The sequence below is a fragment of the Drosophila suzukii genome, chromosome 3, assembly GCF_043229965.1.
Source record: "Drosophila suzukii chromosome 3, CBGP_Dsuzu_IsoJpt1.0, whole genome shotgun sequence".
Lineage (NCBI taxonomy): Eukaryota > Metazoa > Arthropoda > Insecta > Diptera > Drosophilidae > Drosophila > Drosophila suzukii.
Window position 1 is genome coordinate 79,257,956 of NC_092082.1, and position 486,088 is coordinate 79,744,043.

A 486,088-nucleotide genomic window follows, 5' to 3' on the forward strand; every position below is an offset into this window, starting at 1 on the left:
TACCATTTAAAAAATATATTTTTTTAATGTTTTAATTGGTTTTTAAATTGTTTTTAAAGAAAATATACTTTTGAATAACTGAAGTATTGACCCTCGCTGTGACATCCAGTTTTTGCAGTCACTGCTCATGTCCTTCGCAAACGCATGGCTTTGAATATGAGTGTGGGTGCTATCTTAAGCATGCTAAATGCAACAACCTCACCCACCACCCACAACCCACCTCCCCCTGGCACCCCTGCCACGCCCCCCGCCTTTCGATGGGGCCAACAGGCTTCTTTATGCGAATCGCACGCTCGTTGACGTCTGTGTGTTTGTTTGTTTGTTTGTTCGGCTGTTTGTTCTGTTGCCTGTTTTTAGCCATTGCTTTTATAAGCGCAAAGTGCTCTTCATTATGCGCATCAAGTGAAAGGATAAGTGCAGCGCACACACTCAGTGCCATAGAAATATTTATACATGTGTGCAGTATGCTTTTTATGAGCCTCAATTGCGAAGAAAAAGTCCACTGAAAAATTACCCCGAAATTGCACAAAGAACATTTAATCGGTTATGTGAAATTGGGGTATGGTTGGCTTAAGCAAACAATTCCGATCAAAATATGAAATGTTGGCTTTTCATTTCGCAGAAACTAAAGTAGAAAATGCCTTCGGGGCTAAATCATCTTTCTAATTGTTAAAGTTCAGCAGCTGCAATTGCATTTCAAGTAGTTTTCCAACATAATTGGATTTGGTTGTACAAGTATTATGTTTTTATTGTGTGTTAATTGAAATTATCGACTTGTTAATTTTTATAAATGTGTGAATAGAGATTAAACGGCATGTAAACATTATAGAGCCTAGGGCAAAATTCTCTTTGTACTCAGATGTTTAAACGCCCTAGAATTTTTGGACAAGTTGCAGGAGCTATTAGAAATTTGGAAACCGAACCGGATGACAACTCCTGTGCAATTTCGCTTTCTGTCAAGCACTCGGTTAACCGTCCACACCCCTCCCACACAATATGAGATCTCCGACGACGTCCAACACCTTAATTAAGCCAAATTGCACTAACAAATCCATAAATAATGAGACCAGTACTCACACACACCTGAGGGGACGAAGGCCGCGGCGCAGTCTTCAATTACGATTAGTTTGCGGCGGGATGGGGCGAGGGGCAGGCTAAATTGCACAGGAGGAGCATAATTGAATCGCAGGACACTCGCAGCGCGCAGAGCTCAGCCTTGACTGAGTTATGGCCCCAGCTCATTCGATTAGAGGGCGGAGAACGTTTAATTGAAATTCAAGATACGGCCAGCAACGAAGACAATGCAAAATTGCTGCACTGGGGAAAAAAGAGTGGCAGTGTATTCCAAAATTTAGGAAATACAATTCAATTACTTCAAATTACAATTTTTAGATTTTACTAAACATTTTTGTATAATTTATAATTCATTTATTCTTAAAGACATATCACATGCTTTTATTGATATATACAAAAAAATGTTGAATTTGATTAGGTTATAAAAAGATTATAAAATTTCTTATAAGTCATATTACAATACAACCTTTGAATACTTGTTAAAAAGAATTGTTTATTTTTGTTCATTGCCCTATCAGGTTTATATAAAATGAATAAGTATTTAAGTTATAAATTAAACGTGTTATATTATAATAATATAAATTATACCAGTTATATATTATATATTAATCATTTCCTTACAAGACTTTTAACAATTTAAGATATCAAGAAACTAAACTAAACAATGTTTATACCCTTATCAGTTGTATAAATATAAAGCAAATAAATATTAAAGTAATATTTAAAATTGTTTATTATTACCCCACTATTTTTCCGAGTGTTGCAAATTTAATTTTTATGGCCTCCGTGTGCTTGAGCCCTTGTGGGCGTGTCAATAATCCGACTTAGGATCGCCGCCCATGCTCGAGACCCGATTACCACACATCGCTGTTGTAGCCGCATAAAATCGGCCAACAAAAGGGACGAGGACCGAGGACTGAGGTCTGAGGACCGAGTTCCGAGGACCAAGTCAAGTGACAGGCTTGTAAAAGTCGTTGGGTCGCTGGCAAATCGATTGCTCGATTGCTCGTCAGGGTCAACTGGCAGGCCTGACAGCGCTTAGCTTATGGCCCCCAAATCGGCCGGCATTCCGGCACCGACTTGCTTCTCCTTTCTACGGCTTTAAATTATGTTAGACATGGCAGCGGGCCTAAAAAGGACTGCCAAATACAGCCATGGCAAAAGGGGGAAGACATTTGAATTTTGCACACAATATTCTCGGCTGACAAAGTCTCGATGTCGTTGTCGTTTTTGGGGTTAACAAAGTCCTTTGCCTGGTTTTTTGGCACACTTTTGCCCGGTTGTCATTGACAGGCAGACAAAAGGCCTTTGACACCTTTTTGTATATTCTCAACGAACGACTCTGTTTTTCCGTGTCTGTGGGATTGGCAAATTATAATGCAAATGTCTGTCTATGTAAAGAATGCCCCATGGATGCCTAAATCTAATAGGAAAACATACAATAGGATGAAATTAAATAATGGGAAACGGGTTGTTTTCTGGGTCTGGTTTTACCAAGCGGTTTCTTAAGTATCATTGAAATTAAATACTTTTGTAAATAAAACAACTATAAACTATAAATAAAAATAAAATATCTTAGGTATACAAATATATTTAAAATATTTACAAAAATATACAAATTTATTAAAATAAAGAAAGCTTTCATTGCTTAAAATTGGAACTTTAAAAAAATCTTTGGTTCCAAAAAAAATGTAAGGTATAATGTAAAATAAATCCAATATATGTTTTTGTAAAATTCCATTCATAAACATTTCAAATCAAACTTTTTTTGGGTTATTCAAATTGTGTTTAGCCAGTTGAAATTCAATTTAATGGGAAAGATATCCCAGCGCTTCGCCTTTGAATTTTATTGTGTTGTAGCTGAAGGCCAATTAAATGCTAGAATAACGCTGAGCAATTTATGCGCATAAATATATTTTTTATGTTTTCATACCGCCAAACATGTGTATCTGTGGGAGTCTACGCGATGGGTATCTAACATGCGGATATGTAAATGTAACTCGTCTAAAAGAAAACAATCATTTCGCCATAATAAGCACTAAATATGCAGGACACACCCATCCACAGGAACCGCACAATTTCGCTTTACCTGGGAAAAATCGTTTGCCGCAACTCGTATTGATAAATATTAGTTAAAATATGAATAAATTTATAAGCGAATGTGTGCGTTTGTATAAACGTTTGGTAAACATAACGAGCTGAGTAAATTGATTGCATCACGCAATGAAGCGCGTCCTGTAAAACCACTTAAAACATGCCTCAGTACATGCCATAAACCCGAAGGCGGAAGAATCTCTCGCGAAGGATGTGGGCGCACACATCCCTTAACCCACGATGCCCCCCCCCCCTGCCTTTTATTTAATGCCAAAGGAATAGCTACCCGCCGCCGTCGCCGCCGCAGCCGTCCAAATACACATGCAAAACCGGCAAACATTTAACCAGAGGCTATGAAATTCGATAAATATCGACAAAGTTTTGCGCTTATTGGCGCTCGGCAGCCTCGAGGACGAGAACGAGGACGAGGACCCCAGTCGAGTCGAGTCGAGTCGCTCAGTCTTTCAGTCGGCAAAGCGGCGAGAGTTTATTAGCAACAGGATGTGGGGTCTCACAAGAGCCCGGTTCTCTAGAAGACACCGCTGCACAGTGGAACCGATTCTATAAAAACTGAACAAAAATAAAGGGAGAAAACATTACGCCCTGAATTTGATTATTTCGACATTGATTTGAACTTAACAGATTTTTTTACATTTTAGGAAGAATTTCTTTAAGTTAAATAAATTACTTTAGTTATAGAACATTTTGTCAATATTTTCAATTTTTTTAAACAGTCTGATTTTTTATCTTTTTAAAATTTTAAAATATAGATTTAAACGCCCACAGTAGCTGCGACCATTTGAATGGAGTTTGCGAAAAAAAGGAGCAACTTTCGAATAAATATGCATTTCTCGCTCCGCATTCCCCTTTCTCCATCCCACTTATCCCAGTTCCGAGTTCAATTACGCGCGTTTTCCACCTCCCTGAAATTTCGTGGCCCCGGGGGATTATCGCTTACATTTTCAGTCAAGTGTGTTCGTTTATTGTGCAAAAGTTGAGTTCGGCTCTGTTCGATGCACAGTGAAAAATTGCGCACTAGAATTAGAAATAAAAGGCGTTATCAAAATTGTTGACATTTTTCGCAAAAAAGTGAAAAAGTGATGAAAACCCTACAAAAATTGAGAAAATTGGTCAAAAAATAAATTTTCCTAAAAGTGATAAGGATCGTTAGCATATTTAGCAAGCTGTTCAAAGCAGTCGGTCTTTTAGCTGTACGCCTTGATTTGGCTGAACTACGATGGAAAAACCGGAAAAAAATGTCGCATTTTTGACAAAAGTCTAAATTTTGTATTTTTGACAAAAATTTTAACCCTTTTTTCGCCATAAAAATTCAGATTTTTGGCTGCCATAACAAAAATATAAGTCAGAATGAGGAATGTCATACTCCGTTGAGCTCGTTGTTTAACTTCCAATCGATTGGCATTCTAAACTGAAAAATTTTAATTTTTACCATTTTTCGCAAAAAAGTGATGTGACCCCTACAAAAAATTGACGAAATTGGTCAAAAAATAAATTTTCCAAAAAGTGATGAGGATCGTTAGCATATTTAGCAAGCTGTCCAAAACAGTCGGTCTTTTAGCTGTACGCCTTGATTTGGTTAAACTAGGATAGAAAAACTGATGATAAATGTCGCATTTTTAACAAAAATCTGAATTTTGTATTTAAGGGTAAAAAAATGTTTTTCCAGTGTATTAATTTGGTTCTCTTTCCTTTTACATATGACTACATATATGGTGGATATTGTTTCGCGATTTTAGGGCGAGACTGTGGGCGGGGGGCGTGGCTAGGAAGCGGTGCGATTTTGAGGTGGAAGCTCTTGACTTTTATGATGTAAAAGTGAAAGGCGAGTTGTCGTCGCGACGTTCGTTTATTTGAAAATGTCATAGGCACGAAATATATATATCTGCAAACACATATTTGCATGTACGGATTTGCTGGAGGGTTCCCGGCTAAGTAGACTTATGAGTTATGCGAGCAATGTTCGTGTTTTCAGAGAGCATAAATACGGGCATATATATTTTCATATGTATGTAAATTGAAAAAAAAAATTGCATACTTGTATTTTGTTTATGTAATAGGAAATATAAGAGATGAGGCAAGTCCGTATTACATTTGTAATTTCCCCGAAAAAGGGAATCAATTTGCATTTCGTTTCTGTTCCGCCAAATTGTAACCATCAATTCAATGAACTCTCAATGTGGATTTAAATGGATGTGTAGGAAAGCTGTATGTGTGGGGGATACTTTTCTATGGGTATTAATTTGTTTAGAATTGGTAAATCGGTTTATGATTTCCATTGATAAGCTCTTCATAAGCTGTTTAACTTTGTTACAAAAATCAAATTATCCAATAATAGGCATGTGTAACAGATACTTATTAAACAAGTATACATTTTTAGATTACTTTACAAATTTAAGATGACGTTGAAGCAAACCTGAAAATATTTGTTTGATATTAATTTAGTTATTGCAACTTAAAGCGTTGTCATTTATGCAACTCTAACAAAGCTTAAATTTATGGAAAAATGATATTTTAACAAGGGTATATATACTTCCTGGTTTTGCACACGTTTTGTTTTACGGTTCCTTTGAAGGTCAATATTCAATTTTAATAGCCAAAGTTTTGTTCATGTCGTGTCTGAGATTTTTCATTTTCCATTGTTTTTCATTGTTCCTGTTATGAATTTTTTTCGGCAATGTCAGAGGAGAGGCGTGACATTAGCAGCTGTCGTCACCGCGGGGTTTTCCTTTTTGGGCGACAGTGCAACATGAAACCCAGCCGAACCCCAATAACCCAACGAACTTTCACCCATTGTCCCAACATTTTTCCAATCTCCTCCTGATGGATCACATGCAACTGCCTTTGTTTTTTGCTTTTTTACAGAACAGATTTTATTTTTTCCGCATTTTTTTTTTGTTGCTTTTGACAACAATTTGTTTTAAAACACCAAGCAGACAGCGTAAACTTTTTAATTAATATCAAATATGAAACGTTGCCATATCCGCGAGCAACCCAAAAAATGGCCCAAAATCAAAAATCTACTGGGAACGCACAGAAACGGAAGAGCCTAGCTGGGAGAAAGTGAAATGAGGCAAAGCTTGTTAAAAGTTTTAATTAAATTGATTGTCGCTTCTTTGTCTCCATTTTGCCATTATTTTTCCAACGCCAAAACATTGCCAACGTGGCCTTAAATATGCCTCGAATGAAAATTAATTGCAATATGTAAAGTTTTCAAAGTATTAAGGAAGAAATATGAGTACAAACGAGATTTATCTAATAAACATAGTATGAATGGGAAGAAAATTCATCGTCTTTAGTGTTTTAATATTTGTAAAGTTCCTTATAATTTTTTTAAGGCAATTTTTATAAATATTTAAGTGATCTTAAAATATTTAGCACATTTCGGCAAATTGCACTTAAAAAAACTTTTCGGGGTGTTGTTATTTTATTAATTCAATCAAATTTTTTTAATAACTTGAACTTTATACACATGTATAAACAAATAAGTGTTCCTCATAATTCCTTATAATTTTTTAAAGCGAAGATTTCCATACTTATTCATTTTATCTTTGTTATAAGATAGTCCTTTGAGTTCGCGAAATTCCCCTGTAAAACGTCGACTTCTTGACTTTCAATTAAAGCGCGTGAAGCCCACTAGTCAAGTGGCCAACACTACATGCCTCCAAACAAGGACACCGGCGGCGCTGACATCCCGACCATCTGCTGTCGTCCGCAGGCGAGGTTCCCAGGTGGGCGTGGTCGGCGGTATATATATACGTATGACTCCACCAGACTTCCACCGACTGCCATCCCACTTAATGTAGTTGTAAATGCATAATGAGCCGCTCGGAGTCCCTTACCATCGATGAGCCGGTGATTTTTTAAAGCGGTTTAAAACGCGTGAAACGATTTTTTTTCAATATCAACCTCAATATATTCTTGATTTTACTTTAACGACGGCATGGTGTTCGGATTTTTGTCTTGCTTTTTTTTTTATTGACTGCTTTTATATTATTATTTAAAAATTAATTATACGCCACGTTGGCTCGTTTGGGTTTTTTGCCGCATTACTTCGTCGCATTTTTACCGGTCGTTGCCATTTTTAATTTAAATATAAAATATTGACTTACCGCTACCCAACACCACCTGGCCATATATTAAAAAATAGTTATCGCGTATTAATTTAAATTTACTTTGGCCGCTCTGAGTCCCATCCCCACGTTCCCAACAATTTTCACGGCACATTGAAGGCTTAAAGCTGGAAAAGCCCCCTACTTCCGTCGACCATTGCCCTTTAACTTTTGGCTGGCATGTAAGCAATAAGTTTCTAACACATTTGTAGGGTAATATATCTTTTTGCAATAATAATTGGAAGTAAATCTTTGCTTAGAAAAAATTAATTAAAAATATATATCCTAAGCACTGTCCTAATAAATAAAATATAGGTTAATTTCTAAAGTACAAACTTTAAAATGTAGAAAAGTGTTGGCTATATACATAAGATGATTTAGAGTACTTCCTAGTCCGATAAATATTTTTTGTTTAGTTTGGCATTTCCGGCATGGAATACCGAGTCCAAGTGAGATCGTGTACGCGAGACTCATAAAATGGTTGGCCATTTGAACGCTTTTTTATGCTGGCCAAAGTCAAGGCATTGAAAAATAAAACGCGGCCAGCAAAGGCTAATAGAAAGAGACAGATGGCCGGGCAGAGAAAGAGAGAGGGCATGAAAGGGGCGAATCGAAAATAGAAAATAGAGAAAAATCAAGCGGATGGCTGGAATTTCATACGGTTGGCATGGCCATCGTCCTTTGTACCGACCACGTCGATGTGTTGGCCCTTTTATTATATTTGCTCTCAGACATTTTTGCTCTATACCGAAAATGGGATTTTAGGATATAAAAATTATGATAGATTACCGTTGCACTCCCATGCAGTAACCACCACCCCCAGACTCATTTTTTTTTTGGCAATCCCTTAAATTCCGCAATATTTGTCTGCACTTCCACAATCTTCTTCAAATTATGTTTATTTTTTTAATTTCTATATATATATTCCAAGCTACATTATCTATAATTTTAACCATGCAACACTATTACCTTTGTTTTTAACCACATGAATACCATTCTAACTTGTGAAGAGGTAAACCAAATAGTTTACGAATGATAATTAATTAATTTGTATGGCTTATATTTTTATCAATCATATAAATTTGATTCTAAAATGACTAGAAATTTATAATTTATTTTCAAATGCTAACATTTTTTCAGTGTTGTACTCATCTCATGCATCTTCGTGGAAATTGCGCCAGCTTAGCTGGGTAAAATCATTTGATGATAAAAGTGGCCCTCAATTGCTTTGCTGCTTGTTGCACGTCGTTGCTTTTCCCCTCATCTCGTTGTTATTAAATTGGAGACTGGCAAAATGTGAAAAACATGGTGGAGCAGAGGATGTGAAAGGACCTGGGAAAACAGCTGACACACAATGGATCCATCTGAAATAACAATCATATTTCATTATGTTGACTGGTTTATTATAATGTGAATATATGGCGTTTTGATTCACTTTCGAATGGCAACGCAGTAAAAACGAAAAACTTGTTTTCATTTTCTTTTCATTTTAATTTGAAAAACAATTCAAAGATTGGCAATTTCAACTAAATAAGTAGCCTGATAGTATGAAATATTTTTGGTGGCACTGAAATCTCTTTAAGTGGAATTCTTTCGAACATCATAACAAGTTCCAACCCAAGAAAATCCCAAAAATCTTTACGTTTCTTTTGAACTTACTCAGGTGCGTTTAGCTTGGAGATTTTGGGAACTACACCGCTGGCGCCACCTATTAGCATGTAATGTAAGCAAAGAGTAACAGTAAAAAGCTCTAAAAAGCTTTTTGACATAAAGATTAAACTCACCGTACCTCTCTAAAAAATAATCCGATTTTCTAAATTTTTTAATATATTTAATGGGAAATGGTTGTATAATCAAACCTTTATGTTCAGTTTTAAATTTAGAAATTGATAAAATAGTAATCTAAATTAAAAAGACATCGGTTTTTGTTTTTAAGGCATACATAAATAGACAAACAATTCCAGGTCATTTTTTAACTATAAGTTTTATCTGAGTTTGTGGTTTTTTAAGCAAAGAAACTTTTAAAAGTAGTTCAGGAAGTAATTAGAAGCTATCTGTGGTTTACAAAAAAAGATAAACACTTCAAACACTTTTTAAAATAAAGAAAGTAAATTGCAAAATAAGAAATCGCATTCCGTTGAAGCCGCAAAGTGATTAAAAAAAACCGAATTTTTTGTGCTCGTTTTTTTTGCTATTGTTTTAAGCCGGATTTACTGACTAAGTTGAAATTACATTTGACCTTGACGACAACTGAAATTGTGTTGCAACTTTTTATGCGACAGTTTCGCAAAGTTACAAACAATAAACAATGCGCACAAAAAGGCACTGTATAATAAATATAGTATAACAAACTAAGCACAGTAATTAATTTATATCATATTTGCACAAATGAACAAGATTTTTAAACATTTGTGCAATGTATATTTAGACATGCTCAGACGACAAATCTAATTAAAATCTGGGCGACAGTTAAAGCAACGGTGATATCATTACTTGATAAAATCAGAGACGACCAGTCAATAAACCTGAAGGTCTTTTAAGCCGACTGCTCAATTTCCTACATTAACGTTTTACTCCGCTGATTATCAAATGACCCGCAGTCCATTGTATTTATTTATCAATTTTCTTCGGTTGCCAAGTGCAACCGACTGGGACGCGATGGTCAGCCCTCGAATTGCCTTCTTCTATGGCTGAAATTATTATTTTTTGATTGGCCAGCAACAAATTGCTTCATGCATTTGTTTGAGCCACCCAGAGGTCGTTGCGATTAACCAACCGCTCAGGTTTTGTGCGACTCCAAATGAAGTCCAACTCAACACCAAAGCTTCTCTAAGGCTACAACGATTAATCAAGTACGGTGAGATCTGAATATGTACCATATAATATGTAATACAAATTCTAGTAATACAAGTTTCTTAACTGAAAACTAAAAAAATTATCAAATTTAAACACAATAAACTATTTTAAAATAAACCAAAGCCAAAGATTTCATTTTATTAAAAACTAACACAGTATAACGTTATAAAAACTTCGACAATAAGAATGATATGCATATAAGATGTGTTATTAAAATCTAAGTACATAAATTATTACCCTTATAAATATATTAAATATGTCTTAGAATATATTTTATCATAAATAAGTATAAAAGACAAAGGGTTTAATGTTTCTTATAGACTATTATATCTTATTGGGAGATCCCATCTATCAGAATTCAGTCTCTTTTTAGATATGAACTTTTATTTTAGTACCCATAGGTATATTAACGGTATCAGTTTTAACCAGGTAACACTGTAGTCGTCTGGGGCCACCCGAAGTGACTCAACTCCCGATCAAATGTCGCGTGCTCCCCGCCTGTGTGAGTGAGAAGGAGGGGGCGACTGCCCCCATCCCGCTCGCACCTGCAGCGGACATTCTCCTTTGGGCCGCTCGCTAACAAGTGGCCTCCGGTACTCGAAAAGCTGCGGTTCCAGCACGAGTTTAGTTTTTGATTCAGTTTCAGGCGGTTCAGAGTTGCTTAGTCCAGCGCAATTGCTAAAAACGCTCTTTTAATTTCAGCTTTTAACGGCTTTGAATAATTTAGGCGAAATACCGTGTGAAACCAGGGGCTTACTAATATATTCGCGTGTTAAAAGTTCTCGTCTGTTCTTAACCTCCAAGTGCTTTCCTTCTGTTCTAAAGAATTACTTCACTACATCCATTTTACAGAAGTTAATCAAACGAAAACTAAAAACCAAAAATGGGTAATTCCAGTTCCATTTGCGCCGAGCGCAATGCCATAAGGAATTTTGATGAAAATGGGTAAGGAACGAAATCGAGTAGTGCTCAAACTAAAACTGAGTAAAAGGCAATTGCAAACTAAAAGAATAGTAATAAAGCGAGAGTTGGTTAAAAAGTTTCGGGGCTATAGAAAATTGTACATTTTTCATCTTTAACAAAATTAATTTGTTTAACAAACCCTTTGTGTCATAAAATACATATAAATATTTTACATTAAATTCGAGGTCTTTGAAAATAAAATCTTAAAAAATTTAGCTGTTAAATCACATACAGAAACTTAAATAAACCAACTAAAGTTTGGCTTACAATTTCAACAAGTGTTATACCCATCCTGTTTTCTGTTCATTAAAATCCTCCATAAGAATCTTGTAGATTAACCCACCAATGACCTGGCTTTTTTAGTGCAAACCTTAAGCAAAGAACCGCCCACGAACACGCCCCCTTCATAAATCCATTTCTTGAGAACTCATTAATGCTTAATGATGCGGTTTACTAGAATTTTATCAGCTACTCATCGACGCTTTGATTAAAAAAAGCAATTCCTGGCACGCGCCATTCCACCCATCGATATGAAATCGGTACACCAAATCTATAATTACCCATTTTCGAATTAAATACAGAGTAATAGCAGCGACAGGTGTGTTTGGCTCACGAAAGTCCTCGTCAAAATAAAGACTGAATTCGTTATGAGCACAGCTGAGGTAAATTGTTAATATTTATGAAGGTTACTCGGACCCACAGATGTGTGAAGTATTCCAATTTATTCGCCTGTCGTGTTGTACTTTCAATTTTTGTGTAATAATTGATCGGAGCAGCCATCGAACCCACCGGGCGTATGAGTGACTCAAGTGCAAAGTGAGAGGGGCGGGGACTCACACGATTCGGGACACTGAAGGTTAAGGTTAAGGCTTTAATTCGGCCAGGCTCGTAATTAGGTTTCCACCTTGAGCCGTCTTTTTAAATAATTTATACATATTAATAAACCAGGAACTTAATATAAATCGTTGGGGAGAAGAAAATTAACAGGTACTCTATTTGGTACATATATAGTATGTATGTAAGCTAACAAGAATCGAGTTCAACAAACTAGTTTCTAATTTAACTCAACCGTAACGGAATTATAGAAAACTTAAATGTATTTCTGATAATCGCTCAGTAATAATTTCTTATATATCAGCTTTTTTTCTTTTTAATGTTAATATTTTAATATTAGTATTTATTTTAATTTTTTATGAATAATATTTTTAGAAAAGTATAGCAAATCTTATCAGCCAAGGCAATGTATCAATATATCAGCAATTCAAAATCAAAGCATGTCAACTCATTGATTGATTAATAAGTGGTTAACTTTCAACAACTTTTGATTTTAATATTATAATCACGCCCTCTGCTGTTCTCACGGAATATTTTCACATGTTTTTCACGCCAAATCGTAATGTTTTCCAGGTCCCAGACAAATGATAAGACTGGTAATTATTATTGTTATTATACGCCACAGGTTCATACTTTTAATAGTGTATGTACAGATAAGTGTTTGTACCGCCCTTATCAGTCAGCTGATTTCCCCCCGCCCACGTATAGAAACGATCCAACTAATCTGAGAGAGAAAGAGCGCGGAAAAAAACAGAGTTCGCAAAAGTGTAAAATGTAAAAGAGAAAAAGACTCGAAGGCAAAACAAATCGAACATTGTGGCTCAGTTTAGCACGAAAGCTGTAGGAACTCAGACAAACAGCATATAGCGAGATAATTGCCGGGGAAATCAATATCAAGAGTTAGCATAGGACAAGTAGAACATCACCAGTGCACGCCATGTACTCGATCCTCCAACGCTGTTCCGGAATCAGAAAAACCTTTGGACGGCTGTGAGTGGAAAATAAAAACAATCAAATAATAAGAATAACATTATACGATGTATAATCGTCTGGGCACAATTGGACCATGGAGCAAGAGGGTGTGTTTCTGGATCCGCGATAATCAGTGTCACTTTGTCACTTTGATTATCGGCTCCCATCTCGAAGGCCTGTCTGCGGTGCATCACCTCATCGGGTTCACTGGGGCTTAATAAAGTGCCTGCATATGGTCATACATATGTACATTCTACATTTATGCATGTACGGGTGTATGCACTTTGCAAGGGCTTTAAAAAGCTCGATAAGGGAACTGAAACGGAAAACACCCTTTCAGGCTCAGTGATTTATATGACAAATTTGGAATGAAGTAATACATAGAATTCTAACAATAATTTCTTACAAAATTAAGATGAGCTTAGATTACTTAATCAAAGCCACCCTAGTATAAAACTTAACTATTGCTAATGATTTCTAAATATGTTTTGACAACAAAAAAGATGGAAAATTTTTCACTTCTAAACAGTATACTTGAACTATTTTGTTTACTATTTATAGATCTAAAAAAGTCCCCATTGCGAATACTTTTTTTGAAACAAAATTATATTTTAAAAGAGATTGCTAAGAATTTCAAAAAAATTTTAAATAATTATACCAAATTTAAATATTTTCATTATAATACTCTTGCCTTAATTTTTTTGAAAGGTAAACATTAGAAAAACTCTTGTACTTCAATATCGAATAGATATGTTCTTTACAAAATAAATGCATATGTGCTATAAAATTGTTAAAAAATCACGCATACGACATGTTGGACATCTGTAATAACATTGTTTACAACTCTGTAAAATGTATGATTTTTAAAACTTTTTCGTGGAATACTTTTTAGTTGAATAGTTTACTTTGGTGCTATAGAAAATCGACTTTGAAGACAATACCCTTTTTAAGAGTATGCAAAAGTCGCCGACAAAGTTGGCAATGCCGTTATTGTCCCGCCCGCATTGACATTCATTCAGACTCGATGCGCTCAGTGTTTTTTTCTCTAATTGAATTACGGAGAATGACAGAGAAAATATCTCGCATTCGCATGCCGCCAGCACAATTCCGTTATTGTCCGCTCTCCCAATCTCCCACTGTCACTCTCGCCACCCAACCACCCACTCACCCCCTGTCTTGTCTGCTCTCTCTCGCCCTTAGCACGCCGGTATACCCCACAGCCAACAATTCCCAGAGTCCTTCCAATGCACTATGGGTAAAAAACCCGATTTTGGTGCATAAACCTATTTATTTTCTTAATTAATTTTTATGAATGGCCCATACTAATCGAATCTAGACATCTTCATTTCAAAAAAACCGCCCTCCAAAAATTTTTGGTGGCAACTCTGTAGTATTGCCACTCCAACAAAGTCAGCTATTCGAGAGGCTTTGCTATGTCGTTAAATTGGCGCGAAAAATTGGCGAACTTTACGTGCTTGTTGTTTTCTGTGAAAAAAAAGTTTAATAAATATGAAAATGGAAATTCCTTGCAAAGGTATTTATTAATGCAAATTAGCTTAAACATTTGATTTTATGTGTCTTGTTGTCCACCTGTGAACTGTTTTATATGTGTATCTTTATAGATTTGAACTTACAATTGTGTTTGTGTTTTGTGGAGTATAACTTATTAATAGCACAGACTTGCAAAAGAGTAAGAACGAGAAATTGATTACAAAAGTGTCCTTATTGTCATACAACTAATCGTTTTTGCTCATTTTTGCTCCTTTTCGCTAAACTTGCGTTTATGTAGAGACATATGTGTTTGGTCACGGGGCTCTTCTTGCAGTTTGGGAAAGCAACAAACGCTCGCGAGAAGCATTGGAGACTTACATATTCGACAAATTGAATGCCGATCATCAAAATGAAACAATAATAAAAACAATATCAACTAAAATTACTAACTTTATAAATTACATAAATAAACATTTGCCTCGATGCTGCCGAAACATAAAGCGATTTAGACAAAAACACGCTATGTGGCTAGCCGGTAATATGACTATACTTTCTGATAGAAATGAATCCCCACAGAAGAAAGGTGGTCGTCCAAAATTGTCATATGAAGCTGCTGGTAAACGACTCAAAATAAAGTTGGCATCTGAACTTGCGGTAGAAAATGAAAATTCAACTCCTTTGTTACTACACGCTGCTAACATTTCCGCCAGAAAATCAACAGAAAATGAAATTATTAAAAAAAGTGATAGAACTGAATCGCTGGCTCCGAGTCCAATAACTTCTGAAAAGGCATTCGCTTTTTTTATGGAAAATGGATTTACTAAGCAGCAATACATAAATGTAAAACAAATTAGTAAACAACATGGCTGCGATATTTACCCCCCTTATTCGAAAATAGCTGAGGAGAAATTAAAATGTAGACCTGCTGGAATAGCATGGACCGAAAATGAAGCCAAAGTTTCCTTGCAAAACTTATTGAACCATACCGCTTCACGAATATTACTGATGCAAAAGGAAGTTTGTGAAGTACTTTCAGATGTTACTCATTGTACTCTTATTTTTAGCTACGGTTTTGATGGGTCTACTGGTCACAGTTTATACAAACAAAAATTTAGCATCGCAGAGGGTCAATCTTTAGATGATTCTCTTTTTGTTACATCAATGACTCCTATAAAAATGATAGATCAGAAACAAAGGGTCATTTGGTTAAATAAATCGCCTCAGTCCATAAGATTTTGCCGTCCTGTGAAAATTGCTTACGTAAAAGAAACAACGTCTCTTATATTAAAAGAAAATGAAAACTTGGACAATCAGATTAAAAACCTGGATATATACGTGCATCCTTATCAATCAGCCGAAATTTTTGTAAAATTTGATGGGCACCTGACACTTATAGACGGCAAGGTGTTAAATATATTAACAGGAACGAAATCCTGTCAGTTGTGTCCAATGTGTGGGGCAAAGCCCACCCAGCTTCTTACTATTACTGATTTTAACTCCAAAACGTTTGATATGAAGCCACATACGGATCAATATGGATTAAGTTCCCTTCATGCGTGGATCCGCTTTTTTGAATTCTTGCTCAAAATATCGTACAGAATTGAGCTTAGAAAGTGGCATGTCAAGGGAAATGACAAAATCGAATTGGAGGCACGTAAACATAAAGTTCAAGCAGCGTTTTGGAATGATATTGGGCTTCATGTGGACAAGCCGAGACAAAACGGCAGTGGCAATACAAATGACGGAAATACGGCGAGGCGGGCATTCTCCAACCCAAAATTATTGTCCTCTATATTAGGAATAGATCACAGTTTGATTCAGCGCCTACATGTAATTCTGATCGCCATAAATTGTCATTACCCTATAAATTCGGAAAAATTCAAAATATTCTGTTCAGAAACTTTTTCTATGTATATGGCTAATTACTTTTGGTACCCCATGTCGCCAACAGTGCACAAAGTTTTAGTACATGGATACATAATCATTGAAAAATCGATTGTTCCTGTTGGCTCTTTAGCAGAAAGTGCATCAGAAGCAAGACACAAACTTTTTAAGGCTGACAGAAAAGATCATGCCAGAAAATGTAGCCGGGTTGACAATATGTCAGATGTTTTTCACAGAGCTATGGATTCGTCTGATCCCCTATTATCTAGTTTTTGCTCAACAAAAACCAACCGGATGCCTCTGCCAGCAGAGGTTGTAGATCTTTTGGATTCGCCAATCATATCCCCAGGCACAGAAGACACAGATGAAGAAAATTGTAACGATGATGTAAGTGACACTTTTGAAATAGAATTAGAGGAAGAGGTACCAGACGATATTGAAAACTAAAAAACAAGGAAAAAATAAAAAGAGTAAGTTAAAATTGTTGAGTTATTAAAAAAAATTAATCGAATTTTTTTTCAGTGTTCTTCAAATGTAACAATGGATCCCAAATATGTTACCGGTTTTTTTCTATAATGTAACACCAAATAGGATTAAAATTATAATTTATAATAATTACTTATTTTAAAATGTATTTTTAACCACTGTGCGGTGGACAAATTAAAAAAAAAAACAAAAACCAAAATTTTGTTTAAATTTAAATAATACACCAAAAAAAGTTTCAAGTCAATATCTTAAAAACTAGAGTTTATGCACCAAAAACGGTTTTTTTGCCCATAGTGCAATGGCCAAATAACGCCACTGCACACACACCACAACCACGGGAAAGAGCGTGAGCACGGCTACTACAAGACCACTATTCCCGTTGGAAGCTCGCTCAGCGGTAGCACCAATAATGGCGAGAGCAGCAATGGCTGCTCTCACTGCCAAACCCGAACAGCTGATGTGCGACCCTCTCCCACCAACAATAATAACAACCACAACAAGAATGCACACACCCAACTCACGGAGAGCCAAAGCTGTGGTTGTAGTAGTCGTGTGTGTAAAAATCATACGACTACAACGACAACCACACTCGAATACGAACTTTCCAATTTCGCAAAACTAACGACACGAATCACAACGCAAAGTGCCGCCGAAGTCGCAACATCGACGGATACGGGAACGGATAGGGATACGACTTCGAATCCGAATACTCATACGGATCAGGGTGATATAGTCACAGTCAGCGATTTGCCCAAGGGTCTGCCGTTATCCTCGCAACGTCACTGGAACCAACTGCAGCGCAGCCTGCACGCCCTCCACCACCAACAACAACAACAGCAACAGCAACTACGTTCTTACAGTAGCGATAGTCGTACAAATTTGGAAGACAACATGAGTAGTCCCGTGACAAATCTGGATAAGTACGCCCAGCGCGATCGCCTGGGAATTTGGGGAACTGGCGATAACGAAGTCGTCGGCAGCATCTCCGGATTCGGCCGGCTTTTCGACAAGCGCTACTCAAAGGTGAGTTCTATATTCTCGTTGGTTCCTAAGTTCTTTAGTTCTCCGGTTCCATACCATACTGCCATCCCCTTTGCCGCCGGCCTTTGGGTTTAATGGAAAAGTACCAGGCAAAGGTTTTGGGGTGGGTTCGCATTCGGGTTCTCCGTTTTCGGTGTTGGGTGTCAAACGGTCGAGCATTCTACTAAGTGCGGGGAATATTAATAGAACGCTGTGTTTAGGCAAATATTTAAGGGAGGACAAACCCGGAAATTTGTTTTACAAATCACCTGGAAGTGTGTTTTTTATTCTAGGGCTACCGTTGGTGTAACAGAAAGTACATTTTTTTAAGAATCTTGATTAGGAATACCTATTGTTTAAATTCAAAGACTATCTATCTATCCGGCCCTTGTTCTTTAATATTGTGTCTAATTTAGGCCACCTTCTATTTTTAACCCAGTACAAGCATAAAAAATTCCAATTCATAAATACATAAATAACTATCAAGCGGAAACGTCAGCTGATAAATTCAGAGCAAAAAAAGATACTTTTTGGCAGTGGCTTTTTTCGGCAAGTGGTGTGGGTGACCTTTAGATGACATAGGGAGCAAAAGAGATAGCAAATGGCACACGCGCCACTCTGGAAGACCAAAGCTCAATGTTTTTGTTATATGTATATTTTTTGGGTTTTTTACTTTTTTATGATGGCCGTCAAAGGCGGCGAAAATCGATAGCCAACTTTTATAATTGAGCCAATTAAAGGCCCGTCAAATAGTGAAATTGTAGGGTATAAAACGGTTAGCACGAATCAGTCACGCTGAATTTGTTTACAAATTTATCTCAGATTGCAATTTCAAGTTCAAGTTTTTTCTGCTTGCATTGGTTTTAACGCTATTTTCCCACAGAGACATGAATGAGCTAATGTACGAATTGTTGCAGGAAGTATTAGAGAGCATTTCTAAGAGCGAGGGCGCATGGGCTTTGAGTTTGTTTTTGGGAAGTTCCACAGTGAAATTAAATTTGTAGAAGTTTAATTTTAATTTTTGGAAAATCTACCCTTAAAAAAATATAATTAAAATAAAAAATGGTGAAATCATGCATAAAGGTGTAAAAAAGTTATTGATCATAAACCTTTTAATAGAAAAATGTGGAAAATTAATAAGCGAACCGGCAGTGATTTTTTATTGTGCAACACGTAAATAAGCTATTTCAAAGGCGGAAAAATCCATATTGCTAACAGCAGTTCTACTAAGAATAATGAAGAGGCTCTCCAAAATTTGGTTTCCCCATAACAATATCAATAATGATTTTGTCGACTTGCGTCAGGGCATAATGTCATGATTTTTTGCCGGTATAAAATTAGTAATTTAACCAGAAGTTATCTTGGCAAGTTTTCTTATCATGAGTGCGCCTCTTGAGTACTATGTACTACCGTTTGTTATTACTTCTGACACGCTCCCCCCAAGTGACACCTGTTAATCTCAAGGTTCTCCCCGAAAAGAGGAGGCTTGTTTTGGTTTCCTTGAGTTCCCCTATGGAAAGTTTTCGAGTTCTAATCTCTTCAAAACAAACCTCGCAAAATCAAATCCAACCAGCAAAAACTGACCTACATTCAGTAATAAATTTAACTTTGTTTCGAACAAAGAACTGAATGACGATAATCCCCACTCGGTATCAGCCATAAATACACTTATATTATACATTTATCTGTGTGTTTACCCACACCAAATACAGTTAGCGAATAGAAAATTATTTGCATTTATAGGTTTTTGTTTGTCTCTTGCTTTATACGCTCTTTTTGCCCTAGGTTTGTGCTTTGTAATTTATTGCTGCTCTGAGGAAATTAAAAATTTAAACAAATTCAAGCGGTCAATGTGCCGAAAGAGCAGAGAGCTCGATACTTGTTGAAATAGTTGGATTATTTCATTGTTTACCCCATGATTTATCGGTATTGGTTGTTTATATTGGGCAAGCATAGAAAGAACAATATATAGTGTACTTGTCAATGGGTAGGAATTATAAAGGTGCTTTGAACAAATGATATTGGTGTGATTCGTGGAAATAGGTGCGATGTTTTGATTGGGATTTACACAGAGTGAAAACGAAACCGAAATTTTATTACCGTTGCATCATATTATTTTTACAATCTCCTATGATAAATGTATTCCAAACTTCTTTCAAATCTTCTAAGTATCTTTAAAATTAGCATATTTTTTAATGGTCGTATTTCTATAAGAATTATTCATTATTTTTTTGGACTTGCGTTTTTTCCTCTGTGACTCATTTCTTTCAATGCACAGTAGCTCGTATGATCCGCTTCCGGCAGAGTTCCCATGGTTCTTTGAAGAATAGCCTGTTTCACTGGCACATCCTTCATCATTCCACATCGTCTGACCCACAAAAGACTGTAGTTTACCTGCTGAGAAACAAAAAAAGGTCTTTTCATCATCTCACCTTTGTGGAGGAAACAGTTCGCCTGAGATTGCCTGTTGTGCCTATTTCGACTCGTGCTGATTAAAGCGACGCTTTCGTCATTTGATTCGTATTCAAAGTTCAGAGACAGGCAGCCGTTGGTAGCTGACTTAATGATTAGCTATAGGTATAATGGGGATCATGATTGCGATCATAATGATCGAACTGGTCGCGCCAGACAGTGCAAAAAAAATCAGCTGAGCGCGCGCTAATTCGTGTTTTGGTTCGATTTTGGTTGTTGCTCCGAGTTTTGTCCAGTTTCGTTGTTTTCTTACCTTTTTGCAATATCATCATATCATGCGAAATGGGTATGCGTAATATTGGAGTTGCCCATTACGTATACGCATGACTAAATGCCATTTACTATATAGGGAAGGAGTATACCTCTATACCAAGTAAATATATTAGAAATTCTTGGATTTAACATCAAATAAAACATATTTCTGTTTAATATTGTGTTTCTAAGGGTTGGTCATTTAGTCTATACAAATTAAATCTTCATATGGTTGGAATTGATTGATTATGATGAACATATAATATATAATTAATATCTTTCTGCATAAAAAAAGTTATATTTTTTTAATTGCTAGTTTGAGTTTGGTGATTTTATGTATGAGGCAAGCTCGGATGTTTGGAGCAGTATAAGTGGAATGGAGAATGGGGAATACTTGTTGCCAGGCGGTTCGTAAACACTTTCGCACGCTTATCGACGGTCGTGTGTCGCTTTCAATGTCAACGGTGTCGTTCTCTATATTTTTTTTTATAGTATTTCACCAGCCCACCGATGACGTATAGCACGATAATGGTTAATTCCAGGCTCTTGAATTATTTTTTATGGGGACCACTCGAGTGTTTATTGTCCGTACAGCAAATACAGAGTTAATTGAATTTAATACGTACGAATCTTGACACATGGACTTCCCTCTAAACGGTTATAAGCCTTTATTAGTTTAAATTTCAGTTCATATTCGACGGATCTTTTTTTTAAAGCTACTGAGAATTCTCTTCTGTACCGAAGAATTTGTAAAAGTAGTGAAATAAAATAGAAGACTTCTGGGTTACAAGCTTATTTTTTTTGTTAACTCCTTATAACTTATGAGAGTGCAATTTTTTATAGATAAAGCATGTTTTTCTTTGCCTCACCATGAGTATGCAAAAAAAAGGACTCTTGTAATCAAAAGTAACCAAATTTGTGGTTAAATGAAATATTTTCCCAATAAGCCGAGTCATGTTGAAGGTTAAGTTGTGGGTGTCATTATTTTATAGATTAAACATGTTTTTTCACTGTCACCATGATTATGAAAAAAACCCATGTCCCTACAACTAAGCTAATTTGTGGTCAGCTGAAATATCTTTTCTAAAAGCTGATTCATGATATGATTATAGTTATATAATGTCCTACAAAAACATAAATGTCATATTCATACCAATAATCTAAAAAAATATTTATTTAACTAAAGTAATTTGAATTACTTCAAGTAAGTAAATAACTATAATATAAAACGTTAAAATGTTGATAACTTAATACGTTGCGTGATAGAAAGAAAAACAAAATTTAATTAAATTCAAAATGATTATACATGATAGATGACTTAATAACTATAATTTTGAATAAGTACTTAATTAGAGATGAAGAGAAATGAAAATTGAATTTTTGAATAAGGTTTACGTAATACGCCTTTTGAGAAACAAATTGTTGTGTTAAACAAGCAAAAGATTAATTTTGTAGCTGGAAATGGGCTGAAACCACATGATGGATGGTTTTAAAATTAAAATTTACATGTTAAATATTCAAGGTTGAATTGAAATGTTCCAAGAAACTTGTAATGAACTGACATTATTCAAAGCCTTCGTATGGGCACGATTTGCAAACAGCTGCTACTACCTAAGTTACTTAAAGCACGAGTAATTATTTCCTAATGTGCATATTAGCAGGCACATCCGTAATTGTAATGCTACATAATGCAACGTAATTTGTGTTTGAATGCCAACTTGCACGTATTTTTTATCTACCTATGTGACCCAGTGAAAAGTTTGAAATAACGCCCCCATCATAATCCCGGGTTGTTTTGTCCATTTCGATAATAACCGCAGCAATTACGGAGCAAAAAACTTTCAAAAACTAGTCATAAAAGTGCGTGTGAAACGAGGCCAACGCTGAGTCATTTCCCCTCAAAACACAGTGTTTATATTAAAATTCCCATTGCAAATCGTATTTCAGTTTAAATTCTCTATCGACTTGTCGCTAGAACTTGACTTTGAACTTGAAACCCGACTCGTGCCTGGGCGGGAGATCTATCTCATCGGATCTGTGAAGGTCGGGTGATAACTCCTACCGTCTCGGTGGCCAGTTCCAGCCGGATTGTCTAGAATATATAGGGGCGCGTGCTCGGGAGTATATGAGTCCACGATAAGCAGAGGCAAACTTTTCCACCATCCCACTTTTATTTGTTTTGTTTGGTTCTACAATCATTCTATGGGGCGATCAGGCCATTCGAATTGAGCACAAGATTTATACTTTCAAAAGGGAAATAACAGAATATAACATGGGTTTATTACTAAGGGTTCAAAGCAAATAAACAAATGGTTTGCATATTATAAATATAATAAACAATCAGCAAGTATTTTTACCAAAATGTTTTAGAAGTTCTCACAGATTTTTGCTAGTACTAGCATAAAATAATTTTGCCTTTGCAAGCAGATCTGGTCTACTTAGAGTGAAAGTGGTGGCGTCTATTGTAGGATCTTCTGATCTTGGAAAAATCAGTAATATAATTTAAAATTAAATTACTAATTTCAGGGCCTGGCTTTCACACACGAGGAACGTCAGCAGTTGGGTATCCATGGTCTGCTGCCCTACGTGGTTCGGGAGGGGAATGAGCAGGTTGAGCACTGCCGTGCCCTCCTGGATCGCCTGGATCAGGACCTGGACAAGTACATGTACCTGATCAACCTGTCCGAGAGGCACGAGAGGCTTTTCTACAAAGTCCTGAGCTCCGACATCGGCCACATGATGCCTTTGGTATACACACCCACCGTGGGATTGGCCTGCCAGCGTTACAGTCTGATCTACCAGACCGCCAAGGGCATGTTCATCTCCATCAAGGACAAGGGACACATCTACGATGTGCTGAAGAACTGGCCAGAGACGGATATCCGTGCGATTGTGGTCACTGATGGCGAGCGCATCCTGGGATTGGGAGATCTGGGCGCCAACGGCATGGGCATCCCTGTGGGCAAACTGTCCCTGTATACGGCTTTGGCTGGCATCAAGCCATCGCAGTGCCTGCCCATCACCTTGGATGTGGGCACCAATACCGAATCCCTGCTGGAGGATCCCCTGTACATTGGTCTGCGCGAGCGTAGGGTCACTGGAGCCGCCTACGACGAATTCGTGGATGAGTTCATGCATGCCTGCGTTCGTCGCTTTGGCCAGAACTGCCTGATCCAGTTTGAGGACTTTGCCAATGCCAATGCCTTCAAGCTGCTGTCCAAGTACCGTGACTCCTTCTGCACCTTCAACGATGATATTCAGGGAACCGCTTCGGTGGCCGTGGCTGGACTACTGGCCTCGCTAAAGATCAAGAAGACCCAGCTGCGCGATAACACTTTGTTGTTCTTGGGCGCCGGAGAGGCTGCTCTGGGTATTGCCAACCTGTGCCTGATGGCCATGAAGGCCGAGGGTCTGTCCGAGGAGGAGGCCAAGACCCGCATCTGGATGGTGGATAGGTAAATATATAGCTTATCTACATAGAATCTATAGCTGGGCACTAACCAATGTCTCCTTTTAGCCGTGGTGTCATCGTCCGCGATCGCCCAAAGGGTGGACTCACCGAGCACAAGCTGCACTTTGCCCAGCTGCACGAACCCATCGATACCTTGGCGGAGGCGGTGCGCAAGGTGCGTCCCAATGTCCTGATCGGAGCTGCTGCCCAGGGCGGAGCCTTCAACCAGGAAATCCTGGAGCTGATGGCCGACATCAATGAGACCCCCATCATCTTTGCCCTGTCCAATCCGACCAGCAAGGCAGAGTGCACCGCCGAGGAGGCCTACACCCACACCAAGGGTCGCTGCATCTTCGCCAGTGGATCGCCTTTTGCCCCTGTGACATACAACAACAGGAAGTATTACCCGGGTCAGGGCAACAACTCGTACATTTTCCCCGGAGTGGCATTGGGTGTCTTGTGCGCCGGCATGCTCACCATTCCCGAAGAGGTCTTCTTGGTCGCCGCAGAGCGTTTGGCCGAGATCGTCTCCAAGGATGACCTGGCCAAGGGTAGCTTGTATCCACCACTCAACTCCATTGTCAGCTGTTCGATGGCCATCGCCGAAAAGGTTGTGGAGTATGCCTATAAGAACGGATTGGCCACCATCCGCCCGGAGCCGGCCAATAAGCTGGCCTTCATCAAGGCACAGATGTACGACTTGGACTATCCGCGCTCAGTGCCCGCCACCTATAAGATGTAGATCCAGATGGAGATCCATTCCGCCTATCCCGAAAACCAAAAGGAGTGGCCATCGCAGATATTCGGCACGGGCGGCGAGCAGTAACCATGTTATTTATTTTATAATGTCGCACATCTGTCGTCTAGCATATAGCAAAATTTGTATCGCGCCTAACCAACCACCCACTATCCACCAACCACTAGCCCCTGTTCGCAGCCCGATAGATTATTATGAAGAAAATGGAAAAAATGGAATGTCTATAACCCGCGGCGAAAAATTTTTTATGATGTTGAGTCTATGTAAATGGGATATTGATCTACTAGATATGTAAACAAATTTTATGTAATCTTGAACAACACAAACTACTCTAAGAAACTACAAATAAAAGTATAAATAATATACCTCAAATGTACGTTTTTTAATGGGCCTAATAAATAAGCCTTTATATTTTCAAATTGGAAAAACCTGACAGGACATTTTTAATAATATTAATAAACTTATCACTTATTCACTGATTTGAAAAATCGATAATAAGACGGTAACCGTCGATAAATGCCGCCGATACTAGGGGTGGACTAAAATACAACAAGTTTTTGGCAATTTGTTTTTGTGTCACTGAGTAGAAAATACACTAGAAACAAATATATTTGGCTTATAAAAAAAACATTCGCGAAACAATAAAACTTGTTCTTTCTAAAAGATTGTTTTAATCTTGAAGTTCTAGACATAGGACTTGTTGAAATAAGTGTTAAATTCTCTAACGTTCGAAATGTAACCTAATAAAATTGGTATCAAGATCACCAAATTTAAAATCGTTTCTATCTGATGAAGTTAATAAAAAAAGCTAGATCTAGCTAGAAAAAGCTGAACTTACTAATCTGGTTGGAATACCCTTTACCACCGCATGCTAGCGGTATTTTTGGTATTTTCAGTACATTTAGTGTTGAATAAATTAACAAGCCTTTCTAAACAACAAAAGGTGGAACATGCAAGAGCTCAAGGTGCGTGGTGTAAATAGATCGGAAATTGTGTATATAATATAAAATATAATATAAACTATATAATCATTACAGCAAAGGTTTGAGCGACGCCAATGGGCGGATGACCTGAAGCAGAAACAGGTGAGTGCCGTGTCAAAAAGCAGAGGCTATAAATAAACCACTTTGACTAATGCATAATGCATAACAAACCAGGTAATCCAGGATCGCCTGCTGCACAAGATCCTGTACTCCAAGCGCCTGCTGGTGGACCATGTGGAGGCACTGGAGCAGTGCATGCAGGAGCTGCAGGCCTCCTCGAAACCCGGCCGGCAACTACTGACCACGAGGAACGCCTGCCTGATATTGGGAGGCACTCTTTTGGAGCACCTGATAACCCCCAGGGGCATTCGGTACACCATGGTGCCATCCATTCTCCTTACGGGCACCTTTGCTGCCCTGTGCGCCGTGAAGAGCGTCTTTGTTTGCCGGAATAAAATAGTGGAACGGAAGTTGGAGCAGCTGGTCAAGACCATCGATGAATTCGGCAACTGCATTCGGCGGAATATGACCTACTTTCAGGAGATCATCATCATGAAACAGGCCGAGCTCATAGAGTAACTAAAGTCCTAGTTATAGTAAAATATGTATCGTTAATCATTGCCCTCTACAGATCCCGTCAGATCGAGCGGGCCTGGGATTGCATAACGGCCGCCAAAGAGGTTACCGAGATTCTATATGATGCCACCCGCAAACTGGAGACGGATTATCCTTTGCCGGCGAAATACGGAAGCTATTATGCGCCCATGGAGGAACTGCGGGAGTGCGAATATTTCAAGAACAATGTCACGGACTACAGTCCCAAGCACATAAAGGTACGAATAGGTAGACAGTGGTGTATATGGATGGATTTAGGGTCTTACAACAGAAGGAAATTATTGCGACTGCGATGATCCAGCTCCTCTTTTAAATATTAGAACTAGTAACTATGAATACCACAATTTTCATTTCAAAGTTTTGTTTTTTTGGAAAGCTAAATACCTTTAAACTATTAGTTTAGTTTTATGCCTGATCAAACTTATATCAAATGGTTTATAGACATTGATTACAAGTCAACTTAGATTATTCACAGTGCAGTGTAATCGTTAATGACACACTCAGCTGACGGCTGATATCATATAACACTTGTATAGTCATTAAAAGCAATTAGAATTGAAGGCGGTAATAGAAATAAAGGCCATATGCTAAATTGAGTGATATCTAAAGTTCAGCAGATTCTCTAATACAGTACCAACCTTATGTACATATATTTAAAAACATCATTATAACTAAGTTTTATCTTTCTTCAGGATTTCCACAACATCTTCGCCTATGTGCAGTCACAGTACCTGCTCCGGCTGGCCCTTACAATCACCACTCGTCCCTCGATCTCCCAGCTGAGCGAGGATCTGGTGAAGATCGACTGCCTGGTGCGGCAGCTGGTCCAGGAGGAGGAGCAGCACTTCAGCAACCTGGCACTGGTCATGCAGAACAAGAAGCAGATGGAATTGGCTGAGTTGAATGCAACCAGAACGGAGCAGCAGCGTAGTGGCCCAATCGCTGTGCTGCAACATTCCTCGCTGAAACTGAGCGCCTGCATGGTGGCCGTGGCCGGAGAATGCCAGGCTCTGGACATTACCCTGCAGCAACTGACGGCCACGGAGGCGGCGAAGAGGAACAATTCCAAAGAGCTGGTGGCTGTGGCCAATAACATGCATAGCATCGAAAATGCCTTGGCCGTTTGTTGTGATGATTTCCAGCGGTTGATGTTGGTCTACAACAAGTTCCTCCACAGCCAGCTGAATTTGGAGGGGGAGTTGCCGAAACCCAAGCAGGAACTGGACAACGAATTCCCCGAGAGCATTCTCAGGGTGGAGTTCTCGGAGAATGTCAATGCACCGCAGCAGAAGGATGACTTCTATGCCTACATGTACGATGAGAACGAGGAGCAACAGTTCGAGGCCGAGCAGAATGCCCCGTTTCCATCGCCCGAAAAGGAGCTGCTTAACTTCGAGAAACGCATCACCAAGGGGAGGTTTAAGCCTGTCCTGAAACAGCTCAAGGATCGCATCGATCCTATACGACAGGTGATGCTGGAAAAGGAGCGAGAGGTCCTTGCCTCCAAGGGCATCGATGTGGACGAGCTCTTTGGCAAAATGGAAAACATGGAGCAGCAGCAGGAGGACAACCGACTGGCGGATACCAAAGCCTCTCCCCCTTGCGATTCTTCGTCCAATTCGGATTCTGATTCCGCCGACGAGGAGGCCTTCAAGCGACGCAGCAAACAGCACAAGGAGCGGGACAACTTCGCCGAAATGCGCCAATTTCTGGCCCAGAAGCAGGCCATCAATCTTTTTAAGCTACCACCGCCACCAGTGGCCGCTGCCGAGGAGGAGCTGCTCGAAAGCGAATGCTAGGCTGTTCGGTTCGTTGGTCATATGCCTACTATCTCTTTTGCTCTGGGTATTATCTGTTTAAGCTTTTATCAATTATTTAGCCAACTGTGGAGATAAACCGCGCGCCAAGCGACGCCACTTGACCCTGAACTCCATATCCTGCCTTTCGGTTGTTCCTCAGTTTATGTTTCCTAGCCATTTTTAAACTCAATATTGCAAGCAAAAAATAATAAGAAGTGAGATTAAATTGTGAAAATCCATAGGCATGGCCACTCACCTAACATTATTTTTATTGACTTCTAGTCAAACATGAATTTTCTTTATTTTAACTCTTAATAAAATACAGTTTTTGTTTGAAATATAAAAGTTAAGCTGAAATTTTACTTTAAACTACTTGTTCATAAACACAAAATAACCTTTTCATTTAATATCTTAAAGAAATCTAGATAAATAAAATACACACCTTATAGATAACCATTTGCAAAAATATTAAAACTGAAACTGATTTTAAAAATGTTTTATTACACACTAATGCTCGGAACTTAAGTACAATACAAACATCGATGGCATCACTAAATACTAGGGGTTAGTTTTTAAGGTCTGGGAATAGGATGCGGAGGATCAGCTCCTTAGCGGGATTTAATACAGAGGACACCTACATATATACAGGATAGCACGCACAGGAAGTCTTTTTCGGTTGGGTTCGCAACACTGTTGTGGACATCTTTGGCTCGAAACTTGTGCAGCTAGCTCGGAATTGGAACCGAATTAGGATTTGAATACCGCGTTAGGCATTGGCAGCACCCGTGGTGGTTCCACTACTGCTCCCGGCATGGACATTATTGAATTTACTGGCCACCGAGGCGGGTTGCAATTGCGAGAACTGCGACAGATTGCTGCCCCTCACGCTGGTGTACCGAATGGGTTGTACCCCATAGTCGCTGCCCTTCAGCCGCCGACGAATGCAGACCACAACGAATCCGATGACCAGACCGATCACCAGGACAATGCTGGCTATGATGGCGGTGAGTATTATATACCGACGTCGCAGGAACCGCGGTGGCTCCTCATCTACCTCACGATATTTCTTTGGTATCACCATTTTGCAGATCCGTTCGGCTGTCAAATTGGAGATAGGTGATCCGGCCAGAAGGTATGGGGTCTCACAACGAGCTTCGCTGCCATCTGTTTCCCGTTCGATATGGGAGAGACCAGAGAGCTCCAGGGTCTTGAAGAGTTCGCAACTGCAATACCAGGGATTACCGGAGATGCTCAAGCGGCGAAGACGTGGCCAGGGTTCAGTATTGCTGGTGGCATTGTTAGAACTTGTAATGTTGAGAACCAAGGTGGTCAATGCGTTCCTGGACAAATCCAACTGCGTTAAATTTCGGCTGTTTATCAGATCGACCAGCTCCAAGCGCTCTAACTTGGAATTCCTGGAGCAATGTAGCTCCTCCAAGGCAGGCAGATGCAGAGCTCCCTCCTCCAGACTACGCAAAGAAGGCATACTACTGATATTCAGACGTTTTAGAGAAACCAAGCCCTGAAAGCTGTTTCCCTTCAGGCTAAGAAAGCTATTCCCCGCCAGATTTAGTTGAACGAGGGACTTGCTTAGCTGCGAAAGACTGGCAGGAACCACGGTAAACTCATTTCCGGAGATGTCCAGGATACGGAGGGCGGTCAACTTTGGAAAGAGCTGCGCTGGCAGACTCATCAAGCCATTGTGGGAAAGATCCAATCGTTGCAGTGTAGTTACCGATCCAATGGATGCAGCGGTGGCTTCGTCCAGGGCACTCAGCTGGTTGTAGGCCAAGTTCAACTTGGTCAAATGTGGAGTATGCTCGAAGAGCCGGCGATCCAGTCGAGCTATACGATTGTGACTCAAGTCCAGATCACGCAAGCCAATAGGTTCGTACCGAGAGCTCCCAAAAGGACCTCTGAAGAGATCCGGCACTAATGCATCGTCGGTTAGCTCATTCCAGCTAAGGTAGAGGGCCTCCACATTGGGCACATCCATGAAGAGTGGGACCTGCAGGTTCTGCAGACCACAGTGCCGGCAAGAGAGGGTCAGACTGGCATTTGTGGCCGGCAGCTGTTGGAGCAACTTGATCCGATTGCCCGAGTAAGAGACCACAATCTCCGAAGAAGCTCCCGCCGCTATCGCCTGGCTTCCGAACTCCTCCGGCCAGCGGGCCAGGATGTGCTCGAAGTTCCTCACCGAGCAGTCCAGGTTGAAGTGCGTCCGATGGTCACTATCCTGACTGCTTAGGCACAGGCACGTCTGGCAGATATTGGTCACCGGTTGGTAGGGGATGTTTTCGTGCTGGGCTTGGACTCCATTGGCCAGGAAAAACGACGTTCCCGCAAGGAGCTGAAAAAAAAATTATTTGTAGTTATCAAATTTGTATGAATATAAACAAATGAAAAAAATAATCTGTAGAACTAGGGGCATATCAAGGGCATCAAAATGTGTAAAATTTTTCTGATAAGGTTTTCATTAATACCTGCTTATAAAGGATAGCCTTTTTTATATCCGGTTGACGTAATTATTAAAACTTGCCGAACTTTATTGATTTGAAATTTATAAAGACAGTCTTCTATATCCACAATTTTCTATATTTGATTGGATTACCAGGCCTTAACCTGTTCATTTTTACAAATAAACTTTATATGTATCATTGAGGCAGAAAGTGAATAAAAGGAGTGTATAAAGATGTCATTAGTGTGCCGATTTCTTCTAAGGTTCAAATATTTCCCGGAACACCAACCTGAGTAATTTGCACGTGTCTTTGTCTCTTAAAAATATTTTTTTTATTGCTCTGACCATGGTCGGGCTATTGAATATCTATCTCTGATTTTGAGTTGATTCTCAGATGTCACGATTACACCTAAGTACAGGTGTTGCGACAGACGAAAGTGCTTTTAAAGACCAGTAAGGTTGGCGCCATTTATATAATTGCATTGCTGAAATCATGAGGTCTGAAAGTTGAGACGTGTGAAGAAATGCAATCATGTACTGCAAGTCCAGACATTTATGGAATTTTTTACTATCAGATGTAATTGAATTTCCTTAAAGGGAATCTCCTATTTGAAAACGTTATCGGCAAACCACTTTGCTAATTACCTTCACATTATAGATCGATTTATACTAAGAAAATACAAATGTATGACGGGGTTAAAGTAAACAATCTTATTTACTCAACCTACAAAAAGAGTGCTTATTTCAATAAAAATAAATCATGTCTAGGTTATTGTAAAAAACAAAGAAAAGAATCTATTGCTGTCATCGGCAGAAAATAATAACAATATATTTCACTTTAAGGTATTTTGGAATAAATGAAATAAGGTAAGATATTTTTTTTTAATTTTGCAGTCTTCAATTGATTGTTGTTATGTGATATGATCCACTTTTAGAATCTTGATGATCACTAAATCAAGTACAATATCCTGGGCTTTGTCAACTAAAAATATTGAGAATACGATTTCGGCCATTTTTCTACACCGTTCTCCACTCTTTCTCATTTTCTTTAAAGATTTTCAATATGTGGCTATTGGTATCCGTACTATTGTTTCTTTCATGTGTATTGAAAGCAATTTTTAACAAAACATTTCCAACTTTTATGTATGAAGGAAAACTCAAAACTTGAAGGTTATACTTGTGATTCTTAACATGACTCATTTGATTGACTCATAGATCTTTGATAACCTCTGACATTTTATATTTATTTATTTTTATATGGTTTTCCGGAAGGAGGTCATCATTGTGCTTAATAAAAAGGTCTCCCCACACTTCAACACTTTCAGGGAACAGCTCTATAGAAAATACTCTCTGATCCCGCTATCTGAACCACAAGTATGTGCGATAAGATAGGGATACTGTTTTGGAAAGGCTGAAATATTTACTCACCAACAGCAGAAATTTGTGCTTCATTATGGAATCGGTTTCGGTTTTTGGTTTCGGTAATCCTCTGTTTAGGCGTAGAAAATTTCCAGTTTCGAAATAAACTTTATCTGTGTCTGTTGATTTTCTTTTAAATGCACTTTTTGTATTATATTTTTGTAGTTCTTTCTTAATATTTTTTAAAATATTTTTTACCGCAGCACTGAGCGTTCAGACTGCTTGCTTCGGAATATAGAACTAAATTAATGATTCAAGCCGCCGTGGACTGTTGGCATTATTTGTTTTGATTAGATATCGGCGGAGAGAGCCAGAGAGTCTCTTGGATTCTCAGTGTCTCTCGGGTTCCCTCTCTCAATCATCTAAGTAAAAGTGAATTCTAATTGAGTCATCGACGGGGTCTACTATTTTGGACTCTCCCACCCCCTTTCTGCCTCTCTATATCTTTACCTCTCGACAAGGTCGTTAACGTAGTTTTTCTCGCTTTCTTCGCCAGTTAATTTCTTCAGAGCCGGACCACATCTGACTAAAGTGCAATTGCTCTCCAAACATACATAAAAAGTATACAGTCCAACATCCATAAACTGAAATTGTTTTAGTCCTAACTTATTCCAGTAAAGTTTGATTATAATAATAATATAAAATAACATTTTTTGTGAAAACATACTGTTTTTTCACTCGATAATAATTAAGTAGTAATTAAACAAACGTTTTAAACGAAGAATGTTTAAAATTCCAATACGACTTTATTATCTGAACTGTTTCTAATTAGTTCAGTTGTTATTGTAATACAAGTGAAACATTTTTTTCACAATTGTTATTTTTTATATCCAGTACTTCAGTGGTTTTTCGAACTTTCGAAATCAGACTGTATCTTTTAGCTTCGACCTGATTGTTAAGATAAGATAAGACTTTGTCTCTCGATGGGGCAACAAATGGCGTTGGAGCCCGAAAAACAGACTGTTCTGCCCGTTGACTCAACTGTGGGGCTGATTTTCATTCTGGAACTGACTTTTGATTCACTTTCCGAGGAGCCAATTAGATGATATTGCAATTGCAAGTGTCACTTGGTTTCATTGAACTTGCTGACGGCTGAAATCGAGAATAAAGAATCAAGAATCGAGAATCGAGAGCAAAGAATGGAGAATTGAGCTGTTCGCAGCTGCCGTCGATGAGAAAGGCAAACAAGAAGTGTTTGTGGCTCTGGAATTGGTTGCATAAACAAAACACTGACGAAGTAAACCTACCAGAGCCCCAGACCAATGTTGTCCAGACACTTGTGACTCACGATCGTATTGGGGCAAGTACAGTGGATACAGTTTGGAAGACAACGATTTATCATATTCGTTTTAAAAACAATTAAGTTCGGAAATCAACCCATAAAGTTGGTTTTTTTAAAGAAATCAAGATCTACCCCAAATCGGTATCGGTTTTAAACATAATTTAAAAAATGTTTCTGGAAGAAATTATCATGTAGTTCTTAGTTCTTAAAATAAACAAATGCTATAAGTTTTTAGTGCCTGATCAAATACCTAAGATTACCATAGATAAACATTATTATTATCCATCTTTATAACATGTACTTCTAAAAAATGTCCCAACACAAGAAGACTATATTTTTTTTAAGCATTCCCTATCAATCTATACCCTACTCAATTTTCCTAACAAAACTAGGCATGCTGTTAGAATTTCTTGCAGTATTCCGTATGCGATATCCACTGTAAGCGTTCACTCAAGAGATTTGATCTCTGTCGCCTCTCCTCCAATTGGTTTTCTTTCAAAAAGCCGCAGGGGCGGAGGACGTACATCCGTGGCAGAGTTCCATGTGCTTACTGGTCGTTAGTCTGTGTTTAATTTAATGATTAAGGCTTTTTGCATATTCCGTGAACTGCACGCGACCCAACCGCACACACAATAAAAATAAATGCCCGAGTGCACGAGTGCGAATGAAACCCGTTTGTGTTGCTGCGGTTACTGATGATGTTGCTGGTGTAACTGATGTTGCTGCTGTTGCACTTTTGCAGCTGCCTGGGTAACGATGATGCTCATCCTCGACTTGCAAGAAATACGCGCGAAGGCTGAAACCGAAAGCGGAAACCCCGTCGAAAAAGCAGAACCAGCGAACGATCTCTACCTGCCCGCCGCTCGAATCGAACTGAACAAAAAACCGAAACTGGAAATTTGCTGCTGGATCGAGATTCCCATTCCCGTTCCCGTTCCCACAAAAATGGACACAGTGCGCCCCCCGAAAAGAAAACCGGTCGGGGGCTTAGTGGCCGAATTTGAAAGCGAGACTGTGGCACATTGTTTATGCCACACAGTGCTGCCTTTTTTTGATGGGGGCAATATTAATGGTTAGCAGCTGCACTCCTCCAAATGTCAGGGCTCCAAATGGAAGCCAACCGGAAATGGGAACCATCCACAGGTCGTGAGGAAATCATTTCCTTGGCGGCAGTTTACAAAAGCACATCAGTAGGCCATTAGTTAGAAACAAATATTTATACGAAACAAGGTAACCGAGGAAACTGAGCTTATCTAGAATGCATGTAGTAGTCGATGGCCGTGGAGAAGGCGGCGAATCCCAGTCCTCCAATGACGCCCGCCTTGACGCCGGCCCGCAGGCCAATCAGTCCGCCGGTGATGCCTCCGGCGTAGGTGCCGTTCTTCCAGTCCGTGACTCCCCGATGCTGCAGGTATAAAGAGAGATTTATAAATTAATAAAGGTAATTTATAATGCCTTTGAACAGGTGGACTCACACTCTCAATGGTGCACTCCACGGCGGAGAATACACAGCCGATCAGCGCGAAATTCTTCGCATAGGAGTGGGTGGTGGCCCGCATTTCCCGGAATACCTCCCGGGCTGTCTGCTTTTTCTCATTCGCAAACGGATCGGCCATACTGGGATTAACGGAAGCACTGAACAATCCCAAGGCTGCACCCAAACCGTATCCTGTAAAGATAATTCGATTTATTGTTAGTATACAACTTGAAATAGTAAGAGGAGGATTATACTCTTTTTTAACTTAACCAACATACAAATATTTATTGTATTGGAACATTAACTTTAAATATTAAATGATCATTATTTTTATCATTAATATATATTTTTTGAGATAAGAAAAACTGTTAAGCTCAATAAAAAGAAAACTTTAACTCAAAAACGCAAACAAACATTACAGAATGGTATTAAATATTTCTCTCTAGTTAAACTAGTTAAAGTCTCTAGTTAAACAAACATATAATGAGTGTTCTATTCCGTGTATTTTCTTTTTGAATATTGGATAGTAGTTCAAAACAGAATTAGTGAAAAGGAGAGTCTATATAGGAAATATAATAATTATTCTGTCCTATTATTATCTAGCAGTTGTAAGTATATTATTAAACCTATTAATATTAGGAGAATTCCAAGATAATGCGATGAAGAAATGGAGAAATTCAAAAGTAATTCTTGGGTATGATAATACTTTGAGTGGGTGTTCGAAACAAAAGCGGATTAAAACCCACCCATCACACAGGCCATGGCGCACTTGAATCCGCAGCTCTCCACCGCCGTCTCAATATACTTCTCCTCGTTGGTCTTGATCTTCACCGGGCCGTTGCTCTTGGGGATTACGATGTTCTCGCGGTATTGGTGCATGTTTCCCACATACTGCATCGCCATCCGGTCCAGATCCGGATCCCCGAACATCCTGGGCGCCGTCACCGGCGGTTCCTGGCTCCCGGCGTTGGGCAACACGGACATCTCTCTGCCAAAGAAGTTCTATCTAGATTTCTATTCAGAAAAGACGATTTTGAAACGGATCGAACGTGTTGGGTAAAAAAAACGAAATTATTATCACATCGCCGAACAGCTGTTTGCCAGGGCTGCACAATCGCACCTTCAATTTTCTATCGATAGGCATAATAATAAATATATCAGTATCGATTGTCCAATGGAATCCACATTGGCGGGGAAGTCCCTTGTGGAAATTTAAATGAAACTAGAACTAGAATAAGCTTTTAGATAGTATATATCAGTTTATTCCTTAGCTACCTCCTTTATAATATAATCATATCAATTCAACTTTTCCATTTCAATTTTAGCTTTGAAAATCAAAATAAAAATAAATTTACTAGTTCCCCTATAAACTTATAAGATGCACTCAAATTTATTAGAGATGTTAGTGAAAATAAAAAACTACAAATTCAAAGCTATAAATTAAGATGGCGCACCGAAATACTGGACTCGTGCTTGGCATGTTCCACCGCATAAATGCGTTTACTTAACTCGAAGCAGGTCTTCTTCATGGCCTGGATATTCGAGCGACGAGTCTCTATATCGACCATGCACTTGTCGTAGTCGTACATCAGGCCCGATTTGAAGAGGAGTCCGCCCTTGGCCTCCAGCTTGGCCCGCTTGGCCTTTAGCTTGGCGTGCTCCAACTGGAGACTGGTCAGCTGCTTGCGCAGATTGTTCCGCCGCTCGAAACGCTCGGCATACTCGTTTTTTGCCTTCGACAGCATATAGGCGATCATGTCCCGCTTCTCCCGGATGCACGTCTCCTCGATCATCGACTTCTTGTAGTTCATCTGCATCACCGCCACATCCTTGCACTTTTCTGTGGGCATTAAGTTAAATAAATGAATTTTATGGTTAATTTTTTATTAACTATTTTTGTAGTTTTTAATTTTATTTTAACTTGCCCTCTAATTGTTTGCTTAGCTGTATTATGGATTCGTTGGCGCACATCATTTGAGAAATGGTCAAAGTCTCTGTTACCCTCTCAAATTTCATTACTTTCTGTGGGAGACACAAAATTAAAGCACATATGATAAGAAAATTGTATTCTTTTTTTAATAATAATAATAAACCTTTTGACAACGTATATTCTTTGTACATTTAAAGTTATCAAAAGGATATATTGTATTAAAATATTTAAGAGAATCATTTACTATTTTATGACAGGAAAAACTAAAAAAATTTTATTCGCGCCCTAAAAAATTAGTCTTACTTTTTTTTTGTCACTCACTATAAGGATTATAAGTGCCCTTGCCACCAGTGATTATTATATATTAATACCCGAATAATATGATACATGTAACTTTTCAAAACCCACCTCATCCACAAAAGCCAGGTTGTGGAGGTTCAGATTGAGCTCGTAGCGCTTCTCGCTGATCTGGTTGCGCAGGTCCTGCATGCGCCGGAGATCGTTGTCCAGGGCGCGCTTCAGCCGATCCATGTCCTTGCGGACAAGGGTCTTGTGCATAAAGCCGCCAAGGCGCTGCTCCTCGTTGAAGGCGAGCAGGGACAGCGAGCTGAGCTCCATCAAGGCCCGCGAGGTGGTGTGTCCGTAATTGATCTTAATCATTTTCACCCGCTCCATGAGATTGTCGACGACGTTGAGGGCGTTCATATAGCGATTCAACTCGCCACGGACATCATCCACCGGGAGTGCCTGAAAGTTGTTGAATTTATGAATGCGCCGGAAGTAGTCACAGACCACGTTGTTCAGCAGAGAGTTCTGGTACTTCTCCAGGTTGTATTCGTCCACCTCGACCTGCAGTTGCACCATCATCTTGCTCTTGTCCAACAAGTGCTCCTTGTTACGGTCGGCGTTCTCCACAGCAGCCACCACGGTGTTGATCAGATTGCTGAGAAAGTCGAATGTGAGGCGAAACCAGAAGGGTTCCTCTACCGGAACTGAAAGTTCCTGCGTGGGTCCGATATCCGCATCCACGGCCACGGCAAACATGGCCATGGTGTCCACCTCCTCGCCGAAACCAACTTGCTTCTCCACAGGCGCTTGTTCCTCCGGCAGATCGTCCATTATGACAGACTCCTCATCTTCTTCCTCAGCCACTGTTATTGCCGCAGTGCTGGCATCCCGATCGGAGTTGGATTCAGACTCGCCTTCTCCCGAACCCTCTGTGCCTCCTTCCACAAAATGGCCAGTGTCCGGTAAGGTCAAGGATTTCTTCTCGGTAACTTCTGGTTCGGGTTCCGGTTCTTCCTCCGATGTGAGCGATATGTCCGTGATGCTGGGCAAGCTGTCGAACTCGCGGATGAACTCGCCCTTCAGGGACCTTCCCAATCTGGGCAGGGGCGTGTCCTCGCTGACGACCGACTCCAGATCGTAATCCTCAATAATGCTATCTTTTTCCTCCGGAGTTGCGACCTTTTGATTAAGAATGGCCTTTAAATCCTCGTCATCAGCGAGTTCCTCATCGGACTCTTCGTCACCGGAGTGCAATTGCTGGTAGGTCTGAACGGATTCCCTTTGGTAATCCTCCTTGGCCTCGTCATCGTCAACGTCATCCAAGTCCTTATCTTGATCCTGCACCTTTTGAGGTTTTTCTGGTATCGGAACAGGTGCAGCCTGCAAGGCCTTTGCCTCCTCCGCCTTTCGCTGGGCGAGCATTTGTTTTACCTTCAAGAGCTTTTCGCGCTTTCGGTCTTCGGCGGTTATGAGGCCCTTCGGTTTCACCTGAGATCCCAGGTCTTCCTTTGGGATCTTATCCTCCTCGTTAGGCACCTCCGTCTGCCCTTCGCCATCGGTTACTTCTTCACCGGTTCTATCTGCCTGATCGCCGCCATCACCAGGAATTCCTGCTGCCTCCTCTTCAACGGTTGCAGTCACCAATGCATCAGCCTCCTCTACAGCTATTACCTCCTCAGCATTAGCTGCCTGTGGTGCTGGTGGTGCCTCCTCGGTGGGATTGTCAGCCATCTCTGGGTACTTGCGATTATTGGAAAAATTCGAATATATATATATTTATTTGTTTGGTTTCTTCTTTGTGAAGTCTGCTATGTCCGACTGAAAGGTATTGACTACCGCACGATATTAAGGTCAAGGGCTGCTGGTATCGTCTTAGAGTAAATTTTATTGCTATCACAAGTTAATCATACACATATACCGTAAGGGAAAACAAACGAAAATTGCAATTGTCTGTAATGGAGTTGAATGCAAGCTCTATCTTTGGCCAAGTCGGGACTGCAAGTCGCTAGTTGAAGGCGTAGAGCAGCAGCAAGATCACACAGAAGCCGATAACTGCTCCCAGGATCAGCGAATCACGTCGCTTTTTGATATTGATGCGCTGAATGAGACTGAAAATAACAGAAAAATATGTATAATTATTAAAATCGAAGGAATATTAATTTTTTTTAAGACTAAAGGTAACCAAAAGCGAATAAGTACTTGATTATTATACAAATTGTGTTACTTTTTATAAGTTACATAAGAAATATTTGGATTTTCCGCAAGATAAGTGATTATTTTGGTAATCAGAAAAGATCCCAAATCCCTTAATGCCCACCTGTTAATCAGTGGGAATCGATTGGAGATGTCGTTGAAGCGGGTCTGCAGCCGCTTGAAGGCCTGTCGCTGGGCGTGCAGGTGGTCACGCGTCTCGATGGCGATGTTGATCTGGTCGTTGACCAGGTGACTGGCGCTGTTCAGGTGGCCGCTCTCCTTTAGGTACATCTCCCGCCGGCTCAGGCCGGAGATGGAGGGACTGCCGGAGCTGGTGGCCAGTCCAGAGCCACGGAGCAACTCCTCCCGCTCGATTCGCATTGTGTGGTTGGCGCATATCTTGTTGAACTCCTGCCGATAGCCCTGCAGGATTTCCCGATGCCTCTGCAGGGTGTGCATGGCGGCAGCTCCCGAGGCGGGCAGGTCCGACATGGATTCGTTGAGCGAGGATAACTGGAAATAGAATAGAGGGTGTAATTGTAGCATTATGGTACGAAATTTAAAAACTATTTACTCATTGCTTACTTTCGACTATAAATATTTATTACTACAGTTTTCCATTTATGTAAATTTGTCAAGTGTTTTTAAAAATTACACACAATGTTAATATATCAAGATTCGGAACAAATTGTTATTAATTCTGAATCAACAGATAAAACATTCGATAAGAAAACAACTTCGGTCTGATAAAAGAAAGTATAAAGTGGTCTTCAGGAAGGGTACATATATGATAAACGGGAATATTGTAAGGTAAACAATACAATACAGTCTCGCTTATTATGTTGAACACATTTTGATATTATAAGCAATAAAGGAATTCTCCTAAAAGTTCCATAGTTGTTTATAAACATCTATTGTTTTTCAGTCTAATCCCCTCTTCGGGTTTAATCGCGGTACCATTCCAAGACTTGGGTTGCCCCATAGCCCACCTTCTCCAGCATCTGCTCGATCTCCTCCGACAGCGAATCGAAGACGTGCTCGCCCAGAAGCGGCGATGTGTCAACGCCTCCCAATCCGCCACTTCCTCCTCCGCCGCTGCCTGCTCCGATTTTGCTGAATGCCACCAGCTTCAGGTCGATTTCGTTCTCCAGGCTCCTCGCCTGCTTCCGCAGAACTGTTTGGGGGATTGGTTGAAGGGAATGAGTTAAGGATTTGACCATTAGGTAATCCTATAACTCACCATCGTAGCTCGATCCTCCCATTTGTCCAAAATAGTTTTCCTTTATTTGTTCGACTTTCGTGTGGCAATTAATATTATTACAATCTTTCGGTCACATCGCACTTTGGACAATAAGGTGGTATTTTATCTCGGCTAGGTCAGGGTCATACTGTCCGATAACTTAAGACAAGAAACGCCCCGTTTCCACTACTCGACTTTTTAAATTCATCATGTGTTTCCATGGTTTACTGCAACCAAATTTGCATTATCTGACGATCCAAATTGCAGGGGTCATCTGTATTGTTTTGTTCTTAAATTATAGGAAAAAAATAAAATTTAATATAATCGAGGGCCCTGGCAAACGTCGATATTACCGATGACTTGAAACTATCGATAACAATGAGGTTGGTATCAAGGTTTTCCCACCTCTAGCACTGTTGCCGGCGATTTTGTAAAATTTGTAAAGTTATTTTTGTGCGCCCTTTTTTAAGCAACATGACGCAGGCAACAGGTGAAGCACGTGTGCCGGATGAGGAGAGTGATCTGCTGCAGATCAAGCCGCTGTAAGGAGAACCTAGTTTCTTAAACCCAAACCCAAAATTAACCCGGGAAATGTGTTCCCATTTCAGAGGTGCTGGTCAGGAAGTGGGACGCTCCTGCATCATGCTGGAGTTCAAGGGCAAGAAGATCATGCTGGACTGCGGAATCCATCCAGGATTGTCTGGAATGGATGCGCTGCCCTATGTAGATCTGATCGAGGCGGATGAAATCGATCTGCTGTTCATTTCACAGTGGGTACTCCTGTGATCTTTTGTTTACATAGTTCTAATCATAATCCCTTGCAGCTTCCACCTGGACCATTGTGGCGCCCTGCCCTGGTTCCTGATGAAGACCAGCTTTAAGGGCCGCTGTTTCATGACCCATGCCACCAAAGCCATCTACCGCTGGATGTTGTCTGATTACATCAAGATCAGCAATATATCCACCGAGCAAATGCTGTACACGGAGGCTGATCTGGAGGCCTCCATGGAGAAGATCGAAACTATCAACTTCCACGAGGAGCGCGACGTGATGGGCGTTCGCTTCTGCGCCTATAATGCCGGTCATGTGCTGGGAGCTGCCATGTTCATGATCGAGATTGCTGGCATCAAGATCCTGTACACCGGCGACTTTTCCCGCCAAGAGGATCGGCATTTGATGGCTGCCGAGGTGCCGCCCATGAAGCCGGATGTCCTGATCACAGAGTCCACCTATGGCACGCACATCCACGAGAAGCGAGAGGATCGCGAGAATCGCTTCACCTCGCTGGTGCAGAAAATTGTCCAGCAAGGCGGCAGGTGTCTAATTCCAGTGTTTGCCTTGGGTCGCGCCCAGGAACTGCTGCTTATTTTGGATGAGTTCTGGTCGCAGAACCCGGAGCTCCATGAGATACCCATCTACTATGCCTCCTCGCTGGCCAAAAAGTGCATGGCCGTCTACCAGACGTACATCAATGCCATGAACGATCGCATTCGCAGGCAGATTGCGGTGAACAACCCCTTCGTTTTCCGGCACATTTCCAACCTAAAAGGCATCGATCACTTCGAGGACATTGGTCCCTGTGTGATTATGGCCTCGCCCGGTATGATGCAGTCGGGACTGTCGCGGGAGCTCTTCGAGAGCTGGTGCACAGATCCCAAGAACGGAGTGATCATAGCCGGTTACTGTGTGGAGGGAACTCTGGCCAAAACAATACTCTCGGAGCCGGAGGAGATCACAACGCTGTCGGGCCAGAAGCTGCCGCTCAACATGTCCGTGGACTACATCTCCTTCTCGGCCCACACGGACTACCAACAGACCAGCGAGTTCATTCGCCTGCTGAAGCCCACGCATGTGGTGCTCGTCCACGGAGAGCAGAACGAAATGTCGCGCCTAAAGCTGGCCCTGCAGCGGGAATACGAAGCGGACGCCAGCACGGACATTAAGTTCTATAACCCGCGCAATACACATGCTGTGGATCTGTATTTCCGGGGCGAAAAGACCGCCAAGGTCATGGGCAGTCTGGCTGCCAAGAACTCGGAGGTGGGCAGCAAACTCTCCGGCGTTTTGGTCAAACGAGACTTCAAGTATCACCTGCTGGCTCCTTCTGATCTGGGCAGTAAGTACATAATTAGATTGTTGATGTAGGACTGTTGATTAATACTTAATTAATTCCTTCGCAGAATACACGGACATGAGCATGTCAGTAGTGACCCAGCGACAGTCGATTCCCTGGGGCAGCTCGCTGACCACGCTTGAGCTCCTGCTGGATCGCATTGGAGCCGGTTGCGTGGAGGTGGTGGAAGCCGATCGAAAGCTGCGGGTCTTCGGTTGCATCGAACTGACTGTGGAGCAGAAAATTATCGTAATGGAGTGGCAGGCAACGCATGTAAACGATGTTTACGCCGACGCCGTTCTAGCCTGCATAATGCAATCGGAGCTGGGAGGAACCAATCTCAAGGGGGCCACGAAGCAGACCAAGTCGGAGGACTCTCGGTTCCGGGAATGTCTCATCGAGACCCTGCAGGACACCTTCGGCGACAATTGTGTGCCCAAAATGTTCAAGGGAGACTTGCTGCCGGTGATGGTCAGCGGAAAACGGGCAGAAATCAATCTGGAAACTCTGGTGAGTAAATCATATTTAGGTATATCCCTCAAACACTTGTTAAACTCAAGTCTCAACCTGCTTTCAGGCCGTCAACTGCGCCGAGGACGACGTTCTGCGGCAGATGCTCAACACAACGGTGCAAAAATTGCATCAGACACTAGTCTCCGCCCAATAAACATCAGAGTCATTCCGCAAAATAAATCTCCGTTTGTGAGAATGTTCTTTTTATTGATTGATTGAAGTTGAAAATATTGAAATGGATACTGGATTAAAATGTAAAACGGAATTAGCGCTGTGTGCTCTTGGCGATCTGCTCCTTGAGCATGAGGATGCTGGCCCTTTGCTCGGAGGGCAGCTGGGCGATCTGTTCGTCGGACAGCTGCAGCACCTGCATGATGAGCGCCGCCTTCTCCTGATCGGAGGCATCCGACGGGAGGACTCCGTGGGCGCCCAACCGGCTCTGAAGCTGCTGAGCAGCCGCCTGTTGCTGTTGCGTCGGCGGCGGCGCCTGGGGAATTCCCTGCGGCGGTGCCTGCTGGGGTCCTGGACCAGCCCTCAACCGAGGATCCATGGGACGCTGGCGCGGATCGCTGGGATAAGGAGCCGGTGGCGCCTGCGGGACACCCTGTTGCTGCTGGGCGGGCATCTGGGCTCGAGTACGGGGATCCATCAGTGGCGGCGGCACTGGGTTGGGCAGAGCTCCCCGCAAGTCCTGATCCATGCCACGGGCCATCATCCGCGGATCCATCGGCATGGGTCCGCCGGGCACCATGCGCAAATCGATATCGTTCGGGTGGACATTGGGCGGGAAACCCGGTCCCGGAACAGGCATCGGCGGCTGGGGAGGCTGCTGCTGTTGCTGCTGTTGGATTGGCCCCGGCTGCTGTTGCTGGGGGATCTGCCCCTGCTGGCCCATCATGGACGCAAGATTGCCCGGTCCCTGGTGAGGATTGCCACCCAGGACGGGCGGCATTTGGTTGGCCTTGAAGAGCATACCCAGGGCCTGTTGTGGATCCACGATCCGCATGACTACCATGGCCTGGAGCAGGGCGTAGGCCAGCTGGGGATTCAGCATGAGCATCTGGCGCGCCTCCGACGGGTTGCTCACGATGCAGAGCTTCATCTGCTTCATCAGCTCGTACATCTGCTCCGGTGGCAGGGAGGCCACGGTTTTGGTGATCAGTTCGGGCGCATCCTCCGGTTCGCAGGGCTCGCCGTAGGGATTCTCCACCTGGGGTCCCTGGAGCAGCTGCTGCATCTCCATTCGCGACTTCTCCGTACAGGCGTTGTCCACGCGCAGTGTTCTTCCGCCAATTTCGTAGCCATTCAGGTTCCGCATGGCGCTCAAAGCCGTCTCCTGGTCTTTGTACTCGCAGAAGCCGAATCCCTTGGGTTTGCCACTTTCCCGATCGAATACCAGCCTAGGGGGTTATAAAAAGTAGGTTTATCACCGGCTTTAAACAATTTTAACCAAGGAAACCCACTTGAGCGACAAAACCGGGCCCACTTCGCTGAAAATCTCCTTTAGCTTCTCCTCGGTGGCCTCGTAGGGTATGTTGCCCACAAAAACCGACCGCATGGATTTGTCCATGATGCTCTGTTCCTGCGCCTTATCTGCCATTTCGGTTGTTTGCTTTTATTTAGTGCAAAAATCTATTTAAATCCAAGCAAACGTTGACAAATTTGCCGAAAACTGACAATTTTTTTTAAAAACAACAGGGGCAGAATTCTGAGCAGAAAAACGTAAGTGTCGGCCGAACGTAAGTGTCAGTGAAAAAGGGAGACAGCCTCAGCGTAAGCCAACGTAAGTGTCAGTAAAAAAGGGAGACAGCCTCAGCGTAAGTGTCAGTAAAAAAGCGAGATGCAAACGTTGACAAATTTGCCGAAAACTGAAAACACGAATTTCCCTGCTTTGCGGCTTGCTGCTTCTTAGAGGTGTCAAAACATCGATGAAAACATCGATGCATCATTTCTCCTGGCTAAACTAAGCGCGTCCCCAAAATAATTTTTACACCAAAATTCATGATTCATCGCCCTCTAATTATGAATTTTTGTTAATTAGTCGGGTCGTTCCGGCCCGACTATTTAAGAATTACCAAAATTTAATTTTAATTTTTTAAAACATCGATGTTTCATCGATGTTTTGGGTGAAAAACATCGAAAACATCGATGTCTCAAAACATCGATGTTTTGACACCTCTACTGCTTCTTTCCTTTAAAAATTTCACCTTCCAGGGCTGCCAAAAAAATACCAACACTCCCAGTGTTGGTAAATTCCAGCAGCCCGCAACGTTTTGCAGCACTCCAACGCCTGGTGTTGTAATTTTTCTTGGTGAAAACGATTTTCGGTTTTTCGCAGTGAAAAGTGCAGCTAATTGCTCGAATTGCGCACCAAAGTGCAGATGAAAGTGGCGTTTATTCGTTTTCGACGCGGCAGTGGTGAAAAAACGGCCCAAAGTGCATGAAAAACGTGCTTGAAAATTTTACTTTGTGTGTAGCCACACGCACTTCAGCACACACACACACTCGCACACACAGACAGAGGGAGATAAACGCAGCGATGGCCTCGCAGTCGCACTCGCACATATAAAAAGCTCGCTTGTATATTGGAGAAGGAGCGCACAAAGCAGAAGACGAGAGGAAAGATTTCTGTGTCATTGAACGAGAAAAAGAAGAAAGAGAAGAGAGCCGAGCCAGGTCCAGGAGCTCCTGTTCCTGTTCTTCCAGCGACCGCAGGTGCAACACCACACACTCTTTCCAATTCCAAGGATACGATACCCAGCATAGGGGCCTCTCAGCCGCTCTTTCTCTCTCACTCTCTCTCTGCCTCGATCGATACTGGTAATTAGCTGGCGTCCTCTCCTCTCTTTTTGGAAGTGTCATTTCATTCCATTTCATGGACGAAAACGAAATCGAAATCAAAATCGATGGCTAAATGAAATAGCTGGCGAACAAAAGCGGAAATATGTGCATTTTTAAATTGCGTGTGTCAGTAATTATGTGAATAATAAGCAGCAACAAAAAAAATGGTACAATAAGTGGCAAGATCAGCGACATTAACGCACACACACGCACACTCATGCAGGCGTACTGGAAAAAAGGTTCGCCGAGATTGTTGTTGCTGCTGCAAACTGGAATCGGGATATTCTTCATAATGCATCCACGCACTTTGTGCTCCTCTTTTTTCGGCCTTCTGTTTGTGTGTGTGGGTGTTGTGTGTGCGTGGTGTGTGTAACCTTTGCAAAGGAAAAATCAATAGCAACAGACGTAGACATTTGTTTGCCGCTGTTTATGTGATATGTGTGCAGCCCTCGCATTGTCCTTCGCCCCCCAAAACAAAGAGCAACCCTTGCTGAAATACCCGAATCCCACAAAAAAGCCCTGCAAATATTGGTCTTCTCTATAGACTATAAATAAAAGCAAAAGTTATCGCAGGCAGCAGAATGAAAAAATAAAATAAAAAAGGCAGAGGAACGGCCAATAACTCGTCAGCGGGCTGGGTCGTTGCCTCTTTTTCCGATTCTGATTCCGTTTCTTCCTGCGACTCTGGTTCCCCGAACGAAAAAAAGCTGCTCCAGAAGTTGTCTCACACATCTGCGGCCGGCATTCCAATTCGCCATTTCCACTGCTCGGTGCTCACACCTGGAAGTTAATAGCCTCTCTTCGCTTCCAAGCACGTCCTTATAGCATGACTCTGTCGGTATCATCCAAATTTGTATGTGGGTCTTAGTCTTAGTCCCTCTAACTGGAGGACCAGGGGAATAACTTAATCATAAATATGACCAAAGTTTTGTAAAATCAGTAGAATCGATTTTAATCTAGTGACGAATGGAGTTTAAGGTATTCCTCTCTATAAAATCCTCTTAATCCTGAAAGGTTTTAAGGTTATTCTCTATAGTCATGTGTTAATTAGGTCCTATTGTATTTATTTCGAGTTCACCACGATCATGAAATACATATAATATTTATTGAGCTGACAGGATTTTTTGTGACCATACATTAGGATTATTTAATTTGCAGTATATTGATTTTAAAGGCAAGGTAAATGTAACACACATACTCAATAGTAACTCTTAATATTTTTTTTATTTATGAAGTATATGCTATTGCTTATGCTTAAAGTTGATTTTCCTTCTTATCTATTTGGACTACAGTGAAAGCCTTAAAAAAATATTTTTAGTCTTAAAATTAGCGTCACAACTTCCTTTGATAAAATACTTTGCATTTTTGTAAAACGAGAATTAAATTTAAGTATACTGTAGGGACTGGCATTCTCAAAATATTAACGACCGTTTCTCAAAAGCCAAAAAAGGAAACTTTCAAATATTTGTTCGTTTCCTACTTGCTTTTATCGACTAGATGGTGATTTATACAAAGTAACAATTTATTTTGTAGGTTTTCTTTAGCAAGAAAGCTAAAAATATCCTATGGTTGAGTTAAATTTTTTTTAGGAAGCTTTCGTCTGTGGATTAGTTAGGTTCTTATCCTAAACCTCCCTCTCCCCATAAAGTTAAATCGGTTCGGATAAAACCACGTTTGTTGAGATTACGCTGTACGCATTCCGCGGATAGCCGATCCATTGGATCGCCGGGCGTCGCATTCTTGGCATATCGGGTGTCGTCTTACCGAAGGCGACTGATATCGGAGCGCGTATTGAGACCAGGGCCTGGCACCGAGACTTCTGGCATTCTGGCACCAAAGTTCTAACATTCCTTCTCTCCATTTCAGCTCACCCGCGTGGAATCAGAGGATTGAGCAAGATGGACGCCAAGCCAAGGGGACACGTAGTTTTATGACTCTGAGGGGCAGCCAAGCCAGCCATCCGTCGCACTAGAAATCTAGAAACAGGAGCAGCCAGTGAGCAGGAGTAGGAGCAGGATCCACAGTAGCCAGGAGCCACAGATAGATAGAATCCAAAGCCCTCATCATGGTCGACAACAGTGTCCAGTGCCCCGTGTGCACATTGTACCTGCATGCGGGCATGAATCTCTCCGATCACTTGGAGACCCATCCCAAGGAACAGGTGATCAAGGCGCTGGTGCAGATGACGATCGTCGGGAGCGGTGGCAACAGCATGGGCAGTGTTCTGGCTGCCGCCATGCTGGCAGGTGGAACTGGAGGAGGTGGATCGAGTGGGAGCGACGCCAGTAGTGTGGTCGATGAGAAACCAGCCGACTTATCACCGCCTCCTGGTGGCGATGTCAAACCAGTTGTGGCCAATACCATATCAGCAGTAGCTTCGGCAGCAGCGTCCGTGGTGCCGCCAGCACCGCCACCGCTCTCCTCCTCCCTCGTGGCAGCCTGCTCCAACGGAGCCGCCTCCTCCACAGCCAGGTCCACACCCAACACCTCCTCCTCCTCCTCCGCAAGCAGCAGCAACAGCAACAAACCGAGCAATCCACCGATGAAAGCACTGAAATGCGAACCGCCCACGACTGAGGCGCGAGCCAACACATCCGCACATCCCACCACGAGCAGCGTGTCCACTTTGTACCAGCCGTCGCAGGTCACTCCGGATTATCGCTTCAACCAGCAGCAGCAGCCACAGCCGCAGACCACAGGGTTTGGCCGTGGTGTCACCGCCTCGCCGGCCACCCTGGTGATACCGCAGGTGCCCCAGCAGCACTTCCTCGCCAGCCATCAGCAGCAAGCCCACTTTACACATCAGCAGCAGCCGCCGCAACAACAACAACAGCATCAGCAGCAGCAGCAGCATGCCCTGAAGTTCAGCTATGCCACAGCTTTGCCCCCACCTCCGCCGTTGCAGGTGAGTTAGAAAGAAGGCAATTGTTTTTAAGACCCTCAAGAACTCCCTTTTTTTGTAATCCGAATCATAGTTCAAGGTTCATCGGCTCTTTGAACATATTTTTTGCGAAATTGATCTATAATACTTGCCAAAAGTATAAGCTAAATAACAAATTTCATAAGAATATAAATATGGACATCACCCTCTTCTTATATACATTGATTTTTCACGTGGCTGATGGGAAATAATGATACGTTTAAAATTATAACTTTGTGCATACCTTTCTGTAAAGGTTTCCTGTTGTATGCAAATATCGTATGTACTAATTCACCTAATTATAGAAAGTATTATCGATTCCCATATAACATTAACGATTTTTGTACGTATGTACCCCTTTACGTATACACTTTTAAATGTTGGGCGTACACAAAATTTTGTTAGATAATTTAACGTATAAGGTTTCTTCACATTACTTTTAATCGGCAGGGTTTAAGTTTAATTGATAATTAGCTCACACATGGATTGATTTATATATTTTACAATGTTTGCATCTTGGTTTTAATTGGATTCTTTCGTATACCTTACAGCTATTTACACAGCAGCAGCAGCAACATCCGAATGTCGCTCCATCGCAATCGCAGCAACAGTCGCACCAGAAACCACCTCCCGCCTACGGAGCCGCCATCAGTCAAATACGATCTCAGCACAACCAAAACAAGCAGCAGCCACAGCCTCAAAACGTGGCCATGCAGCACAACCTATCCCTGGCACCACCGACAACAGCACCGGCTTCGACCACACTTGCAAATGCAGGTGGCAAGCAGCCCAGTAAGCCGCATACGGAAGTATTCCTGAATCCCCCACCACCGCCACCGACACAGCAGCAGCAGGCGCAGATCCACAGCTTGGTGCAGCATCAGCAGAATCAGGGCCAGCTCCATCAGCATCCCCACCAGCAGCAGCAGCAGCAGAGCCAGCAGATGGCCGCATCGTCCTCCGCTAGGATGCAGCAGCATCACCAGCAGCCACCGAGCTTGCAGAGTTACGGATCGGGTGGTAGCAGTAGCTGCAGTTCCTCCAACACGCCCTCCACCTCGACATCTGGACTCCGGGTGAATCGACAGACCAACTCTCCATTCGGAGCGCTGCTCAATGCTGCGGCGGCGGCGGCATGTGCTTCGCCAGCCTCGTCGAGCGCCTCATCGGTGCTGCGTTTTGCTGAATCTCCGGTGGCCCACTACTTGGAGCGCGAGAATGGTGACTTCATTGTCCAGGAGACGCCCAAGCATATTGTGGAGTGTGTGGAGAAGGAGGATGGGGAGTTCTCCGTCATCGAGCGCATTTACCAATCCCCGCCGAGTGTTCTGCACATACACGATGACGATGAGGACGAAGAGGATGAGGAGGAGGAGGACGACCACGATGCTCCGCCGGAGGAGGAGGACGGCGACGATGAGCGGGAGGAGAACAGCCACAGCCGCAATGTAGGCAAGACAACGAAAAAGGCTCGCAAGACGAAGCCCAAGCGAAGCTCCAAGCGGGTCTCGGACGAGGAGTTCATGAGCCTGAGCAGCGGATGCGAAAGTGAGCTGGAAAGGGAGAGTAAGCAGGAGCAGCCAAATGCAGCGACAGCTTTGCCGCCTCCTCTGTGCACGGCTCCCTCCACGAGCACGGCTGGAGTTTACGCTTCCTCCTCCAATCTGGCGGATAATCATTCCAATTCCGCTTCCAACTCCGCATCCAATTCAAACTCCACAACCACGAAGGCCAAGAAGAATCGAATCACCGTGCTCAGTGATGTACCGCTCAATATGAATGAGTATCTGGATCTGATGGGCAACATTGTGGCCTCCAGTCGTATTGGGGCAGGTCGTCCCTTTGCCGCTGTGGCTCCCATACCACTGGTTAAGGTAGAGAAGGAGGAACCTTTGGATGACTACGACAGTGCGGGAGGGGCAACGGCAGGGGCAGATCCTACTGATCTGGAGCAGAAGCCCAGCTTGGAGCACGGCACCACCAGCGTTATTCGTATGGCAAGCACGGCTGCCGCGACGACGACGACTGCGACTGGCTTACCTGCCGAGGATCTCACCCAGCCGCCACCGACCCTAAAAGTCGAAGTGGAGCCCACCACCACCTTGCTCCCGCAGCGCTTCTCCACTCCCGCCCAGCAACGGGGGCCCAAGAAATTAGTCATCAAACCAAAAGCAACAGCACCAGCGACAGCGACGACAACGAAAAAGACTGACACCCCATCTTCCTCCAGCAGCAACCCATCCATATCAAGAGATCTGGTGCAGGTGAAGAGTGAGACCCTGGAGGCTCCGGCGCCCAGTAGTAGCAGTAGCATTCTGGAGAAGCACCTGACCACCACCAGCCGCAAACTGTTGCACCATCACTCGGCGGTCAACGATGACGACGCCCGGGTGCTGTTGGAGTTTGCCAACTCGAAGCAGCCGCCGCCACTGGCCGCTTCGAGCACCACGTTCGTGGTGAATGCCAGTACCGGCGGCTTCCCCTCGGCGGGATCCGTTTTCGCCAGCAGCAGTAGTGGCTGTTCCAAGACACCGGCCAAGCCGGGCGATGAGTACATCCTGCCGGACAACAACATGGAAGTGGATGAGATTGTGATATCCTCGTCGTCTTCCTACACCTCCTCAGCGGCCCAGGTGCAGGCCACGCTGCAGCCGCCGGACTTTAACTTTCTGTACCACCAGACCACAACCACGGCCACGACAGCTACCTACTTCAATCCCTTCTCCAGGCAGCAGCATCATCATCAGCAGCAGCACCACCAGCAGCACGGCGTCAGCGATGCCACCAATGCGGCCACGTTGGCTTCGTCGTCCAGTAACTCTTTGGATCACGACTCAATGAATGCAACATTCCGGGTGGCCAAGACGCAGTCGCTGCATTCATGGTACCAGCAGGAGCCGGAGCACGATCCGCAGAACCCAGGTGGCGTGGAATCGGGAACAGCCACGCCCTCCAATCAAAGCCAGGATGTGGTCAGCCACCAGCCCACCAATTTCAACGCCGCTCTGGCGGCTGTCGATTGCTGCAGCGTTGCCCTGGACGAGGATGCCAAGTATCTGGACCTGGACGCCTGCAAGCGGGAGCAGCTGAGTAGCAGTAGCAACCTTCCCTCAGCCTCCGCATCCACCACGTCGTCCTCGTTCGCCGGCGCTGGCACGGAGAGCAGTTTGGTTGGGGGCCTGAACATCCGCACCGATGAGAAGATGCCCGCCAAGGGGGAAATCTCCGAGCAGGAGAGCAACTGCGACATCGAGAACTCCTGGAGTGAGTCGGTAAGTTGTATCTTAATTGTTCTTTATCGTAAGCTGGTCTAACATATTACTATTTACAGGTTTATGGGGATATTTCGCAGCGGTATTTCAGGAACCAGTTTTCTGGAGGCTACAATCCCGACTGGCGACAGGATTACTACCCAGCTCAGGATCTCAGCGCCCAGCAGAGGGAGCAAAAACGGTAAGTTCTTAAAACTAATGATATATACAAGAACAACCATCCATTTCATAAATCTCTTAATCACTTACAGATTCGACTTTAATGCGGTTGATGACGAGGCTTCATCCAGCTCAAGAAAGAGTCAACTAACGGATGGCATCCCAACTGCGGCCACCTCCACCGCTTCCACGTCATCGGCTTTGCTGGCGGGTCCACCAATAGCTTCGACATCGCGGGCTGCCGCAGAGGCGGCAGCGGAGGCGGCTGCTCTCGCCCAACGGAAGCCGCAGCGCCGCAAGCTCTATAAATGTCCCCACTGCGAGGCGATCTTCGAGAAGCTCAAGGAGCGCAATGCGCACATGATTGGCGAGCACAATTATGTGCGACAGAACCGCCGGCTCATCTGCACCCAGCCGCAGGTCAGCGCCTCGATGCTGCCCCCGCAACAGCAGATGATCCTGCAGGCAGGCGATGGAGTACAAGAGGATTCCAAGGATGGCATTGTCAAGATAAAACAGGAGCAGTGCCAGGAAAAGCAGGATGTTCATGAGCATATGCACGCTCATTCCGAATTGCTGGCGGATGTCAAGGACTCTGAGCTGCTGGGCATCGGTGGTGATGGCGACGGCGATGTGGATGGCGACATTAAGCCACCCAGCCAGTTGGATGAGAAGCCCACGCTGCCGCCCCTGGCCATGACAACGCCGGCTGCCAAATTGGCCGCTTTGTACCGCATGCTCATCGCCTACAACGAGTCCAAGCTCGGCCAGGAGCGCAACAATCTCAGCGAGCTGGAGCAGAAAGCCATGGAGAAGTCCATCTTTCTGTGTTACGTCTGCCGCACGGATTTCCCGTCCGTTAAGCTCTACGACGCCCATCTCACCGAGCATCCGGCTGAGTGCTTCACCTGCGGCAAGAAGTTCTACCGCTGGAAGAACTTCTCATTGCACCTGAAGCGTCACTTGGGCTGGAAGGAGTTCGGTTGCTACGTCTGCGACAAGAAGTTCGTGGTGCGCAGCGCCCTCGTGGAGCACATGCGGATGCACACGGGCCAAACGCCACTCAAGTGCAAGATATGCGGTGAGTAAAACACTACATTAGTTATTTATAATAGGAGCATTGCCCAAAACATGATATCTTGTATACTCCCATCCACAGGCAAAAAGTTCAAGCGCTACTCGAATCTGACGCAACACCGCAAGCGGCACACCAAGATGATGGTGCGCAAGAAGGAGTACGTGTGTCACTGCGGCGAGGTGCTGCCTTCGAAGGCACGCTTCCTGTGGCACAAGGAGACGCACGACCTGAAGCCCAAATGCTGTCCGTACTGCTGCGATCGATTCGTGCACGCCAACTCGCTGCGCCGCCACATCCGGCTGGCGCACTCCGACAAGTTCGACTACGCCGAACCGATGGAGTGTCCCATGTGCAAGCAGATCTTCGCCAAGACGTCCATCAAGGCGCACATGGCGACGCACTCGACGGAGCCTCAGTACGATTGCGCCATTTGCAGCAAGAGCTTCTCCACCAAATGGAATCTCAAGATCCACTCGTGGGTGCACGCAAACCGGACGGCCAAGCCCTTCAAGTGCGAGTACTGCCCAAAGGCGTTCGTGCGCGAGCTGGACTTCAAGAACCACATCAACGCGCACAAGCAGATCAAGCCGTACACGTGCGAGTACTGCGGCTGCAAGTTCATCCGCAAGTACAACTACATGCGGCATCGGCGCGAGCATCATGGCACCAAGAAGTTCACCTGCGACCAGTGCGACAAGTCCTTCCATCGGCACTACTATCTGATCGAGCACCGGCGCATGCACACCGGCGAACGGCCCTTTACCTGCACCATCTGCGGCAAGAGCTCCACCACGAAGACCAACCATAACAAGCATCTGAAGATCCACCATTCGCGCGATCCCTTCACCGTGGAGGCCTAAGGGTGCTTGGGTGCTTCGCCGTCATCGGGCTTCGTAATCGAAAGAACTAAAGTTTAATATAATCATTAACTAGGTAGTTGTTCATGACTCTTCTCTGTGTGTATTGTGTGTGTCTGTGGTTAAAACAACAAAAGAAAACAACAAATTAGTATTACTTATCGAACTATATATTTAGTTTACATATGCGATTGCCAACTCTTGTTGAATAAGCAAACAAGAAAAACAATTATCACAATAATTACATTTTACTAATCATACATTTTGGATGTGGTTTAAGAACGTAGCTAAATGTGAAAGTGTTCCCCCGTTCTCTTCCTCCCGATTCGAATCGCAATTCGCGTCAACCGCTTTAATCCCGTTTAGGTTTTAGTTTTAAACCCACTTTAGTGAAATGGCATACCTAGTTCAGTGCAATATACATCGATTAATTACTATATGCCGCGATACTTTTCATTTCTGTAGCTTAGTTCGCATTAAGTTTATTCATTTATCTACCTATGCATAGGGAAGCATACTAGTTAATTTAAGTTAGCCGAAATTGGTCTTAAAAACTTTCGAGTTTTTCCGAAACTTGAGCACATTCTACGCGAAGGACACATACACAGAATACGAAAACGAACACCCATCTAACAACTTGTTATATAATTTGTATTTTTCTAATTAAAGAGACAACTCTCTGCCAGCAATCGAACGTAAGTGAACACAACTGTCATATTGGATAAACAATTTCGATGTACGTAGCATATTTTTGATTTTTAGTAGTTGCAACTTCTCTAGGCTATTTTAAAAGATTGTTTCAATGGTTTAATGCAGCAATTAGTTAAAATTTCTAGCATTAAGTGAACACAACATTAAGTATAAATGAAATTTCACAATACATGCATACATGCATCATAATAACGAAAACAAACAAATGAAAAAAAACAATTTTAAAATATTTACAACTTACAATACAAATTTCAATGAGAACTAATGGAAAGAATCCCATTCTATGGAGGAAATAAATTCAATTTATGGATAATTACAAAACAATTATTGACTTTCATTTTTTTGTGAGGGCAATTATGCTGGTTTTAGTTGAGGAAATGGGTGCAGTGCCGCACTATTTACTTACTGACGTTGAGCATACTCACCGTGAATTACTTTAGGATGTTTTAGTAAACTAAAAAGTATTTCCGGTTTCTTGTAATGTAATGGCCTTTTATTAAAATACATTTATCTTAATGGTCATATGAACACTTGATGGTATTTAAATAATGAGTAAATTAAAATATAAAGTAATAATGTGATACATATTCAGTTATGTAGTCTTTCTTTAGTAGTATTGATTTTGAGGTCGCATATTTGAAATTGAAAATAATAATATTTTGAATATTGTTGTTGGCTTTTGAAGGTTTTTTAGGTTTTCTTTAGGAACATCCAGTTTTCACAGAGGGATTGGTACACCAGCTTCTTCTTGTGCCTGTTCTCGAAGAGCTCCACTTCGATGAGATCGGACTCGCTATCAGATCGGTCGTTCTTGTTGGAATGGTAGTTGAGGGGATAATGAACCCGGGCATAGACCAGCGGATACTTGCAGAGGCAGGCCTGCAATGCCTGGCGCACTGACTTTTCACCAAAGTTTTTGTTTTTCTTCACGCCATGCAATTTGACACGGAACGAGCGCAGCGGGAACATGAACAACTGATTGGGCATCACCTTCAGGTGGTTGTAAGAAACTTTCTCGGTGTCATGGAAATCGATGTAGAAGACGGTGGCCTGAGGAGTGTTTGGGGGAGTAAATGGTGGTATCTCCTTGATGATGGCGCGGTACCACTGTTTGTCCTTCGAGTAGCGGGCCAGGCACAAGTCACCCAAACTGGGTTTCTTCAGCGGTTCCGCATCCTTGATCAAAGCGCTCGTCTCTTGGACCAGGCTGATGTCGTACTTGGTAAATTCAGTGAGACATGGCGCGATCTGAAGCTCCGTGGCCGAAAGTACGCTGTCCACAGTGCACTGAAACTGCTTTACTCCGTTGGGCAGGTTCAGCGTCTTGAAACTGCCACTTGCATCGTAGTAAGATCGAACTGTTGAAGTGTCCATTGGGGAAAAGCTGACATTGTCCTTCATTTCCTGAAAAGTAACAAGTTTATCAGATATTTATGGGAAATATAACTAACTTTGCATTTCTACCTTTTGGCGCAGTTCAATGCGGCGCTTCAACTGAGTTGCGGCCAAAGAATTCAGCGGCTCCATCTGACTTTCTTCCGATTTCTCATCCATCTCCATCTCTTTACTTTCAGTGGAATTTGATAACATCTCATCATCTGAACCATCAAGTCCCGATTCATTTCCACTTTCGCCAGCGTATTTATCAAAGTCGGGGAGAAAGAAACTATTGTTGAGATACATTTCCTCTGCGGCCTGCTGGCAATCAAAATCCTGATCACACTCAAAGGCCTCCACTTCCTTACTGTTTACCATGTACTTTTTCTTAGAGGGAGGTGGCGAAATGGTTTCGCCTTTACGCTGGGTTTTGCCCACTTCATCGTCTGATAATTCACCTTCCCCGGAAGCCAAATTCTCGAGTTCGTCAAATACCTTAAACTCCTCGAGCGCTTTTTGGGAGGGGATAAATAAAGATTTCTGCTTGCTCTTTGAGTTTTCGGTTGGTACCGATATGCCGCTCAGTATCATCATAGCGCCAATGTCCAGATTGCCCACCTTGATCTGGCATGTGGGTATCTTTTTGGAACCCTCTCCCTTGGCGTCCACAATACGCACACTGCTCAGCTTCATGACCACAGCCTGGTGGACCGTGTCCATTTCCTTAATGGAATACTTTCCCTGCTTCGATCGCACTCCGTCTATCGTCACCAGGAAGCACATGGCGTTCAGTTCCGGGAACGGGGCATATGGCAGCATCTCATCCGCCTTGACCTGCTCCATGTTGCCGTAGTCCACATAGTAAACAGTGTACTCCTCGTGATTGTTTCGCAAGCGCTGCACTATTCCTCGGTAGATTAGGTTGTCCATGTGATAGGTGACCAGCACCGGTTGTCCCACCTCGTACGTATAGGACGTGGATCGCTCCTGCTGCTTATTCATAAGAGGTTTGTACTTTCGCACCAGCAGGTTGCGCATGTGCTCTAGGAAGGGCTTGTCGTTGGCCAAAGTCAGGTAGATGCAGCACTCGTAGCTCACATTGGTGGCGATCGCCGTGAAGATGGTCTTCTCACACTTACGCGGCGTTGTCCAACCGGCAGGTGGTGATGTCTGACCAATCGTTGGCTTGGCCTTTCCCAAATCCTCGAGCAGTTCCAGCGGAGGCATATCCTCGTTGTGCTCGAAGCCTGGTTTTACTCTTGGCAATTCTGAGGGATCAATGTTTTTTGCCTTATCAATCTTATCAATTTTGTCCATATAGGATTGCCAGGCTTTAATGTCAATGGATTTGGCAGTTCCTGTGGAGCGAGCGCTCATATTTTCCAGCACCGACTGCTGGTCTTCGTTATCGGAATTGAGATCCTTCTCAGCCATACCGGCCATCAGAAGGGTCTTGTTGATATTAACATACTTAGTTCGAGCAGGCGAAAAGGGTCCACTGACTAGCGTGTGGGAGCCCCAGAGCACAACGCTCAAAGAGTTATCCGTATGCCCGTTGCCGGTAACATAGATTTCATCGTAGGCTTGCAACTGATCCATAAAGAATTCAATGGCATCTTCAGACCACCCATCACCGATTGATCGAACTCCGTGTAGATGACAACGCTTAGCGCTGTTGGAGATGCGCATGTTGGCCTCGTCAATGTTGGTCATGCAAGTGCTGCACACATTCTCGACCAGCTCACCTAAATCCCTCAACTGAACTTGGTAGCGGACCGATTCGGAATTGCTTCGAGGAGGGATGACCTTCGTCACAACTCCACGATGCCAGAGCACCTCTGAATCAAACTTAGATTTGACTCTTACATAGCACATCTCGCCTACCTGCCAATTGGTCCTGGGTATCATATCTTGACACATTACTGCAGCTGCCTCCTGCACTGCCATCTGCAGATGGTCGATGGCTGGCTGGAAATGGGGAAGGGTCACATAGAACTCATCCGGCTGCCGGACGTGGAGAACAATGACATTCACTCGCTTGTTGCGCTCAGTTTTATCGGCCTTCTGGTAAGGAGCCAGTTCCACGGGCTGACCCTTCTGAAGTGCCAGAAACCGGCGCGTTTCCGCATCGAGGCGTATGCTTCGGTTGGATTCGGGTGGGTTAATCATCTTACTGCTCTCCCCACTCGACGTGCAGTACCCCTGGGCAACCAGTTGAACTCCCACGCTTGTGGTCTCTGAACCGGAACGTATAAAATTTAGCGCCACGTATACCACATCCGCCGTGGAACGGATCACCTCCATGTGCAGCTTGGGATTCGAGGTGAGTTGCTTAAAGAAGGCCGTCGCCTCTGGGGTCCACATGTAGGCCAGCTCCGCACGGGTTTCCACATCCGCCAGGCAGCACTTGATGGCGAACTCTTGGTCCCAAAAGTTCTGGGGCAGCACAAACAGTTGGTCCCAAAATACCTTTTGGCTAGGACCATCGTCCACCAGGCGCACTAGGACATAACCTGAGCAGAGAATGAAATATTATTGGATGTAGTTAAAGGAAATGGAGTCTCCCACTCACCATCGGGTAGAATCTGCTCGATGCTAGCGCGCTTCCACTGTCCATCCGACTGCAGAACGCAACCAAGATGCAGTCGACCGAGGAAAATGTTCTGCAGCTGACTAATGTTAATCCGATCCATGGATCCCTGGAGGCTGGATTGCAGAAAGCAACGCTTCGCCTCGAGATCGTGGCGCATAACATAGAACTCTTGCGGGTCCTCGACGTGCAGCATCTGGATCATCAGTACGTCGCCAAACTGGAACGTCATCCTCGGCAGGCGCAGCATAGTCGGAGCAGGCTGCAGCCACTGATGGCCAATGGCTGGCGCTCGGCCGCAGCGGGAGCGCGCCAGGCCAGAGTATAAAAAAGAATCACGCACGGAGATATCAGTATTGTAGTTGCTGGTGATGAGGTCCACCTCGTGTAGCTCATGGGACAGAGCTTTCTTCACGATCACATGAACAGGATTGCTGTAGGAGAATGCAATATATTAGATTAATTATGAATCTACTGTGAACTGGAAGTATATACTTCTGCACTATCTGCTTGAGGAAGGCGCTGGCCCTAGTATCCCATTCGGAACCACCGTGGTTGGGCATCAGCTCCCTTAGGCTGCAGTGGACGGCGGAGTACGGCAGGTGGGCCAGACGTTCCGGCACCTCTCGAAAGCTGCAAGGATAAGAAATATCAGTAACAAAATTCAGCCTTCCATGTAGAAAACTCACTTGCTGCTGTGCACTTCCATGTAGAGGCCAATGTCCGGCAAAAATACCTTGAAGGTATCCCGAGTGGACAGCTTTTGGCTGACCATGGCACGATCGAAGCGATCCTGTTCCTTGTGGTAGGTAATGTAGTGCTGGCCCACCACGATCGTCGGCGGAGTGGAGCGGCTTTCGGAGAGTGTCTGGGCAAAAGTGTCCAACTCGACGCGCAATCGCTGGGCAGCATGGATGCCCTGAACATAGAAATCCTCGGGGGAGTTGACAGATCGCACCTTAACCAGTGCATCGGTTTTGAACCAATCACCCTTGTCTTCTGCCTTAGAAGTCTGTGTACAATTCGGTTTGGTAATGTCCAAGGCTGAGAAGCTCTGTACGAAATCCGATTCCCTTGCAGGAAACTCATCGGTAGTTGCAGTAGTCGAGTTTAGACTAGATTTAGCCTTCTGAGCCTTTTTGGTCCTTTTCTTTTGTTTCTGGGACATTGACTTTGGTCTCGAATTTTGGGTTGACATCACGTTGGGCTGGAGAATGTTCTCAAAGCCATTGCTGGAGGACTTGGAGAAGGTTAAGTCCTCCTTGGTCGACAGTGACAAGCTGCGACTCATTTCAAAATCTGTCTTGAAGTTAACTTTTATCTTGGGGTCCACAAATTCGCATTTGAATATGTTGGACATGTCTAGGAAACGGCTGGAAGTCACGCTGAATTATAGAAAAGAAGAATATTAAAATAATGTTTAAGGGATTCAATCTTTAGCATAGTTTATCACATACCGGTAAGGATTTGCCTCGATCTTGCTGACCTGCACAGTAGTGGGAATCTTCTCGATATGGTCGCCAATCAGTTCGATCAGCCATCTCAAGGATACATCATCGGGCACACCCATGTTGCCCTCGGATCCACTTTGCAACCAATGTTTTAGGCGCTAATTTTTGAAAAGATTTCTTTATTTAGGATTGGTACTAATGCATTTATATATATATAACCCACCTTGATCACAGTTTCGTAGCCACTCAGAGTGCCCATGGCTTCGTTGAGTTCCAATTGCGGTGGCAGACTGGACTCGCGCAGCTTCTCGATGACCTGCAGCTCGGCCACCTGGAGCAGTCCGTGCAGGTGGCAGAAACGCTTGGAGATGCTGGCCAGCGTTTCGGAGGCATAGTCGCTTAGTTTCTTCTTGGCCGCTCGCACCACCTGTGAATGCAAAGAGGTAGGGGGAGAGACTGCTGGTTAGTGGATGAAGATAGCCATGCAGATTAATACGTTGCACATTCTAATGACTCCGCGGCTGGAAGTGGCTGCCACCTAACCCGACCTCACCTATCCACCTCTTCATCTCACTCTCCAGGTGAACGGCGAGCGTCTTATAATTGTGCATTTCCCAATCGCAGGCAATCGGTGGCAACTTCTTCTCAGAGCTGCCAGTTCGGCTTGTTTGTTTTATAAGAAAAGATTACTATAAAATAAATTAACATAATAAAAATATCATACTTTATATCTATTTTATTCTTCTCCATATATTAAAATCATCCTACTTTATACTTGACTAGAGTTTATTTAGAATGAATGCATATTGTTTCTCTTAATCAGTGCTTGTGAGTATAGTACTAATTTCGAGGAAAAGCAATAAAAATTGGAAAAAAATGCATGAGATTTTAATAAATAGATCTGGCTATGAAATTCAGAACTAATATTTTTTCATGATTTTCTTAAGGTTTCCTTCCGTTAAACCTTTATTGGTTGTTAATTTCTTTCTAAACAAAACGGCCAACACTGCTTCTTCAGTTGGGTCTTAATCACAATCATCTGCTTTGCCTCTCGTCGAACGGCAATGACGATCATTATCAAAGATTGTTTGGCTGTTAGCTGGGTTTTTGAAAGTGATTGTAAAAATCACCGAAATAATGCTGGCTTGGATCGGATCGCTTTGGATCGGGCTTATGACAGCTGATTTGTAGCAGATGACAGGCAAGTTCGCGCCAACGGGCCGTTCTGCCATAAAAGGGCAACCATCGAGCGATCCAATCTCAAGAGTTGTCGTGTAAATGAAACCATGTAGGAGCCCGAATCTGGCACATCATTAAAACGAAACTCGGATCGTTTTGCCATTCCCGTCGCTTGGGGCAATGTGAAATCAATTCGGCTGACCTTGTCAAGGGTTTGGGTTCGAGTTTGAGAGCCTAATATCGACATAGGCATTTCCATTGTTTACCTTGTCCATCAAAAGTCCCCAGCCCGATTTATATTCACGTGCAGTCCACAATTAGTTTCTTATGGCTAAATACTTTTCAATTATCTGCAAGCCCAAATTAAAAAGATATGAAGCCAAACCAAGAAACTATTTTTATAAGTAGCCTAATATTAAAAAAAAAGTTTTCTAAAGTACAAATCAAAAATTGGGTCAAGGCTAAATTTTGATAGTAAAAATAATTAATTTATTTATAAAATTATTCCATTAACATTTGAGAGGTTGAATACCGCGAAAAATTACGATAAGTTAACTGTGTAGATACAAATATTGAGAAAGCTGTTAATTCATCAATATAATCAAGAAGTTATGGACTATATAAAAAATGTTACTGCAATATAAATAAAAATCAAGAGTAATGATACCCCTTCTGGCAAGAATAACTAATATTTGTTATTATTAAAATAATTAAGAAACATTAAATTCGCCTCGGGCTGATTAGTGTATGATCATAAATCCACTGGCCAACCAAATATCAATCAACCCGTAATAGTTGCCATCATTTTAGAAACTCTGCGATAGATAAATGTTGTCATAACTTGATCTACTCGGCTGTAGACATTGATTTAATGTGCCTTTGGAGATTACATAACCTTGTCGGTCTCGTTTGATGGATCTTTCGGCAGTAGTTCTAAATTGATTTCATATAACACTTGGCAGAAACATTAAAACTATTAGTGGGCAATTAAAGTTACAACAAAAAAGTCGGCGAAAATGCGATTATTAAACGCAATTGAACATAAATTTTTGTTTAATAAACTTTGCGGTAAATAAGCCCGACTTCAGTTGATCGCAGACGGATGTGCAGACAGACAGTCGAGTTCATTTTGGCCAGTTTATCAATTACAGACAATCCGACTGTCCGCCGGACACGCAATTTGGTAGCATTTTGCGCCGCCTCGTTAGCCAGCTTTTCGTCTTTTTAACCTGGCTCAGTCGCAGATCGGCTGGCTGCGTAATGCCCAGCCGCGACTCTTTGGCTTTTGCCCATTAATAATTGTTTCTCGTTTTATATAACACATAATTTGAGTACGCATTTCTTGTATTTATTTTTGCAATTAACCATGGGGGAAGCAAACAAACAGCGATTTCTGCACGCCTCAATCCGGTCGTTCGGGGGCCTAATGTGATTATGATTTATGTGGGAGGCCTTGAAGTGCTACCTCTACCTCTACATCACCCCAGATTGGACCAAACTGTCCGAACTGACGGACTGACTGATGCCAGTTAACCCAGCCAGCAGCATTATGCCGGCCAATTCGATCGGAACCATCTGGACAAGGCTAATTGCGAATGCTGGTCGGCGCATGGCACACGGCATCGGCATGGAGTAAATTATGGGAGCTGCCCCTCCCAAAGGTTCTCCTTTTGTGCCTCCATTTAGCTCATTAAAATGCGGGTCCAGGCCAAAAGCAGAAGACTCTTTAGCCAAAGAAGCCTGCTTCTCGACCAAGAGACATTCTGTGGCAGCCAAAGACCCACACTGCAAGGTCAACTGCAGAATGGTTTGCATTCAAGATGCTCTGGGCAAGAACACTGACAAAAATATATTAAAGAAAAATATTTTAAAAAAATGTTATATTACGTTTAACAGTCAGATCTTGTACCAATCTTTCTAAGATAGGATACATTTCAAAAACCTTAGAAATCTGTAGAAGCATTTTGAAATTTTTTGTATTATTTTTAACCTAACACTAACTTCTGTAAGTTAATTAAAAAAGTGAAGTTCTAGATTATCTACGCCACTAACTTACAAAAATCAGAAATATTTTTAATGAATATATTTAAAATGGGTTGATCTTTAAATTCATAGTAACTTAAATTTCATTGCTAATACAAATAGTTGTTTTAAAAATTATATCATATAAATATATCAATTCTTTTTTTATTTATAAAAACCAATCAAAATCTAGTTCATACTAATTTTTCCCAGCAATTTTTGTATGTAATTTTCAAATAGTAAAGATTTTTTAAAGTGAGTATAAATTAGAAACCAATTCTAATGCCTCTAAAAAAAATACAAAGCTACATAAAACCTCCAAAAAATGAAAGGCCCCCAAAAAGCAACAAAGTGTCATTCAGCAAAGGCTTTTCCGCTCTGGCCAAAACAAAAAAAAAGCTTAAAATATGAAGAGAAAAACTTAATTACACAATTAATTAGAAGCTGCGGCCTTATCTCAGTCGCTAAGTTTTTGTTCTTTTGTGTCTAGTTTTTCCAGCGCGAAGGTTGCCCAAAATAGGGTTCGGGGCTCTCTAGACTGCGAACTTTTACGTGATTCATCGGGCAATTGGCCATTGCGTAAGATCAGAGCCGAGCTAGTTAGTACAATTAAAAGTGAGCTAGTCGAGTGCGCGCTCAAGTTAAACATATAGACTTTTTTTTGGATTTGGAGGCACGACAAACGAGTTCAGGCCCGGCTCAAAAAACCCCACTCAAAACTGAGTTGGAGTGGAGTGAGATCTTTTACATTGGGAGTGGAGTGGTTTCTTGGTAGACCGTCAAGTATTCGTACTCGTATTCAACAACAATTGCAGTCAGTTGAGGTTGAAGCGTCTGGTTGAACGGTTGTACTTGTCGATCAATAGTAGATCCCCAGAATCACAGACCATAATAATAAAAGTGAAACGAGAAGAGTGTGTCTTGTATTATTATTGTCCCCGGCCACATTTGTGTTGTGCCATATTCGTATGCCCCATTGTCTCGGGAAAAGCTAACCGAAAAATAAGAAGAAAAACTGAGGCAATTGCAACTGTGCAGCAACGTGTAGCTTTTACCCGCCCGCTATTTTGGCCGAATGTTGGGCAACTTACAACATTCGACTTAACTGCTTTATAGGCCATGCAAATTTGAGGCAATCTCTGGCTTTGGTGTGGCTCGATTTTCCATTTTTCCAACTAGGAAAAGTCAAGCATTAAAAAAACAAACTAGTGCAACCGTTGCAGCAGCCGCAATTGCAAATGAAAACGAATTGATTGTAATTGTTTCTTAAAACGAAAACTAACGAGACGTTAAATCGCTGTACGGCACGCGGTTTTTGTTGCCTTGTCGATCGGTTTTCAAGTGCATGAAAGTAAGTGCGAGTGCTTAGCTAACAAAAAAAGCAAACAAACATTGCAAAAGGTCATAAAACAACACAACACACATATAAATCAAACTTATAAAGTGGGAGTCGAAAAATAAAGAAAACAAAAAGGAAACCCAGCTTCCCGCCAAAAACAAAGAGGAAAAATAATATTTACAGGCAGCAGACACAGCAGCAACATGTTGCCGAGAATAACTTTCGTGTTCATCATCATTTGTGGATATTTATTATTTACTGGTAAGCTGTGAAGACAATCCCCAGGCCATAAATCAAAAATTCCCACAATATTTATGTGGCTCGCATGCTAAGTAGAGAGGTTACTTACAACATGGACTGACTTTGTCGGATCTTACAATGCACTTAGCGGAAAGTTGCAGTTTTAGAACTTTTACAACTGAATGTATAATTATTTATAATTTTTTTTATTTAAAAACAGAACATAAACACATTTTTTAATTTCTAACTTATCACAAAGCTTACTCATAATCAATTTTCCAGCTTTGGCTTTTTATTGTCGCATTTCAAATCTCATTTACCCATATATCATAAAAATGACAAATGCATCTTAATCACTTGAAGGACTGACATATTGCCATAAGATATTTGATTGGTTAGATTGATCCAAAAGATATCTATCCATCAATTTTGAATAATTGAAAGAATACAATCTAAAGTATAGGGTATTTACCAAAGCAGCATGTTCAACAACAGCTATTTTTATGGTCACAGCAACAACAAGGCTGTCTTGGCACAAGTCGTTTTGGAATGGATTTAGTTAATCAAATTACACACAAAAATGCCAGTTAAGCGCAATAAATTCTAGCAGATTACACGAAAACAACATCGCATTGATGTACATATACGTATTCCTTTATAGCTACAGTTGTAATGCATTAATAAAGAACTCTTTTCCTTTAATTATTCACATGTGTTTTTCAATAATCTGAAAACCTGATGAAGTATTCTTGAATTTCAAAAATCTGGGATGCCAATTAAATTTATATTTATCTTAAGCAAGAAATTTTAAAAACCTACTCAAAAAGAATGTTAACATACGCATCCTTTTTATCATTGAATAATGTATACTTGATATTGAGAAATGGCATTTCTTAAATTTTGAAAGAATTAAGAAAATGTACAAAATAATTTTGAGAACACTTTTAACTCTACGTTCCTTGCAATTGTTTTCATTTTTGTTGAAAGGGCGCAAATTGGGATTTGAATCAATCGAAAATGATTACAAAAAGGGGTGGTTTCTCCCATCAACTGACTAAAAAATGTTCCAAACTTTGGATTATTACATCTATTTTATTGGGGTTCTACTGTACTTTGGAGGCGGGATGCAGCCGGCGTTGGGGCAAACCGACCGCCTGCCTTGATGTGTCAAGCGCTGGCTGACAAAACCGCAAGCCAAAAACCGCGTTCCAAACGGCGTTGAATTTTATTTTTTTGGTGTGTCAGTCGGTCGAACTGCCTTGCCATCGGGTGGCAATCCATTTGGCCACTTGGCGCATGCGTAACTTTTTTGCGCTGGCGTTGGGAAGAGCCCAGCCAGCCTGCAAGTTGCCAAATCCACGGACCAACTCGACACCATCATGCGAAATACTCGCATGTTTTATTAGCCATACCCAGTCGACGCCAAAGTTCAGGTTATTTATGAGTCCGGTATATGGCGGCAATTGCATTTGAAGAAGCTGCCGCCTGGGAATACTTTCCAACTTCTGGCCAGACGACTCATGCTCATGGCAATCGACATTCGCCCAGACAGGAAAGTTCTACTATATTTGGCATTTGACATTTGCATGCTTTTGAAGGTTGCCCAAGTCCGCACCCCGAAAAAAATAAAATAGCTAAATATACAACCAAATGCTGCACGACATTTTGTGTGGCAAATAATGCAAAGCAAAAAAAAAAAAATATGCACAGACAATAAAAAGCGAAATTAAGCGACCGAAGCGAAGGCTATGCGAACCAATCCGCCTTTTGGCCGTCCAACCTCTAACGTCTGCCTCCCGATATTTACCCATTTGCCATTTCAACGAGGTGCGATTTGTGCTCGCCTCTAATTAACAGTCACTCTCTGGCATTGTGTTCGATTATTACTTGGATTTTAATAAACTTTTCATGTTAAAAGTGGTTGCCCACACGGGCGAACATAGCTAAGAATAGGCAAATGTCAAAGTGTTGACAATGGTAAAAGTACCCTATAGAAACACCTAAGAAAAGGTAGATTTTGCTTCTACGAATTCCGAAATAAAATATTTTAATCACCATCAATACCATGTTTATATTAGCCTTGTCATTTAAGATATAAAATCGTATACATGTTGAGGACATCAACATATATGATATATCTATCTTAAAAAACTTAAGTACTATTTTAAAAATAGGTACATTTTATCTTATTCTAAAATAAAATATTTTTTAAAATTATTTTTGATTAGATATAATTTTTAATGTCGTTTTTAACAACCTGCATATAAACTGTGTATAATAGGAACCTATGTGCATTTGATTTATATAATTGTATTGCGTAATTACTAATGAATTCGCTTACCAAAAGTCAAAGACTTGCATATCACAACCTTTTTAGGGATTGTACGAATGTGGGTGTCTGAGTCTACTGATTCTTTCTAAAAACCACTCCAGTCTACCATCAAAATTTTGAAAGTTGCCTGTAATCGCGAAGGCTTCTCCCCCATGAATGGATGCAAGAATGCGCCCCAGGGCCCCTCAAGTGGAGCCCATCATCCCGATGAATGGCTTCCCACTCGCATTAACCGAGCAAGCATCCGTCTGTTTGGCGTCCACACAAATCAGTCGCTTGAAGCCAGCCAGCCAGCCATCGCGGCGTATACGTAATGCATGCAACTAACTGGCAAATAACCTTTCAGCTGCTGTTCGGCACATCCGCTTTGGGCAGATTGTCAGATGTTTTAGCCATAGCCAACCATTTGCCATTCGAATGCAAATGATTTTCAATTATTGCGAGAGGCAGGCAGATAAGTATTTATGTGTATGGGAAAATGAACATTATTTTTAATATCTAGAGGAAATATTTGTCTAAATATACCTTTTTCACATGGGAATGTAAGAAATAGGAAGTAAAAACAATTATATGTTATTAAAGAATCATATTTAGAGTATTACTTTTATATAACATATATATGATATACATTCGTCTTATTCTTAATAAATAATTAAGTCAATTAAAAAAAATCACAGCTCTTTCCTTTTATCTATCCCATCACTGCATAATTGACCAATCTGATAATTCTGAAATGTGGGCAAAAAAAATGCTGCCAAATAATTGCAAATTTGCCAGGTGGAGGAAATACCTTCGCCCCAGCATCGCCACACGCAATGCAGCAAACATTTCGCATTTTCGTGTTCAAATTAATTGATTTATATGCACGGATAGCAACAAATACAAATACAAATGCTCTTGCGGAAAACAAGACAAAAAATTTGACCCAATCCGGTGCACACACAAAAGATTTACCTGCGCAAACATTTTTGCGCGTAAGTCAAACATTTGGCACACATGAGAAAACAATTTATGCGGCTGTCAGCCAACACACATCGCATTCGGACCAGGCCAACAAACAACTGCAGACCGCCCAGCTGACACATGCAAATCGGCTGGCCAAGTCAATGGCCAACAAAGCGATAAGTTTGGCCGAAAAAAATGTGGAATGCCAAGCTCAAATCCGTTTGACAATTTGTCACAAAATTCCCCTAAATATTTATGGGTGTTAGGAATTCATTACCGTTTAGTTGACCCTTAAACTTAATTCTTAAAATATCTTACTCACCCCAATTTATATCTTTGTAACCCCATTGTTCCCAAGAACGTTCTTCCTTAAGTGTTGAGAACATCATCATTTATTTCAATCCTCTTTGTATCTTATCCAAAAAGCATTCCAAGAGTCTTGAACATTTTATAGCTCCTCTTCATGGAAACCCATTCAGAATCATCCATAAATTCACAAACTACAACATCATCATCATCGAAATCCCCAAGAGAAAGGCATTAAATCGCAGCTCATGTTAATGCTCTGGCATAATTTTCAATTAAAATGAAATTTGTTTTGTGTGCGACAAATTGCGGAAAAATTCAGTCATTTATATTTATGAGATATGCGACATGAAAAACTGGCCAGGCCGCGAAAAGCGACCTCCTGCTGCCGCCTCACCTTTGGCCAGGATGTGGAAAATTTGAGCGGCAGGTTGGAGAAACTGTGGGAATCAGTCGCGGATTTTCAATGCAATTAACGTGCAAAAGTGCATAATTACATATAAAAGCTTATTAAACTGATTTTGTAGCAGACAACCATGATCAGCTCGTTTTTGAGTGTGAGTTGTGGGTATTTGATGCATGGGAAATGGCAAGGAAATTATTAATGGTGAAATAACAATCATTACATTGCCTTAAAGAGAGATCTACAGTTTTTTGGGTAATGTAAAAAAGTCTAAAAATTACAAAATATTTGGTTACCATTTGATGTATTACTCAATCAATTGCTTGTCTGTAAAAATCGATCGAACCAAGCGTGCTTAGCAACCCTAACTCTAAAACTGTAAGCTTTATGATTCGAATTAAGATTGATCGTATAACTTGCAGAAAATGAAACCCTTCCTCGAGCGAAATACCTATCGACGCCCACACCCGAATGCAAATTTATAGTTGTAATGAGCCGACACAGCAGCCAAACAAGCCGAAAACTTATGTAAGAAGTTTGCAAATTAATCGCATCGAGGAGCTGGAACTGTTTTGTATATTTACGCTACAATCTGACCACCTTCCATGGAATCCTAGCCCCCAGCGACTATCGGCATGGTTACCTTAGTACACCGAAATAAATTGAAACAAAGTTTGCAAAATACATAGAATTTTAATATATTTCCAAACCAGTACCCAAACCTGTTCTCAACATTTGGTAGCTGTAGCTTTAGAATTTTGAAAACTGCGTTGATTCTTTAAATTACAAGGATATTTATACCCGTTACTCGTAGAGTAAAAGGGTATACTAGATTCGTCGGAAAGTATGTAACAGGCAGAAGGAAGCGTTTCCGACCCCACAAAGTATATATATTCTTGATCAGGATCACTAGCCGAGTCGATCTAGCCATGTCCGCCTGTCCGTCTGTCCGTCTGTCCGTCTGTCTGTCCGTCTGTCCGTCCGGATGAACGCTGAGATCTCGGAAACTATGGGAGCTAGGCTATTGAGATTTGGCGTGCAGATTCCTGAGCTTCTTACGCAGCGCCCACTCTAACGCCCACAAACCGCCCAAAACTGTGGCTCCTACAGTTTTGATGCTAGAATAAAAATTTTAACTGAAATGTATTGTTCTCATCAATACCTATCGATTGACCCAAACCGCGAAAACCTGTGACGCCCACAATTTTCATGCTAGATAAAAAATTTTAACTGAAATGTATTGGTCTAGTCGATACCAATCGATTGATCCAAAAAAAAATTTGCCACGCCCACTCTAACGCCCATAACGCTTAAATCTGTATACCGCCGGTAGGTGGCGCATTTTAATCTCGCTTTGCTGCTTGCATATCTCCATATAGCTGAGTAACGGGTATCTGATAGTCGAGGTACTCGACTATAGCGTTCTTCCTTGTTTTTGTATAAATATAAGATAAACAGATACATTCAAAAACAATTGTAGTTATATTATATAATTTACTAGCAAATCTTCCTAAATTACTTCTTTAATACTATTAATTTTCCCCAGTGCACTCAGCAGTAACCTGGAATTGGTGGGTGTCTTATGGCCAAGCGATAAAGATCGGGAGACAACGAGAGCGGTTCTAACTGCATTTCGTATTAAATTTTATTTGGCAATTCGAATTCAGCTAAAAGTTCTTTGGCCTAAAACGAAACTAGTTGGGGTTTGGGGATTTGTAGTTTTTGGGCATAGCTAACAAATAGATTTTGGCTGCGTTCATAATTTAAACATGCAACACAGGGAGTGGGTATACGGTATACGTACGTATATCGGGTGGGATCTGAAGAGGCAGGAGGGTGGATTTTATACTGGCTAGACAAAGCGCCTTTGAGCTATTTGCGGCCATTGAAAGCGGTGCTGCACGAAAACTGCCGGCAAACTGAACTCGTTCGTTTTGGTGGCATTGTTTTAGGTCTTTGCTCAGAGGTTTGGCCAACCGACCGACTGAAAGACCGACCGACCGACCGCCGTTTTATGCAATGCATTTAGTCAATAGATTAAGGAGGCCTGCGACTACACACGTATAAATATATACATCTAGATTTATATATCCCCCCCCGCGAGTGTGAGTAAAAAAATCGTGACTGCATGAGGTTGCCGTTAAAATATACTGCCCCGCACAACTGGCGATCGAACGAAATGAAAAACAATTTTAGTTCAGTTCAGAGCTTATTGTCCCCAATTTTTAAGGTGGAGCCCGCGACAATTTTTTCGGAGGCTTTCAAGTTGCAACTTGCAAGTTGCATTGATTGTGAGGACAGTAATCTGTACAAACGATGGGATAAACAATAAGATTTCAATATCATATAGTAGAAGGGTATTACGTTTATGAAGCTTATTTGTTAGCAATAATATAAATGGTTTACTCTTTGAAAAGCTTTTTTAAAAAGCCGTTGATATTATAAAGATACTTTCTGTTAATCATTTTTTCCCAAATTAAATACTATTAAAGGTGATTTCTGGAGATATACCCGTATTTATGAATAATTTTTAAGGCCAACCATGCTTAATTTGACTGCGGCACCACCTGGCAGATTTATGGAAATGTCGCTGGCCAGCGCAACACCGCATCGGCACATGCAACAGGAAATTCATTTACATAATTTTTGCGTTTGGCCATTTCGCATCCTTTGCGCTTGACTGGGCGTTATCCTTTTAATAAGCGAGTGGAACTGGGAGGTGGGTGGATATGTATATCCAGGCGGCAGGCACATGGCAAGCCGTGTGGATAATCAGCCTATCAAGGATTCAATTATATAATGAGCTTAATTTATTTTGCGCCGCTTTACGCGCTTGCAACACACACAGCAAGGACAAATGGGTCCCATGGACGATGTTCATCATGCCTGAACTGAATTATCCTTGTTAATGTTGCTGTTTTTGCTGTCCAGGGATGTTGTTTTTCCTACTGTCGCTGCCAGTTCTCTGTGACATGGAAGGATATGCCATGGCATCGTCTTTTGCCTTTTTTTACCAATGATTTATTTTCACATAATTGTTGCTTCGCAAGGTCCGGGGCATACAACTTCGCACTTCCTGGCTTGGCTTTTTTAACCCTTTAACCGATTATGGCCAAGAAGAATGGGAATCGCTAATGGGCTTGATGACTCTTTATGGTTGACATTAAGATGAGGTAAGCCCATAATTTATTTAAGAAAATGCTATTTGTTTGGATTGGATTTTGAACATAAATGTTAAGTTATGGGCCCCTAACTTAAGGAACAGTTTATTTTTCAGAGAATAAAGTTTTGTTTATGATCTTAAGATCAAGAAGAACCTCCTTAACTTAATCTAATAAATTTAAAAGTGGTGATGCCAACAAAGAAATTAGAATCGTACTTAATAAATCAAACTCCTGTTCAGACTTTAATTGTAAACGAAGAGAAAACACAAACTTTCCACTTATTGCCCAATTTAGATGCGAAAACAATTTCCGCCACTTAGGCAATTGAGTTCCTTATAACCACAGCTTCACCTTCCACTCCTGACAATGAATGAGAAAACATTAATAATACCATTAAGAGGCGGATAACTGATAAAACCGAAAGCCACAAAACAGTTTAATTTATGTGCTAGAGGAACGAACTTCAGCAGCAGTACAAGTCCTATTCCCTGGGTCTAATCATCCAAAAGCAAAGACAAAGCCTAGAAAAAGCAACAGGCCTGGTTAAAAAGAGATGTGCCTACGCTGATAAAACTTTTGTGGCAATTTGATTTATGTGGAGGATTTTTATCAACCGGCGGATTGGATTGGATTGCATTGCATTTGGGGGTGCTTGTTGGTGCGGTGAAAAAGGTGCCAAATTCAACGGCTAGGCTTTGAAAACCAAACAACAATTACAATTGTGAAATGCGTTTCTGTTTGCTATTTAATTTTCCCCCAGCTGCTGCTGACTCAATTTCGCGCACAAACGAAAGGCAATTACTTTAATTATGCGAATGCAGCATACAAAAACAGAAACAAAACCGAAACCCAATCACAGTGGCGACGACAAGCCACTAACCCGAACCAAACCAAACCAAACCAACCAAACCAAACCGAACCGAAGCAAATCCAAGCCCACCAAAGCGAACCAAATCATCAGATTGGATGGAGCAACACATGAAGGATGCGAGATTTGGGTGCAAGGGGCTGGCTTGGTAGTGGTAGGCTCCGCCGGAGGAGAATGGTGGCAACAACGTCCGTTCGGTTCGGTTTAGTTTGGGTTACCTAACCGGCAGACAACCAGCTAGCCAACACAACGCCTGACGTGGCAAAGGGGTGTGCCCCATGACGACGCACTCCCATCCGTTGGCCCAAAACAAAAAAAAATTAAATCTTTTTATATATACTTTATACCCTTGCAGAGGGCATTTCAATTTTCCGCGAAATTTGTTTTCCAAATACCATTTGAGTGGGCTTGCAGCACATAAAAACAGTCACCTAAAAGGAATGGTACTTAAAAAAGATATTTCCCATTACTTATTACAATCTCAAATGGCTAGTATGTATAGATCGTATAATCAATATTTATGTTAAGAGCATAGAGAACTATATTTGGTAAAATTTTCAAATTTTAACAGTGTGTTTGGAGTATACAAAAGTTTATTGTAGATTCCTTTTTTATTAGGTTTTAAAACCATCTATTAAGGGTGTCTTAAATTAGTAATATCTGTGGCATTGTCGATTTTAACAGTTAGTTTATGAAGAGCAGGATTTTAAATAATCTCAAACATCAAAGGGTATCCCACCATTCGCTTACAAATAATAATCTTTTTTTTTTCTCTCACGCACCAAACTTTTTGACATAAGGCCCCTAACAAATGCGTGGCTAATGGACTTGGCTACAGATATAGATATCGAGATTTATATTCGGACGTGGACGTGGACAAACGAATGTGTGAATAACCGGGCAGTTTTTACAATTTGTCGCCGCAATTGCAGTTGGCCTCTCAGCAAGAGACTCACCTCAACGCGCGCCTAATTACAATTTGATTGTTTTTCTTTTTCGCAGTAATTATTTCAATTGTAATAAATTTTGTTGCTATTTTTGCGAAATATAATTTTGCAATTTGTCGGCCATGGCTCGTTGTTATGCATGTATGTGCATTTATGCGAACACCTAATAATTTAATTTTTAATTGTATGCTTTCTGCCTTCGATTGGTTTTTGTGTGGGAGGCGGTTGAATTTTGGATAATTGGTTTCTGCTCTCTGAGGCGTGTGCTCTGCGTTTTGCAGTTAATTTGTTGGGGTTAAATAATTAGCTAACCTCTGGCTAACTAATGGCTGCCTACTTTGAACTGAATGTGGTTTAGACCACCGTTTTCTGGGTATTCATTTTGGGAGGTAATTGGATTGCATTCAGGAAGTTTTTAGGTTTGATGGTTAAAAAAATTTCAAATTTACGGTTAACTAACGGTTACGGGTACCACCTACGGTTAAAATACAACCCAATATGAAAACTTAATGTTTGAAAACTCATTATCGGAAGTTTCAATTAAGCTTTCAGTAAGATTGTTGTATTGATTACTCATCGATCAGCACAGCTGCACTGAGTTTGCCTTCCCTTGTCGATAGTCTAACGACTAAGCCCACACTCGATTAGATGAAAGGCCCATGTTCGATGCAATAGCAGATCATTGGCCAGGCAAACTTTATCGCCAGGGGCTCCACAGCAAACATTCAACTCAATTACACAACCAAAAACGCTGGGGAACAAACTGAGAACTGCAAAAAATAAAAGCAGACAACTGCGGAACAAGGTTAAGGTCAATTACAACAGGCAAAAGCTGCCACAATAACGACAGCGACAACTGCCAGCGATGTGAATAAATTGCGCGTGAAATGTAGAATATCAAATGAAGAACAAGTTTTTGCTCGCTTCCAGTTGAAGCAATAAAATACGAAGGTATAAGGAATTAATTAAATAAATTGGTTCCATCCAAAAATTGGAGTCTTCAAATAAAGTCCTATAAAAGGTCTAACAATCTGTTACTAAACATTCGTACTTTAGGAATCCCGCATATGAGCATATAGAATAAGATGTATAATTTTCAGTTTTCCTAGACATCGAACATAAATGTCTAAGTTAAGTGAACTTTTTTCTACTACCGAATTCTCCAACGAGATTTTCAAGACCAAAGTTAAATTAGTTTAGGTGCTGTGTGAAGGAAGCAGAACAGAATTGCAGTTGTAAATGAATCAAGTTTATTTACATAAAGAACAATCAAGCTATAAGCCCCAAAACCAAGTTAATGCTAAAGCAGAAATATCTAGGGAAACAAAAACAAATTAATATTGAGCAATTACCGCAAAGTTCTGCAGTCAGATTCAGATATTTTTTCCCACTGCGAAAGAAGCTGCAAGGTCAGCCACAAAAAAGCGGCAACCGCACTAAACTTGTCATCAGAAGCAGCCACGGAAAAATCTACACAATCAACTGAATAATAAACAACATCATGCACTTGAAATAAAGATAGTTATCGAATTAAAATTATCAAAAAAAATATAAGTAATGCTTGAGAACTGATATCTACATTTATAATTTCTCTTAAGAGTGAAAATTATAAATGTAGATATCAGTTCTCAAGCATTACTTATATTAAAAATTATAAAAAAATTATAAAGAATTATATTAAATATTAAAAGTTATAGATCATTATATTCGAATTCTGATGTTTAGAACCTTTAACAATTTTTTTTTTGCTGTGTAAGAGAACAATTGTTGCTCAATTGTTAGCAGCGCCAAAAGCGAGTATTAAAACTTAAAAGCGGGTCAGATACATCTGAGGTTAAAGTTAACGCGACGGCTACTGACTCATTAACCGGCTGAGGGAGTGGTTTACGGGGCAAATCAAATTTGTATCTTGACATTAAAGCCAATGATTGGCATCTTCGCAAGTCGTAGTGGTACAAGTAGACTTTAATGTTTCTCCCCCCGACGAAACCTTGACCTTTGAAGATTTGAGGAGTGGTTCTTTTGACTAATTTGTGTATTATTTACTTGCAGATTGCCGTGAAACGGTTCGCTCTAAGCGTGCCAAACGCCCACGAGCTCCAGAACCGGTCAACTTCGAGCCGGAGCCCCAACAGGATCTGGAAAATGATGAGAGTGGCAGCCAGGAGAAGGACCTGCCGGAAATACCGGAAAACTTCCTTAGCCCCTCAGTGCGAGAGTATCTCGAGCTGGGCAAATCCATTCCCGGTGAGTTTTAAAATCCTTAGCTCTTACGTATCATATTAAATGGATCGAACCCATTGACAAAATTCCTTCATCAAGCATGCCACAATCCGAAAAACAATGGATAAGGGTCCTTTGGAGGAGGGTACAATATTTTTTGATCATTTTTTTGGGTAGTCGAAAAATTGGAACCGAAGATGAGGCAGTGAAATGCATTTCGGCCCATCAGCGACAGGCCAGAAAAAGTGCACGATTTTAAATTATTTCCCGCCGAGCGGAATGGATATTTGGCACAGAAGTGCATCTACTCGTAAATTCATTTATTAGCGCCAGAGAGGCGACTGAAACCGGTACGGGGATTTGTTTATGTCGTATGTTTATTTTTGTTTTTTGTTTTTTTTTTTGAAAGGGGGCATTCATTTTTTTCGTTGACCCCGGGGCAGCAGCGCCTGCAGTTGACACTTCTGGGAGGTAGGAGTGCGTTTTTTCTGCAGGTTTCTTTCAAGTAAGGTTGGATGAAGTGAAATTGATTGGAAACCGCCGACTGCGTGACATGCAGTTTGTTTTGGTCACGGTTTATAGGTTTATTTGCTTCTGTAGAGAGCGCCTCACTAATTGCAATAACAAAATCATTTGCAGGTCGTCCCGGCGTTGACTATCCCATTCTGTCGGCGGTGCCGTATACGAACTTTTACTGTGACGAGCAGGAGTATCCTGGATTCTTTGCCGATATGGAGACAAGGTGCCAGGGTGAGTGATCCTTAAACTAAGTTTGTCTCTTAAAACAGGGAAAGCCTTAATAAGTGTACTAAAAGAATATTTACAAAATATATTGGAATCATTTCTTAAATTTAAAAAGGGATTTTTGCCACAATCGTTTTGAGATTTTGTAATATTTGTGCCTAAAATATGTATTTTAAATATCTTTTGACACAAAAAATCATACTGGAACAAAACAAATTAAGTTAAAACACTTTTATAATTAATCTTGATCTTAGTAACATTAATAATAATATATTATATCTCCGCAGGCTGGCACTACTGCGACATCGATGGACGCCAGGCCACGTTCCTCTGCCCAAATGGCACCCAGTTCTCACAGGCGGTCTTCGTCTGCGACTGGTGGTTCAATGTGCGCTGCGATCTCTCACCCCGGCTATATGCCATTAACGCCCGACTCTATCAGCGCCCCAAGGTGAACCCCACTCGGCCACATCGCATCATTACCAAACAACTGGTCGAGGACATCTTCACCTGAACCCCAAAGGGATCCTCCTTTTCATGTAGCTTAAGTTTGTCGATGCCTATTAGTTAATAGATTAGTTCTGATGTTATGTGCTCTCATTAAGGTGGAAATTTAACCTTAAATTAAAAGTTGTGTTTCATATTTAACTTTTACAGAAATAACTCTTTAAAGACTTCAATCTATGTATTTCCAACCGCTTCTCTCAAAATAGACTTCACTTATTTTATATTTCAACACTCAATATTTCTGTAACATGTAAATATGATATTTTATTTAAATATCAGCTCTTAAAACAACTTTCGTTAATACTAGGAAAAACACCATTTGTATTTAGTGCTACCGACAATTTTAGTAAATATGAAAACTTAATATTAAAAAAATTAAAACAATTTTCTTTAATTGATTTTTATAATTTAATTAAATGTATGCAGGCATTCCATTAGTAAGTTGCATTTTTCTTATCATAATAACAGCTTAGAAAATGTAAAATACTTTTTAAGATTTGTATATATTTTAAAACTTTATTATCAAATTTAAAATAAAATTATTATTCTTAAGAAACAAACATTTTTTATTAAAGGATTAAAGAGTGTGGGATGCAAACAAGATAATTGGTTTTTTTAAACTCTTTGGAACTGTTTATGGAAGTACATTATTTAAACTCAATATGAAAAGCGTCACAAAAAATGTGTAGTACCATGACAGCTCTGGGAAATAGCCCTCAAATAGTAAGTTTTTTAATCTAGATCATTGCACATTTTAATAGTCTCTTAGGGAGATTTTGGTAGTTTTATCAAATCTTAATGCTAGTGTATAAAATCAATACATTTTCCACAGCTCAGTTATAGGCGCAGAGTAAAAAGAAAAATCAAACGATAAAGTGTTGCATACTTTTTCTCCGCTTGTAGCGGTTGCAGGCAGCCAAAAATAGGCCAAAACAAAAGCTGGGGCCAATACAAGTTGGCCAAAACACGTCACTCGCAGCAGCATCAACGTCAGCAAGAGCAAAAGCAACGGCAAAGGCAATGGAACGCCTCAAAAGCCCCAAAAAGCAGCGGCTAAAATCGTGCGATGGCCCGTTGCTCGGCATGCGGCTCAATGGTCTAGGGGTATGATTCTCGCTTTGGGTGCGAGAGGTCCCGGGTTCAAATCCCGGTTGAGCCCGGCTCACAAATATTTTTATCTAACCAACTGCCGACTCGGGTGGGCAACATTTTTATGGCCACGGCCCAAAGTTAATTAAACAAACAAAAGAAAAGCGAGAAGGCAAAATGAGCGATGTGAAAATGCAGATTGCACCGGCATTTTCGGCCAGGCCAACAAATGAACGAACGTTGCACAGATGGCAACGCGTTGATTGGATGCCAAATAAAATGAAGTAGCAGTAGCGGCTAACTTGCGATCAGTGATGCCAATTATCCTGCAAGTTGTACCTGTAGTTAAATATTTTTTGTACACAGTAGGTACTATTCCTTACAGCTGGGTACAATAATTCAATAAAAATGTTATTAGATTTAGTTAGTATAAATATATTAATTTATTTATATTATATTAATATATTATATTAGTATATTATATTTTAAAAGATTTAAACTAAAGTCCGATTTCAATATAATATAGATTTTAATACTTTATTATCGGTAGCATTTGAATTATTATTAGATTTGCCCGGTTTTAATAAATTTATTTGAATTTTTTTTTAAATATGTTAAATGTTTTTAGTCAATTTACGTATCAATAAAATTAAAATTATGCGGTTGAATTCACTTTGATCAAAAGCGGATCCTTTAAAAATGAAGCTATAACACAGAGTTGTTAAAAAAAAAAGCATGTTTGAATATTAATTTTTTATTATAGTACTTAGGTAAAAACAGGTGGCGCTTAGACCATCGCTAGTTGTAAACGAAAGGCAGGCCAGGCAAATAACTTTTCGGCTGGCTAATACTCGTGTGTCCACCAACTCTGAGTCAAGCACATGCAACTACTTGTTTGGGGCATTTACGATTGACTTGGCCGATAAGTCTTTGTGTGTTTTATCGCCGACAATTGGAAAATTGAACAATGAGTGTCGCTCTGGGCCCAAAATGAAAAATTTCGAACTCCACGCGAACTGAAAGTGTGAAAGACTAAAAGCGGCTGCCGAAAACTTAAACTAGTTGTGCTTATTATGTAAGCCACACAACCAATTTCTTACGGATCATTTCTCTAAATATATACATATATATATATATTTTTAAGGGGGAAAAACCAAACCGACAAAGCCATCTGCCGGTCATAAATTTGTTTGCGATTAAAGAATAGAGCCATCATATTTTGTAATGGCCTTACATGGCTGCCGCAGCGAATTATTACCAAATCCAAAGCCAGCCGACTGCAGCTCCGAAATAAAAATATGAAAACTACTTTCACGAGCCGGATCGGAGATCGGAATTAATATCACCCCAGCACCACTATGCAAGTTTTTTGATCCGCGTTCGCTTGATCTGACAAAAGTGCGGAGACTGGCGATGGCCTTCGCATCGGGACGAGATGATCGGATCTGCAGCTGGCTGGGACAAGACAAGTTGGCAACAAGTGCGGGTCAGTTAGAGCCACATGACCAGCACAACTTAGCCAACATGGTTAACCGAATTTAGTGGTTAAATATTTGCTTTTTGCAGGTTAGACATCATCAAAAAACCAGCAGCATTCCTTCTGGAGATGAGTGCGATAGTTAATTAACTTAATTTAATTAATTTTTAGAAGTAATTTAAGTAAAAGAAAATTTCAGTAAAAATCTATCACATTAATGTGATGGTCACTACGTTTTTCAAATGAAAGGAAAATGACTTATGAATATCCCAAAATTAAACTTAGCTTAAACTGGGAATTGACAAGCTTTTCATTTGTTTTACAATGTGGACTACTCCATTTATTTTAATTATTTATATTATAGGAGTGTCTTTAAACATTAAAAAAATGTTCTGGCAATTACTTTTCAAATTCCTTTACCCAAAAATATTTTTGAATCAAGCTTTTTTCTTGGCTTAGGCACGATGCCAGCACTATTCAACATTCTTGCATGCCCTGGCGATTTTCCAAAGTAACGACAACGAAGAAATATGACAAACGGCGATGGAATAAATCGGAATTCTTGCCACAGCATCGGCGACGGGCATCGGTGGCGTATGTGTAATATATTTCGTGTACTTTTTAGCAACCGGCGCACGAACCGAAATCAATCCCAAATGCAGTTGAACAAATCACGAGCTGCTTCTCAAACTGCTGTCAAAAGAAGTCTTAACCAGATCGACGACTAATGATTCGGTTAGAGACCGATTGCAAGACAGATGGGGTGCGGTTCCCATAACTGTTAATGACTTTCGGTGGCGGCCTCAAAAGTGCAATGGAAACACATTTAATGAGCGCCACTGCCTGAACACAACTCAGTGGGCATCTGGCTGCTGATCAATTGGTTGTTGTTGTTGGCCAAGTGAATGTCATTGGCTATTGAAAGTGAATGTTCGTTGCCCCCCAGGTGAAAGGATCACTCTTTTGGGATGGGAATTCCCGCTAATGAGGGGCAGGCGATGGGTGGGGATGGGCATTCTCAGCATCGTTCATATGCCAACAATGTTGCAACAACTGCACTGGCATAGAAAAATGTATAAATTATTTTCTAATCAAAAGAAATGATTTAAAAGCGTTTCTAACTGAAAACCTTTAACTAGAGGTTGTGTTCTGGTTAAGTTAAAAGTCAACAAATCAAATTTCACAGTGAAAGCTGTACTTACAGACTCTGTTAAGATTGGTGATGCGTAACATTATCATCACATTGAAAAAATCAAATTGTCTTTCGGAAGAATTTACCTTTATTTGACAGATAACAAACCAAAACCTTAACCTGACATTGGGAAATAAGAGCTAAAGGATCAATTAATTAATCTGTTTTAATCTTTCATAAGTATATGATTAGTTTTCTGAATCCCATTCCTTTTTCCCAACAACTAGTCAAAATTATACTAATTTTCCCTTCGTGTACTTCATGAGTTACAATTGTGCAAGCGGCCCATAAAGACAGGCAGCGCTTAATTTGCCTATCAATGCTTCTTTTCAATTTACGTGATGGATTGCGGCATCTCTGGGCTCTGAAATATGAGAACCCACCGCTCCAAGTCACGCAATTCAAGTGTAAAATTACATTTTCTTCATTCATAAAATGCAACATGTTGCTGCTGCTGCCGAAGTTGGCAGAGAAAAGCGTGAGCATTTCCCCCTTGTAATGAGGCAACCGCAATGCTGTTGCGGGTGCTGCGGAATGTTGTGGACGGCCTTATGGACTGGGAAGGATGGATGGAAGGTATTGAGGGGTATGGTAACCACGGTTGTGGCCATAGATGTAATACCAGGAGGCGTGAAAAGTCGGTCATTTGGTCAGTAGTGGGCAACACTACAATCAACGGACCAACACCCACAGACATATCCAAATTGAACAATCAAATAGTTATGTCTTGAAACCACGCATTTACTTAAACGGAGAAGTTTTAAATCAAAAATTAAAGGTTTATATCGAAGTGGAGTCATATACTATTACAAAGTATATTTATAAAGCCAAGACGCATTGTTTCTCAGCTTAATGGTAAGCCCCGACATGAAACCTAAAGATTACGATTGTATCCAGAGCAGCTGCAGTTCATTTATTTATTGTATTTATTCTAGGATATATGACCACCTACCACCAGCTTTCTTGGCTCACAACCAGTAAAGGCAAACGAAAATAAGATTTTAGCCACCAGCAACAAATCATGAGCAACCAAGAAACCAAGATGATGCATTTTCTGTTAGGGATTTTGCTGTGACAAATGCTGTTAGCTGGAGTTTAGGGATATATTTATGTGGCTAACAAACCATTACACGCATTGTCAAATTAAGTGTAAATAACTCGGTTGTATCAACAAATAAATCATGCCACTCAACAGAAAAACTCTGGTCGCAGTCACTCAACTGATGTGCAGAAAACAACAGGCAGTTAAATCGAACACAAACCGGGTGAGAGGGTAAAGTGCATTTGCATAATGACAATGCAATTTCAAATAAACGCAGGACACATGTCAACGAATAAATTAATTTACTCTAAAATTATTTATGCAGCAAACAAAGTGAGAGTAGCCCTGAGAAGCACTGGGAAAAATTACGTGGTAAGCTTTTGGATTAGTATAGTTAAGTACTGAAAATTTAATGTATTATATGATTATTTAATACTTTTAAATTCGATTTCTCAATGTCACGTTAAGGTTCTGTTAGAGAAAGTTTAAATGTAACTGACAATTTATGCAGAACTTTGCCTCTAGTTAAGAGTTTTAAGTCAGATAAATCCTAACATGAAAATGAGAAACTACATTTTTGCGAAACAGAATTTTATCTCCATGACAAAAGTTAACATGACATTGAGAAATCGGCCTTTAATTCTCTATTTTAAAATTAAACCAGTTTAATAAAAATAATATTTGTGTGTAGCTATTTTAATTTTGAGCCAAAATACCTTCCAGTTAGTAGAAATAATGAATGTGGAACTAATAAAATAGAACTTCCCTGCTAGATAACCCAAATAATATGAATTTATCATTATTTTTATGGACAGTGCATGAGCCGATCCGTAACGACACGCACACGACATCCAAGCACACAATGGGCTCCAGTTTGGGGCAGATTGGTCGGTTGGTTGGTTGGTTGGTTCGCTGCTCCCAAATGAGGATTGGGGATTGGGGAGTGGGAACTGGTAAATGGGCTCCGGGGGAAGCCTAATGAAGGAAGCATTTGGTGTCTGCCGTTGCCTGAGCACACAGCTGTGGACATGTTCCCCGGCACTTGCAATTGCACCTGCACACCTGCGCCAATGGACGCCTACATGGATTCAATCTGGTTTCGTCTCGTCTCGGCATCGTCATCTGCATTAATTGTATGGCTATGATGGGGCTCAGGATCGGACTATGGCTCTATTTGCCTAAACGGCCGGGATACCGAAACTTAAATAGCCCACAAAGTTTGCCCAGATTTCTCGTGGAGTGTGTGGCATGTGGAATGGAATGGACCTTTCAATGGTTATGTTGTCGGTGGCCACTTTTCAATTATAACAAAAACTCTCAAACCCTCAAAACGAATGGCAAACGCAGTGCGCGCAAAGCTCAAAGGCGTGCAATTTGAAATGCCAATTGATTTTGCCCCGGAATAAAAAATATGTACATTTCTGCCGGCAATCCCGGCGACTTGTTAGTTTGCTGGCAACACCAGCCAGTCGGCAGTAGCACAGCAAAAAGTGCTGCAATTGAAACACAAAACAAACTGAAAGTGGCGACTGGAGATGGGTCAACTGATAGAGTGGACGAATTTTAAATACCCTTAAGGAGGAGCAGTTGCCACTCAATTTTATCAAAGATTTAGTACATTCTACTACACAATCATGCTGCATTAAATGGGAGTATTAAAAGGAATTTTCCTTTAAATATAGGACGCAAAACCAAGCATTTGTATATGATAAAATAATTATAATTGGCAAACTGCAATATAAATTGTATCTTAAATATATTGTTGAGCTGTAGGTTTAATAAAGCTTAACTGCATTTTTTGCATATTATTCAGTTGTATTTTAATGCATCTTAACTAAAATTTATATATATTATATTATATTATAAAATTCCAATGTAATATCCAAACCTTTTAACTAACCAATGTAACAATAAGGGCATTGCATTCTATAAATCGGAGCACATGAAGACCAAAACAGAACCCTGACCCAAAAGAACCATCCTCCAGTCAATGCAAACCGAAAGTCAGACGAGGAACGATCCCTACTACTTTTCGCCCCACTCCAATGAGGAGTTCCATTCAATTGCTCTTTGTACGATTCATGGCGCGTGATTTTTGCAACTTGTGTTCGCGGCTTTTTGCCAGGCACTATTTTTAACCAACATCGCAGCATCCGCCTCCTACTCCTCCCACTCCTCTTGACCAACCGCAAACATTTTAGCCAGAAGCCGCAGCTACAATGTTGACAACGTCAACCCGTGTCCGTGGTGTCCACGTCTCCGCCGCCTTCGTGTTTCCATGTCGCCAATGTTTGTCCACAATTCAAAATCATTTAAGCGCGTTTTCTGCTCCTGCTAACTGAAAATGAAAAGAAAAAATCCCCTCTTTTGTGTGATTCCTTCTGCTCCTCGTAGTTTTTCCTTCATTTTTCCCAACTGCTTTTCATTTTATGGATTATTTTCACGCCTTTGGCACTTTGCATTTTGCCTTTTTGCGGTCTGGGGGAGTATAAAAAAAATGAAACTGAAAAAGCCATGCCGCATTGACTAGCATATTTCTTTGGCCTGGGCTTTATAATTGAAAATCCCACAAAGGTGTTGTCGTTGCTTTGTGACTAAATTGAATTTAGTAATCGCTTTTTTATCGACCATTTCAAACTAAAAGTGCCTGTGTCTATAACATAATTTTTTTTTCGTTCAATTAAATTGCTTTGGGCACTTTCTAAACCATGTTTTGGCACGTGCACTGCTATGTCCACTTTTTGGAGCACTCCCCTTAACTCCATATCCACTAAATTGGCGGAGTTTCCCTTTATGAGTGCCCTGGGGTGACGACGTTCAGCCAATTGGACAGAAAATAACCAAGATTGTACTCTTATGTAAAGGGACAATACAAAAAAAAAATCAATATGTTTTATCCAGCAATATGAATTTAAAATACACTTCTGGCACCTTTGTTTTAAACTTATTGAATTATTAATTAAACTGAAAGTCTATTTGAATTATTAAATACAATATCTTCAAGACGTATATTGGTCAAGGATCTTTACTATTTTTTTTTTTGAAGACAGGGTAAGGGTATTACTCCTATAACTTAAACTTTAAGTCTTAAAGTAATAAAAGCTACACATCCGCTTAAACATTCCTCTCTTCCATGTAATTCGACCTCAAACACTTTTCACGCTTTTTAATGATTGCACTTTCGTTTGATTGGTTGGTGGAGTTCATTAAATATTTATGGGTGAACAGACGAATTATATTTTCTCCATTTTTTTCAATTTATTCGACAATTAAACTTGAAATCAATGCGCCTGCATTTCTCTGAACTTGAAAGACTGGCATATTATGTAAATGCTGGGAAAGGAGCGTTAAACAGTAATAAAAAATGAAAAGGGGACCAAATCTTTTGACTCATGGATGCGGGTGAGTTATTGCAGCCAAGTCAATGGGCCAATGAGCAATGCGTGTATCGCTGTAACATTTCACCAGGTAATTTATAACTTTACTTTTTAATTAATTTGTCTAGTAGTGTTGCCAATTTATAAAAATACAGCATGGTCATAATTTTCGGAAGAAATATGGGGGAAAAACATCTGGATTGCGGACTGTGGACACTCTATACTTTGGGAGTGAACATTATTAACCACTTTACTTAAAAAAATATAAATAAATCAATTATTTAATACATTTTTAAGAAAATATTCAATAAAAAAAATTTAAGTCCTAAATATTTTTGACCAGAAACCAAAACTTAAATACTTTTTGAGCTAATGAAGTTTGCACACTCAATCCGAAATCGCGTGGCTTGTCGAAATTGAAATGAAAATTTCGCAAATAATTATGTGGGATGAGCTGATCATATTTTGTGGTTAATTTCCTAGCCAGGGAAAGTGCAAAGGTGAAAGGACGCACCGCCGGTGAAAGGAATAATAAGTAGAGGAAATCAAATAGAACCAGTACAAGCCCCGGGGCGAAATCAATTTAAACATAATAAGATGGTCACCCTGGTAATTGTCTGCTAATGGCTTCATTACAAGCCGCAAGACAGCGAACACGGTAGTTAAAGGCAAGTCTGAAAAATAGTATAAACAAAGCAGCAGACTTGAGACCTGACCTAAGGCAATATAATCAGCCCCCCTTGAAAAATCCCTCCATCATCGTGAGTCACAAGCACGCGACTTGTGGTCGCCAAAAACCTCTGAGAAATACACAAAAGAGTTAACAATGTCTCGAAAAAGAGTAATATGGCTTGAACAAAAAGAGAAACCCCGGTCGAAACCAAGCAGTGCAAGCAGTTCGGCGCCAGCGATCAAATAAACAAACGCGCAGCCGCCAAACCACATTCAGTTTCAATTTGAACGCTGCGCATGCGCCGTGTATAAAAAATTCGCGCACTCCGCTGTCTTCGCATCGCTTTTTTATAACCGTTTTTCGGTTCGTTTGTTACAAATCACTAAAATCAAATCTTTGTTTTTCTTTTTACCCACAAAAAAACCAAATTATGAACTGTCAATATTAGTTATCATTATAAACCCGTTGGGTATTTGACAAATATTTCGGCATGTGAAAGTTTGCTAAAAACCCGAAATTTTAATTCTTATACTAAATTTGCATATGGTGTAAAATGACACAAAATAAATTGTGAAATTTATGAAAAGTGAAGTAGAACAAGTTGAAAAAAGCTTTATTGTGACAAAACAAATGACCCTCTCGAATGTATCTAGATGTGTGCCCCAATTTCTTTGAAAAAGTGAAAGAAAAAGATTTTAAACGTTTATTGAAAATGCGATAAACGAGAGATCTGCATAGGCTGTAGAAAATATTGCACACTAAAAAAAGATATCTGTGTTTATGGGGGCTTAGCTGAAATCTTCAAGATTTCACTCTAAAATAAAAGAAAACCTTTCCAAAACACTTTCCTAGACAGGTTTCCCCAAACCTCTTATGTCGTACAATAAAATGAAATAAAATATGTTTTCAAAACAAAAAGCATTCTTTGGTCTGTCACCGTTATAAACCAGATTAATTTATGCATAAGATAAGAAGACAACGCCCCTATCTTAGAACATTATACCTAAAAATATTTTCTATGCAAATCTCTTTTGTTTTTCGTCTTCGTTGTTAAATCAATTAAATTAATTAAATGTTGTTTGGCGTCTATGAAATACTTTCAGTTGTTTAACAAATATGCTTCACTAGGCCATTAAGCAAACTGGAATACAAAACAGAAGTAAAATAATTGAAAGTGTGTGAGATTCAGAGGAATAAAATGCGGATCCCCAAGGGAAGATTGAGCGACTGGCTGCTGCCATTGGCATTTGGTAAGTGGATATCTTTAAATTACCAAGTCTTACCACTAAGTAAGCTTAGTTAGAATTGATAGAAAAACCTGTTGGTGGGTTTCATTTCGGTTTTTTTCCTGTGGACTAGGTGACTGAACGAGAGCAAGGTCGTTTGTGTCGCACTAAAAACAAAAATGTCGTTTTATGTTAGCCTGCCAAAAAAATAATATTACAGCTTATGCAATTCCTGTATCCACCACCAACAACTCCCCCTCAAAATGCAATGAGCCAAAAATGCATTGCTTTACGAAATGCCAACCATTGCACTACGGGGCTTTGACCATCAATTGCCCGTTGACAATATGAAAATGAAGTTTAAATACCTTACGATGCGACACCGTCCGACATTCGAAAATCCCAAATCCCAAATACGTGCGCAAAGTTGCGTTTTATGTATATTTGTGTATCGTAGCGAAAGTACGCGAAGCGATCCATCGCGGATTCGTCCACGTCTGTCAGGCTCTGCGGATAATCCGCACAGTGGATGCCAAAATTTAACGCTCACTTTTATGACATTGCTTACATAAAATCTAACTTGATTGTAAATATGAATTTTTATAATGATTGGGAACTTGCTCTACCAATTTAATGGCAATAAATAATAACTGGGTGGTCCAAGCAAAAAATATTGATCATTACAAATTTTAATTGAAAATAATATTACATAAATTCAATTGAAATGTTATATTATAAAAATCATTTTGTAATGCACTAGATGTAAACAATCATCCGATAATAATAATAAACTTGTGCACCATGGTCAATTTAAAAGCTATCCTTTCATATTACTGATTTAAATCAATTAATAACGCCCTAACAATGGCAGTTCCACTGTCAAAACGATAGAGTAATCCATGGAAAGCCTTGTGTATTGATGGAATGGCATACAAATTATTATCGCCATCAACATTGACGGCATTCGGTGACGGTGCATTACAGCGCCAAGTGGATATCTAAACTGGACGCCAGCAGTAAAACCTGGGGATGGGAAATGGGGAGTACGGCAGAAGGGATCCAAAGTTCGAAGCCATGGGGCAAAGTTGAGGTAAACGTGCTCCACATCGAGTGCGCGGCATTTGCAGTGGAAAATGCAATTTTCCATCGGTGTAGCAAGGAATGTGTGCATTTGTCTGGCACTGACTTCGTGGGAGATTGGGCAGATGTTTCGGAATTTGCATCCATGTAAATAAAAATACCTGGAGCGGGCAAAGTTCGTCCGAAATATTCCCAACTGCATAACACCATGGAGGATGAGAAACAATTTTACCATCCCTAAAATAAAACACACACTTCCCGTAGAAATTATGTTAATAACTTCCTAAAAATGAGCAACTTGGCTTGCCTAATGGCCAACCACCAATTACAGTCATCATCGTCATTCATTTAACACCCAAAAAAAAAATAAATCCGAAATTCAGACCAAGTTCACTAATAGCCAACAACAGTCAGTTTCGCACTTTACATATTTTGCAAGTTTTGTCAACTTTCTGCGGTGCTTAATAGTTGCAGGCCCACAATTTGAAGGTCCATAAATTTGCTTTGGGGCAGCCGACAACCAGCTGCGGATATATGTACGTATGTATATGCTCGGGAAAACAAGATTTTTCACTTCCACATGGTGAGGATGGAAAAAAAAAACAAAAGAGGGGGAGTTTGGGGCGTGAAAAGAAAAAGTAAAATGTTTGCCGAAAAAATAAAAGAAACGGAAAACCAAATGTAACCACAAGTCGGCGGACACTGTCTGTGTCAATGACTCTGAAATGGTTTCAACGCGAATTTCTCGTTTCGCTTCTCATTTGGCCGTTTACATTTCACTGATCGCCGATACACAACTTGCGGGTCAGCAGCGTACGTGGACTTTATTAGCAATTGGATAATTGACATAATAAGATGTTCAAATGGTTAGAAAGCAGTCGGTGCTCCGTGCCGAGCCTGATCTGTTTGAGCCACTTTCGAGAGCCGAATGGAGTGAAGCGACTTGCATGCTTAACCCTCTTTAGTTAAAGCCAAGTGACATACAAGCAAAGTTCAATAAAACTTCTACACAACAAAAAATCAACTAGATACTTCTATATGACCAAAAACAATGGGGAATATAAAAATTACATATCTATGGTCAATGAAAATCAGATGATTTTGCAATTTTTTTTTTTTTTTAAAGAAATTAAAGTTATTTTACAAAGTATTTATATGTTTTTCACAAAACGTATACTCTTTTTTATAAACTTTAAATATATTTTTAATGGCACAACACAATAAATTTCTGTTCTACACATAAAGTCTGTCACAGACATCATTCAATTAAAGACCTATTCATAACGCAATCAGTTTAAAGCTTATAATCGTAAATATAGATATTTCCAAGAATTTTTAGCAAGTCAGAGAGCTTTTGATTATCTTACATCTCAATTGCGGGCCATAAAAAATATCAGATCTGTGCTACGCTACACAATAAGCTGGTTTTAACCCGCAATTCATTTTGTTACTAATTAAAAAATGATAAACAAAATGAATAACTACAAAGACTTCTTTAACACCCTTGTGACCTTTTAATATTTAACAATGTATAATGTATAATGTATACGGTAACTTGAAGAATAAATCATTTTTTGATTCAAAGTATTTTCAAAACTATTTTAAAGGTTTCTTAGGATTTGTCGAAAGTTGCTGGTTTTATTTAAACATCATGATCATAATTTTGTTTTCCAAAAAATATAAGCAACATCATTATTATAGATTTATTCTAACAGAATTTTTTTACTCAAATCGGAATTTATTTTTTGGTTTATTCTATTTTTATGGTGGTATTACATCCTGAAAATCCCATTTCTTATGAAAATACTTGTATGTTACAAAGTTATTAGCGTCCATTGGGGGTCAAAAGATCCCAAACCATCCCAAGCAGGTTAAAATGTGAGTTGTGGGCGTGAATCATATAAATATTCACAGCACTGGTTCTCTAAGCCTCAGTTTCGATTCTATAATCAGCGAACGAGATGCACGGAAGCAGCAAACTGGCATTGACCTTGGCCTTCGTGCTAACTTACTTGGGATGCACCCAGGCCCAAGGCCAGGGTGACCTCTTCCGGTGCAATGTGATGTACAAATGCTCGGATGAGAAGGAGTTAGTTTGGGCCATGGCCGACGAACGTTGCCACGTGTTTCACAACAGGTGTCTGCTGAAGGTGGAGCAGTGTGCCCGAAAAAATAGTGATAAATCGGAGCTGGTCGAAACCACTCGGGAAATCTGCAAACCACATTGCACCAAGGTCTGTGCGGATGTCTATGATCCCGTGTGTGCGCAAATCTTCCAGGAGGAGTATATAACCTTTAGCAATGAGTGCGAAATGCGAAACAATATTTGCACTAACGAAAGGCGTAAGTGAAAAATAGGGGACCATATAAAGATTATTCACTGATTAGATTTCTATCCCAATTTAGCATACTCCTACTTTGCGATTGGTGAATGCGTTGAGCGGCCAGTTGGTTAAGGACTTGTATCGTGACTGTAAAATAACTGAGAAAAAAAGGTTTTTAAAATAAATTAAACATTTGCGATTTAAGGAATGTTCTGACTTTAAAAGGTTGTTTCCTTTACAATAGGTAAAAAAAAAAGTATAGAAAAAAAAATTTCATTTCAGTAAGACCACTATATTCAACCCAACAACTGAAACCAAGTTTTTCTTAAACCGGACATAACACGTACTATTCGTTCCCTAAACGCAATTTAACCCACTTATTTTGGAGCGCCTTGGCCAAAAACAGGATTTGCTGTGCAACCACCAACATAAAAAAAGAAATAAAATAAATGAAAATAAAAGCAAAGCAAAGCTGTCTGCACAGATGTTTTGCAATCGTGTCTTTGATGTTTTTTACTGGCCAACAACAAGTTGCACAACTTTTACGCAGCCACTTTGGCCAGCAATTCAAGTTCAATGTTGTCTGGCTTTTCCAGCGACCACGCTTCCACCAATCGTTTCCTGATTGGCCGCGATTGATCGGATTTAATTAAGGAAAAATTTTGCATTTGCAATATGCAAAAACTCATTTGAGCAGCCAGCCGGCCACAAAGAAACTCCGCAGCGCCAATGTCCTCGGGGCAATTTCGCAATTACGCGATGTCCGAGCGAGCTGGTTGCAACACTTTCCTCAGAGTCCCCATCGAAATCTGTCCAGGTTGCAGTTCCAGCCCACAGATTTGCTTTCATTTGAACAACCCAGGCTACTTTTCATTATACCCTAGCAGAGGGTATCATTCGTTTTCTGGCAAAAGAAGTAATTAAATTATTTAAAGACTGTTAAGTTAAAAACTCGACTAGTTGGGCAATTAGGACCAGTTTCTGGAGTCCCTGTCAAATATCTGATAGCTATATGTCCGAAAAATTTAAAAACTAGTAAACTTGTAAAAGCAATTCGGGTTTCTCGACAGAAGTAGTTTATCTAATCCAGATAGACTCGAGGAACCCAATTTCTTTAACAGGGACTTTTTCTGTCCGAAAAATGTTATTCGGAACTCAAGGAATATCAGGCTCAATATTAAGAAATATAAAGTTTAATATAAATAATATTACTTTTTATCTTAGTGAATTTCATAACATTTCAATCGAAGGATCTATAAAAATATAAATTTTTTTATTTTCAGAGTAACATTAGATTGTAAAAGCCTTATCACTTGACAAGGGTATTCGGAATTTTATCCCCTAATGCCTCCGCCTCCACCTTTCTTGTTTCCATTTTCATGCAGATTTGCATTTCTTGTAAAGTTTCTCGCTCTGAAAGTCTCTCATCCACTTTTCACCCAATGGATTTGATTGTTTTATGGCCGTTGGCAAGTTTACACAATCCCATGCCGAACCGAATAGTTATCAACTTGTCCGAGGAGCGAACTGCAAGTCAAGTGCCTTTTCACAGGCGGAAGACATGCATACTATTTACTACAGATTTCCCACAGCCGAAACAACTCAACGCCTTGTTCGACGCCTTCGATAATAACTTAATTGATTTATAGATCTCCCTCTAACCAATATTTCGACGGTCCCGTTTTTGGCTTTTTCCACTGTGCGGGGGTAACAAACCGGTGTCAAGAATGTGTTTTCAATTTTGCTTTGATGTCTTGAGGTCATTAAGTCTTGATTGTCTCATCTCGACTAATGACAAAATTTGAAAGTCAAACAGAGCATATTCAAAAACTCATTTGTTTCGCTCTCTAATTAACAAACAAAGAAGTTCACGTGTTACACTTACGTTCACAGTAAATTCGCAAATGAAAATTGCATAAGAAAATCCAAAACAAATAAAATACTTCGGGGTAAAATTAAGCGCTTCGCTGATTTAAATTCAAAGAAAATTGGAGTGTAACAAAAATTATGCATAACGTATTTTGTGTAAAATTTCGATGATTAACATAAATGGCAATGGCTTTCAATTTAGAAATGTATTTAAATGATATTTAATTAATATTAAAAAGGTACAAGCTTTATAAATATGGTATTGTTTTAATCGGCAACATAAAAGTGTTTTGAATTTTGCTAACGATCTGAAAATAAATTAAAAAACTTTAAAACGTTTTCATTATCTAAAATCATAATTTTACTACTATAAAAGGCTAGTCCATACCAAGATATTTATTTATTTATTCAAAGAAGCTGAACCATTTAAAACTCATAACCGACATAACCGTTCTGAAAGGAAGTTTTGCCATATAAAACGATTTTGAAAGTAGTTTCAACCACATCTGTCTATTTTTGGTGCTATGAAATTGACGATCAATTTTTATGAATCTGTTGAAGTGTTATAATTATTTTTAATTCTCTGTCCAATTTACTTAAACAACATTTTCAGTTTGAATCGCTGCAATGTGGCACATTGAATAATAACCAAAACATTGAATGGGCATACCTGCTGTGATTCCAAGCCAAGTCCTAAATTACCTCACACGACCGTAAAAACTGGGCTAAAAGCAAAAGCCACAAAATAATAAGAAGCGAAAAATTGCATGAGCAGATGCCTTGAATAAAGCCAGCATGAAGTAGACAGAAAAAAAAAGCTATGTTTTAGGTGTAAACTGTGTGAATATTTTTCGGTTATTACACGCATTTTGTTATTATTATTTACCCCCATCCCCTTGTTTTTTTATTTTTGGCAACTACACGAAGCCTTTGGCCAAATAAAGTCTTAAATGAAAAATGTCAACACATGAGACGATGTTTTCCATGATTATTAAAACGAGTAAGTGAAGTGGAGTAAGGTGGGGTGGCCGTAGATGATGTGTAATGCCAACAAAATGCCGCATTTGGTAAGAGACATTCCATTGTTATTGTTAGTTGACGTTGTAACTGTAACTGAGCCTAGAGCCAACTCAGAAATTGCTGATGTACTTAGTGCAATGATGACGGGCTCGTGCGTAACTGGAATGGGAAACCAAGTTGATTTTGGCAAAACGAAGTAAATGATACTCTGATCGAAAATACTATTCACCACCAACGTAGTTGATTTTAGGAATCAGTTCACTCCTTATAACACTTTTTTTTTGACTGAGGAAATTGTTTGTAATATAATAACAACATAGATACAAATATTGAGCCTTAAAAATTACCATTAGAAATATTTTATTTATCATTTTTAGGTCGCTTTTAAAAATAAATACATCCAGTTAAATCAAAAAACCCTAAGACATTGTTATTAAATAAAAACCATTGAGAACTAAAGAGTATAACTCTTCAGTTGAGATATGGTAATGGTGCTATAATACGTAATACGCTTTAAAAGTGTATCACAATCAACCCACCCAGCGTCTTGAGATGCTTATATATGTACATTTTTCATTCACCTGATGACAGTTGACAGCATGACATAATTGGGCCTTGTTGTTAAAGTTACGGCTCGGTTTAATAAAATTGTGCACCACCCAGCTCTTTTTTGGGCCAAGAAGTGTTGGCATTCGGGCCATAATTAGTGGTCTAATTACCAAGCAAGTGATATATGAACTAGTTGGCCCACCGCAGTGAAAGTTTCAACAGCTCCCTGTAAGAAATATTTATGGGCCAAGTGGCGCGTGTTAAATTAAAGCCGCATGACTTTAAAAACCAAACCACCTGCATAGATGAAATTACTTGGCTTAGAGCCAAGCAGAAATCGGAGGGTTGACAAATATGGCTAAAAAGCAACTGAACCCGTCTCGATAGCCAAGTGCACTTGTTGCGTCCGATTGCACAAAATAGCGGCATAGCTTAAATCGCTTTCCTTATTACTTATAAATTATATACAATAAGCACGTCATTCGGGATGCGACTTGGGGATGGAACAGGTTAATTGGTTAACCGGCGGAAAGTTGGTATTCCATTGATGTAATGACCGTAATCACAGGGAATTTAAGCAGGCTCAATCAAACGTGGAATTTCCTTTCATTCGTCGGATAAGCGATTGTACTCTTCCTCGCTTAAAAAGTGAACGTAATTTAAAAACTCTTAAAGTTTAGTTTTATAGGTTCACAAAATACAGAATGTCTAGTTTACTGGTCTGCAAATTACTCATGGGGTTTAGTAATTAGTAATAAAAACCAAACTTTTCAAACTAACCCGAAAATTACAGTTGCCTGGTCAAAAACACGCACGTTATAGGATCGAATATTTTTCCTTGCTATACACAAAGATAAAAAAAACTGCGATGTTAAACACATTTTGAAACCGACATTTGAACTCGTCTATGAAAAAAATCTCACAAGAAAAACTCTGTGTAATATGCATGTTTCTTTAAAGAACGCCTCTTTAATTAATTTGATAAAACATTATAAACAATTTAAAAGCCAAAAAAGGTGTGTTTTAATCAGAAATACTTTTTAATATTCTAGGAAATATAAAACAGACAAATGATGTCTTAGACGTGGAATGGAAAGAAATACCATTTATGATTCACAACTGACAAAATTAAGAATTTATTTGATGATGACTGATACATTGAGTCATCACATTACCAACACAAAATTCAAACTCTTAAACTAAACCAGGAAAATCAAATCAATGTGTTGTGGCAATTTTCAATTACATTTTCCGTTGCATTGCACATGACGAATTGGACACGCCAACTGATATATGGGAACATAGAGCAAAGTTGTTTCTTTAAAGAAATCCAATTTAGCTGCAGGATTGACTAATATTTCAATTTCGATGTCAAACTGTCAGAAAATAAAAGCCAAAGCCAAAGTAGAACAAATGTGATACTGATCTAGTTTAACCTAATAGTTTCGGTGTTTCAGTTTAATGACTCTGATATTATTTACCCGATTTGGATTTATATGGTGGTAATTAATCTCCTAAAGTTACTAATTTGTGGATGTTACTCATTTGTCAACTGAGATAGTCAAGGTTAATCTTGCGGTTAGCGGGTGATAATTTATAGGCACTTTTACTCGAACTTTTGTTCGGCTGCTTTCAGCGGGTTATAAATTAACCCAATTAGGCCCAAATCAAAACTCAACTGACCTCTTTCGCTGACCTCAGGTTAAATTAGTGTATTTCCCTGGAAGAAACGCTACCATGTAATTAATAAAATGAGTTTGAAATGGGGTGATTATCGTACTGTAAAGTTACCAACATTTACATTAATAAGCTACAATTAAAACTGGCCAGTGGCCAACGCATATTTATCAACTAATTGATGAAGTTGAAGGTCGCTGATCGGATAAGCTAATTATTATGTACGGATTACTGGATTAGCCAAGCAGTTTTTCCTTGCTTTTGGATTTCTGGGTGACTGGCCACCCATTCATGTTCTAAAATAGCCGAAAAAGTTTCGGTTGTTTGGCAATAAACCAACATGCAAACACGATTGTTAACACCTTAGAAAAAAATCAGTCGACCAGCCAGGCTAAGCTTCCAAATGAAGCCAATTAATTTGGCTAGTTGAGACAACAATCGCTTGGCATGAGCCATAGTTTAACAGAAAAAAAGCACAGAAACAATTTCGATATTTGGCAAACCAAAGAACGCAAAAACCTACCAAAAATGGGTAGGTTTTAAATCTTATATATAAACTGCACCTGAATGCAAGAGCAATTAATTAAAGTGCTTCACATAGACGGCTAAAAAAAATGTTGTCAAATTTTTTGTAACTACTATTTATGGACTGTCTGTGAGTCAGCTGAAATTCCATACTTTTCCATTGTCTGCGGGAGATTTTCACGTTTTTCACAGGGCAAACTCGGGCGAAAAGTGCACAGGGTCACTATTTTTTTTTCGTGCGGTCATTTCGTGTTGGTCATTGGAATTCGCCTTGACCGTTTTGGGTCATGGGTCACAGAGCACTTGTGGTTCTTTAATTCGTTCACGCACAACCCAAAAGTGATTTAAAATTTGATTGCCAAGGGAATCCCCGAGATAAATAGTATTAATAGCTTCCCGCTTTAGCCCTGACTACTTAGAAATTCGGCAGCCTAATCGCTTGTCTATTTTTTTAGATGTGTATGATAAATACGTTTTAATTTATGCGAATTTTATAAAGTATACTTTGACTGGTTTTGCTTTGTTTATTGAAATTATTTGTGAATAGAACTTAATGAAAAATAAATGTTATTAGAAATAAGTGGACTAAGACCTACAACTTCTGAAAGAGTAATCTTGTTGATTGCTTAGTACCAAGAATAAAAAAATCTACATACATAATTTGTTAATTAATTAATTTATCTCTTTTAATTACAACATTTTTTTAAACTTGATTGTAAATAAATTCAAGGAAATCCAAATATAATTAGTTTTTTTTTGTTAAAGTATAGTTCCTTTTCCTGTCGGTAATAATCACCCATCAATGTTTACCTTTTGTTTGAGCACGCTTGTTGCAAGTTCGTGCTACAGATTATGACATTCAATGCCTTCCGAGTGGAACCATATTAGTTATAGATATTCATTGGTCAGCCCAACCCAGCGGGGCCTCCAAAAGAAACCCAGAAACGTGACTAACGACGGTCTAATTAACAAGATTTACTTTTTTAAGTTTCTTTGTTTTTTTTCCTGCCCCATTTGCACTGGTTTCGATCAACACAAAACAACGAACCGCAAAGGCAACTAATTCTAGTAGTTACCGATTAATTCTGTCTGTGGGTCGGGATTAATTGCCATTTAGTAATGGTTGTGGCGGCGGCCTCGTCATGTTCTCAATGCTTTTGATTTCATCAACCTAACCTCAGCACCCAATTTCCGCCTTCTATAAGATACTATTTGACCGTGTTCTTTGAGAACAAAAAAGCAGACACAAATCATCAAACCATTAATAATAAAAACCGCAATTTTTTGTTAACTAGGGGTACTAGGGGTAGTATAGTTCTGATAGGTTGTGTGTCAAGTTACAAAACCAATATATCTAAAAAAGTTATATTGAAAAAATATCTAACTCGTTAGAGCATTAAAAAATCCACTCTTTTTCTATATTCTTTGTAATTCTCATAGTGCAGATGAAAAATTCTGGGGAATCGCTGGCGGATCTATTAGATATCTGCGAGTGGCGAACCACATTTAGCAGCCATCGGCAGCTGGGCGACCTTGCCGATCGATTTCTAACCATAGATCGATCCCTCGATTTCTGTAGCACCGCAAATGGATCGGAACCATAGCCATAAAACACTAAATTGAAGTTGTGCAGTCTATTGTATTATTTATGCAATGTTACCGTTTTTCCATTTCTGGCTTTTATGAGTTTTGTTCGCGGCTTTTGTTGATTGTAAGTGAATTATATTTAAATTTGTTTTGCCTGGCTGGGCTGAGCTTCGAGTTTCAAGTGATAACAATCAGCTTCGAGCCATTTGCCGTGGCTTTTACTTTTGTTGCATGCACAAATAAATTACATTTAATTTGCGTAATCACTTTTCAATGGCAAACATTGGGTATATATTTCTGCATTGTTTTATAGAATTTCATTACACAATTATCGCAATGAGGCCAGAACCCCTTAACTTTTGCGATTGTTTTCGAGAAAGCCTTCATAAATAATTTCGGATCTGTGGCGATTGTCGCCGGGTCAAGCCAAACGCCCCTCGAAACGTGATCCAAACGCCCCGCAGACCACAGTGGGATGTGGGTCTTTTTTTTCTAACCAGACTATCTTGACCCTCTCAAAAGCTCGGGTCACAGAAATAAACGGAGGCAATGTGATTGTCTAGAGAACGTGTGAGAGACAAATTTATTGCTTCCATTTTGGGCAGCCTTGGGGCTATACATTTAGATAATTGTAAATTAAGAAAAAGGAATTAGCCAATGATATAAAATACTTAATAAAAGTAATTTAAGATTTTTATTTATTATACGAAATAAGACCTAATTTAAAATGATAGTTCTAAGTGTTTTTTTTTAAATTATATTTTTATAATATTGACTTGACTTAATAAAAATCTAGTCTTCATAACAGACAATACTAACAGTACATCGTTTGTTTAAAAAAACCAACAAAAATAGTCGTAAAACTTAATATCTTTAACCGGATACGAGTAAATTGTTCAACACACTTCACAGTCTCGTAAATTGACAATGAAAATCTTTATCTAAAATGTTCTTATTGATGTTAATTGTAGTATGAAAAAGACACAATAAATTCAACCACCTGTTGGTCATTCCAAAACTTTGGCTTGATTTTTTAAATCGAAGTATTAACATAATCAATAAAAGTAAATTAAGACCAAACGGTAAATGGCCAGGCAATAAAATTAAGGCCTGCAAAAGGAAAAAACCAATTACACTTCCAATTCCCATTTGAGGAAACACTTTTGTATATGAGGAAGCACTTTACTTTGCAAAGTTATTTCTGTTGCCAACCTGGCCGTGAAATGTAAATCCCATAATGAGATGCAACTGACCGATGGAGGAGGTGAAATGAGTTTGCGAATTTTTTTGTTAACTAAATGCAGGCAGAAAGTGTAACAATCATTTTCCATTTCCATACAATTAACGGTCGGCCAATGATAACAATTACTTTGCAAAACATTTCCATGGATCGCTGAACGTCTGAAACTGAAGTGAAGGTGAACGTGGAGGAGTTTAGTCCAAGACATGGATATAAATGGCCAGCAGTTCAAGTTAAACCCAATGCATTTCGACTATCTCTCCCTTATTAATTTTTTCAATAAGAGCTTAAAATTCGAAAGGATTTACATTACTATCATTGATTCTCTTTTTATAAAATAAGTCTAAAAAACTACTGGGCGTTTGCGATAAGTTTAACTAGGGTTTATCTTTTGCGAACAAAAGCTTATAGGTACTTTGACAGGAACTCGAAAAAACAGCCATTTTCAATACTTGGATCATTATTCCAAAATTTGTGTAGTTCTTTTTAAATTGTATGTCAGTTTTTGGATGTAAATTAAAAAAAAAGGAATTTAATCTTTGGCTAGATGGTTAGTTTTCAACTGTAACTGGTAGACTTGGTGATTGGCAAACCAAATCGGCAGTCATCCTGTTAACAACGCGATCGACGGTTGTGACTTTGATGAACGCAGTTTGATTTGATGCACAAATCGAGAGGTTTGAGGGGTGTGTTTTTCCATGTTTATTCACTGGGCGGTTTATTTTTTTTAGGTTTTCTGTGCTGTCCGTTAAACGTCAACCAACAGTTCAAATGCTTATAATGGGTGCTAGTGCCAGATTGCGACATTTGCAAACGTACCGCGATAGCCGATTTGGAGGAATGGAAGGAAAACCCATTCACTTTTCTGTTTCTGTCGCAATTGTCGTCACCACCGACGAGCGGAAAACGTGGCAAATAACAATATAAACTCAACAAAAAAGTCTCAATTTCTGTATTATTTAATACAAATTTGTAAGGCAAAGTACGCTGATCAAGATACAGCTTCGCCCCAAGCGGATGTTTGTTCTAACTGAAAGTTAATTCGATCGGCGCTGTTGCATTTGATATATGGATTAGACAAGTTCTCAGCGTTTTTACCGGAATGCCGATTAAAGGTCGTGCATAAAATGAAACAATTGGTTATAAATAATACTGAAAGACATTAGCCATTGTGGGCAGTTTATAAGACTGAATTCGGGGTGTGAACGGCTGCAAATGCCGAATTACCCACGATTGGTGTGGCTAGAACGAAGTTAACATTTCACTTAGTTCCAATTAGTGTGAACCAAAATAAATCAGGTTTTTTAATCGATTAGATAAGGGAGAAAAAAATGTAAAGAATCTATTATACAAGAAATCCAAGGACTCTTTCTTCAAATTAATGTAGTGTTCTAAAAAGTTTTTTTTTGTTAGACTAAAAAAATATATATTCTCTTAAATAAAATCTAACTTTCCAACACTACAGTCATGTTTTACTTCCTACTACACTCCATCAAATTTCGTAGGTAGTTCAAATAATTTTACTATTTACCAATGGGAGGGAGATCGTTCAAAAGCCTAGTCGCATAAAAAACAGAAGTAGCAATTGCGTTCGCACTTTACTTGGCTAATATTTGGACCACCCGAAACTATGTGATTGGCTTATTGCATTTTACGGCCTCTATAATTTGTCTTCTGGCCAAAAATGTAAGTGAAGGCAAATCGGAGGCCGTGTGCCTTTTTCTTCCCCCGGACAGCCAGACAGCCAGCAATTTGAGCTTGACTTCTTGGACCCGTGGCTCGTGTAATGCCCGCTTTACAGATGTGGGGTTTATGGCCTAAGTTTATGGCTTACATGGGCGACTTTACAATTTGGACCATAAATGGCCAAAGGCGCTGGTAGTATCGTTTTCGGCCATTATAATTTGGAGTCGCGGGCCGCTAGTGGCACAATAATCGGAACAGGGGAATCCGAACCGAAATCCAAACTCAAATCCAAATCAGCCAAATCAGTTAGCGTCGTGCACAATTCGCTAACCTCAGGCAGCTGATGATGATGATGATGTTGATGATGCGATGGCCACAAGCATTTCAAAACAACCGGCGAAAAATTAGAAATGGGTGGCCAAACGGTAAATGGAAATGGTCGTCGAGCCGATGACAAAATTAAAATTCATTCACGCTCAAGTAAATATTTACGCAATAAATTTGCATTTAATTGCATTTGAGCGACGCACATTCCGGGGGGCCGGCCACAAAACACTGGCCGAAATCAAATCAAATCAAATTAGAAAACAATCCCCCAGCGGACAGAGGATAGAACAGCACTCCAAAAACGTTCCCCTCTTCCTCAAACTTCCTCCAAAAAGCCGAGTGACCAAAACAATTCGCTTGTCGTATCGAAATCTAATCAAATTATGCGCCAGAAATGTCAAAAAAGCGTGAAATGTTTGGCTCCGGGGCGAGTGAATTAACCCAAACACAGGTGAGTACTCCATGTCTGGTCCTCCTGTATCCCCACCATCTACCATTATCTCACCCACCAGAAATCGCATCAAAATTGCACAAAATAAGAAGCGCTCAACAAATCATTTGCAAATTTTATGCAAAATACATGCAAAAGTGCTTGGCAAATATGGCCTGATCAGTATCTGTATCTGTATCTGGTATACACCGTCTCTCTGATTTTAGCCACAAACATTTTTGGAGCGCTTCTCTCGAATTGAACTAGAATTTCAGTGGGTGAGGGGTGTCCAAAAACAGCGACTGTGACTGCGGCTAAAATGTTTTTATGCGGTTCGCTTAATGTGTTTTGGCCATAAACCAACTGACAACTGGGCAAAACAGCTAAAAACCCACGGGTTCAAATGTGCGAATTTCGGTAGAGTGGCATCCGCAAATGACAACGATAACAAGTCGAATCCCCTGAGGGGTCGCTCGGTGGGAAATCTCCTGACCATTCTTCTCCTTCCATCAGAAATCATTCTCAAACTTTTGTTGCCTGGCGTTTATTTGTTTTCGCGGCTGCCTAATTGCATTTTCAACATTCTGCCGCCGCACTCCCCTATATTTATTTTGTAATTGAAAAAGCATTGAGGGTGTGCCATTGGCCATGACAAGTTTATTTAGGATAGGCACTTCCTCCTTCTACTTTGGCTCACATTGCGTGATTTTTTTGACGGCTAAAAAAGCCATTGAAGAAACAAAACAATTATATTAGCCGGCCTGGGAAACTTTTTTGCATAGAGTAATTTTCAGAGAAACAAAAAAGAGTTCGATTGTAGACTGTCGGGCAAGCATAAAAAGCAGTCATATAACTTAGAGTCGGTCTTTAATTATATGAACACACGAAAGCCTCCGCTTGAGAAATGTTACTTAATGTTAAGAATATGTACTCAAAGTCATTCATTATTAAAAATATAGAATATGAGAAAATATGGATTACAAAATATATTATCAAACGTTTTTTCATAGAATTTTAAAAACAATTTTCAAGTGTTTATTCTTCTTTCCAAAGAAAAGAATACATTTATTTTAGGGGTGCATTTAAAGACATTATGAACAACTTTCGATCCATTGCTAAAAAGTAGGTTCCAGAAAAAAACCATACTGAATCGACAATAAATCTTAATTTTATACCAAGTCTTCCCCTCGGTGTGTGATTGGCAATTCCATTTGTGACTTGATTCCAACGCAAATCCCAAAGCCGAATCCAAGAAAATTATTAGCAATATGCTAGAGTCAAATACAACATTTTTCAAAGGATTTATACCACAGCAACAGGAAGTTGGAAGGCAGATCTAATAAGCCCCAGCATCGAAGAGGAGGGACAAAGTGAACTGCCGGGGACAACAGCATAAATCTGACACGTTGCCCCAAAATTAATTCCATACGAGCCACTTGGGAGCGACTCCTGGCTGGAAATTGGCCACAGCCAGATGGCAGATGAGCCATCGCAAAACATTTTAGTGCCCCGCAGGCGGGATGCAAGCACACAGACAACTTATATTAATTAATGCAAAATTGCATTACGCATACGCACAGGTGTGCGGAGTGGAGACTATACCTGGCCAACACATGAAAAAGAGTCGTAAAATGAAAACTCTTTTAGACAATAAAGAAAACAACAAACTGGCAAAAGAACCAGGCTATGACACACTGAAAGATTAAATAACAATGGACATTTTTGGTTAAACTAGGGATGGAAAAGGAACAAGTTTTGTTAAATAAAAGTAGGAAACAATTTAATAATTCATTTTATAATAATTACAATTCTTTTCATACCGATTTTCATAACTATGTATAATTTTTCGGATGTGACCATAAAAATATATACGATTATATAAAGTAAAACCTACATTTTAGGCTATCCATTTAAAACAAAACCCTAGATAAATCCCATCGCTGCTGTGGGTGGCAACACTGTACAGTGTGTACACACTCTGCTCCCCATTTCTGGTGTCACACATGCAACAACAAGACCTTTCTTGCATCTAAGTTGCCACTTAAGCCCGGCCCGCTCTCCAATGCAAATTATCTGCCCCACAGCTCTGATTTGGCTCGAACTTTCGGACACTTATTGTGCGACTGTCGTGGGGTTCGACTCCCAAAGTCTGCAGATTGCTGGTCGGCATGGCAACTTGCAACACATGCCGCACAGGACACGAATATGCGAGGCTAGGCCAGGCCAGGCCAGGCCAAGCGAAACCAATCCAATCCAAACAGGCCGGGAATGGCGATTACTTATGTTCCACAGTGATTGGTCACATGGCACGGCTTAAACAAGACTAACCCAAAATTAATTCCCCCAAATTATAACACATTTTGATGGCCTTAGACAGCCTGCTAGTCCTTTCTAAAAACAATTCCTTGACATAATTAATCCGACACGAATTCATGGTTGATCTTGACTAATTTGGGGATCTACTGCAAAATAATTATTTTAGATATGACTACAGACTTTATTATCACACATATTATAATATATTTGGCTAAGTGATGTTACCTTATTTAACTTGCTAAAAGCTATTCATTAGCTATTCAAATAATCTTTAAACCTACTCGTTTTGTGATTTAGTATCGAAGACATAAAAAACACACTTTAGAAGGCAAAAACCATAAAACAACCACTTTAACTTAATACTTATTATTTTGAAAGTAGTTGAATGTAGATTGAAAATTGATGACTAGAACATTTACATTTTAAATGCGGCTTATACGTTATATAATAAAAATAATTGTTAAAAGTTTGTACTTTCTTTTACCTCCCGAGATGTTAGATTACTATTGATTTGGTCCAGTTGGACCACCTCGAAAGTTTTCGAGTCTCATCCATTGCCCTATCTAATAATCAGCGGCGCATCACTGGCGTCTTTCTTTTTACTGTCATCTGGGGCTGTGGGTCCCCTCTCATCGGGGCTTTTTGTGCCTCTGCCGACTGCCACGGCTCACTAAACACGGCCAACAGAAGCGGAGAGTGTGGCCAACAATGCACACGATAAACAAACTGCTGTTGCCCATATGCAGTGGGGAAAGATGCAAGAAAAATTTGTTTGAAAATTTACCTAATGCTATTTTATAATAGTTTTTCTTTTACGGTTATGACAGCGCCGCTTGTTTTCTGTGGTTAGGCTTCGTTGGGTCTGGGTTTCTGCTGCAGCCAAGTCGTTTAATTGTAAGGTTTGCATCGATTGCACAATATCGAATGGATTTAATACATTGTATGTCTATAAGAAATGAATAAACTTGATCGCTAGTGATCAGTTAAAATAAAATAATTTAGTTAATTTCAGCAATTATATCCAAAAACAGTTTGCCATTTGGTTTTTATTAATACCATACAAAATAAAAATATGGGATATGCGTTCCAGATAGTGATGGATATCTCTATCTAGAAAATACCAGTGAATTTCTGTGATACCATTGTAATTTACACCTATCTGTGAAATCAACGCCCGCTGAGGTGAGGTTTAGACTGCCGATGATCGGTGGTTCCTGTGGCTCAATAACGTTGGCAACGGAACCACTTAGAAATACAGTCTTCAGACCATTACATTTTAGGGAGTGGAGGGCTGCGAGTCCTCGGCGGATCGCAGCCAGGCGCAGTTGAGAACCTCGCGCAGGTTCCAGCGGGCATGGGCCTCCGGCTCCAAAAGCACCGAAACAGTGGCCTTGGCCTGGGCCGAGATCGATTCCTGCAGCTTCCGGCGGAAGGCAAACTTGCGATTGCGCTGATCCTCCAGCAATTTGGTCAAGTTGCTGTCATCGAACGGCATCTTGGCATTCATCATGATGAACAGAATGACACCCAGGGACCAGGCATCTGCGAGTTTCGGGTCATAGGGTCTTCCGCAAACGACCTCCGGTGCGGCATATGCTGCTGATCCGCAATAAGTCTCTGATTTCATCTCCCGACCACTATCGTCGCGGCAATAGCGAGCGAATCCAAAGTCGGCCAGCTTGATGTTGAGTCGCTTGGAGAGCAGAATATTCTCGCACTTGAGATCCCGATGGGCAATGTCCAGATTGTGCAGGTACTTCAATGCCTTGGACATCTGTAAGAACCAGATCTTCGATTGCTTCTCTTCGATGGGGCCCGACTTCTTGATGTGCGACAGCAAATCTCCATTCTCCGCATAGCGCATAAAGATGAAGATCTTCGGACCACGCTGCAGGATGCTATGGATCTGAATGATGTTGGTATGATCAATCTTGGTGAGGATCTCCAGTTCGCGCGGAAAGAACTTATTGACGAAGTCGGTGGGCGCCTTGGCCTTGTCGATGATCTTGCAAGCCAAATGGACTCCGTGTCCGGTGTCATCGGCATAGCCGGCTGTTATAACCGTGGCATAGGATCCCTCGCCAATCTTGTGACCCACATTGTAGCCCCGCTGAGCCAGTGCATCCACGTCCGAGCTGCGAGTACTCAACTGGCGACTCCCAGAGCTGGAGGTATATTTGGACATGGCTATGGAGTCCCCGGCGTGCGTGTAGTGTAATTTTTCAAGTTTTTCCAACTAGGCGGTTTGGTGTATTGACTTTACTAAATGGTTTTAGTTTAGATTGCGGAGTTACTTACCCTTAAGTTGGTTGATTTCACAAACTATAATTTATTGCCACTTTGTGTATTTAAGTTTCTAAATTCAAGTCCAGAAATTTTGACAAAGCCTACAAACCTTATGAAGAGTGAAAGAAATATAAAAAGAGTGTAGCTTAGATACGTGTCAAAATTTACTTTGACCGAAAAAGCACAGGCTACTGGGGGTTGTAATATTTAATAAAGAAATATCCAACATTTCAGGGGTGAATAAAAGCAAATTTACTCTGGAATCTGGACTTTCAGATGTTTAAAGAAAAGAGTCTGCCTTTTATGAGTGTATATTAGCAAAGCTTCTGAAATTCAAGCAAAGCATTTATCTAAAGAAAAATAAACAAATCTTTTTCTACTGCCTGCACCTTTTTTTTCTTTTGTATAAAAAACTCATAAAGTAATCCAACACGTATATAAACTTAAGTACCATTATCAAATACAAAAGTAAACAGTTAAAAAATTAAAGTAGAATCTTTAATTTTTTAGAAATAACATAACTAAAACTCAAAATTTCTCTATTACAGTTGCCAGCCTGTTTCCCTTTCTTCAAGCCACTGGCTCAATTCCTGAAACCCCTCAAATCAATGGAAATCTCCGTGGCAGCCATAACAACAGTGGCATCGGCGACTCTGATCTGAGTGCCTCGGAGCGGACTCGACGACTGATACCCTATATGGCCTTCTATCTGCCCGCTCCCGAGTTGCCCATCAATCAGCAGTATGCAACGAAGCACTCGTCATCGGCTGGCGGGGCACAGCTGCAGGCACCTCTACCAGGACCAGGAAGGATACCCGTGCCGGTGGCCTACATGCCGCAGCATAAGCACCATCCTCACCATCACCAGGGACCCCCACATCCGCCACCACTGCCGCACTATCAGTCGGGAGCAGGCGAGGTGTACCATTCCCTGGCCATCGGGGACCACCAGCATCAGCATCCCCATGCGCCCCCACATCCGCCACCTGGTCATGTCAAGGAGCAGACGGCAATAACTGATTCGGGTGCCACTTTTATTGCCTATAAGCCATTGAACCCGACGCACAAGGCAAGTATTTGAATAGGAGTACCCTTAATAGGGGTATATGGTCTTGGGGAGTCATTTGACATCAAAAAATAGAAACTAAACTGTGTAGAAACAATAGGTTTTAAATATTTTTATAAAAAATTAGAAACTAAGATGGTGTAATTTCGACCATTTCTTTAGTTATAAAACGATACATTTTTAAATAGAAATCATTTTAAAGGGAAACATTTTTAGAAAAATATTAACTTTGTTCTTTGTTTTTAATAATTTTGTAAAACTAAATAACTACCAATCGTAATAAGATAGAAAACCACAATTAAACCAAGGGAAAACGAATTAATTTATCATTTCAAATATATCTCTGCCTTACAAGATTTCATAACCCATAAATCCATCTTCGAGGGTATTCAAAATGCACTTGGATCTTCATCCATCCTTCTTCATTACAATTGATTTCATGGGTCATAAATAAGCATAAATAATCACGTAATTCATAATTTACACGCACGCAGCACAAGACGGTGCAGCATTTTCCGCCGCTGCCGCCGTCACCTAAGGAGCAACTGCAGCATCCACAGCATCCTCAGCAGCAGCACCACCTCCTCCTGCACCACCACCAGCAACAGCAACAGCAACAACCACAACAATATGAGATACTATCACCGGGATTGGTGGCATCATCCCAGTCGCAGCGCCAGCGAGGCAAACAATCAAAAATCAATTTAACGCCATTTACAGCGCAGAACACATTGCCGGGACAGTTTATACCCATTATTTATACGCCAGTGAGCAGCGGCAGCAAGCCGGGCTCCACCAATACCATCAATTACAACCTGAAGCAGCCAGAAATTGTCTATAAAAATTCCCATCAAACACAAATCGTTACGGATTATGCAGCCGGGGCTGTTGCCTCAGCGGAGCAGCCTTCATCATCATCTGATGAGGAGTTGGGAAAAGAAGAGAAGGTGGAGGAGCAGCAGGAGGATCATGGCGCCGAAGAGGAGGAGGCGGTGGAGGAGCAACATCGCCAGCAAGTACAAAACAATCCAAGGTAAGATTGGCTGTCACATGTGAGTCTTTTACCCAAACAAACGCTCTGTATTGAAAGCTCAAAAGTAAGTCAAGCTCTGATCTCATGGCATACCCAAATCATTCGCTTGATTAGCAGTTCTCACATCACGCCCACTTATATATCGTGAGGTGTTTCGCTCGCAAATGCAATATCGCATGTAGAATACAAATTAAAAATGTTGCCACTGTTGTTGCCTCTAAAACAGATTCATGTCATCGGTAACTTGGAAAAAACATTACTTGAGCCACCGAAACAATTATCCCACCATGCCCTTTACAGCGTTTAATACATTATATTTGGCAAAACTTAAAAATCTTAGGAGACCTTTAAAACAAAGTGTTTGATGTATCATAAATTTAGCTTATTTAAAAATCCTAATGTAGAAATCTAGTAGATGTGGTTCAGCTACAACGACCTATCAACAAAACAAAGCCCATTTATTTGCTCCAATTTAAAACTCGAACATTTAATTATGCAAAATGCAACGGAAACTTTAAAATATATCGGTTTAAACTGCATATATTGAACTGAATCTGGGATTCCGTCGTCTGAGACGGATACTGTTGCATGCAATTGGCCTTGGGCAGAAAAATCAATTGCATTTAATGCACCGGACCCAATCCATTCCAATCTCCGACTCCGTCCGCTCTTCTCCAACTCCAACTACAACTCCGAATCCGGTCTTCCACTTCGTCGGCATCTCTGCCACTGCAGTGGTGACGTAAGATCCATGACGACAACGAGATTGCGTCTCCAATTGCCGTTCAATGTTCGATGTTCGGCAGGAGGCACTGCCAATGGGCAAACGTGGGCTGAGAATCGACCTGGCCAGTGTCTCGTGTACCTCTCCACATGCTCTTGTAGTAATTGTCAAATTGCAAATTCATGTCATAAATAGCCAGCGGGCTCAGGTCAAAAATCTGTCGTACAATATCGTTATAATATGAGGAATGGGAAATGGAAAAACAAGCCTATCAGTGGAGATTTTTACAACCACCAGGCCACAGGTTCACACTTGCTTTTGAGTTTAAAATATTAAAGGAAATAACATTTAACGCTGGTTTTGATTTAAACCTCATTGCTGAGTGTTAGGAATAATTTGTAGGAATTTCGAAATTCATCCTCGATTCCAAAAATAATGCATATTAAGCATTCACACGTTTTCTTTTTGGCTTTGAATATATATGTTTCAAGGAAGTATATCCATTTTAAGGAGTTTAATTAAAGAAATACAAAACTACGATATAAATTAAAGCCGATGCTCAGTACTCTCATGACATTTTTGCTTAGAACCGAAACCCTAACCGCTTTGCATGATGACCCTCCTCCCACAGCATTGGCTACGCTTCCGTCTCGGTGGCCGATTCGAGCGCAGCAGCTCCCGCCACCACATCCACTAGAAACGCATTGATAATACATCAAAAATCGCCGACATTCGGGCATGTAAGTAAGTACGAAAGCTACTTCAACATGGCCCCGCCCACGACCAGTGTTGGTGGCCATCATCCGCATCCTCATCAGCAGCATCCGCATATGACGCCGCAGGAGAAATATGTGCTTTACTTACAACAGCGCATGAAACAGCAAAAACATCAGCAACATCAGCATCTGCAGCAGCAGCATTACGACTTTTCACATCCGGTGGTGCCGGCACAAAGCAATACACTGCCCGGCAGCCACCAGCCACAACAACACACCCATCTGCATCCCCATCATCCCCAGACCAAGACCCATCACCCGAACAAGTACGATGCCCTCTACGTAAGACCGGATGCGACTGCTGGCCAACAGGTGCTGCACATCCCGCTGCGCGCCCTCATGGCCCACGTCCAAGAGCAGTCGCATTCCCAGTCGCAGTTGCAATCCGAGTCGCAGGCACAGCCGCCTCGACTCGAGTTTGCCAAGGATGAGCCACTCGGGTAAGTTATCCACTTGGGGAGAGGAGCAGAAATAAGGCAGTATATGCAATGATATATCTTATAATATATAATAAAAAGAAACCGTCGTACATTAGATGATTATTTTTATAACAAGTAACCCCACTGGATTACTAATTTGTTTGAACATTACATTTATCAAAAAGAATAATTTAGGATGGGATGGGACTGGTTTTCTGACGCACTAAGAACTATTATTGTTTATTGTGATACCGTATGTTCCCATGGGAGTCCCCTTTCCTCGATGGTATTTGCTTTAAATACAACAGGTTTAGAATAAATTATAATATTTCCCTATAAATATTTATGTTCAACTAATTTATTTTAAAATTCTTAGACCTACTATTTTGAATTTAAAGCCAATTAGTTTATGGCACTATTATGGGTAGATTTGGGTAGACCCTTAAAATCATTAGAACAAAAGAAGATGGAAAGAAGAATGGGCCAATCTAAATAATTTCTTGTAAATAAACAATTGGGGGTATTCAAGAAAATATAAACAACAGTTGATAAACAAATTAAGCAAGATTACATTTCTCATTCAATAACCATAAACCGCATTCAAATATGTGCAGTTGTTGTCATTAAAACCTATCGACCGCTATAACTTTTTCTTGGCTGTAATGAAGTGCCACATAAAAGCCCCCCATAAGATTCCCATTAAACTATCATAATCTTTTTAGTTCCCCAGCACCGCCGCAGTTCATTGACTACCTGATAGATGGACCCAGGCAATCGTTGGAGGAGGAGCAGCAGCAGCATTCCCAGCATGAGCGTCCCTCTCCCCATCAGCCGCCGCAGCATGCTTACATCCTGGTGACCACAACAGCTCCACATATCGAGCATCAACCGGCGCCACAAATGCATCCTGAAATTTCCACATCGCGTCCTCCGATTCTCTATAACCAACAGCCCACACTGCGTTTGCAGCCAGTGCATAATTACAAGGCCACCAGGCGTCCCATTTATGTGACCACGCCCTCGCCATCAAGGCAGCCCACTTCAGGTCACACGGTAGAGATTACGCCGAAATATGTTTACGTTTCCGGAAAACCACCCAGTGCCCAGCACCCAGAGTTACCGCATAGGGAACCCTCTACGGTAACGCCCATTAAACTAAAACCAGTTTTCAAATACGCCCATGAGCGACCTCCATTAACGCCGGCATTTAGACCAGAGGATCAGGATCAGCTACCAGATATCCGCACCTCATCGCTGGCCGAAATTCTTCATAAGCTTCAGGCCAGCAATCATCTGCCACAAACTTTAACACCCGACAATATCGACAACTCCATCAAAACATTGATTCGCATACTCCAGAACCTAAAGCAAACTCAAACCATTGTGGCCAATCCTCCGCAGCATCACGAGGGGCACAAACCCAGTTCCCAGGACTACGATTACAATACGGGAAGCGAAGAAGAGCATCATTCCCAACCCGAAGAGGACAATGAGGCGGTTGCCAAGGCCAAGGGACCAAGTAAGTAGCTTTTCATTAAATAAGATTCATCAACAAGATATCAATTTCTTTTAGATAAACATCCGGGACCAAGTACAGGAAGAGCTGGCATCGATTATCCCAACTATGCGGAGATACCTCAAACAAGTTTTGAGTGCACCAAGCAACGATACAAGGGATTCTTCGGGGATCCGGAGACCAATTGCCAAGTCTGGCACTATTGCGATCTCAATGGCGGAAAGGCATCTTTTCTTTGTCCCAATGGAACTATATTCAGTCAGGTAAACTGAAGAAAATAGAATGATACAACGCTCTAGATGTTAAAATTATATGTATATTAAAGATTGCCTTGACCTGCGACTGGTGGTTCAATGTGAAATGTTCGACGACCGCTCAGCTTTATGTGCTGAACGAGCGACTTTACAAGTACATACTTCCCTTCAATCCCAAGTTCCCCGAGGATTACAATGGCCCCATTGTGGATAAGTAAGAGAATTACTTTAAAAAGTTTACATTTATTAATTTGTGATCTATTAAAGGTACCTGGCCATGAAGTTCCAGGAAATGGAGGAAAAGATGCGTCAGGAGAAGCAACGCAAAGCCACCCAACAGGCTGAGAAACCCGTTGAAGCTCCATCCACTCCTGCGTTGCCCAAAAACCATAAACCTGAACCGAAACATGGTAGTGGAATCAATGCCCAGGTGTATGAACAAAGCTCCGAGAGAAATCTGCTGATCGACGATGAAATAGATGATATATCAGAGAGAGGGACTTATGATACCTACGACCAAACAGCACCCACAACTATAATGGCACCTACAAGCACCCAGGACACACAATCTTATGTTCTCAAACCCATCGTTGTGTCCTCCACTCCACAACCGCACCAGCAGATTGATTTCGAAGCCGAACCAACGGCTCCAGAAAGCAGCGAAGAGGAGGATAAACTACAGAGCCTAAGGGAAACAAAGGAAGCTGAGAAACAGAGTCGGGAAACTACAAAAGTAAGCGTAGAAAAGCTGGAAGTGATTGAGATCAAAACCGATGGAAACACCGGACAACTGATGCCCATCAAGAATAGTAGCAAATGAGCATTCTGATGAATTTATGAAGAGCTTGCCATATTTGTAATGAGAAATTCGCCTGCGAGTTGGTTGTATAATCCCTAAATTATTCTTAGCGAGCAAGTACTGTAAATAGCTAGCTGTAAATGCAACTGTATACATACCTATAGCTATAGTGAAATAAAATCTGACTAGTAAGTAAAAAATTTCGTATCACTTACCTCCTGGCCATTTTGGATGTTAAGTAGAGCGGAATTCAATGAATTCAAAGACGTCGGTATCTCAGAAGCATAACGTTGATTCTATAGGGAACATCAAATTCATTTAGTTGGGATAAAATAATATGATTTAGTCGATGTAAACGACCTCGGTAAGTTTATATATTTAGTAATTTCATTAGACGCATTTATGGCTAATAATGATAATATTCATTATTGTATGATAAAATCAATTAGTTCATACAGACAGAGTTACCAACGGATGGCCAGATTGGTGTGAAATACTAATACTATATTTCTTATTTTACTAACCACATCCAAGAGCGATTTAGTGCGGTGCCCGCGATGAAGAATGGAGATGCAAGCCGGGCAGTTGGTCCGCTTGCAGTTTAGGCAGTACATGTTTTTCAGCATGCGGTGCTGATGGCATTCATTCTTGGTGGGCAGTGTGAAGAACTGGTTGCCCACCCGTAATCCCTTTCGGGATTGGGACTCCTGTGTGATTTGAAAGACGTGCGACTTCAGGACGCGACTGTGGTTGTGGACCGCCTCGAAACAACGTCGGCAATAGGAGGCATTGCACTGCCTGCACTCCCCGTTGGCTATCGCATTGCCACATTCGCTGCATTTGATGGCCTGGACAACCTCTTCGCTGATGGAGCTGAGGGTCAGGGATTTATTCGTCGTTTCCGAGGCGAATCGGCGGAAATAACTAAGGCTGCTGGTTTCCCCCAGCACATGGTAGTTTAGTTCGTAGTAGTCCCGCACATTGGCAGAGGATTTCTTTGCCGGATCCTTGGACTTGATCGTTGGGGAAGCCGGTGTCTGGCACACGGCGCACTTAAGATCCTGGTGATTGCTCCACACGCAGCTCTCGCAGAGATTATGGCCACAAGGCAGCAGAAAGGGACGATAACTCTCTGGTGAAATAGGGTAAAATATGTATTTAAATATATTTATTTTAAATATTAAAATTTTTCAACAAATTTCTGTAACTTTTGTTATTTTTTGTTTTTAAAAATATAATTAATATGTAAAGTGTTACAAAGAAGTGTTTTGTATGGCAAGGAAAAATGAAAATATCGTTTTTCCCCTCCGATAGCATTTTTCAAAGTTTTTTTTACAATGTTTAATGTTTAGAAAAACCACACCAAAGAGAACTGAGAAATGCATGGAGTAACTTGAAACCCTTTATAACGGAGTAGAGATGACAATTCGGCATTTTTCGCTTTTGGAAATCTTGATATTATATCAAATGCTAAGAAGCTCTGCTTAAATATCATTTATTTAAAGACTTAGTATGACACACAATTATTTTATTTAGTTCCAATAAGAACTAAGCATTTAATTCTTTGGTTCTCATTGGATTTTTCTTGAACACTTTTGTCCAGATTTCAAGCTGGCAACACTGTTCACAGACGCTTCATTCACAAACACACACAATATACAAAAAATTGCGCCCAAGAAGTCTCAAATGTTTAAAAACTGTGAAGCCAATGTAAAGTTCATGATTTCCTTCGTTTATCATTAAACTATTTATCTTACCATCTCCTTCATTTTTATTATATGAGTAAGTATAACATTTCGAGCATTTTGGGCAGCGTAGAAGATTCTGCAGGTTGGACGCCACAAACTTGCGATCAAAATGCTTTACACCACTGTCGTCGGCAATCATTTTGATTGAAAGATAACACAAATCGACATCAAACACTATATTTTTGTATATTTTATTTGTTTATTTGAGGAATTTTTTTAAGAAACCCAGTTTTCAAACGCGAAACTATTTAGCAAGCACGCCGGCGAATGAGAACAGAAAGAGATGGAGGTGGTAAATCATCGATGTTTATATCGATAGACTAGATCAGGGAGCAATCGATGTTTCGATATTTTTAAAGATTCATCTTGAACGAATGGGAAAAAATTTAAATAGTAATGTTTTGACAAAGCCCTTTTTTTAAGATGATGCAAAGATACTTACTTTCATCAACTAAATAAATAGATCAACCTTTTGCACATTAAATAATACATTTTCCCAAAAAAGCCTTTATTCCATAAACTGAAAATTTGAATCCAAACCGTTTTACAAAAATGGTTTTTATAAATCTTTCAACCTAAACACCGAATTATCCGAACATGGAATCCATTATAGTGTTCTCGCGCTGTCTTCGGTTAGCCTCATCCTGCTTAAACCTTCGAAGCTCCTCGTACACAGGATCATCTGTTTCCAATTCATATCGGCAAAGGGGACAGGAATTGGTCTGGGTAGAAGAAAAAGATAATGGGTATTTAAATTTTAGATTGTGATACTTTTTATTTTTAAATATATTCTTTATTTTTACATAGCATTACCTTCTTCAGCCAAAGCAGGATGCACTCCTCGTGGAACTCGTGCTTACAGGGAAGGATCTTGTACTTCTCGCCCTCCTGAGCAGGTTCCTTGCAAACGGAGCACTCCAAATCTCCGCCCACTTCCGATGCGAGAATTTCGTGGACCGGAAGCTCTGCTATCGCTCGCTTGGAGGCCTCTGGCACCTCGATCTCCATGTCGATGCCATTCATTATGGCCAACACCTGGAGACGTCGGAAATTTCTGGCCAAATCATTGGCTCCCTCCGGTCCAGTGGGTTCATGTCCCAGTTCCTCGAAGTAGTCCGACATGGCTGCAATTGTCGTAGCAGAAATCGTAGTTGATAGCTTGATAGTAAAGGCCCCACATCCCAGATTTCTTGAAAGCTACTAAACGAAAGATTTTCCGAAACCTTATGATCTTTAAAATATATTTTTATATACTGTTTTTAATTTGGCAATTAAGTTTAGGAATATCTAAAAAAAACTTTTTATTTCGATACTAAACATTTTTTTTAAACAACTTGGAATTGAAAAAATCAAAATATTTAAATCCACCCATCATTTTTGAAAAATGTATCTAAAAATTCCAACAGATCTTAAAACAACACACGGATTATTAGGAGCCAAATGTTATTTTTATTTCAATTTCGAGTTTCTCGTATACATTTGATAACAGTCAATCCGGGCTAAAACTCCATTAGATTAACTTTATTACACCAACATTATTGCTAAATGTCTAAGAGGTCTTTGCATTTAAAACGCTTGCAAGTAATATGTTTTTTTTTATGCCTAGAATTATTTCTTTAGTGGCTGGCAGTCCAGCAATGCATTTTAAAAAGTCTAAAATTACAGGCAAACACTGGCTTCTTTTATACGTGAGCATAGGTAGGAGACCATCAGGTCGATGGTTTACTGTATTAATGAGGAAGAGCTAAAATTTACATCTCAAGAATGCTGTTTCGTTTCAAGCTGTAAGGTTTTTTATCGGTTTCTTTTGAGCTTCATAAAGATGAAAAATTTCAAAATAGCTTAATTCTTAAAAAATTGAATTATTAGAGTAGTGAACTAGCGACCGGTGTTAATAAATACGTTTTTTCAAGGGATCAAAATTAAGAAATTATAATCAGAATTTGTTTTTTAAATAGGGCTGTCAACTAACGTTTCACGTTCCTTATTTTTCCCCAACTCCAATTTTAAAATCTAAACTTCAAATTCCTTTTTCAACATAAAAACAGGCCAATAAAAACACAAAATGTAATTCTTTTTTCGTTTCTTGTTTTTTTGTGATTTTCTTTCTTTAACTATATGATGTTTAATAATATTCATTTTTAAAGTAATTGATTTACGATTTACTTCAAGGTAGTTACAGAGCTTGAATTATAACTTCTACTCTCCTGTTCTCTCTCGGTATCTTCCTCTGGCCTCACTTAAAGATTAAATCCTTTTGCGATCTTATCAAAAACTCATACAGTGGGTATACAGAGTAGAGTGATAAATTATAATAAGGTAAAATATAAAATAATAAGAGTAAAACAAAAACAAGACTTAGGCGCTAGGCTTTACAAATTAGTAGTTTAGATTGCTAGAGAATAAATTAGAGGCGCCTGGCGGGGGAGCGATCGGTAATCGGTAAATGATATATAAAGGCAGGACTACATCAGGATCTACTGATTTCAGTGGGCTAATTAAAAACAAGAGCTATATATAGATATATATGTGTGGTGTATGTACAGAGCTACTTAAAGACGAACGAAACGAAAACGAATAAGTACACGATTCTTCAATTACTTTAGCTACTTTAGCGGGGCCAAAACAAGTGGGCGATTGCGGGTCCAGGGGCGGGGCACATGGATTAATTACAATGCGCAAAGGATTTTTATAGTAGGTAAGGCATATATAAAACTTCAGGGTGGGCCGATTTTCTGGTTGGATAAATAAATATGGAAATATTTCAACTGATTGGTAAGTGTATCGAGCACCTATATTTCCTGACTGACATTAAACCCATAGTTTTTGAAATAATATTATACCAATAGCTTCGAAAATCTAATTCTCCCCACGTAATCGATATCAACCAAAATCGACCCATCCTTTTAAACATATATATGTTTGTATAGTTTCTCTATATAGTAAACGATCAGCTCGCGTTAAGATCTATCACTAGCATATACAGTTAGTTCTAGTCTAGTGCTAAAAGCAGCAAACGGCAACGGCTCTCCAGTTGGGAATCCCGAATCCAGATCCCGAACCCTCCTGGCCTTACGTATCATCAGACTGGCTTGGTTTTAATCAGGGATGGTGGTGCTGTAGTGGTGTTTGGGATGCTCTTGTGATGGGTTAGGGTTGACTGTGATCCATGCTCCAGGGCAGATCACTAGTCCGTGATGGAGATCTGCGCGTAGCCAACAAGCGATCGTTCGTCGGGCACCTCGCCCGGCTGCACGCCGGAGCTCAATTGGAAAGTAATCGTTTTCATCGTGGCACTGGCCGCTATCAGTTGGTCCAGATGCTGGGCCATCGGGTGAGTGTCCAGGGCATCAACGAGACCCGCATCCACAAGTTCCGTAGCGATGCCTTCGGCCGTGTCCTTGCCCACCACGAACTCAAACCGAATGTCGTGGAGTTCGCGACGCAAGTTGCGCATGCGCAGGACAAGATTGACTGGTGGCGCCTCACCGGCAGATTCGCTGGGTAATGGTAATTGAGCCAGGCCAGCTGTTAGCTCTTGAGCGGCGGCGGCAGCAGCTGCTGCGGGAGCTCCAGGCGTCACTGTGGCTGAGGAAACACTATGGGTTATTTCGGGCGACGGTTCTTCCCGGTCGCTGTCCGAGGAGTCGGCTCTTTCGAGCCGATTTATGGGCCTATCCTCGGAGTCCGAATCCGAGGATGGATGTTTTCGGCCACCTCCAGATCCTGAGCCGGAGACAGAGCCGCCATTGTCCTCCTCTTCGCTGGACCACACCCATTCACCCGTCACCGTGCGATGAAGACGACCCGATGCACCTGGCTGTCGTTTCGCAGCCTTGTGAACCCTGGTCTCCATGCTGGGTCCGGATTGCAGTAACGTCTGGGTGAGATACTTGCGATCCTTGGCCTTCTTAAAGAAGGCGTGCTTCAGCAACTCACTAGCTGTGGGCCTTTTCGATGGTTCCTTTTGCAAGCACTCGACGATCATCTTGCGGAATGTCTTGCCATAGGCCTTGTACTGATCCTTATCATCGGCACCCGTGTCCAGGGTGGGCGGATCATTCTGCAGGGTCAGCATAAGCACCTTCATGGGCGGGTATTTGTGATATGGTGCCGTGCCCGTGGCCATTTCGATCGCTGTGATGCCAAAGGACCAAATGTCCGCCTTGAAATCGTAGCCATGATCCTGCTCCATCACCTCGGGGGCCATCCAACAGGGTGTGCCCACAAAGGTATGGCGCACCTTCTGCCTGGACAAATCCCGGCCAGTGGCCAACCAGGCACTCACGCCAAAGTCAGCGATTTGAATGGTGCCATCATCGCCTATCAGGATGTTGCCCGCCTTGATATCTCGGTGAATCTGCCCGTTAGAGTGAAAGTACTCCAGTCCCTTCAGAACCTCCTTGAGTACCGTGGCTATGGTGGCCTCGTCAAAGACGCCCTGTTTGCAATTCGACGTCCTCATCTTGTGCTTGATGATGTCCAGCAGAGAACCACCTTCCAGGAGTCGGAGGACCAGCCAGAGCTCTTCCCTCACCACAAACGAGGTGTGATAGGTCACAACGTTCTCGTGAAAACAAGAGGACATGGCCTGAATCTCCTTGAGCAGCTCGTCCATCGACGTGTTCCACTTTTCGAGGTTGATGCGCTTAATGGCGCACTTCTCGTTCCTTGGGATACAGTAGGCGCCATGGACGACGGCAGTGGCACCCACACCAATGACATCCCTCAGCTCGTAATCGTCCTTGGAGTTGGGCCAGGGCTGTTTCTCTGGCGGCACGGCAGCTCCTGGCAGGGTTGCTGCTCCAGCCACATTATTGCTAGACAAATTGGCGGGTATGGAGGTCATGCTCCTGCTTCCGGTTCCGTTTCCAGCGGCGGTTGTGTGTGGTGGCGGGGTTCCTGGACGTCGTCGGTTGTTTATAGCCGGCTGACTCTGCGATCTCGTGGTATTTCGTGGACGTGGTTGCTTCGATATTGGTGGGGTTTTACGGGGCTCTTCCTTTTTTATTGGATGAAACTCCTCCTCCTGTTTTCGTATCGGATGAAACTCCTCGTCTTGCTGCCGGTAAACGGATGGATGCTCGTTTTCCGATTCCCTCTGCTGTTCTTGCTCCTTTTTCTGTACTTTATAGCTGCCCGAGTTGGAACTTTCTCTGTGCTCTTCCGAGTGTTCCTTTTTTGGACTGTGCTGCTGCTGATCTTCCTTCTTGGCAAAGCAACCAAAGATTCCTGTATCCTTCGGATCTCTTTCTTGGGATTCTTTGCTTGGGTTCTGGTTGTTGTTGTTGTTGGCGATGTGTGCCACCTCTGCAAGAGGAGAAAAGATCAGAACGGGGTAAAGTAGGGGCCTTGCCTTGGTATATCTTTTAAAAAGCAACTGATCTACAGGGGAGATGATCAACGAGCTGCTCAAGGAAGAATCAGGGAGTCTAGTTGTGATAATTAGAAAGATAACAAGGAAACCAGGAGCCAAGGGCATGATGTGGAAAGGATTTAAAGATGGCCATAAATGCATTTTTTGAAATATTCGATAGTTTTCCGTGAGAAATGAGTTATTAGTAATTTTTTTTTTGGATTATTCATTATTTAAACATTAAAGAGTAAGTTTTATAATTCAAAGAACACTATCTAAATAAAATATAATCTCGACCAGTTCTGAGAATTAAATAAATTATTTCTCAGAACGTACATTCATATTATTCGACATTTTTCCGTGATAAAATTGGGTCATATCTACAAAGAATAATTTAAGAATATAACAATAAACCAAAAACAAAAATTACTTTATTGTTGTCGGGGGAATTACCCCGACACGTTTTGAAAAAAAAAAAACAAACGTTTAACGCCTGACACATGCCGTACTGGGGAATTGTATTGTACCGCTCACCGCCCCGACGCTTTATGCTAAATTTTTCCACGTTTTGCTGATAAGATTTTGCTTCATGAATATAATGTGCGAAGTGTACACAATTTTTCAGGCCATTACTGTCAAGCGAACGTTCAACTTTGGACGCCCTCGACTGTATAAGTGAGATCTGCTCTCTTAAAAATCTTCTCCTCTCTTTCCACCAAGCAGCATAAGAAAAAGTTCAATCGCATGGAATGGAATGAATGAAAGGGGGAGAGGGAAGAGAGACAGAGAGAGGAGTGTGCGAGCGGGACCAATGACCGCATTGAGCTATTTATAGCAACAAATAAAAACAACAACCAAAATAACTGAGCTACAACAAAGATAATGTGTGTGGAAATTGTAATTAAGTTTTCAAGCTAAAATGTTTACAATTCCTGCTTTTGCTTTTCCTCTCTCTCTCTTCATTTTTGATTACATCAAAAAAACACGATAAGCTTGCGGTTGAAAACGGTAAAAGAATAACCGCAATTCGATAACTGTGACAGCAGCGATAAAGAAAACTCGATTCCAGTTATCGGACGTGTCATGTGCCACTTAATTAAACCAACTAACTTTTTGGGCCAACAAAATACGTAGCGAGTTTCGCAATTTAACACTTAGACCAAGTCAAATAAAGAATAACGCGCCAGGAAAACAAAAACTAAATGTTTACACAACAAACAAAATGCGAAGAGAGAGGGAGACAGGAAACGGCCTCTAAAAAAACACTTGGCAACCAAAAAGAAACTAAGAAAGCTAATTTAAGCAGACAGCTATTTTTTAAATGAACAAAACCAAATATAAATGTTTTTTAATAAAAAAAAAAGGAAACAGAAATACAAACGAAAGCATTTAGGAAACTAAAAAAAACTGGTTTTATTTTTATTTAATAGTTAAAACAACGATTTATGTATCATATATTTTGTAATCTTTTCTTGAACCGAAAAAACTATGACAAATCTTTATTTAACTGGAAATTGTGTTCAAATTTTTCTTATTTTGTGCAGACAAATTTCATAATAAATCAATATCAGAAGAGAGAGAGAGAGAGGGAGAGCGCGAGAGAGACTCGATCATGTGCAACTGATAAGCATTGTCACACGACTTCACACACACGCACACACTTGGCAGTTCAATAAATTTTCATTTGAGCTTTATTGATTTCACGCTGAAGAAATCAAAACAATTTACGCAAAATGCAGAAGAATTAATTACACGATTTATGATGCTGCTCCTGCTACTTTTTTTTTCTGCTCCACGCACGCGCGCCTTCCAGATTCGAAATATTCCGTTCCCTTGCCGTTCCGTCCGTCGCGATCTCTCGTCTGGGAAGCGAATCGATCGTTCCAAAAGCCGCGCAACGAATGAGCGCGCAAAAGCAGAGCAACAAACGCAACGGCAAAGCCAACACCAAGACAGCGCAGTCGACGCCGACGTCGTAACAAGTGCGCCAACAAGAATAAGAGAAAAACAAAGAAGGGTCGAGATATCCGACTTTCAGATGCCCTAACCACTACCCAAAGACCTGACAAAAAACTATCTGAATACATGTTAGTTTACCAAAGATGTCCATTTATGCTCTACGACGGATATACTACAAAGTCAAAAATAAACCTTTTTAGATTAATAGAAAAACTTCTTAACTTTCATGAGTAAAGGGTATTAAATAAGTTTAAAAAACCGAAACTAGAAAAATACAAAAATAAATGTATTGAGCAAATATCAACAGCGTGAAAGAGGGAGGTAGGGTGGTGGTGGTGCTGAGGCGCCGGTCTGCTGTTGCACGAAGAAGAGAATGAGGAAGAAGAGAGGCAAAGAGCGCCAGAGCGGGTTAAGCTGTCGCACAGTGGATCAAATAAAGCTTTCATTTTAAACTTAAAAAAAATTAAAGTTAAATTTCAAAATCTGTATTAAAAAAATTTTCATTTTTATTAAAAAGATACATTATTTATTTTAAAAAAATTGTATACAAAATTAATTTAAAACCTTAAAAAAATGATTTTGCATTACAGAATTTGTAAATAAGATCCAAATCATTTTTGTAAAATAGTATTTGCATGTGAAATAGACAATGCTGTTCCATGGCCACTATTACCATTTGTAAGGTTTTCCTTTTGTTTGCCCCCACATACTTTCCCTCCACCTTGTGTACTCGGATTTTATCAGCTCTGACGCGCACGATAAGTTAAAAACGTTTCCAGCGGCAATAATAACAACAAGCGAAAACAATTAGCAACAATAAAGACCGAAAGTCCCAAAAAGGGGAGCATAGATACAACAGACGTATGTGCTTTCCATACCGCACCCAGATACAAAAGTGGAATCTAGTATCTCACTCTCTTTCTCTGCTTTTTCCATTTCGCTATCTCAATGGGTAAGATAACTGGGTTAACTGAATGGAAAGGGGGTTAATTTGTGGGGGGTTGGGGACCCCGAGGCCCATACAGTCATCATGGAAAATTCGTAGATTGCATCCACAAAAGCGCCCAGGCAGACAATATAGATACAAATGTATCTTTGTATCTATAGGTGGATTATGGGATCGGCAGTTTGCATTGGCCATAGCGCGAAATTCTTTTCTGCTCTGCATAAAAATGCGCCATCGTCAAAGACCGAAGACTAAAGACTTATAAAAATAAGATATTCGCACACACACCATACTGATTTTTGCGTGGTCTGTTTATTTTTAGAACGTCTCCGTCTCGTTTTTCTATTTGCATATAATTTCCAATGCAGTTCGGCCATGGCAAAATGTCTCGAGGGGCGGAAAAAAGGGGGAGGTTTTTGGTGCTGGCAAACGAAAAAGGTGATCGTCATCTCCGCAGTGCGTATAAATCCAAATGGATCGGAAAATGAAGGAGCAGTCGAATAATGGATACTTTTCTTATCTTAATGGAACTAATTTTATGATATAAGACTACTGTATTTTCTGTAGGGTTTGGTATCATTTTCAACATTACTTTTAAGTTTATAAGTTGGAATGCTTTATTTATTTGTTATTATGGTTTGAATAAAGACTGGAAAAATACTAGTCTTTTCTATTTATGGCTAGCTATTACTACCTTTCAGTTTTTTAAAATTACACATATTCAATTTTAAGATTTTTCCATTCCAGTCAATTAAGAAGAAATTTTCCACCCGGATAATTACGACCTTAAAACCAAATGATTCAGTTGCCTAATTACCTCGCAATCCAGCTAATGTCTCCCCATTAAGTCAGGTGGACGGATATATTTAAATCTCTCATTCGGTTAACACATTTTGCGTTTATTGCTCTCTGCGTTTACAAATAAGCGACTGCCTTAATATAGAAGAATCAAATAAATTATGAAAACACTCGTGTGTATTTATAAATCTTCAATGTTGCAATAAATTTAACATAATTTCAATATTGACACATTAACGAGTTGCTTGAACTTTGAATGCAGTTTACAAAACCGTTTCGCATTAATTGTTGACACAGTTCGCATTGAAATCGTGCGTTAAGAATGAAATACTCTTTGCAAATGACTCGATAATATGGCTATACTACATAACCAATGAGTACGGAACATTGCCAAGTGCCCAAGTGACTGTTTGTTTAGATTAGATCTTTAATTTGGCCGCTGGTTGCGACTTTTCAGCACGTCATGTGGAAGAGTAATTGATTCCTTGTTTTTGCATTTAGTTGCCGTTGCGAATTCAGAAATATACTTTTTGCACTGGCATTGATAAATTCATCTAGCGTACTCATTGAGATCTTTTCGTGTTCCGATTTTTGCTGTTGGTTCCAAACGATCAATCAGGGTAATGGGAAATATATTTGAATATTTTTCATGGGGAAAAAAAATCTATAAATCTACATTTCTTTTCTATATAACACATTTATATTTAAATCAAGTCACCACTCTTAAGTAAATTATAAATCTCTTTTTGACATATTTAAAGGCCTTTTTGTGGCAGTTATTTTTTAATTTAATAATCCAGAGCCTGACTAGAAATAAATCACAAACAGAATTCGGGAAATTCCCTGTCCGTAATCAGTTTTCGCAATTTAAGTTGCTAAGCCAATGAAGCACACACAAAATTTTAAATTCACCCTCCTATCTATCAAGCAGGTATCATTTATTTAGATATTTGCATTAGGCCATATACATGCATTATTTTTGGATTATAAAATGACAAATGCGGGGCATATGAGAAATAACTTTCAGCGATAACACAAAAATTGAAATTAGTTTGGTAACCCAAAAAAGGGGGGATGCGCTTGTGAAACTCGTTGAAAAGTTTGAGTGTTGGAAATTTAACTTGATAAAGTGATGCATGTTTTAATATCTCATAATTTCAACCCACTTTGCTTGAGGCACACCAAGTTTAGTAACTGCATTTTGTCTAATTGTCACTTATTTTAGAACTGGAATTTTTCAGTTTTAATGTTTTTCAGCTGTGATTTTCACTGCGGATCTACTCTCGATCACACACGACACTTGAGAATGACTGAGTTGAGTTATCAAAGGAACTGCGATTGGGATTCGATCCGATTGCAGTTCTAAATCGCATTGCTCGCGATCGCTGAGTGGGCCGCTCCTCCAGCGCGAAAATCACAAATTCGACTGAACTTCACAAATCGTTGTAATCAAACATTTAAAATGAACATTTTTTTTTTCGTTTAGCAATAAACAACAATAAAAATTAAATAAGCTCTACAAATGGCGGAACACGACGACAGGCAGCAGCGGAGCAATAACAATGATACTATAGAAAAAACGCCGTCGCCGATCGACGAAATAAATGTGCGAAATTTTGCCGCCTCCATCAACGCGTCGGCGTTAGTTAGTAGTAGTTAGTAGTTCAGTATCCGCCTTTGTATCTGTATCTATATCTGTATCTGTATTTGTATCTGTATCTATATTGGCTGACTTTAGTTCGGATTTGACGGGCTTTATGACCAAAGCCCAGCTGGTAAGTAATTTGCATGAGTGATTGCCCCTGTCCACAACTTAAAATACCTTTGGCAGGGGATTTTCCTAGAAATTTCGGTTTCTATTTACGTTCTCGTTAGTTCTATTGGGTTTGTAGCAGTGATTTTCAAATAACAATCACAAATTTGCTATTTTAAATGCTTTTTAGGTAGATACATTTGGTTAAAGAGTTATTATAAATATATTATCATTAATATTCAAAAAGATATTTTAAAAAGGTTTCTTTCTTATTAGGAAAATAAATCCTGTCTCTTAAAAACCTTTACCTACGCCTTTCTACCATATTTACCTAGTTTTTAGCATCACTGTACCCAGGTAATTTTTCTTTAACAAAAAGACATGCGCAAGTTTGATGTTATTATTATTTTAGCAATTTGCATACGGCTTATAGGAGGTGTATATTTAAATTCTTGTTTATAGTCAAAATGCTCTTCTTGTTCCCCTTTTTTTTGGGGGTTATATTATTTTTAACAAGGGAATTTGTTGTATCCAAGCCAACAAACGTTGAAAGTCGAAATGTGTGAAATTTGTCAGGCTGTGCAAATCGTAAATATATCTATATCTCTACCCGTGGCTTACTTTTTATGCGCACCGGCAATACGAGTCAAGTGATCAAACGCCCTCAAAAAACAAATTTCTTTTGACACACAAAGAGCGCAAAAAAGAAGCCGAAAACCTGCGATTTAATTAGCGCCCAATGGTTTATGACACGTGTGTGGGCGGGCCAAAGGTTGATCGCTCCTGAACCCGTACACTTTAGTTCCTATATGTACTATATACCATGTGCAAGGCGTTGGTCAATAACTTTTGTGAAATGTTCTCTTGCGTGACGTCGGTGACATCAAAATGAGGGAAAACTCATGAATGACCACAACAAGTTGGGGGCCAGCTATAATGAATGAACCAAAGCGAACCTAATTCGTATAGTAAAAACTATAGTGGATATATATACATATATAAGCAGCTACGACACTAGATGACATTTATAGCCAAGTGTTTGGTCTATAAAATACCGCCTACTTAACAGGTATAGCTTTTCTTGACGTCTATTATAAATACGTTTAAATTTCACTTTTTGGGATCTACTTGTAAATTTTAAATTAATCTTCATATATTTCTTTTGTTCACTGGGTTTTAATAAAACATTCCATTGCTTCTTCCGGAGAATCAAACTACTACGCCAACCTATTAAGAATATATTTTTAAATATATATATCTCTTGGCTACCAATCGACGCGATGGTGCTCGTGAAACTTTATACATTTTTATAAACAAATGTGTATATATTTCTTAAAACAATTCAAAAAATTTGCCATGTGCCATCTCCCATCAGCTAAATCAAAGCTCACATGTTCAGTTCAATTTGCTGGTCAACATCTCATGTGATTTCCCTCGCAGTCGGTCGATTTCTCAAGGCAAGGACGTTTGGGACTTTTGCACTCGACAAAAAACACTTTTCGCACAGTAAATTAAAAACATAGCCGTAAATAAATCAATATTCTTGGACGCAAATTGTTTTGCCCAGTTCGAGGGTATTTCAGTTCAAAGAGTTCAAAAAGCTGCGCAAATTGCAGGAAGTAAATGTTTGGGGAAGAGATATGACAAAACTTATAATAGGTTTCAAAACTTTAAATTATTATTCAAAATGATAATTAAATGTATATATCATTAATTGCCATTTCTTCTTATAGACAAAGAAATCAAGGTTTTGTTCAATTGAAAACCCCATTTTTCATGTGAAAAGTTGAAAAACTTTTAAAGCAGATCTTTTTGATTGTTTTGTTTATTACGAATTAAAGTTTCTTGTTTAAAAACCAAATAACAATTGGTCTTAATAACAATTGGGGTTCAGTTAATTGAGGTTTCTGGTTACAAAATCAATTTATAAATATGGAAAAAGAACTGGCTCTTTACTGTTTATCAACGCTTTTAAGAGGAAGACGAGTATGAGGCTCTCCACTCAAAGTGAATTTGTTATACAATGCAGGTTAACCTTGCCGCAAGCCACACAATCGAGAGATTTAATGTTGCCCCCTCAATATGCAAAAATAAAAATGGAAAAAAAAGAAAGAAATCGTTAAGCCGAGACGGCGAGATGACAATGCCTAAAAATAGCAATCGCAATTGAAATGTCGTTCCACATTAAGCCGGGAGCCCAGTTATAGTTTCGTTCTTTCTCTTGCCATTGTGGCTAAATTTAATCGCTGAACGTCACGTTGAGTGGGTAGGAAATGCTGCACAGATCGTTCAGATACTATATGCTATAGAAAGGGGGAAGCTCTGTCGATCCCTCAGTGCAGAAATTGTAAATTACAGGCGGTCGGAGCACAGAACGAGGCAAGTTCAAAGTCAAAATAGCAATTGAACGAGCGGCAGAGAAACAAGTCTGCCTGTCAGTCAGTTCAGCATGATCATGATCATCATTAAAATCATCATCATGTTGATCGTACAAGATCATTATGCCAATTTGTTGTTGTTTTTCCGCTCGACCGAGCATGCAAACAAATTAAGACTGAGGGCGCCGTGCCCCGACTAGCGAAATTTAATTAGCATTGCCTCACTGTGCTCGTTTTTCAGTGCACTGCAAAGAAAAACAGGTTATAATATTGGAACAGATATCATAGTTTTAGAAATCAGCAGCCAAGGAATCAGAACTCCAAATAATATAAGAAGTTCTGTTAAGAACCGTATATCATATAATTTTAGGCAGCCCGACAACATTTCTTTTTACGAAATATTAACTTTTCTGCAGTATCCCTAATAATATTTTCTATAGACCTTGTAAAATATATAATATTAATTATATAAAAAAATATATTGATACATTTTTTTAAAAGTTTTTTATCAGTGTATGACTGTCACCGGTTTTTCGTTAGTGAAACGCTTTCGCATGCCCTCCCACACATTTCCGCGTGCTAGCAGTGAGGCAAATTGAGCGATTAGCGCCGAGCAGAACGTGACCCACCGGAAAGGTTCCCCACCCCCTCAGAAACCCACTGTACCTTTTACCTATCTCGATTTAAATTCGATTTTAGATCACCATTTAGATTTGAGTTTCGTCGATTGCACTTCGGTTTAATGCGATTCGTCTGCTTATGGCTATACTTTTATAGAACTGTTCTTTCCTAAGACTAATGACTTATAAATTCCCCTTTCCGATGACTAATTTGTCTGTTGTATTACACAACTAAATCAAACTAAGTTTTTCTTTCCTATTTCTGCGACTTTGACTTTCAAAAACAAATTCAAGCCTTTAAACTTTCTGTAAAAAGAATTTTGAAATCATTTTCTAAGAAGCTTTATTTTACACCTAGTAATCTTTGTATTTTGCAATTCATATAAAGGAATTGAATTTTTAACTAAGAAGCCAGTTAATGCTTGCATTTTTAGACTACATCTATTGCTCTATTAAAATTCAAGTTTAGCTCTTGTTATTTACTTACCAGATCGCCTCTTGAAATCTGTAAAAATAAAGATAATAAAAAGAATTAGAAAATAGTCTCAACTAAGATATTTGCGCAAATATTTGCAAGGTTAAATAAAATAAAAAATACGATAAAAACAGCTTAAATAAAACCCAATTTATTTAATGTACATTTATAAATCGCAAGCAATCATGAAATTTAAATGAAAATCTCTATCAACATGTAAGAAATCGGAAAAGCGAAGCCAAAATATTTTTTTTTAAGAGGGGGCGAATAAATAATAAATAATTAGAGCACATAAATTTTGATTTGTAAATGTGCGAATAATTTATGATACGTTTTCACTGGCGGAGGGGGCATGGAAGCAACTAAAAATAAATGAGTCTCGAATGTGGCCACAAAAGTTATCTTCATGCCAATAAATATAAACTTATCCCGCATGCAAATAAATTATGAGCAGCCGATGGCCACCAGTGCAGCATCGAGATGCCACCAATTTCTGTGCCAAAAGTGGTCATAATACCGAAGCGAAACGTGGGTTTTTTTTTTAGTGGTAGAAGGGGGCAGGTGTGGCACCTGTTGCCACCAATTAAGCGAATGGCGTTTATAAATAATGAAATGGCAAAATAGATCAGAAAATTTTTATCTAGCTGAAGGCAAAAAAAATACAATGTGATCGTCGCCAAAATAAATAGGTAGTAATTAATTGCGCAAGTTTTTCTAGATTTTGTTATTTTCTAAGAATTTTCTTTATATGGTTTGGCTCGCCAATTTAATCTAAAATCATATTTATTGACGTGTTTGTCACATATTGGTGACGTCTTATCAGTATTCAAAAAATCAATATTAATTTAGTCCATAAAGATGACTGTTTATCTTCTTATTTATCTTTATTATCCCCAATTTTATATCACAAAGGGTGTAAAAAGGTTTTTACAAAGAATAATATACACAGAACCTAGGAAATCTTTTATGCAGTACTCAGAAAAAATAAAAGCATATAAGATAAATTATTCGACCATTAATCAAATCACAGTGCTAAATTCTTTATGAACTTTGATATGGCTTTTGCATAGACAAGACAGCTGCGTACTTTAATAACTTGCCATAAATTATAAACAAAGGTTATGCTGCCTATTTCCCACATTCAAAAACAATAACGAAAACAGACGGCACGTGCTGTAAAACCCATTAAAAACATTTTCCGGCCGCATAAAGCGACAACAAAATAGAAAATTGTGAACGTATTAAATACGAAATCTTTGTGGACAACAAAATGACATGCAAGACAAACAAATTGCGCTTAAATTTATGGCAGATGCTTAGATTTCAGTTGTCCTCTCGACAAACAACAAATGCATGATATTAAATGTGGTCAAAGCAAAAAAAGCTCAGTAAATTATTTAAGTGTTTTATGGAAATCAAGGGGGGCAGTGAGTTAGTAAAAGCAGAGTTATTTAAAGTTTAAAATGTTTTTGAAAATTTAATTGTTATCCAAACAAAGCATTTATTATTAATATTTAATTTTGATATTTAAAATTGCTTGTATTGATTTTCTACTGTAAACACTCAGTACCTTGCATTGGGATTAATCTTATCGCCCCTGATTGCTTGCACATACTAATTTATATATAGCCACTTCAACTAATCGGGCTTCAAGTGTGACTATTTTTAGGAGCAACTGTCACAGTTCGACCTCAAAAAGGGTCTTGCCTGGAATGTGTTTCTTAGAATTGCATAAAAAAAACATATATATCTGGAGAATTTAAAGATGATTAATGTGGTATCCAAAGTTCCCTTCAGTTTTGATGGTACAGAACATGTATGTGGGTTACAATCATTTATTAAGAAAATATTTCAAAAATCCCTGATAATTTATTCCGAGTGTAAAGGGTAATAGAAAACAATTGGTGCAAGTGTGAGTCTAGTAAATGGCAATTAGAAAGGGCGACAATTTCACGTGGTTCGCACGATGTCACATGGGCATTGGTCAGTACAATAGAGGACTTATCTAAGCAATCATCGATGATGGGCAAGCACATCGAGCATAAATTGCCGACACGGGATGCAACTAATTAGAAACGCAAATTGGCAATCGGCAAGTGGCACTTGAGCGGAGAACAGGTGTAAATGGCACGATTATGGCATTGTGTTTCTGCGCCTTAAAAGCCCGTTGATCAATCGAATTAGCAGCGGTTTCCAAATCCCATTATTATCGCTTTTAAATGGATTTTTATTTGCCATAGCCACGCGACTCTGGCATGCAGCTAACTTGTGAAATTCTTCGGTTATTAGACAAAAGATATTTTAGGCCAAATGGAAAATACCATTTAAGGGTGAAATAATAATCTTTATGATCTCTTAAAGGATTCAAAAATTGTTGAGTAAATTGAAAACCGTGGAAACACTTATAATACAGCTGGACTACAATTTATTAAACTTAATTTTTCCTAATTTGTCATAAGCTTTTACTATTGTTATTCAGTTTTTACTATTTAGAAATTAAGAAAGACAAAAGAAATCAGTAAGGGGTAGGTGCCATAACTGCGTCTTTATATAGCTATTTGTTCTTAAATACCGATTAGCAATTTCACAATAATATTTTAGTTTTCATAGTTTATAGCAGTTTGTTTTTGTTAAATTGTGCAATCATTACCCGACAATTAACGTATTGACGTTAAAGAGTAAGGTAGTGGTGTATACTCGAAAGCATTTAAAAATTGTAAGACAATTGATATATTTTGATATGATCTTAAATGTTAGGACCACAATTCAAAGTCTTAAGTATCAAAAATTATTTCGACAATAAGATTAAAAAACAAAATCAGTCAAAATGAGTTTACGGAAGATTCTAAAAATCAGTTTTAAAGTCTAATGATAAGATAAATCCAAAACTTCCGCATGGGTACCAAATTGAATTTACCCCTTAACTGAAATTATGGTTAACCTTCAGGAATTAGTGTGTGAAAATTAACCCCAGTGATGTGTACCGACCAAAACTAGTTGCAATAACAACCGGCTGCAATAAAAGATGATAACACGCTAAATGAATGCATATTGCATAATCTTTCGCTATCTGTCCGTCCCTTTCGCTGAATGCAATTGAAAATGCAAATTGCGCGGGAATTTGAAAGAACAGCTGCTGCACCCACAACTGCGAAAATTTCCGAGTGAAATGGGAAAGCAGAAAAAAATAATCGCCACTAATTGAGGACCCGTCCATTTGAAGTTCGTATCAATTAAGAGAAATGCAAGCAATTCAATCAAGTCGGGGCACCGGTACAATATTGCTGGACGCGAGTGTCACCGAAGTACAGCGCGTGTGTTCCAATTCCAGTTGTATGTACAGCAGCGGACATAATTATGTAATTAAATATTTGGTATTATTTTGAAAGTATTTTAGGTATTTTTAGAAGATAAGAAACTTCCTTAATAATAATAATAATAATAATAATAAATATATTAATCAAAGCTTTTTAAAATATTGCTATTTTCTGAACGTTGAAGATATACTTCCCAAACCAGGCTACAGCTAGTATTTTCTTTCTATTTATTATATTTTAAACCTAAAATTTTAAGAAATTATTATTTAACTGCCCCTGCATTAATATTTTGACCTCTGTTGTATGACACGCATAACCTCACACAACTACAAGCGCAGTTACTGAGTCACCCTCGCTCGCGCTCTCCCCACCATTTCTCTCTCTCTCTCGCTCTCTTGACACAGATGACAACAAGCCGGTATTTTCAGACAAATTTCCGCAACGAATGAAATGCTTAAAAGCAGAAGGCCAAAACGAAATCAAACACAAAAAAGCACACAAAAAACAATACAGAATAAGCAGCGGTAGTTTGCTAGAACCAGTTGCAAAACAACAAAAATCACAAGAAATGTGATTTGGGGGTGGGGTGAAAAAGAGAGAGAAAACCAACCTGTTTTTCCTCTGCAAAATCGATGAAAAACCAATCGCCGAAAAAGCAATTTCACACGAGAACTTATCTTGCACCGAATTCGTATTATTCACTAATTGATTTTCTGATTTTTTCGCCTCCTCCTTCGCTCTGCAACTTTTAATTGTATTTGTTGCGAAAAAATTCCACTGCTCTCTCAGCGTGACGAAACGTTTTTTTCAATGTTGTTCTTGCTTTTTGGCTGCTTTGCTGGCGAATTCACCGATTCAATGGAATAAATTCGCCATCCGGATTATCGACAATGTCTTCAGGTGGTATTGCTGAGCTGATTTTGGCCTTCTTTCGAGTTTAATTCACACGAAAAAGTCGAAAAGTCAGCAAGACGAAGCGATTCAACGGCACGGCAAAAACAAATATAATACCGATGCTCCCGATGACCGCTATCGATATTTTTCAGACTTTCACGATAGTACTATCCCATCACTTGTGCGAACTCTTCCCATACCAGTTTGTTTACCATCTGTATACAAAAAGCTTGACGTCTGTAACGTTTGGCGCGCGATTTGAAATTTCTGAATTGGGTGAGAATTTTTGTAATGTAATTAATTAAAATCTTGGAGGGTCTGATATAGGTGAATTGAAAGAAGTTTAAAACTGTAATGACTTTTTAAATTGCATAAGCAATTTGAAGATCGTCGATAGCCAAAATTACTAAAATAAATAAAAGTAGGTACGGGGCTAAATCTCGTCCTACCGAAAATTTTATTAAAAAGATTTACGTAGCATGATCGATCTTTTTTAAATTTAAAATTACTACCTGTTTTGTTATGATATTTGAATGTAATAAATATAATTATTGTAAAAGAAAAATATGATTAATATTTTATTCGATATATGTATATAGAAATATAGATTTTAAAAATTGTATTACATTTTTCCCAGCAGCTAAAAACTAAAACATATGATAGAGACTGCCTGCCATATGAAACATTGCTTTTCGCCAATCCTTGATTTGATGTAAGTATAAGAAAATAGGCATAACAACTATTATAGTAACATTTGTTACAAGGAAATTAATATATTAGTTGAAAAGCTTTGGTTGGCATCATCCCACTCGCTCAACATTTAGAGCGTTTTTAAATGGTAAGCTTGAGTGCTGTAAGTTCCCAGCAGAATGTTAGGGCCATGTTACACCACCACCCACCGCCTCTTATCCAGTTATACCTATGTAAACCGGGAAATGGGTCTAGGTCAAGGTCACAGGGGCCGGCAAACGCCCTTGGGAAGTCGAGTAGCTTCCGAACCAAGATTTATGTACTCCAGATTATTACATGAATAATGGTTTAGGGCAGAACAGCTGGGAAACTTTAAGTTGAAGTTCCCGGGAAGATAAAGGAAGTTCTGGTAATCATAATCCCTGTCTATCCAATGGGTGGGCGTGGGGTCTTCGGCAAATGACCAAAATCCAATCAGTCAACGCTTTGCGACGACGTCTCTGACAAAAACCAATCAACTAAGTGTCCAAGCGCCACGAATTAGCATAAGAAAGAAAGTCCGGCCGAGACTGCAGGGATAATTCCGACGGAGAAACGTAAGAAGTATGGGTTTTGGTCCGATGACCACTGGGTTTGTGCCACCGCCATGAAAACCGTTTAGTTCGTAATGAAATTTTACAACCGAAGGGCGCTCGTAAAACGGCCACGTCAGCTGTTTAATGGCTGTTTAGTTGCCTGTGATTACACTATAAGAAAATGTTTATATAAGTTGAGAAAAAATTTCTTTTTGGGGAACAGTGCCTTAAAGTCCTTAGAAGTAACAGATTCCAGTAGCAATATGTCATTCAAAGTGGTGTACAAAATAAAAGAAATAAGATCTATAAATAAAAGATCTTAGTTTTGTAAGAAAATAAAATCACGTATACGACATGTTAAAAGTGATCCAAACTTGACTGTTAAAATAGTTATAAAACACAGAAGAGTAAGAATATTTAATTAATTAATATATATTATAATATATATATTATATTATTTCAAAAAACTTTAAATGCTTTTCAAATAAATTTATTTAACTACGAAATCATCTAGAATTTTTAAAACATTAAAAAAACAAGAAAAATTTTTTTTAATCACGTATTCTTTGGGTTTCCCTTCTTCTGCTTTAAAAATTCCAAATTAGGAAAACATTTTCTGCAGTGCAGTTTCCTTGGGTTCCCTTCCTGGTTCTATTTCACCGCAACCCTAGTCGGCGAACCATCTCCTCCGCTCCCTAGAATCGGAAGGTTCCAACTCCATCCACTTGCCACTTCCACACGGCACTTGTCTGGCAAGTTTGACTTAAGTGCAGTTTTAACGCTGCTTTGTCCATTTGGCAGGGGCACGAACTACGGCTAGGGATACAGCTAGGGATACGGAAGTGGGTATGGTTGTATAAGGGATAAGGGGGGTATGGTAACGGATCTGTTTGCCCGCTCTGTAAGCACTGCGAACGTGTTAACTGCAGGTGTTTGGCATTTGAGTTACGTGCACACGCAACAAATGTGGAAAGTATTTCGATGGGGTAAATGGGGTTTCGGGGTGGTAATTTTGGATGGGGTTTGTGGGTCGAAGGATAGTCCGACACAGCAACGCATATAATTAATTGCCAGTTGCTGGATGCAGTGGTATGTACTTTCATCCCCAAAGTAATGGCAAATCCGTGTGCGTCATAATCCATCATAACATGGAATTACAATAATGAGGGGAGTAAACAATGGGATGGGAATAAAATATTTAAGGGAATCATTGGAAAGAGGTCATATATATGTAATAGCAAAATTAAAATATTATGCATTATTATTTATCTCAGACTAAGTAAAATATTAAAAAAAATATTTAAAAAAATATTTTATTATTATTACAGGGTAGAAAAATAAGTTTACCAAAGAGTAAAACCATTATTTCCTTACTTACCATTATAAAGTTGCCCAAAAATACTTAATTTATTTTTTCTTTAACTCTATAAGGAATGGGCTTACTAAAATACTATTAAAGTAATAACATTTTGACTTGGCTTCGATTCAACTAAGAGCCACTATTCCAAATCGTCTGACATTAATTACTATTCATTGCCGGTCATCAGGAGCTGTTTTAGGGCAAGCCCCTCCTTCAATGGGCCCTTAAAACTGGACCCCAAAAGCTGGACCCCAGCCAATGGTTTGGAAGGGAGGACCAGTTCATCCACATAATTGCCACAAGACAAGCCCTTGAATGGCGAGTGGCAAGTGGCATGTAGCACTCACTTCTGGCACCCCACCAAGTGTCATCCTGCCGACAGGGAAACACCAATTAAGGCGGAGGGATCATTGTTGTGCAACAATTAAAACCGAGGGAGAATGGGGCAGAGTGATGGATTTGACCAGCAAACAAGGCAGGATGAGGGTGGAGGGGTCTTCGTTATGTGGAACGTGCCGCTGCAACGCGTGGCTCTCATAATGCTGTCGACGATGCAACGGCCCACTGGATTCAGTGTTGTCCCACTGAACTTAACCAAGGCTCAATCAAGCCCTGAAAATGGTCAAAATAAATTATTAACAATAACGGAAAATTTAATTTAAACTTTTGTTGAGTATAGTAAGAACATGCTTTCATTCTTCAAGTTAATGTGAATATGTATGCCATTTTTAAAAAAGTTTATAGTTAAAAAGATTGATGAAAATATATATTTTTTAAAATTATATTAAGGTAATTAAGACATTGGATATTTATTAATTCTTAAAATTGTTGATAGCTGCATACCTTCACTATTTATCAACAAATTTGAATATATTGAGTAATTCCTATCTTAATAAATATCCAAGTTCCTCTGGGAGTAAACCCTCTTGGCAGCACTGATGGAGGATGCAAGATCCAATTGCAACAGCTCTGGACCCTACTAAATGCAATCAGTTTGAGTGCTTTGATATATTGGCCAATGCCGCAAATGAAAGCGTGACTCGCACTGCTGAGGGAGCTTTTGGAATCTACAGTGGTGCCATGTGCCACTTGAATTTGCCTCATTTGGCAGCCGCACACGTCTCGCAACACCCCCATTTTCATCCGATCTTCCTTAGGAATTTAATTTCAAGTCGGGGCCAGTTAAGAAATAACCCGACAAATGTCATCAGCATCAGCGTACACCAAAATAAATAATTAAAAAAATATAAGTCTCGGAAGTTTTTAAAAATATTACAAAAGTGTTTAAAAGCAGTTTATTTTCAGCCAGGTTGTGGTATGTAACATTTTCATTGCATACTTTTCTACACCTAAGTAAGAGGCTTTAAGCTTTAGGTGGTTTCTGTTTTAGCTACCTTATTGTAATACATTGTAAACAATTCTGATTTTAGTAGTAGTAATTACATAAGGGGTATTAGTAGTTGAGGTGGTAGGTTAAAGTGATTAACCCACCCTTTTAGGCTCCCATATTTCAGAAACTTTTTTTCCCGTGTACGTTAAGCAGACCAGAAGCGAAAGGACTTAAAGTTGGCCAACACCTGAGGTGCACTTATGGCAGTCTCATTGGCATTGAAATTGGTAGTGGTAGTGGCATTAGCATTCCTTACAGCCAACCAGCCGGCAGATAACAAAAACATGCACAACAATTGCCCCGAGACGGGAATGATGATGCCGATTCCGAATGTAGATGGGTGGGTGTTCGAGTACACCTATAGGTATATGGTGGTAAGATTTCACCCCACCCACCGTCGACATATGGCAGCTTGTTTGCGTCGTCGTGGATGGATTCAGCGATTTTATGGCAGGCACTTGCTGCCTGAATGTGCGGATATGCGGATGTTCGAGTGTGTGGGTGTGCGGATGTGTGTGCCGGCAAATAAACACATTTTCAAGCTCAATGCCATTCGGGCCAAAGGCGAAAGGCAGCAACAGCAGCAGCAGCAACAACAACAGAGCGTCGAGAACAAAGCCAAACAGAAACGGCAACAGAAGCCGGCACAGAAATAGAAATGGAAAAGAACTGGCCGATTCTGGGTGAGCGGAGGTGGAGGGCACTAGCTACTCCTGGCCAGGCACTGCGAGAAATCGGATGAATTTTGCCTTCCAATAATTGTTACAAATTTTTCACACCTTGAACTTACAAGGTAAATTCTAAGTGAGATATACAAACTATTTATTTTAACATTTTAATTTATACATTAGTCTTTTTTCCTTTTTATTTAAAGGTATCAAACAAATCTCTTGATGTTTAAAGTCTGTTACAAAGATGTAAAAATATTTGCAATGAAAATATAACACCATCGAAAAACGGATTGAAAAGAAAGCGTTGCATACTTTTAGACACCTTTTAAATTTCTTTTTACATTTCGTAGTATTTTAATTTTAAAATTTTTGTTTTAAGCTTATGTTTATGTTATTATTTTCCAATGTTAAATTAAACTCTTCTTTATTTTTCATAATCGATGTTATAAATGTAACTAATGGTTTCTTCACATACATTTTAAGACATAATTTACAGTATTTTTTACAACAATACTTGAATCCTTTAAATCTTGTTGATAAAAATATTACAAAACTTCAATGATTTTTCTTTTCCTGCATAGCTTGATAAACTTGAAAAATGAACTAACATTTTACAAGCCTATTAACAAATTTTCGCACAGTGTAGAACGATTGCTCCTGCCTGCCAACGGGCATATAATGAAGTTTCGCAATCTCGCTGCAGCCGTGTGGGTGTGAGTGAGTTTCCCAGTGTGTGTGTGGATGCGACTGAGTTTTCCCCCGTTGAGAGTGTGTTTGTGTGGCTGGGCGAGGAGCTCAAGTGTGATTACATGGGCCATGTTCGTTGGCATCGAGTGTTTGTGGCATAATATTATTGTTTTTGTGCTCGCGTGTGAAATCAAACTCGATGCAAGGCAATGGGATGCATTGGCAAAAGGATTAAAAGGATACGCCAGGAATAGGAGCAGAGACGTGGGGACAGGGGGACCAAAGGACAAGAGCAGTGCACGTGCATGACGTTCGAGGATTGTTCGACCTCCATCGTGGCACTGGCACCCACTTTTCCTACCCCACTTTTCCATTTTCCCACTGCAGTCGAGTTCATAGTTATCTGCAGATCGATCCGACAGCTTGTAAGTGTAAACAGATACATAGAACCTTGGGTTATTAACGCCAAAGCCAAATCGACTATCGGAATTCGCTACAGGTATGAGATATAGTAATCCCCCTTTCAAAACAAATATTGGAACTATATTTTTTTTCAATTTTTTGTTGGAATTCGGTTAAAATATATTAAAGGGATTATTAGGATATTTGAGTTGTATCATAACTTAACACTTATTCGAATTAAGTCTATAAATCTAGAGTCTCTAAGGCCTATAATAAAATACTTAAAGGGAATAAGGATATTTAAGAATATAAACCAATACATCAAAATAGTTTATAAACGAACTCATTTTCACTTTGCGCAAAAATTATACTTACTTTGAGTGCTCTTAAATTTTGTATTGCTAATTATTGAAAAGGGTATCTATTCTCTTCATAATCTCCTAGACCCACACCTTAAGGATAATTTAGAGCTCACACTTCCTGAAGGTGCTCTGCCAACGAAACCGAAACCATAACGACTCTCATCACTGGCGGTTGTCGGTAGCTTCCTTCCAGCTTCCCAAAGGGCGGATCCAGCCACAAGGATACTAGGATACTATATCTATACTGTGGTGTGAGTATACCTCCTGCAGACCCACTCGATGGCATCTGTTTTCAGCAGTTGCCGCCACAACACCCTGGAACAATAACAAAAACAATAACAAACCGAAAGAGCAACAAGGCTAACTTCAAGGAACCGTACTACAGTTATTTGACTTTTAACTTTTATTGCTTTATGTAGTTTAGATAAACGTTTGCGGCATGCCATAAATATGCAGCATGTTGGGCCACAGCGAAGAAAACAGAAAACAGCGCCAACAACATCGAGCAAAAACTGGGAAATGCCGAAGGGATCCCGGTCAAAGGAAAAACAACTATGGTCAGGGGGCAAAAAACACCTAAGTAGATAATACCCTTTCGTGTAAGAATTTATAACAAATTGACTAGCATGCATTCCATTATTAATCTCTGAAAAAAGGGATCTTAAAAAGTGTCTTTAATGAGTTTAAGATCTTTAAGAAAAAAGATCTTTTTCAGAAAGTTGTTATAATGTTATTAAGAGTTTTCCGATTTCGGAATAAAATTTGATATCTGCTTAAATAGAGTACATATAGATAGCATCAAGACCTATTCCTTATCATATTATGTTTTACTCAACCCAAAAATCATAATACCCTCCAAAAAGTGTAGGAACATCTCAACCGGAAAAAATATTGGTAAGTGGGATGTTGAAACCGAACTCGACGCTTGTCTGCTGATGGCCTTCGATGATAGACAATCGGCAGACAGACAGATGGACAAATGGGGGCAGACGGTCTAAACTATTTCTGATTTATGCTGTAAGTTACAAACAGCAAGTTGCAACAGGGAACTTATGTACTTGCCACTTTTGCACTTGACTTTGTGGCCCGTCATTGTCTTGCGGCAATTTGTCGGGGTTTCCCAAACTCCGCTCCATATGTGGGTTCAAGTTTATGGTTACTTTCTTTCTCTGAAGGAAAACTTTAAGCAGCGAAAGTTTTAATTAATTTCACACGCCCGAACTTAACTTGCGCATCTAATTACATGAGCAAGGTGTAAATAAGGGGGTGGTTGGATGGGTGGCTGAATGGTTGGGGATAATGTGTCTGTGGCCAACCATCATTATCGCGAGTATCATAAAATGCTGAAAGCAAAAGGCAAACAAACAGCAGCTGCATCCACAAAGTATGCAACACGTTCTCATCCGATAAAAGTGGGTTTGCGGTGGGAAATGGGGGTGGTTGGGGTTTAGATGGTGGAAGTATCCAGCAAAAAGCAAACAAATATCGGTTGTAATATTTAATGCGGGCCTCAAATTACACATCTTAAATATTACAAGATTTTAGCAAAACCTAATGAGCCTTACAGCATTTTCCTTTTTGAATTTTTGAACAATAAAATAAGGTTTATTAAGTAAACATTATCTCATTAAAGACTTTTATAATTTAATTGTTTGATAACTTACTTCGGTTGTGATTCTTAAAGGATATTGTTAAATGATATAGGCACTCAATAAGTACAACTTTATTAGGGTAAGTATCCTCGAGTTGAAAGTAGGTAGGTTTTAGTTTCCTTTTATAATACCATGAGACCTAAGTAATTTTTTAACTTAATATGTATTCAATTTAGCCTTATTGCTATGCATTTCAATCCGCAATTCTACACACAACGTTTCAATCATGATTTCAATGCCATTACTGTCACTTCACAATCACCATCATTATTGAAATCCTTGCGGATGTCCTAGGTTATAAGCCTCGGTCCACAAAGTATCTGGTCCATTTGCACATTTCGGATGCATTTGAAAATCCGCTTAAATGGCAACCGAATCGAAACGAATCGAGCCAAACCAAACCACGTACACCTCAAATCGACAAAGGCTTTCCCTCTCCTTCGATTCAGAAAAACACCTCTGACATGGAGTCAAACACCTGCGAAATTGAATGAGAAATATCCATTCCGTGTGCGTTGGGTGTGTGTATTTTCTGGTTGTGCCAGTGAGTTGTTGTTACGCTTTCAAACTTACTCCCCAACTCTACCGATTATTTTCAAACCCCGAACATAGTTGGCAAAAAACAATTTTATTTCATCGAAAGAATTTTAAGCAACACAAAAGGATTTTCAATGCATGAACAGCAACTGGTTTCCTTATTTTTTTGTCTTTCAAAAAATGTTCAATTCAGTTGGCATGGTAGGAAATATTTGGCCTCACGGCTAAATTATTTTAAGCCACCAAAAATCAAATAGCTTCAACTTTTAAGGCATAAATTGGCAATGAATTAATCGATGAATTTTAGTATGTAATGTAAGCCCCCAAAAAATATTATGTGAATTTATTTAACTGCTGAATGAAATATTTTTTCAGCATCTTTAGTAAAAAACCCGAAAAAAATCACATGCATCTACTTTTCTGCGGCGAAATTTTAAATTAAAAGCAAACTTTGCTCATCAGTCTGGAGGAGTGTGTGTTGTTGTGATTTGGCATATATCTATTTTTGTGCTGGTTGTTTTTGGTTTTTACTCCATCATAAAGCATCAAATGTCAGGAGCAGTCAACAACAACGCACAATTTCAAAGTTTGAATTGAGTTGCGTCTGGACGCCGCGTTCTACTTGGAGCTCCATATATATGTTTGTCTACCAGTTTTGTTTGCGATAGTCGGGGTTAGTCTCCAGGTTCGCTTCTACAGACCCTCGGGATCGTCATCAGCGGAATGAGACGAAGAAAACAATAATGCGATGGGAATTCAGCGCCCTTACATGATTCATTCAAGCTCGTGCTTATCTTCAGCATGTGGATCATTAATACAGTACACATAAATGCACTACAAATTTAAAGTGTTTATTTAAATCAATTTATTATCTAGTTTTAAGGTTTTTACATGACTGAAGAAAAAAAGTTTTAGCTATACTATATTATATTATTAGTCATAAGGTTGTGACCTTAAGAAAAACATGTGATACGGATATAAATATTTACATTTTATACATAAGATAAACGAGATGTCGGTTTTTGCTACGAACAAAAATAAAGCAAAAACTCTGATAAAAACTCAAGTGGCATCCAGAAATAATGTATATATTTTATCTGCAAAAAGAACCAATTCAGCACAGTAAAAAATTATTCAAATACAATTGCTTAAATAAAACAAAAATATGTTATATTAATTTAACTAGTAATTATCTGTGTATATTTACTAAATATTATCTAGTTTTAGTTTTTGCTTAACTTAATGTACAAATTTAAAAATGAGTATTTAATTTTAAATATATTTTTAACTTTTCTTAAGCTTAAGTAACAATGAACAATATTTTATTTAATTTTATAATATCAAAAAGTCTTTTAATATTTTTTCTTCCTGTAATTGAGATAAATATTTCGCCGTTTGAGCACAAAAAGTAAACATATTTGGGCTCATGTTTAGTTTTGATTCTTCTCTCGTTCATTGAGCGTCGTTTCTAAAATGGATTGGTCAGCAATTTTCGAACTTCTAAAGAAGTCAGAAGTCAATCTCTTTGTCCTAATACCCTTTGGAGTAATGATTTCGGTGGCGTTCGTGTGCTTTTCTTATCACTGCCATCAGTGTATTCGCGATCGCCGAAGAGCTCGGATCGAAGAGCAAAAAGTTCTACTGGATCAGCCTCTGAGTCGACTGTCGATCACTCCCGGATGCTCGATAGTCGCCAGCACCAAGTTAACCCACAGCCGCAATAGCGCAGACAACTATTAAAAACTGACTGTTTTGTAAGCTGATGAAATTAAATAAATATAAAATTACACAAATTAAAACAGTGATGATAAAGTTCAATTTTAAAGTACAATTTATTTATATTTTAGGAAGTGCCTTACGATGACTGATGGTCAAATTCATTTGTCCTACTTTATCTGCGGACCACTCTTTATACTAATGGTATTTATATATTTCTACTACTGGTATTTAAATGTCCGCGAGTGTCGAAGATCCCTTGGGCGTGAGCCCCCGCCTTCTGTGCTTGACGATATTTCTCAGGAACGAGTGCAAGTCTATTGACAAAGTACTTGCACTCGAGTTTACTCAATGTGAATCACTGCACAGACAAAAATAATTACCTATTAAGTAGATTTAACCATTTCAACACTAAATAAATGTTAATAATGAAGATTATAGTGAAGTGTTATTAACATAAAATATATATAAGCAAATGTTCGTGTTATTTTTGCATCAGATAGCGGAATTTTTCACTCAAAGCGTACTCATTTGTTGTTCCCATAAACAGCGCTTTAAATAGTCTGTTATTGCTTTCATTATTTTTTGTTATTCCCCATGCTCAACAAAGGTTCTGAAAATTTATGTAAAATTAAACTGGTTTAAAAATAATTAAAACATGAAAAATAACCAAAAACAAAGTAATTTAAAATTGTATTATTAGAATATGATTATGTTTAGTAGATACATGAATATATACGTAATAAAAATTGTTTTATTAAAAATTCAAGACTAATGATTTATTTTAATTGAAAATATGGAAAAATAAGACATGAAAATGGTTTAGAGTATTCAACCACAAACTCATAGAGGTATTCCACGTCAAAACCGGAGTCGTATACTCAAGTTATGGAATCTAGAAGAGCAGTTTTGGGTTCCCATACTGAAAACCATTGGAAACACGGGAAAATCGAACATGAAAATGGGTTAAAATTTTGACCATGGCTTAATAAAATAATTTGAATGCAGATTATAAGAAAATTTAACTACAAATTCAAAGAGGTATCCCACGTCGAAATCGGAATAAAATTACTCTAGTTATGGAATCTAGAAGTGCAGTTTTGGGTTCCCATACTGAAAACCATTGGAAATACGGGAAAATCGAACATGAAAATGGGTTAAAATTTTGACCATGGCCTAATAGAATATTTTGAATGCAGATTATAAGAAAATTTAACTACAAATTCAAAGAGGTATCCCGAATCGAAATCGGAATAAATTTACTCAAGTTATGGAATCTAGAAATTTCAGTTTTGGGTTCCCATAGTGAAAACCATTGGAAATACGGAAAAATCTTACATGCAAGTGGGTTAAAATTTTGACCCTGGCCTAATAGAACAATTTGAATGCAGATTATAAGAAAATTTAACTACAAATTCAAAGAGGTATCTCACGTCGAGATTGGAATAAAATTACTCAAGTTATGGAATTTCGAAGTGCAGTTTTGGGTTCCCATACTGAAAACCATTGGAAATACGACAAAATCGAACATGAAAATGGAATAAAATTTTGACCCTGGCCAATTAGAATAATTTGAATGCAAATCATAAGAAAATTTAACTACAAATTCAAAGAGGTATCCCGCGTCGAAATCGGAATAAATTTACTCAAGTTATGGAATTTCGAAGTGCAGTTTTGGGTTCCCATACTGAAAACCATTGGAAATACGGAAAAATCTTACATGAAAGTGGGCTAAAAATTTGACCCTGGCCAATTAGAATAATTTGAATGCAGATTATAAGAAAATTCAACTACAAAGTCAAAGAGGTATCCCACGACGAGATCGGAATAAAATTGCTCAAGTTATGGAATTTCGAAATGCAGTTTTGGGTTCCCATACTGAAAACCATTGGAAATACGGAAAAATCTTACATGAAAGTGGGTTAAAAATTTGACCCTGGCCAATTAGAATAATTTGAATGCAGATTATAAGAAAATTCAACTACAAAGTCAAAGAGGTATCCCACGACGAGATCGGAATAAAATTGCTCAAGTTATGGAATTTCGAAATGCAGTTTTGGGTTCCCATTCTGAAAACCATTGGAAATACGGAAAAATCTTACATGAAAGTGGGTTAAAATTTTGACCATGGCTTATTAGAATAATTTGAATGCAGAATATTAGAAAATTCAACTACAAATTCAAAGAGGTATCCCACGTCGAGATCGGAATAAAATTGCTCAAGTTATGGAATCTAGAAGTGCAGTTTTGGGTTCCCATACTGAAAACCATTGGAAATACGGAAAAATCTTACATGAAAGTGGGTTAAAAATTTGACCCTGGCCAATTAGAATAATTTGAATGCAGATTATAAGAAAATTCAACTACAAATTCAAAGAGGTATCCCACGTCGAGATCGGAATAAAATTACTCAAGTTATGGAATTTCGAAGTGCAGTTTTGGGTGGAAAATTTTATTTCCATTGGAAATACGGAAAAATCGAACATGAAAATGGGATACAATTTTAACCACGGCTTAATAGAATAATTTGAATGCAGGATTTAAGAAAATTCAACTACAAGTTTATAGAGGTGTCCCACGTCGAAATCGAAATAAAATTACTCAAGTTATGGAATCTAGAAGTGCTGCTTTTGGTTCCCATAGTGAAAACTATTGGAATTACGAAAAAATCGAACATAAAAGTGGACAAAAATTTGGACCCTCGATAAAAAGAATAATTTAAATGCAGATCATTAGAGAATTCAACCACAAATTCATAGAGGTACCCCACGTCTAAATCCGAATCCGATAACTTAAGTTATTGAATCTAGAAGTGCAGTTTTGGGTTCTCATACTAGAAATGATTGAACATGAAAATGGGTTTAAATGCTGACCCTCGTTTAACAGAGAAATTTTAATGTAGAATGTTAGGGAATTCAATGACGAACTCATAGAGGTATCCCTCTATGGGAACATGTTGAGTAAAAATTCGTTTTCTTTGATATATTTTAAGATTCCTGAAGAATTAAGTTTGATGGTGAAAGGACTAGTCCGTGGAATAATGACGCCTTGTTTACCAAATCAGTTATGAATCATTTATTCTGCATCCCAATGGCAGTGTTTTTTATTTGTCTCCATTTGGATGGGTTCCATAAAATGTGTTGCCTGATATGCATCCGATGGCCCAGTAGTAAAATGTTTGATGAGTTCAGTGGCAAGTAGGAAGTACCTTTAAGTACGACTTAAGGTGGGAACGTGACGACTGTGGGTGTATTTTTGGTTGGGAGTTTCCGGGTGTTGTTGGTTGCTTACGACGGGTCATAAATTTAGCCAAAAACTTGGCTATGCATCTTCGCTGACGTTTCCTTTCACGACCTGCAAAATTTAGAGCTGCACGGCGGTTTTGATGGCCCTCAGTGGCAGGACGGGATGCGCTAATAAATGACATTTTCATTCGCATCCCGGCAGTGAAGCTGTCCCAGGTAATAAGGAAAATTAAATCAACTGAACGAAGTTGGCAAATAGTGTAAGATTAAGCTAAAGATGAAAGTAATTACAGCGAATTGGTTGACAAATTTATAAATTAATGTTATGTCAAAGAGTTTTCTTTAATTTAGGTAAATTTATATAGCCAACCTATTTTTTTCAATGCAGTTCATAAGAAAAAATATTTTTTTTACTGTGTGGAAGAAAAAATATAAATAAATAAGAATATTTTGATGAGCTTGCGAATTCGATTAAGATGTCAATGTGGAGGAGTAGTGGATACTGTCAACTCAGCAATTGAATGTGATACATTGTTGCTAAAAGTAAAAAAAAAATTGATTTGCGGAGTAAAATATAAGTTTTTAGACATTTTTAAAAATTATTAACATGTACCATTTCTAAAAAACCATTTTATAACGGTAGAGGTAAATTAATTTTGTATTTAATTTCTTCCATTTATATTCTTAAATTTGGATTGCCATTGGCTTATAGTTAGATTAGCCTTAACTTTAGCTAAAATAAGTTAGCAGAACAATTTTCGAGCAACTTATTTAGCACAAATTCTCCACGAAATGGGGAAACCAAATGCAAATTCAATTGAATTAGTCAACTTTATTTGCTCATCATTTTGGGTAACTTTTAAGCAATATATAGATGGCAATGCATATATATTCTTTATTATGGGGACACATTCAGCCAATGACTGCTGCTCCTGCTGCCGCTGGTGTCTCCCTTCTAGCCAAATTGAAACGCTAAAATAATTTACGGCTCAACTGACCAGCTTCGGCTGCTCCTTCGGATCCTGCAGCAGTGTCCTGCCAGCTCCTTGATGGCTGGCACGTTAAATGCCATCGAAATGCTCCCAGTTGGAAAATTAGTTTAAAAATACGTTCGTTCGGCAAAGGATGCCTTGGATCCTGTGGCTGCTGCTCATCTTTATACACTAGCTGAAGGTATTATAATATTTTTAACTTTACTTTTAGCATTTTATAAGTCACAAATGAACACAATAAATGCATTAAATAGTACTTGAGCATAAATAGTAAATAGGGGTTAGATTAGCCCTATGTCAAAGTTGAAGTCCGTATATTATAAACATTTATATGTTGGGTAAGTTGATAAAATATTTGATTTAATAGTACGTATTATCTCACATAATTTAATTGTAAAGTTCCTTATAACATAAACAGTATTATAAATAGTAACAGAGTATTCCAAATGTGTCATACATTCCATTCATTTCTATATTTTTCTTGTGCAGCAGCACGCGACTTGCGTTCATGGTGGCGTAAAAATTCACTTAGTTCAACTTCCCACTCACCCCTTTTATTTTAGCCAAGTTACCCGGAGAAAAAGCGACACGAAAAAAAAAGCAAGGACTAAGAAAATTCGGAAGACGGTTGCCCAATAAAATGCTCATGTTTTACAATTTTATTAGGTGACGCGAGCTCATCAAATATTTAAATAAAACGATACATTTGGCGCTCCTCTTTCATTGTTCGCCTTCGTTTAAGTAATTGCGTTTTAGTGGACACATGTTTTACATTGAGAAATTTAGAGGGGGTCCTTAAATCATTCCCTGTTTATCTGGCGACCATAAATAAAGGCATTAGCCGTCGTCCTTCCTTCGAATTGCATCGAACTGTTTGCATTGCGACCGTGGCACTTGGCCGTGCAGCTGCTGCCGCCAAATGTGGGATTTACACTGCGGCCGGGTTAACCGCAATCGAAGTCGTCCCCTTAAAGAGATACAGGCCCCATACCAATTATCCACCCACAATCAGGATCATTAATTGCCCAGAGAAAGTGTGCATATGACCAAAATTTAGGAGGGAACAATTTTATGGAAGCACAAAAAAAGGTGTTCCAAAAGATTTTTATTTTTCAATACTGTTTAATTTTAAAGAAAATGGAAATAGATGGAATATGTATTCTATACAGAAAAACGGACATATTTTGGTTTGTTAGATGTTAGGTGATATAAAAAAATATTTTTTCATAGTATTTATATACCAAAACACTACAAAAAACATTAAAATTAAAATCTTAGTAAGTAAAATAATTGCGAGGCTCATAAATTAAGCCAATCTTTGGATAAAAGTGGAAATAGCCTATATATAAAAATGATATGATATAAAAGAACTGATAATGAAAATAGTGATGCAAATTTAAATTACCTTCAAATTAAAAGTTAAATCCAAAAAGGGATATTATTTACCATATTTTATAAACTAAACCATTAGTATACACAGTTAAAATTAATTTGAAAAATATGTTATAAGCATTTGTTTCTCCAAGTGTTTTTAAAAATATTTTTCTCCCAGTGCTCTTTTATTGGCATTGTTTGATTTAGTCGCTGAACGCAGCACTTTGGCACTTGGAACTTTTGAGGATTGGCCCAATCGACGAGGCGGCGGATGGAGACACTCCTCGGGAAAATGTTTTGGCTGGCCAAAGAAACGGTTCTCGTCCTGGAGACCACCTCCTTCCCCTTCCCCCAAAATATCTTGCCGCACTTTGTTTGCTAATGAGCCAATTTAGTTGCATTGAACGCAATTGCATCGGGCGTGTGTATGTGTTTGAGTCTTTGAGTGTGTGTGCCTTTGGTCTGGCCTGCGATACTTGAAACTTGGCCAATACGTTTGGGCCACATGCCGCTTTGAGGCTGAGGCTGAGGTGCCTTGCTTTGAAATGGTAAGTAGGTAGGAGACCATCGGAAAATGGCAGCTTTAGATGGGTTGAAAAGTACATTTCTGGGCCATTATAGCCTGAAACAAAGTTAGTATTACAAAAGTAGGCTTACAAATTACTTTCTAACAAGTATGGCAATTATAGTTCATTTGTATACTTATATAAACTTATATATCGCTGTTCTTTTATAAAGAAAAATATCACATATATTTAGCCATTACATCATTTTGGTAAGTACCATTAAATATTAAACAATAATTTATAATGTACTATTTTTTCCCACTTGTAGAACTATAAACCACTTGCTAGTAATATAGTCGCTGGTTTTATAGATATTTTTATTCATGGTTTACATAATAGCTTAAAGTTTTATAAATATTGTTACAGCAAGCAACTTATTTAAAGGTAAATAATTTTAAGCTAAGACTTCTTATGCATAATGCTCATCAGATATTTCCGACAGGCGTCCATCGAATGGCGATTCAGGTAACATATCTGGCTAAAATACTTGCCGCACTGGCCGCACTGATGTTCCCACTCGTGGTGGCCCATTGTGCGCTGATGCGAACGCAGATTGGAACTGGAAATTAAAAGTATTTATAAATATTAACTTAACAAGGCAAACAAAATTCATTGAATTTAAGTAAGGCTGAAAAATGGTCATGCCCAATGAGTTTTGATGTACAAAAACTAATACATTTCTATTTTTCGAACTTATTTCTAGCAGGACTTGTACTAATGGTACCCACCGATCGGCGAAGGACTTCTGGCAACTTTGTTCGGGACACACGAAGGGTCTTTCACCGGTGTGGGTCCTCATATGGGCTATCAGCATCCAGGAGTGATCGAATTTCTTCACACAATCGCTACATTCGAATTGCTCGCCCTGCCGTTTGAAACGCCTTTTTTCCGCCGGTTTTTTGGGCTGAGGAGAAGGTGATTTCACATCACTTTGTGGCTCTGGCACTTCGGTCAAAAGTTGACTTTTTCGCATTATCCTGGAGCGAATCCTTTTGGGTTCGGCCACCATCGTAATGATGCCTACTTGAATACCTTTTTTGGTTTTGGGTATTAGTTCTAGACTTTGGTCCGGCATTTTCAGTTCCCAGATAATATGACTGACTAAAGAGTTTTTGGAAGCCGGTTGAATGTCCATCAACTGGATGCCATGGTCCTCCTCCATTTTCCTTCGGTCCACAATGGATACATCATCGCCCTGACGCCAATCACTGCTGGGTTCCCTGTTACCATAAAGATAGGTGAACTTCAGGTTTGTCTTAGGTTCAATTCTTGTTACTAGGTTCCTTGTAATGTTATTAGGTTTTGGTCTGGGCATTGGTGGCATGTTGGGTATGGCTTGAAAAAAGGCTGGGAGTAGGTAAGATATCGTTATAAAGATGTTGTATTGCACGAAATCCTTACCATCGTAACGTTCGTAGAACCGTTCTTGCTTGCCATTATAGCGATCCGATAAAAAGCTGCGGAAAATGTTGGGCATGATTGCTGAATACACCTCACAACCGAGTTTTCCTTAATTTGCTTGATTTTACAGGCTCTGAAAAGTCAGTCAGCTATAGACCAGCCTGCTCTGATTTCATTTAATGATGCCTACTCGATTGGAAATTACACGTTAAGCCTTAAGTTCAAGGAGGAATTAACTTGTGCACTGAGAGTATTTTAATTGTTAGAGATGTTGTAGGGGGAAAACCCTTTACTCACAAATATAAAATCAATAAACAGAATATTTATTTATATAAAAATGTACCATAAATATATTTAAAAAATGACTTAAGTAACTTATAATAAATAATTGTCGAATTATTTTTATTCTACTCAGGATGAAATATTTTTAAACCTTTGTATTTGGTATATGATATTTTATTGATTTAAAACATGTGTAATCCTCTAAAATATAAGCGAAATGTCAGAAATTCTAAACTTTATTTATAAGTGTAAATCGACTTTAATTTCTTTATAAAAAGTACTTGAATCCAGAGGTATTGACCAGCAAAAAGAAAGTAATCAGGCAGCTTTAAGAGACCTGACCACCAGTCAATGCCTTCATTGGGAAATTCAAGATGGGGAGCACTTAAACAATTTTCTTGTTAAAATTTTTGCACACGATTCCGGAACTCCTCTTCAAAGAAAGAGAGAGAGAGAGAGGTAGAGAGGGTGTGAATGAGAGGGGGCTAGTAGCCGGGCAATAAACAAGGCACGAATGTGTTGAGCAATAAAATTAGTTGGCTTGGCTGTGAACCTTGGCAAATGTGTGTTTGTGTGTTTGCTTAAGACATGCAAAGACGTTTTGCAATTTGCCTGTAATCCTGTTGTGCCAAAAGCACCCGAATGCCAACCACTGGACCACCCCAAAAACACCCAACCACCCACAGCCTTGGACTCGCTTTAAGGACTATTCCGTTGCAGCTCCTTCAGTAAGCACTTAAGTCCCAACTCTATTGTGCGGGAAATTTTCAATTGTTCGACAGTTCGCTGCGGTTATTTATTTGCATTTTTTATTTGCCGTTTTTGAGTGTGTTTTGTAATAAAAGCCGGAAGAGAAAACATTTATGGCACCCCCATATCCCCACAGCCCCTAACTCCACCTACGATTACGATTTCGACAACGACTTGTACCAAACAGCTTTATTGCATTTATTTGGCACTTTATTACCGCCAGCTCGTTGTTCGGCTGTTAAATGGCCAAAAAAGACCACAAAATATTGGGCCAGCAATTTACTTGGGTCATTTCGAAGTGCTTCAATCTCGACGACAGTGCGTTTCACAGATGCAGACTTAATTAAATAAATTCTCTTAAATAAACATGGCTGTTTTTAGATAAAAAATCAAGGGATTTTCATTTTAAAATTAACTAGTTTCTATATTTTTCTTGGCTTTAAAATATTTCTAAATAATAAATTATGCAGTTTAAATATACATTTATCATATATTAATTCGTCATATATCCCTCCTTTAAACTCAACTTAATTTTGCCATTCTTATTGCCACTTTTTCAATAGCTTTCGAAACGCACTGCATCAATCAACAAAAATAAGGGAGACAACAATCAAAGGAAAATTGTTTTCAGCTAAACATTAATTCGTTTCGACAACAGCAAATTTGCTGTTCATTTCTCTGTCCTCATAAATAGTTCATATCTGTGGACCAAACAAATGACATTTTTCATAAACTTATATTTGCAGTGGGAAATGTGTATATGTATCATCGTGTTTTGCTCCAACGACAAAATCGCATAAATGCTTTCGACTGCCAAACAAAAGACTGGCATAAAGCAGGACTCCAATGCCATTCAGAAAGGAGTTGCAGCCCCTCCTATCTGTTTATTTGTGTATGTCAGTCGGACTATTAAAAATCTATTTCAAGTACACAAGCATCGAAATTGCGTTCGTCTGCCGAGCTCTTTATGGCAGTTGGATGGCATTTTATTGCATACTCTTGGGCGGCCACTAAAGCTAGTAATACCCCAGTACTAGAGACTATAGTCGACTCTCGAATTAAATATGCACGTACGACAAATGAGATTTCCGGTTTTTTTTCCCACCCACGGTTTATTTTCACAGGCGTTGCTCATCTTTAATTTGCGTCTGTTGCGAAGGGAGCTGTCAACAATGCTACGCAAATTAGAATTTAATTAACCTTATTATGTTTTTAGGAATTGCGCTTATTCTAGGGATTTTTTATGGCCTTGAGTAGTAGTAGTAGTTTTTCTCATTTGAGTTCACAAGTGGAAAAACAATAATGGTCTGAAATGAATGTCACAGATTTAACAAGCTTTAGCACCTTTGACTCATACTTATTCGTCCAGTATACTGGACTATCCCAGGAAGGAAATTAAAGATTTTCGGCCAAAAATATATATATAAATGTTGATTTAAAACTTTATAATCATATTTTAAGAAAAATGTACATACTAACATATAAATATATTAATATCTTTCTGCACATTGGCTTAAAAACTTTTACATTTAAGCTTGCTGGATAAAACACATTTTAATACTGTAATATAAATATCTACTTTAATATATTATGTATTATTTAATATTTCTTTTAAATAACGAGCTCTTTAAATTTAGTTTAGGACCTTTGAGGACTACCTTTATCATATTTACTAGCCGTGTAACTCTTCTTCGGCATCAGTGTCGCAGCCACGTCGAAATCATCAATATTAGAATTGTATCTTTAACTTTAATCCGAGGCACGTAAAAGTGCCTTGCCATCTACTTTTATTGGTGGTCTCCCAGAAGGCCGACGCCTTAGATTGCATTGCAAATTTTGTCATCAACATATAAATGAAGCGTCATAACTGACTGTCAATCCTCAGATTCCGGAAAAGCCGAAAAACGAGTCACGGCAGGATTTGCACTCCTTTGTGTAAGGACACGGAATCAAACGAATCACATTTCACAATTTTCCTCAATTTAAAATGTAATTATTTTTGTTTTGCCTTTTTGCATGGCACCTGGATAAGAATATGGATTTTCATTGCCATTTGCATTTCACATTTGCCATTGAGTTTTTCCTTGAGAAAAGCTGTCATAAATAAATAGTGTGGTGAATTTACTAAAATAAAAAAAGAACACATTTTTGTCATCATCTAATATGCAACAAATCCCAAGCAAATAAAAACTCATAATTTAATCAAATACTCGTATGTATTTCCTAGATGCGACAATCGCCTTCAGGCGTTTGGCAATTAAATTTGCATGCCGCAAAGTGTGTGTGAGTGAAGCTGAAAAAGTGTCAAATCCCGTTCCACTTGTCCGGTTATTTACTAAAGAAAAACACAATTGTTTGTAGCATTTGCGGTGTGACCAACGCCACATCAGCAGCACCATCTACTCCAGCCTCGCCATCCTTTCTATTTTATTCTATTCCCTGGCCCACCTAAGGCTACAGCATAAACAAACTGCGACATAGGCAAATAGGACTTTATTTCCGTGTGCTGGGGAAAATTTGTTAATTTGTTCAAAAGTTTGCATTGCATTTGGCCAGCCGGGTCGACGTGTCCGGCATAACAATGCAAAAAGAATGGATTCTGGGAAATGGGATGGAGGTTGTCGGGATGTCTAGGCTGGGGGACCTGTTGGCACTGTCGTCAGTCCAACTGTTCTGAAATTGCCTCTGATGAGCGTTAAAATTGGGATACAGTTGGCATCTGTTACTTAATTATAAAAGGTTGTTGATATTTAAAATTATAAAAAATTGATTTTCAAAAGTTAAATTAAGTAATAATAACACAATCATTGAAATAATCTACACCGGTGTCTAGAAGTATGCAACACTATATTTACAATCTGCTAGTACAATAGGTTAATTTGGAAAAGTGACGTTCTTTTTTGAGCTGCATACTTTTAGACACCTTTAAGATTACTTTAAAATGGACTATCAAATAAAAAAAATATAAATATATAAAACAATCAAATAATAATAAACTAATAGAAATCATTTATAAAAGTGTCTAAAGGTATGCAACAATTTATTTTAAGTCCTGAGGCTGCATACTTAGACACCTTTAAAGATTGCATTTAAAGAACTAAAAAATTTAAATTAATATATATAAAAGTTGTGTATTTTTTAGCTTAATGTAGAACTGAGATTCTCCTAAGAACTCTAGGTCTTAGAATCCTACATAACTCCTGAACTATTTCCAATAAGTGACCACTGTAAATCCGTTTAAATTGATTAGAGGAACCGGGGCACACCAACAACAGTCCACAGATGCCTCCTGTTTGTTTAGTTTATAAATTAAATTTAAGCTGCAAACAAGCAAATTTGCCAAACACGTATCTCCGTTATGGGTCTATTACTTGCCCAGAAGTGTGGCCAAGTGTCGAGGCGGCAAATTTGTGCAACGGAATTGTGCCCATAAATAAAATATGGCATTCGACCAACGAAACCACCGGACTTTGGACTTTGGACTCCACTCGCTATCTCTGCGGTTAGTCCATGAAATGGCCAGTTCGTCCGGAGTTCGTAGATTTTTGCCAGCCATTGTCACATGACAAATGCTTGTTGCTCCTGTATGTTCCAAAAGCGACTCCTTTTTGCAATTGTTATTATAGCTGGCATTGTACTTTCGGCCATTCAACGATCCATTTGTATGCCGGCCGTGTTTGTTGGCCATGGCGATAAGTCATAGCTGGCACGTACCAAATTTATTTGTTCAAGTTTGTTTGCTTAGCTCGTCGGCACCAGCTGCGAAACCTGTGGCCAAGGATATATGCCGAGTGCCCCGGGCAATTGCATTAATCGCCTGATAATTTACACAGCAATAATAATGTTTGCCAATGGCAAATAAATATTTATTGAATTAACCAGAAAAATGGGCCCACAAGGCACCACTTATCGCTGGCAAAATTTATGTTTTACAAATTGCCGGGGAAAAAATATATATAAATTGCAATGATTCCACTGATCAACAAGAGATGTCTAGAAATCGTATTTATTAGTCATTTTATCTTAAGAGTCATTAGCCTGGTTTTTCTACTGTGTCTTTAAAAATTATCTCATAAATTAAATAGGCTTTTAATTTCCTCACTTTGAGAGTTGCTAAGTTTGTCTTACCAATTTATTTAAATGATAAAAATAACACATTTTAATTTAACTTTACTTTTGTTTAATTGTATAACCTTCTTAAATTACTATCCTAATTTATTTTAGTCAAAACAGTTGATTTTTAAGTAAGTTGGTACAGAAAAAATCCCACTATGCGTTTGATTGTGTGTGGTTGTTTATTGCATTGCCCACAGTAAAGAAAACATGCGCCGTATATGCAAATTTAATTTGCCCAGTCACACACACATGCACAGGAAAAAGAGCACACGCACACACACACATGCAAAACCTAGGTCATAGTCGCAATCGTAGCATACTTTTCAGAGCCGCAGGGCATTAAAAAAAACGGACTGTGGCCGCTTTTCCCGACTTTTCCCGTCGTCTCCACACATTTATTTATATGAAAATAATCACACATGCAAATTAATAATTTCATTTCGCTTTGGCAGCCGGAATGTTGTGCCCCATTCTATTGTACCCGACTGAAAAATAAACTTACGCCACCAAAATCAAAAATTTAGACCATAAATAAAATCGTACGAGTGAAACGTGGGCCAAAGCCCCGGGCTCTTTTCGCCAAAATGGTGAGGAGAATGGTAGGGCTTATATAACAATAAATAGATTTTGTTTTGGGCAAATCTGTTGCGCATTTGTTTTTGCTTATCGGAGCGAATAATTTATGGGCTGGCATAAAAATCCCAGCATTTCGTTTTGGGCTTAGTGGCTGGACGAGGATTGTCGGGGCGATTTATCAATTTGCCACTTTAAAGCTGTTTGGCCGGCATTTATTTTGTTTGCATTGTAGTTTTTAAATAGCAATAATAACTGTTAATTTACATGCCGCAAGTGTCAACAGGCCGCTGGCCATTTCCAATTACGAGACCTCGGTTTTTTGTTTCGATTTTTCCATTATTCCATGGGCTTTTTTTACCTCAAACACTTTTTTATGTCGTGTTCATCGGTTTCATGTTTTTCATGGCCACAAAGTACTTCATAAAATGCATTGGCATGCAAATTATGTTAAGCTCGTGAATTTATAATTTAATGAAGACACTTTATAGCCATAATTGGCCCCCGCTCATCCACCGCCATCCCACGAAAAATAAAACCTCCGCTCACCCAGTTGTTGCGTAATATTGTTCTTAATTAAATAAATGCGATCCAGCGATTGTGTTCATTGCGGTGATTGTATACAGTTTTTTACATTATTGCAGAGGACTTTTTTGCCGAATGCATAATTTAATTGCATATTATTCACTTTAAAAAAAGGATACGTTGCTGGCGAAGACGCATCGAGAGTTCCTTTTATCTGCCTTGTTGCTTTTGATATCCAGCTTCAAGGATTATGGTCTCATCCGAAATCCGGGAAAAAGGTGAACGAAGAGCGGAACAGTCAAGGCAGCTGGTTGGCGAGTGCTTCTTATATTTATGAAAAAGTTTATACCCAGTTTGGTTCTATGAATTTACACGTTCTTGAGGTACTTCTAGATTTTGTTATGTTTATGCGGTAGTGAAAAGTTATGAAGTATTTAAAATATTCTAGAATTTTAAGCTGAAGGTTTATCATATTATAGATACATTTCTATGTTTTAAAATTATAATCACAATGATAATATTTTTTTTAAAATTAATATATTATTATTTGTTTAAAAAGTGGTAATGCTCTTTCTATTTTTAAGATATACATACCAAAGTAAGTATAGATTTCTTGTTAGCTCTTCCCAAGTCCTAGATTTATATGATCTATATACCGGAAACTATATTAAAAATGATAAGAATAAACACAGATCCCAACTAAGTAAAGCAATAACATCCAAATGTTTACCAAAAATTCTTTCTATAGTGTAGATTTTTTTTAGTACTTAATATTTTCGTAACTTTCCCACGCATAAACCCCTCCAAAATATTTTCCACCATCCTTCATTCTTGCGTGTGTTTCAATTAACTTTTTGCCGTGACTGCCAAAGATGAGGCGAGTGAAATGAAAATGAAAATGAGAACGCAGCTGAGGCTCCTCGCCTTGTATGATAAGCAGCTTCCTCGCTTGTTTGAACATAAAAATGCAGCGCTTAAGATAAATTACGCATCCTGGCAGGTGAAAGACGTGCCTGTGTGTATGTGTGCTCATGTTCGGTTGTTCAGGTGCGAGGCAAGTTAATTGTTAAGTGTTTGCCGACTTGTAGTTTCGTGCAGTGTAGTTGCAGCTCCAAGATTAGCAGGCAAACTTTGGCCATCGCTTTTTATGCGGAGGCGGATAATATCGCTACACAAAGTTGCTTTAGCCAAGGAAATTTCCGCAATTTATGTGGCAAGCTTGCCACGAAAAGACCCAAAAAAGCAACCGGAGAGACTGTAAATTATAATTGCATATTTTCATATTTTACAATTGACGGCGTCATCCTTGTTGCGGCTGCTCCGATATTTTAATGAGAAATTAAATGTCCGCACTTTTTGCCATGTATTTAAATTCACAAAAACTTTCAAATTGAAAAGTGGTTAGTACCAGGGAGCTGGAAAATAGAAAATAGTTCTTTGTCAAGTTTAGCTTTGGCATACCATTCAACTTTTTTTATTGTTAAAAAATATACCAGTTTTAGTAGAAGTGACTATTTATCCCTTCTATAAAAAAGGTTCTAAATTACTATTTTATTTTCAGTTTAAATGATAAAAAAAACCTCACCTTTAACTTGTTCATTGGATATTGCCTTAGTATTTCCTCCAACTTGAGTGGCTTAAAAAAAATTGAATGCGAGGCTGGGAAAGAGGGTTTCCCCAATTTTCTTTGGCCAGCTCAGAGCATCAATGGAAAAACTTTCCAGTCACCTCAGTGCACACACATTTTTATAAACATCTAATTGGCAAGAGGGAAAACGAGTGTGACAATTGCAGAGTGGCAGGAAAAAAAAGGATTTCATTCGCCCGAGGGCCTCTGAATGCCTGACTATTGTTGAAACTCGCATCGCCTTGTGGCCAGGTCTCGTTTTCCTGCGGAAATTATTTCACACTTGAAACCATTTTCATGAAATTAGTTTTTCTTTGGCATCGTCAAGGTGGAAATCCCAATTGGCCCAAGGGAAAATACAAGAAAAGCGGGAAACTCGGGCACGTCGCAGCCAAATGAAGTTGCATATAGATTGGGCCAATCGGGAGTTCATTCAAATACAATCCGCCAGCCGATTAATATTTTATGATTTCGGGCACGATTTTCCATTTCATCTTGAACCGCAGATTAGGGGAAGTTGACTCGGGCTTTCTTTATATTTTTGTACATTCAGAAAACTGGTTGTTTTATTACTTATTTTCAAATTTTGATCAATTTGAATAAAACGTATTATCAAACATATTTTTAAATTAAAAAAGAAAATGAAAATGTTGGTTTTAAATTTAAGCATTCACTAAAATATTTCATGTTATAGTTCTTTAAGGGATTTTTTTAAGTGTTTTTCTTCTTCTTTTGCAAGTTGGAATTTTTTAGGCCCTCGCCCATGGCTAAAAGTCTATAAGAAGTAAAAACGAATTTGAATTTTAATTTCCAAAACATCTTTCCCTACCTGGACGTCTTTTGAAAATGGGGAAAAAAGTGTTGGCCCAAGAAGTGAAAGGATTTTTCAAAAATAAATATTATTTTGGAGAACTTTGGCCTTTGTCTGGATGCTCGAGTCGAGGACTAGGCACTCAAATTGCATTTTGAATAATTTAATTTTGGGACAATTGTCGCATCATTAAATGAAGTAGCTGTGGCCTGCTGCCCATTAAAACCCCGCCAACCAAGTTAAGAATCATGTCTAACAGGCCAGCCGCTTTTCTTTGTCTTTCGTGGAAAGCTGCATGGATTAATTTTCCATTTCGGCAGGAACTAATCCTGTAAACTGTTCCGTCTGCCGGTCGTCTAGCTCTTTTTGAAGTAACGGAGAACTTTCCCCTCTTAGCCAGCGAATTTTTGTTGGCAATTGTTAAACGCAATTGAATTTATAAGCGGGGCATAATTAAAATTAAGCAGCCGTTGCCGAAGATGAAAGTTTTTGCAAGTGTTGCACTTCCTTTTCCGAAATTTGCTTTTGAGTGGCTTGTAAGTTTGCTGCTATCCGGAAGTGGATTGTCGTGGCGATAATTTCAGGATGCCACTTTAAGACCCAACAGTCTGATCTTATTGCCATTTAAATTCGGATAGGGGTTAACAGAAAGTTCAATAAAAATGTATTCCTTTAATAAATGGTTGATCTGTCCCCTAAGTGATATATTTAATATCTTAATTAAATGGAATCTAACTTAGCAACTGAATACTCCGAAACATTAGCATGCTCTTTAGTCCTTCTCTGCTCTCTTTAAGAAAACTTTCTATTATATGTAGCCACGTTCTCATTAGGAAATTTTCCAATTCCCAGAATGCATAAACTAATTTAGCTGAAATGTTTTTGCTTACAAATGGGCTGCACATCCCGTCAGAGGATTTCATCACTCCGTCAGTGGAAAACTGCTTGAACTTGGCAGGGAAAACAAACGAATTTCTAGAAATCATCGAGTGAGGAACTCGGCGACGGGATCCTGAAATTCCTCGCACTCGCATTACAGGCGACGACAGCCAAATGAGTCGTCGTCCCTGGATAAAGATGACGAGGTGGATGTGGATGTGGAAGTGGATGTGGATGTGAATGCCGCATGTGGATGCGAGTGAGTTGCCCCATGATGGAAATGCCAAATGGTTTGTGTCTCTTTATGGGAATTGTTGTTTGTTGTTCTCCTCGGGCTTAGTCTTAGTTTGGGTTTTGTTTTTCGGCTGCCGCCTGTTTAGCTCAGCAGATAAGCAGCTCTACTTAGATTTCGGATTTCTTGGAAAAAGGATTTTTATTCATGGTTCTGTCAGTTTTTTCCAAGTATTTTCGATTGAGTAGGGAAGCAAATGGGTGCAGCCATAATATAATTAAGATATGTTTATTAATTAGTTTGAAATAAATAACTCAGTTTCAATTTAAAGAATGAGGCATCTCTGTTCTTAAAATGTTCTTCAACTATGAAATCCATATTATTAATTTAAACTTTTATGGAACAAAATACGAATTTTATATAAAGCCATATGATAATTTAAAAGTCCCTTTTTGTTCTGTGACCTAAAACTGAGTTACCTAGCATTTGCAAATTTGCACTTTTCACCTCATTAATCCTGATTAAGGAAAGAAAGGCTGAAACCAAGACAATCATCATCCGGTTGCAGCAAATTTACAGGCTAACAGGAAATAACAGAAAAAGGAAGTAGAAAAGTTTCAATTTTAGTTATGAGGCGCTTATAAATTCAATTGAATTAAACAATTGCCAGAAAAGTTTCTGGCTATTAATACACAGACATGTTTCGGAATAAAGTTAACGCGAACGATTTTTTTAAAAAGGGAAGACAATCCTTTGCAACCCTAAACATAATTATTACATTAAATGGTACACGATTATAGAATAAAAACAATACTTCCTTTAGGACATACTTAAATGAATAGAGGGATTTCAATATTCTAAGTAAATTAAGTAGGCACTGTAAAAATAATTAATTTTATTAAACTAATAAGACAGATTTTCTTCTTTGTCTTCTAAATTCGTTTTCGTTTTCTTCTAATTTTCAGAAAAAAAGCTGAAACTAGTTATGAGCTTAACAACAACCTATTAGAATAACCTTCTTAGTAATTTAGGAATGACAACTCTTTTTGAGCGTAATGAAAGTTCAAGAAAAACCTATTTTCTGACAGCACATTGTAGTTACCTAAAACATAAGTTTCTAAATTGAAAATGCCTTCGAAAAATTAGAATATTAACCTGGAAAAGAGAAAAAATCATTTTACTTGGAGGTATACCGAAATACCCAGTTTGGAAACTGTTTTTACTAATAGAATGCGGTTAGATTAAATGTAAACTCGACATTCCGAGAATTGGTATCTTTTTGCAATTTAAAATGCTATTAAAATTGCATTTAATTAAGATTAAAATTTATGCCGAGCAAAGAGACCGTTAAATGGCTTGGGGCGGTACAATAAAAATATGGCAAGTGGAAACAAGACCAAACAGCAGAGGGAAATAAATTCAAAAAAAAGAAGAATACCAGAATACCAGATGAAATCAAAGAGCAGGAGATTTAAATGCAGTTTGTTGCAAGGATATAGGATATTTTTTGTAAACTTTACGCATTCGTCGCGACGAGGACTACTCGAATGCCAAATGCCACGCCCCTGCGACGCCCCCTTGCTGTATATTTCGCATTTCGGTTACGAAAGCCCGAGATCACGAGACCCAAACGAGCAACATTGTATGGCCCGAAAGAGGGGCGTGCGGAAAAGGGGGTCCTTCAGCTGCCGCCGACGAATGAGAGAGTGTCGAACCCTCCGCCGCCCACCGACCCACTGCCGCCCCCCGCAAGGACGCCCGCCAATGTGTAGGCGACATGGACGAACGCCGTTGGTTGGCCGGCGCCTATGTAAACGAGATACGCATGTGTGCCATCGGTGTGGCGTGTGTGTATGTAGGTGACATGTACTGCGTACTGCAACAAGAGTCCTGGCAATGGCCAAAAAGGCAGCGGAGTAAATGCAAAATCTGTAGGGAGCCCACACCACATCGGACCCTCTCTCGAAGACCCCCCCCCAAAAAAACCCCCCGTGCAGCACAACAAACACCGTCGACCATCCGAGAAGGGGAAGCGATTACGCTGCAACATGTTGCAAGGGGAGGAGTTTGCACACGGTTGCAACCCAGTTTGGCTCACCATTTCAGGGCTTTAATTTCTCGTCACATATCTCTGCATTTTATCTTTATTTTATGGAAAATAAAATTAAAATTTAATTAGTTCCTTTTATTATGAAGGATTTTTTGATATTAGAAGAAAGGTCTAGAATTTAATGGGTGCAAAGCAAAACGAATGTTCATTGAAACTATTTTATTTCCAAATGATTATTTGGTATACAACAAGATTGGTTAAGAAATAGATTGAAATTGAGTCTTTTATTATTAATTATATTTAAAGTATATGTTGGATAGCTTAAAATAATATAGCAAACATTTTGTATATACTTTTTCCTACAGGTATTATACATTAGTTCGAATGCTTCATAGTTCTGTACTATTTTAAATGCTTATGTATTAGGAAACAGGATTTACTAGTTGAATACACAATATTTCTTCTTCAAATACAAATATTTAAATCTGTAAACAAACAAAACGGTTTTTGTCTAACTTAACTTACATATTACGAGTTTTTAAACATAAATATTGTCCCCAGATTGACAATTTGTGTGCTTAGTTGATAAACAAAGACATAGATACAAATTTCAAAGATATCATCAGATGTGGAGTGCTAAATTTGGTATTGGTATTTTTAGCTTAAAAAAATAAATATGTAAATAACATACTGTGAACGACTGTGAAATAAAGAACAGTTTTTTTATATTTTTGTTGTCAGGTTCTAATAAAAACAATATGCTAATTATAAAAACGTATTTTAAAAAGGCGACAAACTTTATAGAACAAGACTCATATTGATTTGAACGCCTGTATATGTTCCAAAATGTTAAATAAATAGTAATTTTAATTCATTTTCCTCTTTATACAGTATCATTTGTAAACTTTTTATTGATGGTAATCTTAAAAACGAAATATAATATCATGAATATTTAATAACAATTATAAAGTGCATTTTTATCCAGCCCAAATCAAGATAATTTTATGAAAACAGACGCAGTTGTTCGGATAAATAAAATATTTAAAAAAGAGGTCAAAGCCGGATGAATGGCAATCAAAAATTAATAAATAATATTTTGATTACGCTTCATTGCTGGCTAATTCCAAGCTGGGGATTTCCCCGACTATCGGATGGCCCCAAAATGCATGCTACATTGGATGACAGTTAAACCCGGCGCTTGGCAATTAAAACGAGCAATCGAATTTCGCACTTTTCATTCGCCAAAAGCAAGGAACCGACCAAAAATACCCGATCTTTCATATAGGACAATCACATAGGGCCAGAACTATATCCACCAACAATTCGCGTAGGTGGAGCACCGACTTATGTAATACTCGATTTTTTGTTGCTTGCACTATTTTTGTTTTTGTTGATACTCCTTTATTTGTTGTTGTCTTGGGGGAAAGCAGGGGAAATGTGAAAGCGAGACGGATAGTTGCAACATGTTCGATAGCAGGGCGGTGGAAAAAAAGTTAACTGCTGTAAACAGCGCAGGCCTTACAGAGAGAGAAAATGGGGGCAGCTCGGAAAAGAGATAGAGAGAGAGTCCTTGTTAGAGACTTCGGGAAATGCCGGCCACGTGACATTGTTGCACTTCCTGGTGCTGCGTGCTTGTGTGTGTGTGTGTGTGTGTGGGCGCCTGATAAGCTTGCAACGAAGCTATTAATCAAAACAGAATCAAAAAAGGCGGCTTGATTGTGTGCGTGTGAGAGAGAAACACGTGCCGGCCCAGTTAACAGAGGTCCTTTAACAGAGGTCTGCTAACACCGCCGGTTGGCAACTGAAAACTGAAAACTTGGTGGAAAACTTTCCACTCGGCTTCTCTATTATTAGATTCTATTAGAAGTGGGGATTAACTTTGTGTGAAATTAATGACCGACTGTTTTCCGATCTCAAGGTGATTTAATCTGGCAGTAAGGTGGTAATCGGTATTAGCCATTTCACCATTTGCATTCTGTGGTAATCCATTTTCATAATGCTTGTCATCCCGAGGGCATTGAGGCCTTATCGCCTTCCCTCCCCCTTCGCCCATCGAATTAAGTCGATTGCAAGTGTCTCAAATGTATTCCGGCTTTAGTGCTCAGCTTGTTTGTCCAACACTTGGCACGCACACGCAGTTCCTTGGAAACAGTGAGCTCTCAGTAAAATAACTGATTTTATATTAATATAAAATTAAAATTCAAGTACCAGTCATTAAAATATACTACATATATTGTATAAAAGAAAATTGTAAATATAACACCTACCCAAATGTAACGTCTCTCTAAATAAGAACACATACATAAGACTCTTAAAAAATTAAATAAAAAATATTTTCTTTAATATAAGTAAACTAATCATTAGAATATACTACCTTTATTATATTAAGAAAAATAAAAAAATATGCCAAAAAGGATTCTGCCTTATTTATATTTGTTATATAAAGTTATGTAGCGGGAATTTTAAAGATTATTAAGTTTAGCAATTATTTAATTTTGGTACATATTTCTTATATATGTATAATATATTTTTTGATACCATTGTTTAGATCAAAAGGTTTTTTAACCAAAAGACTAAGCGTTCAGTAAAGTCTATTCCATAAAATGCATATATTCTATAGGATATAATCTGGAACTTTTTTGGTAATATCTTAAATTTTAGATCTAAATTCCCGCTCAGTAAGTCGCCGAATTGGGAAGACCCCACTGTATATGGCAGTGTCCTTGTACTTTTACATAATAAATCAAGCCCCAGCGAAAGGAAATGAAGGCAAGGCAAGTAAAGTAAAGTAAAGGAAAAGAAAGAAAAGCCAGGGCCAAAAGACGAGGAACTAAAGTGCATTTGCACGCTAACAGAGGACTGTTACCATTTCACTGATAAGAGCCGGCAAAACGCGAACAGCTGTTCGGCGAAAGCGTCAGAGAGAAAGCGGAGAAAGAGACAGGAAACTACATACAGAGAGAGACAGAGAGAAAGCATTTCTCTCCGCTGTAAACGGGCACTGTAAGGCGGCCAGTTGTTGACTGGGAACTAAGCCAATTGCACAATGTGGGCCGAAGTTGACGTCGTGTTGCTGCTGTAGCTATTGCTGTTGCTGGTATTGCTGGTGTTGCTGCTGTGTATGTTGCAACACGAGCAACTACAAGTGCAACTACACAACCCTTCGACTGCAAGGAACTTCGGCAGCAGCAACGAGTATATGTATATTCCACCGACATCGACCCCCATGTACTGCGTTTATGTGTTGCTGCTGCTGCTGCTGCTGCGTTTTGCTGCTGCTGCTGCTGCTGGTGCTGTGGCAGCAGAGTCGTTGCAACAATCGCAGCTTGCACATCCAGCAGCAGTCAGTTGGACGCGGCGGCTCCTTCAGCAAGGACGCACAGCTCACACAATCCCTTCGAAGGACAGCGACATACCGAAAGGCCTGCCACAACATTTTCAGACTCTAAGGTCCTGTAAGGCCTGTAAAGTTTTTACATTCAGCTTACATAAATGCTAGAGGACGCTGTAAACACAAACAAAAATACAGAGCGCTAGAAAGCGCTAATTAGCCAGAAATGTTAGCCAAGTTTTAGTCGGTATTTTCGCGCTTGATTTTTTTCGGCGACTGCAAGAGTTTTGGTCGCTTGGTCGTTTGTGTGTGGAGTGCCGCCCGATTTTTTGTTGGTCCTTTTTTTTCTGTTTGGTGTCTCATCGAGTGCCGTTTTAAACCAATATACTAGAGACATACTAGCGTACTAGCTAATACATATTAACTTGTTGTGCCAGCATTCTGTGTGTGTGCCAGCCAGCTTCTGAGTGCATTTTCATTAAAGTCAACAAGTTGCAGCCGCATAAGGTCAAATAAAAGCAGGTGAGTCTGTGTTCCAGCCACTAAGAGCCAGCTTTTGCTGCATCGTTAGCTGAAGTGCTTGTAATATGTTTTTCTGAGAACAGATTCTCTGTGGGTGAAATTGTATTAAGTGGTTTTGGGAATATGTGAAGTGCACAGGGGAAAAAGCGTTATTCAAAAATGATAACTTTCTGTTTTCACCTTGGAAAGTACAATGTATTAATACAAAATTTATCAACTGTTAAGTGCTTATAGGGATTAACAAATAAATTAATCATTAACAATATTTTGTGGGTAGATTTCATCTTAATCACAGAAAGTCCTAAAATATCATATATAAATTCAGTAGAATGTTAATTTTTTTTTATTTAGCTTTACATAATATTTTAAATGTTAAAGTAAGTACATTGGATTTTAAAACAGTTAAAAATAAATCAAAATTGCAAAATTGTTTTATGCTTAATCAATTGTAGCCGTCCATGTTGGACATATAAATTTTAAGATAATAATGAATGATCATTTAAATCTTTTTTAAGTATACATTTTTTGACAAATTCCAAAATAATTAAAAAAACGGATTATAAAAATTCTGAAGAAAGGAAAATTAAAAAAATAAATATTATCGGATCAAAATACGAAAATTAAAACTGTGGACAGGCTTAATTAAAAAATTAAATTATTTAAGAGTTTTCTAAATTAAAAAGTGCATTTTTAAAATATAATTTCTTATATTTGTAATATTATTTTATTTTTAATCGTGTACTCCCTTTAATTCAAAACATACGAAAGAAGATTAAAGTGGGCTTAATGCGTTACCTGACATAATTAAAATGGAATTACCAATCATAAATACTGGCCAACTAAACTAAAGCAAAAAGGTGACCAGTTCAAATTAAATAATTTATTTGAACACTTTTACACTCCCTCTGGCAAACATAAATTTAGTAGAATTCGTTCCTTAAGAAGCCCCAAAATATTTTCGTAAATTATGAACACGAAGTAGGCAGTCAATATTTTCAAAGATTAAAAGACATCTCCTAGGGGAAAGATATCTATTTTCCTAATGATCCTTTGTAATAGCCACATATCTGTGGGTGTGTTTTCCTGCTGTGTCCTCAATTTCGTTGAATTACAAAAGGTTTAAGTAAGTAAGCAAACGGTAGAAATCGAGTAATCGTACTCAGGGGCATAGTTTAATATTGGATTTGTAATGGAAATCAATATTGCCCGAGGAAAATTTATGCAGGGGCCAACAAAGAAAGCAAAACCATTTGAATCGAACCGAGCCAATAAAATTGCATTGCGAAGTTTTGCGTCCGAGTTTGATTTGAGTTGTGCTGAATCGTCAGCCTTGGCATTGGCAATTTCATTAGGGCCCATAAAGAGAAAGAGAGTCCGCTTGTAATTGCAATTAGTTTTATCGTAACTTGCAGTTAAATAATCAAAACATTTTCCCAAGCCTTCGTCCTTCTGGATTTCCCCTTTTTCCGTCACCCTGCCACCGAAAAACTCTTTGTAATGCAAAACTTTTTAATCCGACGCCTTGGTTTGTTTACACGAACTGCCAACGAGCCACGCCCACCACGCCCCCGATCCACACACAAACAATAACAACAACAACGTTGACAATAAAAGCAGGATTGACAGGATATACACCAGAAAGTCGGTGTTTTTAATACCCTTGAAAGAAATGGTTAAAAAAAGTAGGGGTTTATCTATTGTATAAGGAATTGATATAAAATCTTTTAATTCACAGTGACAAGTTATTATTTCTTTATTCAGTACCCATGATTATGTTTTGTGGATAAAGATATTATATTATATATAAGATGGTTCACAGAAATATGTCTGATATTGCAGATATTTCTTGAATTATGCCACAAAAAAATCCCAAGAGCCTCAAATATAAGTTCTAAAATAATCCATAAATGCTAGGGAATTAATCTGATGGGTTACATTTAAAAAAAATCTACACCACACTTTAATCCTGCAAGTAGCTTATCTTAGTTAGTTTTTGGTTACTCCTGTTACTATTTCCTAATAACACTTCTGGAAAATTCCTTTTCAAGGGCTTACCACCAAGTTAGTATATTTACGCCAGAGAAGTTGAACTACATGTTCTCGAGGGGCTTGTAAAGTTCTTGTTGAAATTAGGATTATTATTTAAAAATAGATCACACTTTAATCTATCAAGTAGCTTCTCTTAGTTATTCGGTTACTTCTGTTACTTTTTCCTAATAACACTTCAGGGAAATTCCTTTTCAAGGTTCTACCACCAAGTTACTATGTTTATGCTAGAGAAGTTGAACTACATACATGTTCTCAAGGGCCTTGTAAAGTTCTTGTTGAAATTATGAAGCCTCTACCTAGAGTATGAAAATAAGAAAAATTTGCATATTTACACAAGACAATTTACACACTCACCCAGCCCAACTGACTGACTGAGTGACTGACTGAAGGGCCGCCTGTGCCTGTGACGCAGTGGCGGAGTTTTGAGGGGGGATCCGTATGAGGATTGTGTGGGTGAGTTGAGGTTATTTTGCAAATTGTGTGTAAGCCGAACTGCTGCGACTGCAGCCTGATGAACAGCATCCAGACGAAGCGTTACAAAAGTCCAACAAGTTGGGAAGTGTGGGGTTGGGTTTTTGGGTTGGTGGGTTGTGAAAAACCGGGGAAGCCCGGGAAAATATGGGTGGAAAATGGGGGCAAAGGGCTGCCTGTAACGGATGACAAGGACAAGTGAAGTGTCGAGATGGAGTTGCATTTGTGCGGCCTGAATTGGGGATATACTCGTATATGAATTCTAGTGAGTTGTGAGTATATATTGCCACAACATACGGAAGTAATTCGATTTTGTTGGCAGAATGATGATGGCCTGGCCTCAGTGACAGACTCGTAGATATGTATTATTACCACAGACCCCCACAGAGAATCGAGATCCACAGGATGACAACATTTCGAGCACATTAAAAACAACTTAATATCTGTGTTGTGTATTTTATTGGGTCTCTTTCCGGTGTCGAGCCCATTATGATGCATTTGCCTGCAAAGTAATTTAATTATTTATTTACAACATGGAAATTAACAAACATAACTCGGTTGGTCAACTGGCGACACATTGTACAAATTATACAATATCAACATTGCATAAGATTGGATGTCGTATGGGTTGAGGGTTTGAGTAAAAATGGGGCAGTACATCTGCTGTGTGGTTGGTGTTGTACAAATTTCATTTCCATGCACTCGACAATTACAGCATTTTATGTTTTTACACTTTATTGTCATTAACAGATTTTATTCCATGAGTGTGTTTATTTTCACGCGATTACGTGTGTTTTTGTGGGTGTATTTACATATGTGGCTTGGCTAAATCGGAAATAGTCATAATATAGTATTATGTGCTATTTGTTGAGTGCACATTAGATAAAAGCCTCGCCAAAATCATCTAAATCAACTGGGGTAATTTATTACAAATTAACGAAACGTAAAAAGTGGCAACTGTAAATGGGGCTTGTGCAATTAAATATTTTACAGAATGAGAGAAAGCAAATTAGCAAACAAAGATATGGACAATTAAGTATATTGTATGTAATATTAATGAGGGTATTATACCTATTTCTATTAGCAAATAATTATTAGATACATTTTAAATAGAAAACGTGACTACTATCTTGTTAAAACCTTTTATGTTAAAGTTAAAAAGAGAAACAAAATATTGTTTCATAAACCCATATTTTATTTTATTGACCATAAAAATAAGTAGCTTTTGTAATAAGTTTTCGCATTGCGAAATATTTAAAGCTTCGCATAGCTTATTAGCTTAGCTGGGATTAGCTTAACTTTCGCAATTTGGCTTGGTGTAAAATGTTGCACCACAAAATAAGTTCTAAAAGTGAAAAGAATAGTTAAAGCTAATGCCTCCAAGTAATTTAAACTTAAAGATTACTTTTTTGGGGCTCTCAACGCAGCTTTATTTGACTTTCCTAGTAACGCTGACATTTTTCCGATGCCTTTGTGTTCAAAAGTCTGCGCCCAGCACTTGTAGAAAGAGTTTAGTGGAATGAATGCACAAAGCGTTTTTGTTTGAATTGTCTAAAGTTTTTCACCCCTGCACGCCCTTTGACCTTGTAAGCTGCTCTTAAAATTTGAGAGCATAATTTATGGTAGTGTAATGGGCCAACACAATATTCTATTATCATTATATCGTTATCAAAAAAGTTAAATAATTTTCCAATAACACTATTTAAATCTATTATAATCTTAGAAATATACTTTCTTCACTTCCTCTTTTTGCCATAAAAACGCCAGCACTTTAAATTTTCATTGCACAGTTAACCTTAGGCCAATAATGATACCAGAAGTCTCTCTAATTCCATTTGAATTGGGTATAAGAGCATTGGTGATATGCAAATATTTGGCTTATAATTGCCAACCAATTTATCGGTTTGCTTGGACACCTCAACTGTATACACTTTTCAGGTTTTATTTCTTTCCTATTTTCTTTCTTGCAGTTTTTTCGACAAACAATTAGTGTGCCAAACCACAAATTGTTAAATGAATTTCTGTGCACAACTTTTTGGCCAACTGAAGATGAAGATTTTACAATCCAGTCGGCTCTTACATAAGACTAGCAAAATGCTGCTTGCCTGCCAATTAAAGGAGACAAAAATGTCTTTACTAAGCCAGTTGCTTCATAATTGCTTCAATTTAAAAATGCATGAAAAGTATTTGCCCAAATGCTCAAAAATGCTCAAAGTAATAAAATGACTCGGACAGGACCTCAAGACATAGAGGTCAGGTCAGATGGAAGGATGAAGGAAGTAGGGACCTAGATGGATGCGAGTAGGACAGAGAGATGAATTTGTAAAATTGCGTAAAATGCCTGGACTTGGCTAACATTTTGATTACCTAATGCCCATGAGCAGTTTTATTAGGCCTGTGGTTTTGCTCTTCCGATATTTAGTATTTTTCTTGGACAGCAAACGCCTGCATCAATATTTAATTTCATTACAAGCCAAAGAAGCCGAAAGAGCATCAACAATGCCACAGCAGGACATGGCATTTGATAAATTATTTAAAATATCCACATCCAGCACTTGGGTGCATCCACATCCTCTGCATCTGGTCAAAGACTATTAGATGCGTTGTATCTCTGTCGGCTCGATTAGTTGGACACATTGAGTGCCTGTAAATACCGTTCAACTACAGTGGGGATTCGCTAGAGCTAACGATATTTTGTGCTTAAGGAGTTCTTATTAAAAGCTTACAAACTTTATGCTAAAATACTTCTTTCCTTTTAATATTGCTTGCCTGGACAGAAGACTCTAACTTTATCAGAATTTCAGACAGCTTAAAGTAAACAGCATAGAAATAAATACTTAAAAACAAGTACAGTCAAAAAGTAAATACCATTCAACTACAGTATGCCTTCCCTAAATATAAATATTTTTTATAAATGAGACGTTCCAACTGGAAACTTTTAAAAATAATAATTGCCACAGAAAACTTTAAATTAATTGGGATTTTGACTAAAAACAATAACAGAAAAATACATAGCCTATAGTTCAACTACGAATTTCTTATGAAAGTTAAAGTCTAAAAGGATTACAAAATATTATAAAAATCAAACCCTTAAAACGAATTGCCATAGCAAGTTCAACACTGGCTAGTTTGCCTGTGTGTGTCCTTCCTTTTCATTTTCTCTGCGTTTCTGCTCCATTTACACCTTTGGGTTTTTGGGGTGTAAAACCATTGGCCTGGCCTTATCCAATTTTACAGAATTTTAAGCACTTGGCCACGAGTGTTGGTCGGGCTTTAAACTGCAGTCCGGTGGAGTCCACTCCAATCGAATCCTGCCAGACGCCAGAGACACGGCCAAGTGCATTTTATGTTCAGCCAGCAGACTGCCCTCCATTCTAGCTCCTTTTTACAGTATTTTTCCCCTTTTTAGCCCACTGCTCTTGGCCTGCTCCTGTTCCTAGTCCTGTTCTCGTCCTTGTTCTCGGACGTAGGACAGAGGACATGAGCACCCTGTGCGCCTGCTTAAAATGATAACGTTGAAAACGCTGGCCCGTCTACAGAAGACAAATGTGCGCTATTGAGGCGTGAAAATATTCCACTATAAACACACAATACAGCAGGGGTAAAATTACAAGGACTAAAGAGGTGGTCAATAAAAAGGATATAAGTCTGATAAAATCATATTCAACCAGAAATACCTAGTGAATTTATTTATAAATGTTAAGGCTATAATACAGGTATTTCCTTTTTAACTAAAGAGCAGTGGCACATGTCGTTGTTGCTTTTGTATATCTAAAAGTAAATAAGGACATTTTAAAATTCATTTTTTATTATTTTAAAGGCATATTTATAATGTATTAATTATTTATTATTTTTTATAAGATTTAGAGGAAGGTGTGGTCTTATTGTTTTGACCGCAACTATGCCTAAACATATGAGATGGTAAACCCCTTTGCCATATCCCCATGTTTTTCCTTTAAGCCGTGTGTAATTTGCCGTGTAAAAATGTGGGTGGTTCGGTGTTTATTTATGGCCCTGCCCGGCGACTTCTTAAATTATCTATGGAAATGGCTAAAGGCAACCGCTAAACTGGACGCTAAGTCGACACTGATTATGGCTTTACCACCAACAGCGACTTCAGAGTTGGAGAAATTGGAAAACAGCAAAAAGGACCAAAGACTCCCTCGAGACATGGCCAAAACAAGAGACCAAGAGGCGCCAGAAAAATATAAATATTCCTCAGTTAGCAGACTTGAATGTGTCACAAAAAAGAACGCAATTTCTTTTGTCCACAAACTGTTTCTGGAGTCCTGCAATGCAACACTCTTAATGTTTCCATAATTGAAAGATTTGCGATGTTAAGTCTGACCAAGTGTGATCTCAACAATTGCGGAATTGGCTAAGTTTGGCATCTTAATCTTGGGATTATTTTGAATTTCTTTTAGGAACATTTCCTAAGAAAATGAATAAGGAATATAAATATTATTGTTTGATAAAAAAAGAATTAATTTGAGATCCTGACTCTGAATAAACTGAATTCAGTTGCTAATAAGAATTCACAAGTAAAGTAAAAATTACATAATCTATTGAAAGGTCAAAAGAAATACAAACTAAACTTTTAAACATATAGGTATATGTATAAACACAATTTGTCTACAATTTCCTACCAAAATACCTTGACATCTTAATATTTGAGCAACATCGATGTACTAGATCCAAAGTTTTCCCGTGCAAAAAACAGAGCAATTTATTTAACAGTTTAGCACTTGGTATCGCTTTATGATCTGTTCGCATATTTATTCAACGACCGAAGAGTTCACTGGTATAGAGTAAATTGTATGGAAATTCTCGGCAGACAGATTTTCACTCTTGCCCCGCGACTTTTCTTCTATAAACGCTTTTGGTGTCGGCTGGCAGCCAAAAAAAAAGTGGAGCGACAACCGAAAAGAAAGAAAACAAGTAGAGGAAAATGGGGAAAAAAAAGGGCTCCAGTAAATGGCAGCCAGCAGCCAGTAAGTAAATGCAAAACGAGCAGTTTTCCCGCATCAGGAAAAACAGCGACGGCAGCAGACAGTGAAAGGGACGGGTATAGCAGAGGAGACATAGACAGCATCGCCGACGGAGAAAGAGACGGGTGCGGAGGACAGAAACAAGAGCAGCGACCCAATTTCGCCAAGTAAAATCGCAGTTTTCATTAACCGCAATGCCAGACGACGGCGACAGGGGGCTAAAAAAAAAGGGGGGTGGTACGTGATGGTGTGCGAAAAGTTGGATGGGGTGGGGGGGTTGCATCCTGGTTGGGAGAAAGGTAAAAGTACCCAACTGTCGCGACTGTCGGCGGTGCCTTTAAAATTACAACAACAACGACCGCGACTAGGTGGCTGCCTGATTGCCAGTGAAATGTCACATCGATACAGTGGTAACTTCATATAAATTATGGTAACATAGTGTTGGTAAAGCCTTTACGATATAGGAAAGTATCTACGAAAACTTATCCGCAAAACGAAGAGCTCTTCATTTTAAATTAGTTACGACCATATGACTCTTGAATCTCCACATTTAGTATTTATAATAATACTTATTATTATTAAATATATTAAATGATATATGATTGCAGTTTTTTCTAAATAAATCCAGTACGCTAATCAGAATTTAAGCCAGTGTTATATGACCATAAGTGAAGAATAATTTTAGATTTGTAATAAATGGTTAATTATTGAGTGGTTTATATACTTCTCAGTTTAATACTTAACCGTTTTACAATATTTACCTTTAAAAATATATATCTCAAGCTTTATAAACTTGTTTAGCATCATAAATTACTTCCTAAATTTTCCGGTATTTACTGTATCCTGGGCCCTAAACCTTTGGCTCATTTACTGTGCACTCATGGCGGTCTGTTTTCCGTCCTTTTCCCTTCCGCCCACCATCTCCCTCTTTCTCACTCTAGTTACCATCCTGGCACCCTTTCATGTATCGCAGACCAGCTTTGTTTGCTTGGATTATTTATATAGTGGGTATCCCGATGATTTGTTGGTGTTAGCCATTCCGTTAGTTGTAAAACTTTGGCGACATAAAGAGAGAGCGGAAAATTCGGCTCACCTTGCCTGGAATTTTAGCAAGTTTTCCCGCGAACTTTGAGAAAATGCCCCGGGCCGGGTTTAAAGTTTTGGCGCCAGCTCGGAAATTAAATGCCATCGATGGCCTGGCAAATGGCACAAGGATATTTCCGTTGGAGGAGAGTCTGAGGGGGCGGGGAATCGAAAAGTAGAAAAAAACTTAAAATTGAAAGGATATCCTACGGTCAAGTGTTTGTCATTTGCAATTAATTTCCTTTTGACCAAACGGCTTCTTCCGCCGCCCGTTTTGTGCTTTTCAATTAGCAAAACTCAAAGTTTTCCCGGCTCAGGCTCAAGGCAAAGCGATTCCAATAATTTCCTGATTCCTCTGATTCTCCGGAAAACCTCCTCATCGAAGAATTTTGCTGCGCCTAAAAGCCAGCTGCATTTTTTATTAGGCCAAGTTAAACGAATTATCTCGTCCAGAGATATCTCAGCTCATCCCATATCCATGGGTATTTCGATGTCCGGCACATTTATAAATAGCAAGCGGCTCAAAAATGTTTTCCTTTTACTTTTAATGTGAGCGAGGAGGAGGGCGAAAGACTATCTCTGAAGTTCTTACATCGGCGGTGGATTTCGAGGGGGTTCCGAAGGGGTTCCAGGGGGTTTTCGCTCCCCCAACTGCCACTTCAATATCCTATTTATCGTGTGCGTTTGCTTGTGTAACCTTGCCAGGAGCCAACTGTCGCTGGCATATGCTAATGCCGGGCGTACAAGCTCCGGCATCTCCATACACTGAAAGAAAATAATGGTAACAATGGGTTACTTTAGGGTGGTTTTAAAAATACAATCATGTCTTTAACCTTAATTTTTTAGATTTCTCTGTGCAAAAGAATGTATTTAAGAACTAAGAAAATTAATTTCAAATTTAGAAACGACCAAATGCTATTAAAAATACTCATACGACAGGTGTGCCAGTTAGAAATTATTAAAAAAAACGTTCTTACATATCTAAACGTGGCAGCTTATTTATATGAAAAGGTTTAAAAAGTTTTTAAGAATCATTAAGAAATATTAAAAAAAAAAATATTTTACAATAATAATTTACTAAGGCTTTAAAGTTCATTATTTCTCAAGAGTGCAGTGAAAAAATCTATACTTTCGATTGTATTGTTTTCCATTTTTTCATCCCTTGAATAAAATTTTTAATCTTTCATTCGATTGAAATTTTACATATGAATGGCATACTTTTTGTGTAAAAGCTTGCCAAATTTACATACGAGTTGAGTGGCTGAAAGTGAAACCCTCGTTTTTTGTCCCAGTGTCGTCTCCTTTGGCCGTTTGGCAACAACTGCTAAATATGTATGCCAAATGCGATTTGCATATAACGTTTTGTGAAACGGTTTGCGAAGTAGTGGAAAATGAGGAACGCAGCGAGGGGAGTAGGGCACTACTACTGGCTACAGCCTGGTATGCCTTTTAGCCATGTTACGTTGGATTTCGCCTCATTTTTCGTCTTTTTCCGGAGGGGTGAGGATTCCTGGAAAGGGAGGCCATGACTAAACGGTGCGTCTGCCGTTTGTGGACCCGAACTTTGTGCAGTCACTGTGGATCAGGTATGCCAGTTTAACCCCCTTCCGAGACCCACCTCTGTGTTTACTGGTCAAGCAAGGGATTGTTGTCAGTTCTGATAGGCAAACTAGATGCACTTAGAACTAAAAGGAGGCTGAAAGTGAAAAACAAACATATCTTAAAAGTACAAACAAAAAGAAGTCTCAATTTTGAGTACAAAATTTTACCTAACATAACTTGACCAACAAAACCTATACCACACTGGAATATTTTATTCGGATTTATATTTTTTGTAAATATGAGGAATCAATTTAACAAACCCTTCTACTTAAATAACAATAACAAATTTTATTTTGAGCAATTTGTTATATTAAAATATATTTTCTGAGGCCTAAGAAAGTTCTTAAGACATAACATTTTTGATCTTCAAAATAAGATGTTCTCCTAAAATCAGTCTTTTTTCTAAGTGTCCTTTATGGCTCTGTAGTTATGGCATTAAGGATCTTCCTTCCTGACAAAGGTTGCCCTTTTAACTGTCCACCTGCCATTGAACTTCCCAAAAGGGCGGGGAATTGGGGGCGTGGCTTATTTACATGAAAATTAGACGAAAACACGATAGATTGGCCAACTGATTGGCCGTGGCGTAAACATCTCATTAAAATGCTAAAATCTTACATCACATGCATACAATTATGCGGCCGGCGAGCGATGCAAAAATTTATTCATGCCCAGCCAATCCAATCGATTGCCAATCAAAATAACTTTCAATTCATTTGCTCAACATGGATGCGATTCGCATCCTCATCATAATATGCAGTGCCAAATTGTCCGATTTATGTCCAGCAAATTATATTTTCCAGAATTTTATCTTTGCTTTTGGGGAAATTGAATTGCTTTGGTTTTTGAAGTCGTATATTTTAAGTCAAAGGGGTGACTTTTTATAAAATATTAAAATCTTAGAGTTAACAGCAATATTAACTGCTTATAAATGGGAGATATTAAAACTATTACATATAAGCAAACTCAGAAAATATTATTTCAGGCTGAAATTCTGGGAAATTTTGTCTTTAGAGACATTTTCATTTCAAATTATTAGAAACTATTATACATGTGCTGAAGATGTTTAATTCATAGCGTTTAGCTAGGAAGTAATGGCCATTATTAAATTGCCATTTTGAAGCGACCACTGTGCATAAGAAATTAGCCACGAATGTTTTGTCGTGAAGGCCGAAAGTATGCCCAGATCCCAGGTCCCAGATCCCAGGTCCAGTTCCAGTTGCAAGTCCAAGTCCAGGCCAAAGGCATTGTCGAAATTCCCCCTCCCAAGCCCATTCCTCTATTTCCCGAACTCTTTGGCCAAGTTGCACGATAGCGATAAATCTCAACCGAAAGTTGTGTGTTGTATGGGTAGAAAGGAGGCGGTATAGGGATGACGATATGGGGTGGCAGTGGGCACGATGGTCCCATGGATTGTGTAAAATATGCACAGCTTTTGGGGCCGCACAGAGAGCTCCGGCTCCACACAGAAGACCCGGCCACTTGAAGCTGACACAACGTCACAAAGCGCATTATGATGATCAACTCGATTATGGCCAAAAAGGAAACAGTGTTGGCCAACTTGACACAAAGCAGTGGAATTTTTAAGGCGAAAATCTAACAGGGTCTAACTGACATTCAAATGTTTTATTATTGCTTAAGATTATGCAACTATAACTACTTGAATATTAAAAAGGAACATATATAAATCGCGTGTAATTTTCTTTAACCCTTTAGCACCCAATATGCACTTGTAGTTATTGCACCTATACAACAATATAGATAAGCCCCTTTAATACCTATAAATTACCTCTCAAGTCTAAAGTTCTGCTAAAATTTCCGTTTGCTTGCTAACAATTCAAGGTATTTGGAAGAAAAAAAACATATATATAGCTAAGCAGACTAACCTGATTTAGGACACAGCAATCCTCGAGCTCAATCTCAGCACTGTGTGCAAGTTAGTACAGTAAGTTTTATTGGTATTTGGTTTTCGGTCCCTGCCTTTCCTTAGCTTCTGGAAACCGCCCTTTACAGCCCACATATCACACATTCGCAGGCACAGTAAACAGTCGGACAAAAGGAATTCGATTTTCAGCTATTTTCTATGCCAAAAACGAAGTTCTGAAAAAGCTGGAAACAACCTACTTACGACTTTCAGAGTTGCTTCGAAAAGGGCACTACGAAGGGAGTGGGATTTTGGGTGGTGGAAGGCCATAAGCACGTGATAAAAGCCTTACTTGCAATTTTAACTTTGCTGTCTAGTGTGGACTAAGCCGTCAGACAGAGACAAAAATAGCAGCAGGCCAGCCAGATTTTTTCGTACCCTCTATTTTAGTTCACTTGGGGTTGCTTAACTATTCTGTAAAGGAAGTTTTTATATAGTATACGCTTGGAAATAAAATAAATTCAGGAGATCCTATTTTACCAACTTGATAAATTAAAAATGTAAATTTAAATTAACTAATATTAAGGATTTATTAACGATGTACATTTTATGTTATTTTTAAAAATACTTATTATTATAATGATCTATTGTTTAGTTATAGATAAAAATGTTGAACACTTTCATACTTTTTCGAGTGAAATCTTTTTATATATCTTTCTTGTCTTTTTATATAAATGTAGTGCTTAAAAGTATGCTACATAAAATGTATTTTAAGAAACTTCCATAACAACCTTATCCTAAAGCCGTTAGTGATCTTTGTATTATCCATTTCTTATGATGATAAATAGTATATGAAGATAACATTTTCTTGTGCTTTTGTTATACATTATAGGATGTTAGTATCCTAAACATTAAATATATTATCATAGATAAGGTTCTGGAAAACGGGTACTCTATAGTCGATAATCTGGATCGCTATCCTGCAGCCTTGTCCCTGTTTTTCTTCTGTTCTTATTGTTGTTCCTTGGGTGTCTGGCTGGTCCGTCTGTCTGTCCGTCCGTCTGACAGTTGGGCGTCGCTGCGGCGCCAAGGGCAGCCATTTTTCATCGGCGGGCGTATGTGATGTGCCAGCGTTGTCGACGCCTCTGCCGCAGTTGCAGCCGCAGTCGCAGTAGCTGCCAGTCAGATAGTCAGTTAGTTCGTCAAACTGAGAGATTGTTTGTCTGCTCGTCCTGCATCCTATTGCCCTGCATCCTCATCCTAGCCGCTCTATTGTTGTATCCTTCTGCCCATGGGATACTTTTTTCAACCCAGCCCACTGCCATCTGTCTGGCGTCCTCGGTCGTGGGTCATTTCCACTTGCATTCCGGCTTGAACTTGTCTTCATTTGACTTTTCGGTGGTTTACGAGGTTGAACATGGCGGATTTTTGGGATGTGGTATATATAGTTTTACAAGCGGAATTTAGATTTATTTGATGGAGCCATATATTACAGTTGGCCTTGGTCGGAAAGTATTTTTTCCGGAGATCCTTTATTCAATTTTATAGGATCTACTACGACCCATAGTACATTTTTTCCTAAATTATCTTTAAAATACTTTGATTTAAATCTTTAAATTACTTCAAGTAAAAGATGTCAAGGCTTCTCCAGTTAGTTTTCCCTCCTCGAGCATATTTGAATTTCTGTTTTTGTTTTTTGTCTCCGGCTTATACACAGCTTTCTATAAATTGAATAGTTTTTATTTGAAAGCCAGGAAAAACAAAGAAAAAATAGGGCGGAAAAACCGCAAAAAGGACATGGGCACCACCCCCTCGCAAGTAATTGGTCCTGGGTTCATTTCGATTCCGGTCTGGATTCGTTTTTTGGCACAGAATCAAGCGCGTTCCCCGTCTTACATAAATATGCCACTTAACAAGCCACCAACGTAAACGTTTTTTATTTCCTTTGGCTCCTTGATTGCCTCCTCCGCATCGGATCCTCTCCGGAAAATGTGGTAAACAAATGGCAGGGTGGCCTTAACTATCGCAACAACTATCGCGACTATCGCCTGGCATTTGCATTGGCATTGGTGAAAATGTAAATCTTGGTAAATCCAAAAAAAAAATTCACCAGTCCTCTGCTCATCATCGGTGCAGTTTTGCAATTTATTTAATTCGATATTTGTTTTTGCAAGCACTTTTCATGGTGGAGAAGATGCAACTGAAACCAAAAATCCACCCACAAAAACACACACACACCCCGCACTCATCCCATTCTCATTGATTTGAATATGTCAGCAATTTGTGTAGTTTTGTGCACCAATGCGCCAAGTTACCCCCCTGAATACCCAACCCACCCACAATGCCACCCACCAAAACCACCCAGTGGGTGGGGGTGGGGGGTGGTTTTCTGCGTAATGCAATGTAAACCAAACCAAACAATTTAAAATCATGGCATGCATTTGGCTTCAATTCAATTTAAACTGAAATGAGCGCGTGGCCAGCATGCATCGGTGTTGTCGGCCAGGCTAAAAGAGGGGGTCCAAAGGGGGGAAGGTCGGGAAAATGGGTGCAAGCTGGATGGACAATAGGCGGAAAGTGGGCGGTAAGTGGGTGCAAATGGGGTGGCAGACACGCCATTTCTTTCCCGGTAAAAAATGGAGAGGGCAGCTGTGGTAGCCTATGCAATTGGTAATTGAAATAGTCCAATCGAATCTTGAAATAGATTTTGATTTATCATAAATAATATTAAAAATCGTATTTTGTAACCAAGTAGAATAAAAAAATTGTTAGAATTAGATTATTTTCTGGTCTAGATTTAAAAAAATATAAAATGCATTATACATTTGAAGTAGGGACTAATAAGTATACCTTTTATTTAAAAAATAAATTAATAAATGATTAACACTTGATCGAAAAATACTCAAAAATGTTGATTATTTATTATTATTAATCTAACATTCAATTTTGAATGGGTTTTTCTGAATACTTATCATACCTAGTTTTAGTAGGACTAAAATTTGGATATTAATATGGGGTTTTCAAGTAAAACTATTTGACTATTTAATAGATTAAACTATTACATTAAGCAAACATTATCTATTTTATTTTAGAGTACCAACATGAAAGGCTCCTTATTTTCTTCAAACTTCACCTTCCAAGAACCAACTTTAAACCCGTTCCTCAGCGAAAACTTTGCTGTCCCTTAAAGCCCGGTCCTTGCTTTATATGCAGCCCGCAAATGGAAAGCAATTTCATTACGAAAGTTTTCGCACAGCTGCGAGAACTGTAACGCAACCACTTACAGGAAGCTGTAAACGCGGCTGTTAGGCAACAGCAGCTTTAATTTGAATAACATTCCCTCAAAATGGTTGTAAAAAATAAAATATGGTTCGGAGGGTACTAGGAAAACAAGGCCGTGATTGTAACCCGTAAATTCCCCCTTAGTTATGCATTTTTAATGCTCTCCTGCAGGCTGGTGAAAGTTTTTACCATTACAATGTGGCCATCGCTTGTATTCCATTGCACTTATTGACACTTGGCCAAAATTTATGAGAGCAATTTCAATGGGGAAAATTCTTGATGCCGCCTAACGAACACATGGCTGATACAGTGATGCCAAAAACTATTCCACTCTGATATGCCGTGTACACTGGAGTTTGTCAAAACAAAAAAAAACAATTGGGATTTGCTCAGGCCAATTAAAAGTTTCCCGAGAAAACAGCAATAAAGTGGTGGCCAAAAATATTCGACACTTGCCACCTTACGTTGGCGCCTTGTTAGTAAGTTTATGCCAACTACCCGGATATTTACCATGGCAATTTAATGAGAAAATGTAGGACAGTTTCTACCACCTCACCCATTTACTGGCTTATCTCGGGGGGCGGTGGGTGCTGTTTTTGTGCCACCCTTTTTGTGGCCCGAACTGAAGCACTACTCAAAGTCGTCTGAGTGCCCCAGCATTGACTGAAAATGCATTTTTATATAGAGTTGTGTGGCCGGGAACACAACCTGCATATAGACCAGGCCCAGACCTCAGTACTGGTTGGCCCTTTTCAATAAATCAGGGACCCAAATCCGCAGATGTCAACAAATGTAAAGGCAACCTTGTTGTTGGAAATGTAACAACAACTGTGACAATTACAGCGATAACAACGGCGGGAAAACAAATTGCCGTGGAAATTAATTATGACACCTGGCGACGGGGAAACATTTGCTGAAAAGCACTGGGGAAATAGGGGTATAAATATTGTAAATGAAATACAATTTTTAATTTATTACTATTTCTTTGAATCAATTTTAAAAAATTAAAAGAAAAATTTTAGGTTAAACATACATTTTCATAAGTTAATCTGTTTCATAAATTATTTTTAGTGTTTCTATAGAGAAAAATATTTTTTAAAAATAGCTGACATACAGTACTAACTTTTTCTCGATAAAAAAATAATTCTTTAACATCAGCTTTTGTTTTATAAAATGCGGTTTGATATATTAAAAACAATAGGCACCCGTTTTTTTCAATTGAGCCATGTTTTATCTATGGTAATTACCTTAACTATAGCTTTTTTCTTGTAAAAACTATTTTTTAAATATAAAAGGCTTTATATCCACTGTATTTATGGGCAAAGTGAAGTGCAAAAACTGGTAAAAGAAGTTGTGTGATTTTTTCTATTGCCTACTTTAGAGCGCGCTTTATTCGCTTGCCAATTTAGTGCGTATCTTAAATCTATTTTCCGCGCTACAAACCCTTTTCACCTGGTAAGCCTTGTAGGCCTTAAAGTGGCGCCAGGAAAGTCAAGTGCAACAAAAAACGTCCACCGTGACCTCAATACAGAGGATGAGGTGCGAAGGGACTTCCTATAGTTCAGCCCATCGTCTTCCGGCCAAACTGTAATAAACTTTTGTGTTGTGGCCTTTGGACATCTTTATAACTTGCTGCGGCTAGCCGGGCTGACACCACTCACCTGGTTGCCCTACCTGAACCAGTGGAACCACCACTTTAAATGCCTTTGGCTTTTATGAGCGCCGCTTTACGTGCCCCACAGCAGCAAAAACAGAAAAACAACGCCCAGCTTAATGAACTTCAAGCCTTATAAGGCGGGCACTTAAAATAAAATATTGGCAAACAAATAAAACCAATAAAAAGATATATTAAAAGAATATTTTACATCAGTCGATTGGCCTGCTAAAGTGTTTATTGACCAATTTATTTTTGTGCAACCAACAAAACACTCAATTGGTTTTCTCTAAAACCCAACATGCATAAATGTGCAGCATGGTGCTAACAGTTTTTTGCGCTAGTTTCAATTAAAATTTTCATTGATAGGATTTCGTTAGTTGTAAAGCCAAAATTGATTTGGCATTTGACAATTTTTCGGCTTGTTTTCCATGCAACCAGAAATTGCTTAAAAAAAGAAAAAGTATAAAGAAATTAGACGGAAATAATTTCGGTTGGTATTATATTCATGTGAACGAAGATATTCTCTATAATAGTTGGCCTTACAGTAGTGTTTATTTATTTAAAGGATGGTTTTAGTGGTTTTCATCGACATGACTCTAAAAATGTTAATTAAATTCGTTTAAATTACTAATTCATACAGTCTCCAAACAGGGCTTGGACTTGTTCTTGTTGGGATTCCCCCTTCTTTAGGCCATTCAACAAACCAAAACAAGGGCAAGCTAATTCAATTTCAGCCTGAATAACATTTGGTTAGGAGGAAATCAAGTTGGCGTTTATTTATTTAATGCCCAGCACAGTGGGTGTAATGGTAATTTAATAATGGTAAAATATATTCAATAAATTAAATAAGGGATTGAGTTTATATTTAAATAATTTCTTAAGATCTCTACATATCTAAAATTATTTTGTTTAGTAAATTTATTTATAAACTTGTAATCCCACAGTATTTTTCATTCAGACAGCAACTGAAATTTGGCGTTAAGGCCAACGCAGCTGCCAAAAAACTGGACGGCTTTAAAATTGCAGTCAGTTTTTCCTAGTTTTAGCCCATTAAATGTTCTTGTTTTGTCAAATAATTTTCACTTTTATTGCCGGACAAAAGTGTTCGTATTTTATTTGTTCCTCCTTTTTTACTCGCTTTTTTTCCGTCTGCGAATTTTTAATCATTTGCAGCCCCGGATGCTGCTGCTGTCTCAATGTGTCTGCTAAATGGTAAATGCTAGATGGTAAATGCTAAATGGTAAATGCAAAGTCTGAGCAGTCAGACAGCCAAGTTGAGAGCGTGAACTAATTAGTGCATTAGCATTTAGTGGCATGAATTTGGCGCAGTCGAAAACTTTCACTCCGATGTGGGTTAGGCGAAGTTCTCCATTTTCTATTTCCTTTTTTTTTTCTGCGGCTGTGGCTATATATCTGGGGAGATATTATATCTATATGTAGCCAAAGGATGCCAGTGACAGCAGCTACAGGAGCCTGTAATGCTTGACACATTTGTGTGCATATAACAAGCTGTTGATGCGGTTAACGTTTCTGGTGCTCATTAAGTCTGCATATCCGATGGTTGGGATGTTTAGTTATGGATTTGCCGGATTTAATGCCGGGCTCAATGCCTCAAAATGCTCACTCACTCACCGTATTGATGATTGATTAAAATTGCCCTAAGTAACCATGATGAGCTCAGCTAACCACGCGACGGCAATGCAATTAGCAAATCAATTCCGCAATTTTGCAATTGAAATTTAAATTTAACAACAGGCAGGATACGAGTGGTTCCGGGGACAGACAGTAGTTGATTTTCATGTAAAACAAATATCACTTAATGTGGCCACGGTGGCCCAGTGCACCCAGGCTAATGGCAAAGCAAAAAGGCACGTATCTACTGGACAATAGACGGTGGTAGGTGGTAGGTGGTGGTGGTGGTAGGTGGCCAGTGTCCTTGTCCCCAGGACCTCGGACCTCAGGACAGGACTCGGGGGGGACTTTCCGGCACGTGTGCGTGTGCAGCTCGTAAAAAACTGTGTGCATCAGGTTGCAGAAGGGGCTTCTGCTGTTGCTGTGCGGCATTAATAGCAACTGGCGACAAACAACAACAGGCAGGAGCAACACCAACAGCAACAGTAGTAATAATAATATGGGAACAGGCAGGACGGCAGGAGTCCGAGGTCCTGGGACCACCTGGTGGTCTTAGCTGATGATGCTCCGTTTCAGGACACTGGTCAACGCACAGTGCTGCCAAGGTAAATAAAGAGTTCGGAACACTCAAGTATAACCTACCCAAATTTAAGATACAATTTTGAAGTCCAAAAATTATTTGATCTATTTATAGGTCCAAAAAATTGTATCTTACAGTTCTTGATATGTTATAAATAATTTAAAATTGGTTATCCATTTTTTAAGGTTATTTTTAGGTAGCCAAATAATATATTTTTGGGCTCTTAAGTTTCCAGAAACTGTAAAATAGAATGACCTAAAAAAAGATAATATATAAGGTTATTATAAATATTGTAAAGTAATATTGTTATATAGTTTTAACGTAATAAGCTAAAGGCTTATCTGATATATTTGATAAATTGTTCTTACAAATATTTGTCATAGTATTTAATTTAGTACTTAAGGTATTCTTACACTAGGGTATTATTTCTAAAATTAGCCCCTAAGTTTGGTCTTATTTTTTAACTCATATTATAATCCCAGAAAGCATAAGCCCTTGAGAACATATAATACTGACTAGCCCTACCAGAACCACTGTTCTTGGGCAAAGCTCCGTGACACTTAATTTTAATAAACAAAATACTTGGCGTGTGGACCGGTGCAAGGGATACAGAGAGTGGTGTACTAGGGTGTTTGGGCTTTTTGCGTGGGTAAAAGTGAGCTTCCGGTTTAAGCAACGTCGAGGAATTGCAGTCTCTGATATGAGTATTTTTTACTGCTCTGACGGAGTTGTAATGAGCCGCACGAGAAATGCAAAAACTTTTCGGAGCAAAGCTTTAGCCCAGCTAAGTCAGCTCTGGCACTGGGCTTCCCATGAGATCGATGTCTAACCATAACTCAGCCGGAGTCAGGAAAAGGGGGCTGACTGGGCGGAAAATAAAAGGGAAGTTTACAGAGAGAAAAGAATATAAATAATACAGGACCAAAAATATTGAATGTGCTCATGTTGTCTTATGAATTACATCAATGAATAGTCGTAAGTGCTGGTAAAGTGATGCTTGTGAAAAGAGCATCCTTTATTTTGTTATACATTATTTTATTAACATTAGATATTCATGATCTTTTGGACTTACTTGACATGCGATCTTATTTTTTTCGGTGTACTTAAGGTAGACGACGTAAACAAACTCCTTCAGTTTCGACTACCGCCGAACAGGTCGCACGTGCTCTTGTCATTTTACTTTTAAAACTTTTGCGTTCCTCTGTCGTTGTCGATGTTGTTTCTGTTGCTGGTGGCTGGTGCTGTTTTGGCTGCTTTTCAATTTTATTGTGGGTAAAACAACTGGCACTGTAAAAGGCGTCAGAGTGCTACGTGATTTACACCTAGCCAGGATGTGGATGTGCATTTTGTGGGCGCATCATTTTATGATGGCTGCCTGAAACCGAACTGCTCTCGTCCTTCCTCCTTTTCCTTTCGTTTCCTTTTCAGTGCTGCTGGTGCTGGTGCTGCACTTACCACATGTCACGCCCTTTCACAGCTCCCTGAATCCCTGTTTTCCAGCACTGCGAGAAAAATTTGATCCCAGATCGGGGAGTCTTAGTTTATTTATATAAAAATGATATCAGCATTTTAGTAAGTAGTTTTATCTAAAACTCCAAATTTTGTCTTTAATATTGCATAACGAAAGATGTGTGTTTTTATTACTATTTTTAAAACAATATCTCACACAAAAACGCTTTGTGAATGTAATATTTAACCCTAGGGAAGGAAAAAGCTCATAGCATGAAAATTTAAATGTATAGATTCAACATAAATAACTGTATTATCATGATGTATCATATTATCATTAACATAATATATTAGAATTGTATAAAAATTGCATCATAAAAAGTCTAAAACATAAAAATATTTTTCAAATTATAATATTAAAAATACTTTATAATATACTATAATTTTAACTTTCTATTTCATTTAACCATTTTTCCCTTATGAACGAATTCTTTCAGTGCTGGCCTGCCAGCCTCTGCTAGTTTTCCATTTAAAGTTTATAAGGTGCTGGTTCCTTTTAGCTGCCAGTCTAGATGTTTGTTTATATTTTCGTTAATGCTGCTCATCCGCAGTCACAACTTCCACCTCTACAACTTCCCACTGCCATTGTTTTGCACAGCCAACTTCCAATTTAACAGCTCCAGTTGATTTGACTTTTACGTACGTGTTGATGCGAGAGGTCGAGCCGCAGCTTTGGTCACGGGGCATTGCATTTGAAAAATATGGTGTTGGAATGGGATGGGAAGGGGATGGGAAGGGAATGGGAAGGTGTTGGGCAGGGGATGGGAAGGTGTTGGGAAGGGGATGGGATGGAGATGGGTCCTGCGTTGTCCAAAGTCCAGCCCGGCGGCCATGTCAAAGTCAAAGCCACGCGCCACCATTGTCATTACACGCGCGGACGCTTACACGATTGAAGGTTTGGGGATTGGGTACCTAGAACCAGGAACCAGGACATCACTAGGGGTTTCCATGGCCAGCGGGATGGGAATGGGGTCCCACTGCTCTCCCAAGGATGCATTGCATTTTAATGAAGATATACGGCGCGAGCAGCGAGCTGAGTTGCGTTGAGTTGGTCGTGTGCGAATGTCAGTCGCTCTGCTCGCTGTGGCTTAGATGGAAAATTTACACGCCGCTTTTTCCGCCTCCTGGCCGTCCTTGTCGAGCACCACCCCCCCGCCATTTTCTATTCGCACTGGGCCTGTCAGTCAGCCGGGCGGGGAAATTCGTGTCCGTTCTCTCTATATATTTTATGCACCCTTTCGAAGGACACTTTTGATTGTATCAAAATTAATAAAGAGCCTCAAGCTTTAACTAAAATAAAGTGCTCGTAAGGAGACAATATTTAAAGTATTAGAGTATATATACTAAAAAATAGTTTAAGATATATTTTAATTTTAATACCATTTTAAGAGCTTTTAAAATTGCTAACTGCCCCTTATGATAAAACTAATTCTTTATTAATGGGTTCCATTATAATGGATTCCATAATTTGGAGTGTAATTATAAAAGGAACCTATATTAGAAATTTGCGTGCTTAAGTATTTTAAAATATTATAACATTGATATGATATAACAATAATATTATAATTATATTTTAATATATTTGAAGGGTATTTGAAATGTACACTCAAAAACTTTTCATCCTCTTCGATTTATCTTTATTCTTTGGTGGCAGGGCGCGTGCCTTTCATTTTGAGCTTGGCCAGCGGCGTTCGTTCCGCCAGCGTTGTCGACATCCACGAGTTAGCAATGTCACTTTCTCTCCCTACCTTTCTCCAACCACCCCATCCCCCCTTTCTCATGACCCCCTTTTTGCCACGCCACTGTATTTGTTTGGACGTGTGCGAGTGCCAGTGCGTGGGAGAGTGCAATTTAGCTGCCATTTTGGTTAGTTTTGTAAAATATTTGAAAAATGCAAATCTGATTTGGTTGCGGGCATGAATGTTTATTAACACGGAATTTATTCATGTTTCCGGGCTTTTTGTTGGTGTGAAGAATTGTGAATATGCGTGCCTGTTAGTATCTTGATAACAGACTTAACATTTATAGATGGTGTGTTTATAAACTGGCTTAGATTTAATTAAGAGATTGTACATGATAAAACTGTGTTATTTTTAACAAATGTTTTAGAACGTACATTGTCAAGATAAAATAGGACAATAACATGTGTAAATATATAACGATCAAGAAAATAAGACAATACCAGGTGTAAATATATAACTAACAAGGAAAACAATCAATAAATATTGCAGTAATATTTAAACGATTTAATCAATCATTTTCTTAAGTTCCTTGCATTTCCAAGGAAACCACAAAATGATGTCCTGTAATTGTATGTCATCAATCTCTCTCTGTCTTTCATTATACCAAAAAACCTTCGTAAATATTTAAAATTGAATGAATTCTTGATCTGATCGATTTAAAGTTTACCCTCTGTCGCCTCTTAATTGCCGGAAGCTCTTAAAGAAAATGCCAGGACAGCGCGTTGAAAACTCTGCTGGTCGCATGAATAATGTATTAACATTCGCACACCATTCTTTTTGGCCAAAAGCGTATAAAAAGGCTCCGGAACAGAGACAGTCGGAAACTTAAACTCTGCTCTTTGTCTGTTTGATGCCTTGGATTCATCTCTGATGTTTGCTTTGATGTCGGGGCCAACTTCTTGTGGCTTTGGCCATTCTCTTTGCCTTTTGCCTTTGTCTTTTCGACAACTTTTCGCATTAATTCTGTTAATAATTTTTAATGTCGGAAGAGCGGAACGTAAAGTTCGCCAACTATTTGCACACATGGTAATTAACAATTTAATTGCCTTGTCAATATGTGCCTCGAACTTTTTTCTTCCTTCAATTTTACTTCCGGGGGGTAAAAAGTTAAGGAGCGCGTTGTTAAGTGCAGTCACACATTTGCATTACAAATTAGTCAGTAAAATATGTTAAATATTTTTTATATAATTATTACGAAGTTACAATAAAGGTTGAACTTCTTTTATTACTCATACGCAGTGTTGATTATTTTATTGGTGTTTTAAAATATTTTCTTTTAATTGTAAACTTTAAGTTAAGCCTTCTGTCTTAAAGCTTTAACAACAAGGCAGTTAACACTCACTGCCCAAACTCCATTTCCGTCCCTTTCTGCCTGCATCCTGTCTATAAGGACCTGCTAACAGGACCCTGTAAGGAGCTCCACTCGCCCGCTGTCCAAAACAGCAGGCACTTCCCATTTGGCCGTGCGGCATGTGGCAACTATTGGGACCTGTCAATGCAGAAGCCGCTTGACGTGTTAATTCGCCAGCTGACACGCACAATCCACAACACACACGCATCCCTAACACACTCATATTTAAGGTCCTTGCAACTGGCTGATCCGACATGCAGGCATTCTTATTTATGGCTGCACTTCCTCTGCGGTTTATTAGCCACGTGCCGGCATTTCTCGAATTCCGGCTAAACAAAAGGTATTCCATATAAATGCAAATACTCGTAAGGAGCTGCTATTAATGCATATTTTACAATGCATAAGTATCGAGTAACTGGCATCGACGCTAAGGGAAGACATTTGTATCGGTGGTATTCTCAGTTCTCTGGGGCAACTTACATATATTTTTATAGAAAGGGAAAACGTTTACTGGTTTAAGAGTTCAATTAAGTAAGGGAACTTATAGTTCCTTTGTTATATTATGGCATTTCTTTAAGTACATATCAATGAGGGAAAACTGTGATGGCTGGTGTATTTTGCTCATTTAATATTTATTCAAAATTATAAACTTAATGTTATTGATTCTATTAAAGGTACTTTGATATTTTTCCATAAATGTATCAATTAATGATGCCATATTCAAAAAAACCTTCAACTAGAATTTCACAGAAATATTTTTTTTTAACATTCATTATACCAATATTATTCTTAATATTAACTGACTCAATTTAAAAGAAAAATCAATTTTTTGGTAACGGAAACAGGGCAAAACATATTGTCAACACATCTGATGGCAAGTAAATCAGGCTTTAAGTCTTCGGCTTCGACCACGGACAATGTAAGAGTTTAAAGGCCTTGGCATGACATGGCCATGATTTTCAATGGCAACAGTTGTGGCAACATGTAATGGTGTTTCCTTCTGGGCAACAACTGTGAATCGGGGGAAAATCGACGAGACGGGGGAAAATCGGAGTGATTCACGGAAAAGCTGCAAAGCATCAGCATGTTAAATGAGCTGCTCTCTGGCTCAGTGAGCTTGTAAACAGTTTGGCACTTGGAAATAAATTACACACGCAATATCTGTAAATCGTTTTTAAGGCGAGGCGAATTGAATATGTTGTCCGGTCAAGTACAGATTATATTTGGTTAACTCCCAACCGGCGAGGAGCTGGCCAACTTTTCCGACTGCCTCGAAATGGTTTATTTATGCAGCAGCACTTGCAAAGGACTTGGCCAAAATGCTCTGGGGAGGGCTGTGACAGCTGTAAGTGTTGGGAGTCTTTACAAATTGGCAATGGTCAAAGTTTGGCGTGCGTCTATCGATAAAACTTTTAGCTTCTTTGCCTAATTTGAAAGTCAAGTAACAGCTTCACTTTTTCCAACCAACGCGGGCAGCCGGCATTTGATTGCAACGCTTGTGAACAGCTGACGGGCGTGGCCGCCAATATTTGGCCAATTTCGATTCGGAATCCCCACTGCAGCTTTATTAATTGCGTGACTTACGACTTTCATGGGGTTGCCGCTTTGGAAACTTTAATTAAAGAGATGTTTAGGGAACAGTTTCCCAAGTTAATATACGTAGCTATGTTAAGGTTAATAGGTTATATGGACTTGGTCTCAGAAAAACTGCACTTCTAGATTCTATAACTTGAGCTGGGTATTTGGCTTCCGATTTAGACGTGGGATACCTCTATGAGTTTGTGGTTGAATTTTGTAACAATATAAATTTAAATGTTTCTTTTCTGCGAGGGTCAAAACTTTAACCCATTTTTATGTTCGATTTTTCCGTATTTCCAATGGTTTTCAGTATGGGAACCCAAAACTGCACTTCTAGATTCCAAAACTTGAGTAATTTTATTCCGATCTCGACGTGGGATACCTCTTTGCATTTGTAGTTGAATTTTCTTATAATCTGCATTCAAATTATTCTATTAAGCAAGGGTCAAAATTTTAACCCATTTTCATGTTCGATTTTTCCGTATTTCCGATGGTTTTCAGTATGGGAACCCAAAACTGCACTTCTAGATTCCATAACTTCAGTCATTTTATTCCGATCTCGACGTGGGATACCTCTTTGCATTTGTAGTTGAATTTCCTTATAATCTGCATTCAAATTATTCTATTAAGCCATGGTCAAAATTTTAACCCACTTTCATGTTTGATTTTTCCGTATTTCCAATGGTTTTCAGTAAGGGAACCCAAAACTGCACTTCTAGATTCCATAACTTGAGCAATTTTATTCCGATTTTGACGTGGGATACCTCTTTGCATTTATAGTTGAATTTTCTTATAATCTGCATTCAAATTATTCTATTAAGCCATGGTCAAAATTTTAACCCACTTTCATGTTTGATTTTTCCGTATTTCCAATGGTTTTCAATAAGGGAACCCAAAAGTGCACTTCTAGATTCCATAACTTGAGTAATTATATTCCGATCTCGACGTGGGATACCTCTTTGAATTTGTAATTGAATTTTCTTATAATCTGCATTCAAATTATTCTATTTGGCCAGGGTCAAAACATTAACTCATTTTCATGTTCGATTTTTCCGTATTTCCAATGGTTTTCAGTAGGGAACCCAAAACTGCACTTCTAGATTCCATAACTTGAGTAATTTTATTTCGATCTCGACGTGGGATACCTCTTTGAATTTGTAGTTGAATTTTCTTATAATCTGCATTCAAATTATTCTATTAAACCATGGTCAAAATTTTAACCCATTTTCATGTTTGATTTTTCCGTATTTCCAATGGGTTTCAGTATGGGAACCCAAAACTGCACTTCTAGATTCCATAACTTGAGTAATTTTACTCCGATCTCGACGCGGGATAGCTCTTTGAATTTGTAGTTAAATTTTCTTATAATCTGCATTCAAATTATTCTGTTAGGCCAAGGTCAAAATGTAAACCCATTTTCATGTTCAATTTTTTCGTATTTCCAATGGTTTTCAGTATGAGAACAAAAAACTGCACTTCTAGATTCCATAACTTGAGTAATTTTATTCCGATCTCGACGTGGGATACCTCTTTGAATTTGTAGTTGAATTTTCTTATAATCTGCATTCAAATTATTCTATTAAACCATGGTCAAAATTTTAACCCATTTTCATGTTCGATTTTTCCGAATTTCCAATGGTTTTCAGTATGGGAACCCAAAACTGCACTTCTAGATTCTATAACTTGAGCAATTTTATTCCGATTTCGACGTGGGATACCTCTTTGAATTTGTAGTTGAATTTTCTTATAATCTGCATTCAAATTATTCTATTAAGCCAGGTTTAAAATTTTAACCCATTTTCATGTTCGATTTTTCCGAATTTCCAATGGTTTTCAGTATGGGAACCCAAAACTGCACTTCTAGATTCCATAACTTGAGTAATTTTATTCCGATCTCGACGTGGGATACCTCTTTGAATTTGTAGTTGAATTTTCATATAATCTACATTCAAATTTTTCTAATAGGCCATGGTCAAAATTTTAACCCATTTTCATGTTCGATTTTTCCGTATTTCCAATGGTTTTCAGTATGGGAACCCAAAACTGCACTTCTAGATTCCATAACTTGAGTAATTTTATTCCGATCTCGACGTGGGATACCTCTTTGAATTTGTAGTTGAATTTTCTTATAATCTGCATTCAAATTATTCTAATAAGCCATGGTAAAAATTTTAATCCATTTTCATGTTTGATTTTTCCGTATTTCCAATGGTTTTCAGTATGGGAACCCAAAACTGTACTTCTAGTTTCTATAACTTGAGCAATTTTATTCCAATTTCGACGTGGGATACCTCTTTGAGTTTGTAGTTGAATTTTCTTATAATCTGCATTCAAATTATTCTATTTGGCCAGGGTCAAAATATTAACCCATTTTCATGTTCGATTTTTCAGTATTTCCAATGGTTTCAGTATGGGAACCCAAAACTGCACCTCTAGATTCCATAACTTGAGTAATTTTATTTCGATCTCGACGTGGGATACCTCTTTGAATTTGTAATTGAATTTTCTTATAATCTGCATTCAAATTATTCTATTTGGCCAGGGTCAAAATATTAACCCATTTTCATGTTTGATTTTTCCGTATTTCCAATGTTTTTCAGTATGGGAGCCCAAAGCTGCACTTCTAGATTCCATAACTTGAGCAATTTTATTCCGATTTCGACGTGGGATACCTCTTTGAATTTGTTGTTGAATTTTCATATAATCTGCATTCAAATTTTTCTAATAGGCCATGGTCAAAATTTTAACCCATTTTCATGTTCGATTTTTCAGTATTTCCAATGGTTTCAGTATGGGAACCCAAAACTGCACTTCTAGATTCCATAACTTGAGTAATTTTATTCCGATCTCGACGTGGGATACCTCTTTGTATTTGTAATTGAATTTTCTTATAATCTGCATTCAAATTATTCTATTTGGCCAGGGTCAAAATTTTAACCCTCTTTCATGTTGTATTTTTCCGTATTTCCAATGGTTTTCAGTAGGGAACCCAAAACTGCACTTCTGGATTCCATAACTTGAGCAATTTTATTCCGATTTCGACGTGGGATACCTCTTTGAATTTGTAGTTGAATTTTCTTATAATCTGTATTCCAATTTTTCTAATAGGCCATGGTCAAAATTTTAACCTATTTTCATGTTTGATTTTTCCGTATTTCCAATGGGTTTCAGTATGGGAACCCAAAACTGCACTTCTGGATTCCATAACTTGAGTAATTTTATTCCGATCTCGACGTGGGATACCTCTTTGTATTTGTAATTGAATTTTCTTATAATCTGCATTCAAATTATTCTATTTGGCCAGGGTCAAAATATTAACCCATTTTCATGTTCGATTTTTCCGTATTTCCAATGGGTTTCAGTATGGGAACCCAAAGCTGCACTTCTAGATTCCATAACTTGAGCAATTTTATTCCGATTTCGACGTGGGATACCTCTTTGAATTTGTTGTTGAATTTTCTTATAATCTGCATTCAAATTATTCTATTAAGCCATGGTCAAAATTTTAACCCATTTTCATGTTCGATTTTTCCGTATTTCAAATGGTTTGCAGTATGGGAACCCAAAACTGCACTTATAGATTCCATATTTTGAGCAATTTTATTCCGATTTTGACGTGGGATACCTCTTTGAATTTGTAGTTGAATTTTCTTATATTCTGGATTTAAATTATTCTATTTAGCTACGGTTACAAATTTAACCCATTTTCATGTTCGATTTTTCCATATTTCCAATGGTTTTCAGTATGGGAACCCAAAACTGCACTTCTAGATTCCATAACTTGAGTAATTTTATTCCGATCTCGACGCGGAATACCTCTTTGAATTTGTAGTTAAATTTTCTTATAATCTGCATTCAAATTATTGTATTAGGCCAGGGTCAAAATTTTAAAACATTTTCATGTTCAATTTTTCCGTATTTCCAATGGTTTTCATACTGAGAACCCAAACTGGGAACCCATACTGGGAACCCAAAACTGCACTTATAGATTCCATAACTTGAGTTGTAGGATTCCGATTTGGTCGTGGGATACCTCTATGAGTTCGTGATTGAATTCCCTAATATTCTACGATACAATTTCCTTACTACAAGAGGGTCAACATTTTAAAACATATTCATGTTCGGGTTTTCCGTGTTTTCAAAGGTTTTCGGATTGGGAACCCAAAACTGTACTTCCAGGTTCCAAAATTCGCCAAGGCAAACAGAAAAAAATGGTTGTACCGCAAAAAAAAATATTGCCTTTATTAACTAGCTATAGTAGATAATACGTATTTATTGTGAAGCTTAACAAAGCTTTTTTTGCATTTCGAATTTTAAAGCCATTTAGCCAGCGCAGTTTAAACAAAGCAACACTTTGTCCACGGCTAATATTGCATTACAAAAACAATTGAATTTATAAACTAATACAGTAACCAGGGGTTGGCAAAATGGATGGAGTTTGCTGATGAAATCACAAAGTTTGAGAGCCAAGCACGTGCGGCGCTTTGTGCGCTACCGCGATATGGATACCGCCATGGACATGTGCCAAAATGGACACACTATATGTGTCCATATACACACAGTCTATATGTAGACACCCACCTGAAAGCCCAGCACGTAATTGGCCATTAACAGCGACCTGGCCACAAAGCACAAAGGACGACACTTAATATTTTTATCCACGAAATTGAGAAATTGAATTATAAAGTGCGAAAATTGACTGCAAATCTGGATGATGAAAGGCGTGGGCAACGAACTAAGCATAAATGTAAAATTAATTGAATTTGCATTTTGAACACACACGCGGAAAGCTTTAATCACGACCGATTTAATTGCGGCGGGGACCCTGAGGTCGGACACGTTATAAAAATAATCCCAATAAAATGCATTTTTCATGTCAAACGCCTGAGCTGGCGGAATAACCTGAATGCACGCACAGGACTTTACGGAATTGCATGCAAACAAACCGGAACAGCACCATCAGCTGCCACGCACATGACTGCAGTCCAAAAATTGTCACACGGGGGTATATTTCTGAGGAAAGTGGGGTATGGGTTGGGTTTGGACTTTTCCCCGAGGTCAGGAGTTTTCCCCGAGTGCACTCACTCTACCACTTTGAGCATTATGTAATAACAAAAACAAAATCACATTTCCAGTGCGGCTAATCAAATAGTCGAGAGGGCAAACATTCAAAGCCATTTGGCAAGCGAAGTTCCTCTGGCCAAAGGAATACAAAGAAACAGTCACTTTGGGGGAAGCGGGATAATGGAGGGGGTGCTGCACAAATCATCTAACAAATGAAGCATTTTGATAAAGAAGTACACAGCTGGAGATGCTGAATCAAAATTATTAAACTGTGAAAAATTTGGCGAACAAGAGAGTAATTTCTAAAAAATATAAAAATATTTTCAAAAAGTTTTATTACTTCTTCATTTTTGATCAATATGAACATATTTTTGATGAATAAATATTTTGTAAAATATTTGTTATGCTTTTTTTTTATTCATTTTAAAATATCTTCCGTAAATTAAAGTTTACCAAAACTTGTTCTATATATTTTTGTTCGATTTTGAATTATTGTAATAAAATGAAGTACAATTGGCTCACTTAAAGATGGTACATTAAAATTAAAAATGAAAATTTAAAAAAACAATATGTTGTTTCTGATTTTATAAGAAAAACTAGTAAACATAGAATGAATCCCTTACAGATTTCTAACATTTATTTTCCTCAGTGGCTAGACAGGACTAAGAAGATTTGTCTTCACCGCAAATTCAATTTATTTGCGTCTTAAAGCGTCACCAGCGTTATAAAGCAATAAAGCCGGAAAAAGGATTATCTGGCAAGCTGCCTGCTTTTCCTTTGGGTCAGCGAATGTCCCCTGAGTGGGATCCTCGGAAAAGTTACTGCAAAAATAGAAAGAGACCCCGGCAAAAGTCAGCCAAAGTTGCAAAGCACTCGCTGATAGGAGGCAACAACGAAGTTTTGTAACCAACTCAAAAATAAAAACAAAAATGGTATAAAAAGAACTATAATGATACACAAAAAAAATGACATCTTAAACGATAGCAAACTTCTTTCCATACCGTATGCTGAACAAATTGCAGCACTCCCCCAAGTGGTTCAATTAATTGCAACTCACACAAAATGCATAATGAGGGCTGCAGGGGGCGATTTTCAATACAAGACTCGAGGCCCTTAGCCCCCCAACTTACAGAGTTATTATATTTCCGGGCTTTTCTCACTCCCCCAGTGAATTTATCATGCATTATGCAGAATGTGTTGGGGTAAATGATTCCATCGAAGCCACAACAAAAGCAGCAAACGAGTGCCTCTCAACGGCGAATTTGCGATGAGTGCGTGAACACGCCTATTTAAGTAGGTATCAATTAATATTATCTGTGCTATGTGCTCTAAAGATTGTATTCATATGGAAAGTGTGCTTATAGCTTATTATCTAATTGCTTAGGATCATAAATAGTTGAGTACCATAATGTGCTTTAAGTAGTGTGCATCTTAAAACTAATCAGTTTCTAATTCTATGAGATTTATAAGACCGTTAAATGAATTATCTATTTCAATACACCGTGACAAATATTCCAAACTATTAAAGCAAATAACATGCTTTAGTATTTTAGGATTACTGTTAAATATATGAATAAATAAATACGACTATAGAAATAATCGTATCATAAAGCTGCTAAGAAGATAACTTTCCTTTTGTGCTAAAGACAAAGACAAACCTTTTTTAAATTAAACCAGTGACCGTGAAATTTGGCAATTGTGGTACCGCTTTCACTACTTTTCTATGCTAAGGGCCTCATCACTAGCCATTAAACAGATGTGCACATATGCAAATGGGTGTACGTAGGAGTACGTTTCTGAGCCCAGAACCCAGAACTCTCAATCTCAGCGGCGCACAAAAGTAGGCAACAAAAACCGGCGGCGTTTGTTGTTCCTGGCTGCCATTGTTGCCGTCTAGCGGCTTTCAACTTGACGCCAACGCACTTAGGACAACACACCCACACACCCAGACTTTCATACACACAACTAGACACTCATATGTACACCACACACTCACAAATGCATCATATCTTGACTCATTAACAGCCCCTGAGCGCAGCGGTGTAAAAGCGTTCCAGAGCAGAGATTACTTCGCCTGATACGTCAAAACATTCTAGTCAGCAGGTCTGCCAATTTGGCTTTTTATCATTAAAATTTAATGACCACAAAAATAAGGGAAGCATAAGAACTTCTTTAAAAGCATATCGACTTTATGGAACCACTTAGAAAGCGAATATTTGAATTTTTAAATCTTATAAGATACAAGAAGATATCTGAACCTCGTTTAAGATATTGAAAATTGTTTATGATTTATTACAACATTTTTATTTTGAAGAACATTTTTAATTTTTTATAAATATTATTTATAGAAGACTAGTTTTATATTTAGGTAAACCATTAAACATCATAATCAAATAAATTCACATAAACATTTTTTAAAATTTAAATTAAAAAGTATATAAATAAAGTACAATGTAATATCATCACTGGCACTTAGGGCTCTGTTTTTGGCGTTTGATTCTTGGCGCTCAGCGCTCAGAATTCAGTGCTCAGTTCAGTAGGTGACACCAATGCGCGTAGGTGTTCTGGCCGGCCCACGTCGTCTGGCCTATATTGCCACATATAGGAACATATAGGAACGTATAGCTCCCCCCGACTTCCACCCAGGCGGCCCTCATCCTCGATGCAGTGCACTAGACTGCGTGCACTTGACGCTATTGCTCCACATTTCCTCCAGTTCCAAGAGCTACGGTGCGTACATACAGTGGACGTTAAAATAATAGCACAGTCTAACTCTCTTAGGGATTTTTAAAAATTAAGAGTACAATTTCCAAAAAAAAATAAAATTAGGTACATTTGGTATTCATAAAAAATGTTTTAATATTTTTTAGAGCCTTTCTTCTATGCAGTGTGTTACTTATCTACGAAAACTCTTGTAAATATTACTTCTATTATTACCTGTTTTACAATTTAAATATGATTTAAAGTAGCTAATCGATATAGTGTCACAAATATGAACCTCATGTCAGTTAGTTTTTAATTTCAGGCCAAATTTTTAGCTAGGCTTAAGTAATATATTTGTAGACCTAGAATTTTAACCACTGCTGGATACTTGGGCAAATGCATCGACATCCCTTATCCGCAGTCCCCAACCCCTCAGGTCCAACGACACTCTGGGGGGTGCCATTAGTGTCGCGGTGCGTGGCATAAAAAAGTTGAGCCAAGTAAGTTAAAACAATTCGCACAGTGCGTGCCGCAAGCATTCACCTCGATCTCCGATATCCGTATGCCGATGTAAAGTTTTTTGAGCTCTGCCTTCAGCGAACTTTGGTAAAATGTTCTTTTCTTACACGTAATTATGCAAAAGTTAAAAGCAGCCATCATCGACTCGACGGGATTTCTTTTTTTACTCCGACGTCTCGCCAGCCAGCCAGCCAGGTAGAAAATCAGTCAGCACTTGAGCTGTCGCTGTCGCGTTAAATTATGCAAAATAAAATAAAAAAGGAAGTGGAAAATGCCGGGAAAAGCTTGGGGGAAAAAGTTCATTAAAGCAAAAAAATACAGTACTCGCATCGGTCATCACACTGCTGAGCATTTACTGCTGTGCGATTTTCCCTTTTCGGGCGTTATAATTGCGGCTGAGAAATGGAATCAGAGCCTGGGATTCCAGCCAAATGCGGCTCAAATGTGTTGGCCACTTGATGCCAATTGGTTGGAAATTGCGTAAACACGTCGAGTGTTAAGGGGGAAGTAGTAAGGGGGTTCTGTGGGCAGTGTAAGCATTTAATTGCAAGTGACTTCAAGTGTTGGCCGATTTGATGGGCAGGAAATAATGAGCCGTTTATGTTTACATGGCCATGTGGAGAATGTGGCCAGGGATTGCCTGATTTTCAGGAATTCACGTTTGATGTGGGCCTATTTGGCAAAGCTAATCCTTTAGATGCTGATTTGTAATTCGATAATTGCCCTATTACCATTTAATATTTTGATATTCGAGCGGAATGCTTCAAGATATCAATTCTAAGATGTTACAATGATTTGATTTCATATTAACAACAAATTTTGAATAACAAAATAATATTTCTGATAAAAGAGATCATTTCTTGTCATGAAAATATGTATAGAAATGTCAGTCATGGTTTATAAATGTTGTTTACATTTTATAGGCTGCTTATATTTTGAATAAGTCAAGTATTGGCTATTTAATACTTCATACAAGGAAGTGTAATTAATTCTTACTTACTGCAAACGTTTACGCAGCTTAAAAGGCACTTAATAAATATTTACTGAGGATAAACGGCTCCATAAATAATTGTTTTTATTGCTCAATTAGGAGACACTTGTCTTCGGCTCATCCCAACTATCTGGGGTCCCGGCTATCTGGTATCTGATATCTGAAATCTGATATTTCTCACGCCAAAGGCCGATGGCCATTGTCGCCTCGTTACGCGTTCGTGGCAATTGGCCGGCACTTTAAGCGACAAGCCGGCACTTAATTACATGTGTAGTCCGCTCGTGGCATGTCCTCTGCTGTCAACTATGGTGTGTCCGACATGTGTACTGCATCTGCATCTGCAACTGCCCCCTTTAATGGAAGAGGGTCTAAAGGACAGATCCTACGGACAGTCAGGGTACGAGTATCAATCACGACGAACATGTTTAAATAATTTCATTTCACAACCGGAATTAAATGCAGTCGCGTGCAGGGCCCATTTACATGACACGACTATTAAATTAAAAAACATGAATGGACACGGACACAGGCAGTGAAGTGATTTTTCGGGGAGAAGGTATATGCCCCTTCTTAGCTACACTAAGAAAAAAGTGTATGTCAGAAAATTATTTAACAAATCTAGTAATTCTTGGGACCCATTAAGATAAATTTTTCGATTTCGATTATTAAGTTAGGATCTCATTGAAAAAATAAAATTAAAATTAATTTTCCTGATATAACTGGAGATATATTTTCTAAAATTACCATGTTTAAAGAATTGATTTGCGATTCCGATTATCAAATTAATATCACATTGAAAATAGTCAAATAATATTAATACATATATACTTTTTCTTATAGTATGACTTATATTTTAAGTGACATTTTAAGAGCCAAATTTTTTTGAGTGCATCCGTCCACATGCCATCGTTTAGTCGGAGGCAATCGGCGGCTATAAAAATGCTTTATTGACATGCCAGCCATCGCTCAATGTTTGCTTTTAATTTCAGCGGCTGTGCGCTGCCCTGTCATAATTTGTCAATTGCAAGCTAATTGTTTTCCCCTTTCCCATTAACTGTGTACTTTCAGCCAGAGCCAAAATGATGGCGACGTCGCAGGACTATTTTGGCAATCCGTACGCCCTCTTCCGCGGTCCGCCCACAACTTTGAGGCCCCGCGAGTCGCCGCTGGGCGTGGGCCACCCCCACGGCCATGGGCATATCCACAGCCACGCCCATGCCCACGGCCATGGCCACGCCCACTCGCATTATGCGGCCTTGGACTTGCAGACGCCGCACAAGCGGAATATCGAAACGGATGTGCGGGCACCGCCGCCGCCATTGCCGCCACCACCGCTTCCGCTTCCGGCCGCATCCCCTAGGTAAGCCTCCCCCCCAAAGAAAACCGAAAACAACCGAAAATGGGGGAGGAAGAGAGAAAGTGGAGAAAGGGGAACAGATAAACCAAATACGAGCAAAGAATTGCAGAGAAAACAAAAACCAAAACCCAACCAATTGATATGCATATCATCAGCAACACACATCAACACACTTCTCTGCTATGTCTGCAATCAACAAAAAAAATATCAACATCAATTTAAAATTTTTTAAGTTAGTTTGAAAACAGTTTAAAATGCCCTTAAATAATCACGCCCAAAAGTAAACTTAGAGCAAAGCAAATTAGCCAATCTTACTAAAATATCTGCTTTCATTTCGTAACATTTGCGAATGGACTTTGAACCCATCAAGAAAAAGCAAATTACATATATTAAACTAGAGAAATAGAGAGAGATAGAGAGAAAAATGAAATCACATAGTAAAAGTGTTTGCTACGCTATTGAAATGTAAACCTCTATAGTATGTATTTTATTTCCTTCAATAAGTATAAGCAAACTAGCTGCAAGAAACAACACCAAAACTAAATAATACAGATAGGAAAATATTCCATAGCTTAAGACTAACCTAGATTTAAGGCAGAGCATTTCAGACAGCACTTGTACCGTTCTAGACCTAAGTAAGCAAAAGTATACGTAACTCAAGCAATCCAATAACAATAACTAAGTAGAAAGTCTCTTTAAAAATATTACCATTAAACTAGGCATTCAAATACCTTGCCCAGCTACTTAAAAGATTATTAAAATAATATTTAAATAATAATTAACTAAAGGTATTATATAGCCAAAGCCAGAAAAGGAGTTAAAAACAATTGCATATATTCGATAGATAAAAACAGCTAAACGAAAGGGTCCACTAGCTACCCTTTAATTACTACAGAACTTAATCACATACTAGCCGAAAAATAGTTCTTGCTAATACCAAAGTATACGTAAATCGAAAACAATGAATTTTTCTTAGCTTATATAATCCTCTTTCCAAGCAATACCATTAACAATAAATCAAAGTTAACGCAACTACACACATATTGTATACCAAATAGTTTATGCCTAACCACTATTAGTAGTCCTAAGTCCTAGGCATAAACCGAGCACCAAGGCGAGATATGCACCCATGTAAAATGCAAAAATTAATTACCAAGAGTACAAACTGTAAAGTAAAACCCCTATTGAAGCTCAATTGGCCAGCCCATTAGTCTAACCCTAAGTAGTATATAGATTGTAAGCAATTGTAAGGCAAACACTTTTCAAGTGAGCAAAAATATCAAGCAAACTGTGAGATTTCGACGATGAGATGTGACGATGGAGCAACCCCCAGAAAGAAAGATAGATGATCATCAATCAACATTCCCCCAAAAACCGGAGGACCTGCTCTTCAATCAACACTCAACCCGAACTGGGCCCTCAAAAAGCCCAGCAACCTAAAGTTAGTCCTTTTTTAAACTCTAGTAATCAGTTAGTTAGCCACCGTTTCTCTCTCATAATCCTAACCAAAAAAAAAAACAAAAATCCAAGACTACAATCAACAAACCCACAAAAAATATCCCCACCAACTGGCGCGGTAAGTGAAGAGCCATTTTAATCATAGACTTAAGACCCTGACTAGCCAAAGTAGTTGACCAAAGTAGTGAAACCCGCCTAGAACTCAACTGCATTCGGATGATGACGGGCGGCATAGAGCCCCAGTTTTGTGGAAAGTGCAACCGATGATCGTCGCTGCATGTGATAAGCAAGTGATAAACAATCCGTAGCAAATCAGGCAATAGGCCCCATGAACAACTTAACTTAGCTGCATTTTGCGCATGCCAAATGAAAAATAACAAACAATAAATTGCAGTGGAAACTAAAAATACTAACTCTAGTCCCAGCCACATGCAACGAAATTCGTTTAATTAACATGCAAGTCAAGTTACACATGCAACTTAATCGAGAAGTAGAAAAAAAAATGTAGAGTAATTATTCTACCGGCTGCTTGGAATTTTAAATAAAGGTATTTCCTTGGCACTATCGCGTTACTTTATTCCCCGCTAGGCGATAATCAATTGCAGCGGAAATGTCTCAACAAGCGTCTTAAGTATGCAAAAGTACAATGGCAAGTTGACATGCCAGATGTTCATTAAATTTGCACCCATAATTGTGGTCACACCCGCCCAGGGAAATTGTTGAGGAATTGCTTACATTTGACAAGGCCAATTTACTTTTTTTTGGTCTTTTCAACACTGGCAGGCAGAATAAAAACTTATAGAAAAAAATACCTATGTTTTAAGACATCTAAAAATATTTTAACACATTTTACAAATTCTAGAAGTCTTATATTTAATTTCTAAGCAATTTACCACCTTTTTTTAATATTTAAAAATAATATAATTATTAAAATTTTAATGATTTTAAAGTCCAATTTAAAAACACAAATTGAACTAGATTTTCTTTGAACTTTCCCCTGTGATTTAGGTTTTGCTGCTGTAACATGTTCATTTATTGAAAAAGTTGTTTTCAACTTGTGCTTAACTTACGGCCAAGTTTTATTCCGCCTGGCTCGTAACTGTGACGTGTGGCATGGCAAGTTGCCAACACTGGTCATGCACTTCCTGTTAAGGGACCTTTGCCGCTGCCATGTGATTAAGTAACACATGTAACTGCCAAAATCGCTGGCCTTTCTCAGGTGTCCTGACGGCTGAGACATGCTAATTTGCCAAATAGCCGCCCCATGGAATAACTTAATAAATCGTTGGGGAATCCAAATCATTCTGGTGGATAATTACCAATCCTAAAAAATTCTTTAAAGCTGTAATAAAGGAAGTTACCATATGTTATATACAATTTTGTGGCTATTAAAATTAAGATTACAAGTCAAAATGGATATGCCCTCAATCCAAAAACCCAATTAATTAAGAGGGCTTTTTAAAATACTTTTAATTCCTGGCCTAAGAACCCATAGAATTATTATATAATCCCCATTCAAGGGTATTTAATACCATAATTTTCCCATGGCTTAATTTTCATTAAACTAAATACAGCTCATTTAATTTACTTGGCCAGCAGGCTTCTGCTTATTTTGGTCAAAGCCAAGACATGGCTAAGCGACAATTTGGTGGCATTTAAGAATGTTCCAGTTGAAAATTGCTGAGGGCCGAGAGTAATCATAATAACCATAATAATAATGGCGCGATGGCCCCAAGTCATGTTACACCATTAGCGCAGAATCCAAGGAGCGGAGGAGCTGCAGAGGTGCCTGTAAATGCAATTTAATTCCCAGTCTCTGTGAGCGCCACTTGGCCAGGTCTAATGAATGCAGCAGACTGTGGAACTGGCACAGGACGAGTACAAAAGACCGGAGTTTCCTCCGAAGTTTCGTCCCTCTGTTCTAGGCCATTTTGTTTGGGGTTGCGAAACAGGGATACCAGCATCCTGCCGAGAAAAGTGCGTATCTCATTCTGTCCTGCCTCCTTTTCTCTCATTCTCGGAATTTAACTGAAAATGAATCGCCCATGGATATGGCCAGCTGAATACCTGTAATTAAAAACTGAGCACCCCCTACACTAGATCCTTCCGCTCAAATTATGTGCACTTATCCGGCAGGAAACTCAGGCAATAGAGGCAAAATTGTTATTGACCTGCTGCAAACAATTTAGAGTGTTGGCTTGAAATTGCGGAAGTGCTGGCAGGAACAAAAAAAATTGGATACACCCCAACACCTGCGGCCATAGCCACAGTCAATAAATCACAATTCAGAAAATCAGTTAACAAGGCAAAGTGTGGCCCAAACGGGCTTAAACCATGGCTGGCATTTACTCCTGAATTTAACCTGTTAACACATTTTCCAGCTGACTTTTTGCCACTTGGCGTTTCCTGCCGGCTCAACTGTTCAACTTTTTGTGTGCTCAAATGTTTTTAGCCCTCTTCCTGTGGAAAACAACAAAGCAGTGGTTTCTTTTCGCCATGGCAATTACACTGGAAAACACCTTTTATTCGATAGAAGCGTTTGTTGTATAATATTTAAATTAAATTTAAACTGAATTACATTCGAACTATAAAATAAATATTTTACATCCAACTCAGGGATATGCCAAAATATTTATAATATTTATTTCTTAACTTGAATTCACAATATTTCCTCTGCAACTTATACTGCTTAATATTTTTCCAATATTTAATAGCTGGAAATACATTTGGAGTTTAAAGAAAATTTTCCCTTAAGCCGTAGTTAAAATAGCTCTTTCTAAAACGTGTTAAATTGTTTTAATTTGTTTTTTCTGAGTGTATCTACCCTCTTCCTTTACCACATCCTTTGGGGGAAAGTTTGTCTGTGCCATGGCGTAAACGCAGCGTGTCGTCTAACAGCCCCCGCTAATTGGATAAGAATCAGATGTTGGCACTTCATAAACTGCCACCGCTGGCTCATTAGGGTCTTGGGTCAAGACAGGATCGAGAAAGTCAGCGGAGTTGGCTTTCATGTTTTCGCAAGGGTCAGCGGTGTATTTAAGCTAAAAGTTTTGACCACTTGAGCAAATTTAATGCCAAAACACTTGGTTAAGTGATGAAGCTAAGCAATATAAATAATTTTTTTGATTTGTTTATTCCAATGCACACAATAATAAACTTAGCTTAACTCAGTCATGGACTTTAAAAGACATTTTTATCAACACGTTTTTAAATCATGCATCTTAAAAATGCAGTCCAATTAAACTATGGCATTTTTCTAATCACTTTCCATTTTATTTTATTTTTCTATAAGGCGTCACTAGAAAAGAAATTTTATAAGATTTCTTTTTTGAATTTTTAAAAATAAAACTGTATTTAAACTGAATCTTTGATTTGTTTCGCCAAAAGCTCTGACTAATTGCCAAGAAATCTGCATGCAGAAGCTAACAAATTGCCGATGAATTTGATTGCCAGTTTTGCCATTCGGTTGGCATTTAATAATTTATTAAAGCAATGCCTTCAAAGCAAGGCTTAGGAACAGACAAACAAATCGTGGCAAAGGTGAGGCAAAGACCCCCAGACAGACAAAACGAAATGCTCTTTATAATTAACTTTTGCCAACTGGCAAGTAAGGATTTTCCTGTGTGAGCTTTGTGAAGTTGTCACCCGAAAATGATGATGGCAAACGAAAATGGAAGGGTGGAGGATTTTCGAGTGCTTCCAACTGTGGCCAACGGCAAAAATCATAATTTCAAATATTTTGCTGGGTATACATATATAGAAATTTTCCCCGAAAAGGCGCTCAGAATCCCTTCACTTGACATTTTCCTCCCTAGACTCATCAACTTTTGTATTGTGCGAAATCAACTTTTCACCTGCACTCGATGCCGCACTTGATTTACTACTGATTACATTTTATTCCCAGCGAAATGTCTGTGGAAATGGGTTTATTTTTCGGTCCAAAATAAATCCCCTTCTGCAGCTTAGGACTTTGCAATTAGAGAGAGCAAATGCACATTGTGTACAGGCACACGCTGCGTATGCGTAATATTAATCAGGTGTTTATTTGCCAATTGAATTAGTTTAATTAAACGTAAAGCGGCCACTTCGTTGTGTGTACGTGTGTGAACGTTTGGAATTTTAATTACATTATTAATAATTCGCACCCGGGGCCAGTGAAAGATTTGGCTCTCGAGGAAGTTTGTTTGGCGTGATTACGCATACGCACCGTGGGCGCCAAAGGACCAGTGCAACTGAGGGAAATATAAGCATGCACAAATTACATTGCTTGACAACAATTTGGGTCACTTAGCGCTGCAGAATGTAATATGCGTCGGGGTTATAAAATTTTCAGACAAATGTGCGTGTGTGCCTGGCGACTCGACAATTGCAAATCACAAGCACTTGACTTCCCAGCTTACACAGGCACGTGCAGCGCCCTGGAAGTTAAGAATGATTACACGGAAATGGAAAACCCCGGCCAAAACCCACACACATACACAGTTTTTTCTCTCTTTTCCCAATGGGAGTTGTCACGGTGCACTGAAGAAATTAAAAAATACTACATTTTGTGGTATATCGGAGGTGTAGCGGGCTTAAACTGAAAAATATACAAATGTATCTTAAATTGTTACCTATTTAAAATAGTCTTTCATATTTAAGGTTTACTTATTTCAGTGCATTCGTTTACTGTTTGTTAAATATTTCTGCAAGTGGAGTGTCTGAGTGTTGCATATTTCATTAAAAATATTGCATGCCATCCAGCTGTGCAACCCTCAGATCGAGTTTGAGCTACAAAATGGCGCACACTAATGCAAACGAACGCACACACATGCGTAACACTTAAGCGCCTTACCAACAACAAGTGCGTAAGTGCGTGGGGGTTGAGAATTTGGGGGTGGTGTATTGGTGCACAGAGAGAAATGGGGGCAAAAGTTAAAGTGATATTTGAAAATTGAAAATTTAAATTGTATTTCATTATTAGGTTCGTACTTTAATTTTTTTAAATATCCTTTAATACATATATTTTTTTAGCTTACTTAGAATACCAAAAAAATCTTGAATTAGGTTTATAAGACCTTAAATAACATTGTACATTTAAAAATCTATGTTAATTTTTCAATTTATTTTGAAAAAATCCTATTGAAAGTGTTAATTAGAACACCCATTGTAATTTTCTTTAGTGTTCTATGTCAAGAGGGTGTGGTTTGGGGTGATTCTGCAAAGTGCGTGAGTGGGCAGCCCCATTTCGCAGGCAAAAGTCGAGAGGTTGAGCGTCGTCATTTGTGCGTGGGCGTTCGAGATGTGTTGCACCCCCTTCTTCCGCCATTTCCCAACCTATCCGCCCTCTTTTTTTCTTCCAACCACCCTTAACCCCCAACCCTTGTTCATTTGTTTGTTTCTTTGGGGGGCAAAAGTAAAACTTTTCCTTTGGGGTCGTCGGTGAAAAACTTGCGGTCGACGGGTTTTTCTCGCAGCCTAATGCAACTTATTGAATTTTCGAGTGCATGGCTTAGTTGATTTTTTTCCCTGAATCTTTTAATTAATGCAGGTAGCTACCCTGCACTTGGGGAAAAAAAACGGCACACATGCGAACAAATACCATACCATATATATATAATAGAAGTGCCTTTTGTTCGGCCATCGTTCAGACCAAGAAAACCTGCTGCCTACTTTTGTGCGGCGTCTCGAGCAAGCCGCAAAGTATGCCTCTTCCAGTCCGACCACGCCCACCGCCCATCTGGCATTGACAACCGAACAGCGGAATCGAGTGAAAATTTTCATAATACTTAAGTATTATGAGTGGAATGGTATGAATAGTAAGAATAGACAGAACCAAGGAAGCAGCCGAATGGAAAGCGGGCAAAGAACATGTAACAATATTTCTAACGTTGGGGAATTTAATCTAATTAACTTATGACATTTAGCTTGAACTACTGTGCCAGAAAGGTAGAAAAATAAAAATAAAAACCAGCACCTGATCAGCTGATGAATGGGTCGTGAGAAATAGTGATAAACGGTCGAACAAACCAAAATAGAATCGGAAAATAATATTTCTTATGGACAAAAACATCTTAGATATGTGTTAAATGTTCTTAAGAAATCTATTAATATTTTTTATCAACTAAAAATAAAATTTGTTTTCTTTTTCTTTTTATTTTTTTATTCAATTACACTTTTTTCCATTTTACAGCCCATCACTTAGAAGTTTGAATGGAGTTTTGTAACTAAACTTGTACAATTTTCAAGAAAAAAATATATACAATTAGCAAGCGAGCACTTTTAAATGCAATTGCAAATTTTCGAATGACTGAATTTGATTTCCATAAAAACTCATCTTTGCCAGCTTTTTGCCGAGGACATTTCTCTTCTTCTGACTTGCCGAGCAGGCACTTAATTTATAACTTTGCCAACAGAACTTGAAGTGGGTGTCATTAAACCCGAGATGCTTGTAAATGGAAATTGCTCTTGTAAAAGTTTATTGAATGTAATATGAATATTGCCATGGGGCATTGTTCGAAGAAAAGATAAACTTACTTAATGATCCCCCTTCTTCATATTTCTTACTTATCTATCTATTATAATGGTACAAGGGGTACCAAATTACACCGTTTTTTTCTAAACTTTAAGCTAGAATATTTTAACTACACTTTGGCTAAAGTATTTTCCATTTTAAGTCCTAAAATTCCGCCCACCGTGCGCAACATTTGGCGACTCACGAACGCATCGCCAACGTGCCACAAAAACCAAATGCGAAGCTGCAGCAAATATGCCTGCATTCTCCATAAGCGGCTTTAGTAATTTTGAACATTTCGCCCCCCATTTGGGGGCACTTCTTTGGCAGTTTGTGCGGCGTGGCCAAAAGGGGCAAGAAAATGTAACCTTCAGCCGGTGCTGCTGTCACAGTTACCTGGTCGCCCACATTTACCTTTGGCGCCATGTGTGCGGCCCATAAATTCCGCTCAGGCGCTCAAGCTCGGTGAATTTTTTACTATGAACCAGCTTTTTGCACTGCACTTATTGTCACTTGCAGTCGGAATGGAAGCTAAATTGCGGATGGACTGCCAATGCAAACGGTTAGTAAATGTTGAAACGTCGCGGTCATAAAATCGGCCGCGTTGAGCTTTTTATAAATGCATGGAAAAGTTCGGGGAAGAAAGAACCCAGTCCACAAGTGAGCCTTTATAAAAAAATATTTCTAAAAATGCTTCCTTACAGGAGGCCAAAAATTCGCATACAAAATAATAAAAATAAAGGCGTTTTACTCTAATATCTCAATTTATAAAATTAAAAAAGTGACAAAGGCGCAGTTTCGGGAGCTAATGCAATCTTTAAAAAAAAGTTTAAGCCTTTTAATTGAATATATTAATTTAAAAAATTGTAAAACATCTTCAAAACTATTTCGAATTCCCTTTTAAAAATAATTCAACCAAAAATCCAATAAATTATTATCAGCCATTATAAAAAGACAATCGTACGTGTGCTAGCTTAGACATATTTCTATTTTTCTGCCAAGGAAAATAAATTCCCATGCCCTGGCTGACAATTAATTGTTTAGTTTGCTAACTTAATTGATAAATTGATGGACATTTAAATGCCCCACCAGAAGCCATTAGGGAGTCGCATCAGCAGGATAATAATGTCAGGCCATGCCAACGACCATTTTTGGCCAAGTTTAAGCCAAAGCCAAAGCCACCGACCATAGAACCAGAGACAATGCAAATTTCAGACCAGATTCCATTGCATGACATGGCCACTGTGCCTGTGCCTGTTTCAGTTTTCAGTTTTCAGGTTGCCCATTTTGGCCACTGGCATTGAAATTGGCCAACTGCCTGCTCCCTGCTCCCTGATGCCTGCTGCCGGGCTGCCCAATGAAGCTATTATTTGTGGGCCCGCAGAACACAATTGCCATCCCAGCTCCGCTTGACTTCCTCCGGGCTGCCTCCTCGTAGGTGTCACTTACATAAATGGCAATCGGTGCACTGCAAAAAAAATTTAGAAATTATAAACTGATTACTGAAGTCTATTATATTATCTATTTGCTATCTGGAATATCTTAGACTCCTAAAAATTAAACATAGTTGAAGTTTTTTAATTGAAAAGAAAATATATCACTGTACTGTTTTAATCCTAATTTAATTTCAAAAAAATTTGACCTCTAAAACATTTGATATTGTGACAGTTATTAAAAAAACCAATAGAAATCAACTTATTTATTCTAAATCATCAAATCTTATTATAAATCATGTGAAATTTGTCCAGATAAAAATTTAATTATTTGGACTATTTAAACGACTTGTAAATTTCATATTTCAATTAAAAATGTAAGGAACAAAGTTGATTATGGTTACCAAACTATTATATTTATTATAGTACTTTTATTAGTATATAAAAAAGATTATAATAAATAAATTTCCAATAGTTAATACTAAAATTGCAAAGTCGGGCTAGGATTATCTCCTCAAATGTTCCTAATAGATCTGAATAGATTTTTCTCTAAGTGCCTGACTTGTCATGGCTTCGAGGGAGGATTGGCTAATCGAGTTTGGTGGGCAGGGGCGCCGGGGGAAGGGGGGCTTGCGGCGGAACTCTTTTCTGATCCCCCACCGCACGTGCGCCGCTGTCTTTCACTTGTCCTGCTGCCTTTTCCTCCGCCACGGGAGCACTTTTCGCAATTAGCCCGACGAAATTATCCGACTATCTGCTGCTATCGTGTAGCTGTATCTGCTGTTGTGTATCTGTATCTGTATCTGTGGCGAGTGGGTTTCTGCTGCGATTGTTGCATGCAACAATTTAACTAGATTAGACCCCATCGTCGCGTCGATTGTTCTGCAGTTGCAACTGCAACTACATACTACTGGCTACCGCTGCTCCATAAAAAATGGCATTCCTGACGGAAGAATCGTCTCTGGTCTAATCTAAATGTTTAGCCCGGACATTTGATGGCCAACATGCGCCGTCTGCCGCTGAGTGGCAGTTCCAGCTCCAAGTTCCATCTCCTGCTTCCAACTGCAAAACTTGGCTGTCAATCCGTTGACTCTTTGGCCGCCGGCTGAAAACGGTGGCACTTACAGTTGCACTTGCGGATTGCCGGCAGTGGCAATTATTGGGATTCACTCGGGACACAGGCGTCGAAAGTGGGGATAGAGATTAGGGGATAGGGGGCCGGGCCACCGAATCACCGGCTGATGCCGCATTAACCCATTGACCTTGATACGGGGCGGGGTGGGGGCGTCGGTGGGGGCGTGGCACCACGCCAGCCAAATCTTTGTGGCACGTTTTTGAGCCACTTTTCGGACACTGAACGCTTAGCACTGGCACAAAAAGTTAGTTCTTCATTTGGAGAAAAATCTTTTAAAAAAGTTACAAGCATTATGAAGTAAGTTTTTATATTATCCAATATATCTTCATATTTAAACAGATGTACACAATTGCATATATATCTTTAAACGGCTTGAGAATTATAAAAATTTAATATATAAATGAAATATTAGTAATACAATTTTAGTAATGTTTTGCATTGAGGTAGCTTTATGCTTAAGGGATATTATTTTAAAAGCGTTTTTATTCTCCACTACCTGAGGTTACATTTCTTAAAAATTAAGACAATCGTTAAATTAAATCAAAGAGTAAAATGCCCCTATCCTAGATTAATGATAGCTACTTTATGGAAAAATGAAATGGTCTATTATTACTTTATCAATTTTTAGAAAAAGTTCTTAACCTTTCTTGGACAAGAACCACTTGGTGGAATCCTTTCCGTTAGTACAAAATTATCAAAACATAAAACAAACTATTTAGAGAATGAGTTAATAATAGGTTCAAGAAGTTCGGACAACGTAAATTCATATGCTTAGGTGATTAAATTTAAATTACTCGCAATTTCGCTAAGTGGCTGGCTTTACAACAGATTCGACACCCAGGAATAATCAATCGCGCAAATCTTATCATTAAAACATCAAAAGCTGCCAGTTGGCCGGCATGTAAATGCTAGCAGGCAGCAACTTAATTTGCAGCAGACGACGAGGATGACGATGACGATGGCGATACAGGCGACACAGCTGCAAGACATCAGCGGCAATCAACGGCAGACAATCAACTGGAGGGGCAGATGAGGCATCGGCATCGGCAGAAGCGGCCCCCAAATGGCCGAAACGGCAAGGATAAAATCAGCAGGTGCCTGCCCGCCAACAGCAGCAAAATAACCAAACAGACAAACACTAAAACAACAGCAACATCCAGAGACTTTTCCATCAAATGGTGACAACCGGTTTTTTGTGATTTTTCAAAATCGCATTCGTGCCTGCAACTGTAGATGTAGATGATGAGCAGGATTAGCCGCAACATTGACAGCGCCTCCTGCCTGGTTTTACTCCACCTGGTCCACCTTTCCCCTTCTGGATGCACTGCCTCTTTGGCATTTCACCGACCGAGTGACTGACATGCAGAAATTATGTTTTGCCACATGGCAAACTCATTAGATGCCTTCGGCTACTTAACGCCCCGTCGCATTGGCGTGCAAATGCTAATCAGTGTCAATTGCAATTAAATATATGTGAGGCACACTGGTCCAGGGCTTTCTAAAAAAGGAGAGATTTTTAATGAAATGTGATATGCTTACATCGGATTATACGTGAAACCCACTCAAAGGGATTTAGGATTGGTTTATCAAGATATTTAAAATATAATGTAATAATCCCTGATAAAGAGAATTTGATATATAACTTATTTAAGCATTTACTAAACTTTGAGGAATGCAATATTTTTTAATAGGCAAAGTATTACAGCTACTTAAAAAATATAAACAAGATGTACAAAAATCCTGAATTCATATTACTTATATGAACCTTCTTTTTTTTAATTTTATAAAATTATAAAAATTTTATAATCTCTTACCTTTTCTACAATATTTTCGCTGTTTATTTAGAACTTGTCTAAAAATTCTCAAATTCTTCAAACTTCCTTTAAAATACTTTGACAATGTTTCATCCAATTAAATCCTGAAGCGAAAACTTTGTAGTCACTTTAAATTTATATTTCTAAATTATTTTCCGTTTGATGTCGAGCGATGTGGCCTACAAAAGTCCGAGACCAATTTCCTGCCATCAAGCAAATTGAATTAAAATTCTTGTTAAGCCATGTCGTTACTCTAAATCTTGCCACGGATTTTAACACACAGCGCGAGGTGAGAGGAAAACTCTTATGCTGCAGGAAAAAGAAAACGCTTGCAACACGCTGCAGCAAAATAAGCGAAGAAGTCGCCTAATAACTTCATCTTCATTGGTCAGCGATTTGTTGACTGTTATATTTTAGCCAGGACAAAAGCCGTGCTGGCAGCATTTTTACAGTTTTGTCTTTGCTGCCGTTGCAATTTGATGATGCACCTGCAGCAAAAGTGGCTGGCAATAAATCTCAATTTAAATGGCGCCCCAGCATGCGTGGCCAAAACGCTGGCCGCTTCTTGGCCTTCCATCTACTGGTTTTCCTTCAGATTTTCAGATTTTCCGATCTTGGCTTACTGCTTTCTTTTGCTTTTCTGCCCCCTTTCTTTGTGTCCGCTCATTTGTAGCAGAGCGCGCGCGCGTCAAATTTGTTGCCGAACCAGTTTAGTATTAGAGTTGGAAAAATATAGGAAAAATGGGTAGATAGGTTGCACATTCGAACTGTACCTCCGGTGTCCGTTGCATTTCGAAATGCGATTTACTGTGCCAAAGCGCGATCATTATCCTAACGCAATTTATGCGCCCCAGCCGCGCCCCACGCCCATCCTCTAATTGCAGCCAGTTTGTTGATGTTGCTGCTGATGTGGATGTCGATGATGCTTTTCCAGTTGCAGTTGCAGCTTCAGTTGCAGTTGCATTGTTAGCCACCTTTTGTGTGGCAGTTGCCATCAGCTGCTAACCGCAATCGCAAAGATGCAGCAGCAGTTCCTGTAATGGCGATAATCATTGCAAAAATCGAACGCTACTTTACAGCGGCCGCAATCAGAACAGCAGCAACACTTGAGGAAAAATGGAAAATTAAATTAAGATATCAGTTTAGTAAAGATTTTATCAGTATATGTCCTTCAGTAAAAATAGGTACCTTTTTTTAAATGACTCAGTTTCCATGCCGATCGTCTGTAATTCAAAATATATTATTTAAGGATGTTTAAGGATATTTCCAGACACTTTCCTGCAAAACGTGATAGTCAATTAATTTATCATTAAATTTAAATATAACAAAAACATTCGATCATTTTAAAAATCTATACTTAACGGCTAGTGTTTATATGTTCTTAAAACCAATAAAACCATTATCTAAAAATTATAAGTAAGCATACTTGTAGCACTAGGACATAATTACAGTGCAATGACAATTGATGTTATTAAATCCAGCAAAAACTTGACAAATATAAAAATTCTATTATCTAATAAAAATTTTATCTGTATGTTACATTTTTCGTTAATAATTTTATCGAACTTAAATACATTTTTCGCTCAGTGAGCGTGTTAAAATTACAACTAGTTCTGCACGCGTCGCAAAATCGGTCCTGAAGCTGGCATTAGCAGCAATCTTAGGTCTTTGTCTTCCTGCCATCAATAAGATCGTTTTCGAACGACATTGATCCGCCTCCTCCCGCTTTCAAATCGCCTCCCATTGCCTTTAAGCCAACTTCCAAAGATCGTCCATTCTCCGATGTATTAACATAGCCATCAACGGATTTGTCGGTCTTTATCAATTACGCTTGGTGTATTCTTAAATGTGCATTCCCTACTTGCGATATTTGAGGAAAGCAAGTGCCATCGACAGCGACATTGACTTCGACATATCTCCAACTTCCCCTTGAAAGAAAAACTAAAGCTAAATCATGTTGAAGAGGATGCCTTCCCAGGTAGGATTTCTAATCTGGTATGCAACGTGGACAGGTTCCGCTGATGTGTGATTAAGATTTATTTGGGAAATGTGTAGGCCGATGGCATTCTAGATTGTAGCTCAAAGATAGAGATGAATAAGGATGCCGAATGAAAATAGATAGAGGAAATGATAGATTTGCATTATATGCATAAGTTCTTAAAGCACCAACAGGGATTCTTATAATGTAATTTAACTATTTTTTGCTTTAAATCCCATATTATGATACCATTTCATAAATCACTTGGGTGACAACTACTTTTGCATGTGTCACAACTTTGATTTCTATGCTCACAAATCAATGTTTATTTGGCTTACCAAAATCCTTGGCACCTGAGTGTGACACCTGCATAACTGCAATCTCTCGCAGATTTGTTTATTCGCCCCCAATCCAATCAGAGCTCACACAAAGCCACTTCGGAGCTGTCTGGAAGGGAGCAATATAAATGTAACATCGGCAAATCTCTGTTACATGACACTCCACTGGGTCACGTCACCAAAATGGGATGATGGATGATGGGATCCTGAACTCCTGGCACTTGAACCAATAACTCCCATTGTTCCGATTTTGGGGGGGAAGAGAAAAAGAAGAACCTGAGTGGATTATAATTTCCGCAATGGCCATCGTTAGGGGCGGCAGGTGGTGGCCGAAACAGTTAGCCAGTTAGAGATCTTTCAAGGACACATAACGGCCGGCCAGTCGAGTGACAGCTGCGATAGCGGTAAACGTCACACACAGATACTCAGATGCCCAGATGTTCGGATGCTTGGATACTCAGATGCACACTCGCAGATACACTCGCCGACTGAACGAGAACAACAAGTGCAGCTGGGATTGGCAATGCCAATGGAAATGCACTTAAAACATATATCAGAAAATCCTCTTAGCAATAACATCTTAAAATAATACAAGGTATAGCAGCTAAACTACTTCAAGCTATTTTTCCAATATAATTAACAAACTAAGGATAAACTAAGTGTTTAAAAACATTTCTAACGAAAGATTTCTTCTCCTTATACTCCACTCCAAATTATATGTATTGCCAATATTTATCAAAGGTTTTTTAAGAAACATCATAAAATTAAATGTATATTTTCTTACAAGAGTATAAAAAGAATACTAAGAAATACTTCTTTATTTTATCAAATATTCTTTATATTTATCTTCATGATCATTACAAACTGGCCTTTTTAATAGCCATACTTGATTGGTAAAATGTTAAGTCATTGGAAAACCTACTGATTTTATTTACAAGAGTATGAAGAATAAATAACTTGATTTTAAAAGACTTTTTTTTAGTAAATGCCAAGTCATTTGAGTGGCAAATTTTCTCCATGTGTGGGGGATGTCGTCTTCAAACCGACGGACGGACTACAAGACAGCCCAGCAGATAGCTCACTCTATAAAAATTTGAACAGCCAGCGAGCGGGGAAAAGCCAAACAAGCCAGCAACGTGCAACATAACAGGGAACAATAACGAGAACAAGCAGCAGCCTTGATAGTCAGGCGATAACAGGCACACAAAAAATGGAAAATGGGAAATCTATATGTACGGGTGAAAAGGAAGCGAAAATCGAGGAATTTTCAAGTGGATTACCCAGTTTTTTTTGTCCATCGCTTATGTTTTTTTTGCTGTTGTTGTTGTTGTTACCCCAAAGCCCGGCAGTTGTAACGTGAAAATAAATAAACTTGTGGCATGATTGGCTCTGCATGATTAGTCACATGCAGAGGAGCGGAGAATCGGAGGGGAACTGGGCTGCCAAGCTTAATAGAATTGATACGAGTGGAAGCAAGGCCGGTCATAAGATGTGCGAGAGATAGCCGCCATCAACAGGCAGCAGCAGCAGCAGCAGCAACTTGCAACAGGCAACAGCCAACTGGCAACGGCAAGAGCAATGCCATTTATGCCAGCAGCAGCAGCAACAACAGTTATTGTAACAATAAAATTAGCTAACGATATAAAGGCAAGGCAAGGCTAAGCAAGCAACAATAACGGGAGAAAGAAGCCAACACGGCGGCTGCAAAAAAAAACCAGCTAACAGGAACAGGTGGCAAACGTGGCACGACCAAAGGAACCAAACCAACAAACGGCAAATGCTCAAGCTGATTCTGCCACACGATGAAAAATGATACTCATAAATTCAATTGACCTAAGATCTGAGAAATATTGACTAAACGGTTCACGAAACAGTGACGCCCACTTTTGGGGCATTTATGTTTTGGAATTTTAACATGGATATTTTTCAAACTACCAAGCAGGGGTGAAAAAATATTTCTAATATCTATTTACATTTTTAAAATACTTCAGGATTTTTCGAACATTTTCAGAAATGAATTTCGGAAAACAGTAAAATATCACCTAATATTTTTTAAGGTATGAAAACAGTGAATCTAATATTGTTTAGCCAAAAGTCAATGAGCATTTCTACATTAAATATAATTTTAAATTATTTTACAGCCCTTATTTTTCTCAGTGCAGTTGCTACTGCCGCTTGGTCCCAAGTTAGTGCCGCATGTAAATCATATTCAGGCCTGGCTGGCTTACTGTTTTGGGCTTTTCCTTGCTGACTTCTCTACTCTGCTTTACGGCACTTTATTTGGTATTCAATTTTCAAGAGAAATCTTTGAAATTGAACCCAGCACAGGCACAGCAACAACATTAACAACAACATCAGCAAAAGTCTAGGGCAATCCCACAATTGGAAATTGCCTTTACCTGTTGCCACTGCCTGGCGCTTTTAGCCAGAATTTTATTGATTGTCTGCTTCACGCTTTCCTTGTTTCGCCTTGTTCCCTGGCTGGCCATCTCTTCATCGCCATGTTGCCCTTGTTCTCGTTACTGCCAGGTCTCAATTATGCCGGACTGAGCTTGTTATTGTCATGTAGTTCAATTATTTTATTAACTCATTCCCAGGCAGGCGAAAATGAAGAATTCCAGAGACTTTGTGGTGGGCTTACTGGGCGGATAAGTGATTTATAAATTGGTTCACCTAAGATTAAAAACTTTCAGAGACTACAAAATGTACAATAAATTATGCTTTATTTTAATAATTTAAAGTCTGATTTTAATGGGTACTACTTGTGCATAATTAATAACAACTTTGCCCCAAATACCCAATTAAAAAATTCAAACTTAAGCCGTTCTTCCCGCGGTTATTTTCTTGTTTATGTTGTGTCTGCTTGTATTAATTGAATATATTTAAATAATTCCCAACAACATCCATCATAACTAATGACAGCCAGTGAGGAAAATCAATTTACATAAAAAATGCATACGCCATGGCGCCCAGCTGAAAAGATTCGGGCCTTGAGAAAAACAGGATGAGAAAATCGAGGAAAAATGCACTGTTGGTCCATTCGCTGGTCACTCAGTTGGCCATTGAAGCGGCAAATGCGATGCAGATGGAGATGGAGATGCGTGCGCCATTAGAAAGATCTCAAATGGCTAGGGGAAGTGGGTCTACATGCGGAAAAAGTGGGAGATACCTACTAGTTCTTAGAAATATAAAATAAGGTTAATATAATATTCAAAGGAAATTATAGTATATAATATATGGCTTTATCTAAAACATATTTTTGGGGTATTCCATTATCGAATATCTTTTTTATAAAGCGTTTACCTTGATATATGATGATATATTATGATCTATAACACAAACTTTCTTATATTTTTTAACAATAGGTTTTGTTTTTCTATGTAGATCCAAAGTCTTAGGATCACATAATATTTTGTATTATATTGTTTCGCTTGCATTTTATCAGAACACTCAAGTTTTTTACTTCTCTGTGGAACGGCTAGATACCGTTAGCAAACCAGCGTGAAGCAACATCCGCCAGGTTTCATTGATGATGCTCGGGCCCAGTCCCAGTCCCAGTCCCAATCCCAGCCCCAATACCAGTCTCAGTTCCAGTCTTTATCCCCAGTCCCCGGCCAAGTCAATCAGCCAGTCAGTCAGACATGCGCAGGGAATTGCTGAACGACGACTTTGGTTCCGTCGACCGTCGACCGGCAACTGCAACTGCAACGGCCGCTCACGAAAAAAGCCAACTCAAAAGGCCCAATGGGACGCCCCAAGGATCAATGGCAGGTTTGTGCCGTTATTGGCCATTGCCGTTGTGTAATGCATGCTAATTTCATTTGCCCAACCAAATTATGGCTATTATTAGTCAGTCGATCGAAGCGATTCCGGCGAATCTTTAGCGCTTCGAGTTATTGAATTGAATTGACCGATGGAGTGGAAAAGGTCTGGGATAACCGATATGGATTCTAGTCCTAAAAGGGTTAACCAAAAAATATAGATAGCCTACTATTAGTATAATTAATTTAAAAGGTTTCTTCACAAAGTCCCGAATCAAAGCTTTAAATTCCTGTAGCTGATTTTATTATACCTCCCATCTTATAAACAACAATTCCTTTTCAATGTAACATCTCCTCGCATATCTTCTGCGCAATTACTAAACTGATTTATTCGGCCCACTAATTGAAGTTCCCGCTGTGGCGATTTTTTGGCCAAAACACCTGCAACCCATAAGCTGATAGATACTTTCAATTGAAATGGCTAACGAAAGCCACGGCGGCCGGAGCTTTAGCTCTGCCGATTAGTGCGCAACAAATTGCTCAGATTTATTACGCGCGGCTGCGCAGAAGCAACAACTGCAGCAGCAACAACTGCAGCAACAGCAACAACTGCCACAACAAAAACAACAAGCGTCGGCTTATCAAGCGTCTTGCCAATTTTGGCAACGGCGACGGCTGCGTTATGAATTATTGGACACTATTGAGTGCCGCCGTGCGGCGTGCTACCAAATTTGTGTGCCACGCTGCCTCGAGGACTCTAGGCCAGCATATCGGATGCTGCTGCTGCTGCTGCTGCGGCTGCTGCCTATTGCCTGTTGCATGATGCATGTTGCTGGCGACACCAGGCAACGGCAACAACCACAGCAATTTGTCAGCGCAGTCGCAGCGTGTCTGAGAGGCACAGAGTTTGGGCAAAGCCAATGCCAAATATGGCCAGGCCACGGCGAATACTCCGAGTCGGCGGCTAAAAGCGCTGGGATTTTGGCTATTTTTAGGGGAAATATTTATTTTAATTTTCAGAAGGTCACACTGGCCTAACAAATACTAAATCTTAAGTTTAATAATCATACCTTTGAAGTTTTTCACATTGTAGGATCGTACAAATTTTATAATAAAATATAGAATAGAGGTACCTATACTTTATGTTATGTCAGAAATATAAAGGCAATGCCTAAATATTTTACAAAATACCTAAAAGCTAAACATATTTTTATTCCTAACATAATTTTATACCACATTTTTAATAGGTATTTGAAGAACTGTTGTTATAGAATACCTAGATAAATGATTTTATATTAAATATCTTTAAGAAATCTATGGATTATTATTAAGGTTTTATTTATCCTCACTATAATGATGATCCTAACTTCACTACTGATCGATATTAATCATAATATTTCCCAGGAAAAGCCGTAAAACCTTTACCTACCTTTATATAAGGGTTAATCTAGCTATATTTTGGTTTTCCCAAAAGGCACCTCCACTGACCAGCTGGATGGCTGCCTTCAGATCTCCTGACCGCCCCTTCTCTCCGGTATCCGTATTCCTCGAGGTTGTGGGGCTGCACTTGCCTATGCGCATTTATCGTTTACGTTATTTCTCGGCCGCTAGTTTTCCAGTTAGCTGCAGTTAGCTGTGCTGCATTTGGCTCAAAGTGAAAGATTTACGCGGCCTCTGCCTCTTTTCTGCGCAGTGAAGTCACTGTTTCTGTTTCTTTTTCTCCCTTGCCGCGGCGCATGCGTGCCGTTATGGTTTATTTAATGCGTTTTGAAAGTGCATTTTCATGTTCGATGAGATTGATGAGAAAATTTGATTTATTTTTTTCCCTGCCTGCACATTGTATACTCAGTCTCGTTGGCCGGGGATGGTCGATCCATTCGTCGATCTTCTAGCATTTTTGTATTTTTATTTGTATTTTACTTGATTTTTCTTGGTTCTTGCCCTGACCAACTGTCTGTGTGTCAGTTACATTTGCAGGTTGCGGCATTTTGTCAGAGGGACAGTTAGAACTGAAGGCAGGTCCGAGCCAAGTTGGCCTGCCCGTTAAATTGTTCATCGATCTTGGACGGATCTTGAATCTTGGCAATCGACAATTGGCAATCCATATGCCATAAATGGCCGGCCATGAGAAATGTGCTGTGGCATCTGCTCAATGCAATGGGAAATGTATCGGTTGGCAATCTTGGGCAGCCGATTGCATAACTTTTTCCTTATAGAACGAGGCTCACATTTGACATCGGTGGCCGATAGTTCAACAGTCTTTCAGTAATTTCCTTGGAAACGGAAGGATAAGATCTTAGCCCCTTTGGTTGACAGTTGTACATGGTATTTTATTCTTATTTCGAAATATATGTATTGCATTAGTATTACTTAAAAACTGTATCTTTGCTTATATGATTACAATTATTTTGGGAACCTCTAAGTACCATTGTGAATGAGAAAAAGGACTTATGAATTCACTGCTCCACTTAATATCTCTGTGTGGTCTTTAATTATCTTTCTGTCTTCCTGGTTTGCTCCATTAATTTGGTCATAAGAAGTCTGCTATTTAGCCACATTGTTGCAGATATGAGTGGCCGTGGCCAACTAATTATACGATCGTAAAATAAATTTCCAAATGAATTGATAACATAGATAAAGGCGCATTAAAAGGCCCGCTCCTCTGCGTTCTCGATCACGATCTCCCTAGTGGCATTAATAAACGCATCGTTAAATGCACAACGGCATCAGGAACAGGCAACAGTTAGTTAGCCGGGCTAAAATCTCGTTATAACTGGGATCCCTCTGCTAACCGCTTATTACAAAAAGCTCACACACCGCAGGAGGGTCAAGTTGCACTCACAGAATTCGCTGGATGAGATGGGATGGGATGCTTTGTCAACTGGAAACCAATGGACGACGATCCCATAGATACGGAAATAACACTGGGACAAATGTAGTAAACAAATCTAAGTAGAGAAATATTACCATCCTTAAGATTGATACTATACTGCTTAAATATAAGAGTTAACTCTACTGAAACATGGGGAACAACAATCTCAAATGAACATAAAACGTATCACATTAGAAAATTTAAAAACTTCTTTGTCATTTTTTATGAAATTTTGTATACAATTCGAAACATTTATTTTCTGTGTAAAATTAAAAGTGCCTACATCAGAGTGTTGCTGGCCATCTCATCATTTTGCTGTCGCATGTTGCATAATGTTTATTAATGCACAAATTTTTACGATGCCATGTGGAACCTTTAACGATCCCTCTTAACGATTACGCCCCGGTTCTGCCGGCCAATGGCTTCCCAATAGTTTCAGGTCGATTTAAGATGATGATGTTGCTGCTGCTGCTGCTGTGGTGCAGCAACTGTTGCTCATGTTGCTGTTGGTGCAGCGATGGCTTTTGGGCCTCAACATACCAGCAATGTATGCTCTGTATTTTCTTTTACGACCAGTTGCTATACTACCAACCGTTCGATGGTAACAATTTAAATTGCAACAATTTACAATTAGCCACGTTTGTGCTCCATTTCGCTGTCGCTGATTATTGCAAAATGAGACAGCGATCCCAATCCCATACACACTTGGCCATCTCGCGTCTAACGGTCGAAAAATAGAAAAAAAAAAAATGGGAAAAGAAAAATGCACAAATGCAATGCTCTCTTTTGTCCCCCAGCTGCCGCAGCACTAAGCAATTAAAATTGCAGTCTCCAGTTGCTTTGCCTGCTAATTGCGACCGGCATCGAACTCCATCTATATAGCCATCCTCCGCCTCCGCCGATCTCTGCTGCCACGCCCCCTTTTCCCGCAGCATCCCATTCGGCGGCAGAAACTTTGGCGGTAAAACGGAGGAGTTGCAGCTTTCGGGGAATGGGGCCGCCTTTGTCTGGTAACTTTTTTCCGCACTCGTTTCGAGCTGAATTCAATTGTTCGTCTTTACTAAAATCTCAATCGATTACAGGTGCACTGGAAAATAATTATATACTTTATGAGAGAATAATATAAACATGTTCTAAAATTATTGTTGTTATTTTTTGTGGAAAATTATTTGTTCCTAAAATACCTTCAATAAAGATTACAATAAAGTTGCTTTGATTTTTAAAAATATTTTTTTTAATTTCAATATTTTCTATAAAATAGAAATATAATATCTTATAAAGCAAATCCATTGTCCTCTCAATGTCCTTTGAATATAGGCCCCAACAAAGTTAGATTTATTTTTTTAAAGGAACTTCAGATATTTTAAAACTTATTTTATAAGGTTTAGGACTAGACATGTTGTTGTTTGTGTTAAAAATTTTTAGAGAGAATGTTGGCTTAATTTTGTTGATGCTAATAATATTAGGATATTTTCCGTAGTTCTCCTTGAATTATTTTCCAGTGCTGTACCCCTCTTTCCCCTTTACTCCGTATTAGAAAAGCGTTTTCCAACATGGCTGGCCGCCCACTTGGGCGTCTAGTTTGGCTCGTGTTTGAAATTTTAGTTGTTGGCTTTTCCGTTTCCTTCCTCATCGCGGATTCCGCTTTGACCTTGACCAAGAAAGTGCAATCGTCTCTCACTCTATCGCTTTCTCCGTATGTATTTGTGGGCTTGGGTGGGCGTGGCAGTTGCGTGTGCTGGCAACTTTTCATTACATAATGCGTCGGGACCTTCAAATTTTACCGGGATGCTGTGGCAACTTGCAACTTGCGAAACTGCGGGTGCATTTTTCATTATTTTTTTTTTTTGATCCAGCCGAGTGTCAATAATTTGACGAGTACGTGTTTGGCTGTCATTTGATGTCTTCACGGTTTTCGCTCGTCGAGCGGCTATAATTCAGTTTTTAGTCACTGAACGACTTCAGATACTTCGCTCAGCACCGCTGTAAGCTGCAATTTGATAAACGTGCCGACATTAATGCCGCCTGACATGAAAAGCCAGCCGCCGACTTGCTGAAGTTGCCGGAGAAATTGGTGCTTAAGCCGCCAGAGGAGAAAAATAAGGACACCATACAACAATGGGGTTCTGAAAAAGAAAGAAATGGTGCAGATGAAGACAAAGGCTAGAACAGGAGAGCCGGGATAAAAAAACAAAAATTACATCAAGGACACGCCGTGGCATCTTTTTATCTTGAGAGTAGGACTATTTCCAGCTAACAGGCATTTCCTTTCAGGCATTTCCCAGCTTTTCCCAGGTGGAGGGCATCGTTATTGCATTTGCACAAAAGCTATTAATGTGGGTTAGGTTTCAAAGGCTTTGATTAGGGAGCAACATTCTTGGGCTAGAGATTAAAAAAAACAATATTTTAAAGAGCTTAACATTTGCCCTAAGCTTTCTTTTTAGCAAAAACATCATTTGGTTTTTCAAACTAGCACAAACTAAATGACCAAATTCCAGGTTTTTTCTTTTTACGACAATAAAGTATCTTGATCATATTAGCAGTTATAATCAAAGTTGTAATTTCCTGTAGACTAGATTGAATCTGACTACCGGATATCTTAACCTAAAGCTCATAAGTAGCCACACCTGCAAAATTTCTTTTACGACTTTGAATTCGAGCCATCAGATGCATAGCCCCGATGAAAAGTAATCTCAAACTTTTCAATTTCGATAAAATATCCTGGCAGAAAGTGTTCATAATTTGATACAAATTGATGTTTAGGCCGAAAAAAGTTTCAATCTCGTGACAAGTGGAAACTTAGTTTGATATTTCAGTTAAGGGGTTAGGATACAATGTGTATTAGAAGCAATTAGAGCATTTATTTTTATGTAGACATCATTTGGCACACTGCATTTTGGCCACTTGCCTGTAATTTGGGGCTCTCGGCTAGTTTACCGCTGATGACCCTAATTAAAAACACAACCCGCGCACAACCCAAACAGAATTTCACGGCGGCTCTGAGAACAGAGGCCTTTATGATCAGCGGTATAAACCGCAACTTTGGCATGGACTTTGGCATCAGCATATGGGGCTCGCTTGTAGCAAGTGGCGGCTTTTACGACTGCCATCGCCAGTTACAGTTAACATTATTAGATCCCGGCCCCGCCAACAACAGGTACACGGAGAAAAAAAGTAGTTCCTAAATTGGTATTGGATCTTAACAGGATTCGAACCCAATTTTGGATCATATAGCGAAAATATTTGTTATTATAATAGAGATTATATTTTAAGAGCTTTTTAAAAATGTTAAAGCTCTATTTGTGTGCTATTATATCTTGGATTGGTTTATAATAAACGCTTACGATTTGCCTTAAGATAAAAAATGTTTATATATTTTTCAAAAATTTTATAAAAAATAGTTTGAAGAGTCCTAGGTTACTAAACACCTTATTAAAAATAATAAAATTCGAAGCACCATACTCTTCAGAATTCCCCCTAAAACCATCTTATTTTTCCTTGTGTTTCCCTGGCGCTTAATGACTTTAATAATCCTGTCACCGATCATTAAAAAATCTGTACGAACACACAAAAGAAATTCCATGGCAGCTTCAATCAAAATAAAGTACACGCTCTTCCTGCTCTGCCACTTGCAAGTTGGCCCCTGGTTTTGACCAGGCCGAAAGCGAGACAGTGAAAGAAAGCAGGAGGAGACTTGCGGATCGGGCTCTGTTTGTTCTCACGTGGTATTCAAATTTTAACAACATTTTAATGATAACCTCGGCGAACATTAAAACTCATTCAGCCGTAATAAACATTAATAACACTTTAATCCGTTGCACGGGATGAGTTTGCAGAGGGGGAATGTGGCTTTGGGATGCTGCTGCGCATGCGCAGAATTGGCGACTTTCCTGCAGCTGTGCGCCTGCGCTATCAAAATAATCAGCGAAGAAAGAGAGAGAAGCGGCAAAAAGAAAGGGAGGGGCTGAAGACAGGGTAGGACATCAAAATGCCTTCAAGGCAGTGCACACACTCGGGAAAAATGTGTGTTCTTTTAAATATGTTAATTACTACAAGTAATCAATTTTTAATAACTTATTTGAATATTTTTCTAGGACATCTTATTTTCTTTGGGCATATAACTGATTTTCTTGTTCAGATAATGTGATTTTAACAGTATTGTTGTCAGTGTGTTGTTGCCGTCAGCTTGGTATAAAAAATAGAGGAACTTGTTGCCGTTGTTACTGTTGCTGTTGCTGTTAGCTGGGCGCGTTGTAAGGCTATAAAAATGCATGTTTGCTAAATCAATGCAACAACTTGGGGGCATGGCAGCAGCAGCAGCCGCAGCATCAGCATGAAGGCGTCCCACATGGACCAACCTTCCAACGACCATCCGACCGACCGACCAACCTGCCCACCTTTCGCCTGGCATCCTTCGAGAGGCTGCAACTGCAACTGCGGCTGTGTGCGATCTTGCCACTTACGTAGGCCGCGTGTGGCAGGTTGCCGTTGCATCTGCAATAGACCTTCACTAAAGTGAACCAAGATATGATACCTTTAAATTAATAAGTATTAATTTTATAAAATATTTTTAGGCTCAAAGACATTTCTTTTTAAGTTCTACTCAATCAAATAATTTTAATATTTAAAAATGTTTGGATACTTAAGCATCTTAATTATCAATTAGAACATTTTTTATATATGATTTTTTATTCTTAATCAGCTTTAAAATACATCTGAAAATCTGTCCACCTTGAATTTTTTTTAACTTACAAGTAGAATCAAGAATTGTATAGAATATCATAGGTTTTTTGATCCTATCTTTTCAGCTATAAGCTTTTACTAACGTTTTTCAAGTGCCCTCTATATTCATGTTAAGAAATTATATTAAATATTAGTTGAAATTCTCAAAAACTAACCAATTCTTAAAAAAAGTTATATTCGAATTTAGCAGTTCTCAAGGTCTCACTGTACTGCCCGTTTCTTGGCTGCAATGGGCTTTGGCCCCATACCAAGGTCTTTGAGCGGTTCTTGTTGCTGGTTGGTGGTTGCTAGTTGCTAGTTGGTGGTGTTGCTGTTGCTTTTGTTGCTGCTGGCAGGCCAGATCATTTTGCTTCCTAGTTGCATGTGGCCCATGTAATTGTGTGCCCATATGTTGGTGTATGTGTGTGATAAATAGGGGGGAGATCTGGATGGTGGGGCATCCAGATACCTCGAATGGTGGGAGGGTGGGGCAGCCACTTGGCCACTCGCTGTGAGCTGGCCTAGCTGTTGGTGGTGGCTAGCTGGCTGGCTAGCTGGTGGTTGGTGGTTGGTCCTCGGTGGATCGCGGATTGCGGATTGCGGCTGGCCGATTCTGAATGTCGCTGTCCCTTGACTTCGGCTGGTATGCCAGGCTAATCGAATTTCCGAGGATGCATTCACTTTGTCATGACAGTTGGACAGGCAGGTTGAGGTCGAAGTGGTGGGATCCCACAAGAGCCAATCCCACTCCATGGAGCACAGGGCTCTTGATCGCCGCAACCTGATGCTGCGAATTTCAGCCTCATATGGTGTAGAAAGTTTCGATGAGATATGGGGGGCATCTTAATAGAGTAAAAAATTTATGCAGATTTTTTATAAAAAATTTTTATAAGAGGGTTTTATTTCAGACACATTTATTTTAAAAGTTTTGTTTAGGAGACAAATCAAAAGGTTCATAATATTGATGGTATAAAAATAGTGCCAGATCTCGAAAATATATGTTCCAAATTGTTTAAAGAGATTTTTAAATTCTTCTTTCTGAACATTTTTATTTAAGTCATTGAGAAATATTTTTTAACTTTTTTGTGGGTAGGGCACTACGAATTCGTGGCAAATTCTTTGCTCCCCCTTAGATTCCATTAGTATTATTTCATTTATCAGCCGAACATGGTGCCGTTGTTCCGAGTCCTCTTTGCTCTTACGATCTATCTTCTCCGCCCCTCGAAAAATGTTGGCCAAATCGAGACCTAGGGTCCGAGTTCTGGCTTCTCAGTTCTGGTTTCTGGCCAATGGACTTCGGCTGGGGAGATCGCACTCAAAGGTTGTGTGCAGGGCTGGCTGCCTGCTAAAGTGTTTGCACTGCGTAATAAACATAAAATTCAATTTTCATTAAGATGTTGCCTGATCCCTTGCTATTTACCGTTAGTTGGCCTACCCGGCCCCCTCCCCAAGCGATTTCTTTTTTCTAGGGCCTTTCCCTGGGAGGAAAAAACAAAGGGGGACGAGTATTTCAATAATGAATTCGAGATAAGCGAATTGGCTTCACTTGCCCCAGGTTGCGGCCATTCACTCGCATGTCCACACACTCGGGGAAATTTATTTTTAAGATTAATAAAATGGTTAAAAAATAGTCAAAAGCGATATAGAATAACACTATAAGAATAGAGAAATTTAAGATTTAATATTTGGATGATTTTGTATAATTTTGAAAAAGAGGTTTGTCACAAAAGGAGATTTTAATATTTATTAACAAATTAGAAGACAATAAAATAAATAATTATTAAACATTTTTTTTTTCCTAACAAATACTTGTATTAATAATAACTTTTTGGAAACAAATTTGAATTTCCCTTAAAGTAAACACGTCTTTTTCCTAGTGCATGGGCGAGGATGTTGCTGTGTCTTCGCCTGTAGATGGACAAACATTTGTTGTTAGAAGAATTTTCATTTTATATAAGAGGCAATCGCAGTGAACCGGACCAGCCCCGAAGGTTTTCGCATCGAGCTGGGGAAAAGCCAAGGCAGCATCTTCTTGGGCCTGCTCAAGTGCGCAATTTTCTCACATGGCAGTCGAACCCCCTTGCCTTTTTCCTTCAAGTGCTGTTGTTGTAGTCCCATTCCCATTCCCATTTCCAGTCGCAGTCAAGTTGTCCCTCCAAAAGTTGTAGATTTAAATGAACATGGCGCTGGCCAGGAGAGTGGACAACCAGACATAGGCTAATGCCCAGGCCCATGCGTGTTGATCTTTCGCTTCTTCGCGGACCTCGGGTCCAGCTGAAGTCCCTGATTCGGCAGTCAAAAAAATGATATTGCTTTTATATTATATGGTTAATACTTAGGATCATCATTCGCAATTATTTTAAGATATTAACAAAGAAATTAAATTTCAGTTGATTAAATAAATATAATCTAATATTACATTTTTATATTAATAACATATTATGAAGAAGCTTTGATAAATTGGTTTGGATTTTTAGAAAAATAAATCGACCTTTAAAAAGTTTAAAAATATGTTTTCCTGTGGATTTTTATGGGTGTTATTTTTAATAATTTCTTTCTGTGTACCTATACCTTCCACAAGCTCCTCGACTCGATCCCGATTGCAGTTAGGTTGCCCATAGCTGACACAGTTGACGAACACGATGATGATGATGCAAATGGGGATGATGAAGATTAGCGTCGGCAGGCCGATTCAGATTGCGGATGCATCCGCGAACTTATCTGCACAGAAAATAATTTAATTAAATAAAAAAAACAAATATGTTTCAATGTTATATATCATCACATAATTTTTCGTCGTAAAGTATAGATATTTATTAACTTTTAGATGAAACTAGCTCAAAAGATATCTTTTTTCAAAAGTTCTTATAAACTTAATTTATTTAAAAATTATTTTCTGTGTCTGAAACAAGTTTCCCGCTTTTCCTGCGTTGTTGTTGCAAGTGCAGCGGCAATATTTAAATTGTTTTATACATCGTTGTGCTGTTAGATGGATCCACCCCCTTCCCCCCTGTCAGACCCAAAACCCCCCCTCACAGACTGGGCCAATGGATGTCCTAATGCGTAGAAATGCAAGAGAATCAAGGGGATTTCAAGTCATAAGGATGGTGGTGGGGCATTTCGCTTCCTAGTTGGGCCGCAATTTGATTTTCTTCGGCCGTATACCTGCTTTAAATTTCCGTTTATGCCTTCTGAAGGCTTGTAAAATGTTAAATGAAATTAAAATTTATTGCCTGGCCAGCCGTCGATTGACGTTTGCACATGGCCACAACGGCCAGTTGGCTCTCCAGATGGCCTGGCCAAAAGCACTTGGCCAGGAACTTCTGTTCGATGCGATTATGAATCGTCAGGTTCAATCTGTGCCTCTTCGCCTAACTGTTAACCAAATGAATGGCTTATTGGCCAATAATGGCGAAACCTTTTAGAATTGTTTATTTTACATTTTAAGAGTTTATTTATTTACTGGCATTGAAATGTAATGGGGTGGAAATGAAGGTTGCGTCCGTTTGCATTAGAAATGAACCATAAAATAGCGGACGAAAAGAAACCAATTATATTGATTAAGTGATTCTTTGAGAGTTTATTTGGCAGTTTATTAAGTAATTTACCAACATAAAAGTGACTTTAATCGGAATAAGTAGTTTTGAAAAAGTTTTGAATCACTTTTTTGGTAAATAGGTTGGGTTAAAATAGGTCCTGCCAATTTCTTTACGAGAATTTCTTCGTTCTACAAACGAATCTCTGCCCACGATAAGCTATATTTGCTATAGCCATTGTTTCCAGATTGATCTTGGCCGTTCATTCATTCCCTGGCTTGATTCCCCCAGCTAAATATGGACATTATACGCGAGCAAAATGGGAGCAACCGCAAATAGCCGCAATTTTCCACTTGACTTGAGCGTTTCTGGACGCTGCGAGTGGTGAGTGGGCAGATGAGGCCGCCAAGGCATTTAGCCATGGCAGTACTCCTTCTCTCCCTCCAAAAAAAAAAACAGACTGTTCCCGATGATGCTGCCCACATTTGCCTAAAAGGGGCCCAAACCTGTTGCCTACTGAAATGTAAATCTTGATGGTAATTTTAATAGAAAAAATCGAGGCGAACCGTTGGTTAGCCCAGGCCAAAGCGCTGGGCGTCGAAATAGTTGGCTAACTAAGCCCCGGCACGGGATAACACTCCAGAACAGGAACAAAAACTGCAGGGATCTTTCAGCACTGGAAAGAAATATTTTTTAATGATTGGAAACATTTTTAAAAAAGGTCAAAACATATTATAATAAATTAAAAATGGAAACTCTTTTATAATGATATTAGAAACGGTGTCACTAGAAATATATTATATATATTCTTGCTTGAAAAATTCTTATTCATTCATTCAAGAACATATTGAAAGTAACATAAACAGAACTTATTTTCTTAAAAAAAATTAATTTTCTTAAATGTTAATCTTTATAATAATACGCAACACTTGTACTACAAGGTATATTAGAAAAATATAGTATCTCGAGTCATACTGTAAAAATATTTTAACATTTATTCTTAATAGGAAGACATTTCCTGCTGATGTTTACCACACCAACCAAGAATTTTACCCAATAATATGTGCTACATTTCCTTTATAATGAAATTATCATTTAATTAAATCTCAAACTTAATACTTTTTTAACTTTAGACAAGCTTGTTTATTTTCTTTAAAATATTTTTAATGCCCATTAACTTTCTCCAATTAAGAGCTGGTACTTTGGGAAATGTCCTGTAATCTTTATATTTTATTTACGATTTTTCGCCGAGTGCACTCATGCAAGAGCGGGCAACGCCAAATGTTTATTGTGCTATATAAATGGCCACATTTGCAGTTACCCTAGGACCGCTTCTAGCCCCATGTTGCTGCTGAACGCATTCCTCCGCCTGAAAGTGGCTGCCACTCAGGTACATTGGCCCAATCTGCCGCCCAGCTTCCAGCTTCCCCCCCCCCCTCCCCCCTCCGATTTCCCGCTGAATATATATACGTATGTATAAAAATATATGGCTATATGTGCGAGTGGATGATGCTGGGCTGCATCTGCAGCGCCCGCTGAGTGGACAAACCAGATATTGATAACGGCTCTTCGATGCTGTTACTTTAACAGCCGCATTGCTCAGGCCGAGGACAGGGATTGCAACTGCAACAGCAACAGCAACAGCAACATGCAACATTTGCTGCTGCACACGGGCAACACTTCTTCTCTCTGGGCTGTTTGTTTTCGTATGGAATTAAACGCCTTGGCGCACAGGTGCTGGCCAAGAGATGTCTTCTTGGCCCAGCCAGACCCCCCCAGCCCCGCATTCCGGCTCCTCCTCACCTGCTCAGGTGCAACGGCGGGGCTGCTTGCATTTTATTTGCAATTATTTTTGTAGCGCAAAGGAATTACCCGGCCGGGGATGCACAGAAAAAATAATAAACATAGGATTTTAGGACTTTAGCCCAGAATTTCTCATATAACTAATACTTCATTGCGTCCTTATTAGCAATTTAAATGTAGCAACCAATTTTTTTTTTACTTTAACTAATTACCTAAGTATACACGGAAGTGTAGTATTTTTCTGGAAAAATTGTTTATAAATGTTCCGAATTATATAAAAGAGTTTTAAAACCCTTTTCTATTGTTTCAACCGATAAAAAGTATCATAGTAATGGCCCAATAAATTTACCAAACATTCTTATTTGAAAGATGTTACTTTAAAATATTGCAGTTTTATGCTTAGGAAAGTTTTTAAATGTTATAAATCCAATACCAAAGTCTTAAAAGAATTTTATTTTAATATTACTTAAAAAATACCAAACAATAAAGTATCATAAATGATAAAGCTCGGTTTTTATCTTAAGGAATTCTTGAAATATTTCTAAAATTTGGTTTTTATAAAAAATTCATTGCTGAAATGGCTTCAAGGGTTATGATGTGTTTGAGCTAGACATTCCTTGGAACCTACGCACTTTTTCTCGCAGTGCTAATCTAAAACTGCGACTTTGGCGTTGGCTTTTTGTCCATGGCTTTATCAGCGGCTCCAGCCTGGGCCATCTCCTCTTCGGCCGCGCTAAGAGCCAGGCGAATTCTAATTCTAATTTCTGCAACGCAGCTGCGCGCCATCTCGAGCTCCAGAACATAGAACTCAGAACAGAGAACTCAGGACCCAGAACCCAGAACCCCGAAGACACAAGACAGTGCCCAGCCTCCAAACTGGCTAACTGCAACTGCAGGCTTTCGACCAGGTCCAGTCCTTAACTCCGTTGGTGGCGCTGTTGGTGTTCATTACGCAAGAGGTGAATGCACCGCCCGGCACTTGCTGGGAATTGGAATTCTGGAACCTGGAAGCTGGTAGCTGGTAGCTGGCCTCTGGAATCTGGAGTCCACAATCCGCAATCCGCCCAGGGAGCAAATCAATGAACTAAGCTAGTTTCGAAGCTACGGCAATTATAAATCCGCTTGCCACTTCGCTTATGCAAACATGTTTTTTACTTTTTTTTCTTTAGGTATTTTATTTTATTTTGTGGGTCCGAAAGCGTTGCTAGAAATATGCAAAAATCGAAATAGCAAAGGTCAGCCGGGCTTTTGAAGGCTGTTCTCATGCAGCGCGTTCCAAATCCGAATTCAAATCCGAGTTTAGCTCGGCGAGATTCATTAACCAAGTTAATAATTAAAAACGAAAACCAGGGACACAAATCGATTCGATGCCGGCTTGCAGCAAGTCTTCGGAGACTTGGCCGAAAATTTATTACATTTCAAACAAAGGCAAACACAAAGAGCCAAGAGTGTGGAATATAAAACCAAAAAACGCAGCGAGATATATAGACTTCCGTATTTGCCAAATTGTTGTTGCCCCCCTGGCTGTCTACAATAAATTACGACAACCTGAGGACGTCTGGGAGGGGGGGAGGGGGTTTTCGCGGGGTTCGAGGGCAGTCGAGCATAATTTTGGCAAACTTAGCGATTCGAGCGAAGGTTTTTGAGACAGGGGCCCCGCTAGACCAGTTTTTAAATTACATGCAAAGCATTCCAAATGCAAACTAAAACATTTATTTTTATTTCATTTCATTTCGTCGTCGCTTGTCTTCCTGCGTTTAAGCTGCTTGGGTGTATCTAAAGTTTAGGCAAAATGCAAACAACATGGGACCCACAAAGAAATCACGCCAAAAAAAATACAAACAAAAAGAAGAGCAGTCTAACCGAGGCAGAAACAAAGCAGCCAAAAATCGCACATTTTTTTCCTACTTTTTTTTTTGCAAACTTAAATTTATTTCAAGGGCAAATGCGCGAATTTTTTGTGAGTTCTCTATTTTTTATTCACATTGCAGTGCGTCGTCATCAGGTCTTTGATACCCTTTCTAGGGCTAATAATAAATTGGAAAGAGGGTTGGAAAAGTTGGTATATGTATGGGAAATACCAAATATATTACTGCATTTTTGAAATTGTGTTATAAATTATTAACAAAACTTAATCTATGTATTTTTCTAGCTCTAACATTTTAAAAACCCTAAAGTATTAAAAAAAACATTTTTTAAAGTTTTTTTGTAAGAAATATTTGTAGTATTTTTTTGGTATTTGCATTATCATCCAGTCTAAGTGTATCTCACTCTTAAAGGAGATTTATTTTTAAATTTTTTATAAATTTCTGTCATATTTAAAATCATTTTATCTAAATCATGAGTGCATCTCACGTCCACCATCACCTTTAATATTTTTCCTGCCTTTTTTAATTTTTGCTAATACTTTTAATAAATTGCCCGGCGCCAAGCCCAGGCACTTCGTTTTTCGGCGAAAACTCAACTGAAGCGCTTTAGATTTATGCGTCGTGGCAATTAAATTCATTCAACGTAATTTATGAGCGGCTCGAAATACTCGAGGGTGACATAATTGAGAGCGTAGAGATGGCAGCCCTCATCTAAAAGTGGATAGCAAGTGGCTGCCACTAAAATGGTTCCTTTTTTTTTGGGTGGGGGTTCAACAACCTGCCGAAATTATAACGAGAGTAAACAAGAAATTTATTCGGAAATGGCGAAAATTGGGCTAAGTAAATTACGCGCATTTGGCCAAAAACTAAACAGTCAAAAACGGGGCGGCGGGTAAACAAAGAACTTTGTAAGACATATTCAGCTATATACCGCAAAATACATATATATAGTATAGTGCTCTATTAAACAGATCACCGCAGCGTGTAATATTTGCATTATAATCAACCGAAAACACGCCTCGATAAAAACCATATTGTTTTCAATCGACCAAGGGGGTGAGAAAGGTGTAAGGTGGGCAGGCGGTGCCCTACTTTCGCGGAATATTTGTGTGCCGATTCCTATACAACTCTGGGCCAAATTTAGGGCATCTATTTGGGTTTATTTGTAAAGCAAAAATGGTTAATGTCTGATACGCGGTTGCTGTTAAATAAAACGAAACACATGTGTGGAAATTCTCAGCCCATTGGAAGACAAATAAAATTGTGGCGAATAGTATTGAATCAAATTCGCTGCCTAAACAAAATCCATATTGCACATACGCAGTGTGAACCATGACCACCGACTGAGAGAGCACACACCCCGTAATCAAATCGCTTGGCCTTTAAGATATTATCAAAAGACTGTAAAATTAAACATGGAATTTATAACTGTAATTTAGTAAGACTTATTGAAATGCCAAAGACATTTATTAGGTTTTAGTACCTACAAAAATTTTTCAATTCTAATTGAATTGGTTTTTAATATATATAATAAATATTCATTAACACAAGTAAGCAACTTAGCTAAACTCAAGGTCAAATATCGAATTCGAGCATAAATTAAAATTATTTTCAAAACGCAATTTTTAGTTAAGCAAATATATATTTTTTAGGGCACATAATACACAGTTTTTTTTTAATTAGTATCAGAGATCCCCTCTAAAAATAATCACTTTATTAAAACCTGGTACAATGAATTATATAATTCACATATGCTTTAAGAGCAACTCATCTAAACCATAAATATATATATTTTTTTAAATTAAATTCAAATACATTTTTTTAAGGTTGCTGAACCTATACAACTATAAACGTGACTTGGTAATATTTAAGAGCACAGCTCCAACTTAATTAAGAAATTCCATCTAAAAAGATAAATACTTTTTTTTGGAAAAGTCCCTGTAGAATGCCACATTTTAAAATGTTTCTCCCTTTCTTTTTAAGTAAAGAAGACTATTTTTTACTATTTGCGGCTAATCCGCAATGACTATGGCCAGAAAAAAAAAGAAACATAGGCAAACAGTCAACGTTTGTCTTTGCTGTTGTTGTTTTCGCCTTTGTTGGCCGAAAAACCGAAAACGGAAAACTAAAAGCAAACGCAGTGATTACGACAAACGATGAAACGACCTTGCCAATTACTGTTGATGTCTCTCGTCCGCCCCCCACCTCCTTTCGCCTTTCTCCACCTCCTTTCACTTTGATTTTCTTGCATTTAAGTTTGCTTGATTTGCGAACTTTTCAGTGGGTGGCTGGGCGATATCTGGCGCGTGTCAAAGGTTAAATGCGAACCGTAAATTAAATCCCCTATCTTTTTATCTCTTTTTTTGCTTTCTCTTTGGCCCGCGAGTAAGAGAAAACTTCTCGGTTTTCTCTCCCGCTCTCTCTCTCTATCTCTTGGGTGCAAAAAGAAAAAAGCTCGCAAATAATTAGCGCAATTTTAACGCTCGCCGATGCTTCGGCTGTTTTCTAGGTTTGCGTTCGGTTCCGAATTCGGAACTGAGTGCGTGCGATCGCGGTTACCGCATCGCCCGGCGTATCTGTGTGCCAAAAGTATCTGCGAGATACAGCTGGGCGTTCAAATTGCTTTACACGAGCGATGAGGCATAATATGTATATCTTTAATGGGGCGGAAGAAACATTTTTGTTCCTATTACGGAAAGGGTTTTTTTAAAGTTCTTATGATAACTTTTTTAAATATTCTTAAAAAATGGGTTGGGTGATATAAGAAATTCCATTGATGCTATGATCGATAATAGTTTACTTAAATGATATTATTTTTTGTCAAATTTTCAATATCTCCTGGGTTGTCCTGCTGCTTGGCAATCTTTTGTGTGGGCATTTTTTGCAAAAGTTTACGCATCTGATGTTCCCCTCATACTCCATATCAAGTGCGAAGTATCTATGAGTATGCTTGTGTGTGGCATTTGTGTGTAGTCAGTAGCAGCGACAGCACTTTGAAAGCCACTTAGGTGCACAGAAAGAAAATATATATGTAGATTTAAAATTATTTAAAAATTAAACAGAAATGTTTATTTCCATTTTTGTATACAAGTTTTTAAGGAGTTCTAAATATACTTTTAAATTTTTAACTAGATTGATCCCACTAACTTATTCCCATTTGGTTAAAGAAAGCGGTTTACTGATGATCGCGAGTGGCTCTTTGGATCTTCAGATTATTAGTTATCAACACAATTTTCTGATCCAATCTACACAATCCATTGAAATTTTTCCCAGTGCACTGAGCACATGTGCCGCAAGAACAGAGCATCTCTAACGCACACACAGATACTCACAGACACTGGGACAGCTTTTCATTGCTCAGCTGCAGAAACCGGCAATTCGGGAAAAAGGGGGCGCGGCAGGGGCGTACAAAGAGAAGGAAAAGGGGGCTGTTCGGGAGGCCCCGAAGCCGAGAACGATCGCCGTTCGTTGCCCATCTAAGACTAAGCCCATTCTAATGCCAAGTGTGCGAGAGAGAGCCTGAGATACTGTGCAAGCGAGAGGGATATGGATGGAGAGAGAGCGAGCAACTGCAACTCCAGCATTTGCCACATGCGAAATTCACCGCTGCAACTTGGCGATGTTGCTGCTGCCGCTGCTGCCAGCGGCGACTGCGACGTCGCGTCGTCTAAGTTGTTGCTGGACGTGTTCTTTTTAGACTTTTAGCATTATTTGCAGCATTTGCAACGAACACTCGCTAAAAACAACTGCAACCGCAACGTTGTGGCACGCGTTTCTATTGCTCGTCAACCAACAACAAAAACGAAAAACAACCAAATATCCCAAAAACAAAAATCGAAAAAATATATATAATAAAAACAAAAACGATCTGAATGAAAACAATAGTCTGCCAAGTGTTGTGAATATGCGATCAGCATCGAAAACCGTGAACTGTGAACAATCGCAACACATGCGACAGTGCAACATGTGGCGCCTGGCTGCCTAAAACAAAAATATAATCAAAAGTATAAAGCGATCCTGGCGGAAAAAGGAGGGATATCAGTTGAAGGACTCATAGAAGTTAAAGTCTAGTAGAAGAATTAGATAGTTTCTATAAGGCTGAAGATCAACTTAACTGAAAGGAAGAGAAACATTTCCTTTAATGTCAGGTGCAAAGTAACTCAAGTTCAGGGAAAAATAAAAAAAAATAAAGATAAAGATAGAAAATATGATATAAAGTTTTTGATTAAATAAATGAATAATGGAATTGAGAATTTGAAAGAATAGAAAAAGGTAATGCCAATGCAAGATTACAAGAATTCCAAACACATGAAATATTAATCCAAAAATGTGACTAACACTCAAGTGAAGAGCAGATTTCGTGACTTCCAGGGAACCCATTTGAATTATTCAGGAATTCGCAGTAATCGCTTAAATAGAAACCCATTATCTGTTCCTTTGCGGATTCCAGAAGTTCCTTCAAATGTAATGCAATATGGCACTATCATCATCTCACACATGCAAATTCAAATGATTTCTGTAAAAGCAAAACCTGAAATTCACAAAACAATACTATATATAATGGCAAAACCAAAAAAAGGTGGACAAACAAAGGGAGACAGAGAGGCGAGCAGGGTGTGAGCGGTAGGGAAATCAGCTGATGATGATTGTCATCATTATCACGATCTTTTGGATGGGTCTCTAACATGTGAGGAGCAAATTTCATAAAAGTTCTTCTCGCTTCTTGTTTTTTTTGTGTGTGTGTTCCGTGCTTGCCTCCTGTGCTTAATTTTCAGACAATTCCATAGAATTAAAAGCGATCCTAAGAGGGCCAGGGCACTGGGGATGATACGAAAAGAAACCAAACCAAAACGAACCGAACCGAACGAATCGAGACAAAGCGAGACTTACAAAAAAAGAGCAGACGACTGGCTACTAGGTTAGCAGGCAAACGTCGGCGAACGAGGAATAAATACTCAATTTTATAAGCAGCCGACGAAATTCGCAAATTGCTCGTTTGAAAGCGAAAACCCTCCAAAAAGAAGCACAAGACGCACACACACCCTACTCCAAGCTACAGATACTTCGGGGCAAATACACAGATACAGATACCCCGGCAGATACAGATACCGCTGCCACAGATACATCCGCAAGATCGCTGTAAGCTCTTCAAGGGTGAGGCAGCGACGTCGACCGAAGCAGCGGCATGTCCAACTTGCCCTTGATCGTTGCTCGAAATGTCGCGCAGCAAAAATACAAAAAAAAAAATGTTTAAAAAAAAACAAAAGATAGAGACAGCAGCAGCGCTGTAAGCTTTGCCCATCCCTTTCCGTCCCGCCAGCTCGGCGAATTTTGGCAACGCAAAATAAATCCACCGAAAAATCATAAAAGCCAAAGTAGCCAAGATCACCGAAGATATGAATGCTCTTGCCAAAAAGTTTAGACAGCGAAATTTATTCTAGATCTTGTAGATTCATCATAGGAAATATATAAGCTTGAAGATGAAAAAGGTCATCATTTTCGTTTATGAGTTATAGAATCTTTTGCTAATACATTTTTGATTATAAGGCAGATACATTACTTGAAGTACCCAAGAATTTTGAGATAGGTTGTGAATAATACAAAAATGGTTAACAGATGCATTCAAAAAAATATATATTTCAAAAGATACTATAAGGTTAGATAAAAGATATTAAGGTTTCTAAATGGAAGAAGGCATTTGGCAGCAAAAATGACACAAGCAACAGGACTAGCCTTAATATATTCATATTATTTTGATGATAACATGCTTTTAAGAGGAAGCTCCCAAATTTCAAACTTCTAGGCTCAACCATTCAACCCTTCGCCAGGGTATTGGAAACAGCATAACGAGTCGTCCGCCTTTTGATATTTTTGCTCAGTTTTCGCCTTTATAGTAGTATTTCATTTATTTTGTTTACTTGAGCGACACGCCAAGGGATCGTATCGTATCCGTCTTGGGTCTGAATCGGAATCGGTATCTAAGCTGGGACGGGATAGTCGGTTCAGTTGAATCGCTGCGAGGGCTCCAGAGGGTTACCGTTTTAACCTCAACCAGTCTTTCAACTGCTCTCTTTTCGTATCTTTTTCCGTCTATGGGTTTGGTGTTTGGGCTCATCAGGCATTGTGTAATAATTTGCACAAAGGAATTCCAAACTGAGAACGTGCGCGAGTGTTTGCTACAAAGTGTGTGAGGAGATACAATCGCAGAAAATATCATCAGCAAATGCCTCGTCGCATCAATGTGCCAGTTGAACTTGAGAGATACAGCTGCATACTCTAGATAATCGAATAATCGAAATACCGAAAGATACTTTGCCCGACCACAAACGCAGTGCAAATGTTATAGTGCTCCATCTACCTTTCTATTGCGGAAATGACAAGGTTTGTTCGCTAATCATAATCAAGAAATATTTTATGGAAGATAAGTTTACAATAGAAGATTTGAAATTAAGATTTTGCTATGAGGCTTAATGTATTGGTGATTCATTGATCAAACTAGCTTTTTGGTGGTTTTGCTATATCCCTTAAAATAACTATAAATACACTTTATATCACTCAAAAGAATAGAATTTGTTGTTATATCTTGCGATTCTTAACGCATCAGATACATTTTAAAAGAAACTGTTTTCAGAAATACTAATTCTACTATAAATATTAAGAATTTTAAGGTTACTATAACAGAGAATTTTAATTTCGAAGAATTCCAGGAAATTTATTTATTTAAAAAATAGATCTGATAAGGCGCACAGCTCCCTAGAATATGTTTATTGGCGATTAAACGATCATGTGGAGCCATAAATTAGACAATAAGATGGAATACATTGTCAAGGGCATCTGCGATCTAGTCTATTACTCATCGAATTCGGCTTTATTTTATTGCAAATGTTCGGGTTTGGTGGAATTCGGTGTATTAATTATCCCACGCTCTCTTCCATGGCGACCGATGCTGTTCGCTTGTTTGCCAGTGTTTGCGTTTTAGTATCCAACTATTGCTAATTGCCAAAAGTATCTGTCGTGGCGCGCCCTGCCATTTTAAAATTGATTTTTTCGCCATGTTCTGCTTCCCATTTTTTGATTCGATTTTTTATTTTTTTGCAAAGCCATTAAAGATTGGTAAGTCGTCTGCTCGCGCCCATATGGTCAAAGTAACTGCCGCTTAAGCCGCTGCCAAATCGATGCCAATTTAGTCAACGGCTTGTGAAGGACAAATGCGGCTCGGTCGTGTTGGCTAATAGGAGCAGCAGCAAAAGCACAGCAGCAACACCAAAATTACACTCAGAATAAATGTATTATATTTTTTAAAGAATTAAAGACATAATTTTATAATTGCTAGAACCAAATAATGAGAAAATAATCAAGAACATTTAAAATAGAACGCCTTTTAATTATATTATTGATAAAAATGTAAAAACTAATTTTATTATTGGTAGAACCAAATCATTATAAAATATTAGAAATAATAACTACCTATTATTTAATTGTTTAAGGAATCAGTAATGAGTTTTACATTTATTTCAAAACCAAATAATGAGAAAGGAGCCTTTGCAAAAATTAGTTTTTGATCTTTAAAACTCTTAAAATTTTATTATAAAAATGTTAGAAACACTTAAAAATGGTTTATGTTTCTTAAATCTATTTTACTTAAGTTCCTTTTGGACTCTTCTAATGACAATAATTCCAGTCTCGCAATGTATTCAATATAACTTTGATTGCAGTTCGCACTTTTCAAGTGTATCTTGCTGCAGAAGCAAAAGTCGTGGTGACGTCGTCTTTGAAAATAGATGAAAATACGCAATGCATGCTAATTGAATAATTTGAATTGTGGCACCTACAACAACTTGTTTGGCATTTGTCAGGCTCACTAATTTAGTTGCAGCTGATATTTTGACAGCTTTGGCTTATAATGCGCGTGGGTGGATGCATTGTGGGTGGGTGGCTATTCGCTATGGCAGTGTAATATATATCGGATTCCATCGAATTGCACTCGAAATCAATGCAAATGCACATTTTTGGTCAACTGTGCGCAACTGCAATTTATTGCATTTTAAACACTTTTGTTTTGGCTGCGATTAAAACAAATGGCCCGGGCATCTGAGACACTATCGCCGAGACTCTGGAATGATGTCATCGGAATAAAAACAGCAGCAGCAGCTGCTGCCGCCGATCTGTGACAGACATGCAGGGTCAGGTTAAAGTTGAATCATTTGTTTATTTCGCAACACGATTTTTCTTTTAGCTCGCATTGATACGCTGCGGACTTGGCCGCTAATTAATTGAGTCCCATTTTATCGCGCACAAAAGCCACTCGGGCAATCAATTCTCTCCAAAACCTACAATAGACCCCAGATGCGTATTATTAACGGATATTGCAGGCGGATCAATAGAGAACCTTATGGTATTTTTTTGCGTTGGCATTGCCAACACGCCCCAATAGAGCTGATCGGTCCTTCAGTTTTGCAGTACAATAGGGGATATATCTTATTGCATTACGTGATGTGCGTTTCATAAACATGAGGCTAGGTGGATATTTATATAAAATATATATGGGAAGGTTTAAATATATTCGAGCCTATTTAAAGCTTAACCTGATAAGATAATCCCTAAATCCGTTACCTAATACCTGAACATTTTTACCAGCTTATTTAAGCACCTAAAATCAAATAAACTATATAAACTGAGAGATCTTTAAAATTAATAACCAATTATAACTAGCGTATAGTGTATATTTCAACTCAAATATAGATACATAAATAATAAAAATATCAACTACTTTGGGAGGGTGTTATTTAATTAATTAGATTAACAGATCAAATAGAAGGATTACATTTAAGTAACTTGTTCAACCGGCTTCAATTTTAAATCAGCTCTAATATTTTGAAGGTATCAAGTTGGTTCCTTAAATAAAAATTAAATTAAATAAATTATCAACTAATTTGAGTGGGTGTTATTTTATTAATAAGAATATTAGATCAATAAGAAAAATTAAAATTAATGTAGTTTTTCAACCTGCTTTAGCTTTAAATCAACTCTAATTTTTTGAAGGTATCAAATCGATTGCTGAAATAAAAACCTTCGAACGTTTTGTAGTTCTGAAACGGGTGGTATACACACACACAAACTCAGATGTTTTTTCACATAAAAAAGAAACAACATCGGCAAATATCAACTTCAACTTTTTTCGCGAGATTCTTTCGGCGTTTTCAGTTTCGTTTTTTGCCGTTGGCTTACAAATAAACGGCTTTAACCTTGAGCGAGCGCATTTAGTTTGTAAGTCACGTCTAAGTCCCCGCTCAAAGGTTTGACAGCGGCGTCGCCGTCGGCGCTGGCGTCGCTGCCGGCTTCGCTGCTGACGCAGGCAGCGACGCATGCGCAGAAATTGGCGATTCGGTTTTTGGGTCTTCGGTTTTTCGCTCTGCGTTTTGTCTTTGGCCATTTTTGCCAAATTTTTCGCGTGCTTGGCTTACCCTTTTTCATTTTTTTTTTTTTTGTATATTTTTTTGGCCATGTTCTTGTTGCCAAGTCTTTAGATATATGTATGTGTGTGTGTGTGTGTTTTATGTTTTATTTATTTCTTACCTTTTTGTGTTAATTTTTGGAGCTTGTAAAGTCAGCCTGGGCTTTTGCACGCCACGAAAAAGGTTAAAACATGTTTTTGAACTAGGTTCGCTTGGCTCGCCATCGTTCCTAATGGCCTACTACACGTTGACGGCCTGTTTTAGCCATTTCTTGTGGCAGAAACCGTAGTCATGCATCCAAAGTGGCGATTATGTAATGGCCGTAGTCACATGAGTATCGCTCCGGTAATGGCAAGGTGACAGGAAAGACTCTCGATAAAAGTCTATTTAATGGACATAAATCTACGGCTGTAATTTGCACAGAATATTCTTGCTTTTTATGGGTACTTAAATGCGAATGGGTTCACATTTGTGGCTAATAACTTAAACACAGTATGGGAAAATAACTAGATCAAATAAGATATTAACAAGAAAGCGGATCTCAGTATTTTGTCCACATTATTTTTAATTAAAGAAAAAATGTCTAATAATCAAATATAATGAAAATGGGTTTTCCAAAATAATTATAATAAACAAAAAGCAACCCAAAAAATGATAACACCCATGTGATGATTGTAAATAATATTTTATTTATGGGGCATAATTTCTTATCAATGCAAAAATTCGTCTTTATTGGGTTGCTAAATATAAAAATACTTACAACACAGAGTGCTAAACACGCGCGATCAATTCGCGAATTTAATCGCTATTCACAAATACACATAAAAAACGACTCACAAAAAGATAGCACAAAACTGCTGTAGTTGTATTAGTTTGCCTTTTTGCCAAAAAGTTTAGCAAATATCAATATCAATAGGGAATAAAAAAAAGAAAAAATAAAGTAAATGAAAACAATAACAAAAGGCGGAGAACAAGCTGCCAAGCTGCAACAACAACAACAGCAATGCAAAACCAATTTAGCAACATAAAAAAAAGAAAAAAATTAATATAAACATTTTTTACTGCCTTCCCTTGTTGTTGTTGCTGTTGTTATTCGCTATTTCGGGTTTTTGATTGGTGTGTGTTACACTCACTTACACAAGAGAGCAGTTCTTGATGAGTGAGTGTGTGTGTGCCTGTGAACTTTAAATTAGACGAGCCACGACAACAACAACAACAACAACAACAACAAGATCGGCACATGCGAGGCAGACCCTAATAAATTTCGCATACTTTGCGAATTTATGCTGAATGCTGAGCCACAAGAACAACAAGCAGCAGTCGCAAGCAGCGACAGTTGTTCATTTGGCGAGAGTGCGACAAGGAGGGGTTGAAAAGGCAGGGGGGGGGGCAGAAGGCAGGGGGGGGGGGGGGGTGAAGGCAGCCAAGCCCCAAAAGTTGAGGGCTGCCGCTGCTGACGTCCCTCATGTTGCTGCTAGGCTGTAGTGTTGCTGCTGTAGTGTTGCTGATGAAGTGTTGCTGCTGTTGAGTTGCTGCTGTAGCATTGCTGCTGTTGTTACTGCTGTTAAGTTGCTGCTGATAAGTTGCTGCTGTAGTATTGCTACTTCAATAGCCAGTATAGCTACTTATTGTACCGCTGATGTTGCTGTTGTCCATCCTACTATTACTAGTGTTGCTGCTGACACTGTTGCTGTTGCAACCTTGCTACCTTGTACTGTTGCATCTGCAACATCTGCATCATATGTTTTTAATGATTTATGTACATACTTTGTCATAGAAAGTATTATAAATATATAGTATAATATCATGTTGATGCTGCTATAGTTGCTGTTCTCGTTGGTGTTGCTGCTGCTCAAACTGCCCATGTTGCTGCTGCTGCTGACGACATCGTTTCGCCGTGGACGTCTAATGGCGTCGCCGTGGACGTCTAATGGCGTCGCCGTTGACTGCATTTTGGCAGCGCTGCCAACATGGCTCATTTGAGCGTTTGCCGCTCCTCAGCAGCTCTTCTTCTTGCTGGCTTTCAAGGACAAGTACCGATTGCCGATTGGGTTTCTCCACCTCCTCAGACCTCCTCCAGCTTCTCACCATCCCTAAACTCTGACTCAAACTTAAAGTCTCTGATGGAAACTAAGATTTTAAATGGTTTTTTTTTCAGAGCAATGGAAATTCCAAAATTTATGTAATAAAGTATACGTTTTAGCCAACCTAACTTCCGTTATATAATATCATATGGTGTTATACTTATTAACTTCTTATTATTGGAACAGCATAAAGAAACCCGTATCAGAAGTTAATAATTTGTAGATGCGAAAAATAAGTCACTGTTAGGGTAAAATTTATTTGTCTAAACTAAAGTATTATCATAAATTTATCACATAAACATTTATGATCATGAATTTTCTTAAATGTAGAGAACTTTTCTTTTTAATTTCCATCCTACCTGATTCACTTTAGCAATCTATTTTTCTAATCACTTATGAAGGTTTAAGATTGTTTATATTTCTTGGGAAAATGATTTTAGATTCGTTCACTTTTTAAAACTTTTTTTTATGACGATCATAATATTGACTTTCTTATTTAGCTCCAGTTCCTCGAAAATCTTGAGTTCCCCTCTTTCTTCTCAGCTTTCTTCTCTTGGAGAATGCAGCGCAGTAATGGAAGAAAACAAGAAAGAGTGGCCAAAAGCAAACGGCAAAAACAGCATCGAAATTGTTTTGATTTCTCCTTTGGCTCTTTCGCTGGGATTCGGCTGCTGTTATTTTTTATTGCTTACTTTATTTTTTTTACGCTCGTTTTTTCAGCGCTTAATTTTTGCATGCACGTTTCGGCGCTGACCTTGAAATTTTTTCTTTTGCTTTGCCGTTTGTGTTTTTATTTATTTTTCCTTTTTTTTTTTGCGCGTTACTGTTGTTTTTTATTACGTTTTATTCAAAATTCATGCACACACATGTATTTCTTTTGTTATATTACGTTGCCGAAGAGGAAGCAATATTCACAAAGCAGCGGGCGATAATAATAAAAACAATAAAAAGAAGGCAGAAATAAATAAAAAATAAATGAAATTCGTAAATTACTTGACAACAAAAATAACAATGGAGCATTAACACATAGATACAAAGATACAAAACGCACGCTCTGCTTGTGAATTTTATAATTACTCGTTTTATATCTCAATTTTAATTTAGATATTTCTTTCGTCGTCTGTACAAGTGCAATTATATTTTTAAAAATCTACTTAACTGGCGCAAATCAGGGGACATTTAATAAGATATTAAATTGAGCTTGCAATTAATTTTATTTACTGCTGTGCAGCATAAGATACTTAACTTCAAATTGCGGGGAATTAGAAGATGGGCAATTAATTGTATTTAGTATAAATATTACCTTGCATTTAAGCAACATTCTGTAATTTTCCTGTCTAAAATGTAAATAGAATTTCGGTACTTTTCCCTCCCACATCACATTAGTTTTTGTTAATTGCAGTTAATTAAAATTCGCTGAATTATTTTCACTTCGACTTAATTATTTTTGCATATCCTATAGTTTTATGTTGTCCGCTGCAAGCTATAGATATTTTGATGTTTTTCCGCTGCCTTTTGCAGCTCATTAAAATTTGTCGCCAACTTTTGCACCTGTCGTCGCTACCTTCGACACGGCTACACATTGAGAAAACAAAAAAATAACAACTTTTAACTGACAATACGGCCAAGACAGCCAGCGAAATACAAGTGCAAAACTCACGGATACGACGAAATTGAAATCGAAAGTGTCACGGCAGCTTGTTTTGGGTTCTTTTGTAAATTTGTCGACATCTTGGCTCTCTGCAGCATTTAATTTAGTTTTTCTTCTTATATTTTTTTTTGCCTTCTTCATTATTTTGAAAAGTGTTTTACATTTTTTTTTTTTGGCTGCGGTGAATGTGTTTCAGCCGTTTGGCATTACTCGACCACACTATACGTTATTAATTTGACCCAAATTCGGATGACAGCTGAAGAAGAGTGGGAATATTCTGGGCCATCTTTATGAGACATGCTGGTTGGTGATGGTGAAAAACATTTTCTGGCCTGCCAGAGGAAGTGTAAACTGTAAGTGTTTGGGCTGGCTGTCAGTCGTAGGGTGATTTGTCAAGTGGTCAGATATGTTTTCCAAACTGACAGCCGGCTGTGACAGCCAGCAAATCTTCCGCCTCATTTGCGAGATGAAAGCAAGTGCAGGTTGCACTCACTCAAATTCGACCGGACCGCATGCTAATTCACTCAAATTAACCGAAATGTCAATTGAAGGCGTATGTGGGCACTTGAGATGCGTGCTAACAGCTAGTATTGGTCATTTTAATTGAATTGTCAGGCGACAGAGGCCTTTGAGCGGTTCTGATCTGTCGGTCACACCTCTGCGCGGACCACACGGCGTATAATTAATTGCACATTGCGCATACGCCACGGCGGCCAAAAGAGAGAGTGAGCACAAGTAATCGTTTATACGGGGAAATGTTCTGATGAATAATCAAGTAATATTTAGAAAATATTATAAGAACATTTGGTAAGAATACCTCATTATTTTTATACACCTCTTTTACCTAAAAGCAAGATAATTATCAGAAGTTCTTTACTATTGGCTAACTTATCCCGCATAAACGTAATGAAAGAGAACTACAATCAGCCCATTTTTGTAATTTATCATTCTAGTTGTGCAAAAATCCACATGATCTGGTAAATAACCAAGTAATGTTTATATAATATTTAGGAGAAATTTCTATTCACCTCAAATCAATATGAATATCAAAAGATCTTAACTATTCGCAGATTTACCCCGCATAAACGTAATGAAAATGAATTACAATCAGTTATACTTGTAATTTATCAGTCCAGTTGTGCAAAAATGGCCCTGATCTGGTAAATAATAAAGTAATATTTAGAAAATATTAAGGAGAAATTCCTATTCATCTCAATTTACTATAAATATGGGAACTTCCTAACTATTTGGATACATATCACGCATAAACGTAATGAAAGAGCACCAGAACCAGCCCATGCTTGTAATTTATCATGCGAGCTGTACAAAAATCCTCATGTCTGGCACAATTAGAAATTAAATTCATCAGCAGACAAAAGACAAACGGAGCCAAAAAATTAACTTGTCCCAAACTAAGTGGCGGGGCCAACCTGTCGCCTGCGGCTGACAGAACGAGTGCACAAAGCGAAGGCGTTTTGGCCCAATGCAATTGTATTCCCCTCTCTCTCACTATATCTATGTAAATGAAAACAATTTTTGCTGCATTTTTCCTGCAACCATTGCTGACCATTTAATTAAGTTTTTTTCCTGTGCTGCCCACGCGCCAAGCTGCAACTCATAAAAATTTGCAAATTATGTCTTATTAAGTGTGAAGTGGCATGGTGTTTCTATATGCTTTCGACCAACTTATGTATGCCAAAGGGAAGCATCTGGTATTTTTAGAGGACCATTCGTATTCCTTGTCATCCGCTAGATGACTTCCAGTCGAGTGTGCTAACTAGAAACATTCTGGCTTAATTGCACCGGAAGTGCCGTCGTCAAAACATTATATGCCAATGCTTTCGGACATTATTACTACAGGGGGCGAGTGCAGGCACTTGTTTATTTGGATCTTTTTATGTGCGCACATATATTTAATTTGTTGTTAATGTTTTGGCTCGGAATCTGTTGTATTTTTTTGGCTGAGATTCACATATAAATCTTTTCGGCGTGTGAATCATAAGCAGCTCTAATGGACTGCTCGTATGCACTTAAAGAAGTGATTTGGTTTTACAAATGGCCAAGGTTTATAAAAATAAATCTTTATTAAGATTATAGAATTTTATAACATCAAATAATTTTAAAAGTGCCAATTTACGTTTACAATTTTATTCTTAAAGCAAAATATTAATTTATGAAATGCAATTAGACTAAAAACTAAATTTTTTTTGGCAGAGTTAGGATTTTTAAGTTTTCAGAATATTTAAAAAAAATCTTTCCAAGTAGTATCTATTAAGGAATCATTTTTTATGATTTTCCTAACAAAACAAAATATTTATTTAGGAGATACAATTAAAAGAAAACTAAATTTTTGCACAGATTTAAGATCTCTAAGTTTTAAGAATATTTTAAAAAAACATTTCCGAATACTCTATGTTTAGAATCAATTATTGGGTCTAAAGAAATAAAGTACATATTCCTCGATCACTGCCAATAAAATCTACCTATGTCAACTTAAAGCCTTTGTGCCTAAGGGACTTTCGAGGGGTTCAGCTTCAGGATGAGACCCCCATCCCAACTCCGAATCAGAATCAGACGGGGCGTGTTGTGCACTCGTCTGGACATTGTGGCATATAAATTAATTGACTCATGCCAGGCCCCACAAACACCAGATGAAGATGGAGATGGAGATGGTGATGGGGGGGATGTTAGTTGGTCCCGGTTATGAGTCAGTCAAGCCAATAAAAATTGTGCGCTTCGCTAAGTCACTTACAAGTCGCGGAGAAATGCCAGCGGAGCGGCAACTTACAAGCGAACATGGGAATGTGGCTAAGTCTGCAAGTCGTGGGCAAATCAAATCACCGCCAAGACAAAACAAAGCCACAACTCTCGGCAGTCGTCATCATCATCATCATCATCATCATCATTCGCGGCTTCATCTGCATCAAGTTGTGGCAACTTTTAAGGGTCGCAGCGGAGCTGCTCCAAGTGGCAAGTGGCATGTGTCATAGCTGCTGCAAAACCTGACAAGTGTGTGGGGCACAGAAAAAAATTGGTTTTTTATTTATTTAAAGTCTTCAATCAATAGTACCATTTCTCCACCCAATGCATAAAAAACTTGATATATTGAATCCTAGTATTTAAGAGAAGTCCCTTTTTCAATAAAGAAATCTTTTTAGTTCTATTATATTAGGCAAGAAAAACCCTTTGTTTTTTTCCTGTGCATCTACTATCTTTATGAGGGATGAGTGGTTGCTCAACCTCCGTAAATGTTTTTGTTTCAACTACAAGTTTTCCCACCCATTCCTTAGCCTCGAATGATAAAGGGAAGTCTATTTCGTCAGGGGAATCATTCCTGCTCGTCAGTGAAATTTTGGTTGGGATTTATTTAATACTCTTTTACATATGAAGAGCGGCATTTGGAGAAAGCTTTACCATAAATGGTTGATTTATAACACAAATGTTTAAGCTTTCATAAAAATACTTTACAACTGATTACAAGCTTTAAAGAAATCAAAAATTAATTTATATCATAAGAAAGCTTATTTTGATATGACTCATAATTAACCTGTTTTTTCGGAATTTTATCAAACCTAACCCTATAATTAGAGGCCCTTAATGCGTTTTATTTACAACCAAATAAATAAATAAATTTAAAAGTTAAAAATAGATATTTATATTTACACATTTTGGCACATTTCTCAGTAGTCTGCGAACAAGCCGTATAATGATTTAGTATGCAAGTTAGCGGGGACAACCACAATGATAAACCCAGCTCTTTTCAAGGTCAACTTCGTACAAAAGCCACTCAACCAATAGCAATACCAACTACAACATTGTTGTAAGCCACTGGCAAAATTTCAATACGAAAACAAAATAAAAACCCAATTTCGCATGCGTTGGGGCAGCAACAACAGAAAAAAAACGAAGTGAAATAGGCCAACCAGCCTATTTAGGTATTCAAATTTTTACAGCGCCAAGTCAGCGTGGGACCATCGTTTTGGGGTTAAGCTGGGGGGTATGTTACGTGGATCGGAGAGGGGGGATTTGAAACTGGGGATTACGGATCGGTAAAGGGGGACCACCGAACGAACGCCCTTTACCTTGCTGACACACATTTTATGCTAAGTAGCCGCCGGCAACGAACTGCGAATTGTTGGATTGGCGAAGGTGTTGCTAGTTGCCGGTGGGTTTCTTTCAGTTGCTGCTGGGTTAAGCACACATTTTTATTTATTCCGCTGATATTACCGATATTACGGAAAAGGTTGGCCTAGTGATTGCTGCTGTGTAGCGGATACCACTAATTTATTTTTACATTTTTAAAAAGAGTATCTGTTTATTACAGCTACCATTTGATAAAATATTATTATCTTTTTTATTATGTATTTCACCATTCCAATATCTATATGAATAATGCATAAATAATATCTTTAAGTAAGAGTTGATACTCTACTCTTACATAACTTTAGTGCTCTATAAAAATATTTATTGGTATTACATATAACTTTTATGATATAAGTCTCTACTTTAATTATAATATATTTTAATTTGCTGCCATTACCACGCTATAAAAAAATGTCTAACAATTGAGAAATACATTTTTTGTAATAAAAATATTTGTTTTAATTTTTCCTACTTTACATCCCTCTCGATTTTTTCGCCATTTTGAATCAAGTTGGATATGATGAATAATTATATTTTGTTTTTCGGTTTTAAAAGTGGGGCTGTTCGGAGCAGATCGCCAGCGCCTAGTCATGCGCGCATAGGTGTACGACGGCACCTGCATCGCTCTCTGCTTATCTTTCGCCTTCTTTCTTATACCCATAAAGCTGTCGCTTATCTATTCAGCAACTACTTTGTAAGCCTGCATATGTCTATATGAAGATCTTGGAGCCAAGCTTTTTACACATTCACAGTCCGTCTGCCGCTCCGAATAAAAGCTATACATTTTAATATAACCTATTCGTGCGTTATTAATTATAAATATAAGGGTGGCATATTTGTTGTCTTCCCCATAAACAGGGGCCAACCTTGAAAAATATTGACAACAACAGAAACCTCGACTTACACTTGACTTGAACAGCAAAAAGCAAAGGTATAGGCTTATTTGCATTTTTCTTCTTTTTATTGTATGAATTTGCTTTTGAAATTAACTTGGAAAAGGGTACATGACATTTTACAACATTTTATAACGCAAAGTAGGCAAAAAACGGCATAATCCCATTGTGTCACACTGCTAACATATGTAAATTACACAGAACAAAAGCAAACCAAACAATTCGTATGTGTTCCAATATTTTTCAATTGAAGTTAATTAAATATAGAAAAAATTATTAAATTCATGATGCAGAAATATCGGAAAAAATTAATCAGAACAATAGTCCAGAGATAAACTGATTTGCAGAAAATAATGTCAATTTTTTGCAGCAATAAACCTATTATTTGCCTTAACCATTAATATTTTAAATGACTTAATTTTTTTCGGATTTATATTTGTTTTCCCCCAGTCATCAAAATGCGCTTACAAGCGCCAGCAAACTTGGCCCGCAACATGACAAAAAAATTTCTGCTGATTTGTTTAAACAAAACGCAGCGAAGTTTTCACTTTTTTTTTTGTTTTGTTCTTTTATTTCAGGTACATTTTTTTTGTGTTTTTTATGTTGACGCAGCTGGGCCGATTTTTGGGGCCTCTCAGTTTACAATGGCAAAGCGCCCGGCGCCAAAAAGAGCGAAGGTCTGGCCCATTCCAACATACATACATAAATCCACTCTATAAATATATGCATATTTGCCCATTGGGTCAAGCGAACTTACAATGCTGTAACAGCAAGATAATAAACTGCTGTAATTCTACGCTTATGTGGGCCATAAAATTCCGAAAATTTGAATTTGTTTGCTGTTAGTCTGCTCGTTTTATGTATGTGCATTTCAGAAATCCAATTTAAATTAAGCCATTAGTAGGATTATCTATATATGTAATTATAGCCTTTTCAAATTTAATTGAAGCTTGTCAGGTTTGTCAAACCTATAAAGCCAGAGGAAAAAACTCACGCTCTAGTGAATAGTGAAAAAATCAAACTGATCTCACCTTTCTATGTGGAGTATTTGAGAACAAGTTTGTATGATTTTACCTGCAACGTCAGCGAAACATCCGCCCGCAAAACTCGGGCTTAGGTAGCTCAGATTGGGTTACCCTCGAAATCAAGAAATTAAGAATAGATACAGATAAATATATGTAGAGGTACACATGTACCTAAGTTGGCAGATAGTCGCCGCCGACATTTGGCTAAGGCGAACTGCGTTTTGGCCGCATTGCAAGCGCGTGTTCTAATGCGAAATTAATTCAGCAAGTTTTTATTTTTTTCGCTGGTTTTTTGTAATCTTTTTTGTGGCTGGCAAATTAAAATCTTTTAATCAAATGCAAAATGTTCGGGGCTAATTTTACTATTTGTTAGTTACCGGCTGCAGTTAACTGGTTTGTCCGCTGCTGGCCAAATGTGGAGCCTTTTGAGGTTTATGTCTTGTTATGCCTTCTGCTGTCGTTAATGAACGAAGGTCAGTTTGTATGTTGGCTATGTGCCGGTTCGCTTTAGCTCGGTTTCGCTTGGCTAAAACTCAAGCTCTGACCGAAAAAGCCACCGAAAAAATTTATATATATGAAAACATTTGTTTGCCAACTAATTTGCACGGTTTAGTTATGTGAACAGGAAAACCAAACAACAGCTGCAGTTGTGGGGGTTTTTTATTAGCTGGCAACTAAATTTTAGCGGATGTTAGAGGAATTATGAGTAGTTTAAAGGATGTTTAGCTGAATTTACCAGATATTAGATACAAAATAACACTGGCTTAAAGCTGAATTTTGTGAAGCCCATTTTAGTAACTCCCTCATGAAAGAACAAAGAACAAATTACCCAAATAGCTAAAAAACACTTCTTTCTTTATCCAGAATCTTCTGCAGTTCTCTCGCCTTTCGCCATAGATTACCCCCTTATTTTAAGAATGTTTAACTGAATTCATCAGATATTAGATAAAATATTACACTGGCTTAAAAGATTTAAATTATGTCAACTGCATTTTATAGAGTCCATTTTAGTAACTCCCTCAATAAAGAACAAGTTACCCAAAAAGCTGAAAAACACTTATTTCTTTATCCAGAATCTTCAGCAGTTCTCTCGCCTTTCGCCATAGATTACCCCCTAAGTCAAGTCAAGTCAAGTCACCTTTCACATGCGATCTATCAAAACCAAAGATGGTTCAAAGCGACCGCCCGGCAAACATACGGCAGGAAAAATACCATAAATATACGGACCCAGAGATTTGGGATAATATTCCAGCCTGCGGCCAACACATCCCCATCCCCATCCTCCTTTACCTCCATTCCAAGACCTCCTCTTTTCCGCTCGAGGTTGCGGCTCATGTGAAATGCAAACAGGCAATTAAATGGCGTTGCTGGCTGCACTTGCCCAGATCCAAAAGCCCAGGCCCAAGTCTACTATATATCCATATATATATATGTAAGGCCCCTCTATATAAATCTTTGATTCCTCTGTGCGTGTGTGTGTTTGTGTGTGTGTTGGGTGCTGCGCATGCGTCCAGTTTTTACAGTTTTATTAACTGCATTTTTATCTAGCAACTGCAACGAGCTGCACGAACTGGCTCTCGAGCGGAAAAAAGTTGTTGCCGCTGCTGCTGCACGAAATACCCTTTTGGCCAAGAATTTTTAAGCCAACCAAAGGTATTGCCGGTTTCTATTTTTTTTTCTCTCATTTCTAAGGAGAAGGCTGAAAGGAGGAAGCTGGCCCGCACTTGTTGTGGAAAACCAGTCGAGTCTGTCGCTGTCTAACTGTGCTTGCAAGTGCAACAGCAACAGCAACTGCAACTGCAGCAACAGCAGCAACATCTGCAGCAGCAACATCCACGTCCGTTGGCCCAAGCTTATTATTTATAAAAATTTATTTGGCCCACAACAGGCAAACACGATCGAGTTGTAAAGCAGAGGAAAACAGCAAACAGTGACCAGTAAAAGAAATCAAATGATGACAGCTTCAATAGTTTGGCTTCAGGGATAGAGTGTGGAAAGGAAGTTATATAGGTGTAGGAATTATAAAATAAGAAGGATAATGTTATTAGTAATTCACAATACCAAGTAATATAAAGTAACAATTTTAAATTCCCAAGAAAATTTTAGTTTGAACCATTTTTAGCCTATGTTAAATTGATAGTGAAAAATGTAACTTCTTTAAAGGCTCCCTAAACTATATTTGTAACCAATCTTGGGGCTCAATAAAAGTATTACTTCTATACTTTATTAAAAACCCCATTGTTTGCCATCCCTAGTTGGCATTCCTAAACTTATTCCAAGTTCTCCTGCGGAAATCGGGGGGATCGAAACAAAAAGTACAAAAAAGCAGAAGGCAAAGGCTGCCTGTCTTGTTTGTCTGGTTGTTGTAATAGAGATAGCTTTGGCTTCCTTATAGGGGCAATCAAGCAGGCTACTTGGCGTTGCAGTTGCAGTTACCGTTGCAACTGCCAGTTGCATATTTACCCAGGAATGTCAACAATTTCCTTTTAATAATTTGCCAGTTTGACAAGTTTTTTTTCCTTCTGTTTTTATGGCTCCCTCTTTTACTCTTTCTCTGATTGATGCGAATAACAATTGGTTGAGCTGACGGTGAAAAAGAAGGAATCCTCATTTGGGCAATTAATTAATCGAGTAAATAGTAGGGGGGCAAGTATCTTTGGTTTAGTGCCCCTTGTTGGCTTAGTGCAGCTCCAAGTTGGCTGCAAATCTTGTCTGCCGCAACAACATTTTGAAAGTCAATATTGAAACTAGCTGCCAACGATGGAACGATGGGCAAATAGCCAGTGGAGAGCACTGCTCGGATGCAGATGCCCCAACCAGACACTTGGTTACTAAGCCAACACTTCAGGAGTTGACTTTGGCCACCTCATCCAAGGGATTGTGTCTCCGCCTCTTGCTGCAACCAACTTGTGGAATTTCACACGACACTTTGTGCGGAGCACTTGTTTTGCCTTTTTCGTCAATTATGCAAATTCGCTGGGGGTAAATGCATTTAAAAATTCTTGCAAGCAGAACAGTTCTGGGTTATTACTTTGTATTTAATAATGAAACTAAAAGATACTAATGAATTTTAAATATTTTGAGTCAAAATAAACTATCTACTGCCTAAAAAACTTTTTTTTAAATAAAAACACTTACCTTATATAAAAAAAAAGAGGAGTATGTTTAAAATTTAAATGCATTTTTTATGCCACATTTTATACTTACAAAATAAACATGTTTTCTTAAAAGCCTAGATACTTCAAGAGCTGTAAAATCAAATATAAGGAAAGCACTTGCTAATTTAGCCCGGTCTTTTATAATGAAGACTGACAGGTACTCAATGTGTCCTGGCCAACCTGCAGGCTTTGGAAAATGGAAAATGGGGGAAAAACAGAAGATATAAAAGTGGGGAAAATGTGGAGAAAAGGGGCAAAGTTGCTCGGTTTCCTGATCGGTTTTTTCTTGACTTTTCCGTTGGCTTTGATGATTTGATTTGATCGAAATTGAGTTGCATGTTGCTGGTCGAGAGTGGCAGGCTTAGATCGCAAATACAAGTAGCCATCGACAGTAAAAACAACCAGTAGAGGTAAAAAAAAGAAATTATTGTAATTTGCACTCCGTTTACACGATGCTTGTGGCAATTTGGGCGTGGTCGCACCTGGTTTGTTAGCTAGTCCTAAGATTAGAGCTGCTTCGGCTAATATCTATACATCTATATCTAATCAATGAACTTGTTTGTATATAGCTTAGATTTAAGACATGTCCCTGGCAAGACTAGTAAACTAAAAATAACTAACAAACCCAACTCAATAAACTCGTGCCTTGCCCAAATATAAAAACAAATGTAATTGAAAATAGTTATCGCATATTCATATACAAATAAGTACTTATATGAAAAGCATCATTAGGATTTATTTACTACACTCTTTAGTTATTTTATTTTCAATTAAGTGCATCAGTTTTTGTTTAAAAACACAACACATTTCTATTAAACTTAATGATTCAATACTAATGCCAAATTTTCTACTTTTCTAGGTAAGTTTAACTGATGACTGAAGTCTATATAATTTGCAACAACATTTTATTTGGTGCACTTGGCAAAACAAAATTGTCTGCATTTAATCAGGTAAAATAAATTATATTTATAATGACATATATAGGAGAATATTTCAAGTTTAAGATATTTGGTGTGCAAAAAATTAAAGGTAAAATAAAGAAAATATTTTAATTTTAATTGGCAGCAATCAAAATGGTAATTACCTGTTCAACCTAAAATTTCTTTTATATTTTCATAAGATATTCAAACAATTTCAATATTATTCAGCTGTTAAATTCATTTAAAGCCGCCTATAACGCATAATTGGAAAACAATTCCTCCAAAATGATCATGCAAATTTTATTTAATCGCAAGGGCGTAAAACATTTAAGCAAAGCCCAACGGGAAAACTCTTTCAACGCGGAATTCCCGCGGTCAAGGATTCCCCAGTTTTGTTGCTGTTTTTGCTGGTGTTTTTGGTAGGGATTCCACTTTCACACCCCTTTTCGCTGACCACAAACCGGAAAAAAACAAGGAGAATGCAGCTTGAGTGGAAAAAAGGAATTGGCCACGGGGGAAAAAAAGCGCAACAGCTGAAGGGCAAACAAAACACACAAAAAAAATAAAAAACAAAAACCGAAAAAAACGGGTAGCGGAAACTGGAGAGCGCTTAACCCAAAGTGTCGTAAAAAACGCATAATAAAGTGCTTGCCCCACTTGGACACGCCCAGAAAAAAAACAACCCAAAGCCGCAGAACAAGAGCGTCTGCCATAATTGTTGGTCAAATAATTGCTGTAATTTTGAATGCAATAAAGTTTAATGCGCGCAGATAAATTTTCGTTTAAGCCAAAAGCGCGGAGGTGGCACACGCCTCAGTCTTTCTTTTTTCTTTCGTTTTTTTTTTTGGTTTTTTGAATTTCTGCTCCTCGCCGATGGGACAACGCGTCGTATGCGCAACTTTTAATACGCACTGTGTCCGCATTTCGGTTTATGGCTGCCATTCTTTTATGACTTCATTTTGTAAATACGCCGCAAATGCAACTGCAGCTACGTGGGCAGCAATAAAGCGACAGGCAGCGGCTACAAATTAATTAAACAAATAAACAAAAACCGAAACAAGACGTGGCTCTAACATGGAGATGGAGTGGCCAAAACAAAAAACAACACACACACAAAACCCAAGAAAATCTATGCAAATCTGTATGATGTCAGCGGCCAAAAAAGCGCCCGGATTATGTTTTTTGTGGCGTAGGCCGCTTGCATCTGTCAGATGCAGATACAAATACGGATCCCTCGGCGATCGCTATCGGCTCCCAACTTGCTCCTTGTCCACTACCATTACTCATCATAATTGTGTCGCCAAAAAAGCTACCTGCTAAAAAAATAAATGCACTGAAAAAACCATTATAAGATGCATAACTATGAGAACGGCACAGTGAGATTGGGTTGAAAAATATGGAAATTATATAGACCTATATTATATTCAAAGGTCTTAATTTTTATAACAAGCTTTACTGTATAGAACTTTTTATCTATTTTCTTAAAGGATACCTTAATGGACATCTTTTTTCAATACTTTTGTATTTCTTATTAAAATGATACCCATTTAAACATATTTTTAAATATCTTTTATAAGGATTGTAAGATGATTACACTTTTTGAATTTGATAACATTTTTATTATTCTATAAATATCATAGATATTAAAATATACTTTAAATTAGAATGATAATATTACATCCCCGTTTTTCCCAGTGTACCAAACCTTTTGCGTTGGCGTTGCTTTTGGGTCAGATCGCGACTCTGGCTTCTTTTTGGCATTGTTCTTGGTGGTCGGAGGTTGGGCCCTGGTTCGTGATTCGTAATGAAGTCAAGGAGAACATTTGCGACCGGTTTTGCCTTAACTTTAGCCAGAGCCTCGGCTTCTCCTAGCCAACAAAATCGCGTGGGTGTGCCACAAGCGTCAGTGGCAGCCACAATAAATGGGGGGAAAAAAAGAACACTGACCACAGCAGCTATCTTGTTAGCCCAAAACCGCACTGACGGATTGCTTTCTAATGGATGCCAAATGTAAGCCGATGCCGCCTGACCCTTTGCATATTTATCCCCCGTCTTCTGGGCCCCTCTTCCCTTGGAGATTTCCTGCCTTGGCGTTGGCGTGACCACTGAAGATTTCCCCCTAACCCTTTCTTTTCTCGAATCCACACGAACATGGAGAATTTCGCTGGAGTTTTTAGAGGGTTTAATCCATGGTTAATGGAACTAAGTGCAGTCTTTAATGATAAGACATTAATTTTAATTAAATCTTAGGGTATTCGTTTGAAATGCATTTATTTAAGTGCCTTAAACTTTGGGTTAATGTAGAACTCTTCAATCCTTAAATAAAGAAATGGAATCTGGTTCCTTTTTTAAAAAAAACTTAAATGGGATATATCATACTTGTATCGTCTACAAACTTAGCCGTACAATTTCAAAAAATTAAACATGTTATAATATCAAAATGTATTACCAAGGATTCGTTTAAAAAAGGATATATCTTAAAGATACTGTAAAAGGACTGTTACCACAGTTTGGTCTTTCTCTTCCTCAAGGAATTCTTTTCGGGGAAAAAACGATTACAATTTGGTAGTAATATAATTTTTTAACTAGCAGGTGGCTGCTCTCCAAGGGCATTTTCTCTTCGACTTGGCCAGTGGTAACCTTTCTAACCAATTCTTTTTTGTTTTTTTTTTGTGGCTGCTGCTGGTCGCCTGAAAACGGTTAAATCGCCGCAGGCGCGTAACCTGTCTTGAGACCTTTTGCGCAAGTGCAAAAATTGGCCAAAGTGGCAGCGGCGGCGGCGGCGGCATTTAGCCAGGTTTAAGTCTGGCTCAGAGCCGGTGTCCAAAAATGGGGAATGGGCAAATGGGGGAGGCGCAGAGGGGGGAAGAGGAGAAGAGTCTCCGTCTAAGCCAAAGTTCTCGTATCTGTGTCGTTTGGCTTTGGCCACTTTTGGGCTCGCAGCATGCGATCACCATATTTGGCCAAAACTGCATTTGCTGAGCTGGCCAAAAACAAAAAATAAAAAGAAAACCGAAGGAAAAAAGGCAGTAACAAAAAATCCATTGCACGCCACTTGACTTGCCAGTCTTACTCGTATTTGGTTAGACGTCGCCCTAGGCCAGTCTTAGACAAAAAACCCCCCCAACTCCCCGTTTTGGGCCGGTTTCAGCTTTTGCATGCCTCTCATAAATCCCCGAGAATTCTCATTTTCTCTCCAGCCGCTGTTACTGGTAATTCAAGCTCACATTTGACTTTTAACTTTGGGCCAACTGGCTGGCCGAATGTGCAACGTGGCCAAATATGCCGCGGCCATTTTGGCCATATGTGCGCACTCCGAATGGCGATGGCGATGGCGAAGACGATGGCCTTACCCTATTCTCCATCTTGTATTCTAGGTGTGAGCAGCGCCTCTTTGGTCATCGATGGCTGGGTTCGATAGCCGAGATTTGCGTGAGCGATAATCGCTGATTTATTTGAATGCTTTTCGGCGCGGCTTCTGGGAATAAATTTGAATGGAAAGGCTACGGCAGCGGTAGCAGTCCCACACTTGGGATCATTATCGAGCCAAGTTAACAGAACTTTCCTTAATTTTTCGGACATTTTACATATACAAGATTATATTTGGCATCATTTTTACAAGATTTTTTTATTTACTTTAAATTTTAAATATATTAAACGGCGATTTTAGGTATGTTATAGGAATTTTATATACCATCTTTGGTTTTCCTTCTTCTTATATCATTACCAATAAATTGTAACTGACCTTTTGCTTCGGCTTCATATTTAAAATCTTATTTATATATCCTTAGCTTCAAATATTTTTAAAAAAGTTTTTATCTAATTTTTATGATTTTACTTTTATCTTCTAATTATTTTTAGATAACAATTTTTCAAATCCATTTATATAGCAATTCATTTTTTATTATTTTTTATTTTTATTACAGATATTGATTTGTGATTTTCATTTTTCCGACGTGATTACTGTGCATAGATCTGTTTTAAGAGCTTTTATACTTGTGGACTATTAAAACATTTTTTCCTAATAGTTCTAAATAATATGTTAATGATTATAAGATAACTTTCATATCCATTTATTATCATTCCTTTAGTCCATCTCCCCGAAGCGTGTTAAGGAAAATCTTCTAAAGCCCCTTAAGTGTGCTCAAATAATTAATTAAACAAAGTCAGTGGCTCATTGAGACCCTTTAAGGCAGCCAACTGGACAGCGTCTGGAGCTCGGCGAGCTTAGCCAAGCAAATCCGAACTAATCAAATTAAGGCCACGCTTTAAGAATTAACGCGGCTTGTAAATATTTTTAACGGTGCTGAAGTAATGCGCCCCATCAAAACCGTTGCAGCGTGCCAAAAACAACAAAAATATAATAATAATAACAACAGCAGTGGCAACTAAAAAAAAATAATAACAACAGTAAAGCAGCGATCCAAAAACAAAGGCAACAACATCGAAAACAACAGCAACCAAAGCAGGCATATAAACAAACATAATCGCTGGCGCCACGACACGCTTCGCGGGTCAAAAGCGGTTGCAGTTGCAAGTTGCTGGTTGCTGGTTGCTGGTTGCTGGTTGCCATTTGCTAGTTGCTGGTGGCAGTCGCCAGTTGCAGTTGCAAAAAGCCAAAAACAAATGCTAGAGCAACAGCACCAGCAGCTCCTCTGACTGACCGAATAAAAATATATATATAAAATATAAAAAATAACACACATCAAGAAAAATATCAGAGGGTGAAGCGGAAAATCTCTAAACAGAAGGAAGAAATGCAAAGAACAAAAGCGAAAAAAAAATATATGGAACTGCACATGCAACGTCAGCGGGGGAATAATAGGGGGGAAGAGGGTCTGAGGGGCACCAGGCTAACATATGCCAACATATATATTTATTTTCCAGCCAGCAAAGGCAGAAAAACCTGCCTGGCTAATCCATCAATAAAAGGAAAAGAGTTCCTTATAACAAACTTTAAATACTCTCATAAAATATTACAAATTATAAAATATACATCCTTATAAGTATTTTCACAAGACCATTACTTTGTTTCCCTGAGATATATATTTATGTTAGCAAGATTCCGATTGTAACCAAAATTAATTGGTATAAAACAAAAGGTTCTTAAAAAAATCTTGTATATCTCTTAAGAAAATCTTGTATATTTCTTACTAAAAAAAATGTTAATATGAAATATAAAAAGTAGTCGAACACATTATAACAATAATAAAATATAATCCGAAGTCTTCCAAATGGGATTGCTTTTTTTTAAACATGATAACTTATTATATGAAATACAATAAACATAAAATACATTTTGTATTCTTTGAAATATTAACTCATTTTGGGTTGTATCATATTGACGATACATCATACCATAGAAAAATAGATTAAATGATTTCCATCACTATATCTCGTATACCAGTATGCAAAATCCTAGAATCTGTTGGAATTTTCCCACTTAAGTAAGAGTATTTTTAGTAAGTGTGAGCCACGTGTCACAGGAAAGGTAAAAAAGCGAGAAAGGGCTTGCTTACTTTATGGCTGTGGATTTTTCACGACTTAACTCGGCTGCACTTGGCTGCCTGGGCTCATAGTTTATACTCGTTTTTTACCTTATGCTCATTATTATGATTATTATTTTTTAAGCCGTCTGCTGGCGCACACTTCCATCTCGATTGAACGTACAATCAGCGTGCGCATCACAGATACCACATATAAATCCCTATCCGCTCAACCTACACTTCCCCTCGCCTGTCTGTGAGCAGCCACTTAACAGTTTATATATAGATAAAAGTATCTGGAATATGGATATATCTTATATCTGCACTTGCCAGTTACCAGTTAGCAGTTAGCAGTAAGCCGGCGCTTAATTTATGTGTAATTGGCCGAGCGTTGCGCTTGCGTTAAGATGGGGTGTCCGCTAATGGGCTAATGGCCATATGACTGGGTATTAATATCCCGCTTTAAGTAATGAGCCAGCAGTTGCTTTTTTGCCATTGTTATTGTCTGTGGTCACTTAGGGATAACAAAGAAAACGCCAGTCTGTAAAAAGGAAGCGCAATTGATTGTAAATTAAACGCTTATTACTGACAGGAGGGAATTACAAATTGAAGACAAACTGCAGTTGGCCAAGAAGTTACACCAAGATGATAAATGAATGCTGCAGTTGTGATACCATAAATCTTATCGATTAGCTGCAGTTAGGGATATTTCATTTCTGGGAACTTTAAAATGAACAGCTTGTAAATACAATTACACTTTGGGGAATTATTGTCAAACTTTGGAGTTCGGATTTATACTCATGATGTATTTTTACATCGATAAATTTAAGAGCTCACATAAATACAACATATTTAAGCCATGTTTCATAATGAGCGTACAAATAAAATATAATTTGTCAGTAATCAACATTAAAATACATTTCTTTAGGGCCTTGAATAGATATTTGTACTTTTAAAAGAATTTTGTATTACTTAAATATTTTATTTTCTTGATAAAATTCTATAAAAATCTTCAGTTACTTTATCATTAATAATAACACTTGTTCACAACATTAATGAGTGATATTTCATCACCCAACCATTCAGCTGTACAAATAAACCAATTGTTACATTTCTAAATCAAACAAGCGCACTACAATTTAGCCATTTTGGCGAATGTGGCTAAGCGATTTGCCAATATTTTGAGGTCAGTTAGGGCGGCAGTAAGCCATTGTCGACACGTGCCGGCCAATGAGCCGTGTAAAAGTGGCAATCAGAGCCAAAATCAGCCACAAAACAAAAACCAAAACACCAGCCAAGATACGAAATCAAAATAATTAAGCTGCAAATTGTAGCGTAAACTGAAATTGCTGTAGATGTTGCTGGTGTTGCTGCTGTTGCTGATGTTTATGTTGCTGCTGGCACGTGCTGCGCATCATTCATAAAGTGCAACAAGCAGCAACAGCCACAAAATACGGTGTGAAGTGATGAAATGCTGCTGGTGGGTAAACAAAAGTCAAAAGTCGGGTAAAGCAGCAAAATTTCAAGAAGCAAAAACTCTGTATGCTCCTTTAGTAAGCCATTTCTGTAGCAGCTTTTATTACACAGAAGATAATATTGATTTAAAAACTGAAGAAAATATTTATAAGTAATAAAACCCATGATAATTGTACAACGTTTTAAGGTAAAGTTTTTAGAAATGTCAAATTGGAATGTTCTTTTGTATCTTATTTAAAGATTTTTAGTTTATGGGATGTCTTCATTTTAAATATTAACTACAACTAGTATTTTTTCCTTATATATTATAATATCTGGCTTAAAAACACCTTAATTTTTAAAGTGCACCATTGAAAGCATCTTAATTGGGTGCAACAAGTCTGGGGCTTTATTTTTTCGTTGCTGAGAAAAACGTGTCAGAAGTGCAAGAGGCAACAAACAAAGCTGGTTAGGCGCCTCTTTTCAGGGCCAGCACATCCTGGCTTAAAAGAGTGAAAGAGGTGGCAATAGGCGGGGGGTGAAAGAGAGCGAAACAGAGGCGAGAAAGAGATGGGGGCAGACAGACATAACAATGCAATTGCCGCCGCTTGAAGCCGTGCCCCTTTGCATCGAAGTTGTCTGTCAAAGCAGACAGACACCCAGACACCCCCCTTCCGCCCACCAGCACCTCCTCCCACAATCCGCACCCCTCCCCCCCTCTCTCTCCTACAATCTCCTGAAGGTCGCCGGCATTGTTGTTGGGGTATTACCATCATCATGGGCCCGACTGACTCACGTTTCGCTCATTTGCAGCCGCTTCCATCAGCCACCCACCATTTACTCACTCAGTCACTCAGTCACTCCGCCATTCAGTCACTCCGTCAGTCAGTCAGTCAATCATTCAGCCATTCAATCCGTCATTCCCGTTTTCGCACTCATTCAGTTGCTTTTTCCCTCTTTCGTTCATTTTTCGCTTGGCGTTCTCGGGGTCAAGGTAACGCCGTTACTAGATAGTGATTATGGGCTGCATAGTGGGTTCAAAATGGGTTAGATATTTGTTTTTCAGAAATAATTAGATCTAAAAAACTTACTAATTACTAAAACTAAGTTTATACAAAGTCTGAAATAACTTTTTTTTTGTGAAGATCATCTCTCTCTTAAAAGAAAATTAGCTTCACACATTAGTTTTAAAAATTATATCTCCAAAATCCGTATAGATATGAAAATGGTTATTCTTACTTTCCGTGAACTTAAAAAAAATTTTTTTTTTAACTCTAATATATTAAATATTTTGCCCCACTGTACCCGCTTAATGGAAAATGCGAGCAAACCATTTAATTTATAGCAGTATTATTGTTGCCCCCGCCTCTGAGGTTTTCGCTTTCCTTTTCTCAAATCGCTTTCGAACGATCAGATGCGGGCATCGTCGATGAATCAGATTAAAGGCAATTTGCCTGATTGAGCAAATATTATTAGTTGTATTTATTGGCCCTACCTGAGTGGTTGGCTGGGCCCTAAAAACCCGTTGGGTTATATAAGCCACCCACCCACCGCTCGCGACGTAACAATCTCGGTCTGAAATCATCAGCCTTTTGTTTTCTCAGCAAAAAAAAAAAATGAAAAAAAGGTTCGGAAAAAGTTGTACATTTTTGCGTAGTTTAATTTCACAGTTCAGTGATTTTTGGGGCGAATAGATCGCGGCTTAGACGCGCCCATTTCACCCTGATATGGTAACTGTTTTTTAGCTATAGATTTCAGGGTTTGAAGATACAGTGCCTTACGGAAATGTATTTCAGTGTATGTATTTTGTAATTTTAAATTAGAATTGAAAAAGTCCTAGTTCTTGAAGGACCCTCTTAAATTTTACTCAATTTTTTCTGACCCTCTCTTTGTATTGCATTTTTGAAACGCACTATCTGAATGCTTTTGCATTTACAAATCGCACGTTGCCAAATCTTGGGACAGCCCCTCTCTACCAATCCCCAAAACTTTTAGCCAAACAAAAGAGAACGAAGCTGCCTGGCGGAATGTCTGACTTTGGCCAAAATGCAACCTTGGCTGCAAAGCGGAAGTTCAGAGCGGCGTCTCTTTGACGCTGCCCGACCCTTAACCCCCCGAAGCCCCCGTCTGCAAATTTATGCATCACCCAAAGCAGCTGGCTTCATCGCAATGTAAATTTCCGACTTTCCATATCCTTCACCCAGCCAGAGCTTTATATTCCACTTCCCTTTCCGTCGAGCTACCATAGAATTTATGGCTTTAACTAGGCAACAATAAATAAAAGTTACACAGCATGGTTACATCCGAGCAATGCAATCGTGATTGCATTTATTAATGGACGGTAATTACACTTTTTTTGGATAATTTAATTCGTAGTCCGGGTAATAAAAACATATTTTTTAGCTACCATAACTAAAACAAGTTGGTTTACACTTCCAAATGATTTATAAGTTATATACTGGTGATTTAGCAGCTCAATTACCATAATATTACAAAATAATGTAATGCGAATAAACATGTTTATTGCTGTAAATTAAGAGATCAGCCAAGATTTTACTTAAATTTATTTTAAACTGATTCTAGTTGTAATGGCTTTCAACTGGCCAATGAATAAAATTACATCGATATTTAATGGCAAACAATATTTTTTTTTGATTGCCGGATATTTTATTACAATTATTTATTGCATTTCAATATCGCTCTTTATTTATTACAATATTTTAATGCTTTGATGTGCATTTGTTTTTTCGGTCTTTGTTTATTTAATTTGTGGGCATGGGCAAATTGAAAAGCCATTAAAGTCAATTACTGGCCATAACTTTGACAAATTTTCGATAATGCTCAGCAGAGATGGATGTCTGTGTGGGTAGGTGTGTTTTCCGGGGGTATGAAAAACCATAAATAATAAACGATTTCCATGGCGGGCGCAATTGAAAATCTCTTGTGCTGACAATTAAATGCAATGGAATTAAAGTCAATTTTCGCTCGCAGCCACAGTCGCAGTCGCAGAGCAGTCGGCGTTTATTTCTCCGGCAATTGTGGAGCATTTTTAATGGCCAACCGCCTGCGTCACTTGACTTGTCCGGATCCGTATTCTGTATTCCGGAACTGCATCGGCAACTGTTTGCCATTGCTGCATCCTTTATTTTCAGCTTTTGTTGGTTACAGGGATTTACAGCAATCGTCGATTGCCTCCTGCGGTGAAAGAGTCGAGATTGAATTGATGGAGGGCCGGGAAAGGGGGAAGGGGCGGGGGGCAGGGAAAGGTGAAGGGGCAACACCAGTGAGATGTCCGGCCTCCTACCGACTTTTAATTACGCCATAATTTGCGCTGCTCTGGTTCTGCGAAGTTCGTTACATTGAGCAAAAAAAAAAAATTTTGTGAAAAAAAACTGATTAAGAATTTTGAAGATATTTAAAAACTGAAAATATACCATATCATACCATATTATACCATACCAGCTTTAATAAAAATTTCTAATTGCATCGAGATAGATAAGAAATAAAAAATCTTTTAAATAAATAAATGTATTTTATATTTTATAAAGAGTATTGTTGGTAAAACAATAGTCTAAAGCTAACTGATATTTTCTGTATTGTGGTGTTCAACAATATTGTTTTTAATATAATTTTGAATTATGAAGATCTGTTAAAATTCAAAACTCTTCACATAATTTTTAATAACCTCTTTTAGTGGCGTTGGGATCCTTAGTGAAAATGAATATTCAAAGTAAATAAATACTAAATTTCCTTAAAATTTAACAGTCCATATTTATATTGAAACCATCAATCAATATTTTTTTATTTTAAGAATTTTATTGTTAAATATATATCTTTGAAAACAGTTTAAAGCATGATTGTTTTTTTTTATAATTACGATTGCATTTTAAATATTTGTTATTTAAAAACAGTTAAAAACATGATTGTTTTTTTTTATAATTACGATTGCGATTTTAATATTTGTTCTTAGTTTGGGCGACGTTTCAACTATTTTAGAATTTTGTAGCATATCCAGAAAATCCTCCTGCCTTTGAAAAGACATTTTTTGAAAGTGTCTTGCCATCTTGGGCGCTGCGCTTTGATCCGTCAGAGGATTGTCTCTGCTCCGCGTCCATTTCACGCATTGTTTTTTAATTATTTGCCCAACTCTTGTGGAGTTGTAAAGGGAAAGTGGGCGGGCCAACGGGAGTGGGTGCCGGTTATCGGGATTGGGCTGTTAATGAGCCAACATTGTTGTGTTAATTTGCCAGGGCAGTGGACAGTGTCATACCGTACAGTGGAGCCTGGGTCTTTATGGTCATTGTTTTTGGAGTTATTAAATTGACATTCGCACTGCCTGATGACGCGTTGATTGCAATTCCCGGCAGAAGGACATGTAATTTTTATGGCCCGCCATTTTTTGCCGAAATTCAATTTGTCATTTAATTGATTTTAATGTGCACATTGCACATTGCACATTTTCACATTTTCGCATTGCCACACGGGTTATTGGATTCGGTCTGGTTGGGTCTGGAACCATTTGTGTTTGTATTTGTGCTCGGTTTACGGCCGGGGAGCCAATCCATATCCATTGGGCCCCGCAAAGCGGTACGGAAAATGCAAATTTCCCCGATACGGAAAAGAAAAAGAAGCCCCGTAACGGCATCGCAAGCCGAGTAAAAAATGAGTGAACTTTAACAAAAACCGCACGCTTAATATTTTATGCATATTTTGTGGGCATTAAAAATTAAATTAAACAAGCAGATGTATTTGTGTCTGTGTGTTTCGAGTGTTTTTTGTCCTTTATTTATTGCATTCGCCTCGGGGGGAATTCCCCACCCAAATACGCCTTAAAATATGCAATGCAAAGCGGCAGCAAAAACATGTAGTACATAAATATATGTACATATATGCACTCGTAAGTACTTGTGCACACATGTAGGTACAAATGTTGTAAAAACATTTTTCAAAGCTCCATCGTCAGGGGGACAGACATTTTTTGATATTTATTTTCTTACCCTGAGCAGCCCACCAAAAATTTTGTTGTTGATTTTATTCAAATAAAAATAATGTTGGCCCATATCAAAATAGTTTTTCCTATAAACTCGTTTGCCTCGTATGTAAATATATATATTTTTTGGTATTTTTTGAAATAGAAATAGAAATGCCCTGAATTTGCTTAATTGTTCAACAATTTTTGTCACCCGAATTCCCAAGGAAGTTTACAGAAGTTCAAGTCATTTGGGCTCTAAACTGTTGCAAATTTACTATTTTATTGACGGTGTTTCGTTTAAATTTAACTTCAATTTGTAAACGTTTAAGCTTAAACCTTTTAATTGACCAATAAAACATAGTCCTGTACATTTTAAATTAAATATCGTTTAAAATGTCTCCGCTTACACCGCATTTCACCCTTGACCGAAATGAAATCCTCTCGTTGCTCACTTTTTGGAAAACAATTGTCCATTGGCAATTTCGTGAATGTTTACCTTACATTGACCCTACCAAATTTTCAATTTCCATTGATGAATGTAATACGCTGGCAGCCAAAAGTTTATTTACCCTTCGAATGTGGATATTCATGCTTCGACCAGAAATTAAACATTTATTGTGTTTAGGAGGCATTGATTGTATGAATTTGGTGTGGTGTGTCCACTTGTGTTGTTACATGGAGAATGGCCAAATGAAATGGTCGGAATGAATATTTGACAATAAATAAATATGTTGTCAGTTAATTAGAAATTCCATTGAGTGAGACCATTTTGTTTGGCTTATTAGCGAGGCGCTAATTTGATTTCATTTGATTTGATTCCGTTTCGCTTACAATCTATCCAGTTGTTTTTGGCCTACCCCGGCGATGCTGATTTGTTCAAATTTGTTGTGTAAACAGGCAAAATTTTCAGCGGTCGAGTTGGGCCCGAAACCATTCAGCCATGTAAATATGAAGCTACTGGACTGGTCACTGAAAATTGAATTTAATAACTGAAAATATTTCAATTATAATAACTTGAAAAGCATTAGGACTAATGATTATTGGATTTATAATACATTATATAGTTACAATCTTTAAAGGAACCCCTATTTAGATAAGTAAATTGTATCTTAAATGCATAAATAATTTCCAGTGTGTTTGACTCATTAAGCGACACTTTTTTATGGATAAACATTTGCGATTAAATACTTTTTACACATATTGCAGCTATTTGTTCTTATCCAGCATGCCGCAGTTGGTTGTTTTTATTTCTTCGTGCGGATCTGGCAATTTTTTTTCTCAATTGGCTATATCTCTGGACCCAGTACGTGACCGTTGAACGCATTTTTTCTAGGTATTTTTACCTTTTGCCACCCCATCCCATCGATGGATTGATTTTCTGATATTCCATTACAGCGCCACCCACGCACCTTTTTTTTTGTGGCCCATAGAGAACTTTGGATCGGCTATCAGCAGCGGCTATATCTGCTATATGGTCGGGCCATAACCGTTTCTCACGCTCAAAATATGGTTTTTGCCGTCTCACATTGTCTTAACTATGGCTGTTACTTTTTTTTTTGCTATTGTTTTTGATGTTGTAAACTGGCTGGCGGCAAGAGAATTGCCGTTTATGGGCGCCAGAAGGTTTGCTTGACAAAAAGCTTAGCGAAAATGCCTGGTATCGTATTTGTTGTTGCACTTTTTGGCACGGCGCATGCGCCACAGGTTACATTTGAGGCGAGTGTGTCAAGGCGGCTGCGCCACCCTCAAAAAGGCATCAACTGCAAATGCGGATTGCGATTTGAACTGCAAGTGCTGGCTACTGGTTCGATGCAATTCGATACATACTCAACTCAATCGATCCCAACTCAAACGATCCTAACTCAAAGCGATCCGATCCGATCACCAGCTGATCTGCCTAACTGCCTTTTAAGGGGATTTTCGCCGTTTGTGGGACTCATATTTAATGGTCGCTAATTTATAGCAGTCACGCCCTGACTTAGAAGGTTTCGGATTGAGGCAGTTTCAGCTCACGTGTTGCGGTTGAGAATCTGTTTTTTACAATTCTGATATATTTCTGTATCATAGGGTTTCTAGCATTAATTATTTAATGTAATTTAATATTACTTTTATGATGGGTTTTCATAAAAATACCATTTACCAAATTATTATTGAAATATTATGTAATATAATGTATTTCGATTGTTGTTTGATAATCGCATCATAAATATTAGCCATCTTATCCTTTATCTTCTTAGAACTTGTAAAGTTCTGATTTTCCAAGTTCATATGCCCCCATATCATTTAGGATTTTTGGCGCACGTTTGAAAATTAATCGCTCCGCCATTTGTTGCCTTCTTTTTTTTTAGCCTTTGCCCTGTGTCCTAATTCCGAACCCTCCCCTTTCTTCCCCCACCCCCTTATAAATAGATAATCCCCTTGATAGAGCTTCCCGAAGAGCGAAGATGTGTGATCTTCTAAGATCTGGTTCCTTCTCTTTCCTGCTCTTCCTCTCTCTCTTTCCCGCATTGCCTGCGACGCAAATACCGTTCTTTATTTTCTCCTCCTTTGCGAATTCGCATAACTTTTAGTTGCCTAGTGTATGTGTGTGTGGTGTATCTGTGTATTTATTTAATAATTCGCCGCTCTTTTCTTTTCTTCTCTTCTCGATTATGCGAGCAGCGCTGCCGGCGTCGCAGTCGCAGCGCTGCCAGCGCTCTGCCGAAGCTCTGCCGGCATTGCTCAGTTGATTTCTTTTCTAAGCGGCATGCGGTTGTAATGTAATTCTCCTCCTAATCATTGGACTTTTTCGCACTCAATTGTCGCTGCTATTACGGTAATAATATTGCTCGGCTCTCCGATCTTCACATAGATACACACACATGTGATTGTATATCTCGGAACGTGGTGAAAAGTGAAGTTGTCACGATGACACCAAATGCTGTGACTTGTAATTGAAGTGACTGCGTGACTGTGTGATAGTGTGTGCAAATCGATAATAATGCGTATTTATAGAGCCTAATCAAATGTGATTGATTGCCGAGCTTTGCCCCCTTTTACATGAAACGATCGATCGATCTGGCAAAGGGTCAGGAAACCAGATAAGAGTACTCAAAGATTCCGAGCCAAGCGTTTAAAGTTCAAGTCCTAGTTGCAAATAACAAAATGAATGAATTTTTTGAAGGTGTATCAAAAATTCTAAGAAAGATTTACTGATTTGTAAAAACAGTTTTGAAACTGTTGATAGAACAGAGTTCGACTTTTACTATATTTAATTGGGTATAAAACTCGTTTCAACCGAATTTAAATTCTTATCGACATGCACATTGTTTTGCCATTTTTAATTTTTCCTAGAAAGCATTTGAATGTACTTATAAAAGTAATTTTAAGCTAAGTGATGTGTTCCAGGAACATGCAAAATAAAAATATATTTGTTTTTGCAAACTTGTATTTAGTTTTGCAATGTGATTCTACTTTAAAGTCAAAAAACATATCTGTAAAAATATTTAATATAAACCTTATTAAAAAAATAAGGATAGTAGTTTACTACTCTGGTTAACACTTTACGCAGAAGCTTTATAAGATTTGTAAAATGTATCTTTCAGTTCGTTTGTCTAAAAAGTTAGCCTTGAAATAGGGCTGTTCTTACAAATTAGTTATACAAACAAGTAAAATGAGCAAAAGATTACATAACGTGTGTTTGAATAGAACATTGAGCATACCACAACCACCCCAGAGGTAAGATAAATTCCGGTTAAAATCTAGATAAAGAATGGTTGAGAGGGCCCTTGAGATTAAAGTCCCCGAACCCACGCAAGCGGATTATCGGCGCTCTTATCACAACAAAACACACACAATTATTCGCCAGATTGTGGTTCATTCATAAACCTCTCGAATAGAGTGACTTTCACTTTAAATGGCCTGATCTCAGGATCAGGAATACATATACAATATAGAACAGAAAAGAAGCAGGGCAAGTTTTCGTTGTATATCATAAAATGCCCAATGAAAAAATGCAAAAAGTTCTAAATTTATAAAAAAAAAGCAACAATCAAATTTGCACACACGCAAACGTACACATGTTTCGCACATGTGTGTATTATGTATTAAAATCCACTAACAGCTACAACAAATTGGGCTGGCAAACAAGTGTGCCTGTGTGTGTGGGCTTGTGTGCCGTTTAGTATCTGTGTGTGAGTGAGTGATCAAGGCAGCGCAGTCGACGTCGGCCGTTAAAAAAGCAGCAAAGTGAGCCCTACACGCGCATGTAAAGTTACCCACACAGACGGCCACGCACACACTCACGCGGACACTCGAGTGTGCCAAAAATAAGGCAACAACAACAAAGCCAACAGACAGCGGCGACTGCGACGCAACTAACGCCAAGTAAATCGGATGGTTAAATTATAAACGAAGATTAAATACCCTTCGGAAGTTTATAGATCAATAAAAAAGCCAAAAAAATTGATATGATAAGGATGTGAAAGCTTTTTCATTCATAACTTTAACCTCAGTTGAATAACAGAAAAAACTTGTGAGCAGATATGATACAATAATACATTAAAAGACTTAACAATAAACATAAAAACAACATGTATCTATAAGATACATTGTACACAAAAGATACATAATATGTATCTATAAGATACATTGTGCATAAAAGATACATAGAATGTATCTATAAGATACATTGCACATAAAAGATACAAATGAATCTATAAGTCATACTATTTTCCAAAAACATACTAAGTCATCAAAGTTAAAGTTAAATAAATACCTCTTGAGCTACTAAATATGTAGCTACGTGGTCGCAACTTACAATCTTATAATCTTAACCAGAATGCCCTCTTCAAGGGTATCAAAAACACACATTTTTTGCGCTTATGGGTCGTAAAGTTGACCTTCAAACAGCAACATTTGCCGAAAAAATACGAGCAACCAAAGAAAAAAAAACACGACTAACGACAATCCGACGGACACGCACACAACCAAAGCCACACCAAAAATTGGCCAAAAAATTGCAAGCTTTTTTATTGTTGTTTTGTTTTTGGGCTGCGCCCCTACGAACACACACACACACACACACACAAACACGTGTATAAAAATATACATACGAATAGGGCAAGGGGCGCGGGGAAGTAGCAGTAACAGCGATGACGCTATGTGCATACCATGATGTTCCTTTTTTTTTTTGCTGTTTTTGTTGTCTCATAAAATCTAATTTGGCGAGCGCATTTTTACAGAGAGTAGCGAAAAGCGCAAGAGAGCGAAAGAGAGGGCAATAGATGGCAAGCGGGGGACCGCTGCCGACGTCGCTGCTGCTGCGCAGTCGGCAGTTTCTACGGCCTTTCAAATTCCCTTAATTTTTATTTTTAAATCTATTTTTTTTTTTAAATTTTAAAATTTTTAATTTAATTTAAGTAATTAGAAAGAAATATTTTTTTTTGCTTTGCTGGACATTTTTTGATAAATTATTAAAACAACTTTTTATTATGTTTGCAAAATAATACATAAATGTTCAAAAAATCATGTTTGCAATTTTTAAAAACATTCAAATTTAAAAAAAAAGTGATCATAGGATCAAAACATTTCACCTATGGTTATTTTTGGTATAGATTTTCATTATTGTTATAGACAATTGTTATATTCTTAACAATTTGATCATAAAAGATATAAATAAAAACCATTGTTTTAGGATCGCAGGCCTCTATCATACATTTTCATTAAAAACTACTTTTTGCAAACATTTTGCGCTTTTATGCTTTTCTCCCTCTCTTTTTTGCGAGCAAATGGCAAGAGAGAGAGAAATGGCGCTCTTCGGTGCAAAAAAAGGCAGCGCGCTTTTTGGGTGTCTATGTGTGTGTGAGCGGCGATCGGTATCAAGGTTTTTGGCAATTTGGTTCGCGTCCGCCGCTTCAGTCGGTTGGTAGGTCGCCTCGACGTCGCTCCTCTGCCGCTGCCTCCGCCTCTGCCTCTGCCACGGTCGACGTCGCTGCCACTGCGCCTTTTTCTAGTTGGACGGTGCTGCGTTGCTTTTTCTGCGTTTATTCGCTTCTTCTGTTTTTGCAAATTGCGGCGCCGAGATAAGCGCGCTCGCGTGCGCTCAAAAAAAAAATAACAAAATATAGCGAAAAAAAATTCACAAATCGCTCTGCCAACGCCGGCCGACTGCGCTGCCAACGCCGACGCACGTTTCGCGCGGCACTCTTAACCTATTTTCTCGCGAACCTCGCATTAGTTACAATTTTGTTGTGATGTTGCGCGGCAGATACGCGGCGGATACGGACGGGTTGCGTTTGCGCGGATTCTAACACACTCACACACACACCCAAGAAACACACACACATACATAGTTCCGCCCATACGCCCACTCCAAAAAAAAGAGAGCCCCATTAAAGTGCATTTGCAGTCGGAAAAAACTGCAAGAAAAAATATTTAAAAAAATATATATTTTTTAAAATTAAAAAATAAAAGTGTGTGCCTAAAATCAGTGCCTTGAAAAAATATATACTTAAAATTAAATACCCCCCTCATACCCAGAAGATCACTATCGATCAGTGAAGAAAAAATGTGGTGCCTTTATAAAATGTTAAAGTTTTATGTCTAACATAGACTGGTCAGCGAGTAATCAAAATTGCATAGCATTAACTGAACCCAACTGTACTTCTTGCTCTACGGCCCAAAAAAGGCTAAAAACAAACCCATCACATTGGATTACCCTAACTTTTGGCTGCTGGAATCACTCTGGGAAAGGTTAGTACAGCCCGACACACATCAAGTATACGACCTGTCTCAACGCCAGCGAAAGTGAATGGGGGTATAGAAATCGGTATGGAGAACTCGGAATGAACCGAGAATCGAAAGCGAAAGTTTCCCAAGTGTTGCGCATTAAGTAATACCCATACTGTGGAACCATAATCGCATATTGCATATAGTATGAACAAGTGTAGATAAGGTTTATATTTTTCCTGCGAATTTCCAACTGGCATTCCTTAGCCTCAGTGACTCTCGAAGTCCCAACTACATATTTAGGTCACTTAAATTTAAAAAAGTGAATAGACCGGGAGACCCATGAAATACGATTATCTGGGCATCATCAGCTCATCCGGCGAGTGTTATGTAATCTAAAAAAGTGTCGATTATCAGGGTGAGTGGCAGGAAAAAGTGTGATATCTAAGATTTTTTAGGATGTCTTCTAAGACTAATTTTACAGAACCCTAAATGGAGATCATTTTGTGATATTTTTGGTTAGAATAGGCTGTATTAACGTAAAGATCTTTATGATCTTTCAACTATTTCATAAGTAATTACATACCTTCCCAAAAAATAATTACATAAATACACATAAAAAGGAAAAAATATGATAAACGCTGAACTTTTGTAGGATTTGTTGTATTGCCATTCTTTTTCCATTGCTTGCTTCCAAAAAAGATAACAAAAAGAACCCCCATAGGAGGTGCTTTTTTTTAAGGGACCTTCAACTGTCCTACACGGTCCGAAACGAGAGTTTGATTTTGACGTTTCTTATCTATAGAAAAACATATACATATAGTCTGTATGCGCAGACATGACAAATAGGAAAAAAAATCGACGGATCACTTACATCACAATCCGATTGAGTGGAATCCATTATGTATGCGAAAAACCCTATGGCATAACAGCAATCCGAGCGATTTATCTGCCCGACTATCTATTATCTGGCTACGTGAGTGCGATGTAAAGCAAAGGTATTTACCGTTCTACCCTTCCGACGCCCTCCACCACCCCAAAACCCCCCTCCCCACCCTCACCCTTTCAATTTAGCATATCAAGTCATGCGTAAAAGTTATCTCTAAAAATATACACGAAAATTCCCACACACGCACACACACAGGGGCAACTCACACAGACTAGCGGAAGAAAAACCTAAAACATGCGAAAATTATCTATAAATTTAAATTTTTACAATCTGTGCGCGATTATAGCAACAACAAAAGTGCTACCAAAAAAATGGGGAAAAAAAAGTAGAATAAAGAAAAAGCTTTGAGCTGACGTCAAACGCGCAGCGACAGCTTCGCTGGCAGCGCCAATTTATTTTACACAATTAAGGGTGTGCACGAAAAGCAGGCAGCGAGATTGAGAGAGATATGTAGGTACATGTGTACATATACACATTCTATACTCTATATTCTATATGGAAGACATGGGCGATCGCTCATGCTCACAATCACACTCACACTCACACTCACAATCACACTCACACACTCGCACACTGGCACGCACGGACACACACACACACTCATTACTATGTGCCAATTTAGATTAAAGGCAAACGAGCACGGACCACGCCCCCTTCACAGCCCACCCAGTAGGCAAAAAAAAAAAATAATACAAAGAAAATATAATCGAAACGTTTGCGAAAAAAAAACCCACAAAGAGAGGTTATCTAGCGGATGGGTGATCACTGATCATCAGGCCCTAGATGATCGCTTTTTGGGGTCAAAACTTATTTAGTTCATCAAAAATTCTATTTAACGGCGTCATTAGGAATTCCTCATAAAATTCTGGGAACCGTAAAGTCGTAAATTCCATTTTATTATATAAGTAATATTGCTGATAACAAAATGGGGAACTCAGTTATCCTGGGAATTTTAATTACTATATTAACAAATGAAATTTCTTATCTGAATTTGTATTATTTTAGTTTCATAAAGAGATTTTGTTAGTATCAGTGGTTTTCCCTTGAAATAAAAACCATTAATTTTTAAAACTTACATTAGATCTTGAAGCCCCAAAAACTTGAACAGATTCTTAAAATCCACTTCATTCTATAAGTAATGTTGTGTGATAACAAAATGTAAAACTCAGTTATCCTGGTTATTTTAAATACCAAATGACATTACTTATATAGATTTGTATTACTTTAATTTATAAAAAATATGTTGTGGTTTTCCCTTTAAATAAAGACTAATCCTTTTTAAAAAACTTGGATTAGAACGCATTTTATTCATATCTTGCTAAGAAAATACAGAACGACGCTCTAACAGAACGCTAGAAAACACAAAAGCATTGCATTGTTACCTTTTTCGCAATGTGTTATTTATTTATTTATGTATTTATGCAATTTATTTATTGTACACCTTTTTTTGTGTGATTTGTATTTATATGAGGCGAAGCAGTGAAAACATTTTTTCAGTGCGAATTCTGTTCGCACAACTGTGTAAACACGAGTGATGTTATTGTATAAGACGTACACGATTGGCAAGGGGGGTTGGTCCACCCTATTGGGTGGGTTCTATAGCCATGTGTGTGGCACACATATCAGCCCAAACCCAGGGCCAATATGATCCCCATTTGTTCGCTTTTTCCTAGGGGAAGATCATCATCTCTGGCTCACTAAGAATTTTTGCCTCCTTTTTTCGGCTCCCTTTGGTTATTTTCGTGTATTTCGCGGGAAACTTATAAATAGATTTTTTAAAAAGATGGCAGAGGGCAGCGGAGGATGAAAGCTTTGTAGTAGCCGTATGTATGTTTATATATATTGGCCCACCTCAGGAATCGGAAGACATGCCAAATGCGAATACCTCCCAAGTATTTGCAAACAAAAACATAAATTATTTTGTTTGCTTCAATGGATTGCATATTTATAATTTGCGCGTTTAGAGATCTCTTAATCTATAAATAACTCTCATTTTTGGGGTGTGTTCTGGTGGTCAAGTTTAATATTAGAACTCTCTGATGGGAAGAGTGGGTTTAATGGGAACTTACTTGAGTTATTACTGGCTGTTGAGTAATGTTACTTAGCTGTAAGTAACATTTTAAAAAGCTTTTTGTTATTATTACCAAATTAAAGATTGATGAGATACATTTATGAGTTTTTTAACTACAGTTCTGATATTTACATATTTTTTCTATAAAAGGACTTTAAGATTATTGGGTCTTTTGGTTTGATTTTGTTTAAAATTATATAGGTAATATTAAATTTGTATTTAATATTATAACTTTCCTATGGAAGACTGAAGTTTTTTAATTACAATCTGGTACTTATGAATTTTGAATATGACTAATTTATTAGTTTTCAGATTAAATGAGCTATAGTTTGTTTTTATTTAAAATGAATTAGTAAGGATTATTTTTATTTAAAAGTATGTACATTTGTTGATATATACTTAAGTAATTTTTGCGCTGCTGGTAAAAATAAGTAAAATTATCAGTAATTTGGTGCTTTAAAATCTAATGTTTTCTGGGAAATTTAATTTTAAAGTATCGCTGTAAATTGCAGCTCCCAAGTTCCCTTTTCCTGTACACCTTTGGGAATTTCGCAGCCCCCAAGGCAGTGGCACATGTTGCCCAATATTTGGTTGTTCGTGTATTATTTTTTTTGCATGAATTAGGGCCACATGTCGGCGATCGACGTTGCCAGAGGATTGTGGCGGAGGATCGCGGGAATGGGGAGTGGGGATCGGGGGCGGAGGACCGTACCGTCTATAAGGTCTGCCCACGCAGAAGCGCGCGCGATTTGTCAGCCGGCAAGAGTTTCGTTTATTTTGCTGGTGCCTTGGTGTTTATTGTCGGTTCTTGCTCATGTGCTCATGTGCCTGAGGTTGCTTTTGGCAGGGTTTAAGTGGGCCCACACACACACACACACACGCATCGCATCTATAGGTATGGAGATATATATTCATATATATATATATCAATAGGTATATACGCCTTCGCGCGTCTGTTTGTTTTGTCATGTTGTTTGCGTGTACTTAGTGCTATCCAAGTTGTTGTTGTCGCTGCTCTCTCATAGACAATTTCTAAGTGTGTTCGTCGAATTTGGGTCAGTCAGCGAAAAAGTCCGCCACGTCCCCCCCCCTTCATTTCTTCTCCATCCGAGTGTCATTGTAATTGCAAATATCCGAGGCAGGGACAAAAAAGATACGGCCACAGAATCTGGCGAACTACTCGAGCATTTCTTTCGGCTGCCCACGCGGGTAAAGCTGAAAGATGTCAGAATTTGTGCATCATCTTTACTTGTTTATTTTTTTGCACTTCTTTGCATATATATATATTTTGCATTTGGCGCATTTAATTGCCCAGAGAGTGTGTCTCTGACCACAGACACTTGACGTAATTGTTCTTGTGCTTCTAGTATTTATGCCTGCCAAATAAAAGTATTTGCCAAATTTAATCGAAATGAATTTCGTTTTGATTATTTCGATATATGCAATTTGCCTGCTAATTGAGTTGCGCCGCTGCACCACGTGACGTATGCGCAATATATTAAGCATACGCCCCGTTTAATTCAGGCAGCACGATCGGCGAAAGCTCTTCGTTTAGCAGCCAATAAAGCGTTGGAGAGTTTTTATTGCCTTTTATGAGCTAACAAATGCCCTTTTGCCAGGTAATGCGCAAAGATCTTAATTTACTATGGGAGAAACTAGGACTTATAAATGGCATAACTTACATGAGTCGAGGAATTAGGCTAAAGAAATTTTTTTTTCTTATATTTTTATAAGCAAAATAATTCCATTTTCCATTGTAACCTTTCTAATATCTAACCATTGTAAGAAAAAATGCCTAGAAAAAGACAATAGCAACTTTTTTGACAGCTGAAGATTCTTGTAAAAGTCGTTCAAATTCGAATCGCCGGTTCAGCCCACGGCGGATTTCGAAAATCGAAGACAGCTCCTCGAGTGGCGGGCATCGGGGCACTTGAAAGCTGAAAACCCAAGCCCGATCGAGTGGCTGCTGGTTGGTGCCCCTTGGCTAGATTCCAGATTATGGCCATTGGCCACCAGCACCCACAGTCCGCAGCCGCGTAACTGTAGTCGTTACAAGCGTTGGCCGTCAGTGAGTCAGTATTGGAGAATAACCAGATGCACTGGGAGAAAATTCAGCTATCACACAAGTTAATTGAACCTTTAAAACGTTAACCTTTTTCAGGCATTCTTGTTGCTAGTTTACTATCATTGGTTCGTTTTTTATTCAAACTTATATTTAAAAATATATAAGTTGAAAAAATCTTGAGGGCTTTATCATATACCCCTTATTATAGTATTAAAAAAAATCGTTGTTTATAGGAAAGGTATTGAAAAAGAGTTTTTTGTTAGGATAGCAGCACATGTAAATACTCAATTTAAATTATCCGTCCTAAAACATTCATTTCTGCAAGCTGTCTCTTAGTTTTTAAGATATTTAATCTTAAGTTCCTCAAATTTGATTCGATTTTATTATGTAATTATTATGTAAAAACAAATTTAGGAAGTTAAACCTTAATATATTTCTCTCCCTGTAGAAAGATCGTTTGAGAGTAGTTGGGGATGACATCATCATGACCTGCTAACGAGTGGCAATTCCAATTCACCTCAGATCATAACTCAGGCTATGTTATGGGTGCCTCTTCTGCGACCGCCCCATTCTCCAACCCGCCACGCCCCCCTCTCCAGTGATATTTCTGATAGGCGCGAGCAGTCGGCTAATTTCATTTGTCGCCTTTTACACAATTTCGCACTTCTTGGCCGCCCACACGCTGCTCGACACAGTTTCGCACTAATGTCTGCATCCCTGATGCCCCCAGACCCCGCCCCCTTTTCACTATCCCCCCCCCCTTTCACTCATGGGCGGGGGTAAACGGCATAAACAGTTTCGCGTGTGTGGGCGTTCTATTCCTGGCCGCGGACTGCACTGCACGCACTACAAGGCAATTAACACATTTGTATCTGACAAATGTAAAATGTATCTTTTGGTGGACCCCCCTCTGCACCCCTTCGCCACACCCCTGGATATATGGACTCTTGTTGTGCTGCTGCTTAATAATGCATTTCTCTAAAAATATCCCCTCAATGAGCGACAAGTTAAATTATTATATCTGCTGGCTCGCTGGTCGCCATGTAAACACGCCTTGGAAAATTGCACATTTTTTATGTTTTCCATGAAATTTCAAATCAGAGTGGGACGCATTTAAGAAATGCTCACAACAATGAAGTGGTAAACAAATTAATTAGGATGAGGAAAATGTGTTAATTGAATTTTAGTAAATTTTTTAAACAAGTTTTTGGTAGGGGATTTTTTGAATATGCATTATTTATGCATTGTTTTTATATTTTAAAAATATTTTGAATAGTAGTTTTTTTGATAGGGGGTTTTTTTAACAAACATTATTTATGCATTGTTTTCATATTTTAAAAATATTTTGAAATAAACTAATATTCTTTATAGTAGTAAAAAAGCCATTTTATTTAATAGCTTATTTTAACAGCCTTTTAGGGAACTTTTATGGGCTTTAAAAGCCCGTTGCCAATACCTACAGTCCAAAGATAATTAAGCAGGCAAACATTTGATTTAGTTCGGCAAACACGTGCATAAATCATTTTAGCGAACCCATTACCCTAATATCCCTCACTCCCACAACTTCGCCCACCAGAGTAATCCGGCTTATGACCCAGTTAGGCCCGACTATTAGCCATTAGCTATTTTCCCAGTGCCCAGTATCCAGTGTTCAGTACCCAGCACCAGTAACCTCCTACAGTTGACCTTGCTCAACATTTTGCTGGCTTTTTATTTATTTTCATTTTTTTTTGCGCGCGATCGAAGCCAAGCCAAGCCTCGAGCCAAAAGGCTAAATGGAGTTTTTGGCCTCAGCTTATGGGCCGCGATTAATCAATCATGATCTGGCGTGGCTGTATCTGTATCTATGAGTCGGGTCTATCGTCCATCTGTATCTGTAACCGCTGACCTTCATCTTTTACAAGCTGGCCAAACCTTTGGCAAACGCTTTTGGCCCGGCTGATTCATTGTAGCCGCCGTTGCTGTTGTTGTTGCTCTAAGTTTACTTTGCGGCATTTTGCACATTTGACCATTGAGTCAAGGTGAACCGCGAACGCGCTAATCTTGATCTCGTTTGCCTTCTGCAAGTGTCTATCTGTATCTGTGCATCACTCTGTCTGTATTTGTATATGTATTTGGAAATGTATCTGTGTGCATTAGCGAATTTAAAATATTCATTTTGGTTATCTGAACAAACGCATCTCCACTTTTGCGATTTCCAGTGATTTATAACCGCTCTGGTTTATCGAAGGGCAGATAAATACGGGCAATTTGTAAAAGTTTCTGTAGCACTGGTCAAAAATAAGGGTGTTTATTTACTCGGAATAGCCATTTTTATGTTTCTAAAAGTTGGAAAACATTTTTTTTAGTCATACAAATTATCGTAACATTAAAAAAACGATAAGAAAATACTTAAACTTGCAAATAATATTTGCCGGAATAAAAAGAAGTAGAAACACTGGATTTTTAGAGAAATTCCAGTCATGGACAAACGTTTTTTTAAACCAATTTTTGTTATACTTAAAACACAAACACTTTTAAGTTATTTTCACAAAACAAATTTTTCAATTCCTAACATTTTTACAAGCAGCCTTGAATTGAAAACGAATCAATTATGATCTTATTATAAATATTTTTTGACCGCCAAAATGAAAAACAAAATTTTTGGACTATCTTTTGCTGACAGATACGGATACAAAATCCGTGTAATGACCATGTGGGCGCTCATTATTTCTAGCCACGTTTTTTTCGCGTTCGTTGAACTCGCAACGGTAAATTTACAACGCTCACAACGGCAGCAACAACAACCTACGCCAACATGTAAAGTTCTAAAGCAAAAGATAAACAGCAAAGCGAAAATTGAAAACTAGCAGCAATAACAAAATAAAAAAAAACGAGAAGATCAACAAACGTCAAACGTCAGCGGCAGGCAACAACAAATATCAACAAACTACTTTGTATTTATAATTATTATCGCAGTTCGAGTATCTGTGTGAGTGCTCGCTCGCTCGCGTATCTCACGGATACTCATATGTACATATACTCATTTGGCTTTGCGCAAACTATTTAGAACGTGTAAATTGAACAGAAAAAAAAAGGCTGAAGAAAAAAAAAACTATTTCGCTTACAGCTGAGCGTTCAGCGCTGGCAGAGCAGTCGGCAGCGCAGCCGGCGTCGCAGTCTCGCACGATAAGGCACCACTAACTGAAAGTTGAAGGCCATTACTGATACGCCCCGTGCGCCTCATAAGTGTGTATTACTTTTTTGTTCTTTTTTTATACCCTCACAAGAGGGTATTTCAGTTTTGGTGGGAAGTTTGTTCAGTAGTCATGGTGAAATGATATTTCCCACTAAAAAAATATCATATTTTATACTTATAGGTTCTTATTTTGACATGATATAGTGAAATACTTTTAGTTGCGACTTACGAAAATCGTTAATTAAATTTAGAGACATATTTTAAAGATTCTAAGATCTCTTGCATTTTCATTTTTGTTAAATTTGGAGCCATGAAGACTTTAGAATATTGGTTAAAAATAGTTCGACTTTTAAATATTTTGATATAGGGATATTCGATTCTTAAGAGTATTGGGATCAAAACCAAATTTTATAAATCTCTCTTTACGTGGATTCTTCTTACATATATTTTTTCATCCAAATAAAAAGGGTACTCCACATTCGGCTTCTTTAATCACCTTTATTTACTTACTTTGTGACTGGCAGTTAGCGTTGATTATCTAAGTATGCTGTTGACGCGTGACAAAATGATTTTTTTCCCCATTAAACTTCTTCTTCTTCTTCTGACGCTTATCTGTATCTTGGATTTTTGTATCTGCATCTTGATATTGATTCGCCAAGCGTTACAGCAACACGTTTTAGCTGATGGTTGATGGTTGAGCGGCATTTAACATATTGCGCAATTTGCTGATCTTACCGCTCCCGCCCCTCCTACCGCTCTGCCCCGCCCCCAAAAGCTAACGGCACTCGCTGATAAGCGCTAAAATATTTTCAAACAATTTACGTAAGCGCAACGGACGCTACCGTTGAAAGTAAAAGTTCTCATTAATTAAACAGAACAATCGGTGAAGCGGCGGCAACTTTGTGTTTGCATTCATAGCAAATTTGCATTGAAAGCGCAAGTGTAAATAAAAACTGCAATCGCATGCAACGCCAGCGGCGACGTCGACGTCGACTGCACTGCCCGCCGTGAACGAAAACGAAATTGAATGAAAAAAATGTTTATAAAAAGCAGAATACGTCGAAATTGCTTGGTTGCTGTATTTTTTTTTACTCTGGCGCCGGCGCTGACTACGTTGCGTTCTATATTTTTTTTTAACTTCCCCGACTTTGTAAATAAATGGCCAGCAAAGGTATCAAGAAAAAATTGAAGCTAGAATGGCACAATTAAAAGAGATTTTATATTTACAAAATGATTTATGGGCGATTCAAGTTTATTCTGTGACAGCTGCAAAACCGGTTTCAGAAATGCCAAAATAAATAACTTTTTGGTTTGATATGTCCTCTTTAAAAATAAAGTGCATATAATAAATAAATCATACAATTTTTTAAAAGGTATTTGAACTTTCTTTAACTTTGGGTTCTACTAATAGCAGTAATTACCAACAAAAAATTCCTAAGTTTGACCACATTCCTACTAGGTGATAAATACTTAATCCCCATAAAGTCTGTTCCGGTGTTAGTTTATTTTCATTTTTATGAATCAGTTTTTACTGACTTGTGAGTGACAATCAAAAATAATAACTTTTGGGTTTCCCTTTGTTATTTGGGCCCACATATTTATTACCTTTTTGTAGTCGGGCCATAAATTGTATCTTATCAAAAAACTATAAAAGTAACTTAAGAAAATATGGGATTCTTAAAATAACTCAGAACGCTTTTACTGAATAAACGCTAAATAAATCGTTATAAAACACGTGATTGAATAATGCCACACACAATTGCGAAATTAAATTCAATTCAGTAAAATTGGAATTTCAAAAATGGAATGCGCAACTTGCGAAATGTGCGTATTAAAAATGCAGAATACATATTGAATAATGCAGATACAAAACAGGAGCAAAACTTGTAGACCCTTTAAAAAAATAAAACGTATAAGAAGAACGCAAAAAAGTTTTGGGCGAATGAAAGCGAAAGTTTACTTTTTAGGTGATTTTGGCTTACGGGGGTTTTTTTTTTGATAGCAAATCAAACAAAGAGAGAGAGGGAGACAGAAGATCACCAATAAAAAACTCTTACGACAGCGGCCCCTGTAATTGTTATTATTGCCATAGAACACATATGAGTACACATGTATACCCAAGCGATCTAATCTCTCGCACGCGCGCCCCCACTGTTGCTCTCCCTTTCTCTGTCTTCCCCACTCGGACCCTCTCTTTCTCGCCGCCTCTACACTTCTCTATCACTCTCCCTTGGATGCCTCTTTCTCACGGTCAACATTTCAGTTTTGCGAAAAAGTTCTTTGACGTTTTGTTTATTTATTTTGTTAAGCGCTACGCGTCGCCGGCAAAAGCTTAAAGCTCTCACTCTCTCTTAGATTTCCCTCTTTTTTCAAAATGTTTTTTGTAGATCCGATGGGTATACCAACTATACCAGGTTTCTTCATATATCACATCATATTTTACTGAAATACTAACAAAAAAAAAGGTATTTTTGCTTATGATCAAGGTTGATATTTATTTAATGTCAAAATATATTGAATTTTTTTCGACCTTGCCGCTATCTATTTTATTTCTCCCTTGTGTACTAATCGTATCAATCCTAAATATTCCAATTCTATTGACTTAAGCACAAAGGCAGCAACTTAAACTTAAAACCAAAGTGTTTCTTATCGAATTCCTCAGTCTAGTCCCAAAATTTGTTACCCCCCGTAAACCGCAACCAGAACTTTGGCCAAAAGCGGTTAAGATTAAGCTGCCCGGTTTCCCAAATGTTATAAAGAATTATCAACATAAACTCTATTCTTAGGCAGCTCTGTAAGTGGGTGGGAGAGGGCTCAATAAATTTTGCCATAGATAAGCCACAAAAACCATCCATTATGCCACCAGTCCCTTCTCTCGGTATGTCAACCAAATTTGCATGGATTGCTCGTCTATTTGGCCGAGTAATTAACAGTTAGCCAGCAGCCAAACATGGCGGCAACATGGCCAAATGGCAATTAACACTCTAATACAGATGCAACTGTGGAGTTTGTGGAGTTTTTGGCACCAGCAACAACACACACATCGTGCGGTTTGTTATCGGGTACCGGAAATGCAATAAATAATTGAGAACAGCCCCGAGCATTTGGCAATTGTAATGAGCAATTGTGTTCAATGACAAATTATCATTGGTATTTCTTGTACACGTTAACCACGTTACACACGCCCACAATTGTGGGCTATATATATGTATATAGAGCGGCCGCCGATAACGATAACGGATTCGATGAGAGAGAATTGCTTCCGTTTCCGCTTCCGCTTTGGGAATAATGCGAAATTATAACGCGCTGGAAATAAATATAGGTTCCAGGCTTAGGTCTACGATTTGCAACTTTTTATCATTTATGCTTAAGGGATTCCTGAAATTAAAGTTATTCAACAAATAGTGTTGTAAAACATAACAGAAACTAGTTTTTTTTTTTACCAGAAAGAACTTGGTACCATCGATTTAAAAATGTATCCTGGGTCTTACAAATACCCCAAAATAACCAAAAAACTAGATAAATATCTACAAAAATATATAATAAAACAAAAATAAATGACAATCACTAAGATATCTTAAAAATAAATGCAACAAACAAATTGTTTTGCCAAGACCAAAATAAATGGTTAGGTTTTGAATATTTGACACACACTTATGGAACTTTTTTCCCATTACAGGTACAACACTGACCAAGGAGCGATGGACCAGCAATTCTGCTTGCGCTGGAACAATCATCCCACAAATCTGACCGGCGTGCTCACCTCACTGCTGCAGCGGGAGGCGCTATGCGATGTCACGCTCGCCTGCGAGGGCGAAACAGTCAAGGTGGGTCCATTTGAATATTTCAAATTAATAATATAGGTATAACCAAGAACATTCCCTTTGCAGGCTCACCAAACCATACTGTCAGCCTGCAGTCCGTATTTCGAGACGATTTTCCTACAGAACCAGCATCCACATCCCATCATCTACTTGAAAGATGTCAGATACGCAGAGATGCGCTCTCTGCTCGACTTCATGTACAAGGGCGAGGTCAACGTGGGTCAGAGTTCGCTGCCCATGTTTCTCAAAACGGCCGAGAGCCTGCAGGTGTGTGTTGATCGGGAATTGGGGATAACATCTTTGAGGTCTTTTAAATTGGCTAAAAAACTATTTTCATTTAATTTTAATAAGTTAAAGGTGTTTTTTTAAATGAATATGAATTTTGTAAAGTAAACAAAGTGTACAGTCTAAACTAAAATGAAAATTGATATGAAGGTTTACCTTTTATCCTTCCTGTGTCCTAGTACTGGGATATATTTTTAACATTTGGTATAGCTTTTTAATTTATTGGGAGTTTTGTTTTTATCCTTTAATTTTCTACCTTTTAAAGGATCTTTAGTAAATGTTTTGAAATGGTCCAAAAAAATTGGAAAAAAAGAGTTTTAACCAGATATGATCTTCCTTACTTATTTGAGCTACATGTATGTTAATTTGTTTTTGGGTGTAGAAGTTTTGGGAATACCCCAATAGCTTAATATAGATTAACTTAATATAGATTTATATTAAAGCATATTTTTTTTGGAACCCTTGCAGGTGCGTGGTCTCACAGATAACAACAATCTGAATTACCGCTCCGACTGCGACAAGCTGCGCGATTCGGCGGCCAGTTCGCCGACCGGCCGTGGTCCCAGCAATTACGCCGGCGGCATGGGCGGCGCAGGGGGCGTGGCCGATGCGATGCGCGACTCCCGCGACTCCCTGCGCTCCCGCTGCGAACGGGATCTGCGCGACGAGCTGACGCAGCGCAGCAGCAGCAGCATGAGCGAACGCAGCTCGGCGGCAGCAGCGGCGGCGGCAGCGGCAGCAGCGGTGGCCGCTGCAGGCGGCAATGTCAATGCGGCCGCCGTCGCCCTGGGCCTGACCACGCCCACCGGCGGCGAACGATCTCCGAGCGTGGGCAGCGCCAGTGCAGCGGCAGCGGCTGCGGCGGTAGCAGCGGCCGTGGTAGCGGCCGCCAATCGTAGTGCCAGCGCCGATGGATGCAGCGATCGTGGCAGCGAGCGCGGAACTCTCGAGCGGACGGATAGTCGCGATGATCTGTTGCAATTGGATTATAGCAACAAGGATAACAACAACAGCAACAGCAGTAGTACCGGCAACAACAACAACAATAATAACAACAACAATAGCAGCAGCAACAACAACAATAGGGAGCGCAACAACAGCAGAGAGCGCGAACGGGAACGGGAGCGGGAAAGAGAGCGTGAGCGGGACAGGGACAGGGAGCTGTCCACCACGCCGGTGGATCAGCTGAGTAGTAGTAAGCGCAGACGTAAGAACTCATCATCCAACTGTGATAACTCGCTGTCCTCGAGCCACCAGGACAGGCACTACCCGCAGGACTCTCAGGTGAGCAAAAATATCCTACAAACAACTATAAAATATCAAAATTTTTGGGATCTGACCATAACTCTAGTCTATATTACCAATAAGGGTAGCAAAACATGTTTAAGTTAGAGTTATACAACTATAATAAAAGTATTTCAAAAACCAAAGCTTATACGTATACTTAATTTTCATGCGACTAAGAGTACGTATACGCAATGTGGTCCACAGAATATTAATACATACTTTTAAGTTTTCATTGGTATTACAAAATCTATCTCAATAACTTTATTTATAAAAAAACCCTTAATTTAAATCCACTCCGTCTAATTTTATGCATTGAGTATAAGACGTATAGTTTTCAAAGTATTTAAATTTAGGTTTATTTTTTATAAAAACAGGTATAAATAACTGATGCCCCTAATTACCTTCATAAACATTATTTTGAAAAAATACAAATGTTCGCAGGCTTCTGCATAAAATATTAGCCTAGTCCCCGAAGCTAGCCTTCCGTGTTTATTTAATTGTTTTATTGGCCAGCTCTTTCTGTCCTCGTAATTAAATTACCTCTGTTTCTGGTTTTTTGTTTCCCACAAACATACCTAAACAATTTGCCAGCTCTGTCAGTCAGCAATTCCGCATTTGAAATTTAAAAGCAATGTTTTTTTGCGGTATGTACTTTAATTGCCTGACAATTAAAATTAATTAGAAATTATCTCACATCCAAACAGGCGTCAAATGCTTATTAGTTACAGCATAATTATGTTATTAAAATTGTATGAAGTGTTTGTCAAGATTGATTTGCCCATTCATTATAGTTATTAAATTTACACTGGGCTTGTTTAGCTCGCATTGATTTGTTATTTTGGTAATTTAATTCAATTTAATTTACTAATATTATTAGGTCGATGGTAAAAGTTTTATATTTTCTCTTCCCTTTTGTTCATTTAAAGTAATTAACTGCTGCTTAATTGAGTTTTTGCTAGCATTGTTATATATTTTTAAAACGATAAAAACAAATAAACAGCTTCTAAACGTAGGAAATGTCAAATATTATTTTTTCCCACCTGTCTTAGTAATTGTTTAAGTCCCAACATGGCTCAATTTAATCTGGAAAAACCCGGTTCGGTTTTGGAGTATATCTATCTCTCGCATAACTATATTGGGAACCCCACATTTGGATTGGCCTTCGTGCCGCAATGCCATCAGCCTGCCAAACTTTTCGCTCATCGGTCGGCGGGTGGCAGCCGCGGGCAAACAAACAAACAATATCAACATTTATGTTTGGCACTTGCGATACGATGGGCACACGCTCCACGCGCTCACATGACTGCGGTATCAACGGTGGGCGCTGATCTGCGATCAAATAGTGCTGTGCTGGTATTTTTGGCAGCTATTTCTGTCTGTTATCAGCCAGTGTGAATTTTATGTGGGCTGGGCACGTGCCGCTCTCCCTTTCCTTTCCGTTGCTCGCTCTCTTTTCCCCAAGTGCCACACGTGCGGTTGTGGTGGCTGTTCTACACTCTTTCAAAATAATATATCTATATATAATATATCTAGAAAATACTATATACATTATTTCTAAATATATGTCTACACTGATAAAAATTAAATATTAAAAACAAATGAATGTATGTTTTAAATTTCATTTTCATTACATTAAAATGAAAATATTTTAACCAAGTTAGAAAATATTAAATACAATTTTATTGTTATTTTTGGAAAACATTTTATACATTTAAAAAAATTCTATTCTATTTCGTTAAATTTAATAATTCCACATTTGAAGTTAATAAAAATATCAATAGATAACAACTATAGCTGAAAAAATGTTAACTAAATTTTAAATCTTTGGATAGAGAATGTTGTTTATCAGTGTACTATAACTACAGCTAATATATTATGAAGATCCCATTTAGATTAAGTTGTTCAAATCATTCAAAATGTAGATAATTAAGAGCATTTTACTCCTGTAGACCATGTGTTCCTTTTTAATTTATAATGCAAACCAGTCACTTATTTAAAACTTGAAAAACGTTCAGTAAGCAAGAGAACTTGCAATTCCTGAAGTTTTTGGATAGATTTTAGAGATAATATTGGTTTGAATTAGATTAATTACTACTGCCTACATAATAAATATAAGGATTTCTTAATTATTATATATTATATATTAAATTATTATATTTATATTTATATTTTATATATTTTCTAACTGTTATTAACCCTTTTTCAGGCCAACTTCAAGTCGAGTCCCGTGCCCAAGACCGGCGGCAGCACATCGGAGTCGGAGGACGCCGGCGGCCGCCACGACTCGCCGCTCTCGATGACCACCAGTGTCCACCTGGGCGGCGGTGGCGGCAATGTGGGCGCGGCCAGCGCCCTGAGCGGTCTAGGCCAGTCCCTGAGCATCAAACAGGAGCTGATGGACGCCCAGCAGCAGCAGCAGCATCGCGAACACCATGTGGCCCTGCCGCCCGATTACTTGCCGGTAAGTCTAGAAAGTCAGTCAGCCGTTCAGATAAATTCTCAGATCAGTTTAGTCGAATACAAACAGTACATCTCAATTTTGATTGAATTTCGATTATGATTTTGTTGCTGCATCGTTTAGTTTGTTAAGGTTTTTTCTTTTTTTGAACCGGTTCGATGGTTCCAGCTAATGTACAGAACCTTTCTTGTAAAGCCTTTTTTATTAAATCATCCAAATGTGTTACCTCTAAGCTAGCCAATTGCAAAATGCTTCCCGAAAAATACATGAGACAGCCAAGCTCTAAAAATTGTATTCCTATTAAAAATTTAAGTAAATCAAAGCAAAGTGGGAGCAGAACGAAGGATTGGTGAATTGCGTTTAATTGAATTTTCCAAAAACTTGAAGCGGAATATCGGCCAAAGAAAAAGAAAAAATCTCAACAATGCTGCGTCTCAAGCAAAAGTAAAAAAAAAAAGAATAAAGTAAAGTAAAGACCACAGAAATCCTTCCTTCTATCAGAACCATGTTTTGCACAACACAATTTTCTCAATCCGTCGTGTAGGTGAAAAAGACAGAGGCGTTTTTAGGTAGCACTGGCAACAAGTCCATGCACCAAATGCTCTTGCACCAGGCGGTGGAGGCTCAGCTGAAGAGCTTGCAACTGCATTACCAGAACGAGGGCTTGGATTCGGCCATGCAGAGATTGCTGGCCCAGCAGCAGCAACATCAAGAGCAGCAGCAACATCAGCAACAGCAGCAGCAACACCTTCAGTCGGTGGGAAAATCCCTAAGTCCGGCGATAGCATCGGGTTCTGGCGGAGGAGGCTCTCGGAAAAGTGGCCGATTCAGGGCCAACTGGCTCTACCAATTCGAGTGGCTGCAATACGATGAAAGGGCCAATACCATGTTCTGCCGACATTGCCGCAAATGGAGCGGCGAGCTGGCCGATATACGCACCTCCTTCGTGGAGGGCAACTCCAACTTCCGCCTGGAGATCGTCAATCATCATAACAAATGCAAATCGCATCGCCTGTGCTACGAACGTGAGCTCCAGGAGCAGCACCAACATCCGACTCCCAGTGGAAGTGCCACTGGCAGCAGCAGCAAGCGACGTTCCCCCGACATCATCACCATAAATGTGGGCAAGAACAGCGCATAGAGACAGGTCCTTAGGAAGGACTCCACACCCCACACACCGCTCAGGATTAGCCTTAGGCCTTAGCATTAAGCCTTGTTAATCAAATAAATGTACGAAACATAAAATATGTTTAGTGACCTAAGATCTTGGCAGCAGCTGTGAGCAAAAAGCATGCTTTGTCAGCAGAAAAATAAAATGAGAAGCATTAATAAAAAAAATTCATTTGAATCAAAGAGCGTGGCAGCATTTTGCAATTGGTATGAAAAGGCTGTATACATTTTTAGGAAATGAATGAATATGAGGATCATGTCCTTTCTTTAAGTGAAATACAAAAGCTTACATTTTTATATTGATATATGTAGGTAAATAAAAATCTTCGATCTTAAAGAAAATTTTTTTTATCAAAAAAAGTGATTTATCATTCATTATATGTTTTTAAATAATTTATTTTGATTTTTAATCAATGTAAAATGTACTGAATCATCAAAAATTTAAAATCCTCAAAATTAGTATCGGAAAACTAGGTCTATAGCATGCTTTAGGCATGCTTTCCTTACTTTCTCAAAACTTTTAGGGAAACCCGTAGTGAAATTGACCTTTAAAGAAGCCCTTGGCTTAATTTACTATATCCCCTTTACCCTCTCTCCCAATTTCTTGCTGCAACTTAAGAGTGCCGCCCTGAAGATGCACGCGGAGGACATGTCGACTCTGCTGACGCAGCATGCTTTGCAAGCAGCAGATGCGCGGGAGGAGCACAATGATACCAAACAGCTGCAGCTGGACCAGACGGACAATATCGACGGTGAGTAGACGACCACTAAGCATTGCCATTTAGCCATTTAGCCTTAGCCAGAACCGAGCTAGCACCACTACAACTACAACTACTACAAGTAAACCACACACAAAAGAATCTTCTTCTCTCTGAGCTTTTGAATACCTAACGCACTCGAAAAACGAAAGAATATCTTACCTTATGTATCTGTATATTGCGTATGTAATTTGTTATTAGCTTTTGGTTGATATACAACTATATTTTTTCGTTTAACCAACTTTGTTTCCACCATGCGTTCAAGATAAGCGAGAAACCCCCTCCAAAAGAAACTATATATATTGAGAAACTGTAAAGAAAATTGTAGAATACTTGTAGTTTAATTTCTGTTCCTTTACTGCCCCCTGCCCCGTAATTAAAATCTAACCCAAATGAGAAATCTATTATAATATATAGTTAAGTAGATTAAACCCCTGGAGATTCCCCTTAGATCCTCACAAAGTAAATGTATACATTGGAGAAGCAAATGGGGCTTGAAATATATTTAAAAAAAACTGTAAAACCCAATCGATCTCCAATTTATATGTTTACTTCCTGAAACTTCCTGCATGCATTAAACTATACCCCCTGAGACAAGTAATACCTCTATTTTGTATGCTTTTGTAAGTACAGTACCCTTATTTGTGCTATGTATTTATGGATATATTCCGAATGATAGAACCTAAGAGAAGTAAGACCCAAAGTGCTAGCTAGAGCAACAGATCAACACCTCTCCTACCAGAATATCTCTCTACATGCATATCTTTATTATTTTGTTGTTTGTCGTATCTTATGGTATTCTATATTGATATATAAACTTAAATTTAGCTTTTAGGATGAGTTTTCCATTTGAGCTGGGACTGGATCGCAATTTCTATTGCGATTCTTGTCTTTTGACGTATGTTTGCCGCATGTTGCATGTTTTATGACGCCTATGAATAGACATAGATACACACACACACTTACATACCCTCGACACACTCCCACTCCCTCACATACACATACATTTATGATTATCATTTACGTATAAATTTATTTTAATTCTTAATGTATTATTTTAAACTTATCAATTGATTTCACCTTCTTCATGCTGCCATAACTAGTCCTAAGTCAGTTCGAAAATTCCAAAACAATTAAAACCATTAGTTTTTAGAACAAAATGCCTCCGTTGTCATCCAAAAAGAAACAGAAACAAATATCTCAATTGGCGTACACTACAAGAAAAACTAAACACCTATAAATAATAAAAAATATAATCATACAATATAAACATGTAACAAATTTCAAGTTCAATTTAATTTCATTAGATATACGCGTAGTTATTTTCCTAGCGCTTCTCGTTTAAATTTATTCCCAATTAATTTTCATTTTGTTAATTACTCATTTTTTATTTTTTCTATGCTTCATTTTAAAAACTCTACTGAAAAAATAAATTCAATTCCAAAAAAATAAACATGAAAACCCTGTAAAATTTTTCCAAATCTCTTTTCGTCTTTAATGTTGCAACTTATTGTCTAAGAAATGGAAACGAAACCAAAAAGCAAGCAAACAAAAAAATATATAATATTTTCAGTGTGAATACGAAATCAAAAAAAAAATCAAGCTTCCAAAATCAATGTGTTCTTTTTTCCGTTATTTCCACACACACACAAACTCAAGCCCGCCCACACACACACACACACACGAAAACACTCGCCCACACACAGATACAGACTGTACTTTTCCCTCTTTTGGATATTTCTACTAACATTGCTGCATTTATGATTTAATGTGAAGAATCCGTTGAACCATATTTTGTCACACTGTTTTTAACGAGATAACCGTAACTGACTGTCTGTGTTTTTTCAATTGGTTTTTCTGCCAAGCTAACTAAGTGTATTCCAACTATCTTTCTTTTGCCTACTCTCTTTCTATCTCTCTCTCTGTCGCTCTCTCTCTGTACTTAACTGTCTGTGTGTGTGTATGCTTGTGTCTGTGTGTGTTGCACATATCCTTTTAAAAGTTTAAACGAGAGAAGCCGCCATAATAACGGTAAAGTGTAAAGGAGAGCGACAAAATTCGCACATTGGCTCCAAATTGCGCACAAAATATACCAAAAAACTTATAAAAATTTAGAATGAAATTAAATCGAAATTGAAATTGAAATTACCTTACAGCTAAAAGAAAAAAAAAACCCCGCACCCAGCGCCCAAAAAACCCTCACCACCTTCAAAACCAACAAAAATCAAAAAGAAAAAGAACTGGAATTTGCTAATATAACAAAAGAGTGTAATATTATAATACTTAAATAATAATATATATATATACCTATAAATACCAAGAAAAACTATAAAAAAAAATCTGTTGCAACATTGAAGTACTAAAACGAAAGTTATCCCAGAAAACAAACCGAAATATTGTGTATGAGAACTGTATTATAAAGACTCAAAAATGCCAGACTATAAGATATAAGCCCTGCCGAACAATTGTCGATGCCACAAAATGACACGAAACCAAAGTTGTTTACATTGATTTTGTTTTACTTATGATTTCCCCCAATCCGTTTCACACTGTTCACACTGTTGATTGATTGATTTGCTTTGATGCAAAGTATATATTTCATTTAGCTGAATTGTTTTCTTAGAGCTATAAAGTCCTGCCGATCCGAAACGATGCCGCCTTAGCTTTAAGTCCAGCCTTGATTTGATTTGTTTTGTTTTTTCCACAGACTCTGCCAATTGTATGATTAAGACTCTTGATTTGACTTGATTCCACCCACCTTTCCCTTCGATCGATCTGTATATTATGATTTCCAGGCTTTGCTATTGCCTCAGCCTCGATTCCCAGCCCCATTATCCTTGCCGATCACTTGGCTTGTGTTTTGCCTTACGTTCTATATCTTTTGGTCACCACACGCAATCAAACACAACGTTTGTTCCAAATGCTCGAAACGAAATGGAAATGTCCAAAAACACATTGAACCCAGTTTCGTAGCTGTATTATCCTACATTCTTCTTGCATTTAAAGAACACCGCCACACAGTATACCCTATTAATAATACCAATATTAGGGTGAGCCAGTCTATAGACAAAACAATTTTTTTTAAATTAAAAAATGTTTTTAAGTATCAATACATTTATTAAATTTAGAGAGAGCTTTAGTTTTAACTAGATAGAAAGTTCTTCAAACTTTTTTTTGGAATTTTGAAATTGAAAAACTTGGTCCAAGCTGACATTTCAAATATTTTATCTAATATTTTTTTTTATTAAGCTTGATGATCTATTTAGGCTAACGATTTACAGTTATTTATTCGGTTAAAACAAAATCTTTTTTGTAATAAAGTAGACAGAACTATCCTAATTGTATTCAACTTCCGAAGGCATTTTCCTAAAAAAAAATATTGGCCCACCCTAATTGGTGTATATTTTTAGGCGCCCACCCACAACACTTTTTAAACACGCGATATTTCGTTGCCCTTTCCATCCGTGGCTATTCAGTTGAAATTAGACATTATCCACACCCACCGTACACACCCGAAAACCATTGGCCTTTTGCCCACTGTGCGCATGGAATGCAAGAGAGGCGCGATCGAGTCCCCTGCCTCCTCATCTCTATATCCACCCCTTCAGTTCCCACCCCCACAGTGATGACGCCTAATATGAAACCAAGCAAATGTTTGCAGGTCGCGTCAAGTGTTTTAACAGTAAGCACGATCGTCATCCGGATCGGGAACAGGATCGAAATCATCGGGAGCACGATGATCATCGAGGCGTTGCCGATGATGAGGTCGTTGTGGATCGCGATCGTGATCGTGACATGGATGCGGAGGAGGACCAAGAGCCGGAGGACATTGAGGAGGCACAGTACCATGCCGCACCACCCAAATACCGAAGGGCGGTGGTCTATGCTCCTCCGCATCCCGACGAGGAGGCGGCCTCCGGTTCGGGCTCTGGTTCGGATATCTATGTGGATGGCGGTGGCTACAATTGCGAGTACAAGTGCAAGGAGCTCAATATGCGTGCCATACGATGCAGCCGACAGCAGCATTTGATGTCCCACTATCCGCCGCATCATCCGCACCACCGATCCCTGATGGATTGCCCCGCCGAGGCGGCCTACTCACCGCCCGTGGCCAATAATCAGGCCTACCTGGGCAGCAATGGATCGGTGCAGCAGTTGGATTTGAGCAGCTATCATGGTCATGGAAACCATCATCATCATCACCACTCCCATCATCATCCGCCTCCTTTGTCGATGGCAACAGCTCCGCCACCCAGTCACTCGCAAAGCTCGCCGCATTATCCAACGACCTCGGGATCGGCAACGGGATCGGGTTCCGGAACGGGATCTGTATCGGTTTCAATAGCAGGATCAGGATCGGGATCAGGATCAATCATATCCGCACCAGCTTCGGTGGCCACCTCGGCAGTATCGCCGCAACCCAGCTCCAGTTCCACTGGATCCACTTCCTCGGCAGCGGCGGTGGCTGCGGCAGCTGCTGCGGCAGCGAATCGACGGGATCACAACATCGACTACTCCACCCTGTTTGTCCAGTTATCGGGTACCCTGCCCACTCTATATAGATGTGTGAGCTGCAACAAGATCGTATCGAATCGATGGCATCATGCCAATATCCATCGACCCCAGAGTCATGAGTGCCCCGTTTGCGGGCAAAAGTTCACGCGTAGGGATAATATGAAGGCCCACTGTAAGATCAAGCATGCGGACATCAAGGATCGATTCTTTAGCCACTATGTACATATGTGATCACTTCTCTAGGCAGGCAAAACAAATCAAATCAAAAATCAGTAACAGATCGAAAGGTTTTCACAACTAGCGTGTTTTTAAGTAACCAAGTATCAAGCAAAACGTATACGTAATCTAGAGTGAGGAGCCAACAGCCATCAGTTGGATGTACATCTACATATATATCTATTTAAAAAAACCTTATAAAAAAAAAGAAAAGAAAAACCTATGCTACACGTAGTTGATTTCAAGACTTTGAACTATTTATTGTTAAATCGTCTGAACCTCTAGATGCTTTTTTGTAGGACACTAGCAAATCAAATGGATTATTATAACGATATAGAAATACCGCGACCAGTACTCAGTGGAGGGAAACTTTGACAAGTATTATATGTAGAATTCCAATCGATTTCCGCGTCAGTTATTATTATTATTTTATTTACTTAACATGTGCTGTAGTGAATGTTGACTAATTTTTGTTCGTGTCATTTTGTGCCATATTAGCTAATCTCTCTTCTAGTCCATAGGCCCTAAGGTCGCAAAAAGATAATTAAATAAATAATAGAAAGAAATGCTGAAAAGCAAAGAGACTTGAACCAGATGCTAAAAAAAATATATTAGTCTGAAATATTTTTGACAAAATTCCTCTATTACGCTCTATATTTGTCTCATTTCTGATCAAATTCGTTCGGCAAAAATTCAGATAGCGTCCAATTTCAAACCGTTTGGCCAGAGCCCCCAGAGAAAAATATCGGGAATCTGAAGTTGGGCGCTCTACTGATCTACATACATCTTTGGCAAAACACCCACCGAAGTTGATTGGAGTTGCTTAGAATGCAAATGATTTATTAACTTAACCGCTGACGATTCAGTGCTTTGCTAAAGAACAAATTCAAATCAGATTTTATCGGGAAATGTACTTAAACATTAGATATAGACACCAATCAAGCAATGAATCCAATTAATTAACACTTAAATACAGATATCTACAAGTACATATATGTGAAACGGATAAATCAATATTTAACATCTTTAACTTTACTTAATAAATCTCTTTCAAATCAAATTCCAGTTCTTTTCATTCAATAAAAACAAAACAAAGGTCCCCTAGGTACTAAAATCAACTTAACACAATTAAAAGATTATAAATAATATTCATAAAATTATTTCGAATCGAAAAAAAAACGAATCCAAATTTAAATACAAAATTTAAACATCAAGCGCACTCTCTTAACGGTAAGTTGAAATTTCTAAGATCTATTTAAGCACAAATACCTCCCCCTTAATTTAGAATTATGTTACCTAAGTTAAATATATATACTTCTGATTTATGTATTATGATTTAAATTTAAAGAGAAAATCTACAAATTCGAACAAAACAAAAAAAAACAGGAATTGGCCAAACGATTGAAAATTTGATTTAGTTATTTAAACTTTTTTAAACGAAACACTTGCCTCTACTCACTCACTCACTCGATCTATCTGTCCTACTCTATAGCTCTATTTCTCTCTCCCTCTAAAACTCGGTCTGTCTCACTCTGTCTTGTTCTCGCTCTATATATATTGTATGCAGTCTGTCTCGTTCCGTTTTGGACGAGGATCTAAATTTGATTTTATTCTGCCAGGCAGGAGGGGTGTTGAATGAAATGTGTTCGATAAGCGATAAGCGACATTCGATTTTCGATAAACAATATACGATATGCCTTTTCTTATCAACGTTGCTGCGCTACAGTTATTTCGTTTAGTCTTCATCTGAAATCAGTCATATTATCTACTTGTTTTGTCTCATTTTTTAACCTCATCTGCGTTTTTTGGCCCTCCACTGACCCTTGACCCCACCCTCGCTCACTCTCTGTCTCCCTCCAACTTATGTACATTCACAAAAACAATAAACACCAACCACTACCCCCGAAAATAGTGACAACAATTAGACACTAATACGGTTCTTGGGCTCTCTTGACAAAGAAATTAACAAAGAAGCTGAAAAGAAAACGAAAATGAATCGGAACCACCAACAATCATCTAATAAAAAAAAATAGAACATTACTATTAGATCATATTTAAGTGTCCAAACACGAATCATTTTCACATACATACATATAATTTGGTTTGGGTTCCTCAATATCCAATATTCAGTCGCCCCACCGATTAATGTAAATAATTCCCTTTCAGTATCTTAAGTGAACCCATTGCCACAGAAGATAAAACCATTTGATTTGCATCATAATTTTAATAATGTTCCCCCCTCCCCCGTTCAAGTGTGTTGTTCTACATTTCCCCAATTTCTCGAAAACCCATGGAAAAATAAGAAAGAAAAACAAATTCTTAACTGTATTTATTTATCGATTTTTTGGGTGTAACAAAATTTGATTGCGAAAAATTAAATATATTATATATTATCCAAAACCAAAAACAAAAACCCTACCCACAATAAGAAGAGTGTCTCTGCCCAACATAACACACCATGTCTCAGGGATATGAACAAAATTGATTTAACAATCATTCGTTACAGTTTTAATCATTCTATCCATGGCAAAATAAAAAAGAAAACAGAAATTATGAATCTACTACCAGAAAACCACACATACACGCATAAACACACACACAACCACACACAAACACACACGCAGACTCTGAAAACCATCTAATTATACAGTTTAAGAATTATTATAAAAATGATTTTTCTGTTTCTGTGAATCACCAACAACAACATTGTTTTTCTCTTCTTTTTTTCTTTGCGCGTTTGAACGAACAAATTAATGAATAAAAAAAAAAAAATACTGAAAACTGAAAAACCGAAAAAAAAACCCATGATTAATATGAAAAATAATAATGCGAATGCAATCATCAATCAATCGAAAATACAATTAATGGCGCAGGCTCCAAGGCCTGGCACATGCGGCTAACCTTCGAGCGGCTCTCGGGCGGCTGCAACCTGCACCGTTGCAAGCTGTGCGGCAAGGTCGTCACCCACATCCGCAACCACTACCACGTCCATTTCCCGGGTCGCTTCGAGTGCCCCCTCTGCCGGGCCACCTACACGCGCAGCGACAACCTGCGGACCCACTGCAAGTTCAAGCACCCGATGTACAATCCGGATACGCGAAAGTTCGACAACCTAATGTCCTCGTCGGCGGTGGGGGCGGGTGCCACGCCCACGGCCAGCCAGTTGGCGGTCGCCTCGCAAGCGGCCATGGCAGCGGCAGCCGCGGCGGCCTTTAATGCAGCGCAACAGCAGCAGCAGCAGCAACAGCAGCATCAACAGCAGCATCAGCAACATCACCAGCAGCAGCAACAGTCGCAGTCGCAGTCGCAACAGCAGCAGCAGCAACAGCAGCAATCGCAGCAGCAACTCCATGCCCTTGCCCAGCAACACATGTTGCAGCTGCAGCCGCAACACCACCAGCAGCAGCAACACAATGCCACAAGTGAATGATACAGTCAGTACCTGGGCTGGAACTATGGTGCCTGGCGCCACGATGACCACAACCTCAAGCAGCAACAGCAACCCCAGCAGCAGCAACATCGCAAGGCTCCGCCCTTTAACTTTTATGCCCGCGACTATTACTACCAGCAACATCAGCAGCAACAGCAGCAGCAGCCACAGTCACCCATTAGCAATGGCAACATGAGACAACAGCAGCAGCAGCAACATCGACGACAGCAGCAACATCCTCCTGCCCAGACGATCATCATCGATGAGAGCGACAATGAGCTGGAGGAGGAGCAGCAGATGAGGCTGAATTTCGAGCGGTACATGGAGCAGCTGAAGCAGCTGGCGCCCTACGATCCCCAAGAAACTTTGTGCAATAGCAACACCAACATTAACATTAACAACAGCAGCAGCAACAGCAGCGGCGAGCCCACGAATGCCAATCCAATGGAAGCTACTACAACTACTACTAATAGTAATAATAATATTAATAACAATAGTTATGCTAACAACAGTGCTAGGAGCTACAGCAAAAGGCAACAGGAGTAGCAACCTGCAACCTGCAACGGCAACAGCAAAGGGCAACCTGCAACAGCAACCAATTGATACTCAATGCAAAGTAAATTTAGATGAGAAAAGATCTTAAATGTTGAATCGATTTAAGGGTAAGCCAAATTTATTTGTCAATTATGTAGAGGAGAGGATAAATTGCCGGCTGCGAGAAGGAATCTAATGCTGATCTGTGCAGAAAGCGACATATTGTCATGGTTTCAACTAGATATGGATGTTGCAGTCACACACAAAACACACACGCACTTATATACAGTATAGTAAATCTAATTGTAATGGAGTTTTTAATTGTAAAAGTCTTGTCTTCGTGGGGCAAGCAAAAAAGGGTTTCCAAGGCAGCTAAGAAGATGAAGTGGGTGGCAAATAGGGCTAAATACGGAACGAAAAAAAGGTTTTTAACTAACAGCACTCAAATATTTACAAGAAGAAAACAAAAAACGTAAACTAATTGTATTTCAAGAACTACCTACTCACATATATGGAATTACAAATTACAAAATACAAATTTTACAAATTAAAATCGTTGGACCTGTCAGACATTTGTGCCAAATCTCTTGGTGGTAGTGCCAACTTCCTTGGCTGCACTCTCTCTTTTTGCACCTGTTCGTTGTTGCATTTAACATTAATATGTGCACACCCACAAAAACCAAACCCCACAACACCCCCTAAAAACAAAACCACACACTAACCCACCCGGAAACCACTCTGATACTCTAAACAAAAATATTATGAAAGTTAGGAGCAAACACCGAACATTGAAGACATTTTGAACGAGAGATTTCTATGCTGCTAACCATTTTACTGTTTTATATAAATGTATATTTAATTATGATCTAATGAATGTCACGTTTTACGAACAATAATAACAAGAATTGTAAAATATAATGATAGCGTTACTCTGAACTTAATCGATATTTATAAAACAATATTCAATGGGATTTTCTCTGCATCTATGATGTACAAATCGGTGCGATTGATATCGATGTTAGTTGACCTTGAAGACATGCATTACGGTAGCCCTAATCTTAGCGAAGCAGTTTTAAACTAAACTAATCTAATCTAAACTAAACTAATTCACTGATTACGGATACTAAACTAATGTTAATTTATTTATAACCATCCTGGGAGTGTGTGCGAATGAGTCTCGAACTGAGCGATTGCCGATGGATCTGCAATACGATCGATACGATCCGATATGATCTGATGTATTATAGTTAGCGATAGCGATAACATCGCCAGATCCGATTGTCAATGCATGTGGCCGAGTTTGTTATCCAGTCTATATAATATTATATACCTACTTATACACACATGCGTGAGCTATTATTAATTCTTGCAGACTCTTCTTACGGTGTAAATATGATTGATGATTCTCCCACGATTTCTGCTAGTTAATGTATATTTAAAATCAGTTTTTTGTAATTTGTTGTTGTACATTGATTGCCAAATCCCCGAAATTGGTGCGCACACACACACACACATATATAAGAACACAAACACGAGCATATGCAAACACACACAAACGAACGTCTAATTGCCTAAAGAATTAATGCATAATTCTATTAAATATATAGTTATATATTATATACACACATATTCATAATATTTATTTGTTCTACTTCTTAACATGAAATGTTTAGTAATTAAATTTTTATTATTAATAATGCTACATCAAATACTGCCCCCGACTTAATGTTTGTTTAATGTTTATTTTTAACGCTGTTTTGTTAAACAAAAATTTAAGAAATTTATCTATATATGATGTGATAACTATAGTAAAACTAAAAACACACACACACACGCCCACAAAACAAACAAAAAACACCCACACACACACATTACAAATTGAAATTATGTTAATTAAGCAGGAGAGTAGAGAGTTGAAGTTTTTTTAAAAAACGATCGAAAGTAATCTATAATTTGTGTGGTATGCAAAATGGTGCTAAATCCAAATATACTTTAAAGTATAATGAATAGGACGAGAGGGAATGAATGGAGGAGGCCAGCTCCCCTTGAATCGTATCGTATGTGCAATATGACTAGTTTTCGTTTAAGGTGCAGGATGTTGACGAGACCACGCAAAAGCCAACAATTTTCAATTATGCGAAGAAAAATAAAATTTAAAAATAAAAAAAATATATGTAAATACAAAGCGGTGCTCACCCCCTACACATAAACAGATATTCAAAGTCCTTTTAAATGTCACAAAAAAAAGAGAGGGGAACGGACACCGCCAGAAAACTAAATAAATGTTAGCATATCACTATGAATATGATTATAAAAAAATATATATACATCTGATATAGCAGCAGGCAGAAGAGCAGTTAGTTAATGAGAACTTTTCGCTACAATTTCTGTGTCTATTTACAATAAATGTCATAAAAAGCTTATCAAATTACCGAACACACACCACCCACACAAAAACCAACACACCACAGCCCATAAACACACTCTCACCTTTATTTTGGTGCCTTTTTTGAAAACATTTTGAATTCAGTAATTGATTTCGATTTTGACTTTGACTTCGTTTAACCAATTTTAACAGCATTTTTGCAGTCGATCAAGAGTGGTTCGAACCTTTAATTTTAATGACGTGCTAGTTTCAATGTAAACTTAGTTTAATCTTATCTTTTGTATTAATAAATGCAATACAAACTATTTTTAGTTTTATTTATAAACAACAACAGCAGCGGCAGCAACAACAAACGAATGTTGAATTATTAAAATAAAAAAACAAAAAATAGAAAAACGCAGAAAAAATATGAAATCAGTTTAATTAAAGTTAAGCAAATTGAAGCAAGCCCACAAAATGCTTGCAGCATTTGTTACAATTTATATATACACATATAAAATATATATTACAATATTTTTTAAAACGATTTTTAATAAACATTCTATCTATTATGGCAGCCTTTCAATGAAAAGAATTGAATAACTAAACAAAAATAAACCCATACCGTAATAAAATCATAAAACCCTAACTGATGAACAGGCAGATGAACCAATCTCACACACAGACAGACAGAAAAACACACACACACAAACACACACAAACACACACAGGAACAAATGAAACAAAACAAAAAAATCAAAACTAAATCAAATAAATTGAATTTTATGGAAACAAAACAAAATGGTGATCACTTTATTATTTTTGATCATCTGACTCCGAAAACCGAATCCGTATCTCCGAATCCCGTTCTGCTGTGCGCTTTGAATTGTGCTTCCAACGATGTTAGGGGTGCCCATGAAAAGTCGATCTAATGTCTAAGAAACCATATACCTACTATATACTATATATACCAACCAACCAACACACTCACCTGCACATTTGTCTACACACATGCGCGCACACAAAACACACACTTACATATTCGCATAGAGAATTTTCAAACCTCGGCCCAATTTCCTGTTTTTTTATGATTTGAATTTGTTAACCTCTTTTTCAACATTTAGGAATACCCTACTTTTATCTAAATAAATATATATGGATTTATTATGTATCAGTTTCAGCCCGAATTCGTTAAGTGTAAGCCAAAATGATTCTTTGCACAAATGAGTTACACCCAAAAAAAAATAAAATTGGTATTGAAAAATACGAATATACAGGAAAAATGTGCGAAGCAGCCGAACGTACCCCTCATTTGAATTCATAAAAGAGTTATTGCCCACATTTGTGCTATAAAATATATATATTTATATATAAAATACATCTACATGTATGCGTCGATTGTGACTAATTTTATTTGTATACAAATAATAGTTAATGATATACCCTAAAGCCGAAAGAAAGGATATTGCAGGAACAAACGGAGGCATTTTATAAGTTAATTTGTAACTAAACAGTGCGAAGGAAAACATGAGCCACATTTTCTTAAAAGCGAAATTACAAAAATGTTGCCTACTTATCCGGCGCACTGTTTAAATCTATTTCATAAACGCTTAGTTGTAAATCGAACCGCATTTATATACTACATTTATACTTCTAAATTTTAAACTATGAACTATATTATTAAAGAAAGTAAAAATATTTCATTTGCACGCTGAAATATGTGAGGAGACGCAGAACGATCCGAAAAAAACCTTTTGTGTTAGCTACACACATTTATGTATATTTTCCGTTGACCTAAGTTGCTTGATTGTAGTTAGTGACGTTTGTTTGTTTTTAAATTTATACAACCAATTTTTTGAGTATTTTTTCCTTAGTTTTCTAGTTTAGTTTTTGATCTTTTTTTCATTATGCCGCCTAAGTATATTTGTTTTTTAGCTCACAAAACGAAACTCTACCTATCTCTGTCTCAAGCCATGTATCTCTCTCCCTCTTTCTCTGTCTGTCTCGCTCTGTCTTACACACTCACTTTTACACCACCTTCCCCACCCACACCCACTATATCTCTCTCTCTGTCTATTATAAAAACGAAAAACCAAAACCAAAACCAAACTACAAAAAAAATCCAAAAAAAAAAATAAAAGAAATCTATTTCTCTGGGCTGATTTTCGTCCCGCTCGACGGGCTGTTGTGTGTTCTGTTCTTCTCTTTCTCGTTCTCGAACCGCAGGCAGCAGCGCCCGCCACCACCTGTCGACCCCCCTGTCGACCTCGTCGTCGGCCTCGCCCCCGCCGCCCCCTTTCGGGATGCACCTGTCGGCGGCCCTGAAACGCGATCTCCATCCGCTGCACTACATCGCCGCCGCCGGCAATGGTCACAATGGACCGCCCGCCCATGGCTACAATCCCGGTACGGGCAATATGCCAAATAGTGTTGGTGGAGGTGGACCAGGATCGGGAGCTGGAGGAGCTGGAGCTGTCGGAGGAGGAGGAGGAGCAGCTGGTGGAGGAGCAGCTGGCCATAACTCACATCACACCATGTCGTACCACAACATGTTCACGCCGTCCCGCGATCCGGGCACCATGTGGCGATGCCGCTCCTGCGGCAAGGAGGTGACCAATCGCTGGCACCACTTCCACTCCCATACCGCCCAGCGGTCCATGTGTCCCTACTGCCCGGCCACCTACAGCAGGATCGATACGCTGCGCTCCCATCTGCGGGTCAAGCATCCGGACCGCCTGCTCAAGCTCAACTCGTCCATTTAAGGGCGTGGCCGGGGCCTCCCAGCAGCCCATCATCGCCAGCTTTACCACCAGCAGCAGCAACAGCAACATCAGCAGCAGCAACATCAGCAACATCAGCAACAGCAGCAACATCTACAACAGTCACATCAACCAGCTTACTACATCAGCAACTATAGCAGCAACTTCAGCAATAGATTTAGCTACAGCGAGAATTTATTGTAAATCGCTGCAGCTCTAGATGGATTTTTTCTTGCATTTAGTCGTCGTCTGTACATTACCCACTAGCTATCCAAGCAATAACAATAACCCAAAACTAGTAGAACCGAAGATGCTATGGCATATATACATATATATCGATAATCTTAACTATAAACTATTTGGTAAACTTTGACACAATCGTCCCATCAATTTATAAATGTGTCTAACTTAAAGAGAGTTAGGAAAAGGTTTCAGTTGCTAATTAAGGAGAAGGAGAAGGATATGTACCCTATAAGGCGGGGCAAAAGCAGCGAAGGCAGAACAAACCGTTTCGAAGGTTTCTAAATGTTGTTTCCTAAAAACTAAACTACAGAAATTAATAACTACACTAATGATAGAGAGAGAAGGTCGAAGGACAACTGATACGGTCAGTGGATTGGGGTCACCCATGCACATTTGGTGACCCCGACAAAGAAGAAGAGGAAGCAGGAGGAGGAGGATCAGCCAACACAGCTACAGTCACCCACAACCACTACTACTCATACGAAGGTCACATTAGGTTTTAGTTTACTTTACTGTTTACCGCTTAGATCGTAGTGTTAACCAATATGTTCTGCAGAGTAGGCAACGGATGAGGGCTACTCAACCAACTACAAAGAAATTTTCATATACCTCAAATGCATTTCAGTTTTATTGTTGATTGCTTAATTTTAATCTATGTAGACCGTTAGCACTTATTCGTAAACTACCCCATATATATATATTATATGTTATTTTAATCGGTTTCGATTCGATAGCCAATAGTTTACCAACGTTTTCCTCTGTTTTTATTTTTTTTAATTATGTTCTCTCCCCTAAATTCTGATTTTGTCCTATGCGTTAAGTTAAAGTTTTTAGGATTAGCTCGAACCACTTGAACCACCTCACTTTTTTGTTAAGCTTGTTTATATTTATGGTCAAATGTTAATTTAGTTAAAGTACACTAAAACATATATTAAAACCGGAAGAAGAAAATAAAGTTAGTTGATATGAGGGCTATACAAGAAAAAAAATCATATCACAAAAATCTACAAAAAAAAATGATTGGAAAAATCTATAGAAATTATATTTTAAAATGGCTTAATTGTCTGCTAAATTGGCAAGAAATTGGAAGAATTCGTTATAATTTGTAATCGATTCCTTGCTCTTTGATTACCATAACCAAAACGTCCCCGCAGAGACGGCAAAAGTAATTAATTTTAAACATTTTGTGATAGACAAAATTATGTTTCGGCGCAAAATAAATTTAGAAAAAATATCTATCATAAAGCAAAATAAAATATAAAATTAAATGTGATATTTTCGGCACAAAACTTTACATAAAAACAAAAAGAAAAAATAACAAAAAAAATATAAAATATTGCGAGGGTCAAGCACCATTTGGCTAAGGTTGCTGGCCTTTTGCATTTTTATTTAGAAGATTTTTGTTATAGCATTATTCAAAATTGTTATCTTTCGGTCCAAAGCACAAAATGTATAAAATTACTTTCTAGTTATTCTTTAATCCTACTTTTACTTTAACTTTAAAATCTTACTTGATTTCCTAATTTTAAGTTACGTGCATGTGCGTGTGTATATATCCATTCGAAAATGTGTACACACAGAGATCATAATTTTATTTAGTTTTACGTTGATTGAGTTGAGAAACTTTAAGCCAATAAACTACCGCAAAATTAAAAACAACAAAACAAAAACAGCACAGATGTTAAGGCAAACCACTACTACACACAGATTTATGTACCAAAAATGTAATAAATATGAAATTATATAAAGAAAAAAGAACACAGAAAACAAAACCAAGCAGCGAGAAACCAAAAGAAAACTAACTAGAGAAAGCTGAAAGGAGACTAGCTGGATTTTTCTAACCTTTTTTCCATACATAAGAATAACTCGTAAATGAAATATTTTTATACATCCATCTTGTAATCGGTCGGTCGAAAGGAGAGCTACTAAAGATCTCGGCCAGAAGGGGTTGCTCTGTGGAATCTCGGCTCTGGGACTTAAATCCCAGATCTCAAATGACTTCACATTCGTCACGCGCGCAAATACAAAAAAACAACAGCGAGTTGTAACTTATTTTTTTGCTCTACAGTTACAAAACTCAATTAATCAATATGCAAATACAAATGTGGCGGTGCCCAAATCATGGCACACAACACATCAATGAAAAATATTATTAACAGTTTTTCGTCGTCTACCAGTTTAAATAAATCAATCCATAAAGATCTATATATATATATATATATATCAAGCAAAAATATATATATTTCAAATTTATTCAAATTAAAATCAAAATATAATTCACTAGCAGCATTTAAATGTCAAGCGAAACAGCAAATAAAACCAAATAAAATTTATGATTATTATTATTACATATATCAACAACACTCGTTTCATGTTCTGCCCTTCATGACCACGCCCCTACTTGGAAGCACAATTCAAATCGTTAGGTTCGGGATTGAGTTTGGGTTCGGAGCCCTGATTCTGGGTTTTTGGGTTCAAGTTGTGGGTGGATATTTCATTTTACAGGCAATGTTTTTCCCCTTTGGATGGGACCTTTGGAGATGGGGTAAGTACTTGGTTATTTTGGTAAGATGCATTAAAAAGCTATAAATGGCTATTGATACACTTTTCTTATAACCAAAGATTTCAGCTTTTATATGAGAATAAAAAATATTAGCCCGAAAGACTCAACAAAAGGTCGTTTTTTATTCAAATTTTTAAGGTGTACTTTTTTACACAAAAATATTTATAAATTTATAAATAATTCATAATTTTATAATTTTCTAAACATAAAATCTTTCTCATTTCCTTTTCAAACGTCACCCAGTCCAATATTACTATTGAATTATTGAATGCCTTTTTGTATCGACGAATTCTTTCAAAATATCCAATATTAAAAAAGTAAAGTTATAAAACTGAGTGATATACTCCGTAAAGGGAAAATGTTTTAGGAGTTTTCTTTTCTTTCTACTGGAAAATGTGTTATTTTGAAAGTAGGAATAAAAATAAAATAACCCATATCGGCTTTTTCTTGGACTAATTAAATCCTTAAAAAAAGTCTTCAATGATTACCACTTTTCTGCCAGTTTTAAAGTATTACCGACATCAAATTCGAATCAAACATTTTTTTGCCCAATTTATGTAAATTTATATATTAACAGACAATATGTTTCAATAAATCCGTTTTATGGCGATTAAATTAAATAAATTGTTATATTTTTTGGGAAAAACAAAAATTTGTTATTTGTCCCATTTTGAATTTTTTAAAAGACGATAGCGCCATCGTTGTAGCGTTGCCACCTTTTACACAGTACACTAAATATCGATTTGTGCTTATCCCAGTCGATTACTCGATAGTTAGTGTGTCCGCGCTTTAAATATCGATAGGTATAAGAAAAAATTACACCGCTATCGGAAACAAATTTATACGTCGATAATAAAACAAAAACATTTAAAAATGTATACGTTTACATTTAAGAGGCTATCACGCTTTGTTTTAAAATCATTTTTTTAGTCTTTGGGCAACTGAGGCATTTGTTCAAATTTCATTTCTGAAAATATATTTAAAAATATGGATAAACTCTTCGGTGCCGTCTACATAATACGTACATTCTGCTCCGCGCCACAACTTATTCATTGACTTTTTAAAGTAACTTCTTTTCCGCCAACAATCGCACAAACTGGAGTAAAACTATCGATATATATAATACTAAAATGGTATTTGGTATTTCTTATAAGACAGGGTGACTAGAGCGGCTTTTGCCGAACAGAAATCCCCCTGTGCCACAGGGCGACTCGTGCGGGACCTACTAGTTTTGCTGTGAGACGCAAGATTAAAGAAAAACAGGCGAAGAGGGAAAACGGGAAATACGCGGGAAGTGTGTAGACAAATCGCCAATTTTCACGCGCAACGATTAACGAGAATAAACAGCGTAAGTAGTGGAAAAGCGCAGGGCGATTGCAGCGGTAAATGCAGAATGCAATGCACCGGAAAATTTTGCATAAATTTTTGTGAAATTTCAAGTGCGTTTGTGTGAGTGTGCAGCAGCAGCAGCGAGTGTGTGTGTGCGCTAGGGCCCCGTGTGTGTGTGTGTGCGAGTGCGCTGGTGTTGAAAAAATCTATCTCTTCGCTACGCATTTTCACCCCCCGTTTTTGCGTATTTCATCTCTCTTCCTCTTCTTCTGTATCAGCACAGCCGCCTGCGTGCGCTTGTGTGCGTCTGTGTGTGTGAGTGCGTTCTCTGCTTTCGTTTTTTAATTCTTTGTTTATCTTTACGTATAGTTTGTTTTGGGGGGCCCCCAGTTTTATTGTTGTTACCCGATGGCGGATGCTCTTTCCCGTTCTGATTTATCGCCTTGTAAAAATAGTGGCCGATTCCGAGATTCCCAAAAGCTTTGCCGTCTGCTCAACCACACACACTGCCGTTAATTAAAGTGCCATAATTTGTTATGACCGTCTATCCCCTCCGGAAAACTGTGAAAATAACGTGAGAGGTATATTTTGGTATTGGTTAAAAGTGCTAAATCCCCAAAGAGATATATATGGTTAAAGATCTTTGAAGGTCGATTCCAATTGGCTCCAAAAAAAAGGATAAATCTGTTTATTTATTAATTTGGACCATAGAACTATCATCATTTCGCATAATATATGTAAATATGATATCATTGTATTTTATATTTGATACGATAAAAAATTAGATGGGGATATCCATATTTCAACAATTTACAAAACTAGTATGTATCTTATAGTTTCAAAAAGATATTTAATTTTCGATTCCAATTACAATACATCAAAATGTTAACTATTATTATAACTTGGAGGATCTGATAGGTTAGCATATCTGACATCAAATTATGTTATTGTTTGAGAATGTCAGTTCCGGATTAAATTGATTTGAATTTTTCCTAGTCTCCGCTCTTTCAGTAAACCACTAATAGATCTATTCACTCGGCATCTTTCCTTTTCCCGACTATATTGCACCTGTCCCGGGTGATATCTTGATTGCTCTTTTCATAAATTTGACGTAAATTGCCTTATTTAGAACAGCGGGCACTTGCTGGCATAAATATCATAGCCGCATTATTTGTTTTCCATACATTCGCCTTTTTCCCCACTGGCTTTTCCGCTCATCTGCTCTCTACCTTTGATGAGATTTTCCCTCGAAATAGTTTTCACCCAGTTGTATTTTGGCGCCCGCGTTGATCGGTTGTTCAGTCGGAGGAAAATCGTTCGTTTTGCCTTTGGAAAATGTGCCGTGCAAAGGCGTGGGTTTATTTTTAGCCAACTTGCTGATTTCCACACTCGTCGTGCTCCACAAATCGGGTTGAGAATCGACAACTGGACAACTAATTGCCCATCACCAGGCTTTAAGGTCTTTCGACAAGAAGGCGGAAGATTTCCAGAATCCGTGGAATTGGTTATATAATCCATGAAAGATTAAAATGGCCAACAAATTTCAGAGGAAGAGCTCCCCAGCAGCAGGTGGAGGTGTGGGAGGGGCATCCAGTGTTTCGTCTACGCCAAGCAATCAGCCCCGGAAACAGGTGAAAAGATGCTGCCGGAACTTCGTCACCTTTATGTGCACCCAGGTGGGCGTGGGCGCCCTGATCGTGTTCTATGCCATCTGCGGAGCCTTTGCCTTCATGCACATCGAGCGTCAGTTCGTGGACGAGACGGCTGGCCATGTAATGGAGCTGCGACAGAATTGCTCCCAGCAGCTGTGGAGCATCACGGAGGAGCACAACGTCGTCGATCGCCGGCGCTGGACGGAGGCCACGAATGCGGTCCTGCGGGAGTACCAGGAGCAAATAGCTGGAGTCGTCAAGCACGGCTATGTGGGCCGAAGTCCGGAACAGATCTGGAGCTTTCCGGCTGCCCTGATGTTCTGCCTCTCAGTGATCACCATGATTGGCTACGGCAACATGGTGCCCCGTACTCCATGGGGCAAAGGATTTACCGTGATCTACGCCACTTTCGGGATACCCCTGTATATCTTGTACTTTTTGAACATGGGACGAGTGCTGGCCCGCTCGTTCAAGTTCCTCTATCGCTCCATGCACGACTGTACCCAGGAGCATCCCCGCCTCGATCGTTTGGACGCGCTTGAAGGAGGTGTCACAATGGCGCGAAAGAAGGTCATTGTACCCTCAACAGCTTGCCTGTGGGTCATATTCTTCTACGTCCTCACCGGCACCGTGATGTTTGCCAACTGGGAGAAGTGGAGCTTCCTCAATAGCTTCTACTTCTGCATGACTTCGCTGTGCAAGATTGGATTTGGTGACTTTGTTCCCGGAGCCTCACTGACCACCACGGCGGATGTGAATGCGGCGACGCAGAAGCTGCAGGAGGACATTGCCGCCGATCCTGCCGAGCTGGCCCAGCTGCAGTCCGTAGCCGCCGACCAGCACTCCAAGCTGGCCATTAACTTTGTCTACATGCTGCTCGGCATGGGTCTGGTGGCCATGTGTCGCAACCTGATGCGCGAGGAGGTGCGCCTAAAAGCGCGGGAGATGCGCGAGGATGCCAAACTTTGCATGGAGGACACGCGGCTGCGCTTTGTCGGCTGTTGCGGGAACCCCCGGGATGCCTACGAGGACGATTACTACTAGGATAACTAACCGGAATATGGGAGGTGCTCTGGAGCGAGTGATTCATTAAGATTTGTAGGAGTTTCGATATGCGCTGCCCTTTAATTTAGAACAGATTAGCAACTGTTGCAAATGTATTTTAGAGTTACCCATATTTGGACTTCTGGGTAGAAATACTTATGTTTTCGATCTAAGCTATCAAGATAGCCATGAATTTATATCTATAGCTTGTAAGAGATATTAACAGAACCCTGTGCCTTATCAGTCAAATTGTAAACTCGTAACTAATTTCCTTTTCAATCTGGAAAGCAATTGCAACCTAACCGTCAGGGAAGGAGCAACATAAAAGATAAGGTGTTTTTAGGGATTTTTACTTTTGAAGCAAACATTTGAGGTTTGAGTGCCAGGGCTAGTGTGTGTGCTGTGAAAATTTGTGCTGCAATTGGTTTTTCCCAACTTTATTATGCCAAACAAGTAATTCCCATCTGAACCGATTCGATCATGCAGCTCACCATTGATCAATTCCTGCAACTGCAAGAGCGGATCCGTAACTTCGAGGGCATGCTTGGCGGCGGCAGCGGGGAGCGTCTGTGCACGCCAAGCACTTCGGCCGGCCCATTCCGCATCTTCTCCGTGACCGGATTCCAGAACCGGGCCAATGACATTGTCTACTGTCCACCGATTGTGCGCCAGCACTCGGTGCACGTCCCCGAGGACTCCACAGCCATTATATATTTTGGCGGGGATGTGCAGGACTTTCCGGAAAGCATGGAGACGAACCGCGACAGCCGGGGTTACATGAAGTACAACCTCGAGAACTCGGCCATTCTTCTGCGCGAGGCCTTTCCCAGGTCACACATCATCGTCATCCGGCCAGTGCGGTAAGTTGAATGTCTAGTATATATTTTTACTTTCATAAATTAAACGATTCTTCTCTTGCAGCATGGAGTTTAAGACATTCAGTTGTTTTGACAACTTTGTGCGAGGCAACAACGCTGGAGTCCCGGATCATACGCCCATGAACCATGCCCTCCAGCACCTAGAAAAGTGAGTGTAATGTGTTCTACAAGGGGTAGCACTGATATAACCCCTCTTGTACTTCCATAGACTGCTCCAGAATCTGTCGCAGCGCCTGATCTCCATACCCGAGAACGAAATCCTCGATCAGGCCGCCCAGGCAGCAGCAGCTGCGGCGGCGGTGGCTGCTGCTGCTGCGGCCGCTGCCCTGACGCTATCCAACGCCACGGTCACGTCCGAGTCCAACTCACAATCGGCACCGGCCAACGACAGCAGCCAGGAGATGGACATTGATATACTGCAGGTGCAGGAGAATATCACAGTGGATGCTGATGGTGCTGTAATATTCCCGATAGTGGGCAGTGAAGCACCGGAGACGGTGAACAATGTATCCGGCAATAATGGCAACATCAGCGGCGGGGGCAACGATGACAGTAGCAGCAATGTGAACAACCACCAGGAACAGGTGAACAACCAGCAACTGCAACAGCAGCAGACAGCGGCGGCCATAAAGATGACTTCTGCCACAACGGCGCTTAGTGCCACCACCAACAATGTGGAGCACTACAACAACGACTGTGCCACGAGGCCGACTCCGGCTGCAACTGCAACATCAGCCTCGGCCACGGCAACATCCACATCCACGGCAACCAGCGACAGCAATCCCCTGTGGTGGCGGGAGAACCTCAATCTGGACAAGTCCAAGCTGGTGCTGATTGGCTTTAGCAAGGGCTGCGTCGTGCTCAATCAAGTGAGTCGCGTTTGGTTCGTTAACTGGTTGACCCACTCGCCTTTACGCCTGCTCCAATTCCTTTCAGAATGTCCGATGAATTCAAATCGGAATATGAAAGAATTGCGGGAATTCGCTCTCTGACCTTACTAATCTCTTATCTTATTTCCTTTACAGTTCATCTACGAATTCCACTATCTGAAAACACTGACGCCCGATGACAGCAGCATGTGCCGCCTGCTCTCTCGGATCTCGGACATGTACTGGTTGGATGGCGGGCACGGCGGCCAGAAGAACACATGGATCACATCGCGTAGCCTACTGGAGACGCTCACGCGCATGGGTAAGTGCAGAGAGTCCATGTCAAGTGAAATCAACTAACGAGTGGGACTCTTTAAGCAGGCATGAACATCCACGTCCACCTGACGCCTTACCAGGTGCAGGATGATCGTCGACCCTGGATTCGCAAGGAGGAGAAGCTCTTCACGGAGATGCTGAGACGGCTGAATGCGCCGATCACCCGGCACTTGCACTACGACAACCAGCCGGCGAATCTGATGACCCACTTCGAAGTGCTTCAAGCCTTCTGCCAGCACGTCCATGCGCTGAACCAGCAACAACAGCAGCTACAGCAGCAACAGGGTGTGGGGATCAGTGAGCAGTCTGCGGCGACGGTGGCCACCAACAATGGTAGCAACAATCTGTTGGAAGCCGGCGAGGAGGCAAAGTGACAGCTGCAACTGCATCCGCACCACCACAGACGTCGCTTGCATGCGATGCGCAAGGGAACCGCCGCCCTCAAGCGTCAGCAGGTGGCGCAGCTGCGCCAGCACCACCAGCAGCTGCTGGCCGCCGCCCCGGAGCTCGCACTGGCCTCCTCCTCGCGCCTGGCTGCGGCCCTGATCTCGTCGGCGGTGGCCCTGAGCGCCTCGTCCTCGAGCCTTGTAAATAATCATCACCACGGCCATATGCAGCAGCCGCCACAGGCGCGCCATCACCATCATCCGGCAACATCTCACAGGCATCATCACCATCACCACCACCACTCACATCACCACTCGCACCATCATCATCAGTGTCGCTCGAAACGCAAACTGCAGAAATTGTATTATACGCTTTGCCGTTAGATCTGTAACTTAACTATATCTATGTATACTTGTATGAGAGAATGTTTCTTAGAACCACCAGCATCATCAGCACCTAGCCTAAGTCGATTCACGCCTGTCACGACCCCTATTATATGTCCAGAGCTTCGTACCTCCTATTTGTATATGTATTTATTTATTCCAATTTTTTTCGTATTCCTACGCATCTCATTTTCGTAATTGTCCCCAAACTGAAAGAACAATCTCATCAGTGCAATAATATACATACATCTTAAAATGTATATTGATATATATATATATTGATATGCTGATTTTAAAATCATCTCTTATTTTATACAAACACTCCAATCTATTTATTTGTAATTGAAAAAGATTTGTGATTTGCGCACATGATATGAACTTCGCAGAGCATCCACTGTAATTGTAGCGTGTCTCAAGCAATTTTCGTTTTAAGTACCCCAAGGAATTTATATATCACCCGCACAGACGCATTAACCTAACCAACCCAAAACACACACACCCCACAAAGCCCTCTGATTAAGTATTACTTAGCGTATGTAAGCCTTACTTTAAGTTGCAACTGGCAAGAAAACCACAACAAAATGTACTTTACTTAGGCCGATCCTCAGTTTCGATCGCGAACTGGGGTCAAAGTATCAAATTTGTGAGACGAGAATCCGCAATAGCAACATTCTCGTCCAGGCATAGTATACGTAGTTTTATCTGATTGTGCTGGGCAAGTCAATGAAGTAGAGCTGTAAAAAATCTATGGTACTATCGATAATATCGATTGTATTTCGATAATATTAATAGTACTATCGATAATATCGCGATAGTATTACAAAAATGGTGCTACCATCGATGTTTTTGCAGCTATACAATAAAGTACTCAATGCGAATAAAGTGAATTTTGCCAAGTCAGATCCGAGAAATAATTGTAATGGCGCGCGTTCCTTAAACTAAATATATCGATATGGAGATCATTACCGCTTCCGCTTATCCAACAGACAAGGCAGAGACAGCAAAACCGAGAGAATCCAATTAAACTTATAGTGCATATAAGGGAATAATTACACAAAATTTCGTACCTTTGTAGAATTTGCAGTTCAAAATTGCTTTAGAGTTTGTCGGTGTACATTTTACGGATTAAATTGCACAATTTTAGGCAAGAAACCTATTAACTAAAAATACAGACGGCCATACCATTTTAATGAGTATGTAGATGTAAATTAAACATTATAAATGAGAACGCTGCGAATTTGAAACCAAAAAGTTCAGAGAAAGTCAAGAAAGAAAACCCAAAAGAATTCCCAATGTAAATTCTAATGATTTTTGTGGTCTGGTAATAAAATGAATAAGCATACACATATGGATAAAATAACAAGCACGAAAGGGATTCTTCCTGATTTCACAATATATTTGATAATTCAATTCTTGTAGTGAATTTTATGGATTAAAAAACTTGAAACAGCCTATCAAATTCATTAATTGTGAGAACAGAAACATTCCCAGCCATCGTATTTCTTGGAATTCTTTTACTCAATCTACTTATTTTAAAATAAATTACAATTCTATTGTACTCGTACAAAAAATATCGCTTGTGATGCGCCAGACAGCTTCATCCTTGAGATTGGTGTTCTGGGTGCACAGGTGGAGGAGTTGGAAGAGGAGGGCAGAGCCGGGCCGGGTGGATGGGGCATCCCGGCCTGCAACTACGCACAGTGATTGGGGCACCTGGCCCCCGTGGTCCACTCGTCGCTGCCGTCGCAGCAGTCGCACACGTGATCGTTGATCCTGCTGCTGGCCACGTAGACATCCAGACCGCGGCCCGTAATGTGGCGCTTCTGGTAGCGGCAGTAGAATCGACCCTTGGCGCAGGCATTCGTGCTGGGCTCATCGCTGCCATCTTCCTCACAGTCGCAGTAGTTGTCGTTCAGATGGTCGAAGGCGATCTCCTTGGAGCCATCCAGGCACCGGAACTTGCCCTCGAAGTTCGGCTTGTAGGCATCGTAGTCGAAGAGACGGGTACCCCTGAAGGATTATCAATAGGATGATGAGGAATTTGCATTTATAAACAAGTGGGGGGTAATCAGCCACCGCACCTGACAATCTTGATGGGTTTCTCGTGCCCAGCAACCGCTGAGGGGGCCCCTGTTGCCGGAGCAACTGCATCCGCCCCTCCGCCGTCGAAGTCGTCCACGTCGCGCTGCTTGCTGCCCAGGGACTGCATCATCTGCTGGTGCTTCCGCTTGATCTGCTGCAGATTCCAAGGAGCCGGCACTCCGGGCAGCTGGTTCAGCGAGAAGGCCTGATGTTATTTTTTATGCACACATTAAACCACACATTGCAACCAAGCCAAATCCTCGCGCGGCTCACCTGATACGCGATGAAGGAAATCCCCACCAGGAAGATGAGCAGCAGGAACATCTTCGACTTCTGCTTGTAAAAGGGCTTGAAGTATATGTTCTCCCGTTTCACCCACGTCTTGCGCATATTGTCCTTGTCTTTTGGCTCTGCTAATGCTCCGTTCTGTATAAAAAATATGTTTTGTTTACGATGTTGCATTGTTTTTGTAATTTCCGGCGTTAGTCAACACTCTTTCGAATGGATTAGAGTTGTCATCACTCATTGGGAAATTATTAAAAGCTGGGTAGTCTGAATTATTTTCCATAAAATATACATATATATTTAAAAATATTTTGCATAATACTTATTATTTAGTTTTAGTGTAAGTAAAATATACAAGTATACCGGTACGTTCTTATAATTAAAGTTTTATATATACTTTTATACTTTATTAAAATATTTTTAAATTTCCTAACATAAATTCATAGTAGCGTTATTGACGGCTCTTCGGAAACTGAACTTATGTGTTTTACATAAGTATCAAATATACATTTATAAGATTTAAATTTTAGTTTTTTAAGCCAATTTTTTCAAATTTATTCAGTCAGTGGAAGGCCTTAAAATTCCTTACTTTTTCCCATGCCCAACCATTTTTTTTAGATATTAAAATATTAAAACAACACCCCTTTATTTCCATTGAACAAAACACCTTTTTATTTCCTTATTGTATAAATAGTTAAAATTGAGGAATAGATCTAAGATGTCGGTTCTGGTGATAACCAATAGTAAGTCTCGTCTTTCGAGCGTACTATCATATCATTCCAGGTAGTTTCATTTGTTTTGTTAAAAGCATGTAAATGCAGTGGACATATGAGCACATGTCGTGCATAGACTGAGATAGGCTTATGAGGTGTGAAGGGAAAATAAATAAATTCGGATGGAACAAGGAATGGATTTGGCAGTCTCGGAGGGATTAGGCGGCTTTCAGAAAGGCCTCATGCCGGTACACCTCGATCACGTTCTCGATGATCTCCCACTGGTTCTCGCGGGTGAAGTCTTTGACCAGGGGCTTGTACCACATGGTGGATTCGTCGGACTCATCGGTGAGCGGCACCTGGATGCCGTAGGTCTGAAGGGCCAGCGATAGACATCCAATGGCAACATGGGTGGGCTTGTACTTGAGGATATTGGCGCTGTGGTGGAAGTCCTGCAAATAGGAGGCAGCGGCCTTGGCAATGGGCACCGAGTTCCACACCTCGGCGCCCACCCAGTCTTGTAGGGTCTTCATGTAGTATAGTAAGTACTAAAATATTCAGTGTTATAGATGGTAAGATCTCTCCTAATACAAAAAACCCACCTTGTGGGCTAGATCTATGTTGAGATCGAAGCCCAGTGTGCGTGTGATGAGCAGCTCGGCCTGGACAATCGCATCCCTCATCGACCAGTATTCATCGTTTAGATCCAGTGGTGCATTACCCCTGTTCAGGGTGCAATATGCCACGTTGATTACATCGCGTATCTTGACGCTTTCGTCGTCCTTGATTTTGCCAGCCAGATACAACGAGGAGGCGGCAATGAGCTGGGGTTTTAGGAGGGAAAGTTGTATGAGGAGTTTAATTTCGGATGATCAGTATACCCACGAATTCATCGTAGTCGCTGGCCTTGACTTCCCGGAAGAAACGATGGTAGACTATGGCCGCACAGGCTGCCGTCAAGGGTTTCATTTTCAACTTGGCAGCGCACTCAAAGATGTACATCGGCACCACACCGGGCTTGTTCAGCTTGCTGTGGCATACATGTATCTTGAATTAGGCACTGATTTAGGAGTTAGGATCGGATCCTCCAACTCACCGATAGTCGATGGGCTTCATGGTCTGCGCCTTGTTCGACTCCACGTGCTGCTGCAACGACATTACATCCAAAACGTTTTTCATACTGCTTATCCCAGAGAGCAAACTGAACTGAACTGAATGAAAGGATGAAGGCGGTGGTGTTATAAAGGCCCAGCGAGTTCGTTGGCACCCCCGGAGCAAAATAAAAGCAATGGACTTGTTGGGAAATGAATGTGAACTGAGACTGAGACCACCGAGAAATCGAGAGGTGACAAACCGGTTTGATTCGACTACAGCTTTGTAATGGGAGATATGATATGCAACACGATCAGGAAAAACTAACGGGGCCTGCGGTACGTCAGCTGTTCGATTGGGGTTCAATTAAAATGGTGGCCAGGTTTGTTAGTCTCGCAGCCCCAATCCGACTCCCACTCCACAGTGTCTTTTCAAAAATAGTACCTACAACTAACAGGCAAAAAAACAGCTGTTAGCGTAGACAGTGTTGTTAAGGTAATATTCGCCACTCACGATAAGCTTTGTGAACAATAAAATCCACGCTTATGAATTATTGCCAACGTGTGTTGACCTAAAAATGTTCAATTGTTAAATTTAAACTTATTTACCTTAACGTGTCAAATTTACCAGTTTGCAAACTAAATTAGTCGATGTCCAACACTGGCACTCTCTTACAAAAACTACACTAAGAGAAATAGGTTTATTTGATTATACTCAAATGACATTTGTTGGGTAGAAGATATTGAAATGTACAGTTTTTCTATAGATAAATTAATTGTTGTCATAACTTAAACAAAACCATTTATAATGTGAGCACTAAAAAATAGTCAGTCTATAGTATAGACTGCTTTTCTTAAGTGTACGATAGGCAGTGTGCGATTACCGAGTATCGATATCACTCGATATACAAAATTGATACATCTCCCTTGCCAGCTGTTCCGCCTCCTCACCCATCGCCACCCCTTCGGGCATTATCATTGCGAAAACCAAGTGCAACAGCAGCCAAAAACAGCAAACGCGACGCAACCAGTGGAAGATGGATCAATAAAGCGTCAGTCTGCAACCCCCGACCGCTAATTGGATTCCCTTGGGCGCCCAACAGGAAACGGAAATCGAGCAGCCGACCAGCGAGGCCTGCGAACCTCTAATCGCTCTTCGCTTGCGAGATACACAACAAAACAAAGAGGCAAAAGGGTGAGGATGAAGGCAAACAAGGCGCGGGCTGTGCGACTGACCAGCTTGACGGAGGATGTGGCCGCCGTGCCGGAAGATGCGCCCTTCCGGGCCCGTCTCCACCTCCTGTTCGCCCAGATCGAAAGGGAGTTCGAGCAGCTCTACCTGGAGAACCAGACTTGTGAGTACCTTAGATAACCCAGCTAAAAACCATTCTAACAGTTATGCATAATCCCCATTACAGTGCAGGAGAAACTAGACATAGCCACCGCCACCAAGGAGTCGGTGACCCAGCAGGATCAGCGCACCGCTGCAGGAGGATCACTTAGCACTCAGGCTTCCTCCGTCGCCTTGGCCACGCCCGCCACTCAGGCGGATGAAGTGGGCGGCAGCTTCCTGGCTGCCGCATCCAGCACACACAAGAGCCTGAAGGCCAAATTGAGCAGCGCCACCGGCGGCAGCAAGGCCAAGGCCAGCAACAAGATCAAGGCCCAGACCAGCCGCATCGTGTCCAGCTTCAAGGCACCCACAGTGGTCAGCACGGTGGTGCGCGAATTCGGCGGGCACAAGGACGGTATTTGGCAGGTGGCCGCAAAGGCGGGACAGCCCATCATTGGCACCGCCTCCGCCGATCACACGGCCTGCATCTGGGGAGTGGAGAGCGCCAGGTGCCTGCTGCAATACCAGGGACACGCCGGCTCCGTCAACTCCATTAAATTCCACCAGCAGCGGGATCTCGTGCTTACTGGCAGCGGTGATGGAACTGCCCATATCTGGCAGGCAGCCGTCAACTGGGAGGTGACTAAGTGAGTAGTTGGAGATTATAAGAAATTCCGTCAAATTAATAAGCAAAATGTGTCTGTTCTTTAGGAAGGGTCACTCGTCAGAAGAGGAACTGGATGACAGTGATGAACAAGTGGAGGACCGCGATCGCGTAGATACCTTGCGCACTCCGCTCTGCGAGTTTTCAGGCCCTGGAGGCCATCTCTCAGTTGTGGTGGCCGCCGACTGGCTCTCTTCGATGGATCAGATCATCACGGGAAGCTGGGATCGGACTGCCATTCTGTGGGATGTCGAGACGGGCCAGCCACTACAGCCGCTCACAGGCCATGACCACGAGCTGACCCACGTGTCGGCACATCCCACCCAGCGTCTGGTGGTCACCGCCTCCAGGGACACCACGTTCCGGCTGTGGGACTTTCGAGAAGCCATTCCGGCGGTCTCGGTCTTCCAGGGACACACGGAAACGGTTACGTCCAGTGTGTTTGCACGGGATGATAAGGTGGTGTCCGGATCGGATGATCGCACAATCAAGGTGTGGGAGTTGCGCAACATGCGATCCGCTTTGGCCACCATACGCACAGATTCCTCGGTCAACCGACTGGCGGTGTCCAGTGGAGGGATAATCGCCATACCGCACGACAATCGACAGATCCGGCTGTTCGATTTGAATGGGCAACGTGTGGCCCGTTTGCCTCGAACCAGTCGACAGGGCCACCGGCGTATGGTCTCATCTGTAGCCTGGGCAGAGGAGCCGCTGCTGGACTGCGACCTTTTCTCGTGCGGCTTTGATCGACGCGTTTTCGGCTGGTCCATTGTCCTGCCGAAAGACAATTGAAGGCGGCTGAAACGGAGAGCTGCTCCAAAGGAATGAGGAGGTGCAGCCCTGCGAAATACAAAACATCTCTCGAACAAACGCATCCCACGGCGATGCTCATGCTTATATGTAACCGTTTTTCATAGATCAAGTATTATGCAGACATTGTTCACGATGTTCTACTATCTAGGTGTCGCCCTCTGAGTGTAATTATCGTTGCTTTTTGCCAAATAGTCGTGGCATATCGTGCTGCACGAACTACATATTATCATTGTTATAGCATATACATGCGTATGCATTGGGGTTGGGATGAAGGGCTCGGAGTGCAGAGCTTCCGAATCCTGTTCCCATTTTATCTGTGTTTACTACCATAATACATATTATAGATGTCTAAGGCACTAACGTTTTAGCAAACATGAATAAACATAATCAAGCACCCGATACATTGCTGGGTGTATCCTATAAGCTGTATTTTCTTCTTCAGACAAAGGAGATAGAGTAATATAACTATCTGGTTTTTCTGAGTACATATATTTTTGTTCATATACTTTATATACATACATGTGGTATAACTTATTCGTATCTAAGGCAAAGTAGTTGTAACGATTAAAACATATATATTTATAGTCCCACGCCCGATTCGTGGCTACAACTTTGGAATAATGTGGCAGCTGCTCAGAGTTTTACAAACTTCAGCACCAGCAACCCGACGAGAATGCCCACCTCCAGCAGAATGATGAGGATTAGGATGATCTTGTTGTAGAGCACTTCCCTGCCTAGCTTTCGGATGATGACCCTCGACTTGGAAAGATCCTGATCGGCGTCCTCCAGGCGGCGGGTGGTGCGGAGTAGCGATTCTCTCTGCTCGCCCAGTTCACCCAGCACCTGTTGATCGGTGATCCCAATGTTAGTTGGCTCCAAAAATAACTATTTTCAGGCTGTTTACCTCCGCTCCCATTGTCTCCGTTTCGATGGCAATCTGGTTGGACCGCTGGATACTGTCCGTCGTCCGCTGCAGGACGTCATAGGTGCTGGCCGAGAGCTGCGCCTGCCTGCGATCCTGGTCGCTGCCACTGGGCAGCTGGCTATAGCCGGCGTGGGACATGATTTTGGCCGGGTTTTTCAATAAATTAAATGCGTTTTTGTTTCAACAAAAAACAAAACAAAGGCAGGGTGTGACCACATCCGGTGAATATACCCAGGTACCATTTGAGTATAAGGTGCTAACGCATTATTTTTGCCACAGTGAATTGCAATGCCACCTGTTGACACTTTTCACTTTTTACAACACTGTTTTCAGTTTGAATTTAAAAATTATAAACAGATGATCGTGATATACATAGTTTAACTTGCCTTTTCAGCGCTCAAGTTGTTACTTACATTAACTTTAATGGGGGTCTAAAAATTCTTAAGTTGTGATTTTTATAAGTCCGTTGGATTGTAAGTATTCTTATTGTCTCAATTAAGTAGGAAAATATAATTATGCCGCTTGATTAATGAATTACTTGAATGACAAATAAAAAACGATTAGTCAATTGACAATTTCCGTATCGGACAGGAGACAGTCAAGAGGCCTCTTAACCAGAAATAGAAATGGTATAAATTTATCATTCCCATTTTAGCCAAAGATCGATCGACTCATCCCCTTTCCAGTTGCTAGGGCCTCGAAGAGGGTCGATTTATAGTGCTGACAAAACCAAAACAAACAACTGTCAATATCAACTCGACTTATCTAGACCAGGGAATTACTTGGTTGAAGCGTTATTAATTTAAATTGATAATGTTGCCGGCGGTGGCTACGCAATGCGGACATTTGTACATATGTAGCACTCGAGGATTTCGACTTTAGTACGGGTATTTGTCGATTTCTGATTTCTGATAACGACCCCCGATCATACATAGTTGGCATGTAGTGAGTGAGTACGCTATGGGTATGGTACGGGAGAGACTCGGTTCGGATCTTATAGAGGGTGTGAGTTATAGAGAGTGAGAGATATGGAGAGCTGATTTGCGATTGCGAGGTTCCCAAGTCGGAGCAGCGAGTGCCAAATTTAAACGCAGTCGATCGCTGGCGGTGAGCAGACGTGTGCTCCGCTCGATTCAGGTTCAGATTCAAATAAAGATTCTACGGATACTCTCGCTCGGCAACAAAAACAAGTTCTAAATTTATCGCTCGCACTCGCGACGGAATCGAATCTGGTGTCTTTTTCGGAGCTGTGAAGGTAAGCGAAAAACTCGAAAACCCCATCGGGTTCAAGGCGATCATGGGTTGAAAAGAAGGTGTACCAGGGGTTATCACAAAAACTATGGTGTACCAATCGAAAGCACGTGCTTTGGCAGCAGTGAGTATCCGTAATTCATCTCAATTTGCCAGCATTTTGGCACGAGATGCTACCTAATGACAGCTACTAGTTAGCTAAGTGAGATGTGGGGTGGGGTGGGATCACCTGTCATGGGACCCATTGTGCAAACACCTGCCCGAAGTCACAGCTAAAGTCAGAGCGCCAGATACCTGGCTACCGTAGCGCTATCTCTTTCGTAAGCCCCCGAGTATCTCTCAGATACTCAGCTACGCACCGTACTTTCGCAGTGTGAGTGTTAGTCGAACCCATATAAATATAATACCTCTGGTAGTATCTGTGACTCGCGCTCTCCGACAGAGTCGCGAGTTTTCGAGTTTTATGCAATCATATGGGAGGCTATCATGTGATCTTCGGGTCTCGGTTCTGCAGTTTTGCCTAGAAAAATCTTCCGCTGGAATGGGAACCAAAAAAGCTAAGCTCAAGTAGTTGCAAATAGCGCACAATAAATTCCAGTCGATTATGATTTATGGGTCGCGCTATAATTTTTCCTTAGCACTTCTCATCGATCAATCAATTTCTGCTGATTAGCCACAGCCCCAGACCCGGTTTATGAATGGAAAATCTGAACTGTTCTGGAAATCTAGCAGTTTCACATCTCAAGTATAGTATTCGCTGCACAAGTGGTCGTCTGGAGAATAAGCTATATAAAGCCCAGCACTTGAGTTGCCGATCTCCAGTTACGTAACTCCATGCCTTATCAGCATTGGGCGGCGAACAATGCACTTCAATCGGAATAATGCAGAATTTAATGAGCTTTGCCTTTTTCTTAGTTCTTTCAAAAGTTGGTATAACACTAAACAACTTTTTAGAACTGTTGATATAGTATTTCCAAACGTACAAAAAGTTCATCAAGGGAACTTTTATAAATGGTAACCTTGTTGAAGATTTTTTTCCTATTCATTAAAACTGTGTATCTTGGAATATTACGAGAAACAACGCCTACTTAGTGTTACCGAATTGATTAGGTTGCTTCCGTTTTATAACTTCAGTCTATTTTTAGACCCCAACCATAAGTTCGATGATAAGTCCATCGCCAATAATGGTATTTGTGACGCAATGAAAAAGTTTTAAGTTGCTAGCCCTAGTATCTTTATTCGCCCAGAAGCAGTTGAAGAAAATGAATTGAATTGACAATTGGCGTTAATAAAAAGATGAGTGTGGTGGCCTGTTTTTGTTTCTCGATCGCCTCCATTTGTGGATTCACATTGAATTTGTTCGTTTACTTGGCCTGCGAGTTCTTAATTACCCGCAGTGGAAAAAATGGTATTGTAATAAAACTGAGCGTAAAAGCACAATAAAAAGTAGAAGTTATATTTGTGCTCGAATTAACAACAAATAGCGGAGGCAGAGCAGCGGACGGGAGAGCCAAAGAGGAGAGCGATAAAGAGAAAAACAAACAAAACAGAGCAAAAATTTAACGAAACTTCGAAGTGTAGCGATATTAGCCTACGCACACATGGGCGTGCTTTCGCTCCGCTCCCAAGAAAAAAAGGGGGTTGTCAATGTCAACCGCTCGCTGGCTCTCTCATCGCCTCACCCCCTCTCAATAGGCCCCACCGCCTGCCCCTCGTCTCGATTAAATGTGATTAAGGCTCACCCACAACTCGCGTGTGTCAGTCAGGAGCGGCAACAACAACAGTTATCAAATACAGTAGAGCTTCATTAATGAATCCTTAAAAGCTAGCTAGTAAAATATTTGAAAACATATAACTGGTAACAAAATTTAAAAAAGTAATAATTATAGTAATAATAATAATGGAGGTATTTTCAAACATTTAAAATGAAATGTCTTCAAAAAACTTAAATTCAATATAAAAAAAAAAAATTAAACAGAAAAAAAAAATTGAAAAGTTAAATAACACAATTTATAGAACTGGAAATGACAGATAATACTTTTTAAAAATGTTTTACTAGATAATATCTAAAAATTTGGTTTTATGATTACTTGAGGACATCAGTTTAAGGACCTTTTCAAATTCGAATTATCGAAGTTTACCTGTATATCGTAGAAGACTCCTACACACATGCATGCAGGCTAGAGTCCACTCACGAAAGTGACCAGCAAAGCGGAGAGCAGAGGAGAGGAGAGAAGAGAAGAGAGCAAAGTAAACGGCAATGGCAACGTCGGTTAGCGCTTAGTTGTTGTTTTGAAGTTGAACTGGTTTACAGTTAGCAGTTGGTTTTCAGGCGCGCTCAGTGTTTTTTTCGTGTTCGAGCTGTGCGTGTGAACTGTGATATTGCGATATTGGGCAATTGCAATTGGAAACTCGAATTTAAGCTGAATTTATTGAAACGAAAGTGCGCTCGTTGAATCATTAAACAGCATTTGAGCAGGCGAGTTACAATTGAATTACCTCAGGTAATTTACCTGTTATTTGGAAAGCAATCGGGTTTTGGGGGTGTTCTTGGGAGCGGTATTACGAGTTTCGAGTAAATTCTTCGGAAAGTATTTATATTTACTAACTAAGTGTTTCGTTTAGTCTGTATTCTAAGCTGAGAACGCCGTTTGTCCTCGGCTTCTAGAATTGTGCTGTATTGAATATTGTAAAAACCTAAAGTCTGATATAATATTAATGAGGTTCATGTCTGAGCTAAAGCTATATCCGCTTTAAAATGATAAGCGTCTCCAGCTAACCGTATGCTTATAAATATTTAATTAGCCCAACAATGAATTATAAATATAAACGACCTAGTCGAGTTTTCCATACCTTGAGAAGAATTTGCGGTTATCCAGGCAGAACCAAACAAAAATAAAATTCCGATATTGTAGGGTTTTCAAATTCTACAAATTTCAATTTTTAGCATACACTGTAATACTATGTACAGGTCAGTACTCCACAAGTCAAGGTCCTTTATAACCTCCAATCAGCAATAAACTATTAACCCGTTGACCTTGGCTAAAGCCAATTATTGAGACAGTAAAACCCTAACAATGGCATTATAAATTTAACAAGTAGCCGCGTTATATTGGAGAGCCCATTCTATAGGGATTTTCCTTACGCTTCTGTTTCGGCACACGCCAATAGTAATATAATAATCCAATAAAAGTGTACAAGAACAATTGCTCGATAAACATTCTAAAATGAGCCCTAACGAGCTGAGAATGAGCCGTATTCATAATTAATAATAAGAGCAATTAAGGCTACGAATTTCATGAGTCTGCTATTTTTAGCGAACTGGCGACAACCAGCCAACGATTCTTAGTTATAAAACAGCAAACAACAAAAGTGTCAACCTACATAAATGTTGCGCTGATAAAAGTATGTGTGAAAATGCTGAAAGTGCTCGAAATGTGTGGCGACAAAGGGAATCAACAGGCGATAGGGAGCATCAAGTTGTACAGTCATACCATAAGGGGTCTCATTCCACTGCGAACTCGATATGCACAAACCTTGGGGGAGAATTCAAGTTTCGAATCTACAGTTCCATTCCGACTTTAGCTACTGTAGAAGCTGGTCATGTGATTGATGAACCTAAAAGACCGGGGGGTTGGGTATTTCGGTGAATATCTATGACGTTTCTATATTAACTGGCTCCTGGCCAATTGTCTGGGCCATTAGTTGTTATTTTAATGCTGTTTCACAAACGACTCAAACGCGTCTACACTGAGAGGGTCATTCTTCTAAAATTATGAGATATTGTATAAACACAAAGCCTATATCACATCTATCGTGTGTTCTTTTTTCACAAAATGACTTATTAAATGATTCAGCGGTTTTATCTTAAATGCTCTGGGTGGAGTCATGTCCGGAAATTCCCTAGTAAAGACTATCTATCTTTAAAATATTTTATTTTATAGATCATTTCACATATATTTTTGGTTCAGTGTTCTAATTTGTCTTTCAAAAGAACATATTCCTAATGTTTTTTTAAAGAAGTCTATATATGTGTATATGCATGGTACATATATATTTTATATCTACCGCAAAAAGCAAAAGCTAATTCTCTCCTGTCGCGCTATGGGATTGGGAATTTGGACGGTATCCCGGGACTGGGGGACCCATTAAAGTTCGATAATGTGCGAGGCTGACGTCGCCGTGTCGTTGACTGTTTGGTCCGATGATGTCACAACAAACCTTGGTGTCGTCTGTGTGTACACTGCGAAATGGCGAAATGCTCTCGAGTGCAGACGCCATAATGCGGACTACTGCCCTTCCCCAGGACCTGCCCCACCGCACCCCACAATATATATGTCATTCCACAACTCATCAGCCCACCCACCCGCAGACGACCCAATTAAATCAAAAACAGTAATTACTTGCATTATCTGAGTTCCACCGATTTTGGGAGAAGTCTACTCTATTTGCACATGGTCGGGCTGTTCTTGATAATGTTACAATTATCAGTTGATTTGCTGAACCATAATTTATATTAGTACCCGCATATGTTTTCTGGGTTTCGGGTGCTTCAACTGAATTCAGGAAGAGAATCTAGATAGAGAATGCATTTACAGTCCACATAGCGATAAGAACTTTTTTCTTGGGCAGTAAACAATATTGCAGCGGGTCTGGAGATAACTCAAGCAAATAAGTCAAGATTGCGATAAAAATTGTCTTGCAAGTATACACCCTTTAAGATTACCTACTTGACAAAATGACATTTTGGGAACAGAGGACAACATTCTTTTCTTTCAGTCAGGAAAAAAGCAGATAGCACAGGATCCAAATACACGGAAATCTATTACCATGCCATTTGGTCTGGCTAGACATCTATAAACAATGATTACGACATTCGGATATCTTAATAACTGTTTATATATCGATCATAAATCGGTAATTACTAGGAATTGGAACTTTGTTTATATCGTAATATGATTTCCCTCGGGGTACCGATCGATGTTTGTTTTGAAAGTGAGGAACATAAGTGTTTCCGTTGTGGGAACTTTTTTAAAAACGTAAGTCATTTGTTTAGCTTTAATATTTTTTATTTTCATTGGAATTTTCCTATAAGCCTTTATATAATATTAGTTTTGCTTAGAGAAACCCTCGAAAGAAACAACGAACTTAAATATGTTTGTACTTAACGATCCGTTTGAAGTTACGTGATTTTGCAGTTAAATTCATGTAGTAGAACGTGACAAGGTGTTGTAATTGAGGAACCGATTCTTATTTGGAATCTTAATATATTGACTCTTTTGTTTGATTCTCTTGTTGTACGTAAAGCCAAAACACATGGTGAGATTCGGGCAAGTCCGAGCGCCATATGGAGCTGAAAATAGAGTGATTGCCATTCCACACCAGAGAAAAACAAATTAAAGACAAATAAATAAAATCATTTGCAAAGCAAGCTAGCGAATTTTGTACATAAATATGTCGGGTTGGATAGGGGGCGAAGAACTAAGCACTAAGAAAAACAAATTGGTGAAATGGAATAAACTACTCTTTTTAACAAAAAATATATTAATCTTAAATCAATTTTACAAAACATCTGGACAAACGTTAATTTAAATAAAATTAGAAACTCAGTATGGTTATATTTGGATCTGAAGTATTATATTATAAGAAGTATACTTGATTTCCAAAATCTCCAATTTGCGAATCCAATCGATGATTCTATTTTTCCCAATGTATCACACTGTTTATCGTATACGATAATCTATTCAGACAAAACACTCACTGAGGGCGAAAACAATTCGTGGTCTGCGGTGCTTTTCCCTATTTTAATTGCACGTCTGCGGAATGCCGAGACTAACCCCCATCCCAACCCCTCTTTTCGTCCACAGGGAACGTAAGCAGTCGCCAAGATGGGGGACATGTTCCGTAGTGAGGAGATGGCACTCTGCCAGATGTTCATTCAGCCAGAGGCCGCGTACACCTCCGTATCCGAGCTGGGCGAAACCGGCTGTGTGCAGTTCCGCGACGTAAGTACGGATTGTCTTTAGCAAATGCCCCAACTAATCGGATGATATATCTCTTCCTGGCCACCAGTTGAATGTGAACGTGAACGCCTTCCAGCGGAAGTTCGTCACCGAGGTGCGTCGCTGCGATGAGCTGGAGCGCAAGATCCGCTACATCGAGACGGAGATCAAGAAGGACGGAATCGTCCTGCCCGATATCCAGGATGACATTCCACGTGCCCCCAATCCACGCGAGATCATCGATCTGGAGGCTCACCTCGAGAAGACCGAGTCTGAGATGATCGAGCTGGCCCAGAACGAGGTGAACATGAAGTCCAACTATCTGGAGCTCACGGAACTGCGCAAGGTGCTGGAGAACACGCAGGGATTCTTCTCCGACCAGGAGGTCCTGAACCTGGACTCCTCTAACAGAGGTGGAGGCGACAATGAAGCCGCTGCCCAGCATCGCGGACGGCTTGGATTCGTGGCCGGTGTGATCAACCGGGAGCGAGTGTTCGCCTTCGAGCGTATGCTGTGGCGTATCTCCAGGGGCAATGTCTTTCTGAAGCGCTCCGATCTGGACGAGCCACTGAATGATCCGGCCACCGGTCACCCCATCTACAAGACCGTATTCGTGGCCTTCTTCCAGGGTGAGCAGCTGAAGAACCGCATCAAGAAGGTGTGCACTGGTTTCCATGCCTCCCTGTATCCCTGTCCCAGTTCGCACAACGAGCGCGAAGAGATGGTTCGCAATGTGCGCACTCGCTTGGAGGATCTGAAGTTGGTCCTCAGCCAGACGGAGGATCACCGCAGCCGTGTCTTGGCCACCGTGTCCAAGAACCTGCCCTCGTGGTCGATCATGGTCAAGAAGATGAAGGCCATCTACCACACGTTGAACCTGTTCAACATGGACGTGACCAAGAAGTGCCTGATTGGAGAGTGCTGGGTGCCCACCAAGGATCTGCCGGTTGTCCAGAAGGCTCTGTCCGATGGATCTGCCGCTGTGGGCAGCACCATCCCCTCGTTCCTGAACGTGATCGATACCAACGAGCAGCCGCCAACCTTCAACAGGACCAACAAGTTCACCCGTGGCTTCCAGAATCTGATCGATGCCTACGGAGTGGCCTCGTACAGGGAATGCAATCCCGCTCTGTACACCTGCATCACCTTCCCCTTCCTGTTCGCTGTGATGTTCGGCGATTTGGGCCACGGTCTGATCCTGGTCTTGTTTGGAGCTTGGATGGTTCTGTGCGAGCGCAAGTTGGCCCGCATCCGCAACGGTGGTGAGATCTGGAACATCTTCTTCGGCGGTCGCTACATCATCCTGCTGATGGGTCTGTTTGCCATGTACACCGGTCTGGTCTACAACGATGTCTTCTCCAAGTCGATGAACCTCTTTGGATCGCGTTGGCACAATAACTACAACACGACGACGGTGCTTTCAAATCCGAGCCTGCAGTTGCCGCCCAACAGCTCCGCCGTGGGTGTCTATCCCTTCGGAATGGATCCCGTGTGGCAGCTGGCCGACAACAAGATCATCTTCCTGAACAGTTTCAAGATGAAGCTCTCGATCATCTTCGGTGTACTGCACATGGTCTTCGGCGTGTGCATGTCTGTTGTGAACTTCACCCACTTCAAGCGCTACGCCTCCATCTTCCTGGAGTTTGTGCCCCAGATCCTCTTCCTGCTGCTGCTCTTCGGATACATGGTGTTCATGATGTGAGTTTGTCTGTGAATATCTTTTTGGATTTTTGAACTAACGAATGTTTTTGGTCTACAGGTTCTTCAAGTGGTTCAGCTACAACGCCAGGACTAGCTTCCAGCCGGAGACACCCGGTTGCGCTCCCTCTGTCCTGATCATGTTCATCAACATGATGCTGTTCAAGAACACCGAGCCGCCCAAGGGTTGCGACGAATTCATGTTCGAGTCCCAGCCACAGCTGCAGAAGACCTTTGTGCTCATCGGCCTGTGCTGCATTCCCTGGATGCTGCTGGGCAAGCCCTTGTACATCAAGTTCACCCGCAAGAACAAGGCTCATGTGGGTTTTTTCTTTAATGATTTCAAGTTAAACTTCAAATTAATCGATTTTTTTTTATTTTGTTGATAGGCCAACCACAATGGTCAACTGACCGGCAACATTGAACTGGCCGAAGGTGAGACTCCTCTGCCCACTGGCTTCTCTGGAAACGAGGAGAACGCCGGAGGTGCTCATGGTCACGATGACGAGCCGATGAGCGAAATCTACATCCACCAGGCCATCCACACCATTGAGTATGTGCTCAGTACCATCTCGCACACGGCCTCCTATCTGCGTCTCTGGGCTCTGTCCCTGGCTCATGCCCGTCAGTATCTCTAGAAGACGACTTTTTAATTAAGTTACTAATGGATTATAATATTTCAGAGCTATCCGAAGTGTTGTGGCAAATGGTGTTGTCCTTGGGCCTGAAAATGTCCGGTGTGGGCGGTGCCATCGGCCTGTTCATCATCTTCGGCGCCTGGTGCCTGTTCACTCTGGCCATCCTGGTCCTCATGGAGGGTCTGTCCGCCTTCCTGCACACCCTGCGTCTGCACTGGGTCGAGTTCATGAGCAAGTTCTACGAGGGAATGGGCTATGCCTTCCAGCCCTTCAGCTTCAAGGCCATCCTCGACGGCGAGGAGGAGGAGTAAACCCATCCGAATGTGCTCAAACTAGGGAAATATGTATACAATTATCGGCGAGCTTTGTTTACCCCCAGCCCGAACTATTTTGATTGTTTGTTAAATGTTTTTGTTTTGTTTAATTTTTTTTTGGATATTGTCAGTATTGTGGTGCTCTTCCCACATTTTTTGTATCCTCCGTTTTGTATTCCATATATTGTCAAAGTATTCCTCATTTGAGTTGTGCCTAGTATTCTCAGAAACCCCTTCAAAAGCAATAATTTGATATTCATTGTTATAAAGAACTACTTATACAAATACTAATTGTAATAAATATACAGCAAAGAAGAGAACAGCAAAAATGTTTATTTGTGCAGAGGTTATTCTTAAGAAAACGAGTTCTGAAGAATGCCTTTTGTTTTATTAAAATTGGACGCGTTTGTTATTTAACATAGGAAAGATTCGCTTAAATATTATTATCATATCAAGTCGATTTACTTTCATTTAAATTTCAGTTGTGTTGCATTCTTTTGGGCTGTCTCCAAAAATTGTTTGTCATCCAAGTATTTATTTTTATTATATTGTTTATGTATAAATCGATTGCTGTATGTAACGAATATGTATGTGATGAATTGAAAATCACTCTGTAATTATCTGACAATTGATTTTTAATTCCTACTGGTTTAGAATTACACCCAGGGCGAACTATCTACTGATAGAAAATGTCTTGGGAAGGGGAATCGCAACTGAGGGAGCGGACATTCCATCACATTGATGGATGGCTCACTTGGACACCGAGTTCCCCAAATATTTATCCAAGGCAGCCAGACTGATAAGCCTGGAAAGTAGCTCGTGGGTCAGGTATTACCTCAGAACCTTCCTTTTCCAAGTCAAGTGACCACACCGATCAGTTCGTCAGCGGCGCTCCGAAAGTTAGGAGCTCATTTCGGAATATTTTAACCCAGGAAAGGAGCAACAGGATCAGCAACCATGTCTAAGTGGTGGAGCTGCGGCTCCAATCAGGAGAGCAACAGCATTTTCCGCAGCGAGGTGATGTCCTTGGTGCAGATGTATCTGCAACCTGAGGCAGCTTACGATACGATTGCTGCTCTGGGCGAAGTAGGAGTTGTCCAGTTTCGCGATGTAAGTGTTTGGAGTAAAAAACGTAACCATTCAGGAATCCCGAATTATTTTGAGCCACTCAGTTCAATAACTCCAACGATCTAACCCCGGGATCTATTATTCCCATTCCTATAACAGCTTAACGAGAAAGTGAACGCCCAACAGCGGAAATTCGTGGGCGAAGTGAGACGTTGCGATGAACTGGAGCGGCGTATCCGCTATGTGACCGCCGAGCTGAGCAAGGAAGGTCACAAGGTGCTCGACCTTATGGACGATTTCCCGCCGGCTCCGCAGCCGCGTGAGATCATCGATTTGGAGTTGCATCTGGAGAAGACGGAGACCGAAATCATGGAGCTGGCTGCCAACAATGTGAACCTGCAGACCAGCTACCTTGAGCTTAGCGAGATGATCCAAGTTCTGGAGCGCACCGATCAGTTCTTCTCGGACCAGGAGTCGCACAACTTCGATGTGAACAAGAAGGGTACCCACCGCGATCCCGAGCAGTCCAATGGCCACCTGGGATTCGTGGCGGGAGTGATCAGCCGAGAGCGGGAGTACGCCTTCGAGCGGATGCTGTGGCGCATATCTCGCGGCAATGTCTTCGTTCGCCGCGCCGATGTAGATGTGGCCCTGACTGATCCCAAGACGGGCACTGTTCTCCACAAGAGCGTGTTCGTGGTCTTCTTCCAGGGTGATCAGCTGCAGGCCAGGATCCGCAAGGTGTGCACTGGCTTCCATGCCCACATGTATCCGTGTCCCAGTTCGCATTCTGAGCGGCAGGAGATGGTAAAGAACGTGAAGACCCGACTGGAGGACCTGCAGGCCATTATTAACCAGACGAGTGACCACAGGACATGCGTCCTGCAGGCTGCCATGAAGCAGCTGCCCACCTGGAGTGCCATGATCAAGAAAATGAAGGGAATCTACCACACGCTGAATCTGTTCAATGTGGATCTGGGCAGCAAGTGCCTGATTGGCGAGGGTTGGGTGCCCAAGAGGGAGCTAGAGTTGGTGGAGGTGGCTCTCGCAGCGGGCTCAGCCAGTGTGGGCAGCACAGTGCCCTCATTCATCAACGTGCTGGACACCAAGAAGGAGCCGCCAACTCACTTCCGGACAAACAAGTTCACCCGTGGCTTTCAGAATCTGATTGATGCCTACGGAATTGCTGGCTACCGGGAGGTGAATCCGGGTCTGTACACCTGCATCACCTTCCCCTTTCTCTTCGCCGTGATGTTTGGAGATATGGGCCACGGAACGATTCTCTTCCTCCTGGGTCTGTGGATGGTTGTTGACGAGAAGCGGTTGCAGAAGAAGCGAGGTGGTGAAATCTGGACCATCTTCTTCGCCGGACGATACATTATCATGCTAATGGGTCTGTTCGCCATGTACACGGGCTTCCACTACAACGACATATTCTCAAAGTCGATCAACGTCTTCGGCACTCGTTGGGTCAATGTGTATAATCGAACCACTGTGCTGACCAATCCCACTTTACAGCTTAATCCATCGGTGGCTACGCGCGGTGTTTACCCCATGGGCATCGATCCCATCTGGCAGTCGGCCTCCAATAAGATTATCTTCCTAAACACCTACAAGATGAAGCTGTCCATCATCTTCGGAGTGCTGCACATGGTCTTTGGTGTTTGCATGTCAGTGGAGAACTTTGTGTTCTTCAAGAAGTACGCCTACATTATCCTGCAGTTCGTGCCACAGGTCCTCTTCCTGCTGCTCATGTTCGGCTACATGTGTTTCATGATGTTCTACAAGTGGGTCAAGTATAGTCCCACCACCGACGTGGAGGCCGATAGTCCCGGATGTGCGCCCTCGGTGCTGATCATGTTCATCGACATGGTTCTCTTCAAGACGGAGACGGCCACGCCTGGCTGCGATGTTAATATGTTCCCCATTCAGAAAACTCTCGAGATGATCTTCCTAGTGGTGGCCATTCTCTGCATCCCATGGATCCTGCTTGGAAAGCCTTTGTATATCAAATTCCAGCGCCGAAACAGGGTGAGATTTTCGGGTTGGCATTTTATAGACTTTAAACTAATAAAATATGTACTTTTCAGCCCGTTGGCTCCGTAGTGGAGGTGGATGAGATCGTGGAGAAGATCGAGGTTACCACAGGCAAGGAGATCATTATTACAGAAGTACATGAGTCTCACGAGTCAGGTGGCCACAGCGAGGAGGATGATGAGCCCATGAGCGAAATCTGGATCCACCAGGCCATCCACACAATCGAGTACATTCTCAGTACCATCTCCCACACGGCTTCCTATCTTCGTCTCTGGGCCTTGTCCTTGGCTCATGCCCGTAATGATCTTCCATTTCCACATTTATCCATTACTAATTAGTCATCTTATTTCAGAGCTCTCGGAGGTGCTGTGGACCATGGTGCTGGCGATGGGATTGCAGATGAACGGCTATGTGGGCGCCATTGCCCTGTTCTTCATCTTTGCCGTCTGGGAGTTCTTCACCATCGCCATCATGGTGATGATGGAGGGCCTATCCGCCTTCCTGCACACTTTGCGTCTGCATTGGGTGGAGTTCATGAGCAAGTTCTACGCTGGAAACGGCTATCCTTTCACACCCTTCTGCTTTAGGGACATTTTGATCGTCGTCGAGGATGATTAGAAGCACATGGGAAGACCTTATCGGGTCACTCATATTTAAGAAAGTTAAATAAAGAGGCATCACAAAATATTTAAAACACATTATTTATTACACGTGTCACAACAAAAAATAACATTTGGGATTTCTTTATCCTAGTTTAATAAGAACGTAACGCAACTCATTTTAATTGAGGGTTTCTTTTTTTTGTTTGTAGATAAATCAAATCTGAATTGATCAAAATAGAGAGCCAATACTAATCCTAACAAGTTTGGCGCTTATTTTTAAGTTTAGATTGATATAGATTGAAATTATTTGATTGCTCTCATTGCGGTCTTAATGGAAATATCCAATTTGAGTTCTTCGAGTATATCGCTATTGAGAAAAAATGGGAAATTGATAAAATTGGTAAATATTGTTTATTCAGGTGCTTGTCCTAAGGACCACGGATAAAAATAATTGGCCAAATAAATGTGTTTAATAGGCACTCAGTTGAAATGAATTTAAATAATTAAATTAATATAAATTAATTAGTTTAATATAGGATCTAAATTATGGTAGTTACTTACATGGCATCACGTTCGACTTGGGCTAGAGCGCGAATATCAGCAAGCAAGCTTTTTTTGGTGGCATTGAGCAGCTCCCTCTTTGCCTTAACCTCCTTGACTTTTAATGCCAACTTCGCACGGGACACGGCCACTTCACTCTTCACCTCGTCGATGCGCTGCTGTAGTTCATGGTGGGACTGAAAGAGTAAGATTATTAGATTAAGTTTCTGATGTTGTTAGCTCTCATGTTTTTTAGCTTGAATGTCTTAAGAGTAAGAGGGTCAATTATAGTTTCCAGGACTCTGGAGCACCCCACATACCATCGTGGTAAATTCGTCATACACCCTCTGCCCCTTCTGTGCCTCCTTGGCTTTTAACACCTTCTTGCAGTGATCATCATAGGCCTGAGCCACGGTGCTCTTTGACTGGACCACCTGAGTAAGATACTCGACGATCCTTGCGTTTTTGGCAACCATAACGCGCAATGCGGGCATCAGGTTCTGGCCCACCTCTTCATAGTTCAAGTTGGACATAGCGGAGTACTTCACGTTAGTCAGTGCAACCAACTGTTTCTTCATTTCTGCGATATAGGCTGATCGAATAGCATTATCAGACCGCTGTATTTAAAGTCTTTATTAAATAAAACAACAAAAATAACTTTAAGGATTGAATGACTTGCCAATTGTACCAGGGCTCTTTCTATATAAGCTGGCGTTTCCTCGACTTCCGCAACATTCACGGCCTTGCCAATGTCATCCTTCTTCTTGTCGGTCATGGTTTTGGTAATTTGCGATCCTTAAATCACGTTTTAAATGTCTTTTATAACTTCTTAAGCTTGGCGAAATTTTTGTCACAACTTATGGCGCAATTTTTTGGCATCAACTATAACAAAATGGCGGAACCAGTGTTGAAAAACGACGAACATGTCGATTTCGATAGCAATCTTTGGGACTGACTTTTTATCGATCAAATCAAGAGCGCGAAATTTAAATTTTCAATTATTTGTAATAAGCTTAAGTTTTTTCAGATAGAGTGGGGAAACCGCTTTTTAATTCAAAATATGATAACTCCATTCCAATTTTTTTTTTAGCAAGAAGCATAACATTTGATAATAGCAGTAAATATATCCAACAGAAGTTAACATTTTACAGCAGTGGATCTCGAAATGTCTTGGAGTATTAACCAAGCTGAAAACCTTTTGTAACCTAACAATTTGGACGTGATCCAAGATTTGAAAAGTCATCGTAACTTTAAACTTTCTTGTGTAACCTTGTTTAATACCACTGTTATGCTGGTCAGGTCACAACTTTTCTTGGATTTACCTACCCCGACTTCTAACAAACCGTGACCGTGATCGAGGATGCCTATGAATATGGCCTCTGCAGTGAAACCCCAACCTCAGTGGGTCACCTTATGGTTCATTGATAAACACGCAGCATTCCAACCCACGGCCCACTTTCATGTGGGCTTTGGTTACGTTGGTGGTGCTGAGCAAAAAGGTCATCCCAATGCATTGAGGGCAGCGCTCAGCGGAAAATTGTTGCGGAGGTCAGCGAAATTGGAGGGAAGTGCTCAGTCGGGGAGTTTATTTAGAGGTGGTCATTCTCGAGCTCCGGTCAGTTGTGGAGCCATCGAGAAACGGGCAGGTCTCCAGTCTAACTATCCATCTGTATATCTAATTCTGGATTAAAATATGTGGCATTTTTCCCTGGTTCTGTTGGGCCTGGCGGTTGTGTGCTGGGCGGATACCCTGGTTCAGCTACATGTAAATCGTCCTTATAACGATGTAAATGAAAAGTTTGTGAGCTTTGCCGTCCGGCCGGAGGATCTATACGATGCCCTGGATGGTAAGAACCGTAAGGCGGTCACCAATTTGGCCAATCTACTGGGAGATGCGCACATCAAATTCGTGGGCGATTTCTATTTCGCCAGTAATGCGCCGACTAAGCTGCGAAATCCCACCAAGATCATTTGGAAGGGCTTCAATCGATGGACGCGGTAAGTCGATGGTTTCCACTCCTCTTTTCCCTCTGATCATCTAAGTATGTTTCCTCGAAGGGCCGTAAACTGGACCATGATCATTCCGGTTCCCTATGCCCCCGATGAGTGGGACTCCATGCACACCCTTAAAATCCTGAATACCTCCTACATGGTGGGCATCACCGACTGCATCTGGCAACTGGGAACGGATTTCGGCACCGCGAGGGCCAAGGATTACGTTCAGGAACTGCGAACTCTCAAACTGATGACGGATACCTTTAAACCGTATGTGGATGACTGGCGAATGATGGGGGCGGACATCTCGGCGGGAAGCAGTGCCGATGAAACCAAGAGATACGTGGATATGTCCAAGGATCTGAACACGGCCTTCGGGTGGACGCAGTAAGTTATAAAATAGTTTATTATTTGTATTTTCCTATAATATGAAATTATTTGAAAGTTCTACCCATTATTTAATCGAATTTTGGAAGAATCTTTTATGATCTATTAAAAGTTATGATTTTTATATTATACTAAAATCTTTTTCCTAATTTCAGGCCCGCAAACATGGTACCCAAGACGAGCCTGGGAAGCTACATTTACGACAACGATGCCGCCCTGCGAATCCTCCGACAACAGCGTGTTCCCTTGTGGTTGACTTTGCCTGAGGAGCGATCCTCTCAGAGATTAGTAGGTGACGAAACCACAGATGCCCTGCGATGGGCCCAGACCCTGGGAGATGCTGCGACCAGTGGATTCGATGTGGTTTTCAAGCGGATGACCCTTGTGGACTTTGAGCGACCCAATTTCGGTCTGTATGTAACGGCCTTGTTCAAGAAGGTTATGGGATCGAGGGTGTTCCCATCCCGACCCCTGAATGCCTTTGCTCCGAGCAACAAGCTCTATACCCATTGTGCGAATGCCGTCTCGGGTGGATTGGCTTTCATGGTGGTCAATACGGAGGAGCAGCCCACCACGATTACGGTGAAGAGTCCCAGTCGCCTTACCAGCAGTGAAATCTGGCAGTATGTGCTCACTGGCCTGGATCAAAGGGTGCAGCTGAATAATGTCCGTTTGCATCTGAACACCACTCTGCGTCCCTTGATCAAACCCATTGATCCCACTAAGCCCCTGCAACTGATCACACCCAGCATGTCTGTGAGCTTCTGGGTTTTGCCCGATGTTAATCTGGAGCACTGCCAGTTCACGGAGATCGAGGCGGGTGATTCGAGTGTCGAATCCTCCTCCTCCAAGGAGAAGCGTCGTACATCCCGCTATAGTTCTGCCGATCGATTGCTCCAGCGGTTGATCGAGGAGACTGCAGTTGCCAAGGGATCGGTCCAGAGTTCCATTAATCGCAATCGACGATTTGTCGTTGATAAGGAAGACACTCCAGAGAGCCTGCTCGATCGCCTGCTGCAGCATTTTAAGGATGACAGTCCTTTAAAACGGGAGGTGGCCGATGACAGGGAGAAGTCAGTGAAACCCCATAAAGCTTTGGCCTGGTTGTATCAGGTCCTCGAGCAAACCCGTGATGTGAACAAAAAGCGGTCCAGGCGAAGCACTTCCAGTTATTCGGGACCCTTCTTCTACAATCGTCAGGGTAAGAAAACCGCCTTAACCAAGAAGATTACAGAGATTCGCAAGCCGGAAAGAAAGAACAAGCCACTCTTCGACTTCGATGAGTTTGATGAAGAGAAGTTCTTCAAGCGTATTGGTGAGAAATCAGAGGAGGCACCCACTTACACACGTCTTCCGGAAGGTGATGTGCATCTAAAACATATAGAGAGTGTAGATGGCGAAGAAAACGAGCAGGATCCTGAACCAGAAGTACCCAGGAAACGCAGAACCAAGTCCAGGAAAGAGCTGAAGATTATCCAGAGAGCTACGGAAAAAGAAGATGAGCAGGAACAGGAACCGGAGCCAACCGAAGGTCGTGCCAAGTTGCGTCTATTGCCCACGGAATTCTTTGAGGCTCTGCCGGCTCCCAAGCTCCCGCCGAGCAAGCGATTGAATCTGGGAGCCACCTTGAACTCCCTGCTCTTCCCGGAACCCTTCTCCAGCAAGGCCACCATGGCCAAGGCTGCTTCAATCAAATCCAAACCTGTAGAGGAGCCCGAAGAGGATGTGGACCCAGTTCCAACTGCCAGAAGACGTCACTCCAAGATTGGTCATGTGGCAAATGATTTCTTGCAGGCACAAAAAGAGCTGGGAAAGCATTTCCTTAGTCACATCAACGAGCATGAGCACGAGTTTTCTCTAGGAGATGAGGGTTTGCGGGAGGGTTCGACGGAATCGGAAAATTCCGGGAAGAAATCTCTGACCCAGGACCTCTTTGGAACAAAGAAAAGCGCCCCCTCTCTGCATCAGAAATTGCCTCAGAAGACGGCAGATGAAGGTATTACCTCTTGGTGGGATCTTCCAGCGATGAGAAGGCGTCGTGCAGTACCCCTGACCAACTCCTTAGACGAGCTCCCCTCCAATGCCATAGACAAAGCAGATCGCGACGAAATGATGCCCCTGGGAAGATACACCTTCTACGAGTACAAGGTGGACCAGAGTCCAGAGAAGGACGTCAGCCAACCCAAAGAGGAGAAGGAGTCCAAGATCATGAAGATAAGTAGTAAGACGCAGTCTACTAGTAAGGATCGCAGTCTTACTAAGATCTCCGAAAGCCTCGTTAGCACTGTGAAATCGAAGGTCTCCCGCTTTATAAACATTATCTCCAACCACATGAACGAGTGGTACAACACTTTAACCAAGCATCTGGATTCAGAAATGGAACCTGAAAGACCACGCAGGCAAAACACCATCGAAAAGTAGAAATCTTATGACATTTAACCAACTTCTGTAAACTTTCTTTAGTAAAACCTAATGTAAATATGTATTTATGTACAATACACTCATTATTGCATTCAACGGAATCTTATTTGTGCGATAACTCTAGGGAGTTATCTCTCTCAAGTAAAAATCACAGGACTTAGGCAACGAACTAGATGGGCTTAGGATAAGCTTTTCCTAGATTTGTTGAACTGTCTTTATTGTACTTGTACATAAGACATCTATGTAATAAAAGGAAATCTAAATTAAGTATTGTCTTTTGTTTAATAGCTTAACCTTGGAGTTTTTCCGCTCTAAAACTTCCAATCGGGATTTTAAATATGAATAAAGGTTTATATATCAGTAGTTGAGAAATCTCAAGGGCTATAAAGTTTAAAATTTAAAAACAATTTGTCATTTCCATATTTAGCTATAACTTTAAATCTATCGTATTTAGACAATTTAAGCAAAGGCAGCTTGGAATGCATATTTTAATCATCCGCCTAATTACCCTAATCGTTTCCACTTTTACGAGATTTTTTAAAGTTTTTGATGCAGTAATAATGTTTTGGTTATTATAAAAATGAATTACTGGCCATTATTTTCTTCTTCATAATTCGAAGCTCATTTCTTGAGCCGCATAACAACTGAGAAGCCTTGTGAAGCTCCCGATAGGTGGCTTTTCTAGACCCGCTTTCTTGAAAACCCACTCCCCCAGATCTTTCTCTTATTGTTGATAACTAGTTTTTCTCCCACTTTGCTTCGCTCTTTCTTTCGGATTGCCCTGTGAGTGAAGACGGGCCCAAAGAGGAGCCAAGAAAGCGGCTAACCTGTTACCATGGCTATAACTGAAATAACAAAATCACCGCGACTATGGCAATACCAAACCTGTGGAGACGATCGCGCATTCTCCGCAGCCTCGGCTTTATAATCGGAACTCGGATTTCAGTCTCCGAGCAGTCGTTCAAGGCGAAGGTTGTGGCACAAGCTTTTGGATCTTCCGATACCGATTCGCACCGCAGATAGTCCAAAGTGCAGGTCAGCAGCAGTTGCTATAAATTATAGATCAGCCAAGAGCCAAAACAGGTGAGTGTGCACTAAAAACTAGTCTGTGGCAAAAATCGGCGAAAAGAAGTCGAAAACGGGTCAGTTCTAGACCTCTTTTATATAGATCTTTTGAGACTGCATTTTGGGGCGGGGGTTCTTAAGCGGTGCATGCAAGCGTAACCAGAGCCAGTCTTCAGAGTCTTGCGGAAAGCACTCGGAAATCTTTGTGACGTGGACAGCAAAACAAAAGAAAAAAAAAACAGAAAAGAAAAGAAAAAACCAGAAACTCAAAACTACATGAAACTCCAGACTTTCTTTCTTTTCCAACCTTCTTTCTTTTCGGCTGCCAATGAACTTTGTATATATTTTTTTCGGCGTTTCATCATAATAAGCCATAATTACGCACATGTGTGAAAGTGAAAGTGTAAGTTTTCACAACAGTGCCCAAAATCGATTTCTTGACAGTCGCTGATAAACGATTTGAGTTATGAAAACCTCCGCCGACTGACCGATAAACCAAAAACTGAAACCCCAAAACCCTAAACCAAACTCGTTTCGCTATACCCTAAGTCAATCGTCTGGCCTTCGCTGCCTCAGACATTATATAATCTGATTTGCATGTTGACACGGATATATACAATATGTAGTATACACACCTCGGAATATTTGTAGGATGGGTTTCATCTTCAATTTTCTGCCAACCGAGCACTATGTGCGCGACATCTTCCTCATGACATTATTGGCCGCCATAGTGGCCACTCTGATGAGCATTCGGTTCTATCTGCGAATCACGGCGGGACGATGTTTCACCGAGGTAACGAATGAACCTCCCTCAATTGCCAAAATCCAAACCCAGTAACCACGTTACCCAAAAAAAACAAGTCCAGCTATTTCCCGCTCCCAGAAATCGCTACACGACTCGAATAATTCTCCCCTTTAAGTCGGTTTTAGCAACTTCCGCAGCGAATTCTTCTCAGATCGTATAGATAGAGGCGTCTTATACATACAAATTATATTGCTTCGAGAGAGACTGGAACTCATTCATGGTTGGGGTTTTTTATTACCACAAGTTGGTCACTAAGCCAAGTTCACAAAGTACACATTGTTAAAGTTTGGTACAACTTTAATAACTGAATATACACTTACAAGTACTAGTAGTACATAAAAATATTGATATAAGGAAAGGGTAAACCTAATAGATAAACATGATTAACTCTATTACAAATATGTCAAGCTTAGGAAAATTTCATAGTATCTGGAAAACCCCCAACAAATTAAAAATTTCTATAGACTGCCTACATTCCAATTATGAAAATCTAATTACTGAGATCACTGCTTGTAAAACGTTGCTCGATCTTGTTAGTACATTGGTCAGTTATGACGCGTCGACTTAATTACAGATTTAATTAGATACCTTCTGAGAGATGCGGTACGTCACATCTGTGATATACGGTTACCTGCTAAAAGTACATTGTCTAGATCCCACAAAACATCTAAGCTTTAGTATCTCGGTTACGATCTGGGAGATGGCTTACCTGTGATTCACAGAAAGCTCTCAGCTCGGACGGCAATTAAGAGCCCCGTTAATGGGTATGGAAACTATGATACCTTCCGTTCCAGACGAACTGCGATTACTGTGACTGTGACCAAGCGCCTACTAATTACTATTGTAAACATATTTCCGAACCGCCCAAGCAACGCCCTTGTCATTTAAAATCTCAGCCTCCAATCATCTTATTAACCTCTGACATTGATTACAGACAAAGATGGAGGGCAAGACCGTTATTATCACCGGCGCTAACAGCGGAATCGGCAAGGAGACGGCCAAGGATCTGGCAGGACGCGGTGCCCGCATTATAATGGCCTGCAGGAACCTGGAGACTGCCAATGCTGTTAAGGGTAAGGGGAATCAGAATATCTATTCATGAATAAAATCATAGTGCCATATAATTATATTCAATATTGTTTGACATCTATTAAAGTGAATATCCAGCTAATAGCTTATAACCCAATTAACAGATGAGATCGTCAAGGAGACGAACAACAGCAAGGTCCTGGTTAAGAAACTGGATCTGGGTTCCCAGAAGTCGGTCCGCGAGTTCGCCGCTGACATTGTGAAGACGGAGCCCAAGATCGATGTGTTGATCCACAATGCCGGCATGGCCTTGGCCTTCCGTGGACAGACGAGTGAGGATGGCGTGGAACTGACCATGGCCACCAATCACTATGGACCCTTCCTGCTGACGCACTTGCTCATCGATGTGCTGAAGAAGAGCGCTCCGGCTCGCATTGTTATTGTGGCCTCGGAGTTGTACCGCCTGTCTTCGGTTAACTTGGCCAAGCTGAACCCCATCGGCACCTTCCCGGCTGCCTACTTGTACTATGTGTCCAAGTTCGCCAACATCTACTTCGCCCGGGAGCTGGCCAAGAGGCTGGAGGGCACCAGGGTGACCGTGAACTTCCTGCATCCCGGCATGATCGACTCGGGCATCTGGCGCAATATCCCCTTCCCGCTCAACCTGCCAATGATGGCCATCACCAAGGGTTTCTTCAAGACCACCAAGGCCGGAGCCCAGACCACCATCTATTTGGCCACATCCGATGAGGTGGCCAACGTCTCTGGAAAGTACTTTATGGATTGCAAGGAGGCCACCCTCAATGCCGCTGCCCTCGACGAGGAGAAGGGTCTCAAGATCTGGGAGGAGTCCCTGAAAATCGTCAAGCTTACGCCCCAGGAACCCAAGATCTAAGGGATTATACATATATGCGTAATTAACTGATTTGCTTTTCTTGTTATTAAGGGGGAGTTTACTCTAGCTTAAGTTTTTCATCTCAATAAATAAAACTTTATGAAGTCTAAGGCTGCATTTTTTATTGACCTGGAAATAATTTTAAAATTTGGTTTTTACTCATTCAATCTTAAATTCTCAAAATTGAAATTATGTGTTTTTTATTTGCAAAACTTCTTTCGTTTCGAGAATCAAAATTTAGACTTAGTACTTCCTTCAGTATTTTCTAAAAAAAATGCAAGAGCATTTTCTTCTTGGTTTCAAGAAGGTTTTTTTTCGGACTAGTTAGAAGTCGAATTCTTAAATCTAGAACATTTATCTTGGCTTTTTTTCTTTTTCAGTCTTCATCTGTAATGAATTAATACTGAATTAATTTTAAAAGTCATCAGATATTCATCCTGGCCACAACGTTTCGATTTCGGTTCATGAGAATTGCCGAGAACGACAAATCACAGCGCCAATCGGGTAAAGTAACCCGATACGATGCACAAGGGGAAGGCAGAGAAAGCGGGGAAAAGCCAAAAAATTCTCACACAAAATTTCGCCAGTCTCTCTCTCCTCTCACCTGTTGAGAAGGACGAGAACTGGGAGAACTCTCAGGGGATTCCCCCACCGACATGTATAATTATAATCTGATAAAATTGCAGTCGCATCCTTTGCTGGTTGTCACCACTTTTGTATCTGCAGCGAAAGAGGGTTGCGGTTGTTCGCTTTTGGGCAGATTATTATCAGCTCTCGACTGGCAGGCACGTGACCTGCTCAATGATGATAGTGCCGATCGGTGGCTAATAATATGTTAAATGGCGTAATTGAAATTTAATATTTATCCAACGGATTACAGGATAATCATTTGCGGTTCGCCAAAATGGTATTAAAGATAACGGAGCGTGCGGCACCGCAGATAATTGAGGGACAAAACGCCCCTTTCGACGCCCCTGCAACGCTACTGTGAGAAACTTATACATACATCATCTACAAGATCTTCTCACAGCATTTGTTTGCGGAAGTGATTCCCTAATAAAAAACATACATCTAGTGAGTTTTTATTGCTGCATTGGTTTGTTTCTGTTTCTGTCCTTCGGGATGGTAACTCCATTGATAAGGCAGTTCCAGTAACGAACCCTTCTGGTTGTGCTCCCTCTTTTTGTTTTCCCGAAAGTATCGCCTTACAAATTCAATTTGGCGCGCTTCACTCAAGTGTACTCACATCCAAAAGGACGAAAAGACATTGTTGTGGCCAAGTTCAGCTGTAATTCAAGTAGTTGTCTCCTTTTCTTGAGGGGGTGTCCTGCAACCGTACTTATATTTACTGCTCGAGGGTTTGTAATAAGTCGCGGGCATTTAATAAGCTGGCTTAGGTTTTTAATAAGAAGTGGGTTATGCGACAGTCCCGATCCCGGCTCGTCCAGCTGTCAGGACAGCGGTTCGTCCTTCTCCATCCTGTCCAGCAAATGTCAACTGCCAACGGCTGCGCCTGTCACGCGGTCATCGATACTCTCCTCTCCAGCGGGGGCGTGGGCTGTCTGCCCAATTGCACTAGCAGATGTCTTGAAAACTCCATTTCCAGAACTTTACAATTCCTATAAGGAGTCAAGGCATATCATAGAAACCTTATATTTGATAGCAGTTGTCGATCCAAAGAGGGGAAATTTTCTAAATGTACTTTCTTACTTTACAAACTATACTGGAACCGCCTCTTAAAACTAAAAAGAATGCTTGTATATCATTTTTTTATTACCCACCTTGCTTTCGGCTAAACCATTTTAATAGAATTTATGATGAATTTAAATCCAGATGGATTCCAAGAGAATAGCCTAGTATTTTATATTTTGGTGAAGTCAACGCCTATAGGTAAAGATATTTTTAATATTATAAAAAATCATCAAAATGATGCCAAATCCTTAATTTTATAGCTATCATCGACTGACTTTCCCCCTTTGACCCAAGTTGGTTTAGCTCATTTTAGCCGGCATGGCATCTAATATGACCGAATGGCATTAACATGTTGAATGACTTGAGTGGCAGCATAAAAAGCAAAGCGCAGCCAAAACCAGGAGAAGCCCCACGAATGCCGCCCGAAAAGTATTTCATTGATTTTTGAAGCCTCGCCAATACACAACGGCAATATACAGAAGGCAAAAGAAATGAAACGAACCGAACCGAAATGAACAGAAACGTACTCGCAGAATGAAATTGAGTGAAATTTGCGTTGCTGGTGGCAACATGGGAATTGTTGGAAGGGATGGGCAATCATCAGGATGATGTCCTGCCATTGTTTGTCAATTTAAATACGCAAAACAAACAGAAGCTACCGATGAGCCGCGGGGCAAACAATTCAACGTGCGGCGATAAGGTGGTTAGGTGGTTGATGGGCTGGTGTGATAACAGGTCCTTTTTTTGGGAGGGTGCTTGAAGTTATTTATCCTGCGGCTTAATTTGTAGCAAATTCACAGATTCATTAGCTTTTGTGGTCACCCAACGGGGGAAGCTGTTGTTGCTAGCCGGACAGTTTGATCAGCTGACACCTGAACACACCTGAGGAATCACTCTAATTGTTATTGATACCCATACTTGGCTACCAGCTACCTCTAAGGAGCGGATCCTAATCCGTTCTGACAATCGGCAGCACAGACAGGCTCATGTCCTTAGCCAAGTTGTTGACATGAAACCGACACCGAAACCGAAACATCATAAAAAAATAAAAATGAAACTGGTTCGGATCTGATCAGACTGTGGATCTGATTTTAACACACACGACGCTCGATGGGTTTGACCTGAAATTCCCATCGATAAGGTAAGACGATATGGGGAGTATAGCTCGATATGTGTGCGATCACTGCAAGCCCTTGCACTCAACTGATTTTGCCAATTGGCGAATTCAATTTCGGGCGTGTGAACCTTTATGGATTGGCTGGGGTTTGCTGTGAATTGGGCTCTATATCGCTTGTATCTTCTAAGCTACAAATATCTGGGATAGACAAATATGTTTCATAATTTTTCTCTCTGGCTTGTGATTTATTCCCTGCTGCTTTTTCTGCTGCAACCACAAATCGAACTATCAAATAACATTCAAAGTATTCACAATTGTCGGCCCAGCGACAACAGCTTCGATCGATAGACAGTCGTCATTGGCCAAGCTACAACTGAGAATTAGCACCGGAGGCACAAAGATACAGGCAACAGAAGCAGATACACAGGGCCAGATATAAAGATACAAGTTACAGAAGCAGTCAGGGAGTTGCCGACCTGGCCGATGGACTGCCTCACTTAACCACAAAACAATGGAGCGAAGGAAGCAGAGTGCCGATCAATGGTTGGCAAGTCCATACCAACTACCCCTACCCTGCCTCTTATCCGCCCTCCGATAACCCTTGCACTGAGAGAAAATTAACTAGATATATTTGTAAAGGTAGCCTTAGTTTTGTAAACTATAAAATAAAAGTAACCTATAAAAAACAAGGTCAACAAATTTTTTTACATATACTAATACGAATATCATGTTACTTGCCAATTTTAAATATAATCATTTAAATATATATTACTTTATTGGATCATAAGATTGATTACTATCATTATCAATTCGAAATAAGTGTAAGAATTTTTCTTGTTGAATTGCTTAAAATTTGAAATGTATGTTACTGAATAGAAATGTTCGCCTTGAAGTTATATAAAGTCATGGCCTACTTTTTGGCGATAAAAAAAGCATTAGGGGTCCTTTATTCTGTAAAAATAACATTATCATTTGTCGCTGTTGCAGAATTTGTATATTTTCTTGGATCTTGCAAGACACCTTTTAGAAGGATCTGATTATTTTAATCAATTTGTTCTAAAGTATATGGTTTTTTAAGGTAAGACTAACTAATCCCACTTTATTTTGGATCATTCTAAGGTATATATTATTATTTATGCACATTTTTTGTAGGTGTATCCTTTTTTCTCTGTCTCGTTGGTATCTGGTGTCGAGCTGTAAAGATATTGGGTGACAAATAAAAACTACTGAAAACTGCTGCCGCTGTTGCTGGTTTGCCGATGTCGCTGGCCACGTATGAATGGGCCTGAAACTCGGACTGGGCGGGATCGGCGAGGAGGAGGGTGTATGGATTTGGATGTGGATGTGGATGGAACCAGCAGAGGGGTAGTAGCCGCAAAAGCCGGTAGACGGAGCGCATTGGTTGGCCGACAACGATGACGGCAACGTTGTTGTGGTGGTGGATGGATGGATCTGGAGTGGGTATGCCATGGGATATAGTATGGTATGGTATGGTGTCGCATAGTGTGGATGGGATATTATGGTGCCGAGAGGGGGTGCTTTGGGCAAGGGTCTCGAGCGTGTAGTGCTGGGTACTTGTGTCATTATATCCGACTCTAAGTGTGAGTGCGAGCGAGATTGTTGTTGCCACATTGCTGCCGTTGTCTTTTGCGCCCTTTTGTCGCTTGTTTATAATTAAGTGAGTATTTTTTTTTTGCGCCCTGCTTCTTCCTCTGTGGTTGTCGCTTTGCTGCCGCTCTGCCGATATGTCAGTCGATATTGGGCCGAGGTGCCTCGAACTGAAACTGACAATTAGTCGCCGTCTTATGCTCCTCGCCAAAAGTCGCTTCTTGCCCCGCACTCAAATCAAAAACTCAAAACTTGCACAACGGCTCAACATCTAACTACATCAATTTCTAATCGGAAAACAACGATCGTGTGATACTACTACCGCGTCAAAAACCATTAATATTAAATCTTCAAAAGAAGGAGAACAACATTTTGATCAAGGAGTTCCTGTTTCCAGTTCTATTGGTGTTCTTCATATTATGCAATTTGTGAATAAATTTAGAAGGTGCGAAAATGGAATATATTAATAGTGTACAATTAATAGTGTACAATTAATAGTGTACAATAAACCAAACAAACTATAAAATCCCGAAAACTACATTTAAAAACGAGCGAATCACAGAAAATATAATTGTTTAAAAGGATTCTAAAATATTGAAAAAGATTAAGCTAATCTAAGAACCGGGGTCGATCAGAAAGCACCGTTTTAATACTTGGAATAGTTTAAACGTTTAAAGTCTTGTTCCTTAAAAAATAAAGAATTTTAGAAAGAAAGAAATTAAAGATCCTCTCTTGATATGATACATTTATTTATGTATAACTCAAATTTATAAAAAGTATCTAGAATTTCGATTTTAAATCTAATTACATTTTCAATTTTTCCATTTTATTAATAGTAATGCTGTTCAGATCTTATAAGTATCCTAGGTTTAAGCTAAATTGGTTTACTGATATTTAATAAAAGTTAAAAACGGCAATCAGTTTAAATTTCGTTATAAAAATATTTCGTTATATTTTTTTTTCGATTCCAAATTTTAAATTGTTTTAATTTGATTTCAAAACTCTTGAATTCAATTACACACTTTAAAGTACAATTTTACTATTCATGGCTTCATCAGTCTTTATTGAATGTGTTGAATCTTGGAGTGGAAAAACTTCAAAACGATAAGTGAATCTGTTAACTTGCGAACAATATTTTATTTTCGGAGTGTAAATGATAAACCCTACTTCGAAACTAACTGAACCTTACCGAGTTGTGTACAAGTATTTACCAATAATGACCTATCCCCGCCTTGCAGTTGGAAATTAACGCATCAAGATGAAGCGTAGAAAGAGCAGAAACAAAGCCACAGAACTGGAGTCATGTCATGGGATTGTTATATAAGGGTTCCAAACTCCTGAACATAATTCTGGGTGAGTAAACTTGGCACACAGCAGCACTTTTGCCCAGATACGCAGAAACACAGATACAAAATCGCGAGTCGAGAGAGCAAAGCAAATGGCGGTCTCTCGATTCTTGTGTGCGTGTGTGTTTGTATGCCGAGGGGCGGAGCTAACGGCACAGTGGTTGTCACGGAACTAAAACGTATCCATAAGATACAAGCTGTTTCCGAGCATCTCCGTCGTACTTCCAGTGGATTTAAACCGTGTTTTTTTGGCTGCGCAGATTCCCTGGAAGATCAAGAGGGTGGAGCTATGTACATATCGTGCGATGTCTCAAACGGCGGTCCTGTGGAACCAGAGACGGGCTATGTGCCCAACAATCCTCTGTTCGGCTTGGCGCTGGACAGCCCGCAGGTGAGTCCTGGAATCCTGAATCAATTGGGCTTCAATCTCTCCGTAAAACTCTTCGCGTTCGGTCGTGCTTGTACTTCATTAGGGAAAATCATCACTCAAATCGCTAGTTTTTCCCTTAAAATTAACTTAAAACTCTGATAAATTAACTTGGTGTTAGAATTATTACAATTCGTTTGTTTAACCAGGAGGTTAAAACTAATATCATTTTCTGAATTTGGTTAGAAGGAGATAAAAAAAATTGCACAACTTGAACTTTTAAATTTGTTAAATTTTAAAACCGAAAAATAAAAAATAAGAAACATTATACTAACTTAAACATTTTTTTCCGTAAGTTTTAATTTTGGTATGTTAAAGAAATTTTTCAAAGATCTACTTTAATTCTCTTAAAAGTAAATTATAATTTCACCCTTACATAAAATCAAATAAGAAAACCAGATATTAAATTGTTAAGAATGCTATATTCTTGTCAGCATGTTTAATTATATGTGGGTTTTAAACTTAGAAATCGTAGGGAAGTTTGGTGCTTAAAGTTCACTTTTAGTTATTGATGAATTTATAATTTAAGGACCTAAAACCTAGAATGGGTTTTAAACCCACCTATAAACCTATTTCTAGTTTAAAACCTACTTATAATTTAACATGTGGATTAGAAAACAAATTTAAAGATTGTGACTCTTGATTCCTAACCGGTTTGCCTTGGTCTCCATCTCGATTTCCGTTTTCGCCTGTGCAGCAGGAGTGCGCCGCTTCCTGCGTCGGCTGTTTATCCTGCCAGGGCAGCACCGCCCTGCCCATCTCCTCGCTCACCAGCAGCGACTTCGACTGCGGCGGCTGCTTCGATCCCACGATCGGAGTGGGCGTGGGCATCGGTGGCGGCCACATCCAGATCAGCACCACACCGCCGGCGAGCAGCGGCAACGGGAGCAGCAACAACGGTGCTGGAGGAGGCTCCTCCGGGAATCACGGCTACTGGAGCACCGACGAGATGGCCTCCACATTCCCCGGCCTGCCGCCGCTGGACATTGATCCGCTGCCCAGCCTCTTCCCCTTCTCGCCCTGCGGCGCCTCCTATAACTTTGCCGCCGGCAATCCGCACCAGGCTTCGCTCTCCTACACGGTCCATCCCCACCAGATGCTCATCTCGCCCAATTCCCACAACCATGGCCAGATGCACTCGCAGCACCAACAGCACCAGCAGCAGTCCCAAAACCAGGCATCGCACGTCGGCAACTCGGTCCTCCAGAGCAGTGGTGGCAACAACATGGGCAGCAATGGAGGAGCCTCCAGTGGAGCGGGTAATCAAGCTGCCTGCTACTATGAAACGGGAGCGGGAACCGCCCCACCTCCTCCACCGCCGGCGGCTGCCATGTATCCCAGCATGAGTGTGAATGTCAGTATGAACATGACCATGCATCATGGCTATGGGGCCGGGGATGCCAGTGGAGTGCCGATGCAGTGCTCCCAGATGAACTGGACGCCACCGAGCAACTCTTCCTCAGCGGCAGCAGCAGCGGCGGCGGTGAATGTTCTCTATCCACCGCTCCTGAGTCCCGGTCACTATCCTGCCTCGGCCACGTACTCCTTTACGGCGGACTTCCGAGCGCCGGCTCCCACGGGCTTGGGTTCCTTGCCACCACTGACGGTGGGTGAAAAGGAGTCCCCATCGCCGCCGGCCAACTCCGCCTTGGGTGGCTACTATCCCACGGGTGTGAGCAATCAGGGATATACGCCGCCACACAAGAGTCCCAGTAGCTACCACCAGGCAGCGGCCCTGGGCCTGAGTCTCTCCGCCTTCGAGGACGAGGAGGACAGCAACGAGGATTTGGACGGAGACGAGGGCAGCAGTGGCGGCGAGATGAAACCCAATCTGTGTCGGCTGTGCGGCAAGACATACGCCCGACCCAGCACGCTCAAGACCCATCTGAGGACCCACTCCGGCGAAAGACCCTATCGATGCCCCGACTGCAACAAGAGCTTCTCCCAGGCCGCCAACCTGACGGCCCATGTACGCACACACACTGGCCAGAAGCCGTTTCGATGCCCCATCTGCGACCGGAGATTCTCGCAGAGCTCCAGCGTCACCACGCACATGCGCACCCACTCCGGCGAACGACCCTACCGCTGCTCCTCCTGCAAGAAGTCCTTCTCCGACAGCAGCACTCTCACCAAGCACCTGCGAATCCATAGCGGCGAGAAGCCCTACCAGTGCAAACTCTGCCTGCTCAGGTGAGTCTGGGATGTCCATGGTGATTAACACCTCCGCCTTCCACATTAAAAAAGGGTTTTTGGGTGAATTTTGGAAACCCAATTGAAGTAATATTCCAATTTAATGGCTTTCATTGTTTTATTAACATTTTAATAATAGGGCAAAAAATATATATAATTAAATTTCTCAAAACTGAATCTTTGAAAAAATAAAATAGACATATTTTCCTAAAACATGTTGCAAATGTTATAGGGACAGCCCGATTCAATGCTATTTTTCATACTTTTAAAACATTTTCAAAAAGAAAATTAAATATAATATTGAAATTTCTCAAAAATAAATCTATAATGAAGTGTTATATGCCCTTTTACTTGCATAAATATACTAGATATCTATATTTTCCTAAAATATTTTAAAACGTGGTTTCCTGGCGACAATTAGTTCGATTCCAATATTTTTTTTTTTGAGAATTTAACCCTTTAATGGGCGTTCCATTACCTGGAAGGTATATACGGAGACTCGAGTTAATTGGTTTCTCTTCTCCCCTTCCCCACAGATTCTCGCAGTCGGGAAATCTCAATCGGCACATGCGCGTCCACGGCAACAACAACAGCAACAATGGCAGCAATGGTGGAACCGGAGTTGGGGGCGAGTCCTCCGGCGGAAGCGGCAGTGGTGGTGGCAACAGCCTCCTCACATGACAAAAGCCACGCAGTGCAGGCGGTTTCCAGCACTACCACCCCCCGCACACACACCACATGCACCACCATCACCACCACGCCCACATGGGCAACTACGACTACGGGAACTACGGCATCGGCGATTACACTCCACCCGGAGCCACACAAAACTATTCAGGGTATTATTTCTGCGCACTCAACAAGCCGCCCAAGTTCGAAAGATTCTACTAGGGTCTTGAAATCGAGGTATACTGATAGGTAGTATCTACCAGAAACTAGCTCTGAAAAATCAAGAGACAAAACATCTGGGGATTGAAAAAGACTCCATTACTTCTTGAAACTAAAATCTTTTAGAAACATAAAATAAGAACTACATATGTGAATATATATGCGCTGCAATATAATCAAAATCATAAATTTAACTTAGCAGTCCGATGCCATACCTAAGATCATTCTCTGTAGTTAAATATTCTGGGTTCCTTATAAGTGCTGATATGAAAACCCTAGTTAAACCTGAATACTCATTCCCCAGATCCTCACCCAACTGCAGTTAAAAATGCTCAAATATAAAATTTCTATTGGATCGCGGAGAATCGAACAAATGTAGGCCTAAGAGCTGCACTGTACATACTTATACATACTGTATTTATTATATTCGCCTAGCATAATATGTATCGAGTCCAAGTTAGTTCATCCATGATATAATAAGGTAGTTGAAAACACGCATAAATCTATTCCAAATTAGCCAACGAACTAGGTTTTAAGACGGATATAAGTACGAATCATAAGACCAACCAACACAGCAGCACCCAAAACGAGAATATTAAAATTGGATTTGCCACGGCATAATACACATTCATGAATATGATTATAATAAGCTTAACTTAGATGTAGCTATAAGACAGGTGCTTTGATTTAAGCCAATTTTTGAGTATATCAAAGAAAACTATAAATAAAATATGAAATTTAAATAATACAACTATTGAAATCGCAGCTTACTTTTGCGTTGAAGCATTTACCCGTCCTTAAATACATAATTGAAACGAACATTGCAAGAATAACAATTGGAAAATTCTATATTGTATGAAAGGGACAAAACTTTAGGCAATGTTATCGACTAGGTAAACAGCTTCCGTGTCGCCTCCACAGACCAGACGACTTCCATGGACATCGAAGGAGTTGACGGCCTTGCGGATGTTGGTCAGCACGCCCTCGACATCGACCAGTGAGCGAACTCGATCGCCAGACAACCAGGGGCTATTTCCATCCTTCTTGCTTGAATCGCAGCCGAGAACTTTATTCTCCGACCACATCCACACCTCTCCGCCTTCAGCGGCGGTGAACAGCTTGCTGGGATCCTTGCGATGGAAGCCGATCTCGTTGATAGGGCTCTTGTGGGCGCTGAGATAAGAGGCGGGATAGTTTAGGTTGCGCAGATCCCACACTGTTATCGAACCCTCCTCGCTGCCGCAGAGCAGGATGTGCTGTTGCATGGGATGCGTGGAGAGCGACGAAACAAAGTTCGAGGACTTGTCATCCTGAGAGGCAACCATGAACGTCAGCTTTGGTTGTGCCTCGGTGGCCACACGTCCGTCCAGCATTCGAATGACGCCCATCCTGTTGGCCGCCACCAATTCGTGTTGGCTGATGTAGCAAATCGAAAACAGCGCCATGCTGTCTGCCTCGATGGTGCGCTTCACCTGGCGCACATTTCCCACGGAGACGATGTTCACACATCCATCTTCGCCGGCGGTGGCTATGTCCGTGCCGTACACGGAGAGGTCGGTGCAGGGAGCCGACTCCTGGCTGCGTTGGAAGCAGTGCAGCCTCTCGGATCTGGCCGTACGCTGCATCTGATCCTCCTCCACGGCTCGTTGAACATTAAACACGCTGAGGTGACCTTGTTGGTGATGGGAAAACAGTAGAAGTCATTCTATATTCACTTGGATTCCCCAAAGAGAAACTCACCATCGGCGCAGCTCACAGCCAGCGTGTCCTTGTCCACAAACTCCATGGCGGTCACATCGTCCTCCATCGCCACCTTGTCCATACAACGCGGCACATTGTCTACATTGTCCGACTCCGTGGCGGTGGCATATTGGTTCGACTGAAGCCTCCAGAGGCGCACGAAGTTCCTGTCCATGTCCCAGCTGCCGGTGACGAATCGCTCGCTCTGCTGCAGCTGCTCCGGCAGCCAGCGCACACGAGCCACCTTCTCGGATATGTAGTGGGTGGAAACGTTGGCCATGGACATGTCTTCAGTGGTATTTCAAGAGATTCCACAATATAAAAGAATATAAACAAAACAATGCGGCTTATAGGCGATTGGCCCGCGGAATTATCGATAAGATATGCCGTTTGGCTGTAATAAATACTAATACCGATTAAAAATTTTCAAGTTTACCACAAAATATCTATTTTTCATTTTGATGCAAATTTAAAATATTTAAATACCTTGCATATGCTTAAATGTTATTAATTTTAAGAATCTTTCTTCTATTTACAACATAGTCTCCATGTTTCAATTCCCACCGTTCCTCATTTTGAAATCTAGCGGGAAAATCTCTAAATTCCATTTATCGATTTATAAGTATTTTCTTTGGTATTTTTGAGCTGATGCCCCTCTATATTTTTGGCGGGAAACAGTAGTAAACAAAACATCGAAGAAAACAGAAGCGAAGACGCGGGCTATGGACAAATACTTAATAAAAATGCCTGTTAAATCAAAAGCAAACGAAGTGGTCAAGCAAGTTAGTTAAATATACAGTGAACTAAGTGATTAAGATTAATTTCACAATATTTTTTAGGAAAAAGCGGTCGTAAAGAAGGAGACGCCCAAAATGTCGGCCAAACAAACAAAAAAAGATACTCCAAAAGAGGTCTGTACTTTTTTGTTTATAAATCTATGAAATTTGTTACAATTGTAAATAGCGTTTATATTTCTTTGCTAAGGCTGTACATATTTTCTTCTTGTTTAACATATTTGATATTTACCGTCATTGTAATCTCAAATGCATGTTGGACTTTCATACAAACGTTGGCTTATCTTTTCAAACCTAACTAATAACTATTTTATGTATAGTTAAAGGACAAGGAAAATGCCGGCGAGGACAGTACCCCGAAGCAAAGGAAAGCAGGAAGACCTGGCAGACCTGCTACCAAGCGAAAGAATCTAGATACCCCAGAACAGGTAAGAAAATTCATATCTATTAAATATAATATATGTAGTAATTGCCAATGCCTATATAGAAAGACGAGAAGATCACAGCTGAGACTGAGAATCCCCCGAAGCGCAGGAGTGCCAGGCAGACCAGAAGCACGCGATCTATGGCTGAGGATGGGTCACCGTCTCCGGAAAAGAAAAAGCCCGAGAAGCTGCCTTTTATCAAGTACACGGGAGCCATCAAGTACTACACGGAAAATCAGGACATAGCCGCATCTGCCGACGAAGTTTTGTAAGTTAAAAACCAAGTCCTTAAAAATGGAATGTCAAGGTAATGTGAATTTCCATTCAGGCAATGGGTGGAGAAGCAGACGGACGAGGTAGTGCCCATGGCCTTCGATATGGAGTGGCCCTTCTCCTTCCAAACCGGTCCCGGCAAGTCCGCCGTCATCCAGATCTGCGTGGATGAGAAGTGCTGCTACATTTACCAGCTGACGAATCTGAAGAAACTGCCCGCGGTCCTGGTGGCCCTTATCAATCATCCCAAAGTGCGATTGCATGGCGTGAACATAAAGAGGTTAGTAATACGAATATAATAAATAAACCCAACTAATCTTTAATTCCTTTTTAGTGATTTCCGTAAGCTGGCGCGGGACTTTCCCGAGGTTTCCGCTGAACCTCTGATCGAGAAATGTGTAGATCTGGGCGTGTGGTGCAATGAGGTATGTGAGACCGGCGGTCGGTGGAGCTTGGAGCGTTTGACCAACTTTATAGCCAAGAAAAGCCAGGACAAAAGCAAGAAGGTGCGCATGAGCAAGTGGCATGTCATTCCGCTGGACGAGAATCAACTGATGTACGCTGCCATCGATGTCTATGTAGGTTGAAAGTTACTTAATTTGTAATAAAAGTCTAATGTCTTGTTTGATTACAGATCGGTCAAGTTATATATCGCGAATTGGAGCGCCGCGAAAAGGCCAAGCTCAAAAATGAAGGGGAATTTAAGGAAAAGAATGGGGATGCTGCCTTTAAAGCTGTAAAAGCATTGGGTGAAACATTTCTAACCAAGATCAACGAGGTAACTCTGTGATCTTGTTGATATGTTCTAAGAAATTGCATTTAACATTTTGCTTACTGTTTCAATCACTTCAATTTTATAGCTGACAAGTCTTTTTGATTATTAGGGTTTTCCCAGTTGAATTATTTATATTTGTACAATCTCAACTTCTCAAATCGAATTAGATATTCTTTAAAAAAATGTCAACTTGATATTTTGATTCAACTGACATTTAAGGAATAGTTTTTATGTAAGAATCAAAGTATTTACATTTTTAGTAAGCTCACTATACATTTTACAACTTGTTGGCTTGTTTTTCGGCCTTAGTAATACTTTAGTCCCCCAAAATTAGGTAAAGATTATACAGTTTCCTACATTTCTCAACTTGCAATAAATTTTAATTTTGTAAATTCGCTTTAAACACTTCTAAACACATAATGAACACAGTTGGAGCTGCCCGTGGAGGCGTCATTTGAATTGCGGTCGCCGGGTGCCGATGGCCTCCAGTTTCCGCTTGAGCAGATCGTTATCCAGATCGATCTGGCGCTGGAACTTCTTCCGGTTGACGGCAGCACTGGACAGACGTGCTGCCGGCGGTGGCTGACGCTGCTGAAGTATCACAATCAATATTGGACATCATGGGCCACAACATGTACTTACCTTCTCAGGACCGCCGATCTTAAGGCTACTGGTGCTTGCCTTTATCGTGGCCGTGGGCTTCACAGTCATCATCTTTCGGAGTAGGATCTGATTCTGACGCTCGATCTCACGCACTTGGGGATTCGTAAAACTAAAGCTCTTGCGGCCAAGGTTTTTGTAGCTAAGCAGAAGGAGATTTATATGATTGCTTTTATATTTTGAGAGAAATACTCACTTGACCTTGTCGTTGGAGCAACGTGAACGGGACACATTGATTGGATACTCGCATCCATCGCTGTTGAAGCTGCTGGGAGTGCCGCTGGCCGCACGTCTTTTGAATTCCGCAGGCCTGCGCTGTTGTGGATGCCTCATGAGTCCATCTCCCTGGCCGCATTCGTCTACGAGGTAGTCCTCATCGAGTCCCATGCCCATACCTAAGTTAGGTTCCAGATCCTGACCCAGCTTCTGAGCCAACTGCTGATCCATCTGCATTTCCTGCTCCTGGTCAAGCAGTTCCGACTCCAAGGGACACCGGCACTTGGGGCGGATCAACTTGGAAGGTCGCGTGGTTATTAGGGCCTCTTGGGAGCGCTGCATGCGCATCCTAATCGGTGGTCTTCCTCCACCCAAGCTGCGGGCACTGGTCATCGCCGATTCCGTCATCGATGCCATCTCGGACTCCGTTTCCTCTAGCCTGAGACTGCGCCGTTGCATCAGGTCCTTGGCCATGGCCAGCTGCTCGAAGGCTTGGCTGTTAGGTGTTCCTCCATTTATTTGAAAGGACTTCATAATGATCTCCGACATCTGGGTCATCTGTTGCTCCAGGTACCGGACTCTCGCTAGATCTGGTTGTTGAGTTGGCGAGGGACTCTCATTATTTAGAAGTTCACTGAGGTTATTTAAATGGTCCTCCAGCACGTCCTCCTCAGGTTCCTCCTCTATCACTGCTTCTCTTCCAGGTTGCTGCATAGTCAATGAATATTTTATTAAACCTTATAAAATATTATATATTTCAAACAGTTTACCTGCTTTTGGAATCGAGGAGATTCCTCCAAGGTGACGTCTGTTTCGTCTCCTGCCATGCACATGGTGGCCACACTGTGCTCGCTGCTGTTGTCACTGGCATCCACCAGGGAGACAATGTCCTCCTGCAGCGGCAGCGGCATCTTCTGGACCTTCTCTCTGCACAAAGCCGTGACTATGGGCTCATCCTCCTCCAGTTGCTCCACCTCCACATCCGTACCCTCATCCTCATCCTCATCGGTTTCTTCGCCGGATTGACGACCGTCGTTCGACTCCATGGTACCATCACTTTGAGCATCGTCATCGCCGCTTTGGATTTCCTCCTCCTCTTCGACTTCCTCGACTTCTTCGACTTCAGCATCCTCGTCATCGTCAACGACCTCATCCTTAGTCCGGGAATGGGCACTGCCTGGCACCAGAGTGCGCACCGAGGGCGCATCATCCTCCAGCGGCGTGTCCAGTCGCAGACTGAGTTGATTAACTTCGGCCACCGTCTTGGTGATGACCACTTGGCTCTCGTCCTCGGAGGAGGAGCTCGGGTAGGAGACCATTCGATCGCGATTGAAACCGCTGGAGGATCGGCCGGCCATTTGGCGGCGGGCGTGTGGCTGTGGGCGTGGTGTAGGCTGGGGATTAAGGCTGAACTGGGAAATGGTCAGCTCCTGGACCGGAGCTGGAGGACTTACGTTTCCGCGTATGAACTCGGCCTCCGCATCGCTTTCGCTCTGCGTGTCGCTCTCGTCCAAGAGAAGAGCTCCATTTTGATTGGGCTTCTCCAGTTCAACGTTCTCATCTTCCTCGTCCTCCACCTCTTCCACCTCTTCCTCCTCCTGCTCCTCCACCTCCGATTGCGAGTCCTCCTCGAATGACTCCTCTGCATAGTACTCCTCATCAGAGTTTTCTCCAGCTTCCGACATCCTGTAATCGTATCCTTCGTTGGCTCTTAAAGTTCCCTTCGCTCTTTGGGGTGTATTTTGTTTTTTTTGGGGGGAAAAAGCGTTGTCAAACGTTCTAGGTAATACGTGTGTCTTTCTGTAGTTTGTATCGAGTACTGTCGAAACTGTGAAAAGGCTCAAACTTTGAATTTTGATGCCAGCCGAGTTGTGGCTAATTGTTTACTGAGTTCGATTTCCAGCGATTTTGATGCGTCCTTTGTGATTGACACCTGGCCCCCCCCCGGTTGGGGCAGGTGCTCCTCCTGCTCCACTCCACTTCCCCGTTTGGGAAAACTCGGCACGCTCTTCGCTGCTCGCGACTTTGACTCCTTGGCTGCCTTGCGGTGGCGCTGCCAACCGTCGACTGGAGCTGAGGCGACCAGGTGAAGGGGGAGCCACCACTTGACACCTGGGAACTTATTTATTCTGGCCAGCGGTTGTCCTGGACAACGGAGCAGGCGCAGGCGGTTTGTTGTTGGTTGCCTCAGCAGCAATTTGCCGGCTTTTGTTGACGTCCATTATTGAAAACACTAAATAAATTAACTTAAGGGTGACACCGGTATAAAAGCAAGAAAGAAGAAACAATTAAAAATGAATAAATTAAAAAAGTTGGTGTGCCTTTTAAGATGAATTAAAGTTTTAACAATAAAAGCAAGCAAAACCATTTTAATCATGACCTAAAATATTAGTTAAATTGAAAGTTGGCCAAAAATTAGTGTTCATTAGCACAGTTACTTTAACTGTTGTAAGTTATAGGAACTTGCTATAATTAGAATTCAATATTTTTTCGGACAAAAAACCAACAAATAAAATATCTTCATACACAAATAACCAAAAATTAAAATTTGTGTTAGGACATTTACTAATTCTTAAAGTGTTTTAATAAAAAAAAAACTTGAAATTTTAACTTAAAGATCGTTTTAAAAATAACTGTTTAATTAAATGTATTATTACATTTTTAATCATTAATCTTTTTAAAATAGTCCCTATAAATTTTTTTTCTAAATTATAGATATGAATATGGTTGTTTTATTTAAGGTATCTATATCTTTTTAGTATAAGACAATATTATAAATTTAAGAAATAATAATTTTAATTGATTGTAAATGATATTTTAAGTTTTATAAAAGCTATACTTCAGTCTGTACTTCATTCTGAAGTGTGCGAAGTCCTTAATAATTTAAAATTTTTGTATCCCCCCAAAGCTCTAGTGCCGACGCCCCTGTGCCAAGGAGCTTGCGCTCCAGTACTTTCTCGCTCAACCTCTCTCTTTTCGGGACATTTCTCTCAGTGTCTCTCCCGAAATCTGACAGTTGAATGAAGGCGAAGCGGCGTCGAAATCCGCCGCCTGGCAGCTTCAAATTGTAAATATTGCGAGCGGGGTTCTAGGAGCACGGAGCACCCAGCCCAATGGGGCCCCCTCCAAGAATCCTCTCCAGAGTCATGTGTCCATGCAGTGCGCATGGGCGTAGAGAGCCGGACCCCCTTTCGGGCTAACTCACTTTGAGCGAAGCGGCTGCTGTTGGCCAGCGGGCAATTCATTTGGCCAAGAAGCTTCGTGGCGTGCGGGCGTGTTGCTGACCTGGAAAATGCGCGCGTAAAACGGTGATAGATGTGTGAGAAAATTGTGGCCCGCAAAGGGGAAAATTGGCAGAGCAAACAAGCGAGTGTGTAGCGTGCCATGTGCCTGTGATTGTGAATGTGAATGAAGTGCCACGGAATCGCAGCGGAAATCGTTTGCTGGCCCATCGACTGGCCAGCCAGTGCGGGTAATTACCCTGGCCAAAACACCATCTTGGCCAGCTGAATGACCGGTGGCAAAGTGGCTTAATAACACCCCGAACACAAAAAATCCTAGAGTGAAACAGGCGGCGTGAAAAGCGTGCTTGGCTAACACGGCGTATACGCAATCAGCTTTAATAACCGAAACAGGCGGCAAAAACAGTTTCCCTTTAAGTTGTTTCCCTTATGGTTGTTAAATCAATAGAAAATAGTTCCAGGGAACTTTTGCTTTTTTGGCCGACGCTCTGCCTTTGTCCTTTGCATGCGTTAATGTCCTTTTGCAACAGTCGCCTAAGTAATTGCAAATTGCGTGCCGCAAGTTTACAAGTTATTTCCTTTCCCTCGCTCTCACTGGCTCACTTTCTCCTGCTCCTTTCCATTCTCCCCCCTTTTTTGGCTGCAGCAATTTGGCTAAGAGCTTGCGATGGTTGGGGGGGTTGCGGGGGCGGTTAGGTGGGTCAAAAGGCGCAGCCACACGACACCAGCAAACAGCCGCAGCCAGAGCCACAGCCGCCAAGCCCTGGAACCAAAACCTACAGTCAGAAACCTTCAACTGCAGCCTCGAACCACCAACCTACCCAGCCAGCAGCCGCAGTCAATGCGGCTAGACCAAGAGCTCCAGCGGCATCAGAAAGTCTTGGCTTGGCCTGGCCGTGGCTTAAAGAACACACATCCGTTAAGACGCCCAATACCCTAGAAGAACTTCTTAAAAATCTCCTTAACAGTCGAAAAATTATGCCCTGTTATAAAATTAAACCTTGGCAACGTGACTTTAAAGTTTGACTGCACTTTTTAAAGGGAAATGTGCTATAAAATGGAACCCAAACCTCCTTGTTTAGAGTAGACCAGTTTGAGAAAGAAATCGTAGAAAAGGTAGACTTAAAAAAAATATTTCCGAAACATAAGGAACTTGCAATTATTTGAATTTCAAACTAAAATCCTTCGACTTTGACTTTACCAGACCATAAAACAGTGTCATAAAACAAACGTACTATAATATTACTTAAAATATTTGCCTTAAATGTTTACTTTGAAGAGCAATTAAGTATTTTCTTTTAAAGTGGGTAATAACGAACAGGTGCACTGTCATGATTATAAATAGAGGTTTTTTAAAAAAATATAATTTATTCAATTTATTACCTATTTAATTGATACATCCTCCATATTGCAAACAGAGCAAACATTTTTCTGCAAGCTTTGCGTTTGCTCGCTAAATCATTTTTGCGGTTTGGGCTTGAATGTTTACTGAGAAGGAAATTCGATAAAATTGAACATTTAAATTGCCCTTTGCCAATTGCCAATTCAGTTTTCTTTATTTTTTCAAAATATTGGTGTGCAGCTAGATACTATAAAATTTGAATAAAGGTAGCTTTTGAATATTTAAATATTTTAAACAAGTCTTCCATGCATATTTTGCTTTATAACATTTTTATTTAGGAGGTAACAATAAAGTAAGAAACTTCCGAAAGGGTTATCTCTTTACAATGGGTTCCTTAGATCAAAGGAAGAGTGTAGCTTTGAGTATTAATCTAATTATTAAACAAAATGAAAGAAAATACGATGGGATCGACGAATTTGTAACCATCAGAGGTTAGGGTATTAGGCCTTAGCAATTTTAATGACCAAGCAATTTGATATCCACCCTTCAAGGGTATGCATAACTTCGTTTTAGACCTGGGGTTAACCTTTCTCGTGCTCGCTCTATTTTTTTTGCTTATCGATTTTCGACGGCTGACTGACGTCGGTACTTTGGGCCAAAACTCGAGCCGTGAGCCGTGAGCCGTGGGCCGGAGCCGGCTAATAATGCTCAGTAGGTCAGCGCCGCGGCAGTTTGAAGTGCGTTAGAAGCAACAGTGGCCAAAGGCGTACTGAAACGAAACCGAAAACTGGCACAGCCCCGAAAGAGAAGGGAATATATGGGGCTAGACAGAGACGGGGCGAGTTATCATGAGCGAAATGGGGAATACGAACCGCTGGCTCTACTTGAGGCGTATAAAAATAGCAGCCCAGCTCACACACAAACGCAGTGGCAACTTCAAACGCGCTTGGCCTACTTTTCCGGGTAATGGGCTTGGGACGTCAACAACTGCTGCTGCTGCTCCTGTTCCAGCTCCTCCTTCTCCGGATCCTCCTCGAGCTCCAGCGTTTAATTGACAGCTGCAGTCACTGCCAGATACGGCCAACAATGGGCCCACAACCGAGAATCGGGAGCAGGGAACCGAGAACGTAGAACCCTGAACCCAAAATCGCCCAGCAAGCGGCACTCAGGAACAACAATTAAAACGACAACCCACTGAACAGGATTTGGTTTCGGTTACGCTTTTGCGTCCTGCTGCTGTTACGCAGGCCATTAGTGTCCCAAAAAGTGGAGGATCCCCCAAACGGAATCGGCTTGGGAAGTATTTTTGATTAATGATTTCAAGTGAGGGTTGACGTAACAACTGTGTGCGGAAACTATAAATGGTTGATGATAAAAGAAATGTAAAACTGGAAAAAGAGCAAACATATAGTGTGCTATATAACGAAAGCTTACTTCTCACCTGTATGCTTAATTTATAAAAAATCAACTTAGTTACACTAATATTGGGCATTTTAATTGTAAACTGTTTTATTTGTTTCTTGTAGTCAAAAAAGAGTTCACCCTAAAATTCAGAAATTTTGAGTCTATAGCGAGTTTTTGTACTCCCAAGACTCCAAGAATACGTTATAAAGTTATTTATTAAATGAAAGACAATTTTCTAAAATTAAAAATAATTGCCTTGGACTCTAAATTTTATCAATTCAATTGGCGAATACTATTTTAAATATTTATCTTTTCCACAAGAAACTATAAAAAGATTTAATATCTTTTTTTGATATTATTGTTATTTTTAGCCGCGCATACATAAAACCAAGCTTTGTTTTCTATTAACAATTTTCTCTAGTTAGAAACTTAATGGAAAATTAACGATAATTAAACTATTTGCCCTAAAGAAAGACTAATTGCTTTCATCGAACTTTATTGATGAGGGGTTATAGAATCAACATTTTCTTTGCCTCTACAAAATTAGCTGTATTGCTTGTTTCTGACCAGAAATTGTTTTTCGGGAAAAGGGAGAAAAATCGGAAACCGCAGAACAAGTTCAAGTCAGCTTAGAAGCCCCCTCTGAGCGCCTTTTTACCAACATTCCCCCTATTATTAGCCATATGGCTGTCAGTGATTGGTGGCAGTTGCTGCGGCAGCTCGAAACTTATCGCTCGATTGGAGATTGTTTCTCGGCTGCCAAGACGGCGCCGCAAAGTATGCAGCACTAAGTAGTCGCAAGTTGGCCTTCCTTTTTTCTCTCTTTCCACTTCTTTTCATGGCATTTTCCAATTAGAACTGCCTTTTGGCCTGGCCAAGAGGGAAAAGAAAGTGGGGAAAGCAGGACTGGTGCCAAACATGCGTGGCACGTGAGCGGTAAAGGTAAAAACTTCTCGTTTCCCATGTGCGTGTGTGTACATGTAAATTACAAAATCGTGCAAAAAAGGTGCCATTAAAAAGGCTGAAACAGGCAAAAAAAAAGGAACAACTGCCACCCAACACACAAATGGGAACTTTAAATGAACATCGAGTTGTGCATACCCTAGCAGACCTCTTTAAAAATTAATGTAGGCATAAAAAAAAGGACTTGCAGAAGGGACATGCATGGATTTGCGAATTAAGAAGGATAAACAAGGGTAAAGTACTTTTTTCCAATATGAGTCAAATATCTTTCTTAGAGATCTCTGGAACGTTGAGTAAATATTTTAGCACCAGGCTTTATAATATGTAACTTCAACATCATAGATCCTTACAAAATTGATTTTATATATCATATCATATCTAATAATATTCCAACCTGCTAGGATTGGCTTGAAAATGGAATAGGGAACAACATAAAACACAAAATTTTTTTTTTTGCCTGGTAATTGTTAAGATATATATTTTTAAAATTTTGTGTTTATATCTAAAGATATTTTTATATATTTTACTAATATTTTATTACAATAAATTCTAATAAAATACACTTTCATAGGCCGCATGAAAATTAGAGCTTGAAACATACTTCTAGATGAAAATATGGACCGTTAGAGATTTTTTAAACCGCTTTACTGACCCATCACTTCATTTTAATAATTAAACATTGCAATTTATTGAGTTAAGTACCTTTAGTTAGGGTATTGGCAAGGAACGTCGAATGTTATGCCTGGCAGGGCAGCAATTTAAATTCTCTCTTCACGCCCGTGACACGCCTCAGCCTCTTTTTTGTCCCCTTATGGCATTGCGTATACGCCGCGTAGCCCACATACGCACTCACTCCCGCCAGCGTTGCGTTACGTATACGCCGCCTATTCCACTCGCTGCCGTTCTGCCGTTCGCATTGCGTATACGCCGCGTATGCCCACTCCCCAACTGATGTGCGTGCGTGTGCTGCATAATTACAGGTGCGCTGTGCTGTTGCGGTCGTGGATGATGCGGCTGGCGTCGGCGGTGCCAGGAGCACACTTCCCGGGCCATAATTGTCGGTTGAATGACTCTCGATGCGATAGCAATAACAACAGCAAAATCAACTGCTTCGGCAGCCATAAAATTCATCACGGTGGTTCCATTTGACACAAGAGGAGCGGCAGCAACAACGACTATAAACACTTGTCAACAGCACCACCGCTAAATTTCGGACATTGCGACATGTTAGCAAAAAAAAACACAACCCAACAAGAAGAACAGCAAGAGCAACAACTATCGTCAGCAACATTTTATAATAAACCAACAACAAAGAAAGGGAGGAGGTCATCAGAATCATCAGGATTCGCTGGGGGAAAAGATGGTTCTCAGCACCGAATGGTCGCAGGTCGAGGTTATCGATCTGATCAACGATGGCAACGGCCTGGGCTTCATCCTTGTGGGCGGTCGCAGTACCGGTGTGGTGATCAAGGCCCTAACCCCAGGGGGCGTGGCCGAGCGGGATGGGCGCCTGCAGCTGGGCGACCATCTGCTGCAGATCGGCGAGGTCAATCTGCGGGGCTTCAGCTCGGAGCAGGTGGCAACAGTTCTTCGTCAGACCGGAGCTCAGGTGCGTCTGATAGTGGCGCGGCCGGTGGAGCCGACGGCCATCGATTACCAAACGCTGGCCTGTCAGGCGCCGATTATACCAACTAAGCTCCTCTCCGACCCGGAAGAACTGTCGCGTCATCTCTTCCAGAATCCGAGTTTTGCAACAGCCGCCGCCGCCGCTGCTGCTGCTGCTGCTGCTGCGGCAGCTGCTGCGGCTGCAGCGGCGGGCTCCACCGGTGGCGATGTCCTGGACGTGGCCAGTTTGGTGGGTCTGGTGCGCGGCGGTCCGGCGGAGGGCTCGGAACTGTCCGCCGTGGAGCCCCGGCCTCAGGTGCCTCAGGTGGCCCCACTGCAACTGAGTGAACTGGGCGACCTGGCCGACTTCCCACTGCCTCCGATACCGGGCGGTGGCAACTCACTGCTCACGGACTCCAGCGCTTCAGGCCAACGACCTTGTCCGCGTCTGGATCTGGATATAGTGCCCTTCTCGATACTATCGCCACCGCCACGACCCGCCCTGCAGATGCTGCCCCTGGAGGCCCAATGGCGATCTGTGCAGGATCAGAATCACCAGCACATAGAGACTGTGATAGCCGACAGCAAGCGGAAGAAGCTGTTGGCCAACGAAGATGGTGGTAGCTCCGGTTCGGGTTCCGCTTCCGGTTCCGGTTCGCCCGACTCCTACATGGACTCCCCGGAAACGGAAACGTACGTGGTGGAGCTGCACAAGAATGTCTACGGCCTGGGCATCACGGTGGCCGGCTACGTTTGCGAGGAGGAGGATCTGTCGGGGATTTTCGTGAAGAGCATCATTGAAGGCAGTGCCGCGGAGACCAGTGGTCAGATCCAGATCAACGATCGCATTGTGGCCGTGGACGGGAGATCCCTGTCGGGGGTGACCAATCACCAGGCGGTGGAACTGTTGAGGAACACCGACATCGAGGTTCATTTGACGCTCGAGAGATTCCTCAGGGGCAGGAAGTATGAGCACCTTCAAGTGGCCCTCACGGAGATCAAGGGCAGCTCTGCACCCTCGGGATTGGATAGAAATCAGGAGAAGGATCAGGACCAGGAGTCGCAACTATCCATGCCTGGCTCCCCATCGATAGCCACGCTGAGTTGGCTGCCACCCAAGTCGGTAGATGCCGATTCCATAGCCACCGAGGGCGATGAGGCAGTCGATGGGGAGGATGTGGCCGATGATGATGGCATCCTGGAGCTGCCCTCCCGGGACACCGTGGAGTCGAACATGTCGCACGTGCTGGACCGCAGTGATCACAGTGGCGGTGGAGGGGGCATGACCAAACCCAAGATCAGTCCCACAGCTTCTTTAACGAATGGCAGAAGCCTAATCCTGGCCGATGACAGTGGCAATGACACCGATGAGCAGGGCCCTCAGAATGAGGAGCCGGTAACGAAAACGGAGTTGGCAAAAGCCCGCAAGTTGTCCAAGCCAGAGTCGGAGAGGTTGAAAGACGACCTGGAGGATCTGGATGTCGATCCAGATCCTGATCCTGGCCAGCTGCGCACGCCCACTAATGAGGCACCTGTGAAGGCGGCCAGCCCGACAGCCGCCTCGTTGCGCGTGGCCTGGAAAAGTGAGTTTCCCGACAGTGAAATTATAGTTGCCGAAATAAATAAACTTTCAGGTCTAGGGATCAGCCTCGAAGGCACCGTGGACGTGGAGTGCGGCATTGAGAAGCGTCCGCATCACTATATACGCTCCATTCTGGCCGACGGGCCTGTGGGAAGGCAGGGCATCCTGCGGCCGGGGGATGAGCTCCTCCAGGTGAACGAGCACAAGCTCCAGGGATTGCGGCATATCGATGTGGTTAAGATCCTTAAGGAGTTGCCCGCCAGGGTTAAGTTGGTCTGTGCCCGTGGCACTCGCGTTCCGTCGGTTATAAATACCTCGCAAAATCCGGAAGCCTTTGAAACCCGCAGCCTTTTGCCCGGTGGCCACCAGAGTCTCCAGAATCTGCTCAGTAAGGCACAATCGGAAAGCTCGCTGTACACGTCCAGCACGGCGACTTTAACGGATGCAGGAGCAGCTGGAGGATCGGGAGGAGGAGGAGCAGGTGGGAATGGAGCTGGAGGACCGCGCTCCAAATCCCTAGAGAACGTTTCCGGCTTGGCTCTGTGGAGCTGCGAAGTGACCGCCGTGGATATTGAGAAAACGGAACAGGGATTCGGCTTTTCCATACTGGACTACCAGGATCCCCTCGATTCGGAGGGCAGTGTGATTGTGATTCGCGGCCTGATACGCGGTGGTGCTGCGGAGGCAACCAATGAGATATATCCTGGGGATCGGCTGATGAGCGTTGGCGATCGCCTGCTCCAGGGCCTCGAGCTGGACGAGGCGGTGTCCATCCTGAAGGGCATGCCGCCGGGACTAACGCGGCTGGGCATCTGCCGACCCCTCTCCGCCTCGGACAGCAATAGCAACAGCAACATAGCCTCGCCGCTCGGCGATTCGGCCAGCACATAGTGACAGCCCCTCCCCGACGGCCAGCAGGAGTCGGAGATGCCACTGGAAGCGGAAACGGAAGCGAAATCGGAAATGGAGCAGGAACAGCAACTGGAGCAGTTCGAATTGTGTGAGTACCCCTTTTAAACTATATTTTTAGTTAAGAAACCCTTAAATATAGTATCTATATATCCAAAAAATATTCACCCATACTTTTCCAAATTTTAAAGTTTTTATAAATACACTTAGAAAAATTATCTACTACTACAGAAAATTGCAGACGAAAATTGAGAGCCAACTGCAAATTTCTGAAATTCAGGGCGATTATTTGGTTGCGTGTAAAAGCACTATCATGCGAAGTATATTTTTTTTACTTTAATTATAATTATTCCAAATGATTTTTTAAAGTCTTCATTGAAAAAAAAAATGTAAAGGTAGAAAATTAGTAAAGCTATAAAATAATAAAAAAATCCAATAAATTCTAGTATAAAATGTTATAGTTACCAGAATATAAGGCATTATTCTAGTTCAGTCTAGTTCAGTTTTCCAGTTTATTTAATCCAATAAAAATTGTTAGCTCTGTTTAGTAATTGATTTCTAAAATGTGCTAGAAAACTGATAGCCATCAGGAATTTTGTTTTATATACAAATAAATGTTGTTTTATACACGAAGCATTTATATTCCTTATTCTTTAAACAACATCACTTATTCACAAACAACCTATGCTCATTTGATTATTTTAAAAGTTGCCAATTTAAATCAAAGTTAATATTTTTCAAAAGTTATACACATTTAATTATATACTTCTCAGAAGGTGTTTGACTGATTGGTGTTTGACAGATGTTGTCAAGATTCAATATGAATGCAAAGAATACTCATTGAGTCAGCCGGAAAGCCAGTTCTTATTAAATTGTCACCTGTCACACCTGGCACCAATTTCCCTTCAGAACTTTTATTTGCTTACTTCCGAATTCATGAATACCTTTTTTGAGGAAGGACACCGTCTTGACATATTTATTCAGTCACATCACTGAGCCCCAAGTCAATTTCCTGATATACTTACCATTTAAGGGTTAGCCCATGAATATGAGATTTTCATTTTAATTGTTGCCCCTGGTAACGCCCAAAAGTCACTTCAGAAGGGTTACGCCCACCTTTTGGGTAGGAATCAGGGAATTAATGTGAATAGGCTCATTGTCAAATTGATGACCGCTTGATATGCTTTTAAAGTATACCATTGCCCACGCCCACAATACTTGGTGTCTGTCTTTTTACCTTTCCTTGGAATATATATACATATATGTATCTATATATAGATATATTGACCACAACCTTTTCGTGTGGCTAATTTGATGACAACGTTTTGAACTTAATGGCTGCTCTCTCTTTAAATAAATAATTTGGAAGACCTTCATTTTCTTATTTTTAGTTTACTAAGCTTAAACCATGTGTTTAAAAATAGTATTTTAATATGAAGTATTTAATATTTTTATTAAATCATATAAATTATTAAAGTGTTATTATTTAGGGTAAATACGCATATTTTCCCTACCCCTTTAATAACTTCTAACCATGTTTAAATATTAAGGGTCATAATTCCTGTTATAAGCTCAGTTACACTTCTCAACTTGTTTAATTCATTAAAATTGTAATTAAACAAAGACAAAATTTCCAGGCGTTTGACATATGCTGAAAACTTTTAATACCCAACACCTAGAATTATGTGAAAGTGGGGTTGTGGAAGTGTCTACAAGGAAGCTGGGTCGAAACTTTCTCCACACCCACTTAGGAAAATCAAGTTTGGTCCACATCCACACAGTTTTGGGGGACCTTCTTCAGGCATAAATAATTTATGCGTAGATATAAATACGAAACTTTGACAAGCCAAAACGCACTGCTGGACGAAGGATAAACTGAAAATTACCACTAATCTCCTGGGGTCGACATTTTCCCTTCATGTTAACCTCATAAATAGTAATTATCTTAATTGGCTCTCTCGCCGTACTCGCATTCATAATTTACAATTTGTCTGGCCGGGCGCATTGTTTAAAAAATCATTATTTAGCAATAGTTGGTCAGCATAAATAATAAGGCGAAACGAATGCGGCTGCTGGCCTGGCCAAGACCACAGTCAAGTTGGCCAATGATTTATGCATGTGGCGATAGCGAAAAGTTCCTTTCCTCAAACTGGTTGGATGTTGTTGTATGGTGGGAGGTTCCAGGTGCGAATCAGGTGTTCTGGGAAGCGAGCAAGTGGCGGTTGAATAATAAAAGCTCGGCCAGCAATTATAAAAATGTTTGGTACATGTGCAGAAGCCGACGGGGAAATTATTTTTCAATATATGTATACCTTTGTATATATAACTCACGGCAGCCGTATAGAGTTATATATACCCGTGGATATTTATGCTAGTGTGTGTGTAAATATTTGGCTGGATAGTCGTTTGTTGTTGTTTGCCCGTTTAATTAATTGGCTATTAAAAGTGTTGAAAATTGAAAACAAAATTTAACGCCATTGCAGCAGCAACAACAGCATAAAAATAGCCTGCCCTGAGGTAAAAGCAGAAAAATAGCTGGCCCAGCAAATTTGTTCGTATTAAATGAGAAATAAGATATTACGTGTAAAGGCAGGTATTTAATACTACAAACCATATAATTATTATGTGAGAACTGTAGACAAAAAAGGGAAAGTAAATCTCGCAGAGTCAATACCCCGGGTAATAATTCTCCCACAATAGGCGAATTAAAAGCCCCACAACAACCACGTGGATTCCGTTGTTGGCTTTTGTTTACCATGGCGAACAAAATATTTACGCAGCCAGAATATAATAAGCTTAACAAACGGCATTTTACAATGGTAATATTACCAAAACTTTAGCCATAAATAGCGTGGTATAGTGCTAGGCTGAAAAATGGCATTTACTTGGGGTAATAACAAATTCCAACACTTTTTTAAAACCGCAAACTATGGAAATATTTGAGAAATTCATACCTCATTTGGGGGTATTTTTGATTTTTATGAGCTGGTAAAAAAACCTCTTCGTTCTTTTAGCTAACTAACAAAAATATTATATATATTCTTGATTTTTTATAAAATATGGAAGTGTGAAATATGTTAAATACACCTCTTCGTTCTTCTAGCTAACTAACAAAATGCATATATGTTTATATCGATTTTTAAAAAATGTAGGAAAATAAAATATCATAAATCATTAAGACAATGGAAGTGTAAAATATGTATGATGCCAAATTCGCAATGGAGAAAGGCTATATTTTTCCTCGGCTGTCTCAGAGAAGGCCTTCAATAACATTTTAATTAATGAGACTGGCGTCATGCCCCAGAAATTGCGAAATCATGAATTGTTTACAGTTGGCAGCTTAGCAAGCCCGATTCGCTGGCGTTGCATTTTAAATCAAATTAATGTAAACAATGGCAGGGATGTCAGTTGGTCTGGACATTCTGCCAATTTGCTGCAGCACCGATAATAATGGTCACAGAACGACTGACAGAAGGCGGGGAGATTTGCATTTGTGGTGTTCCAATTTTACAAATGTAAATATGAAATATCAACATCATAATTCCACCGGCGAACATATGTGGGCGATTAATGCTGTAGCCTTTGTTCCCTGCCACTTGCATTTGCATTTCTGTTTCCATTTGCTGATTGCCATTCCTTGAAAAGCCCTCCAAAGAAATCTGCCAAGGAATTTATAATTTATTAGGCCATTTTGTTTTCTTAGACCAACTACTCAATGAAAGAATTTCTTGAAAGTTATTGATCGAAGGAAATCAAAGAAGGGATTAAAATGTTAAGCCTGGAATTGCAAAATCAAATTCCATAAATAAGAACATGAAAATATTTTAATAAAACTGCTTTGATATCCATTCTTTCATTTCTTTCATGTGGCTCATGTTACTTATACAAATAGACCCAAAAGGAAAGTGTTGCATTTCCTGCATTTAGGATTTTTTGTTATTAAAATGGCTCTGGGCCTGATTGCCGACTCTTCAAGGATATTTACGCTTACAAGTATAACAGACTGCAAAAATAATTACGGCAGAACAAAAAACTCATTAAAACGCATTGCACACACCGCAAACACAGCCATCAGTGTGTGTGTGTGTGTAAGTGAGTGAGTGAGCTTTCTAAATTTCCACAGCCCTGCCTGCATCCCTGCAACCCTGGCATTTCCATTTCCGTTTCCTTCGCCCATGAGTGTCGGCCATGCATGGAAATCTATCAACGTCTGTGCCTGGAAGGCACTCTCCCAGTTTTTCAGCTGGAATGCCTTCTTTAGTGCACAGAAAACAATTAATATTGGATGGTTGTCGCAATCTTAGTTTCTTGACAATGTCTTAATTTGAAAAGAAATAAACAAAGAACTTGTAAATTAATTAAAAGGAGTATGCTCTGCAAAATAATCAAGTATGGGCACAAAAAAGTCCTCCTGAGTAATTAGGATTAAAATAAAAATGTATTTAAACAATATACCATGTATCTTGGCCTTAAATTTATAGTATTTAAATTGTTTTTGCTAACTCATATCTCAAAATTTTTGGGACCGAAAATGTATCTTTTAGTTGATCTAGGACTTAAATAATTTTCTTATGTTTGTTAATCAAATTATTTTTGGAAATCTAAATATTTATTTGTATAAAATATGTAATATTCTAGTTGAGAGTCTTGAATTTCCCTCTCTGCTCCCGAATGTAAGCACGTAAAGCGGGCCCTGGCACAAAAAACATTTATTTAATGCAACAATTGTGTAGATGAGGCAGCTGCCGGATCCGGGGGAGTAAAATCGGGGAACAATAACGGGGCAAGAGCACAGTACAGATAGCGGCAAGGAAGCGCAGACCCACTTCATATGTATAGTACCCCCTATACCATTCGACATCGCCCTCTTGGTTCACCCTCTTTGTAATTGTCTGTGCATGAACTTCAAGCTTACACATTGCAGCAACAGCAGGAATCACAACAGCTATGGCAACATGAAAAGCAGAAACAAAAACAACAAGTTGCTGGCTTTATCTTGGCATATCGACAACAAGCTCATCATCCTGTGCTTTCTGCGTCCCCATCACTCATACGCCCCGTTTTCTCAGTGCACTCTCGAATGCGTCGAGAATGAGCTTGGTTTCAGTTACCCTGTGTTTGGATTTATTGGATTTATGTATGCAAATCCTTATTGTATTATTAAAAAGTCAAATGTTTTTTAAGGTGGTTTAAAAAAAATGGTTCTCCTTAGGAATAATGCTTATCATACTATATAATTCATTAAAGAAATCGTTAAAATGTAATGATAATCTCGAAAATGTATAGATGGTAGTTTGTAGTCCTAAGAAAAACCTAATTCTTCTTTAATATTTCAACAATACTTTGAGTTTTTCGTTCCATTCCCCCATATATGCTTCAAATAAACGCTGATAACGAGAAGAACAAAAAATCTTCTGTCTCTCGCATTCTGTGGGCATTATTTCAATCTACCGGCTGTTCTCAAGTTATTTTCCTTTTTTTAGGGCCCAACACTCGAGTGAAGTGCATAAATTCATATCGAGTGCTCATCGTTCTCGCGATATTTATCTGGCCTGTCGCTTATGGCCGTTAATATGCCAGGGCCTACTTAATAAGGCCAAAAACCCGGAGAGGGGGCCCTTTAAAAATACATAAAAATTAACTGCTGACGCAATTGCCAGGGGAGAAAAGTCGTAGGGGAAGAAGCATAAAGTTGGCGGTGGATGAGCTTGAACAGCCATTCCGCTGACGCACTCACTGCTCATAATTCCCATAATTGACAAAGCCACTAGGCCATCTCCCCCTCCATAGCCCCCCTAAAAAGTCCTTAACTTCGACCCCGCCCCTGGGTTGCCATAAAATTTGTAGCGAGCTCAACTGGCAGCTTATAAATATTTGACGATTTGCGTTCGCCGACTCGTCAACTGATTTACTTAACTTACTTAAATACAAATTGCCGAATGCAGTTGCCACGCCCCCCTCCCCCGTTGGAGGCCCCTTTATAAATATGGTAAATAAATTGCGAATTCCGTGGACCTCGGAGTCCTTATTGATTTTTCTCTGACTTTGTGTTCTGGCCTCTGTGAAAAAACAAAGGGGAAACATATGTTTTCATATTTAATTACACCCATTCCACAGTGAGTGTATAAAGGGGCATGTGTGTGTGTATTTTACTTGAGTGTGAGTGCGGGTGTGGGTGTACTGGTGAGTGTAAGTGTTTTATGGGTATTTTGAGTGCGTCTTTTTGCGTTATGGTTATGGTTATGGGGGCGGGTTGCAAGGTAGCAAGTGCCGATATCGTTGGCCAGAAATATTATAACACCTTTAAAACATATCGTTTATTTTTGTCTATATTAAAATAGGACCAAGACAGCTCTATTTATGAGGTATACATGTCATATTTAATAGTCTTAATCGGTTTAAAATATTATTCCATTTAAAGATTGAAGATCTAGGTTTTTTCCCGATAATTATATATACAACTAATTAGTTGTTTTAAAAAATTATAACTATTTTTGGTGTTTTGTAATTGTATTGCAAATCTTAAAAACAATTTTAAAACATTTTTTAAAGAGATGTTCAGTATTAAATTATTGCCTTGCAAATATCACTGCTGGTTTATTTGGAACCATTTTCCAAATTCACTTAAAAGGGATTTCTTATTTTTGACTACATTAAAGGGCACCACAATGTGTGAGCATGCTTGCACGTTGATTTTGGTTTTCAGGGTAATTAGGTTTGTCGTTTGTGCCAAATGTGAACCAAGTGCAAAATTGCGTGCATTTGTTCTTGGCCAGACACTTAATTGCAGTGCAAACGGGCCGCGAAAACGGGCCCTCGGCTGTTTTTGCACTCGCTCACCTGTTCACCTGTGCACCGGCTTACCTGCACCGCCCCCTTCTCCCTTTTTAACTACCCCCCTCAACAACGCCTCTTTTTAAACCCACCTCGAGTTGTTTGTGCTGCATGCGAGGCCAAAATGTTTCCAGCCACTGCGGCTGCCAGATAGGCCGTAAGCAAACACACACGCGACGTCATCGAGGGCCCATTGTGCATGCCAAGATTACCGCCCAAATGTACTGACAACTGCCCCCCTTTTTTCCGCCCATTAACCACTTTCCCCACCCCCCTTTCGGGTCATCGTTTGCATAGCAGTTCAAAGTTTACGCACTGCCAATACAAACGATGGACCAATGATGTGCAATGATATTACAGCTCTCAGCAGCCAAATTTCAAAGGGGGATCTAGACTGGAAAAATATGGTTTTGGACAAAATGAACCCAAAGATGAAGAACACGTTGCTTTGAACAGTAAAAAACACAATAAACCGATCCCTATTTCTTTTCAAAAAATCTGTTTTTTAATTTTATTCAGAATGGGCCTATACTTAAAAATGTTTTATATTGAATAATTATAAAACATTTCATAACACAAAAAGCTAAAATAAATATACCACAAAATGTTAGAATCTTTATGAGACTTTTCGTGTGATACAACTGAAGCTGTATCTTGAGCTTATTTTGTTGGATTTATCTTGTTGTGTTGTGGCTATATCTTTTCCTAGACAGACTTTGGTTCCAGTTTTTGGCTAAGCCAGCAGAAACATACAACATGAAAGAACATTTGAATTTAAAGGCAGAGTGAGGCCAAATGTCACAGGCTTAACCCTTTGTTGGTCTTTTAAAGAAAACGAATGTGTCAAGGGAAAACAGTAAGATAGAGAGTTGGCCAAGCTAAGAAAATAGAACAATACATAATCAAGAATAAGCCAAAGAAAGAAATACAAAAGTCTCCTCTGCCAGGCAAACAAAAATATTCAAGTGCCAGTCAGGATTGGTAGGATTATGTTAAGAATTTAAAGAAACAAATTGTACTTTTTAAGACTTATTTTACGACCAATAATTTTATATATACGCTTCTAAAGTAATCTGAAGTTTTAGACTGTAAAATTGTGACTTCCTTGTATTTTGTTACCCTTTTATTAGAATTAGTTTTGTCTTTTTGCAAGGGGTTAAATGACATTCCGGTTTAGTACGTGTTGATGTTGTCGCCATCCATCCTGAGTTCAACTTCCACCCCACTTTTCACTCCCTGTCGCCTTTTTTAATGCTATTTCACAGCTATTGTTGTTGTCGTCAACGCGAAAATGCTTTTGACATAACGGACTGTATATTGAATGAAGATGTATGGGGGAAACCAAGATGATATATGTACGTGTTATGTATGCGATTATGCATACTTTATTCAGATATAGTCGCATGTATATTACATAGGTACACCCTTGCACAGTCAAACTTATTTAAATGAAACTTTTTGATGATCTAAGGAATACGAACCTTTAATAATTAATATTTATAATAATAATAATAATAAAATGTATATATTTTACGGTTTTACAATCACTTGAAGATTTAAAACAAAAGTACCTATAGATTTTCCTTTAATGGATGTTTTTTGAAAACTTATTTTACCGGTAGTATATAAATTGAAGTAGTTTCAAGGCAGTCAAAATAATTTCTGTAAAATAATCATTAAATATTAATTAAAGTTCTGCAACGCATCTGGTGTTTAGAGTTATAGAGGCTCCACTGTACGTATACAGCTGCATAAATTACGTATACGTCAAGGCAAGTTCAATCGGCGGTAGAGCGCTTGTCTTCGCCTCCCATCCGAACAACCACTTGACAATCGCAAGCAGCTCTCTCATCTCCTAACATCCTTACCATCCTTACCATCCTTACCATCCCTACAATCCCTACTATCCTTTCTCACCGCCCCTGCAAGTGTTTTCCGTATTTATATGCAATTTTTCTTCATCTTTTATGTATGCTCGTTGTCGTCCCCGGCTTTCATATCCTTTTCAGCGTTCATGTATACAGAAGCCTTCAAAATAATAGCACTAAATTTTCGAAAATAGTTTTTACTCTCAAAAACTGTGCATTCTTAATCTTTTGAACAGATCTTCTATGAATTTGTTTGTTTGTTGCCTCTTTTAAAAATAGTTTATAGCATATAGCATCATTTTTGTAGGTTTCGATTATAAGATCTTCAGAACCTAAAATTATAAAAATGTTATTAAAATGGTTTATTAATGTAAACTTATATTATCCAAAAAGGAAAGTATCTGTGACAAAAATAAATCATTTTTATTTTTGAATTATAAATTGAAATATTTACTTATATAATCATGTATTGCATTATTTTATTGACTTTAGCTGTTTATGTATCAAATGTATTTCTGTAGTTGTCAGCCAGCCGTTGCATGTGTAAGTCGCTGTAATGATATTTGCTATTTGTTTGTTTGTTAGTTTGCGTGTGCGTTGAAAGCATTGAAATGCCGTTTGTCAAACACGAATACAGCCACCCAACCTTCACCACCACCCACCCAACCATCCAACCATCCAACCACCCAACCACCCATTCGTGCACTTTTCTAATGGCTAGCCTGGGGGCGCTTTTGGAAAATTTTTGGGGCGGGGAAAACTGGGGAAATGCATTACAACTCGCTTACAACTCGCAGCGTGATTCAATTACCATGAGCTCGCTCTCGGATCACATTTGCATAGGCTTGGCCCCGAGGCGATTTCCCCTCGCTTTTCCTTGCCCCCGAGCATTTCCCTTGGCTTTTCCCTACGCCTTTGTTTTTCCGCTTCACCCAGTTTTGCAGCCTGAAAGCAGGCAATGAAATTTTTAAGTGCACACACACGATATCTGAGTAGGTTTCTGTCCATTTTGAGACTTGCCATGAATGCCTGCCATTTTAAGTGCTCAATTATGCATTTATTTAACTATTTGCGCTTCAGATTATCAGAATGAAAATCTGGGTTTGCCCAGCACTTGAATTATTTAGATTATTGCGAGTTGACAAAGATAACGATTATGATTAATATGAAGTGTACCTAAAACAAAGATGATTTCGTTTTTCCATTATTTTGTATTTATTCAACTTATTGTAAACAAATTTGTTTGTACATTTTTCCTAAAACAAGTTCCCAATTTATAAAGATAAATTTGCAAACTAATAACACTTGTTATCCCAGCAACTCACTAAATCAGCAACTTCAATCTAATTAAGTTTGGTCATAAATTACGAGTATAGTCCCCTGTGAACTGTGCTTGATCAAATATGTATAAAATATGGATAATATATACTTGAATGTCCTGGTTCCCGGGAGTAAATCCTTTTGATTTGTGCCTACCAATTGGCCTGCCCAGGAGTATCGTTTGCGAACACAACATGCATATCGGATCTGTTTTGGTCCTGATTGATGATGATACTATATGGCTGAAAGAGGGAGGGGGTAAGTGGTGGAGTGAGGGAGAAGGTTAAAGCCAAACATGCCACACAACTAAGCCATGCAATCTAGCATATCTGTGTGTGTTTGTGTTTGCTCCTTGAAGCCGCTTCTCATGTCCACATTATCCTGCCATGGATTCTATTACTTGCTGGTGTAAACCATACACCGCACACCAAACAGACCCAAAATTGTGTGCATTATATGCCCTGGAAGTAAAGCCATGTTTAAATAGATTTTAACGGAAATCAATCTAGTGCTTGTTAAGGTTTTATAAACAAACCAGCTTTTCGCTCAGCCACTTTGCCCGCGTTTAAGAAACCCAAACTCGGAAAAACCGAACGTGAAAATGGGGTAAAAGTTTGAAGCCACTGTAAATACGGAAATATTGAACATGAAAATGGGTTAAGATTTGGACCCTCGCTAAAGAGAAATATTTTAATGTAGATCATTAGAGAATTCAATTACAAATTCATAGAGGTATCAACCATCTAAATCGGAATCCAACGACTGAAGTTATGGAATCTAGAAGTCCAGTTTTGGGGGTCCCATTCTGAAAGCCACTGTAAATACGGAAATATTGAACATGAAAATGGGTTAAAATTTGGACCCTCGCTAAAGAGAAATATTTAAATGTAGTTCATTAGAGAATTCAATTACAAATTCATAGAGGTATCAACCTTCTAAATCGGGATCCAGCGACTGAAGTTATGGAATCTAGAAGACCAGTTTTGGGGGTCCCATTCTGAAAGCCACTGTAAATACGGAAATATTGAACATGAAAATGGGTTAAAATTTGGACCCTCGCTGAAGAGAAATATTTAAATGTAGATCGTTAGAGAATTCAATTACAAATTCATAGAGGTATCAACCTTCTTAATCGGGATCCAATGACTGAAGTTATGGAATCTATAAGTCCAGTTTTGGGATCCAGTTCTGAAAGTCATTGGAACTACGAAAAAATCAAACATGAAAATGGGTCAAAATTTGGACCCTCTCTAAAGAGAAATATTTAAATGTAGATCATTAGAGAATTCAATTACAAATTCAAAGAGGTATCAACCTTCTTAATCGGGATCCAACGACTGAAGTTATGGAATCTAGAAGTCCAGTTTTGGGATCCAGTTCTGAAAGTCATTGGAATTACGAAAAAATCAAACATGAAAATGGGTCAAAACTTGGACCCTCGCTAAGGAGAAATATTTAAATGTAGATCATTAGAGAATTTAATTACAAATTCATAGAGGTATCAACCTTCTTAATCGGGATCCAATGACTGAAGTTATGGAATCAAGAAGTCCAGTTTTCGGATCCAGTTCTGAAAGTCATTGGAATTACGAAAAAATCAAACATGAAAATGGGTTAAAATTTGGACCCTCTCTAAAGAGAAATATTTAAATGTAGATCATTAGAGAATTCAATTACAAATTCATAGAGGTATCAACCTTCTTAATCGGGATCCAATGACTGAAGTTATGGAATCTAGAAGTCCAGTTTTCGGATCCAGTTCTGAAAGTCATTGGAATTACGAAAAAATCAAACATGAAAATGGGTTAAAAGTTGGACCCTCGCTAAAGAGAAATATTTAAATGTAGATCATTAGAGAATTTAATTACAAATTCATAGAGGTATCAACCTTCTAAATCGGGATCCATTGACTGAAGTAATGGAATCTAGAAGACCAGTTTTGGGGGTCCCATTCTGAAAGCCACTGTAAATACGGAAATATTGAACATGAAAATGGTTAAAACTGGGACCCTCTCTAAAGACAAATATTTAAATGTAGATCATTAGAGAATTCAATTACAAATTCATAGAGGTATCAACCTTCTTAATCGGGATCCAATGACTGAAGTTATGGAATCTAGAAGTCCAGTTTTCGGATCCAGTTCTGAAAGTCATTGGAATTACGAAAAAATCAAACATGAAAATGGGTTAAAACTTGGACCCTCGCTAAAGAGAAATATTTAAATGTAGATCATTAGAGAATTTAATTACAAATTCATAGAGGTATCAACCTTCTAAATCGGGATCCATTGACTGAAGTAATGGAATCTAGAAGACCAGTTTTGGGGGTCCCATTCTGAAAGCCACTGTAAATACGGAAATATTGAACATGAAAATGGGTTGAATTTTGGACCCTCGCTAAAGAGAAATATTTAAATGTAGATCATTAGAGAATTCAATTACAAATTCATAGAGGTATCAACCTTCTTAATCGGGATCCAATGACTGAAGTTATGGAATCTAGAAGTCCAGTTTTGGGATCCAGTTCTGAAAGTCATAGGAACTACGAAAAAATCAAACATGAAAATGGGTCAAAATTTGGACCCTCTCTAAAGAGAAATGTTTAAATGTAGATCATTAGAGAATTCAATTACAAATTCAAAGAGGTATCAACCTTCTTAATCGGGATCCAACGACTGAAGTTATGGAATCTAGAAGTCCAGTTTTGGGATCCAGTTCTGAAAGTCATTGGAATTACGAAAAAATCAAACATGAAAATGGGTCAACATTTGGACCCTCGCTAAAGAGAAATATTTAAATGTAGATCATTAGAGAATTTAATTACAAATTCATAGAGGTATCAACCTTCTAAATCGGGATCCATTGACTGAAGTAATGGAATCTAGAAGACCAGTTTTGGGGGTCCCATTCTGAAAGCCACTGTAAATACGGAAATATTGAACATGAAAATGGGTTGAATTTTGGACCCTCGCTAAAGAGAAATATTTAAATGTAGATCATTAGAGAATTCAATTACAAATTCATAGAGGTATCAACCTTCTTAATCGGGATCCAATGACTGAAGTTATGGAATCTAGAAGTCCAGTTTTGGGATCCAGTTCTGAAAGTCATAGGAACTACGAAAAAATCAAACATGAAAATGGGTCAAAATTTGGACCCTCTCTAAAGACAAATATTTAAATGTAGATCATTAGAGAATTCAATTACAAATTCATAGAGGTATCAACCTTCTTAATCGGGATCCAATGACTGAAGTTATGGAATCTAGAAGTCCAGTTTTCGGATCCAGTTCTGAAAGTCATTGGAATTACGAAAAAATCAAACATGAAAATGGGTTAAAACTTGGACCCTCGCTAAAGAGAAATATTTAAATGTAGATCATTAGAGAATTTAATTACAAATTCATAGAGGTATCAACCTTCTAAATCGGGATCCATTGACTGAAGTAATGGAATCTAGAAGACCAGTTTTGGGGGTCCCATTCTGAAAGCCACTGTAAATACGGAAATATTGAACATGAAAATGGGTTGAATTTTGGACCCTCGCTAAAGAGAAATATTTAAATGTAGATCATTAGAGAATTCAATTACAAATTCATAGAGGTATCAACCTTCTTAATCGGGATCCAATGACTGAAGTTATGGAATCTAGAAGTCCAGTTTTGGGATCCAGTTCTAAAAGTCATAGGAACTACGAAAAAATCAAACATGAAAATGGGTCAAAATTTGGACCCTCTCTAAAGAGAAATGTTTAAATGTAGATCATTAGAGAATTCAATTACAAATTCAAAGAGGTATCAACCTTCTTAATCGGGATCCAACGACTGAAGTTATGGAATCTAGAAGTCCAGTTTTGGGATCCAGTTCTGAAAGTCATTGGAATTACGAAAAAATCAAACATGAAAATGGGTCAACATTTGGACCCTCGCTAAAGAGAAATATTTAAATGTAGATCATTAGAGAATTTAATTACAAATTCATAGAGGTATCAACCTTCTAAATCGGGATCCATTGACTGAAGTAATGGAATCTAGAAGACCAGTTTTGGGGGTCCCATTCTGAAAGCCACTGTAAATACGGAAATATTGAACATGAAAATGGGTTGAATTTTGGACCCTCGCTAAAGAGAAATATTTAAATGTAGATCATTAGAGAATTCAATTACAAATTCATAGAGGTATCAACCTTCTTAATCGGGATCCAACGACTGAAGTTATGGAATCTAGAAGACCAGTTTTGGGATCCAGTTCTGAAAGTCTTTGGAATTACGAAAAAATCAAACATGAAAATGGGTTAAAACTTGGACCCTCGCTAAAGAAAAATATTTAAATGTAGATCATTAGAGAATTTAATTACAAATTCATAGAGGTATCAACTTTCTAAATCGGGATCCATTGACTGAAGTAATGGAATCTAGAAGTCCAGTTTTGGGATCCAGTTCTGAAAGTCATTGGAATTACGAAAAAATCAAACAGGAAAATGGGTCAAAATTTGGACCCTCGCTAAAGAGAAATATTTAAATGTAGATCATTAGAGAATTTAATTACAAATTCATAGAGGTATCAACCTTCTAAATCGGGATCCATTGACTGAAGTAATGGAATCTAAAGGACCAGTTTTGGGGGTCCCATTCTGAAAGCCACTGTAAATACGGAAATATTGAACATGAAAATGGGTTGAATTTTGGACCCTCGCTAAAGAGAAATATTTTAATGTAAATCATTAGAAATTTAATTACAAATTCATAGAGGTATCAACCTTCTTAATCGGGATCCAATGACTGAAGTTATGGAATTTTGAATGGGAATTGGAAAAATTATTGGAATTACGAAAAAATCAATCATGAAAATGGGTAAAAATTTGGACCTTCGCTTAAAAGAAATATTTTAATGTAGATCATTAGAGAATTCAAATACAATTTCATAGAAGTATCAATCTTCTGTATTTATGGATTCTAGATTCTGGAGTCTTGGGCTGTACCCAAAATTTTCTTATCTTCTTTATAAAACATGAGAAATTTTTGTTTTAAATTTCTTACTTACACTTTACTTTCATTACATGAAAAATGAATTACGTGTAAGTAACGGCTTTTTTTTCACCACATCATTCAGTAATTATTCCCACACTAACTAATCGCTGGCCTAACACATCAGTATTTATCTAAATGCAAATTTGATGTTTCATGATTTTGTACTTAGCACTTATTCTCACCCCTGACGGAAAATTCAGAACCACAATGACACGACGTCAGAAATCAGTGGCCTTCGTTTACCCACTCTTTCCAATTTTCCTTAGTTTTTCCGGCTTATTTTGACACCTTTTTTGCCTGCCAAATTGAATGTAAATTGAAATTGATTTTGTGCAAATTAATTTCATGTACGCGGCATTAAATTGTCGCACCATTTTGCTTGTTCTGTGGCTGTCTGTTTTATGCATAAACGACGCTGGGTACACCAGCCATTTTCCATGCCCCTTGATTTTCCCCCAAAAACCCCCCTTCAATTTAATCCACCCCCCTTGTCAACTGATTGTGCTGCCTGTATTTGCACTTCATTTTCATATTTAAGTTCGTTTATTATGCGAATGTAATTAATTATAAAGTTTAGCGAGCATAAATTTAATGTTGCCATCACACCGACGACTTGGCGGAGGGCAAAGAATTCCCCGGTGGGATGGTGGGGCAGTGGTGGGTTAATCGCAAAGCCATTGGCTTTTGTGGGTCAGTGTTGACTTGACACATTTGATGGCTGGAGGCCGATTAGCCCATGTTTGCACTGGCGTAAATCAAGCGATTGTCAAGCGCATGCAGATCAAATTGTTTCAATCGAGCGATAAATCAATCAGCGTAACAGATGGACACTCGGTTATTGTGAGATTGTCAGACTGCACTGAGAAGAAAACTTAAATCTCTGTCATTTCTAGGCTAAAAAATATTTAAAAATTATTTTCATTGGTAAGTAATGGCAGTGAATGAATTAAATTCAAAAACATTCAAGCCCAGAGCACTTTAAAAGTCTTTCATTAAAATACTTCCCAGTGTTATATTTATGTTTAGTTTGTTTGAAAATTTTCTATAATCCTCGCCATTCCCCAGTGAATTATGCATTCATAATTCCCACAGACATTAGTCGCTTTCAGGCCCAGTTTGACTCTAAATGATGATTTGGCCAAAATCTGAAAAGCCAGCCACTGTGGCAGCAGCTGTTGCAGCCACAAATCTCAAATGCAAAGAAGCATTTTAATGTGTGTGTAGCACACTTTTTGGGGGCCAAACACCGAATGCGGCACTGAAATAAAAATGTTAAAGCCAGGCCAATAGCAAATCAGCTGATACGCCCCTTTCATTCCGCGCAGTTCACAGCCCGTAAATTATGCAACATGCTTTTAAGGCGATGGCGGAGAAAAAAGCAACTTAGGGAAATTCCTGCACAAAACGAGTTGCGAAAAAAACGGAGAAAGGGGAAAAACCAATCGGAAAAACTGAAAAACTACACAGACTAACAAATGCGCATGCAATAAATTGAGAACAGTAAAATTGACAACGGCTAAAAAAGAAGAAAACGATAAATAAAGAATCGCGGTTTTCAAAAGCCTTTAGGGAATTTGTTTTCAGTTCTTCATTTTACGAGTGTCTTTCTGATCAAAAATTTTTATTTTTCTTGCGCTTAATAGCAGGTGTAACTTGTTTTTATTTTATAAAGCAAAGTTCGAAGTAAGGGCACTTATATACGAGATATAACCTTATGAGTTGTTAAATTTGTAGTCAAATCTAGAGAGGCCCATAAAAAATGAAAAACTTTCAAATATTTTTTTTGGCGACCTTTGGGGGCCTAAAGAAACGACTTTTTGGTTATTCTTTTGGGCCCTCTTTTTTACCATTCTATCTTTCGCCCCAACACATTGTGGGGTTCTTTGTGTAAGTGTGTTTGTGGGTGGGCTGTCAATTTTAATGGCTGGCCATGAAATTGAAATGCAAGCAATGAAAAATTCAAGCATTTCAACATGATGGACACTATGGCTCTGGCAATTTATAGCTCGACCATTTGTAACAACGCCGTGCCAACAAGAACAATAATAATAATCACAAAGGCAACAAAATGGGGCATATCCCTGGCTGACAGTCGAATATCGAAGGCCTTGACGGTCTATTCGTTTCATTTTGTAATTAAAATGCCATTTAGCTACCATTCCCTTTTTTTTAGAGTATCAAACCTTGGCATTTTCCTGCTGCCTGCCCATTAATTAATTATGGAAAAATGTACTGTTTTTATATGGCCTAATTCTGGTCAACAAATTGATTAAACGATTGCCTTTCAATTGTCTTTCACACACTGTTCTATAATTTATATTGCTTTTTGTTTTTCTATTCAACTAAATTTTTAATTAAATGCTTAGTTATTTTAATTCAATATATGCCACGTTATTATTATTTTAAAAAGGGGATTAAATTCAACGTTTTTTCTCTTTTAAGCTGATTGCAAAATGATTTGCAAAATAATAAAATGTAAATTTGATGGGCAAACATTATGCAAATGCAGTTAAGCAATCAAAGAAAACTATTTGGATGGCATTGATGGGGCGTGCTTAAATCGAATCTGCGAGAATCGGGCAAACGCATATTCGGCTGACATGTCGTATACGTGATACGTTGCGCATACGCCACCGTGACCTGTCAAAGCGAATCTGACTCCCTTGGCAGTTGGCTTGCTTTTATGCCGACTTAACTCAATTTGGCCTTTGATAAGCTCGCACAGGACTCCTTGTTATTGTTCCATCAAGCAAATTCGTTTTCAAAATCAGCATATAAATAAATTCGCAAGCCAAATAGAAGGTAAATTAAATTTATCTACGTCAATGGCTTGGCTTGGCTCAATTGCCGTTGATAAACCCGGCAAATGGCATTCATGGCAGGCTATTTTAAGGCCATTAGAGACAGGCCAAAGTGAATCCTTTTCTTCACTCCTTTTTTTCCCCCAAATCCTTCGCTCGGATCGTTAAGGGAATGAAGACAGGAAGGCAAACGACATTTGCAGATAAGGTTTCACTCCTTTTTTTATTATTTTTTTTCGACTTTTAGGGGCCAGTCCAAAAATGAATTTTTTCTCTTCTCCCTTTTAGTGCTCCTTCGGTGGTTCCTCATGGCGATTTAATAAAAGTTGCGGCTGCAATAAAAACGAAGGCGGATGACATAACCAGTCCGAGGGAGATGTGAAATCTTTTGCTACGGCCGTGCGGTCTTATCAACACACTCCACATGCCAGGTCTAGGCTGTCCTTTTCAGCAATGGAATTATTACATTTTTATGGGAGCCACCGCACAGAGAATCCGGGATTCCTGTCCTTGACGCGTGCCACAAGACAATGGCATATTTCAGCATGTCACTGGCTCTACGGCCACTTTTAGTTTGAGTCCCTGTGGCTCCCAGGCTTTCTGGTTGGTGAATGGAAATATGGCCAAATAAATCATTTTATTGCAATACAATTTGGGCTCTCTGTCTTTTTTCTCTCACCATCACCGGATGTTTATCACGCGTTTCATACAGTTACAAAAAAAAATATATCAAAATATTTTGCAGATTTATATAAGTTTTAACAATAAAGAACTATAAAAATTGGTATTCCCCATAATAAGAATTTTTCTTAACAGAAAAACACAGATAACAGATACAGAAAAAAGAATTTCATAATATTTTGGATGGATATCCGCATAAAAATGAATTATTCTTTAACGAGCAAAACCCTATACCTTATAAAGTTGAACAGCTACAAAAAGAAACTATTACAAAGAATTTAGTAAATATAAATACATACATTACTTTAGCAAATAAAGTCTGCAATAAAAAGGAATTATTTTGTTTCTAACTGCCCATTAAGTTAAGTAAAAATCCCTGTTAACTAGTTTTGTTCAGTACAGTTAAAGACACTCTGCCACTTCCATATTGCCAAAGCATTTTATGCGGCCATTGGGAGGCCAAACAAACACACACACACTCACACAGCCGTGACACGTTACTTCAATATTAATAAGACCGTGTGGAGGCTGTCAATATGACAGGGCGCCAAACTGCTGCCACCGGAAGTTGTCCAACGGGAAGCGGAAGCGTCGCCCTTTTGCCCGAGCATCGCATTACGTCTACTTGGGGGGGTTGGAATGGGAATGGGGATGGGGCACTGCTCATTTTTTATTATCGCCCAATCCAATCTCGGAACCCAGTTCCTCAGAAATGGAGGAGGAGAAAAGAGGAGGTGGAGGTGCAATTGGTTTTTCGAGCTGCCACCGGAAGCAACAAGCCAACACTTCGGGAATGGAAGTTTGACGGTTGGGTTTCTGAGTGGGTTCCTGGGGCTTGGTGGGCTCGCTGGGTTATTGGCCACTTGAGGGATCGACGTAAGCCAGATTTGTGGACAGCAATTAATACTTTTATGGTAGGGGACGGCAAGTTTAATTGAATTATTAATTAGCCAGTCCCGTCGTATTATTATGGCCATTAAGCCAGGCGCAAATCCAATTTAATTGCCTTGAACTCCCGAAGAGCTGTTTGTTTAATTTGTCCCCTCTACTATTTGCCTCCGAGTGGCAAACAAAGCCGTGGGACCAAGATCAAAGTCAATGCCCCTGACCTGTCCTCTCCTCACCTTCTCGGCCCAACTTTCCCACGGAGAGTTTGCCCAAAGTTTGTCCTTTTCCTGCTGCTGTCGCACCTTGAGCATGTTTCAACTCTTTCGCCTGCACTTTGCCATCCCCCACAGTTGTTGAAATATTCATAATTGAAGTTTATTGTTTACCCTCGGATGTGTGCCACGCCCACATCCACTTCCACTTCCCTTTTTTGTTAACTGGGGCCGCTTTGATTGTTTTGTGGCCCGGAGACCGTCGATAAGTTGGCCTGCAGAAAGTTCAGCAACTTTTCAGTCTTTTTGTTTTAGTTGCCTTTTCAAGCGCTCTGAAAACTTTGATTGGCGAACAAAATGGCACAAGTGATTGGACATGTGCTTCATTTATTACACTGTATGCCTTACCTACTACTTTTTATCGAGAGGTATCAGCTGTTGAGCTATAGCTTCTTGAATTTAAAACGAATTGTTAAATTTTTAGCCATAACGAACTTTAAAAATGTTTAAAAGTTCTTATTTGTAAGATATTTGAAAAATTACCCAATGGTATAATATTAGTATATTTGGTATTATAAGACAAATCTTTAGTTTAGTTAGTCATTTAATAATCTACAGTTCCTAAATTTAAAGCAATTCAAATCAATTCTTAAATATTCCTTTGACCTTTGTGCATTTTGAATAATTGACCCTTTTAGCAAAGTGCTTTTGCTTTCTTTGAAAAAAGAGTTGTCTCCAAGGACAAACTCTGTTTTTTTCTGAAATCGAAACCATTATCATTCGAAGCTTATACAAAGTGCACTTGCAATTATTTCTCAATGGCAACCACACAGTTGAAGTCAGTTTTTGTATGGCAAAAGGTCACGCGTTCCCCATTTCCGTTTCCCGAGTGTTCTTGACCGATTTTTGATAAATTGCTTTTGCCTCTGAGCATGGAAACGCCATGGAATGGGGAACCCATCCCATATTTTTATTTCAAACTCGAAGCTTTAACGGCCCGCTCGTTCTTCGTTTATGGAGCCCACTTGTACGAGCTATTAAATATAATTGCGAGCAATTTGTGCAATCTACTTAGGATATCATTTTTAATGCAACAACCCAGCCCAGCCGAACCCCTTGCCTCATTGCAATGCTAATTGCGGAGAGAGCGCAAAAAAAACCGGGCCAAAACGAAGGTAAACATGAAAAGAACAATAAGCACGAAACAATGGACTGTTTGCAATTTAAATTAACATTTTGAGTGAATCAAATAAAGGCGAAAAAAAGGCCACACCGGTGACAAAAAACTGCTGAGCGAAGCAGCTAAATTGTTTTTGATGCCACCGTTGGGTTGGCACTGCAGATGGTCAACAGATCCCATTGCAGGCCAAATACCAAATGCCAAATACCGGCAGGGAAAACACAAGACCTGAAACCAAGCCAGATTTGCATAACACGTTCCACATTGCGGTTCCGGTGGCTAAAAAAAAAGCCGAGTCCGAGATTCTGACACCCCACGCCCACCGAGCAGCTGCGGCTGGTTTCATATATTTTTAAGCCTCTGCGCTACCAAATATCCCTCCATCCACATCTGGCTACCGTGAAATATAAAATTCTAGCAATATCGTAAAGCAGAAAGTTCTTAGAGAGCTGACCTCGACAATGGTTTACCCTGTATAGTAAAGTGTAAGATATTTATCAACTAATAATATTATTAGAACCTACATATAATTCTTAAATTGGTATATATTAGTACAAATTCCTGCCGAATTTAGCACAAAGTAATTTCTAGGGAGCCCCCAAATTCAAAATTAAAATGATACAAATTTGATAAAAATATAATAAAATACAATTAACTAGAGAATACATTTTTTAAAAGGTGCCTAAAGTCCTAGGATATTTATAAATAATGTAGAGGGACTTTTAAATGTTTAAACTTTGTTGTTTCAATATTAGTATTAAAATATAAAATTAATTTAAAATTAATATCTTGTCTAAAATCAAATCTTCTGCATGTTATTCTTCTATATTTGCTTTTATTAAAATATCTTTTATGCTGCTTACAATACCTTGACCACATGCACTTTCCATTTTCCGCGACAGCGGAAAAGTGGCGGCAAGGCGATTTACATTTCACTTGCTTGGGATGTTTTAATGCGACGCCTTTTTTCCGAGCTCTCTTTCTGTCTGGTCTATTCTTTCCCCTGTTTTTTTTCGCTGACAACCTGGTCAAAGGACTCTGAGCTGGCCAAAACCCATAGAACAAGGAACAGGGAACAAGGAGCGACAAACAAAGGCAACAACAGCAAGGCAAACAAAAGTGGCTAAAAAGCAAAAGCTGCAAAAAGGCCAAAGGCGAGGCACGAACTCTCTCACGAACACACACAAACAAACCCGCTCGCACTGCCACTCATAGATACATATATGCATGAAATTTCACACCCAGGGGCGTAGGTGAAGGGGTATAGGGTTAAGGGGGGTATTTTAGGGGGAGGGGAGGAACGATGATGGTTGGTTTTGGGCTGTTTTTGGGGTGCACAAGACAGCCAGAGGAGCCGAAATGCAAATACACAAACAATGGCGGTGCGGGGGCTACTAAGCCAAGCTAAGAAGGTTTTGGTAAACAAATTTTACTGCCAACAGCACACAAACAGCCCACACACACAAATAGGCAAATACACTTAGGAAAAACTTGTATTAGAATAGATTAGATTTGATTAAACCGATTAGTATAAGCGTACTTTAATACTTATCAATATTTTCGAGATATAGGCCAAAATTTAAAGTATTGGTTAGATATTTCTGATACAATTTTTGAGAAATTGCTAATAGAATTTCTGATAGATTTCTGATAGAATTTCTGATAGATTTCTGATAGAATTTCTGATAGAATTTCTGATGGATTTCTGATAGAATTTTTGATAAATCCCTTTACATTTCAAAACCTTTTAAAAATATTGTATTATAAAATGTATTTAAGGAACATGAAATATCTCAAAAATGTAATGATGTTTTCTTCTTCTAGGTTCTTTAAACTTTCTTATGACATATATTATATTCTGAACTATGGAAATATATTTCAACTGGAAAAATATTTCTTATTTCCCTACTTTTTTTCTCAGTGCTTATTTTCAGCTGTTGTTGGCGGCCCAGGACATTCATAGTTAAAATTTAGAGAGACAGCGCCGAGAGATTTGGCAAACAGCAACAATATTCCTACCGCTGATGTTGCCAGCCGAAAACCCCTGCACAATCACCCCCCTCCCCCCTATTTACCCCTCCTGTTGCGTTAATCAAGGTTCACACAATCGCCAACAACAACAACAATAACAACACCAACAATGTGGGGCGTGCACGTGCCAAAATTGCCAGGGAATATTTTGCATTTGTTTTTTATTTGTGTTAGCGACATTTCCTAGCCGAGTTTTTCGTTTCGGGCCATTTGTTGCTGTCGGCCATCTGGGTGTTGATTAAAAAATTGTCAGGTTCTGAAAATTCATGGCCCCCATATCCTTCTTATTATGGCCTGAATGGAAAGTGGGTAGCAAGGTCACTTTTGATAAACATTTTGCCTTTTCTTGGGGGGCTTTGAAAATAAAGTTTTAAATTAAATTAAAAGAAATTGATTTTATCCTAAAATATATATAGGGTATGTAACTAAAATTAGGTAATATATAAAACAGTAGGTATCTATACTTCAACTTTTAATTTTCGAAACCTTAAACTAAACACTTCGATCAGAAAATAAAGCAATCACCCAATTTTATTCGCATTCCAACTTTGTGACACACTGTTTTCGTCATAAACTGGGGCCAACATTCACCCGCAATTCCCTTGAGAAAACCTTTTGGTTTCAGACTATTAAAATCGATTGGATTCTGGTTGCTACTGTTAGAATTTTGGCACAAAACCAGAGGGAGGCCATATTTTCCGGAGATTTTTAGGTTTGTTGAATGCCCATTTGGGTTAATAACAAATAACCGAATGGTCCATTATACCAAATGAGCCTCAGCCATGGCCAGAAAGTGTTGAGAGCTAATGGCAAAGGCCCTGACAATGGCAGTTACCAAAAATGGGGGCTGTCCTCCTAACGGGAGTAGATTACGTTTATGGTTTCCCCTTTCGCATTACCCGAAATTACTCTCATGCATTACGTAATAAATTTATATGAGCTAATTGCCAGCAAAAGTTCATTAATTTGGGAGTCATGAACTTAATTTATTGGGGGCCATTAAATACGGTTAAATCTTAATTTTGTAAATATTGTGTTAGGTCATAAATGTGAAGAGGTTGCAAGCCTTTTTATACCCAAGATAAAATGGGATATTAATAGTATGGGTAAGAATTTATTCGCCAATTTATTTTAATGATATAATTTAACCAGTTTAAAATGTGATATACTACCCAACAATAAAATGCTTTGATTGATGGTTATACATATTTACAAGGTAAAATAAAGTAATAAAGTGGAATTTTTGAGGGCTGCAAATAAGTGGTCTGAATTTCGACCGCAAATTGAATATTTCCCTTCACTGTGATATTCATTGAACCACATATGCCAAACAAACATCGCCGAATCAATCGGGCGTTATCGACAGACTCTGGAATTATGTATTTGCTTTGCCGCCGCCATGACGACCGCTAATCTAATTTTCATATTTGTTCGCTTCGCTATTTGCAGATTTTATGACCCTAATATCGGCCATGTGAAAGCAGCCCGACCAGCAGCTACAAAATTGGAAATCCAAAAGCAGCATAAATCAGCGAAACTGGACATTAGAACAATTTGTACATAGTATATAACCAAATCCGCACATTGCCAGAATCGATTAACTATAGACGAGGGAGCTCTAGGTAAAATTGATGGCCCAATCCCGGACACTAAAAATGCATAAATAAATAAATTGAATGGCACGCAACGATTCTAAAAATATCACAAATTGTTGTATCAATAAATTATTAATAACAATTTCTGCGGACAAGTTCGAACCAAAAAGTTGACAACATCAAACAAAGTTGAACATCAACAGGAAAAAAAACACACGGAATACCCAGCGTGGAGAAGCGGAATTTATTCATACACAAATATATTGCAAAACATTTTTCCAGTTTAGTATGCATATGTCGAGGCCATGATGGCAATAATGATAGCACCCCGATAGTTCCCACATATCCAACCGCCCACCCTAGAAGTCCGCTGTAAATATCCCAGAGATTATTTTTATTGTCCTTTTCAACTTTACGTAGCATAAATTTACAATTTCTAGCTTGTAAATCATTTATACATACTTAAATAGGTAAGATGGGCGTGGCAAGTTGGCTTTTCTTAAGAGTAAGCTCTAAGTAGATATCACCCATACCCTCAAGAGTTCGGGTACATTTTTCAAATTGTATAGGAAAACGAGAGTTGCAATATTGCATAGGTTCTTGAGATTAGTTGTGCGTATATACGATTACATATACCTATTTATAGATACTACAAATTCTATGCCTACGAATATAATTATATATATTTACAATTGACGACCAAGCAAAAGTAAAACTTTAACTTTAGTAACAAGTCAAACACAAAATACACAATTGAACGAAAAACACACACAAACTGAACTAAAGTAGATCGAAAACATAAGACATTGGTAAGATGTTAGGAGTGGTGATAGGAACTACTTGTGAGGACCCCAAAAAAAGAGGTGCCATTCTTCTCACCACTCGCAGCATAGCAAATATAAAACAAAAGCTTGTTAGTGATACTAATTTTAAAAAGAAAACCAAAGCAAATGATACATAAAAACAAAACAAACCACGTTTGAAAATTAGCGAATCTTAAAATGTTTATATTGTTACTAAATTTCTGTTAAACGATTATTTGTTATTAAACTGAATTCGATATCATCTGTATATAGGATTCTTGAACACACGAACAAGATGCTTTAGCTATCTTTATATAACTGAGCGATATAGAGTAAGGTAACAACACATACAGTGCGTTTCAAAACTATAATTTAAAAAATATATCAGTTGTTTAAATATATTTTTAAAAATCTATTAACTAACTTAAATAAATAAATTTGAAAGCGAATATTTATTGGTATCTCTTTACCATCGGCATTAATATTTTAATTTACTGAACCTTTTTTAATGAAACGCACTGTCCATACGTATACCAATTAACACAAAGACATAGAGACATTAAAACTCATGCACTTTCGCTTATGGAAACTACTATATTTTGCAGACGAAATGAGAACAAGTTCCACGCAATTCTAAAAAAATATGCAGATACTATATCTATCTATCTATCATACAGCCACACTACCACACGGAAAAACACCACATACACGTATATAAGTACACGCACATCAATGCAAGAAGCATAATATCTGAGACAATTTACCAATTAGCATTAAAAATTAATGGAAAAAACCACTGTCTGAGCGAAAACCAACTAGCTAAAGCAAACGACTAAAACCACACATAATGTAACAATAAAACGCAATCGAATCGAATCGAAACACGAGACACGAAATACGAAAGGCAACGCATCTGAAAATTGAAATGAATATGCAAATTTGGCAAAAAACATAGGCTACATTAGACACCAGAGTATGTAAATTGACGAAACGTTCAATAAAAGAAAGCGAAAAATATAACAAAAGTATTAATACACGTACAAAGATCCATTTGAGTGTGCAATTTCATTTATTTCGAAACGGGTGGAGGGGGTAGGATTGAAATGGGGATAACGATAGCCCCCATATATTGGGATGCTGTTCAATCAATTGTTAAACCGGAAATGGAAACAACACACTGCGAATGCGAGGCGTAAAGTGCATTGAGTGCACTTTCCATAGCTCCCATAGGGGCTATGAAAACTACAAACGACGGTAGTCAGTGTGCTGCCGACTAAATTACTCGAAAAATATATTTAGTTGCCGGCATGTTTTATGGATGCGTTGTAATTGAATTGAAGTTTCAAAGGGTGAGAGGGTGGAACGAAATGGACCGAAAGCGAATGAATGGCTTTTCACAGACCCGGCGAACGAGTGATGAAGGCCCTCCGCTGAGATCTCTTCTGGATAATAAATTTGGACACTGTGTGCCAAGGTAAATAAGGGCGTGGAATATTGAAGGTTTGTATTTTATTTAAACAATATTAAACTAGAATATTTAATATTCATTAAGATTTTAAGATTTTTTTCTTTTAACAAGATGTTTAAGTAGAACATTTATAGTCCTTATGTTCATATCAAGTGTAATTTTTCGCTTTATAATTGAACTTTCTTTATACTTAATATAAACATTATCAAGTGTAAATCATAAATAATTAAAAATATCATCAATTTATTTATTTACATACGACAGACAATTGTTTTGCACTCAATTATTTTGCATTGATTTGTAAAACTGTTGAATCATAAAGCTTTGAAGCCGTTGACAATTAGCATTTGGGGGTAATTAAATTTCCCACTTTAGGGACGTTAGGCAATTACTCAATTAAATAACCATATTTCCATAATTGATGTAATTGCATACATCAGTTATTAGCCTTTAGATTTATTTTTATCAAACCCTTTTCTGTTCATTTCCTTGCCACTGTGTTTTTTGAAATTGCATTGTATTAATTCAATTAAATCCTATGATAGGTTCAAATTAAAAACTGTGTATTTCTGAATTTAATAAAAAATTCTGTTAAAATAACTAAATAATACTTAGTAAATATAACCCTATATTTCAACCATTTTTTCCTTATCTTATCCCAACAACAGCTATTAAGAAATAATTTAAATTTGTGGCCACAGGATATACTATAAATTAAAGTAATGGCAAAAAAAGTGGGACCTTCGAGAAGAAGCCGCGGTAAGATTAATTGAATCACATTAGTCTGCGTTTTCACATACAAAAATATGCTAACCGAATGCGTAAACCGCAGGAAAAAAAGCGAAAAAAAATGGTTGAAAAGCGAAATAAAAACACAAATTAAAAAATGGAAAACGCGTGTAAATAGCGAGCAGAATTTCCCGACCCTCTCACGTTCTTTTATTGCGGCCTGTGCAAATTTGCACCTAACCTTAAAAACGACGACAGGTGGGAAAACTGGAAAATGCGGAGGGGTGGGAAAATGAGGAGCCAGGGGACGGCACTCATTTTGTATGCCGCGCAACAAGCATTTATGTAAATTGAAAATATGCCGGTGACGTTTCAAGGGGCGAAAAATAGGAGGCTGTGCTGAGAGGGGGTGAGGGTGGTCATTTAAATTCAATTGTCAACGACATTTTCTTTGCCGGCTCTGCAAATCTGCGCTCAAATGTGAGTGAATCCTCTCCCAAGCCCGCATTTAAACCGGGATCTCTCGCTAAAAGTGGCTAAAGCATTTAAGAACTTTCCAGAAATTATAAAAAATTTAATATCAGAAATTCTAAGACGTTAAAATTCATTTAAATAAATTTTAAATGTGATATAACCAACATTATATATATACAAATATTATAAACTATCTTCAACTTTTGGTGAAAATAAAATACTATAATAATTGTTATAATTATTATGTTATCATAATTCAATATACAAATTGATTTTTTCTAATATTCCGAAACAAGATAAGTATTGGTAAATCAAATAATTTAATATATATTTTTTCTCAGTGTTTTAATTTCATATTCTTTCTTTTCCTTAAGTGTACCTTTTTTGGATATTAGTTCTTCGTATTAATATTTATAATAATTTCTTAGTTATTATAATCAAAACACTTAAGTTCCATATTCTTGTCATAAATATTTCCCCACTTTTCCTTTAGAGAGTGCTCACTGTACTTACGCGTGTGTGCTTACATATATGCTGCGCCCAGCGGGTGACCACGCAAAGATAATTTATTATTATTACTACGGATCCCGTTCAGTTGGCGTTCAACAATTGTGCCGTGCAGACGACGTCACAGATTCATTCATCGATAGCCAGGAAGACAAAGTGCAGCCAGTGCAGCTACCTCAGGGGAATATCCATAAAGAAGCATCCGAGGATGGAGCGACTGTTGACCATGTTCGAGGAGGCGGATCCCTTCTCCACGTGGTGGCCCACGATAGCGGCCCTCACGGTGGGCATTGTGATTACGGTGCGGTGAGTGCGATGAGTCAACGGAAACTGTGTTTTTTTGTCTCCCATTTTTATCACCCCCAACCCCTCTTCTCGGGGCATAAAAACTTTCGCCTCGGACACACGTAAATAAATGTCGCAGCAGCCCAGTGAAAACTCACCCACTTCCACCATTCGCGAAAAACTTTTTAAGTGGATTTCATACAAAGTCGGCAGAGAAATGAAGAGGAAATGCCTGAGCAGTGTTGCAGTGAAGACCCGGGTAATATGTAGTATCTAAGGATTATTTCCATTTTGTTTTTTACTCCCGGTACTCAGGAGTATTCTATATAAAGACTAAATTGTGATCTAAACAAATTAGAGTTGGATAAAGATAACTTCTGCATAAATTAAAAAGTAGAAAGTGAGAATTTCCATGATATTATTTCTATCATATCATATTTCTATGATAGGTATTTAATAGAATACAAAAATTAGAATATTTTCCCAGATACGTTTCAGTTTAATTTTGGATTTGTTTAACCCCATCGCAAATCCAAATCTTAGGTTAATTTATTAGAGAATTTCTAAATCTTTTCTTCTTAAATAAAGTCTATATTTGAGAAACCCACCAGAAAAGCTCGATTTATATACGGGGTATCCCAAAGTCTTGATATTACCTAGCCTTCTTACACTCTTGTTTTTGTTATTCTTGCGCTCTGCGAGACTCGCGGTTTTTTGTGACCCCTTGCTATCTGTCGCTTTGCAGTTGCAGGTGTTAGTATAAGCCGAAAAAGCGGAAGCGGAAATGGAAGCGACTGCAATATGGCACTCCAGCCACCCCCTTTAAGTCCCACCCCCTTCCCCTGCAGCACCGCCAAATATTTACAAAGTGGATTTGCGCAAGTTGGGCTCAAAGTAAATGAAATGCCAAATGAATTCCAAAATGAAGGATGGCACGGAAAACTTAGAGCTAAGTGCCAAAATAAGTCTCTTCGCCAAATGAAGTGGAGTAAATGGAATGTGGTGAAGATTATATAGGAAATAACTGACTGCAAACTGCTGAAATTTAAGTGGCTACGATTGTGGAAGCAATTAAAAAAATGGCTACGTTCAATCCAATAGCAAATATGACACTATTTTGCATAAAAATCATTAATACAGAGACAGACAGTAGATTGAATAATTTAATTTGTGACTTCACAAAATGAATGTCTAATTACTAACTTGTTTGCGAATTTGCCATGCATTTTATTTAAATTATACTAAACTCAAATTTCAACACAACAGCACTAACGAACATAAAATGTAATTAAACGAATTGGAAACAAATTAGGACTTTGTCATGCGAAATAATTGACTCCAATAGTGATTGTCCCTATAGTTACCTGTTTATGTGGGAATCTACTAAAATGTTGTGTTGCATTGAAAATCCAGAAATAAATACTAATTAGTCAATTAAATACCTGTGTTAAGTCAATGCCATTTTGTTTCCTGAGGCTTAAAATTAAATAATTTAACAATAACAGTTTATACAAACTCGACAAATTTATTGAAGATGAAAATGAGTGGCCGGAGTTAGTTAAATCCCGAATCGCCCTCAGGCAGAATTATGCAAATGGGCACGCTGATTCCATTAACGCCTATCAATAAGCCAAACCTCCGATAATATTCCTCCATCACCCTCAGTCAATAAGCTGCACCAGGCACTTAAAGAAATGTAAGGTAGATTTTTAAGATTCGTATTTTAAAAAGAGGGCAGAATCTATCACATCGTAAGCTCTTCATACTGGAAGCTAATATTTTTTAATATTTCATAGAGGGCCAATTTCTCAATGTCATGTTAACTTTGTCTTAAACTATACAAATTGTTGTCAAATTTTTCTATCGACAAGTTAAAACTGACAACTAAAAGACTCTGTAAAGATTTTTCGTTCATAAAATTAGCATCACATTCAGAAAAATGATATTTCTTACCGTAATGTTTAACTACAGGTTAACTTTCTCTGTCGGATAAACAACTAGAATCTTAAAATGAGATTAGGACGTTTTTAGAAATTTAAACTAAATGAAAGTTTGCGTTTAAAAATGTTCCTTTTTCTGGCACCCCCTGAGTTTTGGAGACCTTGTCGTAAATTTAGCTGAGTGCACACACGCGACGAGGATGCAGGACGTCATTAAGCGAACCATAAACCACAGGCCACATGCCACATGCCGCATGCCACTCCCACCAACTCTCTCAGCACCACCCCCCTTCCCCTCACTTGTCCATCCGCCATCTAATCTGTATCCTTTACCCGCATGCCAGGACCTTAATGAGCGGCCAGCGCTGTCCGAACGATAATCAAATCAATGAGCAAATCGTGGTGGTCACCGGCGGCAGTGGTGGCATAGGCTTTGAAATTGCCCAGGCTCTGGCGGGTCGAGGTGGCCGGATAATCCTGGCCTGCCGCAATCTTAAGGCCGGTGAACGGGCGGCGGCCATAATCAAACGGGAGCTAGGCTGCCGCACCCCGTTGAGGTCGCCGGATGACAATCCTGCGGAGAGGTACTTCGTGGAGGCCCGCTACTTGGACCTGTGTTCCCTGCGCAGTGTCCATCACTTTGCCGGCCAACTGATGGCGGAATTCGAGCGGATCGATGTGCTGGTGCACAATGCCGGCGTGGTCTTCGCCAACACCCAGGTGCCCACCGAGGATGGCTTCGAGCGGCACAGCCAGGTGAACTACCTGGCCCCCTTCCTGCTGACCCACCTCCTGCTGCCCCACCTGCACCGGTCGGACCAAGGACGCATCATTTTCGTTTCGGCCCACGCCCATCAGGGGGCCAAAATCGATTTCGACGATCCGCTAAATGTGGGCACCTGGTCGGTCAGGTTCCATGCCCGCGAAGCCTTTGCCCACTCGAAGCTCTGCGTCCTGCTGGCCACCCGATGGTTGGCCAGGGAACTGAAAGGTAAGTGCCCAAAGTTGGGGGTCGGAAAGGGGGACGGGTTCCTCCCGAGAGAACCAAAAACTGCACTCAAAGGAACCCTTTTTTCGGGCTATCTCAATTGCTCGGTTAGTGCCCATTAGGCCGGAAAATGTAATTAATGAGTTCATATCTTTACTGCTCTTTAACTTTTCTTTAACATCTTTAATATGATTTATTTTGGGAAAAAGTATAGTTTATTTCTGGGGAAAACCGTTGAGTTGTAATAAATATTTTTTTAGATGTTAACTAATGAACAACATATAATATTAATAATATACTATAGAAGTTAGTTAAAGTTTCCTATTAAATGAATTTATTTAAAGTACATGGGAGGTTTTCAATATATTATTATATTATATAACAGTGCCTATAAATTGTATACCTCCATATTTGTATCATAAAATTCATCAATGCTGATGGTTTCTCCCTTGAAGTTTTCTCTCATTGCAGTGTCAACATTTTTGCATAGTTTGCACTGTGAATTATTGATGCATTCACTGCGCAATCTTGATTTCCGAGAAAGAAGTAACGAAAATCCGCTAATTTCCCCACAGGTACCTCAGTCACGGTCAACTGCTGTACCCCAGGACTCGTTCGTGGAACCCGCCATTTTCGCAAGTAAGTAAGACCCAGTGAGACCCAGACCTCAGACCAAACTAACCAAGGAGAACCCGAACCGAAAAGCCCGCAGCCCAAATTGAAATTCAAACGAAACCGGGGCAAAGTGTAAAGTGCAAAATGCAACTGAAAGTCTAACTAAATTTTAAGCTCATTTCGTGGCCGCGCGAAAGACAACTTTTGCACTTTCATTAAGCAACGCTAGTTTTGTCTCCATCTCCATCTCCATCTCCCTGTCCTTGTAGCCCACTTTCTCTCTTTCTTTTTCTATCTCTACAACTTTGTATCTATATATCTTTGAGGTTGAGGGGGCGTCTCGTTTTGATGCAATCAAAAAGTTGCCAAGTCATTCGGGCGGGGCTTGAAATGGAAACCCCCTTTTTTTGGCAACAGCATCAAGGTAACACATTTCAAACGAAGGCCAAATTCATTTGGAAATTCCAAATGAGTTGGTCAAATACCGAAAGCCGGCCTAAATGCAACCAGAGAAATTGGGTATTGGATTGCCAGGGGAAGTGGAAGCAACAAAGTGGATAACATGTTAGCATGTTGAAACAAGAAATCAAAGTTTAAAATTTCCTAAAATAATTTAAACTTGTATTTCAATTCAATTTTCTAATATTTTCCTATACCCATTCAAATCTAGTCCTCAAAAAAGAGGTATTTAACAGCAATGGAAAACTAAGCAAGCCAAAAAACATACGCAGAAACTCATTAGGACTCATGGTCATTTCTGGTTGCCATCGATTTTCAGGCTACACGATTCACCATTAGTTGGCAACACTTAGGTCTAACATGTTCAAGCGTACCAATATGCGAAAAGGGGGATTTACATTTTGTTTCTAAATCCGTTTTTGAGGCATGCAAATTAGTTGTGATTCTGTGAGAAAAAGCTGAAAACCAAAGAAGGGCATTTGCACAATACACAGAAAAGGACGTGCAAACACGAGAAACAGTTGCAAATTGCGGAAGGACAAAATGTCAGCAACAACAGCCATCAACAGCCACATCAGCAGGGCACTGGAAAAAAATCATAGTACTTTCCATTTCAAAGAAGAATTTTTCCATTGTTGAGCGCTCATAGAAAAAAATTCGATTTCCCATTCTCCAAAACTTATAGAACGTTTTAAAAATAATCAATAAACCCAATTAAAGGTTGGGTATCATTGATCAATTTGAAAAAGATATAGGTTTCTTGAACTTCTTTTAAGTATTGGTATATAAAGGTGTTTAAAAGTATGCAACAATAAGTTTAACAACGGGAAATCGGATAAATTTTTCGAAAAAACGACGATTTCTTTATATTTTCCTTAGATATTTCAAAACCCTAATGATATTAGTGTCACAAAGTGAAATTCTTTTTTTGCCGTGTAGAGCGCAACAACATTCGGCAAACGGCAATGCCAGAGCCAAATGACAACAGCTGCAATGAACTTTCACCCAGCCACGCCCACAGCTCATCATCAAATGCAGATGAGCTGCCATCGAGTGGCAAAGTCGCCAAAAAAAGAAAGAGACAGACTGAGATAGAGAGAAAGAGAGAGAGGGCTGCTGGGGAAAAGTGAAATGCGGTAATTAAAAGCGGCCAAGTCAGAGACGCGGGTCGGCCGCAATTGAAACGGCGGCGGGTCAAGCTCGGGTCCTACTTTTGGCCAGGCTCCGTTGGGGTCAACTTTGCCCGCCGGCCCCGCCACGACGTCCCTTTGAGTTATGACCCAGACACACACCCCGGTGACAGTTAGAGTACCCCCTACTTTCGCCTCGTTGACGCTGCTGATGCTGCCAGTTGTGTTGGCAGCTCGACTTTTACTGAAAAGATTTATTTCTCTTTGGAGCGACGCAGGAAGATATTATGCCCCACATACAGCTAATCGTTCAAACTACTGGGTTTGGATAGAGTCAGCCTTTTTTTGCTCAACAAATAGTTAGAACTATGCTTATCTTTAATATATACTTTTTATTAGTCGTAAATTCAATGGAAAAAACATTTAAATTTGTTATTCCATTTAAGAGATTTAAAAAAACCATTTGAAGTTGTCGTAAGATTTCAAATATAATTATATTTTATATAAAATTTAAAGCCACATAAATATTTTCTTGACACAACACACAATCAATTAAAACTATCAGATAAGCATGATCAATTTTTAAAAGGTAATAGTAATAGTAATCCTTTAAGATTTATAGTTATAATTTGGCTAAAATCTTTGCTAAACTTTTTATACCCGTTACTCGTAGAGTAAAAGGGTATACTAGATTCGTCGGAAAGTATGTAACAGGCAGAAGGAAGCGTTTCCGACCCCACAAAGTATATATATTCTTGATCAGGATCACTAGCCGAGTCGATCTAGCCATGTCCGTCTGTCCGTCTGTCCGTCTGTCCGTCTGTCTGTCCGTCCGGATGAACGCTGAGATCTCGGAAACTATGGGAGCTAGGCTATTGAGATTTGGCGTGCAGATTCCTGAGCTTCTTACGCAGCGCAAGTTTGTTTCAGCAATGTGCCACGCCCACTCCAACGCCCACAAACCGCCCACAACTGTGGCTCCTACAATTTTGATGCTAGAATAAAAATTTTAACTGAAATGTATTGTTCTCATCAATACCTATCGATTGACTCAAAAAAAAATTTGCCACGCCCACTCTAACGCCCATAACGCTTAAATCTGTATACCGCCGGTAGGTGGCGCATTTTAATCTCGCTTTGCTGCTTGCATATCTCCATTTAGCTGAGTAACGGGTATCTGATAGTCGAGGTACTCGACTATAGCGTTCTTCCTTGTTTATAATGGTTTTTTTGTATGGGCTTAAAAAAAAGGTGTCTAAAAGTATGCAACAATTAATTTAAAACCTTAATTAGTATGAATTCAATTGGAAAATTATTTTCTACACTCAATTTTAGATACGTTTTTGCATAAAAAACATATTTAAAGGCCATTTGCTTTGATATATTACCTAATCTTTCTAATACCACTAGAGTTGGCATCTCTGGTTGCCAGCATCAAGTTGGTGACACACTGTGAACTTACTGCCGGCCATGAACATGAACATGTCCGGGCCCAGTCTCCTAATGATGGGACCAGAATTAATGCGAAATTTATTGATGCCCTCTAAGCTGGCACAAAAGTTTTTCCTTGTTCTTCCTCGGCTTTCTTTTTTTTGGCAGTTATAAATTAGAATTTGCCGACAATGTGCTGGTACAGAAGGCTGGCTGGCTGACCCTGAATGCGAAATCATTTCTCGGGAAATACGTCTATTCGGAGTGTCCAGTGTGGGTGAGTTTTGGGGCTGAAACATTCACTGATTTATTTATTCAAGCGCGTAAACCTACTCCCATTTTTTTGTCGCGATAAAAATCTTGATTAATTTCTTTTAAAGTATTAAAAGAGATAAAAAGGATTTAAGAAATGTAGTTTTAATGGGGCTTGCAAGCTGGAACTAAAAGGGTTTTCAGTTAGTGATAAATAACTTCAAGTGTAGAGGGACCACTTTAAGTAATTTCTGTGGCATTTAAGCAAATAAAGTAATTTTCAAGTTGATACATTGCTTACATACGAGATGATTCAGACATTTTAGATAAGGCAGGCAGATTAAACATCGGCCAACGTCCATTGAGTTTGTAAGTTATTATGAGCCTGTTCATAAAGCCCTGTTCGCACATGTGGCATACACATGTAAATGGGGATTTTGGGGGGTCCTTGTGGAAGGCCGAAAACCGAAAGCCCAGGACAATAGGTAGCCGGAACAGGACAGGATCCACTCATTCGGGGACAATGGAGCAGGTGCTCAAGTGTGTAACACACAGAGATACAAACGAACACAGTTGCGCACGGTTAACACGACCAGCACGTCCAACAAATTACACAATTCAATGGCAATAAATGATGTAAAAGAGCCAACGATTATAGATACACTTCCCTTGTGCTGCAAACTCCAACCGAAAGAAGCAAAAGTTGGTCTGTCAGAAGCCAGGAAAGCATAATCCATCATAGAACACAAATTGTACTGTCTGCATATGTACAAGTTTAACTACCCAGCTTGAGTTCCAATTCCCATTCCCAGATCCATTTCCCAGCCCAAGCAGAAACATTGTTAACATGCGTCATTACAATTTGCAAAATGCCATAACAATACGGCAGCAAAAAGTGCCCTGAAATGGGGAAAAGCTGGAGAAAAGAAAGGAAATCAAATGCCTTGGCTAGCGTACAAATCATTTGGACATAAAACGCAGCACCTTGACAGGTGGAGGTGGCATGGCGGTGTGGACAAGGACATGGGTAAGGATATGGCCAGAGAGATGGGAGTGGGAATGATAATGGCAGTGGGGATGTGGAGGTCCTGCTCCTATAGGCATGGCACGTGACCCAGCGCAGCGCCAAGAACAACGGAAAAGCCAGGCCGACGAGACACAAATTATATTTTAGAGATGAGCCCAGTTGCCTATAGAACAATATTTAACAAATTGCGAATTAATTACTGTTTGATTCTATAAGGCCTTCTGAAAAATATTTTCATTTAAATAAAAAAAACAGTCCTTATAAAAAGGAGGTATTTAAAAGTCCAAAGTCCATCAAATATATTATTCTAAAGATGTCTAGAAGTATACTTTTTGCTAAAACCTTTCTGTTGTTTTAATAGTATAATAAAAGTGATTTCTATCCTCCTTTGTATTTTTCCAGATGAGTTAGTTTTGATAGCAATTACTATAAAGTACAGCTCCTAAGCATGTTTCCTTAGCTTAAAGTATACAGTGAACACAAAGAATTATTCTTGAAGAATGTTAAAGCTTAATACTATTAAATTTTGTAATACCTACTCTCAACTAACACTCAAAATATTTTATATATGAATTGAAAATTCAAAAATATTTGTAGAACATTTAGAATATTTGTGAAATTTTGTGGTTGTCACCGATTGCGTGCGGTTTAAACAAAAATTGCTCAATTTAGTTGTATTGTATTCGGCCCGAACAAGAAAAAGAGAAAGCCAAAACAAATTAAACGAAATAAAACACATGCTCACCTCTAGTGGCCAAGAGCCCGCCCCACTCAACCCAGAACTTGGCCAACTGCTGCGGGCAGCGGCAATAAAACAGCAAATGAACAGCGGAAGCGACATCAAGTGGCTGTACATGTAGGTGAATGTGAGTTGGGTTCCTGCCGGCTTGGCAGTATGGGAACTGCTTGATGCACAAAAGGGGCACTCAGAAGATTTCTAGGGATTTTTGAAATATATTTTATAATTTTATATCGACTTAGGAGCCCTACTTCCTGGTTACTGCATTAAAAAGTATATCATTTTTATGAAAAACTATTGAATGGAATATTGGTTTACGGTGTATTATACACATTGAAATTGATAGATCTTTTATTATATACAATTTTTTTAAAAAATATATAAATGTATCATAAAGACCCTTTTAAATTTAATATATCTGAAAATGTTTTTCAGAATAGTTTCATAATTGCTGAGTATATTTAATAAACAATTATTTTTAGGTCTTTATAAATGTATTTTTTATATATTCCCGATCTTTTCCTTATATCGGGTATATTTTTTCCAAGTGCCTGTAGCTTACATGCATTGGCTTCCTGTCCATCGGTTGTCTCCCTGTTGTGCTTTTTGCTGCTGCATTCTGTTACATGTTTTGCCTTTGCAAGTAGATTTTCTTTTTACAGACTTTGTAGCGCCAAATTGAACTTTTGTTGTACTTACACACCACGCCCACGCCCTCGCCTTCTCGTCCTGACATACTATACCATAGTATAAAGTATATACCATGCACTATTCATATCGGAGATAACTCTGACTTTCGTTGGCAACTGCAAAAGTGCTGAAGCAGCTGTCATCCTCACCCATGCACTGCAATTCCTATCCTGGCATCTCCGCCCACTTCCCGACACTCGTCGGGCATTTTTTCCCCAGCTGCCATTGATTGAAAAACTGATACCTGCTGGGCTTTCGAGATTGTGGCCCGAACGCTTATCATCTGACTGCCTTTGTACTGCATCATCTTGGCAGGAAGGTCAGTTTATGGTTTCGCATCAGAGCTGATTTATTGGGGTCCTTTATCCACTTGATGGTTGTATATTTACATAGCTGATCGGAACTCAGCGATTTACTTCGTTTTGATTGTGACTTTCATCGGTCCAGTTTAAGCTAGAGTTTAAAATGTACTTCATTTTATAGTTGAAATGGAAATTGGTTGATTTTATTAGAATACACATCAAATTTAAAGCCAACATAATAATAACCAACTATCTATAAAAAACAATGGCCAGAAGGACTCTTAAACCTTATCCGCCTAAATTGCTGTCCAATAAAAACAATTAACGTAGCGCATACGCTATTAATTTTTGCCCTAGAGTGGATTCAATTTCCGCTCTTGGCCCATCTATTGTGGTATTAAAGGAAAATACTCGGAAAAAGCCATGCTCGTTTTCCTTTTCAAGCCATTTTGCTGCGCTTTTTCCTTTGGCCGGCAGCGCACTCACACGTTCAGCTAAGAGATTTTCCACGTTGGTAATAGCAGGTGGTGCAGGTCGGAGCTTTAAATGAACTTTGCACCGCGCCAGCTTAGCGAGTCAGGCAGAAATTTTTCAATCCCACCCACCTGGTTCTGGCCCATATAAAGTAGGAGTATATCAGACTGGTCGGTGGCGTATAAGTAATATTACTCCAAAGAACATATTATTATATTCAAAAAACAGAAGTAAAAATTTGTATTCAAATTTTGTTGAATGAAATCATTTTAAATTACAGCAAATATTTTTTATCTATAAGATACCTTCTGTTTTTCGTACCTTTACTTTGTTAAATGTCAACGGAGCTTCATAAGAAATTATTTCCGAATTAAATCCAGGAAATTTATCTACTCTTCTAAGCCCTCCAATATTTTCTGACTATACTTTGTAAACGGCCATTAATCAGTGAATCTAGAGAGTAACCCCCAAGTCTAAGCCACACGACCCAGCCACACACATTTATTTTTTGTTTTACACATTTATCCCATTTTTCCCAACCAACCATCTGCAGCCCCTGCAGCTTTCTATGCACTTTAAAAATGCAACCAGTGGGGTGGGGGGTTAAGTAAAGGGGAGCAGGGGGGGGTCGGTGGGTGCAAGGACAGATACTCGTATCTATGAAAACGCTGGCGTAAAACGATGAATGGAATCAACACCAGCCTCGACCCAGGGCAAGGAGATTTAACTTTGTGGGAGAAATGGGGTTCCATGGGGTCAGAGGGAGGGTCCTAGGGCCAGGTCAGACCAATTCATCCTCAGTGATGGGAAAGGTGAAATCTTTTACCAAGTAAAAGGTCCATTTACCTACAAAAAATATAACCTGATATGAGTTAGAAAAAAAATTATCATAAATATTATCATAATATAATGAATATGAAACATCAGTAGATCTTGTATAACATTTTATACTTTCGTTAAATTTTAACAACTAAAAATATTCTTAAAATTAGTAATATAATATTGCAAAATAATAATTACATTCAACAACAAAAATTAAAATGTAGTTTAAGTCTAGACATATTTAAATTTTAGAATATATTCCTTATGATGTACCTAGTTATAACTAACTGTATAGAATACTACCCATCACTATGAACACATGCTAGGGCTTTTATGCGTTGCCCGTATCTGTGCGTACTATGAAATGAATGAAAATGAAAAGCAGTTAATGCTCAAGTCACGGAAAAAGCGTAAATGGAAAAGTTAAACGCATTAATTATTTATTTATCGTTTTATCGTGTTCAAGTGTCGGTGAACTTGCTCACCGTTCACCGTTCTACGTTCTACGTTCATCGTTCGTTGCCCGCCTGGAAAAACAAAAGGAAAGCGGCAAACGAGGGCGCAAAGCATTAACAACGACAGCTAAGCAAATTGTGCGCAAGTTCGTAATCCTTCCTGAAAAGGCAGCATCAGTAGCACACCAAGAAAAACATAACACTTTAACATTCGCTTTTTACATTTAAGAAAAAAAAAATTAAAATATATGCCAAATATATGTCAAATCAGCGTTGAAAAGTATTCTCTGCCGCCACACGCACAGTATGTAATAGTAAAATGTTTTTCTTAAATACCAGTGTAATTCGTATCATCTTTATACCTTCATATATGCTTTTAAATCAGTGTTCAAGAGCATTTTCTGCCGCCACACGCACAGTATGCAACAGCAAAATGTTTTTTTAAACAACAGCTTAATTTGTATCACAATGAACAACAAATGATAAATTCAATATATATTGATTAATTTTTTCTCAGTGTCCAGTGTAAAAAGAGAGAGGTTAAAAGAAATGGTTGAAAGCCATTTCGCACAACTCGCTGAGCTCAGTCGCTGGAATTGGCCCACGCCCAGCTGCCGAGATGGCCAAAAGCTGGAGATCAACGTTTGAGCGGCTGAATTGAATGGGGGACATCTGGAGGCACTGCCGCCCTTTTATCGCCCCAATTGAAAATGTCATTAAAACAATGCACCAAAAAGGAATTGTTGAAGTTTCGTTAACAGGCCAGATTTAGTACAAACTGTATACAAAACTTAACTTGGATTTAACTATTTAATTGAAAACGGAATCTGCTTTGAATAATAAACAGGAAAGTTAAGCAATAAACTTGATTTTTAAGTTTCGGCATAACTTGAAAGTTTTAAGATAATTTCCATAATCTGAATCAAAAGAAATTCAACTGGCAAACAATCAACAGAAGTATTCTCGTCACTGGCATTTATTGGGGAAACTATATAAATAAATCAAATAGTTATTGCAAGTTTTCTACTTAATGTAATTATTTAAGATGTCAAAACTGCACTGAAATTATTTACGAGGACATTTTAAAACATAAAGTAAATCAATACAACTACATTGATAAATAAAGGATATTAAGTGACATAATTTAAATAAAATATTTTATTTGTGAAATTCATGTAATGTGTTCCGTCTAATTTTTAACATTGAAATAACTTTAATCAAAATTCTTAAAATCCCTAAAAATAGGACCTTGACTTAAATATTTTCAAATTAAATAATGCAATTTTATATGTTATGTAGTAAATATTATGTTTTACTATTTATTTAACCTATACAGTTCAATATTATTTCGTATCCTGAACTGTGGCTCTAAGGAATTTTAAATTAAATTAGCCTAGGAATTAAACAGATATTTAAAACTTCCCCTTGAAGACAAAAAATGCATTTAAAAGGGCCTTAATTACTTAGAACGTCTGCAATGTTGCTGGCAAGCTTGACTTACAATGGGTACAATAATTGGTTAACTTTCCAGCTCCCCGCTGATGTCGTCCATCTGCGTGAAGGCGGTCACCTACCCGTGGATGTGGCTCTTCATGAAGAACGCCTACGAGGGCGCCCAGTGCGCCATCCGCTTGGCAACCGATCCCCAGCTGAAGGAAGTCACCGGCGAGTACTTCAAGTGAGTAGTTGCCATGGCCACTCCAGTTTCTGCTGGCCGCATTAGCAGCACTTTGTTGGCCACTTTTTACCCCTCTTTGTCCATTGCAGTGACTGCGAAATTGCTGAAAGTTCGGAGACGGGCCAAGACAAGGAGTTGGCCAAGAAGCTGTATATGCAAACCATAAAAACCCTCGAAAGCGTTACCAAACTAACCGTCGACAGGGAGGCGTACGGCATGGATTTGGAACTGGAGACGGGCTCTGAACTGAGGCTAGAGGCACTGGCGGAAGCGGAAACGGAAACGAACCAGGGAGCGGATGAAGAGGAGGAGCAGAAGGAGCAGTCATTGGAGTGATTTATGCCTGGCACGCGGCCCCAGTTCTTTGGGGACTGCCAACTGCAACGTCTATTTGCATTTGGTTTAACAATTGCCGCATTAGGCAGCCTCCTTTTGCCTTTTTTTTATGGCTCCCCGACTTTATATAGCCCCCCCATGATTCCACCAAGAAAATAAATGCAACTTTAATGTGCGAGCAGCAAGAATTTGCCGAATTTGTACTTTTCTTGGAGAGGATTTTCGAGTTCTAGTCGATGGGCCAAATATGTTGGTGCTTGTGCCTTTGATTTATTTCCAATTTAAAATGCTCTCGGCTGGGCGAGAATCCCTACAAAAGTCCTGAATGGATAGTCCCAGGCAATTTGCGTAAATAATAGAGAAGGCGGGGCGCATTTAAGGGGATTTTAAAGAAGCCGAGAATGCTAGAAATTTATTTCAGACATTACCTTGCCAAATAACTTTTTGTAATTGAATTTTTATTGAAATATATTTTTTGGCACTTAAACTAGACTTTAATATTCTCTATCCTTTTAAAAACTTTATTTATAACTTATTTTTTCTTCCAAACAACATGTTTTGTTAATTAGAAACGAAAATTTAGCTAGAAACTAATCCGAACCATGCAAAAATTCAAAAATAATTTCCATTGCAGCAACAATGTGTAAATAAAACCCAAAATAGCAGCCCCGAATTGTAATCGTAAATTTAGAAAACCAAATACTGGGATTTCCATGGGCGAAAGCCTGAATGAAGGAGAATCAGCTAATTGCGAAATGTTTTTCGCTCCGTCTAAACTTGGCCCACTCCCAAACCCCGGGGCCAAAATGGCAACGCGTGCCAACAAACTGTTGATTACCAGCAACAACAAGGTCTTCAGCACATACAGATACATAGATATAAATCTATATATGGACGGAAAACAAACCAGAAATGCAAGGCCAATTATTTTTAGTTCAGCTAAAACCGATTTCCATTATAATGTGTGCACAATGTACAATGCGAGGCTTAGACGAGAACATGCTGGGGGCAGACAGAGAATTGTACATTCCGAGGACCAGGATCTCTTGTACACAGAACAAAATAAATAGGTTATTTGGTATCTGATTTTGTAGGATCAAGATAATCGTCTGTCAGTTTTGTGTTTTAAGAGGTAAGATGTAAGAACTAAGGATTGAACACAAATTAAGCTAATTTGTTGTAATCTTAACTAAATCATGAAAAATTATTATTATTAGGGTAATTATAATCGGAATGGTGATAAGATAAAAAAATTCATACATGGTTAAAACAATATATATATTATTTGTAGTGTTGATCTTAAAATAAAACATCGCTTATAAGTTTTAAATTCTAATGATGGAATGTTGGTAACAATATTCAAATTGGATTCGCTTTACCTAAAGAAATATTTTTAAAATTCAATATTAAACAAGTTTACCGAACTAAAATAAGAGCTCGAATATGTTATTACATTAAAATATTATATTATATCAATATATTTTTCTGTGTAGAAGGACACATGCAACTGTCTCGACGCAGCCCCGCTTTGTATGCTATGGAAAATCTCTTTATTATATTACGTGCGACGCTTTTGTTGTCAGTTGGCAGGCGGCACAGTCCCAACAACAAAAGCCAGCCTCCCCCATTTGGAAAAATGGCCTCCCGCCTCCCACACCACCCATAACCAACTCTCCCCCCCGAAACTCCCATCCCCCTCGATTTTTCCGGGCGGGGTAAGCGCCATGTGTTGCTAGAGCAATTTCATGCTTCCCTTTTCGGAGTTCCTTCGTTTGACTGGCCCAGTTTCTTTCCGCCCATTTTCCCCATTTTTCTGACGCTGCGAAATGAAAAGCTCTTAGCGTGGCAAAGCGATTACGTTGCTGGCAAAAAGCTTTACGTTTCCGGTTACCTTTCCGCAGCGGCATGTTACCGTAATATACAGTTTACGCGCTTCAATTCGGCCGCCAAAAGGGGGTTTCCCGGAACTCCAAAAGGCGACTGGCCTCCGGTGTACCATGTGCATCCATTGAAAATAGTGTGATTAATCTGCCTAATTTTTTTCAGTGCAAAATAGAGCTTTTGGGGAGCAACAGTGGCCCATAAAAAGCCCGCTCACTTGACTCTCTTCGATGGGAATGCTTATCTCTTAAGTTTCGACTGCTCTTTGTTTGACACTTCTCTGGATTTTATAAGACTTTTAATATTACGTATACGTAAACAATCTGAAGATGTAATATATCAAGTATGTGTACTTCATAAATACTATTTATCTTTTAGAAGTATCTTTGTAAAACAATAATATTTATGTAAATTATAAGTTATAAGACAAAGTTATACGTAAGTGTTTGATTTTAAAGTTGATGATATAGATTCTGTGGAAAGATATGCTGTACACCAACTATTTTCGAGGCCCGTCCAGAAATTTTCTATAACTCGCTAAACTGTTGTTAAATTTTTATTTTTTGTAAGTAATACTATAGGTATTACTAGGATTATGGTAACCTGTCAACCCTGACAACTCTTAGCTTTACACCTTCTCTTTTTCGAGAACATAGGCCCATTTCTCTTCGTTACAACTCCCAAGCTTTTAAGACACCTGTGAGAAAGCTTCGCGACCATGGCTTTCACCTCTGCCGCGGATTTCGGATTGTAAACAAACGCCCAACCGAAATTGAGAAGAGTAAATAAACAATGGGAAAGCCAAAATAAAGTAGAATCAATTGGAGGAAGCGCGTCAAGAACGAATAAGATGTGAGAAGTGATGGGGTATTCGAAAATTCAGCATCCCAAGAATCTTGGGTACTCTGCCCCGAATTCTGAGAGAATCTCTGCGGAATTTACAAGGAAGAGAGAGCGAATAAACCCGAGTCCGAAATCGAGAGTTGAGTTGAGCTCGGGAATTCCATTTGGATTTTGCTTTTTCTGCCGTTGTTGCTGATTTGTTTGCGATTGCTGCTGGCCGCTTTTGAGAATTTCACTTCAGTTGCGCGGCGGTCGAGGCGAAGTGCAAACGTGCGAAATTTTCTCGTTGGCCCAAACGACAAAATCAGCGCAACGTGGACCTTTCCACGATGCTGCCACACAAATAAAAAAAAAATCACGAAAAGAAAAAAAAAATAAGAAAATACTACGACACACACACAAACACACAGAGAAACGGCAAACAAATATTGAAAATTCTAAGGAAAAGCGCCTAGGGAAATGGGGCACGAGCAAAGGTGTGTGTGTGTTTGTATCTAGCCCCTGTCCGTGTGCATATTAATTATTCAAATTAATTGCAACACATTTTCAACAAGTCTATATATATACCAAGTGTTGCATCTTAAATGAGTGTAAAAAATAATCGACGGAAAGTCGCCGTCGAGTGACGCCAGCTGAAAACAAATTAAACGAAATGAAATTTCCCCGAGAAACATTAAAAATTAAGTGTCACAGTCGACTCCTTCGCAGTTTCCCGAGTTTCCCGAGCTTCCTGCTTCCTGTTATTATATCATACTGTGCATAAGTGGAGTGGAGTGCCTTTGTTGCCAAATTGCCACGTTTTGTTGTTGGTCGTAAGTTGGCAAAGTGGTGGTTTGTCTTTAATGCATGTAATTACTACACACCAAAATTTAATCATAGCATGCAAAGTATGCGAATGGTATGGTAAATATATTGATAAATACAGGGTAACTGCTTATTAAGTGGGGAAAGAAAATGGAGGAGGTGCTTTTCCACTCTGCTAGTGCTAAATGTCTTTTAACTGTGCATATTCTTAAATAAATCAATAAGATTAGTCGCTCTTGGACAATACAAATACAGAGTAGAAAAATTTAATAAAATAGTAAATAACTACGGAAAACATATTTAATAGATCCGAAACTGAATTGGATAAAAAGTAATATTCCATAAAAATATTATTTTAATATATTACAAAATATTTCTTATAAAAGCTGACCTATACTCCCTTTCTAAAGTTAATCCCTGATATTTCCTGAAGGCAATATACTGTATTATTTTTCTGTTAACTATATTTATCGAGTATACACTGTACCATTGTCCTGCCACGCTTCAATGCAAATGTTTGTCTGCGCCCGCGCCCGTTAATATTTATTTTCTCCTTTGGCCGGGCGGAAAACCTCCCATTTCGGAGTCCGCCAGGCACTTGAGCTGGAAAAACAAACAAAAACACATTCGAGTTGTTCCTTGGCCTTGGTATTTATGGCCGGTGCGTCAGCCTGTGGCACACACACTTAACATGGAATACCATTAAGCTGGTCCCATTATCGCATCTAGTTCTCTGGAGATTTCACACAGAAAGAAACATAATAGTTTCTAAGATAGGTTACAAAATGTATGTGTTCTACAGAACCAAGTATTATTATCTAAAAATTGTTTGCAAACTGAATCTGACATGGAATACTATTAAGCTGGTCCCATTATATCATCTAGTTCTCTGAAGATTTTACACAGGAAGAAGTATAATTGTTTCTAAGATAGGTTGCAAAATGTATTTGTTCTTCAGAACCAAGTATTACTAAAAATGTTTCCATACTGAAACTTACATGGAATTCCATTAATCTTGAGGCATTATCGCAACTAGTTCTCTAGAGATTTCATACAGAAAGAAATATAATAGTTCCTAAGATAGGTTTTAAAGTATATGTACCCTTAAAAGCAATTATTATTATCTAAAAGCCGTTCCCAATTATTATTCCAAGCCGTTACCAATTCGACTTCAAAAGACTAGATACACTTAAGAATTCTTAAAACCCAGATTAAGTTTTTTTTTCACTGCAGAGGATTTACTTGGGCTCCACCCCCAGTGGAATTTGAACTTGTCGTGGCATCATCATCGCATCTCGTTCTCGCTTTCGCTCTCAGCTCGGAATTATTATCACCTTGCTAATTATCTATCGATGATAATGATGATGCCATGCGAAAGACCCCTCCCTATCGTGCCCCTTAGCCCCGTCTCATTCGATTTTCTTATCAGAAAAGAGCGCGCGACTTTTGCGTCGGCTCTGCCTATTTGCATTTTATTTCGCTTTGTTTGTTGTTTCACATGAATCGAGAATTCTAATAATATTCCAACAAATAAACATGTGAGTACGGATGGCCCAAGCTCCAAAAAAAAAACCATCCGATAACCGATAGGGGGCAAATATTAAAACCCATGAGAAAAGGCCGTTCTATGATTTCCAACTGGAGATGTCTGCGTGAACAAGATTTTCATAATTCGACAAAGTTTCGAAACAAAAATGTTGCAATTTAATTTTATAAAACTAAAGAAAACACTTGGTTGTTTGTTTAACGAAATCAATAAACTCAAATTTGTTGAGCGTTCTTGGCATGAACAACTCTAATTTACTGATACATTTAAAATCTAAAAATGTATTCCAACAATATCAACATATCATTTGAATAACAAACCAATTACTAAATAAAGTTTATTTAAAACTGATTCTAAAGAAAACCTATCTTAATTGTTTGCAATTTATTTGCTGCTCTTATTTGATTTGTTATTTGATATATCAATTCATTATTTAGTTCAAAATTGATTAGCAGCAATAAATATATATTGTGCTAATGCCAATGTGCAAAAATCGAATATGCCTAATGAATCCATTAAGTGCAATGAATATAAATAACAGAATAAAATATTTTCAGACACAACACAAAAATACATTTAACATTTTCAAGTACATGACCCAATTATTTTCGTTTTGGCAAACTCTGCAGCCAATTTATTTCATTATTTAATAAGTAAAGTGGAACAACATGTGTTACATTTTGTTGCTGTTACAGATAAATATGAACATATGACTCAAGGAAATATTTCTTAATGTAATTCTAAAGAAAAAATGCAAAATTCGGAAGTGTAAGATAAGCAAATAATATTTGGTAGAATGGAAGGAAACGATTGAAATTTTTAAGATTTGAGTTTTTCTAGCAGAAATTTCTGTGAAAATCTTAAGGGGTTTTCAATCTTTAACTTACCGACGTAACTTACCGACGTCTTTCTTATAAAGTAAATGTGATTATAAAGTTCACTTTTACTTCCTTTCTCTTTGGGTATTGTTAGGAAAAATCGAATATTTTTGTAATCACACACTCACATCTGCACACTTGGCACAACTTTTGCTTGTCACTATGAAGGGAAATCACCTTGGCCCTGGCACCGGCTAACGGTAACGGGAAAATCGCTTATCAAGCCGCAGGCTAGGGGGCCCAGCACCACCCCCCACCACCCAACACACCCCACCACCCCACAGGTAGTTTTCTCGCACAGCCTTGACAATGACAGCGAGCGAAGAAAATGGGCGCTAAATGGGCGCGCTCAAAGCGGAGAAAGAGTGCAGAAACTGAAGCGTAGAACGAGAGGGGGGAGAAAGCCCTCTGGGGGAAGGAAATGTGGGGAAAGGGAGGCGGGGAAAATTGGAGAGTGCGGCCGTTACAACAAACAAACAAAGGAAACAAACAAACTGGGCAACAAATGAAGGGGGGAGAAATGAAAGGGGGAGGGGGTAAGACTATGCCGGGTCGAGTGCTTTGGTTCATGGCTCACACTCACACACGCCCCAGTCTCTCACTCTCCCTATCTCTCTCTCGCTCTGTCCCCATCTCCCTCTGTCTTGCTCTGGCCTTGTCTTTCTCCATACATTTGTCTACACTGACAAAAATAAATATTTATTTATTTTCCATTGAAAACTATCTGAGAATTTTCCATTTTTGAACTAAAGAAACTAATAAAAATATTTATTTTATATTAATTTGTAATCTGTAATTATTCAAATATATTTAACCCTTGAACTTAAAAACATGTATATATAAGAAAATACAATAAAAAAATGTTATACCTAAATTAAATTTCAAACTACATTTTCGTTTAGAAATTATTAAATAAACAGACTTAATACTAATCAAATTTTAAGCATATATTATTTTAGAAACAAAAGGCTGGTAGTTTTTCAAATAAAAAGTTTTTTAAGATTTGGTATTGGATTTGGATAGTTTCGACTTTAATTTAAACCATGGAATTTCACAAATATTTTGTTAAATATTGGTAAATATGAAACTAAGCTTTTTAACTAAGAGTTTAATTGCAGTTAAGATGGAATGTGACAGGAATGATATTCCTTATGCAAAAAATCATAAATGGGTTCCAAAAAAGGTTTAAGGTAATTAAGCTGTTCTTAAGAGCCTAGTTTTGGAAGTTCCTTTTTGATTTAAATTATAAATATATTTTTCTCAGTGCCGCAAAACGGGTTTTGAGTTGCTTTTGCGCTGGCTACTAGCTACTGGGTCTGAGTTTGAGTTTGGGTTTGGGTTCGCGTTGGGGCTGTTGTTGGGGCTTTGTGTCTGGGTCTCGAAAGGGGAATGGGAATGGGACTACGACTGGGACTGGGTCTCCGGCATCGTCGGCGGCTTTGCCAGTCAGTTGGCCAAGTCAGTTGCTCTTTTGGCTTAACAAACTCAGAACGTGCCGCGGCGACGATGGCAGTGACATCAAATTGCAGCGCATAGAATAATAGGCAACAACAACGGCAACGGCTAGAAAAGCAGGGGGACTTAAGACCGGTGGTTGAGTGGAGCAGTAAAAAGCGAGGCAAGAGCAAGAATTCGGCTTAGTCACCATGGCCAAGTGGCATCCATCGGATGCAAGGCGGTGAAAAGGCCCTCAAAAGTGTGTGTATTTGCCTAATAAATTATTAACCAAATTTCGCCGAGAGGCCAGCTTGTTGCTTGTGCGTTGTGTTGTTATGTAAATGTCAATAATATATATATCTCTTGGATACCATAAAGTATCTTAATATCCAAGTGCGTACGTGTTTTAGCCTTGACTTTAGGCCTCTGCGCTGCGTCATTTGCCTGTGCTTGTGCTTGTGCTCCAATTTCGGCTATTTCTCGTTGATGGTATCATTTAGATATATATATTTTTTTTGGTGCCAAACACTTGAAGTCTTTTGGAGCCAGCCTCCGCTTCCAGATGCCTGGAAAAACAGACCCACACCCCCCGCCAAACCACTTCAATTGAAATTCAAAACGCACTCAGCTCCCAGCTGCGACTTTTGACTGATACACCTACTTAAAAAACAACAACGAAAATCCAGAAAGAAAAAAGCCGAGATACAAATTTAGAAAGTTGCTTGGCCTGGCTGCCGCTCTCCGAAGTCTCTTTCTTGGCTTTCGTTTTGTTGTTCTACCATTTTTTTTTTATAATTTTTCTCTCCCTTTCTTTCACATCTCTTGGCATTCCTTTCATGGCCAGCACATATTTTCCGTCATGATTTTTTAATTATTTTTTAATGCCTCGCACACACTCCATAAATGGGTCACAAACAGGCAGGGCACTTCAAAATAATTGGAAAGAATTCAAATCGCCCCGTCAGTTTCCCAGAGCGATCTTATCTTTCTAGTTTTTCTCATCACAATTAGCAACCAGTTTTTTGTATATAAATATAATGACAGTATACATATGGCCAATCGGGCCGAGAGCTACGTAATGGCTGTTGAATCGGGGAATCGATTGCCGTATTATTTATGGCCCCATTGTCTCAGTGATACACGTTCCATGACCTAACTTACTAATCCGCACATAGTAGATAAATATAATTGGATATCACAAGTCTAATTCTAGTACTAAAACTGTTTCTAATTTATTTCGAGAAAGATACAATCGAGGTCCAAAATACAATAAGATATATGAACATGAAATAAATTATTAAGAAAGTTATTATTGGTAGTATATTATTTCTTAGTACCCTCCTCTATAATCCTAAAAAAAATCCCTAAAAGGCATATCTTTTTGCTCGATATTTTTGAAACCGATTAAAGTTTATCCATTTCTATGACTAAAGTGCATTCTTTGTCAATCCCAAAACTTACCCCAACATTTCATATCATTTCAGTTAGTTTTCATGACCCAGAGGCGGTGTGTGTGGTGTCAAATCTGGCTTATATCTCTCCAGGACATATAGAGCCGTGACCGACTGGAACCCTTGAACCACAAGCCGACTCTGAACCGCAGCCAAAACAGAGAGCTGCAATAAGGACTGCGGTGGCAGGAGTAGCACTAAACTTACGTTCGTCCTTGGCATTTTGCAATAACAACTCTCGGGGGGTGGAAAACCTCGAGAAATCACTGCAGGCCAAGCGGAAAAGCAAAAGGGACGGGGAGGAATTTTATTGGATCTGGGGACACAGGACCTCCGTGAAAGAGGGGGACCGCCCGAACCACTGCAATCCTGGCCCAACGAAACCACAGCACCTCCAACGGCAGCAGCGCAGCCAGCGTCGGCAGCGGCGTCGGCAGCGTTCCCGTTATAATGGAGGGTCCCGAAGTCACATTCCTTTTCCAGTTCGGCAGCGTCCGCGATGCAGTCTGCGTTCCCGCCAACGCCCTGACCCTCAAAACGCTCAAGGATCTGGCCTGTGACTTCATCAACACAAAGGTAAGAGCAGCGATAAAGAGACCCCTTTGTATGTAGGGTTAGGAACAGCTATATTATTGATAGTATGTCTACTATAGCATATTTCATGGCGTAAATAATACTTTAAGACACTTAATTTGTGATAGTTTCTAATTAGGTATAATGCTTAATTAGTTCCTAGAAAGAGATAAATACAAACCATTATCATACAGAACTTGGTTTTAAAGGTAACTTGAATCCCCTATTAGAATATTTAATAGTAGTATATAGACTAGTATAATTATATGGTATACAGATAGTCCCATTTACTTCCGAAAAATATCTAATGAGGTCAACATGTGGTGACCCTTTTTGGCAGTTAGTGCAAGTTAATTATGCAAGGAGTCCAGTAAACATGACAATCGTAGAATATTTGAACGAAAGTCGGAAGGCGGTCATGTCAACATACGGTGCAGTTGGCCAATAAGTTTACAGTGGAACTTCCTATTTAACAAGTCACAAAAGAGAATATGGGTTAGAAAAATAATATCTAAGATTATGAATTTAAGAAAAATATGCTGTAACGATTCTACCAAATATAATTTTTTCCGCAATTAACCTTTATAAGAAGTGGTTTACATACCAGTGTACCTCTAACAGGCACATAGAAGAAAGTCAGCACAGAGCAAGGGCGGATTAATAAATGTATGTGTGCCCAATAATTGCTTTATTTCATTAAGTAAGTCCAAGTTACATAGGCATGGACTCGTTTCCGCTTGGCCTGTTTCCCTCCCATCCAGCTAACCATGGCCAATTCAATTAACCAGGCCGCAACTGGTGGTGTTCCGTAGTTCCATAACCATCCATTGCCGACGACAGCTGCTCCTGGCACGACTCCTTCCGTCCGGTTCCCCGCCATCCATGGGATACCCACCTCGAAGTGCGTATAACTTTGGCCAGGAGGGGGTGTGTAAGCAGGGAATGGTTAATTTGGTTTGTACAGGATCTAAGACTGGTGGACCTCTATGTGCCACATAGATTTCCATCATGACAGTCAGTGGGCTCTATCAAATAACTCCAGTAAAGCAGGTATTTCATCAAGTCATACAATGGCATGAAACGATTTCTTGGGAAAATTCATTTATTATGATAAACAGAATAACTTATCGCAACATATAGAACAGTATATTTTTCCAATTTGTATGGCTATTTGCAACTATGTCGACCGAAAGCAAACATGTTAAATTCCACAGTGGTTCCCTCCGTATCAATCGAAATCAATACGAAATTTTGTGCATATGGCAGGCTGGATCTTATCGGGCAATCAATTAAGATACGAATATGATATGATAATGGGTGGCCCAATGCAAAAATAAGCGTTAAACGAAGCCGAACATCGCAAATGGACAGTGTCATTTCCATTGTCATAGTCACCAGTAGAGTGCTCACATTCTATCCCGTTGGCCATTTCAGATACCGGACAGCGGACTCACGTATCTGTCGGAACGCATTCTGCTCTTCGTCCACGATTACAGCACCCCGAATGTGCTGCACATCATCAACTCGGCAGCGGAGGTGGTGGACGAGACCCTCGTGGAAATCGTGCTGACAGCCAGCCGTAAGTAGCCACCAGTCCACCCACAATCCGGGTCTTTAGAATTTCACACACTTCAATCACATATCAGGGGAAAACATTCACCGACATCACCCATCAAATTCATACATTTCAAAAGGTTAACCTATCAAATAGCATAGAAACTTTGGAATTCTCAACAATCATTGTCAACCAATGAGTTTTGATATTCCTTGCTAAATATATAGATAACATAATATTTATTATGATAAATGTTTTTAATTGACATTTAGAAACATTAAAGGTATTTACACTTTCACTCCACAGTTCTGTAAACAAGAAGTTGTCCATTAAAAAGTAAATGTCCATTGTTTTTCAATATTATTACCAAAAAGTACAAATGTTCATTATATGAGTTATAGATGAGCATGCTAGAATTTCTCCATTAAAAAATTGAACCCAAAGTTAAAATATTATATTAAAACTCATAGTAAAGAATCGATATTTATAGTTTTTAAGTATTTTCAAGTATCGAAATGCTTGTTGTTGAAGAATATGTAAAAACATTTTTGAGTGGGGAGTATACACCTAAAATTCTAGTATAATATAAAATATCTTCTACATATTTCTCTCCCTGTAGCCATACTGTATCCGACCTCCGAGATGCCGACCCTCAAGCCCCACAGCCTGAATGTGCATTCCTACAAGGGACCGACCTTCTGTGATTTCTGCGGCGAGATGCTGTTCGGTCTGGTGCGCCAGGGTCTCAAGTGCGATGGTATGTGATATATATATATAAAGAAGATGAAGGGACAGCCCCCACTAATCCCCAACCGAAACCTTGCCACCCACAGGATGCGGTCAGAACTATCACAAGCGGTGCGTGGTGAAAATCCCGAACAACTGCAACCGCTCGAATGACGCCACCTCGAGGCGCTCCTTCACGCTCCAGACGCCCCGCAGTCCGTCCGGCAGTTCCCAGCAGTCGCTCGTCTCCACGGAGGACTCAACCGGAACCGGAACGGGACGGAACGACTCGAGCAGCTCACTGGTAAAGCGCATGTCGGACCTTATGAATGATATTATTAAGAATTGACAGCCTGACAGCACCTTTTGTACTCCTCCATCTAGTATCTAGTTATATAGTATCTGTGTGAATGCGAGTGACTGTTTGTGTGTGTGCTTTTCAAGGGTGTTGGTTGACAGTTTCCGGTTATCCTGCGAGTATTTAAAATTGTACTTAAATTGACTCACACTTTTACTTTGTATTATTTTCATGCTTTTTTTAATAAACTTTTATACTGCGCACATTCTTATGTTTTCTTAACTCTTTTGAATACTCGTAGGGGGAATATCTGGTGACACTAGTCACACCTAACTTAAGGGGAAGTTAAAGATATTAAGAGTATGATTGGAAAGTCCCTTCATTAATACTAGAGAAATTCTTTTGTGAAGTTGTTTGATCTTATATTTATGATTTAAGGTATTCTTATATTGATCCCAAAACGTAGTTATTTATTCTGGCATTTATCCTGTTACATCAAAGTTTACCTAGAGTTTTAGAGTAGTTTGCTTTAATTCCAACTATTATAAACTTACAAAATTTCATAACTTAAAGATTCTAAAGCAATTTATTGTTTTATTTCATATTAATATAACAAAAATCGAATTTGTTGTGTGTACCCAAAACCTCTGAAATTTCCCCAATCATCGTAATTTCAAGTTCTCGGAACGGAAAAATTAAGGAAGGAGGCTTGGTAGCTAGCTTAGCTAGCCAGACAAATTATGAAAATTAGTTTTGCCCAATTAACGCCATTAAAGGAGTCCTCCCCGCAGGGAATAGCCTGCGCAAATCCATCTCCAGAGCCTCTCAATTTGCTAATTAAGTCACCCTGCTTCCTCTGTAATTCCCAGAATATTCCCGGTCGCCATCAAAGGACCCATTCGTCGGGCAGCCGGAACGGACCTATGGTGCTCCGTATTCCGCACACCTTCATGGTGCACACATACGGAATACCCACGGTGTGCCAGCTGTGCAAGAAGCTGCTGAAGGGACTCTTCAAGCAGGGATTGCAGTGCCGCGACTGTCAGTACAACACGCACAAGAAGTGCATGGACAAGGTGCCCCACGACTGTACGGGCGAGGCTCAGCTCAGCCAGCTGCAGATCCAGGCCGGAGCCAGGGAGCGGGACAACTTCTTCCGCGAGGAGTTCGACGACAGCGATTGCGACGAGGGCAGCGACTATGGCAAGTACAAGTCGGCCACGTCGATGGGTGGTGTAAATCTGGTGGCCGGTCGACCCAGGGAAGCCCCCAAAGCCTTGACAAATGCCCACAATTCACCGCCCGAGTTGGTCAACGGAGGATTGGGAGACGATTCCAGTGGCGGTGGTGGTGAGACGAGCAAGTCCAGCAGTGATGGCCAGTCGGAGCAATCGCAATCCTCAACCTCCTCGTCACCCAGTGCCAATATCCCGCTGATGAGGATCGTCCAGTCCGTTAAGCACACCAAGAAACGTGGAGGTCAAGCGCTCAAGGAGGGTTGGCTGGTGCACTACACCTCGCTGGACAAGGCGGTCAAGAGGTACTACTGGCGCTTGGACTCCAAGACCATCACACTCTTCGTCTCGGAACAGGGTAGCAAGTACCACAAGGAGCTGCCGCTGGCGGAGCTCCTGTCGATCGAGAGTCATCTGGGTGATCCTCGACCGGAGAGCAACTACTGCTTCGAGCTGCGCTTGCCCAATCTCAGCTACTTCGTCGGACAGGATCCGCAGGTGGGCGCCAAGGAGGAGCAGGCCGTCCGATTACCTCCGCCGGACAGCGGCATCGGAAGCGACATTGCCAAGAGCTGGGAGACCAGCATCCGACAGGCCTTCATGCACGTCAACAACACGCGTGAGTACTGTGGTAATAGATCCCTTTAAAATGACTGTAAACGATACAGCTGCTGCATGTATAAAGTCGATTGAGGCCATTGTATATGGAAACAAAAAGACATTTAGACACTTTCTAAAAGTTGTTTCCAGTGAGTACTGCGGTTTTAGATCCTTTTAGAATGACTGTAAACGTTACAGCACCTGCATGTTTAAAGTCGATTGGAGCAACTGTGAATAATATTTTTAAATTCATAATAAATTCCTAAAGACCTGTATGGTAAAAGAAATACCTTTGAACACTTTCTATAAGTTGTTACCAGTCTATTTAATAAAATACTGCCGCTTTATCGTTTACAACCAGCTTAGTAAGTACTAATATGCATAGTATAATCCAAATTCCTCGTTTTACCCCTTCCAGAATGCTGCGAATCGGAGGAGCAAGTGCAGGACATGGGTCAGTTGTACCAGATCTTTCCGGATGAGGTTCTGGGATCCGGACAATTTGGAGTGGTCTACGGTGGAGTCCACAAAAAGACGCAGCGTGAGGTGGCCATCAAGGTGATCGACAAGCTGCGCTTTCCCACCAAACAGGAAGCACAGCTGAAGAACGAAGTGGCCATCCTGCAGAACATCTCGCATTGCGGAGTCGTAAATCTCGAGCGGATGTTCGAGACCCCTGAGAGGATTTTCGTGGTGATGGAGAAGCTCAAGGGCGACATGCTGGAGATGATCCTCTCGCATGCGAGGGGCCGGCTCAGCGAGCGGGTGACGAAGTTCCTCATTACCCAGATCCTGATAGCCCTCAAGTACCTGCATTCGCAAAACATTGTCCACTGCGATCTGAAGCCCGAGAATGTCCTGCTCTCCTCGGACGCCGAGTTCCCACAGGTTAAGCTCTGTGACTTTGGCTACGCTCGGATCATTGGCGAGAAATCCTTCCGGCGATCGGTGGTCGGCACTCCTGCCTATCTGGCCCCGGAAGTGCTGCGGAATAAGGGCTACAATAGATCGCTAGACATGTGGAGCGTGGGCGTTATCATCTATGTGAGCTTGAGCGGCACTTTCCCCTTCAACGAGGAAGAGGATATTAACGACCAGATTCAAAATGCGGCCTTCATGTATCCACCCAATCCTTGGAAGGAGATCTCCTCAAATGGTAAGTTCTTATTTGAACTTAAAGGTAATAAGGGTTTAAAAACTTTAAATTCATGAGAAATAAAGGTAACTTAATATAATTTTTTGTTATGCCCACGATAGTTCATGGAAATTTTGATAGTTTTTCCAAAAACAAGAAATGCTTTCTAACCAAGGTATCTTCAGAGGAATTATTTTGCATGGACCTGTAAAAACAGTTTATTTTAAGTATCTTAAATAAAAATATGGAGAAACATACATATATATTTTATGTTAGTGTACTTATTTATATTGCCCCCTTTTACTTTCAGCCATCGACCTGATCAACAACCTGCTGCAGGTGAAGCAGCGCAAGCGGTACACGGTGGACAAGAGTCTGCTGCACTATTGGCTGCAGGACAAGCAGACGTACCGCGACCTCCGGACCCTGGAGACCCAGGTGGGTGGTGGTCGGTACCTGACCCACGAGGCGGATGACCTGCGCTGGGACTGTGCGGGCGACATGTGACCTGGCTGTGAACCAGTCGCGATCCTCGAGAGCACCACCGAGATAATGGGCTGCACCACCACCACCTCCACCACCGAGAACTATCGTCCATCTCCGGCGGATTGTGCCGGATGCCATCGGCTGTCGGATTGCGGCCACTCGCCCAAATCGGAGGCGATGAGCGACAGGGCCCTGAAATGGATGCGGTTCCATCTCTGCCGGCACATCAAATAGCAGTACAACCCTATTGCCTAGCCCATAAGTTTATCCCATCTCCTCTAACTCGCTTTTCGATAAACGCTAAACAACAATGAATTATTCTAACTTACCTACAACTCTGTGTGCTAAATTTTTCTCTAGAATCAAAATTAGTCGATAGCTTTAATTCGTTAACCACCTAAAGGCAACTCTTATGAATAACTACTTAATATACAAAAAAAAAAAACAAAAAACCCAGAAGAAACTGTGAAGCTCAGTTCCAGTTTAGAACCAATGGCCATAAGGTATACAAGAAACACCAACCAAACGAATGGCAGAGAAAATATAGCTGAATAAATAACGCTTGACAATTAAGCGGTGCACCTAACTCTTTTATTTACAGTGGTGGGCGGGAAAATAGGTAAGAATAATGTAAGTTTATCAGATTTTTGGGAACGTATCCTAAATTTTTGTGGTGTAATTTCTACATAATTGAGTCATGGTTATTGTTTGTATAGCTATAGGTTAATTTTTAATTTTTAATTTTAAGTTAAATATTATTTTGTCCATGGCTGTTTAGTTTGTCACCCACATGGATGCTCTGCGTTTTAAGGTGCAAAACCGTATCCACAAATCACTGGCCTGCAACGGCTGACACCTTTCTCAGAAGACTTTATCCACACTTTCCAGCAGTTCTTTGCCAGCTAACCAACAGACAAAATGCTTTATTTTGTGGTTAAGTGTTTCGTTCTGGTAATTCTTCCCAGGATCAGTCAGCAGGGAAATGACTTTACCACGCCCAGTGCCGCCTGGTTGGAATATCAGCGGGAAAGGTTTGGCATCAACAATCCCCTGATGATCAGCTCTACCAAGGCACCCACTGTAGGCGTAGTTGTGGTGACCCCAAAAGTGGAGACCACCTCCAGGAAACATTCTTCCAATCCGCCCGAAAATGCAGGTCAGGAATCGGAGGAAGATGAGGAGACCACAGAGCAGCCAGCGGAAGAAGGGGAACTGGAACTGGCTCCCAGTATTCAAGGGTTTTTCAACTTCCTAAAAACAATGAAGAACACCTGGATAAAGAAATCAGGACTGACATTCGGAAAAAAGATAAAGCTCTTACAAAATCTAAGAGATAATCTTATGCGATTAATAGGTAAGTCAAAATAAGACCTTGAAAGTTATATATCTTTTTTAAATCGATCAAAGAATTCTAACAAGTTAGGTTTAATTTTTATTTTTTGAGTATTTTTTTAAAGCCATAAGCTTAAAATTAATTTTTAAGATATTAATTTTTAATTTTTTTTTAAACAGAGGAACAGTTTGCGGTTCTTTGGCAACCACCAGAGCGAAAAAGGCGACGTCGACGTGGTCTACTGGATGATTCAAATATAGATTTCCCGCCTGAGGCGGCAATCATGAGCATCAACTTCTTGACATTCGCCGTTTTTCTCATAAAACTTGTTATGGTACGTTGCACAAGGAATTATTTCTTGGAAATCACTAAAATATATTTAATAATTGCAGCAAGTGGTGAAGATTGTCAAAAGCAAGCATTATACACTTTCCGGTTTTACCTTCGCCCCGGAAGCTGCCAGACGTCCATAAAATATTTCCTTAACTTAAATCTATATTTTTAAAACGTAGTTTTTATACCGGAATACGAATAAATCTATGTTTAATGTTCTCTTTTTTTATAGCAGAATAATAGTGAAAAAATGTTTGAATATTTTCCTTTCCCTTGAGATTTATTTTCCATTAATAATCAACTCTAAGTGACCGTTGATGATATATTTAAAAATCAAATCAAGTATCGATGTCTATCGATAGATCTGTACTCAACTCTCACAGCACTCAGCTTGTGTCTGTTATCACCTGTGAGCAGCTGTTTCACTTTCCACGTGCAGCGTTTGAATTGTTTTTAAAATACCTCCGAATATAAGTATAATAAAACCTTATAAAAATGGAAGATGAAGCAGAAGTTGAGACTGCGTGCTTTCACCAAAAGAACGATATTCTGTCCACCCGGAGTAAGCAATGGAATTTCTTTATATACCACAGAACAATAACTAAACATTTCATCATCCTCAGTGAAATTCCAGAATGGGTGCTTCTTGGGCAACGAAGAATATTACGCCGTTGAGAGCACTACGGATCGGAAAAGGAAGGCTGTGCTGGAGGCAGGTGACCATGTCTACACAGGTGACCTGCAGGACAGCGAGGATGTCGACTTCTATATCGCCGTGAGGAACAAGACCACCAACAAAGTTCAAATCGTTCCCGTGCAACAGGCACTGATGTCCAATCACATTTACAAGCAACTGGAGCGCGAGGGCAAAAAGATTCCCACGTTGAGCAAGGAGCACGCCAGCAAGAAGCTGCTCAAGGAGTTCGGCGGACGCAAGGCATCCCGATTCGTGGACAATCGTGAGCAGATGATGGTCAACGTGGATGTGGTGCGTCAGGATCTGGATGAAACAGTCAAGTCAGTTGCTCAGAACGAAGATGAGGACGAAGACACGCTGGCAGATGTGACTGTCAACAACGAAGAGTACCTGGCCAGCATTGTGCCCAAGTTCGACAAGGAGGCCACCGAGCTGGATGCTGTCTACGATGTGGAAAATGTGATCCCGAAAGACCTGCTTGATCGGCTGGACGAGGAGGCGAAGGTGGTGTTCTCGACGCCGGCCCAGACGCTCCCGTAAGTTATTTAATCCCAATAAAATGATATAGAGGTCTAAACATCTCTTCATTTCAGCATCAAATCGGAATACCTCAAGTCTTGTTTGGTTCGCATTCAAGAAAAACCAGTCAGCTCTAAGAAGGACTTCCTCCACATCAAGCTTATCATCTACATGGACGCCCTGCAGTCGCTGATTTCCCTTCGTTCGCGGCAAATGCAGGGTAAGGAACTCTCGAGAATCACGGAAAAGATCGAGAATGATATACGCCATCGCTTCGCGGATCCCAATGTGGCCAGGCGAGGAACACGCACAAATTTCAGCAGTGAAAAGGCACTCACACACTTTATTGTGTTGGCCCTGCTCATCAGCGAGAAGTACGAGGTGGACATTAACGTCCTGTCCCGCGCCTTGGCCACAAGCAAGGATCGAATCAAGCAGTACGCCCATATTGTGAACGCCTTGCCCAAATCCCGCTCGGACATCCTGGTCCTGCGCCTGCCCAGCAAAGTACCGGCACTTAAGTTGGGGCGTCGCTTCCAACGCAAGAAGTAGAGGGAGTATCTTCAAGGACACCGCGCCCGCCATCGATTTAACAAAACCCGGAGGCGGGTCAATAAAGTTTATTTAAGACAAGTACTGAATACTGTTATTTTGAACCGGTCTTGGCTGTCGCTCACTGAAAATGTCTTTATTCAAACGGAGGTATATTTCCTGGATGCCAGAGAATTGTAGAACCTTCATTATTGTTGTTAATCAAATCTTCCCAATTTTAACCACATTGGAGAACTGTATATTGCCTCAATAACAGAAATTGACAACCTCTCGTTATTTATAATCGATTTTAAGCAAATAGCTGCCATGGAAACTATGGACATTTCACCAGGACTATCAACCACCAAATTCATTACATTTTTTGACAATTTTATTTAGTTTTTAGATTGAAAATCAAGAATAACATTAGGCGCGCACACTGGCAACTAATAGTTGCTGGCAGCTGCTTGAAAACATTGTTTTCCGGCGTTTATCATAATTAATTTTGTCCTAGCAGCAGGATGGCCGATCAAAGTGGGTATGTGTGTAGTTCTGTGTAGAGTGTGTACGACGGCAATCTTGTTAATCCCTCCCCCTTATCAGTTAGTTGCTATTATTGATTCCCCAAGTCCCGGGTGATGCCCCGCGACGGGAGTCCTCCTTCAGTTCGAGTCCCGAATCCTTCTAGTATCCTCCGTAGGCTCCTCTCTACACGGCCAGTCCGAAGACCGAAACGATGCAGTACATGGTCTTGTTCTCCCAGCGCACAGTGCAGGATCCGTCGGTGTCGTTGTTCCAATAGCAGGAGCTGGCAGTGTGCAATCCCGCCCCATTCTTCTGCATGATCATGGCGGTCACTATGTACTTGTAGGGCTTCTGCTCCTTGGTAAGGACCGTAAGGCAGTTCTCCACCACCTGGCCGGTCCAGTTGTTCACCTTGTCGTGCTGATAGGCATTGCCACCGATGGTCGTCTCGATGGCCTCCTTAATCGTCTTGCTCACGTCGTCCACAATGAACTGGCTTTCTTCGCGTGAGTCATCCATTTTCACAGCTTCGATTTAATTGTTCCGACAGCTGGTCAAAAATATAGTATTCCTGGGCTATGGTCCTTGTTGTTGTCCTTGTAAATGTGCGCGCGTTTTTGCGTTCGTCGGCGGCGTTTGGTCAGGCGAAATAAAATATGTCGGGAGTCTTTTTTTCGAAGGGATGTGCGAAGCCTACTTCGGTTTTATTTGCCAGTATTTTCGGGGCGTCTTGATGTGGGCAGACTGGGCGGGAACTTACCTGGAGAAACGGTCACATCGCGGGCTATTATAGCCACTGCACACCTCCGCAGTTGTTTTATAGAGCTTCATGTTTTTATATATAATTTAAAATCCTGCAATTTGGCACTTATTTCTTAAACTAATCAAGTAAACTGGCATTATTTTTAGTTCAAGATATATTTAACTAACTTATTGCAAAGGCAAAAAATTCAATTGAAAATGGATAGGCTATAGGCTTAGTATAACTGAAACGGACAGTAATATAAATATTTTTTAGATAAAGTATTTTTTAACTAAAAATTAAGTAAAGGAACATATTCAGATATTTTTGGCTTATTTTTAATTTAATAATATTAATTTTTAAATGTGACATTTATTGAAAAACTGAAGAGAAACGATTTAGTTTGCTCTTTTTACTGCTAGCATTTTATGTGGAATTTTCAACAATTTAATAGCTAACGGATTACATTTTATATTAAATATATTAAACGTATTTTCCATTTGACCGCAGTGGGAACGCATCATAACAGTGAGAACAAATAAAAACAGTGTTGAAAAACGGCAGAAACTAAAATCGTTATTGCGTTTCTTAAGATTTTTCCGGCTTTAGACAACGGTCACTCTGGCAGAACTAACATAACGGAACGGACGCGTTCGAGGCGCAATAAAAACTGAAAATAATTAATTTATTCCATAACATTGCTGCGACACCACCTAATAAAAAGCCGAAGCATATCAAGGCAGACAAATATCGCTATCAAATAGCATAATTCAAAGTGATTCGTGCGTGTAATTCGTTATGGAAAAGTGCCTTGGTATGTGTGTGCGTGCGTATAATTAAACAAAAGTATTAAGCAAACGAAGTCGCATATTTTGCAATACGCGCTGCGAAATAATCGAGCAATAATTGTCGCAGCTGCGGGCGCACTTCCTTCTCCTGTTTCCTTTATTGTTTTTTACTCGGATTCGCGCTACTACAATTGCAGCTGCTGTTCAGCTATTTAGCGCGCGTGTGTGTGTGAGTGTTTGCTGGCCGCTGCTGCTGTTGTTGTTTTTGTTTTTGGCTCACCTCTCGTTTAACCACCTTGAATGCGAGAGCGAGAGGGAGTGAGAGGGAAGAAGAGTGCAAAGTTGATGCCCGCGAGTGTGCGCAAGCGTGTGTGTTTGTGTGTGACAACAAATTAACTTAGACTGTGTGCGTGCGGTCATTAGTCACTCTCTTTAACTTTTAACGTTTTTTGGTCCACCTTTTTTGGGCGCATCGCAAAAAGACAATACCAAAAACAACAACCACAACCTACTAAGCCAGCTTTGCGGATCGGATTTTTTGAATCGAATCGGATCGGAACGAATCGGACGTCGTCAAAAGGTTAGTTACCCTATCCCATCCTACCCGCAATTGATATTTAACCACATCACCCTGACAACTTTGCTTTTACTTTATTTTATTAGCCACATCCACTTCCATTTTTATTTCCATTGAAGTTTGCACAAGCTATTTGCTTAATTGAAATTCCAGTCAAGGTCGTATTTGTTAATTAATTAATGTTTGCCTGGGTGACTAGTGTGGCAAGAAGAAACTTTGCAGCTATTGTACAATACAAAAATATTGCATAAACCGATATGCTACGTTAGTTACGACTATTTACTGGCGCCCTAGCGATAAGAAACGGGGTACAGTGACATTTATGGATGAGAGACCCATTTTCTAATACTATGTGTAGGGGGAATTTTATGATGCAGACTGCATAATGTTCCATACACAGAAAAAACAGCACTTAAAATGTGATGTGTTATTTTGGAGAAGCTTGTTCTGGTAATATAAAAACGTATGTGTAATTCCCACCCCATCCAAATACATTATTATATTATAGTAAATTAATATATATAATGGAATATTTTTCTTATAATAAATTATCAAATTGGTTTTATAAACTATGAAGCTCCTTCTCTTTGCGCAATTAAATAGAAACCCCAATTTCGGTTTCGTTTTGTCACTTTCGGGCGCAGCAGGTGTTGCATTTGCGCTTACCTCACTTTCCAGCTGACTGACTTTCGACCGATCCTCACATGACACGCATATAACATATGGCAGCAAAGCACCCCTCTTCTCTACGCCTCTGCTTGATGATAAAACCCTTTGAAGAGCAATCTCTTATATGTCGCAAACAGGAAATGTATATCGTGGCAGTATATAAGAAATAAGTACTTAAAACCACAGAAAAATACATTATTATCAAAATGCATAATTCATCATAGAGTAAAGGGTAATCTGAATTCGTGATAGATATATAACATGGTATTCAATCTTGATCATCGTCAAATGCTGGGATTTAATGTTTTTCCTGAGAACTAACGTCTATAAGTGTAGAGTTTTACTCGTTATAACATTATTTTGATTATGAATGATATCATAAAACTGTCATAGCAACGATTTTGCAAACAAAAAACTGAATAATCAATTTCTGTTATAACCTGAAGGCTATTTTTTTACAAGTGTAGTGTTTCCAGTTTTTACGGCTGAAATGGACTCCATATGCAAATAGTATTCTTGACTGAAACAAAAGATCCTTTTTATGGGCCTTTTAAAAAGAACATTGTTTTTCAAAGTGCCTGCAAGTGTTTTGCACTCACTGCTCGATTCACAAAAATGTGGGTGTGTTCGAAAGTGCTGATGCAAGCTTTCAGCTCTGATTGTATTCAACTTTGACCCACATTCGGCAAGTGTCTCGCCATGAAACGCACGAGTGGATTGGAGGCGGAGGAGGTCCCACAGCGATGGATTTCATCTGCAGCTCCTCACATCACATATTTTATATATTCGAACGTGCAATTTTTAGCCCGCATTGTTTGTCTAGAATTTGTGGGCATAACACAAAACTACATTGTAGTTTTGCCTATCAATCGTTGTTGTGTGTATGCAAATGCGCTTTTAGAACGAATTGCACGAGCTGGTACAAAAATACTGGAAGAGAGGAACAAAATGCTATGACGAACAGGGAAACGTGCTGACAATGTAAATGCTCATAGAATGGTGCAGTTGATTTCGCCAACTTTTAATTCACCTATTTTGATTCTTTCCATTCCTTTTTCTTCTACAGACAGCAGGAAAACTTGCCACCGACAATGCAAAATCATGGGTTATATTTGAAAAACCCGTTTTCAGCATTTGGGTTTTGCCCATGTGTCTTCGCTCCCTTATACGATTTTTTGCTATAGACTTTCTGGTCTTTTGTTTTATTTTAGCCATTGCTCAAAAGCGCCAAATTTGCTGATCAAATATTTTGCCAGCATATGTGTACGCGTGTATATATGAATAGATTGTTGTCGCACCAGATTCAAGCTGTATCCACAAAACGCTCGTTAAATGCGCCAGCCAAACCAAACAGAAAATCAAATTAATCTTTAACCCGCTGACGCTAAGGAGTTCTTATTATTCGAGACTGTCCGCTAAGAGATCCCCAGAGCTCAATAAACCTTAACCTCAAAGACCCCCCATACAAAGCATGGCTCTGTTCCCATCCATCCATCCATCTATCTCCATTGCTCTTCTTTATCGCTCTTGATGTAAATTGAATGATTTCGGCTTTGTTCTCTCCAGTAATTTGCTTTAATTGCATTAATGCATTGTAGGCACGTTTTACCCGATTACTTTATGTTAAGCAGGTTTAAAAACGTAAAAAAAAAAATTAAAATAACCCGAAAATTGGGGCGTGTTTTTAGTTGAGTTCATTTAACTTGTCAGGCCTGCCATTAAATTCAATTGACTTCGGCGCGTTGCCTTCGTTTTGTCGTTCATCTGTTGGGGAAGCTTTTGTTGCCACTGCTCCCGTTTTATATTTTTATGCTACACATTAAAAAATAACTGCATGTAAAGATTTATTACACAATGTATGGTACAAATTAAAAACCTATATTGGTTATTTGGAAAGAAAGAAATGGATCTTGGTATAAATTTAAAAACTTTTCTTATTTGAACATTCGCGGGATTTTTAATTCATTGCTAGGGTGTTTCTATAAGCAATTTTAGGTGTTTTCTTGCGTTACTTATATGAAGTGACTCATCCAAATATAAAATCCCGCCTAAAATCTCATTTTCATATGCATCCTATTTTCTGTCAATGAAAAAGTGGCTGAATATTTATAAGTTACGTCAATGCACTAGCTAAATTTGTGCCGGTAAATAGAGTTTTCTATTTTCCAGCGATTTTAACGATATGGATGTGACTCAAAAACGTGACATGTAGAAACACTTTCTTCCCTTTTTAATATTAGCTTTAAAATTATATAATTTTTACTGTGTAGTCCATAGAGAGGTTAATGATTTGCTCATGGAGCGTTCAAGTGGCGCAAGTCTGAGACTAATGGAGCATTTGTAGCCCTTTGTGATATGATTGTGGTCTAGTTTTTATTCGACCAGTGAAAATAAAAGCATTCAAGGTCGTCACGCCCGTGTTGTAGGTGTGTGCCGTGCACGAAAATGTCGAAGTATCAGCAATTACGAGAAAGAGAAATGTGTGTTGAGCACAGTCTATTAAAAGCAGAGCATGGAAATTGCTCTTTCAAATGCAATACATTTCATTTCATTTCACTTCGATTCGATTATTAATAACGCTCTCACTCGGCTTTAATGCAACGTTTCCACCCCACATACATACAGATGTACACATCCCACTTATAAATACAGAGATCGATGTGTTTGTCACTTTCTTTTGTTCTGCTTTCATTCGTCTGCCATTGTTCGTGAGAGTTTGCTCGGAACGTGCGGTCAAGCTTGAGGATGGCCTATACCAAAGTAAAAGTTGCCCGAACCAACCCAATCCCAAGCCCACACATTCTGTCAACTGATGGAATCATCGGTACGGATCCTACAAGATATCTCTACCTCTAACAGTTTCACTGGAAATCAGTTACAAGAGAACCCATGTCGGTAAATACTTAAAACGCAAACCGAAGAAACGAAGTAGCAATTAGCAAAGATTTTCACAGTCTTTATTCTCATCTAAAGTTGTAATGGGGAGGGAGTCGCCGTAGAAAACCGGTTAGTATTGCCTGGCATTGAGCTTGAACCGCAGAACTACAGGTAGCTTTTGTTACACACTTCCGAAGGCCTCAGCTCGTTTCCAGTTTTTATTGATTGAAGAAAGAGCTTTGATTGAGCATTTTAGAAATCGTAGAACTAACGATTTCAGAATAAACCAGTCTTTAATCGATGCTTAAAAACAAACTTAACCAAAATAAAATCAACTAGCAAACCTGTTTCTCATTTTAGTTGAACGCCTACCTTTTAGACTATCTTAAGTAATAGTCCTCTTTTGGCATAGTTTATTTGCGCGATCCTCATTAACTTTTAATGGTTTGATTTATTTAATTGCCCTGATAACAAGTGTAAATATGCGAATGTAGAGCACCCCATAAATGTTCAGCTCGATTTACCCCTCCATTAGGGTGATTATTTGATCAATTTTGTTTGGACGCCGCGGGGGAAAATAGGAAAAGGAAAGCGTGTTTGCAATTGTTATATACAATATATATCAGTCGGAATAGGCTGCTCTTGCTCTTGACTTTCTGCACATGCCCATACAAAGCGAATAGTTAAGGAAGGGGGCTGTGCAAATGATTAAATTGGCATTCAGAACCCCAACAAAGTGGGTGGGCTCCCTTTCTCTTGCTCTGCCTGCCATCATCACCTTCTGAAGGTGATTTTAATTAGATTGCAACTGCAAGGTTTATTCTCGTCCATTGCGGCTTTAACCGGTGAGAATGTGTCTGCGATTAGCGTCACAGTCAGTCAGTCACTCAGTCATTCAGTCATTTGGGCAGCCAGATACCCAATAATGGGCAAAATCAACAGTCCAACACTTTACAAATTTAGCTATTCGTTCCCTCGCCATTTTTGTGTTTGGGCGGAGGCCGTTTCTTATGGAAGACATGAGAGATTTGCATGAATTTCGCATGCAACGATTATTTGTTATGATAGCTTGTTTATGTATCTAGCTGAAAGTTTTGAAAGTTGGCATAAAATCTAAAATAGAGATCTGTGTTCTTTTGTCCGTATGTATAGACATACAAACGATCCGTTAAATGCCTTATATTGTTCAGTTTCTTTGATCGATCATTGACTTGGGATGAATAAATGTGTGTGTATATATTTTGAATTTCAAATCCCATCGCCAAATTGATCAATTCAAACCAAATTGTATGGAAATTTACCAATTTATTTATAAATTGAATTTCTCTCAGTCAATTTTTTTTACTTATGTATAAAAGTGTATTTCCTTTGAAGCTAGCTAATTCATTGAAGTTCCCCCACAATTCTCAGGGGAAAACAATTTTCAAATAACCGGAAGTAATTACAAATATTTGTGAACTTCTGTTTGTGTTGGCAAACAATAAACATATGTAATTCCAGCCATATGCTAGAACTTTTTCCCACTAAAAAAATACACCCCTACCCAAGAGGCGGATCTTCGTACCTCCTCCCATTATTATATAGTCAATATTTTTCCGCGAAATATGCATCAGGGAATTCTTCATATGACGCACTTATTTTCGAGCGATCAGATCCATCTCGCGAATCGCAAAAAATATGTTATATATGTGTGTTTGGAAAGCTTTTATCAAATGACACCAGTATAAAGCCATTCTATGCCGCCCCCTGTCTGCTTAAAATATTTTGCGACTTAAAATTGTTTATAATATTGTTTTGTTTACGCAAACCGTTTTGTTATTCTCGTGAGAGGGCGACATTGGCTTTTTTCTCTTATCATTCGGCCATTGTGAATGTGTTTTCCATTTGAGGAAATATCCCACTTGCAGTCCATTTCAGCTGCGTTCTATGTAGATCGGTTCCACCATGTGCCGGGCACCGACAATCCAGAGAACTGGGGCAACTGCAGCAGTCCACAGCAATCCACCTACTTATTTTCTGGTTCCGGCGTTAACTTGAAAACGTTTTATTCCTCTGTCATTGATATCACTTTTGTTTCACTCTCTATCATCGCATGTGTGCTACGTGAAAAGCTGAAACAGAAATAGAAAAGACCGCAGTAATTAGCAGAAGAGCATTTGTTGTGGGGCTGGGAAGATGACGTAAATGTTCGCGAAACCCCCACAAAAATAACAAGTTTTTTATTTATTTTCTTGCTTTTTTTCCAATTGCACCGTAAATGCGAAGCAATAAAAGAGCATTTCGGTTCTGTCGATTGATTGTTGTGTTCGCGTTTTAATTATGAATTTCCCCCAGGTGTTGATAGCTGAAAATCTCTGTGCGTGTGCTTTGGTATATTGCTTTAATAGATTAGGCTTTCTGGGTAATAACTACTTCATGTGAGTCATTCGACATCATAAGAGCCACTTTGGTTATCAATATACTTAATCGGTCTGTGTCCGAGGCTATTTTATCTAAAAGTCTCAACTCGAATTCCCCTTGTATTAAGTGCTTTGACTAATATCTTATCTTGCATTGTAAATATAACTTGTTTTTTGTTTATAAAGAAGGCAGGTGACCCTCTAATAAAAGAAAAAGTTGAATTAAATGATTTATTTTGATATATTTTGTATTGAAATTAGGAAAAATATATACTTTCTTTCCAAGAAAGTTCATTGATTCTTGGAAATTACTTTTCTAATCTGAATTGTAAATCAAATGCTCATCATACAGATTTGTATTTCTGTTTTAATGGACAGTAAACCCTCAGGCATAAGTTATATTCTGCTGAAATTCGATTTTTAGAATTTTGACCTTTTACCTTAGCTTTTTATGTCCCCATCTTGACACATGTCAGATCTACATATATTTCCTCCCTATATTTCCCAGTTGTATCAGATTGTTCTACTCACAGAAACTCAGCAAACTCGTTGAAAAATTCGCATTTGTTTTTGTTTTAGAAATTTCGAGTAGAAAAGTGCCACAGATAGTCACACAGATCAGATCACATTGGAGGGGTGCGAGTCTACGGTTTCGGAGCAACCCTCTATACAAGTTCCCTTGTCGTGAGTGTCGCTTATCGGGCCTCAAATATTTGCGATAAGAAAACTGATTTTGCATGTTTAATTAGAGAACGCCATTTGGCGAACTCCGTGCTGCTGCTCACGATTACAAGATAATTAATACCCCTTTTTTTCCTTACCTTCTTCAATTGCAGAAAGCATGACCATTCCATCGAGACCGGCGCCGGCTCCACCGGGATCACGTGGCCAGAGCGCCGCGGCTGGGGCAAATGCCACCCTGGAGCAGCTGCGTCTCCAGCTGCAGCAGCAGCACATGCAGCAACAGCAGGCCGCCGGCGGTGGACTCCAGAAGCTGACCATCAAGCTGCCGCCGCCGCCCAAGGGTCCGCTGCAGTCGCAGAACTTGCAGCACAAGCGGACCCCCGCCGCCGCCATCAACAATAATAATAACAACAGCCTCTTCGATGAGCCGACTGGAGGATCGAGCATCACCAGGAAGTTCCCACAGGCACGCTACACGCCGGCCACCAACTGGGACGACGATCCATTTGGGGGCAACGGGAATGATCGCTTCAAGAAGATGCCTCCGCCGCGACCGCCGCCGCCCAAGGTGCTGGTCAATGGGCAGAACATGGCCAAGTCCTCCTCCTCGACGGCATCGGCGGTCGCCGGCGGTAGCAGACTCATCTCGAACATCTTCCACCGCAAAAAGTCCACGTCCACGGCATCCGCCGCTGCTACCAAGGCTGCAGCCGAGAATCGCGTCTACGGCCTGAGCAGCGGCAATGCCGGGACACCAAACCACAGCAGCGGTAGCATCAACAATGCCGCCTCCTCCTCGGCTGCCTTTACCAATGGAGATTGGAACGCTGTCTGGAACTCGGCCACCACCACCACCACATACACCACCTCGAGCAGCAGCCACAGTAGCTCCTCCCACTATGCCTCTCAGCAGACCGGCGATGCCCAGCTCATCAGCTTCGATTCGCCACCGTCGTCGCCCACCTTTACCCAAAAGTCCAACAGCGACTGCGTCAGCGTGGACAGCTTCAGTTCGGACAGCAACTTCAGTTCGCCCAACAATGGCAGCGTTTCTCAGCCAGAGAGCGGATTCGAGGACGATTACCATCGATCGCGACCATCCACACAGAGTCCGCTGGATCCGTGGGAGGCGGTGGACAGCAGCAATGGACACGGCGGCGTCGATAGCTTTGGATCTGCACCTGTGCGTCAGACCTACCAGTTGGCGGCACGCACTTCGGACAATCCGCTGTGCAATGGCAAAAGCCTGCTGCCACCCACGCAATCGCTTACCATGCCCACCATCATCAAGCCGAAGATATCGCAAAAGCCAAAGGCGCCAAAGCCGCCACCATTCATTGGGGGCGTACCGCCAGGTTATGTCATGAATGGGGGATATGCAGGATCGGAGACACCACCATCGCCACCGATGCCCAAGGGACCACCTCCGCCGCTGCCTGTTGGCGGAATCTCACTGCTCGACGTGATCAACGGAAAGGTGGACGCTCTGGCGCTGAGCAACGGAAGCCAGGGCTACATGGAGGAGGAGATCGTTCCCTATGCCATTGCGCTCTATGATTTTGATGGCGTTGAGGAGGGTGATCTCAGCTTTAGGGTATGTTTTTTGAAATCTCGATATGCTAAAATCCGTATAATAATGTTACTTTTTGTAGGAGAGCGAGAAAATCTATCTGCTGGACCATCCCACGCCGGAGTGGATGCGCGGACGTACGCGTTCCGGATGTGAGGGCATATTTCCAGTCAACTACGTGGACATCAAAGTGCCATTGGGTGCCACTGGTGGCGGTGGTGCTGCTGCTCCAGCCGCTGCTGCTGCATCAGCTCCACCCACTCCTTCGCAACAGCAGCTGCCCACAGCGATTTGTTTGTACCACTTCCCTGGCGGAGTAGAAGGAGATTTGGCCTTGCAGGTAATAATCCTTTAAGCCTCCAGCTTTACAATATACTAATCTTGTTGTCTATCCGCAGGAGAATGAATTGGTCACAGTGCTTTATAGAATAAACGAGGATTGGCTGTACGGCGAGGTGGGCGGTCGTCAGGGCCAGTTTCCGGCCAATTTTCTGGACCAGGTGCCTGCCAATCTGCCCACGTTGTAACCCGTACACACAGCCCGGAATCTTTAGCGATCTATCTATATATAATGTATACCCGAACATTGTCGATAAGCGAGAAGACGTCAAGCGAACTGAATCATATACACACACATAAATAATTGTATTTTTACTATATTCTTTGCGAAAAATATTAAGAAACGAGCATATAGTCTAAGACAACTAACTTGTAAGAGAATCGAAAAATGTTTTAATGGCAGCATTGGACACGTGCGCCCCCTTCAGTTCACCCCGCTTATACACGGGATCGATTTATTGATTTTATGTTTAAACCGCGAATGGAATTGTTTTGTTTACTGAATAATTCAATATTTATGTATTAGAAATTATTTGCTGATCCTTAAAGTATTCGCCCACGCCCCATAAGAACCCAAACCCAAACCAATAGAGCAGGCAAAAATGTTGTAAATAAGTTAAAATGTACGTGATTTCTATTAATGTTTAATTATTTAAATCGAGTTTAGTTAGACGCTTAGTTAGGCACATTTACAGATTCCAATTTATGATGCAAACCGTTTGTTTATGTATGCGTTTAAAGTCTTTCAAGTGCTTAGGGGAGTTCAATGTGAAGATGATTAATTATCTGTCCCAGGAAGAGAGTGCTACCCTCACCATTTGTAGGACTTATCATTTATCAAATATCAGGATATCCTAGCAATGAAGAATGTAAACTGAAATAAATGAAGATGATCACAAAAAAACCCGTTAAAACATGTTTTCCTGGTTGGCCGGGTGTTACATTTCAATCTGTTGTGTACGATTTTCAAAGCCAATTCCATTCGACCATCTCTGCCTATGTAGCACACATCGGGAAACTTTTCGTCGTCAAGTGTCCGAGCAAAATTATTCTTTAGTCGTTTTGGAAGTGTTTTGAAGTCCACTCAACCGGTTCTCCCAGCTCTGAGCAAACAAAATTATTTCCTTTGACAATTGCCCAGACTTTCGTTGGTTCCACAACCGTTTTGATTCACATTTGGCTGAGGGTTTCTGGAAGTTATCGTACCATTCGAAGCCATGTCCGGTGATTGCAACACATATTGCCCCAGTGGCTGCGATCCTTGCCAGGCTCCCACGGACTTCTCGCCATGTCCGCCGGGTTCGACGTGTCCGCCGTGTGATTGCGGCGACTACGCAGGATGTTGCTACCAGCAGCCGCCTCGCACCATGCCCATCCTGCCTAAGTCGCACTTCATGCGATCCACAGCGCCGCTGGACACGGACACCATTTATCGGCGCTCGTTCTACGCCAATTGTGGCGACAATCTGAGGGCTCGTCCGGTAATGCCCTGCTCCCAGATCCGGGCCTCAACGGCGCCGTTGGAAAAGTGCACCATTCAGAAGCTGTCCTACATGCCACCATGTCCGGTCAAGCGGACGCCACCCATCATCCCCATGGAGAGCGGTCTGCGCTTTGAGGGTCCCATCTACGCGATGACCTCGCAGAAGCACGACTACGTGCCCAAGGGTATCGTGAAGCGGGATCCCATTGTGCCACGGGTAGCCATCTGCACGTCGAATGCGCCCATGGAGCGCTGCACCATCCAGAAGCTGAGCTACATGCCCATTGACGTGTGCCAGAATCCGCCGCCAAAGGCCATGATCCAGGGCTCGCACTATTGTAAGCCAGCCGGTCCGATGGAGCGCTGCACCATCCAGAAGTTGTCCTACATGCCGGTCTGCCTGCCGGCCAAGGAACCCACTCCCTGGGCCGACAAGATCCGCTGTGTGCCGCCACGGTACTCCAACGTCTGCACCACCTACAACCTGAGCTACATGCCGAACTGCAACGAAGCGCGAACGGCCCCAGTGACACCACTGACCACTTTGCGCTTCTGTGGCAATGATTCCGGAGCCGGGAGTACGGTCTACAAGCTCAGCTACATGCCAGTGGATGCCTCCAGGACCAAGCCGGCTCCTGTCCTGCCCAGGGACACTTTCTGCAGACCCAGTGGACCGCTCGAGAGGTGCACCATTCAAAAGGTAAGTTCTAAATGGGGTTTTTAAACTCAACCAGATTAATATACCTTAATACCTCCTTTTCTTAGCTGTCCTATCAGCCCAACTGCACAGAACGCACGCCGCCCATACGGCCAATGGAAAATGGACTGCGATTCGATGGGCCCATGTATGCGATGACCACCCAGAAGCACGACTTTGTGGCCAAGCCTCATGTAAGGCGGGCACCCATTATGCCAAGAACCGCCTTCTGCCGTCCTACTGGGGCTATGGAGCGCTGCACGGTGAACAAGCTGTCCTACATGCCTGTGGACGTCACTTGCTTCCCTCGCGCCGAGTCTGTTCGTCCGCGACAGGGCTTCTGCCGCAACGAGGGTCCCATGGAGAAGTGCACCACGTACAAGCTCAGCTACTTGCCAAATTGTGTTCCGCCCAAGGAGCCGCTGCCCTGGGCCAGGTACACATCCTACTGTCGTCCAACCGGTCCCATCGAGAAGTGTACTATCCAGAAACTCAGCTACGGCCCGCCGGGTGCTTTTCAGCGTTGTGGTGGTAAGTTTAAAGCCCATTAAGGCCTTAACTTATCTGAAAAAAAATCGTATTAAACCCACAGGTCCTTGTGGAACTGGCGGTGGCGATGGTACCTTCCCCAAGGCCGGAATTTGTTAACCTGGAAATACATTTTGATTGCTCTTCAAGTGCCCTGCTCCTACGCTTATCCCCGAGTTCTACGTTTTATGTTAAACCAAAATCATCCCGTCCAGGTCTCCAATCAAAAACGTTATGTCCTTGTTTTAAAGGTGATTTCGTTTGCGTAACTGTCCTAATTAACACAACGTTTCCCTTGCTCCTCAGTCCATTTTATCCATTTTGTCAATCTCATATGTACATGTCTACAGAAAATTGCAAGTGCTCCTATGCTTGGCTTACGAATTAAGGTGTATTCCTTGTTGTCAAATTACAGTATGTTCACAGAAATATAGAAATCCAGTAGAACATAGAATAACTAACAGTGTTTAATTGGATTTGTACAACTAAGTCTAGGGGATTTCGTCTCAAACCATTTGGATCTGCAGCCTCCGTTTGCTGGCCTCTCTCCGCTTCTTGTCGCGCTTCTTGCGAGCTTGTGTGGCCTCTCGGAAGAGCTGGACACCATCACGCTGTTCCACCTCGGTTTGGAGCAGTGCCAGCCCATGCAGATTCCAGCCCAAGACATCCCGCAGCTGGCCGACGTCCCGTTTGAGCATCGAGAGGAGCTTGACCAGTAGAGGCTTCATGTTCTTGGCCGCCGAGATGGGTTTCATGTGCACCTTGAACAGGAAGATGGTGACGCGACAGAGCAGCTCCAGTTGATCGGGTCGCTGGGTCAGCAGAGTGGGCAGGCGCTCGAGAACTTCGCACACAGTGGAGAAGGGCAGCAGAAGTAGCGCCTCCTCCAGATCCGAGGCTCGTATCCGCATAAATGTGCCGACCAAGAAGTCCACGGGATTCTTCACCTGCAGCGCCTGCATCAGAGGATGCAATTCAGGCTTATCCTCAGCCTCGAGTTCAAACTGTTTGGATATTTCCAGACATTCGAGAATCGATTCGGCAGATTGCTCGGAACCCACTGTCTTGCGGGAGGGCATCTTGAGACCAGGAAGCAGGGGAACTGTGTTGTCCTCTCCCGTGGCCAATTGCTCGTTCTCCATTTGCTCCCGCTCCTCCTCCTGCACATCCTTCAGCACAATGGTTTCGTCTGTGCGCTCGTACATCCTAAGAGTTCGATCCGAACCGCAGGTGACAAGATATCGGCCGTTTGGAGATACTGACAGACAATACGCTTCGCCTATATGGCCGGGCAAGGTAAGAATCTTCTCGAAGTTGTCACCGTCCCACTGCTTGACCTTGCCGTCCTTGCCGCAGGTAAAGAACATGTGAGTTTTGGGTATAAACTGTACACTCATCACCGAATCGTCGTGGGCAAAGATAGAGCGATGGCAGTCTCCAAAGTTTAAGCCCCACACTTTTACGTTACGATCTGCCGATCCGGTCACGATAAGATTGGAGTCATAGGAGATGTCCAGGCAAAGCACAGGTAACTTGTGGCCATACAGAGAAAGATAGAACTTGAATGTGTCCAGGAAGAAGATCTTGACGGTAGCGTCCAGCAAACCGACAGCCAGGTACTTCATGTCCGGACTGACGCCCACGCAGAGCACGGTCTCCTCCAGCTTCAAAGTGTTTTTGTGCAGCAGGGACAGCACCTTGGTCTGGGCGTCGCCTTCACCGGCATCAATCAGTTCGAAGGTCCAGATCTTTAGTGTGGTATCGCCGCTGCCAGTGACGCATCCTTTCTGATCGGGCAGTATGGCAATGGACCACAGCTCGCTTTCGTGCGCGGGAATCTCCTCCACAATATCAGCCGCTGCTACGTCCACAATGAGAAGCTTGCCGCTCTTCATACCTAGAAGTGCGTAGTGATCGCCGGGAACGAACTTCGAGCAGAGGATGTAATCCGTCGGCACTGTTCGCAGGCACTGCATAGCATCACGATCCCAGAACTTAAAGGATTCTCCTGCGCCCGAGCCAACGGCCAGGGAATCGTTACTGAAGCACACGGATCGCACTTCCGACTGGTGTCCCAATCGGGTAAGGGACCTTAGCAGTTTCACGCTCGGATCGGCTGCCTTGCGTGTCTTGACAGACGCCTCCAGCGAGTACAACACCAAGCTGTTGTTGGCTAAACTGACCAGGACACGCAGTTCCTGGTTCTGGCCCAAGACCACATCGATGGATTTTATCTTTTGCTTCGCTCGGATGCTCTCCAGTCGCTTGATTTCATCGCTCAGCGACTGTTCTGTTGACAACTTGGCCTCTTCTGAGCCGTCCTCCTCGGCGGCCTTTTTCTCTTTCTTTAGCCGCTTAGCCAGACGCTTCTTCACCTCCTCCGGCGTGCAGATGTAAAAGTTCTCGATTAAATCGTTGGTGCCGTGGCAACTAAGCACTCGTTCACTGGGATCGGTCACCAGGTTGACGGTGCGACCCTTTCCAGCCCGCTGGATGGTGCCGCAGTTGCTCACACTGATGGGACTAATGGTGTCCTCGTCCTCAATGGAAAGGCCGTCAACGGCCGACTCCAGGGTCTCGGTGATTGCACCATCGTGTTTCCTCAGGCGATAAACATTCATACCGCTCTCGCCGGCTCCGGCTACCATCAGATCCCCGATAAAGGCTAGGCCCCAGACCTCGGTTCGATTATCGACGATGGTCTTAAAGCAGAACTGCGTCTCTAGGTTCCAGAACTTGATCTGTGTGTCCTTCGAGCAGCTGACCACGATGCTGTCGTCTACAACTCTTTGAAGGAAATGGGCATCTGTGATGGCGGCATTGTGACCGCTCAAACGGGCTCTTCCCGCCTGCTCCACCACATCGACGACGACCAGTTCGGTATCCAGACCTCCGCTGACCAGGCGCATGCCCTGCAGATCGTACCGCAGGATGCTCACCGCGTTCTTGTGCAGCGCCAGCGTGCAGATGGGATCGTAGTACCTGTCGGAGCTGAGATCGAAGATCTGGACCATGCCATCCGCATAGCCCACTGCAATGTGCAGGTGATCTGGCGAGACCCTTAGGCAGGTGACTTCGAACTTCTCACGGCGTAGCGTCAGCTTGCGATCGCCCATTCTGGGGATAATAAATTCTAAATTGTAGTTTTGGGGATGTAAAATAACCATTTATGCAAAACCCACCTTAAGTCCCACACGATCACATTCTCTGCTGCTGGAGCGGCCACATATCGGCCCTCCGTCTTGTCCACAATGGCAAAGTTCACATTGGCACGCCCGGAGGTGATGATATTAAAGCTGTCTATAGCCCGGTAGGCCAAATATTGTTTAGTTAAGCCCATTGCAGCATTAAAAACACAAAAGGTAAATTCAAAACGCGTTTCACGTGTTGAGAGATGGAACTAAATCGATTTATATTTGATACTATCGGTTGTTTGAGAAACAACATTATCGATATTATCCTCATTGGTTGGCAACGCTATTGTCTGGCAACACTGCCTGCTTTCCGTTGGGCGCCTGCGCTTTTGAAACTTGAAATGTTAACAAACCCACCCCAAAACCGATTAAGATAACTCTGATTAGCCAATTCAAGCTGCAGTTTTTGCACAAATAGTTGATAAAGAAAATCTGTAAAATGTCTGCTTATCCCAGTGCTTCCGCCTCCCAGTCCACAGGTATAACGAATAATGAATATTTCACCAACTTTCACTGATAACTGCAATGCCCAAAACCTCTTAGGAACTTCGGACCTGGACACAGAATCCGTGGAGGTTTTGCGGGAGCGGCTCAGCACCATGAAGCGGCTGATGGCCGAGCGGACGTCCCAGCAGCAGAACAACCCGGCGACCACGGAGGAGATATTCTCCACCAAGCGCCATCGATCGGCGGGCATTATTGACGGCAACTTCCTGAGCATCGCCTTTGGCGGGGCTCTGCTGGTTATTATCACGGTTTCGGTGTATGCTTTCTACAATCTCTACCATGCCATACTCAAGAAGTTCCCATCTCGCCACGAGGAGCTGTAAACGGTGCCAAAATGTTCGGGGGTTTTCTCCACTTGAAATGTACGAGTTTCTGCATTTAATAATAAATTGTAGCTTGAATTTTAACTACGAAAGTGAAAAGACCTTGGGGGCATCTGCTGTTTTGCATTCGGGTTAATCAACGCCATTTATTGGAGTTCAACTCATACAAAAATCAATATTTTATTTTACTTTTTACATCTTTTACGTTTTCATCATTTGGTTCGAATTACAACTAAGTGGAGAAAACTGAATGCATGGACAGCAAAAACAAAAAGGGCGTTTTGGAATATGATGCTGCTATGAAAAATAATCAAAATATAACACAGGTGTACAATAAAAACAAGACATGAGACGAAATGCTGAGAAGGAACACTTTTTGGGGGGATGGAGCGCACAGAATCTTCTGGCAAAAACTCATGGATTTGATTTTGCTTACTCGCTAGCTACAATCGAAACTCTCTAACCTCCTCTCGCTGCCTATTGTTCATTATTTTATTCTTACCCTTTGTCTTAAACATTAGTGTGTTCGCTAAACTCCTATTTTATGTGTATGAGTTGTAGATTTCATTAATATGTTGTATATTTTTCTCATATAGTTCGATAGATTTGTTGGGTAAATAATAACTAATATCCGTTTGTTTTTCTTTGTTTTTTCTTTTTTAATTCAAATAATATTAGTTTAAGTTTCGCAAAGTTGCATTCCTTGCACAGTGTAACAGTTCTACTATTTGTTTTTCATAATTAGTGGTTTAAGGCGGCCATAAGTCAAACCATTTGAATTTTGGAATCCACTTGAATTTCCAAGTTCAAGAAATTTAAGAGAATATTGAACATTGAGGGGGCTAAAAATGAACTGATACTATAGTTTTGGTTTCTGTTGATAAATCTCTTTGCTATTTTGCTGTTGCTGCGCCGCTCTGTGGATGTTGGACTGGTTGGTTGTTGCTTGGATCTCGAGGAGGACTCGGGGCTACTTGCTTTCTGCTTTTTACAATTGTTTAAATTCCCTACTATTCTCGAACTGACTCTGCTGCTGCTGGTGCTGCCGAGGCGGACGTTCCAGCCGCTCCCGCCGTCGTCGTCCCTCCCGGCGCCACTTTGTTTCTTGTTAATCAGATGTTGTCAACGGAGTCGGCATCATCCTCCGAGCTGATCTCATCGCCGAACTCGATGTCCTCGTCGAAGCCATCCTCCACGAATGTGACCGTCTCGTTGATGCGCACGGACTCGGGGAACTCGCCGTAGGTCTTCAGATTCCTGGCCTCGTCAGGAGTGTACTTCAGGATCACATCTGCCTTTGAGTCCTGGTAGTCACGCAATCCCACCAATATGATGTCGCCTTGGTTAATCCACACCTGAAACAGCAAACAGAAAACATGATCAAACAATGTTATCTAGTTTTTTATACCCGCTATTTTTGTTTTGGGAAAGACCACAACGAATCGCTTTCTTTGTTTTATGAGTAACTCTTTGGGGAAAAAGCAAACTCAATTTTGCAGCTTGTATTCTGTGTAATAGATAAAAGATAACTGATCTATGGCGCACAGCGACTCCATTTCGCGAATTTCACAAAAGAGTGAAACGAATGGCCATGCAAAATGACCTTGGAAAAAGTGTGGCAAACACAAGAAGGTTCCATTTTATGAGAAAGTTATGTGAAATACAGAAATCCATGGTCATTTCTAGGACGATTTCGCAAGAGGAGGGAAAAGAGCTCACGTGAGCTGAGGAGTAATTAAATCCCCGTGGATCACAATCAGTACTTGAAGTAAAACATCAAACATTGATAAATCAAAGATTAAAACGGCTAGCCAACCACAAGGCACTCCACCAAAACGAGTTCACCGTCACATAGAGAAGATAAATTGGCACGCTGAATGAAACGCGTAATAGTGGTTAATTCCACGAAAGACGGAGAATTTTTCTACCGACGAGATAAGACACTCCAATCACGGGCTAACCGAATTTTGGTAGCGATGGTACTGATAAGAAAGTCGTTCTGCAATATAAATAACAAGACTCTTGAGCAAACATTTCCTTAATCGGATGCGAATAAACGAGGAGGCCTGACAACTGATTGAGATACCCCCTCATTGTGACGTCAAGCAAAAGATTGGAGAAGTAGGAAGTGCAAATTGCAGTCAAACCTGAGGTACTGATGAGAACACCCCCCTGTAAATGTAATCTTACTCAACTGAAAGAGTCGATGACCTAGGACAAGTTGCACTTGTTGAGTGATTCAAAGCCCATTCATAAATTCACTTCCCAAAAGCTACTTCCTGCCAGTAGCACTACGCTAGAGGGGGGGCAATATAAATTCCAATGCCACGACTAGATGACACATATATAGAATCTGTTGACCACGTAAGGATCGATAAGCGACGATACCCAGTGGTGGCTTTAAAGTAAATTGAACGGAATCGACGCCACTGTCGAATAATTCCCGCATTACGTATGTGCTGGAAATAAATAACCATTTTGGGCCCTCGGTGAACTTTGGAGTATTTATCATCCATTAAACGGGTGGCGTCGAGTCGCGCTTCCATCCTGCTATCTGTTCCATTACGTATTCCCTACCGTTGTGGAAACCCAACACGATAGATCATGCCCGAAAGAATCGTGACTAAATTGAATCGAAATTGCCATTTTACGATGGGTAGCAGATAAGTATTGGGCACATTCCCCCATCCGAGAACCCAACTTTCTGGGAAGCACCCGATTCCTCGACTGATTGTACGGCAGTGTGCCAATGAGTAAGTTAACGAGTGTGTGTGATCCGTCAGAGGTTTGGCATTCGAGGCAGCAGGTCTTTATAGACTATACATAGCTACAGGCATCATTGAACTTCATATGGCTATCAGGCAGTTTGCACTGGTTTGCTCTGTTTGAGAGGTAAAATTTTCGTTTCTCCACAGACGGACTTCTGTAAGAGGTTAAAATCAGTTAAATTAGTACTCTACTTTCAATTTATTATGAGTTTTCAATTTATGAACTCCCATATGTTTAATCAACGATAATACGTTCATGGGTTTAACCACTTATTCGGCATAATTCTATGTGTCATAAACATTCCTACACTGAAAAACTAACATAAATAAAAAAATACTGGTAATTCCGAAATAAAATATTTGTCAATCGGTTAAATACCAATGAACCCATGAGAATTATCTTCCCACGCTGTCCTTATCTGCGAAACAAGTACGCACTTCTCTTACATAATAAAAGCTAGTGTAGATTAGGACCGATCAGAGAGCTATCATCTCCACGTAGGGCATTCCTGAGCAAGACATACCCTATACTTGAATCTTAGACAGGCGATTGGCACTCGCCAAAATTCTGCTATCTCAACTCGACACTGATAACGAACCATATATGGGGGGCAGGTAGCTCGCTCCCGCTTTCTTGAATCCGATAAGAAGCCACCAACCACAATTTGGGGAGGGCGACTCTCTCCAGAGTTGTTCTCCCTATAAATACAACACTCACTCGCCTGCAACGGGCAAATCTAAAATCGGCAGCAAGCAAGAAACACCTGAGCAAAAAAAACGAAAGACACGGCAAAATCGGGCCGAATAAAGTGAATTCCATGATAAAGCGAAACGGAATACAAGTGAAGTGCTATCGATACGCCAGAACAAGGGCGAAGAGCTAAAGAAGTCGCGACCGGAATCCCCTAAAGAACCGTCGCGCCTCCACAATCCAAAAGACCGAACCCTAACCGTCAAAATTACTTACTATTACCCTCCGAATTCGTGCGGCGCGTGCAACCAGAGTGAGGACATCATGCTCTTATCCTACCGATGCATCTACTCGGTGCTGCTGTCCACCATAGCCAGTATTATGGTGGTCCTCAGCTCTGCATCCTCCGGCTCCATGCAGCTGCCCACCGTTCGCAAGTGCGGCGGTGGCGTCAGCTCCACGGGAGCAGCCCACACTATGGCCATGAACTTGGCGGCCTACGGGCTGCTGGAGAACCGGATTAGCACTCTGGAAGCACCGCGACAAACGCACTGGAGCAAGAAGTTCCTGGCCAAGCGGGAAGCGACTCCACATTCAGCGCCCTATGTGGTCAGCATCCAGATGATGACACCGGATCAAGGACTGGTCCACTACTGTGCCGGCACTGTGATCAACGAGCACTGGATCCTGACGGCGGCCCACTGCCTCAGTTCACCGCAGGCGGTGGAGAACTCCGTCATTGTGGCGGGCAGTCACGACATCCACGATCAGAAGGGAGAGGCGACCAACATCCAAATGCGACACATCGACTACTACGTGCGCCATGAGCTCTACTTGGGCGGAGTTAATCCCTACGACATTGCTCTGATCTACACCAAGGAGCCACTGGTCTTCGACGACTATGTCCAGCCAGCCACGTTGCCGGAGCAGGATGCTCAGCCGGAGGGTTATGGAACTCTTTACGGCTGGGGCAATGTCTCGATGACGGCTGTGCCCAACTATCCACATCGCCTGCAGGAGGCCAACATGCCCATCTTGGACATGGAGCTCTGCGAACAGATCCTCGCCCGCTCCGGCCTGCAGCTGCACGAGACCAATCTGTGCACTGGTCCACTGACTGGAGGCGTTAGCATCTGCACCGCCGACTCCGGCGGTCCGCTGATCCAACAGTGCTGCGAAGAGCACTTCGAACGAGCCAACATCGTCATCGGCATCGTGTCCTGGGGCAAGATGCCCTGCGGCCAAAAGAACGCCCCCTCGGTCTTTGTCCGTGTCTCTGCTTTTACTGACTGGATCAATGAGGTCATCAGCACGGCCACCCGGATCATTTAGGATGATCATTGGAAAGGAATGAGCGCTCGAATGTGAAGATATCGAAAAAATTAAATATACAAACGAAAAAAAAAAACACAAAAGATTGAAAAACCCAAAGAAAAATTTAGATTCTCTATATAATCTCACTAGGCAATTAAGATGAACAAATATAGAATTATATACTGCCCTGATTCTTGTAATTTAAGACTTAGTTTAAGCTTACAAAAAAAACTGAATAAAATGTTGAATATATTTAAATGGAAAAAAACGCCACCACTGTCTTTTTATTTTTAGCTAATCTAGATAAAGAAAAGGGGATAAAAATAGAATTCATATGACCCATTTTATCCCACAGTTATGATATCACATGGAAGTAAGAATAGTTATCTTATTTTTCGACTAAAATAGCTCAACAAATAAGAACCAAAATAGAAATATGGATCTCCAAGTTAGGTCCGAATTAAATTGCGCAGATTTTTATTAGAAAAGTGCGTTTGCACCGTTCTTGGCACTTCAGGCCAGTCGAAAGTAATTGTGAAATAAGCTGGGGCCCTCGGCCAGATAAGAATATGCGATATATTCCCAATTCTGTTGCCGGGCGGGGAGCAGGCGGAGTTTTGGGGGGCAAAAGCACAACTCACCTGGCGCCTTCCACGCATTAGTCATGCTCCCACTGTCTGGCCGAAAAAAATGGCAAATTGAGAGCATGTTACGACTGTCAGATTAGGATCTGCGACTTGATTAACAGGGAGCTCATAAAGACAGCTAAATTGGGGCCATCAGCTGACTACTGGGTGATTGACAGACATTTGAGGACAGCCTGTGCAAAGATACATATAACTCTTTTTACTACCACGAAAATGGGGTCTACACTCTAGACATCTGAGAGCTAGCTCGTTGAACCTTGAGACCAAACCCACCGTTGCACTTTGAGCCCTCGAGAACTGAGTAATTGGGGGAGAAACAAGGTATAATTCCGCACTTCCAGGAATTATCAAATAATTCACTTTGACAGATGGTCTAGGAAAGTCCCATAAGGTATTCCAATTCCATGATATGATCAAATCAATTAGAAGGCATTTTCATGGATAAAAGATAAGGAATAAAATAAAATAATTGTATTTTTTCAGATAGGAAAGGGGATACATTTATAATCGCTGGGTTTTCAATTTTAGAATGCGTCAGAATGGTTACGTGTACTTCCTAGTTTTATTTCAAAATTATTTTTTACAAATTTTTAGCCCTAGAAATTAAAAAGAAAGTTTTACTTAAAGAAAAGTGTGCTTTTTATCTCTTAAAAAAGATTAGAACTGAACCACATAATTTTAACAGTGAGTTCGCCAATAAAGTCCTTAGGCAACCTACTTGAAAGATAAGGACCTGACTTAATGGTAATTAAGACACGTGCACTGGGTGCCTAAAATTGTATAACTATTCATTATGTGATCATGTGAGATTACAAATCCATTTATGGAAAACATAAAATTGCGTCGCTTGAAAATATAATTACGTTTTCTTTCAGTCATGACTTTTGACAGAAGATAAGATAAATGCCAATAAATGCCAAAGACCAAATTCTATCAAAGAATAATTGCCAAGTCAGGATGTTGTAGGGGGTTAATTTTATGGCGGAGCACGTGTTTAAAAATTCTTTCACCGTGTTTATTTCAAATTGCATATGAAACCAAAAACGAGGTAATGGTGCACTATCTTACCTTAAACAACAGGTGACTTTCTATTATAATCTATGTCGAATAATCTTTTTTATAATCAATTTATTTATTGCATTTATAAAGATAGTGAAATCCAAAACCTATCGTCTGAATTCATAGGAAATCCTAGTGCAAAAATAGATCACTATCTCTGTTTTGTTTTCGCAAGGCCAACTCCGATTTCGATCGGTTTATTTGCATTTACAGTGCCTCCCATATCGCAATTAACCTGAGACATGTTTTTCACTGTCTAGGAATTTTCCTTGCGTTGCCTCTCTTTGTTTATAACTTCATATGCTTGATTTGTTCGCTTCGATTGGACTCCACTTCTGGTGTTGTATATTTACTTGACACCTACAAGAGCCTAAAGCCGTACGTCACTACTTACTCGCGATTCTTGACGTAGTCGATTTGGAATCTTATTTATGACGCCCGTCTCCTGCGGGGTGAAGCACCATCAAAAATTTGACATGTGCTCATACCTTTCGGAAGAATTGATATAATCGGTTTGGGAGCGAACTCGACCAAGGCTAACTCAGGTAGATGATAAGGAAAAACTGCAATTGCAGACCTACTTTATAAGTAACCTGCATTGTTGAAAGGAATAAAGGCGGGAGTTTTCGCGGTAGTTTTCAGGTAACTCAAATTTGTATTCATATTCAGGAAGTATACATACAAATATTAGTATTTATATAAGATGTTTCGTATTCCTTTGCTGCAAAACTAATCATTTTCAACAGGATGTCGTTCGTTCATAGTGATCTATTATATCCCTAATTTAGTTTTGTATTCGAAAACTTCAAATTAATCATTCAATGGCATTAAAATCACGATTTTTTAAGGCTTTAAAAAATAATTTCATATTTATAAGTTATGACTGTCAAAGTCCCACGTTTTTTTTAGGTGAGATGTAAATATACAAACTGACAATAAATATGTTATTTAATTTATTTGACATACTATCCGTAAGAAATAAGATGTTGGGGCACCCTGTATTTGCAATGCTAATGTTTTGCTTTTAACTATGTGTGTACATATGGTACATAGGCACTTGAGTATTATTAATCAGTTGTCCCTCTTCTCCCCTTCCCGCCTACGCCCCTTTGTTAAGGCATTCGCACAAGGACGATGACACCCACTCAATGAAAGAGAATGGCCAACAAAGAGAGCCAAATACGAGATGGCAAGGCCACAGTTAGGGCCATAAAAAGCGAATTAGATGGGGACTACCGAAAAAAATCAAAAATTTTACATGAAGGCTGCATTTTTGCAAAACAATAATGTAAATACGTAGCATTCGCTGGCAATCAATGCCAGATTGGCCTAAGAGAGTGGATAAAGAGAGTGGCTCGCAAGTTAAGGGAGCACTGCTCCCCAATTTAAGAGAACGCAGACAAAAGACAGCGACTGCGACTGTGAACTCACCTTCTTGCGAAGTTTCCCCCGAATGTGACACAGGCGTTTGACGCCATCGAAGCACATTGCCTCCAGACGACCGTTGCCCAGCATCTTGGTCACCTGCGCGTACTCCTGCTGATCCTCCTTGAAGATCAGCTCTCGCTTCTCGAACTCGTTCTCGTTCTTACCACGACGACGATTCTTGCCACCTTTTCCTTTATTCTTGGGCATTTTGCTTGTTCTTCGCTCTTGCTGATGTGCTGCTTTCTACGGCTGTTGTCGCTGCTGTCTGCGGTGTTGTCGACGCTGATTCGGAGACAAATTAAAACCGTTAATAACCGACTGCACTAGGCGCATATCAATGTAACGAACATATTTAACACGAGTAATCCCAATCGAACTGCTCCAAACTTACAATTTTGTCAAATGTAAATGTGACAATTTCGCCTCGCTAAAGTGAAAAGAGCGGTTCCGCACGGAACCAGTGTTGTATATCGAACTGGTGCTATCGATAACGGGCAAGGGTCTGGCAGCACTGGTTCGAAAATATCGATAGTATCCGTTATTTTTTAATTTAATTTAAAATTTAATTAAAATGGATAATTTTAAACACAAAAAATATTTAACCTTGTTTTATTATAAAAAATAGAAAACATTTTTAAAGAGGGATTACTCCTCTATCAAAACATAAGCACCGATTTATGAACATCTGATTTGTATATATCGATAACAACGTTAGGGGCACTCCCGCTCTAATGTTTATAAGCTTTGTAGAAAAATAAATTTCGACGGAGGAATTTCCAAACCCAACCCTCGGAATTCGCCAGGATGCACCAGGCCTACAGTGTTCACTCCATCCTGAAGCAAGGCGTGCAGATAGAGTCCATAGCGGCGTATGGTCGGTGCGAAAATCAGGAGTCCACTAATCAATACTCACCGGGTGCATTGTTCCCTTTCAGGCAACCATGTCATTTTGGGCACCCGCAGCGGGCAGCTCATCATGTACTCCGTGGACGAGGAGACCGGCGTGGACATGCGGATGTTCAACAAAAACTTCAGCCGGAAGCCAATCACCCAAATGGAGGTGATTGCATCGGAGAACCTGCTCTTCGTCCTCACCGACAACCTGGTGCAGGTGTGCGACATCAGAAGGATCGAGAGCAACTTCGCCTTTATGCACAGTGCCCCGGACACAAAGGGCTGCACTCTGTTCACCATGGACGTGGACACGCCCAAGTCCATAACCGGGCGGGTGGCCACTTTGATACGCGTGTGCTGTGCCATCCGTCGGCGCCTAGTGTTCTTCTTCTGGAAGGAGGACAAACTGAACTCGCTGGAACTGAGCATTGAACTGAGTGATGTGCCCAGGAGCCTTTGCTGGGTGGGCCATGCAGTCTGCGTGGGCTACAAGGACGAATATGTGGTCTACGATGTGAGAGATGCACTCAAAACGTGGGAACCTTGTGTTTAAATTCCCTTCATTTGCTCTTTTAGATATCTGGAACGTCACCAAAGAAACACGACCTGTTCCTAACCTCCTCCACCATTAGCAGAGATCCCTGCATCTGCCTCATCCGAAATAATATGCTGGGCATCTCCAAGGACAGCTTTCTCGTTTCAGTAGATCCAAATCAGTACAAGGAATCCACTGATAGCTCCACTGACTTGCGACCGGGGGGCATGGAGAGCAATAGTTCCATGGCTCCGCTGCTCTGGTCAAGCCCCTTGCTAGATTTGGGTAGTAAACAAATATTTCCACTCCTGCACTCTTTCATAAATCTTTTAAATTACAGTCTGGGATGAGCCATATGCCGTGGGTCGGGTAAACAATGCCATCGAGGTACGCAGCCTGGTGGGCAAGGACACCCTGGTCCAGACCATTCCCGAGCTGCAGAAAACAAAGTTCCTGGTCCATGCCGACAAGGGAACCATTTTTGCAGCCGCCACCTCAGAGCTTTGGTGCATTCGAATGGTGGATATTCGCGCCCAGCGTCAACAGTTGCTCCAGCAAAAGAAGTTCCAACTGGCCATAGAGCTGACGGTGAGTTGGATAAAGAGATATTTCCAACTCGATTGTTTTATCCATTATTTTCAGCAAATATCTGATGAACCAGCCGGGGATCGAGAACAAACCATTCGCCAAATACACATGCTCTACGCCAAGGAGCTCTTCACCAACAAGGAGTACTCGGCGGCCATGAAGGAGTTCGAAAAGGCATCCATAGACCCTTATGACGTGATAAGACTGTTTCCCAGTTTGGTGCCTGAGCCCAAGTCCGGCCCCGAGGACATTGCCGTGCCCAAGTCTAGTGCACCAGCGCTGGAGGACAGCGACCTGGAGGACGCCTACATGGCTCTGATCGAGTACCTTGCACTGGCTCGCCAGCGGGAGGTGGTCAAGCTGCGCGACACCAAGAGTAGTTCGAAGTCCCTGTTGGAGATTATCGATACGACGTTGCTGAAGTGCTACCTGCAGACAAACGACTCGCTGGTGGCACCTCTCCTGCGACTCAACCAGTGCCACCTGGAGGAGTCGGAGAATACCCTCAAAAAGCACAACAAGATATCGGAGCTGATCATTCTCTATCAGATGAAGGGCAAGCACAAGGATGCCCTTAAACTGCTCCGAGAGCAGGCCAGCATCGAGGGATCGGTGCTGCAGGGTCGCAAGCGTACAATACGTTATCTGCAGGAACTGGGCGGTGATCACCTGCCGCTGATATTTGAGTTTGCCGATTGGGTATTGAAGGAAAGTCCCGAAGAAGGTCTATCCATTTTCACCGACGAACTTATTGAGGTGGAGTCCCTGCCACGCGCCAAAGTCCTGGACTTTTTGATCAGCAAGCACAAGGCACTGGTCACTCCCTATCTAGAGCATGTGATCACTGAGTGGAAGGATAGTAACACCCTGCTACACAATGTGCTGCTCAAACAATATCGCGAGCAGGTGCAGCGTCTTATGGCCCAGCAGGAAAAAGGGTGAGAATTTGTCATTCTACGGGATAAAAAATTTCAATTGAAATCTTATGCTTTCTAGTGAGGAAGTTCCCGAACTAATTCCTATACGGGCCAAGCTCTACAAGATGCTGGAGGAGTCCAATGACTATTCGCCAGATCGCGTCCTAGAGGAGTTCCCCACCAATATGCTGCTGGAGGAGCGTGCCCTCATTCTGGGCCGGCTCAAGAAGCACGATAAGGTGCTGTCCATCTATATAAATATTCTGGGCGATGTGGCCAAGGCAACGTCCTATGCGCAAGCCAACTTCAAGGACGATGAAAAGATATTTCACACGCTTGTCAAGTGCATAATGGTACCACCAACTGAGCCGCCCTATGAGGGCGTCACCCTGCATCCGGATTTCGTTGAAGTGAATCGAGAGGTTCTTCTGGACTTGCTCAATACCTACGCCACCAAAATCGACCCTTTCGATATCTTTGAGGTGATCTTAGCATGGAGTGTGTATACTTTTGGTACTAATTCTCCGTTTATTGTAGTACCTTCCCGATGACATGCCCATGCCCCAGCTGGAGAAATACATCGAGAAGTCGATACGTAAGAAAATGGCTGACAAGCACCAGATGCAGATGATGTGCGGCCTTTTGGAGGCGGAGAGCAACCGTTTAGAAGCCGCTTTGGAGGCTCAGCGAAACATTAGCTTTGAATTAAACGAGTTTAGCGTGTGTCCCGAGTGCAAGAAACGCTTTCCCCCCCAGTCCGCCTTTGTACGCTACCCGAACGGGCAGATTGTGCACCTCTCCTGTCATGCTCGCATTGCGAGGGCTGCTGAACAATAAATAAATACTCTCATGTGATAACTGATCAATGTATAAAGTGCTAATTAAATGTAATTGTCTATATCCGTGTGGCAGGACTCCTTGGAGAGTCTAACTAAAATCCTAGTATAATATAATAGTATAAATAATATAAAGTTTCTGATAAAAAACACGCAGAGCTAAAGAAAACCCATATTGTACATATTTATTCGGCTATATTTACAGAAAACTTGCTTTGCCACGCCACGCCAGTGGTGTTTAGGCCTCTTCGCTGCCATCCATGAGACTGTCGCCATCCAGGGAGTCGTTGCAGATGGACAGATCCGACTCGGATTGCGCCCGACTCAGCGGCGGCATGACGCCGGAAAGCGAGAGAGAGTGCTTGCTATCTTCATTGTCTTCCTCCTGCAGACTGGGCGAGGCTGCACTGCATCCGGTTGTGAGATCCGTGGACGCCGAGTGGGCTGGATTGGCAGCCACGGACACCTGGTTGCCCAGGATCGCCGAGCCCGGCAGCTGAGTCTGTCGTATCAGAGCGAGTCGTTGTTGCGTGAGTTCCAGGTGGTGCTTGCGCCACTTGATCCGCCTGTTCTGGAACCAAACCTTAACCTGCGCCTCCGTCAGCTTGAGTGTGTGGGCGAGGTAGAGCCTCTCCGGCCCAACCATGTACTGTTGCCTCTCGAACTCCGCCTCCAGGCATTCCAACTGCTCTGGGGTAAAAATTGTCCTGACGCGCTTGTTCTTCAGTGCACTTTTCTTATGGGAGTCTGTGGGATATTAGGAAGGATGGTAGGGTAAAGAGTCATTATAGCGATTTATTTTTGACTTGAATTTGTTGAATTTAAAAGTATTATTATAAAACGGTTTTAATACTTTTGTAGATATAATAAAGCTGAATATTTATTTGCTAAGAATATAAAATACACTTTCTCGTTTCGTGTCGAAAAAAAACTCAAGACTATTTCCCTTTTTAAAAAACAAACTGAAGAGCACTTCCAACTTGATTTCAAGAACGTTTTTTCTTGAATAAGTGAGAAGACAAGTTCTTAAATTGAAATCTTTTAATCTAGACATTTTTCCGTTCTAAACCCTAAAACCCTAGATGTTAATATGAAATGCTTTAACTCTAGTCAACTATAACTTACCCGACTTAAGTTTCTCGCGCTGGAAGCTCAGTGAGGCCTGTTGCTGGGCGTGGTGTTGCTGGTGGAGCTGCTGCAGGCTCTGGAGAGCAGAGGGAGCGGCTCCCACGGCGGCGGCCACAGCGGCGAAACCTGACTGATGAGGATGCGGATGTGGATGTCCACCGTGAAGGTAACGTCCACTGCCGGCCACGATATCACAATTAAAGTTGTTTACACTCTGGCTGTTGTTGTTGTTGCTGCTGCTGCTGCTCGTGTTGCTCGTGTAGCACTTGTTGTTGTCGTCGGCAATGTTGTTGTTGTCGTGCAGGGAGAGATTGATGGCATTGTTGTAGTCCTTGCGTTGGCTCTGCAGGCCCAAAATGGCGGCGATGGTGAAGGACTTGCCCACGTCGAGGGAGGAATGCGCCGCTGCCGCCTCGATGAGCTGCGCGTGCGACGTCGCAGTGGCGGCCGCCGCCAACTGTTCCCGGTGGTTGCTGTTGCTGCTGCTGTGGCAGCTGTTGTTGCTGCTGCTGTTGCTGTTGTTGCCGGTGGTGTTGTTGTTGTTGCTGTTGCTGCTGCTCCCTGTTGTCGGTGGGTGGTGGTGGTTGTTGGGGTGGAGCTGCTGTTGCTGTTGCTGATGATGATGTTGCTGCTGTTGCAGCTGATGATTATGTTGCTGCTGCTGCTGCTGCTGGTGCTCCATTTGGTATGAACTCTGACCCGCCGAGACGACGGCCGCCGCTGCTGCAGCCGCTGCCAGCGCATGATGATGATGCGGTTGACCATGTGCCGGGATGCCCCCGCCCAGGCTGGCCAATCCGCCGACACCCGACCCCCCGCCACTGGCCTGTGTGTTATGCAATGCCAGGAAGTGCGACAAGGGATTTGCGTGATATTTGGAAGGATTCTGCAGCATGCTTAGGTATTTGCCACTGTCTCCAAGTTGTCGTCTGCCTCTGGCCTCTGGGATTCGGTCTCTGCGAATGGGAGAAATGCCTTGCTTTAATTGTTACACAGTTGCAAGCTGCCAGGTGTCAACGACTCCCCGATTAAATCCACAATTAAGTGAAATGTGATCCCTGCCTGGTGAAATTGCCCGACCATGAAGTGCTTGGTCAGCAGTGGTCTGAGATGGGACAATGGAAACACAACTGGTTAGGACTGTCCCCTACCTTATGTATTTTCCCTAAGCACAGCAAAGAAAACTGACTAAATTGTGTTACTTTCTCTAACACTTTAAGATAATATTATCAAAGGAGTACCAAACGAAAACCTATGTAGATATGACAAATATTTAAAAAATGTATTGGTAGTCTTAAGTTAAATTCTTAACTTAAAACTTAAATCCAGTTTTAGCATGCTTACTTAGTTTAGAATTTTAGACTGAAAATTAGAAAAGTGCTTAAAAAAGTTTTCCTTTTTAAAAATCAGCTTTTACTTTTAGATTTAAATGACTTAACAATATTAAATAAGATGTCAATGAACTTAAATCATTTTAAATTTATAGACAAAAAGTGGAACATTTTCTATCGACACAAATAATTTGTGTTAATCAAGATCAAAAAAAAATTTAATTTTTTGTTAGGATGGTTCTTAACTTGTCTTAAAAAAGAACAGCTCTTTCAACAGGCTTTTCTAGACTATTTTGTTAATAAACAAAACCTCAAGCCAAAAGACCCTTTTCGAACTTATATAAATTCTGATTTTTTAATGAAGCTAATGATAATGATTTTTGATTAGTGTAGCAAATCGCCCTCTTAGCGGTGCATTCATTTGCTTAATTGCAGCTCCTCTCGCTCGCACGCATTCCCCAGCTGAACCTGAATCGGTTTGTGGCAATGTGATATCCTAATTGAGACCTTGTCACAGTTTGCTGCTTCATTGTGGCTGCCGCAAGAGCTGCTCCTTGTGTTGCCGATGAAGTTGCTCTCCCAGGTGCGTGAGGCATCCCAGGTAACAGCCATCAACTCGGTTGTCTCCATTGTTTGTGCTGCTGGCCAAATATGCGGATGCCTCGAGCTGCATTTAAGCTGATTTAACTAAACAGCTGGAGCTCACTAACGTCGTGTGCCAGCCAAATGAGCTTCATTAGGCGAATGCAAATTGGGTGTAACAAGTGGATTTCACACACATTCCGCATGGGAATGTCAAGGGACACAAACTAACTGCATTAATTCTGAAGCTCTTTCCGAGACAAATTCTAAGAAATTTCCCTTTCTTCCTGATTTTTTAATATTTTTATCTTTAATAAGTTTTTAAAAACGTTAAATATTGCAAATCTTTTAATTTTCAAAACAAAAAAGCCATTTTAAAATAAACGGCGAAAACCAAGAGAAGTAACATAGATGAGGAAAACGGTTCTAACTAATAATATACAAAAACTAAAATATATTTAACAAATATTTAAAACGTAGCTTAAGCAATTAGAAATTTGTTGTGATGTTTATGAAGATCATTATTAATAGAATTTACATTTTTTCAAAACAATCTTTGGATCTTTGGCTTACTCGAGACATATCAAGATATCGGAAAAACACCTTGGAATAAAAAACTATGAGGAAAGGATCACAAACTTATAAAGTTTTCAGCTAAAAAAATTGTATGTATAAAAAGGGTAATGAAATAATGTAATGTGCAAATCTTAAAAGGGTATTTTGTTTTTATCTATAACAAATTGACTAATGTTTATAAAGAAAATATTAAAAACAGTTTTTATTATGTCATACAAATAATTACAATTCGTTTTAAAGAAATGTGTTCAATAAAAACGCCGTCGGTCTTTGTTTAGGACAATTAATACTTTTCTATTACTACATGCACTAACCTTTTTTATAAATCAAGTACCAAGAGCATCGAATTCAATTTGAGGTGTGATTGCTAACAAAGATAATCCAAAATGTTTCAATTTTCACAATTATTTGCACAAAATGGTGTTACAATCCGCAAACTAAGTCCTTCCGACGGCACTGCAAAATTTGTTGCCTACAGTTCTGCGCCTTATTTTCGGCTATAACGGAATTCGCACAGGAAATCGAAGTGAAAGTCGGGGGAAACTTTTACAACCGGAAACACATGCGAACGCGAACGTGTTGCAAACTGAACTGAACTCAAAAGTTCGTGGCCGTAAAATTTTTACATTATTGGCAGTCGACGCCGGCAGCGACGCCAGCAGCGCTGCTTTGGCGAGACTGTGAGTGTGTGTGCGTGAGTAAGTGATTCTTTTTGTGGGTGTGCGAGAGTTGCCGTTGTGATTTTTCTAGCCGCTTTTCCTTCTGCTTTTTTTGCTCTTAACCAGGGTTGTCGAAACTTTTGGATTTAGTACTCAAAACTTATAAAGCAATAAGGTGTTGAGTTTTATTTTTGCTCTATTTTGAAAATTACAAATTATTATTACAAGTTATAAATTATTTTATTAAGCTTACATAATTTATAAAAAATATATATTAGGGCGGAACTGATTACACTTCAGTTCAACTCATTAAATGGTTCTATAAAAGATTTAGTTTTATTCGAAACTATCATTTTATTGGACCTTTTAGCAAACCCGTAGAGAAACCATTTAAAATTTATTTTTGTGGTTAAATAAATTTAAAAGTAATCTACCATGAATATCATTGATATTTTTTGCAATATCTGACAACCCTGCCCTCAACTTAGATCCAAGCCTCTGAAAGAGCGTTTTGAAGAGAAGAAGAAGGCATAACAACATCGTCAACCGAAGCCCCATCATCAACATCATCATCATCGTCATCATTCAAGAGCAACCACCAGGCAGTTACATAAAAAGGAATCACCCACCAAAGCGAGTAATCCGCCAACCAACCCACCACCCACCATTCGAACCACCCACCTATCAGAGCAACCCTGCCCACACCCATTTGGGTAAACCCCCGTTTCGAGGGCGAGTGTATGAAAAGTTATTGAAATTATGAAATAAATGGATAATTGGCTTACTCCGTCTCCCTCGCTTTTGGTAAATGGGCGGTACCAAAAGCAGCCGGAAAATAAATGCGAAACAATATGGCGACGCTGGATTAATAATATTTTCTGAATAAGCTGAAATGTCACTGGGGTTGTCACTGTGGGGACAGACATAATTAATGAAGCAATAAGCTGTGAAATTACATCGCGGATACATAATAAGTAAGTGAAGGTCCAGAAAGATATAAAAATAAGATGGACAAATTATGGCAATGGTCAAGGCAAATAAACATTTTCTTTAAATGTACAGAAGGTTTACCTTGTTAGCTATTAAATAAAACTGGATTAGCTTTATATACTTAAACAATTATTAAACAAACCATAAGGTCCTTTATAAGTTTTAAAGATCAGGTAGAAGAAAGAAAGGAGTTTTTAACAGTATTTTATCAAAGAGTTTAATTACGTTTAATATAAACGATGATTTTTATTTATTATTTTAAAATGTCTGCTAATATTTTTGTCAGACAATTGTGGTGGTATAAAAAACACAATAAGGTGTTGCTTAAAAAATCAAAGTATTATAATTTTAAATTACCTAAAAACTGCTTAAAATTTGAAACTGGTTCTTGGCCGAATTTGGCGAACTAAGTTGGTAGTGAAAACTATCCTCAGCCGCAGCTCAACCCCAAATTCAGCCCCAATTAGCCATGCCTTTCGCCCAACCCCCTTTCCGACCAAACGGGTCTTCAATTTACCGTTTGATAAACTACACGGAATGCTAACGATCATTACGAGCCTGCGGAATCGGCGGACGCAGGAAGACGAAGAAGGCTCCAATTAGTGGCCCATCAAAGTAAATCAATGCAAGAGAACGTGAAACGAGCAGAAAAGGAAAAGCCCCAAAAGAACAAAGCAAATGGTTGATGACGGGCGTACACATAGATAAATAAAACATTAAACTAAAGTTACATAAAAGATTAAGGAATATCAAGCTTTGCTGGTTTCAAAAATTCTGATAGTTTGTTTGACTTTAATGGTATTTTAAAGCCTAACAAGAACGTACATTGTAAATAAATAAGTAAATTTTAAAGAATTAAAACTTTAAGAATAAGCTATTCGAAAACATTTTATTATCATAGATACTAAAACATTTTATAAGTAATAAGTATTGTTTCAGGAAATCGTTTTTTTAAGGCTCACACCAACTTATCACCTTGGTTTTTAACCATATTCATTTTTATAGTAACAATTTTTGTTGAAATTTTTTTTTTGTTACTTAAAATATAAATAATTCTCTTTTAGGCCTATGTAGAACTAAATGGTTTATAACTCTCTGTTTTCTCTATGTATCTCCTCGTCATGTCCAACTTTCCCCTCTCCTTTCGAAAAAAACCAAAGAGAGACAAATTCAAAAATCAGAGCCAGGAATTTGCAACCAAAAAGGGAAATGGAAAAGGGGGGATGGCCGTGGGGATGGAGAGGATCCTTTCGGGTGCTTCGGCGTCACGTTTGTCGTTTCAATCATCATTAGTGCTAATGTACCCACAAGAATTGGCCAGCCACTTGGCGCCGACGTCGACGTCGACGCAGGCATTGGCGTTGGCGTCGGCGTTTAGCAATGGCGGCCGCAGCGGAGTGAGAGAGAGTGGGGGAAAGAGCAATAGAGAGAAAGAGAGGGTGACGGCTCCACAGGAAATCTCTTTTAAACTGCCAGGAAACGCCTGTGTATACATACTTTTTATATACCCACATATTTTATTTTTCATTTATTTACCACAATTTTAATATTTTTTTGAGGTGCAAAACAACAAAAACAATACGAATCCCCACAATACACACAAACATACTTTGTGATGCACTAGTATGCCCTGCGCATGCTCTTAAATCGTTAGAAAGAGAGGGGTGGAGAGGAGCGTGGGAGGGAGAGGGTCCTCTGCCGCAGTCGCCATTGTTGTTGTGCTTTTGGCCTTTTGATAAACTTCGTCGTCGTCGTTGTTGTTTTTGTTGTTGCTGCCCTGAGGACGAGAGATAAAATGAGATGAGAGGCGTAATGATGATGATGTCCCTTTTTGGCGCTTGGATAGGGGAGATGAGGGAAGAGGCGGTTAGCACAAGAGAGGGCAAGAGCGTTGCCATAACCATAACATTTATTTATTTTTATTAAATAAAAAGCCACCCGCACACAAACGTTATAATGTTATCTAATAAATAAAACACAAACAAGCGGCAGGGAAACTTTTTTCATTATGAATTATTACGGCGAAAGTGCCAGGAAGTAGGAAAAAGGAAACATGGGATGGTAAAAGAGGGGAGGGAGGGAAGGGACCGGCTCGGCAAACTGCCAAATGAAATTACCGTTAGTCCTAGCACAGGGCTGCATCGCGGGTTTCATTAAGGCAACAGGGTTGCCTACTTTTCGGCGTATGCGGTTTCAACCTGTAGAATTGTAGGAGCACACTGCGTATGAGTGATATAAATTTGATTATATTTATAGTCACCTACATAAATGTTTTTAACCCTAAGTAATCAAAGGATTACCAAACAACGAACAAAAGTTGATCTGAAGAACAAAAAAACATCATTGTGTATGAGTTATATCGGTTTTAAATGTTTTTATGTTTTTTAGATTTAATTTCATGATAATTTTTTATGCAAACATTTCCAACACGCTTTTAAAAATTACAAAAGTCCGTTTTTTATGGCATTTCTGCTTTTTAGATTATTTTATTTCATTAAAATATGATTACTTTAAAACTAGCACAACATTTTATGTTTAGATTGTATTTAATAAAAAATCAAAATATTTTAAATAGATACTTACATAATGAATAGTCGAGAAATTATTAAAAACAAACGTAAGGCTTAGTAAGCATTATTATACAATAGCTTTGTAATTTCTTAAACTCAAAGTGAAGTTTATATACATATATGATGTTTTTTGACTCGGATAGAAATCTCAAAAACTAGATTTAATTTGGCAAACCTTTAAGTGAGCGGTAAAGAACACTTTTTGCACTTTGTTCGTGCTCCCTGCTATCCTTTCTCATTTAATGAAAATATTTTTATTATTATGGAGCCGCATGACGATGTGGCACAAACAGGAGCACAAAAACCCAGACCCTGGCAGGAACAAAGTGCCTAAGCTGCTCCACCAACTTAATCCGGTGCTGCCCACATCCTGCCCTTTCTTGGCTGTATCTCCTGGCAGAGCTTAATTTTATTAGCCCTCTTCCTTGACTCGCCTTCACCCCTCGACAGGGCAGCATTCATTTGCCGGGCAGAACATCATCATGAGGTTGGGCATTCAGCCCCCTCTCTGCTTCTTGCCCATCAACCGACGCCCCTTTTGTTCGTCCTGCCCCCTTTTTCTTGGCCACTGGCTTACAACAAAATGGACTCAAAAATGCGAGAGGAGCAAAACATTTGCGGCATGTTTTTAATAATGTTGTTTATAATGTTGATTTTTCCTCAATTTTATTTCATCGTACTTTTTTCCGCATTCCCCTACCCACATCCATTTCTTTTTGATGTATTTGCACAGAATTCCTTTTATGGGTCGAAATAAACGAAATGTTAATCTCTTTTTTATGGCCTCACAACGGAAAATACTTGATTTTGTTCAACGTTTATGGCTATTGAATTTTAGAGTCCTCTCAAATCGCTAAATCAAAGCCAATTCAGAAACTAATTACAAAATCAAAACTTATAATGAGCGGCAAATTAGAAATTTTTCGATTGCCCTCAAAAATCAGGCAACAAACGGCCAGCAAATCAGGTGAAAGGGCAGCCATTTTGCGATTTTAATTAAATCCGGCTATTCCGGTGGCTTTTCCGCCGCATTTGCTGCCACTAGGGCCACTTGAGTGTGTATGCAAAACCCGCTCTTGGCCATATTCAAAATGAGTTTTTGGTCCTGGTTTGGTTTTTGGCCAAAATGCTGCTCTACGCCCTGATGGCGAGCCACTCGAAACAAATATTTTCGGCCCCTTTCGACCGTTTTTCGGGTCCGCCAAAAATTAATTTCAATTTTTCTGGTTCCATTTTGCAATGCCAAAAATAATGCAAAACCTAAACAGATTTTACGTTGGCCTGTCATTGTTTTAATTGGAAATTTATTTGGTTATGCTCGCAGCACTAATAACTGCGTTTTTAATTGCATATTGTTGGATGATGGGGGAGTTGGGTTGTTGGATTTTAATTAAAATCATGGCCCAGCTGCCATGGTAAAGCGGATTTCGAGGATCATAACTTGCTAGTGGAATTATTAGTTATGATGTCAACAAATGCGGGAAATAGTTTCCGTCACAAAAACGTTACTACGTTTGAAAAAGACTGTAACCAATGTAGTAAATTGTCATATTTACCATAAACACTCTGCAATACTCATCTGATATTCATTCTATGTTATTTAAAAATACTTATAGAACACCTATTTAAATAGTTAATTTCGGGCTTATTATCTACTTTATTTACTGACTCTTTTGATGTGAAAGTTTCTGGATCTATTGGTCAAACTTGGACGTTTGTTTTATTAGGTTACTAAAACTGCGACTTCATGAAAAGTTCTTAGTTACAACTATCAGGATTACATTTAAATGGTTTGGTCTGTCCTACGAAAATAAAATTTAAACCCACAATTAAATTGTGTAAGCAATTATAATACGAAAACCTGGAGTTATTAAGTATTTCAGCAAGTGATTAAAGTTCAAAATTCAAAAAAGTATTCTTTTGATTTTCCCACCAGATAATGCCGCAGGTATTTGGGTCTGAGGACCTTTTCACCTGGGCCATTTCGCGATTCCGGCACACTTTCCCAAGCATTTAGCGTTGAGCGATGGGATCCTGGGCCTACTTACAAAGCGGGAGGCTAAGTGGGCGGGGAAAACCACCCACAGACAAAGGACACACACAATCGTATTCGAGGGCAGGAAAAATCATCCCCTTCGATGGGGAATCGCGCGCTCGCTCTTCTCAATCGCCATCTCTGTCTGTCCCGCTTGGGGGTTCTCGTCCTCGCTCATAAAGCGTTGGAAATTATGGAAATTAATTGAAATTCCAAGGATGCCGTTTGCTCTTTTGCCGAAACCAACAAATTACCATCATTATGCGAAAGCTCGGGCTCCCTTTCTCCTCCTTTCTTCGGTTAAACTTTGCCAAATGCAAACGTTGCCTAATTTTAGGCGCTGCGGTTGACCAACCCTGTATGTGTGTGTGTATGTGAGTGAGCTGCACTTGCATTGGTATTTAATTAAGCTAATTAATTATCACAGTCATTATGTGTGTATGTACACAACAAAAAAAGCGTATGCTTTTGATTGACTGCCGGCGCACTTTACTTTCCCATTTCCCATGGCTCAAACATATTTCCGCCGCCCACAGACGTTGCCCTCGCCCCCTCTCGCCCCTTGAAAAACCACCCCCTGCCGGCAGCAACAACAAAAAAAAGTCATATTAAAAATCATTCGCTTGTGAAGATCAAAAGCATTCTTTTTCACCGAAATGCCATGAAGAATGATGTTGCGTGGGATGAAGGGGAGAGAGGGGAGGGGAGGTGGGGACGGGTGGATTGCCTGTAAGTGAGCGGCTCTCTCACTGCCATGTTGTTGTTGTTGTTGTTATTGTTGTTGCTCTGCCTCTGCTGCTCTCAAGTATTCAACCAAAAATGCATGGGCCACGCACACACACTCGCATGCACCTTACATGGAGTCTGCCTACCTATACGAAGGGAGAGAAGGGAAGGGAAGAGAGGAAGAGGAAAAGTACACTGTTAAAATTGAAATACTTACTTAGTATTAATATTTATATGAGAACTTAATCAAAAATTTAAAGTTTAAAAAATATTTCATTTTTAAGTAAGGTTTTATATTTTTAAACACTTTTTATTTATTTACTTGAACACATTGACAAAACTTTAACAAATGTGGGCATTCTGATAATATTGTAAATATAGAATGTTTTAGAAAAGACACTTGAAAGTTTTAAAGAATTATATTCTGTTTTTAGCTATATTTTTTCAGTGTTGTAGTGGGATATCACGGTATAATCTTACATGTACTTGTGTGCGTAAGCTCGTTTATTTATTTATGGTTTTTTCGCATTCAACCACCAACAACAACAAGCGAAATTCCATCCATGTACACACATATAAATATTGCTCGGCCCTGTGCACATTTATTAAATATTATTGCTCTTGTTTTGCGCTCTACTTGACTTTTTTTTATTGCCCATCAATGGCAAGTGGGCGGATAACGGTTCTGCCTGCCTCCCCCTTTCTTTCCTCCCCTCGCACTTTTTCTTCATCTTTATGATGCTGGTTTATATAGGTATTGTATGTATGTATGTAATTCCTGCTGGTTTTCTGGTTGTTGTTATTGCCTTTGTGGTTGTTGGCGCCCTTGTACCGTTTATTAATTTTAATGGCTGCCACCAAATGAATAACGGTTAATCAATAAGAGGCATGCCACCATTTTGCTGTAATCTCAGCAAGGAAGTTAACGAGGAAATTGGTATAATAATATATTAAATTTTCCTTACAAGGAAAAACTACCTTGAATATTTATTGTAAAATTTTTAAAAGTTACTTGCTTAAATTTACATTTATTTTTGTAAAGTGTACGTTAGTAAATATTTCTTAATTAACTAATAGTAAACATGATCCTTAAAATAGGTGATTTCTCAAAATAAGCTTAAGCTTTTAAGAAGCTAATCTTAAGAAATCATTAATTTTTAGGATCATGTTGCTGTAGGCTACAAGCGAAAGCCAAATCCTGAACAATTTTATATTTGCATTTACATATTTTAAATATACTTTAACATCAAGGTTCTCAAGATAGAAGTTTTCTGGCACCCTCTTATTGCTAAGCCCTGAAAATCCAACCTCAACGCTATCATTCTGTTTCGAATCAATATTTACGAAAGCAGGTCTAAGGACATAAATCAGTAGGCAATTACTGGCAAACCCCCCTCCAGCTTAATTAGATGCGCCCATGAAGAAGCATCTGCACCTGCACCGGAGCCGAACAATCGCATTTTCCACAGTTCCCATGGACTGCACGCCGTAATCGCATTTCGGCATTGTCGCAACTTGCGGCACAAATAAACCACCCCGCCGCTTAGCGACTCCGTTTCCCGGATTCGAGTACGGATTCTCCGCCTAAAACCATCATCAAGTGGCGCAAATTACAGATCAAACAGGCAGTCAGTCGGTCGGGGGGTGAATGCGGAAGCAGGGACCTCGTTGTTTTGGGTGACCATTTGTCAAGAAGGATGACAACATTACGCTGGAAATTAAATAGCGTAATAAAAGGGTGACTTAATTTGTTTTTTGCCCAAACGGCGGAGGCAGCCACTTGCCGCACGATGAGATGAGCTGTGAACACGTGTTTGCTTTTCAATAAAATATATTTCTATATATTTAGAGAGATGCCTGGCCTTTTATAGGCCGCCAAGCCAGGATATTGAAATTGTTGGCATTGTCAACCCCGCGTTAAAACGACAATTACGTGTATCTAATAAAGGATAACGGAGGTACGGTCTGGAAACCAGAGACCGGAACCCAAGTTCCGGAAGGGGAGCTTAGATTTAAGTAGCTGATAATGCCGAAGTTGACGCGTGACGGGCAATTCTCCGGTATTTTAATAACAATTTGAACAATAAAAGTCAGCTTTTAATCGCCAACAACAGAGCTTAGCTTTATCTCATTTAAAGGGGTGTATTACTGCAGTACATGATTATTTTTTCAATTACATATTACTTTTATTACAATATAAACTTTATTAGTCACAAAATTAAATGGCAGAAACTTTGGGTTCTTAATGGTCCCGAATTATAAATCGATTCGTTTCTCTTTAAGAGGTTTTCTTTCATCCTTTCATCCTTTTACTCTACGTATAAAAATTTATTATATTCCTTATTTTGAATAATAAAAAGATATTAAAAACAAAGAAACTTTTAAAACATTTTATATGAGAATCAACTGACATTGAAAGGATTAAGAAAATATATACTTTAGTCTCTTGAAACATTGCTTAGCTTTTCAGAGGGTGTAAATAATAACAGATCTTTAGATATACCCACAAATCAGCGATGAAAAGCGCGCTCCAAATTTCTTCCAAGTTGTTTCGGCGCACACTAATAAGTTAATCAAACTAATTGCAGGAGAGGAGGGCACTTTCCGCAACTGGGAAAAGGATGGGGAAAATATCTCTGTTGCCAGTTGGCAGCTATAAATTCCGCACATGCCCCGCCCCCACCGCAACCCCTTCAACCGAACTCACCCCATCCGAAAGCCCTAAGTATGCTGTAAGCCATGAAAAAGGGTTGTTGCTTCTGGTGGCTCGTTGACTGCTTTGGAATTCTGGAGAAACGGCTGCTTCTGCTGTGACACGAACATGTTAATTGCCCCCGACCGACGTTGCCAGGACCAGGATTCGTATCCCTTCCCAGCGTTATCCCAAAGTCACAACTTGTTCCACAAAGTTCTTAAAAATTGACGCACGCTTTGTTTCCTTTGCTTTTTAATTAAAAGTCCGGAGCGAGTTGCAAGAAGGGATTTGGAAACGTTATGGTTATGACCATTGACCACTGGTCAGTTGAGCTTTGTTAAGCTGTCTAAATTGGCTAAAGAGCTCGGACTCTTTGGCATTGCTGGTCACTTGGCAACAATCACTGCACAGGCAGGTCAGCTGGATCGACGGGATGGGTTAAAAAAGACTTTACATGTGTTACATGCGAGGCGACTTTATTCATTTGTCAACTTTTCCACGATGTGGCCAATGAACACAAAAACTTAAGAGGATAAACAATGAACGAAAAAGGTATAAAAAACGATAACGTTTCTTTGATGCATAATTACACGGATTTGTGACTTCTTTTCAGTTACATCTCGTGGTTAAAAAAGCTATTTTTACTAACAACATTTTGCAATATGATGATGATGATTATGATTTTTCTTCTCTTATATACATTGTAAAACATCTTAAATACATGTTTTTTCATTGTAAGTAAAATTAAAACAAATTAAAAAAGGTATATGTTCAAAGGTTTCTTATTCAAAACAATAGAAATAATAGCTAAATTTTATTTTTTCTTAAACAAAAGAAAATTAACAGCAAAATTAAAATGTTTCTCTTTATTCTTACATAGTCACAAACTAAATTCTGACCCTAGATAATTTCACTTTGAAATACTTAAGTTGGTTTCCTTTTGAAACATTCTACAAATTAACCTTTTCTTTTTAACTGAATATTGCCTGAATATTTTCTTAAGAAATAGTTTTTTAATATTTAGAAAAACAAGTTACTTTGGATCTTACTCTTAATTCGGCTAATGTTCCCCTAATGAACCCTTTATAATTCCATTGCCGTAATAGGCAGTCAGAGCCACCATTCTGGTGTCCAGATAATTGTGTTCCACCTCGCACTGCTGCCCCGCTCCACTCAAGGCGATCACTTGACTCATGTTTGCGTTGCGTGGCAGGAAGAAGGCAACGTCATCCGCCAGTCGACGCGAAAGCTGCATCAGATGACTGGCGCCCACGGGAAGAAGACTTTGCTCTATATCGAAGACTGCCTGCTTCTGGTAGTCGGGACCACCCCAGGGAGGACTGAGGAACACTACATTTGAGCGAATCCTTGTGCTTGCCGCAAACTGCAGGAAATCGGCATGAATGAACTCGATCTTGTGGGCCACACCGTAAATGCCGGCATTGTGCTTCGCCATAGCTAGCTTCTCAGCATCGATATCGATGGCGATAACGCGTCCGCAGGTGTTGGCGAACTGGATGGCATTGCCACCGCATCCACAAAAAGCATCCACGATTAAGTCGCAGGCCAGTCGCCGGGCCGTCTGTTTGGCAATCTTCTCAGGAGTCACCGAGAACCAGCTCTCGCGGTCCAGCCGGATGCCCTGGTCGAAGCGGGAGAACAAGGAGAATCGCTTAAACCAGTACTTCACCATCCGGCTGTTCTCCTCCAGCATAAACTCGGGCATCCTCGCCTTGAGTTTGTTGGCTTGCCTTTGCCGACGTTTGTTCTTTTTGACGCCACCATTCTGAACGCCATGGAGAGCGCTGCTATCGTTGTCTTCCATGATTAACAGATCGTCACTATCCTCGCTATCGCTGCTAGAAGATTCAGTTACTGGCTTTCTTTGTTTTCGGGTCTTGTGAACTCCCTTGGAGGCAAAGGATGTAGGCAATCCTAGAAGTAGCAACTGCTGTTCTTCGTCAATATCTTCAGGATCGTCGTTGGCAGTCAGATAGGATTCGTCCTCCTCGCTCTCTGTGGATTTTCGCTGTTTGGACTTTTTCGGTTTATTGTTAAGGCTCAAAGTCTGTAAATCCTGTTCAACTTCTTCTGGCGCTGCATTTAATTTAAAGCCAAATGATTTGGACAATTCGATTTGGTAGTTCTCGAAGGCACAGCTAAAAATGTGCCAGAACCTGGCACTCGAATCGCTGGCGTGTTTCTCCCACAGTTCTTTCCATAGGGCTTGCTCCTCAGGCGTCACAGATTCGATAAGGTCCTGGTATTCGGGAAAGCGCTTGTGCCACTTCTGCTCCAGCAGCTCGTGCCCCTCACGCTGCCAGAATTCCTGCCAGGCAACGTTTTGAATCCCCTCCCAATCGCACTGGCTGGCCCAGTCAAGATCGTCGCCAAAGAGCTGGCTGAATATGTAGAACTGGGGATTGGTTCGCGACGTGGTGAGGTAGTGTGTGTTCATCTCACGGTCAGTCCCCGGATCTCCAACCTGCGACTCAGCAGATCTTCGGCCCTGTCGATGGACTGAATGAACCATAAATCGATGGCCGGTTTGTGGGTGAGTCGTAGCCAGCTGAGGTATTCCTTCTTGGCCGCCGGATCATGTGACAGGCTGGAGAGCTTCTCGTGGACTCCGCGGGCGGTCAGGGTGCGACTGTTGGGATGCACCACATTGCAGAGAACCACTTCGCCGCGCACAATGCAATAGGAACCGGTGGCCACGCTCTGTTCAACGGCTTTGTCGTGGGTGAGTCCCAAAATGAGCAGAGATATTGTGCCCTCGGGCAAGGATAAGGACCTGGAAGTTCGTAAATTACTATTCACATTCTAATTATCTTTTGTTTATCACTACTTACTCCGGGAGGCTTTTAACGCGCACGTTTTCCAAACGATAGAATTTCGACTCTAGCACCAGTCGTCCAATTATCGCGCATTGGCCGTAGTGTAGCCTCTGAAAGTCCGTCTCCAGCTCGAGTTCCTCCACCAGCAGGGTCTTGAAGAAGTGACAGTACTCCGGTGCAGCTACTACAGACTCCTGGTTCATCACTTTCTTGTAAAAAGCCGTGGAGTTCCCAATAAAATTAAAACACCCGGAACAAAACAAAACTGCATTGCATGCCGGCTAGAGTGACCATCAATCTAGCAAGCACAATGTGGCTAACCTATCGATAGTTTGTGTGCTAGCTATCGGTTTGCCTTACCATCACTAAAAAAAGCGGCATTATTTTGTACAGAACGAAAAATTTATATTTTCTTAATAAGAAGTGTTTTTAAAACAGTTAAGCATGTCTTTTATGAACCCCGTGGATATGGTGGACGAGGACGCCGCCGACCTACAGTTTCCCAAAGGTAACCGACGACGCCCCACTAACCAAATCCCAACTTACAAGTGAAACTGGCTGAAGATCTTTGGCTTCGAGTGCCCCGAAAGCGGCGCTCCTCCACATGTTTACCACATTGAATTACCTCTTTGCAGTTGAGCCACTGGGGGTTGAGCGCTTCGCATATGCTCGCCCAGATTGGAACACCAGGAGCTCCACGGTGGTGTACAAGCCACACTCGTTGCACAGGCAATTGGAGCAACTGGAGGAATTGGCGCGGGATGAGAACAGCGCTGTTCCAGTGGCTCCAAATGACTCCAGTCGCTGTGCAACGTGTCGCAGTAGTTTAGCAGAGCCCTACATTAAGTGCTCCGAGTGCCTCGACATCGTGCTGTGCCTGCAGTGCTTCGCGCGAGGAAGAGAGGTCTCCTCGCATCGTAACAACCATGCCTACATCATAGTCCGCGACAGCATCCAAGTTTTCGCTCAGGAACCGCATTGGACGGCCCGGGAGGAGCGAATCCTGCTAAAGACTCTCCGCACCCAGGGCTACGGCAACTGGGAGGCGGTATCCCAGGCCCTGGACCAGAGGCACGATCCCTCAGAAGTGCGGCGCCACTATCACGATTGCTACTTTGGCGGGATCTTTGAACGGCTACTCAAACTGCAGCATGCGAGGCACAGCTACCTTCCCGAGCGGATGCCGTATGTCTTCAAAATGCGCAGCCTGGATCCACCGCGACATGATGACATTGCCTCCATGCAGTTTAAGAATAGTGCGGGCTATCGCTGTGCAAGGGGCGATTTCGACACTCCCTACGACACCTCTGCTGAGAGTCTTCTGTCCATTATGGTGGATCACAGGGGCAGGGATGAGGATCAGGAGACGGCGGAGAGCGAGGTAGAGCGCGAGGTGACCGAGGAACTGCAGTTGGGACTGGTCCGTGCATATAACAATCGCCTGAGGTAAGAATCCGTATCAATCTTGCTTAATAGTCAATTAAAGATCCATTATAACCCACAGAGAGCGTCAACGTCGATACAAGATCATGCGGCAGCACGGTTTGATAATGCCCAATCGCACTGTCAGCTGGATATCCAAATATATGCACGCCTTTAGCAGCGATACTACTTGCATGCGATTCTTAGTCTTCATGCAGATCTGTCCAGATCCCATTCAGTTCGACATGCTCCTGGAGTCTCTACGTTATAGCCGGGAACTGCACACCTGGCTGCACAAGCTGTATGATCTGCGACAGCACGGCGTGCGCACGCTTTCGGGAGGCAAGCTTTATGCCCGCCTGTACAAGGAGCGTCAACACGCTTATCGGGACTATGCCAGGCAGAAGCAATTGGACGGCTTCGACTGGCAGCACTTGGTGCAGCACTACGAGAGCAACCGGAACGGAGAGCAGCTGCCACTGGGCATCAGCTCGAAGTTCTTTGCCATGAACACCCGCCGCAAGGCGAGCCCCATTGAGATTGGAGGTAAAAAAAATCACACATCCTCGTCGAAAGCCGCCTAAATCTTGTTCTTGATTTCCAGATCTGCCTGGTTACTCCAAACTGGACGATGGCGAGCGAAAGCTGTGCAGTGTGGTTCGTCTGGTTCCACAGTCTTATCTAGACTACAAAAACCAACTGGTTTCGGAGCACTCCAAGCTCGGATATCTTCGATTGGCCGATGCGCGACGTCTCATTAAGATAGATGTGAACAAAACGCGTCAGATCTATGATTTTCTGCTGGAACAGGGCCATATTAGCAGGCCTCCATCCTACAGCTAGAACTTAATCATTCTCCCATGTTTCACTTGTAAATTGCCTTTATTTCGTTCCCTGCCAACTGCTAACGAAACCCATTTCCTTGGTATTCGTTTCAGAGTTCGAAAATGCCGAGACGCTGCTGATATCGGAAGTGCACATGCTGCTCGATCATCGGAAACGGCAAAACGAATCCGCTGACGAGGAGCAGGAGTTCTCGGAGGTGTTTATGAAGACGTACGCCTACACGGACAGTTTTCGAAAGTTTAAGAACAAGGAGACCATCATGTCTGTGAGAAGGTACTTAACAGCAATCAAATCATTCCCAATTGGATATAAATATTTATTTCTTTGGCAACTTGGCAGCTTGCTGATGCAGAAAAAGCTTCACAAATTCGAGCTGGCCGCCCTGGGTAATCTGTGTCCAGAGGCGCCAGAGGAGGCCAAGGCATTGATTCCCTCGCTGGAGGGTCGTTTCGAGGACGAGGAGCTGCGGCAAATACTAGACGATATCGGCACTAAACGCAGCTTGCAATACTAATCACTACATATAAATATTAGCATAAGTTTAAAGGTCTGGATAATAAATAAAATCAAGAAGTGGAAGAATTTTAATCGAAATATACATTGCTATCAACAAACGAATATTAATATAATTCAGTAAAACCCACGATGAACTTAAGATAATTTTGATAGTTTGAATACTCCAAATGTTAACACATTTTCATGTTGTATATTTTCTTATTTCCAATGGGTTTTAGAACAATACCCCAAAACTCAACTTCCAGGTTCCATAACTTTAGTAATTGGAACCCGATTTGGACGTGGGATACCTCTATGAATTTGTGGTTGAATTCTGTAATAATCTACATTTAAATATTTATCTTAAAAAATGGTCCAAATTTTAACCCATTTTCATGTTGGATATTTTCGTATTTCCAATAAGTTCTAGAACAATACCCCAAAACTCAACATCCAGATTCCATAACTTTAGTAATTGGATCCCGATTTGGACGTGGGATACCTCTATGAATTTGTGGTTGAATTCTCTAATAATCTACATTTAAATATTTATCTTAAAAGATGGTCCCAATTTTAACCCACTTTCAAGTTGGATATTTTCTTATTTCCAATGGGTTTTAGAACAATACCCCAAAACTCAACTTCCATGTTCCATAACTTTAGTAATTGGATCCCGATTTGGACGTGGAATACTTCTATGAGTTTGCCGTTGAATTCTCTAATAATCTGCATTTAAATATTTATCTTAAAAGATAGTCCAAATTTTAACCCATTTTCATGTTGGATATTTTCTTATTTCCAATCGGTTTTAGAACAATACCCCAAAACTCAACTTCCATGTTCCATAACTTTAGTAATTGGATCCCGATTTGGACGTGGAATACTTCTATGAGTTTGCCGTTGAATTCTCTAATAATCTGCATTTAAATATTTATCTTAAAAGATAGTCCAAATTTTAACCCATTTTCATGTTGGATATTTTCTTATTTCCAATCGGTTTTAGAACAATACCCCAAAACTCAAATTCCAGGTTCCATAACTTTAGTAATTGGATCCCGATTTGGACGTGGAATACTTCTATGAGTTTGCCGTTGAATTCTCTAATAATCTGCATTTAAATATTTTTCTTAAAAGATAGTCCAAATTTTAACCCATTTTCATGTTGGATATTTTCTTATTTCCAATGGGTTTTAGAACAATACCCCAAAACTCAACTTCCAGGTTCCATAACTTTAGTAATTGGAACCCGATTTGGACGTGGGATACCTCTATGAATTTGTGGTTGAATTCTCTAATAATCTACATTTAAATATTTATCTTAAAAGATGGTCCCAATTTTAACCCATTTTCACGTTGAATATCTTTTTATTTTCAATGGGTTTTAGAATAATACCCCAAAACTCAACTTCCAGATTCCATAACTTAGGTAATGGGAACCCGATTTGGACGTGGGATACCTCTATGAATTTG

General features: G+C 39.8%; 52 protein-coding genes, 3 long non-coding RNA genes and 1 other non-coding gene across 89 annotated transcripts; 33 read left to right on the forward strand and 23 right to left on the reverse strand.

Annotated features, from left to right (window-relative positions):
* Positions 1-8,341: 8,341 nt before the first annotated feature.
* LOC136117021 (uncharacterized) lies at positions 8,342-12,159 on the reverse strand. The gene is made up of 2 exons (XR_010654195.2): positions 11,678-12,159; positions 8,342-8,662 (listed from the first exon to the last, which is right to left on the reverse strand). It is a non-coding gene; the product is annotated as an uncharacterized lncRNA (long non-coding RNA).
* On the forward strand, positions 11,023-25,108 carry Men (Malic enzyme). 2 transcript variants are annotated; one of them, XM_070996925.1, is made up of 6 exons: positions 11,023-11,099; positions 14,124-14,167; positions 17,110-17,156; positions 17,265-17,807; positions 23,055-23,983; positions 24,046-25,108. In XM_070996925.1, exons 1-6 carry the CDS (start codon positions 11,038-11,040, stop codon positions 24,719-24,721), a joined length of 2,301 nt encoding a protein of 766 aa, XP_070853026.1. In that variant the 5' UTR covers positions 11,023-11,037; the 3' UTR covers positions 24,722-25,108. The 2 variants fall into 2 exon arrangements, with proteins under 2 accessions (XP_070853026.1, XP_070853025.1); XM_070996924.1 differs by lacking the exons at positions 11,023-11,099; positions 14,124-14,167 and having other exon boundaries at positions 17,097-17,807.
* LOC118878239 (uncharacterized) lies at positions 14,191-17,065 on the forward strand. 3 transcript variants are annotated; one of them, XR_011604445.1, is made up of 4 exons: positions 14,191-14,457; positions 14,546-14,613; positions 14,713-16,768; positions 16,821-17,065. It is a non-coding gene; the product is annotated as an uncharacterized lncRNA (long non-coding RNA). The 3 variants fall into 3 exon arrangements; XR_011604444.1 differs by having other exon boundaries at positions 14,546-16,768; XR_010654842.2 differs by lacking the exon at positions 14,546-14,613 and having other exon boundaries at positions 14,192-14,457; positions 16,821-17,064.
* Positions 25,109-25,595: 487 nt separating the features above from the next.
* dind (diamond) lies at positions 25,596-28,498 on the forward strand. The gene is made up of 5 exons (XM_017069022.4): positions 25,596-25,701; positions 25,774-25,821; positions 25,894-26,294; positions 26,351-26,552; positions 27,027-28,498. The coding sequence occupies exons 1-5, from the start codon at positions 25,687-25,689 to the stop codon at positions 28,131-28,133; spliced, it is 1,773 nt and encodes a 590-aa protein (XP_016924511.4). The 5' UTR covers positions 25,596-25,686; the 3' UTR covers positions 28,134-28,498.
* Positions 28,499-28,614: 116 nt separating this feature from the next.
* On the reverse strand, positions 28,615-33,990 carry LOC108005696 (insulin-like growth factor-binding protein complex acid labile subunit). Of its 5 annotated transcripts, none has more exons than XM_036821982.3 (3): positions 33,844-33,990; positions 32,020-32,235; positions 28,615-30,483 (listed from the first exon to the last, which is right to left on the reverse strand). In XM_036821982.3, the coding sequence occupies exons 2-3, from the start codon at positions 32,041-32,043 to the stop codon at positions 28,900-28,902; spliced, it is 1,608 nt and encodes a 535-aa protein (XP_036677877.3). In that variant the 5' UTR covers positions 32,044-32,235; positions 33,844-33,990; the 3' UTR covers positions 28,615-28,899. The 5 variants fall into 5 exon arrangements, with proteins under 5 accessions (XP_036677877.3, XP_070853130.1, XP_036677875.3 ...); XM_070997029.1 differs by having other exon boundaries at positions 32,020-32,250; positions 33,844-33,989; XM_036821980.3 differs by having other exon boundaries at positions 33,817-33,963.
* On the reverse strand, positions 30,572-32,013 carry LOC108005699 (uncharacterized). Its single transcript, XM_036821983.3, is given in 1 exon segment — positions 30,572-32,013. A coding segment is annotated over 1 exon segment (189 nt). The 5' UTR covers positions 31,692-32,013; the 3' UTR covers positions 30,572-31,502.
* A 500-nt stretch (positions 33,991-34,490) lies between the features above and the next one.
* On the reverse strand, positions 34,491-35,864 carry LOC108005697 (mitochondrial import inner membrane translocase subunit Tim22). The gene is made up of 3 exons (XM_017069024.4): positions 35,516-35,864; positions 34,768-34,961; positions 34,491-34,697 (listed from the first exon to the last, which is right to left on the reverse strand). Exons 1-3 carry the CDS (start codon positions 35,751-35,753, stop codon positions 34,542-34,544), a joined length of 588 nt encoding a protein of 195 aa, XP_016924513.3. The 5' UTR covers positions 35,754-35,864; the 3' UTR covers positions 34,491-34,541.
* A 271-nt stretch (positions 35,865-36,135) lies between these two features.
* LOC108005693 (uncharacterized) lies at positions 36,136-38,718 on the reverse strand. 2 transcript variants are annotated; one of them, XM_017069019.4, is made up of 3 exons: positions 37,108-38,718; positions 36,695-36,791; positions 36,136-36,609 (listed from the first exon to the last, which is right to left on the reverse strand). In XM_017069019.4, exons 1-3 carry the CDS (start codon positions 38,716-38,718, stop codon positions 36,203-36,205), a joined length of 2,115 nt encoding a protein of 704 aa, XP_016924508.4. In that variant the 3' UTR covers positions 36,136-36,202. The 2 variants fall into 2 exon arrangements, with proteins under 2 accessions (XP_016924508.4, XP_016924509.4); XM_017069020.4 differs by lacking the exons at positions 36,136-36,609; positions 36,695-36,791 and having other exon boundaries at positions 37,267-37,446; positions 37,520-38,718.
* A 134-nt stretch (positions 38,719-38,852) lies between these two features.
* Positions 38,853-40,571, reverse strand: Gos28 (golgi SNAP receptor complex member Gos28). Its single transcript, XM_017080867.4, has 4 exons — positions 40,421-40,571; positions 40,170-40,354; positions 39,305-39,693; positions 38,853-39,095 (listed from the first exon to the last, which is right to left on the reverse strand). The coding sequence occupies exons 1-4, from the start codon at positions 40,440-40,442 to the stop codon at positions 38,993-38,995; spliced, it is 699 nt and encodes a 232-aa protein (XP_016936356.1). The 5' UTR covers positions 40,443-40,571; the 3' UTR covers positions 38,853-38,992.
* Positions 40,572-40,802: 231 nt separating this feature from the next.
* Cpsf73 (cleavage and polyadenylation specificity factor 73) lies at positions 40,803-43,257 on the forward strand. Its single transcript, XM_017080869.4, has 5 exons — positions 40,803-40,962; positions 41,029-41,190; positions 41,245-42,536; positions 42,601-43,043; positions 43,111-43,257. Exons 1-5 carry the CDS (start codon positions 40,895-40,897, stop codon positions 43,198-43,200), a joined length of 2,055 nt encoding a protein of 684 aa, XP_016936358.2. The 5' UTR covers positions 40,803-40,894; the 3' UTR covers positions 43,201-43,257.
* On the reverse strand, positions 43,229-45,013 carry CstF64 (cleavage stimulation factor subunit 2 CstF64). Of its 2 annotated transcripts, XM_070995865.1 has the most exons (3): positions 44,889-45,013; positions 44,510-44,692; positions 43,229-44,446 (listed from the first exon to the last, which is right to left on the reverse strand). In XM_070995865.1, the coding sequence occupies exons 2-3, from the start codon at positions 44,644-44,646 to the stop codon at positions 43,312-43,314; spliced, it is 1,272 nt and encodes a 423-aa protein (XP_070851966.1). In that variant the 5' UTR covers positions 44,647-44,692; positions 44,889-45,013; the 3' UTR covers positions 43,229-43,311. The 2 variants fall into 2 exon arrangements, with proteins under 2 accessions (XP_070851966.1, XP_016936359.1); XM_017080870.4 differs by lacking the exon at positions 44,889-45,013 and having other exon boundaries at positions 44,510-44,757.
* Positions 45,014-45,262: 249 nt separating this feature from the next.
* On the forward strand, positions 45,263-55,208 carry LOC108015975 (uncharacterized). Of its 2 annotated transcripts, none has more exons than XM_036822002.3 (6): positions 45,263-45,357; positions 47,754-48,792; positions 49,359-52,079; positions 52,139-52,260; positions 52,331-53,319; positions 53,398-55,208. In XM_036822002.3, the coding sequence occupies exons 2-6, from the start codon at positions 47,953-47,955 to the stop codon at positions 54,174-54,176; spliced, it is 5,451 nt and encodes a 1,816-aa protein (XP_036677897.3). In that variant the 5' UTR covers positions 45,263-45,357; positions 47,754-47,952; the 3' UTR covers positions 54,177-55,208. The 2 variants fall into 2 exon arrangements, with proteins under 2 accessions (XP_036677897.3, XP_036677896.3); XM_036822001.3 differs by having other exon boundaries at positions 45,311-45,866.
* Positions 55,209-55,355: 147 nt separating this feature from the next.
* On the reverse strand, positions 55,356-115,120 carry qin (tudor domain-containing protein qin). Its single transcript, XM_036822000.3, has 10 exons — positions 114,858-115,120; positions 113,625-114,232; positions 113,316-113,396; positions 60,526-60,729; positions 60,309-60,460; positions 59,541-60,236; positions 59,347-59,484; positions 58,834-59,285; positions 56,349-58,774; positions 55,356-56,288 (listed from the first exon to the last, which is right to left on the reverse strand). Exons 1-10 carry the CDS (start codon positions 114,985-114,987, stop codon positions 55,575-55,577), a joined length of 5,601 nt encoding a protein of 1,866 aa, XP_036677895.3. The 5' UTR covers positions 114,988-115,120; the 3' UTR covers positions 55,356-55,574.
* On the forward strand, positions 64,310-77,856 carry LOC108015972 (uncharacterized). Its single transcript, XM_070996293.1, has 4 exons — positions 64,310-65,103; positions 76,100-76,294; positions 76,910-77,020; positions 77,302-77,856. The coding sequence occupies exons 1-4, from the start codon at positions 65,046-65,048 to the stop codon at positions 77,526-77,528; spliced, it is 591 nt and encodes a 196-aa protein (XP_070852394.1). The 5' UTR covers positions 64,310-65,045; the 3' UTR covers positions 77,529-77,856.
* TRNAP-UGG (transfer RNA proline (anticodon UGG)) lies at positions 78,609-78,680 on the forward strand. The gene has a single exon. It is a non-coding gene; the product is annotated as a tRNA-Pro (tRNA).
* On the forward strand, positions 86,652-113,300 carry LOC108020305 (histone-lysine N-methyltransferase 2D). 2 transcript variants are annotated; one of them, XM_036822003.3, is made up of 9 exons: positions 86,652-86,734; positions 87,475-87,621; positions 107,062-107,582; positions 108,074-108,612; positions 109,968-110,552; positions 111,254-112,050; positions 112,105-112,310; positions 112,373-112,515; positions 112,569-113,300. In XM_036822003.3, the coding sequence occupies exons 2-9, from the start codon at positions 87,570-87,572 to the stop codon at positions 113,119-113,121; spliced, it is 3,396 nt and encodes a 1,131-aa protein (XP_036677898.3). In that variant the 5' UTR covers positions 86,652-86,734; positions 87,475-87,569; the 3' UTR covers positions 113,122-113,300. The 2 variants fall into 2 exon arrangements, with proteins under 2 accessions (XP_036677898.3, XP_065722200.2); XM_065866128.2 differs by lacking the exon at positions 109,968-110,552.
* LOC108020304 (uncharacterized) lies at positions 90,612-91,225 on the forward strand. The gene is made up of 2 exons (XM_017088433.4): positions 90,612-91,020; positions 91,084-91,225. The coding sequence occupies exons 1-2, from the start codon at positions 90,639-90,641 to the stop codon at positions 91,131-91,133; spliced, it is 432 nt and encodes a 143-aa protein (XP_016943922.4). The 5' UTR covers positions 90,612-90,638; the 3' UTR covers positions 91,134-91,225.
* On the reverse strand, positions 105,243-106,684 carry Tssk (Testis-specific serine/threonine kinase). The gene is made up of 2 exons (XM_017088432.4): positions 106,526-106,684; positions 105,243-106,463 (listed from the first exon to the last, which is right to left on the reverse strand). The coding sequence occupies exon 2, from the start codon at positions 106,410-106,412 to the stop codon at positions 105,504-105,506; it is 909 nt and encodes a 302-aa protein (XP_016943921.1). The 5' UTR covers positions 106,413-106,463; positions 106,526-106,684; the 3' UTR covers positions 105,243-105,503.
* Positions 115,121-115,318: 198 nt separating the features above from the next.
* LOC108020298 (E3 ubiquitin-protein ligase RNF181 homolog) lies at positions 115,319-133,488 on the reverse strand. 6 transcript variants are annotated; one of them, XM_036821986.3, is made up of 4 exons: positions 133,061-133,462; positions 129,146-129,163; positions 115,662-115,972; positions 115,319-115,570 (listed from the first exon to the last, which is right to left on the reverse strand). In XM_036821986.3, exons 3-4 carry the CDS (start codon positions 115,968-115,970, stop codon positions 115,436-115,438), a joined length of 444 nt encoding a protein of 147 aa, XP_036677881.2. In that variant the 5' UTR covers positions 115,971-115,972; positions 129,146-129,163; positions 133,061-133,462; the 3' UTR covers positions 115,319-115,435. The 6 variants fall into 6 exon arrangements, 5 of the variants coding, with proteins under 5 accessions (XP_036677881.2, XP_036677880.2, XP_065722202.2 ...); XM_036821985.3 differs by lacking the exons at positions 129,146-129,163; positions 133,061-133,462 and adding an exon at positions 125,074-125,317; XR_005015523.3 differs by lacking the exons at positions 115,319-115,570; positions 115,662-115,972 and adding an exon at positions 119,886-120,158 and having other exon boundaries at positions 133,061-133,488.
* Positions 133,489-143,100: 9,612 nt separating this feature from the next.
* hemo (hemotin) lies at positions 143,101-143,745 on the forward strand. The gene is made up of 2 exons (XM_017088420.4): positions 143,101-143,424; positions 143,518-143,745. Exon 1 carries the CDS (start codon positions 143,144-143,146, stop codon positions 143,408-143,410), a length of 267 nt encoding a protein of 88 aa, XP_016943909.3. The 5' UTR covers positions 143,101-143,143; the 3' UTR covers positions 143,411-143,424; positions 143,518-143,745.
* On the forward strand, positions 143,531-143,710 carry LOC108020293 (uncharacterized). Its single transcript, XM_017088421.4, has one exon. It carries the CDS (start codon positions 143,531-143,533, stop codon positions 143,708-143,710), a length of 180 nt encoding a protein of 59 aa, XP_016943910.4.
* A 6,201-nt stretch (positions 143,746-149,946) lies between the features above and the next one.
* On the reverse strand, positions 149,947-151,093 carry LOC108020277 (uncharacterized). The gene is made up of 3 exons (XM_017088404.4): positions 150,965-151,093; positions 150,292-150,910; positions 149,947-150,122 (listed from the first exon to the last, which is right to left on the reverse strand). Exons 1-3 carry the CDS (start codon positions 151,038-151,040, stop codon positions 149,963-149,965), a joined length of 855 nt encoding a protein of 284 aa, XP_016943893.4. The 5' UTR covers positions 151,041-151,093; the 3' UTR covers positions 149,947-149,962.
* Positions 151,094-166,183: 15,090 nt separating this feature from the next.
* On the forward strand, positions 166,184-312,301 carry fru (sex determination protein fruitless). 4 transcript variants are annotated; one of them, XM_036822019.3, is made up of 8 exons: positions 166,186-166,662; positions 202,393-202,684; positions 289,785-289,932; positions 289,996-290,196; positions 290,683-291,498; positions 293,708-293,962; positions 295,749-295,881; positions 299,549-303,193. In XM_036822019.3, exons 2-8 carry the CDS (start codon positions 202,404-202,406, stop codon positions 300,631-300,633), a joined length of 2,919 nt encoding a protein of 972 aa, XP_036677914.3. In that variant the 5' UTR covers positions 166,186-166,662; positions 202,393-202,403; the 3' UTR covers positions 300,634-303,193. The 4 variants fall into 4 exon arrangements, with proteins under 4 accessions (XP_036677917.3, XP_036677914.3, XP_036677915.2 ...); XM_036822020.3 differs by lacking the exon at positions 299,549-303,193 and adding an exon at positions 303,492-307,517 and having other exon boundaries at positions 166,187-166,662; XM_036822021.3 differs by lacking the exon at positions 299,549-303,193 and adding an exon at positions 309,174-312,301 and having other exon boundaries at positions 166,193-166,662.
* On the reverse strand, positions 230,500-239,366 carry LOC136117180 (uncharacterized). 2 transcript variants are annotated; one of them, XR_010654525.2, is made up of 3 exons: positions 239,225-239,366; positions 231,257-231,406; positions 230,500-230,968 (listed from the first exon to the last, which is right to left on the reverse strand). It is a non-coding gene; the product is annotated as an uncharacterized lncRNA (long non-coding RNA). The 2 variants fall into 2 exon arrangements; XR_010654524.2 differs by having other exon boundaries at positions 231,251-231,406.
* Positions 312,302-313,699: 1,398 nt separating the features above from the next.
* Positions 313,700-318,994, forward strand: LOC108017514 (mitochondrial protein C2orf69 homolog). Of its 2 annotated transcripts, none has more exons than XM_065865657.2 (6): positions 313,700-313,860; positions 317,024-317,397; positions 317,459-317,563; positions 317,624-318,284; positions 318,441-318,606; positions 318,663-318,994. In XM_065865657.2, exons 2-6 carry the CDS (start codon positions 317,078-317,080, stop codon positions 318,992-318,994), a joined length of 1,584 nt encoding a protein of 527 aa, XP_065721729.2. In that variant the 5' UTR covers positions 313,700-313,860; positions 317,024-317,077. The 2 variants fall into 2 exon arrangements, with proteins under 2 accessions (XP_065721729.2, XP_016940071.4); XM_017084582.4 differs by having other exon boundaries at positions 318,666-318,994.
* On the forward strand, positions 314,713-316,902 carry LOC108017515 (potassium channel, subfamily K, member 16). Its single transcript, XM_017084583.4, has one exon. The coding sequence runs from the start codon at positions 315,371-315,373 to the stop codon at positions 316,535-316,537; it is 1,167 nt and encodes a 388-aa protein (XP_016940072.4). The 5' UTR covers positions 314,713-315,370; the 3' UTR covers positions 316,538-316,902.
* A 45-nt stretch (positions 318,995-319,039) lies between the features above and the next one.
* LOC108020279 (lateral signaling target protein 2 homolog) lies at positions 319,040-320,290 on the forward strand. The gene has a single exon (XM_036821994.3). The coding sequence runs from the start codon at positions 319,040-319,042 to the stop codon at positions 319,388-319,390; it is 351 nt and encodes a 116-aa protein (XP_036677889.1). The 3' UTR covers positions 319,391-320,290.
* A 599-nt stretch (positions 320,291-320,889) lies between these two features.
* LOC108017516 (uncharacterized) lies at positions 320,890-321,946 on the reverse strand. Of its 2 annotated transcripts, none has more exons than XM_017084585.4 (3): positions 321,746-321,946; positions 321,472-321,659; positions 320,890-321,400 (listed from the first exon to the last, which is right to left on the reverse strand). In XM_017084585.4, exons 1-3 carry the CDS (start codon positions 321,932-321,934, stop codon positions 321,082-321,084), a joined length of 696 nt encoding a protein of 231 aa, XP_016940074.4. In that variant the 5' UTR covers positions 321,935-321,946; the 3' UTR covers positions 320,890-321,081. The 2 variants fall into 2 exon arrangements, with proteins under 2 accessions (XP_016940074.4, XP_016940073.4); XM_017084584.4 differs by having other exon boundaries at positions 321,472-321,677; positions 321,746-321,943.
* A 525-nt stretch (positions 321,947-322,471) lies between these two features.
* koko (cyclin Q) lies at positions 322,472-323,988 on the reverse strand. Of its 2 annotated transcripts, XM_017084576.4 has the most exons (5): positions 323,825-323,987; positions 323,567-323,763; positions 323,356-323,500; positions 323,073-323,294; positions 322,472-323,018 (listed from the first exon to the last, which is right to left on the reverse strand). In XM_017084576.4, exons 2-5 carry the CDS (start codon positions 323,647-323,649, stop codon positions 322,689-322,691), a joined length of 780 nt encoding a protein of 259 aa, XP_016940065.1. In that variant the 5' UTR covers positions 323,650-323,763; positions 323,825-323,987; the 3' UTR covers positions 322,472-322,688. The 2 variants fall into 2 exon arrangements, with proteins under 2 accessions (XP_016940065.1, XP_065722993.1); XM_065866921.2 differs by having other exon boundaries at positions 323,567-323,988.
* A 498-nt stretch (positions 323,989-324,486) lies between these two features.
* On the forward strand, positions 324,487-326,797 carry Wdr37 (WD repeat domain 37). Its single transcript, XM_017084575.4, has 3 exons — positions 324,487-324,916; positions 324,980-325,541; positions 325,606-326,797. The coding sequence occupies exons 1-3, from the start codon at positions 324,763-324,765 to the stop codon at positions 326,351-326,353; spliced, it is 1,464 nt and encodes a 487-aa protein (XP_016940064.1). The 5' UTR covers positions 324,487-324,762; the 3' UTR covers positions 326,354-326,797.
* A 47-nt stretch (positions 326,798-326,844) lies between these two features.
* Positions 326,845-327,562, reverse strand: Vti1b (Vesicle transport through interaction with t-SNAREs 1b). Its single transcript, XM_017084580.4, has 2 exons — positions 327,279-327,562; positions 326,845-327,217 (listed from the first exon to the last, which is right to left on the reverse strand). Exons 1-2 carry the CDS (start codon positions 327,435-327,437, stop codon positions 327,008-327,010), a joined length of 369 nt encoding a protein of 122 aa, XP_016940069.1. The 5' UTR covers positions 327,438-327,562; the 3' UTR covers positions 326,845-327,007.
* Positions 327,563-328,376: 814 nt separating this feature from the next.
* Vha100-2 (V-type ATPase subunit a family protein Vha100-2) lies at positions 328,377-337,531 on the forward strand. Of its 3 annotated transcripts, none has more exons than XM_036817609.3 (6): positions 328,377-328,554; positions 334,418-334,555; positions 334,623-336,250; positions 336,312-336,570; positions 336,640-336,874; positions 336,934-337,531. In XM_036817609.3, the coding sequence occupies exons 2-6, from the start codon at positions 334,439-334,441 to the stop codon at positions 337,197-337,199; spliced, it is 2,505 nt and encodes an 834-aa protein (XP_036673504.1). In that variant the 5' UTR covers positions 328,377-328,554; positions 334,418-334,438; the 3' UTR covers positions 337,200-337,531. The 3 variants fall into 3 exon arrangements, with proteins under 3 accessions (XP_036673504.1, XP_036673505.1, XP_036673506.1); XM_036817610.3 differs by lacking the exon at positions 328,377-328,554 and adding an exon at positions 330,872-331,054; XM_036817611.3 differs by lacking the exon at positions 328,377-328,554 and adding an exon at positions 330,882-331,029.
* Positions 337,532-338,069: 538 nt separating this feature from the next.
* Positions 338,070-341,001, forward strand: Vha100-4 (Vacuolar H[+] ATPase 100kD subunit 4). Its single transcript, XM_017084587.4, has 4 exons — positions 338,070-338,312; positions 338,430-340,301; positions 340,361-340,604; positions 340,660-341,001. The coding sequence occupies exons 1-4, from the start codon at positions 338,160-338,162 to the stop codon at positions 340,923-340,925; spliced, it is 2,535 nt and encodes an 844-aa protein (XP_016940076.4). The 5' UTR covers positions 338,070-338,159; the 3' UTR covers positions 340,926-341,001.
* cona (corona) lies at positions 340,993-342,340 on the reverse strand. The gene is made up of 4 exons (XM_036817670.3): positions 342,129-342,340; positions 341,770-342,066; positions 341,471-341,646; positions 340,993-341,276 (listed from the first exon to the last, which is right to left on the reverse strand). Exons 1-4 carry the CDS (start codon positions 342,222-342,224, stop codon positions 341,213-341,215), a joined length of 633 nt encoding a protein of 210 aa, XP_036673565.3. The 5' UTR covers positions 342,225-342,340; the 3' UTR covers positions 340,993-341,212.
* A 733-nt stretch (positions 342,341-343,073) lies between these two features.
* Positions 343,074-346,519, forward strand: LOC108020289 (uncharacterized). The gene is made up of 3 exons (XM_017088417.4): positions 343,074-343,447; positions 343,508-343,831; positions 343,987-346,519. Exons 1-3 carry the CDS (start codon positions 343,143-343,145, stop codon positions 346,250-346,252), a joined length of 2,895 nt encoding a protein of 964 aa, XP_016943906.4. The 5' UTR covers positions 343,074-343,142; the 3' UTR covers positions 346,253-346,519.
* Positions 346,520-347,177: 658 nt separating this feature from the next.
* LOC108020282 (retinol dehydrogenase 14) lies at positions 347,178-350,156 on the forward strand. Of its 2 annotated transcripts, XM_017088409.4 has the most exons (4): positions 347,191-347,335; positions 347,969-348,110; positions 349,057-349,195; positions 349,316-350,156. In XM_017088409.4, the coding sequence occupies exons 2-4, from the start codon at positions 347,970-347,972 to the stop codon at positions 350,044-350,046; spliced, it is 1,011 nt and encodes a 336-aa protein (XP_016943898.2). In that variant the 5' UTR covers positions 347,191-347,335; position 347,969; the 3' UTR covers positions 350,047-350,156. The 2 variants fall into 2 exon arrangements, with proteins under 2 accessions (XP_036673567.1, XP_016943898.2); XM_036817672.3 differs by lacking the exon at positions 347,969-348,110 and having other exon boundaries at positions 347,178-347,335.
* Positions 350,157-354,627: 4,471 nt separating this feature from the next.
* On the forward strand, positions 354,628-360,057 carry gl (glass). 2 transcript variants are annotated; one of them, XM_065865832.2, is made up of 5 exons: positions 354,628-354,908; positions 355,702-355,816; positions 356,070-356,200; positions 356,937-358,426; positions 358,963-360,057. In XM_065865832.2, exons 2-5 carry the CDS (start codon positions 355,771-355,773, stop codon positions 359,105-359,107), a joined length of 1,812 nt encoding a protein of 603 aa, XP_065721904.2. In that variant the 5' UTR covers positions 354,628-354,908; positions 355,702-355,770; the 3' UTR covers positions 359,108-360,057. The 2 variants fall into 2 exon arrangements, with proteins under 2 accessions (XP_065721904.2, XP_036673560.3); XM_036817665.3 differs by having other exon boundaries at positions 354,629-354,908; positions 356,934-358,426.
* Positions 360,058-360,144: 87 nt separating this feature from the next.
* Nup43 (Nucleoporin 43kD) lies at positions 360,145-361,448 on the reverse strand. The gene is made up of 2 exons (XM_017084572.4): positions 361,055-361,448; positions 360,145-360,986 (listed from the first exon to the last, which is right to left on the reverse strand). The coding sequence occupies exons 1-2, from the start codon at positions 361,338-361,340 to the stop codon at positions 360,187-360,189; spliced, it is 1,086 nt and encodes a 361-aa protein (XP_016940061.3). The 5' UTR covers positions 361,341-361,448; the 3' UTR covers positions 360,145-360,186.
* A 261-nt stretch (positions 361,449-361,709) lies between these two features.
* Positions 361,710-363,713, forward strand: WRNexo (WRN exonuclease). Its single transcript, XM_036817676.3, has 7 exons — positions 361,710-361,836; positions 361,894-361,965; positions 362,169-362,276; positions 362,336-362,541; positions 362,602-362,826; positions 362,881-363,124; positions 363,181-363,713. Exons 1-7 carry the CDS (start codon positions 361,777-361,779, stop codon positions 363,334-363,336), a joined length of 1,071 nt encoding a protein of 356 aa, XP_036673571.3. The 5' UTR covers positions 361,710-361,776; the 3' UTR covers positions 363,337-363,713.
* On the reverse strand, positions 363,671-366,124 carry hmw (hemingway). Of its 2 annotated transcripts, none has more exons than XM_036822011.3 (5): positions 365,652-366,124; positions 364,968-365,573; positions 364,178-364,905; positions 363,964-364,123; positions 363,671-363,909 (listed from the first exon to the last, which is right to left on the reverse strand). In XM_036822011.3, exons 1-5 carry the CDS (start codon positions 365,880-365,882, stop codon positions 363,772-363,774), a joined length of 1,863 nt encoding a protein of 620 aa, XP_036677906.3. In that variant the 5' UTR covers positions 365,883-366,124; the 3' UTR covers positions 363,671-363,771. The 2 variants fall into 2 exon arrangements, with proteins under 2 accessions (XP_036677906.3, XP_036677905.3); XM_036822010.3 differs by having other exon boundaries at positions 363,671-363,912.
* A 1,313-nt stretch (positions 366,125-367,437) lies between these two features.
* Positions 367,438-401,531, forward strand: LOC118877720 (patj homolog). Of its 2 annotated transcripts, XM_036817645.3 has the most exons (4): positions 367,438-367,669; positions 372,129-374,336; positions 374,388-375,335; positions 399,537-401,531. In XM_036817645.3, the coding sequence occupies exons 2-3, from the start codon at positions 372,509-372,511 to the stop codon at positions 375,224-375,226; spliced, it is 2,667 nt and encodes an 888-aa protein (XP_036673540.3). In that variant the 5' UTR covers positions 367,438-367,669; positions 372,129-372,508; the 3' UTR covers positions 375,227-375,335; positions 399,537-401,531. The 2 variants fall into 2 exon arrangements, with proteins under 2 accessions (XP_036673540.3, XP_036673538.3); XM_036817643.3 differs by having other exon boundaries at positions 372,129-375,335.
* A 2,298-nt stretch (positions 401,532-403,829) lies between these two features.
* Positions 403,830-417,468, forward strand: naz (nazgul). The gene is made up of 5 exons (XM_036821992.3): positions 403,830-403,969; positions 406,233-406,879; positions 407,452-407,515; positions 416,804-416,950; positions 417,040-417,468. The coding sequence occupies exons 1-5, from the start codon at positions 403,872-403,874 to the stop codon at positions 417,284-417,286; spliced, it is 1,203 nt and encodes a 400-aa protein (XP_036677887.3). The 5' UTR covers positions 403,830-403,871; the 3' UTR covers positions 417,287-417,468.
* Positions 417,469-424,702: 7,234 nt separating this feature from the next.
* On the forward strand, positions 424,703-433,307 carry PKD (serine/threonine-protein kinase D3). Of its 2 annotated transcripts, none has more exons than XM_065865786.2 (8): positions 424,703-424,934; positions 426,160-426,702; positions 428,134-428,278; positions 428,874-429,011; positions 429,088-429,284; positions 430,148-431,144; positions 431,532-432,269; positions 432,559-433,307. In XM_065865786.2, exons 2-8 carry the CDS (start codon positions 426,577-426,579, stop codon positions 432,753-432,755), a joined length of 2,538 nt encoding a protein of 845 aa, XP_065721858.1. In that variant the 5' UTR covers positions 424,703-424,934; positions 426,160-426,576; the 3' UTR covers positions 432,756-433,307. The 2 variants fall into 2 exon arrangements, with proteins under 2 accessions (XP_065721858.1, XP_036673514.2); XM_036817619.3 differs by having other exon boundaries at positions 424,706-424,934; positions 430,148-431,132.
* A 227-nt stretch (positions 433,308-433,534) lies between these two features.
* LOC118877726 (uncharacterized) lies at positions 433,535-434,586 on the forward strand. Its single transcript, XM_036817671.3, has 3 exons — positions 433,535-434,088; positions 434,247-434,401; positions 434,460-434,586. Exons 1-3 carry the CDS (start codon positions 433,653-433,655, stop codon positions 434,538-434,540), a joined length of 672 nt encoding a protein of 223 aa, XP_036673566.3. The 5' UTR covers positions 433,535-433,652; the 3' UTR covers positions 434,541-434,586.
* A 206-nt stretch (positions 434,587-434,792) lies between these two features.
* Positions 434,793-436,252, forward strand: Polr1E (RNA polymerase I subunit E). The gene is made up of 3 exons (XM_017088419.4): positions 434,793-434,962; positions 435,024-435,633; positions 435,691-436,252. Exons 1-3 carry the CDS (start codon positions 434,896-434,898, stop codon positions 436,166-436,168), a joined length of 1,155 nt encoding a protein of 384 aa, XP_016943908.4. The 5' UTR covers positions 434,793-434,895; the 3' UTR covers positions 436,169-436,252.
* A 268-nt stretch (positions 436,253-436,520) lies between these two features.
* On the reverse strand, positions 436,521-437,385 carry Dlc90F (dynein light chain 90F). The gene has a single exon (XM_017088418.4). It carries the CDS (start codon positions 437,189-437,191, stop codon positions 436,856-436,858), a length of 336 nt encoding a protein of 111 aa, XP_016943907.1. The 5' UTR covers positions 437,192-437,385; the 3' UTR covers positions 436,521-436,855.
* A 638-nt stretch (positions 437,386-438,023) lies between these two features.
* On the forward strand, positions 438,024-448,223 carry l(3)05822 (lethal (3) 05822). 2 transcript variants are annotated; one of them, XM_036821987.3, is made up of 4 exons: positions 438,024-438,782; positions 445,561-447,002; positions 447,061-447,318; positions 447,377-448,223. In XM_036821987.3, the coding sequence occupies exons 2-4, from the start codon at positions 445,566-445,568 to the stop codon at positions 447,503-447,505; spliced, it is 1,824 nt and encodes a 607-aa protein (XP_036677882.3). In that variant the 5' UTR covers positions 438,024-438,782; positions 445,561-445,565; the 3' UTR covers positions 447,506-448,223. The 2 variants fall into 2 exon arrangements, with proteins under 2 accessions (XP_036677882.3, XP_016941680.3); XM_017086191.4 differs by lacking the exon at positions 438,024-438,782 and adding an exon at positions 445,387-445,408.
* Positions 448,224-448,285: 62 nt separating this feature from the next.
* Positions 448,286-450,482, forward strand: LOC108018625 (stabilizer of axonemal microtubules 2). Its single transcript, XM_017086190.4, has 3 exons — positions 448,286-449,500; positions 449,566-450,028; positions 450,090-450,482. Exons 1-3 carry the CDS (start codon positions 448,535-448,537, stop codon positions 450,143-450,145), a joined length of 1,485 nt encoding a protein of 494 aa, XP_016941679.4. The 5' UTR covers positions 448,286-448,534; the 3' UTR covers positions 450,146-450,482.
* Positions 450,475-453,429, reverse strand: LOC118877733 (WD repeat-containing protein 3). Its single transcript, XM_036817723.3, has 2 exons — positions 453,208-453,429; positions 450,475-453,142 (listed from the first exon to the last, which is right to left on the reverse strand). Exons 1-2 carry the CDS (start codon positions 453,363-453,365, stop codon positions 450,532-450,534), a joined length of 2,769 nt encoding a protein of 922 aa, XP_036673618.3. The 5' UTR covers positions 453,366-453,429; the 3' UTR covers positions 450,475-450,531.
* A 135-nt stretch (positions 453,430-453,564) lies between these two features.
* On the forward strand, positions 453,565-454,406 carry LOC118877735 (uncharacterized). The gene is made up of 2 exons (XM_036817728.3): positions 453,565-453,698; positions 453,763-454,406. Exons 1-2 carry the CDS (start codon positions 453,659-453,661, stop codon positions 454,047-454,049), a joined length of 327 nt encoding a protein of 108 aa, XP_036673623.1. The 5' UTR covers positions 453,565-453,658; the 3' UTR covers positions 454,050-454,406.
* Positions 454,164-462,450, reverse strand: eIF1A (eukaryotic translation initiation factor 1A). 2 transcript variants are annotated; one of them, XM_036817726.3, is made up of 3 exons: positions 462,348-462,450; positions 461,960-462,238; positions 454,164-455,404 (listed from the first exon to the last, which is right to left on the reverse strand). In XM_036817726.3, exons 2-3 carry the CDS (start codon positions 462,161-462,163, stop codon positions 455,162-455,164), a joined length of 447 nt encoding a protein of 148 aa, XP_036673621.1. In that variant the 5' UTR covers positions 462,164-462,238; positions 462,348-462,450; the 3' UTR covers positions 454,164-455,161. The 2 variants fall into 2 exon arrangements, with proteins under 2 accessions (XP_036673621.1, XP_036673622.1); XM_036817727.3 differs by lacking the exon at positions 462,348-462,450 and adding an exon at positions 462,305-462,323.
* LOC108018628 (trypsin-7) lies at positions 457,536-459,013 on the forward strand. Its single transcript, XM_017086194.4, has one exon. It carries the CDS (start codon positions 457,833-457,835, stop codon positions 458,838-458,840), a length of 1,008 nt encoding a protein of 335 aa, XP_016941683.4. The 5' UTR covers positions 457,536-457,832; the 3' UTR covers positions 458,841-459,013.
* Positions 462,451-462,670: 220 nt separating the features above from the next.
* On the forward strand, positions 462,671-465,790 carry Vps39 (vacuolar protein sorting 39). Its single transcript, XM_036817649.3, has 7 exons — positions 462,671-462,830; positions 462,892-463,364; positions 463,427-463,670; positions 463,726-463,973; positions 464,028-464,911; positions 464,970-465,372; positions 465,428-465,790. Exons 1-7 carry the CDS (start codon positions 462,761-462,763, stop codon positions 465,725-465,727), a joined length of 2,622 nt encoding a protein of 873 aa, XP_036673544.3. The 5' UTR covers positions 462,671-462,760; the 3' UTR covers positions 465,728-465,790.
* Positions 465,791-465,901: 111 nt separating this feature from the next.
* On the reverse strand, positions 465,902-469,918 carry LOC108018597 (homeobox protein Nkx-6.1). The gene is made up of 3 exons (XM_065866573.2): positions 469,658-469,918; positions 466,852-467,810; positions 465,902-466,473 (listed from the first exon to the last, which is right to left on the reverse strand). Exons 2-3 carry the CDS (start codon positions 467,747-467,749, stop codon positions 465,965-465,967), a joined length of 1,407 nt encoding a protein of 468 aa, XP_065722645.2. The 5' UTR covers positions 467,750-467,810; positions 469,658-469,918; the 3' UTR covers positions 465,902-465,964.
* A 9,555-nt stretch (positions 469,919-479,473) lies between these two features.
* Tgs1 (Trimethylguanosine synthase 1) lies at positions 479,474-481,728 on the reverse strand. Its single transcript, XM_017086164.4, has one exon. It carries the CDS (start codon positions 481,549-481,551, stop codon positions 480,079-480,081), a length of 1,473 nt encoding a protein of 490 aa, XP_016941653.4. The 5' UTR covers positions 481,552-481,728; the 3' UTR covers positions 479,474-480,078.
* Positions 481,729-482,207: 479 nt separating this feature from the next.
* LOC108017441 (RNA polymerase II subunit D) lies at positions 482,208-484,737 on the forward strand. Of its 2 annotated transcripts, XM_065866973.2 has the most exons (5): positions 482,210-482,363; positions 482,491-483,301; positions 483,360-483,823; positions 483,882-484,148; positions 484,216-484,363. In XM_065866973.2, exons 1-4 carry the CDS (start codon positions 482,300-482,302, stop codon positions 484,118-484,120), a joined length of 1,578 nt encoding a protein of 525 aa, XP_065723045.2. In that variant the 5' UTR covers positions 482,210-482,299; the 3' UTR covers positions 484,121-484,148; positions 484,216-484,363. The 2 variants fall into 2 exon arrangements, with proteins under 2 accessions (XP_016939960.3, XP_065723045.2); XM_017084471.4 differs by lacking the exons at positions 482,491-483,301; positions 483,360-483,823; positions 483,882-484,148 and adding an exon at positions 484,463-484,737 and having other exon boundaries at positions 482,208-482,363; positions 484,216-484,396.
* Positions 484,738-486,088: the final 1,351 nt, after the last annotated feature.

Bases quoted from the DNA above. Each gene is read 5' to 3' on its own strand.
- Men (XM_070996925.1), top strand. From the start codon at position 11,038: ATGGGTAATTCCAGTTCCATTTGCGCCGAGCGCAATGCCATAAGGAAT. The intron at 11,100-14,123 runs GTAAGGAACGAA...TCTCGCCCTTAG, and splicing joins AGGAATTTTGATGAAAATGG to CACGCCGGTATACCCCACAG. The intron at 17,157-17,264 runs ATTCCCGTTGGA...TCTCCCACCAAC, and splicing joins ACGGCTACTACAAGACCACT to AATAATAACAACCACAACAA.
- dind (XM_017069022.4), top strand. The intron at 25,822-25,893 runs GTGAGTGCCGTG...ATAACAAACCAG, and splicing joins ATGACCTGAAGCAGAAACAG to GTAATCCAGGATCGCCTGCT. The intron at 26,553-27,026 runs GTACGAATAGGT...ATCTTTCTTCAG, and splicing joins ACAGTCCCAAGCACATAAAG to GATTTCCACAACATCTTCGC.
- LOC108005696 (XM_036821982.3), bottom strand. From the start codon at position 32,043: ATGAAGCACAAATTTCTGCTGTTG. The intron at 30,484-32,019 runs GTGAGTAAATAT...TTTTTTTTTCAG, and splicing joins AGCACAAATTTCTGCTGTTG to CTCCTTGCGGGAACGTCGTT.
- LOC108005697 (XM_017069024.4), bottom strand. From the start codon at position 35,753: ATGTCCGTGTTGCCCAACGCCGGGAGCCAGGAACCGCCGGTGACGGCG. The intron at 34,962-35,515 runs GTGGGTTTTAAT...TTATCTTTACAG, and splicing joins CGCCATGGCCTGTGTGATGG to GATACGGTTTGGGTGCAGCC. The intron at 34,698-34,767 runs GTGAGTCCACCT...TTATACCTGCAG, and splicing joins TGGAGTGCACCATTGAGAGT to CATCGGGGAGTCACGGACTG.
- LOC108005693 (XM_017069019.4), bottom strand. From the start codon at position 38,718: ATGGCTGACAATCCCACCGAGGAGGCACCACCAGCACCACAGGCAGCT. The intron at 36,792-37,107 runs GTGGGTTTTGAA...TGTCTCCCACAG, and splicing joins ACCTGGCTTTTGTGGATGAG to AAAGTAATGAAATTTGAGAG. The intron at 36,610-36,694 runs GCAAGTTAAAAT...TAATGCCCACAG, and splicing joins GCTAAGCAAACAATTAGAGG to AAAAGTGCAAGGATGTGGCG.
- Gos28 (XM_017080867.4), bottom strand. From the start codon at position 40,442: ATGGGAGGATCGAGCTACGATG. The intron at 39,694-40,169 runs GTGGGCTATGGG...TTCTATTTCCAG, and splicing joins TCGAGCAGATGCTGGAGAAG to TTATCCTCGCTCAACGAATC. The intron at 39,096-39,304 runs GTGGGCATTAAG...TGTTATTTTCAG, and splicing joins CGATTCCCACTGATTAACAG to TCTCATTCAGCGCATCAATA.
- Cpsf73 (XM_017080869.4), top strand. From the start codon at position 40,895: ATGACGCAGGCAACAGGTGAAGCACGTGTGCCGGATGAGGAGAGTGAT. The intron at 40,963-41,028 runs GTAAGGAGAACC...TTCCCATTTCAG, and splicing joins CTGCTGCAGATCAAGCCGCT to AGGTGCTGGTCAGGAAGTGG. The intron at 43,044-43,110 runs GTGAGTAAATCA...ACCTGCTTTCAG, and splicing joins AAATCAATCTGGAAACTCTG to GCCGTCAACTGCGCCGAGGA.
- CstF64 (XM_070995865.1), bottom strand. From the start codon at position 44,646: ATGGCAGATAAGGCGCAGGAACAGAGCATCATGGACAAATCCATGCGG. The intron at 44,447-44,509 runs GTGGGTTTCCTT...ATAACCCCCTAG, and splicing joins GGCCCGGTTTTGTCGCTCAA to GCTGGTATTCGATCGGGAAA.
- LOC108015975 (XM_036822002.3), top strand. From the start codon at position 47,953: ATGGTCGACAACAGTGTCCAGTGCCCCGTGTGCACATTGTACCTGCAT. The intron at 48,793-49,358 runs GTGAGTTAGAAA...TATACCTTACAG, and splicing joins CCCCACCTCCGCCGTTGCAG to CTATTTACACAGCAGCAGCA. The intron at 52,080-52,138 runs GTAAGTTGTATC...TACTATTTACAG, and splicing joins AGAACTCCTGGAGTGAGTCG to GTTTATGGGGATATTTCGCA.
- LOC108015972 (XM_070996293.1), top strand. From the start codon at position 65,046: ATGTTGCCGAGAATAACTTTCGTGTTCATCATCATTTGTGGATATTTA. The intron at 65,104-76,099 runs GTAAGCTGTGAA...ATTTACTTGCAG, and splicing joins TGGATATTTATTATTTACTG to ATTGCCGTGAAACGGTTCGC. The intron at 77,021-77,301 runs GTGAGTGATCCT...ATATCTCCGCAG, and splicing joins TATGGAGACAAGGTGCCAGG to GCTGGCACTACTGCGACATC.
- LOC108020305 (XM_036822003.3), top strand. From the start codon at position 87,570: ATGCGGATCCCCAAGGGAAGATTGAGCGACTGGCTGCTGCCATTGGCA. The intron at 110,553-111,253 runs GTAAGTTATCCA...TAATCTTTTTAG, and splicing joins GCCAAGGATGAGCCACTCGG to TTCCCCAGCACCGCCGCAGT. The intron at 112,516-112,568 runs GTAAGAGAATTA...GATCTATTAAAG, and splicing joins AATGGCCCCATTGTGGATAA to GTACCTGGCCATGAAGTTCC.
- LOC108020304 (XM_017088433.4), top strand. From the start codon at position 90,639: ATGCACGGAAGCAGCAAACTGGCATTGACCTTGGCCTTCGTGCTAACT. The intron at 91,021-91,083 runs GTAAGTGAAAAA...ATCCCAATTTAG, and splicing joins TATTTGCACTAACGAAAGGC to CATACTCCTACTTTGCGATT.
- Tssk (XM_017088432.4), bottom strand. From the start codon at position 106,412: ATGTCCAAATATACCTCCAGCTCTGGGAGTCGCCAGTTGAGTACTCGC.
- qin (XM_036822000.3), bottom strand. From the start codon at position 114,987: ATGATTGCCGACGACAGTGGTGTAAAGCATTTTGATCGCAAGTTTGTG. The intron at 113,397-113,624 runs GTTAGTAAAATA...TGTTCCCTATAG, and splicing joins CTAAATCGCTCTTGGATGTG to AATCAACGTTATGCTTCTGA. The intron at 59,286-59,346 runs GTATATACTTCC...ATTCTCCTACAG, and splicing joins CTCAAGCAGATAGTGCAGAA to CAATCCTGTTCATGTGATCG.
- LOC108020298 (XM_036821984.3), bottom strand. From the start codon at position 125,107: ATGCAGTTACTAAACTTGGTGTGCCTCAAGCAAA. The intron at 120,159-125,073 runs GTGGGTTGAAAT...CTCCTCTTGCAG, and splicing joins CTTGGTGTGCCTCAAGCAAA to AGGTGGCACACATCGCCAAC.
- hemo (XM_017088420.4), top strand. From the start codon at position 143,144: ATGGATTGGTCAGCAATTTTCGAACTTCTAAAGAAGTCAGAAGTCAAT.
- LOC108020293 (XM_017088421.4), top strand. From the start codon at position 143,531: ATGACTGATGGTCAAATTCATTTGTCCTACTTTATCTGCGGACCACTC.
- LOC108020277 (XM_017088404.4), bottom strand. From the start codon at position 151,040: ATGCCCAACATTTTCCGCAGCTTTTTATCGGATCGCTATAATGGCAAG. The intron at 150,911-150,964 runs GTAAGGATTTCG...ACCTACTCCCAG, and splicing joins GTTCTACGAACGTTACGATG to CCTTTTTTCAAGCCATACCC. The intron at 150,123-150,291 runs GTGGGTACCATT...TTTAATTTCCAG, and splicing joins CAGAAGTCCTTCGCCGATCG to TTCCAATCTGCGTTCGCATC.
- fru (XM_036822019.3), top strand. From the start codon at position 202,404: ATGATGGCGACGTCGCAGGACTATTTTGGCAATCCGTACGCCCTCTTC. The intron at 202,685-289,784 runs GTAAGCCTCCCC...TTCCCATTACAG, and splicing joins CTTCCGGCCGCATCCCCTAG to GTACAACACTGACCAAGGAG. The intron at 290,197-290,682 runs GTGTGTGTTGAT...GAACCCTTGCAG, and splicing joins AAACGGCCGAGAGCCTGCAG to GTGCGTGGTCTCACAGATAA.
- LOC108017515 (XM_017084583.4), top strand. From the start codon at position 315,371: ATGGCCAACAAATTTCAGAGGAAGAGCTCCCCAGCAGCAGGTGGAGGT.
- LOC108017514 (XM_065865657.2), top strand. From the start codon at position 317,078: ATGCTTGGCGGCGGCAGCGGGGAGCGTCTGTGCACGCCAAGCACTTCG. The intron at 317,564-317,623 runs GTGAGTGTAATG...GTACTTCCATAG, and splicing joins GCCCTCCAGCACCTAGAAAA to ACTGCTCCAGAATCTGTCGC. The intron at 318,607-318,662 runs GTAAGTGCAGAG...GGACTCTTTAAG, and splicing joins GGAGACGCTCACGCGCATGG to CAGGCATGAACATCCACGTC.
- LOC108020279 (XM_036821994.3), top strand. From the start codon at position 319,040: ATGCGCAAGGGAACCGCCGCCCTCAAGCGTCAGCAGGTGGCGCAGCTG.
- LOC108017516 (XM_017084584.4), bottom strand. From the start codon at position 321,934: ATGCAACATCGTAAACAAAACATATTTTTTATACAGAACGGAGCATTA. The intron at 321,678-321,745 runs GTGAGCCGCGCG...AAATAACATCAG, and splicing joins TTTCCTTCATCGCGTATCAG to GCCTTCTCGCTGAACCAGCT. The intron at 321,401-321,471 runs GTGCGGTGGCTG...ATAATCCTTCAG, and splicing joins AAACCCATCAAGATTGTCAG to GGGTACCCGTCTCTTCGACT.
- koko (XM_065866921.2), bottom strand. From the start codon at position 323,649: ATGAAAAACGTTTTGGATGTAATGTCGTTGCAGCAGCACGTGGAGTCG. The intron at 323,501-323,566 runs GTGAGTTGGAGG...TGTATGCCACAG, and splicing joins ATGAAGCCCATCGACTATCG to CAAGCTGAACAAGCCCGGTG. The intron at 323,019-323,072 runs GTGGGTTTTTTG...TGAATATTTTAG, and splicing joins ACATAGATCTAGCCCACAAG to TACTTACTATACTACATGAA.
- Wdr37 (XM_017084575.4), top strand. From the start codon at position 324,763: ATGAAGGCAAACAAGGCGCGGGCTGTGCGACTGACCAGCTTGACGGAG. The intron at 324,917-324,979 runs GTGAGTACCTTA...TCCCCATTACAG, and splicing joins CTACCTGGAGAACCAGACTT to TGCAGGAGAAACTAGACATA. The intron at 325,542-325,605 runs GTGAGTAGTTGG...TCTGTTCTTTAG, and splicing joins GTCAACTGGGAGGTGACTAA to GAAGGGTCACTCGTCAGAAG.
- Vti1b (XM_017084580.4), bottom strand. From the start codon at position 327,437: ATGTCCCACGCCGGCTATAGCCAGCTGCCCAGTGGCAGCGACCAGGAT. The intron at 327,218-327,278 runs GTAAACAGCCTG...ACCGATCAACAG, and splicing joins CGGAGACAATGGGAGCGGAG to GTGCTGGGTGAACTGGGCGA.
- Vha100-2 (XM_036817609.3), top strand. From the start codon at position 334,439: ATGGGGGACATGTTCCGTAGTGAGGAGATGGCACTCTGCCAGATGTTC. The intron at 334,556-334,622 runs GTAAGTACGGAT...CCTGGCCACCAG, and splicing joins GCTGTGTGCAGTTCCGCGAC to TTGAATGTGAACGTGAACGC. The intron at 336,571-336,639 runs GTGGGTTTTTTC...TTTTGTTGATAG, and splicing joins CCCGCAAGAACAAGGCTCAT to GCCAACCACAATGGTCAACT.
- Vha100-4 (XM_017084587.4), top strand. From the start codon at position 338,160: ATGTCTAAGTGGTGGAGCTGCGGCTCCAATCAGGAGAGCAACAGCATT. The intron at 338,313-338,429 runs GTAAGTGTTTGG...TTCCTATAACAG, and splicing joins GAGTTGTCCAGTTTCGCGAT to CTTAACGAGAAAGTGAACGC. The intron at 340,302-340,360 runs GTGAGATTTTCG...TGTACTTTTCAG, and splicing joins AATTCCAGCGCCGAAACAGG to CCCGTTGGCTCCGTAGTGGA.
- cona (XM_036817670.3), bottom strand. From the start codon at position 342,224: ATGACCGACAAGAAGAAGGATGACATTGGCAAGGCCGTGAATGTTGCG. The intron at 342,067-342,128 runs GCAAGTCATTCA...CTTTAAATACAG, and splicing joins AAAGAGCCCTGGTACAATTG to CGGTCTGATAATGCTATTCG. The intron at 341,277-341,470 runs GTAAGTAACTAC...TTTTCTCAATAG, and splicing joins CAAGTCGAACGTGATGCCAT to CGATATACTCGAAGAACTCA.
- LOC108020289 (XM_017088417.4), top strand. From the start codon at position 343,143: ATGTGGCATTTTTCCCTGGTTCTGTTGGGCCTGGCGGTTGTGTGCTGG. The intron at 343,448-343,507 runs GTAAGTCGATGG...GTTTCCTCGAAG, and splicing joins GGCTTCAATCGATGGACGCG to GGCCGTAAACTGGACCATGA. The intron at 343,832-343,986 runs GTAAGTTATAAA...TCCTAATTTCAG, and splicing joins ACGGCCTTCGGGTGGACGCA to GCCCGCAAACATGGTACCCA.
- LOC108020282 (XM_017088409.4), top strand. From the start codon at position 347,970: ATGGGTTTCATCTTCAATTTTCTGCCAACCGAGCACTATGTGCGCGAC. The intron at 348,111-349,056 runs GTAACGAATGAA...CATTGATTACAG, and splicing joins CGGGACGATGTTTCACCGAG to ACAAAGATGGAGGGCAAGAC. The intron at 349,196-349,315 runs GTAAGGGGAATC...CCCAATTAACAG, and splicing joins GACTGCCAATGCTGTTAAGG to ATGAGATCGTCAAGGAGACG.
- gl (XM_036817665.3), top strand. From the start codon at position 355,771: ATGGGATTGTTATATAAGGGTTCCAAACTCCTGAACATAATTCTGG. The intron at 355,817-356,069 runs GTGAGTAAACTT...TTGGCTGCGCAG, and splicing joins ACTCCTGAACATAATTCTGG to ATTCCCTGGAAGATCAAGAG. The intron at 356,201-356,933 runs GTGAGTCCTGGA...TCGCCTGTGCAG, and splicing joins TGGCGCTGGACAGCCCGCAG to CAGGAGTGCGCCGCTTCCTG.
- Nup43 (XM_017084572.4), bottom strand. From the start codon at position 361,340: ATGTCCATGGCCAACGTTTCCACCCACTACATATCCGAGAAGGTGGCT. The intron at 360,987-361,054 runs GTGAGTTTCTCT...ATCACCAACAAG, and splicing joins GGCTGTGAGCTGCGCCGATG to GTCACCTCAGCGTGTTTAAT.
- WRNexo (XM_036817676.3), top strand. From the start codon at position 361,777: ATGGACAAATACTTAATAAAAATGCCTGTTAAATCAAAAGCAAACGAA. The intron at 362,827-362,880 runs GTTAGTAATACG...ATTCCTTTTTAG, and splicing joins CATGGCGTGAACATAAAGAG to TGATTTCCGTAAGCTGGCGC. The intron at 363,125-363,180 runs GTAGGTTGAAAG...GTTTGATTACAG, and splicing joins ACGCTGCCATCGATGTCTAT to ATCGGTCAAGTTATATATCG.
- hmw (XM_036822010.3), bottom strand. From the start codon at position 365,882: ATGTCGGAAGCTGGAGAAAACTCTGATGAGGAGTACTATGCAGAGGAG. The intron at 365,574-365,651 runs GTAAGTCCTCCA...CCACGCCCACAG, and splicing joins CCGAGTTCATACGCGGAAAC to CCACACGCCCGCCGCCAAAT. The intron at 363,913-363,963 runs GTAAGTACATGT...GTGATACTTCAG, and splicing joins AGATCGGCGGTCCTGAGAAG to CAGCGTCAGCCACCGCCGGC.
- LOC118877720 (XM_036817643.3), top strand. From the start codon at position 372,509: ATGGTTCTCAGCACCGAATGGTCGCAGGTCGAGGTTATCGATCTGATC.
- naz (XM_036821992.3), top strand. From the start codon at position 403,872: ATGGAGCGACTGTTGACCATGTTCGAGGAGGCGGATCCCTTCTCCACG. The intron at 407,516-416,803 runs GTAAGTAAGACC...TTAACTTTCCAG, and splicing joins GGAACCCGCCATTTTCGCAA to CTCCCCGCTGATGTCGTCCA. The intron at 416,951-417,039 runs GTGAGTAGTTGC...TGTCCATTGCAG, and splicing joins GTCACCGGCGAGTACTTCAA to TGACTGCGAAATTGCTGAAA.
- PKD (XM_065865786.2), top strand. From the start codon at position 426,577: ATGGAGGGTCCCGAAGTCACATTCCTTTTCCAGTTCGGCAGCGTCCGC. The intron at 426,703-428,133 runs GTAAGAGCAGCG...TGGCCATTTCAG, and splicing joins GTGACTTCATCAACACAAAG to ATACCGGACAGCGGACTCAC. The intron at 431,145-431,531 runs GTAATAGATCCC...TACCCCTTCCAG, and splicing joins CAACACGCGTGAGTACTGTG to AATGCTGCGAATCGGAGGAG.
- LOC118877726 (XM_036817671.3), top strand. From the start codon at position 433,653: ATGCTTTATTTTGTGGTTAAGTGTTTCGTTCTGGTAATTCTTCCCAGG. The intron at 434,089-434,246 runs GTAAGTCAAAAT...TTTTTTAAACAG, and splicing joins TAATCTTATGCGATTAATAG to AGGAACAGTTTGCGGTTCTT. The intron at 434,402-434,459 runs GTACGTTGCACA...TAATAATTGCAG, and splicing joins TTCTCATAAAACTTGTTATG to CAAGTGGTGAAGATTGTCAA.
- Polr1E (XM_017088419.4), top strand. From the start codon at position 434,896: ATGGAAGATGAAGCAGAAGTTGAGACTGCGTGCTTTCACCAAAAGAAC. The intron at 434,963-435,023 runs GTAAGCAATGGA...CATCATCCTCAG, and splicing joins CGATATTCTGTCCACCCGGA to TGAAATTCCAGAATGGGTGC. The intron at 435,634-435,690 runs GTAAGTTATTTA...TCTTCATTTCAG, and splicing joins ACGCCGGCCCAGACGCTCCC to CATCAAATCGGAATACCTCA.
- Dlc90F (XM_017088418.4), bottom strand. From the start codon at position 437,191: ATGGATGACTCACGCGAAGAAAGCCAGTTCATTGTGGACGACGTGAGC.
- LOC108018625 (XM_017086190.4), top strand. From the start codon at position 448,535: ATGTCCGGTGATTGCAACACATATTGCCCCAGTGGCTGCGATCCTTGC. The intron at 449,501-449,565 runs GTAAGTTCTAAA...TCCTTTTCTTAG, and splicing joins AGAGGTGCACCATTCAAAAG to CTGTCCTATCAGCCCAACTG. The intron at 450,029-450,089 runs GTAAGTTTAAAG...TTAAACCCACAG, and splicing joins TGCTTTTCAGCGTTGTGGTG to GTCCTTGTGGAACTGGCGGT.
- LOC118877733 (XM_036817723.3), bottom strand. From the start codon at position 453,365: ATGGGCTTAACTAAACAATATTTGGCCTACCGGGCTATAGACAGCTTT. The intron at 453,143-453,207 runs GTGGGTTTTGCA...TATTATCCCCAG, and splicing joins GTGATCGTGTGGGACTTAAG to AATGGGCGATCGCAAGCTGA.
- LOC118877735 (XM_036817728.3), top strand. From the start codon at position 453,659: ATGTCTGCTTATCCCAGTGCTTCCGCCTCCCAGTCCACAG. The intron at 453,699-453,762 runs GTATAACGAATA...AAAACCTCTTAG, and splicing joins TTCCGCCTCCCAGTCCACAG to GAACTTCGGACCTGGACACA.
- LOC108018628 (XM_017086194.4), top strand. From the start codon at position 457,833: ATGCTCTTATCCTACCGATGCATCTACTCGGTGCTGCTGTCCACCATA.
- eIF1A (XM_036817726.3), bottom strand. From the start codon at position 462,163: ATGCCCAAGAATAAAGGAAAAGGTGGCAAGAATCGTCGTCGTGGTAAG. The intron at 455,405-461,959 runs GTGAGTTCACAG...TTGCTGTTTCAG, and splicing joins GGGGGAAACTTCGCAAGAAG to GTGTGGATTAACCAAGGCGA.
- Vps39 (XM_036817649.3), top strand. From the start codon at position 462,761: ATGCACCAGGCCTACAGTGTTCACTCCATCCTGAAGCAAGGCGTGCAG. The intron at 463,365-463,426 runs GTGAGAGATGCA...TTGCTCTTTTAG, and splicing joins ACGAATATGTGGTCTACGAT to ATATCTGGAACGTCACCAAA. The intron at 463,671-463,725 runs GTAGTAAACAAA...TTTAAATTACAG, and splicing joins AAGCCCCTTGCTAGATTTGG to TCTGGGATGAGCCATATGCC.
- LOC108018597 (XM_065866573.2), bottom strand. From the start codon at position 467,749: ATGCTGCAGAATCCTTCCAAATATCACGCAAATCCCTTGTCGCACTTC. The intron at 466,474-466,851 runs GTAAGTTATAGT...AATATCCCACAG, and splicing joins GCGCGAGAAACTTAAGTCGG to ACTCCCATAAGAAAAGTGCA.
- Tgs1 (XM_017086164.4), bottom strand. From the start codon at position 481,551: ATGGTTCATTCAGTCCATCGACAGGGCCGAAGATCTGCTGAGTCGCAG.
- LOC108017441 (XM_065866973.2), top strand. From the start codon at position 482,300: ATGTCTTTTATGAACCCCGTGGATATGGTGGACGAGGACGCCGCCGAC. The intron at 482,364-482,490 runs GTAACCGACGAC...ACCTCTTTGCAG, and splicing joins CGACCTACAGTTTCCCAAAG to TTGAGCCACTGGGGGTTGAG. The intron at 483,302-483,359 runs GTAAGAATCCGT...TATAACCCACAG, and splicing joins GCATATAACAATCGCCTGAG to AGAGCGTCAACGTCGATACA.